The 576,716-nt window shown below is 43.5% G+C and overlaps 1 protein-coding gene and 1 non-coding gene across 2 annotated transcripts; both read right to left on the reverse strand.

Annotated features, from left to right (window-relative positions):
* Positions 1-57,178: 57,178 nt before the first annotated feature.
* On the reverse strand, positions 57,179-334,833 carry LOC121269840 (heparan-sulfate 6-O-sulfotransferase 1-like). Its single transcript, XM_041174868.1, has 2 exons — positions 334,221-334,833; positions 57,179-60,798 (listed from the first exon to the last, which is right to left on the reverse strand). Exons 1-2 carry the CDS (start codon positions 334,739-334,741, stop codon positions 60,096-60,098), a joined length of 1,224 nt encoding a protein of 407 aa, XP_041030802.1. The 5' UTR covers positions 334,742-334,833; the 3' UTR covers positions 57,179-60,095.
* A 31,933-nt stretch (positions 334,834-366,766) lies between these two features.
* LOC121275513 lies at positions 366,767-366,885 on the reverse strand. Its single transcript, XR_005942483.1, has one exon. It is a non-coding gene; the product is annotated as a 5S ribosomal RNA (ribosomal RNA).
* Positions 366,886-576,716: the final 209,831 nt, after the last annotated feature.

Consider the following 576,716-nt stretch of genomic DNA (forward strand, 5'->3'; position numbering starts at 1 on the left):
AAACATTCACAGAGGGTATGCGAAGATCTATGGAGTGTCTTCACTGCGTGTTGCCATCATCCTCCTGGAAATGGTGACTACTAGAGCCTCCACTGTGTCTTCATGACATGAGACTGAGCATTGAGGGTATGTGCACTGCCATCAGCCACACAGGAGTCAAACATTCACAGATGCAAGGTGAGGATGTCAGGACTGTCCTCCATGAATCTTGTGGCTATTTGGGACTTCTGAGCGCGGCTGCATTTTCTGGTCAGTGCAATGGCCTCATTGCCGGCATCCTTGCCTTCCAGGGCCTCATCACCATCATCCCCTTCGACGTCCTCCTCATTGGAGAATATATGCAGCTCCTCCATCTCCTCCTCAGCCAGGTCCTCTCCCTGTTGCAGCGCCAGGTTATGTAGCACACAGCAAGCTAAGATGAGGTGCGACACCCTCAATGGACTCTATTGCAGTGCTCCACCAGACCTGTTAAGACACCGGAAACTAATTTTCAAGATGCCTATTGTTTGCTCCACCAAAGTCTGGGTTGCAGCATGAGCCACATTATACCATCACTCTGCTGCTGTCTGAGGGTGCTGCATGGGCATTATCAGCCATGTCCTCTATGAATGTCCTTGTCCCCGAGGTGACAACCCTGCAGACTCACTGGACCTCGACGATGTCAGGGACCTGAGATCTGCTAAGGATGTAGGAGTCATGGCCCCTCCCTGGGAATTGTGCATAGACCTGTAGGATGTGTTTGTGGCGGTCGCACACCAGCTGGAAGCCCTTGCGGTTGACAAAGTGATTGCATGGTGTCATGGAGATCCAAGCGCCACATGAGTGCCGTTGAATGACATCTATGGGAAACCTGAAATCTGCGCAAATCCCAGTGCTCTTGCTTCTGGCTTCCTGACGCTGGTCAAAATGCACAAAGTTCTGTGCCTTCGTGAAGATAGCGTCCGTGACCTCCTGGGTACACTTGTGCATGGAGGCTAGCGAGATCCTGTGGAGCCCTGGAAAGAGCCCCTGGCATAAACATTGAGCATCGCAGTTACTTTCACGGCCACTGATAGTAGATACCCTCCATGTCCCTGTGGCATCAAATCCTGCAGCAGGTGGCATATGTGACCAACCTGTCCACTAGAAATGCACAGTCTTCAGCGACACTGGTTCTCAGTCATCTGCAGGAATGACAAGTGCTGTCTATAGACCCTGGGTCTGACGAAGTGCCTACGAGTGACGGCTCCCTGTGGATCTTCAGGTGCATGCGCAGCAGGATCTGCCACCCCTTTATCTTGAAGGAGGTGCTCCTCCCTTTGCCAAGCCAGGCGCCTTTACCACACTCCTTCTTCTTCTTTATCAGCTGTAAGCCATGAGGCATACCATCAAATCACCAGGCTCCATGATCCTGATGTTCTCCCCCCGCAGGATCAAAGAGAGATGCGCGGGTTAGCACAGGGAACTAAGAACCTCTCTTGGTTAATTCTGAAGGCCCCTTCAAGCATACCACATAGTGGTGTCCACCACTTGGATGACCAGTGTGTAGTGCACTTCATGGCCGTCGGAAACCCCACCCACCTCCGCCCCATTCCACTTGGCAGCTTCACCCATTGGACAGCATGCTGTGCTCTCAGCATTCTCCTAACCAACATTGCAAGGCTGCACTGTTAGCTTGAACAATGAGGGTTGCTGTTCCAAACCTTGATAAAGACATTGCAAGGGGCTTTGAGCGCCTCCACTAGCGACTGCGCCATGGCCACCTTTTGCAAAGGGATTCTACAAATTCTACAACCTGCCCAGTCGGCCAATTGTTCCGCTACCCCCTATAACACACATTAATTTGCAGTCTCCACCTAAGGGGTGAAAAGTTCTGGAGCATTTCATGGCACTTTCATGCTTGTGCATTGCTCAAATGGGCAAAAATGCTTCAGAGGCCCGACTCCAAGCCTGTCAATGGAGCTGCAGCTGAAAGGCCTCAGCTGCGAAAGAATGCTCACTTTTAACAAGCTTTTCCAAGTGTGTGGCCACTTCCCGTGCTGCCACGAACCCCACCCCAACCACCCCAGCATGCGCTTGCGTCCTTCCTTCAGTCTGTGCTGCTTTGCACCGACCCCCCCTGACCCCGGCCCTGCCCAAGCTGGAGCCCTTGCCCCAGCACCGCACTGAAAGGCAGCTGGGAATAAGCGACTTGCCTGCGCACCGCCCCCCACCCCTCCCCCAGCCAACCAATGTTCCTTGATGTCCCACAGGCAATCTTTGCGAGTGCTGTGCAAAGTTGTGTGTGCTCACCTCCAAGTTGTCCTCGAAGTTCAGGTGACCAGGTGCATGCCTTTTAAAGGCAGTCCTGACGCATGTCGTTCTGAAGTCACACCAATGTGGGCTGTAAATTTGACGTGGGGGGGATGATTCCGGCGAGCAGGGCTTATAATTAGATTCTGTAGTATTGAAATTAAGTTCCTGACGTGCGGCGGTGGGAATTGCAGCCCACCATGGACAGGTGGAGCAGAAGATTCACATTGGTTTCACGACGACGTGAAACCGATTTTTGGCCTTCTCGCCGTATTGTCCGTTCATGCCCATCATGATGCCCACCGCCAACGGGACTGGACAATTCTGCCCAATGTCAATTTGCAATATGCCTCAATAACATCACCTACAAACATTAATTGCACCAATATCTCCCCATCGGCCTGCAATAGTTTCATGCTGACATCATTGGTCAGCGATAGCAGCCCTCAATGGGCACTTTGGATGCTTTTCCCTCCCATAGCCCAAGATCCAGGAGGCTGAGAAGCACATCACTGAGTGATCAAGCAAGGTATATCAAACATGACTCAATTCTTTCATCCTTTTCATCCTTGTTCATACAACTACATATCTTAGTCTTAAGAGTTTTGGATGTATTCCAAATTGACATTTGTCAACTTTTCTCCCCCATCACGTTGTTTTTTCTTATTCATTCACAGGATGTTGGCTTCGTTGGCTGGGCCAGCATTTATTGTCCATCCCTAGTTGCCCATGAGAAAGTGGTGGTGAGCTGCCTTCTTGAACTGCTGCAGTCCATGTGGTGTAGATACACCCACAGTGCTGTTAGGGAAGGGAGTTCCAGGATTTTGACTCAGCGACAGTTAAGGAAAGGCAATATATTTCCAAGCCAGGATGGTGAGTGATTTGAAGGGGAACTTCTAGGTGATGCTGTTCACATGTATCTGCTGCTCTTATCCTCCTAGGTTGTAGTGGTCGTGAGCTTGTAAGGTGCTGTCGAAGGAGCCTTGGTGAATTCCTGCAGTTCACCTTGTTGATGGTACTGTGTGTCAGTGGTGGAAGGATTGAATGTTTGTGGATGTGGTTCCAATCAAGCAGAAACCTTTTTCCTGGATGGTGTCAAGCTTCTTCAGTGTTGTAGGAGTTACACTCATCCAGGCAAGTGGGAAGTATTCCATCAAACTCCTGACCTGTGCCTTGTAGATGGTGGACAGGCTTTGGGGAGTCAGGAGGTGAGTTACTTGTCGCAGGATTCCTAGTCTTTGACATGCTCTTGTAGCCATAGTACTTATATGGCTAGTCCAGTTCAATTTCTGATCAATGGTAACCCCCAGGATGTTGATAGTGGAGATTCAGTGATGGTAATACTGTTGAATATCAAGGGGCGATGGTTGGATTCTCTCTTGTTAGAGATGGTCATTGCCTGGCACTTGTGTGACACGAATGTTACTTGCCACTTGTCAGCCCAAGCCTGGATATTATCCAAGTCTTGCTGCATTTAGAGATGGACTGCTGCCATACCTGAGGAGTCATGAACAGTGCTGAACATTGTGCAATCATCAGCGAACATCCCCACTTCTGACCTTATGATGGAAAGAAGATCATTGATGAAGCAGTTGAAAATGGTTGGGCCAGTCCTTAGTTTTTTCACCTGTCATATATTATTTATTTGGAACATGTGAATTGTTTATTTTTTGTAGTTTTTTTGCATTCAGATTCAATTATTGCTCTTGCTACCCATTTACACATTTTCCCCAATGTAATATTTTCATATATGAGCTGCCTCCTTTGATTCCACAGCTCCTCCTAATTTAATATCATCTGCAAATTTAACAGTACACTTTGCATCTCTGAATCCAAGGGCAGAATCTTCTGCCATCTCTCCTGCATTTTTGGAGGCAGGGAGGGCATTTACTTGGGTGGGAAGGTGGCAAGTGAACATCCTGTCACCTTACCACCTCCATCCCAATTAAGTCTGGGGCAGAAAGGCCCATGGTCGGCCTTTCCACCCCACTACCAGGTGGGGCATTTAAGTGGACAATTAATTGCCATTTAAGGGCCTCATCCCATTGCAAGCTCAGATTGGCCGGCAGCTCTCAGCAGGCAAAACTTGCACCCATGGGGTCCTGACGCTGGGGAAAGGCCTGCCACTTGTCTATCAGCTGCCTGATTGGCTCATGGTTCAGTGGGCCTTCCTCAAAAGAAGCATCCAGAAGGATCTGCTCCAAGTCTTTATATGAACAGTAATATCCAGTCCTGGTGCACTCCATTCAGTACTTCCCCCATGCCAATTATGGAATTAATTGTTTTCTACCCTTCAGCCTATTTGCTATCCATCTCAGGGTTGAAGCTGAACCTCAGCAGTTTGACTAATAACATTGCAAGTGAAACTTTGTCAAATGCCTTTTGGGAGTCTAGATGCAGCATGTTGTGGGGTCTTCCCACTGTCCACTTGGTTGAAGAATTTGAAAGGTTTGGTCTCACAAAAAATTTCTCTCCTGCTTGATTTTCACTCAGTGAGATTAACATACAGATAAATTTTTATGTTTAGTCCTGATAATTGATTTCATTATTTGTATTTAATAGGAAACCAGCACAAAGAAATCAAGCTGTTTGTTGCAAGATCATGGGAGATATGTATGAATTATGCTTTTAATTGAAATTTACTTTGCAGAACTTATTGCTTCCATTCATGCACAACTGATGATTTGCATTTAATTCAGATTTGCGCAATTAGGTTTGTATGAAACTAAGTGATGATGGATGATTGAACCACAGACACAGATATCTGTTGAATTTTGCATAGATACTTAAGCACAGTCAAAGACCAGATAGGATTTTGATAGTTTTTCATGGACTGATTAATTCTATTACTTAATTATTGCCTTTACTTTTGCTGATCGGATGCTGCAGAATAGAATACTTTCTCACTCTTGACACCCACTGACACTATCAATTACTCCCAGGTCTGATGCAACATTTAGAAGTCTGCTCCCTTTTTCTAAAACTCATTCAAGGGATGTGGGCTTCGCTGGCAAGCCCACCATTTGTTGCCCATTCCTAATTACCCTTGAGAAGGTGGTGATGAGCTACCTTTTTGCTTCATGCTGCAGTCTGTGTAGTGAAGGTACTCCCATAATGCTGTGGGTGTTCTAGGAGTTTGAACCAGCAATGATGGTGTGTGGCTTGTAAATGGTGGATTTCAACATATCTACAGTCCTTGACATTCTCAGTAATAGAGGTTGCAGGTTTGGGAGATGCTGCCGAAGGATCCTTGGTGAGTGCGAGAGGAGGATTCTGGGAGAGAAAGTCAGCAGCACCTAGAGGAATGTGCGAAAGGAGGACCCTGGGACAGGCAGTCAGCAGCACCTAGAGGAGAGTGCGAAAGGAGGAGGACCCTGGGACAGACAGTCAGCAGCACCTAGAGTAGAGTATGAGAGGAGGACCCTGGGATAGACAGTCAGCAGCATCAAGAGGAGAGTGTGAGAGGAGGACGCTGGGACAGGGAGTCAGCAACACCTAAAGGATCTGGTCTAGCTAGAGGATCTAGCATCTAGCCTATACTTACGTAGGAGTAAGGGTAAAAGAAAAGCAAGGAGCCGTATTCTATTTAGTTAAGAAATGTCTGGGGAGCTCAGCCCATGATTTGCACATCCTGTGCTATGTGGGAAATCCTAGATGCTCTGGCGGTCCAGGCAACCATGTGTGCAGGAGATGCCTCTAACTAGAGCAACTCGAGCTCCAGGGTTTGGAGTTTGAGCAGCAGCTGGGGGCACTACCGTGCATTCACGAGGCTGAGAGGTTCGCAGATTGCATGTTCCAGGATGTGGTCACACAGCAGCTTAAGAAAGTGCAAGCAGAGAGGGAATGGGTGACCGCCAGACAGAAGAAGGGTGCCAGGCAGGTAATGAGGGAATCCCCCTAGTCCATCTTGCTTGCAAACCGTTTTTTGGCCTTGGGAAACGGTGAGAGTGATGATTCCTCTGTTGAGGCCAACCAGAGCCATGGCCATAGTACCGTGGGTGGTCCAGCTACTCAGGGTGGGCTGTAGAAGTGTGGAAGGGCAGTAACGATAGGGAATTTGTTAGTAAGGGGAGTAGACAGGTGCTTCTGCAGCCATAGATGTGACTCCAGGATGGTATGTGACCTCCCAGGTGCCAGGGTCACAGAACGGCTGCAGGACATTCTAAAGGGGGAGGGTGAACAGCCAGAGGTTGTGGTCCATATTGGGACCAATTACATATGAAGCAAGTAGACTTTGGTGAGTTAGGTAGGAATTGAAAAGCAGGACTTCAAAGGTCGTAAAAGCAAAATACTGCGGATGCTGGAAATCTAAAACAAAAACAAAAATACCTGGAAAAACTCAGCAGGTCTGACAGCGTCTGCAGAGAGGGATTCAATTGACGTTTTGAGGCCGTATGACCCTTCATCAAAACTAAGACATATAGAAATGAGATGAAGTATAAGCTGGTAGAAGGGGGTGAGACCAGAGAGCTCGATAGAGGGCCAGTGATAGGTGGAGGCCAAGAAGAGATTGCCAAAGATGTCATAGATAAAAGGACAAAGGGGTGTTGATGGTGGTGATATTATCTAAAGGATGTGCTAATGGGGACATTAAGGGAAGCAAGCTAGTGGCAGATGGCCCTCATACAGGTGGGGTGGGGGAAGTGATCGAAATGGGCTAAAAGGTGGAGATGAAACAATAGATCAAAATAAATTTAAAAATAGGAGGGAAAAGAAAAAAATATAGTTGTAAAAGATTATAAATTATTGAAAAAAGGGGGATCGGAAAGGGGGTGGGGATGGAGGAGAGAGTTCACAATCTGAAATTGTTTAACTCAATATTAAATCCGAAAGGTTGTAAAGTGCCTAGTCAGACGATGAAGTGCTGTTCTTCCAGTTTGCATTGAGCTTCACTGGAACATTGCAGCAGGCCAAGGACGGACATGTGGGCATGAGAGACGGGTGGAGTGTTGAAATGGCAAGCGACAGGGAGGCCTGGGTCATGCTTGCGGACAGACCGAAAATGTTCCGCAAAGTGGTCACCCAGTCTGCGTTTTGTCTCTTCAATGTAGAGGAAACCGCATTGGGAGCAGTGAATGCAGTAGACTAAATTGAGGGAAGTGCAAGTGAAGCGTTGCTTCACTTGAAAGGAGTGTTTGGGCCCTGGGACAGTGATGACATGAGAAGTAAAGTGGCAGGTGTTCCACCTTCTGCAATTGCATGGGAAGGTGCCATGGGAGGGGGTTGAGGTGCAGAGGGGGGATGAAGGAATGGACCAGGGTGTCCCGGAGGGAACGATCCCTGCGGAAAGCTGCAAGTGGGGTGAAGGGAAGATGTGTTGGTGGTGGCATCATGCTGGAGTTGGTGGAAATGGCGGAGGATGATCCTTTGAACGTGGATGCTGGTGGGGTGATAAGTGAGGACAAGGGGGATCCTATCATGGTTCTGGGAGGGAGTGGAAAGTGTGAGGGTGGATGCGCGGGTGATGGGCCGGAAACGGTTAAGGACCCTGTCAACCACCGTGGGTGGAAAACCTTGGTTAAGGAAGAAAGAATACATGTCAGAGGAACTGTTTTGGAAAGTGACATCATCAGAACAGATGCGATGGAGGTGAAGGAACTGAGAGAATGGGATGGAGTCATTACAGGAAGCAGGGTGTGAGGAGCTGTAGTCCAGGTAGCTGTGGGAGTCGGTAGGCTTGTAATGAGTATTGGTGGACAGTCTATCACCAGAAATTGAGACTGAGAGGTCAAGGAAGGGAAGGGAAGTGTCAGAGATGGATCATGATGGAGGCGTGGAAATTGGAAGCAAAATTAATAAATTTTTCCAGATCCAGACAAGAGCATAAAGCAGCACCGAAGCAGTCATCGATGTACCAGAGATAGAGTTATGGGAGGGGGCCTGAGTAGGACTGGAACAAGGAATGTTCCACATACCCCATAAAGAGACAGGCATAACTGGGGCCCATGCGGGTACCCATAGCCACACCTTTTATTTGGAGGAAGTGAGAGGAGTTTAAGGAGAAATTGTTCAGTGAGAGAACAAGTTCAGCCAGACGGAGGAGAGTGGTGGTGGATGGGGATTGTTTGGGCCTCTGTTCGAGGAAGAAGCGGAGACCCCTCAGACCATCCTGGGATGGAGGTGTATAGGGATTGGACGTCCATGGTGAAGAGGAGGCAGTTGAAGCCAGGGAACTGGAAATTGCTGATATGATGTAGGGTGTGAGAGGAATCATGGATGTATGTGGGAAGAGACTGGACAAGGGGAGAGAGAATGGAGTCAGGATAGCAAAAAATGAGTTCTGTGGGGCAGGAACAGGCTAACCAAATCGGTCTGCTGGGACAGTCCTGTTTGTGGATTTTGAGTAGGAGGTAGAAGGTTGGGAGACTATGAGACTTTGAGGTTGGAAGCTGTGGAGGGAAGATCTCCAGAGGAGATGAGGTCAGTGACAGTCCTGGAAACAATGGCTTGATGTTCAGTGGTGGGGTCATGGTCCGGGGGGAGCGGTTAAGATGAAGTGTCTGCAAGTTGATGCTCAGCCTCTGTGAGGTGGAGGTCACTGCGCCAGACAACAACAGCACCACCCTTGTCACTGGGTTTGATGGCAAAGTCAGGGTTAGACCTGAGAGAATGCAATGCGGTAGGTTCAGAAAGAGACAGATTAGAGTGAGTGAGAGGAGCAGAGAAATTGAAACAACTGATGTCACGTTGACCATTCTCAATGAAAAGATCAAGAGCAGGTAAAAATCCAGAGGGAGGGGTCGAGGTGGAGGGAGAAAATTGGAGGCGGGTAAAAGGATCTGTTGAATGGGGAGAGGGCTTTTGCCCAAAGAAGTGAGCATGGAGACGAAGGCAGCAGAAGAAAAGTTCAGCATCATGCCGAGACCGAAATTCATTGAGGTGAGGGCATAACGGTATGAAACTGAGTCCTTTGGTGAGCACTGAACATTCAACATCAGAGAGGAGAAGGTCATGGGGTATGGTGAATACACAGTTGAGGCTGGGATTGGAAAACGGGATGGGGATGGAGGGACAGGCAGGGATGGAGGGTCCTGGATGGGTGTTGGTGTCGATGAGTTGTTGGAGCTTGCGTTCCTTTGCATCTGAAAGAAAGAGACAAAGTGTTTTGTTGAGGCATCAGATGAGACGAAGAATAAAATTAAACTGGGGGCAAGGACAGCTTAGAAATAGGGTGCGGCGGTGCTGCTGGAGGAAGAGGTCGAGTGTGTTCATACGGTGGGGCATGGCACTGAGTGTGGATCTCAGGATGTGACAAGAACAGCAGTCCGAGGAGCGTTGTATGTCCCGGAGATACCTGTAATCCTGGGTGGGCTCGAAACATGAGGGATGGAATTTCAGTTTGAATCCAGGTGGGGTAAATCGGAGACGGAGACAGCTGCTGAGGAATGAAATATGGCTGTGAAAGCGAATTTTAGTAAACACTTTGTCAAACACCAGGAGAGAAATGGAAAGCAATGAAGGTGAACAGGACAAAAGAGATAGGTGGAAATCCTGTCAGAGAGAAGAGCAATACTTCTTCAAGGTAAACATTCCTTGAAGAGAGGTGGCAGTCAAATTAAACACTAAGATAAAAGCAAATTACTGCGGATGTTGGAAATCTAGAAACAAAAACAAAAATACCTGGAGAAACTCAGCAGGTCTGATAGCATCTGCGGAGAGGGATACAGTTGACATTTTGAGTGCGTATAACCCTTCATCAGAAGTAAGACATATAGAAATGAGATGAAATATAAGCTGGTAGAAGGGGGTGGGACAGGAGAGCTCGATAGGGGGCCAGTGGAAGGTGGAGGCCAAGAAGAGGCTGTCATTCCAATAATTTATAATATTTTTATAATTATATTTTTTTCTTTTCTCTCCTATTTTTAAGTTTATTTCGATCTATTGTTACATCTCCACCTTTTAGCCCATTTTGATCCCTTCCCCCCACCCCACCCACACTAGGGCCATCTGCCATTAGCTTGTCCTGCTTGCTACCCTTAATGTCCCCATTAGCACGTCCTTTAGATAATATCACCATCGTCAACACCCCTTTGTCCTTTTGTCTATGACATCTTTGGCAGTCTCTTCTTGGCTTCCACCCATCACTGGTCCCCTATTGAGCTCTCTTGTCCCACCGCACCCACCCCCGCCATCCCCCACCAACAGCCCACCCCCCCCCCGCCCCCCACCAGCTTATATTTCATCTCATTTCTATATGTCTTAGTTCTGATGAAGTGTCATATGGACTCCAAATGTCAACTGTATCCCTCTTCGCAGATGCTGTCAGACCTGCTGAGTTTTTTCAGGTATTTTTGTTTTTCTTCAAAGGTGGTAGTTTCCAGATTACTCCCAGTGTCACGCAGTAGTGAGTATAGGAACAGAAAGATAGAGCAGATGAATGCATGGCTGGAGAGATGGTGCAGGAGGGATGGCTTTAGATTCCTGGGGCAGTGGGACCATTCCTGGGGGAGGTCGGACCTGTACAAGTTGGACGGGTTACACCTGAATAGGAATGGGACCAACATCTTCGTGGGGAGATTTCCTAACGCTGTTGGGGTGAATTTAAACTAAATTGGCAGGGGCATGGGATCCTGAAAAGTAGTTCAGAGGGGAGAGAAGCAGAGATGGAATTAGAAGTTAAAACGCTGGTAAGTGAGTCGGGAATGCAGAGGTTAGATAAGAAAGAAGTGATTTTAGCAAGGCTTAATGGAATATATTTTAATGCAAGAAGCCTGAGGAATAAAACAGATGAGCTAAGGGCGCAGATAGGTACATGGGAGTATGATATCATAGCTATGACCGAGAGTTGACTAAAAGAAGGGCAGGATTGACAGCTCAACATTCCTGGTTGTAGGGTATAGAGAGGGGGAATAGAAGAGGAGGGGGGTCGCAGTATTGATCAAGGAATCAATTATAGCTGAGAGGAGGGAGATCTTGGAAGGATCATCAAATGAGGCCATTTGGGTAGAAGTAAAAAACACAAAAGGGGCAAACACACTGTTGGGTGTGTACTATAGGCCCCCAAACAATCAGGGAAAGATATGTAATCAAATTTCAGAGAGGTGCAAGAATAATAAGGCAGTAATAGTAGGGGATTTTAACAACCCAAATATTAACTGGGATAGTTTTAGTGTGCAAGGCAGGGAGAGCGCAAAATTCTTAAGTTGCATCGAGAAGAACCTTGTTAGCTAGTACGTAGGAAGCCCAACAAGGGAGGGGGCAGTCCTGGGCCTAATATTCAGAAATAAACCCTGGATGGTGGAAGGCGTGTCAGTAGGGGAGCATTTTGGAGATAGCGACCATAACTCAGTTTTAGGATAGTTAAGGAAAAGGACAAGGTTGGGCTGGGAATAAAAGTTCTAAACTGAGGAAAGGCTAATTTTACTAAGATGAGATATGATTTGGACCAAACGGATGGGAGTAGCTACTTGCAGATAAAACTGTGTCAGAGCAGTGGGAGACATTCAAGGAGGAAATAGTGAGAGTACAGGGCAAATATGTTCCCATAAAGACAAAGTGGGGGGTGAAGGGAACCAAGTCCGGAGAACCCTGGATATCAAGGGACATAAAGGTTAGGATTAAGAAAATAAGAGAAGCTTATGATAGATACCAAGGGCTCACTATGGCAGAGTGCCTACAGAAGTATAAAATTTGCAGGGGGCAACTTAATAAGGAAATTAGGAAAGCTAAGACAGTGCATGAGAAAGCATTGATGGGTAGAATAAAAGAAAACCCAAAGGGGTTTTTAAAATATATGAAGAGCAAGAGAATAACTAGGGAAAGAGTAGGGCCAATTAGGGATCATAGAGGTGATCTGTGTGTGGACCTGGAAGACATGGGTACAGTCGTCAATGAATACTTTGCATCGGTCTTCACAATGGAAAAGGACGACACAGGTATAGACATCAGGGTGGAGGACTGTGAAATATTAGAGGAAATTAACATAGAGAGGAGGTACTAGCAGGTTTAGCAACCTTAAAAGTGGATAAATCCGCAGGCACAGATGAGATGTATCACAGGCTGTTGAGGGAAGCAAGTGAAGAGATATCAGGGGCCCTGGCAGTAATTTTCAAATCATCTCTGGTCACAGGTGAGGTGCCGGAGGACTGGAGGACTGTTAATGTTGTCCCATTATTAAAAAAGTGAGGAAGGGATAGACCAGGAAGTTACAGGCCAGTCAGTCTAACTTTGGTGGTGGGGAAGTTACTAGAAAGAATTCTGAGGGACAGAATATATCTGTACTTGGAGGGATATGGATTAATCAGGGATAGTCAGCATGGATTTGATAAGGGAAGATTGCGTTTGACAAATTTGATCAAATTTTTTGAGGAGGTAACCTGGAGTATTGATGATGGTAATGCATTTGACATGGACTACATGGACTTTAGCATGGCTTTTGCTAAGGTCCCTCATGACAGACTGGTCAAGAAAGTAAGAGCCCATGGGATCCAAGGCAAAGTGGCACATTGAATCCAAAATTGGCTGAGAAGCAGGAAGCAGAGGGTAATGGTAGAGAGATGTTTCTGTGGCTGAAAATCTGTTTCCAGTGGTGTTCCACTGGGCTCGGTGCTGGGGCCCTCACTGATTGTGGTGTACCTAAATTATTTGGACTTAAATGTAGGGGGTATGATCAAGAAGTTTGCAGATGACATGAAAATTGGTAGGGTGGTAAATAGTGAGGAGGATAGCCATAAACTGCAGGAGGATGTCAATGGACTGGTCAGGTGAGCAGAGCAGTGGCAAATGGAATTCAACCCAGAAGAGCGTGAGGTGATGCACTTGGGGAAGACTAACAAGGAAAGGGATTACACTATGAATGGAAGGACCCTGGAAAAAACTGAAGATCAGAGGGACCTTGGTGTGCATATCCACAGATCTCTGAAGGTAGTAGGGCAGGTAGATAAGATTGTTAAAAAGGGACATGGGATACTTGCCTTTATTAGCCAAGGCTTAGAATACAAGAGCAGAGGGGTTATGCTGGAACCGTATAGTAGGCTGGTTAGGCCACAATTGGAGTACTGCGTGCAATTCTGGTCACTACATTATAGGAAGGATGTGATTGCACTGGAGAGGGTGCAGAGGAGATTTGCCAGGATGCTGCCTGTGCTGGAGGGTCTGAACAAGGAGGAAAGATTGGATAGGCTGGGGTTGGTTTCCTTGGAGCAGCCAAGGTTGAGAGGGGACCTGATAGAGGTGTATAAGATTATGAGGGGCTTGGATATGGTGGATAGGAAGGCACTTTAGTAGAGGGGTCAATAACCAGGCGGCATAGATTTAAGGTAAGAGGTAGAAGGCTAAGAGGAGAGTTGAGGAGAAATTTTTTCACTCAAGGATGTTGGGAGTCTGGAACTCACTGCCTGAAAGGGTGGTTGCGTCAGAAACTTTCATAACTTTTAAGAATTTTTTAGATATTCACTTGCATTGCCATAGCCTCCAGAGCTATGGACCAAGTGCTGGAAAGTGGGATTAGTGTAGTCAAATCTTTATTGACCGCCACAGACAATATGGGCCAAATGGCCTCCTTCTGTGCTGTAAACGTCTATGAATCTATGAGTTGCTGCAGTGCTACAACAACTTGTATTTATATAATGTTTTTAATGTAATGAGCGTTCCAAGGTGCTTCACTGGAGCAGAATCAAACAAAATTTGACCTCAAGCCACATAGGAAGACATTGGCCCAGACTTTGCAGTAAGCAATGGTGCTAGTTGCTAACTTCAGAGAAAGTTGCCATCAACATAACCATGCAAGAAATAGGAGAAGGACTAGACCATTTGGTCCTTTGTGCCTGCCTTGCCACTTAATATGACCATGGCTGATCTGATTGTGACCCTAACACTGCTTTCTTACCTGCCAGCACCCACGCGTCCCACCCCATTAACAACACTCAGGCAACTCTGTGGTGATAATCTCACTGTTCTCGATAGTAATTTGCATCAGGCAACAAGTCAAGGGGATCTCCATGGATCCAACAAAAGTAATGTTAATAGCAGATTAAGTAGCCAATCTCAATGAAAAGTTCTCACAGACAACAAAACAGAAAGTAAATTGCATTGATTATCCTTAAATTTTTAATAAACTTTACAGGGAGTCAAATAAAGATTGAGATGTGCACATCAGAGGCTAAAAAATCATAAGCAAACTTTTCAAAACACAATTTTTATTCTGTTAAAAATACAGTGGAGTTTTTAATCAAAATGAAAAACTTTGACATCAGACAAGTATAAAATTTGTTTTCCAGGGCCAGAGAGGTTTTTCAGCGTTATGTCTTGGGACACCATCAAAAATCCAATTACACCTTATTTAACAGGGTGTAACCTTTTTTGGCAGTTGTTAACACTAATAAAGCAGCATTACAGGGGAAGTTCTCATCAATTTAGTGATTTCTAAATATTACTGGCCACATGCAGGGACTTATCTACCACACTCTATGGAAGAGCAGAGAACCATGGAGAGAAACTCTTGGATTTCCACGTTTGACTGCATACGTACAAACACCAGAAATTACTGCCAGAAGTTATGGTCAACCATGTTGAATTCTGCAGAAAGGGAAAGAAGGGTGAGGAGGAATACTTTATCATGATCACAGTCACATAGAGAAATGTGGAAATGTTGATTGGAGGGATTCTTGTAGATGATACATACTTTACACTGCTTACAACGGTGTATCTTGAATCTAATCTCAGAGTGTAGCCCTGCAATACTGAAGAAATTTTCCATTTCCCACTTTTAGTGGTTTACCTTCCTTTTGCAATGACTACCTGACCTTTAGCCTAACAGGTTATTTTTGAGCAGGCTGATTATTTCTTTTTTTAAAAAAAACAGGTAGCATGTGTCTAGTTTTCTGGCTTTTATCCAATTTTTGTCTGACTTTTGGCAATTCTGTTTCCAGTTGGCATTGGAAGGTTTTTAAGTTATTAATCAGAGCTGGAATGATTAGAACTATTTCAGTGGCTGCAAAATCATAAGTTCTTAAAACAGAATGGAGCACTGCCCACAAGGAGAGGAGCAGCCAGTCTAAGCTGCAAAAAAAACTAAAAGATTCTGGGCTGTAACTTCCAACACTAGAGGCGGGAATTGCTGGCCCACAGAAATTAGAAGAAATAAATGCACACTTACCTGGTCTTGAAAATAGGCCGACGCTTCTGTTTGCCAAAGCTGCTTGGGGCCTGCTTCGAAAGATTCCTCACAGGCCCCAACAACATCTAGGCCTGGCAGATTCAAGGATGTCATGCTCCCTTTTTTACGGCACTTGCTGCCATAAAAGTTTAAAGGGCCAGGGAAATTGAAAGGCCAGGGAGAAGGTAAGTGTCTAAGGTAACTGGATAGGATTTGGGGGGGGTGGGGGATCTGGTGTGTCAGGGGGTGGTCTGGGGTGGTGGGGGATGGGGTGAATTGGGGGTCAGAAATCTGTGGGGAGTGGGGGGGATCTCCAGCGGGAAAGGGGGGGGGGTTGGGAAGTCCGGTGTGGGGGGGTGGATTTCGAGGGCCCGGTGGGGAGTGGGGGGTGATGCAGGGGTGTCAGAGGTCCAGGGAACAGTTGGAATTCCGGGATCATGGGGGAAAGTCTGAGGTCCAGGGGAAATGCGGTGGGGTGGTGGGGGGGTGGGGGGGGTTCGGAGGTCTGGAGGGGGGACTAAGATCCAGATCCAGGGGAGATGGGAGTTTGGAGATCTAGGGAGAGTCTGAGGTTGGCGGGAAAGGGATGTGGAGGGGTCCCAGGTGCGGGGGTAGGTGGGGTTAGGTGTCGGGTAGAGTCCAATGTCTTGAGGGGGAGGAGTTCCGATGTTCTGGTGGTTGGGGGGAAGTCAGAGGTCCAGGGAAGGTCTGAGGTCTGGAGAGGGGGTGTCTGAGGTCTGGAAGGGTGTCCAAGGCCTGGGAAGGCTGTGGGGAGTTCCAAGGTTGGGGCTGTGGGGTGTGGGGTTGTTGGAGGGCAGGGGGTGGGGGATTGGAGATCACTGGGGTGAGGGATTGCGCAGTTTGGGGGTGTGGGGGATTGGAGTTTGGGTGGTTGATGGATCAGGAGCTCAGGAGGGGTGGTGTTGGGTAGGTCAGGGGGTGTGGGGGGTTGTCAAGGGTTTAGGGGGAATCCCGTGGGGTCAGTCTGGGTCTTTACAATAGCTACCCAGAAGTTAGAAGAGGTTTTAATTCTTATAACTTTTTTTGAGTAGCTATTGGTGTAACACTGTTGAAACCATCCAAAGTTTGCATTTTAAATTGCATTTTCGGATGGTTCTTAGCAGCACAATTGCTCAGAGGAAGTGTGCACTTCTGGGCAATTGCCGTGCAAAGCCTTATCTGGGAAATTCCAAGAGGGATTGCCCAGCACATCTTTGGGGTACCTTCCAAATCTGATGCTGGGGAGCTCAGAGGTTATGACCCAATGTAAACAGAGAGAAAAGAATCTAAACAAATGCCTTATGAGGTACCTGGGAATCACAATTTAGCAATGCTGACTACAAATATTAATATGTAATACAATAAAGTGATATAAAATAATTAGGAGCCACAGTTGCTCCAGCTAAACTGGCTGCATCTAAACAAAGAGCTGGCAAACAGGCACAAGCAAACACATTCTGTTAAAGAGAGACTGCATTGAGCACCATCACCTCTATGTACAATGTGGCTTTCTTTGACCACATCATTCCCCTTCAAATTCCTCAGCTGCTCTTCTTTGAATAATAGCACATAATCACTACAGCCAATATTTCAATGCAAATTTATTGGAAATTCTCTTCTCCATGATATAATCCAGTGCAAGCAGAAACAACCTTCATAGGCACTGAAGGTTGCATCAATCCTATCAAAAGCTCCGTGAATGCACAAAATCTCCGTGGATAGACAACATGTCCACGGAGACACAACAGCTCCACAGGTACGCAACAGCTTCACAGAGACGCAACAGCCCCACAAGATGCAACAGCTTCACAGAGACGCAACAGTTTCACAGGAATGCAACAGCTCCATGGGTACGCAACAGATCCACAGGTTTGCAACAGCACCACAGGAATGCAACAGTTCAATGGGTACGCAACAGCTCCACAGGTTTGCAACAGCACCACAGGAATGCAACAGCTCCACAGGTACGCAACAGCTCCATGGGTACGTAACAGCTCCATAGAGACACAACTCCACAGAGACGCAAAAGCTCCACAGGCATGCAACAGCTCCACTGGTGCATAATAGCTCCATGGGTACGTAACAGCTCCATGGGAATGGAACAACTCCAAGGGCACATAACAGTTCCACGGGTATGTAATAGCTCCATGGGTATGTAATAGATCCAGAGACACAACAGCACCATGGGTACAGAAGAGCACCACGGCTACTCAACAGCTTCATATTTACATAACAGCTCCACGAGTACGTAACAGCTCCACAGAGACACAACAGCTCCATGGATACATAACAGTTCCATGACTACGTAACAGCTCCACGGGTATGAAATATTTCCACGGGTCCTTAACAGCTCCACAAGGACATAACAGCTCCATGGGTACGTAACAATTCCACTGATGCATAACAGCTCCACAGGTACATAACAGCTCCACGAATATAAAACAGCTCCACAGAGACATACAGCTCCTTGGGTACGTAATAGTTCCATAAGTACGTAACAGTTCCACAGGTACTCAGCTCCACAGGTACAGAACAGATCCACAGGTACGGAACACATCCAAGGCTACGCAACACATCCAAGGGTACATAACAGCCCCTCGCGTACGTAACAGCCCCACAGATATGCAACAGCTGCATGGATATTCAGCTGTTCCACAGGTACCCAATCCTTCCACAGATATTCAACAGCTCCATGGATGGTCAGTAACTCCATAAATATTCAGCAGTGCTACAGATATTCAACAGCTCCAGGGATAATCAACAGCTCTACTGACATTGAATACTGCATCAGGACTCTGACGTTCAGCAGCTTTTCAGTCAGTACCTTCAGGGACACTCAACAGTTCCAACATAAATGAGTAGCTCCATCGTGCTGTTGGTCTACCCAGAGTCCAACTGGCTTCAAAAGTCGAAAATCAAAAGCTAAAATTTGTTTTTGAATAATCACAATCGTGTTTGTCATTTTTTAGTCTACATCTGTGTTTAGTGAGACAAGTATGCAATATTAAAGGCTGAGATTATGTGGAGGAAATTGCACTTGATACTTTGAGAAAGAATTGCTCTGGCAGCTGTGTGTAGTGACATTGTAATTGCATTCGAAAAGAATACACTTATTACATTGCTACACAGAGGGAGCAGAGCAGCTCTTCCCAACTGTTGCCATTATAAAGACAGAAAGAGCATTTAACTGTTCCTCTTATTTTGTAAAAGAAAGCAAACACTTTTTTATGAATCTCGAACTATGAATTAGGAAAACAGACTTTAATTTTTAAAAAGACCACAAGTTACGTGGCCAGAGTACTCGAATGCGAGAGTTTAATAGGCCTATATGAAACTTTTTGCCCGCAATTTTAAAGGAAGCATTAAGGTGTTTAATACTGACACAATTGCTGAATAATTGAAATATACTCAAAAAACTTTCATGCCCTCAGCTATATGAAAGATGAACTTAGAACAACAACCTCAGCAACCATTGCTAACCCGTATCCAAGTATTTGGATCTTTTGATAGGGTTTAACATTGATAATTAATGCTGACACAAATTAATGGCCTCTGTCACAATGCTTGCTGTATAATGTGACTGTATTACTTTGTTAATGAGTAAAATTATTGGTAACATTTAATTAAGCTACTATGATAAACATCTGCATATTGAAAGACTCATGTTATAATGATGTTATAACACCACAAAGCTATTGAACAAAACATCAGAGGTTTCGAGTCCTCATGACCCTTCGACAGAACTTGAGTTCGAGTCCAGGAATTGTCTGGCACGTTGATTAGTTATTCTACTCTGTTTAACCATTTGTTAGTGTTACTTAAGGTTGGTTACAGTTATGTTAACTTGATTACGGCTTTTTCCTTTGTTAATGTAAATAAGTAATTAATAAAGTAACACACATCAGATGATGTAATTCAGGGTAGGTCTTCGGACCACTAACTTTGTGACCGGCTTCCTGGTTTCATCGCTACCTAAGTGGCAAACATCCACGCTTGCCAAATTTTAAATTCGGGCTGAAAATCAAGACCAAGTGACCAAGTCTTTCCTGGACTCGAACTCAAGTTCTGTCGAAGGGTCATGAGGACTCGAAACGTCAACTCTTTTCTTCTCCGCCGATGCTGCCAGACCTGCTGAGTTTTTCCAGGTAATTCTGTTTTTGTTTTGGATTTCCAGCATCCGCAGTTTTTTTTGTTTTTAAAACATCAGAGGTTACTGTTCATGTAAAGTCTGCCCACAAAGTTGATCTTCGTATGAGACCAAAGCTGCCATTTGTTTACAGTTCCATCTACATAAACATAAAAAGCAAGAATCATTTTTTATTATAAAAGTTTAATATTTTGGTTCAGCATTATAATGGGACATCAATTGTCCACCTGTTGTAGAGTCATAACTCTAAATTACTTAAAAAATATATTCAAATTTTCTTTGCTAATCTAGGTAAATTGTCTAGCAATTGGGTATGAATGTGGCTACAAGCCCACCTTTGGTTGTAATCTAATCGTATTATAGTTTCAATCCCACACAATAACAGGGGGTGGTCCTAACCTCCATAAGTTTGGGAGAGGCGATGGCGTAGCGGTATTGTTGCTGGACTAGCGATCTAGAGAGCCAGGGTAGTGGTCTCGGGACCCAGGTTTGAATCCCGCCACGGCAGATGGTGGAATTTAAATTCGATAAAAAATTGGGAATTAAAAGTCTGATGATGTCGATTGTTGTAAAAACCCATCCGGTTCACTAATGTCCTTTAGGAAAGGAAATCTGTTATCCTTACCTGGTCTGGCCAACATGTGACTCCAGATCCACAGCAATGTGGTTGACTCTTACATGCCCTCTGAAATAGCTTAGCAAATCATTCAGTTGTAACAAAACCCTGCTACAAAGTCACAAAAAAGGAACGAAACTGGACGGACCACCTGGCTTTGACAAAGGCACTGGAAATACCAATGGCAATAGCAGCCCTGTTGACGCTGCAAAGTCCTCCAACATCTAACATCTGGGGGCTAGTGCCAAAATTGGGAGAACTGTCTCACAGACTAGTCAAGCAACAGCCTGACATAATCATCCTCACGGAATCATACCTTACAGATAATGTCCCAGACACCACCATCACCATCCTTGGGTATGTCCTGTCCAATCAGCAGGACAGAGGTGTACAGTCAGGAGAGAGTTGCCTTGGGAGTCCTCAACATTGATTCCGGACCCCATGAAGTCTCATGGCATCAGGTCAAACATGGTCAAGGAAACCTCCTGCTGATTACCACGTACTGCCCTCCCATAGATGTTGAATCAGTGCTCCTCCATGTTGAACATCAATTGGAAGAAGCACTGAGGGTGACAAGGATGCAGAATAAAACCTGGGTGGGGGACTTCAATGTCCATCATCAAGAGTAGCTCGATAGCACCACTAAAGACCGAGCTTGCCGAGAACCAAATGACATATCTGCTAGACTGGGTCTGCGGCAGGGGGTGAGGGAACCAACAAGAGAGGAAGATATACTTGACCTCATCCTTCCCAACCCTCCTGCTGCAGATGCATCTGTCCATGACAGTATCGGTAGGAGTGACTACCATACAGTCATTGTAGAGATGAAGTCCAGCCTTCACATTGAGGATACTGTCCATTGTGTTGTGTGGCACCACCACTGTGTTGAATGGGATAGATTTCGAACAGATCTAGCAACTCAAGAGTGGACATCCATGAGGCACTGTGGACCATCAGCAGAATTGTACTTGATCACAATCTGTAACCTCATGGCCCGGCATATCCCCTACTCTGCCACTACTATCAACCCTGGTTCAATGAAGAGTGCAGGAGGGTATGCCAGGAGCAGCACCAGGCATACCTAAAAATTAAGTGTCAACCTGGTGAAGCTATAACACTACTACTTGTGTGCCAAATAGCATAAGCAGCAAGTGATAGACAGACCAAAGTGATCCCACAAACAATGGAATCAGATCTAAGGTCTGCAGTCCTGCCACAACCAGTCGTGAATGGTGGTGTACAGTAAAACAACTCACTAGAGAAGGAGGCTCCACAAATATCCTCATCCTCAATGATGGAGGAGCCCAGCACAGCAGTGCAAAAGATAGGGCTAAAGCATTCGCAACAATCTTCAGCCAGAAGTGCCGAGTGGCTGATCCATCTCGGCCTCCTCCGCAGGTCCCCAGCATCACAGATGCCAGTCTTCAGCCAATTCAATTCACTCCACGTGATATCAAGAAACAGCTGAAGGCACTGGATGCTGCAAAGGCCCTGACAATGTTCCGGCAATAGTACTGAAGGCTTGTGCTCCAGAACTTGCCGTGCCCCTAGCCAAGCTGTTCCATTACAACTACAACACTGGCATCTACCTGGCTATGTGGAAAATTGCCCAGGTATGTCCTGTCCATAAAAAGCAGGACAAATCCGACAAGGCCAATTACTGCCCCATCAGTCTACTCTCCATCATCAGTAAATTAATGGAAGGGGTTATGAGCAGTGCAATCAAGTGGCACAAGATTAGCAATAATCTGCTCACTGATGCCCGGTTTGGGTTTTGCCAGGGCCACTCAGCTCCTGACCTCATTACAGCCTTGGTTCAAACATGGACAAAAGAGCTAAGGTGAGGTGAGAGTGACTGTCCTTGAGATCAAGGCCGCATTAGACCGAATGTGGCAACAAGGAGTCCTTGCAAAACTGGAGTCAATGGGACTAAGGGTAAAGCTCTCCACTGATTGGAATCATACCTAGCACAAAGGAAGATGGTTGTGGTTGTTGGAGGTCAGTCATCTCAACTCCAGGGCATCACTGCAGGAGTTCCTCAGGGTAATGTCCTACGCCCAACAATTTTCAGCTTCATCAATGACCTTTCTTCCATCATCGGATCAGAAGTGGAGATGTTCACTGATGATTGCACAATGTTCAGCACTATTCGTGACTCCTCAGATACTGAAGCAGTCAATGTCCAAATGCACCAAGACCTCTACAATATCCAGGCTTGGGCTGACAAGTGGCAGGTAACATTCACGCCACACAAGTGCCAGGCAATGTCCATTTCCAACAAGAGAGAATTCAACCATCGCCCCTTGAAGTTCAATGGCATCAGCATCACTGAATTCCCCACTATCAACATCCTGGGGGGTTACCATTGACCAGAAACTGAACTGAACTAGCCATATAAATACTGTGGCTACAAGAGCAGGTCAGAGGCTAGGAATCGTGTGATGAGTAACTCACCTCCTGACTCCCCAAAGCCTGTCCACCATCGACAAGGCCCAAGTTAGGAGTGTGATGAAATACTCTCCATTTGTCTAGATGAGTGCAGCTCACATAATACTGAAGAAACTTGACACCATCCAGGAGAAAGCAGCCTGCTTGATTGACACCACATCCACAAACATTCACTCCCTCTACCACTGACACACAGTAGCAGCAGTGTGTACCATCTACAAGATGCACTGCAGGAATTCACCAAGGCTCCTTAGCCAGCACCTTCCAAACTCACAACCACTACAACCTAGAAGAACAAGGGCAGCAGATAGATGGGAACACCACCACCTGGAAGTTCCCCTCCAAGTAACTCATCATCCTGACTTGGAAATATATCATTGTTCCTTCACTGTCACTGGGTCAAAATCCTGGGACTCCCTTCCTAACAGCACTGTCATCACATGGACTGCAGCATTTCAAGAAGGCAGCTCACCGCCACCTTCTAAAGGGCAACTAGGGATGGGCAATAAATGCTGGCCCAGCCGGCGAAGCCCACATCCCGAATAAAAAAAATTGTGGGGGTTGAAGTCAAGTGAGATGTAAAAATGTTTAAGTTCTAAATCCCAACCACAACCTACCTACTTTAAAGGCTTTAAAGGAGGCAGGGCAGGAGGTGGGAAGCCAACCCACTCCCAGGAAGGGGGTTGACCATTTAAATAGTATAATGAGGCTGGGAGCTTCGCATTTAACCTGTTTTACATGTTTAGCCTATCTAGCCAGCTTCGGGGGAAGATTAAGTGTTTTACAGCACAGTTTTTGGACAAGGAGGAGCAACAGTGCCTCCTCTCAGACCACCAACTTTACCTGCTTCCCTAACCCCTCCTATCAGAACCATCCAAATTTAGCAACCCCTCCCCTGCCAACTCTAAAGTCTCTCTAGCAGCCTACCTGTTCCAGAATATTCCCCACCCATCTCAGAGCCAAGCCTATCAATGCGGCTGGCTTGTGGCAGGGATTCTGTTAAAAAAAAGATGTACCTGGACTTCCAGGTTTCCCATTCTAAACTCCATCTCTCCTGCTCAAAAAAAATCACCTCTTCAATATCTGGCTACAGTCTCATTATTGTTTTAATCCAGCTTGATTATTGTTGCAATCAGTTCTGTTATAGTTTCAGTTTACAGGCATCACATGTATTTGTGCTTCCACCCAAGAGGCCATTTTTCCATTTACAGTTGTTCAGTTTAGAAAGGAATTAAACCTGAGCCTGATCCTATTCTCATTGGAGATTAACACATGTGCATGTCAAGGAAGGATCTCCTGAGAACAATCTGGAGAAATTCCTTCCTCTATAATGCTCAGAGAAATGTTCCTTTTACAGCTGTCCATCTGAAAACTGGTAGGTCTGTGGTTTGAACCTAGGACTAATCTGGCCCATCTGAAATCATCTGAAACCAGGGATTTATTTTTATCTCTACACAGTACAGATTATAATGCTTCAGTAAACAAAGTTCATTACCCTCATCACTATTTGTTGAAAAGTGAACACGTAACATTCCAGTGGTTTATAAGCTCCCTGACTGTAGCTACACTGTAGGAAAGAGTAGCAATCAAGAAATAATGCAGGCCTGTAAGAAAGGTACTGCAATAACCCTCCATGAAGACTGGGTGAATCATATTGGCAAAGGTGGCCTGGAGGGGTTGAATGGCCTACTCCTGCTTCTATTTCTTACATTCTTATGCCTTGTGATCTTATGATCCAGCGATTTACATTGTGCATGGGCTAAAGCAAATCTGAAGGAATTAATGGTTTTCTGCACAGATTTGTGCATCTCCTGTGCTAAATGTTTCCAAAATACTGATTGTACCTTTTTGGTCATAGGTGAACATTGTATTAGTTGTAGGAATTATTAATTCCAAATGAACAAATACCTATTCAAGTATCTATAATGAGCAAATTAGCTCCATTTCACAAGATAAGAAATTCATCATATTTTAGAGGTGCTGGATGTTTGGAGATTAAGAGAGGGCTTGAAAAATCAATGGAAACTAACAACTTGCATTTAAAAAGAATCTTTAACATAGCAAGACCTCATAACTAGCGTTACAGGAACATTTTCAGACAAAATTTGACACCAAGCCAAAGAAGGAGACATTGAGCCCAATTTTCAACCCAGAAGCAAATTTGGGAAAATTCCCAGCTCGCTGCGACCACCTTGGAAAAAAATGCCCTGAGTAATGGGCTCTTCATTCCAGAGGGGGACTTGCATGCTGGATTTGGGTCTGCCACCCAGAGAAACAGTTCGGAGCCACAAGAGCTGCCGAGTGATGGGGCGGGTTGGTTAAAACAACTGCCTCGGTGCTCTGGGACCTCATCCGGGTTGTATGGTTGAACATTAGGCATCTAGTCCTCACTCCTCACACCCCCTCAGCCCCCACCCATTCCCCATGTCCCATCTATGCCAATTCTTGCCAACCCATGACCCTCCACCAACTCCCAATGGCACCTCATACCCTGCATTCCAACCTATGCCCCTCCACCCAGCCACCATGGCCCCTCATACCTTCCATGCCAATCCACTTCCCCATTCATTCCCATGGCCTCTTATAGTCCCTATGCCAACTTAGTGCGAGCTCATGCCAACACAAGACCTCTATATGCATGGCCCCTTATTTTCCCCTTTGCCAAATTAGTGTTATCTCATACTCCCCCACCCACAACCCTCTGCTTTTACACCCTCCATACCAACCTACTCAGTATTCACCATGGACAGACTGCAGATTCCATGTTGAGATTAAATAAAATAAAGTTCCAGGTATCTAATACAGATTACACTACATATATGAAAAAACTCAATGATAAAAAGCCCATTTAAATCCCCTCAAGTAATTCATTCCTAATAAAAACAAACATTTATATTCAAATCTCCAAATCAACAACAGCTAAATACTCAGTAAACTCTTGGTGCTGTCAACCAAACTGTGAACATAAAGCCCCCCACACCCAACAATGTGATAATGACATGTTTTGGAAGCAGTCAAACAGTAATAATATTAGCGATAGCCCTTAGTGTTTTCCCTAATTTTATTGAAACTGCAAAAACTGATTTTTTTCAACTCAGGGACACAGGCAGGCTGTTTCTTTTCAAAATTTAAGTGGCAGGGTATTTAAATAACTTGACAGCTTGACAGTTGCATAGACCATATCCGCCTTTTACGGCCATTCATATCTATTAAAAACTGTAAGTCACACACTGCGGGAAATGAACCTCACTCCAGCAAAAATGGGGTCTGTTCGAGCTCAGCATTAAGTTCAAATGGCTCTGTGGGGTTCAGGTTTCCCCCATGTGAGAATCACATCCTACCCCTTTTGCCTACTGTTGAAAATAAACTTCGGAAATGGGAGCAGGACTTCAAGATCCAGGGTCCCAGTGCCATCTTGGATAAGGTGTGGAGTCTCCAGAATCTGCAAAAATCTAGGCCATTAGAACAGCTGATCTAAGCTTGTTCAAAGAGATAGGTTTTAAGGAGTATTTTAAAAGAGAGGTAGGAAGGGAGGTAGATGTTAGGCTGGGAGTTCCAGAATTAGAACCTCATGGATAGGTCTTCAGAGGTTAGGGCCTAGAATTTAGACCTTCAGAATTTAGGAAGTGCATCTTCTTGGAAAATGTGTGAGGGTCAGTACTGGGCAAGAATTAAATTGGGTTTGGCTATGATGCACTGTTGGAGGTTTAACTAGCAGCTCTCACTGCATAGCTTTACACACCGAATAAGGCCACATGGGTGAGGAGTTGTTCCTCACCTTGTATCTGGAATTCAAAGGAGAGGGAAAGGTATCAGCAAGGGTTTAAAAATTATCTTACAAATTGCTTGAATTCAGGGGTGAAGGCAAAAAGGGAAAAAGGAATATAGGGACAGTGCTGCAGATGACATTAGAGCCAGAGTTGTCACAGGCCATCACAGACTGGAACAAAGGATGGAGGAGCCCGTCCATGTTCTCTCTGATTTTGTGGCTTTGGCACAGGAGTGCATCAAAGTCTCTATTGGAAAGGTGGCGGCTGCCTTGGAGATCCAGGTCCATCAGTTTTTGTCAGACTTATGCTTGGACTTGGACACGATTGTTCTAGCTACGGCTGTGTTCCATCAGTGGCTAGGCAAGTGGGGGAATGGGGTACCTCAACCTCCCACCAGTTGCCACTTCTCCTCAACTTGGGGCCCCAAAGGGAGAAGGAGCACCAACCAGACACCCCAGGGCATCCACCTGGGTCCTCCGAGGGTGTCCTGCTACTCCAACACCCCTCTGCCTGTGACCCTATGTAGTCCAGCAGGCCAGGCTGAGGAGAGTGTGCTCCTGCCCCAGAGCAGGAGACCCTTAGCAGGCCGGGGCCATCCAAGCCTCGGGCCTCCAGAGCACCAGAGGACACCCACCAAAATCATCTCAGACCACAGGGTATAGCAGTCAGCAGGCTGCCTCCACCTCTGCTGCGGATGTCAGTGTTGCACCGAGACAAAGTAATAGAGTTAGGAAAATTAAGAAGTTTTGAATGCACAATGGTGGCATGGGTGTTCATTCACTGTATATAATTGGCACTGTTGTAAATATATTGTGCTTTTATCCATCTTTGCATCTCAGGTGTTGAATGGCCAATCGATGTGATACAAGGTTCTGTGTTCATTCAAGTGTACAAAATGAACCCCACCCTCCCGCCAATTATCTCCCATCTTGTTCCTCCATTTCATTAAGTCCCACTCAATCTCATCACAGTGAATCACCTTGAGTTCCACATCAGCAACATAAGCAAAGGCACTTCCTGTGTGAAGATGATGGCTGGACAAGGCATATGTAACCCTTGCATCTTAGGCAGACATTATGTGAGTTCATGAGAATTGTTCATCAAGGTTAGTGATTATTCTAATGTTGTCGCACTGAAGTCTGCAGTTTGTGGATGTTATAAGCACTTGTCTCAACCAATGTTGGAGTTTTTCACCTAAATGTCTTTACAATGGTTTTTATTTTATTACTGTGTGGTATTGGTTAAAGGAGCATTCATCATTGAGCACATTGCCTTTCATGCCTCTGTGCAGCATAATTTTGTCTTCATGTTTAAGGCTGAATGTTATTCCTTTATTAGTTCCCATTCCCGATGCTGAATGATGGAAGTTGGTTCAACTTGGTGACATGGAAGCCCTCTGAGGTCATAGAATACAAATTGATATGTAATTCATGGCATGACTGTGCACTCATTGATATAGTGTTCATAATTGGCCTTTGTGAGATGGACAATGTTGAGAACTGTCAATGTATGAAAGTGGTGCTCCGGCACATCTCCTGATGAGTGCTCAGTAGTATGGATGAAGGGAATAAGTTAGCATTGATCGCTGTATAAAAAAAACTGACTGGGCCATGTCACTCCCAAATGCAATTCGGGATGTAAACTTAGTAGGCTTCTGACAAACACAGGGTTATGACTGTTCATCAATAATCACACGATGGTCCTACTGAACCACTCTATGAGGACATTGCTAACATAACTCGCAACTTTGGGTGCATGCTGTCGTGTGACAGATCACTGCATCCTGATGTCCAATGGCATCTTGGGGCTCATCATCAAGATGCAGCCCTTGCATTAATCATGTTTGGGAGCTGGTGTTTGAAAAGATGGTGCTGACCGCATGTAGCTCCCTTTTGAGACAGTCTAGTGCTAACCATTGACAAATGCTTTTCCTCTTAGACCCACCTTGCTAAGCTACTGCAATGTATGCATGAGTGCATCTATGCGCCCAATCATGTTTCAGCCTCTTGAAGGATGCCATGGCCACTGACTAGTTGGTGCCGTGATTGAAAGGACTGCATTATGTGCAGTTGCTTGAGGATGTGTGCTTGTAGAGTGCTAAGTGGCCATGTGGTCCCTAGGCCACTGCGCCTCCCGAGGATGACCCCATCGTTAGGGTTGAAGGTGAGTTATGCTTCCTCAGTGATCATTATGAGATTGTTGACTTTTTGTGACATGTTGAAGATGTCAATGAAGGTGTTAAAAACAAAAACAGAATTACCTGGAAAAACTCAGCAGGTCTGGCAGCATCGGCGGAGAAGAAAAGGGTTGACGTTTCGAGTCCTCATGACCCCTCGACAGAACTAAGTAGAAATAGGAAAGGAGTGAAATATAAACTAAAACAAAAACAGAATTACCTGGAAAAACTCAGCAGGTCTGGCAGCAACGGCGGAGAAGAAAAGAGTTGACGTTTCGAGTCCTCATGACCCTTCGACAGAACTGGACTGGACATAATTCGCGACAGAAATATAAGCTGCTTTAAGGTGTGTGTGTGTGTGTGTGTGGGGGGTGCTGGGGTGGGTGGGGGGGGGGGGTGGGGGCGGGTTGGGTGGTGGGGAGAGAAGTGGGGGGGGGTGTGGTTGTAGGGACAAGCAAGCAGTGATAGAAGCAGATCATCAAAAGATGTCACAGACAACAGAACAAAAGAACACATAGGTGTTGAAGTTGGTGATATATATCTAAACGAATGTGCTAATTAAGAATGGATGGTAGGGCACTCAAGGTATAGCTCTAGTGGGGATGGGGGAGCATAAAAGATTTAAAAATATTTAAAAATAATGGAAATAGGTGGGAAAAAGAAAAATCTATATAATTTATTGGAAAAAAAACAAAAGGAAGGGGGAAGAAACAGAAAGGGGGTGGGGATGGAGGAGGGAGGCCAATGAAGGTGTTGTTGTGTCTCCTGCATTGGAGCATGAAGAGAACTGCACTTGTAACAACTTGCCTTAACCTGATTCCTCCTGGAATCTTGTAGCTTTGAGGTTTTCACGGGCACGTCTTCTGTGTCATGCCTGTGCAATGGCATCCTCATGTGGTTCAACTGAATCCTCACCCTCTTCAGATTCATCTCCTTCAATGTCCTCCTCCTCCAAGGAGAGGTCCAGCTCCTCCATGTCACCCTGTGGCAAAACATCCCCCTTTGCAATGTAAGGCTGTGCAGGGTGCAGCAAACATCGATAATGCGGGACATTCTCTGTGATGAGTATTGGAGAGCCCCGCCTGATTGCTCCAAACATCTGAAACACATCTTTAAGAGGCTGATAGTCTGCTCTATTCAGTACCTTTCAGCTGAATGTGCAGCTCTGTATCTCTCCTCAGGTGCACTCTGTGGACGACAAATAAGCATCATTAGCCATGTTTTCATCACCAAAGAGCCAACCGTCTAAGCACTGAGCTCCCTCAAATATCTCTGGCACCTAGGGATGTCTCAAAATATACAACTCATGTTCCCTGAGCACGTTGCACAAATATGCATGATCTGCTTTCTGTGAACACAAATTAGCTGGATGTTCAGAGAGTGAAATTCTTTTCTATTAATGAATCTCATAGGCTGCCGCCAAGGATCTCTCAAGGACACATATTAGCAGTTGATAGTGACATACACTTATGGAAAGTCTGAGATTGCAGTGAATCCCATAGCTCTAGCAGCCTGGCTTGCTTCATCTATGCCGAGCTGCACGTAATAGTGAGCTTTATTGAAAAGGGCATCTGTCACCTCCCTTATGCATTTGTGTGTCGCTCATTGGGAGATTATGCAAATGTCACCAGCGGAGCCCTAGAAAGTCCCACAGGCAAAAAGGTTCAGGTGGTGGTAACCTTCAGAGCAACTGACACTGGGTGCCCTCCAAGTCCGTGCTGCATGAGTTCCCCATGGAGAATGTGGTAAATATGAGCTACCACATCCCTGGACAAGCGAAGGCATCTGCGGCACTGTCTTTCGCTCATCTCCCAGTATGAACTGTGTCCTCTGTAGACCCTTGGTCGTGCAAAACATCTTTGTGGATTTGGCCCTTCCTTGTTGGCATTTGGGTCTACCCGGGGCCCTGCAAGCTCTTATTCCTCAGGGTGACATTCTTCCCTGAGTTGTACTAATTGGTGACAGGCCCTTCTTATCATTCTAATCAAAGGGATCAAGAAGGCATCGTAACCTGCTGCCTGCATTCTCCACTGTTCCTTGTATCTGTGAACACATACAACTGAGCAATCAATGGTCATTCCCTTTGAATGATCCCCCTCTATATACAAGGCATGAATGCAGTTTCCAGCCTTGACTTTCCCTCAGTCTGCACATTGCATACCAAGTCTACCCCTTGCAGGATGATATCATCCTGGAGGATGAAACATGGCTGAGGTTGCCCCTCAAACATGACTGTACATTCACAACGAGGGTCTTAATCCTGGTCAAAAGACCCAAGTCCTAGGACCCACAGTCAGCCTTGTGTTGGTTGTCCTCCAGTGGCCTTGACAATAACTATGGACACCCAATCCTGCACTTATGTCCTGACTGCACGCATGATGTCTTGAATGGCATGACCAGTGCACTAGGAATATGGAGGCTTAAAGGGTCCCCACTCCTTCTGTGCAACAGACGTGGCCATTGATTCCTGGACCCTGCATCCATTCTGAAATGCCCCTGTGAGGATCAGATGCCAATTAAGACCATGTGCACCATAGTTCCCAAACGTTATGGATTGTTGCCTGAAAGTGCATCATTAGTATGAGACCATTAAATCCAGCACTCAGCTGAGCCATGCTCTCCATGGTTAGTGCAGGGCAGTATAAAGGTGCCCCTTCAAACAGCTAAGATTTGCTCTGCTGACTTCTTCCCACACACCGAGACCCCTCCCCTATCGATTTCTTTCCAGCTTGTTTTCGCAACTGCGTTATTGCAAGGTGAGCTAGAAAATGGTACTGCTGACCTTTGTCCAGGGGGCCAGCTTCCAACTTCTCCCTATCACCCACAAAGTCCCTCTCATCCTCCTCCATCCTCACTGTCTCCTAATTTCTCCTTCCTCCCATCACTATCCAGCCTCCCCGGTATCCTTGAACACATCATTATCCATGTGGATATTCTTGTTCTCCCGAATGAACCCATTAATGTTGATATCTCCATGCCCTTTGTTGACCTGACCCCTCCCTTTCTTGAGGCCACATACACCCTGACTTTCTGGTAACCCTCCCATGAAATCATCCAATACCCCTGCATAACTTTTCAGCTACCGACTTACAGGATACAGATGCCTCCCCTGACTGTGATTGTGCTCTCTGCCTCACAGTACCATGATTCTACCTCCCAGGACCAAATTCCTTAGGTGATACCATGCCCTGCACACCATACTGTTCATGACTGTCACTGCCCAGAGAAATTTTCCCTGCCCAAGACTGGGACCAAAACATGTGTGCCATGCAAAGCCCTCTAACATGGTGCACACAGCCCCAGGATAGTCAGTTCAATATGCCTCCGACAGCAAGGCCTCAGCTGCAGGACAGTCCTTCACTCTTCCTACGACAGTCTTATAATTCTTGGCCCAGGACAGTCTTTCACTACTCTACTCTGTTCCTTGACCACCCCCTAGTCTTGTCTCTTTCTTCCCCCTTTCCACTCATGCCTCACAAACCCCTGTCTGCTACCCTTGGCCTTAGTCTTTCTTCCCCCTTCCCTCCTGTGTTCCACCAGCCTCTAGTCCTGCCTTTGTCTACCCACTCCCCGCGGTATTGCCTCCTCTGCCTAGTCTTGGTGCAGCTTGTGATATAGGCATCTGAAGCTTCACAGCCATGATCTTAAAGGCAAGCAAAAGCAGCAAAGTTATCGATGGACTGAAGCTTGCCGAGTGGATGCCACTTATATATCAGGAAACAGACTGTTCTAATTATCCGCTAATTACCACTAGCAGGGCACTTAATTTGAAGGGTGCACATAATTCCAGTGAGTTGGCCTTTTAAAAAGAATTCATGAGATGCAAATATGGTTTTGACATCACTTAGTGGGAAACTTTAACCCACCATCACAATTGGGAAAGCAAAATTCTAGACTAATTTCCCACCAGTGGAAAATTGACTTTTCCATCATGACAAATTTACTGCCCGGCATGATTCCCAGCGCTGGTGGAAACAGAAATTCCACCAAATACTTGGGGATCAGATGCATACCATATTAAAATGCCCAGGGTTCTCAAATACAAGTCTAATTTAACTATTAAATTTGAAATATAGGAAGCTAATTGCTTCTGAGGCTTTTGACCTGTATTTCTGCTTAGTTTTGGTTCCATAGGGAGTTCAGTCTTTGTAGGGCAGTTCTGAGTGGAGGCTGGGTGATGGCCCGATGGATTGAATATCCCAGTGAGACAGGGCCTGTGGCGGTCAAACATTTCCCTGCATAGAATGGGAAAAAAAACCTAGAAAAATGTGAAACTAGATGGAACAGGAATCAGCTGAACTAGATGGTCTTGATTTTAAAAATTTCTAAAGTGAAATCCAGCCACTTAATGAAGACTATTTTCTACTTGATTATGTATTTTATGGATGTTCTTATTAGCTCTTCAATTTTATGAAGTTTTCAATTTATTCTTTAAAGATCTTGAACGTTGAGCCTTTCCTTTACTTGATGCCTTTGTGCCATTCTCTGCACTTACACTTGATAATCATGGTAACAATCATCTGGTGAAGCAAGCAGCTACATTATATATATGGGAGGTGATTTTCTCTTGATGCTTTACGTTCAATAGAGCCTCCAAAGTAGCTAAGATGAGGTCTTAAGCTGGATCAATGATTTTAGGCTTCACTTAGTGCATGACGCCATCTTGGTAATGGAATTGAAACTTACCTTAGGAGCGGCCACCCGGAAGATTGTTAAAAAGTTGACTGCCGCTTACGTTGCTAGCTTGCAATTATTCAGGAGGCTACATGATATTTTGGTGCATAACGCTTGAACTACCACCCTTTCCTAAGCAACCAGTTGATTAATTAACAATGGCTTTTATACTACTTTTTACTGTTCACTTGCTCCTGGGTTCCAGGAACTCCAGGCAAGTTCAAGTTATGGATCAAAATAGCATGTTAAAATCATGGGTCTGTTGGTAGCACTCTTACCTCTGACTCTGGAAATTGCAGGTTCATAGTCCCACTCTAGAACTTGAAAATAAAAATCAAGGCTGACAATTCGGTGCAGTATTGCATGAGTGCTGCACTTCAGGGGTGCTAGCTTTTGGACAAGATGTTAAACCAAGACCCCGACTGCCCTCTCAGGTGGACATAAAAGATCCCATGGCACTATAACAAAAATTATTATGGCTGTTGGTCCCTGTGTCCCAGCCAATATTTATCCCTCAATCAATATCAGAATAACAAATTATCCCATAATTATCACATTGCTGTTTGTGGGAGCATGCTCTGCACAGATTGGTTACCACATTTTCTACTTTGAAACAGTGACTACACTTTAGAAGTGTTGTATTGTCTGTAAAGTGATTTGCGATGCCCTCAGGTTGTGGAAGGTGCTATATAAATGCAAGTTCTTTTTTTCTATCAAACAGCTGTTTATTGGCACAGCATCCATTTAGCATCTTTTCTTTATTCATTTATGGGAAATGGGCTTCACTGGCTGGGTCAGCATTTATTGCTCATCCCTAGCTGCCCTTGAGAAGTGGTGCTGAGCTGCCTTCTTGAACCACTGCAGCCCATGTGGTATAGGTACAGCCACAGTGCTATTAGGGAGGGTGTTCCAGGATTTTGACCCATTGACAGTGAAGGAATGACGATATAGTTCCAAGTCTGGATGGTGAGTGAATTGGAAAGGAACTTCCAGATGGTGGTGTTCCCATCCAACTGCTGTCCTTGTCCTTCTAGATAGTAGTGGTTGTGGGTTTGGAAGGTGCTGTCGAAGGAGCCTTGGTGAATTCCTGCGGCGCATCTTGTAGATGGTATACACTGCTGTTACTGTGCATCGGTGATGGAGGGAGTAAATGTTTGTGGATGTGGTGCCTGTCAAGTGGGCTGCTTTGTCCTCGACAGTGCCAAGTTTCTTGAGTGTGGTGTGAGCTGCACTCATCCAGGCAAGTGGAGAGTATTCCATCACACTCCTGACTTATGCATTGTAGATGGTGGACAGGGTTTCAGGAGTCAGCAGGTGAGTTACTCGCCTCAGGATTCCTAGTCTCTGACCTGCTCTTGTAGCCACAGTATTTATATGGCTAGTTCAGTTCAGTTTCTGGTCAATGGTAACCCCCAGGATGTTGATAGTGGGGGATTCAGTGATGGTAATGCCATTGAACATCGAGGGGCAATGATTCTCTCTTGTTGGATGTGGCTATTGCTTGGCTCTTGTGTGGCATGAATGTTACTTGCCACTTGTCAGCCCAAGCCTGGATATTGTCTAGGTCTTGCTGCATTTGGACATGGACTGCTTCAGTACCTGAGGAGTCGCGAATGATACTGAACATTGTGCAATCATCAGCGAACATCCTCACTTCTGACCTTGTGATGGAAGGAAGATCATTAATGAAGCAGCTGAAGATGGTTGGGCTGAGGACACTACCCTGAGGATCTTCTGCAGTGATATCCTGGAGCTGAGATGCCCGACATCCAACAACCACAACCATCTTCCTTTGTGCTAGGTATGACTCCAACCAGCAGAGAGTTTTCCCCCTGATTCCCATTGACGCCAGTTTTGCTGGGGCTCCTTGATGTCACACTTGATTAAATGCAGCCTTGATGTCAAGGGTAGTCACTCTCACCTCACCTCAGGACTTCAGCTCTTTTGTCCATGTTGGAACCAAGACTGTAATGCGGTCAGGAGATGCGTGGCCTTGGCGGAACCCAAACTGGGTGTCAGTGGGCAGGTTATTGCTAAGCAAGTGCTGCTTGATAGCACTTACATTATTTTACTGATGATGGAGAGTAGACTGATGGGGCGGTAATTGGCCGTGTTGGATTTGTCCTGCTTTTTGTGCACAGGACATACCTGGGCAATTTTCCACATAGCAGGGTAGATGCCTGTGTTCACCCTTTCACCAAAGAATTCCCAATATATTTTCACAAATTGAAAACAGATTAGTGGTAATGCTTCTCCTCCAAGACCATCATATTCAATTTGCAAAGAGATACTGCAGCTCTTTGACTGCTCACCTTTACGTTGTACACCTTTACAGCGAGTTTACAAAGCAGAAACAGGACAATTGGCTCAACTGGCCCCTGTCTGCATTAAAGCTCCTCCAGTCTTCTATACTGTCTCTTTGTCTAACTCCTCAGCATATCTTTCTATTCTTTTTGTCTGGTTATCTAGCTTCCCTTAAATGCATTTGTATTATTCACCTCAACCACACCTTGTGTTAGTGAGTCCCACATTCTAATCACTCTCTGAGTAAAAAAGTTTCTCCTGAATGACCTGCAGGATTTATCATTTACTATCTTATATTTATGAGTTTTGGACTCTCCACAAGTGAAAACATTTTCTCGACGTCTATCTTTATAATATTTTCTAATTTAACATAATACAAGTGGGTGATGTGTCAAGGCTCTTTACTGCAGCTTTCACTAAAGCTGATCTAAAAACAGGAAGGGGATGACAAATTAATATTTGCAAAACAGAAAATTTTTGGAAAAAATGTTGGGATTTAGAACTTTTTTACAGTTGTTTGTAAATAAATAATTAACTTGTATTTTAATCCTCTTACATATTTCACTTCAATGGCCAAAGAACATTATATGTGTGTAATATAATTGTTAATGTTATGCCAAACTTTATAGACCCCAAAATTGTAAGACTTCACTCCCAGCACAGAGTCTCACACTTTCAAGGTTTATTAATCAGCAATGAGGTCGTTTTATCACTGCTGCAGGACCATACATCTGTAAAATACTGAAACTGGGGGTTCAGAATCTGTAAACATTTGACTCATTTTTTTCCATTCTCTAGAAATTAATGGACTACATTAAAAGCCAGAAAGAAAGAACTTGCATTGAAATAGAGCCTTTCATTGCCTCAGGATGTCCCAAATGTTTTACAACCAGTGAAGTACTTTTGAAATGCAGTCGCTGCTGTAAATGCTGGAAAGTGTGGCAGCTAACAAGGTGCAAAAACTAACAATGCATAGATGACCAAATAATCGCTTTTAGTGGTGTTGGCTGAGGGACAAATATTGATCAGGAATACTTCCCTGCTCTTCTTCAAAAAATCTAATGAGATCTTTTATGTCCACATGAGAGAGTATACTGGGGACACCTCATTCAGATGGTAGCACCCCCTACAATGCAGCACTCCTTAAATACTGCACTGAGCAGTGATAGACATGGAGGGTTGTATTACAATTCCCGATGTAGATGAGCTTAACAGTGAAAGATCTTATTTATTGCAAGTTATCACCCCAAATGTCTCTCCTCCCCTCCCTGCAGTGTGATTTCTTGCTGGAAAACAATTCCACACAGGCATTGTCAACAATCTATTTAACCACAGTGGCACCACAGCCAAGTCCAATTTGTTCTCCATCCAAAAGCCCAACACATGCATTGCCAGCAGGGGTTGCAAGATAATGATCAGGAGTGGCAGCCCAAGGCCATCAAGGACAATTGTTCCACCCTCACAAACATCTTGGCTGAGTTCAACTACCTCAGTATCCCAGGAAGCAAACCTTGGACCTTCCTAATCTATCTATCTCACTGATTAAATTGTGAGCTAAAGAAGAGGAAGGGCTTGAAATCTGGGATCATTACTCAACATCATGATTTAACTGCCATAAATTTCAGATCCAAAAATGATCAGCCATCACAAAGTACGAAAGACTTTTTCAAAGTCTATCAGATCTCCATTGAGAAACGAAGGCCCCAATTGTCTTTTAAAACATTTCTCTTTCCCCCGTCTTCTGGATGCTGTAAGACAAAACAAGATGCAGCTCCATGGATACCAGCAGTAGCTCATCCAAGTGGCCATTTTTCACGTTTGAATCTAGAACATCAGAAAGCTATATGACTGGTGGTAGCATCACAAACAATCCTAATTCGGGCTTCACTAGCCATTCACACCTATATACTTCCCAACAAAGTCATTAGGTCACCATCATGAGCAAGAACCTTTACCCAATTGTCAATCTAATTGCTTGGAGTTCACTGAGACATACTGCCTGATCCATTTCCCAGTTGAGATCAACTAATTCAGCCAATCTGTTACTTTCCTGTTCCATATGGTTCAGTAGCAAAAGGTGTGGGCTATTTACCCATTGAGCCACCAAAGTGCATACACAATAAGTAACAAACTTTACACGTTGTTGCTGCATTGCCATTTTATTTGTGAATCATCATAGTTTTACAGCTTATCTGTAGGGAGGCCACTTTACCTGCATGCCAATAAAGAGTGAAAAAGTTTTCAGAGTTCCAGGAGAAAGACATGATACCTCACAAATCCAAGTATCTTATCCCCTTTGTTCTTCTCCATTCCATTGCAACTTGCACAAGAATGGGATTGAAATATGCCGTGTCATGTACACTAAACTTTGCAAAGTGGTTATGTTTTAAAATGTCCCCTTTAACACAAAATAAAGCAGAATTCTGGAAAGGAATGTACAATTAACATTCCTGATAAACACCTCAGTTTGCAGAATGTGATCTGTTTGCCATAAGGAGAGAAGCACAAATACAAACTCATTGTGGTGGGGTGGCAGTTTTAATACCTTTTTATAGCATCTCACACAAAAAGAACACCTACAGCTGAGACACAGAAACATAGAAGCTGCTGTGGAAAAGCAGGAAGAACAGTTTTGTGTTAGCGGCCAAGCTGTGTGCTTTTAAGAGTTTAGTTTCTGTTCAAAAGAAAGGGAATTTAATGTTATGTCTGATTTCTTCTTTGATGTAAATGTACCAATCATACACAAGAATTGATGAAACAATAATGTGGGTTCTTTATTTGAAGATAAGACTATATACAGGGAGTATTCATTGGGAGACTGAGTCACATGCCTGACCTTGACCACTGCTTCTTGTAGACTGAATACAAGCCAGGGACTAATACATCACCTTCTATTGAGGTGTATATTGATTGATAGTAGTTGAAGATAGGACTCCTTAAAGGTGCAGGCCATCATATCACAACACATAACAGATGGAGTTTTGAAGATTTAAGGAATGGGGAATCGACAAGGTACACCTTGCCGGTGATAATTGTATCCAGGAGAAATCAGATGAAGTGGAACAATCGTCGAAGGACATTGACAATTTTGACCTGGTGTGGCAGGAAGAAATGAATCTTCCAGGACAGCTGGGAGTGACTTTGGTACTTTAGTGTTGCATATCTGCCAGAAGTATGACACCAAGTGAAAGCATTTTGTAAGACCTATTTCAGTTGTGCTCATTAGTTATTGCAAAGGTACCTATTCTTTAGTTTGGTGTAATAGTTGTCTGTTAATTAATGTTTTATGTTTGCTGTATTAATTCCCTGGTAACTAACGTTTGATTTATGTTGATTTTACTTTGTTTGCTATAGTCAATGTTTCAAACTATGACATTTATCTCTTTTTAAATGTTATTGGCCTCTATGGGGATTTTAACACCTGACATTGTCACAATGCAAAAGTGAAGAAGGGAATTTGAAGGATAAGTGATGTTCTCAGGTTATCACCTGCCCTCATCTATAGTGAAGGTCACATTATGGGATTGAAGGAGTACAATTTACTGGTTTCTGCTGTTCTGAGAGTCTGTTGCAAAGAAACAGCAAAACATGAAATGAATCTACCCTCTCCATCCAAACAACACCAAGGTAATGTAGTCAAATCTTGAAGATGGCGTTGTGTTACTGGAGATTGGCTTGTGGATTTGGCTGCAACTACTGCCATCTTCACACCACTGCAAAGAATCAAATTGGAGATCATGATTGGTAGATTAACCCAGTGTTTGCAATCATCAAATACCAGTCCCAAAAAACAATGTTATCAACTCCTGAAACCGCTGTGAATGAACAGAGTATTGACTTTTGAGACTGATGCTGTACAGAGTATTGGCCATGTTTGTGTCCATCTAACATGACCAGCACAAGGTGTGGCAGTGACCCTGAACTTGTAAATTGCTCATCAGAAAAGCACATCTCATTACTTTCCTGGTGGTGTTGGTTATTGTTCCAGTTTACATGGATAATAGAACATATAAATAGCTGTTCAGTCCAACCAGTATAAGCCATTGTTTATGCTCCATTATCTCCTTCTCCTTCATAGCTTATAGAGAAATAAGCTTCATAGCTTATAGGGCCTATCTAGCCTTGCCTTAAATGTGTAAATACTATTTGCTTAAAACCCTGTGATAGCAAGTTCCAAATTCCTCTCTGTGTAAAGAAATTCCCTACAGTTATTACTCTGGTTTATGTCTGTGTCTTAACTGGATTAAAGCCAGCTAATCTTGGTGCTTTGATGTTTACTAGTTTTGATATGTAAGAGAGTTAGTGTGCATTTGCATTTTTTTGAATACAGCATTCAAAAAGTAGGGTGAAAACTGACACCTATCTGGCAGATACCAAGCAAAACGTTTATATTACTAATAAGATTGGGACTATGAAAGGGGTTTTATTGTTAGAGAAGTTTAGTTCAGAAGTTGGTGATACAGTGAGAATTTACATTCAATGGGTGGTGGTCGCTATAACTTCAGTAGTTTTCAGGTATGCAGAGCAGAGGCAATGTGAGATCAAAAGGCAGCTGTAAGCCTCCAACTGGCTCCACAGGATCCAAAGTGAAAAGAATCTCATTTTGAATTCATAAGGTGAAAATGCTTTTTCTTCTGTCTGTTTAAGTCTATGGGTTGCTGTTGCCTTAATGAAGGTTAGTTTGGGAATTTGTTAAAAGTTATGATAGTAGCAATTTGTAGCCATGTGTTCATATATTTTAACCTGTGTAAATTAATAAAATGTTTAATTTAATTTAATATAATGTAAAACCTCGAGAACTGGTAGTCTTATTCCTGAATCTAGAGTCACATCTCAAACATAACACTTAAAATTATAGGTTATGATTGTTGTTTAAGTTTTCCCTCTGGGTTTTTTTTAATAACTCAGCTGTACCAACTGCATTGGCCATAACAGTTTGTTAAAAACAGCAGCCTTCTCAAGAACATTTATATATATATTAAAGTGTTACATGCTATTGTTCTCCTGAATTCTACAAAGGTGTTCAATCTTACTTGAATATATAAAGGATACAAAAAAAGAAGCGCCCATTTTATAGAACTAGGCTCCGAACTTTCTTTTTAGAATTTATTGTTTTTTGGTTTTCAGCAGGAGTTAAGAATGCAGCAAATTTCACCAAATTGTCCTACTATTCCCTTTTTGTTTCAGCCTCTCCTGTAGTTTGAAGGGCCCTTTGCTTTTGGTGCTGATCATACATCTACACCCGAAAGCTCCTTTTCAAAAGCTGATAGGCCTGATAAACATGCAATGATGGAAATGTTTAAGATTGATCCAATTTATTTATGTGATCCAATATAATTCTTGATACTGCAGTAAACTCATCCACTACTACTGGTCTAGTAAGCTTACAGTGTTATTGGTGATCGCTTTCCTGAAACTGGCACCTCATTTTATGTTAGCAGTGAAGTGATTTTTGAGAAAGACAGTGGGGGAAAGATTTGTTCATGTACCACCACTTCAAGCAGTACTACGCATGTCCATTCCCTGGAGGCAGACAGCGCTATGAGCCATGGATTACAGCTGCAGGGTGTTCCTCATTGATACCACTGAGGAAATACATGGTGCTGGGTGCCCTGGGGGAACTGACATAGTCTGTGTAGCGTTGCTTGAACAAATATTTCCCCCATTGACTTTTCTTGTTCCTTACTGCTTATCCATCTCAGCCTGAATCATGCTGAGCTGTTTGCTGGCAGAGGTTGAGCATTGCGTCCATACAATAGCTTGTACTTTTTTAGCACTTGTAATATGGGAAAATATCCCAACACACTTCACTGGAGTGTTACCAAAGAAAATTTGACACTGAGCTATATAAGGAGATATAAGGACAGGTGAACAAATGTCCAGTTAAAGAGATACAGTACAGTGCCGATAAGTCGAATCTCAGAGGATCTACTCCAAATTCGTGTTAAGCGGAGTTTTGTGATAGCCTGGGAGGCTCCGTTCCCACTGATATGCCTACAAACATAACCTATGCCAGAAACAAGAGTCAAAAACTGAATAAAAACACAATAAAGCAGTAAATGTGTGAAAAAGTCTTTATTCAATTTGTTCATATTTGCAATGACCTGACCTTGCAAAAGGCTGGTGTTTGGCATTGATAAAGGCTGGGTGTTAGCCCTGGAAAAACTCGGTAATCCTTTTCTGCTTAGTCTGCTGTTTTTGGACATGCATGATATAGTCTAACATATTGTCAATGCAGTCAAACATGTTTTTGGTGATTTTGTGCTGCAGTGCAAAATCCTGGAGCAGCTTAATGCCTTTGCAGGCAATTCCCCTTTCCTGAAGGATTGGATCAGAGATGGGAACGTTCTCTGCTTGGGCTGTCTTGAACCATGTTAGCAGAGTTTCTTCAATGTTGAGGTAGGTATCCATTCTCATCCTCTTCCTTGCTGGAGAGGATGCCTGTTTGTCAAACTGTTCCAAGATGTTTGCCTTGTGTTTCATAATGGTGGGAAAACTTGATGGTGGAATCTCACACTCCTTTGCAATGTCTGCTTTCTGCTTCATGCCACTGTTTTCCACTTGCTGTATCAGCTTCACCTTCTCTCCAATCGACAACACTTTTAACTTTCTCTGAGGTTCAGACATACTCATAAGTTTTGATCATCCTTTCAGGAAGATTGTGATGTCAAAGAATGGCTTCCCAGTACTCCATGATTTTGTGCCTTTGTGTGGCCTAAATCCGCCCTGATTAGTCAGTGTGGTCAGATGATAAGTTTGGCTAATCTGGAGTTACTAGTGCACAATTTTGGCCTATCATTCTAATTCAAATTCTGTGGGATTTGCTATTCTGCCGGCAAGAATGGTTGACAACTTTGACATAACCGGAATTTCGTGTCATCCGGGTTTGACTCATCACTATTTCATCATAGGCTTTAAGGAGCATCTTAAAGGAGGATAGAGAAGCAAAGAGTGGAGAGGTGTAGGGAGGGAAATCCAGAGCTTAGGGTCCTGGCAACTGAAGGCATATCCACTTATGGAGGAATGAGAAAAGTCAGGGATGTACAAGAAGCCAGAATTGGAGGAGCACCAATATCACAGAGAGATGTAGGGTTGGAGGAGGTTATAGAGGGGCGAAGCCTTGATAGAATTTGAAAACAAAGATAAGAATTTTAAAATTGAAGTTATGCCAGACCAGGAGCCAATGTAGGTCAGTGAGCACAGGGGTGATGGTTGAACAGCCCTGTGCACTGCAATTTAAATTGCAAGGAGCCTTGCAAAGTATGACACTGTCCCGCCACAGGTGCTATCATGCTAGATATTTGCAGAGCTGCCAACATGCGGAACTTACTATGAAATCTCTTCATTGGGAAGTTTCTTGAGTTGTTCGGTCACATCTGGCTGTTTTCTTTTAGTTGCTCTGGCTTTACAGAACCCATGGGCTCTATTTGTAACCAATGTTTAATGCACTTGGGTGAAATCCCTTTGTGTGAAATTTTATGCAAAGTTAATGCAGACTTTAGAATAGCACAGAAAAGAATTTCACAGAATAGTTTAATTAGCTTGTTACAACAGCACTGGACACTTATACAGCTACTTTAAAACAAAAAAAAATATACAAAGAAGTTTTGGAAATATAAGAAAAGAATGGTGCCAAGCCAAAGATGGAATTATGAAGACAGCGACTTGGGCAGAGAGGTGGATTTGAAACAAGGCCTTGAAGAGACAGAGGGAAATGGGACAGGTTTAGGAAGAGAAAATCAGAACGAGGGATGTAGGTGCTTGAAAACACATCACCAAATCTGTTCTGGAGGGAAGGGGGATGCACAAGAACCAAGACTTTAGGGAGCAAAGAAATTTGTTATAGGGCTGGAACAGGTTAGTGCATTGGAAGACAAGTTTTCATATATTGTATTTTTCTTGTGTGTGAAGTAGGTTGTTGTGCATTTTTGCTGAGTTGTCGTCATTTTGCTCAGACGCAAGTGTCTCAAAAATATCTTCCAATTCTTCACCACCACAGAGCAGAAGTAAGGCCTTTTTACTTTTTGTCATCGATGATTACAAAACTTGCCATTGTGCCTTTGAAATGTTGCAGCCACTTTTGCCAATGTAGAAATACAGATGATGGCTCGGAAGGTGGTAGATTGGGCATAGACAAAGTCATCTTGATCAGCAACACAGTGATAAAACTTCTCTGTAATGATTTGAGATTTTCTTTTTGATTGAATAGTTATTTTTGTCAAATCAGTTATATAATCAGCCAGAGACATTTAGAATTCAAACTGCATGAGCTGTTAAAACGGATCCTTTATTACCTTTTCCTAACAGATTCCCTCTGCTGGGTATATGTATGTTTGGTAGCCATAAGTGGGCAAAACGCATAATGCAGTTTTCAAAACACTACAGAGTAGGCCCATGGAAGATTGAAAAATCCTCACTGAGCCAGCACAGTCCAAATCAGGAAGTATAAAGCAGGAAATGTAAACTAGATTTAAATAATATACTCAAAGCAAATACACAAAGGATTAAGAGAGAGAGAAAGATAAAAGAGACTTTAAATCTCCAATTTTTTTCTGAGGGAATGAGACTCCACACTTCTAAAATAATCTTTCATGGCCAGAGAGGTTGTTCAGTGGTAATTATCATTTACTGTGCTGTCACTTATTCCTTATTGCACCAGCCTGTACCTGTTAAACTACTTTTGGTATGAAATATATGGGCAAGTACAACAAGCTTGTACTGTAGCACTCATTTCAAACCCAAATCTATGGTGAGGACTGTAACAGTGTACCCCATGGACACGGTAGGTATTTCTGACAGCAACTTTTGGCTTTCCGCATTTAACTGCGCATTTGCGGATGTGGGGAATTGCTGTAAAGTTTAACCCATAATTATGCTGAGAGTCAATAGTCTCACTGTTATTGTTACATCAAGTCTTAAGCCAATGTTTCAGGTCAGTGAACTTTCACCAGAACTGGAAGATCTTACAGATATAACAAGTTTTAAGCAAGTACTGAGGCAAAAGGTGAGGGGGGTGGAAGGAAGATCTGTGAACATGTGGAAGGCAGGCGAGAATAAATGACAAAAAGAATGATGGAGCAATGCAAGATCGGGATGACAATGAAGTTAAGAAACAAATGATGTGTCTAGAGAAGGTGTAAATGGCAACAACAGTACCACAGCTAGAAGCTGCTGTCTGATAAGATGGGAGCAATAATTATGATCTGAAATTGTTGAACTCAATGTTGAGGACAAAAGACTGCAGGGTGCAAGATTGAAAGATGAGATGCTGTTCCTCAAGCTTCTGTTGAGCTTCATTAGAACAGTGGAAGAGACTGAGGTCAGAGTGGGATGGAGAATTAAAATGGCAATCGACTGGAACTGACAGGAGGTGTTCCACAAAACGATCACCCAGTCTAGGTTTGGTCTCCACAGTATAGATGAGACTGCTGTTTAAAAGCATTGATGCTCTCCTCAGCTGCTTATTACATTCATCCTCACAGGATTTGGGAATCTCAAGGCTTGAATATTTAAATAAACCATTTCAAGTACAAAGAGCACTGGAACTAATCAACAAATTTCAATACAATTTTTTTACACAAGTGCACAATTTTAAAAAAGAAACTTAGGTTCAGTAGATTATTTTTTCCTGATTTGGAAACTGAGATTGATCACACCCATATTCAGAAAAGCACATATTCAACGTCACAGAGCTATAAACCATTGTACATGCTGGAAATGGCAAAGTTAAGTGAATTCAGTGATACAAATTCTCTGCTCTGCTTCCATCTCCTTCTCTTTGGAGCTGTATTCATGTCTTTGGCAGTCACTTGACCAAGCGACTGATCAGCCATTTGGGAACGACCAAATGAGCATCGTTGAAATCACTCCCGATTGGCCAGTGAAGCTGGGTGAAGAAAAAAATCTTACAGAATGAAGTCACTCAGTTGAAAATTTAAGTAACTAGGTTTTGATTCACTGACTTTAAATTAAACATAAACTGGAATGATTTACACCCTGTCAATTTAAGCCGCCTCAGAATTTTTTCTTTTTTTATTCTTTCATCGGATGTGAGCATTGTTGGCAAGGTTAGTATTTGTTGCTCATGTCTAAATGCTCTTGAGAAGGTGGTGATGAAGCACTTTCCTGATGTGCTGCAGTTCATCAGGTGAGGGTATACCCACAGTATTGTCAGGAAGGGAGTTCAAGACTTTTGACCCAACAACAATGAAGGAACAGGATGCTGTGTGGCTTGGAGGGGAACCTACAGGTGGTTCCTATGCACCTGCTGCCCTTGTCCTTCTAGGTAGTAGAGGTCATGGGTTTGGAAAGTACTGTCAATGGAGGCTTATCAAGTTGCCAAATGGATCTTGTAGATAGTACACACTGCTGCCATTGTGTGCTGGTAGTGGAGGGACTGAATGTTCAAGGTGATGGATGAGGTGCCAATTAAATGGGCTGCTTTGTCTTGGATGTTGTTGAGCTTCTTGAGTGCTGTTGGAGATACACTTATCCAGGCAAGTGGAGAGTGGAGAATCTTGTATCTTCAATAAGGTTACTTCTCATTCTTCTAAACTCCAAAGAGTTTAGGCTCAACCTGCTCAACTTTTCCTTGTAAGACAATTCCCTCATTCCAAGAATCAACCTAGTGAACCTTCTCTGAACTGTTTTCAATGCAAATATATCCCTCCTTAAATAAAGAGACCAAAACTATAAGTAGTACCCTAGGTGCAGTCTCACCAATGCCCTGTCCAGTTGTACAAGACTACCAAACTTTTCCCCCTTGCAATAAAGGCCAACATTTCACTTGCCTTCCAAGTTATTTGCTGTGACTGCAAGCTAACTTTTTGTGATTCATGTATGACGACACCTAAGTCTATCTGTATTGCAACATTTTGTAGTCTCTCTCTGTTTAAATCATATTTCACTTTTCCATTCTTCCTGCCAAAGTGATAATCTCACATTTTACAACATTATATTCCATCTGCCAAGTTTTTGCTTACTCAGTTATCTTTGGGCTGGATTTTCAATCTAGAGTCAGGAGCCTAATGCACAGAACATTTCTGGGTCCTGACCCATGATTTTCAAATGGAGTTTGACGCCAAATTAGTGATGCTGGGAATGGCCTGGAGGCAGGCTCCAGTAACCATAAAGGTACATGGCAGCAATGACTGGACTTGCCATTCACTGAAGCAATGCAGCGTTAGGGAGGTCGGAAGGCCAGTGCTGGCATGGATAGGTGTCCCTGGACTGCATTATTATTCTCGATTGTATCCCTTGAGGTTTTAACGATTGGACTGTCCGACAGGAGAGATGCCCTGTTCCTGGCATCTGCCTAGAGACACAAAGAGAATCTTGGATAGAGGTAGTGACAGAGGTCAGCAGCAGGGAAGTCACTAGGAGGAAGTACATCCTGTGCAGTAAGTGATTCAATGACCTGATAAGGTCTGGAAAGGTGATTAAGTGACACCCGGCTGACAGGCTTCTAACTCTGTACACACCTGCATACACACTAGCTGAGCAGACAGGGTGCCCATAGTTCTGCTTAACTCAAATCAACTGCATCACCGAGGCATCAGGGACATTAGCATATGGGGCACAATGGAACGGGGGGCACCACTGAGGAGAGCAAACCCTCATAAGGATGTCATGCTAGAATGTGTGAGGGCAGCCTGCTCATAAGTCTTTCTCTCTTCATCCTGTAAGAGAAGAAAGCACATAACTCACGGGAAATGTCTCAAATGGGTGGTGCTGTACCGTAGTTTCACACACTGACCCTGACAGAGGTGCCATCGCATTAGGTTATGGGTGATGATGAGTCACGAGGCTATGGAGAGCAGGGTCATTATTTCACTCTATCGTCAGGTGAAGGGCATGGAGGTCGCTCCTGCACAATGTGCGCTGCGGTTATGTAACCGCTGTCATCTATGGGGTTGGTTGTGCTGTGGCACCTGCTGAGTGGCTCAAGTTCCCATCACTACCTCTGTGTTCTCCACAGTGCAGGTTGCAGAGGGAGAACAGAATATATCAGCCCAGTTGGCGTCAGCCTCCACAGGAACCAGCAGCAGGCAAGGCCTATGCTGAGTGGCCAGGCAAGCCTGGCAGGGTTCCCTGCACAGGCCTCTGGCAGGCAAGAGCTTCCCTCCTTAATGCGCCCTCTTGGCCCAACAGAGGGCCTCCGACAAGGTGTTACCCACAACCCCTAAGATTGCTCTTCCCCAATGGCCTCTCTAACCCTGGCAGTCCCCCACTCCCTCAAACCCTTCCCAAGTCCCAATCCGGCACAGCTCACATCCTCAAGCCCAGAGTGCAGTACCAGCGATGGCTACTGCTTCCAGTGGCACTGTTGGTACTGGAGAGCTGTGAACCAATCAGAGGGGGTTGCCACAGTGGCTTCTAAAATCCAGCACAAAGAGTGAAACTCTGCCATAGACTACTTAATGTCACTAATGGTGTAGAGATGCTTGGAGTGGACACCCGCTACATCCCAGCCAGTTGCCTCAACCAGCATTCAAGGGCATCATGAAAGGACTGAGGCAGTCGACCAGGCTGATAAGGGGTCCACTCCTCAGGAGGCACCAATCTCATCCCTCACCTCATCGACGCCTCTGCATGGCCCTGTAACAGAGACTGTCCCTGCAATGACAGATGCAACGTACCTCCATCAATTATCTGCAGTAGGCTCAAAAATGACACAAAGAATATGCTAATGGTGTAGATCCTTGGGGACAATAAACAGAAAGCTACCTTTTTCTCCAAAGCATGTGGCATTTACCACATGTCATAAAAAGATATCCAAAATCACATGAGTGTGGGTTAACAGCACGACGTGACTGGGGAATGGAGTCATCAGAATGAGGTGCGACATCTCAATAAAATAACAGATATTCAGGCCAGAATCTTGCCCTTGGCGGGCGGGCGGGCCCGACCGACTTGGCGGTTGTTGGGCAGCCGATTGCTGCCATCGAATCGGGCCGCGCCGCTATTTTCCACAGGCGGGCCAATTAAGCCCGCCCAGCAGGTTAGCGACTCCAGTGGAGAACGAAAAAATAGACGCGGGGGCGGGTGGCTTCAGACTGCTGGTTCCAATGGGGAGCTGGCAGTCTATATAAAGAGTGGCCAGGCAGCCTGCTTGAGGCAGTGCACCATGGCCACTCGGGGAGAGAGAGAGGCAGCTATCACAAGACAGGAGCATGAGCAGGAGGAGGGGGGGCAGGCTGCAGGAGAGGCCAGCCGGGGGGCGGGGGGCGGGGGGCACTGTGCCTCTCACTTCTCCGATGCATGCCTTGCTGTCCTCCTCCAAGAGGTGCCCAGCCGTCAGGATATATTGTATCCGGATGATGGGAGGAGGAGGGCCCCCAGTGTCACCAAGCAGACATGGGAGGAGGTTGGTGACAGTGTAAGTGCCCATGATGATGTGTGATGCACAGGCATCCAGTGCCGCAAGAAATTCAATGATTTGCTGTGCTCTGGAAGGATGAGTACCATGTCGGCCTTGGCCATTTGACTCAGAAGGTAGCCTTAGCCTTTGACCCCACCCCACCCCCCCCAACAAGTCTTGCTGTCGTTACTGCATTAGGCATTTGGCGCATACAGGCTGGGTAAACGGGTACTGACCATGCTTACATCAGCCTTAGCCGGTTGAGAAGATGGGTTGTCCCCACAGCATTTGTTGGTGTTTGTCGCATTTGAGTAGTCTGGGGGCAACCTGCAGGGGAGGCAGCTAGACACATACTCAGAACTCCAACACATGTCTTATTGATGGTGATGGGATGATGGAAGGGGAGCCACAAGGTGTCGTGGACAAGTGCCATCTGCCGGCCTTGCTGCCGCACCTAGTTGTGCCTCCTTGCCATGGGTGCTAAGACCCATGTGCTATTCAAAGTGATGGACGCCGAATGTGTCCAAGGTGGCCACTGGGGGAGGGGGTTGGGACCAGCCGTACCATCTTCTGGGGACTGATCACCAGTAGTGTGGACAGGAGCCGCTGGAGGCCTCAGATGGGCCACGGTGGTTGGGTGCGGTGTGCGTGTGCAGACTACATGAGCGAACAGCCCCAATAAATCCTCTTCTCTGTTCTGCAGGCAAAAACTGAACACAATCAGTGGGAGGCACGCCCTTCTCCAGTGCCTCACCACCTTTGAGGAGCAGGCCATGGAGCTGGGGAGGAGGCAGGCGGCCAGGGCAGCAGGCGGGGGCGAGGCTGGGGTCCAGCGGCCAGGTATTTGAGGTCCACAGTCCCATCCATTCTGTCTGCCCACCATCCAAACCACTGATGCCTGCTGCAATCAGTAATGCAGCAACACTGCTCATTCACAGACTGAGACACTCTGACGTGTGGGTCATACACAAATGTCCCTCATCCCTTGAGGAATCGTATCTCCACCACCTTCCAAAGTCACTTTATCCCATTTGTGACCACTATCCCCATGGCCTAACATGCCATGGCATTGCTGCTGCATAGCCAAAGACTAATTGCTTCTTAGGGGGGTTTGGGACCTCCACCACGCTTTCAGCTAGTGCACCCCACATTACTCTGTCCAAAAGGCCCTCAGCACCTCAGCTGTGAACCTCATGGCACTCACTTAAATAAATGCCACCAACGATACTCATTCCTGTGCCAAGGAGAAATGTTGCCTTCTGCCCACTGGGTCTATGCCCCTCCTAATGGTATGAAAGTCAATAATGTGAACTGTCAATCTCCTGTGATCCACAGTAAATGTCTGTGATGCTTCCTCAGCCCCGCAACTATCCAGGCCACAATGCATCCAGGTCAGGTACCTCTGCACTCTCCCCACTCCAATGGTACATAACATGCCATGTGGCATTCCTGAGGCCATCTGACCAGCCTGTCTGTATGTAAGTCTAATGTTTGGGCCTCCTCTTGACTCTTTTCCACCTCACCAATGTTCGTCTCCTTAGGGTCTTGAAGGGTGAGCGGCTTATGAGGCTGGGGGGGGAAAGAGATGAAAGGTTGAACTGACTGTACACTAACTGATGCACTGTCCTTGTTGTTAATTTCCGCATCACCACCACATGGCCACGCCCAAAGACACCGCAGCACCCCCCCCCCTCCCCCCTCCACACCTGAGGTCCAAGACGTGCAACTTGCGGCACATCATTTCAGCCAGCCAAGCACCAGCACAGACACAAACACCTCAGTGGGGAATTTACCATCAGCTACTGTCCCGGGTCACAGTGGAGAGAGCACTTCACAATCCCTGGAGGAGATGGTAGGGACAGAGAGTGCTGATGGCGCCAGCTGCTGGAGGACTGCAGGGGACCAGGCACATGCTGAGTCTGGCCTGATGACGTGCCTCTGGAGTTGTCCTGAAGCTGCTGCATTGGTGACAAGCGGCAGGAATCGCGTTTGCATCTGGCAGGGTTGCATAAGGGTGTGCTTCAGTTCGTCTCTGCGATGGAGGAGTCCAGGCAGAGTGCACGTGAAGGCATGAACCTCAGGACAGAGCTTCACGCTTCCTCCACTGAGATTGGCGACTCTCATGGAGAAGGGATTCGATTGGATGGAAAATCTTCTGATTGGGTTACGCTCTGACCTGCAAGCCCCACAGCGGTACTGGCCACGGGTGGTCATTCCCAATGTGGGAGGTGTTGTGTGCACCTAGCGTCAGCGTTTGGTGCCCATGCATCTGCGGTGAGCCAGGAGGTCCAATGGGACCTCACATTGGCACATCAGCTGACTGTTGTCTCTGTGAGCTCCTCTCAGGGCAGTCCAGATGAGGGCAGCAGCTCCTCCACCCCTCTGCCAGTCAATGTTGCTTCCATTGAGGCTGCGACAACTGGGGAGGTGCCAGTTCTGGAACTGGCCACTCCCTCCCAGGTGGGGCCATCACAGGTTCAATGGGCCAGAGGATGCCCGCCAAGGTCATCAACGCCAACAGGACATCAGAGTCAGCAGGCTGTCTCACAAGCCACTCCGAGTGATGGGGCAGCACCAAGATGTAGCACCCACAAACGAAAGCATAAGGCATGTTATGCACTCAACAGGTATGTCACTGGTGATTTTGTGTTGGCCTTAGAATAGGGAAAAATATACTTATGTTTGCAATGGAGACACTTCTGTTGTATTTTGGACATAACAAAGTCCACTTTTTTGAAAATGGCTGTGGGTATTTCCTTTGTGCTGCAGTTATCTTTTTCACAGACATCTCATGAGTGTTTGAGTGGACATTGATGTTTCTGTACTAAGCCCTTAGTTGCAGCTAATAAGGAGGAAGATGTAGCACCTAAGTGCCACGTGTGGAAGTGCCAGGCAATACTGTTCCTGCTGACCCATGTGCGTCGAGCTAGCTGAAGGTTTGTTGGATTAAATTGTCCCGGGTGTCCCTGCCTCCTTGGTGTAGTAGCGGGTCGACGTGCTGCCACTCATCATTGCCCTGTGCTTCCTCATCCTCTGAGCCACTGCTGGATTCATCATGTGCAGCCTCATCCAGGACGTCAAGGTCTTCATCCCCCCTTTTCAGCACAAGATTGTGCAGAGCGCAGCATGCTACCACTATCACAGAGACATGATCTGGGGGGTACTGGAGTGCGCCCGAGTGGTCCAGGCAACAGAAGCACATCTTGAGAAGACCAATGGTTCTCTCTACCACAGCCCTTGTGGAGGTGTGGCTCCTATTGTACCGCTGCTCAGCTTCTGTTGGATGGCGGGGAGGCGTCATGAGCCACCTTCTGAGGGGATAGTCCTTTTCACCCAGCAGCCATCCATCCAGCCGGGCTGGAGCACTGAAGAGCCCCGGCACCTGGGAGTGTCTGAGGATGTAGGCGTTGTGGGAGCTGCCTGGGTACCTTGCACAAACTTACAAAATCTGCATCCTGTGATCACACACTATCTGCATGTTCATCGAGTGGAAGCCCTTCCTGTTGACGAAGGCACTGGGCTCACCTGCTGGTGCCTTGATGTGTACAGACTATTGCACCCTGGACGTGGGGGAAGCCAGCAATGGCCGCGAAGCCTTTGGCTTGCTGTGCCTGATTTGCCTGTTCACAGCGGAAGTGGATGAAGGTCAATACCCGTCTGAACAGAGTGTCTGTAACCTGCTTGACACAATTGTGGACAGCTGATTGGGAGACATCGCACAGATCACCCACCGAGCCCTGGAAGGAGCCAGAGGCATAGAAGTGGAGGGCAACTGTGAGCTTCAGAGCCACTGGCATGGGGTGTCCACCCACACAGTTGGGAGATACCTCAGGGCCAATCATCTGACAGATATCGTTGACTGTCTCCCTCGAAAGACAGAGCCTCCTTCAGCACTGCACTTCAGAAATATTGAGGAAGCTGCTTGTATACCCTGGCAGGAGGCTAGTGGCGTCTTCTGCGGCCCCTTGCACCTTGGACTACCTCTTGGTCCTGTGCCCCTTGTGCCTGTGCCTGGCCTCCCAAAGGTGGTTCCCCTGGAGGCTGATTGTCCAGTCCTGGCCTCCTCCTTATTCTATCCCTCCCTTCTTCAGAGGAGCTGCCTCCAGTGGCGATGTCAGAACCCATAGCGCCCCAGGTTAAATGGAGGCCTCTGGAAAGCTGCAGGCCCAGGAAAGATTACTGGCTGCAGACTGGTTTCAAAGTACACAAGAAGCTCTTGGAAATCTATGTGAACTGCTAACAATCAAACAGGCAACTTTAAAACACTTTCAGCAATTAAATCTTCACGGAAAACATAAACAACCCGTCTGAGTCCACATATCCCGCCAGTGCATGACTTTTATTAAAAACTCTCTGACCCGCCTGCCCGTTGGGCCTGTGCGCTGACCCGAAGTTCGCAAGGGCCCCTCAAAATCCTGAACAATTGGCAAGTTAAGGGCCTTAACGAGGCCTTTAATTAATGGCGGGTGAACGTCCCACTGCTGTGCTCCACCACCCGCATGTCAGCCAGAAAATTCTGCCCTCAGTGTATGAAATTTCTAATCTCTTGCTGATTATCAGTGGAGGAATTTCAGGAAATACGTGAAGAGAAAATGTTCATATATTTATAAACCAGTATTCAACAGCAATTTACATAGCACATTCAACATAATAAAATGCCCCAAGGCACTTCACAGGAGCATATAACAAAATAAAGTGACACCAAGCCACGTAAAGAGATAGTGGATCAGGTGACCAAAAGCCTGGTCAGGTAGTTACATTTTAAGAAATGTCTTGAAGGAAGAAAGCAAGGCAGCGGGGGAATTCCAGAGCTTTGGGCCTCAGCAACCGAACGTATGGACAGCAACGGTGGAGCGATTAAAATAAGGGATGCTCAAAGGAGTAAGAGCAAATCCTTCAGGAACACTAGGGGTAACAGTGCAGAACCAGGAAGAGAAGCTATTGAAAGTGATACTCTGGCTACAATTCGATGGATAAGAATGGAACCAGGAGACAGCAGTCCCAGCCAGGTGGATGACAGTGGAGATTCATTAAAGGAGAATGCTGTAGTCAACTGTGTCAAAAGCTACAGACGGGTCAATGAGGAGGGATCATTTACCTTTGTCAAAGTCATTTGTGACTTTGATAATAATGTTTTGGTACTGTGGGAGGGACAAAACCTTATTGCAGGGATTCAAACATAGAGTTTGGGAAAGATGGGCGTGGATTTGACAGCGGCAACATGCCAAAGAACTTTAGAGAGGAAAAGGGGTGGAGGTTGGGCAGTGATTTGCAAGGCACTAGGGTCAACGGTAGGTTTTTGATGACGGGGAGCGGGATAACACCTGACAAGAGAGAACCATTACCAATATCAGCTAACATGGGGCCCAAGAGGGAAAGTTGAGTGATCAGCAGTTTAGTGGGAATAGGTTCAAAGAAGTAGGATTTGGGTCTCATGGGCAAGATGAGCTTGGAGGGGACATCAAGGAAGATAGGAGAGAAACTAGAGAAAGGTGTGAGTTCGGGACTAAGTGGGGTGGGACGGGGGTGGTGGGTGTGCTCGGGCGTAAGTTTGGCCTGTGGGCTGGTGAAAGGGTAGGATGTGTCAAGTGGTAGCTGATCTGATGATCTCAATCTTAGTGACAAAGATGTCCATCAGGGCAATTATTGTTGGGAAGTGAGGATGGGGGAAACAGGGCAGGAGGGGTTTAGGAAAATGGTTTGCAGTAGAGAAAACAGGCCAGGGGTTATCTTTGCATTCCAGGATGATCCTGAAATAGCGAGCAGTTTTAGCAGAAGTGTGCAGGGCCCAATAGTGCTTTATGTGATCCAGGCAGATCTGAAGGTGGATAGCTAAATAAATTGCCATTTCCTTTCAAGTCTGTGGTCCCTTGGACTTAAGAGAGTGGTGGGGACGTCAGTCATACTGGCGGTATGGCCAGGACGAGAGAGTATAATGGTTTTATTGGGATTAGGACATCAAAGGTGGAACGAGGGCGGGATTGAATAAATCATTAGCTGCAAAAATGTATGGCAAATGGGGGGTGAAAGTTTCATTAGTTGAGATTTTGAAAGTGCAGTTGTAAATTAATTGGGAGATAGTTTTTGCAGAATGGATACAGAAGCAGGTATGGTCTGGGAGTGGAAGGAGGATAGGTGGGTAGAGTGATACCAGGAAGTGATCAGAGATGATCTTATCTGTGATTGATACAATGGGACTAGTGAGAATACATGAATTGGCAAATCAAGGGGGTGGCCATGAATATGGGTTGGGGAGATGACATAGAGAGAAAGAGATTTAGGGAGGGTAAGAGTGCAATGAACCAAGAGGAGGGAGAACATGATGAGTTGAGATGGAGGTTGAAAGCACCGAGGCTGCAAAGTCATTCAGTGCAGAGGCTGAGGAGGGAAAGCAGTGAAAATATTTCGATGAATTTTTATCATACTTGGAGGCGGTAGAGAATGATAGTTTTGAAAGAGGTGCGAGAGGTGGAACAAGATGAGATGTTTAAAGAAGGAGAAAGTACCAGAGGTGTAAAGATTGGGGTCAAAGTGTGATCTGGTGATAAGTGTCATAGCGCCACTGTGACGGTCTTGACGAGCACGTGGTGAAAGCGCGAGAGTCAGGTGGGAAGGCTTCATTAAGGAAAAAAGTGTCATTACCTCTCAGCCAGGTTTCTGTTAAAGCCACAATGTCATTGCAATTATCCATAATAAGTTCACGGATGGCAAAGGCTTGTTTGCAAATGAATGGACATTCTGGAGGGAGTTGCATAGAGGGAGGCGAGAGCTGATCCACTGGCAGAGTCCACAGGGTCAGCAATGAGAGGGTTGAGTTGGACAGGAAGAAGATTGACAAAGTTAGTCCTCCAGAGGTCTCACCGGGTGAAAAGGTTGATGCAAGAGTAGGATGGGGCAATTGTGGTTGCTCTTTGTAATGAACTAGTGCTAAGTGCCTCAAAGACCCCTTCGGAGGAGGTCAAGAGAGGTACAGGGGGAAGCTATAGACTCAACTAAAAGGAAATAAAACCTGGGAATTGGGGCAAGAGGACAGGAAGGTCAATGAATACTAAAGGGTTGGGGTAGGAATTTGGGAGGGCAGAGCACCTGAGAGTAGGGAAGTGAAAGGAGGCATGATAATAGACAAGAGGGGTCTAGGAAGGGAAAAGAGAAAAGAAATTAAAAAAGAACAAGTGGAAATAGAGTGAGGGGCTTGGATCTGAAGTGATAGCCAAAAATGCACAAGTAAGTGGTCTTGGAAAACTCCATACAGGAATCTTCACTTAAGAATTCATGGAACAAGAAACCAAGAGCAGAACAGCATCCAAGAAATAAAGACTTTCAAACTGGATTTGGTGATTGCCTTTAGTTATTCTTTCACCATAAGGAGGACTTTGAAAGTGCAACCACATCTTCAGCACCCATTAACCATGAGCCCCCTTTCTAAATGCCCAAGAGTGATGAACCATCCTTGGTTGCAATTCCCTAATTTTCCCCCAAGTTTTTTCCAGTTTTATCAATCCATATCTTCTAAACATGGGGCAGGATTTTCCAGCCCCACCAGCAGTAGGCATCATCATGGGTGGGACAGGAAAATTTGGAGCCATCCCACCCGCAATGATGCCTGCTGCTGGCAGGCCCAGAAAATTCCAGCCAACAGTAATCAAAGCACAGGCAACTGAGCAGTTTTGTTTTCAGATTTACAACCCAGATCAAGTTTACAAATTGTTTGTTAGAAGAAAAGCTTGTTATGTCTAGGCATCTTTTTAACCCTTCCATATAGTTCAAACATTTTATTTCCAGTCATTCACATGCACTGTCCGTGATGAGGATTGTGGCAAGCCTTCCCAGGCAGGTACTTTTAAAATTCAGCCATCATCTTGGTCACAAATATATTTCATGGGTAGTGTCATTACAAAATGTTTTTTTATTTTACGTGGCGAGGTGAGCGATGGAGATGGGACTACCTAGAATGAGGAGAAGAGGAAGGCCCAAGACCAAATGGAAAGATGCAATGGTAAGAGACTTAAACACGGTGGGATTAGAAGAGGAATGGGTGACTGACACCAGGAAATGGAGAAGGATGATCAACCAGCATTGTGGTGACCCCAAGTAAAATGGGAGAAGGAGGAAAGAGAGGAGAAAGAGGAGGAGGAGAAAGGAAGGAGGTGGAGAAGGAAGAAGAAATAGAAGTAAAAGAGGAAGAGGAACAACTCTAATTATAAAAGATTAACATATAAATTACCACACTGATGAAATTAGTAACAAGAAATGTCAACACTGGTGGAAATGTTAGGAATGTGATTTATGCTTGATAACAGTGACATAGACGGCAAAGCCATTTAAACATATTCATTTATTTTATCCATTTATTTCTCAGTGACATATATCAAAACATGTTAAAATTTTCACCCGAAACGAAAGCCCATCACTCCCAATGAGTGACAGCTGGCAGGTCTGTTGGGAGTACGATTACATAGCTGCATTACCAATCGCATCTGCCACTACAAGTTATTTGTCTTTGATTTAATCTAACAGTAACATATGAAACCTGCAACTGTTCCAGAAACAAAGCCTGCCCGAGGACTCACTACCAAATTGACACCTCCCCTATAAATGTTCAAATTTCGTGCCGGGGCGAAAACAATTGCACTGAATTGTCACTGGCTCCTTCATTCACAGTAACCAGAGAGACATCATATATGGCTTTGCAGCAGAAACAAACTTGGCTCCCAAAGCATTACTGCATTTCTTGGAACCAAGTGCACCCAGGCAAAATAATTAACTTTGAAGGCTGAATAAGCACAACATAAAAACAAATCCTGAGCAGCCCCTAGTACTGTACTTCCAAATTTGCTGGATTTGGGGGGGGCACAGCGGGGAGTGGTGGGGGAACCTTATTAACATCAATAACAAGAGCAAAAGTAAATAGTAAATTCGGAATTCAAAAGCAGCAGTATTTATGTCCAGATTATACAAATTTTGCATTTATAAGTGTTTGACAAGATGATTTCACCTGAAGTCTCCAGAAAGAAAGAGGTTGTCACTTGTCATCATTGAGTAGCAGCCTACTCAATTACTTCTCTGGTTTTTGAATATAACAAATAACTTAATACCCAAGTTTGGAATATTTTACATCTCTAATGACCGTCAAATTTGAAACAAAGGAAGCCATAACAGTTCGATAACCACTATTCAGCTGGTAACCACATTTCTTTCCAATTGGTTTAAATTTTCTCTGAAGTAAGAGTGAAGGGGTGTGTGTGTGTGAGAGAGGGCCTATTGGTTGTACATGTTGGGGATGTAGTGGTGTACAATAAATAAGCCCATCCAATTTGGTTGGTCTTTATTGAAATTGGTACTTAGCAGTGACCCCAGAGCATGAATAATCAAAAAGGGGAGGGGAAGAAAATACAATGATTTCCTGCTCCTCGAACTATAAAATATGCTATGGCTTTATCATAACTAAAAATGGTTAACCTAACCAAGATTACACCCCTCACACAAAAAAACCCTCCTTTTTCAGTAATCAGTCAGATCTGGTGATGGATTCTGAAAGAAGTACCATCAGTATTTCCACATTACGATGCTGAAAGTCAGCTTTTAAGGTACCAAGTTTGAGAATGGTCAACGTAAAATCCTAACTGAGAAAGTGGCTCTGATATTCTATTCAGATTGTGTTCTAGGCCACATTTCCATAATCTAAAAACAAAGTGGATGGTACATAATGCTTCTATTAGATTATGGTTATGGAGTAAGATGGCCAAATCTACGGGACTTAAAATTAATCAAAATTGGCTGCTTCTCTCAAAGAAATGTACCATTGTGTTGTTGGATGTCTTTCACGAAAATTGAAATTAAAATTGCTTCCAGACTGGTGCCTGACATAAACAACATGAAACGGATGGTAACAGAGTGGTATCCAATGTCGTAATAAAGAGTTTCAAGACCTATAATGGCATATTTGCCCTTCTGACAGGACTAAATGAACTATTATAGAACGGCTGAGAAAGTTATAGAAGTGAAGGTATAATATTCATTTCTTAAATCTTTTAAGTTCGGCACTCTCAAAATGAATAGCAAGGGAATTCCCAGTACCATTTAGAGTTGTGATAATTGAAAAAAAAATACAATAATCTTTTGTTAACTTTCCTATATGAATTGGCTCAACACATTTAGTATCTGTAATAACAGGCTCAGATGGGATGAGTATATGCACAACTGCAACATGGCATTAACTAATTAAACACAGAGCATTTGAACATGACCATTGATAATTGAACTAGGCTCAGGGACAAAGTCAGCATCTCTAAGCCATGCAGAACAAGAAGGTCCAGAAGTTCGATCCCTAGTCTGTGCTGAGTTAGCTGATCTCACCTAAGGTAGCAGCAAGGACTCTACAATTGGTCACGACGTTCTGGGTTCAAGAAAGGGGAAAAAATGGGCTGGTTTCCCACTCCTGCTTAATATACGGTGACCTCTGCGTGGGTGTCGGCTGAGGACTGGACCAGGCTTGGCTAATATGTCTCTTCGCAGTTAGATAATCGGCCTGCATTCACACCAAGGATCACCCTTGAGTAGCAATCATTCGGATGAGATACTGGAGGTCAACCGATTTCCATGGAACCATACTCTGGTAAAGGAGTCAAGTCCTTCAGGAAAGGAGTAGGAAAGCAAAATAAAGAGAATAAAAGGTTTGGGTTGGCCTAGAGCAGGAATGAATTGGACTAGATTGGGAATGCTTATACTCAGTGGTTTACTTGGCCAGTGGCTGTACAAAATTTCAACCCTGAATTTTAAAATATTCAAAACCCATGAAACCATCCAAAATGAACACAACTGCATTTCATGTTGAGAATTAAACTGCACCAGTCACTGAGCTGACGCAAACACATCCAGTTTCTCATTGCAGGATGTGTTTCCAGGTGCCATAAATGTAGTTGAAACTTTCATTATCCATTGCTAATAGCTCCAAAGACATCTACTGCATGTTGGGTCACAAAATAGTGTCTTTACATCACATGGTTGACCAGCAGCAGTTTCCTGGCTTGATTCTGCTTCCAGTTCCCTTGTGCACCTGGGTGGTCTAGAAAGACCCACTGCTCTGAAGCAAACATCTCTGTTTTACAGATTCCTTTTAAAATTACAGACATAAAAATTTTCTTTCAACCTCCAAGATCCATTATGACCTAGAAGATCAAAAGTTCACTCATCATTATTTTAAGAACATGAGATAAGCTGTAGTCCACATTGGCTACCATTTTTCAATATGGCTCATGTAATCCTCTGTGGGTATGCGTCCCTGTTCTTCCATTTCCTCTTTGAGCAGTTCCTCAGGGATCTTCTGCTGCTGATGCTCCTGATTCCGTATCCGCCGCTCCATCCTTTCTAATTGCCTCTTGTACTGGAACCGCTGTTGGAAAAGGTCTTTTGCATAGTCATACAGTTGCACGTCAAGGTCGTTGAGCTCCTCAATTCTATGGATCGTCTCATTATCGGTCTCCACACCTGATGCGCGAGTACTGTTGAACTGTATGAAGGGCTTAATGAACTGCAAATGAAAAGTCCGCTCAAACAAGTACTGTGTTTTCCTTTGGAATTCAGTCAAACCAAAGAAAGCCATATCTTTGAGGTTCTTCTTGGCGCTTTCCAAAAGCATCTGGGCCCTCTTCCTCTCAGGAATGAAGGACATGTTGTAGCAGCCCACCAGGCTGAGATCTGCTAGCATCCTCACCTGCCGGTTGTTAGCCAGGTTAAACGGGCAGTCCATGAATTGCTGAAGTGTGCAGCCTGACCAATCGTTCCCCTCATAGCAAGGTGGCAGCTCCTCAGGTGTTGGTGTCCTCCCATCACACATGTGCAGTGAGGTCTTCCACGTGGCTCCTCGTTGGACATGCCTCCACTCGCTAAGGTAGCGTGAGACTGGATCTCTTAACATTGTGATGTAATAGAATTTCCTGCAGAAGAAGAAACAAATACAATCAGTTTCAGTCTCTTGACTAACTGGACAATACTGCAGACAAGCAGACATCATCATCTATCCTATCTAGGTCAAATTTCTGTTGCAGCCCTTTTGTAATGTAACATACACTTTAATCATAATTCCATCTGATCAATGCTAGTACTATATTTCAGACAGCACAAACAAACTTACTTGACAAATTCAGTTGCTTCAATTTAACATGTGATAATGGGATCGAAATATAGAAAACTTTGCTCATAACAGGAGCTTATTAATGACTCCTGCCTCAGTTCAGAAATAAAGGGTAATTAAAACTGTGAGTGATAGCGAACTGGCTGTTTATTAGATATCTTGCTCAATTTTCCTTCCATTGTCAATGGTCAGGAAAAATGGGTATGTTGTAAAATAGGTAGCTAAGAGGATTACTCATCTTACACCAACAACTAAAGTTACAATTATCCCCAAAATGTTTCAATGCCCACGGAATCATAATGTTCCCTTCCTAGAGTGATGGTGTTGGACTTCACTGAACTAATTCACAATGCCACAGAGGAACAACAAATGGATAGCACTACTATCTTTTAATCACGTGTTTCTGAGTTCAAGTCCCACTCCAGGGCTTGAACACAAAAATCAAGGCTGACACTCCGGTGCAGTACTGAGGAAGTGCTGAACTGACACATTTCCTTCTTTTGGGTGAGATGTTAAACCAGGGCCCCACCTGCCTGCTTGGCTGGATATAAAAGAACCCATGGCACTATTTCGAAGAAATAGGTTGGTGCTCTCAAGAGTGAGTCTGGGGAATTGATAATGGAAAACAAAGAAATGGTGGATATTAAACAGGATATTTTGTCTTAGAAAACTTCCCAAAGATAATTGAAAATCAAGAGGTGATAGGGAGGGATGAATTTAAAATAATCACCGCCACCAGGGAAAAGGCAACCGGAAAACTATAAGACCTAAAGGCTGACAAGTCCCCAGGATCGGATGGTCTGCATCCTAGGGTCTTAAAATAAGTGGCTGCACAGATAATATTGGTTATAATCTTCTAAAATTTCTTAGATCCTGGAAAGGTCCCAGTGGATTGGAAAATAGTTAATGTACAGCTTTATTCAAGAAAGGGAGGAGGCAGAAAGCAGGAAACTATAGACCAGTTAGCCTAACATCTGTCATAGGGAATGTTCTAGAATCCATTAGTAAGGAGGTTATAGCATGATACTTGCAAAATCACAATGTGAACAGCAGAGCCAACATGGCTTTGAGAAAGGAAAGTAATGTTTCCTTTCTAATCTGTTAGGAGGTTTTTTTGACAAAGTAACATTCAAGGTAGGTAAAGGGGAACTGGTAGATGTGCTGTACCTGGATTTCCAAAAGATATTTGATAAGGTGCCACATATTTGATAAAGATGAGGATTTTTTTCCTCCTCAGACTCTCATTGGAGTGTGGAGTCCTCTTCCCCGGAAGGTATTGAAGGCTGGGTGTTTAAAGTTATTCAAGGCTGAGTTGGATAGATTTTTGTTCGGCAAGGGAATCAAGTGTTAAGGGAGGGGCAGACAGGAAAGTGAAGCTGAGACCACGACCAGATCAGCCATGATCATAATGAATGGTGGAGGTAGGCTTGAAGGGCCGAATGGCCTACTCCTGCTCCTAACTCCTATGTCCTATGTAAGAGCATGGGAGTTATATCTAGCTAATATTTATCCTTCAATCAACATCACAAAAAAAAGTTACCTGGTCATTATCACATTGCTGTTTGTGGGAGTTTGCTGTGCACATATTGGCAGCCGTGTTTTCTACATTACAGCAGTGACTACATTTCAAAAAGCACTTCACTGCCCATAAAGCGCTTTGAGGCATCTGGTAGTCATGAAGGATGCTATGTAAATGCAAGTTTTTTTCAGATACATGCTCAAATCCTGTTCAACTCAGATCTCGACTTCAGCCAAGAACTTGGGAGGATGTTGGGTGACTTCAGACAGCTAGTAACGTGGCGGCACTGAGGAACTCGCGATGAACATCAGTGTTCAAGGAACTTTCACTGGCTTGCAAGTTAAATACCTCTCAAGGTTTCATCAAAGAATTCAGGAAATGTGCAAATTTCAGGAATAATTACTGCCTGTTCCTCTGTGGCTCTTAAACTAGGCAAACATTTGAGTAATGAGGACTGGATTTCGGAAGGAATTGCCAGTGATTTAGGCCACTGCTTTTGTTCGCGAAAACACACAGGCTGCAAAGTCAAAGCCCACAGGCAGGTTTTTAGAAGAAAAATACAGCTGAAAATTAAGCTGATTGTGGCCTATCCTAGAATAAATTGAAATGAAAGCCAAAGTGATTACATAAATAATGCACGATTCATTATCTGTCAAGAGTACTGCATGAATGTAGTTTACCTCATTACTGCCTTACAAAGGACCAGTGTGTTTGGCCTGCTAGTGGGACAGATATAATCTCCCCACTTCACAGCACATGAATTAACTAGTTTGAACATTCAACTTTTTCTTTCGAATGTGCAGAAGTAACTTAATTCCAATGGACACACCGTGGTTCTCTGCTGCTTATAAATTGAAAATTAAGTAAATGTTTATTCAGCATCATGGCTATGTGACAACTTATTTTATCAGATAGCAAGAATGCAAGAAAATCAGAAGGAACTGGCCCATAGCACAACAATCATTGTGTGGTTTCTTATAAAAGACACCAACTGGAACGCAAGTGGACTGGAAAAAGAACTCAAAACCAGTATGGATCACCTGCTCCCGTGTGAACCAGACACCTTATATCACTGAAGGGGATCTCTAAAATGTCCCTCGAACAAGATTTGCCCTTTATTATTTCACTTGGTGCAAACATGCAATATTAAAATTTGGAAGGGCAATGGATTTTCAACAATGGAGCTTTGGATTAAAACATTTCATTCAGGCTGCCCAGTAGTTTGGTAATTTAAGGTAACAGGAACAAAGGGGTGCTGTTTGACGGGGGAATGGAGTTTGTGAGTGGACTGAAAGCAATCTTGAAAGGAGAAAACAGGAAATGCTAAACCAAAGGAAACAGCACTCTTGGGATAGTGGGCAGTGGGGTGGATGCTGGTAACTCTATTAATACTCATTATGCAGCAGGAGGGTATTGTAAAACCACTACATGACAAGGGTACAGGAGATTGATAATATGCAAAGGAATGAAGCAGGGGGGTTGAGGTACAACATTTATTTGTAATTGAATAAACAGCAGTCAAGGGCTGTGGGGCAAGACCCTTTCAGCCCTGGTATCAATCGCAGATAACCCTGGAATGTGAGATGCAACCCCTCCAATGCCAATATCACAAGGAATTTACAGCACAGAAACTGGTCATTCGACTCAATTGGTCTACGCTGGTTGTTCTGCTCCTTTGCACATTACTTGATCTCACCTGATCAGCATCCTGCTATTTAGAGTAGCATTCTTGACACTTTTGAAGGAATGCATGGTGCAGATTACTTCCCCCCACCTCCCACTGCCTCCAGATTCAGGTGCTAATGTACAGGGACGGCAGTAATAGAAAAAGCTGAAGGAAGGGTAATAAATTTGGGTAGATTACATGCATCTGTTAAAAAGTCAAAATTGAAGTTTGAGCAATGTAAGGATGAAATGAGGTAACTGTCCATTCCTAAGATGGAAAGGTAATGGTAAAGGGGTTGGATGGTTCTTAGTGAAGAGGCAAAAACCTGATGCACTCACAAAGGAGGGACACAAGCAGCAGGCCCATCTGTACTCAGCCTCTTAAACTGACTGAATGATAAGTTATTAAACAGTCTGAAGCCCACTACCACGTTCTCCTAAATGGCAATCTTGCAATAGATGCCAAGCAATCATTAAAAAAAAATGCCAGCTGCCAACTCCAGTGTGTTTCTAAGAGTAAATTTCCACAAGCATGGAGCATGATAGACGACAAACTAATTGAATTTGTAGCACCAGGCAACCTTCCAATGGTTTCACAATCAAATAACACATACTGTCAGATCTGTTGTCAGCTTAAAGCCAATTACGATTGACTTTTATAAGCAGTCACAAGTACGAGCATGCGCAAGGGAGATGGCACGAAGTCTGGCACTGAGAGGTGTTGAATGGACCAAGCTGTGCAAAACTGCAGGGGTGCAAGATTTCTGACAATGGTTGAGATGTTGGAATTAAGGTTTTCTGAGTGTGAGGGAGGTGGTTATTTGACTGAGAATGAGCATTCTTTCCAGAAGGTCAAGAAATGAGAGGCAATAAAATTACAGAATTGTAAAAATTGCACAAAATGGCCCTTCAACTGGAGCCATTTCCCTGTTCTTTTCCCTTATCTATTAACATTCTTCTTTTCCAAATACTTATCCAGTTCTCTGCTTCATCTGTATTTATTTGTAGCAAACCTATGTTTGAAACAATTTAGAGCGCCTTTGTCTTTTTCTCACTCACAGCATGGTGAAACATACTTGTTTTCTTTGGTACTGTGAACTCAACAGCTTTATAGCTCTTTATATTGCAAAAATACCTCCAACACCAAACATGGAATTAAAAGAACTTCTGTGGATGAAACCAGACAGTGATTGTGCCTCAAAAAGCACAGAATATTACTTTGTAAAATGTTTTATTCTCAAGGCAAAGCAGAGCCAGCAAGATAAATGAACAGCTGGAGGTGAGGAAGATAGTGGTGGCGGAGGCGATGCCGGTGATGGAGGAGGAGGGAGTGACAGTACAGGAGGGAGAGTTAGTGGAAGGGGTGATGAAATATGAGGTGTTAATGGGAGAGGGGCTGGTGGAGGAGTAAGTGGAGGAAAGGAAAGAGTGAGATTTAGTGGAGGGATTAGAGGCAGAGGACAGAGTGGAGGAGGGAATAGCAGGGGGCAGAGAAGGGAGGATGTGGATGTGAGGACTTGTATTTTGTTTGATCTCAGACAAGCTTAGATTCCCATCACACAATGTGTCTTTTTAAACTGCTGTTTTCACAAAGCTTCCTCAACACAACCAAGCCTATAAAGTCACTAGTGCAGCTTGAGCAGATCTCCTAGCTACGAATCTGTCCCGCAGTATAAAGATGGTGATTGAGATTATTAGCAACCTCAATATGCCACAGGGAAACTATCAGAATTGTGACTGGGTTTGTGGTTAGCTGAGTGGAAAAGTGCTGGGAAAACTCTGCAGGTCTGGCAGCAACTGTGGAGAGATAAACAGAGTTAACGCTTCGAGTCGAATATAACTTTTCTTGAAGATATAATGGTTTTCTGTGGGACTTTCATCAGATGACACTGTAACTACTGTAGGTAAACTCCTGCTTGTGGAAAAAGATTAATTATTTTTATTTTTTAATAAGAAATTATCTCCTCCTTTCCTGAATGCACTGACTCTGATATTATTCCACAATTATGATTATGCAAAGGCCATAGCATTTCATTCTGGAAACCATGTTTAAGAGTCACTAACACAGTTTCCTCACTTGATACCAGTGTGTGTGTACATGCATAAAAATTTGCACACACATGGACACACAAACACACCACACACACATATCAATACTGACGCATGCACACACGTAGGCCAGGACTTTCTGGTTGTTGGGCGAGGGTGAGCGGGAGTGGCAGCGATTGGGCGCCGACTATGATTTCACACTGGCTGGCCAATTAACGACCAGCCAGCGTGAAACATGCACTGCAGCGCTTAGCGCTGCTGGGGTGGGGGCGGGAGGAGTGCGAGTGCGGAAGTGCGCACAGTAAAAGCTCCCTGAGGCACAGAGCTGCCTCAGGGAGCTGAAGGTTTTTAATCAATAAAAATAAAGATCTTTAAAATAATGAAAATATGTCTCCTCATGTGACTCTGTGAGCAGGGACATGTAAAAAGTCCCTGGATGAAAACTCATCCTGCCCGTGGATGAGATTTAGCCAAAAAATGTAAAGGCTGATTGGCCTTTTCACCCGCCTGTCAACCGAACGGTTGGACGGGCAGTGAAAAATTCCTAGCAATGAGTTGATTAAGGGCCTTAATAGGCTGCTTAATTGTTGGCAGCTGTGTTACCCACTCCCGTACTCGCCCACTGGCCAAAATATTGTGCGAGAGCATGATGACATCGGAATGCTCTACCGACGTGATTTTACGCTCGTTCGACCACGCCCACCCGGAGAGCCAAAAATTCTGCCCATACACTTCAATTGGAACAGTGGCCACAGGTGAGGGTGCTGATTTTGTTTCCCCTGCTTGGCCAAAGCAACTGGCGCAATGCAGTGCTGGGTGGTTGAGAGCAGCGGACTCAGCACAGACCCAGGATTGAACTCTGTGATCACTGTGGTCCGGATCACTCACTTTGACACTAGCCGTTGCTCAAAATGACAAAACCGATGGTTAATTTTAAAAATCCAAGCCTCAGGTCACGCGGCTCGGCACCTCTGAAGGAAATATGGCAAACCGCTTCAAAAATAAAAAATCTGAAATCAATTTCTTTTGCTTTTAATAAAACAGAAACAAACTAAATGTTGACAAAGCTGACAGCACTGGCAGGACATAGAATGGATTTGCCATTTCAAAAAAAATAATAATCCTGACAGCTTCCAGAGATTTAAAAGTAAATAAAAATAAATAAAAACATTCTTTTAATAAAATATGCCTGCCTTCCTTCATTTAACTGAGCCACTGGGTGCTAACTAAGCATTGGTCTGCCATCGAATCCAATCTGCTGCCCTGCAGCATTGCGGAGATTTTCAGACTTGGCAAAAGTAGTAAAACTCTCTTATTCTTCCTCCAACATAAACAACTTGTGATGATTTTGAAGACATCGACTGCCAGTGCAGTTCTGAGGGAGCGTTTTGTGTCTGATGTATACAATCCTGTGAATGGGGTGTTAGTTAGAGATCTTGCCTATGGTGGAGGTGCACGTTGGAGCTGTTTGGGCCTGTTTCTCACTGGGATTTTTCACATCTTGGCTGAGAGTTTGGAAATTTAATCAGAAGACAAACTTCCAAGAAACACATTTGCATACACTGCCAGTTTTAAGCAAACGTTCCACATTACTGTGTTGAGCTGTTCAGAGAAAGTTGAACAAAGTAAACGGAAATTTGGTGCCTCAAACTATTTCTGAAGGTGATGGGTGGGATGTTCCACGCCCGCCCACCGTCGGCGTCCGGTCCTGCCGTGAGCCAATGGACTTCTGGCTGGGGCGCCACCTCGCCTGTGGTGGGTCCCGCCCATGACTGGGCTGGAAAATCCCGAGCTGTGTATCCCATATTATTCCACAAAGACTCAAAGTGCGCAGAAAAAAACCATTCTAAGGGCAAGGAATTTTCCTGACGCTCTAGCCGTTCCTCCCTCAGCCAACACCACTAAAAAGAAAATTAACTGATTATTCGCCTCATTGATTGGGAATTTGCACAGAGAAAATTGCTGCTATCTTTGCCTACATTACAATGGTCATCCAGAGCAGGTGAAGCAAAATGCAAATCTATTCTTTTTGATCTTCCCTCCACTGCCTGGTCTTACCATTATCTACTCAGCCATTAAGGAAGGCTTGAACTCTTTCACTGTACAAGCACACTTCTCTGATTTTCTAGTCCTCTCTTCCTCGCCTCACCAATGCATCTATGCTATTCACCTCAACAACTGCTGCTGGTGAAAACAAGTGTACAACACCTCAGCCTTGGTGTCCTAGAGGTAGAAAGATAGAAAATCCAAGCATGACCACTTTGTAGGAAATTGCTTACATTCAGAAAATCCAAGTGTTAATACACGCTGAGGCTGATTTCTTGGTCAGGGCACCAAACTGAACGGCTTAGGTTCATTGTTGCAACTGTACATAGTGATTTGAGGTGGTTCAAAACATTCTAACATCAACAAAGCTTTAGATTTAACACAGCACTTTATCACATCTCTCATAAGTGGTTTATAAAGAACCTCATATCAAATGTATTACTTTGACATGTCATGCTTGTTATGTGGGAAATTGCAGCAGCCATTTTGGAAACATCAAGATCCCACAGAATGAGATTAATGACCATCTATCTATTTTTGGTGATGTAGAGGTTGAGGCTGGTGGAAGACGAAATAGAGGAAGCATGACTTTGTTGGAAATTCTGCTCGTTCAGGTTGAAGGCAAAGCTTCTGTAGGATTATACTAATAAGGGCAGAGGATTCTTCCCCTGCCCTAACCAACCTTCCTCTCTCAACCAATGCTATGAAAACAAATGAACGGGCAATTCATCGCAATGCTGCTTCCAGGATCTTGCTGTGCCCTCACTATCTGTTGTATCTGCAAATATAACTATAACAGCATTTCAAAGTGTTTTGTGTGAAACATTTCTTTTGATCCTTGGAGATGTGAAAACACACCTTTTAAATAAAGATTATTACATTTTTAATCATGTCAACCTAACTTGAAATTATTGAATCTTACAGCACAGAAGGAGGCCCTTCAACCCATCATGTCTGTCGTAGATCTTAGTAGAGCAATTCCATTCGCCACACTCTCCTAAGCCTTATTATTGTTTTCTCTTCAAGTATTTATCCAATTCAGTTTTGAAAGTTACTCCTAAACCTGCTTCCACAACCCCTTTAGTAGTGCAGTGCGGATCAGAACAATTCGCTACATCAAAATATTCTCATCTCCCCTTTGGTTCTTCTACCAATTACTGAAATCTCTTACCTCTGATTATTGAGCCTCCTATGAGTGGAAACAGTTCCCCCCCACCTAATTACTCTAGCAAAACCTTTCATGATTTTGAACACGTCTTATTTTATCTCTCTTAATCTTCTCTTCTCAAAGAACCAACTTCTCCAGCCTCTTCATGTAACTGAAGTCCCTCAGCTTTGGTAACATTCTCGTAAATCTCCTCTACACCTTTTCCAAGACCTTGACATCCTGCCTAAAGTGTAGTGCCCAGAATTGGACACAATCCTCCACAGGCCTCATCAGTGATTCATAAAGGCCAAGCAAAAGTCTCTTGCTTCCATGTTCTATTTTACTTATAAACCTAATGATCCCGTAAGCTTTCTTTACAGCCTTCTCAACTTCAAAACAACTTCATATATTTGACCTAGGAAATATGGGGAATTGCCCATCATCAGTTTAACAATTTTGCTATGGCATGGGAAAATCAAATTGCCTGATAGGGTGCTTCAACACAGAAAATGAAGCTTTTCACAAGCAAACTCGTTATTGTAAACTTCTTGAAGGCAACAAGAATAACCATTTTCTCTCAGCAAACTGCCCCAATCTATTTTCAATAGTCATTCTTTCTTAAATATTACACAGCTGAGTGCATTGACAGATATGAAGATGTACATGACATTCTTTCTTAACCCTTTATTTACATTCAATGTTAACCTTTGACAATGGGTTTTTCAAATTACGTAACAGGCTGGCCAAAGCACCCAACCCCCAACAAATGCAAGACTTTTAAGGGCTGCACTTGTACAAAGCAGGACACACAATTGTGTTCTACTCTAAAGAAAGCTGCTCTGAGGATCAAAGCATCGACTAAGCAAGGTCAGGGCAAGGCTATAACTGTCTAAGCAGAAGGCAATAAAAGCACCACCTCCGATGTTAAAGTTATTTCAGTGCACTCTCAAGGCTGACTGTATAGAAATGCCACAAAGTATATCGGTGAAAAGACATGAATGTCACACACTATTCATCAGATGATTTTAATGAGCCATCTAAAAACAAGTTTGTATCTTTAAAGGGACAATATCGTCTTCATTCATTCCTGAAGGAGCTGATTCTTGCTGGTGCATGGTTTCAATGGCTGCAGCAGCTACCAGCTTATCCTCCCAGTCAATTTTTGTCAGGAAGATACAATAATTTGCACATTGTTAATGGAATTTATTGTAAAATAGAGTTAATAGTGGGCTGTATCTATGTGTCTGTTTGTGTGTGTGTGTGTCCATATGTGTATATGTGTGTGTGGGAGAGAGAGACTTAATTGAATTAGAGGCAGCTAGTCTGGGTGCTTTGAAGTAAGAAGAGGAAATAGATTAAAATGTTAATTAGGTAAAATATGGGGAAGTTTAGAAACAAAGGTGTCAAGGGAACACTTGCATTTTTAAATAAATCAGATTAGATTGTTTTCAAAAGAGGGGGTGAAATGTGTCACCTAGCCAGGTGAGGTTTAGAAACAGTGTGTTTATTTTTCCCAAAGATTACTGGTAAAACTTAGTGCTATGAGAGGTTTTTATTATCAGGAAGATTAAGTCCAAAGACATAGTGAAACAATATGTATTTGCATTCAAAGGGGAACATATGTATAAAGGAGTGAAGGCTATGTGTAAGGGTAGGCATCTTACAAGTGTGAAAAGCCCTCAGCATCTGTGCCTTAGGCTGCTGTCTTCAAAGGACTGAAGTTAAGAAAACTCACTTTGAATTCGACTTGTTCAGGGTATCATGTTTATTTGTCTGGGTCTTTTAAAATCTATGCGTCTTACTGTTGCCTTAACAAAAGTGTGACAGGGAGTTATATTGATTAGGGGATTTATAAGTTAATCTAATAGCAATTTGTAAATCTATGTATGTATTTAAAACTAATTTTTCTTATTAATAAATGTTTAATCTAGATTTGTAAAACCTATAAGACTTGGTGGTCTTATTACTACTGAATTCAAGGAAGGCATCTTGAAATTTATAAAAATTGCAACAAGTTGTGGCAGTTGTTTAACGTTTCCCTTTGGGATTTGAACAGCTCAGCATTTACCATCGGCTATGTCATTGCAAAAACTGGGGGCCCTTTGTGGGATATATCTGAAACTCCTTGATTGGGTTGGAGTTGGTGAATCTTAAGGTTACGTGTATGAGAAGCACTTTGGATTCAGGAGTTGGTGTGAGGTTTTTTTTAAAAGGGTGAGACTGCAACATGGCTTTGGCAACTGCTAAGTCTTGTCTGGGAGTTGAAGTTATAACTTTGGCTGGCTTACAAAAAGTAAAGAAAGCTAAATTAATGGGATTGGCAGATATGTTACACTTAGGATTACCTGCGGGGTGAAGAAATCAGACATAATCGAAGGTATAGCACAGCATTTGAAATTGGAAAAAAATACCTGAGAGACCGAGTTCTCCAAGGAGTGGTTCATTGGAATAGACTCAAATCCAGTTGCAAATGAAAAAAATGGAACTAGAGGCAGCAGAAAAAGGAAAAGATTTCAAAGGGAACAGACAGAAAGGCAGGAGAGAGAAAGAAAACAAGAAAGGGAATTAGAAATGGCAAAGTTGAAGAAGGAGGAAAGAGAAAAAGAGAAAGAGAATTCCAGCTTAAAATGCAGAGAGTTAAAAAAGAGATGCCAGTAAGCTCTTCCAAAGTTTGATGAATGAGATGTTGAAGTATTCTTTATTTCATTTCAGAAGATAGCTAATCAGATGAAATGGCCACAGGCAAACTGGACATTGTTATTACAATCCAGGTTGTGGGTAGAGCACGTGAGATTTATGCTTCACTGTCAGAAGAGGTATCGGTGAACTATGATATGGTAAAAAAGGCTATTTTGAGTGCACATGATTTGGTTCCTGAGGCATACAGGCAGAAATTTAGGAATGCGAGAAAACAGCCTGGGCAAACTTATATTGAGTTTGTAGCTCTTAGAGAAGTAAATCTTTTGAAAGAATTTAAAGATTTAATTCCTTTGGTAGTGAGAACTCATGTGGAGGAACAGAGTTGAATCTGTAAGGCAAGCAGCAGAGATAGCTAATGATTATGAGCCAGTTCAGCGAACCAAACATTTTCCCCGTCACCCTTTCAAATTGGAAAAGGATAGAAAGTGGGAAGGTGAAAGGAAGGTGAGGAGTCAGGGAAGAGGAGGAGGAAGTTTTCTCAGAATAAAAAGGAAGGCGTTGAGGGTAGAGGTGACATTCAAAAATTGAGGTTTTTCATTGTAATAAACTTGCATATCTGAAGTCAGTGTGCTGTAAATTGCAGGGAAAATCTGTTGGAGTTATAGAAAAGTTCTGGAAGTAAAATTACTGTGGGTTCTGAGGTTCAGGCACAGGAAAAAACAGTGGCTTGTGTACAGGTAAAACAGGGAGAATCAGTGAAAGGTAAAGAAGTAGGAATGTGTTCACAATTTACCCAAGAGAATTCTGAGGAGCAGGTTGCAGAAATGTTTAGAGATTTTGTATGTGAAGGGAAAATCTTTCCATGTGTACAGGGTGGAGTAGATAAAGATGTTAAAATTTTAAGAGACACAGGGGCTAGTCAATCCTTAATGTAGGATTGTGATATTTGTTGTTCTGAGGGAGTATTGCAGGAACAGGTGATAATAAATGGGGTTCATCGAGATGCTAAACCTATTCCCTTGTGGAAGGTAAATTTAAAGAGTAAGTTGGAAACAGGCGAAGCAACTGTTGGAGTGGTTGAAAAATTGCCCATTACAAGGGTTCACTTTATTCTGGGTAATGATATAGCTGGATCACAAATGTGGGTGATGCCTATGGTAGTTGAACAGCCTGTAGACGTGTCTTCAACAGAAGTGTTGCAAAGAGAGCATCCTGGATTGTTTCCAGATTGAGCGATAACAAAATCACAGGCTTATAGGTTGAAACAAGAAAAACAGGAAGAAAAGACAGTTCAAAGGCAGGAAGAAGGTGTGGAAATCCAATTAGCTGACACTGTGATAACATTGTTCAGAAAAAACACTGAATACAATTCAGCCGAAGTGTTTAACTCAAGGCGGTTGGTGTGGTGGAGTTACACAAAAAGGATTTGTAAATATAACATTTATATCAGATAGCTTACTCAAAAACAGAGGCAAAATGTATTCCAGAATTTTATTATCTTAAGGGTAATATTTTAATGAGAAAATGGAGGCTGTATCATATTCCAGCAAATGAAAGCTTGAGGGGGGTACATCAGATTGCAATTCCATTTGCGTATAGAAAGGAGATTCTGAGGATTGGTCATGAAATTTTAATGGGGGACATTTTGGAATTGGAGACACACAGGTGAAGATTAAAAAAAAAAAAATTATTGGCCTAGGTTGCATTGGGAGGTAGTCAAATTCTGCAGAACATGTCATACGTTAGGTGATAGGGAAATTACAAGCAGTGATTAAGCCGGCACCTTTAATTCCAATTCCAGCATCTGAAGAACCTTTTACTAGGGTCACGAGTGATTGTGTAGGACCCTTCCCTAAGACTAAAATTGGAATTCAGTATTTACTGACAATAATGGATGTGTCTACCAGATTTCATGAAGCAATACCTTTGAGAAACATTACAACAAGGAAGACCGAGGAAGAGTTAACTAAATCTTTTACAAGATATGGTTTACTGAAGGAAATACAAACAGATCAGGTTCAAATTTTATGTCACAGCTGTTTAAGCAAGTAATGAACAGTTTGGGGATAAAACAATTTAAGTCAACAGCTTATCATCCTGAGTCACAAGGGGCTTTGGAAAGATGGCATTCAACAAACTATGATGAGAGCATACAGTCAGCATTATCCACAGGATAGAGGAATTCCATTCTTGTTATTTGCTGTTAGGGACGCTCCTAATGCATTGACTGGTTTTAGTCCTATTGAATTAGACAATGGTCATGAGGTAAGGGGACCACGGAAATTAAATTATGAGAAATTGGTGGTCTTATTACTATTGAATTCAAGGTATGCATCTCAAAATTTATACAAACTGCAAAATAAGTTGTTTCAAGTTTCTCTTTGGGATTTGAACAACTTAGCATTTAATATTAGCTGTGTCATAACAATCTTTGTACGTGGACTCAGACACTGGAGGTAGGGGTGGGAGAGTGGGGTTGGTGCAGGGAAGGGTGGATTTGTAACACCAGGCTAGGCTGCCAGATGGGCGGGTGAGGGGGTTTCACCTGTGCTGAGAAGCTCGGCTAACTTTAATGGCCAAGCCTCATGTGCATCTTGATGGCCAGCTGCTCACCCAACATCAATGGAAAAAGGAAACCAGAGACATGTGCACTTGGAAAAGTTATGGGAAAAAGGGAGGATTTAGTGTCTTGCAGGTGGTAGGGAGTAGTCCAGGACAGCAGAGGCCTAGACCATCCTTGTGCGACCCAGAGCATTCCCAATCCTCCTAGGTCCACTAATGAAAGTTTCGCATTTACCTCAAACGGCCTTATCCTCCTGCAGATCTAGGGCAGGATTTTGCATTTTGGTTCAGGACCCAGATGTTGGAGTCAAATGCGGTTTCCAACCCCACATTGTGCTGCTCTTGCCATCTAATTAAGAATGGTAGGCGGGCTCATAAAGCTGGAGTGCCAACAGCAGGCCTTCCAGCATTGGAGTAACTGTACCTGCCTCTCGGGTTGCCATAATTGTGATTAAATGTATTCCTGGAGGTTTCATCACATGAGTTGCCCCCACGTTCCTGCCAATAGTTGACCAACACAGCCATCCTTGTGACCCACCGCCTTTCTATGCCAATTGGAAAGCAAAAAGATTCATCACCCTGACTGTTCGGCAAAAGCCTTTTCCCCTGCATTTTCAATATTTTTACATCTGGTAAAGAGAAATGTACAAAGGAAATGACAAAAAAAATCATTTTTAATGTCATGATGATTTTTCTCCAGAGTTGCACACGGTTACGTCCTAGAGGTTGATATTCAATTTCTGGAGAGTCCAGGCCAATCCTGGAGGGTTGGAGATCGTAACCTGCTTCCATCCTGAGGTACCCTCTCTGCAATTTTAACAAATTTGAAATTTAAAAAATGGCCTCAGCGATCTGTGGCGGCAGCTGTAGCCAGGTAGTGAAGTGGCGACTCAAAGGCTTCTTGGAGTGCTGCACCCTCAGTCTGTCATTGGGAGACCACCTCCAGGCAGCCGCTGTTCTTTGGAGGCTGCTTAGGTACAATCCAGTTGGCGTTAATTGGCCTTTAAGTTAGCTTTCCCAAATGCCAAAACAGCCTTCAGCAAAATGGCTCGGCGGGGGGAAGGCGGTAGAGGAGAGGTGGGATGGTGCTGACAATCTGGCACACCAGCTGGTGCTGCAAAATTATGTGCCTGCCCGTCTCCATTCGTGCCCCAATAGCGGGGCTATCAGGGTGAAAATCCTGTCCTAGATTTCACTGAGCTGGGCAGCCACAGCTATCAGGGGCTTAAAATTCCTAATATTCAGAGAGGCACCTTAGCAACCTGAAAAATCAGCATCCCCGTACAGTGGAAAATTGACTGGTGTACTATAACCTGCAGTCTGCCCAGTTTCCTTAGGTTGGGGCAATTAAACATCCCCTTGAGCGTCAGCAGCCTATTTGATGGTGAAGTGAGTCACACAAGAACTGAGCTCCAATCATGCTGGGCTATATAAATAATTCACAGGAAGAGTCACCAGATAGGGATCAAGAATTTGAAACCTGCTTACCCCCAGGAGGGACTATGGTGAATCAGCCCAATTGCTGTGCTAGCTGAAATTTGCCAGCTCAATACACATTGGAGATAGAATCTGGGACATTTTGGTCTCATCATTGGAGAGTGCCTTCACTGACTAGGCCACTGGGTAAACTGGTGGTGTTATAATGAGGATAATTTCTGTTGATTTTTTTAAGGTTGCACACATGTAGGAAAAGAGGCACTTTATCACTGAATAATTTGTAGAACCTAAAATTCATATTCACAAATGAACAAGTAAGCCATGCGTGCTGTACCACAAGAGAATAACCACTAGAGGATGCTGTATCCACATGGCTGATCATACTTTTCTGTTCGGTTATCTTAATAACCAGTGGAGGAAAGCAACAGCAGCGTAGCTCATGGAAAATCTGTACAGAGTTCCTACCAGTGACCACAGAGACCTGGCAGGTTCATTCTACAGTAAGCTGACCTCTGGGGATGGGGTTGACAGAATCAGACTCAGTGGTCTGGATTCAGGAGGGGAAAAAGTCAATGCTAACATTTTACCCTAATCCAGTGACCTTCACGGAGAGGACAGGGTCTCTTTGGCCAAGACAAAAACAGAATTACCTGGAAAAACTCAGTAGGTCTGGCAGCATCGGCGGAGAAGAAAAGAGTTGATGCTGCCAGACCTACTGAGTTTTTCCAGGTAATTCTGTTTTTGTTTTGGATTTCCAGCATCCGCAGTTTTTTTGTTTTTATCTCTTTGGCCAAGATGCTGCTCTCCCAACATCTCAGCCCCTGCCTGTGTTCAAGAGCCCATTACCATTTATTGTTAAGGGTTGTAGATGAAGAATGGTCAATGCAACTATACCCTAGTAAGAGGCAAACATAAAAACAGCATACTGTGGATGCTGTAAATCTGAAATAAAAACAGAAAATGCTGGAAAACTCAGCAAAGGCAAACATATTCAAAAGAAACAGCAAGGGGATAAAAGCTGTTGGGAAGAAAATAGTTTACAGAGTGTTTGTAAATTATGAAGTGTAAATCTGTTTGAAAGAGCAGTGTGAAAAAAACTTTTCTCTTTTGAGGAATGAGATGGTGTTGGTCCAGTTGGCCAATTGGAATCCATCCCTCCATCACAGCATCCAACAGTACTTGCAATAACTCTGATGTTTCTGTCTCCCTGCCCAAGAGATTATTCTAAATATTTACCATTGTTTAAATAAAGGAACTCTGCTTGATGTCAGTTTTAAATTTACTTTTCACAGATTCCTACTTGTGTCGTCACATTCCACTTTGCTTACTTTGAAGTAGCAGTTGAGATTGGTTTTGTTTATCCAAAGCATTTAACCTTTTAGGTTAAATGCCTCTGTCGCATCTGTTCTGATGATGCCACCTTCAAAAACAGTTCCTCTGACATGTCCTCCTTCTTCCTTAACCGAGGTTTTCCACCCACGGTCATTGACAGGGCCCTCACGCCTTCTCCTCCCTCCCAGAAACATGATAGGGTCCCCCTTGTCCTCACTTATCACCCCACCAGCTTCTGCATTCAAAGGATCATCTTCCGCCATTTCCGCCAACTCCAGCATGATGCCACCACTAAACACATCTTCCCTTCACCCCCCTGGCGGCATTCCGTAGGGATTGTTCCCTCCGGGACGCCCTGGTCCACTCCTCCATCACCCCCTACTCCTCAACCCCCACCTATGGCACCTCCCCATGCCCACGCAAAAGATGCAACACCTGCCCCTTCACTTCCTCTCTCCTCACCGACCAAGGGCCCAAACACTCCTTTCAAGTGAAGCAGCATTTCACTTGCATTTCCCCCAACTTAGTCCACTGCATTCGTTGCTCCCAATGCGGTCTCCTCTACATTGGAGAGACCAAAAGTAAACTGGGTGACCGCTTTGCAGAACACCTGCGGTCTGTCCGCAAGAATGACCCAAACCTCCCTGTCGCTTGCCATTTTAACACTCCACCATGCTCTCTTGCCCACATGTCTGTCCTTGGCTTGCTGCATTGTTCCAGTGAAGCTCAATGCAAACTGGAGGAACAGCACCTCATCTTCCGACTGGGCACTTTACAGCCTTCCAGACTGAATATTGAATTCAACAACTTTAGATCTTGAACTCCCACCTCCATCCCCACCCCCTTTCTGTTTCTTCTCCCTTCCTTTTGATTTTTCCAATAAATTATATAGATTTTTCTTTTCCCACCCATTTCCATTATTTTTAAATCTTTTATGCCCTGCTAGCCTTTCCACCCCACCCCCATTAGAGCTGTACCTTCAGTGCCCTACCATCCATTCTTAATTAGCACATTCGTTTAGATAATATCTCCAACTTCAACGCCTGTGTTCTTTTGTTCTTTTGTCTGTGACATCTTTTGATTATCTGCTCCTATCACTGCTTGCTTGTCCCTACAACCAGACCATGCCCCCCACCCAACCCACCACCGCCCCCCCCAACCCACCACCGCCCCCCCCCCCAACCACCCCCCCGAACCCACCAACCCACCCCCCCCCCCCCACCAACTTTAAACCAGCTTATATTTCAGCCCTCTCCTTAGATTCACTCAGTTCTGTTGAAGGGTCATGAGGATTCGAAACGTCAACTCTTTTCTTCTCCACCGATGCTGCCAGACCTGCTGAGTTTTTCCAGGTAATTCTGTTTTTGTTTTGGATTTCCAGCATCTGCAGTTTTTTGTTTTTAACCTTTTAGGTACCTTGATAAAGATCTCTTTAACTATCTTCTTTCAAGAATTTAAATGTGAGGCTTCTGAAACTTTTCTTCAAAGCTCATCTCCCTTGCACTTGGCACCAGTCTTGTTGCTTTTTTCTGAACCCCCACCAATCTGTGCATATGTTTTCCATGGGGCAGTGATGAACATGGCATTCTGAATACATTATGAAGCCTGAAGTGGGCTTGTACAAGAACATATGGGAGAAGACTATTGTGAGCTACCCAGCTGGTGTCAAGGTTCATTAAATCCCAGATTATGCTCCATCACTTTTTCCATCAAAATAGGAAATTGGCAAACTCAATATCACACAAAAAGACAGATTATCTAGTCATTATCACTTTGCTGTTTGTAGGAGATCACCGTGCTCAAATTGGCCACTGTTTCGTATATAAAACAGTGACTACACTTTAGAAATATGCTTAATTGGCTGTAGGGTACCCTCGATGCCCAGTGGTTAAAAGTAACCATATAAATGTTAAGTCCTTCTTTCAATTATGGGATGCTTTACCAACATTTCCTCTTTGCTTCAAGTTGGATTGTGCATCTCTGGGCTTTCCCCTTCACAACCTCGGAGGCTTTGATGCCCTTGAGTAATGGGCTGGATGAATTAAGACATACAAATAGAATTCCATAATGTTTACAGCACAGGCCATTCGTCTCAACTGCTCCAATGTTGGTGTTTATGCTCTACATGAGACTCTTCACACCCCTGTAAAACTAGCCCAATCAACATATCTTTCTATTCCTTTCTCCGTCATGTGTTTATCCAACTTCCCCTTCAATACATCGATGCTTCTCACTTGAACTATTCCCTGTTGGGAGTGAGTTCCACATTCTAAACACTCTCTGGGTAAAGAAGTTTCTCCTGAATTCCCTGTTGAATTTATTAATGATCATTTCATATTTATAGCCTTTAAATATTTACCTTGCAACAGTAATAAGTCCTTAGAATGAAAACAGCATTGACTTATAACCTTCAACATACAACACTTTAAGGCTTTCTTCACATTGGTATTGTAAGTAATCCTGGTTAACCTTCAACTTTCACTAATGCAGCCACTTACAGCCATGGAGAAGGAATACCTTGAAGGCTGATCTCTTGAACTTGTTTTGCTCACCTAGATGGACTGGAGAGCAATTTCCCAGGTATTTTTTCTCCAATTTGGCCTCGGTTTTCATCCGGTTTTTCTTTGCCTCTTCCATGATTTCACATAAGTGAGGTGGAGAGTGAATATATGTTGTGATGCACAAGGTATCACAATTGTGTGGGACTGGCTAAATGAATAAGAGGGACTTTACCTATCCATTGCCGTTCTCATATTGGCATGGCTCCTTGGTTCTCAGCTGCTTATCTGAAGTTTTATGCAACTCAAGCGATAAACACTCAACATCATTAACAACACCACTCAGTGACTTGGCTAGAAGTACATTGCAGGGTTGTCTTTGTCTAAAGACAGTGCAGAATGACTGATTCAAAAGCTTTCCCATGGAATATATTATTATTTTGAAGCTCTAACATACAGTAGCACATGCTGCTTCTCTCTCAGGCTTTCAGGAATGGAAATTCCATTAGAGGAGAAACAACATCAGTTATGTGGAGAGACTGGAGAAGCTGGGATTGTTCTCCATTAGAGCAGAGAAGGTGATGGGGAGATTTAATAGAGAAGCTCAAAATTATGAGTGGGTTTGACAGAATAAATAAGGAGAAACCGTTTCCGTCAGCACAAAGACCAATAAGCACAGAATTTGGATTAAGGGGATGATGAGAAAAGGACTTATCTTGTTTTAGTCACGATGGCTTGGAATGCACTGCCAGAAAGGGTGGTGGAAACCATTTTGAGGGTAACGTTCAAAAAGGAACCGGAGATATAATTGAAAAGGAACAATTTGCAGGGCTATGAGAAAAAAATCAGGGCAATGGAACTAATTGGCTAGCAAATGGCTTCCTTCTGTGCTATACGATACTTTGAAATATGTGAAGAAATCTAAGTGCTGAATATGAATTGTCTTTCTCACTACGTGAATGCTCTCAACTATTTTAAAACCATGTTTAATGTGGAAGGGATTTGATAAGGTTGACATGAAGAGACTATTTCCTTTGGTGGGGTTATCTAGGGAATATAAACCAAAAAACAATCCGGAGCAAAAACGAAGAAGCTTTGCCCACACAATACTCAATAGAAATCTGGAACTCTCCCCTGTTCCCATCCAACCCACCTCCGCCCAGCCCCACCTCAACTGGCACGAGGAAGCTTTGAATGCTGGGACAATTGGAGATTTCGAGGCAGAGATAGAAAGTTTTTTTTAAGTAAGGGTATTAAGGGATTAGGAGAAAAGGTTGGATAAAAAGGGTTGAGGTACAGATCCTCCACGATCTAACTGAATAGCTATATAAGTATAGGTCGACAGCACCTTCCAGTGGCTGCACACATGCAGTTAAATGTGGAAATCAGGATGTTGTTTTCTGAGTTGCTCTGCTCCTCTGGAAGTTGTATTATTCCAGTGTCGCCTCAAAATACTCACCACTGAAACACATGGTGTGGAGTTGCTGTAACTTTACAAATCCAGTAAACATTCCAGAAAAGGTTAGGGTTTGCCCATTCCAGGGTAAATACACTTTTAAAGAGTGATATAAGTCTTAATTACCAAAACAACCTCTCTGGCACTGAAAATTAACTTCTACAATTGTAGAGTCTCATTTCTTTGAGCCCACACTATCAACGTCCTGGGGGTTACCATTGACCAGAAACTGAACTGGATTAGTCATTTAAATACTGTAGCTACAAGAGCAAGTCAGGGGCTAGGAATCATGTGACGAGTAACTCACCTGCTGACTCCCCAAAGCCTGTCCACCATCTACAAGGCGCAAGTCAAAAGTGTGATGGAATACTCCCCACTTGGCCGGATCAGTGCAGCTCCCACAACACTCAAGAAGCTTGGCACTGTCGAGGACAAAGCAGCCCGCTTGATTGGCACCACATCCACAAACATTCACTCCCTCCACTTCCAATGTACAGTAGCAGCAGGCACCTTCCAAAACCACAACCACTACCATTTAGAAGGACAAGGGCAGCAGACACATGGGAACACAACCTCCTGGAAGTTCCCCTCCAAGCCACTCACCATTCTGACTTGGAAATATATCATCGCTCCTTCACTGTCGCTGGGTCAAAATCCTGGAACTCCCTTCCTAACAGCACTGAGTATAACTCTTTCGAGTACAAACACGTTTCCATCTGTTCCTATTCAGATGAAATTACATTGTTTCAAAATTTGCCATGGTGAGATTTGAACTCTTGATCTTGGGGTTACAAGCTCAGTACCATAACCACTTGGCTATTTAGGCCAAGCCAGCACTGAGTGTAACTCTTTCGAGTACAAACACCTTTCCATCTGTTCCTATTCAGATGAAGTTACATTGTTTCATAGTTTGCCATTGTGAGATTTGAACTCTTGATAATCTTTTAAATGAAAACCAAATCAACAAAATTGGGATAAATTGAACTCTTGATAATCTTTTTTAAATTACACTTTATAACTCTTTCGCCTACAAACCCGTTTCCATCTGTTTCAGATGAAGTTACATTGTTTCATAGTTTGCCATTGTGAGATTTGAACTCTTGATCTTGGGATTACAAACCCAGTACCATAACCACTTGGCTATTTAGGCCAAGCACCACATGTGTCAATATGGCAATCACCTTTTTAAAGACAATTGCTAGTTAAACGGGTGATGGGCATTGATTAAGCCATCTAAATATAATAAAAAGATACAGCTGGAACACTTTGGGTGGAAGCTACTTGGAAGTCAGTAGCACTGAGCAGTTGTCTTGAAAATAAACCATCTTGAACGAAAAAGACTAGTCTGGATTAATTTTTCCACTACAACCTCTTATTGTGGGTAACACATGGACTGCAGTGGTTCAAGAAGGCAGCTCACCATCTTCTCAAGGGCAACTAGGGATGGGCATTAAATGCAGGCCCAACCAGTGAAGCCCACATCCAGTGAATGAATTTTAAAAAATCAATTATTGTAGGAGATTTCAAAATATTAAAATGTCTTTTTTTACTGTTCCTTTGTCTCTTTTATCACTTTCTTTTAATTACATCTTTCTTTCCCTCTCTTTATTTTACCTTCTGGCATGATTTGGCATTGAATTTAATATTCTAACTTGCCCTTCCTGATTCAGGTTCTATGTGCTTTATGTAAGGAATCTTCAATCTGACTAGTTAAGGAGATATGCAGGTGCTTGCTGTATTTGCTGAGCTCCCAGATACCCCTGTAGTAGGCGCTATGCCAAAATGGATTTCTATTTACTGAAGGTTCCACTGCAAAAGCCCATAAAAGATCTGTGGGCAAGAGCAAGTGCAACTAGCTAGCGCTGCTCACTCACTGCAAAATCTTGGCATGATCAACTGTCTAAGTACCACCAGCAAGGGTTATAGATTAGTTCACCAACTGTTCAATATCATTTTAGTGTTGCATCTCAGTGTGATTCTGTATAAGCACATGTCTCAGGCATTTTCAGTAGGAACAGTTAATGCATTATTGAGCAGGCCATTGGGCCAGACTGCAGAATGCAATGTGAAATATAGCACCCGGTTATGGTCAGTTAACTCTGGGGATGAAACCTGCAATCCTCCTAAGCTGCTCTTCTTTGTTCGTTGAAACATTAACCTCTGAGCCATTAAGCAATGACATATGGATGTTAATGCTGCTAAATTGGTATTTGTGATTATATTATCATAGAATCATGCAGTACAGGGGGTGGCTATTCAGCCCGTTGTCCTGTGCCAGCTCTTTGAAACAGCTATCCAATTAGTCTCAACCCCTGCTCCAGCCCCAGAACCCTGCAAATGCTTCACCAATTATTCCAGACAATTGAACATGTTACTATAATTTTCAAAACTGAGATCGATAGATTTTTTTTAGGTAAGTGTATCAAGGGATATAGAGCAAAGGTAGGCAAATGGAGTTGAGTTGCAGATTAGCAATTATCCAACTGAATGGCAAAGCAAGAGGCTGAATTGCCTAGCCCTGTTAATATACAATTTCTCACAGCCAAGTCAAAAAAAAACCATGAATACAAAAATACCCTGAATGTATGGAGTTAATCTCTGAATGCTGCTGAGAACACTAAGAAATGCTTCAATTTCATTAAGAAATACAACAGTAGTGACATTTTGTTATATAAAAAAGCTGGCAATGCCAACAGAGACAGGCTAATGGCATATGGTGCAGAGTTTGATTTACAATGGTGAAAGGTTATCAATGTCAATCTAAGTCTACAGGGGCGCTATTGGCATTGTTCTCTATTGTCTTGCACCACTACCCAAATACTGAATAAATGTGAAGACTAGCAATTGGCAGATTATTGGTGATGACATTGCTTCTCTCTTCCACCCTGAAGGCAACAAGGCAGTTCCACAAATACTAGCAGGCACCCAATAAATTGGCCAAGTGATCACTTTTCAAACAGGAACACTGGGTTTTCAAACAGAAACTCTGGGAGGCTGTTTGACTGTTGGGGGCTGGGGTGGGTGCGGGGGGTGCTGAGGGGGCTGGGGGCATCACAATCAAACTTGATCCTGTTCCCACCTGACCTCCAAGCTTGCACGCTTCCCAGCAAGAGGTTGTCAGATGGAGGGAGCAGGGACAGAGGCAGCAAAACAAAGGCAAAATATTGCGGATGCTGTAAAACGGAAATAGAAACAAATTGTTGGCTACGCTCAGCAGGTCAGGCTGAAACTGTGGGGAGGGACAGAAATAGAGTTAATGTTCGTGTCGGTGACCTTTCATGTGATGAAAGTTCATTGACCTGAAACGTTAAATCTATTTCCCTTTCCACAGTTGCTCCCTGACCTGCTGAGCATTTCTAGCATTTTCTGTTTATATATATCAGAGGCAGGAACTCTGGCTGATTCCCCATCTCTCCAGACTGCAGAGTGCAATGTGAAATATAGCACCCGGTTATGGTCAGTTAACTCTGGGGAAGAAACCTGCAATTCTCCTAACCTACTCTTCTTTGTTCATTATAACATTAACCCCTGAGCCATTAAGCAATGACAAGTTTGAAGAATATACACGTGCCAAGGTGGAGTGTGGTTTTCTTTTAAAGCCACCTAATCAGAAAAAATTGCTGAAGCACATTAAAAAATAGTTTATTTATGAGATTGAAGACCTCAGTCAGCATTGTAACTGCCCATAGGAGGCACTGAAACACAGCCTAATAGCACAGCTGCGTACAATAAAGTTGCCCTGTCCAAAAGATACCAATCAGGTTGCACTGTTGTTTTGTGCTGTATTGGCCAGTCCCAGCAGGACACAGGAGAGGATGGGTCAGTTGACCTAGGCATTGCCAGACAGGAGAAAAAAATTCATCCAGGGTCCCTGCTCCATCCAGTGACCACTGCTGGAATGCACACATGGATATCAACAATCGAGTACATGGTCAGGACTGGCGGGGATTTCCCTTGTGGTTCAGAAGCCTGCTGACACTCACTGTCTGAGCTCCCAAGCCAAAATTTGGACAAAGTACTGACGTTGCTAGCTCAAGGGAATTGCCAGAACAGGAGTCGATGCTGTGAGAAACAGAGAAATGAGGAGCAGAAACTTGACACAAAGAAATAGGTGATAAGATTTGTCGATACCCCAGCTTCCCACCCAATCATGGCATGGCTTGACATGAGACCTTCAGCAGTTGAAAAATGTTTGGCAAAGTTACCACCTCACCTTTCTCAAAGGATTGAAGTTCCGTTGAATATTTAATAAAAAGAATAGTTATCTTAAATCTTGCAGATTTTTCATAACAGTAATGGTCTTGGCACAAGAATGTGGCTGCCTACCAGTGGCCCAGCTCACAACTTGGAAGGATATCAATTTGTGTAAAGCGTGCCCAGAACCTATAGCTTATTTGCCGTGTGGTCTAAAATGAATCCGTTACTACCAGAACTGGTTATTGTTGGTTTGTTCCACTGAAAAGTGCAGTCAATTGGTAAGAGGAGGGTGGTAAACCAACTCTCCATTATAAATAATGGTACTTAGTATAATTAGTGTGATGTGGAGTACAAAACATCACTAAGTAGGACCTACACGTCATGGCCCGCATGCTGCTCCTCAAGGATAAGGAATATCTCAAAGAATGATATCTGATTTTAGGAGCTCGTCATTCTTGGTCTGTAGTTAAATCTTTGAAGGACAAGCTAATCACCTAAGATTAAGCTTGCTTTTATGTTAGAAGCAGAAATTCAGAGCTCTGTTTGTTCATGGAGGTTGTTCAATTGCGGAGGCTTCAAGTTTGTACCCCGCTGCCACCACCTACAACATGTAAGGCTAGCTGATCTCAACCAAGGCAGTTGCAAAGCTGCTACATCTGGGCTTAGAGTCCCAAAGCTACAGAATAGAAAATTCAATTACTGTTGAGTGACCCCAGTGGGAAAACGTGCACGTGTAGATATGGATGAAGACAAAATTGGGTTCAGCTGTAATGCTCTCCGCAGTAACAGAGCCTACTTTTTTTACACTCGATATGTAGGCTCAGATCACAACTACTTTCATAAGGTACCAGAGGGAGTTACAAGCCACAAAAGGACAAGGCAGAAGTTAAAAGTGTAAAGCTCCAACAGTCCTTATGTGTCATTCAAAGCCAAAGCCTCTTCTGAACACGAGTCATCTCGTAAAGCATCAATCAGCATTGAACAATTTGACCTCCCAGCAACACAAATACTCAATCACCTGCCAATAAAAATGAGCAAGGTTTACAGTTTATACAAGGGTATGGGATTGGCAGACAGGAAAAGGCCAATTGGTCCATCAAGCCTACCCCACATACCATGATGGCTGAAACAGCATATGAGGCATTTCCCACCACTCTACCCCCTCGCAGTCATGTAATCCTCTGGGAGAGGCAAAAAAAAAAAAAATTCCAGGTCCAATGAGAGACAAAATACATTAGAAAATTCCTCTCCAACCCCCTCAGGTGATTGAAACCAGTCTAGAAGATCATGTAAGTCATGGATTATCTATAAAGATCAAATATATAAATATTATATGCATCGCATCATGCTGAACAGATTGTATTAAGTTAACTGAAGTCACGTGGATCATCCTTTGTTAACCCATATACCTTTCCATATTTTCAATGTCATTTACAGTTAATCTTGTTTCAAATTTGCTATGCACCCCAATACCCACCGGCAATTTGGATGTAAGCAGTTATTGTGATCCTGCATGAAGAATTGAAGAGTCTGTTGCAATGAAATGGTTGAAGGATCCACACACAGATACTTTGATGTAAGTCTCTGCTGATGCTCAGGGGTGATTTTTATGAGGTGGGTGCATATTGCTCACCCAGCACCTGGTAGAAAAGTCAGTTGGCAGCCCAACGCCTTTAAAAAGCTTCCCCACAGTGACAATATGCTGGGGTCGGCCTTAACAAGGTGAGAATGGGACTTCCGCCCCTCAGGAAGAAGGAAGTCTCACCCTCAAGAGCTGTAGCCCAATCCGAATGGCTGGCAGCTGAGTAGTCCCAAAAGCACCAGACCACAGTAGTGGCTGCTGCTGGAACTACAAGGGAGTTCTGAGAAGAAGATCCGCAAATACTGGAAGGTAAGTCCAGGGACTTTGGTTGGGGAGAGATCGGGAACACTGGCAAGGGGGTGTGAGGGTGGCGAAACTGGTTTGAGAGGCAATGGGGTAGGCACAAACGTGGGTACCATCTTCGACAGGGGGGGAGTGGGGTGCGCCCGGTGGGAATAGGGGACCACGCAGTGGAGGTGCCACCCTTTCCCTCCGCCTTTTACCCTGAGTTGGGAAAGTAGTGGGCTGGCCGCTTTCCTTCCACATTCCCCCCGTCCACTGTTTATGGCGGCAGATGTGGAAAGAGGTCCTTAAGTGGCCTTTAATTGACAAAGTTAAGGGCCTCAGTAGTCCTAAGGGTAGATGGGCTGGCTGATGCCTTATCCGCCTACTGTAATATGGGGAACAACTCAGGGGTGAGCGGGAAGGTGATGGGCTAGCCACCCGTTTTATTTTTCATGCTGGAGCCCCTCCCCCCCTTCAAATACTCTGGCGGAGGTGGTGGTTTGGGGGGGAGAGGAGGTGTTGTGGTGGTGGAGAATGTAAAACCTCCCCCCTCCCCACCTATAAAGTTGCCTGGCTCAAACATGATGCACGGCCTGTTAACCAGGGGCTTGCCAGCTGCACTTTAACCCAGAGGCGACACCATAAGGAGCAGCAAGGAAGAGAAAGGAGAATAGAGTGAAGAAAATTTTCATCCTTCAACTTCTATTTCTAGTGGTTGAAAATGGTCCAAGTACAACAGCTTTCATTAAAGTTGCAAAACAATGGATGAATGAAAAGAAAGAAAATTTAACACCTAATTTGATTGAAAATATAGCCAAGAAACCAAATGTAAAATAAAAGCCCGTATTATGTAATATTAGTGTGGCATATTTCAATGAATTTCACTGTAACTATAACCTCATTGTATGCATTTCAAAAGGACATATTCAACACTTTCACGGCTGACAGGTGACTGTATAATTGAAGGTGATGCATATGCACCATTACACAGACAAGCTGACTGTGCAGTCAGAGTGGTTATTTGAAGCACACACCTATATTGGGAAAGAACTGGGTTTGAATAAAATGGAAGAGAAATTCCTCCTTTCACCAGGTAGCAGTCTCCAGTTCTTTATTTCAGTTCACACCCTCAGCCCCTCACTCCTCACTCTGCTCCAATACTGGCGGCAGAGCCTTCAATTATCACACCTCAGCACTCTCAAGTTCCCTTTCTGAGGCCCTCCACCTGCCACATCTGTTCCCACTTTCAAACTGCTGCGCAGTGTCTAGTTTCACTTTGGAAAGTGCCTCTGAGAGTTTCTTACATTATGGATGCTATGAAAGTAGAAGTTATTATTACCTTTATTACCACAACACGCTCTACCCGTGTCGATCCTCTCGCCATTTTATCCACATTCTTACCAACGAATGATGGCGTTTCCTACCAGACTACGCTCCCTCTACTGGATACTTCATATATTTACATAATGTATGAGGCTGGGGTTCTTTTCCTGGAAAGGCAAAGGCTGAGAGATGACCTAGCAGAGGTCTTTAAAATTATGACAGGACTTGATGGGATAAACATAAAGACATTTCCACTTGTGGGGAAAGTTCAACACTAGGGGTCATAAATATAAGATAGTGTTGGATCCAGTGCCCTTGGTTTGTTGGGGCTAAAGGATCCGGGTTTGTTTGTTCAGAGTGACCGAGTCGGTACAGAGACAGAGAACATCAGGAGATCGTTGTTGGAATAAACACGTGCTGTTTATTTGCTAACTAAATTCTGCAACTACCTTTGTATGGTCACAACATAGAACTCTGTCTTCACTTATCAGTGACTAATTCAAGACTCTCTCACATAGAGGTAGCCTGTGCTACTCTGCTATTGGACATTAATATCATGTGACCTTACATTACAATATTTGTCTTAAAGGTATCTCAGATTACTACAGATAGTCATTACAACATCCAATAGGTAACTCAGGAGAAATTGGTTTATCCAAAGAGTGGTTGGAATGTGGAGACACTCATGGAGCAGTTGCAGTGAATAACATAGATGCATTTAAGGGGAAACTGGACTAGTATTCGAGAGACCCAGGGTAATGCTTTGGGGACCCAGGTTCAAATCTCACCACGGCAAATGTAGCCAGTCACCTAGCCAGTCACGCCCACATGACATGAACAAATAAAAAAAATACAAGAAATTATATAACTTAGTCTTTATCTACTTTCATATTGTATGAAAAACGTGCTAGTGGCAGCTTCAACTACAACCTGAAAGTAAAACTGTCATGATTTGCTAAGACTGTGGCTGAAAGGAGCTATCATTATCATTATGTCAGCAATCATATGACTTAGTCTGAAACACTATGGCCTACAAAAATGATAACCACCCCCTTTCAACATGCAGTCAGTAGCTGAACCCATACTACACAGAAGCTCCCAGTGTAGATTTGAGACAGGCTGCTCTGGTAATATGTTAAGAGGCAGGGCAGGGTAGGTCACGGGTGGATAAAAAAAGTGTTCCCCTTCTATAACTTGCATAAAGATTAAGTTCTAATTGAGTTCATCTACATTACTTGCCAGAGTCAAAGAGGCTGTAGACACTTGGTCAAAGATTACATGAGAATAAATGTCACTTGGACAAGGGCAGTGAGCTTCCATAGAACATTCCGCAGCAAGGAGTCAAGCCCTTTGGGAGAAGAAAAAATTGGCAAGGGAAGGAAGAAAATAAATATTCAAAAACCCGATTTCAAGTATTAGGGAAAGGACAGTGCAGTGTAGACAGGATCTTCCAAGGATACTGCCAGCCTCGTCCATGCTTAAAGCTTTGTAAGATAGCAATGGGAATTTCTCCTGAACAGGACTTGATAAAATGAGCATTTTAGCAATGGAACTTGAACATCATTACTGAAACTCATCAACTTGTTAGCAAATAGCTATGGGTCAGTACTTTGTGCAGTGATGCATTGAGAAATTTGAGAGTCGTTAACATCTGCATAAATAAGCAGCAATCACTGAACTTTTGCAGTGCATAATCTGCAACAGCATCAAGGAGGCTGAGAGAATCCAGTGAAGAAAATGAGAATATGGCTTTGCTGTTGTCTGCCATGTGATTACACTGTTACAAGTTCCTTTCTTTTAAGCACTGAGTTCCAGTGACAGCTATCTTTTGGCATCTGAGGCATAGGTGAGCCATGCAGTGACTGTCAGCAGGCTGCACAAACATGGGGCAGGTTAGAGCCAGATCCTCACCTGGCACTCGCGGGTATCATTTCCAGCAGTTGATAGCAATCAGGAGAAAGAACCACAAATTAATTCCCTTCCCTGCCCTCTCTAGTGGAGGGATGCTGTCCTCAGTATCCAGGCTAAGAGCACCTAACTCAACATGGACCAAGAACTGAAGCCAAGACTGACAGTGCCATATGGGTGATGTATTTACTCATTAATCCATTGGGAAAATAAACTCTCCATTTCTTTTCTCAATTATAAAATTTGTTCACTGGTTTGTGTATAAACCACACAAAATGTATTTTAAAAAACACGGCAAGGTAGCAATTCCTTGAGTGTGTGGAGGGGAACAACTGGACTGCATAAACACCATAACAGTTAATGGGAGATGAAAGGCTAAGTGGTTGGAAACCATCTCCACTCCTCCTCCCCTGCCATCCTGTCAACCTGCAATGTTGAAGTAATGAAAACAAAATAAAGATTAAAATCTTTTGAAGTAATTACTTCCTATTTTATAATAGGACAAAAATAACTGAAGGAAAATGCCAAAACTTAACGATAGTTGTTACACTTGAATTGAGTTTCCTCCTTTATCATTAAACTTGAATGAAGTTTCCTTTTCATCTCAGGTAATGATTATCCTTTGTGTCCTGTGACACATTTACAAGAATGACGTTCCCTTCTCCTAGAGAGGCAATTTATCATCAGGATGTGGTAAATATAGTAAAATTAGATTAAAGCACTCCAGAACAAATACACAATATAGTGGGCCATCCAGCTGCACACACCAGTTTCCAGGTTCAATCTTGGACTTGGTTAAATCAAATCCATTGTCGTGACAGCCAAAACTGACACCAATTCCCTTGCCAAGAGAAAGGGCCAAGTGCCAACCAGTGTCCATCCCATCTTTAATTGGTGCTCAGTGATACCACAGAAAGGGCACTTGGATGGACATAAGGTTGGACTCAATTATCATTTCTTCCAAGGCAGATGTGTTACCCATTGACATTAACACTCTAGACTCACACGTGAAGAATGGCCACTTGGGTGAGGCAGTGCAGGACTCGCAGAGCAACAGCCCAGAAAGAGTCAGCAACTCTGGCTGAGGAGAGGAGAAATGAGGGAAAAGTGAAAAGAGAAGGATTTATTCTTGTTGCGACCCTGGGAGCTGTGTCTCTCTAATAGAACTCTATATGGCAGAAAGAGACAAAAAAACAGGAAGGTCATGACTTCTAGTTTTTCTGTATTCATAACTTGACAATTGTGGTGGTTCAAACTGATGGGAGTGCTTTTGACATAAGTACAGGGTACATTAGTGGCACCTTTCAATATAAAGAACAAATCCATCAATGCTATTTTTTGATTGAAATGACATAGCGCTCCTAGAATCAGTTGAACTCCAAGATGAATAGCCTGGTCCTTTGGCCATCAATGGCACCTTTCAATATAAATAGTGTGACCTCTGGGGGTGTGGTGAAACTGGCTCTTATGAGCTGCCAGTTGATCTCCAATTAAATGCAAAACCATGGAGCCAGCTCCAATTAAATGCAAAACCATGGAGCCAGCCACATTCTTTTACTCACATCACTGGGATTCATTTCCAGCTTTAATTTGGAGGAACAGCAGCAAGATAAATGTATCAGGGCAAGGGGTCATGGATATCCATGAGGATACTGTTCCTCTAGGGTTGCTCTGTATAACAGCACAGCATATGGTTCCTGAGAAAGACTTTTTAACTTCTGGAGTATGATTTCCTGGCTGCTATTTTGCTTCTCCATCCATCCCCTCCTCAGCAGATTTTGAAAACCTGCTTGGTGAAAGCATAACGGGAAAAAATAATTTATAAATTTTCCCATAACATGCAAAGAAACGGGTGAAGAATTAACAGAATGAAGTGAGCAGTTCTCTATAACAGAGCCCATCCCCAAGAAGTCAAGAGCTAGCTTCAGTAAAGGAATACAAATCACTTCCTTTACAGCTGACAGCAAGAGAAGAAAAGAAGCAAATTCTGCCCCATGTGCTCAAAGATCTGTGGATTGAGAATTGGCCTGTTCAGTCACACGAAGATCCATGTAGAAACTCGCAGCCCTGAGTGGTCAAAATCCTTGAATCGAGCGGCAGCCGAGGATGATAATGGTTTAAGGGGAATGTAATAAAAGAAATGAATCACAAAAAGTTAGTATCAGGTACAGCAAATGATTAGGAAGGCAAATGGAATACTGCTGTTTATTGCAAGTGGAATAGAATATAAAAGTAGTTCTAGTTCTGTTGAAGAGTCATACGGACACGAAACGTTAACTGTGTTCCTCTCCGCAGATGCTGTCAGACCTGCTGAGTTTTTCCAGGTATTTTTATTTTGGATTTCCAGCAACCGCAGTTTTTTGCTTTTATAAAAGTAGGGATGTTTTGCTACAGTTGTACCAGGTGTTGGTGAGGCCACATCTGGAGTACTGTGTAGAATATTGATCTCCTTATTTAAGAAAGGATATAATTGCATTAGAAGCATTGCAAAGGACGTTCATTTGACTAAAACCTGGGATTGGGGAGTTATTTTATGAGGAAAGGTTGTACAGGCTGGGCCTGTATCCACTGGAGTTTAGAAGACCGAGAGGTGATGTTATTGAAACATATAAGATTTTGAGAGGACCTAACAGGGTGGATGCCGAGAGGATGTTTCCCTTGTGGAAGAGACCAGAACTAGGGGACGCAGTTTAAAAAAAAGGGGTTTTCCAATTAAGATGGAAATTAGAAGAAATTTTTTCTCAAAAAAATCTTTTGAATTCTCTTCTCGAGAGTGGTGGTGGTAGGGTCATTGAATATTTTTCAAGAGAGATAGATAGATTCTTGACTAGCAAGAGCGTCAAAGGTTACTGGGGCAGGCGGAATGTGGAGTTGAGGCCACAGTCAGATCAGCCATGATCTTATTGAATGGTGGAGGGCTCAAAGTGGTGAATGGCCTACTCCTGCTCATAATTCATTTGTTGGTGGAAGATGGCAAATGGTAGGTATAAATTAAGAGTTGGAGACTTAACAGATGTGGTGATTGGGCTCTGTCTTGGAAGTTGCTCTTAGATATTAGATCTTGGAAATGAACAAAAAGTACCTTTCACATCACAGACTTCCCAAATACTTTACAGTCAATGAAACACTTTGAAGTGCAGCCACTGTTGTAATGTAGGACATACGGCAGCCAATTTGCATGGAACACAAACAGCATGTGATAATGACATGATAATCTGTTTTTTTGCGGTGTTGATTGAGGGATCAACGTTGTCAAGACACTGGAGATAACGCCATTGCTCTTCTTTGAAATAGTGCCATGGCATCTTCATACCCACCTGAGAGGGAGGATGGGGTCTCGGTTTAATGCTCATCTGAAAGTTGGCACTTTTGACAATGCAGCATTCCATCAGCACTGCACTGGAATATCAGCTTTGATCTTAGAAGCCACTGAAATTTACTGATGGTACCAAATTGTGAGGTATGCCAAATTATTGCCAAGGTTTGTTAAAAATTGAAGGAGGATGTCAAAGATCCAGCAGGATGGCAGATACAGCTCAACATGGAAAATTCTGAAGAGATACACCTTCAAAGCAAGAACAGGGAAAGGAAAGAAATCTTAAATGCTAAGAATCTAAATGGAGTGGAGGAACAGAGGGAATTTGGTATGCAGACATGTCACAAGTAGAGAAGGCCATGAAAATGGGTTGTATAGAATACAGAAGCAAGGAAGGTAATGTTGACCTTGTACAAGACCAGACTGTAGTTAGGTTGAATGTGAAGTATTGTGCAGTTTTAGAAACTCGGTCAGAGGAAGGACGGAAAAACAATGGTAAAGATCCAACATAGATTCAGCAGGATGATTTATCGCTATAAAGAGAGATTTGAGAAGCTGCAGCTTTTTTCATTAGAGTTGAGAACATGCCCTTAATAGAGGTCTTCAAGATGATAATAAAGGTTTGACGAAATGGCATAAATTTCTAATAACCAAGAAAATATTTTAAAAGTTTGAGATGAAAGAGGTTGTACAGAAAGTAGTTAGAATTAGGCATCTTTAGCTAAAAGCTGAATCACTGAATTTTTTTAACATAATTAGTTGACTGCTCACAAAAAATATGTATAAAGGGATATGGGGAGTGCGCATAACAGTGGGATTAGGTTAGGTGATTTATAGGAAGGAAAGCACTATTGATGCAGGCTTGATGCACTGACCAATCTGTAACAAGTAATGAATCTATGAACGGTTTGGTACAATGGGTTAACACTCTGTGCATTCACCTCCAGTGTATGAAATGCATATGGATATACAAAAAACCATCTCTATCTGCTGACTGTAGGGTTCTACCTGAAATGAATTTCACAGTTTCACTCGGTTATAACTGGGCACAAGTCCAAAGCACAAAACAACCACTCTTCAGCACTAATGGACTTTAGATTGGCAATCACGCTCACTTAAGAGAGGCCCCAAGGATGCCAAGTGTTGGAAATATTGCAGTGGTGTTTTACAGGGAGCTCTTAAGCTTCAGCCAACTGTTGGGGTAGAGTTGAAGAAACTTCACTCCATCTGGCCTGTGCAGTGTCTGAGCTGGAAGCAGTTAATGTTGACGCTACAAAAGAAGGAATGCAATCCATTCTCAGGACTGATAAAAATTGTATTTATACATCTTCAACACACAATGTTGAATACAATAATGGCTTTGTACAATATTCCCCAAGGGAACCTTAGAAATAGTCCCAATTAGGGGCACTTTATAGAGGGTGTTAAGTTGTTCCCTCATTAGGGAGCCATCTTGTATCAGAAGCCACTGACATTCTTTTGCAGGATGTTATGGAGTGGGGGTTTTGTTGATGAAATGTTTTGAACTATAAAGCAGCAAAGAAAAAGACTGACAGAGAGTCAGTCTCAAAGAAACAGGGATGATGGTGGGGGTGGTGGGGGCGGGGTGGTGAAATCACAATGTGGAAAAGCAAAACTTGCAAACTGCTGATACATTCATGGCATCTGTGGATCATTTATGGCCTTTCAATTATTACACAGTGGATGGAATGACCTACAATGGCATCTAACTAAAACAGAATTACCTGGAAAAACTCAGCAGGTCTGGCAGCATCGGAGAAGAAAAGAGTTGACGTTTCGAGTCCTCATGACCCTTCATGAGGACTCGAAACGTCAACTCTTTTCTTCTCCGCCGATGCTGCCAGACCTGCTGAGTTTTTCCAGGTAATTCTGTTTTTGTTTTGGATTTCCAGCATCCGCAGTTTTTTTGTTTTTATGACATCTAACTAGTTGTGCAACCAATGGCACTTTCTATGAGAAGCATTTGGAGCTCCCCCCACTGCCGGCTCTTCTCTGCCCCAGAGGCATTACCACTGGATTCTATGTCCTAAAGCATGTTTATAGTAGGGAGGCGATCCTGCAGGACAAAGGAGGTTAACAAATCTGTCCTCATTAATGTCAAAAAAAGCAAGGATGACATCGAATTCACCATCATTTTCTACTGAGAGATACCAATGTTTCTTCTCCAAAGAATTTTTTGTTACTTAAGATTTTAGAAACATTTTCATTTTGCTTTGTAATCATCTAAACTTTCATTTATTGACCAAATTTATGTAGAAAATTTACCTATTTCCACTCAAGTAGATTGACAACCAAGTCCTAACATGGTCAACTACAAGGGTAAGCCACCTTACACTTCAGCCTGATATGGTTAGCCAAACTAAAATTGTAACCAAGAGAGTTGATTGCTAGTGATTTGGGAGCCTAAGAGTTCAAGACCTATCCCCTATCGCACCCGTTACACAGAATGCAATATACAAAGAGCCATTCACCATTGCAGACCAGTTTTCCATTATACGTAACTACTTCCTATTCATCCTTATCCAGAGTTTACCCTAGCAATCACTTCTTATTTATCCCAATTCTACCCTACTTTCAGGATGCCCACTGAAGCTAGGTCCTCATCTTGACTTTGAGCCCCTGATGTCCAGTTCATTACCAAGACTGTCTGCTTTTATTTCCATAATATTCTCTCTCCCTTCTTTACTAAGTCATCACTGGATTCAAGATTTTATAATGTCCTTGTCGCTGGCTTTCTGAGCTCCAACTCCTCTAGAGCTTCATCTCCTAACTCTGTCCCACGTTAAATTCCACTTGTCTATCATCCTGACCCCAATGTTATGATCCCAGCTGAGGTTACCCCTGGACGAGCCCAATCCCAGGGTGGAACCCAGCTTGATAGATCCTAACTTTTATTTTTTTGTTTAGATATGTGGAGAGTGCCTACTGAACAGAGTCACAGAAGTCAGCTGATGAACTTTTAACAAAATAATAAAACATTTATTTAACAAGAAAAGATGAACTATATTACAATACTCCTTCACCCACAGGTATACAATTTACAAATATATACAGATATGTAAGGATAACACAGGTTACAAAAGCTATCTTATACTCTGATGTTCACAATAAGTGCACAGTCCATGTAAACCTATAGGCATCCTGTGGTCAGGCACACCACACTCTGAAACCAAGTGACAGATGCCACCTCAAACAGGTGCTATGGATCTCTCCTCAACTCCCCACTCTGATAATTGTCACACCATGACCCAACCAGTCTCCCTGCACTCCATCTTTCACGAGAGGTGTTTCCAATCTCCAATCTCCAAGACCTCGCCTTGGAATCTTCTCCCAAACCAACGCTCTCTCTCAGATGCCTTCTGTAAAGGTTCACCTCCAGGGTTTCAAACTCTTCTCCCCCGGGTCACCACATCCATTCAAGCTTTCTTCCATGCACTCTCTCTCACCGACTCAGCCATCAACAGTACCACTGTTTCACATGCCCATAGCTAGGAGAGCCTTCTTGCCTCTTTGCAAACTGTTCTCGCTTCAAATCTGTTTTCTGAAGTTCTTGTCTCTTTAAATTTGAAGCTTGGAGCCTCTCTCTCTCTCTGCCCCTCACTCTTAGCCTCACTTAACAGGACCTTTTCCAGGTTCCTGTCCTTCCTTTGACTAGAAGGTCTTCTTGGGACTTTCTCCTGTTCTGATCCCCTGGATTTGTGGGGTTTTCCATAGCTTGGGACTGGCTATCTGTCCCCTTTGCTCCAGTCTCTCCAGGCTGCTACTTTCAAAACCAACTGAACTCAAACAGCTTCCAAAATCAAATTACTGTTTCTCTTCTTCTGTGTGTCTCTGTGGGAGGGACCTGCCTCTCTGAACCCCTGTTGCTAGGCAGCTGAGTTTTTTCTCTACTCTTGTTTGCTTAATTTAGCCCACAGTTGTAAAAGTCAATTAGAAGTGTAAGCACCTTTTAAAAAGTGAAACTAAAACTCAATTTGACCTTCCTTAACACAGATACAGATATACAAATCAAAGTTAAACTTTAAAGTGAAAATTCTTTTCCAACACCTACAAAACACAAATATAACTTATTAAATTGTCTCTATTTCCTAACGCGCATCACATTTCATTGACTCACCATCAATATTCAGTACCATTCACAACTCTTCAGATACTAATGCAGCCCATGTCTTTTTGGAGCAAGACCTGAACAAAACCCAGGCTTGATAAGTGGTAAGTGACATTCGCGCCACACAAGTGCCAGGCAATCACCATCTCCAACAAGAGAGAAACTAACCATCTCCCATGGGCATTCAATTGCATTACTATCACTGAACCTCACAATGAACATCCTAGGGGTTACCATTGACCAGAAACTTTGGTTACAAGAGCAGGTCAGAGGCTAGGAATTCTGTGGACAGTAACTCACCTCCTGATTCCCCAAAGCCTATCCTCCATCTACTAGGCATAAACCAGGAGTGTGATGGAATACTGTCCACTTCCCCAGATGAATATGGCTCCAAAAACACTCAAGAAGCTTGGCACCATCCAGGGTAAAGCAGCCCACTTGACTAGCATCCCATCTACCACCTTCAACATTCACTCGCTCCATGACTGAAGCACAGGGGCAGCAATATGCACCTTCTACAAGATGCACTGCTGCAGCTCACCCAGGTTTCTTCGGTAGTCCCTTCCAAACCTGCGACCTCTATCAACTGGAAGGACAAGGGCAGCAGACACATGGGAACACCATCATCTGTAAGTTCCCCTCCAAGCCACTCACCTGCCATTCCTTCACTTTCGCTGGATCAAAATCCTGCAACTCCCTGCCCAGCAGCACTGCGGGTGTATCTACGCCACATGGACTGCAGTGGTTCAAGAAGGCAGCTCACCACCACCTTCTCAAGGGTGGGAATGGGCAAAAAATGCTGGCCTTGCCAGTGACACCCACATATCATGAAATAATTTTTTAAAATCCCAATGTGCATTACCTTCAAAATTCAGATCTTCGCAACTCCCTCCTGGTCCTCACTCCCTCAACATTTACAGCCTCACCCAAGCCCTGCATCTTTGCTCCACTCTTCCAACTATGCTCTATCCCATTCTTCTGTTCCTTCATTCTACCATTGGTGGCAGACCCCTATGTAAAGTAGGTCCACCCACTCTCTCCCTAAACCCTCCAGCTTGCTTCATCCTTCCCCAAATTCTATAAACCTGCCTCTATGTAGCGACTCCTACTGCTGCATAGGATCTGACCTCCAACTACGAAACCCTTTACCCCTTTAAAAGCACTGTATCAGGCGTAATTATTTACTGAAGCAGAGTCTTCCACTGTATATAAACAAACTTGCATTCATAAAGCACCTTTCATGACCTCAGGATGCCCCAAAATGCTTTACTGCCAATAAGTGCTTTTGATGTATAGTCACTGCCATAATGTTAAGAATCACAGCAGCCAATTTTCACAAAGCAAGGCCCCACAAACAGCAATAAGTTAATAAATGGATAATTAAGTGATGTTGGTTGAAGGATAAATATGAGCCAGGACAGAACTCCCCTGCTCTTCTTCCAAATAACACAATGGGATTTTGTACGTACTCCTGAGAGGAAAGGCAGGGAGTGGGATTAATGTTCCGTCTGAAAGGCAACACCTCTAACAATGCAGCACACCATCAGTATTGCATTTTCATGCCATTTCTCGCTTTTGTTTAAATTGAAATTGTGATTCAGGCACAATTCAATGCAACCCCCTTAACACACATGAAATACTCTCCTAATTATCCATTTCCTGATGCTCAACACGCCAACTGTATTCACCCACTGCAAATTTCACTTTTATGTTTCACTGTTTTTTTTGGATTTCATATTGCTTTTGTATAAAATACAGATTTTTGTTCAATGCTTTCTGCTTCTGCTGAGATTGAGTTGTGGAGTGAATGATTAAATGGGTCTTGGATGAAAGATTTGCAAAAAAAAATGCCCGGGTCACTTTATCTGCACTTTGCAGAAAACACGAGCCAAGCATAAAATTCTTCAGTAAACAAGTTACACACTTATCAGAATTCATCTGTGGCAGCAAAGCATTGCCATCATCCCTATCAGCCGCCACTCAGTTAGCATTGGCAATGCACCTATTTTAAAAATGAGCAGCTTTCTAGCTTCTGCTTTGGCCCACAGGCAGCACTGGATTATGCAGCAAGAACAACATATGGGCCTGGTATTGGTTACAAGGCATCCTATGGGTTTCACATTACCTCATAAACCATGGCTGAATTTTCGTGAGCATTGGGAAGCCAACATTAGGACCATATGTGGGTCCTGAGCTCAGGCTTAATTGTTGGCACAGTGTCTGCTCGGGCAACTTAGTGTGTGGTGGGCTCCTAATTAGCTACCTCTGAATTAATTATCTTGGGAGCTCCAATGAGAGGGGGCCTGCATTGGACAGCCAGTATCCCCCAAAGGGAGAAGTGGACGTTGCCGAAGCAAGTACACGAGCATGAGGGTGTCTCAAAACAGGGGCGTGCTTGGAAGCCTGCTGAAAATTTAAAATTAAGCAAAGTCCACAGCTATTAGGGCCATCAATGGTCCAACAGGAAAGATTTTGGTACCGACTGCTGCCTTTTCATACCAGGGGCTCATTCATGAGGCCAGTGAGAGGAGGCACCAATGGCCCTTTGGCTTACTGCCAGGAGGCCACTTCCAAGTTGTTGCCCTGCTTCAGACTCTGCATGGTACACAGAGATGACGGTCTGATGTCTGAAAAATGCTGCCAGGTTCTCAAAACAGCCCCCATGTGGGGCCCTAATCGGCCTCCTTGGAGCAGGTTGTTGATTCTCATGGCAGCCTGGCCCTGGGAAACTCGCCCATAGGTGGGGCAGCATTGAGGAGCGGTCACAACATGCAACTATCTAAATTGCCTCTCGTTCCACCTCACCTCTACCACTGTGACAAAATTCAACCCCAGAAGTATAGAGTATTTTAGCAGCCTTAAGTCCCAAAAAGCTTGCACATAATTGTATCTCCACCCCCACTCCCTACAGGAATTGGAGAGGAAAATTGTGGCCATTGATTCCATCAAAGTGCTCTGCAGAAGTGCACGCATTAAGCAGATGGGACGCGGATATGATATCCTTCAGAGTTGCATAGCTGGTGATATTCACACCTGAAGAACAGCCAAATGGTTGAGATGTTGGGAAGGATCTTGAAGCGATTGTAAAAGAAGCATTGTAAAACTGAACCCCATCAAGTACAGGCATCTTCAAGGAGGAGGGAAAATAAATCACTTCAGTTTGGCAAAATGGAGGTGCAAATAATTTTCCTAAATATCCATTTCAGTATAAATCCATTCAAAGTATTGTATCATAATGGTTTACTTGAAGTGGACACAAATAACCCAGCCAGAAAAAACAAACATAATTTTGTGGCAAATGCATTGTTGTGTTTGTGGGAATGGATTATGTTAGATTAAAAAAAAACTCTGCAGTTTACCAAAATGGCTCACTGGAAATGATTAAAGGAGGAAGAACACAGTCAATGGAAATGACCAGATAAATGTCCAAATCTTATGTGAGAAACAAGTCCGCCAAAAGTTTACTGAACAGAATATTCTGCTTTGATTAAAATTTTCAGCCTAACAAATTTGAAGTGTCCCAGATGTTTGTGGTGGGGGAGGGAAGAAAAAGCTCTCAGATGAACAGGTTAATTCTTTACAACATTGACACTTGATCTAGATTTCTAAAGAGAGTCAAATTCATTACTCAAAGAAGAGTCATATTGGACTCAAATGTTAACCCTGTTTCTCTCTCCACAGATGCTGCCAGACCTGCTGAGTTTTTCCAGCATTTTCTATTTTTATTTAAGATTTCCAGCATCCGCAGTATTTTGCTTTTATTTGAGACCACCCCCACCCCGCCCCATAACATCTAGCCCCTAGTAACATTCACATCTTGTCAAGTGAAATAAAATGCCAAAGTCTTCTTGATAGTTTTAAGGTTCAAATCCACCAATCGAAACTCACTCTCAATCCCCAGGACATTACGTGGATATCTGATAACTCTTCCCCAGTCTCCAAGATATTTTACAATAGTGCTTCTTTACTCCAGTTGCCTAGATCTGTGAGTCAACTTCCCATGCTTGTGGCAGAATTGTAGACTCACAAAATACTGAGCTACAACTGCCACGGGGAAATGAGAGTTGGATTTGAAATTGCTAAGTTGAGGAGAAAATGTAACAATGATAATTTGCATTTGCACAGCAGTTTTAAAGTAGTAGAACATTCCAAGCCATGTCACATGAGCATTCAGGTAAAATCTGCCACTGAGCCACAAAAGGAGATATTAGTTAGGTGACCACAAGATTGTTCAGAAAGATAGGTTTTAAGGGGCTTGGAAAGCACCATAGGGGCCTTGTTCTGTGTTAGTTACCGAGCCTTATGCTGTATGTTCAGAAGGTCTCATGAAGAGATTCTGAGTCTTGTATGGTTGAACATTAAATGTTTATTGATAACACATTACTCAGGGTATAGCCCAATCTATGAGTTAACTTGATGTTTGCTTCTACAGAGGTCTCTGTCCAGTCCATAACTGACGCTAGTCTCAGGTCATGTGTCCCTTTACATCACACTGTGGGAGGTACTGTTTCCCAGTCCCACATTAATTCTCGCTATGCCAGATACCCTCATGCTACTCCTTTTTTTCTTTTTCAAGCATATATCCAATTCCTTTTGAAAGTTACTATTCAATCTGCTTCCACCGTAACAATATACTGCATAAAAAAGAATCCTCATTTCCCACTTGGATTTTTTGCCAATTAACTTAAATCTTTGTTCTCTGGTTACTTCTGCCAATTTCTCCATATCCTAACTGTACCAAAACACCTCATAATGTTGAGCACCCCTACTAAATTTTCCCACAACTTTCTCTGCTCTAACAATGCCACATTGTTTTCAAACAATGGACAAGAGAGGAAGAGAGGTGGAGAGGTTAGACAGGGAATTCCAGAGCCTGGGGCCGAGACAGGCTGAAAGCATGACCCCCAATGGAATGACATTGCGCACTGACACTGGCTTACTACAGTAAGAACAGAACCAACACCAACATTGAGGGGTGTTAGTATTCTATTTGTTTGCTCACACTGTACAACATTGATGATAATGAAAAAAAACAAAAACAAAATTACCTGGAAAAACTCAGCAGGTCTGGCAGCATCGGCGGAGAAGAAAAGAGTTGACGTTTCGAGTCCTCATGACCCTTACTGCCAGACCTGCTGAGTTTTTCCAGGTAATTCTGTTTTTGTTTTGGATTTCCAGCATCTGCAGTTTTTTGTTTTTATCTATTGATGATAGTGATATCATCAACCTCTGAAACCACAAGCGAATGCAACACACAATAATGTTTCCTTTCTGTAGAATGGGTTCATTTTTCTGTCAATCCCTCATGCCAAGTGATAATGAGTGAACTTCTTCTGGTGCAACAGGGCTGTTTTAACAAACCATTTAGAAATGCAGTCACACAATGTAAATCCATAAATCAAAAAAGCCAAACTGAATGGTGGAAGCAATGCCAGATGGTAAAATTAAAAAAGGAAAATCAGATTATGAAGTCAAAAGTAGCAAATGTTATGAAGTAGGATGTGTTTGCATAAAAGATGTAAGACATTGAGGATTAAGGCGATCATATCAACTGGTTGGCCTGGTTCAGGAAGTTAGTCCCTGGTTTGGGAGGTCATCTAAACCAGGTATTGTTCATCTCCTCTAAATCAATGGAATTTGGGGATCTCTGTGCAATGAGTGACAGAACAGAGTGATAATTTTCACATGCGTTTTCAGACAAAGTGAAAGTTGCTGTTGTCCCAAAGGACCATAGACTCATTAGAGAGAGGCGACTGGTGGTAAGTTTAACCTGAGGGTCACCACACTTCAGGCAAGGGGTGAGGCTGAGAAGGCGGTGCCTTCATGGATGACCTTAGCTGGTATGGGAATTGAATCCACGATGTCAGCATCACTCTGCATCACAAACCAGCCGTCCAGCCAACTGAGCTAATCAGGCTGAGTGCCAAGCTTTCAACACCACCCTAATGCTAATCACAATATGTGGAAGGGAAAGAGGAAATTAATGTTTCCTCATCCTGCCCCTCCTCATCAAGATTCAGATCCATTTAGATTTGCATGTTCTTTAAGTCAGTGTAGGTAGCATTGACTCCAGAATGTTTTGAGTACAGATGGAGCAGCTTCAAAAAAAACTCAGGAAAGTGATGTTTGAATTTTGAAAGTTTGTTTCCAGATCCTCCTACCGCAGTCATGTTTACCAGCCCAGTGAAAAACTTTCTCAAGTGCAATTTTGCTGCATTTCAACAGTGACCTTATATAGGCTACAAGGTTATTCCCATTTACACAGCCACAAATTCACCTTGTCAAGATCAAGGTCTCATTGAACATCAGTGGAGCCCTCTCTTTCACATCCTTCAATTCCTCCCACCACCAAGAGATTATCACCCTAGTTCCTTAATGCAGGAATACCTATCAGAACATTCCAAATCTCTCTGGGATGACACTGGTGCAAGGTGTGTTACGCATATGCTTTGAGCTGACAGATCATGGCTGTGGAGGGGGTCATTAACAATATTAGAATTGACCTCAGTGTACTTGGGTTCGGCAAGGTAAATTACCCAGAGCTTTCCAGTGCACTTGGGCTGCAGCGAGAAAGGCAAATCAATTCAGAGCTCCCATTGCTGACCACCATCTATTTGCTGCTGCTGGAAAATCCACACGGATGAACTTGAGGTGGGGATAACTGAATCACCCTCTGTCCTTCTCCTCATGGTTCCCAGCACATGCAGTGTCAATGTGGTGCCAGTAGGACAAAGAGAGTATTTCAGAGTCTCTGTGGATGTACCCATTTTTGACTGTTTGGCCACATCCCCAATCAATAGGAGGAACAGAAACATGAAACACGGCCCAGCGGGGAAAAAAAACATATCGAACATCTGTTTACATCCACTGAAAACAAAGTTATTTATCTGAACTTAATATTAAACCTATTTCATTTTTGAAACTGTTCTTACCTATTTGATCCAGCCAAGAGTTTGAGAAACCGGATAATTGAACATCAAGCAACAGCACGCATCAAAGAGCAGGCAGCATTAAGAGAGAGAAAAAAATTTTCATTAGATTTTGCCATTTTTAATAGAAGAAGAAGAAAATAAAATAGATTAAAAAAGGTACGATATGCCCAACTTATTGCCAGGTTTTTAATGAAAAAAATAATAAACTGAAAATCTATCCGCCTCCATTAGAATGGCCAGCTCAAGAGTAAACAATGCAATCTCTATACAAACATCAGTCGTTATCAGTGCTGAAATTTAATCTTAGTTCCAAATGAGATCTAGTAGTTCCATTAGTCACAAGATATGAAAGAGCAAGGGGAGGGAGAGGCACATACAGTGCCCAACTTAGCAATGATTTGCTTAGTTGCTATGCTGCTATGAAACTGGGACTGGATCAATTCTTCATGTGCATGTCACAATGGTGAGTGTTACATCGAATTGCATAGAATTCACAACACAGAAATAGACCATTCAGCCCAACTGTTCTATGGCAATGGTTATGCTCTGCATGAACTAACTCCCACACTACGTCATTTAACTCTATCAGCATATCTTTTTATTTCTTTCTCCCTCATGTACTTACTTTCCTAAAAGATTTAGCTCATCATCTACTGCAATCATTGTCACTATATGTGACAGTGTGAAATGCAAGTTATGTAAAAAATCCTTCCTTTAATCCAGTACAACATCCCAAGGCACTTCAGAGAAGCATTGCTGAACAAAATTTGGCACTGAACCACAAATGGAGGTATTAGGACAGATTGATCAAAGAGGCAGATTTTAAAGGGCATCTTAAAGGAGGAAAGAGAGAGGAAGAGATTTGGGAGTGTATTCCAGAGCTTAGGGCCTATAGGCAGCTGAGGGCATGGCTGCAAAAATGAGGGCAATGAAAATCAGGGATACGTGCAATGAAAATCAGGGATACGTAAGAGGCTAGAATTGGAGGACAGCAAATAGCTGACGCACCTTACTATTCTAACACTCAAGAAATGTGGTCTGAGGAAAATACTGGGCATGTTGTGTTGGTAATCATGGTTGACAAACCCATCTGCATTCATTGGAAAAGGAGCTGGATTAGCTGTGGAACTATAACTAGCAACAACTTTTGGCAGATGATAAATAAAGAGGAAGAATTGGGACATGGACAGAACCAAGAGCACTGCTTGACCACATTCCTTTGCAAGGCTATTCAGGTTCTAGATTAAGTAACCTGAAGGAAGGCTCTCATTTAAATCAGGAATTGGTTAGAGCACAATGGTTATTAGTGCCCCTTGGAAAGTGTGGACAAAATGCTCTCACAAACTCAATGATCATGAAACAAGTCTACATGCTGAACTCAGCATAGGGGTGGGGAAAGGGAGCTCAAGAGATGATATTGTCTTTCCCCCTCACAGAACTATCCACTGCAGTTGGTCAGCACTGACAACACAAAGCGCAAATGAAGCCATCTCCTTTTGACCATAATAGCTTATATAAGAGGTCAACTAATTGACAAAATGATTTTTTTCCAAATATGTTGTTGTCAGGCTTGAAGAATCTTAAATTTTAAGTGGTTCTAAACAAATCAGGTTTAATCCATTGGAGAATGGAGCAAAGACAGCATTTCAGGTCAATGACTTCTTGTCAGAACCTGAAATGTTAATTCGGTTTCTCTCTCCACAGATGCTGCCAGACTTGCTGAGTAGTCCTAGCATTTTTTGTTTTCATTTCAGACTTCCAACATCTGCAGTACTTTGATCAAGTTTATTTCTTGTTCTCCTTTGGAGAGTCAGACATTGCCAAATTAGTCAATGACAGGGACAATGATTAAGTGAAGGTGAATAGTAAAACACTTGACAAAATGACAAGGATGTGCTAATGGCTTTATTACCAACCATCAATCACCTCAAAACAGAGGCCAAAATGGAAATGAATGCCAACAGCAACAACTCTGGTAGCTTCAACCTCTCCAGCCCTTTTCACACACAGCACTTTTGCTCTCAAGTGCATGTCATGTTATTTTCATCATTCTTAAATGCTTTGGGTACGGCACTCATCATACAAAATCATGGCTACTTCAAAATACACACTTGCAATGAGGAGCTTTAGGCTGCTGACAGCAGTTCCATTCACATGTATGTTGTGGTCTGAGTGATCTCCACATTTCCAAAAAGCAAACCACATTTCATTTTCTTCTTTTAGCTCTGAAACAACCACTCCAGTGGCAATACTGAAGTTACCAGAAGCAAAAGAGAACCTGTGGCTTCATCCTCTACTTGCTAGGTTCAAGTATCAGCAGCCCTGCCTCCAGCTGCCCTGGCCCTGGACTCTGGAATCCCCTCCCCAAACTGCTCTGCCTTTCCATCACTCTCTCCTTGTTTAAGGTGGTCCTTAAAACCAAATTCTTTGACCATCATTGCTCCATTCCAAATCTGATCTTTTTGGCCTTGGCCTTCTGCAGTGTTCTAATGAAGCTCACCACTCACCATCCTGCTTTGGAAATATATTGCTGTTCCTTGACTGTTGCTAGGTCAAAATCCTGGAACTCCCTCCATAACAGCTCTGGGTGTACCTACACCACAGGGACTACTGCGGTTCAAGAAGGCAGCTCACCACCACCTTCTCAAGGACAATTAGGGATGCGCAATAAATGCTGGCCTAGCCAGTGAAGCCCACATCCCTTAAATGAATGAAAAAAAGAGGAACAGCCTCTCATCTTTTAATTAGGCATTGAATACCCTTTTCAAACTTGACATTTAGTTCAACAATTCCAGATCGTAACCTCTGCTCCCATTTTCTTTTGTGTTTTTCAACTTTGATTTTGGTAATGTTGGTAATGATTCTGCTTTCTGATTTATACCTCCTTTTGCACATCTTTTTTTTCCTGTATTACGACAGCAGACTAACAGTACCGAATACCTATAGGTAATTTAGAGTTTTAAGGAAGGCGTGTCTTTGTTTGAAAAAATACAAGTAAAGACCCTGAGCAAAAGATAGCTGATAGTGTAAAGTGACCATTTGCTGGAAATTCATATGCGGATTACACTTGACTGACTGGTCCTGAGAGGACATGGAATGTCGCACCTGAAAGGTGTCATGGTCTTCTTCAAACAGAGACACTTGAAAGGGAGATAGGAAAGATGTGGAAGACTGAACTTTAATCTCCCGTGCTTGGGGAGACAAAAGACTAATTTGCATGTCTCAGCAGAGATCCGAAATTCATCTCCTGTTGATTTATATTTCACAATGTGTAAATGGTCTGAGATGAAAAGAACATGGAATCTGGGTGCAAGTCATAGTTTTTTCCCTTCCACAATACAAAGGGAAAAATCAGTTAAAAAGCTGGTGTGCCTGTGTATTGCAACAAACAGAAGAACAAGTCAATCACCCCGCTCCAGCGCCACCCCCGCCCCCCCCACCCCCACCCAACCCCCACCCCTGCAGCTTGCGAGTGAAAGATCTCTCTATATCTCTCTGTTGCTGGAGGCAAAACTCAGCAGAAGCCACAAACCAAAGGAAATGGGACAGCTTTTCAGTCACCCTGCGAAACCAAGAATCTCCAAACTAACTGCGAAACTGCCAAGGTTAGCTCTACTGGAATCACTCAACTTAATGGCCACAACATATTGCCATCTGCACCTCACAAACAAGCCAAAGACAGATTTGTATTTTTTTAACTTTTATTTGGACTCTTAATTTCTTCTTTCTGATCTGTGTGTATGTGTGTTGAATTTTTATTGGTAATTAATAAACGCACTCTTTCTTTGACTCAAGAAAGTCTGGTTGAATTGGCTCCTTCTAAAAAATAAATACAGTTGGACTGGGGAAAGGTATCCACGAGGGAAGGGTTCTATTTTAAATTAACCCTGTTGTGCCCAACCGAGGGCGTTAAACAAAGAAGAGGAGCCAGCTCATTCCTCCTCACCTGGGAGCATAACAAAATTGGGGTCCCGTTCGGGAAGTTAATAAATTGGGGGACCTCATTTGGGACCAGTCGTATCACTTGACTTGCTCCATTCTCACCCAATTTTGCCCTGCACCATCATTCCTTTTGTCATTTAACCTCTACTATCCTCCACCCTGCCACGGATTTATCCTTTGTTTCTTTCCATCCTTTTGCTATCTCTATACTTGCTGTCAAATTGTCACATCTCTTAACTTTTTCCAGTTCTGATGAAAGATTATCGACCTGAAACATAAACTCTGTTTCTCTCTCTACAGATGCTGCGGTACTTGTGGATTTTTCCCAGCTTTTTCTGTTTGTATTTCAGAATTCCAACATGGACACTATTTTGCTTTTCTTTTTTGACCAAGGCCAGGATTTTACGGCCCCTCTCTCTTGGCTGGGGTCGGTATTACGGGTCCGCTGAACTGAAAGGAAATTTAAAAGGCATCCAACTGGGGGGGAGGAGGAGGAGGAGACATGTTGCTGTAGGGCTGCAAATCCTGGCCCAAGCGTTTTATTCACCTGTAACAAACTTTTCTTCTTTCGCCTGTTGCACATTTTTGTCTGGGTTGTGCTCCTGTGAAGCACTTTGGGGCATCTTAGGTTAAGAATGCTAAATAAATGCAACTAGTTGTTGTTGGTGTTGTTTCCATTTCAATTCTCATATCAGTGACAGTGAAAAATGATCACAATGGAAAATCACAGGCATTCCAATTGTGAGGCATCTTTCACAACACTGCTATTACTGATGGAATAAAACGGTTTGAATGACCCAACTGTTGGCACTCCAACCCTTCGCTAGAATACCCAACAAATCACAGTCTCTCTTTATTTTAGCCTTCCATGCGATTTACGCCTAATGTACTGATTTCGCAGCCATCCAAGTCGAAACTTAATTTTTATTATACACCGTTCCAGAACTTTTATTAGTGGCTGGAAAATCAAATTTCACCCATTTATAATTATGTCTACTGGTTTATGGTGATTGAATGTCAAATTTGATTTTGATGTATGGGAGTTTCAGCAAAACGCTCTCTGAACCATTAATTCACTCAGATATCCATCCTCCACCCCTCTCAATCTTAAAGCAAGCTTCTGAATCACCCAGCAAATCAGTTGCCTGATTCCCAGTCTTCAGCAGCGATCTGGCCAGTGCGTACGTACGCCTTCTGCTCATATGATCTTCCTTTTGAGAAGCATCAAGGATCCACATGATGGCCAATCATTTCTTTGGGGTTTTCATTTAATACAGGTGCAGTGTCTCAAAACTGGCAACTTCAGGACCTGCTGGATTTTATATCGTGCCTGATTTCGGGTTGGGCAGTTTAGGCCATGGGAGGTTTGGTCAAGCTGGTTGGGTGGGTTCAAGGGTCACTCGGAATGCAGGAATAAACTGGCATGAAAGCTGCAAGGAGGATAACTAGTCAGGCACCACACATTGCCAGTGCAGTGCCTAGCCAGATTGCTCAGGTAAGTGTTTTCTTTATTTCACTCAATTAAAATTGACCCATGGCACATTCTAAAAATGTCTGGTTTTTGGAGAGCTCCAGTTTTTGGACAGCTTGTTTTGAGACACTATACTGTATTTAATTTTGTGAAGATTATGTTTTAACACTTTAGCTGGTCACTATGAGACTTTCCTTTAATACAACTTACAATGCTTTCTTTTTCATTGAATTAAAGAATAAAACCAAACAGAGGCTTGTGAAACAGGCATCACACAGTATCACTCTAAATACAGCATAGTGTAACTTAATTGTTCATGGTTCCATCAGCATTCCTGATCTATGTAAAGCACCTCTCCACAACATGCACCTCACAAAGACAATTTACTGATGGTCTATATGTATGCGTGTTAGATATGAGGTTATTAGCTTAAAGAAAATCCAATTACATCTTACATTTAACAGTAATTGGATTTTCTAGCACATCTTTCAAGACTGTTCAACCCAGTGCAGAGCTTCCCAGTGCCTCAATTTATAGATTCACCATGTGACACGATGCTGAGTCAACCAGATCAACAAGATCCCAGGTTTTATCCTTATTCTGTGCTTTTTTAATTGCTCTCAATCAGGACAGTGATAGAGACGTCAGAATTGGTTTCAACAACTTGGACTCAGGAGCAAATAAAATCAGCTAGGCTTCACCACATTGTAGCAACCCTCAAGGGAAAATGCATAGTAATGTGTGAAAAAAGAAAGACTTGCATTTATATCATGCTTTTCACGATCTCAGGGCAACCCAAAACTGTTTTTACAGTTAAAGAAAAGCTTTTGATGTATAGTTCTGGTGAAATGCAGGAAATGCAGCTGTCAGTTTGCGTATAACAAGATCCCATAAATAGCAATGTGATAATGACCAGATAATCTGTTTCAGTGATGTTGGTTAAGGGATAAAATATTTGCCAGGACACGGGGGAGAAAAAACTCCCCTGCTCTTCTTTAAAGTAGTACCATGGAATCTTTTATGTTAACATGAGGGGGCAGACAGGGCCTTGTTTAACATTTCAGCTGAAAGATGGCATCTCCAACAGTGCAGCACTTCCTCAGTACTGCACTGAAGTATCAGGCTAGATTTTGTGCTCAAGTCTGTGGGGTGGGACTCGAACTGACGATTTAGAGGGAAGTCCACTACCAACTGAGCTATGGTTGACAATGTAAGCTGGATCAGGCTCAGCTGTGGTGCCCCTAGCAGTTGAAGAACTAATTATAACATGAGTCTTGGCACACATCTGAAGAATGACAACCCAAACATGAGGTACCACTTTCAGGAATGAGAGTGAGAAATGAAGAAAAAAAAAATTGGCGTGTAAAAAAAATCATGTTTAAATGTGGGCGTGTGATTCACGGCAAAAGGACTTCGTCTATTCAGATCAAGTTGTTGGGCTTTTCAGAGGATTACTACAGGCAATTTTATGTTTGAAATGGTAATGGGGAAGAGGGTAAACAGAGATTGGTGAGCTTTGGGCACATAGTGTGGATAAATTGAGGTGCCTCAGTACCATATCCATTGATGCATTTATCAACTGTGTAGGGAATTCCTCTACTTTATTTGAGCCAAATATCTATCTATAGATAACAATATCTATATTTATCCACAATCTAAAAGAAACTATTCATCTAGTGCACATTTTCAGTCAATCGCACTGTGCATTAGTGTGTCACATTTTAAAATAAAAGTCAGTTCTTTGGAAATGCAAAGTCCCTCATCAATATTTTAATACTTTAGGTGGCAAAAGAGCCAGAATGTCTTCAGCCTAGAAACGATCTCACCAGTTGCACTTTGAAGAAACACAGAGGCTTGCAGCTTGAAGATCAATTAAACCATAGCCTCACCCAGTGTTTATCTAACAGCAGCGAGACAATAACCTTAAAGGAATACAGCTTCATCTTGGCTGCAGCAAAATACTTGTATCCCTTAAAAAGTATGTCCTTCGAGTTGCCATGAGCAACAGCATGGGGTCTGTCAACACATTAAAAAAAATCTTGCTTCCAATGCATGACAGTGATACTCAAGGTACCACAATGTATTGCAGAAAGAAAATAATTTTTAAAAAGCAAAAGCTAAGCCTTTTATTCTGGATTTAGTGAGCTGCAGCCTGAAATTTGCAGTGAAGTTGCTGATCTTTAATTTAACCTCATTACTTTATGAACAGCTACAATTATCTAGATTTGTACAGGGAGTAGCCTTAAACATACAGGCCAGATGAGTAACTAGATATCACAAGGCTCCAGGCCCCAGACTACCTATGAGGAATGCCACAGAAGAGTGGGGATCAGATTCCAAAGACTCAAGTCTATATTGAGAATCATATCCTCTACTTTGCTATCTCCTGTCAACCTACATCAAGGCCTGTTGGGTATGGTTTCTTTTCAAACATGGATTTGTATTTTATACTCTGCTATATTAACAGCTGTGTATGTGTGGACAGGGAACCTAGTTTATAATGTTCAGAAGAACTGAGTAATATGAACAAATAAAAGTGGTTGAAGGCTCTGAGGTTCTGAATGTTTCCCACATACCAAGTTATAAGTATTGCTCAGGTCCACACATGATAGCACTTCTTAAGCTAGAACTGATCAAGAACTCTGGTGCCCACATCTTATTTTGCACCAAGTCTTGCTCAACCATAACTTGTGTGCCCACGAATCTACTTTGGCTCCCGTTGACACTCATCCCCCTGCCACACCCGAATGCTTCAAATTTATAATTCCGGTCCTCATTTTAAATCTCTTCATGGTCTCACTCCTCCTTAATCTCTTAACCTCCTACAACCCTTCAAGTATTCATTTTCCTCCATTTCCAACCATTGTCAAGTTCCTTTTCCACACCATTGGTGGCTGTTCCTTCAACAAGCTCTGGAATCACTCACTAAATGCTTCTTTATCTCCATGTCTCTCTCCTTTTTTGAAGATACTACTTAAAGCCTAGGTCTTTGACCAAGCTCTGGTCACCTACCCTTATATCTCCTTTGGCTTGATATTAATTTTTGTTTGATTATTCTCCTCGGATGTGTCACTATGTGAAAGGCACTATATACGTGCAAGTTATTGCTGATGACATTTTGAAACATATTCTTCAGAGCAAACTCAGATGTGACAAGGCAATTAATTTTTTTTCTGCAGGTTTACAACCAAGTGAAGGTCCAAGACAAACTTGTGGGAATCCCTAAACATGTGGAGCACCGATCTCATTGTGACTAAGGACTGTTTCTTCTATCATAGCATGCAATGGAAATGGAAGTACTGCACATTTGCTCTCAAAAGTCACAAGGAAAACCACCTTTTCTTTGAGCAGAGATCCAGACATTCATTGTGAACCCTTCCAGCTATGTTTTAGTGATACAGCATTGTATTTAAACCATAATATGAACATACAAACATATAAATTAGAAGCAGGAGTAGGCCATTTGGCCCTCGAGACTGCTGACTTACTCAATAAGATCATGGCTGATCTGATTGTGACCTCAACTCCACATTCTGCATACCCCCAAAAACCTTCAACTCCCTTGTTAGTCAAGAATCTACCTACTTCTGCCTTAAAAATATTCATTGACCCTTCACCGCTCTCTGGGGACGAGAGTTCCAAAGATTCATGTACCTCAAAGAAAAAAATTATTCTCAACTCTTTCTCAAATGGGAAGCCCTTTATTTTTAAACTGTGTGCCCTAGTTCTAGTAATGTTATCCTATTGGCCTACAGAATTTTTTTAAAAAAGCCCTTTTCTTTGCAGCCTCTGCATACACCAATCATCTATGATATAAACAGAATGTTTAGACGAGGTCATTATTTCCAAATTGATAATTTCACAACCTCAATACGAATATGGTTGAGCACCTTTCAACTCATCACTGGGGTCAGGAACAGTATTCTGTATAATGCACGAACTCCTGATGAATGTGACACTTTATTTGCAGCCTGCTTTTATTGATCACACTGGCTTTTCAAAATGATTCTTGAAGCATTAATCAAACTTCACTTGCTTCAGACACTCTTTTTGATAAACCGCCACAGATGGGAATGGGTGTTTATTGCACCAAGAATAGTGCGCCAGGGCCAAACACCAATTTCTAATGGGCCTACCTTTTATTATACATCTATTAATTTAGCCAGTTATTAAGTCCACAGCTAAACTGCAATCTCTTTTAGAGAGCAGTATTTTCACAATCTTCATTTTGCTCTATTTTTGAGGCAATTTCTGATCTTGATGGAGATAATCCAAATTCAGACCGAAACCTTCAAATCAGAAAGGTAATTTTCCTCATTTCTAAGACCATTTAACCTTATATATTTCCTATGCTTGGATAGACATCTGACTTTCAACACTGTGTGACAGAGGTTCATTCACTTCCAACGAGCACAATCGCACTCTCATTCCAAAACTGCACAAATCAAAGGAAAGCGTAGCAGATCAATTTCACGTTTAAATTCTGGTCTATGCCATTAGGAAAAAGAAACACACAGTTTTTTTTAGCTCTAACATTTCCTTGTCTACCTGCCCCTCTGGTTTTACAGCAAGCCTGTCAATAATAGCTCAAACTTCGTGGCACCACTAAGCTGGGGGGCAAAGAATCCATCTGGGTCTGCAGAGACCTTGGTATAGCTTTCACATTAAAATGGGGCTGTACTGCTGTCTTCTCACAGCAATCCAACAAATGCAATCTGAATGAGAACTGCAAGCCCTATATCCCTTCAGAGTCGGGCGACATTCTAATACTGCACAAGGGCCAGTGCTTCCAAGCCATCAGTAAGAGAATTGACATCTGTGATTTAAAGGCTGCTGGAGGGGAGAGTCGGCATTTACAACTGTGCAGCACAGATCATGTCAACTGTGCTGTTGTCAGTTCAATACTAATTAAGGAGACAGCCAAGCCCAACATTGCATGGGTTACAGCCAGGGTCAGTAAGCTGGTTTCCTGTCCCCCACACCAATTAAATTATGAAGTTAAAATAAGTGAGCTTGGAAAATGTCATTATGGGACAACTGGTTACATTTTCTCATTTAGAAAAACAACCTGCCAAGTCAACTTACTCTGCCCCTTTCCACATATTTGACCAATCTGAATTGGATGTGACAGTGGTATTTCGATAAACATGAAGAAGGAACAAAATTGAAGTTCCTCACTGGCCTGGTGGGGATACGTACAGCTCAGCATTGAGTTGGGGCCCGCAGATCAGGAAGACTCTGGGATCTGCTTGAGTTGGGTTCATCTTGGCCAGGGAATGGGTGGGGACTCTACAAGTGTTCAAACTGTACCAATTGCAATTTGGAAAAGGAAACGGTGAAAGGGGCAGAGTGAGCCTGCAAATTGAACCTTGACAGTCACCCCTGGACTGGGAACCAGAAGATTTGCCTCCCCTTAACTAACATCATACTTAGAAAAGACTTTCAGTCACTTAATACCGACATAAACAGGGCACTGGACATTATCTCTGATTGAATGCAGGTTCGCAGTAAGGGGTTGAGATATACATTCTAGGAATAAGGATTTTAGTGTCCCAATCCTGCTTTCAATTGCATACATTGCAAAGACTCAAGGTTCAAGACTTGATCTTGTTCACCTCTAAGAGCAAATTAATTACTTTGGATTTCGGTCTTGTGGACTGTGTATATACATTGTAATACATAAGATTTCGTAATTGTGTAGAACTGGCTGGATGGAGCAGAGAATCTTTTCCTGTCCATCATTATTTGTATCTCAAATTCTTCAACAACTTTGCAGCTCAATAAACAAATGAACCAGAAATTTAGTAAAACATTATAAATAAATCAACATAATAAAGAGTAAATAACAGAACAAGAATTGAAAATGCTGCATGTCAATTCTGGCAAAATCCCACCTTTCTCTTTCCCCTTTTCTGCCTCATCGAAATACTTCCGTGGTGCTTCACCTCCCCGACCCTCAACATTTAACAGCCTGCAGTAAGAATCATGTCCCTCACAAGCTTACAGGTTTCTGAAAAAGCCTATAGTGGGAAATGAGGATACATTAAAACAAATGTTAAATCAGCCTAGACAGAGTAGGCCTCATGATTGAGAGTCAAGGGGAGGTTACTTATCTTTCAAAAGACAGCCTTCCTTCTGAAAGAAATAATGAATGCCTGGAGCTAGCTGCCCACTCCAGGTATGATATTCTCTTTGCATTACGTGCGTCTTTAAAATGAACTCTAAGCGAAAAATTTTCCCCCCATCGTGGTGGGGGCGGGGGGGGGGGGGGGGGGGGCGGAGTGCAGGGGTGCGCCGCCATTTTATGTGGACAGGCCAATTAAAGCCCGCCGGGCGTGACATCTGCCCGGAAGTGCTATGTGCTCCCTGTGCGGGTGGGGGTGGGGATTCCCTCAGCTGGGAGTGCACACTTTTGCACATATGTGCAAAAGAGTGCACAGATCTCCCTAAGGCTAAGTGCTCCCTCAGGGAGATCAGCTTGGAATTAAAATTTTTGATACATATGTTAAACACTGTCACATGAGTTGGGACATGTCCGTAACTTTTATTGCAAGATTGGATAAAAATTTAAATACCCTCATGAAACCTCATCCTGTCCGTGGATGAGGTTTCATGCTTTTTCTGAAGTCCGCCAGGGCTCCTGGCCTGCCCGCCAACCTTAAGGTTGGATGGAAAGGTCCATTAATGACCTTAATTAGTTTTTCAAGGGCCTCAGTAGGCAATTGACAGGTTGGCGGGTGGGCAGTTGACTCGGCTGCGCCCTCACTGACCTGAAAATGGAAATGATGCGGGATGATGTTGGGAGTTCAATCCGATGTCATCCTGCGTCAGCAAGCGGGATGCCCCCGCTTGCCGACTGGAAGATCCTGCCCTTGGATAATTCCCTGACTCTGGAGTGAATCTTAACACTTCAGACAGTTCCTAAGATTGGACGTGTGAAGTAATAACCAAATGAGCAGCAGAGTCCCCACAGGATAAACCCCAACATTTTTCAAAGGGCTTGAGGATAGCTTGGGTGTGCACTTGGGAAATGTGCCTCTATCCATCTGGAGACCTGCGATAAGTCTCTGTGTGCAGCCTGATATAAGTGTTGGGATTGGACATAACTCTGGTTGGACAGATTCCTGGAAGCCTCAGCACATGACACTCTCACCTCCAACCATCCCACCCACAGGTTCAAGCCATTTATCACATGACACTCATTCTCACAACACACTGTCTTTCCATGTCAACTTGAAAGTGAATTACCTCTGGGGATGAACCTTAACCCTAATAAACAGTCAACTTGGGTCAGGTGGGATGTTAACATTTAAAAAATCTCAAATCAGACCCCAATCTGCCCACTCCCTAGTTTAAGGGAGGCTAGAACTAACCTGCTTTCATGGGTACATACAGGGTCACTGAACAGAAAATGAAAGCATGTTCCCTGGGATCATTTCTCCCCCATGGTAATAATAACTGCACATCTCCAAAGCGATCCACAGATGGGAAGAGCTCAGGGACATGATAGAGCGCTATATAAATGCATATTTTTAAAAAACACCTCCATATATTAACATGATTCAGGAACCCAGAAGCAAGTGCTTATGCTGAAGAATCTGAAAATTGGTCCTTTGTTTTGGGAGGGGAGTGAAGTAGATAAATTACAATTTTGGAAACGGGACCTGACTTAAGAGCAAAAGTGGTAACGCTTCACAAAAATAATGTCACAGCACGTGTCTTCATCATAGCTTCTGTTCAAATATTGCACCGCACAACCAATACCTTAATAATACTCCTTTCACCCACTTCACTTTACAAAATTCAATGGACTGTTAACAGCTGCTCGACCAGTGAGAGGCCGCCAACTCTGAAGAGCCTTTCTAATAAATCCAGCACCTGAAAATGCATTTTGCTGTTAACATATTAGCAAGCACAGAGAAAAACAAAACCCAGGAGGTTTGCAGAGCTTTCATGCAATTGAATAGAAGTGTCATGTAACCAAATTTGCTCCCACACAGACAAGTGAAGCTGAAGGCGAAATACTTCGGAGCAATTTGCTTCCAGAATAAGTTTGAACTGTTCCATAAAAAGATTTTCTATTGATCATGGAGATGCTACGTGCTCTCACCTGACACACATGCACTTAACCCTTTCAAACACGCAAACAAGGATTGCTGGATTAAAAATAAAAACAGAAAAGGTTGGAAAAGCTCAGCAGGTCTGACAGCATCTGTGGAGAGAGAAACAGTTAACGTTTTGAGTCTGTATGATCCTTCTTCAGAGCTCTGAAGGGTCATACAGACTAGAAATGGTAACTCTGCTTCTCCCTCCACAGATGTTTTCTGTTTATATTTCAGGCTTACAGCATCTGCAGTATTTGCTTTTACCTAAGGATCATTGGATAATTGTTTGGGACAGCTGTATAAATTCACTGAAACCAATTTTACCATCTAAACTGACTGAAGCTGGCTCAGATGAACTGAGTTAAAAGCAGCAAGAAATTAAGTCTAGAACTTTCTTGTCTGTGAGACTTAGTGCTGCACCTCATGTTTCATTCGCCTGGTTAGGCCTTCAGGAACGTCACCAATTGAAAGTCAACTGCTGGTGGGTCCTGTTTTTCATCGGTCTTCCGAGATGCCTGTCTTGGTGAAGCCTTGCAATGTGACATGCAACTGGCTGCCATGCTTCAGGAAGCAGCAGCAGAAGCATGCCTACTGTGCAATGTAAAAACAGATTGAGACCAGTTCCTGGAGGTGGACTAAAGCTGCTTGCCAAGGCCCAATTCAGGTTACTTCCCATCCAAATTTCATTACACAGCCTGCATGGATGCAAAGCCAAAGCATTTGGCATTGACACAAACCATGTAATAAAACTGTCTTGATGGAAAGAAAATTAGACAGATGAGGCTAACCATAAAATATACATGGCTTGCAACAGCTTTTTTGAAACCTTGGGAGAATCCTCTATACACAGATCTCATCCAACATTTTCAGTACAATTGGATTTCTTCAAAACTTTCCAAAGCATCATCCTGGGTTTCAGCAACGACAACAATTTTTATTATCTTTTTTACTGTTACTGAGATTAGAAGAGTTGAGGCCTGGAGGTTTTGAGCAGAAGAACAAGAAATTTAAAAACAGTGTTTGGGAACTGTGTGTCAATGCAAGTTAGCGAGCGCAGGGTTGACGAGTGAACAGGACCTACTACAAGTTAGGATAAGGACAGCAGATTTTAAGATGAACTCTCAAGCCTATGAAGGGTGTAAGATCAGCCTAGCCAGGATAGCATTAGAATAGTCGAACGTTGAGGTCACAAAGCCAATTGATGAGGCCTTCAGCAGCAAATGAGCTGAGATAAGGAGAGATGGATGATATTAGAGAGATAGCACCAGCGATCTTAAATAATGGAGAAGATACAGGATGGAAATTCAACTCAGGGTCAAATAAGGCACCAAAGAAATGAACAATCTAGTTCAGCCTGAGAAAGATCTCTGCAAGAGCATTTCCAGAAGAAATATACTCTGTGCACACTAAAGATTGGAAGAATTCAAATATCATACCATGAATTTAAACACCTTGCATTACCTTAAGAACCACTGCACGCAAGGAAACAGTTTTCATTATTTACTGCCAGTGGGCATCAGAATGGAGGCTGTTATCTATGAACACCACAAATTACAGGTTATCAACTGAACAAAACTGCTCTGTGAGATCTCTGAAGAAGTATTTCAGTAGGACACTCCACCACTTGCTGAGCACAAGCTTCTGCACAATTATCACAATTCAGCTCTGGAGTGAATCTCTTCCTAAGCCACAGTCAGCCTTTTGGCCTCAGGTTCAGTGCCACCTGCAGTCTTTCCAGTCTCTACCCAAGTCAGTATTCACCATCCAGTGCAAAGTAAAAACAAGTTTGATCCAAGGGTTATAGTAAAGACAATGTTTGCTGCAGTTATGAAGTAAGACTGCCCCACCATTTATGGAGGTGACCGTGACCAGGTAATGCCATCTTCCATAGATACTATATAAAAATGCCCTCTAGGTCAGCTTTGAAAGCCTGGAATCAATAACCTACTGTCATACCCTTCAATTGCAATCAGCACCAGCAGAATGCAGAACTATAAGGCTTTTCCTGTATTCCTGTGAATAGGTCTGCGTACATATATGTGCAAACTTTGAGCAACATCAGAGCTTAAAGCACCAGTAAAGATATTTTGGAGTAGAGCAGGAGAGCTCTATCTGGTGCCTTGGCGAATATTTCCCACTCAACCAACATCACTAAATATAAAAGCAAAATACTGAGGATGCTGGAAATCTGGAACAAAAACAAAAATACCTGAAAAAACTCAGCAGGTCTAACAGTATCTGCTGAGAGGGATACCATTGACATTTCGAGTCCATATGACCCTTCATCAGAACTAAGTCAACTGTATCCCTATCTGCAGATGCTGTCAGACCTGCTGAGTTTTTCCAGGTATTTTTGTTTTTGTTTTTATCACTGAAGTATAGATCATCTGGTCATTACCTTATTGCTATTTCTGGGAGCTTGTTGTGTGCAAACTTGCTGCCACTGTTTCCTACATTACAACAGTGACAACACTTCAAAATATATATATCATTGGTTGTAAAGCACTTCAAGCTTATGTAAGGCACAAGAAAAATGCAAGCTCTTTGTCTTTAAGAGACTTTGTTTAAAATTCTTATTGCTTTTAATTTCTCTCCTTTCGTCACAATGTGAGCTTGTTCTGGGATATGGTTTCACTGACACCAACAGCCTTCCAGCAATTCATCAAAAGGACATCTGTAATGTAGAATCCCAGAGAGTGAATGGTGGCTGAAGAGAGTGAATGGTGGCTGAGGAGAGTGAATGGTGGCTGAGGAGAGTGAATGGTGGCTGAGGAGAGTGAATGGTGCCTGAAGAGAGTGAATGGTGCCTGAAGAGAGTGAATGGTGCCTGAAGAGAGTGAATGGTGCCTGAAGAGAGTGAATGGTGGCTGATAATTTGATGATGGGAAGCACCACAGCAAGTTTGATTCTATCCTCACCAGGTGTCCAGGTACAGTGGAAGTAGTCCCTGGGTAACATTCAGGAGTGGGAGCCTCAGTTGATCTGTTGCCACATTCAAGTCCAGCTGAGGCACTTCTGTCACCCTGACTGAGATGAAATAATTCAACTGAGCCTAAGAATTGAAACCAGACCTACCTTCGCAATATTCCTCAATACTGTACCTTTAACCAACCAAACCAATCATGGAAGCTCAGAATTGAGATTGCAAACGCTGGTTTGTTAATTATTCAATATGTCTAGTTACAGTTTTATAGCCTTTCGGCAAACTTCATATTTTGCCTTCACCCAAACTGGTGCTGACTGCTGCATCGTAACAAGCTGTAAAACTAGATTGCCATAAGGAGCTCCACTGTCTATTGCATGTCTGCCACTGCCCAGTCAGGCTTCATACAGACTTAGGAAATGGAAGATTAAGATATTAAGCTGCATTCAGTGAAACAAAGGACTGAAGGTTGCTTCTGTGCATTTTCAGATCTCTTGCAGGATATACAGTAAGAAATGATTTCCACAGCTGTGACAGGAAAGACAAGTGTGAAATTGGGAAGTAGCCAGGGACACAGAATACTCACGGTTCCCACTGCTTTCACAGTCACCAAAATGTTTATGTGGCAGACATACAGCCAGCCAGACTTTTCCTTTGGTAACCTGAGAGGCAAACACTGGAAACATGAGCACTGCAATATTTTGCAGGGAGACATCAGGACCTTCCACCCCCAACACTGTTTGCATTTGGAAAGACAACCTGTCACCTAATGTCAAGCCAGCATGAGAATTTGCCTAACTCCTAAAACCTTGAGGTAACAACTTTTCTTGCTGCTGTTTTTGGCTCATGGCTATTATCATGGATTCCTACAATCTTCCAGTACAGAAGGTGGTCATTCAGCCCATCGTGCCTTTATTGGCTCTTTGAAAGAACAATCTAATTCGTCCTGTTCCCCTCCTCTTTCCCCACAGTCCTATAATGTTTTCCTTTTCAAGTACCTATCCAATTCCTTTTTGAAAGTAACTTATGAATTTGCTTTCACTACCCTTTCTCACAGTACATTCCAGATAATAACAACTCCTTACATAAAGTAATTTCTCATTTTCCCTTTGGTTCTTTTGCCAATTATCTTAAATCTGTATTCTCTGGTTACTGACCTACATGACAGCAGAAACAGATTCTATTTATTTACTCTATCAGAACCTTGCATAACTTTGAATGCTTCGATTGAATCCCGCCTTCCCTGCTTGAAGCAGAACTACAATGACTCGACGGAGCAGACAGGTTTCAACAAGAAACAGATATACTTTATTACAGAGAGCTTTTTGGGTGCTACATGCTCAATCAGGGCTCTTGCCAGGAAGCTCCCCCCCCACCGATTGCCCATGCTTAGGGGTCATTGGTCGGAACCTCCTAGAACATCACGTGACCCTTGATAGACAGCAGGAGAGGCTATACCTTCAGTTACTATATTTCCTTCCCCTTTAGTTTTCTTTACAATTTCTATTTACAGGAAAACATTTGAATATTCAACAACAGATACATATATAGAACTTCAGGTGATTAAAGATCAAATATTATATGGCTAGAGCTGTGTAGCTCCACCACTTGAGGTTCCTCAACAGGATCTAGAACTGCAGCAGGAGACACATCATTAGGAAGTGGCAGTTCTGGGTCTATCAACTCTACAGAGTCATCGGGCACGTCTATTCTAGGTTGATCTGTTACCTCAGCAACTGATGGTTTGACATTAATCACAGGCGGAATAGTTGGTTGTGGAATGTCTCTCTAACGCGAATATAGAAACATAGAAACTAGGAGCAGGAGTAGGACATTCAGCCCTTTGAGCCTGCTCCGCCATTCATTATGATCATGGCTGATCATCCAACTCAATAGCCTGCTCCCGCATGTTCTACATGCTTACAAAAGATTCTATCTTCCACTTGTACTTGGAAAGATAATGGACCAGTCTTTGAGACAATGGTTCCAGGAACCCAACAAAGTCCACTTCCGAAATTTTGCATGAATATCGTGTCACCTACACTGAATATGCGAGCTTTGCTGTGTATGTCGTGGTTAAATTTTTAATTACTCTGCTTCTGCACTACCATCCCCTCTAAATTTGGAAACACCAGGCATAACCATGTGCATAGGTGGTTGTTTCATCAATAATCCATACGGTGTTGAACCCGTAGTTGAATGTGGTGTAGTACGATAACTGAGAAGCAAGCAGGAAAGTCAAGTTTCTAGAGTACCTCCTGATAACATTTTCATACCAGACTTACAAGTTTGTACAGCTCCCTCGGCTAAACCGTTCAATGAGGGATGGCAAAGGGCTGTTTTAATATGTCTGATTCCATTCAGATTCATGAATTTCTGAAACTCTGTGCTGGTAAAGACGATACCGTTGTCAGAAACGACAAGTTCAGGGAGGCCATGTTTGCTAAAACAGTGACGCAGCTTCTCAATAGTTGCACTTGGTATTAGCGATTTGATTTCGTACACATCCATCCATTTAGAATGTGCATCTACAATCAACAAAGCATGGTATCTAAGAATGGTCCAACATAATTAATTTGAAGTCTAACCCAGGGTCGACCAGGCCTCTCCCACAGATGCAGAGGAGCTGAAACAGGCAACTTCTGTTGTTGCTGACAGTGGAGACAGTGCTTGACCGTGCTTTCATTGTCACTGTCAATGCCTGGCCACCAGACGTAGCTTCATGCAAGAATTTTCATCTTTGATATGCCTGGATGCTCATTGTGAAGCTCTGTCAAGAGTGGTTCACTTCTTTCTGATGAGACGACAACTCTTGATCCCCACAACAAAATTTCATCTTGACAGCTTAACTCTGTTTCGGGCATGGAATGGTCTCAAATCTTCAGATACAGGTGAAATTGACCATCATTGCTAAACAAAGTCTCCGACTTTTGACAGTATTGGATCTCTGTTCATCCAATTTCTAATTTGCGTTGCACATACATGCGAAAAATCCAAGAAATTCACCTTATAGCACAATCTTGTGGAACTGGAGCATGTACAATGCTAACTGTTAACGGGAGACAACTGAGTGTGTCTGCATTTGTGATGTGTAAACCAGCGCGGTATGTAAAAGTATACTCATACACAGATAGAATCAGAGCCCAGCATTGGCTCTGATCCCACAAACAGCAATGTGATAACGACCAGATAATCTCTTCTTTCTGATGCTAACTGAGGCATAAATATTGGTCAAGGCATGAGGGATAACTTCTCTGCTGTTCTTCAAAATAGTCTCATGAGTTCTTTTACATCTACCTGAGCAGATGGATGGGGCATCGGTTTAATTTCATTTGAAAGATGCCACCTCAAACAATGCAGCACTCACTCCCTCAGTACTACACTGGAGTGGCAGCCTTGATTTTTGTGCTTAAGCTGGCAGAACAGCTGGGTTGAATCAATGTTGACCAAAGGTGCGTCATAAAATGGACTTTGTTGCTGAGGGGTCAGGAAATTGCTTATTAACTTTACTTTCCCTCGCTGTCAGCCATGGTTCATTTGGTAGCACTCTCTCCTCTGAGGTTATGGGTTCAGCAACATTGAAGAGAGAAAAAAAACATTTGATTATCTGGTCATTGTCACATAACTATTTGTGGGAGCTTGCTGTGTGCAAGTTGGCTGCTGCGCTTCCCACATTGCAACAACAACTACAGTTCAAAACAAAAAGTGCTTCATTGGCTGTAAGGCATTTTGGGAGAATCTGAGGTTGTGAAAGGCACTAGATATGCAAGGTTTTCTTTATTTTGAATGCATGGACACATAGGACAGTGTTCTGCTACCTGAAAGAGTTCTCTACGGCTGAGTGGCAACTGTTGCCTGATACTTTGCCACTGGCATTTTGAGCTATTATTTCTTGGATCGACACAGAAACTTGAAATGTGGAAGCATCCTGCCCATGTTCTTGGTATGGGTTAAGTAGAAGCTTAGTCTCAGAGCAGGAAGTTTGTTCACAGCACAAATCACTGACTAAAGTCAACTCAAAAAAAGATGGATTTTCGGTGGCTTTTAAGATTCTTCTTAGAATGCTAAATAGAGCACCAATCCCATCCTAATACAAATACGGACACCAAAATCTTTCTTTTATGAGAGGCTAAACACTGGAGGCCTCATACCTGGCCAGAGTAAGCCTACTCTAGTCTCCCTGGATATAGGAGTAAATGCAATACTAGTCAATCTGAAGTGCATTAGCTATATAGACTGACAGAACATGGTTACTTGAGTAAATAATCATGCACTAGTTGCCTGTGCTACAGAGAAAATCTGCAATAATTGCTGTTTCCCTCTTTCCCTCTTCACCTATGCAGGAAAAAAAAGGAATAATCCCTTCAACAAGTCTGAGCCTTGAGCCCTCTAAAGAACATTTTGGAATTGCCAAATTGACTGATAAATCCAGTTACCCGCCAGTGATTCTGTCAACTGAAGAAATAGGCTCTAGCCACTCTCTAGTACAACAACTTGCACTTATGTAGCATCTTTAATGTAGAAAAATGCAGCAAGGTGCTTCACGAGGTGTGTTATCAGACGAAAACTGACACTGAGCCAAGGAAGGAGGTATAAGGATGGGGATTAAAGCTTGGGTCAAAGAGGCCTGAAAGAGATTTTAAGGAGAGTCTTAAAGCAGGAGAGAAAGGTAGAGAGGATTAGAGAGGGAATTCCAGGATGCAGGCAACCAAAGGCACGGCAAGGGAAAGAATTAAAGGCTGTGCAAGAGGCTAGAGTTGGAGGAAGGCAGAGTTCTTGCAGCATTGCAGGAAGCTGTTGAGATATAGGGAAGGACCCCAACCACCCTTAGTCATAATGTGGATGTTCCAAATTGAATGCACTTGGTGCCACACTATGCATAAAAATGGAAAATTGTCTCACCTCTTTTAAATGTCAGCACTACATGGCACCTGACGTTACTACGCAAAAATGGTCAAGGTTCGAGCACATTTGTTTCCAATCCTGACCATTTAACATTGAAGCAGATTTTACAGTGTGTGCATTTTCATCAATTTTGACAGTACGCTAAACATAATAAAGAGCACTGATCTGTGTGAAAATCTCAATACTGCTTTAATCAGAAACAAAATAATGGCTATTACTCTGTGACCCTGCCATACATGTTCGGTTTCCTTCATTCCCCAGGGGCACTACAGAAGATTCCTGTTGTGAGTCGCAATCAGACTGAAGATAAAACATATACCAACTAATACATCATTCTGAGGATCTGCAAAAGTCATTCCCCAATCACTGCATCATAATCCTTTCTCTGACAAGCTTGGCTGCATTATCTTACTTCCGACAGTAACTTCGTCGGCGACATAAAAACCTAATCCATTTTCCCTTTTAGAGGATTGACTCCTATGCCCTGAAGCACACTTCATCATTGTTTAATATTCCTTTGTATTTCCATTATGGCAGTTCAGTCTCTTACTGCTGTTCTCTAGACCAACGCACAGATAACCATCTGACACAAACGCCAGCAGCTCTGACTTGGAAACAACTGATCCTAAATCAGCATTAGGAGCTGTCCTTGTGGCTAAATGAAGCATTGAGTTTTCATTAGTTCCCCTGACCCTTTATGAAGTCTTTAAACACTGCTGTTGACAAGTGAAATGCCAGGTATTGTGCTCCATTATAGACAGGATAGAAAGACTTGCATTTATATGGTTTCCCTCATCTCTCAGAAACATTTCAAAAGACCTTCAACTAATTACTTTTGAACTGCAGTCACTGTCACGCAGGCAAACATGGCAGCCATTTTATATGCAGTAAGATCCTACCAACAAGAACCAGGACCAGAACCATTAACAAGAACTAATGTCCAGGACAATGGGAGAATGCACGTGTTTGTCTTTGAATAGTGCCATGGGAACTTCAACATCACCCTGAAAATACACACAGGGGCTTGGACTGTCACATGCACCTCTCAGGCTGTCAGCATAGATTGTCCACTTGAAACTGTAATCCTTTGGGTCAAAGTGGCAACAGGGCTACCAATTGAGTCAAGCTCTCAAGTTTTTTTTTAAACAAAGGATAAACTGACCACAAACTCATGGAGCACTTCTGCTAACTCTAAGTAATAGCATTGCCCAAGTTGGCATTAAATAATTTGATCAGAAAGGTTCCAGATTTGATTCTAGGTCATATGCTGAGCTAGCTGAAATTCACGGCAATAGCATACAGTGAAATGATCCATCGGGATATCAAAGAGATAAATTTTACATCATAAAATATATTCAGGCACAGGGACATTTTATTAGTAGTTAATTATAATCAAGTTATTGGATCTTTGTTGCAGAACATAGATGCCCCACTTTATTGCAATAGAAAATATTGCAACCAAGAGTCTCCAACCAATTCCTTTCAGATGCCATCTGCTCCCAACATATCCTGTTTAAATTTCATTTTTATAGCCTTTGAAGCTTTTCTTGTCCACATTTCTGTCATAGTAACAGATTTAAGATGACAGGATTAGTCACATCATGGACAAGAGTCGTCATGGTCAGCACCTGCCAAATGTTCTGCGTCAACTTTGCCTATTCTAAAATGAAGTGGATTTTGTTTGAACAGTGAAACATTGTCCGTCAAGCCATTTTAACCTAAGCTGTGGCTTCCTGATGCTCCTTAAACATGTTTTTGTTGTGCTTGCTGGCATTAATTAAAACCGCGTTTGATTCTGGCAGTAGCTCAACTGTAATTTCCTAGTTAGAAGGTCAGGCCATCACTATAATGGCTGAGATTTTAAAAGCCATAAGCATTTAGAATTCCCTTTCAAGGATTTCAAATATTTTCATTATCAATTAGCACTTTCACATCATTTGAACACTGTCATAACTATGAACGTTAATTTGATCCATCACAATTTCAGAGAAATGGCCAAACATTTTTTTTCACCAGGAATTTAATATATTAACATCAGATTAAATAAAGAAATCAATGTAAACATGTCTGCTAACCTCTTACCCCCTCATTCCAACAGTACTTTGGAAATACAGAAACTTTTTCAGCAGCTTGGTTCAGTTAGTAGCATCATGCCTCGGAGTTACAGGGTAGTGAGGTCAAGGCCCAGCTCGGGGTTCGAGCATCTAATCACAACTAATATTCCAGTGAAGCATTAGAGAGTGCTACATTGTTGCTGGTGTCTGATAAGATGCCAAACCAGGGTCCAGCTATTACGCTCAAATGCACATAAACTCTTTCCAGTGGCAGGAGAGTTGGTAACCAGAGGACACAGATTCAAGACAATTGGCAAAAAAAAAGAGGTGACATGAGGAGACAGTTTTTATCCAGTAAGTTGTTATGATCTGGAATGCACTAGTTGGCAGGGTGATGAAGCAGACTCAATAGAGTATTGCATAAATATATGAAGGGAAAACAATTTACAGGTGCATAGGAATAGAAAGGGGAAGTAGGGTTAATTGAATAGTTCTACTAAAGAGTTGGCACAGATACAATGGGCCAAATGATCTCTTTCAGGGCAATATCATTCTATGATTCTAAAACATCCCATGGCTACAATTTGGGGAAGAGGGAGTTTTCCCAGTATCCAGGCTAACATTTTTTCTTGACAGCAAAACATCATTGCCAAAAGCTGGTCAACACCTCATTTGTGGTTTGTGCAGCATTACTGTGAGCAAGTTGGCTGCTCTGTTTATTCAAATCTTAACAGTGACTGCACTTCAAAAATAATTGATTCAATAAAGATATCTCAGGTCTGTGGTTCAGCGCTAAAGTAGCTCTCCCACCTTTCAGTCAGGAGGTTGTAGGTTCAAGTCGCACACCAGAGACTTGGTTACATAATCCAGGTTGATATTTGAATGCAGGACTGACGAGTGCTGCACTGTTGGAGGTGCTGTCTTTCAATGAGACATTAAACTGAGGTTCTGTCTGCCCTCTCAGTTGGATGTGAACTATCCCATGGCACCATTGGGAAGAGCATGTGAGTTCTTGTAATGTCCTGGCCAATATTTATCCATTAACCAACACATAAAACAGATTATCTTTTCACTCAGCTGCTGACCTCATTACAGCCTAGGTTCAAACATGGACCAAAGAGCTAAACTCCAGAGGTGGCGTGAGAGTGACTGCCCTTGACATCAAGGCTGTATTTAACCGAGTGTGGCATCAAGAAGTCCTTGAAAAACTGGAATCAATGGGAATACTCTCCGCAGGATGGAGTCATACCTACAACAAAGGAATTTGGTTGTGGTTGTTGGAGGTTATCTCAGTTCCAGGACATCACTATCGGAGTTCCTCAGGGTAATGTCCTAGGCCCAACCATCTTCAGCTGCTTCATCAATGACCTTCCTTCCATCATAAGGCCAGATTGCACAATGTTCAGCACCAATTGCGACTCCTCAGTTACTGAAGCAGTCCATCTCCAAATGCAGCAAGACCTGGACAATATCTAGGCTTGGGCTGACAAGTGGCAAGTAATATTTGCACCACACAAGTGCCAACAATGAACATCTCCAACAAGAGAGAATCTAAGCATTTCCCCATGACATTCAATGGCATTACCATCACTGAATCCCCTACTATCAACATTCTTGGGGGGGTGGTTACCATTGACCAGAAACTGAAATGGACTAGCACAAATATAAATACTGTGGCTACAAGAGCAGGTCAGAGGCTAGGGGTCCTGCGCCAAGTAACTTACTTCCTGATTCCCCAAAGCTTGTCCACCATTCAGGACAAAGAAACCTGCTTGATTGGCAACCCTTCCACAAACATTCATTCCCTCAACCACCAATGCACAGTAGCAGCAGTGTGTATCATTTACAAGATGTACTGCAGGAACTCACTAAGCTTCCTTAGACTGCACCTTCCAAACCCACAATCACCACAATCTAGAAGGACAAGGGCAGCAGACGCATGGGAACACCACCTCCTGGAAGTTTCCCTCCAAGCTACTCACCATCCTGACTTGGAAATATATCGCTGCTCCTTCACTGTCACAGGGTCAAAATCCTGGCACTCCCTTCCTAACAGCACCATGGGTCTACTTGCACCACAAAGACTGAAGTGATTCAAGAAGGCAGCTCACCACCACCTTCTCAAGAGTAATTAGGGATAAGCAATAAGTGCTGGCCTAGCCAGTGATGCCCACATCCCAAGAATGAATGAAAAAAATTATTTCACTGCTGTTTGTGGGAACTTGCAGCAGTGGGCTCTGGTGTTTCCTACATTACAACAGTGACTACACTTCAAAAATATTTAATTAACGGTAAAGCACTTTGGGACGTCCTGTGGTCATGTAAGATGCCACATAAATACAAATCTTTCTTTATCATACCTGCAAGATATCAAAGAAGGTGTTATATAAAATCAAGTTCTTTCTTTTTTTTAAGGTACATGACCTGTCACCAACAAGGAGTTTCCTTCAAGTCTGTCTACCTCTATCATAGATAAAGCAGAATAAGCTTGGTCACTGACTTCCCTCCCTATGCTAGGGTCTGAATTCAGCCTCATGAGTGGGCAACAAGTGCAAGTTGGTCAAGGTCGATTTCCCTTTCTCTCCCATCAATACAGATGATCCCAACAACCTTAATACACCCGCCAAGAACACAATAAACCAGATCTCAAATGTGAAAGATTGGCTGGGCAGCCCTGAAGCCCTGGGACAACTGAGTTGAAAGATGGGGTTGTTGTACGACCAAGTTGATGGATCTTCCGCACAACATTGTCCCATTTTCTTTTAATTGAACACACGGTATGGCGTTGGAACGTCTCATTTGTTGGTGAATTACATGAGCTCTGAAGTTCAATGGTCTCAAGAAGAAAATAAAACAAAGAAATTAAATTTTCAAAAAAAAAGAGGCGCAAAGATTTAAAAGTAGACACAACAGAAAAAAAGTCAAACAAAGGCATCGGAAAGGACAGTTGAGTAAGTTGTGGGCACTCAGGTCACAGTTTCCAACAACCTTTTAAACCTAACTATATAACTAGAATCCAATGAGTGTGTGGACATCCAAAATCACCACACTAGTGTTTCTGCACTGACCGAGAGAGGAGGGCTATCAATTAATCTGCTCTTTTGCAGGTATTATCATGCAACTCCATGCCTGGTACCATTCCACAATTGTTCTAACTGTAAGCTGTATGATGACTTTGTCAGTAGGAGAGTACTGGAGGTGGTGTACAGGAAGGCGCTTGCTTGAAGTCTTTTGAACTGTAACATTCAGCACAAGGATCCTTCTCTTCCCAGCAGATCCACTGCTCATTCTGCACTGAGTCAGGGATATTGGATATAGCCAGTGATGCAAAACAGGTGCAGGCTGTTTTACATATTACGCAATTTTCAAGAATAAAATTGGGTCGAGGGTAGAATGGACGCCTGATTAGCTATCACCCGTTCTGCACCACCTAACTAGGCCCATTTCACCCCGTTGCTATCCACATTAAGCCCCCTCCGCAATCCCTGGTGAGGCACAGCCTTGGTTGGTTCAATGGAAGGGATGATTTTATGAATGTGCACTCTCAAAGAACTTTGCCACCTGGTCACCTATTAGAAAATGGTCCCAAGCTCCAATTTGGAAGCTCGTATTTGGAAGATCAGCCCTGCAGAGTAAAATTTTCCCTCCAACGTCCAACAAGTGACATTAAAGCCAACAAAAAAGAGCCTCAGTCTAGTTATGAACATTTCTTTTTCTCTGACCATCCGACCTCAGGTCCTACCGAGGAAATAACAGAATACTGATCCACTGCAGCATTCTGCCCTGCAAGGTCCCAGTTTGAACTTATTCAGTGAAGTATTTACTAAAAGTCTTTTGTGAGAACCTCACAGCTTACCGTGCATATTTGCACAAAACTTATTCCAGTCACCAAACAAAAGAAAGCCCTGTTTGTTTTCCATTTTAATTACATTTGTTGAATCTACTTAGTTTGCGATTTGAGGTCAGACAAATAGATGTTTGCTAAACTAATTAAGCAGCCAATTAAATTCTGGTTCAACAGACAAGAAGCTCAGGATTGTGCGACTGAGTTGCAATGTTTAACAACCTAATAACAAAGCTGAGCAGCTGCCTTGTTGCTACATCTGAACTGATCTCACACTCCAGGCGATCCATGTGTTTATTCTGCAACAAGACAGATTTTCTGATTTGCTCCATTTGTAAAATACCAACGGATACGTCATCCTCAGAGATTTGTGGTGTCTCAGCAATAAGTGCCTCAGTGTCCTCGAGACAGGAGACAGCTGTCTGCCCGCAATCTGCGCGCACATCTTCTGTGAGCACAGCAGCAAATCTTCCATGAAAGCTTGTTGCCAGTAATTGTGACACAATGTTGGGTCAATGCATAGTCAAACGTAAGGTATAACAGACCCCCTGTTGTGTTTGGAATGAACAAGTCAGTGGAATAAGCGCGCAGGGCAGATCCAGCATGTGAATCACCTACTTTCCAACCAATAGCATTCTTACTATTGCATCATGGGTTCAAGTCCCATTGCAAAGACCTGGGGCAGAATCGTCCGTGCCCGCTGGCTTCAGGCGTGCTCGGCGGCATGAGCGGGCAACATGGTGAGGAGGCAAAAATCTGTTCCACGACGGTGTGAAACTGGTTTACGATCGTCCGCTCAGCCTGTCGATGCCAGGTCATGTTTCCTGCCATTGGACATCGGGAACCTCATTGTAATACATCAGCATATCATTATAAGGCCAGCCCGCCGGACACATCCTCACACACTGGATCGTCTGCCCATGTTGGCGTGATTGCACGCTGACTTGTTTCAAAACTGCACATAAGTGATGTGCACCTGGTGAGCTGCACTTCGCTCAGGATTCGAGGTTTGTTTGCTAATATTGCTTCAGGCAGCACTCGCAGTCATCAGCACCACAGCACTTTTAGCAGGGCTCATGGGCAGATCCCACCCTACCAGACCAGCCATAACGCTGAGGTGGCTTTGTCCGGCTGCAGGGCTAGGGCTTGCTTGGGGAAGGGGGAGAAGTGGCGTCAGGCAAGGAGAAAGGCTCTAGGATGTACTGAGGAAGGAGGGTATCCCAGAATTTGTGTGGGGGCACAAGTTGATCTGTGCAACTGGCCTCAAGATGGTGACGGTTGAAGAGACACTCTCCAGAAGAGATGAAGCCAGGTGGAGACGTAAGGCTGTGTGTGGAAGAGTGAGTGATGTCGTCCCTTGAGCTGGCAGTGAGTGAAATGTCAGTGAATGTGTGATGGGCTTGAGTGTGTGAGTTTAGAGTGATGAGATGGTTGCTATACCCTGGCGGCACGGCTGAGATCATTCATCCTCTATCTGCGTTTGATGGCTAACCAATTCTGTGCAGCATTGGCACTGATCACCACTGTCAGCGCTTTCCAAGCCGAAGTACTGATGTTGCTGCCCCTCCTGCAGCCAGAGTGGGGGTAGAGGACATCACAGCAGGCCTCCACAGTGTCCTAAAGGTGCTCGACGGACGTGTCACTAAACCTGGGGGCTGCAGTCTTCTTGCCTTTCGGGACCATGTCTTACTTGCAGCAGTCCTGCGCTGGAGGCACTGAGAGGTGTGCGCATGGCTATACTTTAAATGTGGTACTCGGTGTGATGAAGCAGCAAGGTGATGGTGCGGCGGGCGAATGAGAGCCCACCCACCATCAAACAGAGTGTTTTCTGGGAATGCATGATTAATGTGGCAGGTTTGGGATGATATAGGGTGAGAGGCTGCCATTGCGGCCGGTGGGTAAAATGTTGTTTTACCCACCCACTACCACACTTAGTGCAAATTGGGTCAATTCCGCCCCTGATTACATAATCTTAGCTGGCACACTAATGCAGTACTGAGGGACTGCTCCACTATCAGAGGTGCTCGCTTTCAGATGAGACCTTAAACTTAGGCCCTGTCACCCTCTCATATATGGCACTATTTTGGAGGAGAGCAGTGGAATTCTCCTAGAGAATTCTAGTCAACATTAATCTCTTGACCAACACCCAAAGCAGACTATGTGGCATTTAATTTATAGCTGTTCATGGTATGCCTGCCACAATTTCTGCATTACAACAGTGACTACACTTCAAAAGTATTTCTTGGGCTGAATTTCATGCGGGGAGCATATTGCTGGCCCTCCCATTGCACAGGTCGGATTTTAAAAAAGCCCACCTCAGAGCATTAACATGTTGGGGGAGGGCTAAATGAGTAGAATGGGACTTCTGCCCCTTAGTGGTAACAAGTCCCATCCTCAAGAGCTGCTGGCCCATCTGATTCCCAGACCTAGGGAAGGTCAGGGAGGGATCGGAGGGGGCCTAGGGAGGGGTTAAGGGGGGTCGGATTTTGGAGGCCATGCAGGGAGGAACAAAGTGGGGAATAACATCGTGGGGGGGTGTCCTCCATGCACAGTGGGGACCCACCAAATGAAAATTAGGGGGTGACGGTGGTGTAATGGTAATGACACTGGACGAGTAATCTAGAGGCCCAAGCTAATACACAGGGGACACATGTTCAAACCCCACCACGGCAGCTGGTAGATTTAAATTCAATTAATAAAATCTGGAATTGAAAACTAGTTTCAGCATTGGTGACCACAAAACTATCATTGATTGTTGTAAAAGCCCATCTCATTCACTCATGTCCTTTAGGGAAGGAAATCTGATGTCCTTATCCAGTCTGGCTTACATGTGACTCCATATCTGCAGCAGTGTGGTTGAGTCTTAACCTCCCTCTGAAATGGCCTAGCAAGTTACTCAGTTCAAGGGCAATTAGGGATGGGCAACAAATGCTGGCTTTGCCAACGACGCCCACATCCCATGAAAGAATAAACAAAAATAAAGAAGAGCCCCCTCTTCTCCAATCAAGTCAAAAAAAAAATGGCCTGCCCACTGCTGCCTGCGCCAATCATATTATGGCATGGGCAGAGTAATGTTTGGGCCAATTGGCTTGGTAACAAGCTCAACTGCCTGTTAATTACTTATTTAAAATGGCGGCGGGCGGCTGATTTTGATGCCTGCTCACCCACCATTTTATGGTAATTGAGTTGAGGTGGGCAGGAAGGCAGTGGCCTAGCCACCCATCAGATTTAACATGCCCCCTAGGCCCCCGGCCAAAAACACACCTGGTGGAGTGCTGTAAAATCAAGCCCATTAGCTGTGAAGTCCTGTGGTTGTGGAGGATGCTATATAAGTGAAAGTCTTTCTTTCCAGGTCGAAATGCTTCAATGTGGGGCCAGAGTAAATCAAAGGGCAAATTGATCCATCCACCCTCACAGCAGCCAGGATCAATTCACAGATTGCTTACTGGATAACTGTAGCACCATCCATTCCATCTCGTCCTGGCATCAGAACCTTTAAGAGGTCAGTAAAACCATGAGGCAAAGTAAAATTAACCCCTCTGAGATTCACAGAAGTGCTTCTCCTTGAAAAAGGTGACACCAACAAAATTCAGGAGAGGTCAGGCCCACCCAAACTGATTTCAAAACCAAAAATTAGAAAGGGCTGTAAATAGTAACTTCCACAGTATCTCCCATAGTAAACAGTAACACCCTCTATAAATAGATAAAATTAGGGGCACTCTGCAAATGCTAATTTAATCTTAGAGAATTCCCTAAAAGTAACAATTTAATCTTGGGGAAACCCCGAACCCTGGGGGGCCTCAGGCAAATATCGATACACACCAGGCAAGCCTCATGCTTATTGTGGAAGGGCAGAGTCAACTAACCGCACAGCAAGACACTGTAGAAACTCTTCTTAAAACATGTTCTGATATGCAGAATAAAAAAGCGTAAACATGGAAGGGACACTTTAGTCTCTTGAATCGTCATTCAGTTAGGTTTAGGATAATCTGTATCTCGATTCTCTTTTCCATCCTTTGCTCCATATCCTGTGATACCTTTAACTCTACCAATCTCAGTTTTGAAATTTCCAATTGACTTAGCCTCAGCATCTTTTTTTGGGGAAGAGAGCTTCATATTGAGAGTGCTTCCCGATATCATCCCTGAATAGTCGAGCTGTAATTTTAAAATTTTACCCCCTTGCTCTAGACACCACTCACCCCCCCAACCCCACCCCCCCCCGAAGAAATATTTTTTTCCCTTTGTACTCTAGCAAATCCTTCCATCATTTTAAACATCTCAATTAGATCACTCCTCAATCTTCCACACTGAAGGGAATAAAAACCTAATCTAAGCAAACTGTCCTCATTGTTTAATTTAACCCCAGCAGTGTAGCGAGCTTTGAAGTCCAGGGCTTCACAGACAAAGGAAAGGATTTGTTTATATGTAGCACCTTTCATGATCAACAGACATCCCAAAGCAATTTACGTACTTTTTTGGAAGAGAGGCCACTTTCATAATGGAGGAAACTAATTTGCACACAGCTAGGTCCCACGAACAGCAATGTGATAATGATTAGATAATCTGCATTAGCGCTGTTGGTTGAGGGATTAGATATTGGCCGGGGCACTAGGGATAACTCCCCTGCACTTCAGAGAGTGCAGAAGAGCTGTACTGAAACTTCAACGCCCAACAATTGTGTGTGAACATCAATGTGAGAGAAAATAAAACATTTGAGATCTTGAAGGCAGCAAAAGAACGAACATCCTTAGAAAAAAAAGGAGCCATGATTTAGGACTTTAATGATAACATGTCATTGTGTCCAACAGCTGGGAGGAATGCTAACATCCATTGCAGAATTGAAGCACTCACTACTCTTGTGAACCACAATATGCAAACATTAGCGTATGAAAATCATGTATCCTTTTGACTTCACATTTCTCAAACTTGGGGTGGGAACAAAGAGGAGGGAGGCTTGAAAATGTCTCCCTTTTTCTCCCCTCAAATCACAGTATATATCATGCCTTTGTCCACCAGAAGCCAGGCAGATTTTTCTTTGCACTGCTGATACAATTGGGTAAAGAGCCTGCTCAGAGTCTGGGGTGAGCCTTTTATAAATCTTTCCCATCATTTTGGGCTTGACGCGTTGTTCGTAATTTATTGAGGCATAAAAGCAAACCCATGCATACTTCAACATCAGATTAAGGAGACTTCGAGTCCATGGTGAATAGAAAGATGCCGACATAAGAGTGTGGTTTATGACTCATGGTTAATGAACTGCCAGCACCGCTGGATGACCTGAACCAGACAGAGTGAAGCAGCGAAAGTTCATAGTCAGTGCATTGTGGAAGGGATCAAATTAATCACTTAAATTACGTATTCCCATAATGCTGGCATTCTTCAGGAATTCTGCTATCCAAGGGCGACCTGTGGAAGTCCCACTGCACCCACAACAAAATTTGCTCCAAATTTCTCAGGCTGGTATATGTGGCTCAATGGGCAGCACTTTCACCTCTGAGTGAGAAGATGCAAGTCCTGCTCACGAAACCTGAGCACAAAACCTAGGCTGACACTCCAGTGCAGTACTGAGGGAGTGCTGCACTGTCGGTGGTGCCATCTTTTGGATGCGATGTTAAATTTATGCCCCCTCAGGTGCAAATGATCCCATAGTACTACTTTGAAGAAGAGCGAGGGAATTCTCCTCAGTGTCTGGGCCAATACTTATTCCTCAATCAGTATCACAAAAAAACTGATTATCTAGTCAGTTATTGTACTACTGTTTGTGGGAGCTCACAATGCACAAAATAGCTCCCACATTTCCTATATTACAACAGAGGCTGCATTTCAAAAGTACTTATTTATCTGCAAAGTGTTTGGGGATACCCTGAGGACATGCTAGTGCTACATAAACAAAAGCTTTTTTCTTTGTCCCTTTATAAGGCAAGTGACAGCAAAGTGGGAAGGAGTCAGGGTTAGGGGCTCCGTATGTTGGGAGTTTCTGCTCCTCAGGATCAGTCTGGATTCAGATTAGAAGTGGAGGGTGAGGTATACCAGGTGACAAAGGGAAGATGTGGGCCCCACTAGTGGGATCCAGTATGGACCCCTGAACAAAGCCTTCAAATTTTTAATTTAGCTCGTTCTCTCAACACAAGGGGCTTACAGAGGGCAACACTGGCATACAGGCACCAGCGGTGTGCCCAAAGTGCTGCTTAGTCTCATCTGTCTTGTGCTAATAAGATGCCCCCCCACCCCCATGAACCCAACGCACTTTGGTGGAGTCAGCACTAGAGGGCAGCACATCCCAGTGGAACTATCAGGATTCTGACTTGTAGATTTGGCACCTTTTTTATCGACACATACATCTGGAAGATTCCACATATGTCTCCAGCCGGTTAATGTCAGTTCTGGTGGCACCTTAGATGTTAAAACTGGATCAAGTATAGCTGAGTTAGGCAGGGGAGGAATCAAGAATGAACAGGCAGGATTCATATTCCTCACTGATGTTCCCCAGTGACCCTCTGGGAGAGAGTGCGTGAGGATATCAGGCCAGAACAGCATCAAGGACCTAATGCCCATACACAGGCGTTTTCCTGAAATGATAAGGAAAAAAAAACACGAGCCTTAGCCCAGAGACAAGAAGGAGGAATGCAATGGTCCCTCTCAGAACTACTAAATCTAGACCCACTGAAACCATTTAACTCAACAAGGACCATGCACTACTCAAATTGAAAGCTTACTGTTCATCTGGCACATTGATTAGTGACCCATTGACTTTGGCTTTGAACTGATTAACAATCAGAAACACAGTTGCCTGAACAAGAGGTCAGCTCAGAGGACATTTTTCCCACAAGTTTGAACTTCGGCCTCAATAAACCAAGGGGTGGGGGAGGGGAATGTCAATTTCATTAACCAGTCAATGAGTATGGAATGCACAAGACATCACAGACCTGAATAGCTCCCATCTTGCACAGCCTAGCTCTGACCTTGCATTCCTGACGTTTCCTTCATCTGCTCTCCTCTCAAGCCTTTCCCATTAACATACAATTAATGGGATGAAGCTGCTTTGAAAATGTCAGACTTGTTAGCATTGACATTTAACAGTGCTGCAAGGTTCAGATTTTAGCATCTCAGTTAAATTAAATTAGTTAAAAGAATGACTAAGATTTCTCAAAGGGGTAACTATCTGCTTGAAATATCTGTGCAGAATCGGGTTTTGAAGATGAACTTCGGGAGGGGGGGATTTATTTTCACAGTTGTGCTCCCTCCTTCCTCCAACACTCTCAATTTGTGAACTTCACTTCGGAGAAGGGTTGTGGGTACGGTTGTGGCAGGGAAGCAGGGTGCAGCCAGCAGCCCTCCTGCCTTGCTTGCACTTGCTATGTCAATTTAGGCATAAAACATCAACAAACTATTCAACTGCAAAGACCCCACAGACTAGTCCAATCCAGTTCTCATTGGACAATCAGCAGAGGTCAGCTGATATCTGTTAGGAAGGACCCTTGCTGATTCTTCCAACTTACTAGCTGCTGGGTACTAAGTGTGACTGTAGCCCTCAAACTCCTGCCCTTAGTTCAGTTCAGCAATTGGATTCAAGACATTGTAGCCCAAGTGTCTTTATTCACAATGCCATTTGAGGGGGTGCTCAGATAGTTGGAAGCTGAGATGTTTGTGTTTCAAGGTCAATGAGCTTCTCTGTCATGAACATGCAGCAATTTGAGTTGGCACAATGGCAACATTCAGTGATGCCACCAGGTCATTGGCACTGCTGTTATTCATTTTCTTATTGCCTATGCAACAGCAACTTGTGCTTGTATAGCACTTTTAGCACAGTAAAACATCCCAAGGCATTTCACAGGAAACAAAATTTGACACCAAGCCACGAAAGGAGATGTTAGGTCACATTACCTACAGCTTGGCCAAAGGGATACATTTTAAGGAGTATCTTAAGTGAGGAGGGAGAGAGGCAGATGTTTCGGGATGGAATTCTAGAGCTTAGGGTCTAGGCAGCTGAAGGCATGGCCAGCAATAGTGGATTAATGAAAATTGGGAAAATTGGCAAGAGACCAGAATTGCAAGAATGACAAGAATTTAGAGGGTTGTGGGGTCGGAGGAGATTACAGAATTGTCACTGACCTTTCATCAGCCTGAGACGACAACTCTGTTTCTCGCTCCTCAAATGCCATGTGACCTGCTCACTGTTTCCAGCATTTTCTGTTTTTATTACAGATTTCCAGCATCTGCAGTATTTTACTTTTATATTTGTTTTAGGAGATAAATTCCAATGGAATACAATGTACCTTTGCTGAAGTGTTGAATGAGATGAGTGTATTCTTTCAGGTTGAAGACAAATTGGGGCCAGTAAATTGACTTTAATAAGCACCTATAATTCCACAAAAGATGACTCATATTTTAACATGAGCCAGAGGAAAAAGAAATGTTGGTCCTGAGCACTGTTCCAAAGCATATATTTTGCGTGTTTTACATCAATCAAGCTACTTTGTGTAGAATATTACGGCACTAGTCATCCACAGAGGAAGCTCTATCCATACGACACAGCCAAGCCTGTTTTCGCAAGCTTCACATATTGCCATTGAGACACCATGCAAAGAGAAACACAAGGGAGTTTCTGTTCCCTTCCCCTCTGCTGCATGATTCCAGGGACTTGTGTGCAAGTACAGCTCCCCGAGGTACCAACAGCCTCCAGGACTTTAGCATCAAACCACACAATGTGTGTAAGACCAAACTGAATAATTGTCTGTAAGCTATTCATTCTTGTGGGGGTGGGGGCAGAATTGAGGGCAGAGGGTAATCTGGTTCTGTTCTTAATGGATGCCACACTGGTAAATTCCAACAACAATGACCAGATAAAAGTCCACAAAGGAGAGCATAACTTTTCCCCTTTCCAATGTGGAGACACTGACACTGCTGACACAATACAGGTTATAACAAGCTAAACTGCACTGACCAGCTGGAATCTTCCTGATATTGCCTTCTTATTCAATGGCACTCTCACTCTCAAGTCGGATGGGTTCAAGACCTACTCCAGAGAGTTGAGCACACAGTCCAAGCTGTGTGTCCAGTGTCACACTGAGGGATTTTACACTGTCTGTGATGCTATCTCTTGGATGCCACATTAAACTTGAGGATGTGCCTTTCCCTCTAGGTGGCCAAAATGACTCCCCTGTCATTATTTTTGGAGCAAACGGGGGTTTCGGTGTTAGCAGTAAAAGAGCCTGCCCTAATATTATTTTAGCAAGTTGTCCTAGTTATTTGGGAAAAGCACGATCAGGTGTTCATGCGAGACAGCTTGTACAATGGTGTATTTCTTGTTCGCAAGTAAGAAAATAAACAGAGCTGTAAGCTTACAGATGATACAGCATGTTAATTTCCCCCAATTGGGAGGGATAGAGCAGAGAGGTGAATTCTATTTTCCTCATGTTGGTAAACAAGAACTAACAGGACTATCTTGTGTCTGCGTGTTCAGCGTTACAGAGTCGCATCACCAGCAGGGACTTGAGCATTTCACAGTGCTGTCTCTTCAGTTCAACTTCCCCTCCTCACCAATAATATTCTTTGCTGTGTTCCTGAATGCAATGATTCATCCTGAGACAGTTTCACAGGGAAGTGGGGATGCTAAGTCATTCTATTTTCTCGGGCAAGTGACCATTCTTCATCTGAGCCTAGGTTGGCAGTATTGGAAGGCTAGTCAACTTGGTGCATGTTACAATGGAGCTCAGCCCTGTCCTCATCCAAACTTTACACATGAACACTTGATGCCTTTGCTCATGAAACAGCAGACAGGAGTGGGAATGGTGACTGATTTTTCTTCTGAGCTCAGAGAAGTATGACGCAGCACTGCCATCCAAATGAGACCAACCACGTCAGCACAGGACAGGAACTGAAGCTTAAAACACAATGCAGTATCATACCAAGCAGTGTTTTCATTTATTGAGAGCATTGCAAGGGTTTAATATCATCTTCCTTAACTTGCAAGCAAGGAAAACCAAAAGTTCAAGTCTTAAAGAGTTCTTAAAAAAATGATGCTTTACTTCATCTAAGTCTTTGACATTTGGATCCCTGGAATTAATAGATGTTCCTTTCATAAGACTCTGCAAACATAGCAATGGCAATAAAAATCCAACAGCACAAGCAAGGTTCTTCATCCCTACTTGTCAGTTGGAAGGATTCCAAGTAACCATGTATGAAATTCATGGGATTTAACAGAGCCACAGGTTCTCTCCAGAGCAGACTTTAAAAAGTAATTGCGAGCATTCGCTCAAAGAAATTATCTGAAGAGTCATATAGATTTGAAACGTTAACTCTGTTTCTCTCTCCACAGATCCTGCCAGACCTGCTGAGCTTTTCCAGCATTTTCTGTTTTTATTTCAGATTTCCAGCATCTGTAGTATTTTGCTTTTATCTTTAAGTTCATTATCAAGTTTGCTCCTCTTGGGCCATCTGTCTGATGGAGGGAAAAAATTGTACATCCAATCTCAACGAGACAAGAGGTTCACTGTTTCTGTATACAGTTCGGAAGTGTTTGTGCTCTTTTTATACAGAGATAGGATTCCTAATCTACGTGCTTTCGTTACTTATTGCTTAAGATAAACACACACAAGAAACACCAGCATCAACAGCCTTTACTTTCATGCTTCAAAACATTATACAGAACTAGAATAAATTCTTGTTTGGTTAGCTTGTCTTGTCATTCTGTACTTTTGCTGAGATACCACCATGGTCATAGGTCCTCTAAGCTTTCCTACGTAAACACCAAGTTTGTAACCCTATATACTCACCCTCTTTTTCTTTCCTCAAATTGACCTTGGTTTTTAATCTGCTTTTTTGCCTCCCCCAGTAGATCATATGGCTTTCAGGTGGGGGTGGTAACTATTACAAGGCAGTCAGGGGAAAGGAGCAGAGGGTCTTTTGCTGTCCATCATTTTCTGCATGCTGGTAAAAGGAAGACTGTACTTACATCATCTCATTGCTCATTACTTAATCTAAATTATTTCCCAGAATTCAGGATGGTGAAATATAACTGCTTTAGTCCTCAGCTTCTCCATTAATCTACAAATGCACAGTTTGACATTGCATAATTACCACTTTCAGATTTACTTCACCTACCCATGCCATCTTTCTCCAGGTTGCCCCATTCGTCACAAATCCTTGCTGCTGTAAAATTCCAAATTTGATCAGAAGGAAATATCAAAGGCAGGCTTGATCCCTGTCCCTGTTTAGATCCTTAATCCCTGTTCAGATAGCAACTAAACATCAACATGTACATCATGGGTTGACTGATCAAGGGCAGAAACTCTGGCAGATTTCACTTTATGCCTCCCCAACTCTGATCCAAATCCATGGCAGCTGAGGCCGATTGCAGTCCTCTCTCTCACTGGTATGGCTATCTCAGGACACAACAGCTAGCTGGGACGCTTCTGGTTTTTATGGCTAGACTGATCACTGATTCAACTCCCTGATGTAATTGAGAAGTATCTCCTCTTCTTTCCACACTAGCAGAATCTGCTCTTCCTCAACTTATAAGTCAGACATGGAAAATTACTGACCAAATAATGTTTCGAATCTTGGCCATTGGACAAGTAGGTTGGCTGCTTCCCAATACTATGTGAGGAATTGACTTCTGTATCCTGCTGGTTGTCAGTCTGGTATTACTGTGACACTACATGTCAGTGTTGGCCAGTAATAGAACACACATGGTTTAATTTAGCAACGTTGACAGATAGCGACCTGGGTCAGGTCAAGAACTCAAAGTCCAGGTGAAAATTGATCCCCTGAATATAACCCACTGAATTCTTCACCACACAGATGGTGTCAGAAATAGATAAGTAAATACAGTCTCTATCATACACGCACTATATTGTGACTGCCAGGGACTGTCCAACATGCTGCTTGATCATCCCAAAACCCAGACTGGTATCTAAAGATATGGATAGTCGTTTGTGGTTCCTGTACGCTACCCATTCAGTATCACAAGGTGTTTACACTTTCCTTTAGAATTGGAAAAAATCACTTACTTGGTCTTCTACTTTCACAGAATCCAATCCAATGCCACTCAATCCCCAAGAGTGAGCTTGATTTATAGCGTGCCTGGGGCTATATAGGGGGGTGGAAGGTTAGCACACAGGCATGCATTGGAATGTCCGTTGTAGGTTTGAAAATGGGCTTCTCGTCTGTTGCTAAATGACAGCTTAATTAACAATGGCAAAGACAAAGTGAAAAAAAAATGTTTTAAAAAATATACAGAGATTGCATACATTTTCTGATAATTCAACTCAGAGACCAATCACTGCACATGAGCATCGATGGTATCAGACAGTTTGTCAACCTGGGGAGACAGATCACAACCTATTTCAAATAAGCCCTCACCCACATCTACATGTTACAACAGGGTCACTGGATAGCAATCGGGCGTGCTATTTGGTTGATCTTTCTTCATGTCCTAGGTTTCGGACATAGAGGACAATTACCCTGCCATCTTGACTAAGGTGAAAAACTTCAGCACAAACCACAATTAACAGTAAAAGATGACAAAATTCAAACTTAGATGATCAGAATGCACCTTGTGGTTATTAATAAACCCACCGGCTTTGGGATAGGGGAAATATATTAAACTTGTGGTGTCAGAAGCATGCTTATATGGAAAGGGAGAGAGAAGAGTATTCTAGCCACTTTAGTGAGCAGCACCATATGTTCCTGACTGACATATCTGAAGCCTCCAGTGACCAATTTAGAAATGAATGATGGTGGAACAGAAATAGATACATATATTTTCCTGCCTCCACACTGGAGTACTGCAACACTGACCACTGTCTGCTCATCATAACTTAAGACATGTTTCATCAGACATAGCCAAATCTTTCAAGTTCTTGCTTATAAGACACGCAGTCAAAGAATGATAAACCGGAGTACCTGGAAGACTAAAACTTGGCCAACTATAATGGTCTTGAGATTAAAACTCGTTGTTGAGATTATCCTCAAATCAAGGATGAGGTCTACTCAACAGTCATGAGCTTCTACCATGGGTCTTATGTGACTGAGCAGGCCAATTTTCGACCTGCAAGTTGTCCATCAATCTGAATGATTGGTAACAAGTTCCTCCAAGTCATTAAGATCAATGCTGTGGCACTTCAAGAAGAGCTTCAGAATGTCTTTGAAGCGGTTTCTTGTCCTCCACCTGGCATGTTGACCATTTGAGAATGGAGAGAACAGGACCTGGTCGGGGAGATGGTTTTCGGCCATGCAGACATAGTGGTTCTTCCATCAAAGTTGATTTTGCAGGAGTTTTGCCTGTTGACCTGGATTGTGCTTGAATGTCCAAGAAACTTCATCATAATCCTACAATTGATTAATGATGACATGGCTGCAAGTGTCTTGAGTGGGAGATCGGAAACAGATGCATTCAAAATTCAGACTGGGGTCAAGTAAGGCTGTGTGATATTCCCCATAGTATTTATTATCTATCGGATGGTGGCTATTCCCCTCAGCAAAGATCAATTGATCCCTGGTGTCAGTATTAAATACCATCTAGATGGAAAACACTTCAACCTCGGTACCTCCGTGCCAAATCTAACCAACCGCCATAGGTAGACATGAACTACAATTTGCAGATGCCTGAAGCGTTGTTGCCCATTCTGCAACAGATTTGCAAGCCACTCTAGCCCGCTTCAATATTGCTACAAGAGACTCGGCCTATCCTTGAATGTTGCCAAAACTCATATATCAACCTAGACCAGGTCAGCCAAATATTCCACCTCCCATATCTGTTGAAGGTGAGATTCTGGAGTATGCTGAGCGCTTCCCATAGCTTGGCATCCATCTCTCTCAAAAGGCCACCATTGATGAGGAGATCCAACACTAGATCAAATGCGCCAGCTCAGTCTCTGGCAAACTACAGAGTGTTTGACAACAAAGAGCTCCGTAAATTAAGTCAACAAAATTCCTAGTGTACAGAACAGTTGTTGTCACCATACTCCTGTACCGCAGTGAGGCCTGGATCATGTATCAGCAACACACAGGAGCCTAGAGAAAATCCATTGGCAATGGCTCCACCACATCCTCTGGATTCAATAGGAGGATGGTCAGACAAATTAAACTTAGCATGTATTTAATACCTTGAATGAATTAGCGAGATTTGAACCTTCCTCCTTTTCATAAAAAGACAAGACTTGCACTTCTACAGCACCTTTCATGAATTCAGAATGTTCCAGAACATTTTACAGCCAGTGACATACTTGTGAAAAAAAAGCCACTTTTGTGCAATGTAGGAAACGCAACAGCAAATTTATGCCCACAGCAGTGTCCCAAAACATTAATGTGATAATGACCAGATAATTTGTTTTTAGTGGTGGTGCTTGAGGGATAAATATTGGCCAGGACATCGGGGAAAACTCAGTCAAAGAAGGCAGCAAGCCTCAAGGATAACGTCAGGTGTTAAGTTAGGATGTTACTTATTCTAAAGGGTTTCTTCCTTTCTCTTTTAGGGGTAGGTAGAAGAAGAGTCTATGGAATGTTTCCTCAAGAGAGAAAATGGGTCGGGTTGGGGAGAGTGGAGTTCATGAATCTGAAAATATAAAGCTTGCATCAGTAAAAGTGACTATGCAGTTTCAGATTTTTAAAATGTTCAACTGAATCACTAATGCCCCTTAGGGAAAGAAATGTATCATTCTTTCCTGGTCTGGCCTATCTGCAACTCCAGTCCCACATCAACATGATTGACTCTCCACTGCCCTCTGAAGTGATCAAATGGGCAATTCAGTTAGATATGGAATGGGATATGAGTTTCAGTGCCACCAACAACCCAAGAGTGAATAAAAACAATGACAGAACGGTTTCCAATGAAAGAATGGGTCTTGTTTACATCACCCAGCATCAGACAAGGATGAGACAGCTGTGACTTGTTACAATATAATAAGTTTTAAACAAATTCCATTCAATGCGCTATCAATGGTCAACATTTTTAACAAGCATGTGTATGGAAAGCACGTCCAAAAGGCATTGATAGTGAATGAGTTATTAATTCAAGCTCATATTAGGAAATACAAGTCATTTATTTCTTAAATATAGAAACGTTAATGAGAATGCTCATGTTAATCAAGCCAACAGATCTCCATTTCCTACGTTTCATATACAAATTCAAAACATGGGTTTAAAGAGGAATATAGCTCCCATAATTAAATCTCAGAAACACATTTCACTACAGTCACGCATCAATCCTACATCTCTGCCAACCATCTCGTGAACTGAGTAGGCATGCCAATTTAGGGTCAAATTTTGGACATTTGATTTTGCCATGGGTTTGCCCTTACTCGGGCCTGGCTTGAGATGAGTCCAATTATCTTTAGGATGCCAGTGTGTCTAAAATCACATTAATCTATCACACTGCCTTGAGCAGGGTTACAGCTCCTGGAAGGCACTGGAACTTCAGTTTCCTCTGGGACACAAAGTACCATTCCGCACGCTGAAATCTCCAGCATTGTACACACATGGCTGCAGCTCCATCCATACCCAGAGCAACTTGTATTGGCGGCAAACTTCACACATCAGCACATGCTTGAATTTACACACTGGCATGCATCTATAGCTCTGTACCAGGGGTTTGGAGATGGGGCTCGTACTGGCTAAGTAGATAGGACAGTTTCACAATGCATCATTACATGATGTCACTTGCTGCACCAACTGCAATGACTGCCATGTTTCTTTTGTGTTACCACTTAATTGCTCAACATGGAGTGTAATTTGTCTGTTCCATACTAGGACTGTAAAACTAACTTCATGTCGCCTGTATAGGTAAAATATGTACATCTTACATTCCCTTTATGATTTATGTTACTGCTCAGTGGGTAAGAAAGTTACTCTGCTGATACTTTAAACATAGAGACCACCACTAGGACATGTGCAAACATTTACTCTCACAAACGTCAGCCAAATTTGTGCCTAGGACTTCACGATCGAGGCTAAATTTCTCTGCTGGGTACAGATGGACGATGCCTTAGACATCCAAGACTGGGCTCCGAGCTCATCCACAAATACAACAGAGCAAGTGCCACCCTTGGAGATTGAATACCTTTGCTAATGTCCTCTACAGGCAGAAATTGTAGCCGACCTTGTGAAGTGCAGCTCTCCTCCCTTTCCCTCACCCCGCAAGTCATGTACCCAACTCATAAATATTAGAATGGCACTACCAAAAGTATGGTGATGACATTTTAAAGTGAAGCGAGCATAAGGGGAGCATAAGTGGAATAAGAACTTTACAGCTGGAGAAAGAGGGGGATCTTCATCCACCACAATTATTTTACCTGTTTTGTTTCATTTATTTTTCATGTGGCATTTACTATATATGTCTAGTCAGATGGACATTGCACCCTGTGAGTTAGTCCCAGGTTAAGTGCATAATGCTGCTCCTGTTTAGTAGTTTGCAATGCAAAAGAACTTTGATTAGTTCCAGATTGTGTCACGAATTGTTGCCAGTTATGTACTACCTACAGGTAGTTACTGAGGAATGAAAATAACATTGCTACCCACTCAATGAAGTACTGAAGCAAATTAACAGAGAGCTGGATTGTAACCCAATCACCCAGTTTAGGGAGCTTTTCGAAACAGATTGAAGCTCTCTCGAGAAGGTTCTCAGAAATTTGTGATTATGTTACATAAAGAGCAACAGGCATATGGGAGTACAAAGTTGAAACACTTGGAAAGGGCCAAATTAAAGTCACCAAAGAGTAGACCGAGCAGTTCAGAAATAAAGTCTGAGACTGGGTAAGTTATTGCTATTAGGAGGTGGCCAAGGTGACAGTCTTGAGCCTGATCCCCATATACGTTACACAGCTGTCTCGAGATTGGGGAAACATTTCATTCCTGGGGTGTATTCTTACCCTTGAACTCCAAATGGATCAAGTTTGAGCACCAATACAAGAAATCAGAATCACCTCAGAATCAAAACAGTATAAGGCTACTGCTTGAAATATCACAGAAGTTGCTGCAACAAATGTAATGTCAGGCTGTACGGATGGATTAAAACCCACGCATGTTATAAAGGGCAACACAGGCAGACGGTGTTGCACCTCAGTATGCAAATGCACCATTTGGCGTAGCACTGAACACTACAGAGTAAGATTTGGGTTCTGATCTTCTACTTTATCCTAATGGCAAAGGTGCAGCTGGGGAAAATCATCCGCAAAAGCGAAGGAAATTGGAGGGAAAAGGTATGAAAGGGAAATTCAATGCTAATAAATGACTTGAGGTTCAATCTATGCTTTTGATACAATCTGGACTCCTCGAGCTGTTATTTCCTCTGTGCAATGCTCCAGACACACGTTAGTCTGCGTCTACCATTGCATACCATATGTGATTGTGACATCACGAGGCGCCATATCATTTCCACATGAGACTGGATCACAGAAGAGTTTAAATCAGTCATCCTGCAATGTCCAAAAGCACTTCCAGCAGGGGTCAGTGAATGATGATCAGCAATCCAAATCTAGGCCTCCCCTTCCCCTCCCTCCCTTCAACACACAAAGGCTGGTACAAGTTTGAAACTCCCACAAGTTGCAATTTGAGATTGATAGATTTTTGTTAACCAAAGGGATTAAAGGATTAGGGGGAAAAGAATGGGTATATGGAGTTAGGTCCCAAATCAGTCATAATCTCATCAAATGGCAGAACAGTCTCAAGGGGCTAAATGACCTACACCTATTCCTATATTCCCTAAGCCAGGGTACTGAGGTCAATTATATTGCACTGACTGTGGCTCCAGCTGAGGTCAGCAAAATCAGCAGAAAATGGGAATTTTTGTCTGATTAAGCTGAGTGCTGTGGGACATCTTTCTACATGACTGGTGCTCTATAAATGCAAGTTGTCCTTGTTTTACTCTTTTTGCAGGGTTTATGTTATATGATGCATTCTTCAGCTGCTTATCCAAACACCATTTATCTGAATTAACTAGTTATCTGAACTTCCCTGGGTGCTGCTTATATAATTACTGGGTTCATTGCAGAGCTATTTAGATGAACAGAATTCAACAATGTATAATAGTTACTAACCTACCACATTCTTTGTCACCTCTTTGTGTAATGGTATAGTTTATAATAATTTCCTCTGATGTGGTAGCCTTAGGAAGGGTAAAGTATTGCAGTAATGAGTCATGTACAAAAGGGAACTAATAAAGGTGCTTGACCTGAAAAACAAAGCCATGCGTACTACAGTTTGATGGTTATGTTTTCCAGAGAATTGCAATGGTAATAATGAGCATTGCAACTGCATAAGAGAGAGGAGGTCTATTAAAGCAGCAGACACATTAGATCTGAAAATTGCACAGCTTCCCATTAGCTCAGTAGGCAAATTATTATTATTTTCTTCTTTCACGGGATGTGGGCTTCGCTGGCTGGACCAGCATTTATTGTCCATCCCTAATCGCCTTTGAGAAGGTGGTGGTGAGCTGTCTTCTTGAACCGCTGCAGCCCATGTGGTGTAGGTACAGCCATTGAGCTGTTAGGAAGGGAATTCCAGGATTTGACCCAGTGACAGTGAAGGAATGGTGATATATTTCCAAGTCAGGATGGTGAGTGACTTGGAGGGGAACTTCCAGGTGATGGTGTTCCCATCTATCTGCTGCCCTTGTCCTTCTAGATGGTATTGTTCGTGGGTTTGGAAGGTGCTGTTGAAGGAGCCTTAGTGAATTCCTGCAGTGCATCTTGTAGATGGTACACGCTGTGCATTGGTGGTGGAGGGAGTGAATGTTGGTGGATGTGGTGCCAATCAAGTGGGCTGCTTTGTCCTGGATATGGTCAAGCTTCTTGAGTGTTGTTCGAGCTGCACTCATCCAGGCAAGTGGGGAGTATCCCATCACACTCCTGACTTGTACCTTGTAGATGGTGAACAGGCTTTGGGGAGTCAAGAGGTGGATTAATCATGCCACAGTTTTTATATGGTTAGTCCAGTTCAGTTTCTGGTCAATAGTAGCCCCCAGGATGTTGATTGTGGGGGATTCAGTGATGCCACTGAACATCAGGGGGTGATGGTTGGGTTCTCTCTTGTTGGAGATGGTCATTGCCAGACACTTGTGTGGTGTGAATGTTACTTGCACTTGGCAGCACAAGCCTGGATATTGTCCAGGTCTTGCTGCATTTGGACATGGACTACTTCAGTATCTGACGAGTCATGAAGGTGCTGAACACTGTGCAATCATCACTGAACATACCCAATTCTGACCTTATGATAGAAGGAAGGCCACTGATGAAGCTACTGAAGATGGTTGGGCCGAGGACACTACCCTGAGGAACTCCTGTGGTGATGTTCTGCAGCTGAGATGGCTGACCTCCAACAACCACAACCATCTTCCTTTGTGCTAGATATGACTCCAACCAGTGGAGTTTTCTCCCCCTAATTCCTATTGACTCCAGTTTTTCTAGGGTTCCTTGATGCCACACACAGTCAAATTCTGCTTTGATGTCGAGGGCAGTCACTCTCATCTCACCTTGGGAGCTCAGCTCTTTTGTCTATGTTTGAACCAAAGCTGTAACAAGGTAAGGAGCTGAGTGGCCCTGGCGGAACCCAAACAGGGCATCAGTGAGTAGGTAACTGCTAAGCATGTGCCACTTGATAGCACTGTTGATGACCCCTTCCATTACTTTACTGATGATGGAGAGTAGACTGATGGGGCCGTAATTGGCTGGGTTGGATTTGTCCTGCTTTTTGTGGTCCAGGCCATATCTGGGCAATTTTCCATATAGCCGGATAGATGCCAGTGCTGCAGCTGTACTGGAACAGCTTGGCTCGGGGCACGGCAAGTTCTGGAGCACCGTCTTCAGTACTATTGCCAGAATATTGTCAGGGCCCCATGGCCTTTGCAATATTCAGTGCCTTCAGCCATTTCTTGATATCAGTGGAGTGAATCGTATTGGCTGAAGATTGGCATCTGTGATGCTGAGGACCTCCAGAGGAGACAGAGATGGATCATCCACTCGGCACTTCTGGCTGAAGATTGTAGCAAATGCTTCAGCCTTATCTTTTGCGCTGTTGTGCTGGGCTCCTCCACCATTGAGGATGGGGATATTTCTGGAGCCTCCTCCTCCAGTGAATTGTTTAATTGTCCACCACCATTCATGACTGAATATGGCAGGACAGCAGAGCTTAGATCTGATCCGTTGGTTTTGGGATTGCTTAGCTCTGTCTATCACTTGCTGCTTATGCTGTTTGGCATGCAAGTAGTCCTGTGTTATAGCTTCACCAGGTTGACACCTCATTTTTAGGTATACCTGGTGTTGCTCCTGGCATGCCCTCCTGCCCTCTTCATTGAACCAGGGTTGATCTCCTGGCTTGATGGTAATGGTAGAGTGGGGGATATGCTTGGCCATGAGGCTACAGATTGTATTAGAGAACAATTTCGCTGCTGCTGATGACCCACAGAGCCTCATGGATGTCCAGTCTTGAGTCGCTAGATCTGTTTGAAATCTATCCCATTTAGTACGATGCTAGTGCCACTAGTGAGGGTATCCTCAATGTGAAGGTGGGATTTAATCTCCACAATGACTGTCACTCCTACTGATACTGTCATGGACTGAAGTATCTGTGGCAAGTATGTTTTCCCCTCTTGTTGGTTCCCTCACTATCTGCCGCAGACCCAGTCTAGCAGATATGTCACTTAGGACTTGGCCAGCTTGGTCAGTGGTGCTGCTACCAAGCCACTCTTGGTGATGGACATTGAAGTTCCCTACCCAGTGTACACTCTGCACCCTTGCCACCCTCAGTGCTTCCTCCAAGTGATATTCAACATGGAGGAGCACTGATTCATCAGCTGAGGGAGGGCAGTACGCATTAATCAGCAGGAGCTTTCCTTGCCCGTGTTTGGGGTCTGGAGTCAAAGTTGAGGACTCCCCCACAACTGTATACCACTGTGCCATCGCCTCTGCTGGGCCTGTCCTGCCGGTGCGACAGGATGGTGATGGTGGTGTCTGGAACATTATCTCTAAGGTATGATTCCGTGAGGACGACTATGTCAGGCTGTTGCTTGACTAGACTGTGAAGCAGCTCTCCCAATTTTGGCATTAGCCCCCTAGATGTTCGTCAGGAGTACTTTGACAGGGCTGAGATGCTGTTGTCGTTTCCAGGGCCTAAGTCGATGCCGCGTGGTCCGTCTGGTTTAATTCCTTCTTTGTGACTTTGCAGTGGTTTATTGCAACTGAGTGGCTTGCGATGCCAGTTCAGAGGTCATTTAAGAGTCAATCACATTACTGTGGGTCTGGAATCATGTGTAGGCCAGACCAGGTAAGGATGACAAATTTCCTTCCCTCATGGACATTAATGAACCAGATAGGTTTTTATAACAATGGACATTCATTAGACTTTTAATTCCAGATTTTTATTGAATTAAAATTCCACCATCTGCCAGGTCCCTAGAGCATTACCCTGGGTCTCTGGATTACTAGTCCAGCGACAATACCACTGCACCAAATGCACCAAGCAGTGTGACTCTGACTCCACCAATCAGTATGGCACTGACACATAACAGCTCAGGAATTTCTTGGACACAAAACCTGGCTTGTAGTGCGGTAGCTCATTTAAGCCAAAGCAGTGCATCAGCCTTATTGCTCCTCAGCTGTCGAAGGGGTTGGGAATGGGGTTGGGGCATGGGAAACAGATAGTCAGGCTGCAATCAGATAACTCCCGATTGCTAACTGCCGACTCCTTGCTAAGGCGTCAATTGAGAATAGGACTGAATTTGGCTGTGATGGTCCCAAGCTCAAATGGCAAACACACCCTTTTGGATCGTGTGTGAAGCAGGCCATTTGAGAGAGACACATGTCAAACCTAGCACCAGTTACCATCCTCAGTGGAGAGAAGGACCTCAGAAATGCATGTCATTACCAAATGACTACACTGTTCGAAGCAGCAGTAAGGTGTCCAGACAATATCCTTAATAAAGACAGCAGAAGGACTCCTTCCTCTTATATGTGAATAGCCAGGAGAAAGGGGATTGAAAGACATTTTGCTGCTACGGTGTAACCTGAGGTACCATTTAACCATCGTCATTACGTTAGATGTCTGAAGGTCTGCAGGAAGTTCAGTGAATGTAAAATAACAGGATGAATTTGGATCCCTTATCCTGAATTAAGTTACCTCAGTCCTGACATTTCTTTTTGAAACAAGATATTGCTGGAAACTTCAATTTGCATTCTGATTTTGGAGCTGAATGTAATCACAGACTGAAATCATTGATTTGCTTTTCAATATATGGAAACAATTTTAATTTCAGCTCACTGCCCACACAGGCTGACTCTGAATAGAGAGCTGTATCATTTAGTTTGCCTGCCCTAATTTGAACGTAAATTGATACCATCCATTTGTTTAGAGCACTGAGCTTCATTTCAAACATCCTCAAATCAAATTCTACCCAAATGGAAAACTTCCTATTGAAGCAGATTTGTCACAAAGAGGTCAAAACCCTACCAACAATCCTTGGAATGCAGGGGGCTCTGGAAATTTCTGACGGCAAACACTGTTATCTAATCAGCAGTCTCTGTGCAGTGACTATCATCAGGTTTCATCACCCAGAAAGGCATCAAGGACAAACCAGATCCCATCATCGTGTGACCTTCCTTCATGCACACCCCAAGGTGATTGACCAGAGTATGAAACCCGACCACTTTTTCTTCTCATCCACCACGTTCTGAGGTCCAATTTTAGCATCCCCATTTCCTTCTCCAGTTAGAGATAACTAATACAGAATGGGGATGGAGCCTGGGATTGTACGGTCTGTATGTCCTGGCTAAGATATACCCCTCCACTAACATCTAAACAATCAGATTGTGCTTACTATCTCATTGCTGCTCATGGGAGCTTGCTGTGCAAAACTGGTTGTTGCACTTGTCTACATTACAACAGTGCCTACATTTGAAATGTGTTTAATTGGCTGTAAAGCATTTTGGAACACCCAGAGATTGTGAAAGGCGTTACATAAATGCATCTTCTTTATTTTTTGCCTTTGCTTACTAGACCATAACGGGAACAAGACTGTTGCAACTAGAAAAGGACTTCTTATTTCTGCAGGAAACAAGGGTTTATTAACAGACACAAAGCATCCATAGTGATGGTGACAGGAATATTGTGATGGGAACTAGAATTTGGCATTTGTGAAAAAGAATAAAACCTGTCAGGACAAACGTAACATTCAATTATCTGATCAAAATGCTCTTTGCCTGAGTGTGCACAAAGGTAGTGAACACATTGAAAAAAATAACATAGAAGGGTACACATATTCTAGTTTCATTAGCTGATTTGTGATTGATGCACATTACATTTACTTTGAATGAGATAAGTATTGACAACATTTGAACAAAGTTAGGTGTCCAATCCAAAGGAAGGGCTACGACAGGCTGGGAAATGATTCATAATAAACGCACGGTTTGAGTTGAAGGTCTGCACAGTAGAGCAGGATGGGGAGGTGGGTGGAGGGGAGTGGGATGGAAAGGTGGTGGGGATGGACGTGTGCAATCCAAACATAAGCAATTCTCCCAAACTCCGTTGGAAATTTACTCGTGTTTAACAGTTTTCGCAAAAGGTGGTTTGATCTTAAAAGCCATTTTCAAGTTAACTTTGTGAAGATAGATATATTGAACAGACCCCTCTTACATCACAGAGTCCCACAATGCAGCCAAGTGGTCTGCAAATCTTGTATAAAAGCCAATTTTACACAGTTACTCTGCCACAAGTGGACACTGAGTGTAATTCCTACAGATTCAATCACATTGGTATGACAAAGCCATGGAAGCCTTGGAGAGGATGTGAAGGAGATTTACCAGAATGGTATCAGGCATAAGAGACTCACTTATGTGCAGAGACTAGAAAAGATGGGATTGCTCTCCTTCGAGCAGACGAGGCAAGATTGTGCAGTTTTGACAGATTAAATAAGGAGAAACTGTTTCGACTGATTGGTGGGTCGGTAACCAGATGACACAGATTTAAGGTGAATTTGAAACTACTTAATTTCAGATTTAAGATAATTGGTAAAAGACCAGAGGGAAGATGGGACCATTTTTTAAGCAGCAAGTTGTTATGACCTGTGATGCATTGCTTGAAAGGGCGCTCGCTGGAAGCAGATTCAATAGTAGCTTTTAAAAAAGGAATGGGATAAATACTTGAAAAGGAAAAATTTAAGATATTTAGGGAAAGAGCAGGGGAGTGAGATGAATTGGATAGATCTTTCAAAAAGCTGAAACAGGCACGTTGGGTCAAAAGGCAGCCTCCTCCATGATAAGGTGCACAGGTTTTGTTTTTTTCAACCTGAATGCTCTTCATGGTTCTGTTGCTCCATGCGACAACCAGGATGATAGAAGGTGAACCAGCCATTTGTGCTTCTTTCCTCTCGTTACCTTTAAACTGTTTATGTGCCATTGGCACCAGCCACACAGGGCTCACACAGCAGATAGCAAACCCAAATTACACCTTGCTTACTTCATGAAACCTGACCGCTGGAAGGCTCGTTTAAAAAAAAAATTATGCAAGGAGCCTTCCGAGTGGCCAGCCCTGGCAACTGTTCCAAATTTATTTCATTGTCCCTGCTGTGCAAACCCCATGCAAATGTGCCAGTGGCCCTGGCTGAGTGGGAGAAAAAACCAAAAGCAGAGGCACTAGGTGTGGAGAAACAGCCAAGAATGACAGTATAAGCACCACTGAGCTAATGGAAATTTCTTACTTCAAGAGCTTGGATAGACCATTTCAATTGGACAGGTTAGGCAGAGCCAGGGCAGGTGCATATATTAATGTAGAACCAGACTAGTTGTCAGGAGGTTTCTTTTTTCGCAGGCAGCCATTGGGCTTTTCAGCAAGCTCTTGACTCGTGCAGTGAATGTGGATTCACTGCAAGTATTCAAAGGGAAGCTGGTCACACTCTTAACAATGGCTGGTATCACAGCCTATCAGATGATAGCTAGGGTATTGAGTGATGTGTCTTGTGTCACTGTGGCCTCCTGATTTTAATTGCCTTCACGGGTCTGAGGGGAATTTACCAAATTTTTCCCCTCAATTGGCTTCAGTTTATTCCTATATCTGTGGGTGATTATTTTGCATCTCCCAGGTGATTTGTGGCTGTTGGCGAGTGTGGAGTGGGTTAGGAAAGAGGGGGAACAAGGGGGATCATAATGCTCATTTGCACCATACGAGTGTGGAACAGGGTCAATGCAATGGCTGGCCTTGCTCTGTCCCTTTTTCCGAATGTCCGTAAGCTTGATGGAAATTACTTCAGTAGCAAACATTTAGTTTGCCCCCTTAACATTGTAAAACATCCCAAGGCTCTTCACAGGAGTGTTATGAAACAAAATTTAGCACCAAGTCCCATTAGGAGATACTGCGACAGATAAGCAAAAGCTTCATCAAAGAGATGGATTTTAAGGAGCGTTCTAAATTAGGAAAGAAAGGTGGAGAGTTTTAAGGCCTTGGCAGCTGAAGCAGCCATCAACAGTGGAATGTTAAACTCAGGGATGTGCAAGAAGCCAGAATTAACTGGGAGGAGTGCAGATTTCTTAGGAGTGTTTTAGTGCTGGAGGGGTTACAGAGATGGGGAGAGAGCCAGTGTAGGCCAGCAAACAAAGGAGTGATAGGTGAAGGGAACTTGGTGTAAATTAGGGCACAGACTGCAGAACATTGAATGACTAAGTTTATGGATAATAGAGAATGGGAGGCAGGCCAGGAATTGTTAGAGTTAACAAAAACATGGATGAGGTTTCAGCAGCAGATGAGCTGAGACAGGGGCAGAGTCAGTTAATGTTATGGAAGTGGTCTCAGTGATGGTGCAAATATGTGATCAGAAACTCATCTCAGGTTCAAATATGATATCAAAGTTAAAACTGAAGCCCAGCTAAAGGAGGAGATATTAGGACAATTGGCCATAAGCTTGGTCATAAGTTCTAAGCAGCACCTTAAAGGTAGAGGGAGAGAGGTGGCGGGATGGATGGATTTGGGGAGGAAATTCCAGAGCTTAGGACCTAGACACCTGAAAGAAGGGCTGCCAGTGGTGGAACACAGGAAATGGAGGGTGCACAAGAGGCCAGAATTGAAGGAACCCAGTGTTCTCGGAGGATTATAGAGCTGGAGGTTACAGAAATAGGGAGGGGCGAGTTGAACACAAAGATTCCAATGGACCATTAGACTGGTTTAGGTTAACTCACTGTTCCAAAATTTTAAAACTTCACAGAAAACAGCTGCATAATCTTGGGATTTTTTTGTAACTTGAGCAATGGACTGCCTATAGTATCTGAGGAGAGAAAGGCCCAGCACAGACCCGACAAACTCGACAGGGAGGCAAGTCTCTTCATTCTTGTGGAAAGAGTAGGATTTATTTTTTTTTCCCAGGCCAATTATCCACCAAACTTTCCAGACCCCTTGCAAGATTCTATTTAAAAAACACACCCGGAGTAACATTTAAAAGGAGGAGATAATGTCCTTGCTGACCACACCCACCAGATCATTTCCATTGTGCTGGCAGAGGACGTCAGAATTCAGCAATCTAGAGCGCACAATGGCTGAAGGGTCTTTTCACCAGCCAACAGATCAAACAAAGCTTAATTGACTTGGCTCATTCTTAGTTGGATTTATCTTTTGTTTGCTGAATGAAAAAGGAAAGGAACAAAAGAAAAAGAGAGACTCCATGGCAATGTCATACACTCCAGTCCTGCCCTTAAAGGGAAATGCAATGGCTTGCTTCCATGATCATTCTTAAATGTGGCAGAGCTGTGGAAGGAATATAAACTCAGAGATAAAAACAAAAAAAACTGCGGATGCTGGAAATCCAAAACAAAAACAGAATTACCTGGAAAAACTCAGCAGGTCTGGCAGCATCGGCGGAGAAGAAAAGAGTTGACGTTTCGAGTCCTCATGACCCTTCGACAGAACAGTTCTGTCGAAGGGTCATGAGGACTCGAAACGTCAACTCTTTTCTTCTCCGCCGATGCTGCCAGACCTGCTGAGTTTTTCCAGGTAATTCTGTTTTTGTTTTATATAAACTCAGAGACTGTCTAATCCCCAAAGAATGACAGTTGCAGTTTTTAAGGCCAGAAACTGTTTCGCCGATCAGATGCTCTCAAGTTTGGGAAGCACTTGCAGCGCCGACCGTAACAAACTTGATTTAAGCTTGTGCATTTAAAAGAGCCTGATGCCCCTAATGGCATAGTGGGTAACTGCAATTGCCAGGGGCCCAAAGACCAAGGCCTGGCGATAGATAACTGCAGCAGCAGCAGCTTAATATTAATTGGTTTAATTTGAAATGAATGGCCTCCATTTTATAGTAAAACTGATTTAACTTTGACTCAATCTCCTGAATCGTTGATAAGGTCAATTTTTATGGACTCTATTAGTTGCAGTTTTGTCTCAAATGAGATTCAAAAAAAAAAGTTCAGGAATCAGGTGGCATAGTTTTATATTTGGATGCTTCCCTTGCAGTAAGTTGGGGAGAGTTCACGACTGCTCAGTACTCGACATAAAGATACTGAGAGGTAGAGGCTTCATCTGCTGTGCACATCATTCGCAAGGAAACTGAGCCCCGTTAGCTGCAACTACCAGTGTGACTTAAATTGTTCAAAGGCAGGCAGGCCCCTCCAACAACAACTTGTTAGGGCATAAGTGGATGGCTGATAATCGTGACCTTGCCAGGTCGCCCATGTCCTGAGAATAAACTCGCTGCAAGGACTAATGTTTCACACGAACATACAATCAAGGAGCAGGAATAGGCCATTTGACCCCTCGAGCCTGCTTCGCTGTTAAATAAGATCATGGCTGAACTGACAGTAACCTCAAATCTGCATCCTGCCTAGCCCTGATAAACAATCACCCCCTTGCTTACCAAGAATCCATCCATTTTGGCCTGTAAAATATTAAAAGACTCTGCTTCCATTGCCTTTTCAGGAAGAGAGTTCCAAAGACACACTACCCTCTCAGCGAAAAAAATTCTGCCTCATCTCTGTTTTTAACAGGCGACCCTTATTTTTGAACAGACACCCCCTCATTCTCAGTTCTCCTACAAGAAGAACCATCCTCTCCACATCCACCCTGTCAAAACCCCGCAGGATCTTAAATATTTCAATTAAGTCGCCTCTTACTCTTCTAAACTCCAGCAGATACAAGCCTAGCCTGTCCAGCCTTTCCTCATAAGACAACCCCACCCATTCCAGATATTAGTCTGGTAAACCTTCTTTTAACTGCTTACAATGCATTTACGTCCTCCCTTAAATAAGGAAGGAAGTAATATCGTGCACAGTACTCCAGATGTGGTCTCATAACAATAACCTAGTTTATACAGTTATGATCTGTATAACTAAAGCATAACCTTCCTATTTTTGTATTAAGTTCCCCTTACAATAAATGATAACATTCTATTAGCTTTCCTAAATAATTGCTGTGCCTGCACACTAGCCTTTTGCGAGTCATACACTGAGACACCTAGATCCCTCTGCATCTCAGAGCTCTGTAATCTCTCACCATTTCGATAAGATGCTTCTCTTTCATTCTTCCTGCCAAAATGGACACTTTCACATTTTCCCACATTATATTCTATTTGCCAGATGATCTTTGCACACTCACTTAACCTATCTATATCCCTTTGTAGCCTCCTTATGTACCCCTCACAACTTACTTTCCTGCCTATCTTTGTATCATTGGCAAATTTAGCAACCATTCCTTCGGTCCTTCATCCAAGTCATTTATATAAATTGTAAAAGTTGAGGCCTGAGCACTGTGGCACACCACTCATTACATCTTGCCAACCAGAAAATGACCCATTTTTGCCTATTCTCTGTTTCCTGTTAGCCAGCCAATCTTCTATCTATGCCAATATCTTACCCACTACACCGTGAGCTTTTATTTTCTGCAATAATCTTTGATGTGACACCTTATCAAGTGTCTTCTGGAAATCTTAACAGTACATCCACCGGTTCCCCTTTATCCACAGCACATGTTACCTCCTCAAAGAACTCCAGCTAAGTTGTTTGAACATGATTTCCCTTTCATAAAACCATGTCAACTCTGTCTGATTACCTTGAACTTATCCAAGTCCTCTGCTATAGCTTCTTTAATAATAGCTTTGATCATTTTCCCTATGACAGATATTAAGCTAACTGGCCTGTAGTTTCCCGCTTTCTGTCTCCAACCCTTTTTGAATAATGGAGTTACATTTGCTATCCTCCATTCTAGAGGGACCCTCCCCGAATCTAGGGAGTTTTGAAAAATTAAAACCAACACATCAATTATCTGACTAGCCACTTCTTTTAAGATCCTAGGATGAAGTCTATCAGGACCCAGGCACTTGTCAGCCCACAGCTCCAACAATTTAATCAGTACCACTTCCCTGGTGATTGTAATGTTTCTGACTTCCTCCCTACTTTCCATTTCCTGATTTATAGCTGCTTCTGGGATGTTACTTGTATCCTCTATAGTGAAGACTATAGTGAAGCTGTTCAATTCATCTGCATTTCCTTGTTTTCCATTATCAATTCTCCAGATTCACTTTCTATAGGACCAATGCTCACTTTGTTAATTTGTTTCTTTTTAAAATATTTACAGAAACTCTTACTTTCTGTTTTTTATCTTTCTGGCTAGCTTTCTCTCATGCTCTAATTTTTCCCTCCTTATTAATCTTTTAGTCATCCTTTGCTGTTCCTTATATTCCGTCTAATCTTCTGACCTTCCACCTATCTTTGCATAATTATATGCTTTTTATTTATGTTTGATACTACCTTTAGCCTTTCTAGTTAACCATGAATGGTGTGTCCATCCCTTGGACTTTTTCTTACTCGTTGGAATGCATCTATTCTATTTATTCTGAAACACCCCCTTAAATGTTTGCCATTGCATCTCTATTGACCTATCCCTTAACCTAATTTGCCAATTCAATCTAGACAGCTCTGCTTTCATGCCCTCATAAATGAAATTTAAAAACATAGTCTTGGACCCACTTCTGTCTCCCTGAAACTGAATGTAAATTAAAGCATATTACAGTCGCTTCTACCTAGGGGTGCCTTCACTATGAGACCATTAATTAATCCCATCTTGTTGCACAATACCAGGTCTAGTACAGCCTGCTCTCTGGTTGGCTCCAGAACATGCTGTTCTAAGAAACTATCCCAGAAACATTCTATGAGCTTTTCATCTAGGCTACCTTTGCTCATCTGATGTTTCCAGTCTATATGTGTATGAAAATCTCCCATGATTATCGCTGTACCTTTCTGACAAGCTCCCTTTATTTCTTCCTTTATTTCTTCCCTTATGCTCCATCCTACCATGTGGTTACTATTAGGGGGCCTGTACACGATTCCCACAAGTGACTTCTTGCCTTTACCATTTCTCACCCCTACCCAAACTGTTTCCACATCCTGGTTTCCTGAACTTAGGTCATCCCTCTCTATTATGCTAATACCATTATTAAGTAACAGAGCCACCCCTCCACCTTTTCCTTGCCCCCTGTCCTTCCTAAATGTCCTATACCCTTTAATAGTCAGGTCTCAATCCATGGCCTCCTGCAACCACATCTCTGTAATGGCTATCAAATCATACTTATTTATTTCTATGTGCGCTCTCAGTTCATCTGTTTTGTTTCGAATGCGTTGTGCATTCAGATACAGAGCCTTTAATTTTATCCTTTTATTCTCATCTATTGATTTACTGTTAGATTTGTACTCTCTTCCCCTTCCTGTCACGGTCAATTTTTCATTTCCCGTAATAATACCCTTCTCTTTTGCCTTATCTCCGCTCTTTGATTGACCACATCTTCGCAAATTTGACCCCTTACCCTCACTACTTAGTTTGAATCCTCCCTACTTCCCACTTTCTCCAGTATTTGTGCCAGTGCCCCACAAACTGGAACCTACTTTTCCCACACCAGCCACACATACATCTCCCTAATCGGATTTGTCTTATGGCATTTTGCGCATGGCTCAGGTAAAGATCCAGATATTATGACCATTGAAGTTCTGCTTCTTAATTTGGTGCCAAGCTCCTCATACTGACTATGCAGAACTCGCTTCTTTGTCCTGCCTATGTCATTGGTACCAACATGGATCATGACGATTGGGTCTTCCCCCTCCCACTGCAAGTTCCTCTCCAGCCCCAAGCAGATGTCCTGAACCCTGGCATCACAGCCGTCTGGACTCACACTCTCTGCTGCAGAGAATGGTGTCAATCCCTCTGAATATACTGTCCCCTACATTTCTTTTAACTCCCCCCGCTTGAATAGCTTCCTGTACCATGGCGCCATGGCCAATTAGCTCATCCACCCTGCAGCCCCCATTCTCATCTAAACAAGCTGTTCTGTCGAAGGGTCATGAGGACTCGAAATGTCAACTCTTTTCTTCTCCGCCAATGCTGCCAGACCTGCTGAGTTTTTCCAGGTAATTCTGTTTTTGTTTTGAAAAACCTCAAACCTGTTGGACAAATGCAAGGGCAGGGGCTCCTGAACTCCTGCTCTCTTGGTCCCCTTACTTGCCTTACTTGCAGTCACACCCTGCTGTCCCTGGCTACTGACCATATCAGAAGACTCTACCCTATGGAGTGTGACCACCTCCTGGAATAAAGTGTCCAGGTAGCTTTCCCCCTCCCTGATATGCCGCAGTGTCTGCAGCTCAGCCTCCAGCTCAATAACTTGGAGCCTAAATTCCTGCAGCTGCAAACACTTACTGCAGATGTGTTTGCCCTAGATCATGCTGATATTCATATCCTGCAATCAGAGCACATCGCCTGCCCTGCCATCTTTAATATGTGTTAATTAATAATTGCTAATTAATTTATAATTAATAAATCCTACACCTCCCAATACGTTTTGGCACTGCCAGTAAACTTTAGAACACTGATAAAACAATGGAGTACTTATAACACTGATGAAACTAATAATACTGATTTACCTGCTCCTTCTGCTGCACCAAAGTGGAAATCAAATACTGGAGGCTGAAAAAGAGTCGAAGGAAAGAAACAACTCCTTCCTGCCCTTCACTGAACCCTCGACACTACTTCTTGTAGTAAACCTTGCCTAATGCACCTCTTTCCCCTTTGTACTGAATTTCCACTTTGAATCAAATTCCCAGATATACCCAGGTGAGAAGATCCTGAGCTCCAGTCATCAATGCCTCAGCTGAGATTGGGCATTTATTGCATGAATGACTGTCAGCGTAACTATGCATCTTAATTCTGCATGGCACAGCATGCCGAGGCTCCAACACAACTAACCATCTAATTGCACGCACCATCTAAACAACATTCCCAACATCAAAGAGCAGAAAATTGCTCCAACAGTAGCCAGAGGTCTATTTATGGAAAGCAGTCCCAAGGCACCATCTGAAATAAATTCTAGCCCCCTGCAACAAACTGTCCTGTTGAGAAGTGCCAGGCACTAAGAACAGCTCAAGTGCACTTTTCCACAGATATCCAACTACTTAAAGATATGGAAATGCATTAATTTTTTAAATCAGTAATCTCTGGTGAAGTTGGATAAAGAATAGAAATATCAGTAATTCTAAAGCCTGTTCTCCATATGGGTCATATTACTTCAGTAAGTAGCCAAGCTACTGCAATCAGAAAATGCCAATTTTGATCATTGATTTGTGCAGAGTTAGCCAAACCCATTCAGATGGTGTGACAATCAGCCCAATTATCCGCATATCTTGTTTGCTGCGAGATGCTGGAGACTCGATGGAGACCTATGTTATCGAGAGTTCTTTCTTACTTCTTTCAGTGCCGGTGGTTAAAAAGGGGAAAAATATCAGCCAAAGGTCCCTCTCATCATTGCTCTCCAGTAGTTAATAATTATGGGGAGAAGTGGCATAGTTGTAATGTCACTGTACTAGAAATCCAGGGTCCAGGCTAATGCTCTGGGGATATGGGTTCAACTCAGGGTAGCTAGTGGAATTTGAACTCAATTAATAAAAAATCTGGAATTGAAGCTAGTCTCACTATGACAACCATCATCAATTGTGGTAAAAGCCCACCTGGCTCACTAATGTCCTTTCGGGAAGGAATTCTGCCATCCTTACCTGGTCTGGCCTACACGTGACTCCAGACCCACGGCAATGTGGCTGACTCTTAAACGCCCTCTGAAATGGCCGACCAAGCCACTCAATTCAAATACCAGCGTGGACCTCTGGGATGTGGAACATGGGCCAAGGGTGCCCACATCCCATGAAAGAATAAAAATAAAAATAGCCACTAGAGGTGTTCCAGCAGATACTGGGTGAGGACAGGACTAGATTCATGCTTCTCATCTTCAAATAGCTGGCTGACATGAACTGTCAAAGGGTGCTATTTGGTAAAATAAAACTGGAAGCTAACAGCTTTAGGAGAGCAGAGGAGAAAACTCTGCCTACATCCATTTTGGTGGCTGCCCCAACTGTCAATTAGCTTGTTACTTTGAACTAGCTAGCATTGCAAGTTTGAGGCTTCCCTAACAATACACTCAAGCCATGGCCTATTGTTTAGATACATTGGCCTGGATTTTGTGGAGGGAATAACAGTGTGATTATCATTGTGGGTGGTGATGGAGTGGGGAGGTGGGAGGCAGCAGGTAAGCTGAGACCTGCAGCTAAGTGGAAAGTCACTTAACTCCTGGATCCAGCAGTCATCATCTCCCTTTAGTTGCCAGGTTTAAATTTAGAAAGGAGATTAAATCTGAGGCACACAGCCTTGCAATAATATTTAAATGGCCAACCGACCTCCTGGGAGCAGATTTGTCACTGCTGCCCCTCATCTTACATCAATTAAAACTAGAAGTGGGCAGCTTTGAGGCAAGTTGGGCTCCAGTTTGAGATTTTTAACATGCTAACGCCTCACCCAACCTAACCCACCCATTTCAGGGAGTTAGAATTCCTCTCTGTAGGTGTCAGTGGGGATTCTGCAATCTGATTGGCTGAGGAGGCACAATGTTGCTTGCCCTGCTCACAAATGCCACAGATCTCCTGTAGATGGTGCCACATTGCACGTGACTCCCAATGGCTGCATGCTGCCGCACAAAAGCCCCCAATTAGTCTGTCCACAGCAAGTGCCTTTCAATAGCGGCTGACTGCAAAATCAAGGCCATTCAGCCCAAATGAAACTGATTGCACTGAACATTGTGAAGAACGTTCTGGGGCAGATTGTGTCGATGCTTCTTAAGGAAAAGAAACTGGTAAGTGGCAGATGATGATGAATGTGAAGAAACAATACTTGTCAGGTGAACTTTCGCCCTGAGGTAACATTCTTCAAGTACATTAATCCCAAACAGTACAAAACCTATAACCTGTAATCTGTTGAGCAATCTTTCTCTTCAGTATTTTCCTTCTAATTGCAAACTTACTTTGTCCCACCCCCAACTCATTATACCTTCAAATTCCCACTCATGCTTCCAAATTATGCCCCATGAGAATGAGCACTTGCAAATTACAAATGACTGCAGTAAAAAGAATATTGTTAACATTTTCTGCAGCGAGGTGACAACCCACAGCTTTAGGATCTCAGTCTCCAAGGGCCAACCTGTATCACCTCAGAATAAAAATGAGCTTCATTTGATTCAGAGAGCAATCTGCTGCTCTTGTGGCTTTCTGAAAACATTTGTGTTTGTTCCTTTAACCCCGCCTGCTGCTGGATGTCCACTTTTATCTAGGTGACATGGTAGTATTGATGCATGATGAAGAAAGAAAATGAAACAAATGGCATTGCTGTTGAAGTTGGAAAAAGAAAGTCAACCTCAAAGGTCACATGTCTCAGGATTAGTTCCTAACGTGATGTGAAAGCTTTCTCTGTATTTCAGAAGTGTCCTGATGGGTTCAAACATTTAAAAAGAAAATCACTGCAAAACCTCATCTTTGCCAGACATCTAAAACTGCACACAAATCACATACAGGTTGTTTTTCAGTGAGCTGGAGTAGTAACCTTGTCCAAATTTACACACACTATCACCACCTATCTATAAAGGTCAGTTAACTCAGTACAGACCAGTGGTTGAACCTGCAAAGCTTCTGAATGTGTAGAGGTCAAGTACGCACTAGATAAGCTTGCTAAGCCATCAAGGAGACCAATCAAGAAGCTTTAATGCTTCACTTAGCAAGTGGATGGGCTTTTTTGGACAAGGCAGCTGCACAGCCAGGCTAATCTCTCTGACACAGGTGAGAGAAAGGAGACTGGAGAGAGAGAGAGAGATTTGAAGGATATGATGAGAAGGCAAGAATGTGAATTGGATCTAGTTAATAAGGGCTGGTTCATTGGACTTAAAGGTCTTTTTGTTGTTCCTAAAAATACTTCTGTTCTAACAGGATCAATGTGGCAGCACTAAAAGGCCCCATGACACTATCCACGATAACACTTATCCCTCAATCGCAACACCAGCAAAAACAGCTAAAGTGGTCAGTTTTTTCATGGTTGTTTGTTGGATTTATCAGTTGTCACATTTGCCTGCAAAATAAGTGACTATGCTGCAAAAGTAATTCATTAGCTGTTAAATGCTTTGGGACATCCTGCGGTTGTGAAAGGATTATATAAAATACAAGTTATTTCTTTTAGCGGTGTTCACAACTACCAATTGTTGGGATGCAGTTTCCAGTTCCAAATTCCAACTTGGAAATATGCTGAAGCAAGCATTCCAAGTAGCGAATGCAGCATCCCTCAGCTGGGAATAGGAAAATTGGGGCAGAATACTCAAGCTGAGGACTTAGCTCATGCCTTCTGAGTTGCATAAATTTAGCTCGTATTCTATTGAGTATAGGGCTGATTGGTTGAGTTGTTTAATGTGACTAAAGGTCCTAACAGGGTAGATGGAAACTATTTGCTGTGGTGGGACAGTCCAGAACAAGGGTGCATAACCTTAATACTAGAGCTGGGCTATTCACACCCGATGTCAGAGTGTCTTCACACAAAGGATGTGGAGATCTGGAATGTTTCCCAAACATTTGTTGAGGCTAGATCAAATGAAAATTTCAAAAGAATGATGAGGTGAGGGTATCAAGGGATATGGGACTGAGGCAGGTAAATGGCATCAAGATATTTAGCTGAATAGCGAAGCAGACGTGAGGGTGGAATGGCTTATTCCTCTTCCTATGCGACAGGCAAAATGGTTCAGTGGTGATGGTTTAGGTCACCTTCTCAACATCTAAGGTTGACAGAAGTTTGAAAAAAAATGCCAAGAAAAGAAATAATTAAAACAAGAGTCTCTAGATGGTGATATACAATTTCTTTTTCCTTCAGCTTTCTAATAACCAACAACCAGCACACTCTGAGGTTGTGCACTGAATGTGTTTGGCTGCAGTGGAACACAGGGACAGGAGTAGGCCATTCAGCCCCTCAAGCCAGTTTGCTCATTAGATTAGATCATTGTTGATCTATATCTTAACTCCAACAAGCTTCATAACATAATGGGCTCTCCACACTCAGTAATAGCACAATGCTTCTTGGTAGTGAGCAACTAGAGTCCTATGAAGCTGCTGAATCTCTTGCTGTAAAATGTTGCTGTTGAAAAGGTCAAAGAAAGTATCCTGGTAGTAGTAATGAACTCAGTAAAGGAACAAGTTAAAAATGTTTCAATCTGCAAGAGATAATGAAGTCATCCTGCTTTTATGATACAGACAACATCAAGTTGACTTGATGTGAAGAATATGCTGTTGACATTTCCTCCCACCAGCACTGAGTGCCTCTCAGCACATCTCAAGCCTGGATGCAAGTCAAACTCAAGATCAAATCGAATGCAGTAAAGCGTTCCTAAAATTCCAGCACAAGCATAGGCCCATTGGCCAGGTCAATCTCGGGAGAAATCTCTATAGGGGAGGACAGGAAGGCATCATCGCCAAGACAATCATTGAAACAATTTATGCTGTGAACAACACAAGTGTTGACAATCCAGAAGGACAAACTATGTGAACAGGAAGATGAAATATTAACAGTGAAATATTGTGGAACATTGAAGGCCGCCTTGCCTTACAGCAAAGAGCCATCCTATCCAGTTCTATCTTGCAGTGAACACTGAGTACAATGTAACTGGGAATTCTCAGCTCTACCCTCCAGCTGAAGAAACTGAAATGGGTAGGGTGAGGATGACAAGGTGATTTAAGTTAGACAATTTTAAGTCTCAAGAGGAATAACCAGTTGAGAATTTAACCATCTGCTCCATTTTGTCCAACTTTAGGGTTTCCTAAGTTTACAGTCACCTTGTTCAATGATACCTTTGTTGAAAGGCAAGAGTTTCATTTACAAAAACACACACCATTTTAAGCTCTTCAAAAATAGTGGTACTAAAATACTGTCATGGCAGATAGTGTGATCAATCAACAGCCACTGACAACTAGTTACCTTCAATGGGTTACTTTGCTACACTGAGAAATAAAAATACCAATGTTGTCACAAAGGCCAGTTCTCCTGGAATAGGGGACAGTGTGGGGTTAACTGCTATTTCTTTTTTCAGATAACTGCACAGTACAAAGTTAAACATTGTTCCAGACATTTATGTATAAATGGACAATCTGTAAGACATAGGAGGCAGTTACAATAGCTGAGAATCAGTTACGGTCATGTCCTCAAATACCTAACTGTACTGAGCCAGGTTCCATTAAGCTGGGTCTGAATCATTAGCATCTGTTATGGCAACAGAAAAATCATTTGAGAATTGCAACTACTTGTGTGGGAAGCAACACAATGTGTTGCTAGCCATTGGGTTGAAATCATTTTCCTATCTTGGCCTCAGCTTGCCAAAGTGCCATCAGTTACCAGGGTAATATTCAGCAGTGGATAATGATACTCAAGTATCTCCTCCTACTTGTTCCACAAATCTCGATCTGTCAGCTCGCAGCTAAGATGAAATTGGAGTTGGCACAAAAGCCAGGACCTGGAGGGAATAGCCACCACTTCTGCTGCCTCTCGCTTGCTAAGCCACCGGGATGGGTCCTGATGCCACTTCCTTTGATTTGGTCACTTGCTCAAATCCCCATGTCACAGTTCCTAGGAAGCTGTGCGAATGGCTGCTGGAGTACTAATGCCTCAACCTGCCCACTGCTTCACTGAGAAACTGAAGTGAGTTCATAAACATCAAGTGTGAAAGAGAGGGGAGAAAAAGAAGAGATAAAAGCAGGAAAGGAAAATGAAGAGAAGACAGAGCCAAGATGGAGACAGAGAAAGGGCAGGGTGGGGTGGGGAGTTTGGAGGAGGAGTTATAGCAAAAGAGTTGGGAGACGAAAGTGTAACAGAACCAGAAATAAGAAAGAGGAAGGGAGATAAACAGAAAAAAAAAACAAGACAGACAAGAGTTAAGAGAAAAATATTCGAAGGATTCAAGAATACAAAACAGATTGGAAGTTGGATGTGTTCAATCATGATTCTGCTAGACTCAAAAGTGATATAATTGGTTGGAGACCCTGTTCTGGATTGCAGTGTTCCAGCAGGGGTCAGTACTGAGTGAATAGCAGCAGGACACCCAGAAGATTTAAAAACAAAAAACTACGGATGCTGGAAATCCAAGACAAAAACAGACCTGCTGAGTTTTTCCAGGTAATTCTGTTTTTGACCCAGAAGATTTTAGTGTTCCCTAATTCAAGGTCACTAAAATCTACAAGAGCACTTCTACGTAACTAAGGCTGAAATCAGCTAACTTGGTGCAGCCCAACAATTGAACTGACAGGGCCTTCTCATTCTGTCTGCCAGTTACGACTGGGTGAAGCACTTGCCAACTGAGGCATGAATGGGAGGAAACAAAGAGGTTGACCAGCACTTTTAATACAAGGAGCAACTGTGCCACACTCGTAAATGTAGAAATCTCTTTTGTAAACAGAACAAAAATGATTATGTCGTGGTAAATCCAGTTCCATTTTAAGGAGATTAATAATCCACATTAACCTTTACAAATGCCAATCACAGACCATGTAAACAGATCCATTTAAAATTTTCCAGCCCCCACAATTTATTCAGCTCCTCAGAACCTTCCTGCAATGGCACTGAATTGAAGGGGAGAGAAAGTCTCCCATTGCTTTTCATTACTGTACAATAATGTCAGTTTTTCTTTAATGCTCAGCACAGGTCAAATATTTGGGCGTGATTAGGGTGACAACATGTAGGAATGAAGCCTCCGGCTCTCCTGGGTGACTGGCAGCTCTGGGAGGTAAATCAGCTTTAAAAAGCTCCACACTATTGAAGTGTAGTAATTAAAAGTGGAAAGAGATTTGGCCCTGGATTGGAAAGTCCTTTCCAGTTAAACTGAAGAAATTTGGGGAACGTGTCATTTCAATCCCTATACACAGTAACAATATCAGAATCTCTCATCTGAACAAATTAGATGCCTGCTTTTTATTTTGTGCTTCTCACTGCGTTACGCAATGGTGCCTTCAGCAATTTCTCTCCTCTTCTACCTGAGAGGTGCTGATTTTTGTTTAGGTATCATTCAGTGGGTGCTGGCAACACTCCACTACAGGGCCAAACAACAGCTCTCACTCACGTGACCCGCAACAGTCAATGTTTGCAGACTATTCCACCAAGGGGTCATCATAGTTGAATCCAAGTCTGTGCTCAAGTCAGTTCTCCTCGTGGGTTTTGAGGACACGATCAGGAGCAGGAACTCTTGCTGATCACTCCTCCCCCTTCTTTAATCAAGAACACTGCATTATGCTGACCTCCAGTTTGATTGAAAACAGTTAACTCAGCACAGAGTTGGAATTAACCCTGGAACCATCCTCTCTGCACAGCTCAATACTATATTAAGAATGCATTTGCTAAACTAGGCCATTGGGGAAATTACAACTGCTGAAAGGCAATTTTAGTGGAGACTAGTCATAGTTAAAAGCTCTCCTCTGGATCAGTTTTAAGGTAATGTTACCTTGAAGTGTTGTCAAGGGCAGACGCGCAGTATTCCCGCTGTCGATACCAGTCTTGAGCGTCCCAACTTCCAGAGACCCGAATTCTCATGGACGCCACTTAAAACTAATCTACAAAGCTAAACTTCCCCCATTTTACTCAGAGAAGCATGATCCTCCAGTATCCAACAGGTCTCTTATTACCTAGCAACAGCATTGATGCACTTAAGTCTGTTTTGTATTGACAGGCTCCATTGAGTTTATGCTAAAACACAACAAATATTCAAACAGGGTGAAAAGCAAAGGACTGCTCTACAAATCGGATGGTTCCATATTCCATTGATGAACTGCAAGGAGACCATTATTATTCCATGTTACCATGATCTACAGCCCTGTAAATATAAACCACTGAACGTAGATTAGAAGAAATATAAGGAACAAATTGACAATTACATAAGGGTAAATATGTGTTCTTAGTTCCAATTCAAAATACCCCTACCAATAGACTAGCAATTAAGTGATTGTGCAGTACACATTACTGAATTATACACTGTCTCCAAGTTGCATTACTCCACAAGCTGGTGTGATGGAACCATGGGTGAAGTCCAGCTGGAAACCTGGATAATATTCCCTTTCTCAGCTCGGAGCACTGGCCAAGAAATCAAACCTGAGACCGCCCAACTCTATGGGTTTGATGACACACGGAGCAAGCACCACTCCGGTGTGATATATTCCCAGGTGTCATCTGCAGATAGTGTTCTGCTTGAAGGATCAACGCTCTGAGTCACAATGGCTATTTTTCACAATTCAGGTGGGCACAGTACAAATTTCCAAAACACCTTTTGATGACAATTCAATGAAATTCTCGTGACAATACTGACGTGCAAATCATTTCTGATCCCTATGACTGAACAGCACAGATATATATGTTAAAAAGTAATAATTGAAAACGGCTTCTGCTTTCACATCCTTGGAATTGACATCAACCTTGATCTGACTTCTGCTTGTGCAGGAATTTATTCTGGTGATTGCTATTGATTTTCTCAAAGGGGGAATGGAACTTTAGAGGAAAGGTAATGCAGTACTGATGCTTTGCAATTGCCCCTCACTTCCCGACAGTGCAGGCTACAGAATGCGATCTTGGGACCTAAGGGTGGGGTGGGGTGATGTTATTTGTAATTTGCTGCTTGCCAGAACCCAAGTCAGAAAAGTTCAGCCACCATTCTGTGGCAGTTCCAAGGCAGACGCAAAAACAGCCTCCCTCCCCACAGAGGGGATTATGTCCCTTTCCTGTGTTTTTTTTGACCCTGGCAGATTTGTTTTGCTTCTTTGTAAATTTTTAAAATTCAATCATGTGGTGTGTGCATTATGTGACTATGCCAGCATTTATTCTCCATCCCTAGTTGCCCTTGAGGAGGTGGTGGTGAGCTGCCTTCTTGAACCGCTGCAGCCCATGCAATGTAGGTACACCCACAGTGCTGTCAGGGAGGGAGTTCCAGGACTTTAACCCAGCGACAGTAAAGGAACAGTGATATAATGACATCAAGGATGGAATATCAAGCCAGATCAGACTCTTTGCCACTGACTGCCAAGTCATAGAGCCATTACTGAAGCAGCAGGTGAGGTTAACCTTCAGGAAGGTCTAAATAATCTCGTCAAATTGGCCGGTAGGTGGGAGATCAAATTCAACACAGAGAAATATATCATGCAAATCAGCAAAACTTGATGTCCAGCAGTACCCAACTATACAACATATGACTCCCCCAGCCCTTGATATCACTAAATAAGACCATAAGAGGTCATAGGAGCAGAAGTAGGCCATTCAGCCCATCGAATCTGCTCCATCGTTAATTGAGATCATGGCTGATCTGACAATCTTCAACTCCACTTTCCTGCATTTTTCCCATAACCTTTGATCCCCTTACTGATTAAAAATCTGTCTATCTCAGCCTTGAATATACTTAACAACCCTGCCTCTACAACCCCCTGCGGTAAAGAATTCCACAGATTGGCTACCCTCTGAGAGAAGAAATTCCTCCTCATCTCTGTCTTAAATGGGTGACCCCTTACTCTGAGAATATGCCCTCTGGTTCTAGACTCTCCCACAAGGTGACACAACCTCTCAGCATTTACCCTGTCAAGCCCACTAAGAATCTTATGTTTCAATAAGGTTGCCTCTCATTCTTCTAAACTCCAATGAGTATACAGGCCCAACCTACTCAACCTCTCCTCATAAAAAAAATCCCTCCATACCCGGGATCAACCTAGTAAACCTTCTATGGACTGCCTCCAATACCAGTATATCATTCCTTAGATAAGGGGACCAAAACTGTTCATGGTATTCTAGGTGTGGTCTAACTAGTGCCTTGTATAGTTTTAGCAAGGTTTCCCTATTTTTGTACTCCATTCCCTTTGAAATAAAGATTTGCCTTCCCTATTACCTGCTGAATTCGTATGCTAGCTTTTTGTGATTCATGCACGAGGACCCCCAAATCCCTCTATGCTGTAGCTTTCTGCAGTCTTTCTCCATTTAAGTAATATTCAGCTCCTCTATTCTTCCTCACATTTTCCCCCATTATATTCCATCTGACATGTTTTTGCCTACCCACTTAACCTGTCTATACCCCCCTGTAGACTCTTTATGTCATCCTCACCATTTGCCTTCCCAACTATTTTTGTGTCATCTGCAAACTTGGCGATATTACATTCACTTCGCTCATCCAAGTCACAGAATAGAAGTCATAGGAAGGATGCCGTAACCTAGGAAACCACATCCATAATAATTTAAAGTTAAATGTACAAAATCAATATGCAGCCTCCAAGGCATCCAAAAATGCTCGGATTCATGAAACGAAGCTTCCATCGCTCTTCAACTACAGTAAAGGAAATTCTGTACCAGACATTAGTTGGACTACACTTAAGAGTCCAGCATAGCCGCATGGGGCTCATATACTGCAAAAAACATTACCCTCCTTAAGCAAGATCAATGCCAGGCAGCTTGTTTTGTTACAAACAATTACTCATGAAATTCTAGTGTCTCTCAACTGACCATGTCTCTAGGCTGGAGCAGCCTCTAGATCTGAGGAAAAACCCATAGGTTGACATGCCTCTATAAAATTTTGAATGAAAATTAAATATTTTTATAGAGTTCATTAAGCTGAAAAGTGACCAAGCTCGAAGGGGTCATAATCAACAGTTCCAATTGTATAAACACTCCAATGCGCTTCATTTGCTACCTCTGTTTTCCCCAAGAACAATGAAGGACTGGAACAATCTTCCAGAAACCTTAATCTTCATGCCTTCTAAGGTTTCATTTAACTTTTTTTAGTTAATGTGACCATTGATTGCACTCATTATGCACCTGGTGTGAAAATTCCCTGCTGGAAGACTAAGGAGGGGAACCTTACCAAGTACCAAGATAAGAAGAGAACACATTTTGAATATCATTTGGTGCTCCTCAGGGAATATTTCATCACCATTTCAAATCAAGGTGCCCTTCAGTTCAAGGCCCTGCAAGCATGGAAAAGATACTAACAAAAGATACTAACATTCAGCAATATCAGATATAAATGGAAGTTATAAACCCATAATACTATAAAGAGAAGCACACAGAGTACCATTGCCTTCATATTTTATAGAGAGCTTTTCCCACCCCTTACAGACATTTTGATAAAAATTACAAGCCCAAGGGACTCACATTATCTCTGCTATAAAGGCGCTATAGTGGTCAAATGGCTTGTGATTGATTATGTGAGTCTGTTTAGCATTGATGCTCACTGTGCTTGATTGGCTAAACCTCGGTGTGAACTCAGAGTAAACAAGCTGTTGAAAGAGCTGGTAGAGCTGTAGCATGGAGTAGACATTTTAAAGTACTGTAAATAAAACCTGTTGCATACATAGAAACTAGTATCATCTCTGCATAGATCTGAGAGAGAAAATATACAAATGTGGTACTGAGTCACACCAACAGGAACATTTGAGGTTCAGTAACTGTTCAGCATTACCCAATCCCATCCAGAGCTAAAGCACTTTTTGCATAGCCACCACAACCAGAGATCTCATGTAAACATGTAGAAAGTCAAGTTTTGCTGCTGAAACCTCATTCATGCCTATAGTATATTTGAAGAGCTTATTATGCTGATATACTGCCTTCTCTACTACCCTCTCCATTGGCTGCTTCCAGCTGGTCCACTTGGTGGGTTGAATTTTATGGTGGGGGGGCGCAGAATGCTCAGCCCCCACACCCCGGAAGGAAAGTCGGCCATCAGCTACCACACCTGGAAGAAGCCCGTCCCACTCTGTAGCTATAAAGTGCTGCCGGTGGGCTAAATAAGCTCACAGTGGGATACCCGCCCCTCAGTGGACAGCAAGTCTCACACTTAAGAGCTAGCAGCCAATCTGATTGGCCAGCAGCTTCAGCAGTCCCTGCAGCGCCAAAGCTCAGTAGTGGACACTGCCAGGACTGCAAGAGGCACAGAAGGAAGAGTGGTGGCTGCTGGAGGCAAGTAAGTCCTGGGGTTTTAGGGCAGAGAGGGATCTGAGCACCCAGGAAGTGGGGATGGGGGGGAAGTGCGCGGGAATTGGAGGCCTGGGTTTTGTAGAGCAGACGGTGAACAATGAAGGGGGGTGGTAACATCTTGGGGTGGTGACATCATCTTGGGGGATGCCACTGACATGCACAGGGTACCCCAAAAATGATGTGTATCCCCTTTCCTTCTTGCCTCTTTTCAACTTGGCCTCAAAAAAACAGACTGCCCACTCTTGCCCACCTACCCACATCAATCATGTTAAGGTGTGGACACCATTATATTCTGGTCAATTGGTTTGGTAACAAGCTATGGTGGGCGGACTGCTGATTTCGGCACCTACCCAACTACCCTATTATAGAGGGGACAGCTAAGGGGTGGACAGAAAGGTAGTGAGCTTGCCACCCATTGTATTTTACATGGCCCCATGCCAAAAACATGCCCGACACAACAATGCCTTTGTTACCACTAGACCTAACTATTCCAACACACTCTGGCTGGTCTCCCACATTCTACCCTCCGTAAACTCGAGGTCACCCAAAACTCCATCCCTGTGTCTTAACTGGCACCAATTTCCATTCCCTTATCAACCCTATGCTTACTGATCTACATTGGCTCCAAGTAAGCAATATGTTGATTTCAAATTTCTTATCCTTATTTTCAAATCCCTCCAGGGCCTCATCCCTCCCTATCTCTGTGCTCCTCTAATTCTGGCCTCTCATGTGTCCCCGATTTTAACCACTCCACCATTGGTAGCCATGCCTTCAGATTCCTAGGCCCCAAGCTCTGGAATACCCTCTCAGCCCTCTTTGCCTTGCTACTTCGCTTTCCTCCTTCAAGGTACTCCTTAAAACCGATCTCTTTGACAGAACTTTGGTCATCTGACCTAATGGGCCATAACTTCCAGTGGAATGGCAATTGAGTCAGATTGCCAATTCTCTCATAATTTCTTACCTTCAAATTCAAGCGCTCCAATCTCACCCGACCTTCTGGCTCAGGCCGGGCGAGATCAGTGCAGTGCATCCTCGGGACCTACCACTGAAGGCTGTCGAGTCAAAGGTTAAGTAAACCACGCCCCTTTTTTATGGCATGAGCTGCCGTAAACCAGGTAAGTTTAAAGGTCCAGGCCAGGGAGAAGGTAAATGGATAGGATTGGGGCGGGGGGTGGTCAGTCAGAGGGGGAGGGATGAGTCATGGGGAGGTTGTCAGCTGGGGAGATTTAGTCAGGGGGGTGTCAGTCGGGGGTTGATAGTCTGGAGGAGTGTCAGTCGCGGGGAGTGACAGTTGGGGGGGTGCTGTCAATTGGCGGGGTGTTACTCGGGAGGAGGGGTTGACAGTTTGGCGAGGGGTTGTCAGTTGGGATGGGTCAGTTGGAGGGGTAGAGGGTCAGTTGGGGGTGATGACAATTGTGGCGGGGGAGGGGTCAGGTTGGTGGGGGCTGTCAGGGCACTCGGAGGGTAGCTAGGAGATGGGTCTGGGGTGTAGTCGGGGGACATCCCATGCGGGTTGGAGGGTGGGGGGGGGGAGGGTGGAATGGGGAAGTCCCATGGGAGGAGTGCCATGGGGAGTCGGGGGATTCCGCGTTGGGGTCGGGGGGGATGTAGTCTAGGGTTGCATGAGGGGTGCGAGGGGTAGGGGGAGGTCAGTACAATAGTTATCCAGAAGCTAGAAGTGGTTTTAATTCTTCTAACGTTCTCTGGGTAACTATTGCTGTATGACAGTCAGGACCACCTGAAGTTTGCGATTTAAATTGCATTTTCCAATAGCTCCGAGCGCAGGGCAATTGCCCATCTGAGTTTGAACTTCCCAGGCAATTGCCATGCCATCCTTACCTGAGAACTTCTGGGGGACAGTGGGGCAGGTGGGGGTTGGGGTGTGCAGTGTTCCCCAGTGCATCTTTGGGGTACCCACCAGATACATTGCCCTGGAGCTCAGAAGTTATGGGCCAATGTCTCTTATGTCTTGTGCTTCCCAGCAGTTTGAAATAATCATGCTTTTAGACATAAATGCTGGAGCTGACACCAAGTCTATTTCTCAGATCACACCGTGTGAAGGATGTTGCTTGGTACACTGACTGTAGTGTAGCAGTGGGTGATATGACATTCTGGATATATACATAAACATAACAATATAGTTCCCAACTCTTTTTGAACAACATAACAATCTCCTTATGTGGTTCAGTGTCATACTTTCTTTAATAATGCTCCCGTCAACCGCCTTGGGATGTTTTATTATGATTAAAGGCAGGATATAAATTTGAGTTGTTGTTTCTTACAGGAAAAGTGCCAGGAAGACTCACCGAGACTATGAACCCGGAATAATTGAGGAAGTCAGGGGTTCACAGCAGCCAGGTGTAGTGAGTCCCAGCAACTTTGTACTTGGGCCTGAGGCCTATTTGCACAGACTCTGCACTTGCTAAGTGCGGGGGGAACACGACACTCAGAGCCACCATTGCAGGCCTTGTGCAGCATAAAAACGTTGTGAGAGTCGTCACTGGAATAAGTGTCACTGCAGTAGGAATCAGAGCCAAACATGAATCAGCACCTTCTAAGGTCAATGCAGTAAAGGTTGTCAACACGGAGTGGATATATTCCTGGAGGTTCTATCACATGTTGTTGACCCCTCGGTAATTCAACTGCCCTGCCCAGCCTAACAGCTTTCCCTTCCTTTCGCCCAACATGTCCGATGTGCTTTTTCTCCAGAATTGCTCACAGTGGTGTCTGGGAGATTAATCTTTAGTCCTTGGAAACCCTACATGGAGGAAAGGGATCGTGGTCAGCTGGGGACCAATGTCAGCTTCTGCGTTTCCCCCACGGGTGAGGCACCAAGTTATGTTGTGTGTCAGCCAGCTCCAAGAATGAATGTGTTCAGGGTGACCTTCATATCATTCCACCTTTCCAATACACAGGATATAATAGGTTTTAGTGGCAATGATTGGCAATGAGTTTGCAAGATAAATAGAGACCACTCTCAGCTCATTCATCTAGGAGGTGAAAATGCAAACTTACAAACCCACTTCCCCACCTCATCATCATCTTGCCTACATTTGGGTTCATATGCTGTTCTTGTATATTGCGGTAAGCACAATGCATAGAAGCTCCCCGTTAATAAAAAAAAGCAAAGCATAGTTTAATTTAATGGCTGCAATTTTCCCTTAAAAGCTCGCCGTTGGTGGCTGTTAGAGTATCTTTGTCCCGTTGCGGTGTTTGTACACAGTAAACAGCTACATTTTGTGCTGTTCAGCTGGAAACCGTCAGTAAAAGGCTGAAAAGAAACACATCATAATAATTCCCCTGCATCAACAATCATTTGGCAATCACACAGTTCCACTGTAAGTCGCAGACCCTGATAATGCACTGGAAATCATTGCCTGTTAATCTTTCAGACAAGAGAAGCCATTCACGGGGTAGGCAATCTCTTGACTTATTCTCAGCAGTGCCGTTCAGTCTGGATCCCTGCCTCTTCAGGAGTGGGGAGGAGCTATGGAGTCAAAACTGTAAAAGAAAGCAAGCTCATGCTATGCATACAGGAGCATGGGGGTAGGCCTTTGCCAAGCCTCGGAGAATGTGCAGCATTAGCCAAGTTGGTGGCCATACTGCTGGTAAACTGTGCTTGTGTTTTGAGTTAGGGGATGGTTGCTCAGTTTCAGCATTCGATACTTCAATGAACCCTGAATGAACCTGACGCAGAGGTGTTCTGATGACATTGGGCATTCTTCTGCTTGTCGCAGGGTTGCAACCTCCCTGCAACGCTCTCCTGGCCTGTCACACTTTCAACATTGAGAATGCTGGCTTCTAGTAGTGGGATCGACCAACCTACATTAACAAGACTGCACCAAGAGTCCTTAACCTGACTGCAGGCTTATAGGCCTGGGTCCTTTATACTGTTGATTGCAGCCAACCACTAGTTTAATCTCTCTGGCTGCAGCCCCATCAAAGAAAAAATTGGATTTTGCTTCCACTGCGAGGAGGAGTCAATCTTTCGTTTTGTTTAAAACTTTTCTGCTCTCTCCCCTCTTTTTCTGGAGGTTCTGAGTCATGCCAAAGTGAAGTTCCAGCCAATAATTCTTGACTGAATGGCCCAGTGCCAGAAAATACACCAATAACATATCCAGGGCCTCACGACTTTTAACCTTTCTTTGCTTGCACTCACGCTGCATGCTGGTTGATAAATATAGTCCAACATCGCAAAACAAACATCCAACGGTGGGAGTTTTCCATCTGACACAAATTGATGAGGTTGTTGAGCAAACAGATGGAACACATTCTTAAGTGTGTCTTGTTACACGTTGCACTGACCAACACAACACTTCCAACACCAGCCCCTGCCTACCTCAGCTGACCAAAAAAAATGTCTAAAATGACAATGTCAGGATATGAATGTTACTCAAGACACATGTAACGGGCAATGAGACAACAGGTAACTGTCGGTGGAAAGACACCTACGTATGTTGTGTCAAAAATAGCCTGAGGCAGCTGTGAAGACAAGAGTTATTGGGTGGCAAATGAAACTGATCTGTATTGGCGGTCAGTTACTAGTTAAATTGAGGTTAGCCCTTGTCTCTGGGATCCCAGAGCTTCATTTCCTTCTTACAAAGTTCAACAGCCTCCACTTGAGACAGTTGAGATGTTGCTGCTTGCTGAAAACAAGGGGTTTTGCTGTCTCCAAGCATGACAGATAGTGTCTGAGAAATGCACTTGAGACGCATTGAAGTCCTTTCTATTAATCACAGTTTCTGCTAACATTTGAACTCTTAGGTTTTCTGTTACATACAGCGATCTTATTTAAAGCTGTGATGTCCCATAGTTTCCAATTTGCAGTCCCAGCAGATGTCAATGTCAATTCTTCCCAAGTTCATTAGTTTTGAAGGCCTGCATCTTAAATTATATTTCTTACTCGTGCAGAACAATGAAGTCTCAGGTCTGCACTGTCTCAGTGCATCGGATCCAGGGCTGCATGGAACTGAGATGGTTGGGGTGCGCTGGGGAGCAGAACACTGGGCTTATTTAATGGCTTAGGAGCAAAGCAAAGTTTCCAAACCCAGGTGATGTGTGCTTGTGTGGACATCAAGTAAGGGCAGAATCGGACTCGGCTGTGAATATCCCCATAATGATGTCAGCAGTGGCTCAGTGATAGCATTCCCACCTCAGTCAGAAGGTCATACAAGCTCCGCTCCACACCCTTGGGCATATAAACCAGTCTGGCAATTCTGTGCTGGTCTGAGGGAGGGGCCACCTTTCAGAAGAATGCTGAACCAAGGTCCTTTCAGCTGCTTGTAAATAATCATGTAGCTCCATTCAAAGAAGAGCAGGGAAATTCTCCCCCAGTGTCCGGGCCAAAATTTATCCTTCAACCAATGTTACTAAAAAGATAGATGACCTGCTCATTATCTCATTGCTGTTTTTGGGATCTTGTGTTTGAAAAATTGTTTCCCTAACTACAACAGCAACCTGACTTTTAAGTGGTTTTGTGTCTGGAAAGCACTTTGGGATCTCCTGAGGTTGTGAAAGGCACTACTTAAATGTAAGTTCTTTCCATTAACCTTCTTATGCAGGTTATTCTAATGTTTCTGTGAGGTGCCAGGTAGCTGACTTAGCCTCTAACCCAACCATGGTATCAGGTACAGAAAGCAATGTGACCAAGTTGAGCAAGTTTCAAAACTGCCCTCATGCGGTTGCATGTCACACACAAAACAAATCAGTGATCCTGAGAGACCAGGCGATATCACATCTCAACATCCCAAAGAGCTTCACAGATGTGAAATGCCTCAAGGTGATCATTTGTTGAGAATTGTGGAAGTCATTTTTCACACAGCATGGTTTCAGTAAGCAATAAGGGAAATGCCCAGTTAATTTAATTTTGTACTGTTGGTGCAGAGGAAGATGTTGACCCATTCTTGCTCAAATAGTGTCATGAGTTCTCTCGTGTCCACCAGGGCCATTTTCAACAGCCAGGTTTTACTTTTGTTTGTTGATGGTATTGCAGCATTTATTGCCAATCACTCATTGTTCTGAGATGGTGGCAGTGGGCCTTCTGATAGTGCTTGCAAGATGGTGTCCTCAGTTTAATATTAGCACAGCATCTCCAATAATCATACACTTTATCAGGACTGTACTTCAATGTCAGCCTAGGTTATCCCTGGAGCGGGGTTGGCACCCATAACCTTCTGACTCAGAGGTCAGCCAAGTTGACACACTAAGAATGGTGCGACAAAGCCTAGGTTTTTACAAATGATAATCCCGAGCTTGCAACAAATCACCCTTACGACTCAGGGAATGATGATAGCACAGGGAAAATTTTACACCAGAACAGCAAGGACTCATTGACCTCATTTACCACAATTACAGTTATTAGGGAGAAGTCACAGCAAGATGTGTAAATAAATGAATAGAGATTATATGCAACATAGGAATATATACAGCATAGAAAGAGCAAGGCAGCTCGTGCTGTTCATGCAAGTCATCCTAATCAAGGCAGAAAAAGAATCACAGCCCAAAACACAACACCTCCATGACAACATTCTCAAAAAACTTCAACTCTCCTTTTCCAATGTAACCAGCAATTCAAGTAGTGAAGGATCCATAACAATTAGCCATGTTGATTCAGTATGAAGATATACCACTCAGCCTATGTAATTACTATTAAATATGTTTCACCAGTTAAATTGCTGTTACTTTAGAAGGGAAACTTGCACACATGGTAATCAGTTTGCTCCCGAATTGAAGGCCTGGGTTCTTGACTTGGTTGGTTTATGCCACACTAAACTTTCCACGATTCATTCTGAACTCTGAACAGTACAAATGCTCGCCAAGCAAAACTAACTAGAACTGATACATTTAGCTAGAAAGTTGGGCCAAGAGTCTGGTAATGATCTGCTTGTTTGGGGCTTGGATGGTCTTTCAGGTTTGCGGCTGCCTGACCACATGGTGTTTGATCAATAATGAATGACCTATTGTCAAACCCTGGGCTTCAGCACAGAAGTAATTGGAAAACGTTTAACATGGTTCCTCAGCTGTGTTCGTGAATTAGGTAACATGCACAAAATGCTTACAAAGCAGGATCATTTGCAGACATACTGCTGCACTGAAGGTGTGCGCAACGTGTAATTGCTGCTGTCTAATAGCCAATTACTTAGAACAGGTTGAGAAGGGAGTGCTGCAAAACTGAGACATTTCTTACAGAATGTGAGAGGGGAGGGGAGTTTATCGGGGAGGGGAGTTTATCAGGGAGGCTTTCACGCATAGAGCTGTATGAGTCATTCAGCCCGTCATGTCTGTGCCAGCTCTTTGATAAGAGATATCCAATTAATCCCTTTCCCCTGTTTCTTTCCCCCAATAGCCTTTCAGATTTCTTCTTTTCAAGTATATATTCAACTTCCTTTAGAAAGTTATTATTGAATCTGCTTGCACCACTCTTCCAGACTGTAACAAATTGGGTGAGGAGGTGGCGTAGCGGTACTGGTAATTCGGAGAGCCAGGGTAACGCGCTGGGATTGAGAGTTCGAATCTCACCATGGCAGAAGGTGGAATTTGAATTCAATAAAAATAAGGTAGTAAAGGTCTAATAATGGTCATAAACACCATTGCTGACTGTCAGAAAAACCCAACCTGGTCTGGCCTACCAGCAGAAGTGGCAGCACAGTGGTATATGGTCAGGAGTTGCCTTTGGAGTCCTCAACATCGACTCCAGGCCCCATGAAGTCTCACGCCATCAACTCAAATATGGGCAAGGATACCTCCTGCTGATTACTACCTACCACCCCATCCTCAGCTTATGAATCAGTGCTCCTCCATGTTGAACACTACTTGGAGGAAGCACTGAGGGTGGCAAGGACACAGAATGTACTCTGGGTGGAGGACTTCAATATCCACCACCAAGAGTGGCTCGGTACCATTATAGACCGAGTTGACCGGGTCCTAAAGGACAGAGCTGCTAGACTGGGCCTGCGGCAGGTGGTGAGGGAATCAACAAGAGGGAGAAACATACTTGACCTTGTCCTCACCAATCTACCTTTCACAGATGCAACTGTCCATGACAACGTCAGTAGAAGTGACCACTGCACAGTCCGTGTGGAGACAAAGTCCTATCTTCACTCCCCCATCGTGTTGTGTGGCACTACCACCATGCTAAATGGGCCAGATTTTGAACAGATCCAGCAATTCAAGACTGGGCATCTATGAGGGATTGTGGGCCATCAACAGCAGCAGAATTGTCCTCTACAACAATCTATAACCCCATGACTCAGCATATCTCCCACTCTACCATTGCTGCCAAGCCAGGGGATCAACCCTGGTTCAATGAAGAGTGCAGCAGGGCATTCCAGGAGCAGCATCAGGCATACCTAAAAATGAGGTGTCAACCTGGTGAATCTACAACAGAGGACTCCTTCCATACCAAAACAGCATTAGCAGCAGGTGATAGGCAGAGCTAATTAATTCCACACCAGATCAGATCTAAGCTCTACAGTCCTGCCACATCCAGTCACAAATGGCGGTGGACAATAAAACAACTCACTGGAGGAAGAGGCTCCACAAATATCCCCATCCTCAATGATAGCGGAGCCCAGCACATCAGTGCAAAAGATGAGGCTGAAGCATTCGTATCAATCTTCAGCCAAAAGTGCCAAGTGTATGATCCATCTCAGCCTCCTCCGGAGTGCCCAGTATCACAAATGCCAGTCTTCAGCCAATTTGATTCACTCCACATGATATCAAGAAATGACTGAAAGCATTGGATACTGCAAAGACTGTGGGCCCTGATAATATTCCAGCAATAGTACTGAAGACTTGTGCTCCAGAACTTGCCACGCCCCTAGCCAAGCTGTTCCAATACAGCTGCAACATTGGCATCTACCCGGCTATGTGGAAAATTGCCCAGGTATGTCCTGTACACAAAAAGCAGGACAAATCCAACACGGCCGATTACCACCCCATCAGTCTACTCTCAATCATCAGTAAAGTGTGGAAGAGGTTATCAACAGTGCTATTAAGCAGCATTTGCTTAGCAATAACCTGCTCACTGATGCTCAGTTTGGATTCCGCCAGGGCCACTCGGCTCTTTGCCTCATTACAGCCTTAGTTCAAGCATGGACAAAAGAGCTGAACTCCAGAGGTGAGTTGAGAGTGACTGCCCTTGATATCAAGGAAGCATTTGACCAAGTGTGGCATCAAGAAGCCCTAGCAAAACTGGGGTCAATGGGAATCAGGGGGATAACTCTCCCATTGATTGGAGTCATACCTAGCACAAGGGAAGATGGTTGTTGGAGGTCAAACATCTCAGTTCCAGGACATGACTGCAAGAGTTCCTCAGGGTAGTGTCCTAAGCCCAACCATCTTCAGCTGCTTCATCAATGACCTTCCTTCCATTATCAGGTCAGAAGTGGGGATGTTCACTGATGATCGCACAATGTTCAGCACCATTCTCGACTCCTCAGATACTGAAGCAGTCCATGTTCAAATGCAGCAAGAGCTGGACAATATCCAGGCTTGGGCTGATAAATGGCAAGTAACATTTGCGCCACACAAGTGTCAGGCAATGACCATCTCCAACAAGAGAGAATCTAACTGTCGCCTCTTGATGTTCAATGGTATTACCATCATTGAATCCCCTATCAACATCTGGGGAGGGGTGGTGGTGGGGTTACCATTGACCAGAATCTGAACTGGACTAGCCATGTAGATACTGTGGCTACAAGAACATGTCAGGGGCTAGGAAGCATGTGGTGAGTAATTCATCTTCTGGCTCCCCAAAGCCTTCCACCATCTACAAGGCACAAGTCAGGAGCGTGATGGAATACTCTCCATTTGCCTGGGTGAGTTTGGCTCCAACAACACTCAAGAAGCTCGACACCATCCAGGACAAAGCAGCCCACTTAATTGTCACCCCATCCACAAACATTCACTCCCTTTAGCACCAACACACAGTAGCAGCAGTGTGTACAATCTACAAAATGCACTGCAGGAACTCGCCAAGCCTCCTTAGATAGCAACTTCCAAGCCCATGACCGCTACCATCTAGAAGGACAAGGGCAGCAGATACATGGGTACACCTGGAAGTTCCTCTCCAAGCCACTCACCATCCTGACTTGCAAATATATCACCGTTCCTTCACTGTCACTGGGTCAAAATCCTGGAATTCCTTCCTTAACAGCTCCGTAGGTGTACCAACACCGCAGGGACTGCAGCGGTTCAAGAAGGCAGCTCACCACCATCTTCTCAAGGGCAACTTGGGATGGGCAATAAATGCTGGCCTAGCCAGCGACGCACACATCCCATGAACGAATAAAATTGCAATGTAAAAAACAATTTTCCTAATTTCCCGATGGATTTTTTTGCCAGTTATCTTAAATCTGTCTTTGAGTTACTGACCTTCCTGTAAATGACTTTAGCAGAAAATCCAGGTCTGGGGAGGAAAGAATGTTTTTTAAAATTCTTTCATGGGATGTGAGTGATGCCCATCACTAATGCCCTTGAACGAAATGGCTTGCTAGGCTATTTCAGAGGACAGTTAAGGGTCAACCACATTGCTGTGGATCTGGAGTCACATGTAGGCCAGATCGGGTAAGGATGGCAAATTTCCTTCCCTAAAGGGCATTAGTGAACCAGATGGATTTTTACTTCAATCGATCACAGTTTCATGGTCACAATTACTGAGACTTGCTTTATATTCCAGATTTATTAATTGAATATTAAATTCCATCAGCTGCCATGGTGGGATTTGATCCCATGCCCCCATGAGGAATATTCGTCTGGGCCTCTGGAATACCAGTCCAATGATATTAGTACCACGTCGCTGTCTCTCTATAATAATTTTGATTCCATGGTTGGGGGAAAAAAGGCAGTCAATTTACTTGTAGACTGCTGACAAGGTGCGTTTGGAAGAGGAAGTATCATAAAACTTGCATCGGTCTTAGTTCTGTGAGGATTTTGGAAGTGTTTTTCGGGATGATGGATAACAGGAATGGGAATTGTGGAAGCTCCGGTGGAATTATCTCACCATTGTGTCTAATTCTAACCAGTATAGCCCACTCTTTTTACCTAACATGGGAGATATTCCCAATACTTTTACCTCTCCTGCCATCTGTTCTAAAATGACTTTTAATCTATTTCAATTGATGCCCTCTTTCCTTGCTTTCTTGGTGTATTTTGAAATGATTATTAGCATTTGGCTCATCAGAATGAGCAGTTCCAATATATTTTACAGCTCATTACAATTTGTTGATATGCAGGAAAGCATATAGGGCTGATAGTGTTAAAATCCCCGTAGAGATCAATAACTTTTAGAAAGACATTTGAATTTCCAGTGACTGACTGCTGGGTCACACGATAGGATTTCAAGTGTTAAGACTTTCGTTGTAACAACCTGACAACATTAACTAAATACTAATTTTGTAGGCAACTTAAACTCTAGACTGCAGAAAAATCTCCCATTTAACTTTTAAAATGACCAAAACCCCTTACCCCCACCCCACAATGGATAATTACTCTGTCCCTTCAGGAACCAGTCCAAACTATTCTAAGCGCCTAAAATAAAAGCAAAATACTGCAGATGCAGGAAATCTGAAACAAAAACACAAAATGCTGGAAAAACCCAGCAGGTCTAATAGCATCTCTGGAGAGAAAAACAGAGTTAACGTTTCAAGTCCATATGAACCTTCTTCAGAGCTTCTTTAGATCTGCTGAATTTTTCCAGCATTTTCTGTTTTGATTCTAAGCTCCTGATGGCTTGCTTCTTTTTTCCAGTTCCAGCTGTATAACTTTTGATCCCTGAATTGGCTTTCACAGTGAAGGTTACTCAGAGATTCCTCCCTCTAGCCAAAGTTAGACGAGTCTTCAAGCTTAAATCCTCACAAAATTGGTCTCTTCAATCTGAGCGTGAGCTCCCACATACATTTTGCATAATGAACAATAGAGACTGACTACCTCTGTGTCTCTGCTCTCTCTCAGATCCCTGCAGACTGATTTTGTCTGTGAGGTTGAGGGATCTCTTAGGAAAACATTCAACCCATTTCTACAATGGCTTCCTATGGAGTATTTCCACCTAAAGGCAATTCCAATGGCAATGTGAATCACATGGGACCTCGTATCCAGGTAGACATGCTAACTAGATATCCTTTAGTCTCCCAACTCCATTCTACCCTGAAACTAAATAGACAGTTTAAAGCATAGCTACTAATAAAACCTGACATTCCTAACACCTTCATGAGACTTGGGCCAGGATTTTTCAGATGACAGGATTTCCGGTCCCGCCATCCGAAGAGTCAATGGGGAACACATCCCCGCCGACACTGCCTGCCCTGCAGACATTTCACACTCCAATGAGGCGAGACTTCTGCCCCTCACTTGGGAGGAAGCCCCACCTTAGAGAGCTGCCGGCCAATCTGATTGTCCGGCAGCTCTCCGGTCTCTGCAGCGCCAGAAGCTGTAGTGGACAGAAATGGGATTTCATGTAGTCCGTGGATCCGAAGGTCTGGGAGTGCAAGGAAAGGTAAGTTTTTGGGGTCACAGCATGGGGAGGGAAGGGTGGAAGATTGGAGATTGGAATGTCGTGAGAAGAGGCTGGGGTGGGGAGGGGGGGAGAGGTCCAGCAGCCCCCGGGCCTTAAGGGAGGAGGGGGTTGCCCAAAGTTAGAAGGGGGTTTTGATGGAGGTGTGTCCGCCCTTCCCACTCGATACCTAAACCTGATTATTTCAGGGCTTTCCCCATACCCAGGAGATTCTCCCGTCAGCCTAAAAATTGAAGATGGGCGGTAAACGGCCCTTAACTGGCCAATATATGGACCATCAAGGGCCTCAATTGGGGCAACGGCTGAGAGGTGGGGGCAGGCGGGAACCCAGTGGGAAGTCCATTTGTGCTATTTCATGCTCAACCCCTGCCTAAAAGCCCACCGGCGGAGAAGTGTGAAATTCAGGCCTTTGAGATTAAAAGTCTATCCACTGTCAGCACAGCTGCTTTGGTCATTCTTTGCAGGTATGAATATCTTGCACCTTCTTCCCAGTGAGACAACTTGGGCCCCCTTTTAACCTCTAACAACCAAGCCACCCAAGCTGGTCGTCGATCAGAATTCAGAACAGGTCACATGACCCCTTCATTCCTCCATTTTTACTTTAACTTAAAGAGACAGTCCCAAAACATAGCAATCTTATAAACTTTGCATTTGTAACAATAGCATCCGAGTAAAATCTGATATCAATAAGTTTCCTGGGAGACAAAAAGTTAATTGTTTCTGTGCTTTTTTGCTGAACACTGTTCCCTTGTGCTCTTTCCTTTTCCTTCTTATCTTTCTCTTCTCAGCTTCCTGAAATCAATGACTCGTTCTGGAGGAGGAATTACTCTGTGGATGCTGGTGTCTTGACAGTTCCGCACCTAGGGTGATCATTCTTCACACATGAGCCTGCACAGAGAGTGCTCAAGATCTATTCTACCATGAGGTTATCTCAGCCAAGGTCGATCATGGCTCTCACACAGTTCATGCACACGCACACACCCAAACCAACAGTCACACTCTGAGAACAGTCACTGGCCCTTCATCCTCGGTACAGTAAAGCCACCTAAAGTATCACTGCAATCTGCTTTACCCATGCATGCATTAGAAGAGCGGGGAACAGACAGAAAAATAAATTTAAGAGGGTATTTTAATTTCAAGCAAAGCAATGTAAAGCTTGATACACCGCACAGACCCATTGAACGCAGAAACTACAATTGATGGAGAGCATGTACATTGCGGCATATTTTGCAGCTGATTGCCTAACCTGGCAGCTAGGGCTGAAATTTTCCAGCCCTCCTGCGGCGGGTTCCCTGGCGGCGGGGCCAGCACGCCACTGAGATCTCCATTCACATCGGCGGGAATCGCTCCACGAAATCTGATGATCCAGAAATGCCTCCACAGACAAGGAGGATTAACGTATCCTTCAGCAGGGTTAAAATCTTCAGTTGCCTTAATGCAAGAACCATCTGCCACGATATTGTCTTTGCTACTTTGCTGTTAATTAAAACACGCTCCACTTCTAATTCTTTTGCAAAGTATTAAAACACTCAGCAGCATGCTGATTCATTTCCTCTAGCGCAGCATAGGCCCAGGTGTCAAAGTTAGTTGATTCGATCACTGTTGCCCACCTGACTCATTTGATTGAAGTCTGTGGGTGGTGTACTCCCCTGTGAACTGCGCTACAAGAAGGTACATGTCTGAACCTTCAGTACCTGCACTAACTTTGCCCACGAGGGGGCTGTGATATTTCTGGGTTACTCCTTTGCTGACTAAAACAAGTCGTCAAAACAAATCTATGGAAATATTTCTCTCTTTACTGCATCACCTCTACTGAGCTTGTGGCCAGCCACCCACAATACCTTGGCAGCTGGGACTATGGCCTGAACTTTCCCCGTGTACTGAGGATGGATGTGAAATACTTACTCAAGTACAAACAAGATAAAAATTGGCATCAGTTCACCCAGGCAACTTAGTTTTTCCCTTGGCAATTTTTCTTCCCTTATGCTCTCAAGGTGTCAGACTCCTTGGTTGTATGGTTGTCAAGGACACCGATGCCTTTACTCAAGTGGCCATGAAATATGTTTTGAGCCTCGAAGATGAGTGTTGGGAGGCATTAGGAGGTGGAAGGTGATGCAGTGAAGTCCAATCCAGTTCTGATGAAAGGTCACTGACCTGAAACGTTAATTGTTTCTCTCTCCACAGATACTGCCCTGACCTGCTGGGTATTTCCAACATTTTTTTAAAATTTCAATCCTGCCCTGTCTGATTTTCACACCAATAGTGCACTTTCCAGCACACATTCCAGCAGTGGTCAGTGGACAATGCCCTTGGCTGATTTCTCCCTCCCAAGATCAAAATGAGTGCCCTGCCTGAGACCAGTTGCCTCAGCACAGTGCAGGGACTGAGCATGGGCCCTAACTGGTCTGTCCAGCGTAAACCATGAACAGTGTATTTCCCAACAGAGTTTTAATGGGACTTGCAAATATCGTTTTTGAAAAGCCAATGTTTTCTAATTTTACTGGACATGCATGGGACCTCACTCTATCTCATATACAATAATGTTGATTACATATGCAATTTTTCAATTTTCACACCAATTGTATAAGCTGACCCGTTACATGTGGCTCCCCTGATTGGCTAGGAAGATTCCAGGTTTAGTTTCAGCCGAGTGAGTGGATCTGGATCACTTACTGAATCAGAGCAAAACAAACCTACCTTTTTAATCAGACTGGCAACCAGAACGATTTTGTTTTATACAGTCTTCCCGGCTGTTTCCCCGTTTTCATGGGGTCAGTAAATATTCTGCCTACAAAGAGCTTCGGTGGGGACATCATGCCATTCTCTGTGGCGACATGATGTTACAATGTCACTGAGCCACATACATGCACTGTCTTAAGCACAGCAGCCAGTCCAAGCAGCTGCAGAATGATGGGGGCCCCAGAGTGCAGTCAGTTGGTTGGCTGCCTATAAATGGGGTAGGCACGTATCTTAAGTGAAGCATTAGAGGGTATCATGGTGTCCATGGAACCATGCTCTCGCGAGCAGTCAAGTGCTTTCTGGAGTCAAAAGGCAAAGACTGATGAGAGAAAACACAATAATTGTTTTAACGATCGTACTCAAATCTCCTTCAGCAGTCCAACATGTCCTTTAGCTTCAGGCATAAAAGAAGCAATTTTTAGATGTGACATAGTGTACCACAGTACATTCCAATTGGCTCCTTTGTGCATAATAAGTATACAACACCGTAGTTCACAGTAGCACTCTGTGATTAGACTATAAACTACCCCTCATTTTAAATGTTGTGCATGTAGATTGCAACACACAGCTTCTTCGCTTGAAAACTGCCAACATTTTAGTTCAAATCAAAGCAATCTTCACAAAAATAGACTGCAGGAATTTGAGTTCTGAGAAAACTAATCCAATTCCAGCATTCCACTGACGCATGCTTTGCATATATCAGTCCCAGTGCTAATGATCACTCCTCGAACACACACGCACACATTTCAGGCCTCAATGCACTGGAATTTGCCTGTGTTCTAACATGCAAAGCTTGATGCTCCATGTCCAAGCTGTTTGGTTTAGATCCAAAAATCAGAGAATGTGTTCCAAATAATAAAGGTGTTTCTGCAAATAAAAATGGCACTTTAACAATGTTGAAGCAGTTGAATTTGAATGCATTGACCTTCACTTTAATCCCATTGGATTAATCCCAGTTTTTTGTGATAAACTGAATGAGACTTCAGCGTGACTATCAGATCCTGGCTCTTATAAAACTGTTTTTATCTCAGTCTTAAAGGCAATTATTTTTGGTTAACCATTGAGTACTGAATCTTTTGGGGCATCTTCATGTTTTATTATTAAATAATTCAGTGCACCATTTCTCTGACATTGTTAGGAAGCCACAATGACATATTGATGGAGCTATAGCTGCACTATTCTGGCTGGAGAGCTGAAACTGCGTCCTAGGGAGAGTGACGCTGGGAGGCAATTTGGCCAGGAATAGCATCGCATTTCAAACACCCAACATCAAACACACTCACTTTCCGACAAGGATCAATAGATTGTGGCAGATTTCTGTCCCTCTCAAGCATGTGACAGTGTGGTGAACTACACATGTACATTCGTACATGGAGTAGGCCATTTGGCCTCTTGAGCCTGCTTTGCCATTCAATAAGATCATGGTTGATCTGATTGTGACCTCAATGTCCCCCACAACCTAACCTTTGATTCACTTGTTGGTCAAGAATCTATCTACTTCTGCCTTAAAAATATTCAATGACACTGCCTCCACCACTCTCTGGTGATGAGAGTTTCATAGGCTCATGAACCTCAGAGAAAAAATTCTCCTCATGTCTGTTTTAAATGGGAGACTCCTTATTTTTAAACCATGTCCCCCAGTTCTGATCTCTCCAACAAGGGGAAGAATCCTCTCAGCATCCACCCTGTCATGTCCCTTCAAGATCTTATATGTTTCAATAAGATCACCTCTCATTCCTACTAAACTCTAGTGGATACAGGCCCAAACTGTCTAACCTTTTCTTATATTCCTCATCCCAGGAATCAGTCCAGTGAACCTTCTCTGAAGTGCTGCTAATGTAATTATGTTCTTTCTTAAATAAGGAGGTCAAAACTGTACACTGTACTCTAAATGTGGTCTCACCAATACCCTATACAACTACATTCCATTCCCCTTGCAATAAATGACAACATTCCATTTGCTTTCCTAATCATCTGCTGTGCCTGATACTAATTTTTCCTGATTCATGTACCAGGACACCCAAATCCCTCTGTACTTCAGAGTTCTGCAATCTCTCTCCATTTAGATAATATGCTGTTTATCTATTCTTCCTGCCAAGGTGGGAAAGTTCACATTTTTCCACATTATACTCCATCTGCCAAATGTTTGCCCATCCACTTAACCTATCTATATTCCTTTGCAGACTCCTTATGATACCTTACTTTCCTACCTATGTCTGTGTCATCAGCAAATTTAGCAACTATACATCTGGTCCCTCCATCCAAATCATTAATGTATATTGTAAATAGTTGAGGCCCCAGCATTGATCCCTGTGGCACTCCGCTTGTTACATCTTGCGAACCTGAAAATGACCCATTTATACCTACATTCTGTAACCTACTAGCTAAGTGATGGGCCAAATGGTCTCATTCTATGCTGTAAGATTCTATGATCCCAAGTGAAGGCATTTCACTTCCATGTTCAAACTGGGTGATCTAAAAAGATCTCTTCAGCATGTAGGAAATCATTTGCCAATTTTACTCTGACTTGCATTGTGCCTCATAACTAACAGATCAATGGAAAACCATTAATGACCCATTGAAGTAACGGGCTGAACTTGGGCTGCAGGCATTTTTGGAAACGAGTGTGATCTGTCTCAACTGATTTGCTACTTGATACAAGTATAATTGCTCCATTGTCCAAGAGAAACAACTTAATTGTCATTGCAGGCTGATAAGATCAGCTCCGACTTGGCATGAACATGTCTTGGTCTGTTTGTGCACACCCGCAGAGGGAATTGGTTTCAAAAGCACCATCTCAGAAGAAGAATAGCAAGGACAAACTGAAGCTAGAAACATACAACTGCAGGTGTAACAGGTCATGGTGGAGATCAATGCAAACCCCAAGTTTGATTTTAATTGGGAAATCCAGATCACTTCACATGCCACTTTCCAATTAACATAAAATGATCCCAGGGCCCAAATGGACAGCTACAATCTCCGTTAGGCCTTATCCCTATTTATCTCATGTTCTCATCATTCATCGGCAGATATGGCAACACATAGCACTGCCATGCTTCACTCTCCTCAGCCAAATCTGCCTAAGATTTTAGGCTCACCTTGATGGTCAAAGATAACACTAGGCTCCTTTACCGTGTGCCCAAATGCCTCCTCATTTTATCACCACAAACATCAAGTGTTGAAGCTCATCAATTTCTTCATCACAGAGACCATCCATGTAACTGCCTCAGCTGCATTTTACCCTTGTCTTGCCTCCAGATCCCCCAGTCTCCAGACCAGTGAAGTTGAGGAACATCCATCTTTCTACACACCGCCCACCTCTCCACCTTTCCTTGGTCCTTTCCAAGAAAATCTTGTTTGTGAAAAACACCCTAGTTCAGGCACCCCTGCTTCCCAGCCCCAGTGTTCAATGGTACTTTCAATGGTTCCCTCAAACACTTCCACAACTGCCATCATGAACCTGTTCTCAAACAGTCTGTTGTCTTTAAGGGGATCCAGGGTGGGGTGGAGTTAGGTGGAGGAGGTGCAGATGAAAGACAATGCAAAATAACTTTGCAGGTATCCTGTGCAAGATAAAAGATTGGTTTTATGAAATAGTATTCAGCCTGAAATCATAATTACAATGGGCTCTTGCTTCCAAAAGCTACAGGTGAGCAAATGCAGAACATTGAACAAATTACCTCGACCATTACATTTCATGTGGCTTCACTCAGTAAAGACACATAGCCCCTCTGCAAAGGAACAATGACCATTGGTGAACATCGGATGAAGTGACACAACTTGAGCTAAGTCAACATTGTCAATTCCAATGAAGTGTGGAAATAGGATGGAGATTCCCGATTGCTACTTGACCAGCAAGGTGGTCCACACCTCTGGGATCCACCAGCCCTTCTTCTGCCACATTCCTAGGACACAATAGCCTTTTCCTCTTTGGCAGATTTTCTTTGCTTCTCTCTTCCTCTGCTATGGCGCTGTAACTATTTCCACCTTATCTAGAACCATCTTTTGTTCCTACATTTATCCCAATATCACCTCCTTTGTCTTGCACCATCATCAGTTTTGTTATTTATTCGCTCCTGACCTCCATCATACCCTTTTTGTTCCTATCACTGTACTTGGTTAAGAGCTGTTCTTCTTCAACATCTTTCAGTTCAAATGAGAGATCATTGACCTGAACTGTTAACACTGTTTCTCGCCCCAAAGAAAGCTGCGGAGCTTTTCCAGAAATTTCTGTTCATATCGTCAATTTGAATCATGACCGAAACAGTCAAGTGATCGAACTGCGTCAGAGGGCTGAATGACCTGCTCCTGTTCCCATACCTTTTAACTGTTAAAGGTACTGGAATTTGCTACATACTTGGAAATTTCCTGACTCGAGCTACCCGTCTCGAGTGTGAAAAGCAGCCCCATGAATTCAAAGCCCTGACACTATACTTTCATGGGGATGGGGGGGAGTGAATGGATAAAAGAGGCTTAAAAAGAATTAATGGAACTGAATCAAAATCACTTCAAGAAAGGCAGTTTGCTGTCCATTTACAACATAGACTCTGAGATGTGAGTCACAAATATCATAACGTTAATAACTTTGTCCCCCAAGGTCAGAGGGAAGCATATGTTCTCGCCTTGACTGGGTATTGAAGTCTTGATCCAAGAAATGGAAGGACAGAATGCCATTGCACCAAACAAACACCTTGCAATTGGGCTTTTAGGAATGTTAATCTTAGTTGGAACGTGGCTTCATTCATCTCAATCAGTGGCCACTAGGATAAAGTCAAGCAAGCTTTTGTGAGCTGCACAGAACTGGGGCATTCCAATGTCAGGATCAATGCACTGTGCTTAAAAATAGGAGCAGGTGCAAACATTAACCTGCAAGAGCCAAGAGGTCTCAGATATACTTGAACACAGTTCAAGGCAAAGCACATGGACACAGCTATCAGCAGTGAGGCCCTTCCAAAGGAAGGCATCTCTTGCTTTACCTGTTATTTCAAGGTCAAGGAAAAGATTGTTTGCGCATGGATGAAAGTTGCAGATTGCAAGCCAGCCTTGTTGACGCAACTGTCTGCCTTCAAAATAAATACTCGGTCATCCAACTGGACTATACGGAAAATCCATACAAGAGCTCCCTCCATAAATTGGCCCTGTTTGATGGCAATGGGTAAAAACAGTTTGGATTTTAATAAAGAACGCTATTTACGGTTGGAAAATAAAGGAGAAAGCTACAGATAGCTGTGGGGTGAATGTAATCCCCATTGCTCCCGCAGCCTCTGGCTACTGACACAGATGACTGACTGCTCTTAAAGAGATGTCACTTCGCTGCTGTTTGACAGATGGGAGAACCACAGGCTTTAATCACACAGGTATACACTTACCGAAAGTGTTCAAAAAACTTTCATCTGACAGGCAAGCGAAGATCATTCTTCTGATGGCCTAAGGTAACAGGTTTTCTCCAGAGGCAGCTAATGAAACTAATTATTTAATTGTGTTCCTTAAAAGTGTGTGCCATAATTTGGGGCATTTTTAAAATTATTATTATTGCTAGACCTGCTTCCTTTGGAGCCCAGAAGCTCGTGTGTTGGGATAATTCATGCGGCAAAAGACTTGAAGAAAGAATATCTGCTGCTGCTGTTAGATATTAAAATTTATTGACGCTATTAACTATGGATCCCAGCATATTTATATACTTGGTGCAAATTTACTATTGGCCTGAAACTTTAAATGAGCAGCTGAGTAACAGTGGTGCAACAACCTTTGTTGCAGCAAGCACCACCAAAGTCAGCGATAGTTACTCTAGTCACCAGAACCAGCATTACTACAGCATTAAACACCACAGAACTTTTTCTTCTGCTATAGGCACTATCCAAATGCAATTTGTCCTGGCTCTCCAGAGCATTCTTCTGCTGTAAGAAGGTGAAAAAAACACAACCTGCTCAGCAAGCTAAATGGCTGAAAGGCTCCCATTCACTTCTACAGAGGTTAGCATTGCTAGCTCAGGTTTTTCATCAAGTACATTTCAGCAAGTACCAAAATCAGTGGCAAGACAAACTTCTAAGTAATTACACATGCACTAGCTTATTTATGTACCAATGGAGCTAAAGCACTGTTGGAAGCCATCCTGTAATACCAGCAGCACAAGGAGAACTTACATCCAGCAGATCATGGACTAACAGAATGCTTGCATGTAAGAGCAAAGACTAAGACTGGTTAATTTGCAAGATTTACCAAAATAGTAATTTATGAACAAAAACTCTTTACTTCTGGTGAAGCCAGTTCTACTTAGCCAGTCAACAGTATTCACAACTCCCTTTTACACTTGGTGATCAATGCAACTGTGCAGTGAACAGTCACATTATTCTCATTGCTACACAAAGGTTGACATGCCTGCAACCTTTTTCTTTTCGACTTAAATGGGCTCAATGAAATCTCTTCCTCCCCTCCCTGCACTTCGCCTGCCGCAGCTCACTTGTGATTGTTTCACGTGACGATTTGTGCAGTGCACACTGATTCTCGGAAACGTTTTATGCTCTGCAGTCAGGATAAAATGGGAAAGCTTTCCATACCTTTACTCTGAGGGCATATTTCCATACATCTTAGCATGGGACTCTGGGTTTCGAATTATGCAAAATCTCTAACAGTGAAACTGTACATATAGCCAGTGAATAATTTTCTTCCACCTCCCATATCAGCCCTCCACCCCTTCCTATATTGTATTAGCCTTATCACATCTGCAGTAGGGGGATATCCTTCACACCTGTGCATTCCACACCTCCAAACATGACACTGGGCATTCCTTAGAGGAACCATGGAAACAAACGAACCAGCAGCTGGCCTGTACTAAACAAGATAAGGGATATGGGATGAATTATAGCCCTGCCTGCTGTTGGATTACAAGCTGCTTTCCACAGGGAGGGGTTGTTCCACAATAATCCTTTCTCTTCGCTGTACAACTTAACCATTGCGGTTAAAACTGCAACTCGCTCTCTCTCCAAACTTTGCTCAATTCACATAAAATATCCCGAAGGATTCAGCAAGCCAGTGAAACAGCTGCAGGGGTCCTTATCATAGGGGTGTGTGTGTGTGTTTGGCAGAGACAGAGGGATTAACACCAGGCAGAGGTCCCTAAGCCTAAGGTAAAATGATTCTCAAGCCTGCTGGTATTGAACATCATTTGGAATTCCAGTTACTCATAGTAGCTTTCTCAATTTGTTTGAAATACATGATGGAACAACGTGCTCACACTTACCTTCTGGGCTCACATCAACATCATTTGGGGGGAGCTAGAAGAAAACTGCTGGAACATGGACCACATCTTCCTCTTTAAGGGATTTTTAAAAATTGTCATTTGTCATAAAAAGCCAGGGTTTTGTGAAGAGCGGTGTCTTCATAAAAGGACAGGATCTTTGTTAAAGGGTGAGGTCTTCATAAAAGGCAAGTTCTTCCTAAAATGGGTGGGGTTTCATAATAAGGGCAGGATTTCTATCAACAAGCCTCTCCTTTTAACTTTTTTTAAAAAAAAATCTTTTCTTTTCCCTTGATCAATAGAAAAACCATCCCTGTGAATTGTGGCTTCCTCAATGTCGCAAAGAGCTGATCCAAGTAGTAGCTGAGTCATATCGAATGGCAAAGTCCCAAGTTTGTCCCCTGGGCTCTTTTAAGCTAGTTGATCTCAGCCAGGACAACAGATGGGACATTAAAAGTGACCCTGACATGAAAGGGGAGTCAGAAAGTGGTTAAGAAAGAAAAAGACCTTTCGAATTAAATAACTGTATTGAATCCTTTAATTCAACTGTACTGAATACATTTCATCGGCACCATGTAGATTCGCTATTCTTCAGATATCAAATATTGTTAAGTAGAATTTAAGGGAAGCTAACCAATCTTTTTTAATCCTTCAGACTAAAATGTTGCTATAGTTTCCTCTAAAGGCTTCATAAAAATAGACCTGGAGTGCAGTTCACGTTTTCACTGCAGCATTTCAGTCTGGTTAACAGGAGCAGCTGGGCTGGAGTTGCCGTCGTCATAGATTTAAAACCATTGGATTTTTTATGACAAGAAAAGGCATTCTATCTCCAATGATCCTGTGCAGTTTCAAAAGGCTTTGTTCAAACCTGCAGTCTCCCCTCAAATCCCTTCTGAAGGAATGTGAACAGCCCAGTACAGCTGTCAGACTCGCTCTTGTTTTCAACAGCACACTATTCAGATGAAGAATAAAATTTTGGCCGATCCTGAATTTAACTGATCGCACCATTACTGCCAATCTCACAGCAGGGAACTTGGTCCAGATAGCACTCCTGCTGGCTGAGAAAGAGGCCAATGGCTTAAAACTGCTTTCACGGCACATTAATACCCTTCTCAGAATAACCGAGTGGAAAAAAATCCCCTGCCTGTTGATAGACTCCTAGTGCATGTCTGACTCTAAAGTAGACTACACAATGACAACTTCTATGGAAATGTTTGGTGGGGAGTGGGCAGTGGGGGAGAGCAACTTATACTTAGCCTGCAAGCTGCAGCACACAATAGCTTGATACTGGGACATCTATGCTTTCAGGCATTTACTGCTGAAACAATCAAACCTTCCCATTCAGCTAGATTTTGAACCATGAATTCAATTACATTTGCTAAAAAAAAATATTTTAAGTGGGCTTATTGTATGTTATTTTTATATGTTAAAAAAATTACCACAGGGCAAAGCTTTTCTCAGCACTGTTGTCAACAGCAGGCATCAGGCCCATGTTCTGCATTTTGATAGACTGAAATGTTAATGCGAACATCTTGCACCGTAAAATTTGCTCACATGCTCAGTATTTGATCTGTCTTAAGCCAAACAAGCTAGCAGTTCTCCTCTTGAATACTTCTCCTTTACTTTTTGTTCCATTTCCCTCCATTTTCTGAATCAAAGGACACATGCCAAATCAGAGTCCCCTGCTGATGGTCAGTCTTTCCCTCACCCCAGAGGTCGTGAGTTTAAGCCACCAAGGCATGAGGTCAGTAAGGGGGAAAAGGTGATAAAGATGGGTTCGGCAATAATTTTAATGTATTGGAACATTTTCATCGGACTCAGTACCTGTCAGTTGATGGCAGCATTCTCTAGATTCCTGCCCAACAATAACTTGTATTTATGTAATAACATTAATGGAGTAAAATGGCTTAAGGTGCTTCAACTGAGCGTTATCAAACACAAAGATAAAAGCAAAATATTGCGGATGCTGGAAATCTGAAATAAAAACAGAAAATGCTGGAAAAACCCAGCAGGTCTGGCAGTATCGGTGGAGAGAGCAACAGAGTTAATATTTTGAATCTGTCAGAGCTGTTGTTATCAAAAACAGTTTGATACCAAGCCATGGAAGATGATATGAGGGCAGATGACTAACAGCTAGGTCACATAGGTTTTAAGGAGCAACCTAAATGGTGAGAGAGAAGTAGAGTGCTGGAGAGGTTTAGAGCGGAAATTCCAGAGCTTGGGCTTTGGGCAATTGCAGCAGCCAATGGCAGAGCGATTCAAATAGGGAATGTGCAAGAGGCCAAAACTGGAGGAGCACTGGGATTTCAGAGTGTTTTTAGGCTGGAGGAGGTTATGTGGGGGCGAGGCCATGGAAGGTTTTAAAAATAAGGATGAAAATTTTAAAACCAAGGAATTGCTTAACTGAGAACCAACATAGGGCAGAGAACAAAGGGGTGATGGGGACTTGCTGGAAGTTAGAATGTAGACAGCAGTGCTTTGTGTGAGCTCATTTAATATATGGTAGAAGATGGGAGGCCTGGCCAACAGAATAGTCAAGTCTGCAGGTAATGAAGGCATGAATGAGGGTTTCAGCAGCAGATAACTTGAGGAAGGGGCGGCATCAGGTGATGGTACAGGGGCTGAAATAAGCATATTTGATGATTGCGCAGATAAGTGGCTGGAAGCTCATCTCAGGATCAGATACAAAACCAAAGTTTGGAATGGCCTGGTTGAGCCTCAGACAGTTGCCAGAGGGATGGACAGAGTTGCTGGTAAGAAAACTGGTTTTGCGGTGGTGACCAAAGACAATTGCACTGATCTTCTCAATAGGGAATTTCTGATCATCCAGCATTGGATGCTGGACAAGTATTCTGACAATTTAGAGGCAATGGAGGCAGTTGGGGAGGTGGTTTTTGAGGTAGAGCTGGGTACCGTCAACCTACAATTAGCACCTGATGTTGTGTTAGCAGATAGTGGCAAAGGGCAGTATCTAGATGAGAAATAGGATGGATTGGTCCTTGTGGGAACTCCAGAGGAAAAGGTGCAGGAGTGAGAAGAGGAGCGATTGTAGGCGATTCTCTGGCTACAACTGTGTAGATAAGAATGGATCCAGGGGAGCACAGTTCCACCGAACTGGATGATGGTGGAGGGGTTATGGAGGAGGTTGGTATGATCAACTACGCCAAAGGCTGCAATCAGGTTGAGAAGGACAAGGGATAGTTTACCATCATGGTTGCCATCATGTAGGATGTCTTTTGTGACTTTAATAAGAGTCATTTATGCTGCATAGAATCATTGATTTTTAAACGTTTTACCAAGCGCTCTATTTTAGTAGAACTATTCTACAGGGCCTTTCCTATCAAAATGCCAGACAGCTATCGGAAAATCTACAGTGTGGCATCACTTGAAAGCTCAAACATTACACTCCCATATTTAGTTGTGAATACTATAACCCTCAGGAATTAAAGATGGATTTCCTGAACACTGCTGCAAGGAACCCAAGAGAAAGATCACAGGGATGCTAAAAACATTTCTTTTTACTGAACACTTTCAATTAATTATTAAAATATCAGAGATAGGGAAAATAGTTGATTGACTGGGTGGGGGCAGGTGATTCAGGTGATGAAACCTCCTGGACTATGCCCAAAGTTGGTGATGTCAGTGTTGACATTGCTAGGAATGGAATTCAATGGCAGGACAGGCACTCCAATATCAGTGTCCTCTCTTAGGCCAACATCCCCAGTATCGAGGCACTGGTTATGGTTAATCAGCTATGTTGGGTGGACCACATTATCCGCATGTCTGACACGAGACTCCCAAAACAAACTCCCTACTCCGAACTTTGTCACGGCAAGCGGTTACCAGGAGGGCAGAGAAAACAGTTCAGGGGCGTCCTCAAAGCCTCCCTGAAGAAAATGCAACATCCCCACCGATTTGTGGGAATCTCTTGCTTGAGACCGACCAAACTGGGGAAGAAGCATCAGCGAAGGTGCCAACCATTTCGAACATCTCCGACAGGCCCAGGTGGAGGCCAAGTGCAAACAGCGGAAGGAGAGTACCAAAATCCAAGCATCCCCTCCATCTACCTCATCGAACACTACCTGCCCCACCTGTGGCAGAGTGTGCGGATCCAGCATTGGAGTTTTTAGTCACCTCAGGATCCACAACCCTAGAGTGGAAGAAAGTCATTCACGGTCCCAAGGGACTGTCTGGGAAGAAGAAGTAGACGATGAAAGTGGGCCGCTGTCGTCAGAGCAGTGCATTTACTGTCACAAGATGACAAGCAGCAATTGGGAAAACCTGTTTTAGGAAGAAAAGTGGTTCTCAACAACCCAGACACTTTATCTCAATTGCTAGACGTCTGACAACAAAAATGGGTGACTCAGAAAGAAGGGTTCACGTACACAAGATGTGTAGACATCACAGGTATCACCAAAGCCAGGTGGGAGGAAGAACAGAAATAGGATATACCACTGGAAAGGCAGCACTGGTTGAAAGAGATAAATGTCAGCATGGAGGGGGAGGAGTCACATTATGTGGAAAGAAAAATATTAAGTGCAGGACATCAAAGAGGGCTCAGGGGAGACTGAATCACTCTGGATGTAATTAAATCAGGGAAACACAGAGAACCTGCTGATGGGAATTTGCTGCAGAACACTAGACAGTGATTTTTATTCCAAAGGGAGTTAAAGAAGACATTTGAGTCATGCTTTATAGGGAGGGGAGAGGGGCGGATTTTAACCACCCAAATATCGAATGGAGTTTGGTTAATGCTAGCTGTGAAAGGAGTTGGTAATTCCTGGATGCTGTGAGGGACTGTTACCAAATTAACATGTCAGAGCGGGGACTCGGAATGAAGCTGCACTCGGTTGAACATCAAGCAGGAAAATAGTGGGACCTTCGTGGGTTGCTGCCAGAAAGTCAAGACGGCTCAGGACAAGAAAAGGGAAAGAAAGAGTAATGGGAGTATTAGACTATTGAACTGTGGGAAGTTGCATTCTAGAATGCCCAGCACACAATTGAGAAGAAAGGGGAAATTGCTAAAAAAAAAAGGCAAGAGCAATAGCGAAATGGAACAGGCTCAAGGATATAATTGGGAGGCGATTGGTTGACAGGGAAGGCAATTGACGCTATTAGGAATAAAGGAAAGGCAGTCACGTTCTAACATAGGATAGGAGGAACTTAAAGCAAGAAAATGCTCAGGCCGTATAAGGACCTTTAAAAGAGCTAAGCAATGATACAGATTTAGAAATACCCTGAAAATGATTAATGACAAAAAGAACTGCAAGTACAAAGAAGAAGCCCATCACTCCAAGAGTAGTACCTGCTGGAATTTCCAGAGCTGGGCTGGGGAGGCCCAGGTAGAGTGATGATCTTTCCTGAGCAAAGGTTTTGGGCCTCCTCAGAGCCTCAGTGGGGCTTACACCAGCTCAGATGGCATGTTCTCCATTAAGGCCCACTAAGGACATGATGGACAAATCTCCAGAAGTGGTTGAGGAACTCTTCCAGACATGCCTCTTGATGAGAGGAGTGATGATTCCCTGATGCTGTACACCCCCATCCTAACTGCACTGCAATTTAAAGGGCCACGGCAAACAGTGTGGAACCTCTGTGCAATCTCAAATTCCTGCCCCTCTCCCCCGAATGTTGGGGCCTACGTTCCCATGGGCAGGATCTTTAGGTCAGTGAGCTGGGGGGTGGGGCAAGCTCGCCGATGTGTACAATGACGCGGGATGATGTCAGGCAGAACTCCTGACATCACCCAGCGTCACTTCAATTTTCAGGTCAGCAGTGGCGCAGACTTATTAAGGCCATTGACAAAGTCATTAACCTCATTAATGAACCTGCCCGTTCAACTTTAGGGTTGGTGGGCAGGCCAGGAGCCCTGGTGGGCTTCTGAAAAAGCATGAAACCTCATCCATGGGCGGGATGAGGTTTCATGAGGGCTTTTAAAAATTTAATAAATGTATGCTTTAAACGGATGCACATGTCCCAACTCATGTGAGTGTCACATGAGGGGACATCAGGGAACTTTTATTTTTGCACCTTTATCATTTTTAAATTTGGCGCCGACCTCCCTGAGGCAGCACTAAGCCTCAGGGAGGTGAGTGCGCTCTTTCATGTACACATGGGTGAAAGAGCGCATTCTCGGCATAGGGAACTCCCCCCCACCCCCCCCACCAACTGCACAGGGAGCGCAGAGCGCTTCCTGGCGGATGTCACGCTGAGCAGGCCTTAGTTGGCCCGCATATGTAAAATGGCGCCGGGTGCGCCTACCCACGCCTGCTCCTGCACTTCCCCTCTAACGAGGTGGGGGGGATTCTTCCCCATGTTGTTCTTCGCTGTGAGAGACTGATACTGTTTGTGAAATTTCTGTCTGTGAATTTGAAGAGATACAGTGTAAGATGCAATGCGCTTTTTGAACAAAGAAAGTTAAAAATCGTGGTACTGACTTTCCAAAGCAGATTTACAGAAATGATACAAAGGAGGAAGGAATTTCAATCTTAAAATTCTATATAACTAAATCTAAACAATTAAACAAAAAGACCACTGTATAGGTTTCAGATTTTCAATGTTGCTTGACCTATGCTTTTCCCTAGATTGTTTTTCAACACCATAGTTCAATGTGCCACTGAAACCTTTTAAGACTTTGGGTACTGAGTCCTGAGCACAGGCACAAAAAAAATTCACACACCCATCTTCTCTGGTGATTCACACAGCTTTATCAATAGCCCTTCCAAAGAAAAAGTTAGGTGGCAGCACAACTCCTGCAGGAGAGTCGTTCATGTTCACTGTGACAATAGACTCACCTTGAACATGATACTTAAGGTTTTAGGTCAGTGAAAGGTGGCTTCAGCTACACACTGATGCAGAACTTATGCAATATAAATCAGGTGTTTAGGGTGGACTAGTCTCAAAGCTAAGCAAAGCGACACTTTCTCCGCTTTGTTCTCATCAGGTCAGGCCTGAACTTCAGATTCTGTCAGGATTTACAAACTTCATTGCTTTGCTACCTCCAGAACTGCCTATTCTACAGCACTCCTCCTGACCAGCCTCTCAACTCACAACCTCTGTAAACTTGAGGTCATCTAAAACTCTGCTGCCCATTGCCTACCAGAAGTACAAGGGGCAGCAGACACAAGAAAACACTGTCAGCTGCAAGTTCCCCTCCAAGCTACTCACCATCCTGACATGTAACTATAATTGCCATTCCTTCACTGTTGCTGGGTCAAAATCCTGAAAATCCCACCCTTGCACTGTTGATGCACTGACATCAGATGGGCTGCAGCGGTTCAAGGTGGCAGCTCACCACCAGCTTCTCAAAGGCAATTAGGGATGGGCAACAATCGCTGGTCTACCCAGCAACGTTCACAATGCACGAAAGAATTAAAGAAAAAAATAAATCCTGTTTGTCCATCATTCCTGAAATTGCTGGCCTACACTGGCTCCCAGGTAAGCAGAATTTTAAAATTTTCATCCTTATTTTCAAATCCCTTCATGGCCTCACCCCTCGTTATCTCTATAATCTCCTCCAGGTCCATCACAGGACTCCTCTAATTCTGGCCTTTTGAAAATCCCCGATTTTAATTGCTCCACCAATGCCTTAATCCTAAACACTGGAAAGCCTTCCCTCTGGAAAGCTCATTGTTTTGTTTTCCTCCATTAGGACATTCTGTAAAACCTAGATTGAAGAAGAGTGAAAATCCTTCCTCCTTTGTTTCATTTCTGTCAATCTGTTTTTGACCAAGCTTTTGCTCATCTGCCTTAATATCTGCTTAGATGGCTCAGAGTCATATTTTGTTTGGTAACACTCCTGTCAGGCTCTTTGGATATTTTATTACATTAAAGGTGCTATATAAATGTTGTAAAACTGCAACACTGGTGTAAAAGAAACACTTGCACTTAAATAGCACTCTTCATGACTTCACATCATCCCACATCACTTAACAACTTACAAAGGACTTTTGAAGTCTAGTCAGAGTTGTAATGTAGGAAATGCTGCAGCTACTAAGTACACAAGAAGTTGCCTAATAAAAAACAATGAAATAAATGAGCAGAACAGTTATTTCTGATGGTACAAGTTGAGGGATAAATGTTGGCGAGAACACTGGGAAGAACCTCCCTGTTCTTCTCCGAATAGGACTATGGAATCATCTAAGAGGGGCCTCATCTGAAGCATGGCATTTCTGACAGTGCAGCACTCCCTCAGTGTTGCACTAGAGCGGTAGGCTAGCTTATGTTTGCAAATTGCTGAAGTGGGACTTGAACCTCTGACCTTCTGACTCAGAAGCAAGAGTCACAGCTGGCAAAGTGGAGCCATGTCACGACACCTTGAGTGTAGCCTGAATGTAGCCTACATTTGCATACCAATTAACGAGTTAAATTGATATCATCCTATCAAAACACTTATCTCTCACTGTATAATTCAGTCTTAAAACATAACAAAACCCAGCTGTAATGATTGTTTTTGAGCCTCCTGTTGTTATCTCCTGGATGGTTGGTGTCCCAGTACATGGCTGAACCAGAATTGTTCATTTATCAAGTTGTGAAGTGGTTGCAGCAGGGACAAATAAGGGCTTGGGTCATCATCATTCTTGCATCAACACAATCTCCGAGCCAATGTTTATGCCAATTAGTTGCTGTATGTAGATTAAATTAAATAAAATTGAATCAAATTAAATTAAATTGCAACAGGGCGGCTGGTAATGACTACCACTGAGAGTCCTCCACCAGAAGTGAACGGCCATGGAGAACCTAGCCCAGATGAGTAGCCACTGCAGCACTACTATTTTGATCAATTCCTGTGTTTCTAGCTTCAAGAAAGAAAAATATTACTATTCGGAACTTGCAAGCTCCCATCATTTTTTTTCAATTTTTTTTAAACAAACATTGATGATTCTTCTAATTCCCTTGGTTTTCTAACAGGGGCCCCACCTGATGATTGTCAGTTCTTTAATGTGGCACGAGCAGGGTTAACACAATTTCTCTCCCCACAAATGTTGCCCTGACCTCCTGAGTATTTCCAGTATTTTGTATTTGAATTGGACACAGATCAGACCTTGTACCAGCTACCTCTTATTGATTTCCAAACTGTTGTACAAAACAAGAAAACTTCTAGAACAAATAGCCACCTAACACATCAAATACACTGTTAATTTTTATACCGCAGCACAGGCCAGGTATCAAACAGGGTATTGCGTTAAATAAATACAGAAAATTGACCTGGAAGGTTAACTCTATCTCTCTCTCTCTCTCCACAGATGCTGCCTGAGCTGCTGAGTATTTCCAGCATTTTCTGTTTTGATTGTGGGATTTCCAGCGTCCACAGTATTTTGCTCTTGTAATGGTACTGCCTTGCTCTATGTGGCACTGGGCAGCGGCTTTTTCAACCTGAATGAAACTTCGTACTTTCCTCACATTATCAAAGCTAATCTCCCACGGCCTCACTGGAATGTCACTTCAAACCTGAAGCAAAGCCCAGTTGAAAATGCATACCGAGGCACAACTCGCTTACAGAAGTGAAGGCAATCAAGAGTATTCTTAAAGGCTTCCAAATGCACCACAGGCAACAGCTACTTCACAGTGAACCTCTTTGTGCATAAGTAACAGTGAATCCAATGATTGGGCTAGTTACACAGCAATGATCAAAATGGAGCGTGGGTTCAGGACATGAACTGAACTGTTCTTTCATATTACGTGACTTGTTTCTCTCCAATTTTAGGCAGATAATTAATTTCCTTTTTAATGTAATATTTAATCCATGATAAAAGACTATATTTGGACTCTCTTCTCTTTCCCTCTATTGTCCTTCACCTAAAAAAGGCATTCAAACTGCTATTTTGCCCATGAATTTTCTTCAATCACTGGAAAGGAGATTGATGAGGAAAATCCAGAGCTTCACATAATTTCAGGTAATGACTTCCTTCATAAATCTGAAGGACAAAAAAAGAACTGAAACAACTCAAAGTTTACAATGAAAACAAACAATGCTGGAAATACATCACTAGACTATCTAAACCGGAGGACTTTTAAACATTCTAAGATGCAGACCCTTCTAGAACTCTTCTTTCTTAAGTTGATCCAGGGGGAGAAAGATTAAAGTTATGAACAGAGCTGGAGGCTAGTGCAATGTCCAACAGGGAGGAAGAGGGAGAAGAATGGCAGCAAACAAGGTGAAAGAGACAACTAGAAATCGCAATGAAGAAACGGATGGAGCTTTTTCCAAAGTTGGCACTCCCAGAAGTGAATGGCAGTGAATCAAGCAACATACTAACGATTGGCTGTCAAAATAATATTTAATTAAACCACTTCAGTTTGGACAAAGAAGATGTTTAGATTTATATTTATTCTTCTATTCACAAGATTTAATTGTTCTCTCCAAAGAACAGTTTCATCTTCTGAAGAAAGTCACCTGAAGACCTTGACTTTGTAAATGATCCAATGATTGGCATGACTTAAACCTGTGAACACTAACGCTTCTTGTGGACGGGCAGCCATTTGAGGCAGGGTAAGGCTGATCTTTTTATACATTCTCACACTATGAGTTCCGGTCTCTACTGAAATTTTCCCTCGCAATTTACCCAAAGTTGGTGCAACCCACGCAAAAGATCATGGAATTTTAAGCACAAATCACATTCAGCACAAGTTGACTTTCTGCCAGCTTTTGTGCTAATTTAAAAATGCTGAACTAGAAGCCTGCCTACACACAAAACTGACCATGTCGCCAGATGAATTCATCGCCATTGGGAGTTCCCTCTATATGCGCTAGTTTGCAAACCCCTTTGAAGCAGCCCTAAAAATTAAGCCTTTTATTTTGGGCACATTTTAGAAGCCGTTAAATGTTTTAGTTTTTAATTTACCAGGAAACTAACTGGTATTTTACTATAACTAGGAAATGGTTCTGCAAACCATTTAAAAGTAATTCTGCATAATTTAAAATTGGGTTACTCACAGATGGTACATTGACACTGCAATTTAAAATGCTTATTTCTCCGTGATAAACCCATTTTCAGCCGTATCGATCAACCTGCACCATGTTACCACGCTTCAATATATAAAGGAATTCTTTTTCAAAGCATTAAAAAAAGATTATATTTTAAAATGCTGCTCAATTACACTGGTTCATGGCAGATTTTGCATTCAGTGATACATGAATCAGTTCACATGGAAACTCGAGGGGAACAAATACTGGTCTAAACTGGCACATTTTCGAGAGAAATGTGGAATGTGCCAAAGTTGACCACACGATCAAAAACACACCGTTGTTAAAGAATATCATGTCATGAAAAGAATTTGTTAGCACAGACAGGTCAGCAAAGAACTGATCCCCTTTCTTGTCTGTTCCTCAGGTATACTGGCCCAGAAAATAAACTTCAATTATAATAAATTCTGATTTGCGAAAATAAAAACAGAACCACAGCAACCAGAAACAAATGGTTTCAACCTTTAAACCCGTGCATGCATCCAGCACAATCACAACAAATGTGTTTACTTGTTCCTCCCACAGTCTGCAATCAAAATGTACAAAGACTTAATTAAATATATGTGTGAATGTAAACTCTTGAAAACACAGTAATAACACATAATAAACAAGACATGTATTCAACACACTGCCCAAAATAACTGAGTGCATGTTTCTTAAGATTGTTTTTCTCAAACAGATACAAAGGTACTTTTCCAAACTAAAACCATATAAACAACTGAAGCCCTAGGCTTCCCCTTCTTGCTCCAAGCTAAAGCTATCCAGGTTGGGCCCCATGTGTCAGAATGGTGTCAGATTTGATCTCCAGTCCATGCTGAATAAGTTGATCCATCAGGGGGAGCATTTGAAGGCCACAGTGCCATTTTTGTTTAGAAAGAGACTGCAATTTGAATAGTGTGTGCAGTTTTGGCTTCCTCATTTAAGGAAGGATATAAATGCATTGGAGGTGGTTGAAAGGAGATTTACTAGATTGATACCTGAATGATTGGGTTGTCTTATGAGGAAAGGTTGGACAGACTGGGCTTATTTCCACTGGAGTTCAGAAGAGTGACGAGTGATTTGATTGAAGTATAGAGGATCCTGAATGGTCTTGACAAGGTGGACATCGAAAGGATGTTTCCTCTTGTGGGTAAGTCCAGAACCAGGGGGCACTGTTTTAAAATTAGAGGTTGCCCTTTTAGGACAGAGATGAGTAGAAATTTTTTCTCTCAGAGGGTTATGCATCTTTGGAATTCTCTGCCTTAGAAGGTGGTGGAAGCGAGGTCATCGGATATCTTTAAGGCAGAGGTAGATTGATTCCCTTGCCCAACAAGAATCAAACGTTATTAGGGTTAGATGGGATTGTGGAAATCAAAACACAAGAAGATCAGCCACAACCTTACTGAATGGCGGAGCTGGCTCAAGGGGCTAAATGGTCTACTCCTGTTCCTATTTCTTATGTTCTTATGTAAGGACAAGTCAGCTATGTTGCCATTCCTGATCATCGAGTGACTTAATGGAAAGTACTGGTGTGGGCATTTAGGACAGGAATGGGGGTTTGCCTTGATTATCTTTACATTTAGTCACCAGCACTCAGCATCATAGCTCACTGACGCTAAGTGGCTATTTGGATAAGGCATTGGGAGGAAACCACCATCTGAGAAACAATGCCCAATGCGCAAGCTGAAAGCGTAGGGGAGGAGGAAAGGTCAACATCTGGATCATCTTGCTAGGATTATCTTGTGCCATTTGAGAACAATTATGTTAAGATACCATATGATGGTTTGGACAGTGCTTTTTTTAAAACCAGGTTGCTTTCTTCTGCATCTGGAGCCTTGTTCTCGAGAAAGGGAATGGAATTTAAAATCAAACTTACCTGAAATGAGAAGGTGAGGACACATGGAATGTTGAGGATGATCAGCAACCAGCAGCCAACAACAGGGATCGAGAAGAGAAAGAAAAAAATGCAACACATTTAGAAAATGCAAGCTGGACACAATTTAATGCATTCCATTAGGCCATACTATCTTAGCCTACACATAAAGGATGGTCATTTCTATGCAGTACTGAATGGCACCAACTGTACCCCGGAAAGGGTACCTTCAGAAATGGAAAGACAACCATGCAGATGAAACAGCTACTGAGAAAACCCACAATTCTAGTAGCATCACACATTGCCAACATAGAGACACACTTGGTGAAGTGTCCTGTAAGAAATCTGATCAAGATAACTGGATCTTTTGAAAATTCAGGTTGGATATTGGCCTGAATGAAAATCCATCAGTTGCCAGAGTAATTTAAGGACTCGCCATTGAAACATTGCTGACGATTCTGTGACTTTATTCAGACCGCTGTACATTTGCCACTCAATCAGGGAGCTGCAGCATTAGCAGGTCACAGGAAAAAAAAACAGGAAATTGTTCATGTTACGTGTCACAACTGTGCAAATTCTCCTTGGTTCTGCTTCAGAAAATACAATATTTAACCTCTCCAATTCTGTCGGCTTCTATAACGTTCACAATTCAGGCTACATGTGTATGAAACTCTATCCATTGTGAGCAGAATGGACAGCAGGTGGTCCACCACTCTGTCCTATGCTATGTCAGATAGGACTACCAGCCAGTAGGCCCAAAAAAACTTTTATTTTTTATTTTCTATGGAGATTTGCCAGTGGCAGAAGTTCTTTTGAGTATTTTAAGGCACATTTGGAAGATACAGATAAGGGTTTTAAACCTTCTACATTTTTCAGTGCTGAAGAAACTCTAAATATCCCAAACCTCTACCATACAAGCACAGTTCAACTGTTTTACTGGTTTCATTAAGACCTGTAATCATGGCATACAGGATCCTGTGACTTTGGGGGAGTTTGTAAATGCTGTTTTTAGTGCCTCACTGAGGCACTTATGCAGCATCAAGCATCTGTCAACCATTATCTCGACTTTCCTGGAACTTCACGAGAACAACTGATTAAAGCCATCTCTGAATGTCTAATGGGCCCGCCCTGAAAGCCACCAAATGACTCTGAAATCAAACTGAACCAGACCATGGGGAGGGGAGATGAACGTTTCCTCTGCTCATTTGATGTTTAATAAATAATAATACATGGTATTGCATTGAATGTACAGCTCAGAAACAGGTCATTTGGCCCAACTGATCCATGCCAGTGACAATATTCCACATAAGCATCCTCCCACCCATCTTTAACCCTATCAGCGTGACCTTCTATTACTTTCTCCCACATGCGCTTCACCCTAAATTCATCAACACTCAGAGAAAGGTACAGTTTTCCTATTTTGTATTGCTCAGTTTCTCTCCTGCATTGACATTGATTTTTGCTCATATTTATTGATGGCCTCTTGATATCTTACCCAAGTGGCCAATCTTTTAACCCAGTGACTGTTGGCAGCCTTTTCAATTGTTGGAGCAAGTTTGATTCTGACCAGACAGGCTCTATCTGTAATATTTTACCGAACAGCGATCAGATGCAAGCATTTCAGATGGTTTCTTCCCTCCCTACTTTGGTGCAAAGGCTGATTATAATTTCTTACTATCACCTGAACAGAGACCAGTTGACTCTGCACAGGCCAGATCTTTGCTGTTGGCCAATATAACTCAATGCATGTCACTTCAATGCAATAACACAGGGGGAGCAATTTCTGGATCATTTTAACTGGATCATTGGTTTGGAGGTTAAAGACAAAGCAAGATTCTGTTTTCACTGCAAAAGGGTGTTCAGGGTCTTGCTTATAATAGGGGTTTAGAGAAATAAAAAATAAACTCAATGCTTCTTGGAGTAACACCAGCAGAGGGCAAATAAATCAGTTATAACATCACTCTAATTAGGCTTGCATGCACATATGTTGATGGCTATTTGTACCAGTTTCCGCAGCAATGCCATTGCCTGCACATGACCCCTTCAGCTGAGTTTAGATTTATCAACACTGTTTAAAATGACCTTCATTTAAAAGCACACACATTCGTGAAAAATGGTTTAATAAACAACGACAGCGTGGTGGTGAAGATGTGGGTTTATATTTCACTGCCAAATGCGGTATAAACCTCATGAACTGGGGGCGGCGTATTCCACTTGTGCTCTCATGAGTGAGAAAGTCTGTAATGGCCTACTTATACTTGTGGCACCCAGCAGCGACAGGCACAGAACACTCAGGAGAGGACAACTCCACTCTGTGGAATTTGTTTTCAGTGTCTTCCTTAAGCTTTACATGTCCCCTGAAATTACTCTATCACATTGCACGTCCTTTTGAATCAGACACATTGTGAAGGAATTTTCTTTCCGTTATCGTACAACAAAATTCCAATGCCTGATTATTTGGCTATGACAATGAATCTCTCACCAAATGTAACGTAAAGCTCAGAGTTTTTTTTTGCTGGCTGATGTTATTTTCAACCATAATCCAGAATCCATTTAACTCTTCAATACTGGAGGTTACATTTACTTGATGGAGGACTGTGGAAAACAACATCGCAGCAGATGATTTGATTTGTGGCCCATCTATCAACACAAATCTGTGCGCGTGTTCAAGGGAATTGGCCAAGAAATGAGGAAGGGCATGGAGTGCAGTGCAGATCTATAACCGCAGCCATTATGTATCCCTCCCACTCTTCACGTCTACTATTAGCAAGGAAAGCCAAGGTTACTTCTAAAAAGGTTTCCTGAGGAGACAGTTGGCTTGAATACACTAGCCGTAGCCTGTGAAAACCTTTAATTAAGGTTCTGATAGAAATCCCATTATAGTTTTCCAATTGAATTTTCACCTTCATTATTCTAGGCCCTGAAAGAAGCAATTTTTTTTGAAGAAAATAATGCATTACATCCAATATTACAAGAGCAAATTCTGGCATTTGTTAGATTACTGCTTCATCATGGCATATTCTGAGGACTCCCTCACACATTAATGTAACTTTGCCCTCACAAGTCACTCTCCAAGTGCCACATTCTCACACAGTACAGCAAGCACTTCTTTAATTAGCACGATAAAATGCACCCCGCTTTGGAAATTTATAACTACCCTCAAATTTTAAAAAAAATTCAAATCGAACAAATCTCTTTGCTTATATTTAAAAAAAATATAAGCCAGCATCTGCAGATTGTGAATCAACAGCATGTACAAAAAGCAGTGGCACAGGGCATGTATATTCCAAGACCCAGTAAATCCAGAGTTAAACAGAGCTAACCGTGATTTGAGACAATGGCCACAACTCTACGTTATTCAGGAGTCATGTGGCAATTTATAGCATAATTTGAAAGCAATTTCTGAAGCACTCAGTACAATCTTTTCTGCTGCTCTAGGGGAATGGTGTTTAGATCGTCTGACCAGAGTCATGGCTTTATGAAGACTTCATTACTTGGGACTTGTGGATTTTTGCAGGTTTTGTTTTTAAAAAAAGTTCATTCGTTTTATCCATTTTTCTGTACACACTTCAAACCAGCTGCATGCCTCAAGCTAGCCTTGCCTCAAAGGCATCTAACTTTTACTTTCTGCTCATCAGAGCCATTGAAGTTAGCACTGAGGAATAGAAAGCTTTATTATTTTGAGTGCTCAATGTCAGCATCAAGCATCCCCAGGTCAGGAACAGCAGATTCAGTTATGACCTCCACAAACACCACCAGCCAACCCCAACTCTGCTCAATAATGAGCCTCAGCCAAACCTCAGAACAGCGCAGACTAATGTATCAGAGTGACATTTTCAATTTTCCGCATCAGCCATTGTGGCTTCTCAGATTGAAGTCGTCAGTTTGGTGCAAAATGAGTGCTGAATTAAGGACAGGTTTTTGCTATGGGCATATGCTCACCAGGAGCTGGGCAATGACTGTCTAAATGCATCGCATGAACTCTTCCAGCCACATAATATGCAACTTAGAAATCTAGCAAAATCTGACAGACAGCTGCCAATGAAAAAGAGCCCTGAATAGGGCGGACCCATGAAAATGCAGTGGGGCACAGGCTTGTCATAAATTAAGCTGTGGGTATAGAGTCAGTGGTAATGACAAAAATTACGGGGAATTCCCCTCATACCTTCTGAGGAAATGGTGGACAACGAGACATGGGTATTGGTACTCTCAGTTTTTTATTATTTCAGGATTTAAACAGGTCACACAGTGAATAACTCCTCACTTTCTCCCTGAAGTTCATGGAGCCACTCATTCTCCCATACTTCCAGTTCCCGCTGGCAGCCTTCACTTCCCCAGTACTTGCTTCTGGCACCATTCACCTCATGAGCTCCCCTGGCACCCTTCAGCTTCTCTGAACTCTCCCCAGCACCCTTCACCTCCCCAGGACTCTGCCCAACATCCTTCACCTCCCCAGCATTCTGCCCAGCACCTTTCACCTCCCCATCACTACCCCTTGGCACCCTTCACCTCTCCAGCATTTCCCCTTGGCACCCTTCACCACCCCAGCACTTCTTCCTGGTACCCTTCACATCCCTATCAATTTGCCCTCTCACCCTTCACTTCCCATCCAGTTCTGCCCATGTCCTTCCTAGTTCACACTCTTGATCCTCTCTGTTTCTTCCCCCATCACAATGGCACTGTTATTCTCCATTTCAGATTCATGCTGGCAATTTACTCCACTTCCCTCATGAATTTGCACAAGCACTCTCCTCCTCCCCATTTCCTTCAAATCCTCCTTTTGCAGTTCACATTTCTGATTCTCTCTAGCCAGCAGTTTACATTGGCACCCCACTTCTGCCCTGCAGTTCACTGAGGATTTTTCTTCTTTTTCAGAGACACTTATATGATTGTGCCTGGTCTTCTTGTCCAATTCACCTCCCATTGCCATTGGCTAGGTTCTTCAATGGAAGTCAAGATGAAGAATTTCTGCCCACTTTGTAAAGGAGAATTTTAATCCTCTGGAGCGACTGATTTTGGGAGGAGTAAAGGGGGTTGGTGGGGGGAGGGGGGGGTGGTGGTTGGTGGTGGTGGTGGCAGGGGGTATGCCACTGATTTTTATTTACAAATGCAGACAATCAATATTAAATTTAGAAACCTGCATGAAAACTGCATGAATAGCCAATGGAATATAGGACTTAGGAGCAGGACTAGGCCATTCAGTCCTTCAAGCGTGCTCAGCCACTCGTGGCTGATCTCTGGTTGTGTCTCAACTCCCACTTTGCCATCTGTCCCCAATAACCCGTGACTTCTAATGTCTATCAAAAGCCTGCCTGACTTGCCTTGAATAAATTCAATGACCAGGCCTTCATTGCTTTCTGGGGAAGAGAATTCCACATACTAACAACACTTTGAGAACACAAATTTCACCTCATCTTCAGCTTAAACGGTAGACCTCTTATTCATAGGTTGTGCCACTTTCTAGTCTCCCCCACAAGTGGAAACATCCTCCTGGTATCTACACTATCAAATCCCCTCAGGATCTAATATGTTTCAATACGATCACTTCTCATTCTTCTAAACGCCAATGGGTATAGACCCAACCTGTCTAACCTTTCTTCGTAAGGTAAGCCCCTCACCCCAGGAATGAATCAACTTTCTCTGATCTGCTTCTAACACAATTATTTCTTCTTTCAAATAAGGGAGACCAGAACTGTATACAATATTTCAGACGTGGAACACTTTTATATTCTATTCTCCTTGCAATAAATGCCAACATTCTATTTGCCTTCCTAATCAGTGGATGGTTGGCTACTTTGTTTAAAACACCTTAATCTAGTCTAAATTTAAAATACGTCTTCTTGGTCAAAGGCCAATGTCAAGCTCTCACACTGTCGCCGTCTGTAAGGCATTTAGAGATTCTCTGGGTGATGTCCTCTGAAGCTAAACCGCCACAATATTCTCCCTAAAGATTAATTCCAGATTTACTCTTTCATGTAGTTCAAAAAGTGGCCAGAATGTCACCATATCAATTACAAGGGGGTTAACCAAATTTATTTCATGGACAGCAGCAGGTAAAGTTCAATCATATTACTTAATAGCCTATTGGTAGGTCACATTTCATCAAACATAAAAACAGAGTCATCACTTATTAGATAGGCAGATTAGGATGTGTGGGAAGTTGTACAGTATGTCAAATCGCATCAAAGCTCACTCTAATGCAGTGTATGTTTAGAAGCTAGTATAAGGTTTCAGTTTAGAGAAAATGTCAGCATCTACAACACAGCATAGAACAATATTCATTCATATAGTGGTAATAGGATATTACTGACAGACACTTCTGCAATCGGCAATAAAAACTCTAAGCCACTGATTTGAATGAAAATGAAAAAAAGAAATGTTAAATAATGCAAAAAAACCAGTTTAACTAAAAATCCTTTGATCCACATTATCCGCATCTTTGCGATCAATCCACTGCATATCCAGTGGATTTAGACACTACTTATCTCCACCATCTGATCTCATTGAAACCAACTTCCTTTATGAGTCTGTCAAGCAATACCGTAAAGGGCTTTTGTCCACATCTACATTAAAGCTTGCAGTCCATCATGAACACAAGGCACTGTGCGAAAAACATGAAAAATTCAGGCTGCAAAAAAGCACTGGGCAGTGAAGAAAATTAGGATATAATTGGTCTGCTCCAGGTTGTTGGTCTGTGCAGGATTTCAAACTTCCACTAAGTTTGATCTCAAAATGACAAAAATAAGGTGGGACAATTTAAAGGTGAAGTCTTTTGGCTAACCCTTGTGTGCAGGGGCCAGCTGCTCAACTGTGAACGCTCAGATTGCACCATTGTGTTACAAAGGGTATTTCTAGATCTCCTGCAGATAACACAAACAAGGAAAACTGTCTGCAGCTGTCCCCCCACCCACCCTTGACAATCAGAAAGACAGTCTCATTACTCTACTCCACATTGCAGCTCTTGTTTTGAACTCCATTGAATAATGCCAACAGAGAATATTTCAATAATGTGTCAAAATGTTCTGCAATTTAAAATCAATGCTGGACTAACCAAATTTGTTGCAGCAAATTAGGGTATTACATGATCTACCACCAACATAGGCATCTCACTACCTAACTCTGTTGTCAAGTAGTCGAGCCTGCACGGAAAATTTGTATACCGAAACATTATAAAGTTTCTATTGCTTCGGAGTTCTAGAATTACAGGCTGCAGCCATTTCACATGCTTGCATTCACTGTTTAAATTTCCTATAAACTCTTGGAAAATATTGGATCCTGAGGGTGGCTACAGGTCAATGATCTAATGAAGGGGTTCAATGATAGAATAAACCAGGCAAACACTTGACTCAAATGCTGATGAACCAATTGGTATGTGACTGAGTCACACAGATCTGGAGGCTCCTTGGCTTGATTTCTGATGTGTTGTTGAATGAGTCAGTTTCAGCTACGTTCTCAGTGGGAGCAATATCACTGGCATGTTGAAAGATCAATGTGCATGGGCGCCCATCTGAGGACATCATCACCCACAATACACCCTCCTAAACCCATGATTGAAGAGGATTGGATCACTGAGCATGTCCACTTGAACAGGAGTTGCTGAAGCCCACAGGACTTACCTCAGCAAGTATTACTTAAGGAGAGAGAAGGTGAAAGAAAGAGAATGTGTTAGTGCTTCTAACTGCCATAGACTCTCGTGTTAGCTCTGGCTTGTACCTCAGTAGTAGCACTCTCACTTTTGAGTCAGGAGGTTATGGATTCAAGCCTCACTTCAAAAACTTGGGCACATACATCAGATTGGCACTCGCACGCAGTACTGAAGGACGCTACACTGTCAGAGGTGTGGTCCACTGGATGAAACAAGAAACCAAGGTCCCCATCTGCTCTCTCAGGGAAAGATCCCATAATACTGTTTCCAAGAAGGGCAAGGGACTTCTTTCCAGTGTCCCACTTAATATTTATCCTTCAATTAATATCACTAAAACACATTATTCCCACAAGTTGGCTGGTGAGTTTCCTATGATAAACCAGTGACTACAGTTCAAAAGCACTTCTTTGGTTGTAAAGTACTTCAGGGTGTCCTGAGGCTGTGAAAGCTGCTAGGTGCCACATAAATGCAAGTCTTTATTTCCTGTAATGCATTCTTTTGGGGGAAGTTGGAGATTTTAAGAATGAGTTTGTTCCTCTGCTGAAAATGCCAATCAATGCAAAAAGTGACAATGTGATCTGCACATCTTTGATTCAGGAGGATATTAACATAACATGGACAGCCAGGCTTCTTACAAAGGAACTTGCTCTCAACTGGTATGATAGAGTTTCTGAGCCTTTCATTTAGATTAGAATGAGACTGTGTTTATTGCAGGACAAACTTAGCATGCCTTGCTACCAGGAACCTGGGTTAAGGATTTCAAAAACCAAAATAAAGGTTTGAGCTTGTTTGCAGTCTCACAGCAGATAAAACATTTGCATTTTATCAAGACTGTAGTCAACCAACTTCAATCACAGATGCAAGACAGCGATAGGCATATAAATATTACATAGATTCATGCCAAGAGAGATTGTCCCCACTCTCTGATTTATTCCCAGCCATCCATGCCATTGGCTGTAATCACACTTCATGATGCACAGAAAATTAATCTAACCCCTGTTTTAAAGCTGGACTAAAACTCAACTTCTCCCTACCCACAGAACAACTTTTAGTTAGTTGCTTAATTAAAGAAAGATTACACTCTGTGGATTCCAGACTTGAACACCTTCTGTCGAAGGGTCATGAGGACTCGAAACGTCAACTCTTTTCTTCTCCGCCGATGCTGCCACACCTGCTGAGTTTTTCCAGGTAATTCTGTTTTTGTTTTGAACAAAGCCTTTTGGTAAAGATCAGGGCCTTCAAAATTATTCTTTCTTTAATTGCATTCTATTTTAGATCAGTAACAGGTCAATTATTCTTGCTCAATTGTCTGTCTTCCTTCAATCCATGTTGATGGTTGATCTGGATTTGGTAAGGAGCATTTGGAATGAATGGGACAGCAAGATAAACGTATCACCTCTATTAACAGTCATAGATAAGAAGAATTTCTTGCTTGCTGACCACAAAGTCATGGAAATAACAGCAGGCTTCAGGAAAAAAAGTGAGGTGAGTCAAACCAAAATGAGGGTAAAGGCAAGCCTCTAAAAAGTTCCTCCCTACGCCCACGCGAAAGATGCAACACCTGCCCCTTCACTTCCTCTCTCCTCACCGTCCAAGGGCCCAAACACTCCTTTCAAGTGAAGCAGCATTTCACTTGCATTTCCCCTAACTTAGTCTACTGCATTCGTTGCTCCCAATGCGGTCTCCTCTACATTGGAGAGACCAAACGTAAACTGGGCGACCGCTTTGCAGAACACCTGCGGTCTGTCCGCAAGAAAGACCCAAACCTCCCTGTCGCTTGCCATTTTAACACTCCACCCTGCTCTCTTGCCCACATGTCTGTCCTTGGCTTGCTGCATTGTTCCAGTGAAGCCCAACGCAAACTGGAGGAACAGCACCTCATCTTCCGACTGGGCACTTTACAGCCTTCCGGATTGAATATTGAATTCAACGACTTTAGATCTTGAACTCCCTCCTCCATCCACACCCCCTTTCCGTTTCTTCCCCCTTCCTTTTGTTTTTTCCAATAATTTATATAGATTTTTCTTTTCCCACCTATTTCCATTATTTTTAAATCTATATCTTTTATGCCCTGTTAGCCTTTCCACCCCACCCCCACTACAGCTGTACTTTGAGTGTCCTGTCATCCATTCTTAATTAGCACATTCGTTTAGATAATATCACCACCTTCAACACCTCTTTGTTCTTCTGTCTGTGACATCTTTTGATTATCTGCTCCTGTCACTGCTTGCTTGTCCCTACAACCACATCCCCCCACTACTTCTCTCCCCCTACCTGCCCCCACCCCCCCACCCCCCACCCTCTCACCTTAATCCAGCTTATATTTCACCCCTCTCCTAATATTCACTCAGTTCTGTTGAAGGGTCATGAGGACTCGAAATGTCAACTCTTTTCTTCTCCGCCGATGCTGCCAGACCTGCTGAGTTTTTCCAGGTAATTCTGTTTTTGTTTTGGATTTCCAGCATCCGCAGTTTTTTGTTTTTACCTCTGAGAAGTTGTTTGAAAACACTGTTTTTGGACAGATTCAAATGGAGATCCTCAAAGAAAACACCACTGTCTAAAACTGAAATGATTGTCAAAGCAGTCAATATTGTAACAGTGGGGGGTGGAATGCTAACGAACATCTGACAACATGAGCTAATTATATCTATAAGCACAAAATTCTGTGGTGTGTAGTAGCACCATAATGCTAGTCCAGAGTAATAGTGAGGGCAGATGTTCATTTGGGCAGATCATTTGCAAATTCTGCACTAAAGAAATTTGACTATTAAAACAAAGATAGGCATCAACTCTGGAGGATGTAGCAAGCAAGGTAATTCTTCAGATTCCTTCATTTTGGTTGCCATTTTTGGACACAGCAGGTAGGGTACACATGAAGCTTGCATCTATTTTCAGTCTGACCCCATTTTCTATACAGCAGGCAGATATGTACTGAAAAACAGGAGGGTGGGCAACACTTTGAATGGTTTGTGATCTGTGCTTGCATGCATGTCTAATACACATTGAAATGGCAGTCATAAATTTGGTCACTAGTTTTCGTGTATTCTTCTTCAGATCCTTGGCACCCCCTCGCCTTTTTCAGTTCCATTACAGACAATTGCCACAAGACAACAAAGGCCCTATAGAATGAATTTCAAAACGAATAACTCTTTGTTGTACTTTTTAAGCTGGAACTAATAGATCTCGCAAGGCACTGCTCATGTCTAGACAGGCACAACATGCTGTCTTCCTTCTTCCCAGGTTTCTTGTCTGTTCACAGAGAACTGGGTATATACATCAGTGTACTCCTTCCCTTCTGTCTCTTTGTCCTGTATTCCAATTCACTCTGTGGATTGTGCGTGCTGTGCTGCTTCTCTCTCCTCATCTTTGGTAATGGTTTTATGTATCTCATCTCTTCTTCTGTAGTTTTGTCCCTCTTTCCTGTCATTTCTTTCATTTCTTCTTAGCTGCACCTTCAGGTGGGAATGTCATGTACTGTACAAAGGGAGGGGATTTGAAGAAGAGGTGGCCATCATAGTCGGGGAAAGAGATCCAACAAGGCTCTCAAGTGAGCTCTCAGGTAATGGGTAGTGGATGCAGGGGAAAAGTAAGTGAGAGGGATCCAGCCAGGGTCACAGCCCAGCACTGAGAAGTGGGACAGGGAATTAGGTTACAACTAAATTCTATAGCCAGATAGGTGGCATTGTGCCACATGGCACCCATACACTGCCTTTCTTGGAAATGTGGAACATCTCAGCTATATGGTAAAAGAGTCAAGAACAATAAGTTCCACAGATCAGGCATGACAGAAATATATGATGTGACAGGAAAGTGTTACATAATTCCTTGCTATCATAGTTACATATCTTGACTGTAAAAAGTTGAACCTGTGTTTATTTCTAATAGATGGGCCAATTCTTTACTTCAGCTGAAACAATGAAGCTGGTCTTGTTCAGCTTGTAACGTGGTTACTGAACCAGTGGCCTCATATGCAGTTCCAATTTCTACTCTTCCCTCTTGGACACAGGGTGGCTCACATACTAGACAACGGACACTGTGTGGATACTCAGCTTTACCGCATCAAGGTTGCCTAGATAGGTGACAAGACCTTGCAAATGCCTGACCATTCAAATGTCATTTTCGAGTGTGAGGTAACTGGAATTCGGAGTCAAATCAGCAAGAAAATCACTGCTGGTGTGGAGATAATCAGTACTAGTACATCCAACAAGGTTGACAGAAAATTCACTATTAACTTAACTCCAAAGCTGACGCACCTGAAATAAACCAAAGCTCTAAGATGCAGCAGGTTAATTATTTAACTAAATCGAGATTTATCTGGTTGGTAGGAGGGGTGGGGGGTCCACAGAGGAAAGAGGTGCAAGCTGATCCAAAAGTTCCTTTTCAGCTCATTTTTTTCCCTCACTTAAGAGATAAACAAACACAGTTCATGCCTGACACCAGGGAGCAGGTTAGCCTTCCCCAAACACACAGCTGCTGAGTTGTACACGGTTTGAGTAAAGACAGGTTAACACGTCTGGACAGCTCATTGCTGGCACTATCTGTACTCAACAGCAACAGTGCAAACTTCACAGCAGGAGAAGATTACAGCTCCTGCTCACTTGGACTCATTGCCTTGTCAAGCTGAGTTCAGGCAGAGGTCTCTCAATCTGCCAATGCAGAAACAAAGAAGCCTCTGCACGAATCCTGATTGCCCTTGCCCACTAACTGTTGCCTACTTAGTGGCATGTTAATGCACTGCACAGGCCTCTAGGTATGGGCCTGTCTGTTGGAATGTGGGTTACAATTGCTGGCTAAAAGTGGAACATTCTCAATCAGTTTGCACTCCACCCTCCGCTGCCACCACCCCTAACACCCCACCTTGAGTTTCATGCTAATTATGACCTTGGAGCATAGGCATTAAGGGTATCAGCTGTTGGGGGTACCATTCTTGTGTGGATAAAATGTTGGAAGCACTAAGGTAGCCACGTTAATGTGCAGAAAGGAGACACCGAGACACTCTCATAAGGCTCCAAGGGGTTGAGCACCTCATTACTAGAGGTTGTGGTGGGTGGAATGGTCTCAATGCCTCATTTACATTACAAGGTTGCTTCCGTAATGCAAGTAACTCTAAAACTCAGAAATCCTATCAGAACAGATGTCCCCGGGTCACTTTGGTCATTAGTTTGGTACAATCTACAGCACAAGTAAGGTCATTCAGAACCAGTGCTGTGCAAACCCAGGTTAGTCTGCAGGCCCCTCACATTCTATTTCTACAGGTGCAGAAAGAGAGAAAATGAAAACAAAACCCCTGGAGCTGCTGTTCCCGTGACAAGTGTTCTCACATTGCTGAAAGAACAGCCGTGCAGGAAGGATTGCCATTTGGCTAAAACAAAAACAGAATTACCTGGAAAAACTCAGCAGGTCTGGCAGCATCGGCGGAGAAGAAAAGAGTTGACGTTTCGAGTCCTCATGACCCTTCGACAGAACTAATGGTTTAAGCAATCTCAATCCTCAATTAATTGTTTTATTAATTGGGTTGCAGTACACTCTCATTTCACAGTCAACCAGCTGACACTGTGCTACCTTTGGTGACGTGTTGGTTATCTCATCTTGAAACTGGGATATGCTGAATAATTTGATTACAAAAAAGCCTGTGGAAGAACTGGTGTGTGACAAATTACAGTTAATCACATTATCGCTCATGGTCTGATAGGACAACTCCTGTCGAGCCTCTGTCCTCCTCCACCGGTTAAATTCACAACAGGGGGAACATGTTATAACAAGGAGTCACTGCAAAGTCAATTCAACCACCCCCCCCACCCCACCAGATACAGGAATATATCAGGCTGCAGCAAACGCAAGGAACCTCAGCAGAGCAGGGACAATGCAATGGGCATTGAATACTGCCAAAAGTTCAGTTAGTCACATCTTAAATTGGGCCACTCATTTAGAAATGATTGCATTTTGCAAATCATGTTCATATGCATCTATTTAAATTTGATAAAAGGCCACTAAGCCAAATTTGCTTTATTCAACAGCACTGCCATCTCCCAGTACATATGCCAGGTAGCGGGTTTATGACACATGTGCAAATCATTGGTCACACATGCTGAATGCGTCACTGAATTATACAGCATATAAATAAATAATAAAGGGTCATTTGGCCCATTGCATCCGTGCCAGGTCTCTGGGAGCTATCCAAATAGTTCCACCCGTCTGCTCTTACCCCATCACAATACTTTTTTTCTCTTCTTTCAAGTATACATTCCCTCTTGGTAGTTACTACTAAATCTGGTTCCACCATCCTTTCAGGCAGTCCATTCCTGATAATAACAACATGCTGCCTCCTTCTTTTTGCCAATTATCTTAAATCTGTGTTTTCTGATTACTGGCCCTCCTGCCAATGGAAATCGTTTCTCCCCAAACTCCATCAAAACCCCTCAATTTTAAATGTATCAAACCAAATCTCCAATTAACCTTCTCTATTCAAAGGAGAACAGACCTAGCTTCTCCAGTCACTCCACACAACTGAAGCCCCCGATACCATTGTGGAAAATTGCACCTGCACCCTCATCCTAAAATGTGGTGTCCAGAATTGTAGATAATGCTCCAGCTGAAGTCCAATCAGTGGTTTGTAAAGGTTTGGCATTTAAGTACTAAAGTGACCTGCATCTCTACCACCACAGTGCTGGGAAAATGGTTAGCTTCCTCTTAGGTGTGGTTGGTTTTATACCGTTGAAGCAAGTGGGTGGAGCAGGTGGAGCAAAATAGAAGGTCAGGGATAGGTGGGAGCTCAGGAGAGATTTGACAAATATGTTAAAAACAAAAAACTGCGGATGCTGGAAATCTGGAATAAAAACAAAAATACTCAGCAGGTCTGACAGCATCTGCGGAGAGGACACAGTTAATGTTTCAAGTCCGTATGACTCTTATTCAGAACTAAGGAAAAAAAGAAAAGAGGTGAAATATAAGCTGGTTTATTGAGGGGGGGGGTACAGGTAGAGCTGGATAGAGGGCCAGTGATAGGTGGAAATAACCAAAAGATGTCATAGACAAAAGGACAAACAGGTATTGTCGTGGTGATATTAGCTAAGAAATGTGCTAATGGAGACATTAAGGGTAGAAAGCAGGACGAGCAGATAGCCCTAGTGGAGGTGGGATGGCGGGGGGGGGGGGGGGGGGGGGGGGGGGGCATTGAAATAGGTTAAAAGGTGGAGATAAAACAATGGATGGAAATACATTTAAAAATAATGGAAATAGGTGGGAAAAGAAAAACATATATAAATTATTGGAAAAAGGGGTATCGGAAAGGGGGTGGGGATGGAGGAGAGAGTTCATGATCTAAAGTTATTGAACTCAATATTCAGTCTGGAAGGCTGTAAAGTGCCTAGTCGGAAGATGAGGTGCTGTTCCTCCAGTTTGCGTTGAGATTTACTGGAACAATGCAGCAGGCCAAGGATGGACATGTGGGCATGAGAGCAGGGTGGTGTGTTGAAATGGCAAGCGACAGGGAGGTCTGGGTCAAGCGGTCCCCCAGTCTGTGTTTAGTCTCTCCAATGTAGAGGAAACTGCATTGGGAATAGCGAATGCAGTGGACTAAATTGAGGGAAGTGCAAGTAAAATGCTGCTTCACTTGAAAGAAGTATTTGGGCCCTTGCTTGGTGAGGAGGGGCAGGTGTTGCACCTTCTGTAGTTGCATGGGAAGGTGCATTTGGAGGGGGTTGTGGTGTAGGGGGTGATGGAGAAGTGGACCAGGCTGGCCCATCTCCCGCCCTCACAACTTCCTCTCCCCCCGAGAACCATGATAGGGTCCTCGTTGTTCTCGCTTATCACCTCACCAGCCTCCGCATTCAAAGCATCATCCTCCGCCATTTCCGCCAACTCCAGCATGATGCCACCACCAAACACATCTTCCCTTCACCCCACCGGTGGCACTTTGCAGAGATTGTTCCCTCCGAGACACCCTGGTCCACCCCTCCATCACCCCCTACACCTCAACCCCCTCCCACGGCACCTTCCCATGCAACCGCAGAAGGTGCAACACCTTTACTTCCTCCCTCCTCGCTGTCCAAGGGCCCAAACACTCCTTTCAACTGAAGGAGTATTTCACTTGCACTTCCCTCAATTTAGTCTACTGCATTCGCTGCTCCCAATGCAGTTTCCTCTACATTGGAGAGACCAAATGCAGATTGGGTGACTGCTTTGCAGAACACCTTTGGTCTTTCTGCAAGCATGACCCAGACCTCCCTGTCACTTGCCATTTCAACACACCACCCTGCTCTCATGCCCACATGTCCATCCTTGGCCTGCTGCAATGTTCCAGTGAAGCTGAACACAAACTGGAGGAAAACACCTCATCTTCCGACTAGGCACTTTACAGCCTTCTGGACTGAATATTGAGTTCAACAACTTTAGATCATGAACTCTCTCCTCCACCCACACCCACTTTCCAATCCCCCTTTTTCCAATAATTTATATATATTTTTCTTTTCCCACCTAATTCCGCTATTTTTAAATGTATTTCCATCCATTGTTTTATCTCTACCTTTTAGCCTATTTCAATCCCCCACCCCATCCCACCCCCACTAGGGCTATCTGTCCCTTGCTCGTCCTGCTTTCTACTCTTAATGTCCCCATTAGCACATTTCTTAGATAATATCACCACCGTCAACAACTCTTTTGTCCTTTTGTCTATGACATCTTTTGGCAATCTCCACCTATCACTGGCCCTCTATCCAGCTCTACTTGTCCCACCCCCCACTTAAACCAGCTTATATTTCACCTCTTTTCTATTTTTCCTTAGTTCTGATGAAGAGCCATTCGGACTAGAAACGTTAACTGTGTTTCTCTCCGCAGATGCTGTCAGACCTACTGAGTTTTTCCAGGTATTTTTGTTTTTGACAAATATGTCATGGACATAAGACAAAGGGAGTGTTAATGGTTGTGTTAATGACTAAATCAGGCGCTAACAGATACCAGAATGTTTTAATAGCAGAATAAGGGTCAGCACTCTCTGAAGGCAAAACATCAGACTGGCCCTGTTGGGGGAAGGGGTTAGGTTGGGCTTTTTCAGGGAGTTGACCATGGGGGCTAGGTGGGAAGCTACTTCTGCTGCGCTGCCCATTATTTATCCCTCAATCATCAGTGAATACCAATTCACTGAGTTTTTTCAAGTGAGAGATGGATTTGTTTCTGGCTGGGGTGCAGAACACCTTGGGCATGAGGTTGGTATCTGCTCACATTAATCAGGGTTGGTTTCCTGGACTCGCTTCGATCGCCTAAGGAATTTTCCAGACTTAAGCCCCCAAACAGGCCTGGATTTTTTTCTTGCTTCTTGCCACCTCCAAGAGGTTACATGGTTCCATATGAGGTGGGGAGTGTAAACACTGATGTATGTCACAATTGTATGGGACAGGCTGGATGGGCAAGCAGGTTTCTTTCCTGCCTTTAATTTTTCCTACGTTCCTATGTAACGTCACAGAAAGCAGATGATCTGGTCATTTAATTCCATTGCTGATTTTAGGACTTTGCTAAAAGCATAAGAAATAGGAACAGGAATAGGCCATTCGGCCCCTCAGTGCCTGGACCGCCATTCAACAAGAACATGGCTGATCTGCCCCTGGCCTTAACTCCTTTCCCATGCCAGCTCCTCATAGGCCTCAACTCCCCGATATTTAAAAAATCCATCTACCTGCTCCTTAAATACTTTGTGATCTAGCCTCCACACCTCTACAACTCTCTACATTTTCCGACATTACAACAGTGACTATATACTTAAATAATATATCGCTGGCTGGAAATAATTTTGAGACATCCTGAGGAGGTGAAAATGCAATATAATTATAAGTTTTTTTTTAATAGCAGCCATGTGCAACCATGAAATAAATCCCCTTGAGTGTCAAAGGCCATGGGTGTGATATACCAGTAAACATAAAATGGTTCTTCTTGAACTGGACTCAAAACTTCCATCCAGTCGACTCATTCAGGCGGATGGCACTTAAGTGCTGCAACTGAACATTAAGCGTTTGCTGACGCTTATCAAAGTTATCAGGCATTTACCCCTAGAAACCAGAGTGCCCCAATCCAAGCTGCCCTGGTGACCATCTCCCCTTCACTCGGTGACTTAGACCTTTGAAAACGCTCAAAATCATGTTTTGTCAAAATTTTCTTCCCAAAAATACCAGGTGACTTGAAATTTAACTGCAGCAAATGGATTCTAGAAAGGGACACAATTCAGCCGCACACAAGCAGTTCGTCAATTATACCAGGAGAAAACTGCACAGGGCACAAAGTATCAGGTGCATGAATGAAGACAAACATAGAGCTGTAAGCAGTGGAGCAGAAGCTAAATCTCATCTACCAGCTGCTGGATTGCTTTGTTCATGAGGCGGTTAAGGTGCTTTTACATTACAGTAATGCAGCCAATGACAAGCGCGCTGCTCTCCTGCTGTCAGCTGAACTCCTAAATGTAAATGACCCAATGCGCAGTGAAACAATGGTACTGCGGATCCACCTAACAGGTGGTCTATGAGCCTGCTGTCTTACTCGGCTCTTGTTACACAAGCCAAATGTGGGCAGCTGGCTCCCTGTAGCTGCACGCCTCTGCATCTGGATCTAAGCTGGCTCAGTGGCAACACTCTTACTCCTGGATCAAAGATTGTTGGTTCAGCATCCACTCTAGAGGCTTGAGCAACAGTAATCCAGGCCAGCAGTCGAGTGCAGTGAGCGAGTGCTGCGAGCTGTCATTCGGATAAGACATTAAACTGCAGCCCAGCCTGCCCTCTCGGGTGGAGATAAAAGATGCCCTGGTACTAAAGACAAGGAAATTTGGCTGAGGTCTGTAATGGGGAAAGGCTAGGTTTTGCTTAAGAGCTGAGGGTGGAAATTACTGGAGGAACAGCACCTCATCTTCCGACTAGGCACTTTACAGCCTTCCGGACTGAATATGGAGTTCAACAATTTTAGATCTTAAACTCCCTCCTCCATCCCCACCACCTTTCCATTTCTTCTCCCTCCTTTTTGTTTTTTCCAATAATTTATATAGATTTTTCTTTTCCCTCCTATTTCCATTATTTTTAATGTATTCCACCGATCATTTATCTATACCTTTTATGCCCTTTTAGTCTTATTTCACCCCACCTCCACTAGAGCTATCTGTACCTTGCTTGTACTGCTATCCAGTCTTAATTAGCACATTCTTTTAGATAATATCACCACCTTCAACACCTCTTTGTTCTTTTGTCTGTGACATCTTTTGGTTATCTCCTCCTATCACTGCTTGCTTGTCCCAACAACCACAACCCCCTTCTCTCCACCCCCCCCCCTTAAAACAGCTTATATTTCACCCCTCTTCAATTTTAATTAGTTCTGTTGAAGGGTCATGAGGACTCGAAATGTCAACTGTACTCTTCTCTGCTGATGCTGCCAGAACTGCTGAGTTTTTCCAGGTATTTTTTTTTGTTTTGGAAATTACCTCAATAAAAGTAAATCATAGCTACCGTATTCTAGTTAGCTTTGGCCACCAGGTGTGGAGGTGAGCGACTAAGTCCACAGAATATTCTTGAGGACAGGAATTTAAGGGTCCAGGGTGGGTAGGGCTCATGGGTCTCGGGTAGGGCTTGGGAGAGAGGGTGCACAAGGTGCAAAACAATGGTCCCCCCCGGGCTCATTCTCCACAATCACGTCCAGATCCTCCATTGCTGCTGCTTTCCACCCCACCCAGCTCCGCCCTCCACATCACTTCCTGTCCCACACCGGAAATCGCCCACACTGGCTGCTGGGAGTTGTAGTTATCAGTTTCTGCATGTGGACCGGGACTTAGAGGGCCACCCTAGTTTAGGAAACCAATATTTTGATTTTGCACAGGTTAGGTGTGGTGATAATGCCACACAAGTCCTGCCAGATTTTCTCCCTTGCTCTATGCTCACTGTACGTCTTATGTTTGTTTATGTTTGTTAGCATTTCCTCTCTGCTGTCCACTTGTGACCAACCCTCCAGTCCAAATTCCAAGAAACCCTTCTTGAGTGTCAAACTGCAGAACATCCTGAGCTGAGGATATTTCTTATGTAAAGATGGGTTCTTTCAAAGCTGTGATCAGTAACCATTTCCAATTATATCACACCTTTTATATTTTTAAAGAAGATGTCCTAGGGTTTTTCTCAGATAGGTGAATAGAGAAATAGAGAGTAAACCAGGAAGGGAGAGATTAAGACAGATGATTGGTCAGAGGAAAGGGATTGGAAAAGGTTTTTCAAGGGGCGAGAGAGGTAAAGAGGCAGAGAGAGGGAATTGGGAAGAAATGCTAGAGAATAAGCGGGGAGGTTGCATTAGCTATCACTGACCAGTGGTGACCGGACACTGCCAGAGTAACAGTAATTCATAGAAGGATCTGCAAAACTGTATTAATTTGTTCTTTCTTTGTCTTTATGAACATATTAAGGGTCTTCTTCGTTAATATGTAAGGAAAGAGAGACAAAGATATGACTATGTTAATGGGCTGGCTTTCTTCACTGTTGTGGAGTAGGGTCTATAATATGACCAGGATTCTAGGCCTCACCAGAACTCCTGCTACCTTAGAATAGAACCTTCCTCTCTGTGCATTAATTCCACTAAATCAGTGAGGGTTCAGCCAGAGAAGGATATGTCCCTACCCATCAATCAGAGAACATTTGAGGCCTTCCACAACCTGGTAGAGAAAGAATAATCGATAATCTCAACAACATGATGATTTTGTTATTATTTATGCATGTTTGGCTGTACTGGGATATTATTTATTATGTTTTTGGCGGCCCAGGGAACTTGCTGTAATATTTTATGTTTCTGCTTGGTGACACCACTTGGTAACTCAGTGTCACCCTTACAGGCTAACACATAAAGGCCTATAATTACTAGATTATTTATGTCTTGTAAAAGGGAACACTATTCAGGAAATAATTTGATTTTTGCTCAGGGAGGAGTAAAGGAATCAGGAGGTCCATGGGTGACATTTCGCAAGACGCAGTCTTTGCTCGCATTTATGGAGTCAGGGATTGCAAGTTAACAAACCAGCATTAGACTCTTTCCAACCAGTTTTTCATTTCAGGCAAGACAATGGCCCTTCAGCACGACATGCTGCATTCAAGCACTAAAAAGACATACATTTATGTGCTTAAAACTGAAAACCTAACATGAAAATCAGAATTCTGAAAGAAAATCAGATTCAGAAGAAGTGGAGGTGGGTGTTGGGGGGGTGGTGGGGGGAAATCAAGTGAAGACCAAAAGTCTCTGTCAGAGCTGCTTTGTTGCAGGATAAAAAAGATTCCACTTGTCCTTGCTCATCTGCTGCCAAAACACACGGCATTGTGCCCAACAGCAACTCAAAGCTTTCAACCAGAAAAGAAAAATCAATCAATCATTATCGGCAAGTGCTGCACAGAAAGCCTTACATTTAGACTATGTGGATGGCAGCCAAACCAATACTGCTCCTGGTAAATACAGTACACAGTAACAGTCAACAGGGGGATATGATGGGATTACATATAAAACGTAACAAGTAGTAAATAAGGACTACAAAATCTCAAGTTAATCGGTTCACTATGTTAACCTTTACAGGGAGAAAAAAAGAAACAAAACTCACCAGAGAAGTACATAAGTGTGGACAAGTTATTACCATGAAGCAGAACGGGCTGTTGGAATAGAGTTCACAGATAGAGAATGGCAATGCCTGTACTTATTGCTTTGATTTCTGCACTTAAATGAGTTTCTGATCTTGGCTCTTCTGCCAAGACGCAGCATCAAACTGGATAGAAGAGAAACTGAAGTTTTTCTCAAAAAGATGCCAGGTCAATGCTGACTTTCTGACACCTTGGTGTAAACTGTGTACCAACATCCTCATTTGGAGGGCAACAAGTGTTGGGGTGAGGAAAAGCCAGGAAATAACACAAAATGGAGAGGAAGGGGATGCGATCTAAACTTACAGCTTGATGCTCACTTTTCCTCAAAGCTGAATCCCTTTTGTTACGAACATTGGACTTTGCAAGATGGTTATGTTTTAAAATATCTTCTTTAATTGAAGGTGAAACAGGATGTTCTGGATAGGGAGGTGGGCATACTGAACCCCTCCCTTGAGATAGGCCTATGTGATCTGGTCATCTTGAGGAAAGAAATCCAAGCTGACTCCTATTGAAAAATAAGTGACAAGTTTTCACACCTTGACACAGAAAAAGGGACTGCTGCTTTTTGGAGACAGACACAGATGTGAAAAGAGAGAGGAACAAAGCAGCTACTGCCGTGTAGAGCAACAGAGTGAACCGTTTTTGTGAAAAGGGGTTTTCTGTTCGAAAGGGAGGGGAAAGGACTGATGGGGCTTTTGGACATTTAAAGAACAAGGAGTCGCCAAGGTGGGCCTTACTGGTGCAAGTTGGTCCTGGAATACTCAGGCTGAGTGGAATGATTTTCGAAGGTCACAGGAAGATTCAACCTGGTATGGCAGGGAGAAATGAGCCTGCTGGAAAGCTGGGAGTAACTGGGGAATTAATCTTGTATTGTTACACGACTGCCAGAAATGCAGTGCACAGAAAAAGATGTAAAATATATCTTGATTGTGTTAATTCAATGACCTGAAAGTACCTTTTCTTTAGTTTGGTGAATTAGTTGTCTGTTAAGTAATGTTTGATCTATGATAAAAGCAAAAAAACTGCGGATGCTGGAAATCCAAAATAAAAACAAAAATACCTGGAAAAACTCAGCAGGTCTGGCAGCATCTGCGGAGAGAAACAGTTCTGTTGAAGGGTCATTCGGACTCGAAATGTTAACTGTGTTCCTCTCCGCAGATGCTGCCAGACCTGCTGAGTTTTTCCAGGTATTTTTGTTAATGTTTGATCTATGTTGATTTCAGTTTGTTACAGTTAAAATCTTAAAATCTGAAACCTCGTCCTGTGGTCATTTTTGTTGGTTATCTCTTATAAAAAGTTATGTTTCTACAGTGACCATAACATTTTGAATTGAGCCAATCCATTAGGAGAACAATGTAGACTTCAATGGGACCTCACAACATGAATTGCATCCTCACAGGGACCTGAAGGCCATATTTTTGAGCCATTGTCTTCCTCATCTCACAAAGGAAAATCAAATAAAACTATGCAACAGCTCATGGGAAATCTAAAATTTTAAGGTGCTTTGCTATCAGAAGAGTGCATCTAACCTCAGACACGTGGTTCTCTCATTTGCAGTTGCGTTGCAAATATGAAGAATCTAACCTACAGGGACCTAAAGGCATTGTATTCCCATTATAAGCAACAGATTAAGGAGCTCCTATTCTTGGGTATGTTCAATGAGTCCAATGCACCTGCACCCATTTGAATCATGCACTGGAAGCCAGCAGGCCTCTGGAGACCAATGCCCAAGTAATACAAAGGAGGCAGATTAGTTCACAGAGCTTACTTTCTCAAAATTAGAACAAATGGAAAGATTAAAATGTTAGTCAGGCTTTGACCACAATGTCTCACTGGATTTCAACAAATGCAATTATCAGGAACAAAATATTAAGCATAACACACAAACAATTAAGATGGCAGTACACTGTCCTGGGACAGTGTTCCAGAGATATGATCTTCGAGTTTTGAAATCCCTCACACCAGATCTCTGATCTCTGCTGAGTTGTTGTTCTCAGACATTTGAGTCTCTATTTCTGGCCTCAACCTTCTTGGGCCAGAAAAATAACCAACCAAGGTTCTTGCTCACAAAGAGTTAGCCACCAATCCCTGTCATTGGATTAACCCACCTTGATGAAAAAAAGTGCTTACAAATCAAGCAATCAAAAGGCACACTTGATAATGATGATGACCATACCTTATCGCCACTCCTCCCCCAACTAAAGCCTCCTTCCCATAAACATTGTGCCTCTTTAAAAATTGCCATAAGTCATTTAGAGTGCCCATTACAGTCAATGACAGTTGTTTAACCACATCTCAATAAAGCAATAATCAAGGTAAATACAACCTTGAAGTAGTTCTTGAAAAAGACAGGACTATCATTCACTAACTTCCTGGCAACAATAAAACACAAATTTATTGGAAAAAGGCAAATGAATACCAATAGATGTTAGTGTTACAATACACACGTAATCATCTCGAGAAAACATAAACAATGATTTTAGTTTCTCATGACTCGCTATGACACAAGATTAAGGGATGATTTGATAGAAGTGTTGAAAATTATGATGAGATAGAACAGAGCAGATAGAAATAGGTTGTTTTCAGTCGTTTAGGGGTCTAAAACAAGGGGACATTAATGAAACTAAATCTGAGATTTTGGACAGAGGGGAAAATTTTTCCATGGGTTGAGGCTGTGGAATGCACTACCAAAATTAGTGATTGAAACAGATATCATGTCAATGCTTAAGAACAGGTTAGGTAGGTTGTTAAAGGGGGAACAAAGGATTTGGAATATGGGAACAGGCCAAGTTTGTGTAATTAGAATTACTGCTGATGAAAAGCATAAAACTAACAGGAACTTGGGCAGAATTGCTTGTTCCTCTTAATTGCTTGTTCCTCTAAGCTCTGAAGAAGAGTCATATGGACTCGAAACATTAACTCTGTCTTTCTCTCTACAGATGCTGTCAGATCTGATGAGTTTTTCCAGCATTTTTTGTTTTTGTTTCAGATTTTCAGCATCCGCAGTATTTTGCCTTTATCTGCTTGTTTTCTTGTTGGAATTCTATAAATGCAGATTGGTCTGTGTTAACCATGTGATATCAGTTACAAGACTGGCACTGGCCCAATCTCCATGCTGCTGCTCCAACACCTGTTTCTCAATTACCCATAGCTTAGATGAATGACTTCACCCCTTTCTCCCCCCCAAAACAGCTGGACCATAGCACCTGATCTGGTATCCTGCCCGCTGCTCCTCAAACTAACTGCTGAACTGTCAGCATTTCCATTCCTCCACCTCAAGCTGACTTTTCACCCAGGACTTGGCCTTGATCCTTGCCCTCCCCATCTCCCCCTACTGGCTGCACAGCTATGAGCCACAAGGGGCCCTGGGTTTGGAAAAGCTGAGACTGAACAGCAGGCCTGAGCCTTGGTGAGGAACAACTAAACAGTTTAGTGTTAAATACTTCCTTCTCACTGGTAACAAAACTAACCTTACATGACATTGAAAAACATCTCCTACTGATAGGGTGATTATTTTCCTTTAAAAACAAAATAACCCACTGAATGTCACAGAGAAAAATTTATTTAAGAGCTCAGCTTCCCAGTAGTACATTTATTCTTTATGTCAATGCATCAGGCAAGCTGCCTTTTAAACTGCAAGAGCAACAGTTAGCAGAGACTGACACAACCACAATAACTTAGCAACTAACATAATCATTTGGAGAGTCAGAGTGACAAGGGAAACCATGTGAGGTACCACCGACAGCAAAGGGAGATGACAAAAGGAACTAGAGGAGGCGGAGGAGGATGGGAGGAGTTAAAAGTGAAGGAGTAGAGTTTAGCTTTTAAAACATTCCCCACAGCTAAGTGAAGCAGAATCTGATTGCCCTGCAGATGACTCCAGTTGTAATTTTCCCTCTTCCCTGCTGCAACACGACTATTAATTCACACCAGCCAATAGTTATGAATTTTTAAAGATAAAACCACTCGATGCTTCATGTTTCCAGCACCTGGTCTATCATGGGTGAGAAATAACATAGCTGAAGGCCACCGTGCTAGATTTAAGATGCTGGGCCAAGAAGTCCAAGTGAATAACTCTCCTGCTCTCAAACACAGCATTACATTCTGTCTACTTAAAGAGACACAAACCTCTTCGCTGACATGAACGAAAATCAATTCTATTCAATTCCAAATAGACTTCAATGCATTTTCTTTTCCGGTTCTTTTATTTTCTCCCTGCTTGCGTTGAAGATCTTGATTCCCTTGCTGGAACAGGGTTCCACTGATTCCAATCTCCACTAGACCCCACCTTGCCCAAGTGGTTGTTATTCAGAAGTGATCCTGAGCAGCCTGTTCTTGTGGGCAATTTTACCATAGCAGCATCACATCTGATCCATCCTCCTGTCTTCACCTTGCACTTAAGAACCAATCAGGAGCAACAAAACGAGCCAAATCCGCATTGTTATCCTGGCTCAGGTCACCTAAAGGAGCTTTCTCACAATAGGCTGGGACTTGGGAGATCTACTCTGCTTCATTCCCGTGACATTGCACCAACTGTCCCCCTACCCACTGGCAACATAGCAAAGTGCGGGCAAAGGGACATCATCACACTTGGCCACCATATCGGTGCACAATATGCTGGAAAAAATAATGGTGAGTTCACTGCAAATGCTGTTATTAGTAACTCTAAACTCCAGTGATTTGTGACAAAGAGAAGCTATCATGCAAGTTGTGAATCATCAATTGTTGGGCAATTTCCATCATTCTGTTGTTGGCCTTACAAAGATAGCAGCTCGCCCTTAAGCACCGTAAATTCCAAGAAATTGCAAAATTTGTGCCATGCTAAGAATTAAACCCACAGCAGAAAGTTAGGGTTGGTACTTATGCCGATCTTTTTCTTACATTTTGTTTTACTCTCTAAATACATACTTTCTTTCCTTTTTACTTATCTCTCTATAACTAATTTGACTCGAACACACCTTCTCTCCCCCTCATTCACTCTGATTTCTTCTCTCTCCTTGAATTTAATTGGTTAAATGAGGCAGACAATTGGTCCTGTCCTTCACTGATTCACACTTACAGCAATTTGTAATGCAAAATGGCCAAAGGATGAGAAAAAAAATCCAGTTCACGGGGCACACCGCAAGATGTTTCACTCCAGCAAATTCTGGGCCTTTATATCATCTCAGAAATTCACTGTTGTCTATTGATGCACAAAAAATGCAGCAAACATCACACAGGTTTACAAACTCTGCAGGCGTAGTTTGATCTGGCTGTGGGGATACTCACACTATGAGAGCCTGAATCAAAGGAACAATATAAAAGGGTCTCAAAACCTGAAGCGACTGAGGCTCCAAGCTGGCAATGTCAACCAATCCATGTATCCTTCAAGTTCAGCTCATGTGTGATGGGTGTAAAATTGCCATCACAGATATCCACATTAGGTTAAACCACCCAAGATCTAGTTCCGACACCCAGCTGTGGTGGAAGGAATTCAGCTTTCCAATCTTGCTTCCGATTTGCTGATCATTGATGGGATGTGGGCTTCGCTGGCTGGGCCAGCATTTATTTCTCATCCCTAGTTGTCCTTGAGTGCTTTTAGGGAGGGAGTTCCAGGATTTTGACCCAACGATAGTGAAGGAACAGCAATATATTACAAGTCAGGAAGTCGAGTGACTTGGAGGGGAACTTCTAGATGATAATGTTCACATCTATCTACTGCCCTTCTCCTTGTAGATAGTAGGGGTCATGGGTTTGGAAGGTGCTGTCTAAGGAGCCTTGGTGAGTTCCTACAGTACAACTTGTAGATGGTACACACTGCTGCTACTGTGCATTGGTGGTGGAAGGAGTGAATGTTTGTGGATGTGGTGCCAACCAAGTGGGCTGCTTTGTCATGGATGGTGCCGAGCTTCTTGAGTGTTGTGGGAACTGCACTCATCCAGGCAAGTGGAAAGTATTCCATCACACTCCTGACTTATGCCTTGCAGATGATGGACAGGCTTTGGGGAGTCAGGAGGTGAGTTACTCATCACAGAATTCATAAATTCTGACCTGCTCCTGTAGCCACAATATTTATATGGCTAGTCCAGTTCAGTTTCTGGTCAATGGTAACCGCCAGGATGTTGATAGTGGGGTATTCTGTGATGATAACGCCATTGCATGTCAAAGGGCGATGGTTAGATTCTCTTTCGTTGGAGATGGTCATTGCCTGGCACTTGTGTGGTGCAAATGTTACTTGTCAGCCCAAGCCTAGATATTGTCCAGGTCTTGCTGCATTTGGAAATGGACTGCTTCAGTATCTGAGGAGTCGCAAATGGTACTGAACATCATGCAAACATCAGCGAACATCCCCACTTCTGACCTTATGATGGAAGGAAGGTCATTGGTGGAAGCAGCTGAAGGTGGTTGGGCCCAGGACACTAACTTGAGGAACTCCTGCAGTGATGTCCTAGAGCTGAGGTGACTGACCTCCAACAACTACTACCATCTTCCTTTGTGCTAGGTATGGCTCCAACCAGTGGAGAGTTTTCCCCCTGATTCCCATTGACTCCAGTTTTTCTAGGGCTCCTTCATGCCACACTTGGTCAAATGCAGCCTTGATGTCAAGGGCAGTCATTCTCACCTCACCTCGGGAGTTCAGCTCTTTAGTCCACGTTTTAATCAAGGCTGTCATGAGGTCAGGAGCTGAGTGGCCCTGGCAGAACCCAAACTGAAACTTGTGCCTCCACACTAACAGCAATGCCTCGTTCATACAGAATTAAAAATTCATCCAAATCAATTTTTTGTAAATAAATGTTAGGAGGAATAAAAAATTAAAGATCCACCTAACATAAATGTTGTAAGAACAACATTCCAGTCAGTTTTTTTTAAACTTTGTTCTGCATGAAAAATTGAATTCTCAAATATCCATTATGATCTGTGATATTCTCTCATTGCTTCTGTAGATTAAGGAAATTATAAGTAATGATTTCCAGAAACTTGTGAAGCCATGCTTTATATATATAATGAATTTACTGGCTAGAAACCCCAAACTGATTTTTTTTTTTAAAGACTAAAGCCACAATCCAGTGACTTGGTGCCCAACACACATATGTACGAACAAATGTAGGAGTAGGCTTGTTTCGCCATTTAATAAGATCATGGCTGATCTGATAGTAACCTGAAATCTGCATCCCACCTACCCCCAATAATCTATCACCCCCTTGCTTATCAAGAATCTATCCACCTCTGCCTTAAAAATATTCAAAGACAGTCAAACGATGGCTGCATATCTACATCACTGCACCTACTACATTTCAAAACAATGGAAACAACCTATCTGAAAAGTTGCACCAGGAACAGTTTGCTTGAAAATGATGAATGGAGGCCATTATCTATTCCATTCGGAAAGTGTTCAGACAATAACCTGGGTACTCAACTGAGTGGAGACAAGCCATTAGACATAATCACAGGACAATGGGATCCTGGCTAAGAGAGAATTCCCAGTCATGGTCCAATCAAGATAACTAGTATACACTAGCCATGACCATATTTGGGTCACTGGGAAGTTGGGGAGAGGTCATGTGTCAAGACAACGTTTTGTGTGTTTTAAACGCCCGCTTTATCAGCAGAACAGCACAAGCAACTGAGACACTGAAAGAAGAAGACAATGAGTGGATTCTTTACCACTCTCCATCCAACTGGCAAGTTTTGAATCCTGCCTGTTGATTTTGACTATCCAGGTGTTGCAGACAAAGATTTTTAAAAATAACTCAACCTAACGCCGTTGTCTCCAGAACAGATAAATCGTCAGTATACATCTTTAAACCTCCTCAATGACAAAAGCAGCAGGACTATAGAGTTCAGCCTGAAGCTAGCCTAGTCACCAACCTTCAAGAACCATATGCTCCTTTGATTTGACTGGACTCTAAATTACTTAATCAATTCTCCCCACTCTGTAATCTGTGTGTGTGTGTGTGTGTGTGTGTGTGTGTGTGTGTGTGTGTGTGTGTGTGTGTGTGTGAGAGAGACAAAGAAAGTTGGAGCGTTTTTTAAATTATTTTACTTAGACCAGGTTAAGTACAATAAAACTATACTCTTTTCTTTTTGAAAGCTCAGGAAAACCTGTCTGATTGTGTATTTTATGGTCTCAGCACATAAACTGGTAAACACTCACAGAGTTGGCAAATGTATCTGTTTAAAAAAACACTGTTGCAGTTAAAAGGGCAAAAGGAAAAGAGAGTAGCCATTCAGCCCCTCCTTACCTGACCATAACATGCTGAATAAACCATGAGCAAAACTCCAAATGTTCACCATGTGGTTCAGTCAGTAATATCTTCCCAATATGAAACCAAGCTAACAAGACCAAGATGGTCACAGATTTAATGCCCTGCCGGTGCTGTGCTCATTGCCCACAGCTGGGGCAACTGAATGACATTGTGACTTGCTCTTGTGTCCCCCGGATAGGGCAGAGGGCAAAACAGGGAAAGAACTGGGGGTGTGGGGTATCACCCAGAACTCATCCTCCAATTGCTATCAAATGACTCTGCTGGAAAGCGTATAAATATGGGTAAAAGCAAAATACTGCGGATGCTGGAAATCTGAAACAAACAAAAATAGCCGGAAAAACTCAGCAGGTCTGACAGCATCTGTGGAGAGGAACACAGTTAACGTTTCGAGTCCGTATGACTCTGTTCTGATGAAGAGTCATACGGACTCGAAACGTTAACTGTATTCCTCTCTGCAGATGCTGTCAGACTTGCTGACTATAAATATGGGTGTTGGATGAGAACAAGTTCAAGCTTGACTTGAGATTACTAAACCAAAGGCTTTAAGGAAGAAGCTAAATGGGGTTGAACCCACTCTTTCCTCTCAAGAACAAGGCATAGGATAAAGTTTGCATAAGACCAGGAATAAGATGTTGTGCTTGGCATGAGGAAAAATTGTGACATTGTTGAATGGAAAAATAGACAAAAGCATACCTACAATCCCTGAAAACAGCTGACCTTGGTCCAACACGTCATTCTGACAGATTCCGTTGCATTCATCCTGTCCACAGAGTTCTGCCGCACTCCCCAAGGCCACTTACAACCTCCTTTCCTCAATGTCACCGATGACAAAAATGCAAATGACAATCAGAATGACTTTGGCAAGAAGAACCAAGACTGACAAGTGGAAAGAGAACCAGGCTGGATTCCTCTCAGACTCTGAGCTGCACACATAGTCTGGTGCAGGAAATGGCTGCGCTCATGCCAGATTTAATCAGGAAACCATTGATGAAAATAATATTTACCTTCTTGATAAGTCCTTTAGTGTCCACTTGTCCAAATGATGTGAAGCAACGCATGAGCAAATTACAGACCATATGAAAAAATTGTAACAAAGGGCGAAATTTGATCAAAACAGACCCATCTTCGCGGCAGAGGGTGCAGTAGCGGGTTGCGATTTTGTTTGTTCTGTCAGTGGGCTTTACTGGGTCTGTTTTACTCAGCCACAACATCAGCAACCTGCTTCCAGGTTTTCCGATCAGAGAGAGTGGATTTGATGTCATTCCAAATCTGTCCAAGGATTGATTTCAAAATCAAAGGGCCCCTGGCAGGGGTCAGAATGGCTGAACGGGACATTGATTCCTGAGGCTGCAGCGACTACAGGAACAGAAAGGAGAGCTGGGAAGGCTGCTCTTCACACACCCCACCCTGGGTCTCAGGCTCTTACCTGCAGATCCTGCTGTGGGATCTGAGGGACTGAAGTGACGTGTTTCCCAAGGACAGGGGAAGAGATCACCTTCTCAAGTCAAGCAGACATGGACGAAAGTGGCCAAACAAGTGAGTAGCAGGAGTGTGGTCCCTCAAAGCTGGGTACGGTGCCCTGGAAGGTTTCCGGACCTCAGGAGGGCAGGAAAGGGGAGTGGCAAGGCATTTTTAGGTGCCAACTCTTCCCTCCTGCCCAAAAATATTCCTCAGAGCATACCTTGCAGCTCCACTCTCTCCAGGCGACTCCTCATAATTCCAACTGAACACCTACACTCACCCATCTCATACCCATGCCTCACAATCACCCTCTACAAATGTTGCCCTTCCCTCCTCTTTGTACAATCCATTTCTCATATTCACAACTCTTTGCTTTCTCTCCTTACAGAAGAGAACACAGAACTTTAGGGGAAGGCAGAGGACCCAGGGGGTCCTCCAGTGACAGCCACTGGAAATGTGTGGCCACCTGTTCCACTGGGAAGGAGATCCTGTTCCAGGAGTGTGATGGAATACTCTCCACATGCCTGGAAGAGTGCAGCTCCCACAATACTCAAGAAGCTTGACACAATCCTGGACAAAGCAGCCCGCTTGATTGGCACCACATCCACCACCTTCAATATTCACTCCCGACACCACCAACACACAGTAGCACAATTTCAAGATGAAATGCAGCATCTCATTAAGCCTCCTTCGACAGCATGTTCCAAACCCCTGACTGCTGCCACCTAGAAGGTCAAGGGTAGCAGACACATGGGAACGCCACCACCTGGAAGTTCCCCTCCAAGTTGCACATCATCCTGCCTTGGAAATATATTGCTGTTCCTTCAATTTCACTGGGTCAAAATCTGGAACTGCCTCCCTAACAGCACAGTGGGAGTACCTACACCACATGGACTGCAGCAGTTCAAGAAGACAGCTCACCACCACCTTCAAGGGCAATTAGGGATGGGCAATAAATGTTGGCCCAGCCAGCGATGCCCACATCACATGAAAGTAAAAAAAGGAGGCTGCAGTTGTCCGCAATGACCTATGAAAGCTTAAGTCTCTGTCGAGAGAACGGATCCTCTGTCTGTAGACCTGTGTTGGGGGTTCTCATCTCCTTTGAGTTGGATCTCCATCTCCTCTGCCCTGTGGAGGGGCAGCTGGTGCTTCTGCTGATGTTGTTTCTCTTGCTGTTCCTCATCAGAGGTCCAAGGTACAGCTGCATAAGTTGACAGCAGGTAAGTGCAGATCAAGCCAATCCAAAGCAGGTGAACTGACTTCCAAGAAGTTAGAAACCGCCTGTCAAGCAGTGAAAGCAGGTTCTTCGAACATATGCTATGAGCACCAGCCTCTCACTTGGGAAGGGCTGTAGCTATTCCATTTCAATTTTTGAAGGCTTCCCAGCCTGTCAGTTTCAGTGAACAAGCACTCCCCACTCTGCTCTCACCTGGTTGACCTTGGTGAGTCCCACGCGACTTGGGAAAGTTATGTGCCGGCTGTTAAAGCCAGAATGCCGGGCTAAATCCCCAATTAATTGGGGATTTAGATATTTTAATTACTTGCCAAAAAAGCTCAACAGGGGCTTCCTGTTTTCCTAAAAACCTGTCCATGTTGAATCCTGAGGTGGGTGAGAATCGTGTCGGTTCTTGACCTGACACCGCTTTTAAGAGTTTAACCGCCCCCTGCCCCCCACCACCTGCACCCAAACCTGCCTCCCCTTAGCAGTTAAAATTTTGCCCAAAGAGTCAACACCAATGTGTTGGTTAACTGTTACAAAGTTCTTCACCTCAAATCCCAGGCACATTGATATACTTGTCCAGCGGTGATGATTCTCAAATTTGGGAGATCTGACTTTAAGCAAGTGCTTTAGCCAGTGCGAGTTTGTATTTCACTAGGCTGTGCCACTCAACGAATAGATTCGGTTGCAGCATCACCAAGGGATTGGGTTAAAAAAATAATAAATTGGCCAGAGGAATTCATGGCACAGTGATTAGCCACCAATTTCACAGATGCAGCACATTTAAAAAAAATTCTAGTGCCTCAACTGAAGTTGCAGTGGAACATGATTCCAATGCTGTCCACTTTTCAGTGACAGCAGTTGCTGCTGAGTCCAATTTTCCAACACTTCCAGTTCACCACACATTAGCAGGCAACATAGTAGGTTCAATAAATCCCAGGGGGAAACAACTGTAACCCTCTTTGGGGATATGTTGGCTGTTGGTTGACAATTTGTAATTGGAAGATTGTGTTTGAAGTCACTTTCCATTCTCCCTCATCTCATGTGCTGTACAAATTAGGCACCAGTGGAAACACACGAATTACTGCCGAGAAAGTTGATAAGAAGCCTGGGAGTTAGGTAGCAGACTTCTGTTGATCCACATCTCTCTAGTCTGATGTTTAAACACATCTATGCCCTCATTAAAAAGCTTTCAGCTGCACCACCAATTCTATTATGCAGTTCGGGGACCCAGTTCCTGATGTTTCAGCTTCCACTACCTGCCAGGGTAAAAGTTATTCTCTGTAGCTAACACTCAGAACACGCACCATCTCCGACTGCCAGAGGTCCACATTATGATCACAAGATAATTACATGTGAGGGAAGCCATTCAGCCCACCTCAGTGCACCCATCCAGAAAATTCCTAATATTCCCCATTCCTCATACTGCAACATCCAATGTTCATTCACAGACTAAAGAGTTTTTGCACCCAGTACTCTACCTGAATGTTTTTCTACATGGCAATCGCTCCTTAGTGAGAAAGAATTTACTTGACATCAGCTCCAAAATTAACTACTCTCGTTTGAACTCATATCCCCCAGTTCTAAGTCATCATTTTATTTAACATAATATCCTGAGGCAGGTTCAAGTGAAGTAGGCCATATAAATGCTACTTAAAAAATACTTTCCCAATTTGTTTCATAGTATTTTCTTTTCTGGCGGCAATGCTTCATGCTGGTGTGGTTACATGGATGTGACAACTCTCTTGCACCTTCCATAAGTGCCCAATCCTCATCAGGAAGCCTGGACAGCAAGGGTCCACACCTAATGCAGGTTTGTATTAGGCGGTGGCATTTTTGTTTGCATTACGCACATAACTGGTGGCATCTTGAAAATCTCAGCGATCTGCAAATAACTCAGAGATTCTTGAAAAACAACCAGCACAGCTCTATTTTTCCCCTCCCCAAGTTCTAGCCCATCCTCTCCTGAGATGCTGATTCTTGCTCCCATATTGTTTCATGGCCATGGTCTCCCACATCTCCCCCCTTGAAGGCCATTTTTCATACCTTGGGCCTTCCCAGTAAACACAAGTTGGTTGTTTGCCCACAGACATTTGCCCATCATCTTCTTAGCCCAGCACACAAGCATTTTCCAGGAAGAGTAACTGTGTCGTGGTCAGCAATGGGGTGTTGGCTGACATTCTTTTTGTTAGACCAGGAGTGCTGACTCTCAACTGGCAATTGTCGCCACTGCACCCACCCAACCCCTCCACCCCACCACATTGGAGTTGCCCCAGCTTGCCCAAAGAGAATCACAAATTAATCAAAAAATTTGCAGTGATTCACCAAGAGTTCAGCAATGTCCTATTGTCAAGAAATGCAATGTCGTTAAGTCCAATTCACTTTTCCCAATTCCTAATGCTCTTAATTTAACAAAGGGTCCTGGTCTCTGTATTTGGCCAATTGAGTCTATCAGGAAGCAATTTTTTCTTAAACAAAAGAACACATTGACATGTCCACCCCGGATTCTGCTCAGTTGAAAATGCCATCCTGTCCTTCCCAAACAGTGAATTGGACCACAGGATGCAGAGTAATGCTGCGCAGCCTCTATAATGTGGCCAGAATCAAAATGGCAGCGCTGGAGAAGAGGGTCAGAACATGCAACATTTGTCATTGCGGGGGAAAGGAGGTCACTGGATTGTCACTCCATTGCAAGGGGAGCTACGCATACTGACACCACCTAACACAGCAGCTAATGATGGCATCTACATTGAATCAACAACCAAGGTTCCTCGAAAAAACTCAGCAGGTCTGGCAGCATCAACGGAGAAGAAAAGAGTTGACGTTTCGAGTCCTCATGACCCTTCGACAGAACTAGGTGAATCCCAGGAGGGGTTGAAATATAAGCTGGTTTAAGGTGGTGGATGGGGGGGGGTGGGGGCGGGGGGGAGGTTGGGTGGGGAGAGAGAAGTGGAGGGGGGTGGTGTGGTTGTAGGCAAAAGCAGTGATAGAAGCAGATCATCAAAAGATGTCACAGATGGCAGAACAAAAGAACACATAGGTGTTGTAGTTGGTGATATTATCTAAACGAATGTGCTAATTAAGAATGGATGGTAGGGCACTCAAGGTATAGCTCTAGTGGGGGTGGGGGAGCATAAAAGATTTAAAAATATTTAAAAATAATGGAAATAGGAGGGATAAAGAAAAATCTATATAATTTATTGGAAAAAAACAAAAGGAAGGGGGAAGAAACAGAAGGAGGGTGGGGATGGGGGAGGGAGGTCAAGACCTAAAGTTGTTGAATTCAATATTCAGTCCAGAAGGCTGTAAAGTGCCTGGTCAGAAGATGAGGTGTTGTTCCTCCAGTTTGCATTGGGCTTCACCGGAACAATGCAGCAAGCCAAGGACAGACATGTGGGCAAGAGAGCATGGTGGAGTGTTGAAATGGCAAGCGACAGGGAGGTTTGGGTCATTCTTGTGGACAGATCGCAGGTGTTCTGCAAAGCGGTCGCCCAGTTTACGTTTCGTCTCTCCAATGTAGAGGAGACCGCATTGGGAGCAACGAATGCAGTAGACTAAGTTGGGGGAAATGCAAGTGAAATGTTGCTTCACTTGAAAGGAATGTTTGGGCCCTTGGACGGTGAGGAGAGAGGAAGTGAAGGGGCAGGTGTTACATCTTTTGCGTGGGCATGGGGTGGTGCCACAGGTGTGGGTTGGGGAGTAGGGGGTGATGGAGGAGTGGACCAGGGTGTCCCAGAGGGAACGATCCCTATGGAATGCCGACAGTGGGGGTGAAGGGAAGATGTGTTTGGTAGTGGCATCTTTTGATGATCTGCTTCTATCACTGCTTTTGCCTACAACCACACCACCCCCCTCCACTTCTCTCCCCCCACCCAACTCCCCCCGCCCCCCAAGCCACCACCTTAAACCAGCTTATATTTCAACCCTTCCTGGGATTCACCTAGTTCTGTCGAAGGGTCATGAGGACTCGAAACGTCAACTCTTTTCTTCTCCACCGATGCTGCCAGACCTGCTGAGTTTTTCTAGGTAATTCTGTTTTTGTTTTGGATTTCCAGCATCCGCAGTTTTTTGTTTTTGTTTTTAACCAAGGTTCCTCTCTCCTCTGAAAAGAAGCTCACAGTTGTGAAACTTAGTGGCATCAAGGGAGGAATTAAAGGGATTAAGAGGCAGATTAACACGCAAACATTTTTATCATATTGCATGGATATATAATCACTATTTCAGCAGGGCGTAGAAACATCTTTCTCATATGTCTTATTTATTAATAAAAAAAATCAAAAGCTCAGACAGATATTGAAAAAGTCACAAAGGAAGTGCCTAAACTCTCAGGCACACTGATTTAAATGGGATGTAGTGCTCCTCTGCAATAACTAATTTTCTCTCAGACAGTTAACAGCTGTTTCCCAGCTACAGCATTTAATCCACTGAGACTGGGCTCCATCAGCTCTGTAGTTAGATGGATATTCTCAGGTGTATTTATGTCTGTATTTAAAAATAAATGAACACTGCGCACGCTATCTTTCCATCCTACACCTTACATTGAGGGGCAGTTGCTTTGAAATTCTTCGGAAGCATGCATCTTACAAATAAATAGGGGAGACACGTGGGGTGATTTGGGGTACCAGTTTTAACTGTTGTCAAACCACAAGTTGCTTTTCTGAACCTAATTCCTTTCCTTCTGTGGTTCTTTTTAAGATTATAGTTACCCACATGACTGGCTTTGGGTTGATTATCTTGCTGCATTTTATGCCCTGGGGCATAAGGAGTTTATATTGTTGAACAGTTTCTGCAATAAAAACGGAAAACTCTGGAAAAACTCAGCAGGTCTGGCAGGCCATCTGCGGAGAGAGAAACAGGGTTAGGATTTTGAGTCCAATATGACTCTTCTGCAGAAGTTTCTGGAATGGCTATTTACATTACGGGGCAGGTACGACAACAGTGACAGCAGATAAATATGGGATTTCAGCCACTGGGAATGATCAACCCTGGATGATGGAAAAGTCTGGAGATAGGAAAAGGCTATTCAGCCCATTTCTTCAGCACTCAGACTTTCCCATCTGAGTTCCCAGATGTGCACCACCAAACAATCCTACTCCCTCCACCTATAATGCCGTCTGGATTTCAGATGATTGCAACCTCTTGGACTAAACAGTTCTTCCTCATTTTCAACTTTTAAAAATGGTACCCACTTCAAACATCCTGTACTTATCTGACGTTCCAAAGTGCCAAGCTTTGGCTAGTAGAGACCATCTTTCTTGCCTAGACTTCAGCCATTAGAGATTCTTGAGCCCAAAAATCTCATACATGAGCAGGAATCAATTATCTGACATTCAATCCATTTCCTGAAATTTCTAGGACAGTATCTAACAGGTTCCACAGCACTAACATTCCTCCACAGATTAACACTACTTACATAATCAACACTGCTGCCAATGAAGAACAAACCAGAATATATGCTTGAGAAAATTTCAGGGGCCACTCCCCAGAGTCACCAGTTGCATGTACACAGTAAACAGAAGCAGTTCTTTTGTGTTACAGGAGAATAGACATGTTCCATTTTTGTCACCGGAATGTTATGTGGAAGTGATGTACATCTCGAGGAGAATTATGTCAGCGCACTGGTCATAAACAAACCAGGTGGGTTTTGCCAAACAGCTTTTTTGTGCAGATGACGCCCCTTTAAAAATGCTGCAAGCTACTCACAAATGTAAATGATACACCAGCGAGCAACTAAATCTTTCACACCCACTTCAGCTCAAAAGGCTGCAAAATGATGGTATAAGGATCAGCCTTGGCTCAGTTGTTAGCACGCTTGCCTCTGAGTCAGCAGGGTTATGGGTTCCAATCCCCCTCCACAGGCTTGAGAACATAATCCAGGCTGACACTCGCATCACAGTCCTGAGGGAGTGCTGCACTGTCTGAGGTGCTGTATATCTGATGAGATGCTAAGCCACGGGCTTGCCTGTCTTCGCAGGTAGATGTAAAATATTCTGCAGCACTATTCAAAGAGGAGCAAGGGAGTTCTCTCAATGTCCTGGCCAATATTTATACCTTAGTCAACACCAAAAACAGATAAAAGCAAAAAAGATAAAAACAGTCCAACCCTAACATTGTCATCAAACCCGCTGACAAGGGTGGTGCTGTTGTTGTCTGGCGCACTGACCTCTACCTTGCAGGGGCTGAGCGTCAACTCGCAGACACTCCTTCCTACCTCTCCCTGGACCATGACCCCACCACTGAACATCAAGCCATTGTTTCCAGGACTGTCACTGACCTCATCTCCTCTGGAGATCTTCCTTCCACAGCTTCCAACCTGATAGCTGCCCAACCTCGGACAGCCCGCTTCTACCTCCTACCCAAAATCCAAAAACTGGACTGTTCCGGCAGACCGATCGTGTCAGCCTGGTCCTGCCCCACGGATCTCATTTCTCACTATCTTGACTCCATTCTCTCTCCCCTTGTCCAGTCCCTTCCCACCTACATCCGTGATTCCTCTGACACCTTACGTCACATCAACAATTTCCAGTTCCCTGGCCCCAACTACCTGCTCTTCACCGTGGACGTCCAATCCCTCTACATCTCCATCCCCCACCGGGATGGTCTGAAGGCTCTCTGCTTCTTCCTCGAACAGAGGCCCGAACAATCCCCATCGACCACTACTCTCCTCCATCTGACTGAACTTGTTCTCACACTGAACAATTTCTCCTTTAACTCCTCTCACTTCCTCCAAATAAAAGGGGTGGCCATGGGCACCCACACGGGCCCCAGCTATGCCTGTCTCTTTATGGGGTATGTGGAACATTCCTTGTTCCAGTCCTACTCCGGCCCCTTCCCACAACTCTTTCTCTGGTACATCGATGATTACTTCGGTGCTGCTTTGTGCTCTCCTCGGGACTTGGAAAAATTTATTAATTTTGCTTCCAATCTCCACCCCTCCATCATTTTCACATGGTCCATCTCACACTTCCCTTCCCTTCCTTGACCTCTCTGTCTCAATTTCTGGTGATAGACTGTCCACCAATATCCATTACAAGCCTACCGACTCCCACAGCTACCTCGACTACGGCTCCTCATACCCTACTTCCTGTAAGGACTCCATCCCATTCTCTCAGTTCCTTTGCCTCCGTCGCATCTGTTCCGATGATGCTACCTTCAAAAACAGTTCCTCTGACATGTCCTCCTTCTTCCTTAACCGAGGTTTTCCACCCACGGTAGTTGACAGGGCCCTCAACCATGTCCGGCCCATCTCCCGCGCATCCACTCTCACGCCTTCTCCTCCCTCCCAGAAACATGATAGGGTCCCCCTTGTCCTCACTTATCACCCCACCAGCCTCCGCATTCAAAGGATCATCCTCCGCTATTTCCGCCAACTCCAGCATGATGCCACCACCAAACACATCTTCCCTTCACCCCCCCCCGGTGGCATTCCGTAGGGATCGTTCCCTCCGTGACACCCTGGTCCACTCTTCCATCACCCCCTACTCCTCAACCCCCTCCCATGGCACCTCCCCATGCAAACGCAGAAGATGCCACACCTGCCCCTTCACTTCCTCTCTCCTCACTGTCCAAGGGCCCAAACGCTCCTTTCAAGTGAAGCAGCGTTTCACTTGCACTTGCTTCAATTTAGTCTACTGCATTCGTTGCTCCCAATGCAGTCTCCTCTGCATTGGAGAGACCAAATGTAAACTGGGCAACAGCTTTGCAGAACACCTGAGGTCTGTCCGCAAGAAAGACCCAAACCTCCCTGTCGCTTGCCATTTCAACACTCCACCCTGCTCTCATGCCCACGTCTGTCCTTGGCTTGCTGCATTGTTCCAGTGAAGCTCAACACAAACTGGAGGAACAGCACCTCATCTTCCGACTAGGCACTTTACAGCTTTCCAGACTGAATACTGAGTTCAACAATTTTAGATCTTGAACTCTTTCCTCCATCCCCACCCCCTTTCCTTTTCTTCCGTCTCCTTTTTGTTTTTTTCCAATAATTTATCTAGATTTTTCTTTTCCCACCTATTTCCATTATTTTTAAATGTATTTCCACCCATTGTTTATCTATACCTTTTCTGCCCTTTAGTATTATTTCACCCCACCCCTACTAGAGCTATCTGTACCTTGCTTGTCCTGCTCTCTACTCTTAATCAGCACATTCTTTTAAATAATATCACCACCTTCAACACCTCTTTGTTCTTTTGTCTGTGACATCTTTTGGTTATCTCCTCCTATCACTGGCTGTTTGTCCCAACACCCCCCCCACCGCCCCCTAAACCAGCTTATATTTCACCCTTTCCTATTTTTACTTGGTTCTGTTGAAGGGTCATGAGGACTCGAAACATCAACTGTGCTCTTCTCTGCTGATGCTGCCAGACCTGCTGAGTTTTTCCAGGTATTTCTGTTTCTGTTTTTGTTTGAGATAAAAGCAAAAAATACTGAGGATGCTGGATATCTGAAACAAAAACAGAAAAAGCTGGAAAATCTCAGCAGATCTTGCAGCATCGGTGGAGAGAGAAACAGGGTTAATGTTCCGAGTCCTCATGACCCTTCTTCAGAGCTAAAGAGAAGTAGAAATATGATGAAATTTATACTGTTTAAGGGGGGTGGAGCAGATGGAGCTGGATAGAAGGCCAGCGATAGGTGGGGACAAAGGAGAGGTTGACAAAGATGTCATGAACTAAAGGACAAAGGGGGCTTTAATGGTGGTGGTAAGGGCTAAAAAAGGTGCTGATAGTGACGTAAAGGTAAGAAAGCAGAATGTGATAATAGCAGAATAAGGATAAACATTGTGTGAAAGAACAACATGAAGCAAGGAACAGATGGCCCTTGATAGTTTAATCATTTGTTTAGTTACTGCTTGCGGGATCATGCTGTGCTGCTGTCTTTCTTACATTATAGCAATGGCTACAATAATTCATTGGTTTTGGAAAGTCCTGAAGTTATGAAAGGAGTTATGTAAATGCAACACTTTCTTTCCTCTTTTTGGATATCTTCCCTTTTATCTTTCAGTTGTGTCAATAAAGGCAGCCCCAACTTCATGAGCAGTGAAACGCCACTTACTGTCCCACAGGAGAACGGACACACCTCAGCAGGCAGGTCTCAGAGAGGGCAATGCTACCAGCAGTGATGGCAAATGTCAGGCAGAGATGATGAATGCCACTTTGTCATTTTTCTTCTGAACACGGGTAAGGCTAGCTGTATGAACAGGCCAGGAACACATGTTTCTATGTCCCTGGTTTTTATGGGCCTTCATGCAACATCAGGTAAGATGGACAACCAGTCACTCAACATCACAACTCAAAGTGAAAGCAACTGCCGACATTCTGAAGTGCATCTTGTGGTGAACAGAGGGCAAATTTCAGAGCCCCGTGGTCAACCTGTATTTGCAGAACATGCTGCACCACCAAAAGCCGCAATGTAAACTGGTTGTCAAATATCACCCTCGGCTGAGACATCTTCAAGCGGTGAAGCAGGAGTCACCTGAAGTTGAACTCTGAACCATGTGTGAATCTTCAGCTGTCACGTGCACACCAAACACAACACAGTTTGGAGCTTGTGTAGTTATGTGGCCTGCTGTAGCAATGCTTTTGCAAATGCATGTCATTTTGTTCCTCCAATATTATTTTATAAGGTTTTCTTATCGGCATTTTGTTTCGATGCCAGCCATTGAAGAGAACTGTGCAACTGAAATGTAGGAACATTGCCACAAACATCACCCAGTGGAACAGTACTGCCCTCAGCTGGGTTTTAGAGAAGATCCTTTTTTAAAAATTCAATTTATGATGAGAACCGAGACTGTCTTTGTGGCCAAGTTTCTAGCAATATGGTTGCCATAGTTTTGGAGAGTTGTAAAGTAAGCTCTTTTGTTTGCCCCCCTTGCCCTGGACATGACTTCTCATTCCTGGACGCAGATTCACAGGCAGCAGATCCTTCGAATACATTGTCCGGGTCATTATTTTTCATGTACAATTCAAAACAATGAAGGTTGGTGGGCCACTAAACTATGGGGTCATTAAAGTTGAGCAGACCATGGGTTTTCCTTTGATAGTGGGTGTCAATGAAGTATAAATCAGTTTCAGGAACCTCAGCTGAATTTTACTTGGCCCAGATTGGGACACCGAGGACCACTTTAGTAACCCAACTGCTCACCAGATTTGGGCCTGAATTGCAGAGTTGAGATGTCACAGGGGCTGCCGTGTGCAGAGGCAGGCTGTGTGAAAGGCCAGCCTCGATGCTCTGGGACTTTGTCACAGCTGTAAAAAAAACCTCGCACCGTCACATTCCCTCAACCCCCCTCGCACACTCCCACTGCCCCATCCAAGCCAACCCATCCCATCTCATGGCCTGCAACCACCCCCAAGACCCTTCATAGCCCCGATACCAATCTGTGCCTCTCTACCCACCCCATGCCCCTTTATAGACCTTGTTCCAACTTAATGCCAACTCATAACAACCCATGTCCTCACCCACCACCCTTACATCCTCCATGCCAACTCACAACTCATCTAGTATCCACAATGGGCAGAACTCAGGACCCATGCTGAGATGGAATAAAATAAAGTCCCAAATGTGTACTGCAGACTTTATTTTTTTATTAGAAAACATTCTCATTCATAAAAAATCCATTCACTAAATTCCTTCAATATATAATCCCTTATAAAAACAAACATTTGTATTCATCGCCCCACATCAAATACTCTACAACCATTTGGAGCTATCAATCAAACTGTGAACTCACAGGCACCTCACTGTGATAATTATTGATTGCAAAATTAGTCACACAGGGCAAATCATATAATGATAACCCTCAGCCTTATGTCAACAGAGGGAAATAGCAAGCACTGATTTTTTTTTTAACGTTCAAGGCCATTAGATTTAAATACCTTGACAGCTTAATGGTTCCAATGAGTTTGACAGTTCCAAGCAGCTTGAAAGTTCCAATAACGTTTAGATGCTTTGACAGCATGATACGTGCCTTGAGATCTTGACAGTTCCAATCAGTTTTCCACTTTTTATGCACAGTCATGTCTACTTATACCAATTTCAAGGGACACCTGATCTTTCCCAAAGGTGTCCCTATACTGCTCCAAAAGGGTGCCCTAATTATTCAAAGAATTCCAGCAGCTTTAGGCCTTCTCCTGAAAGGTCTGAAGCCCACAAGCTGTGTTTTGGACAGCCCAATTATATGAATTTGTTTTAAGGCAGATAAACTTTTCAATGTGCAGTTGCCTCCATGAATCACAGATATGCAAACTGCAATCTGAACCCCCCACCGCCACCCCCCCATCACCCCTCACCCAGCACTGCACCCCCCAGCTAAAATGATGGTTGCTGGGTTTGGGGGTGGGACATCTGGAATCAGCACTCAGGCGGTATTTGGACTAAGCAAGAGATCCCCTCCATCTTTTTGAAAATTCAGGTTTTGGATTCAAAAACAAAACAATGTGGATGCTGGAAATCTGACGTAAAAGAAACAGAACTTGCTGGAAGCCCGTAGCGGTTCAGGCAGCAGCTGGATCGAGCAACCACGGCAACATTTCAGGCTGATGATCTTCCTTCAGGACTCCTTTTAAGGAAGTGGGGAAAAGAGAAGAGAAAGAACAGAAGGGAGAGGACCGTGGGAGGGTGCAAGGCAAAAGCAAGTAAATTACAAAAGCTAAAGGAAGTGATAATAGACATGTACAGAAACAAAAGGTGGGTCTAGAAGAGCTGTGAATGGTTACAGCAGAAGATCAGAGGGCTGACGGAAGCATGGCAGATCTGGTAAAGAGATCAAACCTGCTACTTCCCAACCTGTTTGGGACAAATGTAGAATTGCAGCTGAATTCAGTTGGATATTTTATTCAATGATTAAACTGAAAGCTTTAACACAGGAACCTGTTAGCCCTGTCTGTACTTTGCATATTACAAGCAGCGACAAAAATGCAAGTTCTTTGTTGATGTGACATTGGCATCGTTGGGAGACATAGCATAGAAGAGCCACTTGCCTGACTTCACATGAAGCTTTCAGCATTTGTTCTCATCGAGTGGAAAACCTGGCAAATTGTTGTTCTCAAAATTAATGCCTCTCTCCTGCATGAATAAATCTTCCATGGCTAATGCACCCATCTGACTGATTAACAACGCTTTTAACACAGAATATACACCACATGCAGACAAGGGCAACATTATGCTGTTTCTCAAATTGGGCCAAGAACAGATGAAGATGTAATAGGTCGTTTACACATCAGGTTGAATTGACAGCAAAATAAGCCAGTCCTATCCGTCGGGCCAATATAATGTAAAACAGGTTTGAGTGCATTTGGTTATGTTGGCAATGGGCATGTAAAATACAATGGTCAGCAGTGTCGTTTTAAACCATATATAAATGATAATTAATTTAATTAACCCATATGTTGCTGATAGTGACAAATCTTTTCTTGCTCGTTTATAAGCACATGATGAGGCGGCTTAACCCACATGAAAACTCATCATCACTTCCATTTCATGTCGATTCATACAGTACTAGGGAGTTGCCAACTCTGGCTGGACATATTTCAGGAGACATCGGCGGAAGTGTCATCACAGAAAGCCGGCAGTGTGGCATGAGCCGGTCTGGTTGTTCTATTCAATGAACATAGTCACACTATTCCTGTAATTTCTATCTCACATTCATTGCATTGACCTCAACAGCAGTTAATTACAATATTACTTCCACTTTCCATCTGACTCTGTCCTTTCTGGAACTGGAGGCATGTTGTAAGGGATTGCAGGCACCGGCTGTTGAGGAACAGTTTGTGGCTGCTCTGGACAGAGACACTGAAGACTGCTGCTGGGATTTCACAGTTACCTCTGAGCCTGCACTTTCTAGTTGGCTTAGAGCTGCAGACTGAGGTCCTGTGTGGGATGCCACCAAATCCAGCTCTTGCAACCAGGGTAACTGGCTGAAAGTTTGAGTGTGGGAGGCAGCTGTGACTGTTGACACCACAAGCACTGAGGGCGCAGCCTCAGGCTGCACTCATATAATGTCAGCTATCTGCATTAAAGATGGCGCAAACTAAACAAGCGCAGTAGAGAGCAAAAAAACTCTGCCTTGGCAAAGTCTGGTCTAAACGCCTGCTCCCTTCGCCACTAATTTTGCAGTTTACAATCTTCCGGAATGCTTTCTTTGGCCACCGGAAGATTAATGCCGATTCCAGGGGACTCCCGGCCATTCCGGCAAGGTTGGTAACCTTATACAGTGCTGAAGAAGGCGATCATTCAGCATATTGTGCCTGTGCTGGCTCCTTGATACCCAAATTAGTCTCAATCCCCTGCTCTTTCCACATCACTTTGCAGATATTTCCTTTTCAAGTTTACATCCAATTCCTTATTGAAAAGTTATTATTGAATCTGTGTCCACCGCTCTTTCAGGCAGTGCATAACAACTCATTGCATAAACAAAAATTCTCCTCATCTCACCTCGGGTTCTATGAACCCAGAATGACTCCCAAAGTCAGTCAACAATCTAAATGTGTGCCAACTTCCAAGGCTCCAAGGTAAGTGGTAGAACTGCATCAAATCAATGCACAAAACTGGAACCTCACAAGTCAAAATATATGGTTTCTGTCCCACCCTTAATTGGCATACAGGGAATAACTAGACTGAATAGTGCTTATGGAGTTCAAATTCATACAGTAGATGGTGTGACAAGGAATTAGATGCCGTGCAGCAAAATATTGCACATCATAAAGGATGTTGAAAAACATTACCTATAATTGAGATTTTAGAGACTCCTCAGCCTTAACATTTCTTTATATCAGCATGTTTCAGTGCAATACAGAGTTTTGGTTTGTTGCCTGTAAAACTTAAATTAAAGCTATTTTTATACTGAATTACATGCTGTGATTCATGACCCCAAAGGTCTTGAGCAGATCTTGCAACTCCAAGTCAACTTACTGCCCTTCACAAATTCAGCAAGTTTGTTTTAGTGGTGTGATCCATTGCACAAATACCACTCAACAGGAGCATGAGTCTTATGTGATATAAAAACACTCAAACTACGTACAGGGACTCGCTCAAACTTTAACTATTAACGGCCTACAAATGGGAAGCAGTCACTTTCGTCAATCTAACACACAGGATGTATAATCATGGTTGCTTGTAACATAAGTGCTTCCTAATTTAGCTTGAAGTGGTAATTTAAGTGGGATGCTGCAGGCACTTCGCATCTTTTAACCACAGTTTACTAAGACTTAAGACCTGGTTTGAAACATGCTACTGTACAGTATCAGTGACAGCCTGGCTTTAATGAAAGAGATAGAGATAAAGAGGTCAAATTTGAGCCTTTATTGCCTGGGCATTAAGCATGGAGCCTAAAAGCATAAGGACAGTTGCAAATCAGGAACAGAACCTTTGTGAATTTCCTTATAACAAAACTGAAGAAAATCAGAAAAATTCTAACAGGCATGTGATCCTTCCTGGCCTCCATCCAGCTGATCCTTAACACCCAGGGTAAATAGATGCAAATTTAGCCCACAGAAAGCAAGAGAGAGAGAAATAGAGAGAGGAAAACAAAATGACTTTATACATTTATTTAGACATTAATTGTATTTTGATTCTGAACATCTCTGAGGAAGTTGAACTGGGGGCAGAAAATATAGAAGAGCCACTAATCCATTCAAAGGGAGTTCAGAAGAAACTTCCTAACCCAGAGAGTAGTTGGAGTTTAGAACTCTTTTTATCACAAGGAGTAGTTGAGGTAAATAGCATAGATGCATTGAAAGGGAAGCACATGAAGGAGAAAGGAGTAGAAAGATATTACTGATGGGGGCGAGATGAAGAAGCGTGGGAAAAAGTTCACGTGGAGTATAAACACAATCACGGACCTATTAGCCGAATGGCTTGTTTCTGTGCTGTAAACACTTGTAACCATGATGGTCTCAGTACTGCGGGCAGATTACTGACGCCAAACTGAACGGGTCTGAACAGGGATGGTCACTAAAGTGCGCACAGAGCTGGGTAACAATGACACATCCCAGAATCTTACTCCTACAGTCTTCAATTCTGCATACAAGAGACTTAGCCTCTCCTTGAATATTATCAAAACAAATTCCATATGTTAATCCACACCTGGTCAGCCAAGAATTCCACCTCCCATATATGTTGGAGGAGAGACTCTGGAATAGGTTGAGCACTTCCCATATCTTGACAGCCAGCTCACTCAAAAGGCCACCATTGATAAGGAGATCTAACACCAGACCAGCTGCGCCAGTCCACCCTCTGCAAGCTACAGCAGTAAGTGTTTGACAACAAAGGCCTCATCAGGTCAACAAAATTCCTACTGTACACAGCAGTTGTTGTCACCGCACTCTTGTACTGCAATGAGATCTGGACTGTGTAGCAGTGATACATAAGATTGCTAGAAAAATTCCATCTGCAATGCCTCCATCGCATTCTCTGATTCAATGGGAGGGCCGTTGAACAAGTGCTAGTGTCCTTCTTGAAGCCAGCTCCACAAACATTGTGGCAGAACTCCGGCAAAATCAACTTTGTTTGACCGGAAAGTATGTCGGGGTGGACAAAAAGTGTCTTCTCTAAAGATCCTGCTTTCTCAGCTCTCAAATGCCCAATGCTCCAGGGGAGGACAAAGGAAACACTCCAGAGGCACTCTGAAGCTCTCCGTGAAATGTGGCAGCATTGACATTAATGACTGGGAGGAGCTTGCTACCAATAGTTCAATATGGTGACAACTTGTCCAGAAAGCTGCATCATGCTTTGAATCACAATGTCTTAATGACAAGGCAGAGTGGCAGCAGATAATGAAAGAAAAGGAAGCAAATCCTGCATTCCCAATCCCACTACCTTGTGCCATGTCCTGCCCCATTTGCCCAAAGATCTGTGGGTCAAGAATCAGCCTGTTCAGTCATGAGGACCCATGGCAAAAACTCATGATCCTGAGTAGATGTCATCCTTGAATCGAGGATCAGCCACCGATGACAGAGGGGTTCTTAACCCAAAGCCCCTAGTCTAAGAGGTGAGGCTTCTATCAGCAGAACCAAGCTGTCAGAAGAAAAAGAGGCTAATTCCAAAGTTATTCTAGAAGAATCTTCAGGAATGCTGCTGTCTCGTATCTTCTCAGGCAGTAAATCAGGAGGAAGAAAGTAACTGCATCCAACATCAAATGAAAGGCCTGTGTGTCTCTCTCCAAGTGAATTTTACCCCTGTGCCATTCAATGACTGCAACCTGCTAGATGGTATCCATAACAGTATTTGACCTGGATGTGCTACTTCAAGGAAATTGCAATTTGCTGTTTCAAGCAATTGAAAGGTCTTCAAGAACAATATGGTAGCTGGTGATCGCAGGCACATGCCAGCAGAGAAGCTCAACTCCCAGAGATACTAATAACTCAAACTTACAAAACTCAGTGTGTCCTCACTTCTGTAATTAAAACAACAAGGCTTCAGCTCTGTCCAAGGGTGTTGGTTCTGCTGGAGTCACATCCTTAGACCATCAGCCTCACACTTCTTCAAGCTGCATGCCAGTGAACAGATAATGAAAACTTTGGGAAAAAAAGAATTTCTGATTTTGAATTTACTCCAAGAGACACCAAAATGGAGCTTTCATAAGTGGGTTTCAAAAGCCATGAACCCAAAAAAATCTGGCCATCGTAAAAAAAGCCATTTCAGTCAATCCAGCTTTTGTCATTGCCCAGTATGGTTACAGCAGATAAGGAGGCCATTCAGTTCATTATGTCCATGGTGGCTCTCTGCAACAGCAACTCAGTTAAGTCCATACCCCTTTTCCCGTAAGCCCTGCAAGTGTTTTCTTTTTAAGTGCTTATCCAATTCTATTTTGGAAGCCACAAAAGCCATGAAAGAAAAATAGTGTGCAAGCACCACTATTGGAATGTCAAGCAATTTTAACTTTGAAAGTGATACATTAAATATTAGCATTTTTATTAGTATAAGCAGAAAATGATCAACTTATTCTGAAGAAAAAGAGGGAAACCACGTTGTGAAGTGAGCGACTGAACTACATGGCTACAGGGGCACAGAATTCAAATTCCAGTTCTTTCCTCTTGACAACCCCATAGCTACCAGACCAACAATCAGATCAGATCATAAACACCAGCACATAAACATGAGCAGAGACATGTTCAAAACTGCTTATGGCAGGCAGCAAGCTCCAACAATATGACAAAGTCACCATGGCAGTTGAGCTTTAATCCCTTGGCCAACTTGGTCAAAAGTGATGATGCATTCTCTCCAAATTGTCAAGTGCCAGCCAACACCTGGATTTAAACACGTTTTTTTTTCAGTTGGGAAGCCAATGCAGTGGTGCTATATTTACCCAGGTGCCCCAATGTCCTGTGTTCTGAGAAGGTTAGGAAACTAAACTCCACATATGAATTGTGCCATCTCAAACTTCAAGCAGCCAGAGGCATATCTGTAATTCATCACATCTTTAACACTGCTTAGGTCCTCAATCAGAATCCACATTACAACCACTTTGTCCCTTTCTAAAATAAAAGCAGCTCTTGTGCAGTCCAAACTCAAAACCAGCCGCAGCACACATTTTATAATTTAGCACATAGAAGACATTCAACATACAAGCAACCACGGCAAATTAGCTGCATGCAAGAGTTTCTATCCAGGATATGTCAATCGAGTGTGCTACTGTGTGTCCTTCAGTTGCAACATGTACTCCCATTGTAGGAAGCTAATGTGCTTAATCATACAATTAACCCCAAGATTTTATCCCAGAAATGTCATTGCCTTTTGTACTTAAAATCTGCAGTGAATTAATAGTAATGTATCCTTATGTTAATCTATTGTAGATCTACGTTAAGTAGGTACCAAGTACTTTCATGGCAAAGGGGGTGTGGGTGGCTGGAGGGGTGCAGTTATAGGAGCACAGGTACAGGAATAAGCCATTCAGCCTCTCAAACTTGTTCCCCCATTATATTAGATCATGGTAGATTGGTATGTCAATCCTTACTTGACTTTGGCTAATATCCTTTGATATTCTTACCTAACAAGAAAAAGCTTGATTTCAAATGGTAATTCGCCACATCATTTGTAACCAATGGGCCTCCCCTGGTGGATGGGGATGACCCATCCAAGTCAGCAATGGGAAAACAACATGTAATATACTGTTGCCATTGAAGAGCTGATAAACAACATCAAAAGCCAATATGTGCTTCACTCTCGTATCACTGGAACGACTGGCAGCGACCGATAGTTACCGAAGGGGCAATTAGTTCTTAAAAAAGACAGTACTTACTCCTCATATTCCTGGCATCAACACTAATTCATTGTAATCCCATACAGATATAACTGAGGGTCTCCAAGGAGGTTTGCAAACTGCCTGAGCTTGAGGTTTGGGGGTGGGATTAAGTACCTTGTTTGACCACCTTGCCCATGAATCATGTCTTGTCATAGTCTCTCCCAGAAAGGAATGTGGTGCTTGAGGGTTACCATCCCTTGCAATTGGGTTCTGCCCTAATTAATGGAGGTCCTCTTTATTTTGTAACCGACATACCCAGGCAGGGTCAATTGACCTCAGAGTTTCTATTCATCCACAACAGAAATTAACATCGGAATTCTTTGGATACCTTTGTCAGTGAGTAGGTTGGCAGAAAGCAAAGGGATAATTATTGCATTCAGCAGAAATTGCAGTTTCAGGTCACACCTTTGGGTCAATCACTCTGCTTTGGACAATTCTTGAGAGTCTTTTTAACAACTGCCATTGGATTATGCTTATAGAAATTGACAAGGATCTCAAACAACAGAACAATAACCATTTTGTTTGAAGATATTTTTTTCTTCAATGATAGAAGCTTTAATACATATTGAGGCATGTGAAGAATAGATGTGAAGAAAGCAAAATGTGCAGGCACTAATCATCCATTCATTCAGTGTTTTCCCAAGGCTGCTCTCCATAGATTTTAAGTGGAATCTAATGGTGAATTTCCCACTAACAGTGCCCTTCACAGTTAGCAGCAGACTGGCAACAGAAATGAGGTGTGTTGCTGGCACTAGCTATATAAATACAAAGTAGGCTGATCTTTGGCATGCTTTTTGGCTGGAACGCTCAAGCACTCCAAACGTGCACTATAAAAACCAGGAAAACAAACATGGATTCCACTACACATTACCATCCCCCTCCACCCCAACCCTACCCCAGCACACAAACATTAGGGATGTCTCCAGAGTCACTGTTTGACTATATTTTTATTGAAAGAAAATAAAGGTTGTTTATTCCCAAACTGACTTCTGTAGAAACTCCTAAATGGGTGGCTGCAGTAGGTCTGGCAATGGGCAGCTATGGGCTGTAGTTCTGTAATAATCACAAGTTTGTACGATCTACCCACCCTTTATGCATGATGTGACACAAATTTTTGTTGTAATATCGGTCCTCTTTTCTGTTAACGGGCCTGCAATAGGCCTACAAAGAAAGTGAGGCCTACAGGTTCAAAAGAGAGCGCGAGGCCTGAAGGGAAGCAAAGCCTTTAAGGACAGCAGTCCCACAGAGAAACCAATCACAATATGCAGCAGTGGTCAGAGGTCATCATCAGGAATCCAATCACCAATCTAAGTAGTCCTCCGTGTTATGAGCAATGGCACAGTAAAAGATTCCTTCTGCCAAACCATTCCTGCCCAACATCATTCACTGCAACAATTTTACTGAAAGGTTAGGCTCCATCCAGGAGTCCTGCAACACAGACAACAACATATTGATTGGGGGAAGCACTGCAGGGAAGAGTGAAGGAAAATAAACTACTTATCCCTCAATAAGCGCTTCCAAAGTCCTACTTTCTTTGTGATGCAGATTTTCTGTGAAAAGGTCATGAATATGGAATTTTTCCCATGGAAATCTCAAGGAGTTTCTCCACAGATTATGGAGTATATCACTTGTGATAATGTGATCCCTCAATTTGTGAATGAAAGGCAATCCTAAGGACGTCCACATCAGAGAAGCTTAAAGAATCACTGGATCTGATGGACAGCTGTGTTGCAAATGTAACCTTGAAACACCACCCCCTTCTCCATGTGATTAATGACACAAGGTCACACAAACCAGCTGAGGTCACAAGCAGCTCCTGAACTTGGGCTGCTCTCAAACAAATTCATTATTCAACAAGCTGTTTGAATGAAACCTCGGCCTCGACATCATCTTCAGTTGCTGCTCTTTGTCTCACAGGGGTCTCTCTGGTCCTGTGCCAATTTCAATTGCTGGTTTGAAACGGCCTCCAATGGTTTGAGGTACAAGCACCACAATGTTGTATTCTATTTAATGGGGTTGGGTCAGAATGTGAAAATTAGGCTGACTGATGGATTATTTCAAAGGTGGTTATTCCCACTCTGCTCTTTGGCTTCAAACTCAGGTACCCATAGCATTGAGTTAAGAACATCAAGTGCCTCGAGAAATTTTACTACATTAAGGAAGCTATTTAAATGCAATTTGTTGTTGGTGGTTTCCCTGTACGAAGACCTAATTAAGTGTATATTGGAGCTGGCTCATTTAATTTCCCAAAGCCAGTTCCTTTAATTTGCATATTTGTGGTCAGGCAATTCCATAGCTCTAGAGTGCTGCATGTTCCCAGAGTTCAGGGGGTGAAGGGTTAATAGAATGAGTGCAGCCAATTGTAGGAGGCCCATACATTCAAGGTTGGCTACAAAACTGACAGATAAACACACATTGCATCTTAGAAAGCAAAGTGGATTCCACTTTTTGCATGCACCAAAAGAACTTGCAATTATATGATTTCATATTGCGGTTATATACCACCCTTCATAATCTCTGAACATCCCAAAGTGCGATACCAGCCAATTAATATGAACATAAGAATTAGGAGCAGGAGTAGGCCATTCGGCCCCTCAAGTTTGCTCCACCATTTTCTAAGATCATGGCTGATCTAATTGTGGCCTGAACTCCAGTCCAATCTACCCCCTATAATCTTAGATTCTTGATTAACAAGGAAGTCAAACTAAGCCTTAAAGGTATTCAATGACCCAGCCTCCATTGCTACCTGGGGAACAGAATTCCACAGACAATTTTTCCCTCTTAAATGGGAGATTCCTTATTTTTAAACTGTATCCTCTAGTTCTAGTCCCTCCCAGAAGGGGAAACATCCTCTCAGCATCCATCCTACCAAGTACCCTCAGGATCTTATATGTTTCAATAAGATCACCTCTCATTCTTCTGAACTCCAGTGGATACAGGCCCAACCTCTCCAACCTTTCCTCATAAGATAACCCCTTCATCCCAGGTATCAATTGAGTGAACCTTCTCTGAGCTGCTTCTGATGCAATTATATCCTTTCCTAAGTAAGGAGACCAAAACTGTACACAGTACTCGAGATGTGATCTCATCAATGCCCTGTATAACTGTAGCAAAGCAGCACTACTTTTATATTTCATTCCCTTTGCAATAGAAGACAACTTTCCATTTGCTTTCCTAATCACTTGTCGTACCTGCATACTATTTTTTTGTGATTCATGTACAAGGACATCCAGATCCCTCTGTACCTCAGAGTTCTTTCTCTATTTAAATGATATTTTGCTTTTTTATTATTATGACCATACTGGACCAATTCACATTTTCCAACATTATAATCCACCTGCCAAATTTTTGTCCACTCACTTGACCTACCTTTTTCTCTTTGGCAGACTCTTCATAACCTACTTTCCTACCTATCCTTGTGTCATCAGCAAATTTAGCACTGGCACTGTTATAAGGTAGCAGAAGGAAAATTATATTTGCTACTAAGTATCCAGCAAGAGCAGACACTGGGACCCTGCTATCAAGAATGGGATGGGGTGGGGCAGGACAACCAGGTGCACAAAGGCATATCAGAACTCAAATTAGCATTCATCCACAAGATGCCAGAGTTTCAACACATGGTGGTTCCTAAAAATGCAGCCTCAACTTAACCGGAGTCCATCATCCGCACAGATCCCCAATGGGCTTCCAAGTAAGTTACTGTAAACATTCTCACATTCATTTGTCAAAAATAAGGAGGCATCCTTGCACAAGTCATAGTGGTGGCAGGTATTGCAGCACATTGCGTAGAGCTCACTTACACGCCTGCCTTCTCTTGGCCAATTTCACTCTCCACTCTTCCTCAGGTTGCCAGCCTCCCACTCCTGATTTGCATGTTAATAGGGGAGAAGTCAGCCTGCATTAAAATCCAAATGTCCTACTCTCTGGCCATGGATCATGGATCTTTCCCACCCAGACATTTAGTTGGAAAGTGAGGTGCCTATCTTACACGAGGATCACCTTACTGCAAACTAATTCAGTATTAATGGCGTAATTAAAATCTGTAATTTTATTTGGTTCAGTAATTTTAAACTAGTTTAATTGCTCACAGAGTGTTTGATACATTAATTGTATTGCTGTGAGCTCTCCTTGTCAGTATCTTTCTAACTTAAAGATGTAGTTTCTTTTGGAAATCTTGTTTCTTTGCAAAGTGTGAATTTCCCTGATATGTGCTTCTTTTTGTCAATGCATCTCACTTCTTTGAGTTTCTGTCAGTGATTTGATCCTCATCTCAATGTCTAGATTCCACTGCGCTGTCATTCTTCATATCTTCTGGATGTTTGTCTCTGTGTCCTTGATTGCTTGATGTTGGTCTCTTAATTGCACTGTCCTCTAGACTGTTCATACAAATTCTGCAGCCTTGTTATCTGTGCCCTGATCTTTCTGTCAATCTGTTTATCTTTCATCATAATCTCTTTGCCTTTGCCTACAGATTACTTAGTTTTCTCTGTGCCACCATCTCATTTTTTTCTATTTGTCCCTCTCTTTGTGTTCCCTAAGATTTTCTCTCTGTCCCGTGACATTCTTCTTGTTTTGTCCCAGCACTGTGTCTTTGTCCCTTTCATAATCTGTCTATCTGCTCAACAAACTCTGTTCTTCAAAATTGCCTCTTGGTATCTGACAATCTCTTGTCTTCACCGACCCAAATCTTTCTCTGTCTGCAATTTATTTTTCACAGAGTTGTTACGGCACAGAAGGAGGCCATTAGGCCCATCATGTCTGCACCGGCTCTTTAAATGAGCATTATGACTTAATGCCATTCTCCTGTCTTTTCCCCATACCCTTGCACATTGTTTCTATTCAAATAAGCATCTAATGCCCACTTGAATGCCTTGATTGAACCTGCTTCCATCACACTTCCAGGCAGTGCATTCCAGACTCGAACCACTCACTGTGTGAAACAGATTTTTCTCACATCACTTTTGCTTCTTTTGCAAATCACTTTAAATCTATGCCATCTTGTTCGCAATCCTTTTACGAGCGGGAACAGTTTCTCCCTATCTACTCTGTCCAGCCCCCTCATGATTTTGAACACCTCTATCAAATCTCCTCTTAGCCTTCTTTTCGCCAAGGAAAACAGCCCCAACCTCTCTAATCTATCCTCATAGCTGAAGTTCCTCATCACTGGAACTATTCTTATAAACCTCTTCTGCACTCTCTGCAATGAGTTCATATCCTCCCTATAGAATGGCACTCAGAACAATACGCAATACTCCAGCTGAGGTCTAACTTGTGTCTTGTATAAGCTCAGCATAACCTCCTTGCTCTTGCACTTTATGCCCCTATTGATAAAGCCCATGATACCGTATGCTTTATTAACTGCTCTCTCCACCTGTCCTGCCACCTTTAATGATCTATGCACATATACCCCCAGGCCTCTCTGTTCCTGCATCCCCTTAAGAATTATACCCTTATTTTATATTGTCTCTCCATGTTCTTCCTACCAAAATGCATCACCTCAATTTTACACATTGAACTTCATCTGCCACCTATCTGCTCACTCCACCAATTTGTCTATGTCCTTTTGAAGCTCTACACTGTCCTCCTCACAGTTTACAATGCTTCCAAGTTTCGTATCGTCCTCAAACTTTGAAATTGTCCCCTGCACACCAAGATCTAGATCATGAATATATATCAGGAAAATCAAGGGTCCCAATACTGACCCCTGGGAAACTCTACTACAAACCTTCCTCCAGGCTGAAAAATATCCATTGAACATTACCCTCTGTTTCCTATTAATCATCCAATTTTGTTTGTATCCACTTTGCTACTATCCCTTTATTCCAAGAGCTATAACTTTTCTCACAAGTCTGTTGTGGCACCATATTGAATGCCTTTTGAAAGTCCATGTACACCACATCAACAGCATTACCCTCATCAACCCTGTTACCTCTTCAAAAACCTCCAGCAAGTTAGTTAAACATGATTTCCCCTTAAGAAATCCATGCTGGTTCTTCCTAATCAACCTACATTTTTCCATGTGACTACTAATTCTATCCCAAATAACTGTTTGTAGAAGCTTCCCCACCACTGAGAGTTAAACCTACTGGTCTGTAATTGCTGGGTTTATCCTTACAATCTTTTTTGAACAAGGATATAATGTTTGCAATTCTGCAGTCCTTTGGCACTTCCCCTGAATCCCGGGTAGACTGAAACATTACGGCCACCGCCCCTGCAATTTCCACTCTCACTTCCTTCAATATCCTTGGATGCATCACATCTGGTACCAGTGTCTTGTCAACTTTAAGTACCAACAGTTTATCCAACACTTCCTCCTTATCAATTTTGAACCCTTGTAGTGACAAAGTTTCCTCTTGTGTCACCATGGCCTGGGTAGCATCTGCTTCCTTGATAAAGACAGATGCAAAGTATTCATTTACACCTCAGCCATGCCCACTGCCTCCGCATATAAATCCGCTTTTTGGTCCCTGTCGGCCCTACTCCTCCTTTTACCATCCTTTTACTATTTATGAGCCGATAGAAGACTTTGGGATTCCCCTTTATGTTGGTTGCTATTCTTTTCTCATAATCCCCCTTTGCTTCTCTTATTTTATTTCTCACGTCTCCTCTAAATCTTCTGTTTTCTGCTTGGTTCTCAATTGTATTTTCTACCTGACACCTGTCATAAGCAGACTTTTTCTTCTTTATTTTAATTTCTATCTCCTCTTTCATCCAGGACAACCTGGAATTGTTTATCCTACCTTTCCCATTTGAGGGAATATACCTTGACTGTGCCCAAACCATTTCTTTTTTGAAGGTAGCCCATTGTTCAGCTACAGTTTTTCCCGCCAACCTTTGGTTTCAGTCTATCCAGCCCAGCGCCGTTCTTGTCCCATTGATGTTGGCACTCCCACAGTTAATTATTCTTACACTGGATTGTCCAATGTCCTTTCCTACCTTCATCCTAAACTTTATGATACAATGATCCCTGTCTCCTAAATGTTCCCTCACTGACAGTTGATCTACCTGTCCCACCTCATTTCCAAGAACTAGGTCTAGCTATGCCTTCTTTCTTGTTGGACAGGACACCACCACTGACCCTGTCGAAATTTGGATAATTAACAACCCCTGTATAACACTATAATGTTTGCATCTCTCTGTAATTTCCCTGCAGATTGTTCCTCTACATCCTTCCCACTAGTTGACAGTCTATAGACTACACAGAGCAATGTAATTGCACCCTTTTTGATCCTTAGCTCCATCCACATTGATCCTGTCCTTAAACCCTCTGGGACATCCTCTTTCTCCAGCACTGCAATGCTCTCCTTAACCAATACCGCCACCCCTCCTCCTTTCCTTCCTTTCCTATCTTTTCTGAACACTTTGTATCTAAGAATATTTAACATCCAGTTCTGCCCTTCCTTGAGCCAGGTTTCTGTTATCGCCACAACATTATATTTCCACATGGCAACCTGCGCCTGTAACGCCCCAATCTTATTTACTGTGCTCTGTGCATTCACATACATGTACAATAATCCTGATTTAGATTCCATGACTTTCTCCTTTACTCTGACTTCACCCATTAATTTACCATTCTCTACTGTGGTGCTATCTGTCTCTCCCAGTATTTTGTACACCCTGGTATTTTTTCTCTAATACTCTCTCCGGGTTCACACACCCCTGCCGAATTGTTTTAAAGCCCTCCCGACAGCACTAGCAAAATGCCCCTCAAGCAACTCAGACCTGGCTCAGTTCAGGTGTAACCCATCCAGCTTGTACAAGTTCCACCTTCCCCAAAGCCAGTCCCAGTGTCCCAGGAATCTAAAGCCCTCCGTCCAGCACCATCTTTCCAGCCACGCATTCATATGCCTTATCCTCCTATTTCTGTACTCACTGGCATATGGCACTGAGAGTAATCCACAGATTACTACATTTGAGGTCCTGTTTGCTAATTTTCGACCTAGCTCCTTAAATTCTATTCCCAGGACTACATCCCCCTTCCTACCTATCAACGTGGACCACGACTTCTGGCTGTTCACCCTCCCCCAGAAGAATGTCTTGCAATGACTCAGTGGCATCCTTGACCCTGGCACCAGGGAGGCAACATACCATCCTGGAGTCATGTCGACTGCCAAAGAAACACCTGTCTGTTCCCCTAAGTAATGAATCCCCTATCACTACTGCGCTTCCTTTCTTCTTCCTCTCATCTTCCTGTACAGCTGAGCCACTCGTGATGCCACAAACTTGGCTCTGACTGCATGCCTCTGAGGAACCAGAGCCCTCACCAGCTTCCAAAACAGAAAACCGATTTATGAGCAGGACCCCAAGGGCTTCCTGCACTACCTGCCTGGTTCTCTTGAGTTACTTGGCAGTCACCCATTCCCTTTCTGCCTCCAGGGTCCTAAGCTGTGATGTGACAACCTCTCTTAACGTGCTATCACGCTGCTTTCAGCTTCACGGGTGCGCCACAGTGACTCTAGCCACCACTCAAGCTCTGAAACCTGGAGCTCAAGTTTCTGCAGCTGGCAGCACTTCCTGCACATGTAGCTGTCTAGGACACTGGTAGCTTCCATGACTTCCCACATATTACAGGCCACACATTCCACTTGACCAAGCTGCCCTGCCATTTCTTAACTGTATTTTACTTTGGTTTATTTATACTACTTTATTATAATGGTCCTTACTTCCCCTCATTCCTGGTGTTCCTCACTTAAATTCAAGTATAGCTACTTCTTTAAAAATAATGGGTTTTTCTAATTTATGACAATTTAAAGATAATCCCTAACAGCAGTTTCTTACCAACCAATGAACTTACAGTTTTCCTGTGATGTCACTATTTGTTTTTCTCACTCTCCTTTCAAACTCAGTGCGAGCTGGTTCCAAGTAGCTGGCTGGTGTACCTCTCTGACTCCCAAAGTGTAGGCCTCAAGCCTCGGTCCTGATTTATATTCTTCCGCTCCGGGCTGCTCCCTCACAGGTCCACTTGGACTACTCCCAAGGTAAGTCTCTCTTTCTCCCCAATCAGTCGTTTTTTTCATGGGACACAGACATCACTGGCAAGGCCAGTATTTGTTGCCCATCCTAACTGCCCTTGAACTGAGGGGCTTGCTAGGCCATTTCAGAGGGAAGTTAAGAGTCAACCACAGTGTTGTGGATCTGGCGTCACATGTAAGCCAGGATGGTTAATGATGGCAGATTTCCTTCCATTAGTATCTCTCCCTGTCCCCAATCTCAGTCTCTCTGTCCAATGCATTTTTCTAACCTGTCTCTTTCTTGCTGTCTCTCTGCCTCTCAACATCTGATATCTCCAATTCCCCATTTATCTCTCTCTCTGACATTTAAATCTTCAGCTTTTCTCTCCATCTCTCTCTCTCCATTAACTAATTTTATAACTACCATTAATTTGGACTTGTGAATGTCTGCTGTGCACAATCAGCCAATGCCAAAGAACATCTGAAATTCATTGAACAGTGTTAGCACCTTGAGAAAAATTTAGCCACACTGATTATTTTATCCAGAAAGCACACAAACAAAATTACCAAAATGCAGTCTTGTATTTATGAAATATACAAATGATGACACAGGTATGACAAAATAAATCAATTTGCATTTATAAAGCATTCCTTAACAGCCTTGATACATCCCCAAAAGTGCTTTACTACATTACAACAGTGATCACATTTAAAAAAAAACTTCATTGGCTGGAACACAATTTGGATCATCCTGAGGTCCTGAAAAATGCTATATAAATGCAAGTCTTTCTTCTTTCACAGTAAGCAGTTTACTTCTAGTACTTTATTACTTAGATAGACACAGCATCAGATTAGTGCATAGCAAGATCCTACAAGAAAGAAATGAATGAATATTTTTTGGTAGTATTGATTGAGGGAGCAAAGTCAGTTAGGCCACTGAAAGAACTCCCTTATTCTTCAAAAAATGTCTTTGGCTCTTTTATAATTTCAACCTGAGCAGGGCCTTTGGTTTAACGCCTCATCTAAAAGGCGGTACTTCTGATAATGCAGTCCTCCCTAAATATGCACTCAAGTGTCAGCCTAGATTATATGCTCAAAACAAAGGATAAAGACTCTTTTCCTATCACTGTGTTTGGATTATTGCACAGTTGTTACATTCAAAACAGGAAGCCACTGCTGACAGACTTGCTTCTTGCACTTACATGACTGAAATTGTTTAGCTATCCTGACAGCAGGATCACAGGCCCACATTTTAATAAGTCTATGATGCATACCAATGGCTCCAGGAGCCTGAAATTGTTTACATGTTGGAATGCAGCTGACAGAGAGGGAAATCCAGGCATCTGCCATCACTTACAGTCCTATAGTGTAAAAACACGTATAGTCTGAGACAACGCCTCAATATCTTTAAGATGTAAATAGACCAATGTTAATGGGGCTTCCACTTGGATAAAAGCAAAAAACTGCGGATGCTGGAAATCCAAAACAAAAACAAAATTACTTGGAAAAACTCAGCAGGTCTGACAGCATCTGCGGAGAGGAACACAGTTAACGTTTCGAGTCTGTATGACTCTTCAACAGAATTATGGAAAAATAGAAAATAAGTGAAATATAAGCTGGTTTAAGGGAGGGTGGGACAAGTAGAGCTGGATAGAGGGCCAGCGACAGGTGGAGATAACCAAAAGATGTTATAGACAAAAGGACAAAGAGGTGTTGAAGCTGGTGATATTATCTAAGGAATGTGATAATAATAGTACAGATAGCCCTAGAGGGGGTGGGGTGGGGGAAGGGATCAAAATAGGCTAAAAGGCAGAGTTAAAACAATGGATGGAAATACATTTAAAAATAATGGAAATAGGTGGGAAAAGAAAAATCTATATAAATTATTGGAAAGAAGGGGGATCAGAAAGGAGGTGGGGATGGAGGAGAGAGTTCATGATCTAAAGTTGTTGAACTCAATATTCAGTCCGGAAGGCTGTAAAGTGCCTAGTCAGAAGATGAGGTGCTGTTCCTCCAGTTTGCATTGAGCTTCACTGGAACATTGCAGCAGGATGGACATGTGGGTATGAGAGCAGGGTGGAGTGTTGAAATGGCAAGCGACAGGGAGGTCTGGGTCATGCTTGCGGACAGACCGAAGGTGTTCCGCAAAGCGGTCACCCAGTCTGCGTTTGGTCTCTCCAATGTAGAGAAAACCGCACTGGGAGCAGAGAATGCAGTAGACTAAATTGAAGGAAGTGCAAGTGAAATGCTGCTTCACTTGAAAGGACTGTTTAGGCCCTTGGACCGTGAGGAGAGGGGAAGTAAAGGGGCAGGTGTTGCACCTTTTGCGGTTGCATGGGAAGGTGTCGTGGGAGGGGGCTGAGGTGTAGGGGGTGATGGAGGAGTGGACCAGGGTGTCCTGGAAGGAATGGTCCCTGCGGAATGCCACCAGGGGGGTGAAGGGAAGACGTGTTTGGTGGTGGCTGGTGGGGTGATAAGTGAGGACAAGGGGGACCCTATCATGGTTCTGGGAAGGAGAGGAAGATGTGAGGGCGGATGCGCGGGAGATGGGCTGGACACGGTTGAGGGCCCTGTCAACCACCGTGGGTGGAAAACCTCGGTTAAGGAAGAAGGAAGACATGTCAGAGGAACTGTTTTTGAAAGTAGCATCATCGGAACAGATGCGACAGAGGCGAAGAAACTGAGAGAATGGGATGGACTCCTTACAGGAAGTGGGGTGTGAGGAGCTGTTCCAGTGAAGCTTAACGCAAACTGGAGGAACAGCACCTCATCTTCCGACTAGGCACTTTACAGCCTTCTGGACTGAATATTGAGTTCAACAATTTTAGATCATGAACTCTCTCCTCTATCCCCACCCCCTTTCCGATCCCCCTTTTTTCCAATAATTTATATAGATTTTTCTTTTCCCACCTATTTCCATTATTTTTAAATGTCTTTCCATCCATTGTTTTATCTTTGCCTTTTAGCCTATTTCGAACACTTGCCCCCACCCCACCCCCTCTAGGGCTATCTGTACCTTTATTAGCACATTCCTTAGATAATATCACCAGCTTCAACACCTCTTTGTCCTTTTGTCTATGACATCTTTTGGTTATCTCCACCTATCACTGGCCCTCTATCCAGCTCTACTTGTCCCACCCCCGCTCTTAAACCAGCTTATATTTCACCTCTTTTCTATTTTTCCTTAGTTCTGTTGAAGGGTCATACAGACTCGAAACGTTAACCGCAGATGCTGTCAGACCTGCTGAGTTTTTCCACGTATTTTTGTTTTTGTTGAGGCTTCCACTTGCTTGGGCTTGTCTGGATTAGAGTATTATCCCAGAAACTACATATTAATACACCTATCACCTCTGCACTTTAACCCTCTCCCACCTCCGTTTGCCTGAAAGGAAATGGGTTTGCCTTAAAACTCCATGTGGACCCTGACCAACCTGAAGACCCCACTCCAGAGCTTAGGAGAGAAACAGCTGTTAAGGAATCCTTTTTGGACACAGTACTTTATTATTCTTAGGTTATTCCAGTAGTATTTCAGTGCTATCACAATTATACAGCTGGTTAAGGAATTACACTTCTTGCCCTTACCCCTAACTGCAAGTTCAAATCTCTGAAGTGAGTTAGAAATCACCACAAAGGAGGTGGCACAAATTCCCTCACTCACATTCTTATTTCCCAACTAGCTATCTTGCCTGTAATCTCTGAAGATGAGAAGCTTTGCAGTCCAATCTGTACATACCCCATTCATTTTTTGTGATTCAGGTTCAATATTTCAGAACACGAGCTCTTGACTAACCAGCCAGATACAAATTGTTGAGAATATTAATATCCGAATTAACTGAATCTCATCAGCAAATAATATATCGACATTATACGTTTGTAGGGTCAATATTGCTACATGGCCAAGCCACTTGCTCTGCATTTTATCTAGCATTGAGGAAGTCACCTTTACCTCAATATCCAACATCTTTGATGAATAACTGCATAGATGGCTGTTGCAATGATATCAGATCACATGAGATCCTAGGATAATATCATGTTGGATAAGTAGGAAGGCAGTGGAATTTCAATAGGATTTTGTAACAATGCAGTTTTTAAAAAAATTCATTCCTTGGTTGTAAGCATCGCTGGCAAGGCCAGCATTTATTGACCATCTATAATTTCCGTTTCACTTACTCAGCCATTTCAGAAGATAGTTAAGAGTCAACCACATTGCTGAGGGTCTGGAGTCACAAGTAGGCCTGATAGGGCAGATATCCTCCTCTGAAGAGCATGAGTGAACCAGATGTGTTTTTGCGATAATCCGGTCATTTTCAAAATTATCATTAATAATATTAGATTTAATCAACTGCATTTAAATTCCATCAGTGCTAAGGTGAGATTTGAACTGGAGCCTTTGTCTGGGCCTCTTAATAGTCCAATGATATTACCACTATGTTACTGTCCAGATACCACTGTTTGTCATTGTTTCCATTCATTATTGAGGTGGAAGACATTATGGAACCACTCGCCAAGTTGCCAGAAAAATTGTGGGCTATTAATTTAGGACAAATAAAAGGTTGCAGACTGACTGAAACATTTTAGGAACAGGCCCCCAGTGTGAGAGTATTTACAATGTGGACAAATGCATTTGGGCTTGCGAAAATCACGGACGGATATCCATGAAAGATCAAGAGATCTGGAATAATTCATCCTTCATTAAAGGTGCACAAACATTTCAAAGAGATTATAAGGAAACAAAGGATTTGGGTTGAAGTGGTGGATCATGAAATACAAAATGCACGAAGCTCAGGCTACATACAGCTAACATGTCCATATATTGAGCACCATGTCTAGTTTTAGTCCATGCTGAGAGATATTGAAACTCTGGATAAAGTGCAGTAAAAGACAAACCTACATGATATCCAGCCTCAGAGCTCTCATTTATGATAAGCTGTAAACTTTAGGCTTATGTGTACTTTGGAGAGGTGCAAATTGAGGGAATATAATGGGATTTTTAAAATTTGAAGAAGAGTGGAAGGATTCCAGTTGAGTATGTTATTTGAGATGGATAAGAATAGCAGGACTGGAGTATATTGGTTAAATGTTCATAGAAAAAGAGTCAGGTTAGAAACCAAGCAATATTTCCTTTTGTGGAGAATCATCGCCACCTAGAACAGACAAGTGAAACATGTGGCAAGTCTAATGGACAAACAAAACTGACAGGCATGAAAATACCAACCAATCCATCAAGCCTGTCCCAGTCTTTTGAAACAGTAATTGGTAATCTCTTGAGAGAAAAGAACACTGCTAGTTAATAGGTTAACTTGCTACTTATCTGTGATTATGATTCTCTATCTAGCTGCCATGCGATCTTACAGCCTTGCATGCTTTACTAAGGAAGCTGAATTTTCAAGAGCTTTTTCTGAGCTAGTTACAAGTTTTTTTTTAAACTGTTTTTTGTCCTTGCAGGAGATTGCACAGTTAGGAATGAGTTGATAGTGTAGACGGATGCAGCATTGTTTGGATAGATTCGGATGACAGTTTCTGCAATCATTCTTTTAGAATATTCATGTCTCCTACACTGACCTTTTCCACAGTCAAATTTTATCCACTCATGCAATAACTCAATCTTAAGGATCAACTGTAAAACATATCAACTGGATAAGCAAGCCAATAGGATACTCAATGAACTAGGCCACGCGGACGATCACACTAATAGCAGGGCTAGGCTGAGTTCGCTGATCTCATTGACAATAGCAGTTGTGCTGTTACAAGTGGTCACAGATTGAAAGAACAATAAACAGGTCAGTATGCGCCCCTACACTTCATTACTATCTGTGTCCATGATACCACTGGTGCCCTGGCCACTATTTATCCCTCAACCAACACCACTGAAAAACAGATTATCTAGTCAATACCATGTTGGCATGTGTGGGAGCTTGCTGTGCTCAAATTACCTGCTGCCTTTCCTACGTTACAACAGTGACTGCACTTCAAAATTAACTCACCGGCTGTGTGACCTCCTGAGGTCGTGAAAGGTGCTAAATAAATTCAAGTCTTTGATTTCTCTATCTGGAATAAAGTACCTGAATGCGGACAGCAGAGAGACAGTTGCCTTTGTGAGATATTTGTTAGAACATCATAAATCAGCTTTATAAAGAAAGGATTTGCCTGATCAGCGGAAATGTTCCCTTCAGTCAAGCTGCATGTTGACACTCAGGATCAGGCACAAGTGGCAGCCTTTTGACTGAGATACTAGAAGGCCATCAAGGCCTTTGGAGCCTGTAGCCAGTAACCTCAGCAGAAAAGGTAACATGGAAGAAAATAGGATGTGGGAAAAATACTTCGTACCTGAGAAGGAGAGGAAGAAAAAGAAAACTGGTACTCAATCAGAATGAAGAATGCTGAATGGTGTCTCCTAAGAGAAATTTCAAAAGTTGCATATTCTAAGAACACTGCCAATTATTATCTGCTTCAAGGCATAACATGCAACCAAGTGGTGTTGAGCCAACACTGCAGGGATGCCACAGGGGTGGAGTCAGTTATTCCTTTCATCAACAAAATGAAGTGAAAATTGGGTTTATCCTCCTACTGCCCCTGCCCACCTTCACCCCCCTTGAACAGAATCATTTAACAGTTAATTTATTAGTAACCCCAACACCAACTTCTCCTGACATTGAAGTAATGTGCCTTTAACTGAGTCACAGGAACTCATCATGCTGGTACTGCTACCGCAAATACAACATTCGTGTTTTATCAGACTACTGGAACCTCCTCAAACAACAGCCGACCTGCTGCGAGTGCGTATACACAGCACTGCGTGATATCAAACAGCGCCAGACTTCAAACAGGCCAGCGTTTATTTTTGCAAAGATCTGGAACGTTATACTCACATTTAGAGACACAGATTCCTATCAGGCTATTAAGGTCATTTGACAATTATAATTCTAAGGCAGCAGGATCACAAGGCTCAAAATGCCCAAGGAAATGTATTTCTCTCAAATTCTCAGTGTTTAAACATGAATCAAGAGGTTTGGGGGGAAGATGGAGAGGCCAAGTGATTCATCTAACATACTACCAACAGCATGCCAGCACCAACTTGCTTCACCAGCCCAAATGTCCAGTTTAAGTAAGATACTTGGAAACTGAGAAAATTTAAATTTTAATTTCTGTTCATTCATAACCCAACTGACAAACAACAGGCGGTATTTGTCAAAGCACCATTTTTAAACTAAGCACAATAAATCCTCGGAGTTGATTTGCTTATATTTTGCACTGGGTACCAAAGAATGTTCCTTAAGTACAACAGTCAGAGCTGTCACTTTCAAACAAGGCTGAGATCAGATGCCAACGCAACAGCTTTTGATCTGCCTGAGTGGTACCATCAGCTGTGCTCCCAGTGACTACGTAAACCAGATAATCTGCAAAGGAGGCAAGCAGTTCTCTCATTTCTTATTGATGAAGCACTGGTCCAGCTTCTTCAAAGAAAGGTACTGCTCAGTCGAGGCACTGTAGTGGGCCTCAGCTATCCCAGTGTCCAGGGAATGACTCTGTATTACTGAAAGAGTGCAGTGTGGCAGGTGGTGTTGTCCCTAGGATGAGATGGTAAAACTGAGCTTCTAATCACTAAATAGGGATGAAGTGGCCAGTTGCCCTCTTGGCTCTTATCATGCAGAAGATTTGCCACAATCGGCAACATAGCAGTGTCACTGAACTTCAAGGTATTTCGGCCTTTGTGAATCGATCTGCAATGTTTCTGAGCATTATAATGCCACATTTCTTCATCTTTTCACCAAGCTTCATCTATTTCTTCTCATTTTGTACACTGCAACCGGCAGAGGTGCAAATGTAATCAAATCCTAGACATTTAGTTTTATCATTTAAAAAGAAATATTGCATCTCCCAAACGCTACAGAATTTTTTTTCAGAAGCTCATTTACTTAATGAATGTGCCCGAGAGAAATATTGGATAATAGCTATCTGGCACTGAGTTTCAAGGCAGAAATTCAATCGAGCAATTCTAATGATGTCAAACCATGAGAGCAAAGCTTGAGTGGTTTATTAACGTCAGCAGAACCCCAGAGAGTGAATTACTGCCTTTAACTTGCTGCCAGCTAGTTATTATTTATTGTATGCAAGGATCTTTGTTTGCAGTTTGTTCTGATTTTCATTCCTAAACTCTTGGCTTCTTAACTTTATTCCTGCACCAGTTCTCATTGATGGTCATCCCGAGAGAACTGACTGTAACTCGCAGAGTTGCTGGAGACTTCTGTATTTCATTGGCTAACTTGCATTCACTTCAAAATGAGCTGATGCCTCCTGTGAGTTGTGTCTCCTCTCAACCCCTCTCCACTGGACCATCAAATGAAAAATGATGCCACCCAAGCACAATTTTCTCCCCAGACCATACACGGAGCACAAGAAAGGAGCGGGTAATCTGCTGCCAGTCCCTATGTCAATTTTGCTCTGACCAAAATTTGAAGCTAGTCCATCTCTCTCCTTCAATTCTCTTTCTGTGGCCCACTTGGCCACAGCAACACAATGAAGCCCGAGCTCAAGTGGAGAAAGTCTCCATTATACCAGTCTGGGGCAGTGGACCTTCCAGCAGACCATACAATCTTGGTGCAGAACATGGGGGTGCTCCTCAGTAAATTGCCAAGAAATGGATTTAAACAATTAATTGTTGAAAAAAAAAGCAGTGCTGTTAATAGAACTTTAATCAATATGGCAAGCCCAAATTACCGAGAGAAAGAATTATTGAAACTATTTCAGATATTAAGTGACTTTACCTTGGAAACACTCTCTTAAACATGAATAAGTGATAGATATACATGCTAATAGTTTAACAATATTTGCATATAAAAATGTTAATTTCTTGTTTATTAACTTAAGAAGCTCAACCTTTACTGTGTTTGGAGAATAATATTTTTACTGATTTGGACACTGCTTCTCTTGCAAAATTATGGGTGGACCTAAATTGCAAATTAGTCTAATTAGAAAAGTTTTTGAGCCATAGGGGAAACAAAGTATTACTTTTAGAAAACTTGCAGGGAATAGTGGAAGACCATGAATAGATGAGGAAAATTCACCTTAATTTGCATATGTAGATTATGTTTATTAGAGCACACAAATTATACCAGAACCTTTCTGAACCGAAGTGGGTAACAGGAATAAATTGATGTGGCTAATTTCTGTCCTTGCGTCACAACAGCTTCTGCAGAACTGGGGTGGAACACGCCAAACAACTGTGCAGAGTGATGCAGTGTGGTCGTATGAACTAAATCAATGACAGGACAATTAATAGGTGAAGAGCACTGAAATCATCAGAAGCTTGAAGGCTAATTTTAAGTGGTGCACCTTCCATGGCATTGTCAGGGATTGCAAAGAATAATTGAGCACATAAATAAGTAAAATCTGCGCCCCTCAGCTCTCTTACTCACGCAAATAAATGAATCCTATGCTCCCTACCCACTTCATTTATATAAACAAACCTGTGCCAGCCGCACACATCAATTTTTATTTGCATCACTCATCCACCTCTGATTCAGCAGTTGTATTCCACAATTAATTACTTCCATAAATCTCTCTCCCCTGACCTCTCGCATCACCTCGGGCATGTGTAGGATTTCAGGGGGCAGAATTTTACATCATGCAGGCGGGGGCGCATCTGTAGGACGGAAAATTGTGCAAGATAACGTCGGGCGAGCGTCCCAACGCCATCCCACGCTTGCGCGATATTTCGCTCAGCGGGCACGGGCCAAAGTCAGAAGTGCCCGCCGACAATTAAGAGGCCAGTTAAGTCCATTAACGGCGCTACTGGGTCTGCTTTTTCATGGTCCGACCAACCTTACAGTTGGCAGACGGGCAAATTTTTCACCAAACCCCATCCAAGGGTGGGATGAGGTTTCTGTTATAAAATGAAAATATCTGTGGGCAGCATTTTTATCATCAAAATGTTCAGGTACCTGATTGTGATACTTGGGCATTTTTTTGAACCCGATTTTCAAACCTCTATTTGATGGTTTTCAGGTCTGCAGCTCCCCGAGGCAGTTCTCTGCCTTCAGGGAGTGTTCTCTCACTGCTCGTCCACGCCCGCGGAATCATCACCCAGCCTCTTCCCACCCCCACCCCAGCAGCGCTGAGCTTTTCAGCATGCACTTCATGCTGGCTGGCTGTTAATTGGCCAGCCAGTGTGAAATCGCGGTCAGGGACTAATCATGGTCAGCGATCCGTTTCCCAACTGCTCCCGGGCCCGCCAATAACGCTCATCTGCGGAGCTGAAAATTCAGGCCCGTGAATTTTTTAGTCACTAATATTAAGGTTATCTGTGCAGCTCCTCTTCTCCTCCAACTCCCTTTCTCCACTCATTCTGGACCCAACTTCCCCTGGCTCTCTCCAAGCTCATCTTATCATCTCCTATTCATTTGATTCCCTGCCCACCTAACTCCTTTTTCTGCCTCCAACCGCCAATGCAAGTTGGCATCATCAGTGTTTCCCTTTCCTCAGGTGTCTTACCACTCTCTTGCTGTTAGCCACTTTATTGGGAAAAAAACCATTGACCATTTCATTCTTGCCAACTCATGCCCCATGTCTAATCTCCCTTTCCTCTCAGACCCAGAGTCCTACACAAAACTATCCTTGGCTCACCTCGCCCTCATCTGCATGTTACTCCTCAGCGGAATAAACCACAATAATGCCAAGGACAGCCAGCTACCTATCACCATTCATGATTCTTCAGCTCCCCCTTTGGTTTTTACTAACATTCAGTGTTGGATGTGGCTTGACTGCTTGCTCAACCTATAGATCATTGTTTTCAATTCCTGCCATAAACTCCACTCTCTTGCTACCCCAAAAACTCTCCTTATTTTGGGCCACCATTTCAGGTTGTTCTCGGTTATGAGCCTTGGGAGTTCTGTTTGACGCCAGTTTGAGCTTCAGACATTCTGCTACAAAGATGTTTCTACCTCAATGGCTGTCCATCTCGACACCTCTGAGATCTTTACATATGCCTTCATCACTTCCGTCCTTGACTCCAATGCTTTCCCACCCTTTGATCTCCATAAACTCTTGCTTATACAATCAAATTCCATACAAGGTGCTATTTTTCCATTACCTATGTCTTCACTGATCAAGAGAGGGCCCCCATCCTGCAAAGCCTCACCTTTATATGCTCTATAATCTCACTGCAATCTATCTTCACAACACTCACTGACTGTTCATCCCTGTGAACTAGCTATTTCTCTGGCGTTGGCCTCTTACGGAACTCGATCCACCATTGATAGTGATCTCAACTGGACGAGACCTATATTCCTAAATTTTCTGTCTACACTTTGGCCTCTGTCCCTCTCTTGGCTCCTTTAAAAACATTCTCAAAATCCAAATCTTGAACCAAGTGATTGAGCCTACACTCTGAAGTTTAGATGAATTGAAATGTCCAGCATTTTGAATGGGCTTGATAGGGTAGACACTGAGAGATTGTTTCCCAGCTGAGGAATCTAGAACATGGGAGTGCCATCTCAGAATAAGGGGCCATCATTTAGGGCTGAGATGAGGAGACATTTCTTCATTCAGAGGGTTGTAAATCTTTGGAATGTTCTACCCCATAGGATTATGGATGATCATTGTTGAATATGTTTAAGGCTGAGGTGGACAGATTTTCTCAGGGAACCAAGGGATTTGGAAAGTAGGTGGGAAAGCAAAATTGAGATAGAAGATCAGCCATGATTGTACTCATTGGTGGAGCAGGCTCAAGGGGCTGCATGGTCCACTCCTGCCCCTACTTGTGTACTTACCGTACCTCGTAATCTGTCGCATCCTGATTTAGTGTCAATCTCCCGTACAACCCTTCTTTGGAAACTTCTTAGGCTGAAGAAGCTACATACAGAATCACACAATGCAGAAGAGGCTCTTCGGCCCATCGAGTCTGCACCGACACGTAAGAACCACTTGACCTGCCTAACTAATCCCATTTACCAGCACTTGGCCCATAGCCTTGAATGTTATGATGTGCCAAGTGCTCATCCAGGTACTTTTTAAAGGATGTGAGACAACCCACCTCCACCACCCTCCCAGGCAGTGCATTCCAGACCGTCACCACCCTCTGGCTAAAAAAGTTTTTCCTCACATCCCCCCCTAAACCTCCTGCCCCTCACCTTGAAAGAAGATAGTACTTTTATTGTGAATCTCATGTAACACTAGTTTCAGGGTAAGGAGAAGACTAGTGTCATGTCTGGTGGAACCAGAGTGTTGCCAGATCAAGGCTTAGGGCAAGGTTGGAAGCTGGAATACTACATACAAATTTAAACTTAATATCAGAGGACAAGGGGCACTTTAAGGGGAGTACATGCGCGGCAGAGTTAGGCTCTTGAAGCCAAGTCCAAGACTTTACAGAGGTACAGGTCTTTCTGCATGACCATGCTATTAAAGGAGATACACCATTTTTGCTGGATATTTTCGTCCATGTTATTCCTAGAATTAAATGATGATTAACTCAGTTCAGAACTCAGCATCAAAAAAACGTTTTTTTGGCCAGCAAGTTTTTAGGATCCGGAATGCACTGCCTGAGAGGGTGTTGGAGGCAGATTCCATTGTGACTTTAAATAAGAATCTGAAGAGAAAGCATTTAACAGAATCACAGTTACAGTGCAGAACGAGGTCATTTGGCCCATCATGTTTGCACTGGCTCTCCGAATGAGCAGTTCACTTGGCCTTCTCCCCACAATGTTGCACATTTTTCTTTTCAGATAACAGTCTAATTTCCTTTTGAATGGTTCCATTGCACCTGCCTCCACCACACTCTCAAACAGTGCATTCCAGACCTTAATCACACTGTGAGAGAAAGCTTTTTCATCTATCGCTTTTGCTTCTTCTGCCAATTACTTTAAATCTTCACCCTCTCATTCTTCACGAGTGGGAACGGTTTCTTCCTATCTACTCTGTTCAGACCCCTCATGATGTTGAATACCTCTATCAAATCTCCTCTCAGTCTTCGCTTCTCCAAGGAAAACAGTCCTAACTTCTCGAATCTATCTTTATATCTGAAGTTCCTTGTCCTGCAGGGCTCTGGGGAAAGGGCAGGAGAGTGGAGCTAGCTGAGTTGCACTTGCAGAGAGCTGGCACGGATATGATAGGCCAAATGGCCTCCATGGGTTCTATAACCATTCTATGGTGCATTCTACTCTGTAAAGCAATCCTCCTAGATTGAATAAGGAATGTTGTTCTAGCTGCGTCTTGAAGAAATATATATTGCAGCATTGTGACTGAATAGAAGATTTTTTGGTGTTATGTGAATTTTTAAAATAATAAATTACAAAAGGAGCAGAGGACTCAGCCAGCAAGTGAAAAAAGATGTAACTAATGAGAAAAAACAACTGACAAGAGGACTGAACCCCATTACCAAAAAAAATTATAACAATCTACCAAATTCTTCATATTTATTCAGCGCTCTGCAAAAAGAACAAGGAGAAGCACAGCATTACTTATCATTGTATCGTCTAACAGGGTTATTTAAATAATATGAAAAGGATTTCACAAACATTTAAGATAACAGAAATTAATTGGACTGCACGGTTGATTCTCAATTCTCCCCCCTCCCATCTTCCAATTTTACCTCATTCTGTACTGAAGATGCGGGGTTTTGAATCACAAGCTCTAGTACTTTACCCAAGTGGTTATTGTTCACCAGATCCTGGACAAGCTTCAGTAGGCAACCTGATCAGCAAATGCAGCCATCTGGTGATCTCATTCAGAGAGGTCCCATGATGACTGTTATGGGAGATGGGAAACTGTCACAAAAGGATGCACTTGTACAAGTGGAGCCCTTTGGAGCATTTTGTTGGAGGCAGTTCAGATGAAGCTTTAAGAGAGATGAGGAGAATTTTTTTCCCCTCGAAGGGTCGTTAGTATGTGGAATTCGTTTGCTTAGAAAGCAGTGGAGGCTGAGTCATTGAATTTATTCAAGGCAGAGTTAGACAGATTTTTAATAGACAAGGGGGTCAAAGATTATGGCAAGGGGCAGGTGAGGCAGATGGCAAAGTGGAGTTGAGATCACAACTAGATCAGTTATGATCTTATTGAATGGCACAATGGGCTCGAAGGGCTGAATAGCCTACTCCTGCTCCTACATTCTAGAATCTTCTCCCTGTCGGGGGGTGTTGTGCAGGAGCAGGCGTTGCCATTTTATGTGGGCGAACCAATTAAGACCCGCCCAGCATGACGCACACCCGGAAGCACTGAGCGCTCCCTGTGCAGGGTGGGGGGGGGGTTGCCTGAGTCGGGGTCTGCGCACTTCCGTGCATGTGCGTGAATGAGCACAGAAATCTCCGAGGCATGGAGCTGCCTCAGGGAGATTAGTTTAAGTTAAAAAATTTTAATAAAGGAAAGAAATTTTTTAGGACATGCCCCCTCATCTGAAACTGTCACATGAGCTGGGACATGTCCATGAATTTTAAACATTTTTTTTCAAACCTTTTTAAAACCTTCATGAAACCTCATCCCGCCCGTGAAAGGCCGCCTGGGCTCTTTGCCTGGCCGCCAACCTTAAGGTTGGACGGGCAGCTCAGTTTATTGTTTTAATTAATAGTCAACTGGCCTTCATTGGCCTTTGACAGTTCAGCAGGCGCAAAGCCAACTCGGGTGCGTGCCCGCTGAACTGAAAATCTGAATGATGCGCGGTAATGTCAGGACGCACGCCCAATGTCACCGCGTGACATTTTACGCCTCAGTGAGCGGGCCCGACCCCCACTCGCTGAGCCGAAGATTCTGCCCTATGTTCCTGTGTTCCTATGTGTCCAACCATGAACACTTGGTGCTGAATCTGAATGCCCAAAATTGAACGTGTTCCCTAGCACCAACATCATTTGCTCATGTTGATCTGTAGGGGAATAAATAGCACAGGGGGTAAGAAAGCAAGCAGAAGGATTCTGATCAGAGCTGAGACAGTCGGCCCCAAGTCAGTGCTTGGGTCCCTGGTCGGGGTCCGACCCATCAGTCAGATCTCGATCTGCCCTTAACTGTCTTTTTCCCGGCTGCTCTTCTCAATTTCTCACATTACAGCTTATACTCTTTCAACATCCCATTTAAGTGACAGGTGCTTGAAAAACAAAACTTTCTCTTTTAAATCACCAAACTGGTAGTAATTTCAAATGCAGCATATTTGCCAACTCTGATTGGACATATTCCTGGAAGATCCATCACATGACCTCCCACTTCCAACCATCCTGCTTGGTCATACAACTCCTTTTCCAATCTTCAATAGTTTCATAACACAAAAAAAATGGAAATTAAAAATAAAACACTGATATTTCTCCTTGTTTGATCCAGATAATAACCTTTAATTCCTGGAGGTTCAGGACAATCTTGGAGGGTTGGCAGCCTTTGTTTTAACAGGTTACTTTGAGCGATGCTTTTGACTTCTGTAGTAATTGCAGTTTTACTTAGGGTGTAATGTACCTTTAAGAATAATACGTGTTAGGCAAGATCACATGATCTGTAGTAACCAATAGGAAAGTAGTGTGGGCTATCTCAGCAGTCAGTGTATAGTTAGAGTTGGAGTTGAAAGCACACGTATTGTTGTTTTGTAAATAAATTTAAAAGTTTCCACCCAAGAAGCGTCTGCAGTTCAATTCTATCACTAATAGTACAACTCAGCCACCCTGCAACAACTTCCAATGGTTACTAAAGGTTACAGGGTGAGAGAAGGTCGTTCACTCACAACCATAGCCATGCTATATCCTTGTTTCGTGGGGCTCTTGCTCAATCACCGTGGTTACATGACTGTTCCAAACAATAGGCAGTTGCTGAATCTAGCTTCTCTGAAGCTCAGGCAACGGGGTCACAGATTCAGCAAGACAGGTGTCTCGGGCAGAACCAAGCTTCCTGTCTGACTTTAACACAGAGCAGAGCTGGCAACTTTGCTATCCAGCAGGAGAGTCTCTGGAGGCTGGGGAAAGAGCCTCGATTTACTTCTCAGTGGTAAAAGAAAAGATGATAATTAATTGTAACCGACAGATGAGCACTCCTTCCAATAAGTCAATCGTCAGGGATTGATTGTTTGAAACATGCTGATGGTTGGCCTCAGTGGGCTCATAGCCATTTGCAGCAAGCCCAACAGTACAGAGGAGATTGCCTCACCAGACAGCACAGAAGCAGCAGGATGTGGAGAAGTAACAATGCACCCTGGAGTGGTTGGCTGTGGGTTTACAATTTATTACAGAGCACGAGCTTTTTCTGCACTATGCAAACCCATTTCACACAGCACAGAAAGAAAAATGACTTGTGTCACCTCGACGTTAAACAACTGGCCTCTCGCCCCAGCCGAGTTTCTTCACTTCACCGTTGTCAGCTGTGCTTTCAGCTGCCTGGGCCCTAGTCTCTGGAATTCCCTCCCTACAGTACAATTCTTTTGGTTTTTGCTTGTTGGAGGTTGTGATGAAACATCTTCAGTGAACTAATAAGTTCTCTGGCGTCCTTGGCTACATTCCTTCTAATTTTTAGTGCGCGGGTGGTTACTTATATGCGCAGCCCCTTTAGTTTTGCTTCGTGGCTGCCCATGTGTGGTAGCTTAATGGGGCAGACTTATGCGGAACCTGCATGGGGACTATTGGTTTGCTATGTGGCTGCTCAGCTTACAGGGAACTTTGGTCCTGGGCCATCACATATCCCTCAGCCACCACTCGAAATAAATTATCTGGACATTATCTCACTGGTGTTTGTGGGATTTTGCTGTGCATGACTGGCTTCTATGTTTCCATTACTATAGCACTTACCCCCTTAAAAAGTGCAAATAAGTGCTTGGGATATTCTGAGGTTGTGAAAGGGGCTATATGAATGCACGTTCTTTCTTTATTTGGGTCCGAGTGTTGTGAAATTCCTTTCTCCCACGCAAAGACTGATTGACACTGGGAGGTATAGTTACCTCCAGTCCTTCACCCAAGTGTCAACATCTCTTAAGAAAGGAAGGCATTGTAACCAAACCCTCTGGCAACTCTGCTTTGGGTGTGTGAAAAGTGTGGGAGAGTGACTCTTAGGCCTTTTAAGATCTTCTTGTAGTCAAACCTCAGTTAGCCACCTTGCTATCATCCACCATCCTGGTTACATACCAGAATTCATGCAGAACAAAGCACTGCGTGGGACACTGCCTAGCTTCACTTGTTATTTGCAATGCATAATTAATTGTTGGTGATTAAAGTTACATCATGTTTCATTTGCTGTGTTGTATTCATCTTCACTCCCATTCCTTGGCTATTCTTTCACTGAGCATCAATTCCTGAAATTGGGGAACTTGCGATTACCTGTCTGTCAGGCTGGGACTTACGATATGGCTCACAGTAAACAATCTATTTTACAGCAAACGTAATTCATGCCAAACTTACAGCAGATAAAAGATAAAATAAAAAATAAAATAAAATAAAAGGATTATTTCTCTAATAAAATACTGAGAGTGGAGGATAGTTATAAAATACAAACTGAACCTATAAAATCAATCCCAGTCATTCACAGCTGTGTGGTCTCCAGGAGTGATTGAGTGGGGAATTAACCAATCATTTTAGTTAAGGGTGGGATTTGTGTCACTATACATGCCACCTTACTTTATTCCAAATATTTGAGAAGTTGGAGTATTTGAGGGTAATTGTACGTCAGTGAGTAGGGTCAAAATCAGGGAAATGTTATAAAATGTTAAAAACGAACGTGCTTTATCTGAATGCACAAAGCATTCATAACAAGATAAATGAATTGATAGCACAAAAAAAGGTAAATGGCTTGATCCAATAGCCATTTGAGACTTGGTTACATGTCAGCTGAGGTTAGGAACGAAATATCCCACGGTATTTGACATTTTGAAAAGACAACAAAATGGAAAAGGAGGAGAGGTAGTAACGCTGATAATAAAGGATGACATAAGCTCAATAGTGAAAAAGGATCTAAGCTCGGAAGATCAAGAAATAGATATCAATATGGGTAGAGATAGAGGTAACAAGGGTCAGAAAAATTGATGGGAGTAATTTATAGACCCCCTGTTGGTGGTTATACAGTTGGACAGAGTATTAATCAGGAAATAAGAGGTGCATCTAACAAAACTAATGCAATAATCATGAGGGTCCTTACTCTTCAGATAGCCTGGACAAATCAAATTCACAAAAGTAGTTTTGAGGACAAGTTAATGGAATGCATTCAAGATGGTTTGGAACCAATCAGGGAGAAGGCTATTTTAGATCTTCTAATATATAATGAGGCAGAGTTAATTGCTCATCTCATAGTAAGGGATCTTTAGGGGAAGAGTGATCATAATATGATGGAGTTTTACACTTAAAGTCAAGAGTGACATACTGAAGCCTGAAACTAAAAGTCTTAAATTTAAGTGAAGCACATTACATTGGCATGAGTGGCAAACTGGATGAGCTAGATTGGAAGTTAGATTAAAGGGTATGCCAGCTGATAAGCAGTACCAAACATTTGGAGAAATACTTCATAAGTCTCAGTTAATATACATTCCATTGAGAAATAAAAACACCAGGAAATATGATCCATCTGTGGCCATCTAACAAGATTAAAGATAGTATTAGATTAACAAAAGAAGCTAATAATGTTGCCGAGAAATAAGCCTGAGGATTTTGTTTAATAATGCTCCCTTAAAGCTCAAGGCATTTTACTGCTTTATAGGTGCTACATAAATGCAAGTTGGCATTGTTTAAAAAACTCACATTTATATAGTGCTTTTCATGACGTCCGGATGTCCGAAAGTGCTTTAAGCCACTGAAGTACTTTTGAAGCCTAGTCACCTGTTGTAATGTAGGAAGACTACAGCCAAAATCCCCACAAACAGTAATGTGATAATGACCACATAATCTGTTTTTGCAATGTTGATTGAGGGATAAATATTGGCCAGGATGCTGGGGATTACTCCCCTGCTTTCAGCCAACTTTGACAGATCTGCACTCCCGGCATCTGTGTCACACAAACTGTCGGCAAACAGCACTTCTATAAATTCACAATCTTGAAATTATTAGCCAGTGGCAATTGCTTATAAAGAAGTCCATCCTGCTGTTTTCTATTGAAACCAATGGCAATTACCAAGGAATGTCAGGACAGACTTTATTGGCATCCTGAGCAGCTGCTTTTTGTATCATCAGTGTTACCCAGACAGCAGAAGCATTTCCAATTGCAGAGACACCACAAACCTTAAATCAAAAATCAACATGAAATCTAGATTAAGCACAATTATCACCCCATCACACACCCCCCACCCACCTCTGCACCATCCACCCCCATGCCTTCAGAAATAAATTTGCAAATGATTGAATTGTTTTAAAAATTATAGCCAGTGTCTAGCCACTGAGAAGACCAACAGCAAGAACAAGATTTCCTGTAGGGCCAACATGAATAAAACAAGCAAGGGGCAGGCAGAGGTCAACCAAATTTTTCTTCAAATTCAGGAGAAAGCACAGAGGGATGGGTCCTATGGTTTTTGACAGAGAGCTGGACCTGACTTAAGTGACTTTTGCAACATTTTCTTAAAACATTGAAATGACTATTGGGATTACCACTTTAATGAGCTCACTGGTTCATAATGTTTTGTCAGCTCTACTCCACATTATAAACCACATCTACACCAGGAGTGCAACTCTGGTGCTCCAACAAATTAAAGGCAAAATAGCAGGCATGCATGTGTGTGGAAATGGGGCCAGTGTCCAAGGATTAATCTGTGTGTGCGCACGATGTGTGTGTGTGTGGAGGCGGGGGGTAGGGCCAGCGGGAGGCAGCAAACTGGGATGATGTGATTCAGGCTATCACCTGCTGCAGTGGTACAGAAATACTGACTCAACCCTCCAACTCACCCCCAGAACTTATGTATCATAATCACAATAACACTCATTTTATCAAGTGAAGGTAAGTGCCATGTTGGGAAACTGTATAACTGAGGCGATGTATACATTAATATGTAATATTATCTTTTAAATATGTTTACTTATACAGCATCGTTCACAACCTCAAGATGTCCCAAAGTGCTTCACAGCCAACTAAGTGTTTTTGAAGTGTCGTCACTGTTGAAATATAGGTAAATACAGCAACCAATCTGGGAAGAGCAATGTGAGAATGGCAAGGTAATTTTTGTTTCGGAAGTGATGTTGGCCAGAACGCTAAGAACTTCCATGTCCTTCCTTAAATATGCAATGGGATCTTTTATGTCCGCCCAAGAGGGTTTCAGATTAACATTTTGACACCTGTGACATTGGAGCGCTCCCTCAGTACTGCACTGAAATGGCAGCTGCTCAGATTATGCACTTAGGGGTCTGGAGAGGGGCTCGAATCCACAGACTTCTGACTCAGAAGTGTGTGTGTTACCATTGAGTCAAGGTTGACACCTTAAGATGAGAAATGGTGCTCAGCCATTCTAACCTGAACATAAAGCACTTCCTTGACATGTAGAGTTAAGAAATCCAAGCATTTCATATGCTCCTTTTTAAAAAAAATCTGATTAAGCACCTGGCCTCATCCCCAAACAAACTGCCATCCCATTATTGTTCGTTTGGCTAACCTATCAAGCAGTAATTGTAAAACAATGGAATCTGCACAAACCAGTCCATCCCCCCCTGGTATTCAACACAATCAATACTACTGGCCACAGGATATTCCCAGCACTGCAGTCGGGTGCCTGAACATGAGGCATCTGATTTCCCAGGGCATGCTCTTCAAGTCTTAAGTCAATACTGTCTCTGCTAAAGGGTCACTGGATCACTCGAGGGCAATCGATCCCCTTGCAATCTTCAATCAGTCAGCGTCCTATCCAGTCAGAGCAGACTCCATCAAAGACAATTTATGGGCTTGGCGTCTTTAAATCTCTAAAGATGACAAAACGCGCACATAAAACATAATTAAATGTACAATGGGAAGAAAGCTCACAATTGATCCAAACCAGAGCTTTGTAATTGGATGTCTTATAAACGCTGGACTGCAGCTAGGCTGGGTGCAGAACAACAATCACAAGACAACAGGATCTGCACAAAGTGCACGTTGCTCAATTTTATTTAGAAAACCAATTAAAGATGCTGCAAGCCTCTCATTCTGTCCAGCTTTAATCTTTCAGGCCACATTCTCTTGAAGTTTTGGGATCGAGCAATGCTGCAGGGAAAAATAAAAGCATTCCTGCTCTCCAGGCTCTTGCGTACCTGTGCTCAATAGACGGAAAAGCTAAACTGACACCCGTAATGTGCTCTCATCCAAAAATGGGTGCATCAAGTCCCTTCAGAATGTCACAATTACTTGTAGGTAAATGAAGCCATTCTCCAGACTCTAGTCTTTTCAATACAATAAAAAAATACTGCAGAACACATTAAATTGCTTTGGCTTACTCCAAGAGTATTCTGTGCATTTCTCCCATACTGCTTCAGCCTTTTCAATTTTCTACCTCCCTCCTTAAGGTGTCAATATATGTTGTGGGGTTAGTGAGTGAGTGAGTGAATGTGTGTGCATGTGCGTGACACACTGTATGTACGTGTGTGTGTGTGTGGGAGAGGGCAACACACACACTCTTAACTTGCCAAAATTTATTCATTGGCCCCTTGAATGAGGAAAAATTTGAAATGTGGCCTCCCATGCGAAAAGGTTGGACAAGTCTAATGTAGAGCATCATAGCAATGCCCAATTGTGCACTGCTGCAGTATTTATTTCTGTGCACTTGCCTTAAGAAGTACTGACCCGGGGTGTTTTTTCTCCCCCACCCACCCCTTCACTCTTGGCCATGTATACAGAGTTTAAATATGGATGAATATGCCAGAATAATGCTGCATGGTAGAGACGAGAGATTTACCCTGGGCCTTCTAGTCTGAATTGTTCAGTAGCAGGCTAGGATATCAGCTCAGCATCTCAATGGGGCCGCAGGCCAGAAACTGCCTGTGACACCATAAGACATCTCGTTCACCAAATAAGACCAGCACCAGTCCACCAAGACCCACACTGGTACACCAAACAAGGCAGCCACTAGTGCACCACTACACATAGTAGCAACAATACTGCTATAAATACAATAAAACCCAAGTTACCTATGCAGAAGTTATTCAGAATTGTGACAATTAACCTTCATAACACGATTGCTTTCACCTTGTACTTTACAGTAATTGTACGTTTCACAATGTGCTTATGTTGACCACTTTTCATGAGGCTTGTGAACAACAGGAAACATGCTCTGTCAATGCAAAAGAGGTGGCTCAGTTCCTTCGAGTCACACTGGTGCCTCATGAGAAAATACCAGTCATCACAACCCACAGCATAAACATATCAGGGCAGTGAATTTGTCTACTTTGCACACCCTTGGAGTCAAGGAAGTCTGAAAGCTGTGCACAGTCTGTCCAACTACTCTCCTCGAATACTGCCTTTAAGGGCACAGTGCTGACACTAAACCAAGTTAGGAAGAAGAATTTAAATGTGAAGAAATTTGAGGGGAAAATTGAGTTTTCAGAATAATGTCCTGTTTTGGGCTATCTCATGGGATAGGGAACTATCTGGTTACTCAGTGCAGGAACTAATGCAACTGCAGAAATACCTAAGCAGTAAGACGAGAAACTGGCAAAGTATGTGTCCTGGTGGGCAGAATGTGGAGGGTGCGGACTCTCCATCTGTGGACTAGGGGAAGGGAAAGTTGGAGCCACTCATTAACTGCTTTGAACTGCAGGTGGGCAAGTGATCAAGTATCAGTTCAGTAGCTGACAAATTATCCAGTCTATCCTGAAGGCTAGTTGCGGCATCTGAGAGGTTAAGTTAAAAACAATGGAAGATCATCACTGAAGTTACAGTGCATGGGTACTCTCTTAATGTGTCAGCCTTAAATTGCGGTTGCATTCCTGCTACAAATTTATGGGTTCAAGCCCCAACTCTACAGGGACTTTGGCTGATTATTTAGGCTGATAAATCAGTGCAGTACTGAGGGAGTGCTGCACTGTCAGGGGTAAGAATCTTTCAGGTAATGTTTTTAACCAAGGCCCTTTCAGCTCCCGTGGTTGGACATAAGGCTCCTTGGTACTTATGGAAGAATAGGGGAACCCATGTGGCCAATGATTAGTGCTGCAGGTTCACTGGTAATTTACAGCACTGGTGTTCGTGGGAGCTTGTTCTCCCACGTTTCCTCACATCACAGTCAAGACTACTCTGCAAAAGTATTTCACTGGCTGTAAGCCAACTTGGGATAACTTGAGATCGTGAGAGGTGCTAAATAAATACCATTTATTTCGTTCCTAACATTCAGAAACCCAATTTTAACATAATTTGCACAAAAACTGAAAAGCTTTTTAACTGAATTCTAAAATACTAGCTATTCCATGAATAATAAGAATTTTGTTTAATGAGATGATTTAGATAGCACAACAAAGAGTCTTATTACTTTGAGGTGATTTACACTCTGAATTCTGAGCAACTTCCTTGAAACACAGTCTTGGGAGATCTTAGGTCTTCCTTTGTTCAGTTTCTATTTCTAAACTCCTGGCTAAACTAGTTGTCTTGGCTTCTGCTATTGCATCACAGTTTGAAATGGCACCACTGATCATGTGACTTCACCTTCATTGCATGTTGCACAACACCACAGCCAATTTACAACAGATTCCTGGGTGTGATTATAAGACAATAATCTCATTGACTTCAAACACTATTGCACAAGAAGACAGCCAGCCTCAAGTTGTTAGGAACAGTCAGCTGACTGGGTGGTGTAAATTCTGACACATGCTTTATGCACAACCGCATTAACAGAGGATTAGAGCTGGATTTTGGTGAAGAACCCTGTGAAGTCTTAACTACATGGCCAATGGCATTTGAGGAGAGAGCACAGAGACTCACTTCCTTTTTCCTTTTCAGTTCCCTCTTCTGAAAGTGTGACTCTTGCTGGAGTACAGTTCTGTGGGCACTGCAGCCCTCTGGTACCGCACTCAAGGGAAGATTATTCTTCTTAAAGTAACCTAGAAAGCAAGCGTTTGGGGGATAATCAAGTAGGTGAGGGAGGAAGAGAGTAGAAAACACAGCCCAAACCCACCCTGTCACCACCCAACATTCATCTCCACTTTCTAGTTCAGCCGCTAAGTTGAGAGATGGGAAACAAGACAACCATTTTCTTTCCTAGCCCAGGGGCACTGGGGTCCACTGTACCACCCGGTTGCATGTTTTTGTTTTCTTTATTCATTTATGGGTGTGGGCTTCGCTGGCTAGGCCAGCATTTATTGCCCATCCCTAATTGCCCTTGAGAAGGCGGTGGTGAGCTGCCTTCTTGAACCGCTGCAGTGCATGTACTGTTGTTTCCTTGCTTAGTCTCTACAACCCCTGTTTCTTATTAAAATTAATCCACAGTGGGAGGGTTACAGGAACTGAGGATCAGCAACAGAACATCATTTGAGAGGCCCAGACTGACAGGCAGCGAGACAAGGACCTAAGTGGGATGCAAGATACTTCACAGGAAGTTAAATATTTTAAATCAGAAATTTGAGATTCATTTTTCTGCCCTATTGGATTCAGGCCTCAAAACCATTACGAAGCTTTAGGAGGGCTTTATCCTGGCATTCCAATTCTGAAGTGATTGCTGAAGCAAAAGATAATCTGCGTCCTATTACCAGAAAATTCCACATCTATTCTCTTCATTAAGGACAAAGAAATGTGAAAGAAATATATGTTGCAGGTTGGCTTGCAATTAAGGTTGGCATAGAGGAACCTCTAAGTAAAGCAGGGACAAGTCAATCCATGCAGATTAAATATTATTATAGCAGGACCTGGATAAATTCCAAGTATCACTTGACACAATATTTTTAAGAAGTTTCTTCAAAATGAAGGGTTTTTTTTGACTCCCTTTCTGATTCAGCTAGGACATATACAGCCTTGGGAGACTGAGCTACCAAAATCAGGAAAGGTAACAATAAAAGAGTTAGTGGTGTCCGTTGAGGCAAAAAGGTATCCCTGATGCCCTAGTCAATATTTATCCCTCAACTAAAATCAAATTATCTGGTTATTATTAGTGCTATTTGTGTACAAATTGGATGCCAAATTTTCTTCACCCTGACTGGGTTTACATTTCAGAAGTACTTGATTGGCTGAAAAGCACATTGGAACATAGTGAGGCTGTGAAAGGGGCTGCTTAAAAGAAAGCCTTTCATTCTACTCTAATTTCTTCACTGCGACAATATAGGTCAGAGTCTTTGATGTTCTCAATACATTTGAAATTCATTGATAACAGATGAACTGCCAACCACAGCCCCATCGCCAGGAACTGACTGCTCTAAAGAGGCATCAACTGAGGTAGTCCAAATACCTCATGCTTTAAAATTTCAGGAACACAGACAGCTTGCATTAAGAAAGGCAGCCACATAATGTCACCCTGCAGAGTCAGCTATGTTGCTTTAATTAAAAATAAGGAAATAAATCACACAAAATGTTGCGCTTAATACCTTTAAAGCTCCAATAACACTGAAAACTGTTCCAAGTCAGTAAAACAAGTAGTTATTTAATCTAACAATTTTCCCTCAGAAAAGCCACTAACTGCACAAGATCATCTCTGGATCAATATATGCTTTATCTTGGCTTTCAGGCGGTGTGCGTGTTTTATTCCCAAATCTCACTACTGGAGCCACTCCCACTGGTGCAACCCCATCGCCCCCCTCCCCTCCCCTGTCCCCACCATCTGCTCTGAGGTGGTGGCTCATGCTGAAGGTAATGTTCCATGATGTGTTCACAGTCAAGTAGTTTGGTCAAGTGCCCGTTCCACGTGCAGGGATAAAGTGAGTCGATAGGTCACTCAACTCTAGGGGTTACCAAAACTGAACCTCATCCCTTCTTCAGCCAAAACGGCGTCACTAGATCGTGATCAATTATAGGTTCCTGGTTGATTTTGCACCTGGTCTGGGAACAGTGAAACTCCAATCATAGTGGATCATACTCACCCAAACTGGGATTGGCTCCTTCAGCAGACAGCAGTGAGCAAATCTTGTACGTTTCCGTTCTGCAGGATTTATTGTTACAGAATAAGGCATACTTCCAAATGGGAGAAGCCCCTTATTTTGTATTCTTGGAACAGATGGAAAGCAGAACTCATACTATGCTTTGGCAATGGGAAACTCCATTCAAATAGGATTAAGAGTCTGTACCAGCAAGAGTTCTTCAATCGAGAAAGACTTTCACTTCCACATAGATTAAATGGAACTGACCACTTACTTTTACACCAACTAACATCATGAAGCCCACACCCTAACCCCAATTGTTGAATCCAAATCACTGATATTTGGTCAGTAGCAGACGAGCATTGTCACCAGCTTGAACACAATTTCACTGACAGAAGGAGCCAGCCTGATCAGTTACAATTCCAATGAAGTAGCAGCAGTTAAATACAAGAGATGTACTGCCTTAAACTGTATAGCATCAAAGTGGTTCCTAGCTGATGTTAATGCTCTCCCAATGGTTTCAACATTGAGAGTGCAGTGGAAACTACGATGTTCCAGTGCCATTTTTAACCCAAGCTGAATCACTTTTCCTTGTGGGCTAATCTCAAACCAACTAAATCTTTCTGTCATTATTCCAAGTCCAGCAACTGACATAACTGGCCAAATTGCAGTCATTGAGACGGAGCAGGCAGATGTTCTAGGCTGGTTAGGAAACTGGGAAGGGAGGACAAAGACAGATGGGAGTGATGTGGAAAATTGACTACAACTGTTGAGGCTTACATCAGTCACAGCTGCATACTTCCTCCAAACCCAACCAACATCCATCTTCAACATCATCGCTTCAAATCCATCTGCTAAGAGGTATGATCAGCAGAGGAATACAGCAAAATTACCGCCAGGAAATTCTCATCAGAGTTGGCTCCAGCCAGGGATCTTGAAACTTACCCAGTGCTGCAACTGTGGAAATATTTAAGTGGATAAAATGACAGACTTTCCTAATTGTGCCCGTGTAATTAACTCCAGCACACTTTATCTTGGAAAACAGTTTCTACTTTTATCTATATTGATGCCAGGAAATTATGAATCTTCCCCAAACAAAAAGGAAAAATCATCCACATTCAATTTCCAAACTTGCGATCAGAGGCATATGCAATGTACATAATTGTGCGCAAATTTATGTCAACAATCTTCCAAATGTCAATCAAGTGTGGATCATGCAAAAAAACTGATGCACTCAAGCCTTAGAAAGAAAGTGGGTGTGCATCAATTCAGGCAGGGAAGGACAACTAGCTGTGTGGATGACACTGAGGGGTGTGTCCACAAGTGAACTCAAAATCCTACTTTGTGTTGTCTTTCTATGACTTTTATGCTCACTTCTCATCTGCCAAGAATGGCCCAATTTCGCAACACACATTAGTGTAGATTAGCACACCGGATGACTTCTTGGATTAAAACACAAGTCCTCCTCTGTGGGGAGGGAAAAAAATGAAGCTTTTTTTTACATCAGTAATGATTGGCAATTTGCCAATTTTCTCCTCTTGTCCCCTGAAGATACAGTTTGCTCTATCTACAGGCACCAAAAACTCACTGGTAACTCATCTTAGTGGCTCGTTTTCATGGGTGAGCTGAGAAGCTGATTTTTATCAGACTATGAGACCCTGGACCCTCATCCAACATTGATTCAGCATTTGAGCAAGAGCCACATGTTATCTATTCAAAATAGGAAATGTGGTCAATTGCTCTGGAAGACCAGCCAGAAGAGCCCAACCATTGACCCAGCTGACTCAGTAGTGATTGATGATCAGGGCAGGTGCCTTCTGCATAGCTCTGTACTACATCCAAAATATTTACCCACTGCTGCCATGGGAAATTGACCTGAGGCCCAGGTAACTTATATACTTCATGACAACCCAGTTGAAAATGTAGCTAGTGGACATGCCTCTTTCCACTGGGACGTGGGTCCTATTCAGTAAAAGAGGAGCAATTTCAATTGTGACACTGCAAAATGAAACGTTTGCTTTTTGTTTAAAAAATGGGAGCAATTGCTTCACCGCATGACGTGAATTTTAAAATAACCTGTGGACGAATGAATACCCTCTGTCATCAGTGCAATAGGAAGGATGCAAGCCAGCCAGCGGTGACATGGTTGAATAGCTGTAGGGTGGGGGGATACAGTCAGTGTCAAAGAAATAAACGACGGCACACTGCTGGGTATCATATTATACATCACCTGCAAATTGTTTAAACAATGCTTCTCTTCCTACAGACACAGTACAAATTATCTTGTGAATATTACAGCTCATACACAAGTGCTTCTTCTAATCAGTCCTTTTTAATAGCACATGATGCCAAATCAGTGACTGGTTAATGGCTAAAATGGAAAATGAAGTGATAACTTCCAAATATGAATCATCATGTTTGACTTTTAGAAATGGGAACCATCTCTTCATTAAGCAACAAAATAAGAAAATGCAAATAAAAGTGCTTCTGTGTTTTTTAAATTCTCTGCCCGTGTCATCAATAATTGGGGTGAGGAAATTGGCATTCCGCTGGAGCATGTATTCGTATTTTTTTTTTGTCTAGAACTCACATTATTTCCATGATGGTAATTTACTTGCAACTAGCGGGTTGCAAGTTTTCTTCTACCACCCTCTCAATTCCATGCAATCAATTCCCATTATCAACCAGGTGGATAAGGGCAGTACCAGCAGCTAAATCACAAGACTTAGATCAAGAAGGTCATTCAGTCCAACAGCGTTCATTCAGTCAGGAAAAACCTATAGTCCAATAGGCAAGAGGCAGAGTTACTGGCCAGTTCTAAACATGGCATTGAAACAAGTGGGGAAGCAGGTTTGCCTGAAAATCCACTCACCTGAAAATGTATTCACTTTAGGAACTATTGTTTGCAAAGAAATGTTCAAGTGAAGGCTTATCTAAGTGCACCAAGTGCTGTGGCACAAACATCCACACAAGTTTGGTGAAAGAGTTTCCATCTCATCCACTTGAGAGGAACTTGGTGATAAGCTTACCTATGTAGATTTAGTTTAAACTAACAAACAGCTTTACTATTATTTAGCTGATTAGCTGGTGTTACACACGCACACACACTGTATCTGCCTGACAGCACCAAGTTTCAGAAAGATATGGTCATCAATTGGCATTCGTTTAAAATTTGACGAAGCAGGTGGGGGTTAAATCTTTACAGAAGAGGCAGGCGGAAGTGTGATTCATTTTTCTCCCTTGGTAATGAAGGAAACCGGAGAAAAACATTAAAGAAAAAAACAAGGGCCCAACTGTTACCAAAAATAACAAGGCCATTTGGACAACTAAAGCTGCCATTTTGTTCACAGGATCTCAATCCCATGATCCTTGTGCATTTTCTATTCCCAAAGAACAAGCAATACCATTGGATGAGGAGTTTGTCTGTAGCTGATACTTCTGACATTTGCTCCAAGGTGATTTTACTCTTCGAAAGGCCACCATTGCAATGCACTGTCTGACCTCTTTCTCTTCATTACCTTACTTTTTATGGCTCTTAATGCAAATTCTAACCTGAGGTAAACTACAAAACCAGTTAGCCTCAAGAGATATAAAAAATGGGACATTTAGATTTCGAGTGACTAACTACAGAAACCCGATAAATCATTGTCCGTGTTCTCAAGGATCATCACAGGAACAGTAAGAGCCAATTAACCACTAATCTTCCCCTTCCTATTTGCACAATTTCAGTATTGGCAGTGCTGACACACTTGTGTAATAGAACACAGGGACTAGAGTCAAAAATAAGATCTGTTGAGGCACGCATTAAACAGCGCCCAAAACAGACCAGCTTGAACTTGCTCCAATTCTTACTTTGAAATTCTTGATTCAGGTAATAGGTTATTCACAGAAACAATTGATGGAATTGTCCCAGATTTGCACTAAGTGCGGTAGCTGGCAGGAGAAAGGACATTTTACCCGACGGCCGCAATGGTGGCTTTTCATGCTGTATCGTCCAAATCCTGTCTCATTAATTATGCATTCCCAGGAAAAGCACCAATTCCATGGCGGGCGGGCTCACACTTGCCCACCACACCATCACCTCACCACTTTATCAAGCTGGACGCCATATCTGAAGTGCAGCTACGCGCACACCTCTCAGCGCTTCCAGCACAGGACTGCTGCACAGAAGACATGGCCCCAAGAGGCAGGGAAGACTGCAACCCCCTAGTTCAATGGCGTGTCCCTTGAACGCCTTTTGGACACAGTGGAGGCTCGCCGTGATGTCCTCTACCTGTGCTCTGGCCACAGGATGGACAGCAACCTCACTTACCCAGCATGGGAGGCAGTGGCAGGGTGGTCAGCAGCAATGCCCTTCAAAAGAGGACAGCCACCCGGTGCCAAAAATAGATGCATGATCTCCTCTGTTCCGCCAGGGGAAATCACTCTTCTAATCTCACTCAACTCACACACTCACAAATCCATCACACATCCACAGGGATCTCACTCACTGTCAGTTCAAGGGACAAAACCATTTACTCCCTCATACACATCTTCATTGTCCTCATCCCATCCATTGGACCACTCACCACCCACACATGCCAACCGTACTTATCATCTGGCCTGGCAGGCGTCCTGCTTACACCCTCTCCATCTATATTCATACAGGACAAGACGACACACAACAAGAGGGAGAGGTCACAGATTGGTGAAGCAATTCCTGAAATCAAGGTCCTCACAGACTTTGAAAAGAGCCATCCAGCTGGTCGGTGACAATCTGGACCATTCCTGTGCTGACGGTGAGGTCGGCGCTGCTCTACCAAGTGAGGTTGCAGCAGTGTAACATCCATCAGACAACCATGCTGTGAGTGATGTGTCCTGTCTCACAGGCCACTGTTCATGCACTAATTATCTCTCCTTGCTTTCGCAGGCACATCTGCCAAACAGCCGACGGAGTCCATGACCCAGGGCCTCCAATCAAGCCCTGAAGAAACCTCTGAAGAGGAATCTGGAGGGACCTTCCTTGAAGTCCCGTCACAGAGCTCACCCACTCCCCCCACCAGCACTGCAACACACACCTTGTTTGGACCTAGCTTTATAGTAGCCTCGGGATCACAATCTGGTGAGCGCATCGCACTTTCTGATCCACAGCAGGTGACAGCAGGGACTTCCCAGGTTTCTCGGATGACTGCTGGAGGCCAGAAAGGTGCTGGGTCTGAGTCAGATGATGAGCCTCTGGACTCGGTCACGTCTCAGTTGCTGGAGCTGCAAAGGCAAGTTCGGGAACATCAGGAAGGGATGTCCGCTGCACTCCTCAGATTGCAAGGCACGATGGAAGAGTCCGTCTGCCTTCAGTCTGAGATGACAGCGCCGACATGCCAATGTACTGAGGTCAACACTGGTCGGATGGCAGCCGCCATGGATACCTTGGTACAGGACCATCGGTCCTGAACTGCTGCGCGGGCTGAACTCCATCGCTGAGGCCATAGTTATGTACACAAGAGGAATGCGGGGCAGCTCGATCTCACTCCAGCTACCCATTCTCCTCAAGGAGTCAGCCAGAGGCCCTCGGCCACCCATAGGAAGGAGCATCAGCAGATGTACACTGTGGGGCCATCCACCCAGGTGACTCCAGGATCATCCAAATTCCCACTTCCTGTGACCCCAAAAGCTCCAGCTCCACAGGCCAAGGAGGCATCACTGCCACACAGCAGGACCCCAAAAGCAGTCCGGGGACCTCCAGGTCTAGGCTCTCCAGAAGAAGCCCACCAAGGTTATCACAGGTGGGGTGTAGCAGTCAGCAGGCTTCCTCCGCCTCCACTGTGGATGTTGGGGAAGCACCAAGAAGTAGCGGCAGGGTTAGGAAAGTTAAGATGATGCAATTGCACAGCCTGGGCATGGGTGTTAATCACTTGTACATACTGTTCACTATTGTAGATAAACACCCAAGAATGACTCCCTGCCTATGGTTCCTTGTTCTGATGAGCAGTGTTCGTGTCACTCAGATGTGAAACCTTGGTTCCTGCACTCAGTCCAGGGCCTTTTCCTTCTGCTTTGTGCAGCCTTCAGACCAAAGTGATGGCCTGGCCTCACACTCCCTGGACACATTAGTGATGCCTGCAGCTCGACGGTGCTGGTCATTGCTGCCAGAATGTCGCGGGCAGGCGTCACAGAGTTCCATCATTCTCTCTGTGTGCTCTCAGCATCTTTAAGGTGAGGATGGCCACCATCTCTTCAGCATCTGTGACCAGTGACCTTGTGCTCCTGAAGGGCTGATGAAGGCGGACAAAGGATCAGGTGCATGTAAAGTTTCACAGCTGCAGCTCCATGATATGACTCTGATCACAGAGCGCAAGCGAGCTGCCCTCGGCCAGACAGAAGTCAGACATTCTCAGAGGCCATGTGAAGATCTATGGAGTGTCCTTACTGCATGTTGTCATCATCCTCCTGCGATCGAGCAACTATTAGGGCCTCCAGAGCGTCTCCATGACAGGAGCATCATCACAGAGGGTAGGTGCACTGCCATAAGCCAGACCGGAGTCAAATGTTCACGGATGTAATGCGAGGATCTATGGTGTCTCCTCACTGCATATTGTCATCATCCTCCACAAATTTAGCAGCTATAAGGGCCTTCCAAGGACCAGTCTTGTCTGGCCAGTGCGAGGGCCTCGTCCCCATCATTGTTGCCTTCAAAGACCTCCTCACCCTCATCATCATTGACATCCTCCTCATTGGAGCAGACATCCAGCTCCTCCATCTCCTCCTCAGCCAGCTCCTCTCCCCGTTGCAGCGCCAGGTTGTAAAAGGTGCAGCAGGAGAAGGCGATGTGTGACACCCTCTGTGGACCGTATTGCAGGACTCCAACAGACTGGTCCAGGCACTGGAATCTCATTTCCAGCATCCTGAAGGTTTGCTCCATCAAGTTGCGAGTTGCAGCATGAGCCTCATTATATCGTCGCTCTGCTGCAGTCTGAGGCTGCCACACAGGTATCATCAGCCAGGGCCTCTGTGGGTAGCCCTTGTCCCCGAGGAGCCAACCCTGCAGCCTTTGTGGACCCTGGAAGATGTCAGGGATCTGTGACCGACTGAGAATGTAGGAGTCGCGCACACTCCCTGAGAACTGTGCGCAGACCTGCAGGACGTATTTGTTATGCTCGCACACCAGCTGCACATTCAGCAAATGGAATCCCTTGTGGTTGATGCAATTGACCGCTTGTTACGACGGAGATCTGGGTGCCAGTCGATAGCACCCTGCAGCTGTGGGGAAACACAAGATCTGGGCAAATCCAATTGCTCTTGCATCCTGGCTGTTCTGGCCCCAGTCGAAATGCACAAAGTTGAGTGCCCTCGCAAAGATGGCATCTGTGACCTCATGGATGCATTTGTGGGTGGAGGCTTATGATATCCCACAGAGTTCACCTGTGGAGCCCTGAAAGTAGCCACTGGCGTAAAAATGGAGCGCCATGTTCACTTTCACGGCCATGGCAGTAGATGCCCTCCATGTTCCCATGGCGCCAAATCCTGCAGTAGCTGGCAGATGTGACGGACCAGTTCCTTGGAAATGTATAGTCTTCAGCGACACTGGTTTTCGGTCATCTGCAGGGATGAAAGGTGGTGTCTATAGACCCTGGGTCTAGCTAGGTGCCAACCATCGACGGCTCTATGTGGCTCTTCAGTGGCATGTGCAGGAGCCCCAGTCGTCCCCCTTCTTCCAGAGTGGTGTTGCTCCTCCCTCAGGGCAGCTGTGTGCCTCCCTCGTCATCGCTCTCTGTACACCGCAAGACACATAGCTAGTTCACCAGGCTCCATGTTTCTAATGTACTCCTGCAGGATGAAAGAGAGACGCGTGGGTTAGCTTAAGTGTTTTAAGAACCTCTCTTGGTTAAGTCTCAAGGCCCCTTAATGCATCCTGGAGAGTGCTGGCCACCACTTGGATGGCCAGAGTTTAGTGTGTTGCATGGCTGACTGGAACCCTACCCCACTCCGCTCCACTCCACCTGACCAATTGGCAGTGGTTTTGCCCACTGGACTGCATGCTGTGTTCTCAGCTCAGTTACAGTGTTAGCTTGAACCAAGGGGGACACTGGTCCAAAACGGGATGCTGACATTGTAAGGGGCTGTGAGCACCTCCAGCAGTGACTGCTCCATGGCCAGCTTTCGCATGGAGATTGTACAACATGCCCAGTCATCCACTTGTTCTGCAGTCCACTCAAACACTCATTAGTTTGCAGTCTGTGCTTGAGGGGTGAAAAGCTCTGGAGCACTTGATGCCTCTGCATTGCTTGAGTGGGCATATAAGCTAGAGGCTCGACTCCAATCAGATCAATGTGGCTGCGTCTGAACTGTCTCAGCTGCGGTGGATTGTCACTTTATACAAGGTTTCCCTAATGTATGGCTGCTTCCCTCCCCCTGACCTGGCATGTGCACTATCATCAACTGCATAGAAGCCCAATGCTAGCCCCCACCCCCACCACAACTGCAGGACAGCCCTTGCCCCCCACCCCCCACCCCCCCCAACCAACTCGCCTCAATCTCAAAGTCCAACAGGAGACCCTGGTGAGCACTGCGCAACATTACTGTGCACTCACCTCCAAGTTCCCCTCGATGTCCAGCCCACCAAGTGTACGCTTTATATATGCTGTTGTGAAACACATCAGTGTGCTCGGATGACTGAGTATGCAGAGATGATTCCGGCAGGCTGGGCTTATAATGATATGCTGATGTATTACAATGAGGTTCCTGACGTCCGATGGCAGAAAACGCAGCCTGCCATTGATGGGCAGAGTGGACGAATGCAAACTGGTTTCACAACGTTGTGAAACCAATTTTTAGCCTCCTTGCCATAGTGTCTGCTCACGCCGCCGAGCACGCCCGACGCCAGTGGGCACGGAAAATTCGCCCAATGTCTCCACGTGAACAGAATTCAGTGTGTTTATTCAGTCTGTACAGACACAATGGCTGTTTGCCCTCATTCCAGCTTCCTGTCATTCTGTGTGCTGCACTAACTCAACACATGCCAACTTGCCCCTCGCTATGGGTTTTCCTGAAACAGAGACAGGGAGAGAGTGGCAGGTAAGCTAACTTGTTACTTCATTTTGTGCTGTGTGTTTCCAAATCCCCCAGAAGCTGGGGGGGAGTTCATGAAATTTGTTGCTCCACTTGTCTGTCAGGGATATAATTGTACTATACTGAAATACTGTTCACCGTAAGAGTTTTTACTGGACTGGGGACGCTGACCATGCCCAGAAACAGTCCATGCCCAGATGCAGAGGGACCTGCTACATTCAGGCTTGGGCTAATAAATTACGAATAACATATGCGTCACACAAGTGTCAGGTAATGATCATCTTCAACAACAGAGAATCTAGCTATCTCCCCTTGCCATTCAATGACATTGCCATCACTGAGTCCTCCACTATCAAGATCCTGGGAGCTCATTGTTGAGCAGCAACATGATTGGACCAGCCACATAAATACTGCGACCACAAGAGCAAATCGGAGGCTGGGAATTCCATGGTGGGTAACTCACCTTCTGATTTTCCAAAGCCTGTCCACCATCTACAAGGCACAAGACAGGAGTGTGATGTCATATTCTCCAGCGCCCAAGGTGAGTGCAGCTGCAACTAAGAACTGTGACACCATCCAGGACAAAGCAGCCTTTTTGATCAGCAACTCATCTTAAATGTTCACTTCTTCCACCACCAGCAGCACTGTGCACCATCTACAAAAGTGCTTCCCAAACATTGTCCCAGCGTGACGCCAGACTTTGTGTGACCCGATGGAGGCAGGGGGAGTGGGGCTAGCTTCAGCTGCTGAGTGGGGCTAGGGCTTAGCTCCTGAGGGCATGGGGTGGAGTGAAGCTCCTGAGCAGAGGTGGGGAGGTGGCGGGTATGGGGAGAGTTCAACTTGGAAAACACAAGAATTTAAAGAGGCCTCGTAACTGTTAGCACTCAGTCTGAGCGCCGTGGCAGGCACTGTTTCCTCCAAGCCCCCAGCCCCAAAATCTCATCCCAAAACACCCAGTTTGGGAAGTTCTGATCAGATGCACTGAGCCAGCACGCCAAGGCACATCAACAGCATCTTCCAAATCAGCAACTTTTACCATCCAGAAGGACAAGGGCAGCAGATGCCTGGGAGTGCACCACCTGCAGTTTCCTCTCCAAGTCACACAGCATCCTGACTTGCACAGCTAGGTCACTGTTCCTTCACCGTCACTGGGTCAAAATCCCAAAACATCATCCCTGACACTGTAAATGTACCTACACCGCACCAGCAGTTCAAGAAGACAGCTCACCATCACCTCATCAAGGATAATTAGGGATGGGCAATACATGACGGTCTTGCCAGTGCCACTTATATCCCATGAGCAAATTAAGAAATAGATCCTTTGCACTCATGGTTTTGTAATTTTCTTTTCCTAAAATTAATGTAAATTTAGGATCACCAATCGTGAGTGGGGGCGAGGTGGTGGGGCACGGTGATGGGGGAGCAATTGAAAGCCTACGGGGGAGAGTTAGGAAGCATGCGGGGGAGCGATTGAGAGCACGGTGCAAGAAAATAAGAGAGCACAGAGGGAGCGAATAAGGGCATGCAAGGGTAATGAATGAGAGAGCGCATGTGCTTCGTGTGTTTGTTTGCACGCTCATTTGTGTATGGTTACATCCATGCACCCATGTATGAATCGCAGGCAGGATCTTAACCTATCTTCACCCAACACCTACACATGTGCACTATGCAACCTGGATTGAGTGGGGGAAATAAGGAAATCCTGGTTGCTTCCCAGCCTGCACCCCGCTTCCACTCCACAGCCCAGGAGCTCGGAATCCAATTACTCACTCCCCACTGCTGCTCATGCAGAGATTAGTTGGTTTGCTACAAACCAGGAGTGAAACTAGAACCATCCTACTCTGCAAGACTCAGTCCCACACCAGCCAATACATCTCCCCACTACTACAACAGCTGTGGTTAATATATATCAATTTAAGGATTTCCCCTCATGATAACATTGTGGCAGCTGGCATTAATGTTTAGATTAAAAGACAGATATTGGGCAGTGCAATGTAGATGACACTATTTGACAGTGGGATGTGAGACCCCGTCATCCTCTTGTGAATTCAAACATTCCCCTTATCTTACAAGGAGACAAAAGGAGGATATCCCCAGATATCAAAAATAAATCAAAATTCAATGAGTACTTGATGAATGTAAATACGATCCATTGACATTTTCCTTCAAAAATAAAGACGTTATCTGATAAGAAACTTTAAAGTGTGAAAAGCCACCACAGCAGGTGGGGTAAGAGAACAACTGCTTAATGGGATAATCACAAGGCCTTATTTGGACCATAACTTCACACTGATGTGAGAACACATCATACAGTGGCCATCTTTGCTCCCTGCTAACAGATGTTGACAGGAGTTCAAACTGACTTTTGAGAGAAACATCTTTAAGACCTATTTCTCTGAAAGAGAGAGAAAGAGCCCTGCAAAGAGCCATCCGCTAAGCATCTCAAGTATATGCCTGCAATAGGTTGCAAGAAGAAAGAGGTCTCTCTCCTCTAAGCCTGTTCCATCTTCAAGCCTAACTGTTGAAACAATCTCTGCAGATCTACTAGAAAAGCCTTTGCAGCCACAGAGAAATCCCTACTTTTCAAGATCTTCATTTACAGCCAAATCATCAACTCAACGAAGAAACATCGGGCCCGCAGTGAAATACAGACCATGTTAAATTCCATTTTTACAATTACTGTTTTATCTACAACTGTATCTAGTTTTGTGTGTGTGATAATGTGGGTGAGTCATGTGAGAGAGACTTCGAGCTTTTGTTTAACCTTCAGGGCAAGTGTGTGTGATAAATAATGTAACTTTCTTCATTTTTAAATCCAAAAACTTGTTGCTGGAGGATTTAAATTGACTCAATCACTCTAAGGCTAAGAAACTACACACATCTGCAAAGAAATGTATTTGATTGTGGGCAATAAAAGATCACACCTTAAAATTATCTGTGGTTAAGAAGGCATATGGGATACTTGCCTTTATTAGCTAAGGCATAGCATACAAGAGCAGGGAGATTGTGTTGAACTGTATAAAACGCTGGTTGGGCCACAACTGGGGTACTGCGTGCAGTTCTGGTCACCCAGAAGGATGTGCTTGCACTGGAGAGGGTGCAAAGGAGATTTGCCAGAATACTGCCTGGGCTGGAGGGTCTGAGTTATGAGGAAAGTTTGGATAGACTGGGGTTGTTTTCCTTGGAGCAGCATAGGTCAAGGGGGGACCTGAGCGAGGTATATAAGATTATGAGGAGCATAGATAGGGTGGATAGGAAGGCACTTTTTCCATTAGTAGAGGGGACAAAGATTTAAGGTAAGAGATAGAAGGCCAAGAGGGGAGTTGAGGAGAAATTGTTTCACCTAGAGGGTGGTGGGAGTCTGGAACACACTGACTGAAAGGGTGGTTGAGTCAGAAACTCTTGTAACAGTTAAGAAGTATTTAGATACTCACTTGCGTTGCCATAGCCTCCAGGGCTATGGGCCAAGCGCTGGAAAATGGGATTAGTGTAGTCAGATCTTTGTTGACTGGCACAGACACCTTGGGCCAAATGGCCTCCTTCTGTGCTGTAAATGTCTATGAGTTCAAGAATATTCATTAAATGCTTACATTTGCAGCTGAAGAGAGAAAGTGCAAAGTAGGGAAATAAAAACAAAGCACAACATTAACAGAATGCACCACAGGGCATCAGCGTGTTATGGAAAGCAATCCATGATACAGTCCATAACTTTCTCACTGCCTGAAGTGACTCACAGTTCCTGACAGCCCACCTCTCTCTACTGTTAATCTTTTACAAACACTTTTTCTGAATGCACAGTATCAGAAAGAGATGAGATTCAAGATTTCTGAAAGGGTTTACGGCACTTCAAACTGCAAAATGAAGACACAAATTAAGTATGACATGCAAAATAGTGACAAGTATGGACTATTCTTTACTAGACTACAGTCCCACTGATAGCAATAACCCTCTCTTATCTCAGGCAGGCTCTCTGACTGAGCAGTTCCTTACAGCAGAGACCTGTCCAGTAGCCACCATTCACAACACACATGCAATCGGGGATCATACCAGGGCAACCAAGAGTGGGAGCAATTGTCCCATGCCTAACCCAGACAGTTAGAAGTTAAATGTATTGTATTCATCCCCATCTCAGCTGAGATCAACCAACACCACACTGACGAAAGAATCCAACCACAGAAGTTTCTGGTCTATGTGGTTTGAAGACACAAGGCTTTTTCAATGTGCCATTAGGCAGCTTTTCAATAGTCAGCTCCTGGTTCAGGCCAGTAACTAACTATAGATGATCCGGTCATTGTCCGTTTATAGGAGCTTGTTGTGTGCAAAATAGCTGCCACAATCCCTACATTACAACAGTGACTCTACTTCAAAAATACTTCATTCATTGGAAAGCACTGTGGGATATCATGAGCACCTGAAAGGGACTATATAAATGTAGGTTCTTTCTTTTTGGTGGTTGCAGTACCACCTTGCAAACAAATAAGCACAACTGCTGCTACCATGACAGAATTACTTAGTCATTTCAGTTTCAAACATAACTGGTGCATACCAACTCAAGGATTATAATACATGATTAGCTGATAGATTATTTCTACATACCATGCATTCTGTACAGCTGAGGCTTCCGATCTGGCACACAGATTTAAGCCACCACCAGACATAAACAGACATTTGTTTATATTAGATCGATAGGAAGGTGTGGTTTCTTACAGGTGTTGCAGTACCATCAACCCAAGCTGTATTAGCACCGTACAAAAGGTCAAGAGCCTTTTACTGGAAACTACAAAAGACATCATGCATTTTTACTGTAATGTCAGGAGAAAAGTCCAGTCTGTGTACATAATGGCCCACTGTGAATCTTGGAATTACTCACCAAGTTTAGCAAGTTACAGTCAACCTTATTAGATCTCGTCAGACAATGTCCAACTCACCATCCAAATGCTTGGACGGCAGCCAGTTTCAAATGTTTGGGGAATAATTTTTTTTGAAAAAGAAATGTAAAGTAACATAGCCTTATGGCACTGTGTTCACCTGGGTAGAATGAAAAACAATTTCAATATAGGCACACACAAAACCAGAAGTTTACGTTCCTGTCTGAGGTTAAAAGGCCAGCAGAAGAGGAAATGTTGGGTAGTACGTCATCCTACACGAGTCACGTCCTCTTATTGGGAGAATGACTCCCAGACATAACGCTCTGCGTTGGCGTAAATGCACAGTCTGGACTTCAGTCCATGTCCAGGTTGTTGCTTTCAGACCAGCATCATAAAAGGTCCTGAAATGAGGACTAAACAAAGAACTGAATTTCCAGTGATGGCGGGTTTGCCTCTGATTCAGAAGGTTGTGCGCTGAAGCCCTTGTGCAAAGACTTAAACCCATCATCCAAGCTGACACTTCAGTGCACTAAAGGAAGAGAGGACGTACCGTTGCTCTGTTAAACCAGGGCCCCATCAGATGGATGTTCTGCAATTAGATTCAGTGACAATCCATTAGTTGGGCTTGTGCTTTTCAAGGTCTATCGGGATACTGTGGCAATTAGCAGTTAGATTATTGATAGACCAGTGGAGCTTGAACTTTGTTCTTGTCCAAGACTTCTTCTCCCTTTCATTTGCTTTATTTGGATTGGTTGATGGATGGAAGTAATAATATTGCCATTTAAGCCACACTATGAAATCCCTACTTGGAAAACAAACTTTAGAAGTAGTTTTATTTTATTTGACAGGCTCACATCCAAGCACCACAGAAAAAAAGCCTTCCCTATCCCAATCACCAACAGAATATTCCCCAGAACCAGTTACTACCACCTTCAAGAGGACAAAGGAGAAAATTAAGGGGTGCATTTTTTCACATCAAGGCTGGTGAGCACAATTTTGCCAGCTATGTTAGCAAACATCTGCTGTATTGTGCTGCTACAAAACAATAGTACATTAAATTAAAAGACTTATTAAATAAACGCAATACATGTTATTAACTGAAACTTAACACAGAGCAATTTTTAAAAAAATGTAAAATAGTGCGGAGCCAGAATTACAGTTCAAATTTTTAAGTTCCCACTCAAATTGTTTATATCTCAATTGCAATATGTTTGAGAACAGCTCTTGTAGGTGGATCACACCCTCTTAGCTGGAAAATCTGTCCGTTATGTATCACTGACGAGGAGGTTTATCAGTAGAAAGCCATGGTCAGAATTGAGCAAAATACAACAGCCAGATTTTTAAAACTTTCCACCCCCACTGCTTTTCAACAGGAACCATTTACCTTCCTCTGGACCTACCTTTTGTCTCTTTACATGTCCTATTACTACATCTTTTTGCCTTGCACCATCATCCCTTTTGCCATTTAAAACACTCTAGTCCTTCACCCAATCACAGCCCTTCCTGGCGAAATTTCCTTGACCTGAAGTGCTATCTCAATTTCTTGCTTAGGCACCCTGACCTGCTGAATAATCCTGGCATTTTCTGTTTTTATTTCAGATTTCCAGCATCTGCAGTATTTTGCTCTTGAGGATATGACAGCCACCAGCTCTCCTCGATTACAGTCAAAGCAGTTTATGGAGTACTTATGGATTATGTTAAATGGGAGCTGAGTTGATGGTCTGATTTTGTTGAATAAATAATAGCGTATGAACAACAGATACAAATATTAATGTGCAAATCAGCTAGCAACTTGTGGTGAGGGAGAGACACTCTGTGTATCGGCACAGGTTGCTGGCCGATTTGCACCTTTAGCTTTGGTGAAAATGACATCTCACCCTTAACCTCCCTTTCAGTTTTATTAAAGTCAGGCCTATTAAACTTGCCACAGGAAGTTAAATCAAGTCATTAATAGTATAAGTACCCTTTTAAAAATGTGATAATTGTTAATAATTGCCAATCAACCTCCTGCTCAGAGAGTGGAGCAATTTAAAAAAAACAAACGTAGAGTTTCTTTGTTCCAAATAGAGCATTGTTCTTGGAGATTTTTTAAAAGTGTCAAATTCAAAGCTTTTAAATGATATTTCTTACCTTTACTTTGTTGCTTTTATTTTCCCTCTTCATTCACTCTTTCCCTCTCTCGTCATATGTCCTGATGTCTAATTCACCCAATCATATTCACCCTCCTTCTCAATCTCCCTTCCTTTATTTCTCAACCCTTTAAGCTCATTGGTTAAGGAGATACCAATTTGGTCCCGATATTCACTAAGGTTGATGATGCCCTATTCTCCCTGTCACAGCTCACACTTCTAGCAGCTTTGCAGGCAAAATCTTTTAGACCCAAACTTGTACGAACGTGTCTTATGAATAGAGTCTGAGCCATTGTGTTGATCCTGTTCTCACCTTGTCAGATAAGTTCATCTAACTGCAGAAAGCAACAAACTCAAATGGTCAGCAAAAATGAAAGCCGTGTATCAGCGACAAGGAGTAACCTATACTAAAGGAGGTTGAGGAACTGACTTAAAGAAAGAAAGAGCTTGTAGTTATATAGTGCCTTTCGTGGCTTCAAGACATTTTTAAATACTCTTTTACAGGATGTGGGCATCGCTGGCGAGGCCAACATTTATTGTCCATCCCTAATTGCCCTTGAGAAGGTGGTGGTGAGCTGCTTCTAATTCCTGAAGCACTTTTTGAAGCGTGGACAGTGTTGTCATGTGGAAAACATAGCAGTCAATTTACTTGCAACAATGAAGTGTTGGTTGACAGAGAAATGTTGACTAGGACACTGCAAGAACACCTCTATTCCTCTTCAAAAAGTGTTGTGGGATCTTTTACATCTACATAAGAGGACAGATACTGCAGTCACTGTTGTAATGTAGTTAACAGATTTGGCTTATCTATGCTGTGCAGTCATGCTTCAGTAGTGATAGATAAGGGAATAATCGCTGCCAAAACTTACAAACAGCCTAATTAGGGAGTAAAGAGGATGCTCAGTAATGAAAAAAAGCCTCAACTGAGCATCATTTAAAATATAACACAGTGACCAGACTGAGGTAGTAACATTTATAACATTTTTAATACAACAAAACCTCTTCCCAAGGCACTTCACAAAAGAAGCTGGCAAACAAAACAGGACTAAGGTGATGAGTTCAGCAAGCTCAACACAGATGAGGTATAAAAGCTTTTAAGACAGTTTTTGAAAGTAGGGAGATGGATGTTGCAATGAGAAGAGTGGGTGAGATTTAGGATGAAGACAGAGCACTGTTCCTCTAATCGTGGCAAAGTGGAGGGAAGAGCGGCTTCCTAAATAAACCATGTGTTTGTGTGGCAAGGTGTACAACGGGGCCATGTGGCAAATGAATGCCCCTGGAAAACTGGTCAGATATTATCCACTTCAGGCAAATAAATATGTTATTAAACATGAGGGCAGTGATTCACATACAGGAAAACAAACATGCTTTGTAAAGCATCTCATTGCTTTTCAGGAAGACTTTCTAGCTGAGAAGTGCAATAAGCTCTTTACAAAGAGCCATGGTCTCTGGATTATTTTTGCATCAGAGCCCAGCTCATGAACTTGTCTAAGCAATCTTCACAAATACTCCCCAAGCAGGAGAAGCCTTCCAAAGGTCTAACCCTACCACCACCATGCAAATCACTCCTGCTCAAACAAGAAACAGCTTAAACCCTTCAAATAGAAACCCCACAAAGAATCCAACTCATCAGCAAAGCCACAATAGCAGTCCAGATTTAACCTCTGCTAATGTGTGCAGCCTAGCCATTTGGTACATGTGGAAATAAGCAATCTGGACTCAAATAAGATAGGATCTTTCAATTCGACAAAGATGCTTATGGATGAACATAAAGGTTCCCCAACTCAAGAGTCACTGGACATGTAAATGTCGGCGAATTAATCAGTTTTGTCTAAGACTGATCGCATTGGAGATACTATCTTGTCACTTGATTTCTGACCAGGGGACAACAGTGTGGTGGTCATGGTAAAGACAGCAAAACTATTTGGAGGAAGGATGGGAATAACCATCAAACTCAGAAAGGGTGACGCTAACAAATTCAGGCCTCATGAATAATTTTTTAAAAAAATATTTAATGGGCTTATTATAGAACCCCTTTACAAAGGGGCTCAAGGACAGATCACAGAATTGTTACAGCAAAGGAGGCTGCCATTCGGCCCATGATATTTGCACCAGCTCTCTGAATGAGCAGTTACCTTACTGCCATTCTGCTGCCTTCTTCCTATAAGCCTGCACATTCTTTGCTTTCAGATAACAGTCTAATTCCCTTTTGAATGGTTCCGTTCAACCTGCCTACATCATATTACCAGGCAGTACATTCCAAAACTTAACCACTCGCTGCATGAAAAGTTTTTTTCTTATATCACATTTGCTTCTTTTGCCAATTAATTTAAATCTGTGCCCTCTTGCTCTCGATCCTTTCATGAATGGGAACAGTTTCTCTCTATCTATTCTGTCCAGACCCCTCATGATTTTGAATACCTCTATCAAATCTCCTCTCAACCTTCTTTTCTCTAAGGAAAACAGTCCTAACTTCTCCAATCTGTCCTCATAACTGAAGTTCCTCATCCCGGGAATCATTCTCGTGAAGCTTTTCTGTACTCTCTCCAATGTCTTCACATCCTTCCTAAAGTGCGGTGCCCAGAACTGGGTGCAGTACTCCAGCTGAGGCTGAACTAGTGTCTTAGATAAGTTCAACATAACCTCCTTGCTCTTGTACTCTATTCCCCTATTAATAAAGCCAGGAATATTGTATGCTTTATTAACCACACTCTCAACCTGTCCTGCCACCTTCAATTACTCATGCACACATAAACCCTGGTCCTTCTGCTCTTGCGCCCCCTTTAGAATTGTACCTTTTATCTTATATTGTTTCTCCATGTTCTTCCTACCAAAATGAGCCACTTCACATTTCTCTGCATTGAACATCATCTGCACTTTCCACCCATTCCACCAATTTGTCTATGTCCTTTTGAAGTTTCATATCATCCACAAACTTCAAAATTGTATCCTGCACACCAAGGTCTAAGTCATTAATGAATATCGGGAAAAGCAAGGATCCAACACTGACCCCTGGGGAACTCCACTACAAACCTTCCTCCAGACTGAAAAAAATCACTTAACCACTCCTCCCCATTTCCTGTCACTCAGCCAGTTTTGAACCAAGTTGCTATTGTCCTTTTTATTCTATGAGCTATAACTTTGCTCAGAAGTCTGTTGTGCTGCACTATATCAAATGCCTTTTGGAAGTTCATGTACACTACATCAACACCATTACCCTTGTCAACTCTTTGTTACCTCTTCAAAAAGCTCTAGCAAATTAGTTAAACACTATTTCCCCTTGGGTTTCCTTAATTAACCCACATTTGTCCATGTGACCATTAATTTTGTCCCAAACTATCATTTCTCAAAAGTATTTCCCACCACTGAAGGTAAACTGACTGGCCTGTAGTTGCTGGGTTCATCTTTATAACTTTTTTGAATAAGGGTGTAACATTTGCAATTCTCCAATCCTCTGGCACCACCCGAGTCTAAGGAAGACTGAAAAATTATGGCTAGTGCCTCCTCAATTTCCACTTTCACTTTCTTCAGTATCCTTGGACGCATCTCATTCAGTCCTGGTTCCTTATCAACTTTTAAGTACAAACAGCCTATACAATATATACTCCTAAGCAATTTTAAACCCTTCCAGTGTCTGAATTACCTCCTCTTTCACCATGACCTGGATGACATCTTCTTCCTTGGTGAAGTCAGATACAAAGTATTAATTTAATAACTCTGCCTCCATGTGTAAATCACATTTTTGGTCCCTTATCAGAGCTAATCCTCCTTTTACTATTTGACTATTCATATGCCTATGGAAGACTTTGTGATTCCCTTTTATGTTAGTTGCCAGTCTCTTTTCATACTCCCCTTTGCTTCTCTTATTTGCTTTTTCACATCCCTTTTGAACCTTCTGTATTCAGCATTATGTTGGTGGAGTGGGGAGCGGCAGAGCAGAGACAGAAGCAAGGATCTGGCACCCCTCACCAGATGCCAGAATTATTGGGTTGGGGAGGGTGATGAGTGTTTAATATGCATCTCAAGTGCCCTCCATGGGAATTGAAGTTACAAGACCTTCCAGTGACCTTGCATTCCAACATGATCAAAGCGGGTGATCCCTTTGGGTGGGATTCCAACCTAAGTGCTGTGATCATGACCAGAGCAATTTTGAGGCTCACTCAAAAAAGGCTACTTGGACAAGGTACCAGAAAATGCTGACATACTGGAACTAGCACAAACCAGCACCTTCAGGGGAAGAAAGAAAAACAACAAATTGGCTGAAGCTGGCATTGAACTCATCAAAATTCAAGCCGGTTACATCTATTAATACATTAAATTAGTTGTCCTGCTTGGTAGAGAATGCTTTTTGAAATACTCAGTTAACGAAGAGGTAAAAGTGAACAAATTTGACTCAATTAAAAACTGAAACAAGCTCTGCAACATTCAAAATACAAAACTACCCTTAGCACCCCCGCATCCCCTCTACTGTTTAACTCTCAGAGGCCTGTATTGGTAGCACTGCACCAAACCCAAAAATTCTAGGAATGTATGGCATGACACTTGGAGGTGTTTAGTTCACTCAGTCTGTGTGTGAGCAATACTAAAACGTGAATACAGCACAAACCTCTAATACCACCTCGTCCCCTACCTTTCGAGAAACATAACAGCCATTTACATCAGATTAGTCCAAATCTCCAATCTGTATCTTGGGTCAGCTGTACCACTGAGAAGGATATGGTGGGTGGTTTCATTCTCAATGGCAGCTTCAGTAAATTACCACAGTACTTAGCAATGACTGGCACGTATTGAAAGTATGACTACATCAGCCCGAGGTTGTCAAAAACAAATAATCAGGAGAAGTCAAATCAATGCACAATAGTATATGTGAACTATTCATATTATGAGAAAATAAATTTTGAACCTTTGACTCTCATTTAACATAGGAGTTTGAAAACGGACTTGTACTGCAAAAACTAGCAAAATTTGTACCAATTGAGCATGTTGGTCACTTCATAACAAGCCCAACCCTGGACCTATAAGTAGCTAACAAAAGACCTGTATTATATTGATCAATTTTGTCTGCCCTCCAGTACTGAGAGCAAGCTCCTCATTCGCTGTAATGTGCAGTGTGGATGTGATCCAGATAAAAATAAAGCATGAAACAAAAATCAATTTTGTTTTGGTTTCTTCTCACGAAAATCTCCATGTAAAAATATCACTTTATCCCTGATTCTCTCCTATCGCCCCAATGTTAATGATTAATGCTAGCGTGTCACCTCACATTCACTAGCTGTTCCCAGCGCCTTGCTAAAGACGTCATTCACTGTGTGCGTACCTGGACTTGGGTGTAGCAGACTGCTATTCATCAAAAGGGGCATCACATTCAATCCTTGTACACACATGGCATCGAGCAGGGCTTCCTAAATCACAACTGATGTTTTGAGAGGGGAAAGGTGAGAGGTGATGGAAGTTATGTTTTGGCACCGGCTGGTTCTTCCTAGTAGACTAGTCCTTCGATATGGAGAAATATACCTTCCTCTAATCTTAAATGTCAGTTGATTTCTTTCTTTTTCTAACCGGTGCCAGTGAGGTTAACTGCAGTGTCCCTATCAATGTCCTCAACTGAGACTCAGCTAATTCAAACACACAACAGAAACCAAACCAAGCTGGGATTTAGCTGGTTTTTACACAATGCACAATATTATAGGGATGCCCGACAGGGTCTGGATCTCTACAGATAAGCTCTTGGCCTCGTGTTGCACCAGAACAAAGGCAGTCACGATGGTGGAACTCAGGCCCTCCCTGTGTACTGTTGCCCGATCACGTTATAATAGTTATTTACAGCCTTGGCCTTATTCAACCCCAAATAGTGAAAGGGCATGAAGATTGCCTTACACGTCTGCAATGACCCGGGATTAATGACTTAGTTTTATTAGTGTTACTTCGCACTGGAAAATAGGATTGGAAAACATTAAAAGCAGCCAAAAATCTCGAGAATGGAGTTCAGAGAAGGGTTTGTTTTGCAAAAGTTGAAGAAAACGTCCCTCAATTTGTCCAATTTGCTGAGATTGGCCTACTAGGCAGCAGACAATGTGAAAATATAAACTATGTCCCCGCTCATTACCCCCTCCCAAAACAGCAGCTTCTAGGCCCACAGGGGGATAGGAATTGCACCAGATAACTAGGCTGCAGTCATCTTTTATCCCATCGCTCCATTTATACAAGGGAAGTCTCCCCTGAACATACATGTGGTGCTACTGTCAGCCTGCAGAATGCTCACCATTGTATTTCCATAAATCTGTAACAACAACAAAAAAATTGCCTTTGCTGGTGCATTCGCCTCTTAACAGTGGAAGCTGTTCAAACAAGCTGCAAACCTTTAAAAAAACCCTTTGTGGACTGGAACAGCTCAGACACCTTAACAATCTATTGGGCCATGCAGAAGTATGGTGTTGGGGGGAGGAGAGGGCTGGGTGGAGGAAGAGGAATTTCTTCACTTGCAATCACGACTGTGCCCAGTTTCAAAAGGGAAGAGGTTTTTGTTTCTGCCTGTCTGTTACAGTCAAGATACTTATAAAAATGTGCCAGGATGCATCTGTGCTGTCTCACTTGGAAAGATCAATAAGTGGTTTAATCTCAGCACAGGAAATTGGTCTATAAAACACAACTATAGAAACAGTGGCAAGAAGTTTCGATTGGAAGGGATGAAATTGCAGCCTTGTCATCGCTGGTGAAGCGGGTTCACCAAAGTGTCACCTTCGAGGTAAACCAGAAATATAATAATGGCAACATTTTAGAAGATGAATGGGGCAAAGGGCTTTCTTGTTACAGTGCTGCAACTTTAATCAATCAATTTTTAAAAAGCGCTGGAGCTCATATTGTGCTCACGAAGGGAGGGAATGTCAGTTTTAATGAAGGGCCTATCTCCAACTTGTTAGCTGTTTTCCAACGTTTCGACTGCTGTCACAGTGCAGCTGTGTATTTCCATCCTTTCCATTTGTGGTCAGTTCTTTCGGCATTCAGTGCCAGGATGAAGCACCCCTCGGGGAAAAAGTACCAAAGGCCAGATAAATCCTTCTTCAACTCGAGCTCAACAACGCCTTTTACCCCAACTTCAAGCACACCACTCACAGTGCAAATGTGCCGTCTCCATTTCTTACACCACCAGTCATCAATTCAGTGCTAATTTGGCTCCAACTACCAGCAGTTATGTGGTGTTAGTTGATGCCCACAACTATTACAGAGATTAGTTTTAATTTATTCACTGAATGTGGGCAATGTTGACAATGACAGCGTTTATTTCCCATCCCTAATTGCACTTGTTTAGAGGGCATTTAAGAGTCAACCACATTACTATGGGTCTGGAGTCACATGTAGGCCAGACCAGGTAAGGATAGCAGATTTCCTTCCCTAAAGGACATTAGTGAACCAGATTGGTTTTTATGACAATCGACAATGTTTTCATGGTCATCATCAGACTTATAATTCCAGATTTTTTTCTACTGAATTCAAATTTCACCATCTGCTGTGGGATTTGAACCTGTGTCCCCAGAGCTGGGTCTCTGGAATACACATATAGTGACAATAACAATATGCCATCACCTCCCCTTTGCTTTTGCCTTCCTAATTGCTTGATGTACCTACATTCTAACTTTCTGTGTTCCTTGTACAAGTACACCCAAGTCCCTCTGAACATCAACATTTACAAACTGCACGCCTTATTAAAAATATTCTGCTTTACTAATCTTACTGCCAAACTGTATAGCCACACACTTCCCCACATCATTCTGCATCTGCCACCCATTGCCCACTCACTCAATCTGTCTATATTTCTTTGCAGCCTCTTTGTATCCTCCTCACAGCTCACATTCCCACCTAGTTTTGCATTGTCAGAAAACTTGGATATATTACTTAGTTTCATCATCAATATACTGTTAATTTTAAATGTCCCAGGCTGCAGCATTGATCCTTGCGGCACTAGTTACAATCTGCCAACTTGAAAATGCCCTGTTTATCTCTATTCTCTGCTTCCAGTCCAGTAATGCTATCTTGTAACTCATGGTGATGGACATTGAAGTCTCCCATCCAGTGTGCATTCTGTGCCCTTGCTATCCTCAGCGTTTCTTCCGAATGAAGTTCAACATGAAGAGGTATTGATTCTTCCAGTGAGGAAGGATGTTAAGTGCCAATCAGCAGGGTATTTCCATGCCCCATGAGGCTTTATGAGGTCCATTGTCAAAGCTGAGGACTCCCAGGGAGACATTCCCCCTCCCTGCAAATTTAAACCACTGTGCTGCCACCTCTGGTAGACCTGTGCTGCTCGTGGGACAAGACATACCCACTAATGGTGATGGAGGAGTCTGCATCTTTGGCTGAAAGGTATGATGCACAGAGTATGACTATATCAGGATATTGCTTATCTCGTCTATGGGACAGCTCTCCCAGTTTTGGTGAGTTTCCCCAGGTGTTAGTGAGAAAGACTTCGCAGGGTTGACTGGGCTTGGTGTACCTTTGTTGTATCCAGCACCTAGTTCGATTCTAGGTGGTTCATCCAGTTTTATTCTTATTAGGCTTTATTGTAGCAGTTTGATGCAATTGGGTGGTTTGCTAGGCCATTTTGAGGGCAGTTTGGAGTCAACCACACTGCTGTGAAACTGGGGTCACCCAACAGCCAGACTAGGGAAGGATGGCAGATTTACTCCCATATAGGACATTAATCAGCCAGGTTTCTTTTTGGAATAATACCTGCTCACCATTACTGATGCTAGCCCTTTATTGCACATTTATTTAATTAACTGAATTTAAATTTCCTTGCTGGAATTTGACCACATGTCTCTGGTGTGACTATCTGGTCAAATTACATTGTTAAGATTTGTTAATTACATTGTTAAGGTTAAGAGAAACAGGAGTTGGGCATTAATTGAGCATATATAAATTGGGGATTGCTGGGACACTGGGTTGTGTGGAAGGAATGCTGCGAGACTGCAAAAGTCAAGAAACTCTCTCAATAATGAAAAGCTCTATGTCTTGGTTTCTGCTTTGCCACCCAGCTTGGATCCTATGAACATCTGGTTTACTCATCCAGTAGCCATATTGCAACTGCACCCATAGACTGACCAAATTTATTTTTGATTGAAAGCCCTATAGTCATTAAAGGAATGAGACTTTCCTCCCTTTGCTCTGAGCTCCTTTTGAGCCTACCTCCCAATGGTGTCTATGAAATTTCTCTCCATTTCCCCTTCAGACATAGAGTTGAAGGTTTATAATTGCTTAATGGTGGGGTGGGGAAGAGTTAACCAATCTAATTTCAAACATTTCTGTACACACACTCACACAAATCCTGAGGAAAGTTGCTATAACCTTGGCCACCGATTCTATCCAACCCGGTAGCAATTGGTCTGAGGCTGAAACTAACAGTTCCAGCAAGAACTCAATCTCCTATTCAAACTCATTATTTCTCAGAAGGCAACTATATCTCACTTCTCTCAGCAATCCCTTCTTCCTACCATCAACATTGCTTGTGAAAGCCAAGCTTGACACCACCTAATCATTACTTTGATAAGGCCCTCGTGTTTTTATCAACTGAGCTTACATCCTGCAAAGTAGGCGCCTTGACCTTGTTTTCTCAATCTGAAATAAAACTCATGTTTTCAAGTCTGCGTTGCTCATGTAATACTTCGCATGTAAAGAGGAACTTGTTGATGCTATCTATCCATTCAGTGGCTTCACATTAAAATGCTCCCACCCAACCCCCTCCCCCCTTATCTTTCAGATACATTAAACTGACAGCATAGAGAAACTTTCAAAAAAAATTACAGTTGAGATTTTCCAGACGCATTTGTAGTATTTGGAAAACCAGGAAATTCATGGACTACAACTGAACTACAGCATTCTGATTTTCATTATGATCTCTCCGCACAATCTAATCACTTTCTTCACAACTTTTTTTGTCATGTCGCCAGGCAACAAGGGCAGCTGCAGCTCAAGTCAGCAGGGGACTGTATTTTTATTAGGTTAAGACAGATTTTGCAGGGTTGCTCAACTTCACCTTTCTTCTGCAAGCACAATACCATCATCACTTTTAGCTCAAGTTCCGAATTGTAGCAATCCCAGCCTAATAATCCCGGGTCTTCACAGCACTGAAAGGGCAAACTCTCCCTCTGTGCTCCACACCACCCATCCCTCACCAACCTCCAGCCTATTCTAAGCAGTAAATCACAACAGTTACAAATAAGAAGGGGGTACAGACACTTTTGGGCCAAACAATTATTGGATGAGAAAAGGAATCCCATGATACACAAGCATTTCTATTGATTCATTTTAGTTTACGTAACAGATCAGATCTGTAAAATGGAAGACTTGCATTTATATAGCATCTTTCATGACCTCAAGACATCACAAAGAGCTAAAACAGCTAATCAAGTACTTTTGAAGTGTAACCACTGTTGTAATGTAAGAAATATGGCTGCCAATTTTGTGCACAGCAAAATCCCACAAACATCAATGCGATAATGATCAGATAACAAGCTTTTGTGATCTTAATTGAAGAATGAATATTGGTCAGGATACCAGCAATAACTCCTTTACTCTCCATCATAATAGTGCCATGAGATCTTTTTATGCCCACCTACCAGGGAAGATGGAGCCTCGGTTTAACGCCACATTTAAAAGACGCCATGCCTGACAATGCAGCATTCCCTCAGTACTACACTGGAGTGTCAGCTTTGATTGTTGTGCTCAAGTCCTGGAATGGAACTTGAACCCACAGCCATCGGACTCAGAGAGCCTGAGCCAACCGAGCCTCGGCTGACACAAATTCTAAATTGGCCGTGACCAATAACAGTGTTGGCTGTTGTATCTCTGTACAAGGGTGTGAACGCATTAATTACACAACTGTTTCAGGGACTGCGCCATGGATTTCAAAAGGCACCATCTTCCCAGAAAAGGTTTAGAGTAAGAGAAAAGCCAGAAGATGATCTGTAACATTTTCCTTTTAATTAAGGGCATCACATGGGAATGAGGTGACAGTAGTTGCGTCGCTTCTTTGCATGTTTACTAGCAAATGGAAAAAATCTTTACCAAATACTTTCTGACAAAGACACTGCTATAGATCTCACTACACAATTCAGAATACATCAAGCTGCTGTATAAAGGTTTTCAAAAACCAATACTGCTCTCCCTTCAATGAGAGTTTAATTGTGGAGTGGTGGATATGCTGACGTATTTCTCTTTACAGCAAATACAAAATAAATTAAAGGAAAAAGTGTGCATTTAAGTAGCCCCTTTCACAACCTCAGGCTGTCCCAAAGCACTTTACAGGATAGTGAAGCACATGTGAAGTGCTGTGACTGTCGCAACATACAGAATTGTTTTATGGAGTCTGGCCAGTATAAATGATACAGCTCAAAGCTCATTAGAACATACTTGTGTTCCCCAGGCCTTTTTTAAAAAAAAGTTATGCCCCATTGCCCTAGGCCTCTGTGCCACTCTGAACAGTAAACATTGGGCAATTATCACAGCAAGTATATCCGCATTTAAACAACCTTTCTTCAGGCAGATTGCAACACGACGACAGTGAAGTGGTCCTCAGCTCTGGGGAACAGCATGAGGTAATGGCTAACTCACTGCAAAAGACAGCCCAACTTCTTGTTGTTGATACAAAGCACCATTTATTCCCTAGCTGCTTCAGGTATTACAGAATACACTACATCACCTCATGAAGTGGCTACTTGTGAGAAGTGTCCACAAAATGTGGATAAACAGCTACACTTTAACAGGAGTACACTGTACAATCCCCATAAAATAAGCCAGTCAGTCCTGAAGTGACTGCTGCAGCCATTTAGCACATGTTTTGGCCCCACTTAACAGAGCGGTAAGCACACATTATACAGATAAAAATATACGGCAAATAAACTGTATGCTTGATAGAAACATGCTACATGCAGAAGACAAACCAGCTGAAAGTCTTGATAGACATAGCGATGAAAGCTTTTAGAATAGAAACATTTGAAAAGTTAAAAGGAACAGGAAGAAATAGAACAAGCAGAATGTGGAATCTTACAAAGGTGCAGTCAATAGAATCGACTGCTGGTTACATTTTTTGTTCAGTGAAGATAAGGATGTAGGGCATATATATGCCCAAGCGGAAAAGGAAATATTCAGGGACAAAAGCTTGGCCAGAGCTAATAAACCATGGATTTTATCCTCTGCTGAGAACAGCCATAATTCATTCAGCTTAGAAGGTACTTGTAAATTATTATTGCTCTTCCCCAGTCATGGAAGCACACATGACATGACATGACAGTCTCGGCGGCAAGAAATCTGCCACTAAAGCAAACAGCAGAGGACCCTGCAACCTTCAGTCGACCCTGCATCCACCAAAATAGGGAGCCCAGCAGGAGACTGTCCTTCAGAAGCAGATGCACTGAAATTTTTTTCAAACGTTTTTTTTTGCTGTTTTGTTTTAATGAGGGAGTCTACATTACACCTCACGGGTCATAAGTGGTTTGCAAGCAGTGGCAATCCTGCGACAGAGGCCCAGGCAATTCTGTTCAAATTGCGCTTAAACTTCTCATTGCTGAGCTTGGCCCTACCTGGGAAGGGCTGTTCTCCTTTGTTAAAGTTTCACTTCAATTCTTTGGTACCCTCAGTCAAAAGGTTGAGAGTTCGAACCATACTCTAGGACTTGGCATAACTGGGCTAACACTTAGTACAGTACGGAGGAAATATACTGCATTACTGCAGGTGATATTTATCTGCTGTGATGTTAAACTGTCTGCCTGCCTGTTAAAGATCCTTTGCCACTCTTGGAAGAACAGCAGTGGAATTGTATTGGTGTCCGGGGTATCATTCATCTCCCACCTATCACCACCAAAATGGATTAACTGAATATTTATCTCCTTTTGGTTTGAGACACCTTGTTGTGTGCTATGCGTGTGGCCAACAAGGTTATATTATATACATGGAAGTGGCCCACAAGCTGGGCTGGTCCTGTGTTCGGCTGATCTTAACAATAGAACAGACATCACCTTACCTGTCGTTCTGAATGGGAGTGGTTCAAACTTAAATGCTCACATACATTAAGTTTAACATCCTGCCAGATTACTTCACAATAAGCAATCGCCCAGCTTCCCCTTAAAATCCATTGCCATTAGCTGGTTCAGTTTCCTTAAGAAGTAATTTAAGTAGATGTTCACATGGTACCAAACCTGAGACAACCTGCTCTGGCAGACAAGTTGTTCAGCATGGAAACAGTGTCCTGAAGCTTATTGATCCCTCTGTAATATGGGAAAATAAAATAAAATAAATTGCTTACATAACAATACTGCTCTCCATTAAAAAGGGTAATTTATTAGTGAAATGAATTGAAATGTCTTGGCACCGTATTGCTCTACTTAATGTGCAATACTCTGAAGTCATACTTACATTTATGTGAGATCCAATCTTGTTCCAGTGGTTCCAAAAAGCACAAGTCGCATAAACGAAATGTAAAAATTACTAGACTGGGGGCCTGAGAGGTCCACTAAATACAGTTCTTCCCAGCAATCCCTCTTGGTGAGTCCTGACAGTTTTACATTTGGCTCACAGCCAGCATTCAAGACACAGGAATTGCTACATAAAAAAAAGACCATGGTCTATCTATATTGCCTTCTACCATCCTAGGGTAGTCATGTGATATGACAATGATGGAGTTCATAGCAATCAATCTCTAGCAATTAGTCTACAACAGACTCAGACATGAGGCAAGGATGGGGAGCTTTGGGAACCATAAGCCCAAAGTCCAACGTTCCCCCTAAGCACACAGCATTTAACACACGTCGTGTCTCAAGATCCGCACTTCTAGGAACTTGTGGCATTAGCGTGGGCCTCATGGGATATAAAAGCAGCTTTAATTCATCACCTCAAATTGCTCTCTTCGCTACCACCATCAGTGGCAGACTCGCACCCACAATTGTTTCGACGGCTCAAATTGCACTCTGCAGACAGTCTGTGATTAACACTGCAAAATCTATCACACTGGACAGGTTTTCACCCTCACAGCTCAAGCCAATGTACTTTGATATAAAAAAAAATCAACAAAATTGCACTTTTTTGAAATATTGTTCACAGCAGTGAAATGGTATTGGAATAAAACTAGAGGAAAAATAGGAAGTGCACAAATTAGACCACAACAGGAATGAAGAATTGGGAGGGAGTTCAAATGCAGTTCTGCTGGTGGGACCCCTGATTACTTGTCAATCCTGCTTGCAAGTCTTGGGTAGTTGCTGAACAGTGCCACAATTGAATCCAGCTAATACAACAGATTTTTAATTAACAGGTTGAAATGCCAGGACCTACTAATTTTAACTGCTCAATGCACCTATAATAGTCTGTTGGGTTGCATCTTGAAAATATACTCTAAGCTGCAACTTGGCAGTCAATATCACATGACTAAGAAAGGGCACAATGAAGTCTTTATTCCCAACTGAATGGAAAACTACTTTTATACAACTGTGGGAATTAATTTATAAATCGCAGAGTCACTCTCCCAGTTCATGACAGCATCAAAATACAGGCAATCTCTTTGCAGTGAGGATTGGAATTGTTGCCTCTGCTAAAGTACCTCTTTTGCAACAAGATGCGCATGCAATGACTCCAGAGGTCTATGAAAGGGCACAAGAAGCCAGTTCGTCAATTCTAATCATTACTTTGATCAAGATATATAATGCGGCATCGGACAACTCAATGGACTACAGTAAGTTTCCAATCAACATTCTGATGAGTAGCATTTCTTTTTAAAATCTTAATACTGGGTCACCTAATTGCTTCAACAGGTCACCCAAATGCTGCACTACCAAAGGTGATATTCTTAAGATTAGATGTTAAACCGAGGCTCCACTTGCCTTCACAGGATATAAAAGATCCCATGACATTGTTCAAAGATAACCAGGGGAGTTCTCCCCAGAGCCTAGCCAATGTTTTTCCTTCAGCCAACATCATGAACAAAAGCAATTATCTGATCAAAACAAAAAACTGTGGATGCTGGAAATCCAAAACAAAAACAGAATTACCTGGAAAAACTCAGCAGGTCTGGCAGCATCGGTGGAGAAGAAAAGAGTTGACGTTTCGAGTCCTCCTGACCCTTCAGCAGAACTGGTTGAATCCAAGGAGAGGGGTGAAATATAAGCTGGTTTAAGGTGGGGGGATGTTGAAGTTGGTGATATTATCTAAACGAATGTGCTAATTAAGAATGGATGGTAGGGCACTCAAGGTATAGCTCTAGTGGGGGTGGGGGGCATAAAAGATTTAAAAATAATGGAAATAGATGGGAAAAGAAAAATCTATATAAATTATTGGAAAAAACAAAAGGAAGGGGAAAGAAACAGAACAGGGGTGGGGATGGAGGAGGGAGTTTCTGATCGCTGTTTGTTGGAGATGCTGTGCTTGAATTAACTGCCGTGCTTCCTACATTATAACAATGGCTATATTTCAGAAGTACCTTACTGGCTGTAAACAGTTTGGAATGATCAATGGCTATGAAAGACACTGGATAAATGCAAGGCTTTTAAATCATCTTCTGGTGTATGAAGTTTCAATTACATTGGTCCACCAATAAAGTTTAAGGCAAAGATCATTTTAAACCTCATTAAAATTGTCTTGGGTCTCAGAAGTGCAGGGGAAGGAAGACAAGTGACTAAGGACAATGTTTGAATCCACTGTGCACAAAGCGAAAACAAGTATTACAATGACCACTGGTACTGCAACAAGCACTTGTCTCAAGTTCATTACCACAAAGCAATGCATTGCGCAAAAAATTTTTTTTAGCAACCCAAGAAATGTCATATGAGATTGCATTGTATTATTTATGGAACAAAGCTTATTAAGCTGTGAAGCTGTGTCTTGTTAGCAAACCCCCCGAACCACCATTTCAGGTCATTGCACAAATGGTGTGAATCGAAATGAACTGACAGAGAAGTTAAAGGTCAAACGGCCTTTAGGTCCAGCCACTTCGGCCACAGCGTTGTGTTAGGATGTCATTTGATCATTGGGTTACACTAAATTATAATCAGGGGCACTGGCTTACAGTGACTGAAAACATCAACCTCCATTGTGTTCTGTATTCTGTCGATAAATTCCATGGATTTTAACCAGCATTCTAAGATCTCACACTCCAATTTTAGTGCTTGTGTTTAAAACGGAAAATCAGTGGCCTTGCTCGCAATGTATAAATGGACTACTATTCATCAGGGGGCACCAGGCTCTGGGACTAACTGTCCCAAATTCCATTCCATGGGTTTCTGGAATTTCTTTTTTCGGAATCAATTCTTTGGGAATGACATTGCACAATTCTATCTATTTTTTAAATATAAAGCAAAATCAGTGGTTTTGCTCATGGCCTTATCACATACTAGTTATACTGCTTCAGAATTGTTCCTCAAATAAATTATGAAAATAAAATATTACCATCAATAAAAAGCGACTTAAACATTCAAACTGAGAGGAAGAGGAAAGGATATTCATTAATATTGGACTTCTTATAGCCTCAGGATATCCCAAAGTTTTTTTTTAAACAGTAAATGAAGTACACCTTCATTGCAGTCACTGTTGCAAGGCTGTAAAATGCAGCAGCTAGTCTGAGCAAGGCAAGATCCCATAAACAGCAAATGAAATAATGACCTGAAAACCTGATTGTTTAATGATGTTGATAGCAGGGGGGGAGGGGTAAAATGTTCACCAGGATACCGGAGGGAACTCCTCCACACTCCTGAGAACAGCAAAGGGGGAATCTTTTTACCTGAGAGTTAAATTGAAACTGAATACCATGAAATGCAACTGTAAAAGCCCAACCTTTTTCTAAATATTGTGTGTTGATGCCTCCCCCTTCCAAATTGTGACTCTTCTGCAATCCACATCTCGTTCGAACCTTGTTGATAATCCTATTCAGAGCCTCAAGATCATAGTTATTTGTTCAGTTACACTTTTTGCCTGTTATCCCAAAGATATTCAGACATTGCAGTTTAACTAATCCATTGTGAAGGGGGCAGAGTGGTGTGGGAGTTGGGGTGGCGAGCCTGGGGGAGGAGGTTTGGAAGGAGGTGGCTGAAGAAAATAAGTTATAGCATTTTCTTTCCAATAACCTCTGGCCAATTGCAGCCAGATTTTTTGTTTCAATACAAAGAACATCAATGCACTTGGACAGATTTCAGAGTGGGTCTGCCCATAAGCTGATTACTGGACTACATTTAAATTATGTTATCACAAACTTACTGCATGTAATCTATTTTCCAACTGGCGGACTCAAAAGATAAATCTGTTTACTCAGGGACTCTGTTGCTTTTAAATAAGGCAACCATTTAACCAGCTAAGTCCTGAAGGTAATGGACCAATATTTGCCAGCCATTAGCAAACTTGCAGTAGAGTCAGTGCACTATTCAAGGTTACTGGCTTTTAGTTTTTAAACTGATTCTTCCCAGTCAATAGCCATATTATAAAATGCACTCCTAATTGTTTTTTAATAAACTGATTTTCACTCCAAAGTCATACTTGTCTATCCTTGAATATTCCACAGTTATTGTACTCCAAATGAACTCAGAGTGAGAGAGGAACTTATACTATGAGACATTTCAGGGGGCAGGGAGTGGTGCAATTTTAACTGAACCCACGCACAGCAAATTAATGAGACTGGGTACAATGATGGCTTTGCAATTCAGTTGTGCTCGATTTTACACTCCATTGAAGTGGATGAACAGCAATATTGGGCAGTGTGTAAAACTGTTGTTCCACTTGATCACATGAGTTCCCTGCTTGTTGAGTTGGGTTAAAATTCCCGCTTTGATGCCAGCAAGGGCTCTATAAAATGTAAATATTATTTATAACTTTAGAAACCTTCATATTTTGCAGGGTCTATTTAGAACTCCCTTCGCTGGGCTTGGAAATACCATTTGCTATGCTCTGTAGTCTTCCCTCTCATCTCTCCAGAGTAACATTAAAAAATGAAGTCACACAAGCAATCGCTATATTTTTGTTTGACCCCCTGTTGCTTTGGATGATGACCAGCTGCCAGGCTTCCTCACTCCTCAGGCCAGATCGTCTGCTCAATCCATCGTCTGTAAACCTCGCTCCCATCTGTTGCAGGCCTTCAAAACACCTCAGCTGCATTCCTGTTTCTGCCACATTCAGGTGACTCCGGCCCTGGCTTGACTTGAGCCAAAGCTGGAGCCCCACCCTCACCTGAATTGGAACCCTGACCATTCACTGTTAATTGTATCTATGGGGGTTAAGTACTTACAGGTGGAGGGCAATATTGGATAGTTACTTGACAATATATAAAGAAACACTTAGTGACACAGGAATAGAGTCAGGAGATATATACCTGCAATGTTTCACTCTGTGATTAAATGTATTCCAAGGAAAGACTGGTTCTGGCTTCTTCCTTCACCAACTGACTATCAGGACTATTATGATCACTTCTTTTCAAATAAAATGGTTCAGCACATCCTGTTTACTTGAACAATGACAACTGCATTGTGAGTGCTTTTGACCTAGGAAAATGCCCTAAGTTGCTCCACAGGAGCATTATCAGGAAAAGGAGTCAGCAAGCCACTTAATGAGATATAAGGATGGGTGATCAAAAGCTTGGTCAAACAGCCCATTTTTAGGGCATCTTCAAGGAGGAGGAGAGAAGGTTAGATGGTTGGGAGGGAATTCCAGAACTTAGGGCCCAGTCTTGAATGGTGGAGTGATGAAAACTTGGGATGTGCAAGAAGCCAGATTTAGATGAGCACAGAGATCTTAGAGTGTTATAGCAATGAAGAAGGTTTCAGGGATCAGGAGGAAGCCAGGATTTGAAAACCAGGAAGAGAATTAAAATTGAGACATTGGCAGGTAAACTCACTGCGTTATTTCCATTTTCCTACATCCTACACTCTTCAGCCCTCTCTTTAATATTAAGAAAGAAAAAAGTCCCAATAATAAAACACTAGTATAATAGATTTGGCAAGTAACTCCCTGAAGAGAGACCTCCTCTACTGGTTTCACTGGTAAACACATTGCCCTTTGTGTGGAATAAAGCCACGAGTGATTAGAAAAATCCCCGGTGCAATCATCTCTCTGCTCGGGATTAGCTAATCTCAAATGAGGTGGCAGTGAGGAGACAACAACATCTTTAGAAGATGCCGCTGCAAGAGATATGAAACTAGTTGATTTGCAGCTGGCTGGGGAAAGGAGGAGGGCGGCTAAAGTTTCTTCTGTCTGGGAAGAAGCTGTTTATAACCTTCCTATGTAAGGGAATATCATAGTTTTTTTTAAATAACAGGAAATACACAAATTGCAACAAAGATTATTGCTGATTTATAATGAGGCAGAAAGAAGTAGAAGCATTGCCACTGATGGAACTTGAAAACAAATCTATGGCACTACAGAAAATGTAAAGCAAGGACCATGTGTTCATGAAGTACACAGAGGTTAAAATATATAAACTTGCTGAAATACAGGAATATGTAAAGCCCATTGTCACAAGGTAGTGGTATGTAAACACATGTGAATTAAAGCCGTCAGCATACAATATGTCTTTCTTCTGCTGTGAGTATCTCAAACCAACACAAAAGGAGAATGAGTTGAAGAGAAGTGGAAAGAACAATTCTTTTCTGTACCTGAATTACAAATACAGACAGGTGGGGTTTATTATGCCTGCTTGATATTGTAGAAACAAAGCCTGCCCTGGGGCTCCCGGTGCTCTGGAACCCACCCATCCACACTGCATAATGTGTTCCAATGCACACTTGTGTGTTAAAGCAGACTTGATAGCAACTGACCTTCCTCAATGCCTTGGAATTCTCCTCTACAGATCGACAATGCCTGTACAGGAGGTAGGCGGGGTTTTTTGGGATACGGGTGGTGGTGGAAGGGCTGAGCATGTATAATTAAATAATATAAATATGCTTTGTGTCACTGATGGCAGCAGTTAACGTTTGTAGTTAATGTGCTGCATTTCTATATAACTGTAGTGGGGGGTGGGGAACCAGCCTCTTGAGATAGGTCTCTAGAAGGTTAGAGGCAGTAGCTCTGCCTCACTACTATTATCAGCATCACTGCTGATATGGAGACAGCCACAGGCAGCTCAGTAACAAAACAAGAAGGATGCATTCAGGAGGTGCTGTTGCTCCCAATGTAAAATCTTCAGATAAACTTATCCCTTGGTAAAATGCTTCGCTGGCACCCCCAATACCAAGAATCAGGAAATGGAGGTAATGTCTTTCCCAATGGGGCATCTGTCTTATGGCGATGGGTGCAAATTTTGCACACAGGCGACCTGGTGACCCGCCATTGATGCAGCATCACGCACTCTCAGTCATTAAACTGTTAAATTGATTTGCAAGACAGCCAACTAGGAGACAATGCCACACTCCCACTATATTTTAATATTAAATAGGCACCCAGTGAATAAATTATCCAATCATATTGTCATGCCAAGATAGTTTTTTTAAATTTAAAAGAAGTCTATTGTATTGAAACACTACCCCCTGGCAGTGCTAGCTGCACAGGGACATACTTTCACAAATTCTTTCAGTGAAGGGCAAGGATCTTTTTGGCTCTCGTTTGTGACCAATAGCTAGCAACAACTAATACACTCCAAGCTCAACTCGCTGCCTGATATGTCAAAGCAACAGCTGTGCGACGAGCTAGGGACAAATATCAACCATTTCCTCCTAAATTCAACCAACCAGTACCACGTGGTGTTGCACAAATTCATTTAAAAGATCCAAAAAATGTTTGTCTTTAACGTTAAGGCCCGTGTCCTCCCCCAGACTGTACCTGGATTTGAATCAAACTTAATATACATAGACAAAGGTGGTGGGGAGGGGGGTGTTAGTTGGAGATTCAGGAGCTAGATGTACCCTCTCAAAGTTAGAAGGCGAGCATTCTGGAGTGTGTAAGACAGAGAAAAATGAACGGGGGGGTGGGGGGTGGGGGGTGGGGGGCGGTGAGAAGAAATTAACTCAGAAACAAACAAAACTCCCAGTGCAGCTTAAAAAGAAAAACACAAAACACATCCAGACATTGTTGGTGTGTGCAATTTGTGGAAAGTCCCCCGCTCTCGCTTACCTCGGAGTTCTGCTCTTGTTCTCTCTCTTGTTCAGCACTCCGGGCACGCAGTTGGTGAGCTCGGTCCAGTCGGCGTGTAAGCCGCAACTCCAGCCGGTGGAGAACCTCGAGAAGAGCCAGGTCTCCCGGCGGTTGGGTCGGTAGCAAGTGCACTTTTTCTGGCCGGGCTTGCACTCACAGGGCACCTCCAGCTTGACGTTCTGCACCAGGTGTCGGCCGAAGGTGGTGCCCCCGGTCTTTTGGATGTGCAGGAAGACGATCACGTCGTCGCCCTTGATGTCAAAATCCACCGTCCTCTCCAGGTCCAGCACCGGGAAGTAGTATTTCTTCACGTAGTGGGGGTCGGGGGTAGGGAAGATATCCATCGCCTCCTCCTGTTGGAAACCTCGGGGTCCCGCGATCCTGCAGTTGGTCCCTGGGCAGACGTACTGGAAAATGATTATCATGAAAATTGCGGAGCCAGCAATAATCAGGATAAATTTGTTGGTCCTTTCAACCATGTTCCTTACAGTGAGTTTCATGGGTTACCATCTCACTGAGGAGATGCAGAGAGGGCTTTGTGACAAATGCTTCCCCAGCCGATCAATGTTAACTGGATGTCGTCCCCCTTGTCCACCACCACCCCCCACCGCCACCAGCACCAGCCAACCCCCCCCCACCCCCCCCCTCCTCCCTCCTTTTTTTTCCTCTTCCTCTTCGGCGGAGGGGAATACAAGAGAAAGAGAATCAAACAGCCCTCCCCCGGCGTGGCCAGGGCTGTGATGCGTTGGTTACAACGTAGCTGAAAGTAACCAGAGTGAAACTGACCGAGGAAGAGGAGGAGGAGGAGGTGGGGGGGGGGGGGGGGGTGAGGCTCGCCCGCTGAAAGGGACGGAGGCTGCGGCGAGCCGGCTCGCTGACAGTACACACACTAAGCTCAGACAGGCAACATTCAGCTCTCTCTCTCTCCCCGCACCGTCACCTCCCTAACCCGAGAAGGCTCAGAGCCCGCTCCAACTACTCTCTCACCACCATCACCATCCTCTCTCTCTCTCTCTGCAATCTGAGCCCAGCATGCACAGCGACCACACAACACACACACACACACACACTCACTCACATATACAGCTTCAACCTGATAGGGAAAAAGGAACAAGAGCCGGGGGGAGGAAGCCAAATATGCAGGGGACAAACAGTTAGGTTGGCGGGCACGGCCGCACCAGCTGACAGCCCCGACCACTCTGCCCCTCTGGCAGCTGACAGCCCCCCTCCCCCGTTCGCTGAAGGACGGGGCGAGGTCCCTGTTGGAAGTTCCAAAGAAGATTGTCCCATTGGGTTAGAACGTGTCTCCTCTCCACAGATGCTGCCGGGTGCCACCCCCCACCAACACCAATATTTTTTGTTTTTATTTCAGATTCGCAGCATTTTATCTTTGTTTTAGTGTTTCACTCACTCACTGCCACTTGCCTTCTAGGAATGCCCACCTTCTACTCTTCTCTCTGAGATTTCAGTGTGTCTCTTTCACCTGAGTTTCGAAGAAGAGTCATATTGGAGTACAAACGTTTCCTCTCTCTCTCTCTTTCCCTCTCTCTTCACAGATGCTGCCAGAGCTGCTGAGTATTTCCAGCATTTTCTGTTTTTATTCTTGTTGAATCTAACTTGGTTCATAGATTGGCACTCACACACAAATACGCACAGACCTTTTGAATTTCGAACTGGTGTTCGCATGCCACTTGTGTTTTTGTAAAATGTATCTATACAAATATATTTTTTTAAACATTGCAACAAGTTCAGGACAGAAATAGCCCCAAACAAACCCTGGCATGAAATGAAAACAGGAAATGCTCAGCGGGTCAGGTAGCATCTGTGCAGAATGGGGAACAAATTTAATGGGCGCAGTTTTACAGCCCCTCCTGCTGGTGAGATCTTCTGTTCCCAGCGAAGTGAATGAAGTTTTGAACGACTTGCCACCATTTACGGCCCAGCCCCCTCACCGCGATGAGGCGGTAAGATTCCGCCCCACCCGTCAGGCAGCATCTGTGAAGAGAGACCGAGTTAACATTGCAGGTCAAGATGACCTTTCATCCAGAATGAGCCGGTTTAACATCAAACATGTTCCAACACTGACAAAAGCAACACAAATGGAAATATTGCAAATCAGAAAGAAAAAATCCAGAAAATATTCTAGATGTACAGCAGGCCAGTCAGCATCTGTTTTTATATATAAAAACATAGGGTTATCAGACAAAATTTGTCACCAAGCCATATAAGGAGGTATTAGGACATTAGGTAGGCTTTAACGAGTTCCTTCAAAGAGCAGAGAGAGAGAGAGAGAGAAGGATGGAAAGGTTTAATAATTAAAATTCGGGCAAACAGTGGGCCAGAATTGGAGGAGCACCAATATGGATGGTGTTATAACGCAGGAATGTCTGACAACGGATGAGTAATCATCGAACTTTCCAATTATTTTCTATGAATTGCCCTGGGTTTTTATCTGGTTTTACAACTCTCCCAGGGCTAAAATAAAGCACTGCACTGGCTGTAAAAGGATATGGGAGTATCCCAAGTTTGTGGAAGGTGCTTTGTAACTACAAGTCTTTTTTTAGATGAAAACTAATGTACAAGAGAATTTCTACTGGTCCTTCCAGCCTATCCATAGAATACATATGCTTCCCACCACACTCGAAAGCTATGTAATCTCAATAGAAACTCTGCAAAATAACCATGCAGTCCAGGGAAGCCCATAACCTATGAAAGTGAAAACACTTTATCTCTTGCATCTGTTGCAGTAATAGATTCCATACAGGTATTTTCCCACTTAATTCCATACCCACCACATTATTGCCACTCTCAAGCATATGAAAGAGATATTGTTTTTGTAAATGAAGAAAGAAGAAACACAAAGCGTTTCTGATGTAACCATTACTTCTATTTATAGGATTGCCCATAATAACCTTTCAAAATAGATTTCCTGACCATTCTCTTTAATCACCACTGCATTGTGGATGGTGTGGAAATTTGTAGCCCACCATCTGCCAATCTCACCCTCCCGACAACTGCTGGGAGTTGTATACAGACGTTTCTCATTTTTCCTCGCTGCTACATGTTATCTTCAAATGCTTATTTGGTCCAACATTTCATTGACATTGATTTGTAGGCCCAGTTTACTACAATGGCATAGGATGTTTGACAGAATCTTTCCTTTTATTCCACAATTCGGAATGGTATTCAAGAATATCCAGATCTTTGCATCATGGCCCTCAGTCATTTTTATCAAATTTAATAAAAATCAGTTTGCTTCCTTTCACACTAATCTTGAGAACACCAAGCAAGGGTATTGTGGTGGAAGGATATTTTCAGGAACTATTATTTGATTTGTATGCCAATGTTGATTTTGTACATCAGTATTACAGAGCTGGTGCATGCATTAATTAGAAAATTACCTCTCCATCAATTTTTCATCCGATCCTGAATGCACTGAGTCCTTGCTAAGTTCCAGCTCTGCCAGTGCCAGTGGAGCTCCAGCACTTTGTCCAACTGACTATTCTTCAACAGTAGGTTGAGACAGTGTCATCTATTCTATCACAGAGAGCATTGCAATGTTTCTTCCTTGTGATCAGAAGCAGGGAGTTGTCTGAGTCAGACAAACTAGCTCAGTATAAACTAGGGATCAAATCTAGGACTTCCCTGGTCTGTTCAGCCAAGCTATGCCCTGAATTACAACAGTGACTTACATTTCAATAAGCACTTAATTGGTCCTAAAGTGCTTTGGAACATCCTAAGGTCATGAAAGGCATTGAATAAATGCAAGCCTTTCCTTTCTAAAATTAGCAGAGCTCTTTGGGGAGTTGCTTTATTTCTTGTTGTCTGTGCGTGTGGCATATGGTGCCAGAATGATTTTAAACTCCACTCCGTTATTGGATAATCAGCTATTACATCAGTGGCACAACATCAGTACTATTCTTTCACTTGTGGGAATGACGTTCATGAAAAGGAAGGTGTTAGCAAACTGTCAACACTGAAATAACTTGGATGCTCAGAATATCCAGACATGGGGCCGATAGGACAGTCCCGCTTTGTGACATCAACATTACTCCTCAAGTGAATGAAGGCAGTGTAACAGCCATTTTATCACGCTATATTTATCTTTGTCTTCTTCTTCTTCCTGTCTCTTGGGTGTCACATACACACATCATGAGGCGAGTGGGGACAGTTCACTTTCTCCCAGGCCATTGCTACAACTACCCACTAGGGGGTGTATGAGAACAACGTGTATTGATTTAACTTCTGCTTCTTGTTCCCAGGGACGCACACCAAGATAAATATCAACTGCAGCCGGAGACCATCAACACGGTTAAAGGTGCTCTTTGGTCTAGTCTGAAACTTGCTGGTTTTCCAATGCAAAGAGTTGTCCATGACAGAGTGTTCCAAACTCCACATTCCAAGGTCCAGAATGACTTGCTGAAGGACGCAATATAGCTTGGGGCAGCTACTTCAAAGGCAGAATGGGGAAAGGCCACTGTCTAAGGCCTTTCAGCTGTATGGAATACCTAGGGGCTGGAAATTGGGTAAAACCCCTGGGGCTATATGTTTGACATGTAACAAATATTGTGATATTAACTAAGGGCAAACATAATGAATAACATACAGAATTGCAAGAAACTGATTTGGTTTTGCAGCTTTTGTAATGCACTTCTACACATTTTATGAATAAAGTAGATTTTTGGAAAAAAAAAGCTTCTGATTCATCACTTGCTCCCTCTTGCATTTATTCTGCCTTCAAAATATTGCCCAGCTGCATGTAGGAGCTACCCTTACAGACAATGGACAGAAAGAAATTTAGGCCCCAGTCTCTCTCGGTGCACCATAGCACAGTGTTAATAGACTATGCTGATAAGTTACTTGGGCTTTATATTAAAAGCGGCTGTATTCGCACAAGTTTCTGGTTCGAACTCAGAAGGTATATAAATGCCAAAAAGCTTTCTTTAATGGGCAGAGTGGAGTAGTTGTGGCTGCTCTGTATTTTCATAGACTATGTGAAGGACATGAAGTTTTGTTTGATTGGTAAGATTAGGATTTACAATCTCTCCATGTTTATATTTCTAGGTTGCTGCAATACTGTTAATATGTAGCAAACCTCTTAAATAGTAACCAAGGCCCTGAACAGTGCAGACTGAGTTGATAATCAGGAAGGAAGGGCACTGAGTGTAAACTGCAATTGTCCTGGAGTAGCTGTAGACCAGGATTCACTCACCTGCTTGTGTTATAGCGGTGTGAGTGTGCAGATGTCAGATTGAAGGTACGTCAAAGGCTTAGCTTTTACACTGTCATTCAGCCTGCCAACATTTACTGTTCACACGTGAAAAAAAATGGAGACTTGGGCAGATGTGAAAAGGCACTCCCTGCTTTCACTCCTGAATGGCCTAACTCTGTCCCCTCATTCTTGATATCCCGTCAGGGGAAACAGTTTCTCCAAATTTACCGTGTTGAATGTTTTTAACATTTTAAACACCAACATCAGGTGAATGCTTAATCCTCTCTAATCAAGGGCATACAAGCCAATATTAAGCATGTTACAGTCAGAATGAACCCAAAAAGTAAAAGAAAGGGCATTGCCTAAGTTCCCAGCCCAAGAATCACAGAATGGTCTCTGCAGCAAGAAGAATGTAACACTGATAGCCAACTGTATACATGTTCAGCAACAATCTTGGAGCAGGCTCGAAGTTGGCTTTTCTGGGGCTTGGTCTCGATGTAAAGACCCCAGCGTAGGGACCTTAAGGTACTTGTTCCCAGTTTATTTTTTGTGTGTTCATTTATGGCATCGCTGGCCAACCTGGCCTGTACTGTCCATCCCTATAAGGAGGTGAGGGAACATTCTTGTTGAACCCAGGCATTCTGTGTGGTGAAAGTGCTCTGACAATGTTTTTAGACAGCAAGTTTCAGGATTTTGATCCAGCAATTGATCAATTATGACAGTCGCCCATGTGTTACACCATGTCAGATACACATTACTAAACCAGGTTATAACTTGACAAGACTTTGTCTGTTCAAAGGCTCAGTCACATTCGGCTGGGAGTTGCACAATTTTTCCATAGCAGCTGTGGGCATAGTGGTTCCTCTGACATCAACAGTTCTATACTGCATTTAAAAAAACACTATCATTCACTGAAAATTTCCCTGCACCTGGATGGCAGGAAGTAAATGCTGTGCAGTGATGATGCCTGTAAAAATTCCAACTTGCCGTTCTGTACTTCAGTTGGTGTCTAAGTCCATTAATGTCATCTGACTTCATGCTGATTTGAAGACTTTTGCGAGTGCATCTCATTCAGTGAATACTGCTGCTAACGTGATGAGCTGAATGGCCTGTGTTGTAATGATTTATCGTTCTCCAATTCGCCAATACATTCGGGGCAGTCTCAGTTTACAAAGGGGAAAAGCAGGATCTTTGGGATTCTCAAAGGAAAAGGGGGTCCTCTGATAATACAGTGCTATGGGACGATGCACTTGGGAAATCTCAGCAGGATGGTCAGAGAGATGGAGACCGCATTCACGGAGGCTCAGTGTCTCCCTAAAGGGTTAGAATGAAAGTCACCTTAATCAGTCTCATTTCTCTTCTCAATCAGCAGTGCCATTGTTGGAGGACTGGGAGGAGGTTGCCGACTTTGGTGAATGTCACATAACTGAAAAAGACCTGCAAAAATATAGAATCAAAGAAAATAAATTAAGGACAGGGAAAGTTGGTGTAAGTGTTGGTTATTTCTTTTGTACTCTGAAGCTGCACAGCTAATAAGTGAGAGAAGTAATATATCACTTTCAGGATTAGTGCGTAATCCTTTCAGGCCTCCAGTAGAAGTTTCTTAATTTAATATGCAACAAGGTTAATATGTTTTCTTTTCCCCCTGATTCTGTACATTTTTTCAATCCCGCTTTGCAATTCTTTAGTGAGGATTACAGGAAATCAGTTGGCAGAATGGATGGGATGGAAAACAAACATTTCTGGCCAAGTGCAAAGAGGCATCTGTTATTGAAAGCTCAAGTACTTCAACATTCATCCTAACCCAAGTGAAAAAACATTGCAATGTTACGATGCTTTAAATTTATCTCACAAGCATTATTCAATGAAGACACATAGTGATGGTTTTAGTGGACAAGTTCACTACTGGGTGTGGGACAGTGTCATATTAACCAGGCATGTTCCAGGTATAGGGTTCCAGGAATGTCCAGGAGTTTCCATGAATTGAAATATAATCTCCTAGATATTCTTGTGAGTGACTCATAGGAGAAATATCATAGGGGAATTAAAGAAAAAGGTTGCATTTAATTTCAAAGCCTTCCTTTTTAAAGATAGTGGAAATGGGGAGAGTGGTTGGAGGCTATGTAATGAAGCTCCCAGAATACTTCCAACCCTTTTCCAGGTCAGATGCCCAGTCTGTTCTTGATGTGTCTGGCCCTGAAATGGCACCCCTGGGCAAGGGACAGGAAACATCAAAATCAGGCAAAGTTCCCAAACTTTAACCAATGACCCTGGTGAGAAAAGTGTGTGCTTGTGTGTGTGTGTGTGTGTCTTTGTGTAGATATTGGGTGAGGACAACAAAGCCCTTAGCTGTGATGCCACTGTGATCAAATAGGCTGCCATTGTTCACGATCGAAAGGAAAAAGAGAGAACATTTATATGGTGCCTTCCATGGCTTCAGGACTCCCCAAAACACATTACAGTCAATGGAGTATTTTGTTGAAGCGTAACCTGTTGTAATGTAGGCTGTACGGCAGCCAATTTGCACACTGCAAGCTCCCACAAACAGCAATGTGATAAATAAAAAGGAAATCTATTTTATTGATCGAAGGGAAAATATTGGCCAGGATACCAGGGAGAACACCCTTACCCTTCCTTGAAGTAGAGGCATGGGATCATTTACATCCACCCGAGAGGGTAGAATCGGTCTTGATTTACCATCTTACCCAAAAGACAGCACCTCAGGTGGAGCAGTATCTCCTTATTGGATTGCCAACTGAGTCCCAGGAGTGGAAACTTGAATCAACAATCTTCTGATTCAGAGATGATGCTTGACACCACAGACAAAGACTCTTAGAATGTGAAAATTTCATCCCATCTGCCCCACAGCAATAGAAAACTGGTTACAGTGGGGGGCTGGAATACAAGTTTAAACTTGCATGGAAAAAAAAATTCATGACAAAGGTTGGGTTAAAGTTTATAGGTCAATGGTTATGAAAAGCTGAAAGAGAAGCAACATTCACAACTTCCATTTTAATCACCACATCCCATCACTGTCCTTAGCTGTGGGGAAGATTGCCTGCTGTCACTATGCATGATGGCATCCTAAATAAAGACAAGGTTTTCTCTGGTTGAATTTTCTAGTAAAATTATAAGCATGTTCTCCTTGAATGCATTTACGATTTCAGTGCAAATACTGCCCTTAGGAAGCCTTGTTCCATTTATTTAAAATATTGCCAAAGGAAATCATTGTCACTGAAGTTCACTAGTATCTCTATCCAGCAAAAATTACTGCACAAATGTGAAACCTGGCTAATTTACTCCCTCCATAGCCAAAAGGCACTGAAACTACTTGTGGCATCCCAATGGATTTCAGTACAATTTACTCTGGAAGAGGTTCTATAATCCATGCTGGGCTATGAAACTTATTTTAAGAAAGTGGTAGATAGTATATACATTTTAGACATTCCAGATGAGTGGAATCATTCCCAATATGTCTGACACGTTAATAAATACTGGCTGTCACAGAGAAAGGAATGCCACATGGTCATAGTTGTAGCCAAGAGTAAGACTGTGTTTGTAAGCCTGTGAGGCATTGGTTGTCTCTCTCCAATTTGTCTATTCCTCAAAAATAACAGCCTGTGTATCCCTTTACACAGGAGAGGAAGAAGATCAGTGTTAGAGGGGTACACAATGGTGTAGTGGTAATGGGGCTGGACTAATAATCCAGAGACCCAAGCTAATGTGCTGGGCATATGGGTTCAAACCTGACCATGGCTGTTGGTGGAATTTGAAATCAGTTAATAAAAATTGGGACTATAAAGTTAGTCTCAGTAATGGTTACCATGAAACTATCATTGATTGTTAGTAAAAATTAATACCCTTTACAGAAGGGTATTAGTTTATAATCTGCTATCCTTACCTGGTTGGCTCTTAACTGCCCTCTGAAATGGCCTAACAAGCCATTCAGTTCAATGGCAATTAGGGATGGGCAACAAATGGATATAGGGTAGGAGAATTCTCTTCACTCAGAGGATGGTGAACCTGTGGAATTCTCTACACAGAAGGCTGTGGAGGCCAAGTCACTGAACACATCTAAGACGGAAATAGATTTTTTGACACTGAAGCTGTCAAGTGGTATGGGGAGAGAGCACGAATATGGCATTGAGATAGAGAATCAGCCATGATCACACTGAATGGCAGAGTAGGCTCGCAGGGTCGAATAGCCTACTCTTGCTCCTATTTTCTATGTTTTAATGTTAGCCTTGCCAGTGATGCCCACAGTCCATGAAAGAATTAAGAAACAAAAACAAGGGAACCTAAAATAAATTAATAGATGGAACATAGTGGATTAAATATAAGTAATAGTATGGTGATAAAGAAAATAAGACTGGCAAAACTCCAGAACCTGACGGTTCCCCAGAGTGATAGGGGAATTATGTATACTATATATACATATGCACTTGTCATAGTTTTCCAAAGCTCTCTAGATTCAAGAATTTTGTCTTTCAGTTGGAAAACTAGAAGTGTCACTCCATTGTACAAAAAAGGGAAGGAGAGAGAAACTAGGTAACTAACCAGGTAACAGCAGGCTACACAGTTTAACATAGAAGGACATAGAAATCTGGAACTGTCTCTTCTAAAAGGCTGTGGATGCTGCATCGATTGAAATTTTCAAGATTGAGATTGATAGATTCTTTGTTAGGTTAGGTTATCAAGGAGTATGGAGCAAAGGTGGATAAATAGAGGTGAGATAGAGATCAGCTATGTTGAAACAAATAGTGGTACAGGCTCATGCTACTGAATGGCCTACTCTTATTCCTATCTTTCATTTCTCCTGATTCGGTCAAATTTCCCAGGAACCAGCAAAAGACACACTTTGCTATCTTTCCTGACTTCTCTCCCAAACTTCTATGCATCCTCCAATCCATGAACAAGGTCTGTATTTCACATTTGTATAACTCTTGTTTGCATTATAATCACTAGCAGGTCACAGCAGATTAATCTACGTGGAATTGAAACCTAGATTTTTGTTTTATATATCACCCACTTACAGCATTTTTTGTCAATAAATGTCAGTGACACAAATGATTTATGCTAAGGAACTGAGAAAGCTGATTGGCTGTGCAGTGTTGATGCTGTAGTACCCAGCAGTCCTTGTGAGGGCAGCACTGACACTAGTGGAGTCAGCCTACGTACAATAAGCAATGCGTTCAACTGTAAGTGCTTGTCCCATTTAGCACTGATTACTTAAGATACAAAGTTCTTTCATTCAGTCCTACATTTCCTTCTACGGCCCAAATACTCGAACACCAATTATTGCTTTCTATCCATCTGTCAAGCTGTTTCACTGACAGATGATGAATATTTAATTTGTTCTGTTGTCATGTTAAGAATTTTTATTCCTAATATCCAGTTTAAATTTACTTTTCAATAATTTGAATTTGTGTCTTCTGGCTCAACTTTCTTTGAGGTAATATTCCGCGAATATTTTAGCTATTTCATTTAATATTCTGTACACTTGCTGATGTCACCCCTTAATCATCATCTTTCAAGTCATACAGTTGGAGCTCATAGCTCCATTTACATTGAAGATCAATCTTTTTGCTCTATGCTGCACACTCTCCTATACATGCCCTTTAAACATAGTGGGAATAATCTTGCAAATTGTCAGAGTTTTGCCCACTAGGAGATCCCATGACAATTTTCAAAGAAGAGCAGGGGAGTTCTCTCAGTGTTGTGGCTCATAATTATCCCTCAGCTAAAGAATAGATTATCTGGTCAAAATTGCAGTACTGCTTGTAGGAGCTTGCTGTGCTCAAATTGGCTATAGCATTTCCTCCACTACAACAGTGGCTACTCATCCAAAATACTTGATTGGTTGTAAAGAGCTTTAATTTATCCTGAGATCATGAAAGGCACAATATTAATATGAGCACTTTTATGATCAGTAAATGGTGGAAATACTCAGGTCCACCACCAAGATAAAAGGTTACCATTTTAGACAAAGACCTTTCTGCAAAATATACCGTTGTTTCTTCTTTCAGGTGCTAAAAAACCTGCTTCATATTTCCAGTGCTTTGTTTCTATATTTTAGAGGAGTAGTAATGCTGTTCAGCTAACTCAAATATTAAATTACGCTGCTTCATTCGCTGCCAGTGGAGAGGAAACTATTATAGGATCCAGAATATGTTCATGCACACATTCAAATTACCCTGTAGTGAGCCACAGGGCCTTGAAAATAAATGCAAAACAGAGCAGTGAGATTAACTATTAAATAAACTTCTGTTTTATTTTGTAATATTTAATTGGCTATTTAGGACATTCTAAGGATATGAGAGGAGAGATATGCCAAGCACTCCCAACATGCCTCCTATTAGCTAGCCAAAAGGGCTTTGGGCAGTGAAGGAGGCACTGGGTGCGCCGTTGGGAGCAGAGCTGCGCGCTGCCATTTTATGTGGGCGGGACAATTAAGGCCCTCGCAGCATGACGCATGCCCGTTAGCACAGCACTACCTGTGCGGGAGAGGGGAGGAGGGAGAGTTGGGGCCTGCGCTCTTTTGCGTATGCGCACGAAAGAGTGCAGAAATCTCCCTGAGGCAGCTCTGTGCCTCAGGGTATTAAATTCAGTTTTAAAGTTTAAAATAAAGAAAGTTAAAAATCATTTACACATGCCCCCTCATGTGACAGCGTCACATGAGCTGGGACATGTTTATGAAATGTTTAAAGAATATTTATTAATTTAATAAACCCTTCATGAAACCTCATCCCACCCATGAATGAGGTTGCATGAAAAATGCGAAGGCCACCTGGGCTCTTGGCCTTTGACAGTTTGGAGGGCATGTAGCTGATTCCAGTGTGTGCCTGCTGAACAAAAGATTGGAATGACACGTGGTGACGTTGGGACACACGTCTGATGTCATCAAGTGTCATTTCATGCATTGGCAAGCAGGGCCCGCTCCCGCACGCCGAACGGAAAATTCTGCCTCATGAGTCCACCAGCTTAGGTACAGAGGCTATCAGATGGATAAAGGAGAGGGTTACAAAACCAGGATGGAGAAAGGGAAACCAATCAAATATATATCCCCTTGAACAAATAAAATGTTGCTAATTTGATAAAGAGCACTGAGATGATAGGAGGAGTTTCACAGCTGTTTTTGGAGCAAAGCTATCTGCTTATCCTGAGGCATTCAGACTATGTGAGGAGGAATAGGCAGAAAATTCTGGTCAAAAACTGCTTCCCCTCAGTTTCGGTTGCCGAAAGCATCAAACAGAAACAACTGCTGATGCCGTTTACAGTAGCATCTATTTACTTTTGTGAATATTTGCAATTAAGATTAACTTAAGCTCCCCCCCGACTGAAGGCTCAGAAAGCTTTCTCAGCTAGCAGACTCCTGCAGGTAAGGTTTGATCTCCAAGTTGTGGTGAGTCAGTTGATCCTGGCTGGGGTGCCCAGTTGGGACACAATTAGTCTTCAGAACAAAAACAAAAATACCTGGAAAACCTCAGCAGGTTTGGCAGCATCTGAGGAGATAAACACAGTTAATGTTTTGAGTCCGCATGACTGTTCAATAGAACTAAGGAAAAATAGAAAAGGGGTGAAATATAAGCTGGTTTAAGGGGGGGGGGGGGTGGGGTGGGACAAGAAGGGCTGGATAGAGGGCCAGTGATAGGTGGAGATAACCAAAAGATGTTAAAAGATAGCCCTACCTCCCTGTCGCTTGCCATTTCAACACGCCACACTGCTCTCATGCCCACATGTCCGTCCTTGGCCTGCTGCAATGTTCCAGTGAAGCTCAACGCAAACTGGAAGAACAGCATCTCATCTTCTGACTAGACACTTTACAGCCTTCCGGACTGAATATTGAGTTCAACAATTTTAGATCATGAACTCTCTCCTCCATCCCCACCCCTTCCGATTTTCTCCCTCCTTTTTGTTTTTTCCAATAATTTATATAGATTTTTCTTTTCCCACCTATTTCCATTATTTTTAAATGTATTTCCATCCATTGTTTTATCTCTACCTTATAGTCTTTTTCGATTCTTTCACCCCACCCCCACTAGGGCTATCTGTATTTTCTCGTCCTGCTTTCTATCCTTAATTAGCACATTCCTTTAGATAATATCACCATCTTCAACACCTCTTTGTCCTTTTGTCTGTGACATCTCTTGGTTATCCCCACCTGTCACTGGCCCTCCATCCAGCTCTTCTTGTCCCACCCCCCCTTAAACTAGCTTATATTACACCCCTTTTCTATTTTTCCTTAGTTCTGTTCCAGAGTCATGTGGACTTGAAACTTTAACTGTGTTCCTCTCCACAGATGCTGCCAGACCTGCTGAGTTTTTCCAGGTATTTTTGTTTTTGTTTTGGATTTCCAGCATCTGCAGTTTTTTGCTTTTATTTTAGTCTTCAGAACCTTGATTAAAGAAGGTAAACTCTGACAGGGAACCTGCCCCTGATCTCAATCAATTGATAACCCACCAACCCCCGCCTCACTCCTCAACTTTGGAAAGCACTCTTGTTTAAGTGTCAAATGAGGGTGGGAATAGCCTTGGCTATGATGCACTCCATGCTGAAAACCCTGTTACTCTACCAGTAACAGCTCCCATGAATGTTGGTCACTTCGTTGAGGCACTAAAAGAGACCTAGTGCCCTTTAGTTTGTAACTTAAGGAAGAGGTAAATGTCAGCAGGAAGGAGGGGACAAAAGTTGGAAGAGATAAAAAAGTGTTAAACCAAAAAAATTCAAGTTTCACAGAATCCTCCAATATTTCTTCATATCAACATTCAATATGTAAAACTTACAGAAAGGCATTTCTGTAGAATGTTTTGAAAGACACAAAAATATAATTGATTATTCAAAGGCTTATAAAAATATAAAAAAAACCATCCTGGAGCCTGAAACACTTTGTGTCTGTCAGCACTGACGAATGAACGACAGATATGTGTCCAACATGGAGTTTAGGGCAGCTCTTGTTCTCAAGAAAAATAAATTATGCCCATAATGAGGGCTATAAAGTCTCGAATGAATAAGGAAGAAATGTCCATTGAGAGCTATTAACACAAAATAAAAGAGACAGCCAAGGACAAGAAAAGGCCACTTGACTCATTGTCTTGACTCTTTCACCAATAAACTCACTCAGTCTCGTGTTTAATGCTCATCATGGATTTTGCGATATGAGTAATGGCGTCAGTGCTCAGCCGTATAATGGAGCAAATTGGACAGTAACTTCTGATATCCAAACTGGCACAATTGAACGTGAAAACTCAAAAGTTGCTGTTCTATTTGCCCTACTCCTCCAGAGGCTTCACTACACCGGTACCTCACTATGAAATTTGTCTTTAAAATTTATGAGTGGCATGAGGTTGTGATAACTGCACTAGATACTCACTAAACATACTAGAAAAAGATAGTGCAGATATATTAAGATGAAAGTAAATTTTTAACTATGCGATAGATCTCAATTACTTCCAAACAACCTCTCTGATCCTGAAAAATTAATGTTACAAATGTGTAGTCTCAGTCGGCCTGAGAAAGTCTGCGGGAAGCAGGAATGTGTTGGGAAGCAAGCCCGATGCAGCTCCCTCCACTGTCCCAGCACCCACTCCATCTCCCACTCTCCTCCAACCTCATCTCCTAGCTAGAAAAATTCATCCCTTTATGTCTCAGAGAGGATTCCTCAATCTGATTGTTTGAAGAGCCATGCTGGTGCTTGCCCTGCTCACACACACACCACAGTTTATGTAGAGGGCACCTATAGAGGGCACCATGCTAAAAAGGATTTCTAATTGCCATAAATTGCCATGAAAAGTTTGCAGGTAAGTATGATGAATAGTGAGTGCCACTCCTACATTGTAGACTCAAAAATCCAGGTCAATGTGTTTAGCTCTATTACCTGGACCCTAAATTATTCAAAATGTTTGAGGGGCATTTCTTCCTGAAGTGCATATCCTTTTTATAATGTATGGTAATTTTTTATAATTTATAAAGTATGTCTTCTGGCCCTACTATGATTTACCTTGAAGTTACTTTATGGTTTTACTTTATCTGTGCCATTTAATACTTTAATCTCTCAATAAGTTCTCCCTTTAATTTTTTTTCTACTTCTTAAAACATTAGTCTAATAAAAAACTTTTCTTCAGGATAATGCTCCCTCAGACAACTTCCTGTTTCCTTATTTTCCTCTGCAATCACTCACTGCACTAAAGATAGTGCCATGCTTCACATAAATCTTGTTAATGAGTTAAGGCAAGCTATTTTACCATATCCAGTCTTCACCAAATATCCACCACATGGGCATGTTTCAACAGGAGTCATTGGAAAATAACCCATGAATGGAAATCTTGGCTGATTCTTTCCCCCCTTCCTTAGACCAGCAGTGTTGAAACAAACCATACTGTTTACACTACTTCCCTATTTCAGATCAGCTAACTCAGCTCAGAGCAGCAAGATAGCCTTGAATCTACCGAGTCTCTATAGGTCATTAAAACATGAAAAGACTTAACACAAAGCCATTACAGGAGTTACAGTACTTTATAATTGAATTTATTGATGAATAGAAAGGTTGGTGATGGTTGCATTTGCCATACATTTAGACCATGCACAGCCCCAAAGTGTGCCAAGTTCATATATTTTAAACATAGTGGGGTTAAACTCAAAACCAGTATATTTTGTGATATATTGGCAGAGCTTGAGCCAGTTTGAAAGAAAGATGAAATAAGGGCTTGCTTTTATGTAGTGCCTTTCATAACCTGAGGACATTGCTTGTCATTGATGTACACTTTGTGTTCTGAGTTCTTAGATGTATTGCATGTCATTGGATGTGTTCCAATGTAATTTGTGTCTTTGTAAATTAAGCATTTCAGTACACTTCAGATTCCAGTCACAAGAAAAAAGTGGTTTTGTTGCCTCTAATTTCTTTGCTCCTCTTAGTTACACTCTGCCGAAAGGAGTTAGATACACAGGATAAAATAACTGCCAGTTTCAAAATGGCTGATAATTTTGATGTACCCATAGTAAAAGAATTACTTCTCAGGGTTTACGCTGGTTTTATGAGATGGCCTGAAACCTTTGGGAGATAAATGATGTTCAGATTTTTCTTTGCAGTCCAGTTTCTGGGCTTTATTTTGCAGGGTGGTCTGAACTTCAGCCATTTCAGCTTTAAAGCATGCAATTATTTTAAAGGAACCATTTAACTGATGGTATGATCCTTAATAGGTGGGAAGGTCTGCACAGACCACTGATTACAAAACTACCTCACTGCCTTGTATGAGACAAACAGAGGCATTTCAGTTGCTCCACTACACTGATGGCTGTAACATATGGCAGTCTCTGTTTCCTATGTCAGCCCTTTTTATATTTACAACAACATGCATTTATATAACGCCTTTAGCATAGAAGGCATCCCAAGGCACTTCTCAGAAACATAATCAGTCAAAAGTTGACACTGAGCCAATGATGGAGACACAAGGGCAGAGGTCACTTTTATGGAATGCCTTAAAGGAGGCAAGAAGCGTGGAGAGGCAGAAAGGTTCAGAAAGGGAAATCCAGAGTTTAGGGCCTCAATGGTTGAAGGCAAGGCCAGCAGTTGTGGGGTGAAAGAGTTGGAGGATGCTCAAGAGGCCAGTGTTGGAAGAAGGCAGAGTTCTTGGAGGATGGGAGGAGGCATGGAGACAGGGAGGGTCAAGGCCTTGGCGATATTTCAACATAACGTTGAGAATTTTAAAATCAAGGCATTGGTAAGTTGATCTTGAGATGCCAGTGATGTGCTTTGCCCCTGGCTAGAATATCACATGCCTTGTTTGCATCATCACTTTCCAAATACAACAGTGGATTTAGTAACCCAATAATCTAAGGAAAAAGATTTGGAGTGCAACTCCATGTCTTAAACATCAGTGAACATTGCTCACCTTCAAACAGCCACTAGAACAACAGTGGACCTCTGTTAGTCTGCAACATTGAAAGACGCTTTTTCAGACATTGCCTCTATAGGACATCTCAATAAATCAGCATCTCAACCTCGAAAAGGAGCTAAAGAAACATCTTAAAATGGCTGACTTTTGTCAACATCTTGGATTCCAATAGCCGTTCGACACTCTGTGCCTGCCAAGAATGTTCACATTAGCCTCAATAAGAAAGCCTTTCATTTTACTGAAGTGCAGGTGGCACACGATGTACAACAATATCATTGTGGATGTGGCTGTCCATTGTCTTGGCAAGTCCCTTAACTCTTAACATTGCCAATTCTGGACTGGATGGTGGGCTCAGAAAAAGGGAATTAACTGGTGGATGGAAGCCAGGTGAAACATTAATCCACACCTTTCAACATCTCTGCTCTTTTTAATTAACATCAGTCTCTTTTTGCCAAGTGACAGAGGCAATGATCTGAAGGCTTGGCTCATGATCTGATGCTAAATCTGCAAACTATAGCATCAAGAGAGGTATAATACAGTACAGATTATCCCAAGGATAGTCACAGGAGCCAGTGTTGGTATTTCTGAAAGTGAAAATGCTATTTTGCTTCACAAATAGACAGATCAAAATATTATCATCATGGTCTTGGAAAAGGTTGTTCCCTGTTCAATTCCACAGAATAAAGATATGCAATCCCTGAGTGCTTGAGGTGGCCATTTCACTGTGGAAGGCCTCACAGCAACTCTTGAGTTTGTCTTCATCAGAGAATCATATACATTTGTTTATAGTAGAGGGCAATGATTAGCTGAGAGCACATACCAGGGATTAAAAGTTTTTGCATAGAATCACACATGAAACATTCAGCCTTTGGGAACTTTAGAGCATCATTGTTGAGGTGAGATCCAAGGGCTGCACAGGAACTAAGTAATGTCAGTGGGAGGAATGTTTATTCCCCCACCACCATTAATTACTTTGCTACAAAGGTCAGTGGGCACGAATATTACATGATCCTTTATAATAAATAAGTATGATGAGTACAAAATGTACATGTTCTCATTTTTCTGTAGCTGTTGAGGGGGTAGGTGATATTGTTAGCAATGCCACCTGCACATTGAAATTAGTGTTTGAGGAGGTGATGACAGAGAAGTAGCACCATGTTTATAAAGAAAATGTAAGTATAGAATTGGAAATGCCAAGGCACAAGCAAATAAAAATGCAATCTTTTACTCTACAGGATTGCATCAATTGTTCACATTATAAATGCCGTTTAACATCAATCATGACTTTAGGAAAAAGCACTTGCATTACTCAGGGAAACTGCTGGTGTTAATGTACGGAGAATTGCTGCCTACATAAACAAATACAAATGTACTGTTCAGTCATAGTGGAGCTGATTACTCCTGTGCAGCCAGGCTAGTGGCCCCGCACAGCTCGGAGAGAATGAGCTGCACTGCCCCCATAACCCCCGATAATGCCAAGTCTGCTTCTATGAACAACTCTCTGGCACTCGGGGTGCGCTAATCATGATGTGCCAGGAACACCGCAGCCAAGAAGTTCAGGCACCAGCTAAGGGTGGCTCATGCCCGCAAGCTGACAAGAAGAGGGACCCACAGCTTTATTATCAGTGGAGTTGTTTAATTATTCTGTGTTACCAACCGTATCCACATTCACCTTGATTAATTTCTGAAAGGGGGCTCAGCAAAAAAGATGGGATCCTCTGGATTAGTATATTGGGCTGATAGATGCCTAATGAAATTTAAAGTTGGGTAATGTAAGGTGATATATTTTGGAAGGAAGAATAGGGAGAGGACATGCACACTAAATGGCAAAACCTTAAAAGGATTAGACGAACTAAAGTTTAAACGTTCAGATAAACAAATCTTTGTAAGTGAGGGGGCAGGCCAATAAGAACTTCCAGTGTCTTTCACAACCTTAGTACATTCCAGTGTTTACCAACTTTTGTAGAGTAGTCATTGCTGTAATATAGTAAACATAGCTGACATTTTGCACACTGCATGTTCCCACAAATGGCAATGAGCTATTGAGCAGACAGTTTAATTGCGATATTGGTTAAGGAATAAATTTTGGCCAAGGCCCCAGGGACAGCTGCTCTTCTTCAGGTAGTGCCATGGGATCTCTTCATTTACTTGAGAGTGCCGACAGGGCCTCCGTTTAACGTCTCATCTGAAAGATAGCACTTCTACATTGTCAGCCTAGATTCAATACTCTGAAGTAGGATCAGAACACACAACCATCTGACTCAGTGATGAGTGTGTGTCCAATTGAGCTATAGCTGACACATAAATGAATTTTTAAAAATAGCGGAGAGAGTAAAAAAGTAAAGAGGTAGTGCTAAACCTATATAAATCACTGGTTAGACTATAGTGAGGATATTATGGGAACAAAATCAGATGGGTTCCTTTACAGACGTGCACTCTGGCCCACCTAACTCTCCAATATTTGCTCCATCTGGGTAACCCATTGTGCCCAATTTTTGGCACTTAATCGTCGGAAAGATATTTAAGTCATGGAAATGGAGCAGAAGAGATTCGTTAAGGTGAAACCAGGTGTGAAAGGCTTTACGTGAGGAGAGACGAGAGCAGAGATGGTTAAGCACAGATTTAATAGAGTTGCTTAAAATCGTAAAGGGTTTTGGTAGAGCTGAAAGGGAGAAATCATTTTCAGGCAGGAGAGTCAGTAATCAGAAGACACACATTGAAGGCAAATGACGAAAGAAGCAGGGAGATGAGTTTTTTTGTGATCTGGAATGCACTGGTTGAACGGTTAGTGGAAACAGCTTCAATAGTAATTTTCAAAACAGAACAGGATAAATACATGAAATTGCAGGGATATGGGAAAAGAGCAGGGGAGTGGGGCTTTCTTCAAAGGACCGATACAAGCATGGTGGGCCAAATGGCCTTCTTCTGTGCTTTATGATCATAGGAGAGCAATTGGAGATCTCTCCATTAGGATAAGAAAGGTCAACTGGAGATCTGACAGAGAGGTTCAAGAGGTATGATTAGGTAAAATTGAGGGGAAAAAACTGTTTCTACTAATTGGCAAGTCAGTAATTAAAGGATATAACTAAGATAGTCACCAAAAGAACAAAGGGAGGTATTAGCAGAAAATGTTATACATGGAGGAATATTAGGCTACGGTGAACTCTTACAGGTACAGTCGCAGAAGCAGAATGTATTCAAACTTTAAGAAGGAATTGGAGAAATGTTTAAAAAAAAAACAAAATTAAAGAGTATGGGAATAAGGCAAAAGAACAGGTCTCAGTGGATTACTCTTCCAGGGAGCCAATTCAGGCATGATGGGCCAAATGTTTTCCTTCTGTGCTGTAAGATCTATCATTAATTAGTTTTCTGATAAAAACTTAAAGGAAATTAAAAACAAAACATTCCTGTACAAAAGGACCTGGTGAGGTCAGGGGAGAAGGGGTTTGGTCCCACACTCCTAATATTAAAGGAGTACTGTGACTCTGTTGCTATGATATTTCCTCAATCCACGGAGATTGTCATAGCAACGGACCCAACTTCGCCACCCCCTCAAACATACCGCAGGGCTGTAAGAAGCGCCTTGTTGCTCTTCTCTATTTATCTCTCTCTCCCTATCTGTCTGTAACAGCAGCCAGTAGTGCATGAATTTAATGGCGACATGGGAACACAAAACCAAGAAAGAAAGAATTGCATTTATACAGCCCCTTCCATGACCTTGGGACATTGCAAAGCGCTTTACAGCCCATGAAGTACTTTTGGAATGCAGTCACATTGTAAGATAGCCAACACAACAGCCAATTTGCACATGGCAAGCTCCCATAAACAGCAATGATATATTTTTTAATGATGTCGGTTCAGTTAAATGTTGGTTAAATACTGGCCTGGACATTGGGAAGAACACCCTTGCTTTTCTTCATAATAGTGCCATAGAATCCTCTATGTTCACCTGAGAGGGCATCGATTGAAAAAAGGGCAGCTCCAATAGTGCTGCACTCTTTCAGTACTGCACTGAAGTGTCAGCCTAGATTTTGTACTCAAGTCTCTTGTGACTCAGAGGGAAGAATACTACCCACTCGACCACAGCTGATGCAACCAGGCCACTAACTACACGAATCCCAAAGGAAGAGGCTTGCATGTTGCAGTGCAGCAGAAAAACCACCTAAGACTACTCATTATGTACAACTGACCAACTTTCCTGTCTGAACGTGCCAAAGGACGAAAACCAAATTCACATCTAGCAGGACGGGGTGGGTGCAGGGCTAGACAGCACAGACTCTGAGTTTGGAAATGTATTAGAAGTTTTGGAGAGGGATGGATTCAATGTACAACAATAAATGAACTGCCAACATTCGTTTCTTCTGACTCAAGGGGCAGAATTTTGACATTGGTGTGCGGGGGCGGGCCCGACACACCAACGTGTAAAATGACGTGTGATGATGTCAGGCGTTCGTCCCCCGACATCACCACGCACCATCGCGATATTTCAGACGGTGGGCGATATGACTTCCGAGGCACATCTGCCATTAATTAACGGGCCATTTAAGACTCTTGAGGCAGTAATACACAGAGATTTTTCTCAGCCCGTGTGATTTTCAGAGTGTCGCATGGGCACAACGGGCAGGCGGGTAGGCCACATTTTTAAAAACCTCATCCACAGGCAGGATAAGAGGGGTGAGTGGGCTCGCGAATGCAAGTTGTCAGTCATTTACTTTAGAAACTTACTGCTACTTGCTTGGGTGAACAGGAGAACTGTAAATCTCTTCAGAGCTGCTTGTACAGGAATAACAGGCTTCAGGTCAGGACTCTGGAGGAAACATCATTCTTGGGGCCTTGCAGGTTTCAGGCAGCCTTCCCTGACCCTGGGAATGGGGATTGTGCTCTGTGCTGGAGGCACCTCCTCTGAGGAGGAAGAGAGGGCCAAAAGGAGGAGGAGGCCAGGAGCCCATATTCAGCCTCCAGCGGAGCCACCTAAGGGAGGGCAGGCACAGGTACAAGGGTTGCAGGGCCAACAGGAAGTCCAAGGCAAAAGGGGCCACAGAAGACACCACTACCCTGCTGCCAGGGTTTACAGGTGACAATGCAGCTACCTCAATATGTCTGAGGTGCAGTGCCGAAAGATCTTATCCTCACCGAAGTGCTGGAATCTGCGCTGGTGCCTACCTGGCTGAGATGGTGTGATGCTGGTGTATTTATATCTTCTGGGCCCTCAGGTGTCAGTGGTCGTCCCTCTGCCTCCTCAGTCCGGGCATACTCCGGTAAGGCTGAAAGGAAGAACAAGGACATTTGATTAGTTGAAGTCGTTACACTGTTAATGTGCATATCTGGCTCCCAGATCAGGATGCGCTCCTCCTTCCATTATCAATGGGCAACCCACGTTGGATGCTGAAATCAATATACAGTTAACAGTGAAATGGTTGCACTGACAGATATTGTCACCTCAGTGCACAGCACTCTTACCTCCCAGAGGCACCCCGACCTCACTGCAGCTGGTTGACCTGGGCGCATGGCGCCTCTCCAGCTCGAGAGCCTCCTGCTAGTATCTGGTCAGTATGAGAAGGTGGGGCTGCCCTCCGCCAGTCCACAGCCACTCAGCGTTACTGTGTGCGGTCTTCTCCTGAAAGGAGGAAACAGCATTGATTAGTCCACGCTGTACCTGCATTGTCATTGCAGCCCTGCCACCCCCACCTGAGTGAAACATTGCAGGGCTCATCCGATTCATGACCCTGGAGCTGCTGTACACTCACTCCAAGCAGCCAGGGCTGACCCCCTTACCCAGATGCTGCCTCCATCAAATTTGCCACTCACACTGTAAGACCTTCCAAACCAAGGAGCATGACCACCTAGACGGGCAAAGGCAGCTGATGGATGGCTACTCCGCCAGCTGGAAGTTCCCCTCCCAGTCACTCATCATCCTGACATTGAAATGTTTCAGCTCTCCACCACTGCGCCTAGGTCCAGATCCTGGAGCTCACCCACAAACAGTACTGTGGGTGCACTGTACCACATGCAGTGGATACAGAACCCGGCTCACCACCACCCTCTCAGGGGCAACTAAGCATGGGCAAAAAATGCTGGCCCACCCAGTGAAGGCCACATGCTGTGAATGAATGAATACAATAACAAAATTCTGAGTTGGGCAGGGGGGTACCGTGGGGGGTCAACCTAACTGTTGTAATAGGTAACCCATGCCAACATGGTACTCACCCTCCCCGATCACAAGAGGTCATTGAACCGCTTGCGGCACTGCACCCAGGTGTGTCTCATCACATTGTGGAAGCTGACCCATTCTGCCACCTCCTCCCAGGCATGTTTCATCATGTGGGCGCGCCTCCTCCTCCCATCCCTTGGCACTATGATGTCGTGCGGTGCTGCGCCCTCCTCGAGAACGGCATCGAGGCACTCATCTGAAATTCTCGGGGCGCATTGCCCAACCAACCTGCCCTCCTGCCTGGCCTGCTTTCCGAGAACACTCTTGGACATCCTCCTGTGCACCACTGTTGGCAGCTTTTGGAAGGCTGCCTGTGTCATTTTTAAACAGGTGACCCGGTGGTCATTGGACTCCTGCTCCTGCTCCCGCTGCCGCCCACCCCTTCCCCTGTTCTCGGGAGCCACGTTTCACACTGGGTGGGCTTTAATTGGTCCACCCGTGTAAAATGGCAGCATGGATCTGATCGCCCCCGAATAGCCCAGCCGCCACAGGGAAAAATTCCACCCAAGTATTATTTGAACCTGATTCATCCTGGACCCACCTGTATTCTTTGCTTACTGCAATGCAGCTTTAGGAAGTCGGCTACTTTACAGAACAATATTATTATGAGAAGGCTTGTTTACTGAAGTCAGAAGTAATGAGCCCACCACCACCTTTAGAGATTTTAAACATTAAATTAAAACGTGTATTAACAAAAGAAGAACAAACTTAAACACACACAAGATTACAGTTACACAGTTTTAGCAGTTCCAAAAATTTCTACTTAACCAGACTCCCAACCTTACACCCCCTTTAAAGTAACAGTCCAAATAGATTCTAAATTTATAAAGTCATCTAACAATATTACCACAGGCATCCACTGGACAATGGACTTCCAAAGGTTTTCAACACAACTTTGCTTACTGGAACAACAAACTTTTTCAGGATGGCTAGAGACTGTTTCCCCAAGTCTGTTTCACACAGTCACCTTTCAAGATCTCACTTGGTCACAGCTCATACGGCTTTCTATCCTTCTTTAAATATATTTCTCCCTTTTTGATCTGTAAACTCCATTGTTTCAACTTGTCTTTAGAAGTTACTTTTCCCAGAATATAACAATCTTTCATGTTATCATTATGACCAGCACTTTTAGGAAAAATAAAAGTAATCACTTTGCCTAACTTATCTTGCTAGTTGTAAACATTTTCCCTGTCCCTTTGAAAATCAAACATTTCTCCATTTATCTAAAAATGCTAATTTAGTTCACATCGTATCTGCTGATCTTACCCTAGCTTTATCATCTCCATTTCAAATGCCTGTTTTGCACCTAATGCCTTTGATAGTTTAAACCTCACAGTCTAATTATCTCTAGCTTAATTAAATTAGCCACACACACAGAACCATATCACTCTTTTGAGTACAAACCCGTTTACGTCTGTTTCAGATGAAGTTACATTGTTTCATAGTTTTGCCATTGTGAGATTTGAACTTTTGATCTTGGGGTTATAAACCCAGTACCATAACCACTTGCACAACAAAAACAGAATTACCTGGAAAAACTCAGCAGGTCTGGCAGCATCGGAACAGAATTACCTGGAAAAACTCAGCAGGTCTGGCAGCATCGAAACATTGTTTTGGATTTCCAGCATCCGCAGTTTTTTTGTTTTTAACCATAACCACTTGTCTATTTAAGCCAAGCCACAGAACCATATACACACACAAACAGGAACCTGCTTTAAAGTATCCCAAAGTAATATTAGGAAAAATATAATAGTTCCTTGACAATATAATGATCTATTACTCCCTTAAAATGTGGAACACCTGTTCCTGGGGAGATGAAGGATGTGTCTGGACACTGTCAAATGGGTATTCACATTGTATTATTGATACCCTTCATTTGCTCTAGTGTGTCTCTTCTGATCTCCCTCATCTCTTCAATCATCTCCTTTATTTATTGCACTGCCTAATCCCCACCATAAACAGATATTTAGTGTCTTGAACCTAAATTTTGCCCCAAGCTGGTTAACATGGCGAATGGAGGAAGAAATATGTTTAAAAGAAATAAAGTAGCAGATGTCAAGTCATGGTGGGAGTGTTTGGAGAGATGACCAGTCCAAATGATGGATTTGACAAAGTTTTCATTTGGAGGGAGAGAAGAGGAGAGGCAGCAAGTTAAATTTCAGAGAGTGGGTTGAGGTGATTGAAGGGCCTACTACCAATGACAGACTGATGGGAGGGCGGAATGCATAATGGTCCAGAGTTGGAAGGCAAAGGCAATGTGAGGGTGTATAATATTGAAGAAGGTTGCAGAGAGAGGGAGCAGTGAGGCTCTGTGATGAAGCTAAGGATCTTAGGTTTAATACTTGGGCAGACAAAAAGCCAATGCAAATCTGAGTGCATGGGAGTGACAAGCAGATGGCACTGAAGGCAGGACGTGAGAATTTATGCCCTAATAGCCTATAATGGGGCTTTCCCCAACAATGTCTGCATTCTGTTTATTTGCTGTTTAGTTATTTACTTTTACAGTTGTCCAAACAATCACACTTTCTTCTCTGCCAAATCAGCAGTGGTGGCGGATTGAACAGAAAGCAAGGCTTCAGCAGAGGATAAGAGATCTGCGATGCAGTGTCCTTAGGAAGCAGCACTGTCTAAAGCATCAACCTGTGAAAATATAAAGAAAGAATGTTCAATTGTGGTATCACACAAAATGAAATAGCCAAGTTACATGGCATCATAAAATTAACATGGGCACTCGGCATTTTATTACAATTCTAACTTGAACCATATGCATTCTCTGAAGGATACAACTATTAAGTTTCTTAAATACATGAATGTTTAAATATACAAAATATTTACTTATTGAGCACATCTTCTTGCTCATTATTGCCAGTTACAGATGCCGAGTAATAGGCTCATGTTTTTGTTAATGAAGCAGGTATTTGACATGGGAATCCACAGAATTTAAGAATCAGAAAGCCTCACTTCGGACAATATCCTATGATTCTTCAAACTCCAATATTGATGTATCTGAGTAAAGATGGCTCAGAATACCAGGCATTTGATTTGTGAGAGATTTACTATTACAATCATGCAATATAAAAGTTATGCCAAGAAATTCAGAACAATATTCTTGCTTTTTATTTTCCCCTCCATAGGGCGTCAAACCTCCTCCACCCTGCCACTGCAAGTATCTTTATGAAAAATGAATCAGAAATGACGTTATGTCTGACACAGTTCTACCATCTCCTGTGTGAAGAAGCTTGTTTTGATCTGCCCGTAAATGTTAAATGACTTCTTATGCATCAGTGGATAATCACATTGCCTAAGTGATACAGATCAAGAAGATCCAATATTCAATCCCAGACCTGTGATGTATTTATTGGTGTTGACCAGATCGAATTGGAGGAATGCTGAAATTCTCCTCAATGCTCCTGGGTTCAGGAGGGGACAAAATTCAGTCCTGATGCCACCTGGCAATCCCTTCTAGAAAATGTACTAATGAATATGGATTGAGAAAAGGATTGGACTTCACTGCATCCACAGTCTAATATTCCACTGACACTCACCATCTGGGTTCACACACATAGTTGGCTAATTAAGTTATACGTTGGAAGCCAGTGGAGTTGTATTTGGGCCTGCAGGAGGGAAGAAAAGAAAATAATTGGGAAAGCAAAAGAGAAAGAACCTACTTGGGCAAGATACAGGAGGGCTGCTGCCACCTATGGACTTTTATCCCGGCATGCACCACTATATTCAGAAGAGCTGGTGGAAGTGAGGGAACTCTGTATAAATGACTTGGGGGTGAAATTGGTCTCCATCAGCAGCACAATACATGCTTGTAACAAATTTGCAACTAGTTATACACCGTGCCGGTTTTTATTTTCCATATATTGGAAAATATTGCCAAGATTTTTAATTTCAAACAAAGTACATGAGACAGTGAGACTGGGAAACCAGTCTCCAGATGGAGCCTGTGAACTTCATTGTGAAGAAGATTGGGTGTGGTGAAAATCAGTTGCCATTTTGGTAGGTCCCTGTTGCATGCTGCTCAGAGCATACCTTCCCTTCCTCTTATTCAAATTGAATCCCATGTTGATTTAGTGCTGTCTCTTTCTCTTCTGGAATAAAACATCAACTTTGTAACTGCTCCTCCTTCAGATACAAGTCTATTTTGACCACATTTTGAAAGCCTGCACATTCTGAGAATGAAAAGAAGGAAAATTTGTATGAAAAGACTTTAGTGTGATGCCTGTATGGGTGTTTCACATTGAACATGTGATAATGGTAATAAGTATATGGCTGTGGGAACTTTACAGTCTCTTAATACTGTTAACAGCAGCCACAGCTACAAACAAGCAGACCACATGCCACAGTTACACAATGAAAATTGCCCTAGAAAATAAAATAAAACAAACTTAACCTGTCTCCAAGCCCACCTACATACAAAGACCACCTAAAGTCAGCCCACTGAAATGTGCAGTGAGCTACTGTTTACTGCCATTCTGAAAGGTGGTTTTTGAAGACAAGCTTCATGTTATTTTTGGTTTTCTTCTTATCCTGCTGTTTTCTGCTGCAAGGGCTTCCAGGAAAATGGATTTAAATCTCTGTGTATTTCATCCACTTCTCAGTTGCACTGAAGCAAGGATACTCAAAGGGGAATATTTTATGAAGAAGAAAGAAATTGCAAAAGATGCAAAACCACCTGTCCTTAATTTCAGTGCCTTCAACCTGTTGCCCATTTCTACCTTCTCCTGAGGTTCCTCCGAGGCTGTCCAGGCCAACCCATTGCTCTTGCCCTGCTGAGCTCAGTTCAAATTATCTTCACTGGATTCTCTCTCCCCAGATACACCAGTAACTCTTCTCATGTTTTTTGACCACCTTGATAATTTCTGATCCCCGTCATCACCTATACACCATGGGAATCCAATCCCTCCAAACCTCCGTTCCTCATTAGGATTATCTTCATACCTTGATTCCTTCTCGAACAGCTCCACAACCAGCTTCCAGCTACTTCCACACTGTTGTGCTGGGCTGAACTTCATTCTTACCTTCAACAGGAGTTTCAATTACACACACTTTCTCCAGTTGAAATGTTACTAGTTGTACAGGTGTTGGCTATTCTCATCTTTTCATAGTTGTGTGGACCATCATTTGATTTAATCATATTCAGGCCCAGGTGCTGGTATTTATATTGACTCTAATTCCTATTGTTGCTTTGATTTGGAGAAGTGCATGAACTATGTTTTTCATTTCCATCCACCTGCCCTTCACTTTTATGTAGCTCCTTTTCTTGAACTCTTCACTGCCTTTGTGCTCCATCCTGCTACGACCCCATCCACTTCTATGACCCCAATATTTCTGAGGTGGGGGGGCGGGCAGGAAGGGGGCAAGAAAGTATGATTCTGGTGTGGCAGGGAACCTACAAATACCAGGAACATGGGGCTCCTGTTGTGCTTAATGGCAGGACCACATTGTCAGCTTTTGTACTCTGTTTCCTGTCCAAATGATTGACAGGCTGACTGACTGCTGGACAGGAAAACTAGCAGTAGAAGGCTGGAGCCGGTGACCATTGGGGATGATTGGGTGGGAAGGAGGGTGGACGAGACTGCAGGTTTAGTGATTTGTGGTGTGTTACGAGGCGGGGGCAGTGGTGCAGGTTTTCAGCCTGACAATTACTTGCAAGTTTTGAAATGGGTGGGAGGGCGGCTGATCGTGGAAGAAGATTGGCATGAGAGTTAGGGGAAAGCCTCCCTGCTCCTCTTGGCCCACAAGCAGTGCTATAAAAATGTAATTGCCGCTCGATCCACTTTCTCCTGTCTCCTGTTAGCTGTTAAGTTTCACAAATGGGAAACATGCAGGAGGCATCATTGCGAGAGTATCAGGAAAGAATCCTTTTTTAAAAACTATAATTATGGACCCACCTCTCCAAATGGATTACTCATATGCCCAGATACCCATTACGGTCCAATTGGAAACAGGCATGTGCACAGTCGGTTAGGATCAAGGTTTGAGAATTTGATGATTTAATTGTTCTTTCTCGGTGTTGGTGAAGTTTAAAATGTCTCTTGTTCCCATCAACCCTGAACTTCCAACAAGTCTACATTTTGCCTCTTTCACTCACTCATCCTTGATCTATAAGAGCTCATCCACATTTACCCGCTTCCCCAGGTCATGACGATGGGATCTTTATTATCAACATCATCTAAGTGGTCATCCTCTGTATCTCTACATCCTCTCTCTGCCCCTATTTCAGCTCCCTTTCTTTGTCATATCTGTCCTCGCTCTGTCTGCAGCAAACCAAGGAAAGACTGCTAATTGGCTGATCCTTTTGCTCGCAGTCTCCCTGCTTTCCTGTCACCAGTTCAGCTGTCGCCCACCATTCAGTTCCCAAACCTCATACAGTTCACTATCTAGGTTCAATATTCTCTTTAAGCTGTGTGACCATTCAGCAACCTGGAAATTCCCAAGCAGGCCAAGATCAAGCCAGTGACGTCAAGTTACTGCATGTACGCAGCCACACAAAATATTTAACGGCTCCATACATTTAAATGAATAGGCTGTGCACTACAAAAAAAATGAGAGAAAACTTTGCCCATGTCCTTAGCTCTCTGACATCCCTTAGACCTTCACTGCCTCAGTTCTAAGCTGCCCTTTGAGCCAAGGTCTCAAGTCATCATCTTTGAATAATACTGCAGGAGATGTCCAAGCAATCTCATTATATGTATAGGCAGGGTATCTTATTCCTTGTATTGTATAATGCAGGATATACTCAACCAATGGTCAAGCCTGGTTAACTAAACTGAGTGACAAGATTGTAAGTAGTATGGTGTGCCAAGTTCATCAATTCAATTGACATTAAATTTACTAATGTGAAATCATAGACTTAGCTTAAAGCGGAAAAAAAATGTTATTATCATGTTTTTTTTAATCCATTCATGGGATGTGGGCATTGTTGGCTCATCCTTAATTGCCCTTGAGAAGTTGGTTATGAGCTGCCTTCTCAACCCGCTGCAGTCCATGTGGTGTAGGAGCATCCACAGTGCTGTTAGGAAGGGAGTTCCAAAATTTCAACCCAGTGACAGTGAAGAAACAACGATATAGTTCGAAACCAGGATGGTCTGTGGCTTGGAGGGGAACTTCCAGGTTCTGCAAAAATGGTAGGTCCGAATGGGAGGGTGGTTTGCTCTGCTAGTACAGATGTGGAGTAGCAGAACCCCTGCCCATCCACGACATTAGCCACAAATCACAGAGATGGGGAGGTGAGTACGATACTTGTATCGTATCTAGCAGGGTACTTCACCAGTGCCTGACCCAATCACCAGCTGGAATTTCAGGGTAGTGCCATAGAACTCCAAAAGCTGAGGGGAGGCTTGGAAAAGCTAAAAAGGAAATCCTTTCAGTTAGATCTTCTGCTCTCAATGAAGTGAGCAGGCCTCCTGGGGAATGTTGTTGAGGGATTAACTATCACCAAAGGCTTGGTGCCTCTTGCCCCTCAATTCATGCCAGCTCTCAGCTGCTGAGAGTTCCATTGTGGGACGTTGTAGCTGAGGCCATAAAATATGACATTTCTGGGACACCCTGGAATTCTGATGGGCAAGACCCTTGATGTGTTGGAATTGTGGGGGTATGGCGGGGCTAGTGAAAAACTGGCTCTTGCTCCTACTGCCAACTAGAATTTAAAGCTCCAGTGCAAACTATATGGAAATCTGACACAACCAACTTCAGCCCCAAATTTCCCAGTCTCCATAGAAATCAGTCTCTCTTCAGCCTAAGTATTTAAGGGCCTGTAACTAATGGGCTGAAAGTTCGATCCTTGCAAAAAATCAACTTCACCAACAGTTGGATCATAAAGAAAAATTGCACTTTCCTTTTCACTACCCATTAAATACTTTTTGAAGCGTAGTCCCTGTTGTAATGTGGGAAATGTGGCAACCAACACGCACACAGCAAACTCCCCCAACAGCTGTAGTATGTAGGAGCTGGTGGACACCAGTGTGATCCACAACAACCACAGCTGCAGTCAGTGTCCACAACTTGAGCAACTTCGGGTCCGAGCTGATGAGCTGGAATCCGAGCTTCGGATACTGCAATGCAACAGCGAGAGGGGAAGTTACCTGGACACCTTGTTCAAGGAGGTAGTCACATTTAAATGGAGAGAAACTTCAGAATACTTCAGTGCAGAGGGATCTGGGTGTCCTCGTGCATGAATCGCTGAAAGCTAGTACGCAGGTACAGCAGGTAATAAGGAAGGCAAATGGAATTTTGGCATTTATTGCTAAAAGAATAGAGTATAAAAATAGGGAAGTGTTGTTGCAACTGCACAAGGCACTGGTGAGACTGCGCCTGGAGTACTGTGCACAGTTTTGGTCCCCTTACTTGAGGAAGGATTTAACTCTTTCGAGTACAAACACGTTTCCATCTGTTTCAGATGAAGTTACATTGTTTCATAGTTTGCCATTGTGAGATTTGAACTCTTGATCTTGGGGTTACAAAACCAGTACCATAACCACTTGGCTATTTAGGCCAAACTTGAGGAAGGATGTAACTCTTTCGAGTACAAACACATTTCCATCTGTTTCAGATGAAGTTACATTGTTTCATAGTTTGCCATTGTGAGATTTGAACTCTTGATAGCTCTTTCGAGTACAAACACATTTCCATCTGTTCCCATTCAGATGAGGTTACATTGTTTCATAGTTTGCCATTGTGAGGTTTGAACCCTTGATCTTGGGGTTACAAACCCAGTATCATAACCACTTGGCTATTTAGGCCAAGCTCAAATACGGAAGTGTTGTTGCAACTGCACAAGGCACTGGTGAGACTGCGCCTGGAGTACTGTGCACAGTTTTGGTCCCCTTGAGGAAGGATGTAACTCTTTCGAGTACAAACACGTTTCCATCTGTTTCAGATGAAGTTACATTGTTTCATCGGTTGCCATTGTGAGATTTGACCTCTTGAGCTTGGGGTTACAAAACCAGTACCATAACCACTTGGCTATTTAGGCCAAGCTTGAGGAAGGATGTAACTCTTTCGAGTACAAACCCGTTTCCATCTGTTTCAGATGAAGTTACATTGTTTCATAGTTTGCCATTGTGAGATTTGAACTCTTGATCTTGGGGTTACAAACCCAGTACCATAACCACTTGGCTATTTAGGCCAAGCTAAATGAACTCTTGAGCTTGGGATTACAAACCCAGTACCATAAGCACTTGGCTATTTAGGCCAAGCCAAAAGCCTCCTGCACCTGGTATTCCCAGGCAGTCTCCCATCCAAGTACTAACCAGGCCTGAGTCTGGTTAGCTTCCGAGATCAGACGAGATCGGGCGTTTTCAGACTAGTATGGCCGTAGGTATAAAGTTACATTGTTTCATAGTTTGCTATGATGAGATTTGAATTCTTGATCTTGGGGTTATAAGCCCAGTACCATAACCACTTGGCTATTTAGGCCAAGCTCAAATAGGGAAGTGTTGTTGCAACTGCACAAGGCACTGGTGAGACTGCGCCTGGAGTACTGTGCACAGTTTTGGTCCCCTTGAGGAAGGATGTAACTCTTTCGAGTACAAACACGTTTCCATCTGTTTCAGATGAAGTTACATTGTTTCATCGGTTGCCATTGTGAGATTTGACCTCTTGAGCTTGGGGTTACAAAACCAGTACCATAACCACTTGGCTATTTAGGCCAAGCTTGAGGAAGGATGTAGTTGCACTGGAGGCAGTTCAGAGGAGGTTCACTAGATTGATTCCAATCAATCTTATGATTGTCTTATGAGGAGAGATTGAGCAGTTTAGGCCTATACTCGTGAGAGTTTAGAAGGATGAGATGAGATCTAATTGAGGTACATAAGGTGCTAAAGAGGATAGACAAAGTTGATGTGGAGCAGATGTTTTCCCTTCTAGAATGAGAGGCTATAGTTTTAGGCTAAGGGGTGGTAGATTTAAATCAGAGATGAGGAGGAATTATTTGTCTCAAAGGTTTGTGATTCTGTAGAATTCACTATCTCAGAGTGCAGTGGATGCCAGGGTGCTGAATAAATTTAAGGAGAGATAGACTGATTTTTAATTAGTAACGGGTTGAAAGGTTATGGGGAGAGGGCAGGAAATTGGAGTTGAGGCCGAAATGAGATCAACCATGATCGTAATGAATGGTGGGGCAGGCTCGAGGGACTGAATTGCCTACTCCTGCTCCTAGTTCTTATGTTCTTATGTCCTTATCTGAGGTGAGGTACTTCTGAACTGGTCCTTAGTCGGGGACAGGAGGATGCGACCGTGAGTGAGGTAGGTATGGGGATCAAGAAGGTAACAATGGGGGAACATCAGCCCCTGCAATTGCCCAACAGGTTTGAGGTTCTGTCAGCTTGAGTGGATGAGAGCTGTGGCTGCAGGGTGGATGAGCAAACTGACCAAAGCACCATGGTACAGGGGAGCCATTCAGGTGGTAAACAGTATATAATTGTAGTAGGCAACAGTATAGTCAGGGGCTGAATACTGTTCTCTGCAGCTGGGAACATGAGTCCCGAAGGCTGAGTTGCCTGCTTGATGCCAGGGTTAAGGAGGTTTCCTCTGGGCTGGAGAGGAACTTGGGGTGGAAAGGGAAGGATCCAGTTGTTGTGGTGCAAGTGGGGACCAACGGCATAGGTAGAACTATAAAAGAAGTTCTTCAGAGGCAATATGAGCTGCTTGGGACTAAATTAAAAAGCAGAACCACAAAGCCAATAATCTCTGGATTACTACCTTAGCCACAAGCATATTGGGGTAGGGTAAATAAGATCAGAGAGTTGAATGCGTGGCTCAAAGATTGGGGTGGAAGAAATGGGAGAAATGATTCATGGGGCACTGGCACCAGTTCTGGGGAAATAGGGTGCTGTACTGTTGGGATGGCCATGATGGGATCAGCATCCGGGTGAATAACAAATTTAAAAGATTGTGGTTAATCTTCGCAATGTGACCCAGGGTGTATAAAGTGACAAAGTTGCGATTTTAAGAGAAGAAACACTGCAACCTGCGCACTCAATGAAAAATGATCTATCTAGGTGCTTGACCTCTTCATGTCATTAAATTTAGTGTAAGAAACAGCACTGTTGGCAGTATAACTTTGGTCTGCTTCCAGACCATCACACTATATAGATAATGGTCTCAGAATGCTGCCAACAATAATATAAGTTAGAGGAAAGATTCTGACTGATACATTTTCAAAACTGTAATGAAATTTGAGATGAGATTAACAAACTGCTTGGTTTTTCACTCACAGCTTATAATGTCTTTCCAATACCTCAGTTGTACAGTAACCTGAAATGTAGTCCAGCTTGTGAGCAATCACATAATTTTTAATCAATGTGAATAGTCTCTCTGACAATAAATGGGTGAGTAGGGACCAAGAAATCAGGAGCCTCTGCTATTGATCGCTGTTACACAGAATGTGCAGAAACTTGTTAAATGCCTGATATTGAAATTAGTGAATAACTGCTGCACAGTGTAAATCCAGGAGGTATGCAACACACCAACATTGTTCTCAGGTGGCCCATTTACAATGGGCATTAGAGGCCAGTCACATTTTGCCCTTTCACTAATTGTTTTCTTTAACAGCTGGGCTGTTCCATTAATGGCTGTTGTAATTGAATTGAAAGTTATGATGATTGCACACAGTGCTTTCCTCGTCTTGAATTTCATGATGGGACCATTAACCAAGCAACTGTGACTACAGGCCCAGAAATAGCTACCTAGCAATGCCAGAGATCATGTTAGGTTCACCAGGGACACAGTCATAGAGCTGTACTATCGCCTGCAAGTAGACTTAGAGTCAGGATGCCAGCAACCCTCAACTAGTTCCAAGCTCTCACAGGGAACATCTGCAAAATGAATAAATACGCAATGTCCAAATGTATCAGCCAGGTGACTGATGTGTTCTGCATTGCTAGTGCTGGCACTGCTGAGGCTGCTGTGCTGCAGGCCCTCTGATTGGGCTGGAAGCCCCAGAGGGTAGGCTGTCATCCTTAATAGGACAGCAGTCCCAGAGCCAACCATTTAATTGGCTGCCACAAGCAAAATGCAGCCTAGACTTGATTCACCCATTGAACAGCAACAGCAGTAATGACTGTATTTTTTACATTAATGGATTTAAAAGTTCAGGGAGGCCACAGATGATTTCTGTGTGGCCACAATGCAATGGCCCAGTCAATTTGGGAGGGGTTCCATTTTGTTATTACATAGCCGGCCAGTGATCTAGCACACAAGACCATTCAGGTCAGCATCTGCTTACCAGGCAGCAGACATTCAGAAGCAATCATTTACCAACTCTGTTTGAAGCTAAAGACAATGGTCTCCAAGAACATCACTGCTACCATTACAGAAGATCCTTGCAAGCTAACCCCTCGAGCCAGCCATGGGCAGAAACAACTGTTAGGTTCAATGAGCCCATGCAGCTATCAGACTAATTACAAAGGCTTCCATTGACATCTTGGGTTGGATTTTGTGGAGATGGCCGGGGTTTAGAGCGGGGGACAACCCTGCTTGAGCAGGTGGCAGAACCCAGGCTGCATTTTGCTTGTGGCAGCCAATTAAATGGTTAGCTCTGGGGCTGCTGTCCTATTAAGGATGACAGCCTACCCTCTGGGACTTCCAGCCCAATCAGAGGGCCTGCAGCACAGCAGCCTCAGCAGTGCCAGTGCTAGCAATGGATACTGTTGTGCCTGCACTTGGGAGATGAGGTGCATAGGAGACCGTGTGCCCTCAAAGTCAGATAAGTGAGGTCTAGGGGCACAGGCCCTGGAAGGGGTATGGGAAGGTGAGTCCTTAAAGCCAGACGATACTGTTGCCACGCCGGTCCACTGCTGCCAAGGTGGGTCATCAAGTGCCCAAAAAGGAGCACCTTGCCCCACCCTCCTGCAGCCTGCTTGGAGGCAACAGGGTTTACCTGGCAGTCGCCCCACATGGCAGCAGTTCATTCTGCTGCGGCAATTACGCCAGTGGAAGTGGGGAGAGGCCTTTAATTGGCCACTTAAATTGCTCAATTGGGCTCCTGGTAGGTGACTCATCTGTCACCTCTCCTGCCACTGGCAAAACGGTATAGAGACAGGAAGGCATCGGGTAACCCAATCTCTGATGCCTTCCCATGCTATTTTGCCAGCCTTCCTGCCTCTTAGCCTATTGCCAATGGGCCCAGGGAATTCTGAAGCATAACTTCATCTGCCTTAACAAACCAGAGGTACCTTATGATATAGCCCACTGAGGTCTTTAGCATCACTGTTACCTGTTGTATGCTGCAAAGAGACCTAACCATGAAGGAGAAAGAGGCCACCAACAATCTTTGCCAGGGAAGGGTGCACTCATCAACAAAGAGGTCAGGTTTCAGAAATGCCTGTGCAGCCAGGAAGATTATTGCCAGGAACGTATCCAAGAGGCAGTATCCAAGAGGCTCTGACCTAGCAATTTTTGCTAACACTGCAGTACACATCAAATGGTCCAAGACATCATCATCAACATGTCTTCTCTGCACTACCTTAACTATAATTCTTTAGTACACTTCTGAAACATGCCTTTCTGAGCACCATTCCTTCCTATGAGCACTCATAATGAGATTTACCCTATAACATAGGAAAACAATTTTTATTGCACATAACTCCAGAACTATTCAGGCGAGTACCTTGTCAGCTCTGAAACTGCATTATATTTTCACTATTACACAGTAGTGCATTGACTAATAATGTAAAAGCTCATTCAAAGTGTTAGTTTCTTAGGATTTATTATGTTCCTTCTATTGGGTCACTTTGCTTGCGAACACGATTGCACGCCGATCTACCGGTGAGTGAGTTGGCAAACAATATACTGCAGATGCAGAGACCAATATAAGATGAAGCACATGCTGTTTATTTACACAAGTAACAGAGCACTAACACAATGAGTGCTTCTCCAACCAGACCCTATTCCAAACTACAACACTGCAACCCACACTACGCAGCAATTGGGTAATACAGTCATGTGGTCGATCTGCTCACATTCTCTTAAAGGTGTATTACACCTCAGATTATCATATCCCTCCCCCTTTACTCGAAAGTACAATTTACAATCTTAACAATATATCAACTATTTACATAAATAAACTATTTACAAATTCAGTCTCTCTGGAGGTTTCTTCAAATATGTTGAACGTCGTTGTTCCCTGACTTTGGATGGTTTATCTGAAGCCTCCCTCTCAGTAGTTACCTGTCCACTGAGCCCTCCAGCAGGAACCTGTATGTTTGTTTCTTTGACTCTCTCAGGCTCAACAGATCCTACAGGTACTTCCAAACCAAGGGGAGTTCCTTCCATATGTAGTGTAGACTCCAACGGGAATGCTTGGTGCATCCTTTCTCATAAATCAGTTTCCCCTTTCCTGAGGTGATCTACGTGTCTCCTAATGATCCGACTTGCGACAAATATAAGATAGGACAGGGGTCCTGTCACTGCACTAATTTCACCTGATAGCCGTTTGGGCCCATCTCCAAAGTTCTTTGCAAAGACTGCTTCTCCTACAGTAAAGTTTCTTTCATGACTGTGGTAATCATTTTCATTTTTTGGGCCTCCTGACTTCTCTCTACCCTTCCCCCTAAATTCGCCGTTATGAGATTCAAACACGTCCTGAGATGTCTCCTCATCAGTAACTCTGAAAGGGCAATATGATGGTCATGTGTGGCATAGTCCTATAGCTGAGTAGGAAATGTGATAGTCTAATTGCAAGAAAGTCGCCATCCAGTTTTTTCATTCCGGACTTGAAGGTCTGGACTGCCCTCTCAGCTAAACCATTAGATGCAGGGTGGGATTGCAAGGTCTTAACATGTGTAATGCCATTGAGACTTGTGAATCTTTGGAATTCCTCACTAGTGAAAGCTGTTCCATTATCAGACACTATTATCTCTAGTAATCCATGTATCGCAAACCTCTGATACAATCTGTCTATGGTGGCAGCAGATGTCGGTGATCTCACCTCACGTACATCCATCCACTTCGAGTGAGCGTATATAATCAAAAGGAACATTGTGCCTAAAAAAGGCCCCATATATTCAACGTGGAGGTGAACCCATGGCCTTACTGGCCATTCCCACGGATGCCATGGAGCAGAAAGGGGCAATTTCTGTACCTCTTGGTACTGCATGCAGCTCTTGACCAAGATTTCAATTTCTGTGTCCGTCCCTGGCCACCATAAGTAGCTGCACACCAACATTTTCATCCTAGAGATGCCAGGATGACTGCTGTGCAATTCGGTCAAAAATTGGCTTTCTTCCTCTCGGAGGCACAATGACTCTTGCTCCCCACAGCAAGATGCCATCCTGGCAGGTGAGCTCATATCTCCTATTATAGGGCTTCATTTCGTCCGACTTCCCTGGAAGACCTGTTCCCTGGCATGAGACAAACTGGATTGTGGTCTGTCCACTCTCTTATTTGTTTGGCACATATTGGTGACAAATCCAAATAGTTTAATACCAAGACAAGTTCTTGAGGAATGGGGATGTTCACATTGCTGTCTTTTAGAGGTAATTGGCTCAGCGCGTTGGCATTTGCAATCTGACTTCCCGGCTGGTAAATAAAAGTATATTCGTAAGTAGCTAGAATCAGTGCCCACTTTTGGATGTGTGCTGAGGCAACTGGGGGGTATTGCCTTACCTTCCCCAGAGAAGCCTAGCAGTGGCTTGTGATGAGATACAATGATGAAATGGCGATCATGGATGTATTGGTGGAATTTCTTACCGCAATGTATAAGCCTTCTTTCTCTATTTGTGAATATATTCGTTCTGCCCGCTAAGTGTTCTTGAGAGCTAACCAATGGGCTGTTTGGAGCCATCCACCATCCAATGGGAGAGAATTGCCTCTACTCCATAAGGGGATGCATCACAGGTTACAATTAATTAGTTCTTTTGGTCAAAATGTGCTAACTAGGCTGATGAATGTAGTAACTGCTTTACTGTCATAAAAGCTGGTTGTTGTGGAGCTTGCCAAGTCCACCTGTGGTTTTACTTGAGTAACCCATATAACGGAGCCAGTAGTCGACAAATTTGGGAGAAAATAGCCATAATAGTTAATCATTCCCAAGAAGGACCTGAATTCTATGGCACTTTTCAGTGCTGGCGTCTCATAAGTATCTGTCACCTTGTCTTCTACTGGGTGAAAGCCCTGTGAGTCGACACTCTGACCCAGGTAAATCACTTCTTTTGCTTGGAAGATACGGTTTTCTCTTTTCAAACATACTCCAGCTTGTGAGAAACGCTTCAATACCTCTTCCAAATTAGCCAGGTGTTCTTCATCAGTTAGTCCTGTTACTAAGACATCATCGAGATAAACCGCCACAAGGGGTAGACTTCGGAGTAAATTTTCCATTGTTCGTTGGAAAATGGCACAAGCGAATGAGACTCCGAAGGGCAACCTGGTAAATTGGTATAACTCCCTTTGTGTGTTGATAGTTACAAAATCCTGAGAGGCCTTTTCTAACTCAACTTGCTGGTAAGCGTCGCTCATGTCGTGTTTCGTATATGGGGTGCCCCTGACAGCTTGGAGTACAATTAATCAGTTTTCAGTATCAGATGCCTGTCAAGTCTGGCCACTTTGTTAATGGTCAACTTGCAGTCCCCGCATATTCACACACTCTGGTCAGGATTTAGTATTGGAACTATGGGCATTGCCCATTCAGAAAATTGTACAGGTTGTAAGACTCCCAATCTCTCCAATCTGTTTAATTCAATATCTACTTTTTCTTGGAGTGCATAGGGGACTGGCCTTGCCTTCAAGCATCTGGAGGTCACCCCAGGATCCACGTGGATTTTAGCTTGCAGCCCCTGAATCTTCCCGAGTTCTTCCCTGAACACAGAGGCATATTTCTATAATAATTCTTACTGATCTTTCATTCTGAGTTGAAAAATCTCAGTCCACTCCAACTTTATTTTCTTAAGCCAATTCCGACCAAGTAGAATTGGATCCTCCCCTGCTACCACTATCAAAGGTAAATTAACAAACTGGCTTCCATTCTGTACTGGAACCTTGCATATACCTCTTATTTGCATGTCTTCACCAGTCTATGTCTTTAAGTTAGAATCAAAATTTTCCAGATTTAGTGAGTGGCCTCCTCTGTTCAGATATTTGAATGTATGTTCCCCTATAACTGTCGTCAGTGCCCCTGTATCCACCTCCATTTAGATAGGTTTTCCATTGATTTCTACTGTCACGTAGATTGGTTCTGTTTTAACCAGTGAGTAAGTACCTGATTCTGTTTCTTCTGGTTCCTCTATTATGTGGATTTCACCATTTCTACCTTTTTATTTAAAATATTGCCTCAATCTGTCTTTACAATATCGCATAATGTACCCATTGCGATGCCAGTCAAAACACTCGATTCTTTAAAATCGTCATTTGCTTGCAGGCTGTCAGGTTCCATTTCTGCCATTACTAATGTGGGTTTTCTCTGTTAAACCATTGGTTTTTGCTGGTCTATTGAAGGTGGTTGTTACCCACCTTTCCGTGGAGCCCGGCACTTTCCCGCCATTTCTAACTGGTGCTTCCCTCCCAATGCGATGGACAGCACCATTTTGTGCTCCCTTGATTGCTTCTGAATCCCTGACTGTGTGTTCCATTGTGAGCACCAACTCCAGAGCCTTGCTTAAATCTAAATTTAGTTCTGAAAAAAACCTTTTCGTTAATCCCACATACTAATCGACATCTTAACATGTCGTTAATCGACATCCCGAACTCACAGTGCTCTGTCAGTTGTTTTAAGGCTGCTACATAGCAAGTGACTGTCTCTCCAAGGGCGCCACACCTCAAATTGAATCTAAGGTGCTGCGTTTTTACTGAAGGTTTCAGCTGAAAGTGGCTTTTCACAAGATTCACTGACTTATCAAAGCTCTTGCAATCGGGCATTGGGTACCATTAGACTACGAATTAGGCCATTTGTTTCACTGCCACATGTCGCTAAGAGGATTACCACCTCTTCTCCTCCCCTGATATGTCGTTGGCCAAAAAGAAGAACGCAAGGTGTTCAATATAATGTGAGCAGTCATCAGTGATCTGATCAAACCTTTTGATACAGCCAAACTGTGGCTACTGGAGGGAGATAACGTCAATGACAATGGTGAGGGCTGGACTTACAATCGGCTTGCAAGGCGCAGCTGATTCACTTCAATGGAATATTCGCGGGTTTCCTTGGTGGCATCGACTGGTCATGTTTTGCCTCATTGCCAGTTGTTATGTTCCTTTTCTCGGGTCACTTTGCTTGTGAACACGGTTGCATGCAGATCTACTAGTGGGTGAGCTGGCAAACAATATACTGCAGACGCAGAGACCAATATAAGATGAAGCACTTGCACTTTATTTACAAAAGTAACAGAGCACTAACACAATGGGCAGAATATTTTTGTCAGCGAGTTGGGGGCAGGGCCCACTCACTGACATGAAAATGATGCGGGCCCCCGACCTCATCCCGCTCCATTTAAATTTTCAGGAAGGCGGGTGGACAGTGAAATCAGCTGTGGGCTCGCCGACCTATCAATGGCCAATTGAGGCCATTGACAGGATCATTAAGCCAATTAAAGGCTCTGTCCGTCCAACCTTAAGGCTGGCGGGCCGGCCAGGAGTCCCAGTGGGCTTCTGAAAAAACATGAAACCTCATCCACTGGCGGGATGAGGTTTCATGTTTGTTTTAAACAAGTTTAATAAAGTTTTTGTGATATTTATTAACATGTCCCATCTTGTGTGCCGTTGTCACATGAGCGGGACATGTTAATAATTTTTTTATTATTCTGTTTTTGAAGTTTGAAACACTGTCGGTGATCTCCCTGAGACAGCACTTAGTCTCAGGGAGATGTGCGCTCTTTCGTATGAATGCGGGAAAGAGTGCACTCTGACAGTTGGGGAATTCCTCCCCCGCTGCACAGGAAGTGCATAGCGCTTCCTGCCGGGTGTCACACTGGGCGGGCCAATTAAGGCCCGCCCACTCAAAATGGCGGCAGGGCCCGTTTCGGCGGTGGCAATTGGCTACCCGCCCGCCGTCGAGCCGGTGGGGCCTGCCCACCCATCAAGGGCAAAATTCTGCCCAATGTGTGCTTCTCTAACTAGATCCTATTCTTAGCTACTGATTAAGATTGTAGCCCACGCTATACAGCAATTGGTTAATACAGTCACTCTGCTCCCATTCTCTTAAAGGCACATTGCACCTCAGATTACCACAGAATTCATGGGAAGTCAGTCCCATCTTTTGGGCTGTTGCATGTCCTGGCATTCTGTGCATCTTTGCATTTGCTGCAGCAGTAACTCTTAGTCTGAACATACATTTAAAAATCACAGAATCTTCTTTACTAAACAGTGTTCAAAACAAGGATTTTGAACATTACCAAATAATCAGAGTGCTGTCCTTTTTAAATAACATTTTCAGGCCAACAATGAATACTACACTGAAAAAATGCAAATAATATAGCAGTAGGTGATACCTGGCATTCATATTATTGAGATGTGCAAATACTTGCTGTGCACAGCAATGAATAGCTGGGGTTGATTACAAATTACCAATTTAATCAACGGGTTGAGATTGGTAAGATGTAGAATAATAAATAATTAGCAGCAATTAGTAGGTTACAAATTAATTGAGGAATTCTAGCAATCTATGCAGAGGATAATATAAATTCAGGAGGGAATACAAGACTGTAAATCCAACAAGGACATCCAATGGTTTCACACACCATGAAGGTGAATCTCAAAGTGATTTATATTTATTTTCCAAGTATCAAGATGAAACTACTGTGAGTGAATATGGCCACAATAATTTTTTTCCATTTACCCTGGGGACAGAGGCTGGGTGTGTGAGGGAAATTACTCAAAGTGGCTGTTGCGACAGACATCAGTGGCCAGAATACTTCTTGTAGCCAATGAGCTCACTGAAGTTTTCATGCAATAATCTGCAATTGATTTGAGGCACCAGTAATCTGCAATGTTGAGCAGTTCCATGGACTGGGGCGTGGGTTTCAGTAGCATCACTGGCGACATTTTTAACCATTTTATCATATTCAAATTTTTTCACTATGGTAAATTTTATCATTCGCATTCTTGTGTTCAAATTCCTCCTACAAAACCCTCCAACCTGCTCAGAACCCTGCCTTCCCCCTGGTCTTGCACTGCCCATTTGCCCCATCATTGGTATCTTCAGTTGGTTAGGTCCGAATTTCTGGAATTTCCTCCCCAAGCCCCATCATTTTTCCATAATCGCTCACCCTTTAAGACACTGCTTAAAACTTAACCTCTTTGATCAAGCGTTTGGCCACCTGTCCTAATGTCTCCTGCTTTGGTTCAGTATCAATTTTTGACACTTTATAGCATTAGCTGATATGATTAACAGTTTGTTTTCCTCAGGAACTGTCCCCGAACCCATCAAAACTATTATTATCACCCCATTTTCAAAAAGCCCCCCTTCACCATTCTTTTCTTGTAAACCTCATCTCCAATCATGCTTTCCTTTCCAAAGTACTTGAATGTGTTGACTCTTAAATCTGTGCCCACTTTTCCTGTAACCTCATGTTTAATTCCCTCCAATCTGCTTTTGGCTCAGCCATAGCATTGAAGTAGTCTTTATCAAAGCCACGAATGACATTCTGTGTGACTGCAACTATGCTAAACTATCCCTCCTCATCCTCCTTGACTTGTCTGCAGGCTTTGACATAATTGGTCATACCCTGATCCTTCAAAGCCTCTCCTCTGTTGTCCAGCTGGGTGGGACTGCACTTGCCTGGTTCCCTTCATATCGATCCAGTTTTAGCCAGAGGATCACCTGCAATGGCTTCTCTTTCTGCTCCTGCTCCATTAGCCCCGGAATTCCTCAAGGCTGTATCCTTGGCCTCTCCTATTTCTCATTTTCATGCACTTGGAGACATCATCTGAAAACACAATGACAGGTTCCTTATGTACGCTAATGACATCCAGCTCTACCTGCCCCATCATCTCCCTTCACATTTCCACTGTCTCTGTTTAGCCACACTGCTTGTCCGACATAAACAGTAATTTTCTCCACTTAAATCCTGGAAGACTGAAGCCATTGAATTTGGTTTGCACCACAAACCCTGCTTCTTACTGACCGACTACATTCCTCTCACTGAAACCTGTCTGAGGCTGAACCAGACTGTTTTAACCTTGGTGTGGTATTTGTCCCTCAGCTGAGCTTTTGACCTTATTTCCTCTCCATCACAAAAATTGCCCATTTATATCTCCACCATATTGCCATTCTCTGTCTTTGCCTCAGCTCATCGACTGCTGAAACCCTCCTCCTTGGCTTTGTTATCTCTAGACTTGACTATTGCAATGGTCTTCTGACTGACCTTCCATTTTATGCCATTTGTGAACCTGAGCTCACCCAAAACCCTGCTGTCTGTATCCTAAGTCCTGGTCACCTAATACTCCTGACTTACGTTGACTCCTGATCCTTTAAGATGCTTTTTAAAACCCATGTCTTTAACCAAGCTTTTGATCATCTGTCCTAACATCTCAACATGTGGCTTGGTGTCAAATTTTGTTTCTATAATGCTCTTGTAATGAGTCTTAGGATATTTTGTTGAGTTAAAGGTGCTATATAAATACAGGTTGTTGTTTTTGTAGTGTTATCTGATCACAAGTTGTGATAATGTTGGCAATATACAAAATGATTCACGGGAACGAAGTCAAGGTGGTATGAAACACAGTGAGGCATAGGTAAATGAGAGAAAATTCTTTAACTTATTAGTAAAAGAAAACAGAACTCAACTTTGTTTACCTTGGTGAATGGTTGCCATTTTGATTCTAAGTTCTGTTGTGTTTACCTTATTGTACTGCTATGGATAGAAATATTGCATCACTGGCAGCTGCCAAAGGCAGCATTTGCCATTTGATCTGGTCTATGCTGAGCCTCGTTGCCCTGACAGGCCCAGTGAAAAGATATTGCGTGCTGACTTATACCTTCCAGGTATTGCGGCTTTCTTTTGATGGTAAATAATAACATCAAATTCAATTAACTTCTGGGAAGTGGAGTGGCGGGGTGGGGGGCAGTGGTGGAGGTGATTTGAAGAGCCATTGCAGCTTAGCAAATATCTGGAATATCCAGCACTCAGAAATAAAACTTCTAAATCAACGTTTTGAAAAAAAAGGCTTCACAGAGAGAGAAAAATAATTGGAGGAACTTCAAAGAGTGGAAGTCTAAAATTAAACCAGGAATGCTGGAAATATGCATTGGGCTAGTCAAATGTTTTAAAAGAGAAGATGGAACATAGGAGCAGGAGTAAGCTATTTAACCCCTTGAGCCTGTTCCAACATTCAATTAGATCATGCCTGATCTGTATCTTAACTCCATTACTCACCTTGGTTCCATAGCCATTAACACTTGGCTAACAAAAATCTATCAATCATAGTTTTCATACTTTCAATTGACCCCTAGACTCGACAGCATTTTTGGGGAAAAGTTGCAGATTCCCACGATACTTTATGCGAAGAGTGCTTCCTGACATCACCCTTGAATGACCGAGCTCTAATTTTAAGACCATGTTCCCTTGTTCTGGATTTTCCCTCCCATCAGAGGAAGCCATTTCTCTCTAACTACCCTTTCAAACACTTTGATTAGATCACCACTCAGAGTTCCATATTAAAAATGCAAGTCTAGTCTATGGAAAGTGTCCTCATAATTTAACTCGTTTAGATCCAGTATTATTCTCATGACCCTGAGCTCCACCATCTCCAAGGTGAACGTATCCTGCCTCAGATGGAGTGACACTTGTTCGGCAGGTGATTAGCCGTATGCCATACTGGACTGCAGAAGACATTCTGAGGATCACAGCCATTCTTATTGTCCAACCATAGTTCAATACAGATCCCATTTCCATTCCTTTCTTCTGGATTCTCTCCCCTTCCAGGAACCAACAACATACTGGGGAAAAACCCAGCTCTTACATACAGGCTTCAATAAGCATCACCTGCCCTTAATTCTTTCTGCAGCCTGTTCTACTTTATTCTTAAAAGGACCTATATTACTACCATTGTCAACACTTTGAGTGCAGACCCTGTGATTCAATTCTGATGGAGGCTTTATCCCTGCTTTCGGCACTGACTGACCTGGTGTGCTTGCATCCAGCATCTTCTGTTTTTATTTCACATAAACAAGGTTGGATGTGTGCACTTATTTGCCTGTTGCCAGTGGTGTTTTGAACCACATCCTGGAACATTAGTGGAGACTGGTTTTGAGGCACTAGCAGTTGAGTTGCCTACTTGAAGTAATTCTGTAATATCAAATCTGTTGTACACTTTAAACATGTTTCTTCCTGACATATTGTTCAAGTCAAATTCAACCGGATAGTCACAGACCAAAGTAAAATGAATAGAATTACAATTTCATGATGCTCAAAATGTATCAACATTTTAGAGTGGGTGATGACGTGCACCAAGAGTTTGTGGATCTTGCATTATCCAATGAATAGAAGGCGAGTGAAAAGTCATCAGATGGTAATGGGGAGCAACTAGGAAAAAGTTGGTAATTGGTGGGTGCAGGAAGTCTGCTGTAAGCTTCAGTTATCACTATGGCTGCCCCCACAAGTGTTTAAGAAAACAGTAATCAGGCAAAAAAGAACTCAGCCTTTGTTCATGCCAGTAGGAGGTGGTGGTCTAGTGGTATTGTTGCTGGACTAGCAATCCCGAAACCCAGGGTAATGCTCTTGAGAGTCGGGTTCAACCGCACCATGGCAGGTGTAGAAATTTGAATTCAATAAAAATCTGGAAGTAAAAGTCTAATAAGCAAAATACTGCAGATGCTGGAAGTATGAAATAAAAACAGAAAAACTCAGCAGCTCTGACAGCATCTGTGGAGAGAGAAACAGAGTTAACATTTCGAGTCTGCATGACTCTGCTTCAGATATATACTATGAAACGATTGTTGTAAAAACCTATCTGGTTCACTAATGCCCTTTAGGGAAGGAAATCTGCCGTCCTGACCTGGTCAGGCCTATATGTGGCTCCAGACCCACACCATTATGGTTGACTCTTCAATGGTCTAGCAAGCCACTCAGTTGTATTAAATGGCTAAAAAGTCAATTAGGAATGAAACCGGACCACCTGGCATTGATCTAGGCACTGGAAACAACAATGGCAAATGCAGCCCTGTCCACCTTGTAAAGTCCTCCTTATTAACATCTGGGAGAGCTGTCTCACAGACTAGTCAACCTGACATAGTCATGCTCACGGAATCACACCTTACAGACAATGTCCCAGGCAGCATCATCACCATCCCTGTCCCAACGTCAGGATGGACCCAGCAGAGATGGTGGCACAGTGGTATACAGTCGGGAGGGAATTGCCCTGGGAGTTCTCAACATCAGCTCTAGACCCTATCAAGTCCCATGGCATCAGGTCAAACATAAGCAAAGAAGCCTTCTGTTGAGTACTGCTCACCCACAGCTGATGAATCAGTGCTCCTCCGTGTTGAACATCACTTGAGGAAGCACTGAAGGTGGCAAGGGTGCAGAATGTACTCTGGGTGGGGGACTTCAATGTCCATCACCAAGAGTGGCTCAGTATCATCACTACTGACAGAGCTGGTCAAGTTTTAAAAGACATAGCTGCTGGACTGTGTCTGCAGCAGGTGGTGAGGGAAAAACATACTTGACCTAATTCTCACCAACTTGCCTGCCGCAGATGGATCTGTCCATGACCGTATTGGTAGGAGTGACCACCGTACAATCCTTGTGGAGACAAAGTCCCGTCTTCACATTGAGAATACCCTCCATCGTGCTGTGTGGCACTACCACCATGCTAAATGAGAAAGATTTCGAACAGATCTAGCAACTCAAGACTGGCATCCATGAGGCTCTGTGGGCCATCAGCAGCAGCAGAATTGTACTCGAACACAATCTGCAACCTTATGACCTGGCATATCCCGCACTCAACCATAACCATCAAGCCAGGGGATCAACCTTGGATCACTGAACAGTGCAGGAGGGCATGCCAGGAGCAGCACCAGGCATACCTAAAACTGAAGTGTCAACTTAGTGAAGCTACAACACAGGATTACTTGCGTGCTAAATAGCATAAACAACAAATGATAGACAGAGCTAAGCGATTCTACAAACAACGAATCAGATTTAAGCTCTGCAGTCCTGCCACGTCCAGTTGTGAATGGTGGTGGACGATTAAACAACTCACTGAAGGAGGAGGCTCCACAAATACCCATCCTCAGTGATGGAGGAGTCCAGCACAGCAGTGCACAAGATAAGGCTGAAGCATTTGCTCCAGTCTTCAGCCAGAAGTGCCAAGTGGATGATCCATCTCGGCCTCCTCTGGAGGTCCCCAGCATCATAGATACCAGTCTTCAGCCAATTTGATTCACTGCACATGATATTAGGAAACGGCTGAAGGCACTGAATACTGTAAAGACTATGGGGCCTGACAATATCCCGGCAATAGTACTGAAGAGTTGTGCTCCAGAACTTGCCACGCCCCTAGCCAAGCTGTTCCTGTACAGCTACAACATTGGCATCTATCCAGTGATGGAAAATTGCCCAGGTATGTCCTGTGCACAAAAAGCAGGAAAAATCCAACCCAGCCAATTATCGCCCCATCAGTATACCCTTGATCATCAGAAAAGTGCTGGAAGAGGTCATCGACAGTGCTATCAAGTGGCACTTGTTTAGCAATAATCTACTCACTGAATGAATGCTCAGTTTGGGTTCTGCTAGGGTCACTCAGCTCCTGACCTCATTACAGCCTTGGTTCAAAGATGGACAAAAGGGCTGAACTCCAGAGGTGAGGTGAGTGACTGGCCTTGACATCAAGGTGGAATTTGATCGTGTATGGCATCAAGGAGTCCGAGCAAAACTCGGTTTAATGGGAATGAAGGGGAAACTCTCCACTGGTTGTAGTCATACATAGCAAAAGGAAGGTGGTTGTGGTTGTTGGAGGTCAGTCATCTCAGCTCCTAGGCCCAACCATCTTCAGCTGCTTTATCAATGACCTTCCTTCCATCATAAGGTCAGAAGTGGGGATGTTCACTGATGATTGCACAATGTTCAGCACCATTCATTACTCCCCACATACTGAAGAAGTCCATGACCAAATGCAGCAAGACCTGGACAATATTCAGGTCTGGGCTGACAAGTAATATTCATGCCACACAAGTGCCAGGCAATGACCATCTCCAACATGAGAGAGTCTAACCATCGCCCCTTGACATTCAACGACATTACCATTGCTGAATCCCCTACTATCAACATCCTAGGGGTTACCAGTGATAAGAAATTGAACTGGCCTAGCCATATAAATGGCTCTATAAATATAGTGGCTACAAGAGCAAGTCAGAGGCTAGGAATCCTATGACAATTAACTCACATCCTGACTCCCACCATCTACAAGGCGCAAGTCAGGAATGTGATGGAATACTCTCCGCTTGCCTGATGAGTGCAGCTCCAAGAACACTCAAGAAGCTTGACACTGTCCAGGACAAAGCAGCCCGCTTGATTGGCACCCCATCTACAAATGTTCACTCCCTCCTCCACCGACACACAGTAGCAGCAGTGTGTACCATCTACAAGATGCACTGCAGGAATTTATCAAGGTTCCTTAGGCAGCACCTTCCAAACCTTCGACCACTACCATCTAGAAGGACAAGGGCAGCAGACACATGGGAACACCACTACCTAGAAATTCCCCACCAAGCCACTCACCATCTTGACTTGGAAATATATTGCCATTCCTTCAGTGTCGCTGGGTCAAAATCCTAGAACTCCCTCTCTAACAGCACTGTGGGTGCACCCACACCACATGGACTGCAGTGGTTCAAGAAGGTAGCTCACCACCACCTTCTCAAGGGCATTTAGGGATGGGCAATAATGCTGGTCTAGACAGCGATACCCAGAACCCTTGAACGAATAAACTAAAAACTCGGTACTGCAAATCAACATTCGGCCACTCCGCACTGGTGACACTTCCATGGACTCCGTAATGAGTGAAAATGCTGATAGAGACAGAGAGAATATAGAAAGGATTTTAGGTCCATAAGTGCTCTGTCTTTGCCTACTGCAAACAGAAGGCGAGTCCTTGACCCTGCCAAATAGGAATGGTGCTCTCCAAGAATACCTTTACTTAGAATATGTTCAGTCATGTGCGCTTTAGGCTTAAAAAGCAATGATGGATGGGAGTCTCATGGAAGCATGCAAGATCTTAAACAACATAAATAAGTACATCGGCAGCATTATTTCATGATGTTAGGAAACATTAAAACAAGGGGAATGGGCAAAAAAATCGATTAAAGAAACAATTAGGATGGAAATCAGTCAGAAGGTTATCATCTAAATTATGATCAGCGTTTGGAGTGGTCTCTGAGCATAGGAAGACCATAGCTTTATATTGAGACATGATTAGATAATATGATGAGTGGTGGTGGACGGGGGTGGGAATTTATGTAATTTTGCTTCTGGTTGGAAGGACTGTCGTGCCTCTTCTATTTTTATCTTGTGATGTCAAGGCCTTCAGATTGACAGGTGTTTGTTGTTCAATGTCAGCTACCTGCTGGTTCTCCTGTTTGCGTGAGAATAAACTCCTCTGGTTACATTCACAGTGCACTAAGTCCTGGAAAAGGATTATAGTGAACAAGGGATATTAACGTTATAATGTATTCTGCTGCAGACTTCAATTAACAAGCTGACAAATACTCCTAGGAGCATATGTGGTACCGAATACCAAAGTGTGCCCTGAAAGGACCTGGCTGTCTTGAATTAAGCATACATTAACAAAATAACATTATAAGAATACCAAATAGGAGTTCTGTACATTCTTTAATTAAAAACCACTTTAATTCTATTCAGAACGTTAAGGTTGTATCATGGTTACAGTGCTTAATCTGCTATAACACAAGGTGGGAAAGCAAGTGGTGAGGAGGATGCAAAAAGATTGCAGATGATATAGACCATTTGGGTGAGTGGGAAAGAAATTGGTAGATAGAATACCATGCGGCAAGTGCAGTAGGAAAGCTAAAAAGAAAAAGAATACTTTTTGAAGCGTAAGGCTGGGAATTTTTTATTTTATTATTCTTTTGCAGGATGTGAGTATCGCTGGCTAGGCCAGCATTTGTTGACCATCCCTAAATGCCAATGAGAAGGTGATGGTGAGCTGCCTTCTTGAACCACTGCTGTCCATGCGGTGTAGATCAGAGTGCTGTGTTTGCATTGGGAGGCACTTGGGTATCCTTTTACATGAATCACTGCAAGTTAACATAAAGTACAGAAGAAAATGAGGCAGGCAAATGGTATGCTAGCTTTTGTTACAAAGGGATTGGAGTATCGGAGTAAAGAAGTCTGACAGCAATTATACAGAGCATTGGTGAACCCATACATGAAATACTGTGTACAATCTTGGTCTCCTTATTCAAGAAAGAACATATTTGCCTGAGAGGCAGTGCAACCAGACTGGTTCACAAAAAGAGTGATTCATACCTATATTTCCAGGTAGGATTGTGAAAGCAAAAACTCTTGCACCGAGAATATCATAGCATCTATGAAAGGAATGTATTTGGCACATTGGGGCTATATCCATAGGGTGATTAAATAGAGGTGTTTATGATTATGAAAGGGATGGGACAGATGACAAAGACTGTTTCTAGTGATTGATTGGACTAGAATGAGGAGATGTGGATAATAGGTTAAATGTGGCAGATTGAGGACAAAGGATGGGACACATTTTTCCTATGGTTGGTGATTGAAGCAGGGACCACATTAACATTTAAGAATTTAGATAGGCTGTTGAAGGAAAGGGAGATAAAAAGCATTTGGGAATAGAGCTCCATTTTCGAAGGAACTGTGAAGTTTGAGAGAACAGTATGGTGCAGACATTTAGCACATCTCTCTTACTGTTTCTGGAATCCAGGCCAGGCTCTGATGAGTTCAAGTAAGGAAATCAATACCTCTGAATGGGTTGAGTGAGTCAGCCAACAAACAGGAAACATTAATATTTTGACTCCAAAGAAATGGATCCTTGGACATCACAATGAAACTCAGAAGAAGCATTATTAAGCAGCTGGCTGAACTCCATGGGCTAAATTTTTCCCATGGAAGGAGGTAAGAACCAGGAATCATGACTATTTTCGAGTCCTGAACCCACCCCTGGTGGGAAACTGATGAGGATCAGGATTTTTACATGCTTGCCTCCTTAATTGGCATGGAAGCCATTCTGTCCAGTTATGTATGGCCAGCAGGCTCTGCAAGCTGGAGGGCCAATCAAAGGCCTTCTGGTTTCACAGAAGCGCATGGCAGGAGTACAACTGGAAGGATGCTTCAACAAGAAGTTGCCCTCTCTCAGCCACTTTTTTTAAGAGCAGCCGTGCCACTACTGTGATAAGGGGTGGGGGTTGGGAGGTGGGGGAATCCACCTAGAGCTCTATTCCCAACTTCCTTTTATCTCAGCAGGCCTGACAGCATCTGTGGAGAGAAAGACAGAGTTAACGTTTTGAGTTTGTATGACTCTTCTTCAGAACGTAGGAGAAGTAAAAATGTTTAAGGGGGGAGGGACAGGTGAAGCTGGATAGAAGGTCAGTGATAGGTGGAGGCAAAGGAGAGATTGCAAAAGATGTCACAAACAAAAGGTCGAGGAGGTGTTGATGGTGATGATATTGGCTAAAGGAGATGCTAATGGTGACATTAAGAGTAGAAAGCAGGATGAGCAAGTGATAGATGGCCCTGGTGGGGCTGGGATGGGGGGAGGGGACGGTGGTGGGAAAAAAAGATTGAAGATAGGCTAAAAGGTGGGGATAAAACATTGAATGGAAATAAATTTTAAAAATAATAATAATAAAAATAGGTGGGAAAAAATATAAAAATTAAAAAATAAATATTTGGAAAAAGGGGATCAAGAAGGGGTGAGGATGGAGGAGAGGGGAAATAGCTCCAATTTTCCAAGTACATCCTTCAGTTGAGCCCTATGATATTCTCATTGCAATGTTCCAGAGTTTTTGATTCCACCACCCTCTCTGGAAATATAGATATAGATCATTCTTTTTGTGAACAAATGATCCCTGGAATTAGTGCTGAACTTATAACAGTTCATAGTTATATACTTTGTCCTGCAGTCCTGGTTCAAATTAAAACAGTGTGTACCAATAAACAAATACATGTGCAAAGCTTCAAATAGTTCATACCCTGTTCCAAAAATATTGCACTGAGGTCATCCTCCATTAATCATATGGAGTAGCAGGAATTAGTGAGAGAACAGGTCTTCAAAAAGAGAAATAAAAACAGAAAATGCTCCAAACACTCAGCAGGCATTCTCTTCGAAGAAACAGCTGGAGGACTTCCTGCAAGAAGCAGTCTTGAATTATAAAGAGTAGGCTGGTGATAATTGGCTCGTGTTATAGAAACCACCCTAATGAAGTGAATGGAAGTAAAATTGAGACAGTTTCACAATGGATGCCTGATCCCCAACACCTGATTTATACCCGGATGGGTGCTACCCTGCAATCTCAAGGAGCTGGTCTGATTGCCTTTAGCGGTGGGAAAAGAATTTGCCGGAGTTGCTTCCTCTCTGAAGAGATGGCATGATGGAGGGAAGGGCAGAAACAAATGATGTATGTATGTCATGCAATGTTAACATGGGGCAGACTTGTTGGAACAATTGGCCTCTTATTCAACTTCCTCATTCACACATTCATAGTGAACGGTTTTCACCCGATCAGCAATATGCACCCAGCTGCATGGAATCATAGAAATTTACAGCACAGAAAGAGGCCACTCTGCCCATCATATCTGTGCTAGCTCTTTGTAATAGGTGAGGTGAGAGTGACTACACTTGACATCAAGGCCACATTTGACAGAGTGTGGCATCAAGGAGACCTAGCAAAACCGGGGTCAATGGGAATCAGGGGGAACATTCTTCGCCAGTTGGAGTGAAGCCTAGCACAAAGGAAGATGGCTGTGGTTGTTGCAGGTCAATCGTCTCAGCTCCAGGACATGTCTGCAGTATTTCCTCAGGGTAGTGTCCTAGGCTCAACCATCGTCAGCTGCTTTATCAATGACTATCCTTCCATCATAAGGTCAGGAGTGGAGATGTTCGCTGATGATTGCACAAGGTTCAGCACCATTCCTCAGGTGCTGAAGCAGTACATGTGGCTTGTGCCAAAATTGGAAGAGCTGTCTCACAGACTAGTCAAGCAACTGTCTGGCATAGTCATACTCAAAGAATCATACTATACAGACAATGTCTCAGAAACCACCATCACCATCCCTGGGTATGTCCTGTCCCACCGGCAGGGCAGACCCAGCAGAGGTGGTGGCACAGTGGGCTTACAGTTGGGAGGGCCTTTTCCTGGGAGTCCCTAACATTGACTACAGACTCCATGAAGTCTCATGGCAATAGGTTAAACATGGGCAAGGAAACCTCCTGCTGGTTACCACATACTGCTCCCCCCAACTCCTCAGCTGATGAATCAGTGCTCATCCATATTAAACACTATTTGGAGGAAATACTGAAGGTGACAAGGGTGCAGAATGTATTCTGGGTGGGGACTTCAATGTCCAATGCCAAGATTGGCTCAGTAGCATCACCACAGACCGAGCAGGCCAAGTCCTAAAGGAAATAGCTGCTAGACCCATTGCGGCAGGTGGTGAGGGAACCAGCAGGAGGTAAAAACATACTTTGACTTTTCATTACCAACCTGCCTTCCGCAAATGCACCTGTCCTGACAGTGTCAGTAGGGGTGACCACCACACAGTCGTTGTGGAGCCGAAGTCCCGCCTTCGCATTGAGAATACCCTCCATCATATAGTGTGACACTACTACTTCGCTAAATGGGATTTTGAACAGATCTAGCAACTCAAGACTGGGCATCCATGAGGTGCTGTGGGCCATCAGCAGCAGCAAAATTGTACTCAAGCACAATCTATAACCTCATGGACCGGCATATCCCCCACTCTACCATTACTACCAAGCCAGGGGATCAACCCTGATTCAATGAAGAGTGCAGGAGAGCATGCCGGAAGCAGCACTAGGCATACCTAAAAATGAGATGTCAATCTGGTGAAGCTATAACACAGGACCACTTGCATCCAAACAGCATAAGCAACAAGTGATAGACAGAGCTAAGCGATTCCATAACCAAAGAATCAGATCTAAGCTCTGCAGTCCTGCCACATCCACTTGTCAATGGCGGTGGACGATTAAACAATTCACTGGAGGAGGAGGCTTCACAAATATCCCCATGCTCAATGATGGGGGAGCCCAGAACAACAGCACAAAAGATAAGGCTGAAGCATTTGCTACAATCTTCAGCCAGAAGTGCCAAGTAGATGATCCATCTCAGCCTCCTTCGGTGGTCCCCAGCATCACAGATGCTAGGCTTCAGCCAATTAAATTCACTCCACATGATACCAAAAAATGGCTGAAGGCACTGGACACTGCAAAGGCTATGGGTCCTGACAATATTCCGGTAATATCACTGAGGACATGTGCTCCAGGGCTTGCTGCCTCCCTCATCAAGATATTCCAATACAGCTACAACACTGACATCTATGCAGCTATGTGGGAAATTGCCCAGTTATGTCCTGTACACAAAAACAAGGACAAATCCAACCTGGTCAATTACTGCCCCATCAGTCTACTCTTCATCATCAGTAAAATAATGGAAGGAATCATCAACAGTGCTATCAAGCAGAGCTTGCTTAGCAATAACTTGCTCACTGATCTCAGTTTGGGTTCTGCTAGGGTCACTCAGCTCCTGACCTCATTACAGCCTTGGCTGAAACATGGACAAAAGAGCTGAACTCCAGAGGTGAGGTCAAAGTAACTGGCCTTGACATCAAGGCAGCATTTGACCGAATGTGGCTTCAAGGAGTCCTAGCAAAACTGAATTAACGGGAATCAGAGGAAAAACTCTCCAGTGTTTGGAGTCACACCTAGCACAAACGAAGATGGTTGTGGTCGTTGGAGGTCAATCATCTCAGTTCCAGGACAGGACTGCAAGAGTTCCTCATCCTAGGCTGCTGCATCAATGACCTTTCTCCCATCATAAGGTTAGATGTTTGCTGATGATTGCACAATGTTCAGCACCATTCGCGACTCTTCAGATACTGAAGCAGTCCATGTCCAAATGCAGCAAGACCTGGACAATATCCAGGCTTGGGCTGACAAGTGGCAAGTAATATTTGCAGCACACAAGTGCCAGGCAATGACCATCTCTAACAAGAATGAATCTAAACATCGCCACTTGATATTCAATGGCATTGCCATTGCTGAATCCCTCACTATCAACATTCTGGGGGTTGACATTAACCAGAAACTGAACTGGATGAGCCATATAAATACTGTGGCTACAAGAGCAGGTCAGAGGCTAGGAATCCTGCAGCCAGTAACTCACCTCCTCAAAACCTGTCCACCATCTGCAAGGCACAGATCAGAAAGCAGCAGACACATGGGAACACCACTAACTGGAAGTTCTCCTCCAAGCCGCTCACCATCCTGACTTGGAAATATATTGCCATTCCTTCACTGTCACTGAGTCAAAATCCTGGAACTCCCTCCCTAACAGCACTGTGGGTGTTCCTACACCACATGGACGGCAGTGGTTCAAGAAAGCAGCTCACCACCACCTTCCCAAGGGCAATTATGGTTGGGCAATAAATGCTGGCCTAGCCAGCGATGCTCACATCCCATGAACAAATAAAAAAATAGTTCCATGATGTTTATGTAAAATAATCGACTATAAAATAAATATGGTCTTGTGTTTATCTGTAAGAAAACACCAAATAGGAGTTTGATGGTTTTATGTTAACAGATTTGTCCATAGGAAGTCCCCTTCAGTTTTCACATTATTTAGTGTGTGAGCCTGACAAATAAAGCTAGACTCAGATAAGGACAAAAAAATAACGTCCAAATGCAGCAAGTCCTGGACAATATCCAGGTTTGGCCTGACATGTGGCAAGTAACATTCACACCACATAAATGCCAAGCAATGACCATCTCCAATAAGAGAGAATCTAAGCATCGCCACTTGACATTCAATGGCATTACCATCACTGAATCCCCCACTATCAACATCCATTGGTTACCATTGACCAGAAAATGAATTGGATGAGCCATATAAATACTCTGGCTGCAAGAGCAGAAATCCTGCAGTGTGTAACTCACCTCCTGACTCCCCAAAGCCTGTCCACCATCTGCAAGGCTTAGGTCAGAAGTGTGATGGAATACTCTACAGTTGCCTGGATGAATGGAGTTCCAACAACACTCAAGAAGCTTGACACCATCCAGGACAAAGCACCCTGCTAGCAGTGTGTACTATCTACAAGATGCACTGCAGGAAATCACAAAGCCTCCTTCGACAGCACCTTCCAAACTTACGACCACTACCATCTAGATGCACGGGAACATCAATCCCTCGAAGTTCCCCACCAAGTCACTCACCATCCTGACTTGGAAATATATCGCCATTCCTTTGCTGTCACTGGGTCAAAATCCTGGAACTCCATCCCTAACAGCACTGTGGTTGTACCTACACCACATGCACTATAGTGGTTCAAGAAGGCAGCTCACCACCACCTTCTCAAGGGTAATTAGGGATGGGAAATAAATGCTGGCCTAGCCAGCGATGCTCACATCCCATGAACAAATAAAAAAAATAGTTCCATGATGTTTAAGTAAAATAATCAACTATAAAATAAATATGGTCTTGTGTTTATCTGTAAGAAAACACCAAATAGGAGTTTGACAGTTTTATGTTAACAGATTTGTCCATAGGAAGTCCTCATCAGTTTTCACATTACTCAGTTTGTGAGCCTGACAGATCAACCTAGACTCAGATAAAGACAAAAAAGAGAGATAACAGTTGTTGTATTAAAAAGCAAGAAGTGCTCTTATTCTTTCCATCAGTTTCCTTTGATGCGTGCACCTAGGCATTAGCAAAAAAGACATTTTGAACAGACCTGTCACCCATATCTTCACAGCGATTTAATTATCTCTGCTGTTACTTCCTACCTTATAAAAGAACAATGACTATAAGGATATTCATTAGCTATAAATGAAATCAGGAAATTGACGGCTTTTCCCAAAACAGTCAGGGTGAATTTATAATGTAAGATATGTTGCTGATGGACATGAATTCCCCGCTCCACATGTAGCTCATGACAACCTGTATGCCACTCAATAGACAGAGATCCAATAGGACAGATTATTACTTGTTAAACCAATTCTTGCAATGTTTTGATTGCTATGCTGGTGTCTTGCAGTTCAATGTGGAATGAGTTGGCACATTAAATGAATGTTGTGTATTGAGCAATATGCTGTTGAGAGAAATATATACATACTAATCAAAGAGAAGCTGAAAAGTGGTAGGCTCCAGGATGAGACAGATTATGAATACCTGCAGTAAGAAATAAAAAGAAAATCTTACATTTATATAGTACTCTTCACAGATACAGAATGTCTTGAAATGTTTTACAGATATTACAGACATTTTTTAAAGTACAGTTGTTGTTGCAAGAAACTTGGCAGCCAATTTATACACAGCAAGAATCGACAAACTGCAATGAAATTGCAACCAGATGATCTGTGTTAGGGACGTTGATTGAGGGGTAAATATCGGCCAGCTCACTGGGGATGGCTTCCCCTGCTCTTTGAAATAGTGTCATGGGATCCTTTATGTTCACCTGAGAGGACAGATGGGACTTGCTTTAGCAATTTCATCTGAGGACTGTGCCTCTGACAGTGTAGCAGTCCTTCGGTACTGCACTGGAGAGTCAGCCGAGACTGTGTTCAAGTCTTTAGAGTGGGACTTAAATCCACAAGCTTTTGACTCAGAGGTGAGCATGTTACCAACTGAACCAAGACAGAGAGTGCAATGGCCAGTGGCTTAAGTGGAAAAAATTGCGACACTCAGAACAAATTTAATTCCCCAGGACTGCAAATGATGCTTTCTACAAGCAAAAATCAGAATGTCGTAAGGACATTTTCCTGGCTGTTTTCCATGATTTCACAAGGTTTTTTTTGAATTGAATTGTTAAGAAAGGGAAGTATATCTTTTCAATTAAAAAAAACAATTTTTATGGCACTGACTAACGCAAAGGGATATGTGCGGGATATATTTCATGTAAGTTGTTACCGTGCTGTTTATCTGCACACTATTTGTACTACCTATCTATGTTCTTTCTGTTTTACTACTTCTAAGTAATGTCCTGCTGGAAGGAAGAGGTGTGAAGGATTTGCCTCAGGATTTGTTTGTGTTTCTGCTCCTTCCTATTATGTGTTGCAGACTGAACCAATCCTGACCCTATGCTGAGAAAAGTTTGTCCTTTTCAGGTTCTTGTTTCTTCTTTTATTTACTCAAATGTTGGTGTTAGAAAATAAATGATGGCACCTGTCTGCCCTGTGCTTCGGCATGCTGCGGAACAGGTCCTCGTGACAGTGATGCATGCAGATGGCCATTGCTTAATTACAATGAATATCATCCTTATGACCTTCCCTATTGCTTTCCCAAGCATGTCAAATCCTATGTTGTTCACATCTTGGGCTGCAAATTAAATTGAGCTGCATAAAATACACAACACTGAAACGTGTCACTCAGCCCAACCTGTCTATTCCGGTGATTATGTTCCACGTAACTCTCCTCCGACCATCCTTCATCTATTAACATATCCTTTCTTCCTCATGAGAATATCCAACTCCCCCTTAAATGCATCTTTAGTCTTTGCTTCAATGACTCCTTGCGACAGCGACTTACACGTTCTAAACACTCTGGGTAACAAAGTTTCTCCTGAATTCCCTATTGGGTTTATTACTGACTGCCATATATTTATAGGCCTGAGTTTTGATCTTCCCTACAAATGGAAATGCTTTCCCTACACCCAGCCTATAAAACCCTTTGATAATCTTCAAGACCTTGAACAGTTTAACTCTTGGCCTTCTCTTTTCTAGAGAAAATAGCAACAGCCTACTCAAAACCTTCAATTCTGGTGTCATCTTTATGAGTCTTTTTTGCAACTTCTCTAGTGCCTAAGATGGAGAACAGAACGATGCAAAATATTCCAAATGTGGCCAAACAAAGGTTCTATACAAATTCAATATTACTTCATTGCTTTTCAATTCAATCTTACTGGTAATGAACAGCAATGCTTGGTTTGCTTTTTTATGGCTTTATTATTATTAACCTGTCTTGCTACTTTTAATGATATGTGTATTTCTCCACCTGATCCCTTTGTTCCTCCATCCCATTTAGACACTTATTTTCCAGTGAGGGTCGAGCCTCCTTCATCTTCCTGCAAAAATGGAGCACCTCACCTTCATCTGTGTTGAAGTTCACTTCCCAATTACACGCCCAGTTTATCTGCAAGTTTATTGATGTCACAGCCTTCCTCAGTATTAGATATAACTCCAAATTTGGTAGCTTCTGTACATTTTGAAACTGTACTTCCCATTCCCGATTCCAAATTGTTTATGTGATTTTTCTTCAACACCATCAGTTTGAGTATTATTAAGAGGTGCTCTCATTTCAGTGATCACCTGCATTGTCTGAGCTTTTCGCTGCAGATGATACTGATGCTGTTTGCAGCTGACATGTAGGCAGCAAAGCGAACTCTTGCTGCAAGGCTTGCCCAGTTAGGTGACAGAATCTGCAACTCTTTCCGGACCAGATTCTAATATATCAGACAGCGAGGCAAGTGATTTGTTCATTAATTCATGCTTGTGAAGGACCCTCCATTTTATTTACGGTTCTTTGAGTTAGACTCAGTAGCCTTTGTCTCATACAGCCATCTGTGCCTGTGCCATCTTCTGACCTGCGAATAGCGGCTTATCCTGTGCTCCTTTCTTGAACTCACTAATAACCTTCAAAATGCTTGTGAACATGATGTGGGTAGAGGTGGTGTGCCAAGCTGATCATTAATAAGCTTCCTTCCTGCTTTGTGGCCTTCCCGTAAAAGGTGGCACTGAATGAGCTGATGAGTGTTCTTGCAATGACAGGACAGGTTAGAGTTCACAGCAGAACCCAAGCAATGCTGTGAGCCTCATGAAAGTGAAATTTTTTCCCATGGTGAATGGACAGAATAATCATCGTACAAGTTAAGAGTGTGGCCATCTTCACAAACATCTGTGTCCCAGGCCATATGAAGCTCACAGTCTATAATTTCCATGGTGGCACTTCAAAGTGGGTGAAGGGTATTTATTTGCCAGCATTCCTTTGCAATGCAAAGCTTAGCTTCTGCAAGCTGACATTCTAACTATTGAAAGCTGTCATCTCCATAGAAAATAATCTGCGCTGCTTAAGATGTGATTTTTCAGCTCCACAAGTCCAAGACTAGGGGCAGAAATTTTTGCTTGGTGGGCGGGCGTGTGCCCGACCTGCTCGAGTGTGAAATGACATGCGTTGACGTCGGCTGAGTGTGCCGATGTCAGTGCAGATGCACGATAGTTTGGTGAGTGGGTGCGCTGCTGGCTCTGGCATGTGCCTGTAAAAAGCCTGTTAAGGCTGTTAAAGGATCATTAATCGATCTTAAAAGACCTGTTAAGGTCATTAAATAATCAATTAAATTAATTTTTTCATTGCCCGTTCAACCTAACTGTTAGTGGACAGGCATAAAGGCCAAGTGGCCTTTGCATTTTTTTGGAAACCTCATCCACTGGCAGGATGAGGTTTCTAAAAGCAAATAAAAATAAAACAAAACCTTTAATTTTTCATTAATAACATGTCCTTGCTCATGTGACATATTTCATTACATTTAAAAAAAACTCTTCTCCCTGGGGCAGCTCTGTGCCTCAGGGAGATTATGAAGCACTTACTCACACGCATGTGCGAAGCTTACATTCGGCCCGCTCGCCCTCCTACCCCCTCCTCCCCCCTCCCACACAGGCAGTGCTCAGCGCTTTAGCCCTTGTTTCACGCTGGGTGGGCCTTAATTGGCCTGCCAGTGTGAAATTGTGGTGTGGTGCTGATTGCGGGCGACACTTGGCTTCCTGACCACCCGCCCCCGCCGAGCCCGAGCCAAGGGCAAAACTCTGCCTTAGGTGGCGAATGATCTTTTGGAGCCCCTTGTGATTACGTCAACCTTGCCTAAGCTGTTGTAATGCTTTCAAATACCTCATTACTTTGTGTGGCCTTTGCAGAAATTTAGCAAACCACTTGTGTGAAGCCATACTCAACTACATACTTGCAGCCTCCTTGACCAGCCATTCCTAGCAAAGTAAGGGAGTAGGCACAAAGCTAGCACAGTATAATAGTGAAGAATAATTGGAAATCAGAGACACATTTAGCAGTGTTGAAATAATTAGCTGTCATTTTGTCAGTTTGACTCAGCCTAAGCACTCTGAGTGCTGAGTCAGAAGGTTATAGGCTTAAATCTCAATGCAAGGCTTCAGAATATAATTCTGGCAGACAGTTAGCTGCTACGCTGCGAGAGTGCATCACCATTGTAAGTGCAGGATTAAGCCAATCAGCCCTTCAAGCCTGTTTCACCATTCTATTAGATCACAACTGATCTGTATCTTAACTTCATCTACCCACCTCTATTTTCTAACCTGGAACACCCTTGCCTAACTAAAACCTATGACTTTCGTTGTTGCAATTTTCACTTGGTCTAGCCTCTACAGATTTTCGGGAGAATTCCAGATTTCCATGACTGTCTTTCAGAAGAGATGTTAAACTGTGGCCTTGTTGTTCATATAAACGTAAAAGATGATAGGGCACCATAAGAAGAGCAGCGCCATTCTCCTGGTGTCTTGGCCAATATTTAACTCTCAAGCAACAGAGAGGGTTATTTATCTTAATGCTGCTTATCGGTCTTTGCTGTGCTTAAACTGTCGGCTATATTTGTGCTTCTTCTTTCTGTCCATGCTTGGGATGTGGGCATTGCTGGGAAGGTTGCCATTTATTGATATTCCTGAGTTGACCTGAGAAGGTGGTGCTGGGCTTTCTTCTTAAATGCTGCAGCTCATATACTTTGCCGCGATTAATTTATTCTTTCATGGGACATGGGCATTGCTGGCAAGGCCGGCATTTGTTGCCCATTCCTAAATGCCCTTGGTTATCTAAACCATTTCAGAGGGCAATTTAGAGTCAAGCACATTGTTGTGGGTCTGGAGTCATATGTAGATCAAGCCAGGTAAGGAAGCCAGATTCCCTTCCCTAAAGGACATGATTGAACCAGATGGGTTTTTACAACAATTGATGATAGTTGTCGTGGTCACAATTACCAAGACTAGCTTTCAATTCCAGAATTTATTAATAGAATTTAAATTCCACCAGCTGCTACAGTGGGATTTGAATCTGTCTCTTCACAGCATCAGCATAGGCCTCTGAATTATAAGTCTAGTTACCACAACACATCACCTCCCATCTCTCACTTAGAAGGCAGTTATGATTCAACAACATTGGTGTGGGACTGGAGTCATGTACCAGCTGAAGTCAGCAAGAATGCCGGTTTCCTTCACCAAAGCATATTAATGCATAAGGTGGGTTGTTATGACAATCCAACAGCTCCTTGGTCACTTTTAATGGTGTCAGTTTTTAATTTCCAGGTTTTTAAAACTGAATTCAAATTCCTAAACGGTAGACATGTGAAAGGGGACACATAGTGAGGGGGATAGATACTGCAACTTTAATTACATTTTTAATGGACTTAGTAGGCTTTTGACAGTTCACCAGGCGCGTAGCTGAATAGGCTCCGTGCCCGACAAGCTAACAATCTAAATGACACGCGGTAATGTCGGAATGCCTGACGTCACCGTGTGTCATTTTACGCATTGGCGAGCCGACCTGAAAATTCTTCCCAAAAAGAAAACAGGGCATTAGAGCAGTGCAGTGATTTGGGTAAAGACAAGTAGAGTGGACAGGAAGGAACAGAGAGTTTCATGGTAATCAGACCCATGCAAAGAATAGTAGTAAAGAAAGCCTAAGTTGGTTTATCGGTATGTGTGAAGCGTTAATAATAAGATAGATGAATGAGTGACACAGAGAATAGGAAGAAGGGATAAATGGTATAGATCTAATCGCCATTACAAGAACATGGCTATAAGGTGATCAAGGTTGGGGAATAAACATTCCAGGGTACACAACATTTCAAAAGACAGAATGGAAAAGGAGAAAGAGTGGCTCTGACAGTAATGGATGACATAAGGATAATAGTGAGAAAGCACCTTGGCTCAAAAGTTCAGAAGTACAATCAGTATGGGTGGGGATTGGGAGTAACAAGGGTCAGCAAAGGCTGAAAGGAATGGTTTATTGGCCTTAATTGGCAGAACATTAAGCTTGGAGCTTGTAACAAAGGCAATGTGATAACCGTGGGAGACTTTAAACCTCATATAGACTGGACAAATCAAATTGGCAAGTGTGGTCTGAGAGATTAATTTGCAGAATGCTTTAGTGTGTTTCCTGGAACAATGTGTTCTGGAACCAATTCGGGATAGAACTAATTTAGGTCCTGGCCAGAATTTTACATTTGGGGGTCAGGTGCCCACTCGACCCGACCGAATATAAAATATTGTCAAATATCATCGGGTGTGCTTCCCAATGTCATCGCATATGCACTCAATTTTTCAGGCGCATGATCAGATCCATGCCTGCTGGTATTTGAAGGGCCAGTTAAGGCCATTAACAAACCAACAGAAAGCGATTTTACCCTGCCTGTGTGATTTTTAGCTCGTGTCATGAGCAAAATGGGTGGGTAGAAATCACGTTTTAATCATTTCCTCAGTCACCAGGGGGATAAAAGGCCCCTGGAGCAGCAGTACTTTCTCTTCATTGCCAGCCCTTTGCAGTGTGAGTGCAGATTTGTCCCAGAGTTCCTTTGCTTCTTGTTTGATTGTCAAGCTTGCCTTTCAGCATCTCAGGTCCTCATCTTCCCTGGAATGTTCCCCTGAGTATTGCAGCACGGCGCTCCTTCATTTCCAAGGTACTGCTCCTCTGCATCCCATCTAATGGGGACAATGTATTCCACTGGTGGAACCTCCTCTGAAGAGGAAGAGAGAGGCAGAAAGGAGAGGAGGCCAGGTGAGCGCGGGCAGCATCCCAAAGACAGACTTTTAAGAGGAGAGGCACGGGCTCAGTTGATGCAGGGCAGCAGGGAGGCCAAGGCGGGAGGGCATGCTGAAGACACCAATACCCAGTGTTCAGGCAGCGCTCCAACTACCTCCAGATGCCTGAGGTCCAGTGCTGCAAAAGACTCTGCCTCTCCAGGGACACATTGACCGCAATATGTCATATGATAGGCCCGGAAATCATCTCCAACTGTGTGGGCGACACCCCATGCTGGTGGCTTTGAAGGTCACAGTGGCCCTCAACTTCTATACCTCTGGTTCTTTTCAGGGCTCAATGGGGGATCTGTGCGGTGTTTCTCAATCAGCTGCACACAGCTGCGTCAAGCTCATCACTATCTTTAGACACATCTGGAAGTTCATCCAATTCTGAAAAGGTGAGGCGAGCCAGGCGGAGAGAGCATGAGGTAAAAACAAAAAAACTGCGGATGCTGGAAATCCAAAACAAAAACAGAATTACCTGGAAAGGTAATTCTTCTCCGCTGATGCTGCCAGACCTGCTGAGTTTTTCCAGGTAATTCTGTTTTTGTTTTGGAGAGAGCATGAGGCTTCGCTGTGATGGCTGGTTTCCCCCACATCCGAGATGTAATAGATTTCACTCACTTGGCCATCAAGGCGTCAACAGGTGAGCCTGGAGCTTTCATAAACACAAATCACAACTCGATGGATGTTCAGATCGTCTGTGACCACAGGACTCAGATTCTCCAAGTTTGTGCCTGTTACCCTGGGAGCTCACACGATGCTTACATCTTCTGGCGCTCACAGGTACCAAGGCTGTTCATGGCTCCTGCATGGTGGATGGATGGCTCCTGGGTGACGAGGGCTATCCTTGAAGAGATGGCTGATGACTCCGCTCTGTCACCCAAAAACTGAGGCTGAGGAGAGATACAACAGGAGTCATGCCCCCACAGAGGCGGTGGTGGAGAGGACCATCAAGTTGCTGAAGATGCGCTTCAAGTGCCTGGACCATTCAGGGGGAGCACTGCAGCATCCTCCAGAGCATGTCTCCCTTTTAGTCGTCGCGTGCTGCACCCTGCACAACCTGGCTCTGGCAAGGGGGGACCCACAGGAGGCTGAGGAAAGTGAGGCAGCTCCACAGGCCATGGAGGATGGCTCAGAGTAAGAGCCTGGGGAGGCGCAGGATGAGGACCTCGAGGCAGGGGACAGAAACCTTCACAGAGGCAGGGACACCAGGGATGCTTTGGTCCAACAAACCTTCAGCTAGGCATCCAAGTCTTCGATGCCTTGTCAAGCACTGTTCCCTTTGCTAACAATCAATAAATGAGAACCCACCCCAGTAAGCCAGCATCACACAAATCCAGACTTTTACAGCCTGTGCTGCATCTGGCACTTATTCATACCATCCAGCCAGCTCAGCCCATTTAAGCCAAATAAACATTTATGTTACTTCACATGAAAAAAGTATCCATCCCTAACACAAATGTCAAAATAATTAACGCAAATAATGTCATGTGTGATATGCCTCTGTTGTCCTCAAGGTGCCTTCAACTTATGTCTGCAGACATGGGGTCTTGGTGCCCCTCCCCCCTCCCCCTCACTGACAGTGGTGTTGGGGGCAGCCTGCTGACTCTGCTGTCCTGGTGGCCCTGATGACCTTGGCGATTGTTCTCAGGCCGCTGGAGCCTGAGCAGGCTCCACCTGGGAGGGTGTATCCAGTCTCATAGCTGGGCACTCTTCAGTGGTCGCGGCATCATCAGATCCAGTGCCCACTGGCACAGGGGCGGAGGAGCTGGTGCCCTTGTCTGTAGCACCCTGAGAGAGGCCCATAGAGACGCCAGGCAGCTCATCCGCCTGTGTGAAGTGCATTTGCACCTCCCTGCTCACCATCAGCATTCTAGCTCCAGTGCATCGCTTTCGTGCTTCGTGAGGATGCACAGATTTGGCATCTTCCACCCGTTCTGCGGCGCTCCGCAGCATTATGGCTGCTCTTCTCCTGACAGGGAAAAATAGAAAGCCTTATTATTGCTCCGTCTTCCTGAAGTTTCTTTCCAGGTTCTCCCCCTCCGCCCACCCAGGCTTTAGGCTGGCCATGTCTCTGTGGCACATCTCACCCTGCAATGCACTGAGGCCTGTCATGCTGACATCCCAGCCTTTGCAGGACAGGCTTTAGTACCAGTTGGCATACACACCCTTAGACCCCTGAATGCTTTGAACAACAGGCACCTGACTAAAGTTCTCTGTACAGGTTCATGCCATCTCTGCACTTACCCTTGCTGACCGCACAGATCATTGAATCCTTTGCAGTACTGAATCCACGTGTGGCGCACCACGTCATGCCTACTGACCTGGAAATTTCACCTCATCTTAGCCCTAAATGATCAACCTCTTATCCTGAGACTGTACCCTTTTGTTCTGGATTTCCCAGCCAGGGGAAACAATTTCTCACTGTTTATCCCCTCAAGCCTCATCAGAATCTTGTATGTTTCGATGAGATCATCTCTCACTCTTCAGACAATATAGACCCTATTTATTCAACCTCTCATCATAAGTCAACCAGATGAACCTTTGCTCCACCTCCTCCAATGCAGGTATATCCTTCCTTAAATCTGAAGACTGATCTGCGCACAGTACTGCAGGTGTGATATCACCAAAGCCTTGCGAAATTGTAGCAAAACTTCCTTACCCTTCTACTCCAATCCCCTTGCAGTGAAGGCCAACATTCCATTTGTTTTCCTAATGTATGCTGTACCTGCACGCTAACCTTCTGTGTCACTTATATGACTCTGTCCAGGCTTTCTTGGTCAGGTGGGATGGCCTTCTCTTGCCATCCCTCAGTATTAAGATATGCCGCCTGGCACTGACCTCCTCGACCAACACTCCCAGGCGCTCATCTGAGAAATTGGAGGCAGAGTGCCCACACGACTTGCTTTCCTGCCTCCCATGACCTCCAGGTTCTGAGGCCATGACTGCATTCCAAGACACATATTGGATAGCTTCAAAACAGCTCCCTCAGCCTCCCCCAAACTCCTGGTAGCCTTCGGGGAGCTGTCTCTTCTGTTTTTGAACATTTTGAACTGGGTCCCTATTGGACCCGGCGCATGATGCGTTCCCATCCCTGCACATTGGAAAAACAACCGGCAGTTGCGTTTCACACTGGGCTGGCCTTAATTGGCCACTCAGGGCAATATTGCATTCACAGCGTGATCTCAGCTGGGAGGGGGTTTTACATCCGTTTCCAGTCACACCGACTTTGGGTGCAAGATTCAGGCCCAAGAGTAATGTATCTAACTTTGCTGGTGATGCAAAGTTAGGTGGGAATGTAAGTTGTGGGGAGGACCCAAAGAGTCTGAAAAGAGATTTAGAAAAGCGAATGGGAAAGAATATGGCAAATAGAGTAGAATGTGAGGAAGTATGAGGTTATTCACTTTGGTAGTAACTTTAGAAAATTAAAATAATTTTTGAAAGGTGTGAAACTCCTAAATGTTGATGTTCAGAGAGACTTGGGTGCACTCATATAAGTGACACAGAAAGTTAGCATGCAGGTACAGCATACATTAGGAAAACAAATGGAATGTTGGCCTTCACTGCAAGGGGATTGGAGTACAAGAGTAAGGAATTCTTGCTACAATTGCACAAGACTTTGGTGATATCACACCTGCAGTACTGTGCACAGATCAGTCTTCAGATTTAAGGAAGGATATACCTGCATTGGAGGAGGTGGAGCAAAAGTTCACCAGATTGACTTATGATGAGAGGTCGAATAAATAGGGTCTATATTGTCTGAAGAGTGAGAGATGATCTCATCGAAACATACAAGATTCTGATGAGGCTTGAGGGGGTAAACAATGAGAGATTGTTTCCCCTGGCTGGGAAATCCAGAACAAAAGGGTACAGTCTCAGGACAAGAGGTTGATCATATAGGGCTAAGATGAGGTGAAATTTCTTCACTGAATCTTTGAAATTTTCCGTTCCTGAGGGTTAGGGATGTTTCATTGTTGAGTATATTGAAGTCTGAGGTCAATGGAATTTTGGTCTCTCAGGGAATCAAGGGCTATGGGAGTGGGTGGAAAATTGGAGCTGAGGTAGAAGGTGAGTTGTGAAGGCATTGAATGGCAGCCCAGGCTCAAGCAGGCTGAAGGCCTGTTTCTACCATTTCTTTTTTGTTATGTTGTTAATAGATTAGCAAATATTAATGTGTGGCAATTATTAAGCTTCCTGTAATGTTTGGTTAACAACAGCAGACATATTACAGAATCTAAAGCTATTGTGACTGTGGTGAACGATTTTTTTGAGTAAAGTGCGATTCAATGACGCCAGCACAGCTCTCTCCACAGACAGCCATATCCTGGTGCTGTGAACTATTGTACATCCTTGTCATCCATAGACAGAATACAGAATAATTCTTGGGGTGACTGAGCTGGATTCCATGACCCAATTGTATGAAGAAATATTCTTACACACTTTGGCTAACGCACATGAAAAGTTTTGCCTTCAGAGCTCTCCTGATGTGAAAACATTCCTCATGCATGTTGAAAATTTATTATTTGAAAATGGATTGTGTGCTTTTCTGTACTGGTCATGTCAATATTTATATGAAAAGAATAGTGACTTCAGCTTTTAGACCATTCCTATGCTGATCCAAGCATTAACCTCATGACATGCCTGTTCAAATTGACTGGGAGCACAAGGTTGACTAAATAGGATATATTTCTGTGTAAACATTGGAACTTATTGCTTATCAAGAGCTGTTGCCTTGGCTAACAATTGGTAATGGAAGTTGACATATACCTTTGATTTGAAGGAAGCTTTCACATCTCAATATAGGGAGGGATTGCCACATTCACCACATGTACAAGCCCAGCAACTCAGGTCATCTTTGCTTTGTGGCTAGCTGAAACTCAACAATTCAGAGAAAATGGGTGCATTTACTAACCTTCGTCATCAGTGCATCAATCATCTCAAATATTCAGGTGGACATAGTTGATAAGACAATGCCACTATAATTGTTCTAAGGTGCCTGGAAATGGATTGCACCTGTCACTTTTAGAGCCACAGACAGAGCCGTGGTTGTCACTGAAATTAATTTGAAACCTTGCATCAGTGTTTGAGTTTTCTGCTATTGCAGGCCTTGTCAGTCTGAAACTCCTTATTCACTACTCCCTGGTGAATCTCAACTTTCATCACTGAGATTGGGTCACATTCCCAGTATTCTTACAGTTGTAATAAAGTCAAATCTAATATAGAGCCATCACCTACACTATACATATGAGGTGTATGGTTCAAAACACACTTAGGTGATGGTATATTAGTGCAAAAAACACCCGAAATACCAAGCTTGTCCTTTATTACTGAATTGTATAAACTTTATCATCAGTCTAAATGTCATCCATTGTAACTTTTTTAAAGGCTTACCTTAGACCACTGCTTCCTCTCAATGTTTGCAAGGTACCTCACCTCTTCTAACTTGGAGTTGTGAGCTTCCATTGATCATTGTTCACTTTCTAGTATGCCGAAATAGGTCGCTGTAATCATTGAGGTCTCTAGGCAACATTTTGCAATGGACAGTTACTTTGTTAGCCTATTTTTGCACTATTGCTCTACTGAATTTCCTGCTTGGCAATTACAAAGGTAATAAGTAAAGAGGGTACTCAATAGAGTGCATATCTCCTCCATGCTGTGCTAATTCGATGTCATTATAATTACACAGCTCTTCCTTGAGGCTTTTTTCTGCGTGGCTGGTGCTTTGTAGTTACAAATCTGAAAAAACAAATCTTTTAATTTAGAATTTCCATCTCACTGAGGAAACTTCAGGCCAATCCAACAACCTGCTCTGAAAACTCTGCTTGTATTTTGACAGCTGTGATAAAATTCTAGCACAGCAGCTAAGACAATCCACAACATTCTAAAACAATCAGCAGCATTCTAAATCAAACAACCCACAACATTCCAAATAAAAGTCAATTTTCCCTATCTCCCAATGTTGATGGATCCTTTAAAAAATTCCAGGATCTGGATCTGGTCCGCATCTGCACCAACTAATCAGCTCTTCCTTGGGCTTTGCCTAACCTGTGTTCTAAGTTTTGCTGAAATCCATCCATAAGTTTTTCAGATATATTGTTTACAGACAAACAGACTAACTAACCACAGTGAAAACATTACCTCCACCCACCTTCAGCAATGCAGTCAAGGAATTACTAACTCATACTTCTCATACAGCTGTGACAGTGACAACCAACATTAACATTTATCACTTCAGTGATGCTATCAGTTCTGTGAAATGGCATGTTAGCAGTGATGTGGCAGAGCGTGTTGGAACAAAGCAATAATAATACTTTAGCATTCGACTACCAGCTGAATCCCAACTTGAACTGCTATTTCCATTTGCGCTTGTACTAGAGAGCAAGTTTCTCAAGTCTCATATAATACTCAACTGGCAGAAGGTTAAGAAAAGCTGCTTACAGAGCTACCCTCACATGGATCCAAGGCTCAGATCATTCACAGTGCTCGAGAGCACAAATAAAAAGGCAGGAGGTGAGGGTTGACTCAGTCTCTTATTATCAGTCAATATGCCCCCTACCAAAGTCATGGACAGCCTTGACTGGGATCTATACACTGTGTGCTGACAGACCATTTAATGCTGTTCTAACAATGTAATGTACTTTTTATCAGATGGACCTCCAGTCAGATTAGCAAACAGAGGAAAATTAAAAAGTCTTATTTGTTTCAAAATTCCGCGGTTAAGGGATGACATAAGGCCAATAGCTTTCAAATGTATGAATTATTGATCATATAAACAAAAATACTAAACCAGAATTCAGAACAGTACATGTTTGAACCCTGCTTCAAATGGGAACCGAAACAATAAAACATTTGTGTTGTTTAATTGAGGAAAATATATGATAAATAATAATTCATTTTCTTAGTTAATATAGAAGTAACTTTCCTGACTACAGACTTGATTACAGTATGACTCAGACAGGTATCCCTGATGTGTTTAGAACATGAGTTTAGTGTTATTTCCTTTTAGGGATTTTACCCTTATTTAAACATTTATAAATATATTATTTATAAATACTTATCTCATAATTTTGAAATCTAATCAGACTCTTATGCCACCTTATTTTGTAATCTGTACACCTGTTCAGATCATATTGAATTCATCCGCAATGGAGCCTTGCTGATGCATGCAAGATTCCCAAGCCACCTCCATACTTCCAGATGGAACTATTTAACAACAGAACAAAACATCCCTTGGTCGGAGCATAATCAGACAAAAACAATTGACACTGAGCCAACGAAGGAGACATTTGGTCAGGGGTTGTTTTTTAAGGAGAGTCTTAAAGGATAGGAGGGAGGTGGAGAGGTTGCAAGTTGGAGAGACTAAGGGAAGGAATTCCAGAGCTTATTCCCTGGGCAGCAGAAGGCACAGCTGGCACTGGTGGAGCAAAGGAAATTAGAAGTGTGCAAGAGGTTAGAATTGGACAAATGCAGAGTTTTGGGAGGGACATAGGGCTGAAGAGGTTACAGAAATAGGCATGGGCAAGGTGGTGTGGTGGGTGGCAGGCAGGTTGGGGGAAGTGCATCTGCATGCAAGGTTAAGGATTTTAAAGTTGAGGGGTTGTTGAACCAGGAACCAATGTAGGTCAGTGAGCACAATGGTGATGGGTGAATGGGACTTGGTGCAAGTTGAGATATGAGTGGTAAATGGGAGGCCAGCTAGGAGAGCATTGGAATAGTCAAATTTTGAGGCAACAGAAGAATGGATGAGGGTTTCAACAGCATTATTCTTTCTTAATCAAGCATAATACATATGAGATTGTGATGAGCTCACCTTTTTTATATCCTCCTTCAGAACAACATGTCTTTCTACAGTGTGCAATCCCACCAATCTTCCCCATTTTCTACAACAGCCACTCTATGGCCTAGTGGTCATGCACTCTCAACTTACTGTTTCAGGATCAAAGCGTCATGACAGTTAAAGTTTTAATGGAAATATCCTGTAAAATAGTCAAGATTATCAGCAGTGAGGAGGTGGGGAAGGTTTATACCGAATGCCAGAAGCTTTCCCAGTGCTGATGTGAGTTGGAACCAAAGCTTTATACAATGTTCTGGCTGCATTTCTGTTCTGAGTCAGAAGCAATTAGCTTTCCTTTGCAACCAATAAAACTCAACAGCTTGGAAACCTTGTCGTGCACCAGCAAGAAATACATTTTTTGTCTCTATAAGCTGACATGGGACAGCAACAAGATGATGCAATGATGTATTTCATTCACAAAACCCCGCTGAAGTTGGAACAAAAAGAGAGTAAAAACATGCCTATGAGTCTTAGCGATTTAAGATCTCATAGAACAATGAACACTTAATACTCAGACACCAGATCCCTTTGAAAACTGGAGCCAAGACAAAATAACTTGTAATGTAATATAATGTGTGATTAAATATTAGAAGTACTGGATAAACAAATCAGTGCCAAAACATTGAAAGGAAGTAATACAAAATGAATATTTTGAAAAATCAAAGACATAGCCAACACTACATTAGGTATATTGTGATCAAGCACCTAAAAAAAATTAGGGAAAGCTCGCTCATCTAAGAATCTAAACTTCACAAGAAACAGAACATGCATTTCAATGAGTTGCACAGCCATAAATTGGAAATCAATAACAAGCTATCAAATCAACTGCAGGTCAACCACAAAATACCATGTCAGGAAGCAGACATCATCAAGGATCATGCTGCGGCTATTAAACATTAGCCATAATGGCAACACAAGAGCCTGCAAGGATCAAATTGTCCAATGCCAAAAGCCAAAATAAAAACAGGATCCAGCTTTCCTACCAGCCCTGCACAACTGCAGTTAACCAATTTCACATCCTTGAGCTTTTACGAAACAAACATATAGAAAATACAACTACAGGGACTGTATTTGGGATCTTGGGGGTAAAAATTAATCTTGGATGTTAGCAAAATATGGCTGACAACCGACCGACAGTATGGGAGGAATTTTATGCCGGCGGGATTTTACGGTCCTGCCAATGTCAACAGATTTATGAAAAGCTCGCCACATTTCATGGCGACAGGGCCATAAAATTCCACCCTTAGTTTCACACTCCAACTGATTATCTTTTTCATTGAGCTAAATCGCAAATAAATTTGTGTGGGGTGTAAAATGGCTGTCGATTGGTTAGTGTCCGCTTGTCTGTCCAAGACAAATTTTATCCCTGTATGTCCAAGTGGAATGGACAAAATTGCCTGTGTAGTCAGGCCAGGAATTGGGACTTCACTTTGTGACTGCTGTGCTGCCAATCTAATTAGACGCATTGGCAAAGTAGTTCCAGAAATCACCCAAGAACATTAATAGCACCCATTTCAAACTACAATTCATCAACAACCTGAAAGCTGGTTGCCTGTGAGATTTGTCTGTCTGAAATTATGAACCCAACTTTAAAGCAAATACACAGGAGTAAATTATGGGCATCTGCAGATATTTCAGGGCAAAAGACCAGTATTGTGGGCCCAGCTAGGGTTTCCTGACCCTTGCTCCTCACCAGGAAAATCCAATCGAGGAATCAACACTGTTATGAGTGGTGGCCGAGTTGGCACTATTGATCAGCAAATACTTCTTAGGTGGAAACTTTCAGATTATTTACAAAGGTGCTCAGCAGTAACTACACATTTGCTTTCACTTCATGCTCTATCTCTACACTGCTAACTACAGAGGTAGCCTGCACTACTCTCCTATTGGGTACTAAAGATCATGTGATCTTCCTTAACACGCATTAATCTTAAAGATATATTACACACTAAATAAAAACATAATTACCACAAACCCCCAATAACTAACACATTTCAGAAGCGTTCCTCTGCCTGTTATTTTAACACAAGCGCCTGTTCATTTATTCTAAACCCATTAACTCTGTATTGAAGTAGAATTTTCATAAAATACCATTAACACAAATATTGCAAATTAACTTCAAATCTTTCATACGAAATACTATGTCACAGCAGTGAGTTACAATATCACTTCATTAGTTAAACCCACGCTACAAGAAAATGGTTTCAGGATCCAGCCAGTCTTTGACCTGATCCTAATTCTACACCAGCAGCAGGAAGGACAAATGAATCACACAAATTGCACCCCAAGGGTGGTTTACATTATAAAAAATCCTCTCTTTTTCTAATTGCTGTGCTTGTATTTTTGAAAAGGCAAATTTAGGCAACATCTTTACACCATTCACAACAAATGAGCCAGCAACGACTGTACAATTCTCCAACAGATGATAAACAGGATGAGGAAAAGCCATCATACCTGCCTGGTTATGGGGAGTGATACTGTGGCTTTTTGGCATGCGATTTGAGTAAGTAAAACTCCACATTGAAATTGTACATTTGAAAAATTGCCTTGCATGACACATTGTTCCGATGGGAGAAAAATAATTTCCTTCAAAACTTCCTTCAGTTCATCTGGAAAGCAGAACAACATTGAAATGCTCTTGTACTTTCATTGTTTTATTCAAGTTTATTTTACATTTATTTTTGTTAATGTGAATATATAGAATGATGTGTGGGGAGAGCCAGAAGATTGACCAAACCTGTTCCATACAGTCGTGTTGTAAGACCCCAATGCTCTGAAACCATCAGCTGTCATATGATCTTCTCAGGGGTCAAAGGAAAGATAATTTTTCAAAAATTCTGTGGCAATTGGGGAACAGAAAGGTAATTCCCCTCCAACTCTCCAAAGGTGAATAAACTGAGTTCCAGGTGGCCAGAATGATAACTAATGTCTCACCTACTTTTTGGATGCAGGCACAGTCAGTACCTCGTCGACCTCACTTTTGAATGTTTGCAGTGAATCAACACTCACTGAACGAGCCAGCAAATTGTCCCGGAGTCAAAGACCCTTTGTGAAAAGATAAACCTCCTGATGTCCAACCTAGTTTGTTCTATGCCGATGTAACCTATCTGTGTGTTCCCTGGTTCTCACTAATTCAATTAATCTAGCTGCATGGATGCAGTCTAGTTTCATTCATTATTTTAAATATCGCATTCAAATCTCCCTGAGACCTATTTTTTCTAGAGTAAGAAGCTTATCACGATAACCAAAGGCTTTTAAATTAGGTGTCATCCTATTGGAACCCCTTTAGACCTGCTGAAGGGCCTCTGACTCATGTAAAGGGGACCAAAACGGAATATGGCATTCTAGATTAAGCTTATCTAAGGTATTGTACTGTCATGATTATAGTTGAATGTGGTTGTGGACTCCAGTGTTAGATACTATATGGTACTCTGTACTAGATATTGGGTCACCTTACCTGGAAGTTGAAGGTCAGATAGCACAGGTTGTAGCCTGTCTTGATAAAATTCAGTTACTGCAGATATTTGTTCATGTTAGGAAAATGTGTTATCAATAAAGTTAGCTCGGCTACAATGCCTGTGTGCATCACTGAAACAAAAAGTAAGACATGGTGTCAGAAGTAAACTAAACACTGTAATAGATGTTCTAAAACCACCATCAGAGCTTAGTTTGGAGGGCAGTCCCACTGAAAACTGGCAGCGATTTGAGCTGTACCTCACAGTGATGGTCAGCGATTAAAAAAACCCCTCAGGAACAGTCTTCCATCCTTCTTCACATAGCAGGGGAAGCAGCCCTAGAAATCTCTAACACATTCACATTTGAAAGTGATGAGAAATGAAATGACTTGAAAGAAATAATGGAAAAATTCAAAGCCTACTGCAGCCCTAAGAAAAACATCACGTATGAAAGATATTGATTTTTTACGTGCATGTAAGGCAGTGACAACTTTAGTTTAGTATGTAGCTGAGCTGAGAAAATGGGCTTAATATGAATTTGGAGAGCTTGAAGAATCACTCATCCAAGATAGAATAATGTGTGGAATCGTAAATGACTCTCCGAGAGAACGGCTTTTGAGAGGAGTTGATCTCATGCTGGAGAAAGCAATAAAAATCTGTAGAGCGGCAGAGGCAATGAAATGCCAGATTAAACAGATGACAGATAATTATAAACTGAACAAGGTCAAGGAATTAGATGCAGTTAAACAGAAACAGCCCTGGGAAAGAACAAATAGACAGCCTGAATGTAAAAAGAACAAAACTGCTATTAAAACTTTGAAATGTAGCTGAAACGGAACCAAGAATTTACCATGTAGTTGTCCAGCCTACAGAAAGCAGAGTAAGAACAGTGATAAACTAAATCACTTCACTAAGATGTGTAAATTGAAGAAAGTGCACGCGATTGACACAGACACTGAAACTGAACTTTTAGTTGGTGCAGCAACAACAAATTCCAAAGAAGACAAATGGAAGGTTGATTTAAAAATTGCCAACGTGATGGTGAATTTCAAGCTTGACACAGGTGCACAAGCAAATGTCATTCTCATAAGCCTGTGTCGTAAGAAAAGCAAAGAAACACAGCTAACTAAAAGTGACGCTTTCTACCTATACAGGTGAAAAATTTGCAGCAGAAGGCAAGTGCATACTTAAAGTGAATGCCAAAAAACAGTCTCGAGCACTTCCATTAATAGTTGAAAAAACTGATGCAAAACCCATTCATGGAATCAAAGCTTGTGAAAATCTGAAGCTAATTGAGAGAATAATGACTGTCACCACTGACGACATCCTGAGCGAGTATAAAGATGTGTTCCAGGTGATTTGCTGCCTAAAAGGAGAACACACCATCAAGGTTGACGAAACTGTGACACCCAAAATACATCTGTTCAGGAAACTACCAGTAATGCTGAGAGACAGACTGAAAGCAGAGTGGGACTGAATGGAGAAACTACACATCATCGAGGAAATTGAAGAACTGACAAAGTGGGTTAATCCAATTGTAATTGTAGAAAAATCAGATGGGAATCCCTGAGTCTGCCTGGAACCCAGAGACCGAAACCAGGCAGCACAAAAAGAGCATTACCAGCTGCCCACAGTGGAAGAGATCATGTGTCAGCTAGCTGATGCTAAATACTAATCAGTCTTGGATGTGAATTCAGGCAGGTCAATCTGATGAATACAGTTCCTTTCTCTGCATCTTCAACGTGCCATGTGGGTGGTACAGATTTTTACTCTTACTGTTTGGTATTAATTCAGCTCCGGAGGTGTTCCACAGAACAGTGAAGCAGCTGTTTGAAGGGTTAGAGGGTGTGGAAACCTATATCGATGATATGTTGGTCTGGGGAGCCTCACGAGAAGAACACGACCGCAGACTAAGGCAGGTACTGGCTGGAGCCAGAGAAAGGAACCTCAAGTTGAAGGAAAAGTGCAAAGTAGTTCTTCATGAAATCAAGTGAGGGACTGAAGCTGGATCTGAGTAAAATCAAAGCAGTCATGAACATGCCACCCCCCAGATAGTAAGAAAGACTTAGAGAGGTTTTTGGGAATGGTGACCTTGGGAAATTTATTCTGAACATGTCAGACCTGACAGCGCCTCTCAGAGAACTTCTACAAAATGATTTGGAATGGCACAGGGCACAAAGTCACCAGGAAGTTTTGACCAGTCTGAAGAGAACTCTGATCCAGGCACCAGTGTTAAAGCATTACGATGTCAGTCAGCATGTCAGGGTCTCAGTGGACACTTCAAAGACTGGCCTGGGAATTGTCCTCTTGCAAAATGAGGCACCAGTGGCATACGCTTCAAAGGCAATGACTGAAACACATCAGCGATATGCCCAAATAGAGAAAGAAATGCTCGCAATTGTGTTTGGCCTAGAATGTTTCTATCAATTTGTCTATGGCAATGATGCGGGGGTAGAGTCTGATCATAAGGCTTTGGAAGCTACTTAACAAGCCCCTCAACTGTGTACCACCAAGAATCCAATGATTACTAATGCGTTTGCGGAAGTACCAGGTCAGAGTTAAATACAAACCGGGAAAGGAAATGTATTTCGCAGACACTCTGATGTGCATTCCTACCCATCATGGAGGAAGAGGATAAAAAAATGGAAGCACAGGTTCACATGCTGACAAAGAACTTGCCTGTGGCTTTAGTTAAATTGGATGAGATCAGAGAAGCGATCAAGAATGACAGCACCCTGAGAAAACTGCAGCAGATTGTGCAAACTGGCTGGTCCACACACCGGAGCCGAGACCCTTCTGCTGTACAAGAGTACTGGAACTTTCATGAGGAAATTCATGTAGCAGAAGGAATACTTTTCAAGGGAGTAAAGATCATAATTCCTGAACACTGAGGAAAGAAATGCTGCAGCACATACATGAAAAACACCTCAACACAGAAACATGCAGGAGAAGAGCTCGAGCTGTAATGAATTGGCCTGGAATGGGAGCACAAATCGGGGAAATAGTGAATGTGTGTGCAGTGTACCAAAAGTACAGTAAATCACCACAAAAAGAATCACTTCAACCACAGTGTTCCAGAGAGGCCCTGGCAGAAAATTGCAGTGGACTTGCTTACAGTCGACAACAGTGAGTACCTACTCGCAGTACATTATTACTCATGGTTAATTGAGTTTATGCTGCTGAGAAATGACAGTAAGAGCATCTCTGTAATAAATCATTTAAAATCAATTTTTACTCGCCACAGCAAACCTGAAGCGCTCACCCCAAATAATGGTCCACAATTCTCAGGCATTGAGTTTCACAAATTTGCAAAGGACTGAGAGTTCTGCCACACTAAGTCTAGTCCAAAATATCCGCAATCCAACAGAATGGTGGAACGTACCATGCCGACCTTAAAACACCTGTTAAAGATGGCAAAGGCGGATGGAAGAGACCCCTATCTGGCTCCACTGGATTTCAGGATTACTCCATTAGAGGGCATTGGATCATCTCCAGCACAGCTCCTGATGGGGAGAAGACTAGGAACTAAGCTTCCAACTGCACCCCAACTGTAATTTCCACAGCCAGTGAGCTACAGCATGCAGGACCTGCTCAAGCGGAGACAGCAGAGGCAGAAACAGTATTTGATCAAGGTGCCTGACCTCTGCCTGACCTGAACATGGGAGAGACAGTGAGGATTCAGCATGAAGAGCTTGCAAATGAACAGGGGAGAGAGCTCATCCTGAGTGAGATACAGCCAGAGTGAGTGTGGGTATTGGCAATTTGGTGCACAGTAGGAATTTAGTGCATCGGGGAAGAGGTGCTCTTTGCATTTTTTCTTGGATATCCAACTTCTTAAATCTTCAGAGAGTCATCTTGCCCTGCTGCAGCTGTAGAAGCTACAAGGGAAAGGAATGACTAAGTAGTGGGTTAGGCTGGGTAAGTATTTGCTACTTTAACTGCTTATAATTTAAGGTCTTTTTATGGTTTATAGTTGGTATAATCTATAGTAACGAAAATCAGGAAGGAAGGGCCCTAGAGTAATTGATTTAAAAGGTTTAATTTAAAGGGATAAGTCATGGCAGTAGAGCTCAAAGCTGTGGTGTGCTCCCTGTGCTCCATGTAGGAAGCCGGGGACATTTCCAGTGCCTGGGACCAGCATTTGTGCAGCTCCTGGAAGCTCAGGTTTCAGAGCTGGAACGGCAGCTGGGGACACTGTGGAGCTTCCGCGAGTCTGAGAGCATTGTGGGTAGCATGTTTAGAGAGGTGGTCACACCGCAGCTGAAGGGACTTAAGGAAGGAAGGGGTCCCGCTCGCAAATCGGTATTCCATTTTGGAGGCTGATGAGGGCGCTGGTTCCCACAGGGAGTGTAGACAGAACCAAGCTTCTGGCACCACAAGCAGCCTGTCTGTACAGGAGAGGAGGAAGAGAGGAAGAGCAAAAGTAATAGGGGATTCTATAGTTAGGGGAACAGATAGGCACTACTGTGGCCATCAACGTGACTCCAGGATGGTGTGTTGCCTCCCTGGTGTCAGGGTCTGGGATGTCACTGAACTGCAGGGCATCCTGATAAGGCAGAGGTCATGGTACATGTTGGTACCAATGACATAATAGAAAGAGGGATGAGGTCTTGCAGCAAGAATTCAGGGAGTTAGGCAGAAGACTAAAAAGCAAGACCTCTCAGGTTGTAATCTCTGGATTACTCTCAGTGCCATGTACTAGTGAGCTCAGAAATAGGAGCTTAGCGCAGATGAATACATGGCCTAAGAGTTGGTGCAGGAGGGAGCGTTTTAGATTCCTGGATCACTGGGACCATTTCTGGGGAAGGTAGGACTTGTACAAGCAGGATTGTTTACCTCTAAACCAGACCGGGACTAACACCCTTGCGGGCAGGTTTGCTAGTGCTGTTGGGAGGAGTTTAAACTAATTCGGCAAGGGGAGGGGACACAGAATGTTAGCAGAATAGGGACACATCATAATACAGTAAAACAATCAAGTCAGAGGGAGTACCGCTGCATTAAGTTTCAAGGGAGAAAGGCAAGGCTGGATGGCCTCTACTTTAATGCCAGGAGTATTACAGGTAAAATGGATGAGTTAAGGATGAGGATTGACACGTGGAATTGTGATATAGTAGCCATCACTGAGACATGGTTGAGGGAGGGGCAGGATTGGCAGCTCAACATTCCCGGATATAGAATCTTCAGGCGAGACAGAGGAGGCATTGCATTATTAGTTAAAGAGTCAGTTACTGCAGTAAGGAGAGATGATATCTTGGAGGGGGTATCGAACAAAGCTTTGTGGGTAGAGCTTAGGAATAAAAAAGAGGCAGCCACATTGTTACATGTTTATTATAGACCCCCAGATAGTCAGTGGGAAATTGAGGAGCAAAAAGGTGCACAATTTGCGGAGGTATGTAAAAACAATAACAATAGGGTAATTATATTAGGTGATTTCAACTTTCCCGACATTAATTGGGATAGACATAGTGTTAAGGGCTTGGATGGAGTGAATTTCTTGAAATGTGTACAGGAAAACTTTTTAGGTCAATCTGTAGAGGGTCCAAAAAGGGATGGCGCAGTGCTGGACCTAATTCTGGGGAATAAAGCCGGACAGGTGGCTGAGGTGGTAGTGGGGGAGCATTTTAGTAAAAGCGACCACTACATGGTGCAGTTTAAGTTTGTTATGGACAAAGAAATAGTCAAGTTGCAAAAAAACATTTTTGATTGGGGAAGAGTGGATTTTAGTAAAATAAGGCAGGATCTGGCCAAGGTAGACTGGGAACAGTTACTTGCGGGGGAATCTACAGAGGAGCAGCGGGGGTGTTCAAAAAGGAAATGGGGAGGGTACAGGCTCAACATGTTCCCTCTAGGGTGATAGAAAGGAGTAACAAGCCCAGAGAACCATGGATGATCAGAGATATTCAGGATACGATGAAAAGGAAAAGAGAAGCTTTTAGCAGGTACAAGGGAAGCAAATCAGCAGAGGCATTAGTGGAGTACAGAAAGTGCAGGTTGGAGCTTAAGAAAGCAATTAGGAGAGCAAAGAGGGGATATGAGAAAAACCTGGCTGGTAAAAATAAGGAAAATCCCAAGATATTCTATAAGTATATCAATGGGAAGAGGATAACCAAGGAAAGAGTAGGGCCCATAAGGGACCAAGGGGGTAATCTATGGGTGGAGCCAGATGACATCACTAGAGTGTTGAACAAATACTTCACTTCCGTCTTCACCCAAGAAAATGAGGATGATGGTAAGTAACTCGGGGAGAGAGACAGCGAGGCTCTTAAGCAAATTGATATTGGGAGTGACAAGGTATTGGAGATAAAAACAGAATTACCTGGAAAAACTCAGCAGGTCTGGCAGCATCGGCGGAGAAGAAAAGAGTTGACGTTTCGAGTCCTCATGACCCTTCGACAGAACTTGAGTTCGAATCCATGAAAGAGTTGAAATATAAGCTGGTTTAAGGTGTGGGGGGGGGTGGGGGGGGGGGGGGGGGGTGTTGGGGGGGGGGGGGGGTGGTGCGGAGAGAGAGAAGTGGAGGGGGTTTGTGTGGTTGTAGGGACAAACAAGCAGTGATAGAAGCAGATCATCAAAAGATGTCACCAACAATAGAACAAAAGAACACATAGGTCTTAAAGTTGGTGATATTATCTAAACGAATATGCTAATTAAGAATGGATGGTAGGGCACTCAAGGTATAGCTCTAGTGGGGGTGGGGAGAGCATAAAAGATTTAAAAATATTTTAAAATAATGGAAATAGGTGGGAAAAGAAAAATCTATATAATTTATTGGAAAAAAAAACAAAAGGAAGGGGGAAACAGAAAGGGGGTGGGGATGGGGGAGGGAGCTCAAGACCTAAAGTTGTTGAATTCAATATTCAGTCCGGAAGGCTGTAAAGTGCCTAGTCGGAAGATGAGGTGTTGTTCCTTCAGTTTGCGTTGGGGGGGTTGGGGAGAGAAGTGGAGGAGGTGTGGTGTGGTAGTAGGGACAAGCAAGCAGTGATAGGAGCAGATAATCAAAAGATGTCACAGACAAAAGAACAAAAGAACACAGAGGTGTTGAAGATGGTGATATTATCTAAATGATGGTGCTAATTAAGAATGGATGGTAGGGCACTCAAGGTACAGCTCTAGTGGGGGTGGGGTGGAAAGACTAGCAGGGCATAAAAGATTTAAAAATAATGGAAATAGGTGGGAAAAGAAAAATCTATATAAATTATTGGAAAAAACAAAAGGAAGGGGGAAGAAACAGAAAGGGGTGGGGATGGAGGAGGGAGTTCCAGATCTAAAGTTGTTGAATTCAATATTCAGTTCGGAAGGCTGTAAAGTGCCTAGTCGGAAGATGAGGTGCTGTTCCTCCAGTTTGCGTTGGGCTTCACTGGAACAATGCAGCAAGCCAACGACAGACATGTAGGCAAGAGAGCAGGGTAGAGTGTTAAAATGGCAAGTCTTTCCAGGTAATTCTGTTCTTGTATGGATTTCCAGTATTCGCTTTTTTTTGTTTTTATCGATCATGTTGGAGTTGCATCGAACCTTAGTGAGGCCACAGCTGGGGTACTGTGTGCAGTTCTGGTTGCCACATTATAGGAAGGAAGTGATTGCACTGGAGGGGGTACAGAGGAGATTCACCAGGATGTTGCCTGTGATGAAACATTTAAGTTATGAAGAGAGGTTGGATAGACTTGAGTTGTTTTCTTTGGAGCAGAGAAGACTGAGGGGCAACCTGATCGAGATGTAGAAGATTATGAGGGGCATGGACAGGGTGGGTAGGGAGCAGCTGTTCCCCTTAGTTGAAGGGTCAGTCACAAGAGGACATAAGTTCAAGGTGAGGGGCAGGAGGTTTAGGGGGATGTGAGGAAATCCTTTTTACCCAGAGGGTGGTGACGGTCTGGAAAGCACTGCCTGGTAGGGTGGTGGAGGTGGGTTGCCTCGCACCCTTTAAAAAGTACCTGGATAAGCACTTGGCATAACATAACATTCAAGGCTATGGGCCAAGTGCTGGTATATGGGATTAGATAGGTAGGTCAGGTGTTTCTCACGTGTTGGTGCAGACTTGATGGGCCGAAGGGCCTCTTCTGCACTGTGTGATTCTGTGATTCTGTGATTTTGTGATCTGGAATCCTGCTGTCACAGGAATCACAGAAGAACCAAGGTCTTACATAGTGCAGACTCCAAATGGACAATAGTACAGGAGAAACCAGAAATTCTTACTGAAAACATATGAAAAGCAACCCTGCTCTGAACCAGAAAGTGTAGCTGAAGATCAAAAACTAGAATGCATTAGTGAAGCAACAGATAACCAGACAAAGCCTAAGAGTCCTGAAAATTATACAAGGAGTGATAGTGATCACAGCTGGATAAGGCCCCTTGTCCTTCAAAATCACCACTGTCACCATTCAGAACAAAATTTCTTCTCCGCCGATGCTGCCAGACCTGCTGAGTTTTTCCAGGTAATTCTGTTTTTGTTTTTGTTTTGGATTTCCAGCATCCGCAGTTTTTTTGTTTTTATCTCTGTGTTTAATTGACTGCCACTGCTCTTCAAGAAATGCCTACCTCCTTGAAGAAGTTCTGTTCCTCTCTGTGACAAGATTTCCGTATCTCTCTTTTGCCCTGCTCACCTTCCTTGCTTTCCATTTCCCTCCTGGGTTTGACAAGGTGTTTACTAAAACCCGCTTTCACAGCCACATCTCCTTTCTCAGTGACTGTCTCCATCTCCGACTTACCCCACGTGGATTTCAACTGAAATTCCACCCCTCATGTTTCGAACCCACCCAGGATTACAGGTATCTCCGGGACATAAAACGTTTCTCGGACTGTTGTTCCCGTCACATTCTGAAATCCACACTCAGTGCCATGCGCCGCCATATGAACACACTCGACCTCTCCCTCCAGCAGCACCGCCGCACCCTTTTTCAAAGCTGCGCGTGCCCCCAGTTTCATTTTATCCTTCGGCTCATCTGACGCCTCAACAAGAAACTTTTTCTCTTTCCCTCAAGTGCTAAGGAACGCAAGCTCCAACAACTCATCAACACCAACACCCACCTAGGACCCTCCACCCCGGCCTGTCCCTCCGTCCCCACCCCATCTTCCAATCCCAACCCCAGCCGTGTATTCACTATACCCCCTGACCTTCCCCTCTCCAATGCTGAACGTTCAGTGCTCAGCAAAGGACTTAGTTTCATACCCTTACACCCTCACCTCAATGAATTTCGGGCTCGGCATGATGCTGAACTCTTCTTCCGCCGTCTTCGTCTCCGGGCTCACTTCTTTGGGCAGGAGTCCTCTCCCAGTTCAACGGATCCTTTTACCCATCTCCAATATTCTTCCTCCACCTGGACCCCTCCCTCTGGATTCTTACCTTCTCTTGATCTTTTCATTGAGAACTGTCGGCGCGACATTAGTCGTCTCAATTTCTCTGCTCATCTCACCCATTCTAACCTGTCTCTCTCTGAACTTACTGCACTCCATTCTCTCAGGTCCAACCCTGACATTGTCATCAAACCCGCTGACAAGGGTGGTGCTGTTGTTGTCTGGCGCACTGACCTCTACCTCGCGGAGGCTGAGCGTCAACTCGCAGACACTTCCTCCTACCTCTCCCTGGACCATGACCCCACCACTGAACATCAAGCCATTGTTTCCAGGACTGTCACTGACCTCATCTCCTCTGGGGATCTCCCTCCCACGGCTTCCAACCTGATAGTCGCCCAACCTCGGACGGCCCGCTTCTATCTCCTACCCAAAATCCACAAACAGAACTGCCCCGGTAGACCGATCGTCTCAGATTGCTCCTGCCCCACAGAACTCATTTCTCGTTATCTTGACTCCCTTCTCTCTCCCCTTGTCCAGTCCCTTCCCACCTACATCCGTGATTCCTCTGACACCTTACGTCACATCAACAATTTCCAGTTCCCTGGCCCCAACCGCTTCCTCTTCACCATGGATGTCCAATCCATCTACACCTCCATCCCCCACCAGGATGGTCTGAGGGCCCTTAGCTTCTTCCTCGAACAGAGGCCCGAACAATCCCCATCCACCACTACTCTCCTCCGTCTGGCTGAACTTGTTCTCACGCTGAACAATTCCTCCTTCAACTCCTCTCACTTCCTCCAAATAAAAGGTGTTGCTATGGGTACCCGCATGGGCCCCAGCTATGCTTGTTTCTTTAAGGGGTATGTGGAACATTCCTTGTTCCAGTCCTACTCCGGACCCCTTCCACAACTCTTTCTCCGGTACATCGATGATTACTTCGGTGCTGCTTCATGCTCTCATCGGGACTTGGAAAAATTTATTAATTTTGCTTCCAATCTCCACCCCTCCATCATTTTCACGTGGTCCATCTCTGACACTTCCCTTCCCTTCCTTGACCTCTCTGTCTCAATCTCTGGTGATAGACTGTCCACCAATATCCATTATAAACCCACCGACTCCCACAGCTATCTCGACTACAGCTCCTCACACCCCGCTTCCTGTAAGGACTCCATCCCATTCTCTCAGTTCCTTTGCCTCCGTCGCATCTGTTCCGATGATGCTACCTTCAAAAACATTTCCTCTGACATGTCCTCCTTCTTCCTTAACCGAGGTTTTCCACACACGGTCGTTGACAGGGCCCTCAACCGTGTCCGGCCCATCTCCCGCGCATCCGCCCTCACGCCTTCTCCTCCCTCCCAGAAACATGATAGGGTCCCCCTTGTCCTCACTTATCACCCCACCAGCCTCCGCATTCAAAGGATCATCCTCTGCCATTTCCGCCAACTCCAGCATGATGCCACCACCAAACACATCTTCCCCTCACCCCCGCTATCGGCATTCCGTAGGGATTGCTCCCTCCGGGACACCCTGGTCCACTCCTCCATCACCCCCTACTCCTCAACCCCCTCCTATGGCACCACCCCATGCCCACGCAAAAGATGCAATACCTGCCCCTTCACTTCCTCTCTCCTCACCGTCCAAGGACCCAAACACTCCTTTCAAGTGAAGCAGCATTTCACTTGCATTTCCCCCAACTTAGTCTACTGCATTCGTTGCTCCCAATGTGGTCTCCTCTACATTGGAGAGACCAAACGTAAACTGGGCGACCGCTTTGCAGAACACCTGCGGTCTGTCCGCAAGAATGACCCAAACCTCCCTGTCGCTTGCCATTTTAACACTCCACCCTGCTCTCTTGCCCATATGTCTGTCCTTGGCTTGCTGCATTGTTCCAGTGAAGCCCAACGCAAACTGGAGGAACAACACCTCATCTTCCGACGGGGCACTTTACAGCCATCCGGACTGAATATTGAATTCAACAACTTTAGGTTGTGAGCTCCCTCCCCCAACCCCACCCCCTTTCTGTTTCCCCCTTCCTTTTCTTTTTTTTCCAATAAATTATATAGATTTTCTTTTTCCCACCTATTTCCATTATAAAAAGAGAAAAACTGAAAAAAAAATTATTTAGTTATTTATTTTATTTTTTTTTACATCTTTTATGCTCTCCCCACCCCCACTAGAGCTATACCTTGAGTGCCCTACCATCCATTCTTAATTAGCACATTCGTTTAGATAATATCACCAACTTTAACTTTAACACATATGTGTTCTTTTGTATTATTGTTGTTGACATCTTTTGATGATCTGCTTCTATCACTGCTTGTTTGTCCCTACAACCACACCCCCCCCTCCACCTCTGTCTCTCTCTGTCTCTCCGCCCCCCCACGCACACACCTTAAACCAGCTTATATTTCAACTCTTTCTTGGACTCGAACTCAAGTTCTGTCGAAGGGTCATGAGGACTCGAAACGTCAACTCTTTTCTTCTCCGCCGAAGCTGCCAAACCTGCTGAATTTTTCCAGGTAATTCTGTTTTTGTTTTTGTTGTGGAAGAATGTCATGTTGGGTTAGTATTCCTGCCGAAGTACATTGGGAACCTGATTAGCGTAGAATTAGCATGATTTAAATGAGTACCCAACCGGAAATCTCCTCTCCCAGCATATCAAACTCCCAGCAGAATGTCCCAATCACAACCAGACCAATGTGGTGTTCACGGGGCAAGGACTTACCAGGAAGGTGCAGGCTGCTCCACTCTGTGGAAGGTGTGTGGCGACTGGGGATGTGTGGGGAGGTGCTGGAACATGAAGAGAGGGCAGAGAGGGTAGAGACGACAGGGAGGGGTAAAGCAGGGGACAGTGAGGGGGGTGTTCAAAGGGAGGGGGGGGTCTATGGTGTTGATTGAGGAATTTTGCGGGGGTAAAGCGAGGGCACTGGTGGTGGGAGGGCACAATTACTATTAGAGGGGACAGTGGGATGCACTAGGTCGTGTGCATGAGGGTACATCTGCAGCGGGTGAAGGATTGTTTGGGTGGTTGATGAGTTCTCCTTAGTTGCCCAGTTGAGCTGACCTTCAGCTCTGCCCACCCAAGGATCCTCCACCCCAGCAGCACTTCTTAAGCTGGACATCAGGGATGTGGTTCTGTTTTGATGTCAGGATGCTGTGTGTGTCAGCTTTCAGACCGTCTCCAATGCCTTCTACTCCACCCCTGTAACCCATAGCCTCCCCCACCACATCACAATTGCGCCCACCTTCACTGTCCCATCTGTCACCCTTGAACTCCTCACCATCAGCTGTCAGCCCACAAACATAACCCTTCACATCCGTGTACAGGGCTCCTTGGGGTGGGCAGGATCAGGTTGAGCATGGGGACCTTGACAGGTATGGGCTCATTGGGGAGGAATGGCATATGGGTTACGGTGACAGATGGGAGGATGAAGGTAACACTGGTGAGTGGTCGGGGGGTGGGGCGCAGTCATTGGTGATGTTGTGAGAGGGTGTGGTTTACAGGAGGAGGGTAGGAGGTGTTGGAGACAGTCTGATGCCATGATGTCCAGATCAAGAAGTGCTGCTGGGGAGGAGGGTCCTTGGGTGGGCGGATCTGAAGGTCAACTCAACTGGGCAACTGGAGGAGAACCCTAGAAAGCCGTCCTGACAAGGGAACTGTCTTTCCGTAGAATCAGAAAGGCAGTGGAGGGAAAGGGAACAGTGTGTATGGGAGGCATCTCGCACATGGCACGTGAAGGCCTTGCCTAGATGTGCAGGCATGATTCAGAGGGACAGATCCGGCCTGGGACAGCACCTGGAAAGGGTGTGGGGGATGGGTTGTGCACATGCATTAACACAAACAGCAGCAGCAAGGAAAACCCAGCAGACTTCCGTAAAGTGCACTGAATCAAATATTTACACAAGTGCAGCAACTACTTGCAATGGTTCTACACCCGTGCCACCAGAGTGAACTTAGAACTTCTTAATTTTTCTTCCCCTACCACTACGTCTTGGTGCTTTCCTGACACCTGCAGCAGAGGTGGGGGCAGCCTGCTGACCACTATGCCCTCTTGTCTCTGATGACCTTGGTGGGTGTCTTTTGGAGGCCGGAGGCCTGAGGCCTGAGGCCTGGAGGGCCCAGCCTTCTTTGGGTCTCCTGCTCTGGGGCAGGTCCACCCTCAGCAGTCTCAGAGGCTGGAGCTGATGGGGTCACAGAGAGAGGGGACTTGGAATGCATGGACGCCCTTGGAGAGTTATGGATGGAAGCCCTGGGGGTGTCCACCTGATGCTCCTCCTCACTTTGGGTACCCGAGGGCCCCTCCCTGATTCCTTGAGGAGAAGGGGCAGCTGGAGGAAGGTTGAGGTGTCCGTCCCCTTCTCGCACAGGCACTGAGAGAGTTCACCCATGGCTACAGCGATAGAGTGCAGGTTCAAGCACATCGCTGGCAGAAACTGGGTGCCCTGCTGGACTAGATTCTCTATGGCACCATCATCCTCCCCATCGAGATCTCAATGAACTTACAGGTCAGTGCCATGATATCAGAAAGCAGGTGGACGCACTCCTCCGCCTTGCATGCCACACTGTTGAAGGCCTCTGCTGGATGTTCACCCGTGTCTCACTGTATCTCCAGCATCTTGCCCATGACCACTCACAGTGGCGCATCATCAGACTTGGACTCAGCAGAAGCCTTTTCTCCAGCAGTCCTCCGAGTTCTGGAGACCTTGGCTGTCCCTTCTCCTCCTGCTGTGGATACGTGTCTGCTGGTGACCACCAAAGTGGGAGCCCGAGCCTAGACTAGATCTATCAGCCACTGAGGTGTGTGTCTCTGAGCTGGTGGAGTGTGCAGAAGAATTTTGTGACAGCTCTACAGGTGAGAATTCACCATCCTCATTCTCTGCAGAGGTGTCATGCAGGTTGGGGCATATCAGGCTTGGGGTCTGGCTTCCCCCTCTTCCAGCTGCCAGTTGGAATGGAGATAGAGAATGAGTGACTGCATGGCCTGCCTCCTACATAGCACAGAGCCTGACCCTCAGGTTCCGATTGGTAGAGATTAAGCATGCTTCCTCATTGCACGGCTGGGGGAGGCTGGCCTCGCCATCAGCACATGCACGGTCACGGTCCTCCCCTTCCAGCTCAGCACCCCGCTGGTCAAACTGTGTGGGGGGGGCGGATTTATGGCATGCCCCTTCCTGTCTTCTCCCTCTCACGCCTGTTGTGCACTGTCTTCTTCTGCGTAAAGATAGAAGATTGTGAGCACGTCTGATGTAGGCGCAGGTTGCATGCTTCTAATTTTGCCTGATGAGTGACCTCGTGAGTCCCCAAAGCCTGAACACCATGTGCAGGACACGTGGGAGCTTTGAGGGAATACTGTCCTTTACCTGGTTAAATGTAGCTCCAACAGCACTCAGGAAGTAGGACAGCATAGGCCGCTTGATTGAGACCCCATTAAGCACCCTCACCATTGAGCCCCTCCACCATCGACACATTGGCAGCTGTGTGTGTGCCATATGAAAGATGCACTGCTGCTAGCCCCCAAGAAACTTTGGCAGCACCCTCCAAACCCACGGGCTCCAGCAGCTACAAGGACAAAGGTGACAGAGGCATGGCATCAACAGCATCTGTGAATTGCCCTCAATGCCAACACCAACCCCTGCCACCGACACTGGCTGTGCCTTCAGTGTGGCTGGGTGAGCAACCTGCAGTTGCCTCCCTACCAGCAGACTATACGGACTGGAATGGGGCTATGAGGCAGCACCCCAGCACCTTGTGAAGGGCTTTTATGCATAGGCAGCACATATGCTGCCCTTGCCATTGATGACCATGTCCCAGGTCAATGAGGTGAGTATGGGGGCTAGAGGGTTCACCTACCCTGGCGGTGCAGATTAGGTCATTCATTACTTTCCCGCACTGCAGCACAGTCCTCCTCTGTTCTGATGTGGCATTGACCACCCTGGGCACCTCCTGTCAGGCAGATGTGTGAGGCAAGTGGACATCCTCCTCCCATCCCGGGTAAGAAGACGTTTGTCCTGTCCTCCATGGCCTACAGGAGAGTCTCCAGTAAGGCGCTGCGGAACCGTGGGGCGGATATCTGCTGCTCCGTGGTGGTCATTCTGTCCTTGTGCTGCTTGTGAATGAAATGTCCGGGTGCCTTTTAAATATAACGTCCAGAACGGCAGGGCACGTGACTTCCTGCCCGCCTCACCGCGCGATACGCTGCAAAACGTCCGGCTGCATAATTAATTAGCTCAACATCGCGCGATTCGACAGGTTTACCCGCTAGGCTCTGCGGCAGGAGTCGCTCTGACTTCCCAACCCCACCATGGGGCTTAGGCCCGGTAAATCCAAACCAATGGGCTGAGTGTCTCCTTTTGTGCTGTAAATGAAAAATTAAAAGTGCTGAAAAATCAGGTGCAAAACTAATGAGGCTATTTTTTTCAAAATCTGATGGTCCTAGCTTTTGAAATTATATTTGGGCCATTTTCAAATATTTTGATGGGAACACGTGCATATATTCACTTCCAAAATTGTACCCTTATTCAAGGTTTTCATTCATCCTTCAAATCTCTTTCCATGAATAGGCCCAACATGAGTACATCAAGCCATCGAATTACTGCCATTAGTCGACTTCATGCAGCTACATGTCACTTTCCAAAGTGATACAGGATGGTTAAGTGAAAATAAATCAGCATTTGGACATACTCATTATCCATGTGGGGACGATTAGGCAGAGGCTGAGAACGTTTCTTCATTAGCTAAGTGACCTTCTGCTTCTCAGTTGGTCACTGGGGACTAACTTGCTTTCTGACCTGTTACAAGGTGAGAGAATGATGCAATCTTGAGGTGGTTCAATTCTCAACTGGGGGATAAGGGGATGTAAAGAAATGAAAAATGAAAGACAAAGGTCATATTTTGCTTCTCTAGATTCCTCTCAATTTTCCTTTCTTCTCCTAAAGGCAAAAGCACATTCCTTCAGGGTTACAGTTCCACAGGTACTACTGGCCTTCTCATACCTTGCCCTGATGTCTATTCCTATAATTTGAGAATAATCCAGGAGTGTTCACAGGTTATTTGACTGTGGAAAGTGCCACAGGGCCTGATCTTGTTCTAACTGCATATCATATTGATGCACTTTACAGCAGCATTAATAACCAACAATCCAGACATTGATATATTTCTCCTTCTCTCCTTCCTGAGGACAACTGTAATGACTCAACCCAATGCTCTTGCTGTGATCAACCAACTGAGCACAGACCAGAGATCGAACATGTGATATTCTAGTCGATGTGGCTCAGTGGTTTAGAAAGCAGCAATCATCCATTTAGTTATTGGCTGTGCAGTCACATATCCTTTTCTCGGGAAGTTTAATATTCATTCCAGCACCATTTGAAGGAACTCAGGAAATTCACTGATTCCATGTTCCCTGTAGGACGCTATGTCCAAAATGAGCAACTCTGGCCTTTTAGAAACAAAGTCCTCTTTTAGCAGCATAGAATTTCTGGCTCTGATGACCCTCCCCAACTCCACAGTCCAGCAGACAGGCTGCTTCCATTGAGCTGGCAGCCTTTCCACACAGTGAAGGGCCGCTCCACCACCAGCAAAATGGTAGAAAGGCTGCAAAATCATCCCTAATTCAAGCATTAACAGTGCAAAGTGTCTACCCGTCTCTGTGGATCGGTCAGCCGATTCGCTTCCCAACCCACTCCTGGGGAAAGCTCCCTGGGGGCAGGAGTGGCATTGAGCAGCCATCCCAGTGTGGTTCCCTGCTATTTTCCCAGCCCCAGCCCCTGCCATCCATCTTCAAGTCCACTACCATGTGGGCCAGGAAAATTCAGCTCATCATCACAACACTTGCAGCAAAAACTGCATGGATTTTTACTGATTCTCTTTTTGCAGAAGTAACCAACAGGTTTACTGAACAAATTATCATCATGATGGAACTACTTAGTAAAAGGGAGATAATTTTTGATTGAATAATCTCTTGCATGCTAGGCCATAAATCACCAACTTGTGAAATCAAAACATATTCATTTTTTCTCACTTTAAAACTCAGTTCCTTCAGCCCCTGCAATATTATGCATGGTACAACTTATTTAGGAAAGTGCATCTGTCCCTCCCCAAGCCTGTAAGTAATTATTCATACCCTACAAAGGACCATAGGCATGTCTCTCATTAGAGAGAGGCAAATGGTTATATATAGTGTTACGAAACTATAATATTTTTCACAACATTATTGTAGACTTATGAGTGTAAATGGTTTTGTCTGCATGACTGATTTAATAGAATTAGAATCAGGTAGACTGCAAGGTTGAAATTATCAAAAGAAGTTAGATGTAAAGCAGACCTTTGAAAGCGAGGGTGGGGGTTCCACAGATAAGGTGTGAAGGAAATTTGCATTTTTAGATAAGGGGAAGAGTGGTTGGATTTTCAAAGGAGACATGATAATGTTTCATGACTAGCAAGGTGAATAGGGCAAGGTTTTTCCCAAAAGTACTGGTCATATGGACAACGTAAAATATTTTTATATTATGGGAGGGGAAATTTCCAAAGACCTGTAGAACAATGGAATTTACAAATTAAAGAGGAAGAAATGTATTTAAAGAAGGATGGAAGGTTGCCTTAAAGGATGTGGCCATGTGCAATCGAAAGGTACATTGTGTGAAGCAGACCTTGAGGAAAAGCCTCTAAGCCACTTTTGCAGAAGTCTGCTGTGTCCAGTAACCAAAGTTGGAAAAATCCTTTGGAATTTCAATGTCAAATGGGTGCAGTGGTAACCTTGCTGGATTGATGTTATAATTTCAAATCTATTTTTGGACTATTGCCTTAAAGGGAGTACATAGTTGGGAGCATGTTTAATTAAGAATTTTGGGAACTGTTAACACTAAATAACTATGTTACTGTAATCTTGTGTGTGTTTTTTTTTCTTTTGTTAATAAATATTTTAACTTAATTTTACGATCTCTAATGGTGTTGGTGGACTCAATTCTTCTGAATTCAGTGCATAAGCCTTCTCATAGTAAATACAAATTGCAAATCTGTTGTGAAAATATGGCCAAGTTTCCTTGTGGATTTGGTCCACCTGGCATATATCAGCTGCCACATCATAACATATAGCTTGAGGGGCACCGCTCTGCAAGTGTGGGGCAAGGTGAGGATGCATGTCTCCATGAACTACCACAGATGAGATTGAACACTCACTTTTGGCATTATTCTGCATTACACTCTAGCTACCTAGCCAACTGAGATACCTGACCTCCACTAAAGCTCCTTGTGCATATTGTATTCAGGTACAAGGGATCAGCATGGTATGTGATTGAAAAATGGCATTGAAGGCATATTTCCTCACCGTGCTGGGGCCAGATTCCTAATCAATTTTGCCCGCCAGACCCCAATATGATGGCCTATTCTGAAATTAATGAGATTCTGTGCTTATATTGTGGCATGACTAAGAATGAGATGGCACTGGCATTCCATGTTGTCAAGTGAGACTTTCACAGATTACATTCTCGAGTGAAATAAACTCTCGCCACTGTGGATATTGCCCACACTTAGAAATAAACCTTAGAAACATGTTCATAGGAGGCCTAAAGAACAATTAAATCCAGGCCAAGCTTTTGAACAAAGGCAATAAGCTGGTTTGGAAGGGGGCCTGTGATGAGACCACAGCCATGGAAATGGCAGAAAGAGATAGTTGCAAATTGCAAGGAAGTTCTTTTCCTGAGCTGGCAGGGGAGATCCACCGGATTTCAATGGGATACATGCCATGGCAGCCAAGCTCACCATCTCAATCAGAAATTTAGATCTACCAAGGCCATGGTAGCCACCAACCATTTAAATGCCCTCACTTCCAGTCAAAGTGCTATGCTTGAGGTAAAGTTGGTTATATCCATATGGCATGCAGTAGTAGAGGAGAAAGTAATGTTCCAGGTTATGGAAAAGCTCTGGGTTGCAGCCATGCATGGGATTGTAGTAGATCTGAAGCTAGTCCTGGAGTCTGGAGAACCTTGAATGCACATATCAATATCTGTTTCCATATTTATCGTATTATTGAACAGGAAGATCAAGAGTTGTACTCAGCCAGAGAGCAAGAAAAACAGCACATGGAAGATGAGTGTAATAGGGCTGAAGATATAATTCTAGTACCTACTGTAAAAATGAAAGTCAAAGATACGCAACTTACTTTCATCGTGATACAACTGCTGCAGTTTATGTTGTCTCCGAAGGAGAGTATAAGAAATCCCTAAGTCACATCCCCTGATACAAAATTGGTGTGAAACTGACCAATTATTTAATAACGGTATTCCAGTGTTCGATTAAGTTAGTGTTAGGGATGGAATACAATGATGCATCCTATTACTTGTCATTGATAGTAGTAGGAGGGAACAAATTCTCCCTGATGGGAAGAAATTGGTTTAAGAAAATATGGTTAAACTGAACTAAGTTATTTACAGTAGGGATCAGTAAGAGTACATCTGTCATTGAGGAAGTGCTATGAGAGCACAAGGAGATCTTTGAGCAAGAAAGACCAAATGATAACATGAGCTATCAGTATGAGATTAAGTATCTCAAGTCAGCAGATCATGCTAATGTGGAAGTTCTTTTGAGATTTCCCATGAAAATTGATTCATTTTTAGCCACAGCTACCTGTGAATTACTTTGCATACACAAATGACATGCCAGTGTTTGCCAGAGCAATTAATGAAGAAACTTGTAAGGTTGTGATGCTCAATAAAGTACTCAATAATGTTATGAATGGCTGGCCTAAAGACTGTGATGACGCAAAGTTGCAAGAGTATTTCACAGTTAGAAATGAAGTAAGTGTAGATCAAGGCTGTTTCCTATAGTGTTTAAGAGTCATTATTCTACCCGAGTTTAGAAAGAGATTGTTAGAGGAACCTGATCAAGATCACACAGGGATATTCCATTTGAAAGCAGTAGCAACTGACTTTGGTATCTGCTATGACACAGCAGTTGGTAAAGGTTGAGTTATTTAAAATCTCAGGGGGAAACTTTAAATAACTGTCATAACCTATATTTTCAATCGGTATGTTTGAGATGCAGCTCTGAATTCGGAAATGAAACCACCAAGTCTCCAGAGGTCTTTTATATAAATTAAATTAAACATTTATTAATTTAACACAAATTTAAACATATATTCATGTCTACAAATGACTACCATAATAACTTTTTAAACAAATCCCCAAGTTAACCACTCTCAAGTAATCTCCCCCAAGGCAACAATAACCCATCGACTTAAACAGACACTAGGCAAAGCACATTTTATCTTATAGATTCAAAAAGAGGTCCCTTGTAATTTGTTTTCTTCAGACAGTTGTAGGCTTACAGGCAGCTTAGATCTCACATGCCTCTGACCCACACACACAACTCTTCTGTATTTACATAGCCTTCGCTTTGAATGCAAATTCTCATTGTAGCGACAGGCCCTTTGAACTCCACCTCTTCTAACAATAACACCTCTTTCATAGTACCAATTTTATTAGTAACATAAACATATTGCTTGGTGTAATATGTTCCTAGCTAGGTGCAAGATTTTACCCCCAATCTTTGAATGGTTTATTCAACAAAATGCAAATGTGTCCTTTACCTTACTGCTTAACATCTCAAAACTACTATACATCAAAGCACTCAGACTAGCTGGCTTGAATCCAATTAAGGCACACACACTCACACCCACAGATATAGACCCTACTCCAAGTCCAATTTAAAATAATTTCCAACAACATTATATACATTAATACCTTCATGATAGTATCCAAAGGTAGTTAGAGATATTGATAAGTTGGTGAAAAGTTGTGAAGTGTGTCTCAGAATGAGAAATTATCCACCCAAGGTTCCTTTCATTCCATGGTCAAATGCAGGAAAACCATGGGATCGAGTACATGTTGCTTTCTTTCCAGTGGAAGGGAAAGAGTATCTTGATTTGTTCAATTCCTAAAGCAAGATAAATGTTGAGTCAATGCCCAGTGGCATGAGTGCTAAAGCTATTGTGGCTTTAGGAATTTGGTTTGCAATATATGGGTTACCAGTGGTGTTAGTTTTAGATAATGGTCCACTGTTTATATTAGAAGAGTTTGGAATATTTCTGAGTAAGAATGGAGTCAAACAGACTCTAATACACTATATCACCCAGCATCAAATAGTGCTGAGAAAGAAGCATTCAAATTGTGAAGTGGTCTTTGCAGAGGTATTTGTTTGGTGAAAAGCTAGGCAGTAATTTCCATATTTCTATTTCATATAGGCTAGACAATTTTCTGTTCTCTTACAGGATAACTCCACAATCTTCAAATGATTTCTCATCTTATGAGTTCATGTTTAAGCATGCTCCGAGGATAAGGTATAGCTTACTTAAGCCTGATGTCAATAGCAAAGTAAGAAAAAGGCAAGACAAAGTGAAGATGAGGTGTGATAAACTAGGCATAAAACTTGGAGAGTTCAGTACTAGTCAGAATGTCATAGTGAAACACTATCGAGGTGATGAGAAGTATGTGATTGGAGATGTAAAGAGACGGGGTGCAGTTACATATCTAATGAAGATTGGAGAGAGACTCTGTCAAGTGTTGTATAGATCATTTACTTGAAAGGGGAAATCTGACAAAGGGAGAGCATGAGAAACCTCCCACAGTCCAAATTCCTCCTGCAGCCCAAAGTGAAAATCAGAAAGAAAGTATTGTCCTTTAGGGAAAAAAATCTGCCGTCCTTACCTGGTCTGGCCTACATGGGGCTCCAGATCCATTGCAAGTTGGCTGACTCTTAAATGCCCTCTGAAATGACCTAGCAAGCTGCTCAGTTGTATCAAACTGTTACAAAACCTCAAAAAAGGAATGAAACAGGATGGACCACACGGCATCGACCCAGGCACCAGAAATGACGGCAAACTCAGCCCTGTTGACTCTGCAAAGTCCTCCTTACTAACATCAGGGGGCTAGTGCCAAAATCGGGAGGGTTGTCCCACAGGCAAGTCAAGCAAGACTAGTCTGACATAGTCATCCTCATGGAATCATACCTTACAGATAATGTCCCAGGCACCACCATCACCGTCCGTGGGTATGTCCTGTCCCACCGGCAGGACAGGCCCAGCAGAGATGGTGGCACAGTGGTATACAGTCGAGAGAGAGTTGCCCTGGGAATCCTCAACATTGACTCTGGGCCCCATGAAGTCTCATGGCATCAGGTCCAACATGGACAAAAAATGTACTCTGGGTGTGGGGAACGTCAATGTCCATTGCCAAGAGTGGTTCGGCAGCATCACTACTGACCGAGCTGGCCGAGTCCTAAAGGACATAGTTGCTAGGCTGGGTCTGTGGCAGGTGGTGAAGGAACCAAGAACAGGTAAGAACATACTCAAAATATCCTCATCAACCTGCCTGCTGCAGGTGCATCTGTCCATGACAGTATCGGTAGGAGTGACAACCGAACAGTCATTGTGGAGACGAAGTGCTGCATTCACACTGAGGATACCCTCCACCGTGTTGTGTGGCACTACCACCAAGACTGGGCATCCATGAGGCGGTGTGGGCCATCAGCAGCAGCAGAATTGTATTCAAATGCAATGTATAACCTCATGGCCTGGCATATTCCCTACTCTACCATTAACATCATGCCAGGGGATTAATCCTGGTTCAATGGAGTGTAGGAGGGCATGCCAGGAGCAGCACCAGGCATAGATAAAAATGAGGTGACAACCTGGTGAAGCTATAACACAGGACTACTTGCATGCCAAACAGCATTAGCAGCAAGTGATAGACAGAGCTAAGTGATCCCATAACCAAAGGATCAGATCTAAACTCTGGAGTCCTACCACAACTCAGTGGAGGAGGAGGCTCCACAAATATCCCCATCCTCAATGATGGGGGTGCCCAGCACATCAGTACAAAAGATAAGGCTGAAGCATTTGCTACAATCTTCAGCCAGAAGTGCCGAGTGGATAATCCAATTTGGCCTTCTCCAGAGGTCCCCAGTACTACAGATGCCAGTCTTCAGTCAACTCAATTCACTCCAAGTGATATCAAGAAATGGTTGGAGGCACTAGATAGTGCGAAGGCTATGGGCCCTGACAATATTCTAGCAATCGTACTGAAGACTTATGCTCCAGAACTTGCTGCGCCCCTAGCCAAGTTGTTCCAGTACAGCTATAATACTGGCACCTACCCTGCTGTGTAGAAAACTGCCCAGGTATGTCCTGTACACAAAAAGCAGGACAAATCCAACCTGGCCAATTACTGCCCTATCAGCCTACTCTCCATCATCAGTAAGGTAATGGAAGGGGTCATCAACAGTGCTATCAAGTGGCACTAGCTTAGCAATAACCTGCTCACTGAAACTCTGTTTGGGTTCCACCAGGGCCACTCAGCTCCTGACCTCATTACATTACAGCCCTTGGTTCAAACATGAACAGAAGAGCTCAACTCCCGATGCAAGGTGAGGGTGACCGCCCTTGACATCAAGGCCACATTTGGCCGAGTGTGGCATCAGGCATCCCTAGCAAAACTGGAGTCAATGGGAATTGGGGGAAATTCTCCATTGGTTTGAGTCATACCTACCAAAAAGGAAGATGGTTGTGGTTGTTGGAGGTCAGTCATCTCAGCTCCAGGGACATCAGGAGTTCCTTAGGGTAGTTTCCTTGGCCTGACCTTCTTCAGCTGCTTTATCAATGACCTTCCTTTCATCATAACGTCAGAAGTGGGGATATTCACTGATGATTGCACAATGTTCAACACAATTTGTGACTCCTCGGATACTGAAATAGTCCATGTCCAAATGCAGTGAGACCTGGACAATGTCCAGGCTTGGGCTGACAAGTGGCAAGTAACACCTGCACCACACAAGTGCCAGGTAATGACCATCTCCAACAAGAGAGGGTCTAAACTTGACTTTCAATTGCACTGCCATCACTGAAACCCCCATTATCAAAAATCCTGGGGGTAACCATTGACCAGAAACTGAACTGGACTAGCCACATAAATACTGTGGCTGCAAGACTAGGTAAGAGGCTAGGAATCCTGCGGCGAGTAACTCACCTGATTCCCCCAAAGTCTGTCCACCATTTACAAGACACAAGCCAGGAATATGATGGAATACTCCCCACTTGCCTGGATGAGTGCAGCTCCAACAACACTCAAGAAGCTTGACACCATCCAGGACAAAGCAGCCTGCTTGATTGACACCACATCCACAAACATTCACTCCCTCCATCATCAACACACAATAGCGGCAGTGTGTACAATCTACAGGGTGCACTGCAGGAATTCACCAAGGCTCCTTAGACAGCACCTTCCAAACCCATGACCACTACCATCTGGTAGAACAAGGACAGCAGAAAGACAGGAACACCACCACCTGGAAGTTCCTGTCCAAAGTCACTCACCATCCTGACTTGGAAATATATCGTCGTTCCTTCATTGTCGCTGGGTCAAAATCCTGGAACTCCTTTCCGAACAGCACTCTGGATGTACCTACACCACATGGACTGCAGCAGTTCAAGGAGGCAGCTCACCACCACCTTCTCAAGGGCAATTAAGGATGGGCAATCAATGCTGGCCCAGCCAGCGAAGCCCAGACCCCGCGAATGAATATAAATACATGTTTGCAATCAACCTGTAAATTTTAGGTATTATTAGGTTTAGTCATATGGTATTATTCTGGAAACTTATGGAAGTGTATCATTTTTCATATTAAGATGTAAGTTTTTTATGAGTCAGAAGGGAGTGTAGAATATTTCAAGATCTGAGCATTTTATTATATTGCCTTCTCTGTTGAGTTAGAAATAAATTTAGTTCAATAATGGCTGCCTGCAACTGAGCCTGCATTAATCTTACCCAGTGCAATATGTGACAACCTTGATCGGATGGCAAACAGGACATACACAACAAGGTGCTGGTCTGCCAGACAGCCTCCCATCATTGTCATGGAAGAGCCTGGTTCCAAGGTGGCAGAGGGCATGGTACAGAGCTTCCCCTCTCCATCCCCTCTAAACATTTCACCTGATGTGCTGCAGACTCAGAAGCACCACCACTGCTGCCTCACACTGCTGCAGTCTTTGTATGAACAGGTCATCCTCTCTCTTTCACTATGCAGCAATAGTCTCGGGCAGACACTGAAATTCACCACAACACATTCAAAAACAATCCATTGTACTTTCAGACACTTGAAATAGCAGACGTTACCTCCGATTTGGGCATTAGGCTCTTTAAGCAACAAGAATGCATGCCCAATATTGCACCTCTGCATCTGTTGTTTGCAGTGTGATGCATGAGTAAGTTGCCTGGACATCCATGTTCCAAACTTGGCATCACATCAGCTGGTTGGGCTGTGTGACATCAAGTCAAGTCACAGCCTTCTGGCCCATGACGGAATATCCCTGTGCAAGCCCTTGTATGAATGGAATTTCATACGGATCACATTGGAAGCAGCCAGTGGTGCTTCAAAGAGTGCTAAGCTTCCACTAAGGCAGCAAATTTAACTCCATTAGTGTTCAGAGTACACATTAACTTTTGTTGCACTTCCTGTAAACAGGTATAATGCACATAAAAGCACTCACCCAACAGTGAGCTATGTTGAAAATGGCGTTAAAGCAGTAGATGGAGCAGGATTAATTCAAGGGGTGAACAGCGAAGGATATAACATATTGTGGGACATTAAACGTTGTTAGTACAATACTTGGCGTATTGTAATACATACTGGTATTTCAAAGCATATTGTTACTGAGCTGCAGATTACTTATGTAATGAAAATTGGTGTTATAATGCGAGAATATGGTGTCCATACAAATCCGCAGCCCACCATACTGGTAGCTATGTCAGGACAATGCCCTCCTAGCATTACTCCTGTTGGAATTTGCTAGATCACTGGGAGGGCACTTATTTATAAGGAGCTAACTAACACACACGCCACGATGGGCCATTCTCTGACATCCGATAGCCAGAAAATTATTGGGTTCCGGGGTCTGGGGTGTGGGGGTGGGCTTGGTGCTGGGGGGCTGTGGGGTAATGCTGCCAAGCCCTCCCTTAATGTTGACTGTTGCACTTGGGCCCTTTGGGCCCTGCGTAAACACTCAGTTTTTTTGGCTGTAGAAGAAGAATAACCATATGGCTCTGTCAGTTCCAGGGAGGTGATGGGGGACAGTTTAGCCCTTTTGTTCCATAACTAATCAGATTAGAAACACACCGGTTGAAAAAAAGTAATCCCCATAATAAGAGTTGGGTTGTTCTTTTAAAATAACTCGAGGTCAAAAACAATTGGACCACATGTGCTGACTATGGAAACCCATGTTAAAGATGGCATAAATAGGTTGAGTGCAATCACTATGAACCAAAATGTAAATACTGTGGCCAGGTTGGTTAAATAAAAGATTGTTGTATTGGAACAAGAATCTTTGTGGTTTGCTGAACAGCAGCAAGAAATATGGGGGAAAATTGTGACTATTAGCACCAGTTTTTGGTGCTACCAGTGCCCGAGGAACTCCAAAATGGCATCTGTGGTGCACCCTGGCTTGAATAAATTTAATGACACAGCCTCCACTGCTTTTTGGGAAAGAATTCCACATACAAATGACCCAATGAGCGAAAAGAATTCTCATCTCCTTTTAAAAGGGAGATCGCTTATTCTTAAACTGCCTTTCTGAGGTTTAGTCTCCTCCACAAGTGGAAATATCCTCCTGATATCCATGCTATCAGGTCCCCTCAGGATCTTGTGGCTGGGATTTTCTGTGTCCACTGGCATCGGACGTGTTCGGTGGCGTGAGTGGACAATATGGAACGATCGATTCCACAACGGCGTGAAACCAGTTTGCAATCGTCCACTCAACCTGCTGATGGCGAGTCACATTTCCCACCATCGAATGTCAGAGCCTCGTTGTAATACATCTGCATATCATTATTAGGCCAGCTTGCTGGAATCGTTCACCCCACCCCTGCTGGGTCATCCGTTGATATTGGCGGGAATGCACGCTGACCTGTTTCACAAAACCATATAAAAGGTGTGCACTTGGTGGGCTGCACTTTGAGGGCCACTTGGAGGTGAGTACACAGTAATGGTGTGCAGCGATTGCCAGGGTCGCTTGTTGGACTTCAAACTTGAGGTGCGTTGGGAGGGGTGTGAGGTGGCAAGAGCAGTCCTACCGTTGAGGTGACTTGTGGGGGCGAGGAAAGGCTGCCTTGCAGTTGAATATAGTGCACAAGCTTTTGGTGTGAGGGGTGGGGGGGGGGGGGTGGAGGGAAGTGGCCATGCATTAGGAACACCTTAGACAATGTGACCATTCCTCTGCAACTGAGACAGTTCAGGCACAGCCAAATTGATATGGTCGGAATCGGGCTTCTAGCTTATCTGCCTACTCAAGCAATGCAGAGGCATCAAAGTGCCACCAAGTGCTCCAGAGCTTTTCACCCCTCAGGCACAGACTCAAAATAATGAGCATTTTAGTGGACTGGAGAACAGGTTGATGACTGGGCATGTTGTACAATCCCCTTGCTGAAGCTGGCCATGGAGCAGTCACTGCTGGAGGCACTCACAGCCCCTTGCAATGTCGGCATCCCGGTTTGGACCAGTCTCCCCTGTGGTTCAAGCTAACAGTGCAGCCTTGCAGTGTGGGTTAGGAGAATGTCTGCTCCTGAGCTGAGAGCACAGCATGCAGTCCAAAGGCAAAATTGCCGCCAATCAGTCGGGTGGAGTGGGGCAGGGGAAGATGGGGTTTCGGGCAGCCATGCAGCGCACTAATCTCTGGACATCTAAGTGGTGATCAACACGCTCCGAGAAGTGGTAAGGGACCTTCAGATTTAACCAGGATAGGTCTTAGTTCACCCATGCTAATCACGTGTCTCTCTCTTTCATCTTGCAGGGGGAGTACATCAAGATCATGGAGCCTGGTGAACTAGCTGTATGTCTGATGGCTTACAGAGAGTGAAGACTTCGGAGGAAAGAATGACCATGGCTCCTGGCTGTGCAGACGGAGAAGCAGCACCCTTTTAAAGAAGGGGCAGCTGGGGTTTCCACACACACTGCCAAAGACCCACAACGAGCAGTCACTGGTCGGCGCCTAGCGACACCCAGGATCAATAGATGCCGCCTTTCATTCCTGCAGATGACTGAGAACCAGTGTTGCTGAAGACTGTCCATTTCTAGGGAACTGGTCGGTCACATCTGCCACCTGCTGCAGGATTTGGCACCACATGGACATGGAGGGCACCCACTGCCAGTGGCTGTGAAAGTGACAGCGGTGCTCAATTTTTATGCCAGTGGCTCCTTTCAGGGCTCTACAAGTGATCTATGTGGGATCTCACAAGCCTCCACCCACAAATGCATCCATGAGGCCACCGATGCCAACTTTACAAGGGCACACAACTTTGTGCATATTGCCCGGGACCAGGAGAGCCAGGACGCGAGATTGATTGGATTCTCCCAGATCTCGGGTTTCCTACAGGTACACCGTGCGATTGACTGCACACATTCAGACCTCTGCCGCAACACACGGTCAACTATATCAACGCAAGGGGTTCCATTAGCTGCACGTACAGCTGGTATGCGATCACCAGAAACGCAACATGCAGATGCGTGCAGTTTCCAGGGAACTTGCACTATGCCTACATCCTCAGTTGGTCACAAATCATTAGAGTCTTCCAGGGCCCACAGAAGCTGTAGGGTTGGCTCCTCAGGGACAAGGGCTACCTGCAGAGGGCATGGCTGATGACGCCCGTGCGGCCTCAGGCTGCAGCAGAGAGAAGGTATAATGAGGCTCATGCTGCAACTCGCAACCTGCTGGAGCAGACTATTGGGATACTGAAAATGAGGTTCTGGTGCCTGGGCCAGTCTGGTGGAGCCCTGCAATATAGTCCACAAAGGATGTCACGCATAGTTGTCACCTGCTGCACCCTTTACAAGCTGGCGCTGCAATGGGGGGAGGAGCTGGCTGAGGAGGAAACAGAGGAGCTGGAGGTCTCCTCCGATGAGGAGGATGCTTACGGGATGAGGATGAGGAGGTCCTCGAAGGTGACGATGACGGGGATGAGATCCTTGCACTGACCAGACGAGGCAGGCACACTTGGGAAGCCCTCACAACTGTTATATTTGTGGAGGATGATGACAACATGTGAGGAGACACCATGGATCCTCACATTGCATCTGTGAAGGTTTGACTCCAGTCTGGCTTATGGCAACACACATACCCTCTGTGAGAAAGCTCCTGTCATGGAGACGCAGTGTAGGCCCTAATAGTAGCTTGACTGCAGGAGGAGGATGACGACATGCAGCGAGGACACTCCATAGGTCTTCACGTAGCCTCTGAGAATGTCTGTCTCCCGTCTGGCCGAGGGCAGATCGCTTGTGCTCTGTGATCAGGATCATATCATAGAGATGCGGCCATATTAGAAGCATCTGATTCTTTATCCTCCTTCAGCACCTAAGCCCTTTATGAGCACAGCGTAACTGGTCACAGATGTTGACAAAGTGGGGGTCAACCACACCTTAAAGGTGCTGAGAGCACACAGAGAGAATGACGGAACTACAACCTGGCAGCAATGACAAGCAGCGTCAAAGTGCAGGCATCAGTAATGTGACCAGGGCGTGTCAGGCTGGACCATCACTTTAGTCTGAAGGCTGCACAAAGCACAGGGAAGAGGCTCTGGACTGAGACACCTGCCTTTATCTTATGCAGAAAGGTTTCACATCTGAGTTACATGAACACCGCTCATCAGAACAATGAGCCATAGACAGGGAGACCTTCTTGAGTTTATTCACAATAGTGAACTGTATGTACAAATGATTAACACCTGTGCCCAGGCTGTGTAACTAACTCTTCTTAACTTTCCTAATGTTGCTTCTACATCTTGGTGCTCTCCAGCCATCCACAGCGGAGGTGGAGGCAGCTTGCTAACTGCAATGCCCTGTCTGTGATGACCTTAATGGTGATGTGAGACCTGAAGGGCTCCGGCCCACTCTCAGGTTCCTGCTGTGTCGCAATGGCATCTTCCTCGGGGTCACAGGAAGAGGGGATTTGGATGGGCCGGACACTCCTCGAGTCATCTGGATGGATGGCCCCGGGATGCGCACCTGCTGACCCTCCTCCCTATGAGTGCCTGAGGGCCACAGACTAACTCCTTGAGGAGAAGGCGTATCTGGAGTGAGATCGAGCTGCCTGGTACCCCTCTCACATACACACTGTTGGAGGCCAACAATGGCATCAGCAATGGAGTTGAACCTAAGCAGCAGTACAGGAGTGACGTCCTGGACCAAGGTCTCCATGGCAGCCACCATCCTACCAGTGTTGACTTCGCTGCATTGGCATACCGGCACTATCACCTCAGCCGGAAGGTAGACGGACTCCTTCATCATGCCTTGCAATCTGAGGAGTGTAAGGAAATCCCTTCCTGATGTTCCTGAGCTTGCCTTTGCAGCTCTAGCAACTGTGACATGACCAAGTCCAGATGCTCATCATCTGACTCAGACTAAGCAAATTTTTGGCCTCCAGCAATCCCCTGAATGCTGGACACCTGGGAAGACCCTGCTGCCGCCTGCTGTGGATGAGTCAGTGCGATGCGCTCACCAGATTGTGATCCCAAGGCTATTCTAAAGTTAGGTCCCACCGAGATCTGTGCCTCTCTACTGGTGGAGGGTGTGGGTGAGCGCAGTGATGTGACTTCATGGAGGATGCCCCCAAATTCCTCTTCAGAGGTTTCTTCGGAGTTTGATTGGAGCCCTGGGTCATGGACTTCACCAGCTGTTTCCCAGGTGTGCCTGCGAAAGCAAGGAGAGATAATTAGTGCATGGCAGTGGCCTGTGAAACATAACTTACAGCATGGTTGTCGAATGGATGTTACACTACTGGACCCTCACTTGTTAGCGCCGACCTCACCGTCAGCACAGGAATGGTCCAGATTGTTGCTGGCCAACTCGATGACCCTGTTTTCAAAGTCCATGTGGACCTTGATTTCAGGCATTCCTTCACTGGTCTGCGACCTCTCTCACTTGTTGTGTGGCAGCTTGTGCTGAATGAATAGAGATGGAGAAAATGTAAGCAGGATGCCTGCCAGGCCAGATGATAATTATGCCTGGCATGTGTGGGTGGTAAGTGGACCCATGGACAGGATAGGGTCAATGAAGGTGTGTGTGAGAGGGTGAATGGTGATGTTCCTTGAACTGGCAGTGAGTGAGGGCTCTGTGGATATGTGATGGGTTTATGAGTGTGTGAGTTGAGAGTGATGAGAAGAGCGACTTACCCTGGCGGAACGGAAGAGATCACTTATCCTCTTGCGGCACTGGGTGGCTGTCCTCTTTTGAAGGGTGTTGGTGCTGACCACTGCTGCCACGCCTCCCAAGCCTGGTTGGTCACGCCACTGTCCATGCTGTGGCCTGAAAGGGGGTAGAAGACATCATGGCAGGCTTCCACAGCAGCCAAAAGACATTCCAGTGACACGTTGCTAAACCTGGAGGCTGCAGTCTTTTTGCCTTTTGTGGACATCTTACCTGCAGCAGTCGTGGGCTGGAAGCACTGAGATTTGATGCCCATGGCTGGACTTTAAATATGGCGGGTGAATGAGGGACTGTTTGCCATGGAAATGGCATGTTTCCCAGGAATGTATAAATAATATGGCGGGTTTGGGACGATACAGCGTGAAAACCCGCCATTGCGGCCGTTAGGTAAATATTTTTTTTCCCACGAGCTTAGTGCAAATCTGGGACAATTCCGCCCTACATGTGACAATAAGATCTGTTCTCGTTCTTCTAAACTCCATTGGGTATTAGCTCAACCTTTTCAATCTTTCTTCAGAAGAAAGCTCTTCATCCCAGGAATGAGTTGAGTAAACCATCTGTGGACTGCTTCTAATGCAATTCTACACTTTTTCCAATAAGGAGACCAAAACTGCACACAATACTCCAGATGTGCTCTCACCAATGCCCTGTACAGCTGCAGTAAATCTTCCCTACTTTTATATTCCATTCCCTTTGCAATAAATATCAGCATTCCATTTGCCTGCCCAATCACTTGCTGGACAGTATTTCAATACTAACTTTTTGTGATTCATGCACAAGACACCAAGGTCTCTCAGTCCAACTGACTTCTGCAATCTCTCTCCATTTAAATAGTATACTGCTTTTCTATTTCTCCTGCCAAAGTGAACAAGTTCACATTTTCCCACATTATACACAATGGCATAGTGGTATTGTCACTGGACAAGTAATTCAGAGACCCACAGTAATGCGCTGGGGCCTGGGTTCAAATCCCGCCATGGCAGATGGTGGAATTTGAATTCAATAAAAATCTAATGAAGTCTCATGAAACCATTGTTGATTGTTGTAAAATCCCATCTGGTTCACTAATGTCCTTTAGGGAAGAAAATCTTTTGTCCTTACCTGGTCTGGCCTGCACGTGACTCCAGACCCATAGCAATGTGATTGACTCTTAAATGCCCTCTGAAATGGTCTAGCAAGTCACTCGGTTGTATAAAACCGTTAAATAGCCAGTAAAAAGGAATGAAACTGGACGGACCACCCAATATTGACCCAGGCACCAAAAATGACAACAGCAGACTCAGTTCTGTCGACCCTGTAAAGACCTCCTTAGTAACATCGGGGGGCTAGTGCCAAAATTCAGAGAGCTGTCTCACAGACTAGTCAAGCAACAGCTTGTCAATCATCCTCACGGAATCATATCTTACAGATAATATCACAGACAGCACCTTCACAATCCCTGGGTATGTCCTGCCCCAATGGCAACACAGGCCCAGCAGAGGTGGTGGCACAGTGGTATACAGTTGGGAGGGAGTTGCCCTGGGAGTCCTCAACATCGACTCTGGACCCCATGAAGTCTCATGGCATCAGGTCAAACATGGACAAGGATACCTCCTGCTGATTACCATGTACTGCCCTCCCTTAGCTGATGAATCAGTACTCTTCCATGTTGAATGCTTGGAGGAAGTGCCGAGGTTGGCAAGGGTGCAGAATGTACTCTGGTGGTGGACTTCAATGTCCATTACCAAGAGTGGCTCAGCAGCACTACTTCTGACCTAACTGGCCGAGCCCTAAATGACATAGCTGCTAGACTGGATCCACGGCAGGTGGTGGGGGAAGCAACAAGAGGGAAAAATATACTTGACTTTATCTTCACCAACCTGCCTGCTGCAGATCCATCTGTCCATGACAGTGTCAGTAAGAGTGACCACTGCGCAGTCATTGTGGAAACAAAATCCCGCCTTCACATTGAGGGTCCCCTCCATCGTGTTGTGTGGCACTACCACCATGCTAAATAGGACAGATTTTGAACAGATCTAGCAACTGGGCATCCAAGAGGCGCTGTGGGCTATCAGCAGCAGCAGAATTGTACTCAAACAAAATATGTAACCTCATGGCCTGGCATATCCCCCACTCTACCATTACCACCAAGCCAAGGGATCAATCCTGATTCAATAAAGAGTGCAAAGGGGCATGCCAGGAGCAACACCAGGTCATACCTAAAAATGAGGTGTCAACCTGGCGAAGCTATAACACAGAATTACTTATGTGCCAGACAGCATAAGCAGCAAGTGATAGACAGAACTAAGCTATCCCACCACTAACAGGTCAGATCTAAGCTCTGCAGTCGGGAAAGGTGGTGGACAATTAAACAACTCAGTGGAGGAGGAGGCTCCACAAATATCCCCATCCTCAATGATGGGGGAGCCAAGCACATCAGTGTAAAAGATAAGGCTGAAGGATTTGCTACAATCTTCAGCTAGAAGTGCCAAGTGGATGATCCATCTTGGCATCCTCTGGAGGTCCCCAGCATCACAGATGCCACTCATCAGCCAATTTGATTCACTCCACATGATATCAAGAAATGGTTGAAGGCACTGGATACTGCAAAGGCTTTGAGGCCCTGACCATATCCCAGCAATAGTACTGAAGACTTGTGCTCCAGAACTTGCCAGGCCTCTAGCCAAGCTGTTCCAGAACAGCTACAACACTGGCATCTACCTGTCTATGTGCCTAGGTATGTCCTGTACACAAAAAGCAGGACAAATTCAACATGGCCAATTACTATCCATCAGTGTACTCTTGATGACCAGTAAATTAATGGAAGGGATTATCAACAGTGCTATCAAGTGGTACTTGCTTAGCAATAACCTGCTCACTGACACCCAGTTTGGGTTCCGCCAGGGCCACTCAGCTCCTGACCTCATTACAGCCTTGGTTCAAACATAGGCAAAAGACCTGAACTCCATGGGTGAGGTGAGAGTGACTATCCTTGATATCAAGGCAGCATTTGACTGAGTGTGGCATCAAGGAGCCCTAGGAAAATTGGAGTCAATGGGAATCAGGGGGAAAACTCTCCACTGGTTGGAGTCATACCTAGCACAAAGGAAGATGGCTGTGGTTGTTGGAGGTCAGTCATCTCAGCTCCAGGACAACACTGCAGGAGTTCCTCAGGGTAGTGTCCTAGGCCCAACCATCTTCAGCTGCTTCATTAATGACCTTCTTTCCATCATAAGGTCAGAAGTGAGGATGTTCACTGATGATTGCACAATGTTCAGCACCATTTGCGACTCCTCAGACACTGAAGCAGTCCATGTCCAAATGCAGCAAGACCGGGACAATATCCAGGCTTAGGCTGACAAGTGGCAAGTAACGTTCGCACCACACAATTGTCAGGCAATAGCCATCTCCAACAAGAGAGAATTTAACCAATGATGGCATTACCATCATTGAATCCCCCACTATCAAAATCCTGTGGCTCACCATTGACCAGAAACTGAACTGGACGAGCTATATAAATACTATGGCTATAAGACCAGGTCAGAGGCTAGGAATCGTGTGATGAGTAACTCATGTCCTGACTCCCCAAAGCCATTCCACCATCTACAAGGCACAAGTTAGGGATGTGATGGAATACTCCCCACTTACCTGGATGACTGCTGTTCCCACAACACTCAAGGAGCTTGACACTGTCCAGGACAAAGCAGCCTGCTTGTTTGGCATCACATCCACAAACATGCACCCGTTCACCACCGACATACAGTAGCAGCAGTGTGTACCACCTACAAGATGCACTGCAGAAATTCACCAAGACTCCTTCGACAGCACCTTCCAAACCCATGACCACTACCATCTAGAAGGACAAGGGCAGCAGGTAAATGGGAACTCCACCACCTGGATGTTCCCCTCCAAGTCACTCACCATCCTGACTTGGAAACACATTACCGTTCTTTCACTGCCAGTGTCAAAATCCTGGAACTTCCTTCCTAACAGCACTGTGAGTGTATCTACATCACATGGACTGCAGCGGTTCAAGAAGGCAGCTCACCACCACCTTATCAAGGGCAGCTAGAGATGAGCAATAAATGCTGGTGAAGCCCACATGCTGTGAATGAATTAAAAAAAAATCTCCTAATTTTTTCCCCTACTCACTTAACCTGTCTATATCCATTTGCAGACTCTCTACCTTCTCTTGACAACTTACTTTCCTACTTAACTTGGTGTGATCAGCAAATTTAGCTACCATACTTTTGATTCCTTATTCTAAGTAATTGATACGGATTGTAAAGAATTGAAGCCCCAGCACTGATCTTGTGCAGTATCCTTTCATGTGGCACTTGATCAAATGCTTTTTGGAAATCCAAGTTCACCACATCTACAGATTCACCTTTATCCACCTTCTTGTTCCTTGGAAAATGATGGTCAGCATGTCTGCTATTTCTTTCCATGCTTCTTTTAGCTGCCTGGGATACATAGCATCTGGGCCTGACGATTTATCCATTTTCAAGGATGCTAAACCCTTTAATATTTTGTCTCTCACTCTATTTATGCCATCCAATACTTCACATTACTCCTCTTTAACTACAATGTCTGCATCATCCCGTTCCTTTGTAAATACAGATGAAAAGCATTCATTCAGAGCCATGCCCATGTCTTGTGCTCCCAGAAATGATCTTTCTTGGTGCCTAATCAGCTCTACTCTTTTTCCTTAGTTATGCTCTTGCTGTATATGTATTTATAAACCATCTTTGGGCTTCCCTTGATTTTACTTGCTAATATTTTTTTCGTGACCTCTTTGCATTCCTAATTTTCTTCTTACTGTAACTCCTTCACTTTCAATATTCCCCTTAGCTTTCTGCAGCATTGAGCTCTCATTATCTGATAAAATCTTCCCTTTTTTGTCTTATCCTGCTCTGTCTGCTCTCTGTACAGCCAGGGGTTCTAGATCTGGGAGCTCCACCCTTTCTCTTCCCTTGCCTGGAGTGCTCTGGACACAGTGGGTGTCAGGATTCATGGTGATCTGCTGGTTGCTGAATCACCTTACCATCATGAGGGCACTGTCCATGCCACCAGCGGAGGAGCAGGAGGAGGAAGTGGAAGAGAAGGGCAATCTATACAGCTCCTTCCTGGCCAGGATGTCTGAGTGCAATACTAGTAATCACAACCCCAATTCCCCATTCACCAGCATTCTTATACCAGACCTCCTTTCTGTCACTGACTATCACAGGTGACCACTTGGCTACAATGCAAAAATAAAAGCCAGCACAAAATAAGCATTCCAAGCCAAATTTTTAAGTGAAATCATTCCATTTTGCATATAAAAGTCAATAATCACCCTTGTGCATTCCCTTCATGTCTGTCTTCTGTGTGTCTTTGCCTGTCCTAATGATTTTACAAAGGCTTACCTCAGTGTTTGCAGCATGGCTAGTGGAAGGCTACTGACTTTCAATGAGGGAGATGAAAGATGGCCTTGAAGCAATTTGCCGTAATCCTCCAAAAACTGAAACAACTTTTAGCTTTTCTCGAAATCCCAATTTTATTTGTGGGAATTATACCCCTGATACTGGGCAATGAACTATAGCCATTTTCCATCACCAGAGGTGTCATTCATGTTCTATTTCAGGTAATTCGCTTTGTTGCTGATGGAGAGCATTTGAAAGCTTTAAAAATGCTCTGACATTTCAGTGGCTAAACTAAGTGAAAAAAACTGCATTTACACATTTTGCACAAATCACTGTAAAAGTGATGGAAAGTGCGAGCAGTGCAGGGCGAATAGCAGCACCTGTTGCTGCCCACGAACTGAGGAAGTCATGGATCTTGCCAATTTTATATTTTTAGTTATTTTCTTTACTGTGGGGCAAAAAACATGCACACGTGTTGCTGAATGTAAACTGGTCAATTTCAAGGTCCAAAATTTTTTGAAAAGGTAAATAATCCTGCCGCCAAGACTGAAAGCAACACCCAACACTTCAAGGGCGGGCAGCAGGACTGTGAGCAACATTTTACCGGTGGTGGTCAATTAAGAGACTGCTGCCGGGACCGTGTCCAACTGGGGACAGCGGTCCGCCACCTGGTGCTGCTGGTGTAATCGGAGGGCCAGCAGCTCAGCACCACCACCGATAGAGGAGGTCACTGCTAGGAGACAAGCTAAGCTTTCTTATTGACTGTGCTGGGACCCATGCAGGCAACATTGGCAATATGGAGAGTGGGGGATGGGTGCACCATAGCTGTTGGGATGGCCATTGCCACCGGGAGCCCTTCCATCGACCCTGGAGCAGCCAAAAAGGTGCCCCCCCACACCTCCCGCCATAAACCCAGTGGGAGGCCACTAGAGTTTCCTGGAGTTCTTCCCTTGCAATGGCAATCCCTCCAAATGCCAGTCAAATGCCAGCACAGATAGAAAGTGGCTGATAATTGGTTAATTAATTGGTTTAGTTAACTGATCGTCTCTGATCAGTGGGCAATAGCCGTATCACCAAGGTTCCCGCTGCTGCTGGTGTGTGAAGACTTTGGACTCACCTCCAAATTCACCACCATTTTACAGGGTTTCCTGCCATCCAGCCCATCTTCTGAGGGTTGCCAAAATTCAGCCAAAATTCCTGAATTGCTGTTGGCGTCTTTTAAAAGTCAACATGAAAGTTTCAAGAACCATCTGATAAGGTAATGTTTCAGCAGCGTCTTAAGGACTTTATTTGAAGGCTGCTGTCTACCTTTATCACACTTGGGTTTACTTTAGCTTTTTAACTTTTAAGGATGCACTTCAAACCCTCTAGGGCTTTCCTAAAACCAAAGATAGTTTTATCCTCCAAGGGTTTATAGGGTGGGGGGAAAATTGCATTAACGCCACTATTGATGTACTATTTTGGGATCTTCAGGACATCTCAAAGCATTTTAGATCGGACGAATTACTTGTGAAATGTAGACATTGATGTCCTGTAGGCAAACATGTCAGATAGTTATGCACATCAAGGTACCACATGTATAAAGACAATTAAATGACATGAATAACAAACAACAGCTTGAATTTATATAAAGCCTTTAAAGTATTAAATATGTGAAGTTGTTTTCCAGAGGGGAAAGGATGGGGCGCTGTGTTAGCAGAGCTAAAATGCAATCATGATGAAAACTTTTGGGAAGCTTTTTAAAAGGATGAAAAATAACAAGTTGACCTCATCTCCTCAGGCTTGTGTCAGAGGGAAATAAAACACAGAAGAAGGTTATTTGACCTGTCATGCCTGTCCCAGCTTATTGAAGAGCTACCCATGTCATCGCACTGTCTTGTTCTTTCCTCATGGCTCTGGTGTGGCAGGGTGCTGGCATAGTGGTCTGTTGCTGGATTAGTATTCTAGTAATGATCTGGGGGACCTGGGTTTGAATGCTACCATGGCAGATAGTGAAATTTGAATTCAATAAAAATCTGGAATTATAAGACTATGAAACCATTGTCAATTGCCATAACAACCCATCTGGTTCACTAATGCCCTTTAAGGAAGGAAATCTGCTGTCATTACCTGGCCTGGTGTGACTCCACCAGACCCACAGCAATGTGGTTGACTCTTAAATGGGATGGGCAATAAATGCTCACTTAGCCAGTGGTGCTCACATCCCATGAATGAATTAAAAAGAACATTTCAGACAGTACATTTACTGCATTAAAAAAAAAATCTCTCCTCATTCCCCTTATGTCCATCACCAGCCTGGCTCCTGGTTCTTTAGGTAGTTACCTTAAATCTGTGTCCTTTGGTCATTGACCATCCTGCCACTTCATGAGTGGTATCTATTCATAGCAATTGTTCCTTCTCCATTTATGTTCTAGGTTTGATCTCTGCACATTAATAATAGCCTCAGAGAGTTAATGCACACGCATTCAAGTGCCTTCAAGCATAGGTGATGAGGAATAAATTCCTTGAGAAATCATAACAGTTTATTTTTTAGGTGTGGAATGGCAATTTGCAACATTCCGTTCCAACACAGCTCACGTATAGTAAGCTTGCATTTGTCCTCTAGCTGTTACATCTATGACCAGTTCCATGTAGATAATAGCTGTAGGGTAACGGGTTAACATCAGAAACATACATGATGCTAATGTAATAATGATGTCAGATCACATGGCTGAGTAGTAAGAGAGATATTGAAGAGAGCAGAATCTCATACCTCATGTGGAGATCCAAATGTGTCAACACTTGCTGTAAGTAAATAGTTCTAGTTACAAAGACTATTGACTCAAGCAGCATACTTTTGAAAGATTAGACAACTCTTGAACCCTATCTAAACCCCTATCATACAATAAAATATGGTGGCAGCAAGTGAAAGACCCAGCAACCCAACAGATACTGAAAGATGCTACAGGGCTGGCAAGGAAAGAGAGCCTTGAAGGAAATGAAAGAAGAAATTCCAAGACTCACCAAGTCATTGGAACATCGCAGGAGCAGTGGAAGCAAGCTGTGACACAGACCTGGAGACCAGACAGCAGTGAGCACAAGCCCACAAGACCATACAGCAGTGGGGAAGCAGGATCAAATTCAGGAACAATTCCAGGGCTCAGCAGAAACATAGAATCCATCCTATCCCTCCGAGAACCATTTCAGAGTGCGGAAGACCCAAGCAGGCCCAGAAGTGAGATGAGTGGAGGAAAAGGTTCACAAGGTACAGCATTGCTGAGGATTAAATAAAAAGCCCAGAAAGACCAAGTCAATACCCTATCTTATGCTGACATGATAACAAGCCAGGGGGTGGATGAGAAGTCATGCAAGCTTTTGACTCATTTCAGAATCTGCCGGAACTCAATAATTCACAGAGCTAAATTAAATAGAGGAAAGCAAAGGCCAGATGAAAGCTTGGATTTGTTTATCAACAATCTCTATAGGCTGGCAGGAGACTGCCCTTATGGAATTTTAAAAGATGGGCTGATTTGCAACAGGGTTATTGTGGGGGTGTTAGATGAAGCATTCTCAGATCTCTTACAGACACAGGAGGACTTAATGCTGGTGGAAAAAGTGCAGTTTGCAAGACAAATGAAACTTAGAGAAATTAATTGGGTGTTTGTTCACGGGGAAGGAGAGGCTCCGTGGAGAAGATCGAGTGAGACCATTCAATTCATAGGCCATAAAGTGGAATGTGCGCCAAAACCAAAGCCCACCATAACAGGGAAAAGCTTGTCAACTGCCATTTTAAAATGTCCCTGGTGTGGCCAGAACAAGCTGTACAAATGAGAAGAGTGTCCAGCTGGGGGAATAGTGAGGGCAGAGTGCCACAAGTTTAGAAAAATTACATTGGTTGCTCAAAAACGCTAACAGCCTGAAAAAAGAGGAAATTTCTTTTTAAGATAGAGCCATGTACAAGAAGTGGATGAACCACAAGAAGAGAAATTAACTTTCCCAGGGGAGCTAAATGACACTGTAAACAAGTATTGGAGTGGATGGACAGTCCACAGAGTTTAAATTAGGCACAAGAGCAGGATTTTCTATTTTATCAAATAGCTCAAACAGATTACATTACAGCCCCCCCTTTATTAAATTACAAGGTTCTGAGGTGACTAAAGTAAAAGTGAAGGGCCAGCTCATGGCGAAGCTGAAATATAAAGATCGAGAAATCCTCGAACCTCTGTATATCATTCAAAATCAAGAATGTTCTCTAATAAGTAGAAAGGCATGCCTAAAACTCAAGTTAATCTATAAGGTGGATAAAATTGCTGATGGGAATTACAGCGCTATATTCTAAAACGAATTCCCAACATTGTTCACAGGGGTTGGGAAAATTAAAGACCAAGCACCACATCAGCCTTCTACCTGATGCAAAACCATTTTGTCTCTTCACCTGCTCTTGGACAAAAAAGATTGAAGTAGAAATGATGTAGCAGCAAGGGGCTATCTCATTGGTCACCATGCCAATCAAATGGAGTTCGTGTATGGTCATGGTCCCAAAACCAAATGGCTTTATAACAATCTGTGTGGATTTAACTCAACTAAACAAATGAGTGGAACGTGATGTCCACCCGATGGCCTCAGTGGATGAGAGACTAGCAGCAGAACTATCCAAAAGTACTTTATTTACCAAATTGGGTACAAACAGTAGTTTTGGCAGATGCTGCTGGACAAAGAATCCAGATTGCTGACCACATTTATAATGCCATTCAGTTGTTATTGTTTCAATAGGCTCCCCTTTGAAATCGTGTCCACTCCAGAAATTTTCCAGAGAACAGTAGGCATGGAAGGAGTAATACGTTATATGGGCCAAAAGAGAGGAGCATGATTACAGGATCAGAGCAGTCCTGAAAGTCTTACAGGATTCAGCCCTAACACTGAATGACAAATGAGAGTTTGCCAAACCCATGATTATGTTCCTAGGTCACATAATACAAGCCACTGGAATCAAGTTGATCCACAAAAAATGAAAGTTATAAGAGAATTTCTGCAACCCGGGAACATAACTGAGCTTCAAAGGTTCCTTGGGATGGTGAACCAAGTGGACAAGTTCCTGCTGAATTTAACAGAGGACAACGAGCCCTTGAGACAGCTTTGAAGACAGGGTTAACAATGGTGCTGGAACATGGGCCAGCAAGCTGCGTTTGCGAGGATTAAACAACTCTTAATCTCTTCTGAAATCATGGCACATTACGACCCAGATCTACCGACCATTGTAGCAGCAGATATATCGCCTACACATCTGGATGCAGTGCTTTTTCAAATGCAAAAAGGCAGCAAAGGTAGACCAATCTGCCATGCCTCTAGGTCATTGACAGAAATGGAATAACCATGCGCCACAATAGATAAAGTAACTTCGGCAGCAAAGTGGGCATGTGAAAAAATTTCAGACTATGTTATGGGGTTACGTTTCAAACTTGAAACAGGCCATAAACCACTAGTCACCCTTCTGAAATTGAAAGAAATTGTGAGGATGCCACCCAGAATCCAGTGGTTCAGATTAAGATTGATGAGGTACAACTTCATCACAGACTGTGTGCAAGGAAAATGTCAATAGCAGGCACACTGTCACAAATACCATCAGAAGGAACTGAACAATATGATTTAGGCTTCTTTGAGGAGGCTGAAGCATTAACGTTCTTAATCACTCAACATTTACCAGCTACTGCAAGAAAGTTGCAGGGAATAAGGCAAGCCCAGGGACGGGATGAAAAATGTCTTCAAAACTGTGAATATTGTCTGGAAGAATGGCCAGACTATATCTTTTGTAATTCGATACTACGCCAGCATTTTGAACAGGTCAGGCACCTCACTATCATTGACAACTCACTAATCCTCAACGAGAGTTTAGTCAAACCAAAAACACTTTGGTTTGATATTCTTCAAAGACTTCACCAAGGACATTTAGGAATTGCAAATGGTAGAATCATCCCAGATTTGGACTAAGTGCGTAAGCAGGTGGGTAAAACAATGTTTCACTGGCTGCCTGTGATGGCGGCTTTTCACACCATATTGTCCCAAACCTGCCACATTACTTATGCATTCCCGAGAGACACACCGTTTCGACAGCGGGCAGGCTCCGATTTGCTGTTTCATCACACCAGGCATCACATTTAAAGTACAGCTGCGCTCAGTGCTTCCAGCCCAGGACTGCAGGAAAGAAGATGTGGCCCAGAAAGGCAAGAAAACTGCAGCCCTCGAGTGCCTTTTGGATGCCACGGAGGCCCACTGTGATGTCTTCTATCCACACTCTGGTTGCAGGAGGAGCAGCTACATTAGCACTCAGGCTTGGTAGGCGATGGCAGTGATGATCTGCGCCAATGTTGCACAGAAGAGGTTGGCCATCCAATGCAGATATGGGGTGAATGATCTCATCCGTGCTGCCAGGGTATGGCAAACATCTCATCACTCTAAACTCACACACTCAAGCCCATCACACATTTAATGGCATTTCACTCGCTGCCAACTCAAGCGACATCACCACCCATTCTCTCACACACTCTCACATGTCCATCTGGCCTTATCTCCTCTGGAGGCTGTCTCCTCAGCCCTCACCATCTTGAGGCCACTTGCACAGATCAACATGTGCCTCCACACACACCCTGGGATAACACTTTCCCCAGAACAGCTCTCGCCCTGCAGCCTCTTCCCTTGCCTGAGGACACTTCTCCCCTTTCCCCAAGCAAGATCTAGCCTTGCAGCCATTGAAAAGCCACCCACATATGGCTGATCTGGTAGGTGGAGACCTATCTCCGAACCCCCCCCGACTAACAGTGATGTGGTGCTGTCTGTGAAGCCTGGCACTGATTACTGCGAGTGCTGACTGAAGCAAAGCTGGCAAACAAACCTTGAAGTCCCGAGTGAAGTGCAGCCCACCAAGTGCACACCTTATACATGCTGTTGTGAAACTTGCTGGAGTGTTTCGCCGCTGATGTGGGCACATGATTCAGCAAGGGCGTGGGGGTTGGGGGGTGGGGGGAACGAGTCCAGCGGACTGGCCTTGTAATGATATGCTGATGTATTACAATGAGGTTCCTGAAATAAGATGGCGGGAAATGTGAGCCTTTATCGGCAGGCAGAGCGGATGATCGCAAATTGGTTTCACGCTTTGGGCACAGAAAATCCTGGCCAAAGTGTCGTGCAGGGTAAACCAATCAGTCTGGTAACCAGGTATTACTTGCTCTACAGAAGAAATGATTTCAAACTGTATTACTTGTGCCATTAACAAAAATAATCACTGTTTCATTTTTCTTTTCCATCAAGGCCATGGAATGGACTTATTAGAACTTAAGGGGAAAATCTTCCTTAGCATTATTGACTATCATTCACGATGGACTGAAGTAAACTAATAGCATATTATCACTGCAGAAGCAGCCATGCAATCCCTCAAGGACATTTATACAATGCATGGCACCCTGGACATTGTAGTGTCTGACAATGGGCCACAGTTCACAAAAGAGTAATTCCAGAATTTTGTGAATGAATATGACTTTTCTCATGTAACCTGTTCACCTCGCTATCCTCGAGCAAATGAAAGGCCTAGAGAGGGGCCCGAACCATTAAGGAGTTATTAAAGAAAAACAAAGACCTTAATCCAACTCTTTTGAGTAATTGAACCTCACTGTTACAGAATGGTTTCTCACCATGAATGTGTAGGACATTGAAAACACAACTTCCAACCCCATCGTCACCAAGAACAACCACGAGAGAGTAAAACAGCGTGAAAGAGAACAGAAAATCAACCAGGCTCGGAACCTTAATCACAGCCATAGACACATGAGTGAACAATGCTGAAAGCTGGGGAAAGAATATGAGCCCGAGACCAACAGTGAGAGGGTACAATCGTTGAAAAACTCCACAACCAAGACCATACAGGGTTGAGGCAGGTCAGCGTATAATAAGGAGAAATCACAGCATCTTAATATCCTTGGAAAAAAATCGCACACTCATGTGGTATTTCACTTGGCGGGTGCGCACAAAAGTCAGAAGCACACCAGCTGACAATTAAGAGGTCAATTAAGCCCATTAATGGTGCACTTGCCTTTGATTTTTCATTGCTCGTCCAGCCTTATGGTTGGCGGATGGGCAAATTGGCCAGGCGGCCTTTACATTTTTCATCAACCTTCATCCGAGGATGGGATGAAATCTCCATTGTGAAATAAAATAAATATAAATATCGGTGGACAGTATTTTTATGAGGTATATTTTCAGGTGCATTATTGTGATGATGGTCATTTTTTGCAGTGTTTTAAACTGTTGTTACAACATTTGAATGCCTGAGGCAGCTGTCTGCCTTCAGGAGGCTCTCTTGCAGCGCTCACCCTTGCCCGCGGTGACATCATCGCCTGCCCTCTTCCCGCTCTCACCCTGGCGGCGCTCAGCTTTTCAGCGTGCATTTCATGCTGGCTGGTTGTTAATTGGCCAGCCAGCATGATATCATGGTCAGGGGGCCAATCGCAGTCAGCGGTCCATTTCCTGGCTGCTCCCGAGTCCATTGATCATGCGCGTCTGCCAAAGGTAAAATTCGGACCTTGGGCTTACAACTCTGATCCTGAAGAAGTGAAAAGACCTACTACAAGCTCTGTAGTCACCCAGGAGAAGAACACGCACACCGACAGAAGGAAGAGTATTAAATATCCTTGACCTTGAAAGGAGATCAGAATAAGATCAGGGAAATTGATCAAGGCACTTGTGCAGTCTGAGACTACGGGGTTAGATGAGGGAGGATGTAAATATAATGGGGATATATACTTGAAGGGTGATGTGGAGTAAAGAGTTAACATCAGAAGCATACATGATGCTGATGTAATAATTATGCCAGGTCACATGACTGAGAAGTAAGCAAGATCTTGAAGACAGCAGAAGCTCTTACCTCATGTGGAGGTCCAAATGTGTAAATACTTGCTGCAAATAAATAGTACTGGTTAAAAACACTGTGCTCAAGCAGCATACTTTTGGGAGACTATACAATCCCCCAGCCCGTCTAAACCCCTATCACACAACCCTGAAGGAACTTTGGCCTGTGCCAAACCATATGGAGATCTGTGCGAGGCAGATGGAAAATGCTGCCTCTTTCAGAACGTGAGCAGATTTAGTGTGCGAACACTGCTGCATCCCCTGAATGCTTCAGTCACCTACCAACACATGAAAGACCAAAAATTTGATACTTGTGTATCACCGGCTTGACCTCAGGGCTGCTTCGCAACCATGGAAGCACTTCTGGAAATATACAGACTGCTGTCTTGTATGCTGATGCAGTAAGGTCGTGCAATCAATAAACGTAGCGAATAACCTGTTCACTCATTTTTGGTGGTGTAGGTTGAGGGCTGGATGGTGGTCAGGGCTTAGGTGACCTTCCGCAGTTCTTCAAATACTGTTGTAGAACCTTTAACTACATACCTACGCAGATGGGCAGAGATTTTATTTTAACATCTCATCCAAAACACAGGCAAAGCAGCATTCCCTCAGGACTGCGCTCAATAGTCAGTATCATGGGCTCACAGCCTTGAGAGGACCTAGAACTTACAACTTTCTGACTCATAGGCAAAAGTGTTGAGCCAGGCTCACTCTTACAAACAAATTAAACTGCATTAAATGCTGCCAAAAACACATACTGTGAAGAAAAGGTGAAAAAACTGGACTGAAAGAAAGAATTTGGCTTTAAAAAGAAAGACTTGCATAGATATAATGCCTTTCACAGCCACAGGATGTCTCAAAGTGTTTTACAGCCAAAGAAGTACTTTAGCAATGTAGCCACTATTGTAATATTGGAAACGTGGCAGTCAATTTGCACGCAGCAAACTCCCACAAACAGCAACCAGTGGTGACTAGATAATCTGATGTTGATGGAGGAATAAATATTGGACAGGACACTGGGGATAACTCCTCTCTTCTTCATATATATGGAATCCTTTACGTCCACCTGAAAGGGCAGACGGAGCCTTGGTTTAACACCTCGCTCTTAGTACAGAACGGGAGCGTGGCACTGATTTTTGTGCTTAAGTCTGCGTTGACTTGAACCTGCAACCTAGTGATTCAGAGGCAGGAATGCTACCACCCAGTAAAGTGCCATTTATGTCTTTACAGCTATCACGTGTAATCACAGTTCTATCTTTTTGGGACAACTATGACAGCCAATTAGCACACAGCTGAGTCTCACAAACAGCAATGAAACAAGTGACAGAGTCATCTGATTTGATGGGCCTGACTGCATGAGGATACAATATTAATGGATTTCAACAGCCTTGCCTCAGAGTATCCCTCGTTTCCTGGGCATAAAGGTCAAGAAAGAGGGACTGAAAGATAATTTGCAGTAAATGCAGGGTGGATAGAGCTATGCTTATGAGGCAGGTGGAGCTGTTCCCTGGTCGCCCACCTAATTTCCCTGGTCAAATATTTGTTGGGAATCACCCTCCCTATCCCCCCTGCACCCACCAGCATAGGTGTGCCCAAAGAGTATGATGTTGTGGCCCACCCCTTGAAGATCTGTGGAGCAGCCAAGCAGAAGTTAAAAACTTTCAGGTCAGCAAAATTACAGAAGTTCTTACTGCACTCTCTTAACAGCCGAGATTGTTTGGGGGAAAAGGGGTGGGGTGGTCTGCGTGTGGGGAGGGGGTGGGGGGTCATCCATAGGCAAAAGTAGAGGGTCTTTGTGATGGAAGTTCAGTTTGGGGTCAAGTAGGACACCAATATTGCAAACAGTCTAGTTCAATGAGACCCAATGTTGGGGAGGTGGGGGGGTGGAATTGGTGGCAAGGCTTCAGATGTTTTGGCAGGGACCAAAGAAAATGGCTTTTCCCAATCATTAATTGGAAAAAAAATTGGTTGATCCAGGATTGGATGCCACGCAAGTAGCCTGACAACACCAAGGTGGTGGATGGGTTAAGAGGTGCCGTGCAGATGTAAAGTTGGCTGTTCTCAATATACTTATTCACAATCACCCTGTCTGTTTGGATTTTGTTGGCACGAGGCCACTTGTAGATGATGAGGGGTAGGGATTAACAATAATTCACTGGGGGCCTTCAGAGTTATTGGGTGAGAAGGGAAGTAATTGCTGGAGGCTCACTGGCTACAATTAGATATTTAAGTATAGAACCAAGTGAGGCTGTTTCCATTGAGCTGGAAAATATTGGAGGAGGATGGTGTGGCTGACTATGTTAAAGACTGCAGAGAGGCTGAGGAGTAAGAGAAGCAGCGAGACTACGAATCCTAGAGCCCACTGCATGCTTTTAAAAATCTGATTCTAAAACAGCAATGCAAGGAATTGAAGCAACTAAAATATAGGTATTGAAGCAACTAAAATGATTTATTTCTGCAGAATAAACAATGTATCAAATTCAGGCCTTTGTGATTGCTAAAAATAAAATATGCCCTCCCTCATCTCTTTTCCCCCCAAATAGAAGAATGAAACAAAGAAATTCAAGATCTCCTGAGCACAAATTACATCAAAGAGGAAATATTTTATATCATGATCTTATTTATTGTACAATGAACAATTCAATAAATTGACTCAAAGAGTAACCTTATTTGATAAAATAAATAACCAAATACCCAGGAGCAAGTTGAAGTCTGTAACATCATGTTAAGGTTCATATCGCATTTAGAATCCACTCAAGCTTTAATTTAGGATTGTGAGCCTTTCTGAACCCCTCAATTGGATTACAGTCCCTTTATTTTTAAACTCACTCCCAGCTACCTATTATTCTACATGAACGCACACTGCCGAGCCATATCAGGGGGCCTACATTCACAGAGCTACTGTTCGACTAATAATTCCATAATCTGTAAACTCTGCCTGCTATTTTCACTAAATGCATTCCATACTTGACTGCAGACAGCTGCCTCTGCAACTAACGTCTTTGCAGCTCCTGCTTCACAGAACACCACTGATAATGGTGATTGTAAGAGACATTCTCCCAAGCTGAGCAAAATGCCATGGAAGCAACAAAAGAAAAATGTCTCTGATTAATGGGAATACACAATGACAAACTGCACGGGCTAAATTTTACATTCCGTTAGGGTGGGCAGGAGTCCAACCCGGAAGTGCGCAGTTCGCCCACTCTTAGCCTTGCCTTGGAGAGACTTGGAATAATACACTAATCGGCCAATTTACGGCTTCGAGAGTGTTCTCGGCCAAAGGGGCTTCCTCAGGGTGGGCTGCTCGCCTAATTGGTAATGGAGGGCGGGACGCTTGAGTGCTACCCTGGCAGGCTGTGAGTTGGAAGGAGGTCACGGCTACTGATTTAAAGGGGTCCCTAGCATTGGACTATGTCAGATACCCCAGTGTGGAGAGCACCCATGAGCAAAGAAGAATTTATTGCTGCTGATAAAGATTTTGATTCATTCACACAGTGAGTACCAAATTTTATGGGTTTGAGTGTTTAATTATATATGGGTAGATTGATGGAACTAGAGAACGCTGAATGCATTTCAGATACAACCCTGACTATTGTAGGGACATCTTGAGAACCAGACTTTAACCTTTCCTTGACACTCCACAGATAGCTGAAGGAAGGCAAGGAGCTGCTGACCAGTGTGGAAGGAAAAGGATGGCCCCAGGGTTTGATAACACCTCCCTGCGGGGCCTCCTCCAGGCTGCAAGTGCCAGGTGGGAGGTCCTAATGCCAATTGACAATAAGAAGAGTATTCCCAGCTTGACCAAAGCAGCCTGGATGGGGGTCTCAATGGAGGCCAAAAGCCTTGGGATCTAGAAGGACTTGAAAACAGTGCAGGAATGGATCTCAATGACCTTATGTGTTCTGCAAGGATAAGTGAGGCTTCATTTTGGAGATGCACAAGCGTGGAGGGATGTAGGAAGGCTCAATGTGGATGTTATATTGTGCACTGCTCAGATGTGTGAGAAGGGTTGATGCACTGATGCCACAGTACATTGCTACTAGGCCTAGGAAGAAGTGTCAAAGGTGCATTGTTCACTTGGCGCTGTGGATTCCTCAGTCTGCAGCATCTACCCTATCATTTCAATCTTTCATTTTCTTGGTAGGAGATGAGGGCACACAACGTGAAAGATCGAGGACAGACTGTGGTGTTCATGATCTGGCGATCCTCACACCAATGAAGGAGGTGACTTTGGAGCTTGCATGCATTGATCAAGCTGCTCTGTTGGGGGAGGTGAGATAGGGGGGTAGTGAGATTGCAAGGGGCATTATATGCAACTGAGAGACATGTGTGTCTACAGGGCTAAGGGGAGGATACATGGTGTCTTGCATGTTGTACTGGAATGCATGTTGACGCTTGCACATGCTTGCATAACGACTGAATGTATGTTGGGAGCTGTGAGATGGGAACATGGATTAACATCTCACAATGCCTTGAGGTGTTGTCAATGCTGGAGTGTGTCTATGTGTACTCATCTCGAAGGATGAAGGTTGCAGTGACCTTCCCTGTTTTTGTCTCCTGCACAGATGACCTATAAAATGCTGGTGCCGACATTCCACAGGAGGAGGGAGAGGAAGCCTCACAGGGTGCCATGTCCTTGCTCTGTGCCCAGCACCAACTTAGATATTAGCAATTTGGGAGGGAATTGCGTTTGAACAAGGGGAAGCACAATCTGGTGAGGGCACATCACAGTCGCACATGTGGCTGTTGCAGACTGAGATCAAACAGGCCTCCGGCCGATGGAGTAGTACTGGAGGTAATCCAGATGCTGAGCCCCATTCAAATGATAAGCCTCTGGAGTCATCCATAAGGTGGCAAAGCTGGACATCCAGCATGAGGTGCATTGAGATGTGGAAGAGATACCAGCGGGGTTGCATGTTTTGTTATGTACTTTGGAGGTGCCCATCCAGGCCATGAGCACTGTGATCACCTCCCTACTCCACAGACCGTACAGCTTCCTCCAGGGACAGGCTGGCAATTGCTTTGGAGGGGTAATCTCAGCAGATTGCAGAAGCAATCATGGAGATGCGCTCTGACCTGCACTTCATTGCCCTGTCTCTGTGCTCAAAGGCCCAGGGCCAGGGCAATAGGGAGACTAGAAGCCTGGAATAACATTCAGTTCCTGGTCCCTCTCAGTAAAGCAGGAAGGGTCAGTTGAACCTCATGGTGGAGCATGAGCAGCAGTTGATGCCATCTGGGACATCTCTCAGAGTGCTTCTGAATGGCACAACCTCTCCTCTGCCCCTCTGCCATTGGCACAGACATCCTTGTGTGCCATGACAACAGAAGGGTCTCCTGTCACTGTGTAAGAGACTCCCTCCACAGTGAGACCATCACGGCCTCAGCAGACCAGAGGAAAGCTGGTACCCAGGACGAATCAAAAAGAGTCACATTTTGGGGTACATGGCTGAGTTTACAATTTGAATCATTTGCAGGGGTCAGTAAGGCCATGCGTAAATAAATGATGTGTTGCTTGAACATCCTGGAGAAGAGCACTGATTTCTTTCTGGTGTGAAAAACTGGATGTAGATGAATTCCATGCATGGCCTGTGAATGTGACTCAAGTTGCAACCAGGGGAGTGTGACAGTTGGGATTGTGCTAACATAACTTGAGAAACTGGTTTCCTGGAGAGGCAAGACAGGAAAAAGTGGAAATGGTGTGTGAGATGTGGAAAATCTTCGATTGCCAGAGCTGCTAGAACCTCCAGAGGATTATGGCCCCCGTGTCTCCCGACCATCCAGTCGTTCCCTGACAGCGCCAGTTCCCTCACTTCCTCTTCCTGTATCTCATCAGAAGAGTGTATGTTCTGTCCTAGCTCCTCCTCCGCTGGGCAGCCCCTCCCTGGAGCGCAAGGTTGTGGAGAGTGCAGCACACAACCCCCCCCCATTAGAGACGTTCTGGATGGGGCATACTGGACAGCTCCTCCTGATCTTTCTGGAGCAACAAAACCTCATCCTGAGGAGACCAATTGTTTACTTGATGATAGCCTTGGTTGTGCCATGGCTCCCATTATACTGGCACTCAGTGTCTATCCTAGGGCCTCCATTGGAGTCAGGAGCCACTTCTTTAACATGTAGCCTTTGTCATCCAGCAGCCATCCTGGTAAAGCATCAGGTCCTGAGAACATGACGGGCACCTGGGAGTTCCTGAATCATGGCTGCTCCCTGGGTACCTAGCACTAGGTTGTGCAATTGGTGGTTGCACACTAACTGCATGTTCAGTGAATGGTAGCCCTTTCTGTTAACAAATGTCTCCGGCTGGCCTGCTGGCACCTTTATTATGCCATGAGTGCAGGCAATCACTCCTAGCACCCTGGGGAAACCTGCCAATGCCACATGTCTACTCCCTTGTTCGGTTTGACTATTGCGGTCAGTGCTGAAGGAGATGTATTGCCTTGCACATCTAAACATCACATCTGTGAAGACCTATAAGCTGTGATGGGCTGCAAGCTGTGTAATGTCACTGAGGTCCCCACACATGGCCTGAAATGAGCCTGAGGCAAAAAAAAGGAAGAGCTACTGTGACCTTCAGGGCAACTTGGATGTCTCCCCACACAATTCAATGCTATCTCCTCAGCCAGCATCTCACAGAGGGAGGTCACAGTCACTCTTGAAAGCCGAATCTCCTCAGGCACTGTGTCTCTGTCATCTGCAGATAGGTCATCCTTAATCTGTAGACACAATTGGTTGGGTAAGACCCCCTCATGCACCTCTGTGGCTGCTGCAGCCTGCTCTCATTAGGCCCTTGCTTCTCTGTAGGTGATGCTCCCTCATGCAATTCTTGTGCCTCCTGCCTCTGAACACCTGGCTTCTTCCCTGTCCTCCCCCTCCTGTCCTCCTCACTGGAAGATGTATTTCTTCATGGGGACCACTATCCCTATATTCCTCAGAGCAGAAATGCTGAAGACTAGGTAAAGGGCAAAGTCCACATTTTTGCAGGAAAATGAATGGTTAGGGGCCCTGATAATGGCCAGGGATTCTGCACCTACCAAGAATTACAAGTTGCAAACCTCTCAGCAGTCTCTCCTGCTGAAGTCACACAATGACCCATCTCCAGGCTTTGAATCCACCCTGACAAGCAAACATGAAAAAAAACACCCACCTAGTGTTTTTCCCATGTTGAGAATGAACTATTGTAGCCAGATCTTATTATTACAGTCGATTTGACAGCTGATGAGGTTAACCATCCTTTAATTATCAATTTCAAAATGGTGGGCGGCCTATCGGACCATTGTGTTATTGCTTACCAGCATGATGATGTCGGGAACATGAACTGGATATTATGTCGCTGCAGGTTGAACACACTCCGGTTTTTCTCAATCACTCACACACACACACACGCACACAGTTATGATCCCAGCTGATGTTATAGCTGGACAAGCCAGATCTCCGGGTGATAGATCCTAACTTTTATTCTTTGTTTAGATATGTTGAGAGTGGCTACTAAACAGAGTCACAGGAGTCAGCTGATGAACTTTTACCAAAAGAATAAAGCATTTATTCAACAAAAAAAAATGAACTATATACTTCTTCACCTACAACTATACCTTTACAGGTATATATAGATTTGTAAGGATAATACAAGTTACAAAAGCTATCTTATACTCTGATGTTCACAGTCTATATAAACCTGTGGTGACCTGTGGTCAGATACATCACACTCTGAAACCAAGTGACAGATGCCACCCCAAACAGATGCTGTGGATCTCTTATCAACTCCCCCAGACGCTTGTCACACTGTAAGCCAACCGGCCTCACTGAAGTCTATCTTTCACACCGGGTTTCTAATCTCCACTCTTGAAGAATTCACTTTGGAATGACATTGAGCTGTGGACTACCAAAAACCTAAACCAGCAGTGGCAGCAGGAATTCTTGCAGAAGGAAAATGTGTGAATTAATTCTTTGGGCATTTCCAACCAGTTTATTTTGTATCAGAAGATAACTTGTCTACATAATATTGTGCATAAACAGGGGACTGTAGTGAAAAAGGGAATTCCATCCCTCAAGATAGATAGATAACTAGTATTGGATATGAGGTGCTGAACGTGCTGGAAATTCAGTGCTGATATGGATCAGTTTAGGCACTTTTGCGGCAGTGCCTACATTGCCTGTGCAATACCCTGTAATTATTTCCAGCCGCACAACTCTCCCTTCTATATTTGCCTTTTTAATTAGTTTTCTCTACTCACTGTTGAAAGATACCACTCTTCCTGAGGGGGTCAGTTCAATGGATAGTTCAATTAAGCATACTTGCTCAATGGTGATTCTAAACAGTTTGGGTGTTAAATTCAATCTCCACAACATTTGGATAAGGTGGCTGCGATTTATAGCATACCAGTTCTTCATTTCCATGATTATAGTGTGGCTACAGGTGGCTCTGACACAAATCAGTACTCTATTTGAGTGCAGGCATCTCTTATACACAGTGGGGGGGTGGGTAAGTATCATTGTTCAGAAACCATGTGCTCCAGTCAACTTTCTCTTTTTAAAGTGCAGACCCTATAAAAAGGAAATTGCAGCATTAGCAGCAATGTTGGATAATCATGTTTGCTTATTCAGGAAGAAGCAATAGCACACCAAGGGAAGAAGCCTCCCAGATTTTGTGAGGTTGCCATGGACTCACTGTGTCTAGGGGTCCAGATCAGGAAGGAGGCATTGTTTCTGCTGGGGGTATAGGTAGCCCTCAAAACTAACACTGCAAATGGAGTAGGTGAAGGGTCGTGAATGCCCAAAGTGTGGCTCTTGGAGCCTGGCAGCAATGTTGCATAAAGTTTAATGACCTCGCTCAGGTGGTCAAGGTGAGTGAATGCATTGGCACATCACACCTTGCACCTGCCACACCATTCACCAGTCATGGGTGCTCAACGCACCATATGCCATCATTCACATATAACCATCCTTGACCTTCAGGACTTGCACCTAATATCCAGATATTCCATACGCTGTCACACTCTCCTTACCCTCACACACCCACCAATGCAGCCAGCCTCACACTCACCTCTCACTGCCTCTATATACCTCCAGCTATTCAGCTAAGGCATGCATATCAGTCAAACACACTGACACACAGGCAGTGATATTCTGTCCTCTCTCTTGCTGAAGGGCACCTGCAAGTGGCAGGAAAAGCAGATGACAGGTAGAGGACCACTGAGATTTCATCCCCTCTGTCCCCTTGAACAGGTAATCTTTAATATCATGGACATCAGTGCCATGGAGCCAGTGAGACAAAGAGGCAGCATTGTAAACATGAATGGAAGTATAACATTCCAAAGAGATTGATTTTTAAAAAAATATTCATTCATGGGATGTGGGCATTGCTGGCTAGGCCAGCATTTATTGCCCATCCCTAATTAACCTTCTTCAGAGGGCATTTTAGAGTCAACAGCAATGCTGTGGGTCTGGAGCCACTTGTGGGCCAGGCCAGTTAAGGACAGCAAATTTCCATTAGTGAGCCAGATGGGTTTTTATGACAATCGACGATGGTTTCATGGTCATCATCAGACTTTTAATTCCAGGTTTTTAATGAGCCAACGTCCCCAGAGCTTTACCCTGGGTCTCTGGATTACTAGTCCAGTGACAATACCACTACGTCACCACCAGGAAAACCTGGCAAATAGGTTTCAATGTGGACAATTGTGAGGTCATTCACTTTGGATTTAAAAAGAACAGGTATTTTCTAAATGTGAAAAGCTAGAAACAGTAGAGGCTCAAAGAGACTTGGGGATCCAGGAACTTACATCATTAAAACACCATGAACAGGTAGAGAAAATAATCAAAAGCATGAATGGAAATCCAACCATGAGGCTGGAGGAGGATGAGCAAACAAGAGGTAGAAGTCAAGCTTCAGCCATACAAAGGACTGTGAGCAGTTTTGGGAACGACACACCTGAGGAAGGATATGGTAACCTTGGGGGTGGGGGAGCGCAGTGTAGGTTACCAATATGATGCATGGACCCTGAGAGTTAAATTACCTTGGAGAGATTACACAAACTAGGGCTGTATTCCTTGCAATCTAGAATGTTAGGTTGTGATTTGATCAAAGTTTTCAAGATTTTAAGGGGAAGAGATCAGGTCGATTGGGGAAAAAACTATTTCTGTCAGTTGGCAAATCTAGAACTTGGGACTATCGTCAAAAAATTAGATGCAGGACTTCAGGGGTGAAAATCGGAAACACCTCTTCACGCAATGAGTGGAAGAAATTTGGAACCCTCTTCCACAAACAGCATTTGATGTTAGATCAATTGCTAATTTTACAACTGAGATTGATAGATTTTTGTCAGTCAATGGTATTGCTGGATATGGGGTAAGGTATATGGAGTTAGATTGCAGCTCAGCCATGTTCTCACTGAATGTCAGAACAGGGTTAAGGGGCCAAATGATCTGCTCTTGTTCCAATGTGATTTTGACCAGATCACTGTCACTTTTGTTACCTGGTTGAGCTCCAGAAGGGAGTTGTGAAAGGGAAAAGTGCACACTTGTGAGGAAAAGGCTTTGGTCAGAAATGGCAAATATAACTCCTCATTGATAAATATCATTTTTTTTACATCCTGATCATAAGTAAACAACAAGAGAATCAAATTGGCAGAGGAAGCTGGCTCATTATTTTAAATGTCTGTCTAACATGATGGGGCAATTTGAAAACAGACTGCTGCAATTATATAGTCAGAATGATACAAGGCAAGTCTGCAGGAGTTCTGCTAATAGTTTCTATTGCACGGGTCAGAAGACATGTTCAGCGTTGTTCCAGGCACCCATTTTCTTTTCTTTTACTAAATATAAGCATATCACAAACAGGAAAACTTGGAGAGAAAAGAAGTCTAATTGTAAAGGAGATGAACAATAAATAAAATTTACCAAAGTGCAACTTTAGCAGTTTAGAAGGAAGGCAGTTGACAGGGGAATAGCTAGCAACTAATGTGTACAAAGGGGAATAGTCTAGATTATTACTTCAAAGTAAGGCAGGAAATTAAGACCAGAGGACATGAAATTAAATTAGTGCATAGTAAATTCAAATGACATGTTGGAAAATGCTCTTTACTCAATGAGAGGAAAACACGTGGCACAATTTGCTAGGCATATTAATAAAGACAAAACATTACTGGTTTGGACCCCAGGAAGAAGAGTTCGGATCTGGAAGGAATAAACTTTGATGCGTGGAATAACCTTGTGTTATGATCCCCGTAGAGACAGATAACTTTTAAAAAGAAAGGAATCCCCACAACACCAATGGGAAGAAAACTGCTGGACAAGATTTCACATTCTTAAACATTTACTGTAACAAATCATCTAAAAGAATTAAATTCAAATATTAAATAACAGGTGAAGAATGTTTCAAATTAAAAAAGGGAAATTTGGCTTTAGATAGTTGATAAAAAGAAATACTGTTCATAGTTACAGCATTCACATTACTTCCTTCACAAATATGACATCATATGTAATCACACAGTGTTTCTATTTTGTAGGATTTCTCACTTCCTATCCAATCATTTTGGCCCTTGAGTCATATTCATTAGAAGCCGCATTCCATCTAAAGACCCTGGACATGGTTGCCACCAGTAAGTTGCATCTCAACGAAGTTGCTCTTCTCACTCAGGTCATGATAATTCTGATGGCACAAAATCCCCATAGACTCCTTTCAAACAGTCTGGTGGGTTCTTGCACCACTTAAACAGAAGCAATGGGTGTTGTTCATCCACAATCCCTTGTTCTTCCTATATTGTTCTGTACTTTTCAACTGCATAATACACAAGGCAACACAGTTTCTGCTCTATTCTTAGAAACCTGCTTCAACACCAGGATCTATTCAAAGACTGCCAAACAGAAAACTGCTCCATTCAGAGACATGTTTGTTTTTTTTCTCTGCATGAATTGTCAGTGTACTGAACTGCCAAACAGAAAAAAAAACACACTGACTCCACCTCACTGCAATTTACCTTTCTATTTACCAGTTGCTTCTTAGCATCCCCATGGCAATGCAGGTCATATAGACATTTCTTGGAACCTAGTTATGTCATAATCAGGAAGTCAGTTAACCTTCTTTCAAAATACTCCACCAGCCTACATTGTTCTTAAAGGAACATTGCACAAAATAAAATACATGCTTTTCTCAGGACATGAGTCATTAGGCTTACCATGTTTTGTTAGGTGTTAGTTGGCAGCAATCACACCCGAGAACCTCAAGGGTATGGGTTCAAGAGGCTTCCAGAGGCCTGAGCACAAAATCCAGGTTGTAACTCCAGTGCAGTACTGTGCTAGAGGCACTACCTGCACTCTCAGGTGGGTGTAAAGAATTCCATAGGTCTAACTAAAGAAGATCAAGTGAGTTCTCCTAGCCAATAATTAAACTTCATCACTAAAAATCAAATAATTTGCCATTGTCACAATGCTGTTTATGGGAGCTTGCTATGCACAAATTGGCACTTGAGTTTCCTACACCGCAACAGTGACAACACTGCAAAAATCGTTAATTGGCTGTCAAGTGCTTTGTGATATCCCAAGTTTGTGAAAGGTGCTATACAAATGCAAATCCTTTTTTTTGTTGTACTCTTTCAACACACCTGGAGGAGATGAAATCAGTCTGTGCCAACAGGGCAAAATGGGCTTGCAAGCTGAAAGTGAGTAACTAGGATCTGGAATGCATTGTTGGCATAGACTGATTTAACCCCTCCAGGTGTGTTGAAAGAGTCCAACAAAAAAAAAATTTGAATTTGTATAGCACCTTTCACAACCATGGGATATCCCAAAGCACTTGACAGCCAATGAAGGACTTTTGCAGTGTCATCACTGTTGCAGTGTAGGAAACTCAAGAGCCAATTTGTGCATAGCAAGCTCCCATAAGCAGCACTGTAACAATGGCAAATTATTTGATTTTTAGTGATGAGGGATAATTATTGGCAAATTCATCGTGGCTTTCAAAATAGAATTGGATTATTATCTAAAGAGAGTAAGTTTCACAGCTATGGGGAAAAGGCAGGGAAGTGATTTTTACAATGAGCCCAGCACAGACACAATGGGCTGAATAGCCCTTTTCTGAGCTGTAATAATTCAATGATGAGGCAAATATGCAATAGACTGCAAATCTTGCCATGTGCCAACCATGGCTCAGTTGGTAACATTTTGCCTCAGAATCAGAAGGTTGTGGATTCAAATCCCGCTCCAGGACTTGAGCAGAAAAATCAAGGCTGACACTCTTGACATTACTGAGACAGTGCTGCACCATCAGAGATACTGTCTTTCAGGTGAAATATTAAACCCATCCTTTTAGGTGGATGGGAAAGAGCCCATGGCACTATTTCGAAATGAGTAGGGGAGTTAGCTCTGATGTCCTGTCCAATAATTATCCTTCAATCAACATCACAAGCAAAAACAGATTTTTTTTGTTCATTGTCACATTGCTGTTTGTGGGAGCTTGCTGTGGGCAAATTAACTGCTGAGTTTCCTGCATTATAGCAATGACTACACTTCAGAAGTACTTTATTAGCTGTAAAGTGTTTGGAGATGCCTGGTGGCCATGAAAGGCGCTATACAAATGCAAGTCTGTCTTTCTTATGCCAAGCATACTCTCACATGACCTGCAGCTGACGTAGCGATGATGGAAACAACTTCTCCAAACCCAAATCAATAAAAGGATTGTCAAACACTTTATTCATTGTGTGATGCTGAGCCATAATATGAAGATGCTAAGTATGATTGTTAATCTGTACTGAGTTGGTGAATTTCAGTTAAAGCAGTGTCTTTGAGGCTGAAGCAGCAGGTGAGGTGATAGTTCCCACTCCTGATTATAAATTCATGGAATCTTAAAGGACAGAAGGAGGCCATTCCACCCTTGTGCTAATGCTGGCTTCTCGAAACAGCCATCCAATTAGTCCCACTTTCCATAGATAAAAACAAAAAAACTGCGGATGCTGGAAATCAAAAACAAAAACAGAATTACCTGGAAAAACTCAGCAGGTCTGGCAGCATCGGCGGAGAAGAAAAGAGTTGACGTTTTGAGTCCTCATGACCCTTCAACAGAACTAGGACCTAGTTCTATTGAAGGGTCATGAGGACTCGAAACGTCAACTCTTTTCTTCTCCGCCGATGCTGCCAGTCCCACTTTCCTGCTCTTGCCCCATCCCCCTGCAAATATTTCCTTTTCAATTGTATATCCAATTTTATTTTTGAAAGTTTTGATTGAATCTGCTTCTACCACCTTCTAAGGCAGTGCATTTCAGGTCAGAACAACCCTGCATAAAAAATGTCAATGAATTCCACTGAAAAGAACAAAACTACATTATTGTTTTGGAGAAAAGAAAAATACACATTGGATCCTTATCTGAGTGTCAAATTCCTTGATTCCACTGGCATTGAGCATCACTTTCCTGACTGTTGTGGCTTATGTTGTCTTTTATACTTGCATTTTTGATTTCCCTCACCAATAAATGAGATATTGTATGTTGGATGCCTGACGTGCAGATCTTCCACACTGGAATTGTATAAATCTTTTTGCTTCTACTCAAACACTCTAATGAGCTCATTGCATGAAACAGTGGCCCTGATTTTAACACAGTCCTTCCAGGGGGAATAGCGCTTCTTGGACTGGAGGTGGGATTAAACCTTGTTTGGGAATTTGGTGCACTATTCTCAAACCATTTACACTGGCCACTATTTTAAAGAGAGATTTAGATTTTCACTTGGAGATGGCTTCCCTAATTACAATAGGCGGAATCGTTGCAGATTTGCACTAAGTGCGATAGCGAGCATGAAATAAGGTGTTTACCAGCCGGCTGCAATGACAGATTTCTGCGCCACATCTACCCCTTCCTGGCATTCACAGGAAACCTGACGGATCGCTGGTGGGCGGGCTCGGATTTGGCCGCCATGCTGTGACCTCAGCTCTGGGCGCCATATTTAAAGCGCTCCAGAGCACAGCCTACTTCACGTCTACAGACCCAGACTGCTCCAGACGACAAATACCCCCGAAAGCAAAGGCGACTGCAGCCCCCAAATTTAGTGACGTCTCTCTGGAGTGCCTGCTGGATGCAGTGGAAGGCCGCCGCGATGCCATCTACCCCCGCTCTGGTCACAGGAAGTCCACCAGAGTCATCAATCCGACTTGGGGTGGTGGCAGTGGCGCTCAGCACCAGTGGAGCACAGAGGAAGTCAGCCATCCAGTGCAGAAAGAGCATGAATGCCCTCATCTGTTCCACCAGGGTAAGCCAACCACCTCATCACTCTCAACTCACACACTCCCAAACCCATCACACATCCACAGGGATCTCACACCTCACGGGACAACACCACTAACTCTCACACACACCCTCACATCTCAGTCAGCTTCATATCCTCTTGAGCTTGCATCCTAATCCCGTCCATGTCTCCACTCACCACACAAACATTCTACACAGTGCCATGTGTCCTGCTCACACACTTTCCATCTGTTTTCATGCAGGGGAAGCTGGCTCACAACAGGGACGTAGAGGTCCTAGACTGGGGGTGGAGTGACCCACATTAGGCCCTGCCCTCACTTTGAGGAGCATGCCATCGCACTGACTGGTGAGAACATAGACCATGCCTATGCCAACGGCAAGGTCAGTGGCAAACACCCATGTGAGGACCTTGCATCAGATCATCCCTCTCTCAACGAAACTGTGAGTGCTCTCTTTCCTGCTTTTGTCTCCGCTGGCATACACTAATTATCTCTTCTTTGGTTCACAGGGAGATCTGCCAAGTGACCGATACCCTCAGCCAGTCAGTCCCTCAGCTCCATCCCGGTCCTCACCTCCAGCCAGGAGGACACCTTCTCCACTGAAGAGCTGGAAATAAGCATCATGGAAGACCCATCACAGCGCTTACCCACACCCTGCACCAGTGCACAGACACACACCCCAGTGGGACCTACATCTAGAGCAGGCTTGGCTTCACAATCTGGTGTTCACTGCATGGACATGTGTCCGCAGCAGGAGGAGGCAGGTTCAGCTGAGCTCCCTGGCACTCAGATTGTTGGGAATCAGGCATCTGCGAGGTCCGAGTCAGTTTCTGAGCCTCTGGATTTGGCCTTCCAACTCATCATGGAGAATCAGCAGAAGGCGTGGGAACATCACACAGAGCAATTTGAAGCCTTCAACAGAGTGGCACACCAGTTGGATGAGTGCATCTGCTTGCTCTCTGATGAAGTGGTGCCCACATGTGTGAGCATGGAAGTCTCCATGAGAAGGATGAGAGTTGCCATGGGGACCCTGGTCCAGCAAAACATGCACACCGATCTGCACTCCATTGCGGTGGCCATGGGTGAGTACCTGCAATTGCAATGTGAGGGGTAAACAGGGAACCTTAATGTCCTTCCAGGTGCTCCTTCCCCTCAAGGAGTCAGGACAGGGTCCTTGGTCACCCCAAGGACGGAGGAGCAGCGGCTGGACACTCCTGGATCATCCACTCAGGAAACTCAGAGGCTGCCCTCACCCTCCAAGTCCCCTTTGCCTGTGAACCCCTCAACCTCTCTGTCACCATAAGGGAGCAGCTGGTCCACAGAAGCCCAGCCAAAGCAAGCCGGGACCTTGGATCTCCAGAAGTTACACACTTAAGTAATCAGAGGCAACAGGACCAACCATTACACAGGCTGTCTCCAGCCCTGCTGCAGATGTCAGGGCAGCATCTAGAAGAAGTGGTAGGTCTAAAAAAGTTAAGAATTTCTGATCACATGTGGTTGCGCAGGTGAACACATTTTGTCCCACTTTATAACCTGAGACTATATTCACTTTTACTGAATAAAGTGTAATGTTGTCTTTCAGCTTCATTTACAGGCTTCCCCCTGCATTCTGCCCACTAGCAGTTCAGATGCACGCAGCTGGACGATGAGTGATTTTGGAGGGAGAATTGTGTGTGTGACAGGGCCTTTCGGAGCCTCGTGGAAACATTCTCCCATGCACACAGAGCCTTCATCCACCACACTCATCTCAATGTCCTGGGCATTTTCAATGCTGCCTGCTGGGTTTCTCTTTCAGTTGTCCATCTGAGCTGACCTGCATCTCCACCCACCCACTGATCACACTCCCATGCAGCACATGTTCCCGCCCAACACAAGGCTCTGCTCACTTTTGATTTGAGAAACATTGTTGTCGTCAAGATTCTCATAAGCTCCGCAGTCCTTTCGCCTCCCCAAGTCATCCATGTCCTTTCCCCCATCACAGTCGACCTCCCCCGGCATCACCTTCGACCTCCCCTACAACCTACAACCCAAACCCTTCTCCATCATGAATATCCAGGTGAACGTGCATGTTCCCTAACTCCCTGAAAATCCCTCCCATTCACATTGACCTCCTTGCCCTCCTCCTTCCCACCCCCAGGGTCCATGTTTACCTCTGAGTTCTGCATTGGCGTGTTTTCCTGCTGATGTGGGCAGATGATCCAGCGATGGGGGATGATTCTGGTGGGCCGGCCTTATAATGATATGCAGATGCATTGCAATGAGGTTCCCGACATCCGATGGCAGGGAACGTGGTCCATCATTGATGGGCGGAGCAGATGATCGCAAATTGGTTTCACGCCGTTGTAAAACCGATTTTTGGCCTTTTCGCCATATTGTCCGCTCACTCCCCAAAAACACCTGACGCCAGTGAGCAGGGAAAATTCCACCCTTCGATCGAGATAAGCGTGAAAATAATAAACGGAACTTTTTACATCCCACACATTTAAACTTTGAAGTGTCTTTTATCCAAATTTGTACATTACATGTACAAGAGACAATAAACATTACCAAAGCATGAGAAGGTGTTGATAGCCTTGTTAAGATAACATAAATCTATCTTGCTCATAGCTGAAGTCATAGATATTGTAATTGTACCTATCTACATTAAGCTGACTGAAACTTCCTCTTCCTTGAACTTCAAAAGATTGCCCCCTTATTTTTGGTACTAACAGAAGTGACCATCCACGACGAAGGGTCTTGACCTTCATCTATCTCCTTCACCCTTTCATATTTTCATAGCTTCCCCAAATTTCAGCATTCTTTCACCAGACTGGCAACGCTAGGCAAAAGAACCAGGAGAAAGAGGAGGAAATATTTTTGCATGCAAGTTGTTATGATCTGAAAACGGTGACTGTTCTCTTTCGAGCAGAGAAAGCGAAGGAGTGATTTGATAGAGGTGTTCAAAATCTTGATAGGTGTTGATAGACTAAATAAGGAGAAACTGTTTCCAATTCATGGCAGAAGGGTTGATAACCAGAGGTTACTGATTTAAGGTAATTGACTTAAGATCCAGAGGCGACATGAAGAAATGTTTTTTACACGGAAAATTATTTCAAGCTGGAATGCATTTCCTGAAAGGATGGTGGGAGCAGATTCAATAAGGGAAATGGGTCAATATTTGAATAATCTGGACTCTCTATTCCAATGCACAACTAGTCAGACTCCCATCTTCTAAGCTCCATGAATTTAAGCTTTGCTGCTCCTATCCTAATTCGCACCAAGTTTTGCCCAGTGTTTGCTGACCTACATGGGCTCCTGGTCAAGCAACACCTTGATTTCAAAATTATCATGCTTGTTTCCAAATCCTTCCACGGCCTCTTGTATCTTTTTAATCTCCTCCAGCCTCACAACCCTCTGAGATTTCTATGCTCTTTCAATTCTGCCCTCCTGTGCATCCCTGATTTTTATCGCTCTTCCATTGGCAGTTGTACCTTCAGTTGCTGATGACCTACACCCTGGGATTCCTTTTCTAAACCTCCCTGCCTCTCTACCTCACCTTCCTCCCTTAAGATGCTCCTTCAAACCTACCTCTTTCCCCAAGCATTTAGTTACCTGTGCTAATAGCTCCTTTTGAAGTTCAGTGTCAAATTTTGTTTTGTAATGCTCCTGTGAGGCACCTTGGAATGGTTCACTACTTTAAAGGGGCTACATAAATGCAAGCTGTATTTGTTGTTGAAGAGGAATATTTTCAGGGCAATGAAATAAAAAGGAGAGTGGAACTCATTGGATAGCTTCCTCAAAGAACCTCATGCACATGATGGGATGGACAGCCTCCTTCTGTGCTGGATCTTTCGACGATTCTATGATTCTAAGCTGTTTTGCTCCTGACACAAAATGTTTCATTTACATTTTGAGCTACTTTGTCCGGGCACTATGGCATGCTAGTGACACGAGAGTTTTGTTGGACGTCCAAGGTTGACCTTCTGTCAGTTAAGAAACTCCCCTTGCGGGCAGCTTTAAAGTTTGTTTCTGAAACATAGCTTCCCCATGAGTTTTACAAAGAGGTAAATGGGTCCACAATGAAGGTGGTGGGTGTGTTTACAATACACCGGATTGGACTCCTTGTAGTACATTTTAAAATGTGCATCATCTCTGTAAAATTCTGTCAGGAGAGAATTTTCCCACTTGCTTGTTCAATGACTCAGTTTGGAAGGCAACATGTAAAAGAGCCATACAATAGTGTAGCCCATGAGGAAGCAGAAACAATCAACACCTTCAAAAGGAAATTGGATGAGAATAAACTTGCTGGGCTATGGGGATTGAACAGGGGAGTGGGATGGCTGGACTGCTCCACAGGGAGCTGGCATGGGCTTGATGGGCCGACTGGCCTCCTTATGTGTTGTAAATAACTCTGTGGCATTCAGGATGGATGGGTTAGCTCATCCCTGCTAAGGTGGCATTTGTGGCACCACATTTGGCCTCCCAGTACCCTTGTCTATAGGAGAGGAAAACCAATCAGCGCATCCAATCCTGATTGCCGTCTTCTGAAATCTCCTGAACATGATTAGATATCTATTGAGAATATGATCTGACTCTCCTGTGATTCCTTCCACTGCCAACAAGCCCACTGACACTGACTGCCCAAGCTCACATGTGAAAACAGGCTACTTGGGCAAAGTAGTGGAGGCCTGTCAGTACGAGTGGGACAATATCACAGCATGACTCTATGCCTTCAGGGGAGGAAGTGAGAATGGAGCTCACATCAATAAAGCAGTGCAGCACCAAAGTCCCTGGTTGAGCCTGCCGAGGGCAGCCCCTGCTTAAAGTCACACATGAACTCAATAACCACCCTTTTACCAGAGAGATGCATAGGGGAGAATCTTTGGCTTGGTGAGCGGGGGCGGGGCCTGCTTGCTGAGGCATAAAATGACGCGGGGTGATAGTGGGCATGCATCCCGATGTCACCGTGTGTCACTTAGATTTTCAGTTTGGTGGGTGCGCAGCTGAGTCGGCTGTGCACCCGTTGAACTGTCAAAGGCCTATTAAGGCCATTTAACTAACAAATAAAATAAGTAACGGAGCTGCCCGTCCAACCTTATGGTTGGTGGGCAGGTGAAGAGCTCAGGCGACCTTCGCATTTTTCATGGAACCTCATTCATGAGCAGGATTGAACTGTTAAAACTTAGAACTAATCTCCCTGGGGCACGTCTGTGCCTCAGGGAGATTTCTGTGCTCTTTCGCACGCATGCGCAAAAGAGCGCACTCCCAATCCAGAGACCCCATCCCAACCCCCCTCGCATGCACAGGGAACGAACAGCGCTTCTGGGTGCATGTCACACTGGGCGGGCCTTAATTGGCCCACCCATATAAAATGGCAGCACAGGGGGCGCCAATCAGGTCCACGCCTGCCTGCACCTGCCCCCACACAACTCCCCCAGTGGGGGGAAACTCTACCCATAATTACCATAATTGGATGGCTGGTGAACCTGTTATGATGTGGCAGATGAGATGTGCCAGGCAGATCAAATCCACAAGGCAAACTTGGTCACATTATCACAACAGTTTTGCAATTTGCATTTATTCTGAAAAGATGTGTGCACTGATTTCAGAAGTAATAAGTCCACCAAGACCTTTAAAGATTTTACAAATTTAAATTAAAATATGTATTAACAAAACAAAAGATTTCAAGCGCATACATAAGGCTATAATTACTTACTATGGTGATAACTCCTAAAATTCCTAATTGACCTGGCTCCCAGTTATACACCCTTTAAAGGAAGAGCCCAAAATAGATTTTAGATTTAAAACAGAACCAGCAAGTTAACACAATGCCCACTTGACAGTGGAATTCCAAACGGCTTTTCCCCAACTTCAGTTTCATTATATAGCAGACTTATGCACAAATAGCTGGAGGCTTCATTAGAACGTACATGACCTTCTCCCATGTAGCCTTTCACTCTCCTTTATATATGTTTCTCTCTTTTTAATATGTAAATTCTATTGTTCCATTTTTCCTTGAACCTGTATATTCCTCAATGATAAAAATTTTCATGTGGCCAATATTGTCAATAACTTTTGGGAAAAACAACACAATCCTTAACTTTGCTTATCTGGATAGTTGTAAACAGACTAAGATCCCTTTGAAATCCAAAAATGCGAATTCCCTTTACACCTTACACGCTAAGCCAGCATCCATGCACTGGATTTTCGGCTCGGCAAGCAGGCATTGCCCTGACACGCATGACCGTGAAATAGCGCGTGATGAGGTTGGGCAAACGTCCCGACGTCATTGTGCACCTGTGCGATATTTCGGTTGGTGGGCATACCCGGGAGTCGGCAGCATGCCCGCCGACACTTAAGAGGGCTATTAAACCCATTAATAAATTAATGAAAGTTAATTTTTCCCTGCCCGTACAAACAAGTGGCCTTTCGATTTATGAGGAAATCCCATCCATGGGCAGGATGAGGTTTCCGATGTTAATTAAAAACAAAATAAAAACTTTAAAATCTCATTTTTAACATGTCCCTGCTCATGTGACAGAGTCACATGATGGGACATGTTTAATTTTAAAATCTTTATTTTTAATATTAGTAACCTTCAGCTCCCTGAGGCAGCTCTGAGCCTTTCAGGGAGCTTTCACTGAATGCACCCGTGAACTTCTGCTGACTTCCACTCTCCTCCTCCCCTCCCAGCCCCCCAACCCCAGGCAGCACTGAGCGTTTCAGCATACGATTCGTGCTGGCTGGCCGTTAATTGGCTAGCCAGCATGAAATTGCGGCCCAATCACAGGCGGCGGTCAGTTTCGCATTCGCCCCAAGCCCGCCTGCCACACCTGCCCAAAGAGGTAAAAATCCTGCTCCATGTTTACTCATTAGCGTGTCAAGCACCTAGCTTCATTTGATAATCTCAAGTTTGCAGTCTACTTGACTCCAATGTAATTAAATCACACAGGCAAACTATACTTACCCCCATAAACCTACTTCATAATAAACCAGAAAAAGATTATGCAAATTATTATATCTTCGTCACAGAACCAAACAGGGGGTTTACATTCTTGCCTAACTGAACTTACCAATGAGAAGGTACTGTGGGGAAAATATTCCACTCATCTCCTCCTGATGTTGGTGAATTCTGCCGGCAGCACAAACCAGAAAACCTCAAGCATGCTGAATGAAATTCGCTGGCCATTCATTTCAGTGGCTGAGAACTCACAGGTAGCCTGGTGGATGAGGTTGACCATCTCCACTTTCAGTGCATACTCAGCAAATTGCAATGAATCTTCAGAATTGGAAGTTCAAGCCTGTTGCACTATTAAAGCTAAATTAAATTGTGCAGGCTTTTTTTTTTAAATGGCCCATGACTGGCATCCAAAACCAGTGAATTAATAAGGTGGGCCTTTAACATGGAATATTTAACTACTTACTCCTTCTCCATTGCCGCTTGGTATGTCTCCATCGCCGGTTCTCTGAGGCTTCAGGGGATGTAGCTCCATAACTGGCCAAACAAAGGCACACAAATGTGGTTGTATGGGCAAGGAACAGCCTTGCTGGTCACAGGGGTTACAGAATCAAAACATAAACACATCTATCATAAAATGAAAGAAAAGAGAGAGAAAGTTATGAGGACAAAACCTCAAACAGCAAATTACATCAATACAGCATCTCATATTAAATGCCACAGGGTACAACAGAGAGGAAACAAAGAGAATGAATGATACACCACTGTGGGAGAGATTTAGACTGGATGTGTTTAACAATCTGTCTATAATTATGAAATATCACCAGAAACTAACAAACACTTACCTTATCCCACTTTGTAATTTGCAGATTAATGTTTTGTGCACACTGTTATTATTGCACAATAAGGCAATTGCTTTATTAGACAGATGACTACAATAGATTCATGTGCTCAATGGCTGAGAATAGAAAAATGTGATGTTGATACACAAATTCACAGACTCTAATTTATTGAACTGCATTTGTGTGATAGAAAACTGTCATTATAACACTATAGTCATGTCAGAAGGTGGAGAGGAGAGCCCAAAGTGAAGCTTCTGTTTGGGAGAACAGCCTGGTAAAACCTATTCCACCCCACTTTTGGTTATCTGCTGTCATGTTGAAAATATCCATTCTCTATTGTCTCTTTTAATATGCGGCACAAATTTTCCTCCTGCTGATTCCCTATTGGCCTCAACCCACCAGCTCAGTGACTTCCCTCCATGAGCTGCAGTCTGCTCCCTGCCAGTATCACACTCAATAGGCAGCAACAGATGGAGATGAGACTTTCTTGGGCAATCACTTTCAGAGGCTTTGCAAATGCCAAGATAGACCCACTCTCATGACATTCTGTGCTTCAGCACAAAATGATAAGGATGAGCAGCATTGTGAGCAAGAAAGATCAGGAGAGAAATAAAGACAAATAAAGAGTAGTAAAATTCACTGAAGCATACAGTCATAGAATGGATACAGCATAGAAGGAGGCCATTCAGCCTGTCTTGTCTGTGCCCAGTCTCTGCAAGAGCAACTAGTCCCACTCGACCTCCTTCTCCCCATAACCATGCAAATTTTCTCCTCAGATAATTATCCAATTCTCTTTTGAATGCCATGATTAAATCTGCTTCCACCACACTCTCAGATAGTGCATTCCAGATCCAAACAACTTGCTGTGTAAAAAAGATTTTCCACACATTGATTTTGCTTCTTTCGCCAATCACCTTACCTTGGTGTCCCCTAGTTCTCAATCTTTCTGCCAATGGAAATAGCTTCTCCCTATCTACTCTGTCCAACCTCATCATTTTGAATACCTCTATCAAATCTCCTCTTAATCTTCTCTTCTCCAAGGAGAGCAGAATTAGCTTTTCCAATCTGTCCATATAACTGAAGTTTCTAATCCTTGGGATCAAGCTCGTGAACTACTTCTGCACCTTCTCTAAGGTTTTCACATCCCTCTGAAAGTGCATTGCTGACAACCAGACAACATATTCCAGTTGAGGCCAGACAAATGTTTTATACAGATCTATGATAACTTCCTTGCTTTTGTACTCTTTGACCCTATTTATAAAGCCCAGGATCCGATTTATTAACTGCTTTCTCAATCTGCCCTGGCACCTTCAATGATTGATGCATATATACCTCCAATGCTCCTGCATCCTCTTTAAAATGGTACCTTTATGTTATATTGGCTCTCCTTATTCTTACTACCAAAAAAAATTACTTCATACTTGAAGGAAACATCAGAGACTTGGGGTACATTTAGGGGAAAAAGAGAAAGACACAGAAAGACTTTCATGCATGGGGAGGAGGGAAAAAGAAATTAACTTCAGATTTTCTAAAATCTTTCATGGGATCTGGGTACCGCTGGCTAGGCCAACATTTATTGCCATCCCTAACTGCCCTTGAGAAGGTGGTGGTGAGCTGCCTTCTTGAACCGCTGCAGTCCTTGTGGTGTAGGTGCATCCACAGGGCTGTTAGGGAGGGAGTTCCAGGATTTTGACCCAATGACAGTGAAGGAATGGCAATATATTTCAAATTCAGGATGGTGTGTCTCTTGGAGGGGAACTTGCAGGTGGTGATGCTCCCATGTGTCTGCCACCTTTGCCTTTCCAGGTGGTAGGGATTGTGGGTCAGGAAGGTGCTGCCTAAGGTGCCTTGGTGAGTTTCTGCAGTGCATCTTGCAGATGGTACATAGTGCTGCTACTGTGCATTGGTGGCGGAGGGAGTGAACACTGAAGTGGTGGATAGGGGTGTCAGTCAAGCGGGCTGCTTTATCTTGGGGGGTGTCAAGCTCCTTGAATGTTGTTGGAGCTGCACTTCTCCAGGCAAGTGGGAAGTGTTCCATTGCACTCTTGACTTCAGGAGGTGAGCTATTCACTACAGAATTCCCAGCCTCTGGCCTGCTCTTGTAGCTGCAGTATTTCTATGGCTGGTCCAGTTCAGTTTCTGCTCAATGGCAACCCTCAGGATGTTGATAGTAGAGGATTTAGCGATGGTATTGCAATTGAATGTCAAGGGGTGGTGGTTAGGTTTTCTCTTGTTGGAGATGATCAATGCCTGGCACTTGTGTGGCAAGAATGTTACTTTCCACTTATCAGCCCAATCCTGGATATCATCCAGGTCTTGCTGCATACGGACAGGAACGGCTTCAGTGTCTGAAGAGTTGGCAATGATACTGAACGTTGTGCAATCATCAGCAAACATACACAATTCTGAGTTTACAATGGAAGGAAGGTCATTGATGAAGCAGCTGAAGTTGGTTGGGCCGAGGACACTACCCTGAGGAACTCCTGCAGTAATGCCTTGGAACTGAGATGATTGACCACCAACAACCACAACCATCCTACTTTGTGCTAGATATGATTCCAACCAGCAGAGAGTTTTCCCCCAATTCCCATTGACTCTAGTTTTTCTAGGGCTCCTTGATACCATACTCGGTCAAATGCTGCTTTGACGTCAAGAGCAGTCACTGTCATCTCACCTTTTTAATTTAGCTCTTTCATGTTTGGACCAAGGCTGTAATGGGGTTTGCAGTTGAGTGGCCCTGGTGGAACCCAAACTGAGCATCAGTGAACAGGTTATTGCTGAGTAAGTGCTGCTTGATAGCACTGTTAACAACACCTTCCATTACTTTAATGATAATCAAGAGTAGACTGATGGGGCTGTAATTGGCTGGGTTGGATTTGTCCTGCTTTGTGTGTACAGGACATACTTGGGCAATTTTTCACATGGCTGGGTGACTGCCAGTATTGTAGCTGTACTGGAACAGCTTGGCTAGGTGCACAGCTAAATCTGGAGCATATGTCTTCAGTACTATTATCGGAATGTTGTCAGGCCCCATTGCCTTTGCAGTGCCTTCAGTCATTTCTTGATATCACATGGAGTGAATTAAATTGGTTGAAGACTGGCATCTTTAATGCTGGGGACATCAGCAGGAGGCCGAGATGGATCATTCACTTGACACTTCTGGCTGAAGATGTTTGCAAATGCTTCAGCCTTGTCTTTTGCACTGATGTGCTGGGCTCCCCATTCATTGAGGATGGGGCTATTTGTGGAGCCTTCCCCTCCTGTTAGTTATTCAATTGTCCACCACTATCACAACTGGATGTGGCAGAACTGCAGAGCTTAAGTCTGATGTGTTGTGGAATCGCTTAGCTCTGGCTATCACATGCTGCTTACAGTGTTTGGCATGTATTCGTCCTATGTTGCAGCTTCACCAGGTTGACACCTCACTTTTAAGTATGCCTGGTGCTGTTCCTGGCATGCCCTCCTGCACTCTTCATTGAACAAGGGTTGGTCCCCCAACTTGATGTTAATGTTATAGTGGGGGATGCACTGCGTGATGAAGTTACACATTGTTGTTGAATAAAATTCTGCAGCTGATGATGGTCCACAGCACCTCAACGATGTCCAGTTTTGAGGTGCTAGTTCTGTTTAAATCTATCCCATTTAGCATGGTGGTAGTGCCACACAACACAATGGAGGTATGCTCATTGTGAAGATGAGTCTTAGTCTCCATAAGGACTGTGTTGTGAGCTGATAAATCTGCATCAGGGAAAATGAGGTCAAGTAGATTTTTCCCTCTTGTTGGTTCCCTCACCACTTTCCACAGACCCATAACACTGATGTCCTTTAGTACTTGGCTATCTCAGTCAGTAGTGGTGCTACCGAGCCACATTTGTGTTGGACACTGAAATCCATGAGATATAGAGAATTATATTAAATGAACTGGAATGATAATTGACTTTCAATAATTAGTAGGCATCCAAATCTGTGGCTAGCAGCAAAAGCTGCACAAATGCATGTATCGGTATCATGGCAATAGTACCTTATGTTATGCTCAACTTATATAGATTCTTGGTTATTGTTCTGGTTTCCACATTACAAAAAGGTGGCACAAAAAAGTGCAAAATAGCTTTGCCAGCACAATACCAGAATGGAGAAGCTGCAACTACCAGGAAAGACTGCAAAGACCAAGTTTTTTTCTCTAGAAAAGGGAAGACCGAGAAGTGACTTGATAGAGTACTTAAACATTATGAAGGGGTTTGACAGGGCAATTGTAAAGGAAATATTTCTGCCTGTGGTGGCAGTCCAAAGCTAGCAGCCATTAATATTAAAATGGTCATGAATAAATCCAATAAGGAATTTAGGAAAAAGACCTTCGCTCAAGAATGATGAGAATGTGGAACTCCCTACCACATGGTCTGGCTGAAGTGACCAGCATAGATACATTGAAGGGGAAGCTAGAAAAGTACTTTTCTTTATTCTTTCATGGGATGTGGGTGTTGTTGATAAGACCAGCATTTGTTGCCCATTCCTAAATGCCCCTGAACTGAGTGGCTTACTAAGCCATTTTAGAGGGCAGAGGGCAGTTATGAGCCAACCACATTGCTGTGGGTCTGGAATCACATGTAGGCCAGACCAGGTAAGGGTGGCCGATTTCCTTCCCTAAAGGATATTAGTGAATAAGATGGACTTTTACACAATCAATTCCAGGTTTATTAATTGAATTCAAACTCCATCAGCTGTCATAGTGGGTTTTGAAACAATGTCCCCAGACCATTAGGCTGAGCCTCTGGATCACTACCCCAGTTACATTACCACGACACCACCATCCCCTCCTAATGAGGAAGAAAGGAATAGAAAGTTTTGTTGGTAAGATGAGGTGAAGTAAATAGACTGGCAAGAGATTTGTATGGAGCGTAAAGCCTGATCAAATAGCTTGTTGCTATGCTCCAAATTTATTTTATGGATCCCCAGCCTTAAAAGAAAAATTAGTTTCACATCTGGGTTGGCTCTTCGCTTAAACCTTTGCTTGTCTTCTGGCAAGTCAAGATTTAGTGCTTGCTGTATACTTGACATTTGATAATTCAAACACCTCTCCTAATTCAGCATGAGTGTTGATATCTTTTCCTTTTGCAATTTTGACTTTCCATTCTGTTTTACCCATCTGTTTAATGTTGGCCAGCCACCAGCACACTGCTCTTTTGAAGGTATCTCGGTGTTAACCGATGCCAACATCAAACAGGAACCGAAGACAGTTTGGACTCAAGTGATTGAGTTCTGAGGGGAACATCTGAGGGTGATGTTGTGATGTGGCAAAAGCATGTGTGTGCTCAGGACCAGGTGTTAAAAGACTGACTGAGAGAAAAAAAAACCTTAATTTAAAAAGAAAATGATCTGCATTACGTGAACAACTTTGTCTCACCTCACAAGTCCATTTCATACTGATGAATGTTTGAATATGTAGGAGAAAGCACTTAAACATAGCACCTGCAGTGGAATTGTATACGCTATAAAGACACCATCATCCTTAACATTATGAAGGGAAGTCTGTAGTGTTATTGCTGTCTATCCTAACTCTGTTGTATTGTGGATTGATTTACTGGAAAGAGTCCTCAATAGTGACGTGATTGCAAGGAGAACTTACAGAAGTGTACAAGTTGTAGAACTGCACAGAAAAGATAAATCTGGAGCAATATCTCAATGGAAGCTACAAAAGTAGGTCAAGGAGGCACAAATAAGTGAAAGGTAAATTTAGGACTGATGTCAGGAAGTTGTTTTAAACACAAGGGGGTCGATCAGCCGAGACCTAACTGAATGGCAGATCAGGCTCAAGGGGCTGAGTGACATGCTCCTGTTCCAACATTCCTATTTTGACTTTATACAATCGTATAATAAAAGTCCTGGGAGATATAAAATGGGTTGCCGATCTAAATTCACCCATTTTACACTGTTGCACAAAGTCAAGATCTACCGAAGGATTGATTCCCGTTTGGAGTTTTTCAAAGGTGGTTAGATATTTCCAATGATGTATTGTTTAGGAACGAAACTGGCAAACCAGTTTCTCCCTTCCAGATAAGGCCCAGGAAAACATTTTGTCATTAATCACATTTATGTTGTTGTTTGTTCAGTTTGCATTTTGGGTACTACTGTCCAGGTGCTGGCTGTCGCGATTTTTGCAACTAAATCTAGTTCCCTTAATCCAGAGGCAGAATCTTGGACACGTGGTTTTGTGACAAGAGACCCAGTTTTATTTGGAGATGACACATGAATACTGGTTCCCTGTGATTCAAACTAAAGAAATGCTGGCGTGAAAGCTACACTGCTGTATTCATTTTGGATGTGCACAAGAGACACAGTTGAAAACTAGGTCTAGATTTTTGTCCGTGCCGCGGTTGTGCAGAACTGGGACAGTTCCTGGTTCCTGATTTCTAAAAATGTCTGACTAAACATCAGATTTTCAGGCAAGGGAGCACTGAACCACATTAGGAGTCGGGACCAGTGACCCCAGAAGTAGTGAGGGATCGGAGGCAGGCCCGGAGCAGGCTGGGTGACCAAGGCGCAGATGAAAAGCTGGCCTTCAGAAAGGCTCACTTGAGAGTTTGGTCATCCATGGTTAACCTCCTGTGGCTTGAAGGAGACCCCATTGACTTGTCAGCTGAGTGGGAACTCTGTAAATGTTGTCCAATTGTTAGCTGACTATGGCCCATCTTGGGCTTTCCCTAGGAAAGAAAACATCATTGTTGCCGCCAATTCACAGTATACTGTACTGAAACACATCCATGGAGTGGATGCACATATCTCAGCCAAGGAGATGGCACCATCTTGTCACCACTGCCTGGTACAAATATTCTGCAGTCATGTAGTTAGCCGCCAAGACTCAGTGGATGAAAGAGTGCTATGGTCATTATCCCATCCACTTGCCCTCTTGCCCTCCATCTATCAGGGTGCAGCCACATAGTTGTGCCTTGACCACATCCCTCACATCTGCACACTGTCATGGCATAACTCTGTCACTAAGCAGGAGTAAACCAGTGGGGCTGCCAGTGGTCCTGGAGCACAGCATCCTGCCTTGAAGTCAGAACCGCAAAATACATGGCAACAAGCATTTGCGCAGAGCCATTTTCTCCACCACACCTTAACAGTAATCATTGATGATATGGTGAAAATGGTTAGCACATGCCAGCGCAAAAAAGTGAATGAGAGCATTGTAATCTGAATGGCTCATGACGCTTTTCACCTTACATTTTTATTGAAAGAATGTCACACAGAGGAGATGCGGGGGAAGGGATGGGTCCAGCTGCCCCACACTTATCTGACCAGGACCTTCAGGTTTTGGTGGAAGAGGTCCAGAAGAGGAGAGCAGTCTTCAACATTACTGACTTGTGTAATGCACCTGCAACAACCAAGAAGATCTGGTTTCAAATTGTGGCTGTGCTGAGTGTAGCAGGAGATTATCAGTGCTCATGAATTCAGTGCTGGAAAAGGTTCAATGACCTGCTGCATTCTGGCAGGGGTGAGTGGCTTTGTTCATCCACACAGAGCTTCAAGGGAAAGGTCACTTCTGCATGCTGCAGCCAAGGTGCGAAACCTGGCACATACCTCTACTTCAGCATTGAGCTTTGTATCTGTAAGATGCTCATGTAGGTACACACAGAATACACGTGAATGAGTACTGTGATTCACAGACAAAGTGAAGAGAAACATTGCTGCATGCACAATATATTAAGCTAACATAAATTCATGTTGTTGTTGCAGTCAGAAAGGGTAAAAAAGCACTGAAGAGATGGCCTAGACTGGGAATGGGTCAGCCTGGCTGAGAATAATTCAGTTGGTTGAACAGATGGCCATGGAGATTGCCAGGGTCCCTGAACAACTGTCTGTTGGCCAAGGTGAATCACCATTAGCAGGTGATAAAGGCGGTGTTAAAATCACCTTGGAACATGGTGGTAATGGTGGAAGGCATGATGTCAGTTTACTGAGCACAAAGGGATGTTGGCACAAGAGGAAGTATGAGGACGTGCTTGCACCATGTGGATAGCTTGTGCATGGCTAAATGCAATGGTGTGCATCAGAGCATGCTTTCACAATAAGAAGGGATATACTTAAATAATTCCTTTTGTGTCTCACACAGATTCCAGGTCTGTTCCCTCAAATACCGGACAAAATCATTCCTTGGGAATCAAGAGAAGGAAGACATGTCTGGGGACGTAGTGTGACATCTGATTAATCCACCAACTCAGATGCAAGCAATTCAGAGGGGTGTAGAACATGTAGAATCAGTGGCACAGAATGGAAGTCACTGCACCAGAGTATAGGAGGAGGTGTCAGGATCAGAGACATCTGTCCATAGTCTGTCTTGGAGGAGGGAGGAAAATCACAATGATTCTCCAGTGGGTGGGAGCGTGAAGCCTCAGGAGTCACCTTTCAGGGGATAATATTTGGACAATTAGCAGCAGATGTGTGGACATTAGGCAGAGTTCCCTGAGGCAGTTGGAGCTTTAGGACAGTGAATAGAGGAGTCCATCGCTGTCATGAGCTCCACATTGTCCTGGGCATTCAACTGCATGACATCTGACCATAAGAGATTGGTCAATCTCATGGAAGGACAAATTCAGCAGCAACTGGAGTGGATGCAAGAGCAGCATTTTGGCCATGAAAGGGTACAAGCCTCCCTTAATAGCCTAGATCAGTCCATTCAGAGCATGAACACTGACATCCATGGAATACGTGAGGAGCTGCGTACCCTTACAGGACAGTCACACTGTTAGAACAGCAGTGCTGAAATGGATGAACATTGCGCACCAGTAGCCAGCCCTATCAACCCTACCTGAAGGCCAAGCCAGGACTGTGGAGGCAACTGAGCAGGGCAAAGATACCGGAAGCATCTCAGCTTCCACCTCCCTAGGACCTCCGCCAGATCCCTCATCTGCTCCACATGTGCCAGTGACCATGGCTGCACATGCAGAGATGCAGATGCCAGATTCTAATGGAGGTCCCCAACGGGTGCCTGCATGATGAGGTCGGCTACTACACTCCTCATTGCTGTATAGGCCAAGAAGTGAGCAGCCTGCCTCCACCTCTTCCTAGGCAACACAGGTTGGGGCGGGGGGATGGTGGGGGTGGCGGGGAGGTGGCTCAGGGTGCCATCTTGCCTACAGCACTAATAGGTCACCGTGGTTACTCCGTTCACACTGTATATATCACATTTCAGTACTTTTAAAATGTATTTACATATGCTTATAGGTGACTTGGTGTATGTTTATACACTACAGAACTCCAAAGGGAATGGTAACATATGAAGAGCATTCTTACCAGTGATAATGAAGTTGGTATGCTGGGATCCATATCGAGGTGAAATCATCAGGAGCAAGGGTTTTGAGGCAATAGAGGGCTTCTGCCTTTTCTGGTCCATCACATAATTATCCAGCGTTCAAGGAATCAAGCACTGAGATGCTCCTTGTATCTTTCACTGTCCATCCAAACTTGACTTTAAGAGAGGCTCAATGATCAGACTCTATAATAGATATTGGGGAGCAGGTGCATCTCAAGCATGCATGCTAGGTGTACAGTATTCATCTGCACTGCAGTGTCACACATTGACCTTAATGTGAGCATCCAGCTCGACATGTCATTTATGCTCCAGGGAATATTGTGTGTTTGCCATGCCCATATACTTTGGCAGAATTTGCATTCCAGGTGGCAAAGGATGTGTTTTGCAAGGGAAGCAGAGGTTCATGGAAGCCTGGAATGTTACCTCTATTCACTGGCACCATAGTATTAGCTAGCTCAATAGTAAGTATTTAACTACTAGAAACTATATACCTAGGTACAGTAAAGGTCCAAGCTAGGAGCTGTAACCATGTTTGCTTCCATACACAGCTCTGTCCAACACTCCATTAACCCCTAGGTGTAGTTCATGTGTTCTCTTACATCACTACTGTACCCAGTCCCACTTAACCCTTTATGTGCCAGACCCTTATACTCCAGGTGCCATGCTCACCTTGTATCTTTCTTCATACAAAGTGCAATGTGCTTTTCTCAAGTTCTTCCTGGCACCTGGATACACAAGTCAGTAGAGGCAAATAAAACTGCCCCGTGAGTCTAGCAGACCCACCCTCCTACACCCTTAGGCTAAAGCAAAACAGTTTGAATTGAGTTTTTGCCAATTTTGGGGCAGTTAAGACAAGTTTAAAGCAAATTTCACAGGGGTACCTGAACTTCTCCAAAGTGGTACCCTAGTTATCTAAACAAATACACAAAGTTCAAACCTGCTCCTACCAGACCTACTCTGGCATGTTGTGTTTCAGAGCAAAAGCAGACTTGAGTGGAGGAAGCTGTTGATTTATATGGGCAGCTGCCTCCATGAAACGTGCATGTGCAAATGCTGACCCGGGCACATTCCTGCCCCCATGAAAATAGTAAGTTCCGTGTCTGGGGGTGGGACTTCTGTTTCCCAGGTATGTCTGGTATTTTCATTAGGGAGGGGTTCTTGTCATAGCAAAAATTCAGGCCTTGGCTACAGCTTACAGTATTGTATCTTGGTTATCAAGTTTGGAAAGGCTATGCCAAACATTTCTCAGGAAGACATACCCTTTTAAATCAGAAAGGATCTTCCATTCAAGAACACCCCATTGAAAAAAGGAGAGGGAATTCATGGGAAGATGGATTGTATCTGATCCTTTGGATGAAGCAAGCTGGTTAAACTGATGAATATTTACAGTGTTAGCCATGGCTCAGTGACAGCACTATCATTTCTGAGTTAGAAGTTTGTGGGTTCAAGTCCCACTCTAGATACTGGAGCACAAGGTCTAGGCCAGCACATCAGTGTAGAACCAAGGCAGTGCTGTACTGTTGAAGGTGCTGTCTTTCAGATAATGTTTTGAACCAAGGCCCCATCTGCTCTCAGGTAAACATAAAAGATCCCATAGCGTTATTTCGAACAAGTGCAGGAAAGATCTCCCCAGCATCCTGGCCAATATTTATCCTTCAACCAACATGATTAAAATAGGCGACTGCACTGTTTCTACAACTTCGCAGTGCACAAATTGGCTGCTGTGTTTTGTGTGTTACAACCGTGACTGCACTTCAAAAGTAATCAATTGACTCTAAAGTGTTTTGAAACGTTCAGAGCTCATGAAAGCCACTACATAATTGCAAGTTTTCGCTTTTCCTCTTTTTCTCTTGATCCACTTATTTACATATTAAAGATTGCAACAATCACATCAGTTACAAGAAGTATCAGAAGGCACCATAACCCCTTTGCCTGCAATCCCAGCAGTAGTGTCTCATCTAGTCAGTCAAGTCTTGGCAAACTCAACCATCTAGCAACAGTTAAGAAAAGTAAGTGTCTGTTGTATGGTGCTTTGTGTGCCTGCATGCCACTGTACTGTAAAGGTGCTCAGCAGCACAAGGGTCCAAGTGGGACTGGAGAATAGCACCACCCATAGAATGATGTATAGAGTCACATACTAATAGACTGAGAGAACAGCCTGGAGAGAACACTCTGGAACCAGCCAACTGGAGGTAATAGCACCACGCATGACAGTAACCTGGGATCTGTAAATAGTTAAAGGATAACAATAAACGTTTTATGCTTAAATATTCAAGTCTCAAGATCTCATCATTGAGACATCTAAAGAACCCTTAGTACTACAGTGTCAGCACTTATGGCTGGGCAGTCTCCCTGAATTAGACTTGCTTGTCGAAGTGGCTCATCTATCGAAAAATCACATTTTGGTTTCATGGAGCCAGGACCATTTGATAATATCTTGAAAAGAGATGTCATAAATTCTGAAAAAATTCTAAGACCCATGAATGATTAATTGAAGTAATTTGGTGAAAAATGGGCAATTCATCATGTACCTGCTCCAGACATATATTTCAACTGCAATAATGGTTTAACTGTTTGAAGCTGTAATGCCGATTGATAAACCATCTTACTATTTGCCTCAATAAACAGTTAAAAAGGAAAAACTTTTTTCTGTCATCTCCTATGGCCTGGGCTGCACAATGTGAAGTGGAAACAGTTTTGTTCCCTGGATCAATGGAACTCCTCATCAAACCGAATTTATATGTAATTTGTCCCAGATTTAGTAGTTATAGGGTTAATTGAACATTCCATGCACCATTCCTACATTGACAGCTGCTGAAGGAGGGAGAAGTCCAAAACCCACATTTCGCTTATGGCCTTTTCCTATCTTCCATCTATAATTGAGAGTTGGGTAGGCCATAGCAGACTCAGCATAAGAAAGAATATGTTAATTAGGAGGGAAGTGGTGGCACAGTGGTATTGTCACTGGACTTGTAATCAAGAGAGCCAGAATAATGCCCTAGGGATGTGAGTTCAAATCCTGCCATGGTGGAAGTTAAATTCAATTAAAAATCTGGAATTATAAGTATGATGATAACTAAAAACCCATCTGGTTCACTAATGCCCTGGTCTGGCCCAGCCTACATGGGATTCTTTCTTTGCAGAAATGTGGCTCACTTAATAGCCCTCTGAAATGGCTCAGCAAACCACTGAATCGCACAGTGCAGAACAAGCCCATCAAGTCTGCACCAACACATGAGAAATACCTGACCTACCTACCTAATCCCATTTACCAGCACTTGTACCTTGTACACTGTGATCAGGTCGCCTCCAGTCTTCTCTGCTCCAATGAAAACAACCCAAGTCTATCCAACCTCTCTTCATAACTTAAATGTTTTATCCCAGGCAACATCCTGGTGAATCTCCTCTGCACCCCCTCCAGTGCAATCTCATCCTTCCTATAATGTGGCCACCAGAACTGCACGCAGTACTCCAGCTGTGGCCTCACTAAGGTTCTATACAACTCCAACATGATCTCCCTACTTTTGTAATCTATGCCTTGTTTGATAAAGGCAAGTGTCCTGTATGCCTTTTTCACCACCCCACTAACATGCCCCTCCGCCTTCAGAGATCTATGGACACATATGCCTAGGTCCCTTTGTTCCTCAGAACTTCCTAGTGCCATGCCATCCAATAAATACTTCCTTGTAAAATTACTCCTTTCAAAGTGTATCACCTCACACTTTTCAGGGTTAAATTCCATCTGCCACTTATCTGCCCATTTGACCATCCTGTCTATATCTTCCTGTAGCCCAAGACACTCAACCTCACTGTTAACCACCCGGCCAATCTTTGTGTCATCCGCAAACTTACTAATCCTACCCCCCACATAGTCATCTATGTCATTTATATAAATGACGAATAATAGGGGACCCAGCACAGACCCCTTTGGTACACCACTGGGCACTGGCTTCCTGTCACTAAAGCATCACTAGCTGTGTCCTACAACTAAGCCCATTTTGAATCCACCTTATAAAATTACCCTGCTTCCCATGTGCATTTGCCTTCTATATAAGTCTCCCATTTGGGACCTTGTCAAAGGCTTTGCTGAAACCCTTATAAACTACATCAACTGCACTACCCTCATTTACATTCAATCAAATTTGTTAGGCATGACCTCCCTCTGAAAAAGCCATGCTGACTATCCCTGATCAAACCTTGCCTCTACAAGTGGAGATAGATTCTCTCCTTCAGAATTTTCTCCAATGGTTTCCCTACCACTGACATGAGACTCACTGGCCTGTAGTCCCCTGGCTTATCTCTACAACCCTTCTTAAATAGTGGAACCACATTAGCTGTTCTGCAGTCCTTTGGCACCTCCCTCATGGCCAGAGAGGAACTAAAAATTTGGGTCAGAGCCTCTGCGATCTCCTCCCTTGCCTCCCTCAGCAGTCTGGGACACAAATCATCCAGATCTGGAGATTTGTCCACTTTTAAGCCTGCCAACACCTCCAATACCTTGTCACTGCCTATATCAATTTGCTTAAGAACCTCGCAGTCTCTCTCCCCGAGTTCAATACCCTCATCCTCATTCTCCTGGGTGAAGACGGATGTGAAGTATCCATTCAACACTCCACTAATGTCCTCTGGCTCCACTCATAGATTGCCCCTTCGGTCCCCAATGGGCCCTACTCTTTCCCTGGTTATCCCCTTCCCATTGATATACTTACAGAATATCTTGGGATTTTCCCTACTTTTACCAGCCAGAGCTTTCTCATATCCCCTCTTTGCTCTCCTAATTTCTTTCTTAAGCTCCACACTGCACTTTTTGTATTCCACTAATGCCTTTGTTGATTTGCTTCCCTTGTACCTGCTAAAAGCCTCTCTTTTCCTTCTCATCGTAACCTGAATATCTCTGGTCATCCATGGTTCTCTGGGCTTGTTATTCCTTCCTATCACTATAGAGGGAACATGTTGAGCCTGTACCCTCCCCATTTCCTTTTTGAATGCCCCCCACTGCTCCTCTAGATTTCCCTACAAGTAGCTGTTGCCAGTTTACCTTGGCCAGATCCTGCCTTATTTTATTAAAATTTGCTCTCCCCCAATCCAAAACATTTTTTTGCAACTTGTCTATTTCTTTGTCCATAACAAGTGTAAATTGTACCATGTTGTGGTCGTTATCATTAAAATGCTCCCCCACCACCACCTCAGCCACCTGTCTGGCTTCGTTCCCCAGAATTAGGCCCAGAACTGCGCCATCCCTACTTGGACCCTCTATATATTGACCTAAAAATTTCTCCTGTACACATTTCAAGAAATCTACTCCATCCAAGCCCTTAACACTATGTCTATCCCAATTAATGTCAAGCATGGACAAGGAAACATCCTGCTGATTACCCCCATACCACCAACAGAACCCACCCCCCACCCCCCTTTCAGCTGATGAATCAGTGCTCCTCCATGTTGAATAACACTTGGAGGAAGCACTGAGGGCGGAAAGGGCGCAGAATGTACTCTGGGTGGGGACTTCAATGTCCATCATTAAGAGTGGCTCGGTAGTGCCACCACAGATCAAGTTCCTGAGCGCTAAAGGACATAGGCTGGGTGGTGAGGGAAAAACATACTTGACCTTATCCTCATCAATCTGCCTGCCGCAGATGCATCCATCCATGACAGTATCAGTGGAATGACCACCACATAGTTCTTGTGGAGACAAAGTCCCGCATTCACATTGAGGATACTCCCAATCGCGTTGTGTGGCACTATCACTATGCTAAATGGGATAGATTTCAAACAGATATAGCGACTGAAGACTGGGCATTCATGAGGTGCTGTGGGCCATCAGCAGCAGCAGAATTGTACTTGAACACAATCTGTAACCTCATGGCCCGACATAAATCCCACTCTACCATTACCATCAAGCCAGGAGATCAACCCTAGTTCAATGAAAAATGCAGGAGGGCATGCCAGGAGCAACATCAGGCTTACCTAAAAATGAGGTGTCAACCTGGTGAAGCTACAACACAGGACTACTTGTGTGCCAAACAGCATAAGCAGCAAGTGATAGACAGAGCTAAGTGATTCCACAATCAGTGGATCAGGTTTAAGTTTTGCAGTCCTGCCACATCCAGTCGTGAATGGTGGTGAACAACTAAGCAACTCACTGGAGGAGAAGGGTCCACAAATATCCCCATCCTCAATTATGGGGGAGCCCAGCACATCAGTGCAAAAGATAAGGCTGAAGCATTCAGCATTCGTAAGAATCTTCAACCAAAAGTGCCGAGCAGATGATCCATCTCAGCATCCCCCGGAGGTCTCCAGCATCACAGATGCCAGTCTTCAGCCAATTCAACTCACCCTACATGATATCAAGAAATGGCTGAAGGCACGGGATGCTGCAAAGGTTCTGTGTCCTGACAATATTCTGGCAATAGTACTGAAGAGTTGCACTCCTGAACTTGCCATGCCCCTAACCATGCTGTTCCAGTGCATCTACAACACTGGCATCCACCCGGCAAATGTGGAAAATTGTCCAGGTATTTTCTTTCTTTACATAAAGCAGGAGAAATCCAACACAGCCAATTACCGCCCCGACAGTCTACTCTTGATCATCAGTAAAGTGATGGAAGCAGTCAACAACAGTGCTATCAAGTGGCACTTGCTTAGCAATAACCTGCTCACTGATGCTCAGTTTGGGTTCCGCCAGGGCCACTCAGCTCCTGACCTCATGACAGTCTTGGTTCAAACATGGACAGAAGAGCTGAACTCCAGAGGTGAGGTGAGAATGACTGCCCTTAACATCAAGCTAACATTTGACCAACTTTGGCATCAAGGAGCCATCACAAAACTGTGGTCAATGGGAATCAGGAGGAAAACTCTCCACTGGTTGGAGTCATACAGAGAACTGTCAGTGTACCTACACCAAAAGGACTGCAGCGGTTCAATAAGGCAGCTCACCACCACCTTCTCAAGGACAATTAGGGATGGACAATAAATGCTGGCTGAGTCAGCAATGCCCACAGCCTGTAAAAAAAAATTTCCAACTCCCTCACTTCTTAAAGATAGACTTGCATTTCTAGATCACCGTTTATGACTCTTGGACATTCTAACATGCCTTACGGCCAATGAAATACTTTTGAAGTGTAGCCAAAGTTGTAATGTAGGAAGCTTGGCTGCCAAGTTACCCATAGCAAGGTCCCACAAACAGTAATGTAATAATGACCAGATATTTCTTTTGTGATGTTGTTTGAGGGATAAATATTGTCCAGCACATTAGAACCAACTTCCCTGCTTTTCTTCATGTACCATGGGGTCTTTTACATCCACCTAAGAGATGAAACAGGACCCTAGTTCAAAGTCTCACTGAAAGACAACACCTCTAATAGTACAGCACACCTACAGTGCTGGAGAGTGAGCCTTTATTTTGTACTTAAATCCTGGAGTAAGGCGAGAGCCAAGAATACTATCAACTGAGCCATGGCCGACACTTAAATGAGTATTATCTTTACAAAATAGTTTTTGTAAACAATTAAAACTGATTTATTGAACACAGTACATGATGTTGTGAATCATTCAAAACATGTGTTTCTGTTAATTATCTGCGATGTCACTGTTTGAAAATGAGATTGTTTTCAACAAACTAGTGATAAGTATGAATTAAATCAATAACCACATTCTTTGTGATATGAAATTTTCACTAGGACCATTTGATGGGTCTGTCCCAATGGAACAAGAATCTCAAGGCCCTCCACTGTGACTGTGAATTGCAAAACATTGGGTGGTATTTAATGGAGGCAACAGGGGCCATTTGGGAGCAGCTTTGGTACAACACCCAGCTGAGGCCTAGTGTCACTGCTGGACGCTAGGCCACAGTTGAGTGATGGCGAGAAGGTGATTGCCGGGGAAGGAGTTGTGGGGAGAGGGCCGGCAGGAAGAGTAGGTTTGTAGCTCCAAGTGGGCCCTTCCCTCATTGCTGGGTCCCCCCTTCTCATTGCAGGTTCCCTTGGTCAGGCACTGAGTGCCTTTGAACCAGGGACTCCACCCATCGCCAGGAGATAAGTGCTCCCCCCGTGGCAAATCCCCCACATTAATTGCCCAATTAAGGACCTCAGCTGATATTGCGGCAGGAAAGGGCAGAGGTGGGAAGTTGGCAGGGTCCACACCCACCATCCTCTCATCTGATTATATGTCTCCAGGTCACCCAATTTGCCACGGGGTGGGCAGGGGGCATTAAATTCCTCCGATAGATTGAAGGAAACACCTGAGAATTTGCCAATCAACACAGAGAATTAAGGGGTTAAACTGCCATCTGCTCACTTTCTCTACAGATTGTATGGAATCCACATAACCTCCTGACCAATTGTTTCACTTCAGGATAAGTCAGAGGCACAAGAAGGCATGGGTTCGTTGTTACCATTGGATTTTGATGGGGACTGACATGAAAGCAGCAGATTAATTATTCTTAAATTGCCAAGTTATTCTATTTGTAATTGTATAGACCCTTAACTGACCTTAAGAGGGAGCGCAACAAAAATTCACCAGACTGGTTCCTGGGATGTCAGGATTTTCCTATGAGAAAAGATTGAGTAGATTAGACTGATATTCCTAAGAATATAGAATTTCGAAGAATGATAGGTGATATCATCAAAACATATTTTTAAAAATCTTACGGGGCCTGATAGGGTAGATGCTCAGAGAATGTTTCCCCTTTATGGAGTGTCTAGAACCAGGGGCCACAGTCTCAGAATAAGGGGCTATCTATTTAGGCCTGAGATAAATAGAAATTCCTTCTGTGGTAAAGTGAAGTACCATGTCCCTTTAAGAGAACGCAAGTGGACTAACCATATGACAGTACTGACCAATCACTGTACAGCCCGGGCTACTGGTTAACTGGAAGTCTGGAGCTGGAGGTGGTTGTGGGATCACACAAGGATTTAGTGCTCTGCCTTCTGTTGCAATAAACAATCACAGCTTGTTCTTATGTTGGTCTCTCTCCGTTGTTGATAGTGAGCATCAAATAACAAGTGTACATGAAGGTGTGCAATTCGAGTTTACTTGACTAGTGAACTCAGACCCAAGACATAAAATTGGCGATGAGGGTGTACGTAGCAAAAAAATAGCACTCTGAGTGAGAATCCACAAGACAAGTGAGCAAAACATTAGAAAGAGAATCTGTACTTCTGTAGTAAAATAGACGGTAATCAGAGCAGGAAGCAGTGCGGTAGTTTTAAATTAAAAAAAGAGAAAAGAAAAAAAACCCTGCAGAATCATGTTCACAGCCAAAACTCAGAAAGAACATGAAACCTAGTACAGAAGCATCGACAGCTGCAGAGATGGAATTAAAAAAAAATGGTCACTGCTCTTAAAGCAGCAATACATTTAAAGAGGTACATACCAGAAAAATGGCTATGGACAGAAAATTATAAGAGATACAGAGAGAGGACAACTCTGCAGAAGGCAAAACACATTCGATCAATGGTAGTCAAGAAAGCCAAACAACTGAATTTGCTATTACCTGGGAAGCCCATCGGAAGCGCAGTCCCTTTGCTGTTGATCATGATGCCGCAGTTTGGGTGTGTTGATCCATTTGACCCATTTCAGATGACTGGTCTCAGTATGTCAAGTGCCTAGTGTTCTTTTTTACTGCTAACAACTTCGCAGAGGTGATAAAGAAGAGGGTGATTCTCTTGTCTACATGTAGGAGCAAAACTTATGGGCTGATCCGCAGCCTCACGTCACCTAACACAACTGACTCGAAGACTTTTGACGAGTTAATAAAAATTGTACAAAGCCACCTGAGGCCAAAGCCCTCAATTACTATGCAGTGCTTCAATTTCAACTAAAGGAATAGGCTTCCAGGGGAGATGATATCAGAGGATGTTGCCATTTTAAAGGCATTAACTGAACATTGCGAATTCAGAACGTCCAGAGACTGACTGATATGCGAGATTGGAGGTGATACGATTCAAAGACATTTGCTAGCCGAAGCTAATCTAGACTTCAATAAGGCATTAGAATTAGCCACAGCAATGGAGGGTGCTGTTAGAAAGTCAGAAGCTATAAGAGATACACAAAATGGCACCATCCATTGGTAGGGTGGGACAGACCAGCAACAAAAGGCGCAAAAACATTGGACCCAACTGAAAGATGGGAAATGCTCCCTATGTACAGATCAGTAAAAAACAGCAGTACCACAGTGAAAACCCACAAAATGATTAAGAGATATGCATCAGGCCTCCAGTGGGCGATCGACAATTCAAACAAGTCGAAGGCTTTTTTCTGCCACCCCCATGGTCACATAAGGCGGCACTGCAGAGATAGGCTGAGACAGCATTTTAAAGACAAAGGGAGAAATCATGACATATGTCTCATGGGAGAATCAGGAAAAATAGAATCAGACATCCATTCATTATATAACCTGAAAGTGGGTAGAACTGAACCAATCCAGGTAGTCATTATAGCCAATGGACAACCCATTGAGATGGAAGTTGATACGGGAGTTTCGATGTCCGTCATTGGAGAACATACATTCAGATGCTTGATTAAAGGGACCCATCCTTTAAGATTGGAAGTTTCGGACATTAAACTGAGAACATGCATGGGTGAAAAAATAAGACTGAAAGGGTTATGTCAAGTCTCGGTGACTTATGGAGATCAATCTGAAAGGTTGCCCTTGTTGGTGGTAGCTGGAGAGGGCCCCAGTTTAATAGCCCACAACTGGCTCGAAAAGATTAAATTGAAATGGGCTGAAATTTTTGAAATGATAACAAAAGGCTTACAGGAATTGTTGCAAAAGTGTGCTTCCATTTCCAAAGAAGAGTTAGGAAGGATTCGAGGGCTACAGGCCAGAATCCATATAGACCCAAACGTAATCCCCAGATTTATAAGAGCCAGACCAGTCCCTTATGCTCTACGGGACAAGGTTGAAACTGAACTAGACAGGCTGGAAAAATTGGGCATCCTACAAGCAGTGCAATTTTCTGAGCGGGCGGCACCCATTGTATCTGTACTGAAGCCGGACCAGAGTGTGCGTTTACGCGGTGACTATAAGCTAACTGTCGATAAGGTAGCCAAACTTGATAGACACCCGACACCCAAGATTGAGGAATGATATTTGAAGTTGGCAGAGGGCACCACATATTTGAAATTAGACATGAGCCATGCCTACCAGCAGGCAGAGTTGGAAAAGGACTCTAGGGAATTCGTCACCATTAATACACACCGAGGATTGTATCAACACACACGTCTACCTTTTGGAGTCTCCTCAGCGTGTGCTATTTTCCAAAGGACAATGGAAAACTTGCTCCAAAGATTGCTCCATGTTATCGTTTACTTGGATGATGTACTGGTCATGGGACTGACTGACGATGAACACTTAGCAAATCTAGAAGATGTGCTCAAACGTTTCGCACAAGTGGGGGCGTATGTTTAAAACGAGAGAAGTGTCTATTCCAAGATCTTAAACAGTTTTTTTGCATCAGTATTTACTCAGGAAACTGGCATAGTGTATAAGGAAGGAAGGGAAACAAGCAGTAGTTTCATGGAACATATAGAGATTAAAGAGGAGGAGGTGCTTGCTGTCTTACAGCAAATAAAGGTAGATAAATCCCCCGGGCCTGACATGATATTCCCTCGGACCTTGAGGGAGACAAGTGTAGAAATTACAGGGGCCCTGGCAGAAATATTTAAAATGTCCTTAGCCACGGGTGAGGTGCTGGAGGATTGGAGGGTAGCTCATGTTGTTCCGTTGTTTAAAAAAGGCTCCAAAAGTAAACCAGGTAATTACAGGCCAGTGAGCCTGATGTCAGTAGTAGGTAAATTATTGGAAGCTGTTCTGAGAGATCGGATATATAATTATTTGGACAGCCAAGGGCTGATTAAGGATAGTCAGCATGGCTTTGTGCATGGTAAGTCGTGTTTAACGAACCTTGTAGAGTTTTTCGAGGAGGTTACCAAGAAAGTAGATGAAGGAAAGGCTGTGGATGTTGTCTACATGGACTTTAGTAAGGCCTTTGATAAGGTCCCACATGGGAGCTTAGTTCAGAAGGTTCAGACACTTGGTATCCATGGAGAGGTTGTAAACTGGATTCAAAATTGGCTGTGTGGGAGAAGACAGACAGTGGTAGCGGATGATTGCTTCTCAGACTGGAGGTCTGTGACTAGTGATGTGCCTCAGGGATTTGTGCTGGGACCATTGTTGTTTGTTGTCTATATCAATGATTTGGATGATAATGTGGTGAATTGGATCAGCAAGTTTGCTGATGACACTAAGATTGGAGGCGTTGTGGACAGCGAGGAAGGCTTTCAAAGCTTGCAGAGAGATCTGGACCAACTGGAAAAGTGGGCCAGAAAATGGCAGATGGAATTTAATGCGGAAAAGTGTGAGGTGTTATATTTTGGAAGGTCAAACCAAGGTAGGACATACACAGTAAATGGTAGGGCACTGAGGAGTGCGGAGGAACAAAGGGATCTGGGAGTTCAGATACATAGTTCCCTGAAAGTGGCGTCACAGGTAGACAAGGTTGTAAAGAAAGCTTTTGGCATACTGGCCTTCATAAATCAAAGTATTGAGTATAGGAGTTGGGATGTTATGGTGAGGTTGTATAAGACATTGGTGAGGCCAACTTTGGAGTATTGTGTGCAGTTCTGGTCGCCTAACTACAGGAAGGATATCAGTAAGATTGAGAGAGTGCAGAGAAGATTTGTTAGGATGTTGCCTGGTCTTAAGGAGTTGAGTTACAGGGAAATGTTAAACAGGTTAGGACTTCATTTCTTGGAGCGAAGAAGAATGAGGGGAGATATGATAGAAGTTTACAAAATTATGAGGGGTATAGACAGAGTAAATGTGAGTAGGCTCTTTCCACTTAGATTAGGAGAAATAACCACAAGAGGACATGGCTTAAGGGTGAAAGGGGAAAGGTTTGGGGGAATATTAGGGGGAACTTCTTAACTCAGAGAGTGGTGAGAGTGTGGAACGAGCTACCATCTGACGTGGTAAATGTGGGCTCACTCTTAAGTTTTAAGAATAAATTAGATAGATACATGGATGGGAGAGGTCTGGAGGGTTATGGACTAGGTGCAGGTCAATAGGACTAGCGGAATAATATTTCGGCACAGACTAGAAGGGCCGAATGGCCTGTTTTTTGTGCTGTAGTGTTCTATGGTTCTATGATTCTAAGTGATGGAGGTAGTTTACTTGGGCCAGAAGATTGATGTGCAGGGCCTGCATCCTGTGGAAGAAAAGGTCCAGGCCATTCGCGAAGCACCTGCCTCAAGAAATACCACAGATCTTAATTCCTTCTTAGGCATGATAAACTACTACAGCCGATTCCTCCCAAACCTCTCGACTGTGCTGGCCCCACTGTATGGCCTGCTTAAGAAGAACCAAAAATGGAGTTGGGAAGCCCCGCACCAAGATGCCTTCCTGAAAGTGAAGCGATTGTTAAGTTCGTTGGCCTTGTTGGTCCACTTTGATCCCAAGAAGGAGTTAATTTTAACATGTGACGCGTCCCGTTATGAAATAGGAGCTGTCCTTTCACATCGGATGGCAGATGGCTCTGAATGACCCATTAGTAATACATCTCGCACACTCAGTGTAGCAGTTTGATGATATTCCCAGATTTAAAAGGAGAGCTTATCTATTGTGTTCGGTGCCCGGAATTTTTATCACTACCTCTATTTCCATATTATAACCGACCACAAGCCCCTGTTGGGATTATTTGGAGAAGACAAAGCTCTCAACAGTTAATGAAGTACTTTTGAAATTTAGGGCGAGATTTAAATTTGCTTAAAACTCATCCACTTGTACGGAGTTAAAATTGGGCCCGTAGTCCCTGCTGTGATGTAGGAATACACAACAGCAAGCACACCAAGATCTGCAATGAGATAATAAACAAATAATCTGTTTTATTGACGTTAGTTGAGGATAAATATTGGCCAAGACATTGTGAGAAATGTCACTACTTTTCTCTGAATGCAGTGTTAAATGATCTTATACATTCACTCGAAATGACAGACGGTGGTTTAATGTATCATCTGAAAATTTGCACTCCTGACAGTGCCAGCCTAGCTTGCACGCTCAAATTTCTTATGTCTCTGAGATGAGAATGATACCACTGAGACAAGGGGTCAGATTGGTCATAGCAATCTTGCCTCTGAGAAAGAGAGAACATAATAACCCAGTTTGGGGATAATATTGCACTTACTTCGACTTAAGCATTCATTTCTACAAACTCTTACATGTGTCCTTCAGGGAATTATTTAGTGATCGTTAGCCATATTTTTGTTACTGTTACTACCTCTCCAACCTTTTTCTGACAGGTTTCGTACAACATCATAATTACCATTTGGCTGTCACTCCTTAAGGCAAAGCTGCCACCTTAGCTCTAATCATGAGAATGTATCAACGCTCCCTAACGTACCGCATCAGATTTGACCATCCAATCTTACGATATTAACTCAAATAGTGGTCTGTTTATCTACTTTCCTTAACTTATGGAAGCATCATGAGAGAATGCAGTACAAAATATAACTGCAGCGCTGCAACAATAGATGGCAAAAAAGAATAGATGCTCTGGTACCTCGCATGCATTGAAAAACTGAGGGCTCACTCCTAAAACCACTCTGCCGTTCAAGCCAAGTGGTTATGGTACTGGGCTTGTAACCCCAAGATCAAGAGTTCAAATCTCACAATGGCAAACTATGAAACAATGTAACTTCATCTGAATAGGAACAGATAGAAACGTGTTTGTACTCGAAAGAGTTACAAGGTGGGTGCAAGATATGTTACCACGTATGAGATTGTGGAAAATCTAACCTCTAAGTCTCGCTCTAAAGATTGAAAATTCAAAAGAATAAATCATAGTGTGCACTGTTGTGGAAGAGGCACAGGCAGATGATCCATGGGGTCAGCAGAAAAATCAGCACCAGGTCATGGAGATTGGTCAAAGAACCACAGAGATTAACCCTGTGAAGCCTAAGACATGGTGGGTGGTGGGAAGGGGGATAAGTGTGAGGAGATGGTGAGGTAGGAGGATGTATATCATTGGGATAAAGATTTGGGGGGAAATGTAGAGTGAAGGGTTAACATCAGGAGCACCTGATGCTGATGTAATTACTGATGTAACTATGAGCAACAGCAAGATCTATTGGGAAGCAGAAGTACAACATGGTGTAGAATACTGAGATGTATATGGATCTGTAAATATACAAAGAGGTTTTTACTGGATAACGATCTATGGTAGCATTCTTAGAGTAACAGGCAAACCCTAAAGAATCCCCATCTAGACCCTGAACTCAAGATGAAATGGGGGGAGGGGTGTCTGCAGCAAAGGCGGGGGGGTGGTGGGGGGGTGGCTGGGGGGGTGGGGGGGGTCGGTGGTTGGGGGTGGTGCCTTTCCTTCCCCCTACTTTTCCTGATGCTGGGTCCCACCCCAAGGGTGGTCGCAAGCAACCCCACACAAGTTCACTGGTTGCATTCCCCACAATCCTCCTGCCTGATTAAACGTCCCCTGCCACCAAGTTTGCCCCAGGGGAGGGCACCAAACTACACCCAAGAAGTGAGAGTATGTTAAAGGCCACTACTTATATTGATTGAGTTTTTTCATACAAACTTATGTTATCATGACTATGAACGACTTGTATTATTCTATATATGTATCACATCTTGTTCTTGAATTCTCTGCCCAAAGGCAGATTCTTGACAATTATTTGCCAAATCACAGCAAAGATCTGTGATACTTTATGACAGGTAGATTGACGAGGCAGGCCCGGAGTCTACCTCAGCCAGAAGGGGGGTTGAACCCCGTGTTGATCCACACGCTAGCTGTCTAGCCAACTAATTAACAAGTTCCCTATGCCACATCTTATAGGTTATCAAAAATAGCCATTTTGAGAGCCTTACTATTTCTTTGACATTGACTTGAATGTGTACATGAGAACAGGACTCAATGTGCCTTCTGAGGAGGAGGGAAGTGATGAGAATTGCTAAAACAAAAGAGAGAGGTCATAATAACATGATTTAGGGACATTATTGTCTTCACTTGTACTGAAGCACTCATTGCTAAGGGTACATAGTGGTGTGTTTCTGGGCATTTTAATTATCAGCTGTATGAAGATATTTTTATTAATCTTATTATCGCTCTGTCCTTTGACAATGTTTTGTTCAAAAGCTTTAACCATTAGAATATCCCTTCTGTTAGATTCTTCCTTAAGACAAAGCTGTTACCTTTGCCTTGCTCTAAGTCACCTCATCACTAGTTACTAGAATGTATCACTTCCTGTTTTTGACATTTGACACGAGTGTAGATTTTGGGATTATACTAAATTATCTCAGTTATAGAATTCTATGAGAGAAACATTAATAATCAGCATAAACTTTTTGTGGTATATAAGTTTCAGGCTGAAATGTAATGTCAGAGGTAACACAAAAACAGCTTTGCTTCAAAAATCTGTAAAATGAGTAACACATTTATTTTTTTGGTGTTGATCGAGGGGTGATTGTTGAGTGAGCATTCCTGGGTGGTGGAGTCAGTAGGCTATTGCAGGAAGGACTTACTCCTTCTCACTCAATATCCACATGCACACAGGTCATTGGGATCTGCTGAATTGGCATATATTAGGGATTGAATCTGGGACTTTGCTGTGCCATAGGCTTCTGTACTAAAGCACATGATGCAGTTACACCTAGAGTCACTGGGATGGCCCAAAATACAGTGGTATTGTATATAATTCCTGATGTGCTTCAGTGGATGAGCACTCTTTGATCTTATTAACACAAAATGAAACAAGTATCTTGATTAAAATCAGCTAAAACCAATGCATTCAGGCTTGTCAAACACATGGCTAGTTTGCAAACAAGTGCTGGTTTTAATGGCTCAATCTCAAACTGTCAACAGAAATAATGAATTGGCAAACCAATGTACACCCCACTTTAGTAATTTATTTAGAAAGAAAAACAGAAAGCAAAATGACCAAAAAACATATTCCACAAAAAAAGACTGAAAAGACAAAAAAGAAAGTTAATATCCTAGATTTAGAAATGTAATCATTAAGTATCTGAATGAGTTTGGAAAGGGAGATCATTTTATTTGAGATCAGTATTTAAATGACACCAATTTTGGAAGAAAATGACTTCATTTTGGAGAGATAAGACAATAACAGGGCTGTGGGTAGAAAGAAAAGAGGTAGTGTGTCAAGGTTCCTGCATTTGATTGTTAGACAAACCATTAGCCTGGCAAAAATCGATCTAAAAACATAAGTATGACAAACTAGAAGTTAATGCAATGTTTTGTTCTATGTTTTGCTCAGTTATTACTTGGATATGGTATTACATTTTACAAAACCATTTTCTGATGGCAATGCACAGAAACTGTCAATTATACAGAACGTTCAGTCCTTAAGTAGCTGAAAGCTTGATATTAAATAGCATCTGCTACTCAAATGATTGAAATGTTTTCTTTCCTTCCTTCAAGTGAGATTAATGGAAGATTTTTAGATAAATGATATACAGAACAGCACAAGTGTTTAACAAAGTTGCACTCTAATTGAACTTTAAACATGCAACTGCTGGGTAGTTAAGTTTATCCAGGCTGTCCCCAGTTTTGCCATATGAAATACAGAACTGCAGCATTGTTTTTGAGCTTTATCTGACAATCTTTTGGCTGTCTCTCAAGCATATTGCGATCAATGTAGCTCACTTACTGATATCGGCTTGAGCATTTGAAATTTTTCAGACAAAAGTGTTTTTGATCCATGTAGGGACAGCACAAGGAAACAAACACTATGCGAGATATGTACTGTTGGTAAAGGAATAGCCATTTCATATAGATCTGAGTTGTCAGCTGACAGTTGCCAATTCCCTGCAGATCTAGATCAGTGGATTTCTCATATCGCCTTTCCTTAAATGTCTTCCCATTACAGCCCAACTCTTTTAGCGAGCAATCTTTCTATTTCCTTAAGATCAATTGACAGAGACTGCACCTAACTCCCACTCCAACAGCAGTCATTGTAAAATCATCCTGTAGAGACCGTGAGATACATAAGTCATGTCAAAATTGGCTACAGTATCATAGGTGCATTACTTTTGGTGTTAACTTACAAAACTCAGGCACTGATAAATGGAAATCCTGTGGGAAAGAAAGAGCTACTTGTGAATGCAGTGGACATGAACTTGTCAGGACCTAACTTCAGCTGAACCCAATATCACATCAGTTGCATTGAACAAGGGAAGAAAAAAATGCTGGACTAAAAGTGCAAATTCTGCAGTGGTGGATTGAAAATTTTGTGACATTGCAAGTAAGCTCTGATGATACATGTGATGACTTGATGGAGCAGACAGGTTTCATCAAGAACCAGTTAAACTTTAATACAAAGAGATTTCCAGGCCCTTTCACATTTGACAAGGGCTCTCTTCAGGAAGCCCCAGCCCCCAGACTGCCCAAGCTAAAAGCTCACTGGTCAGAGCCCCCGCAGTACATCACGTGAACTCTGATTGATAGCAGGGAGCAGCTATACCCCCAGTTACCACATTTCCTCCCCCTTTGTATTTTTTACAATTTCTATTTACAGGAAAACTTTTGAACAATCTGTGGTAAAGTGAGGTACCCTGTCCCTTTAAGAGAATGCAAGTGTGCTGATCATGTGACAACACTGACGAATCACTGTACAGCGCAGGCAACTGGGAACTGTAAGTCTAGTTCTGGAGGTTTCTGAGTGAGCATGTATGATCTGGTGCTCTGCCCTATATCTCAATAAACCATCACTGTTTATTCTTACATCAGTCTCTCCCCATTATTGATTGCAAGCAGCAATTGATGAGAACATTGGAAGGTGTGCAGTTAGAGTTCGATCGACAAGCAAACTCAACGACCCAAGACATAAAACAATCCAACAAACATATATACAATTTCAGGTGATTATAAATCAAGTCTCTGAGATACTCTTCTTGTATGGCTAGCGCAGCATAGCTCTACCACTAGAGGTTCCTGAATGGGATTGACAGGGTCTGGAACTGAAGTATGAGGCACATCATCGGAATGTGGCAGTTCAGGATTTGGCAACTCTTCAGAGACATTTGGCATGTCTACTCTAGGTCGATCAAACACCTCAGGAATTGATGGTTCAACAGTAATCACAGATGGATCAGTTGACTGTTGGAATGTCTCTCTGGCATGAATATGATCTTTCATGCTTTTATGGTATTCTATCTCCCACTTGTACTTGGTAAGAGAGTGGACCAATCTCTGAGATAATGATTTCAGGAGCCCAACAGGAATCACTGCCGAAATTCTGTATGTATACTGTGTCACCTACGCTGAAAGTGTGAGCTTTACAGTGCATGTCATGGTTAAACTTTTGATTACCCTGGTTGTGCGCCAACTTCCCCTCTAAGCTTGGAAACATGAAACATGAGATGTAGATGTGTACGCAGATGGCATTCCATTAATAACTCTGACAATGTTGAACCCGTAGTTGAATGTGGCATTGTATGATAACTGAAAAGAAATTGGGAAAGTCAGGATTCCAGAATGCCTTCCAGTGGCTTTTTCATATCAGACTTAAAAGTTTGTACTGCCCTCTGGGCTAGGCCATTTGATGAGGGATGGTAAGGGGCTGTTTAAATATATCGGATTTCATTCTGATCCATAAATTTCTGAAACGCTGTGCTGGTAAAAGTGGTACCATTATCTGAAACAACATTTTCATGTAGGCCATGTATGCTGAAACTGTGATGTAGCTTACCTTCTCCTTACCTTAAATCAATGCCCCCTGGTTATTGACCCTCCACTAAAGGGAAAAGTTTCTTCCTATCTACTTTATCTATGCCTCTCATAATTATGTACACCCCCCTCAGCTTTCTCTGCTCTAAGGAAAACAACCACAGCCTATCTAGTCTCTCTTCATAGCTGAAATGCTCCTGCCCAGGCAGCATCCTGGTAAATCTCCTCTGCACCCTCTCCAATGCAATCACATCCTTCCTGTAGTGTGGTGTCCAGAACTGCACACGGTACTCCAGATGTGGCCTAACTAACACTTTATACAGCTCCATCATAACCTCCCTGCTCTTGTATTCAATGCCTCGATTAATAAAGGCAAGTATCTCATATGTCTTCTTAACTACCATACCAACCTGTCCTGCTATCTTCAAGGATCTATGGACATGTACACCAAGGTCCCTCTGATCCTCTGTACATCCAAGGGTCCTAGCGTTCATTGTGTACTCCCTTGTCTTGTTAGTCCTCCTAAAATGCATCACCTCACACTTTTCAGGATTAAATTCCATTTGCCACTGTTCTGCTCATCTAACCAGCCTATCTATATTGTCCTGTTGTCTAAGGCTTTACTCCTTGTTATTTACCGCACCACCAGTTTTTGTGTCATCTGTGAACTTACTGATCATACCTCCTACATTCGTATCTTGATCATTAATGTACACTACAAACAGAAAGCGACCCAGTACTGAGCACTGTGGTTTGCCAGTGTGGCTTCCAGTCACATAAACAACCTTCGACTATCACCCTCTGCCTCCTGCCACTCAGCCAATTTTGGATCCAAATTGCCAAATTGCACATGATCCCATGAGCTCTTACCTTCTTGCCCAGTCTCCCATGTAGACTACATCAACTGCACTGCTTTCATCTACACACCTAGTCACCTCCTCAAAAAATTCAATCAAATCTGTTAGACATGATTTCCCCCTGACAAAGCCATGCTGACTATTCTTGATTAATCCTTGCCTCTCCAAGTGGAGATTAATTCTGTCCCTCAGAATTTTATCCAAAAGTTTCCCTACCACTGATGTTAGGCTCACTGGCCTGTAGTTCCTTGGTTTATCCTTACCACCCTCCTTGAATAATGATACCACATTATTGTCCTCCAGTCCTCTGGCACCTCTCCTGTGGCCAGAGAGGATTTCAAAATTAATGTCAGGGCCCCTGCAATCTCCTCTCTTGCCTCCCTCAGCAGCCTGGGATACATCTCATCTGGGCCTGGGGATTTATCCATTTTAAGCCCACTAACACCATTAATACCTCCTCCCTCTCAATGCTAATTTGTTCAAGTATATCACAGTTCCCCTCCCTGATTTCTATACCTACATTGTCCTTCTCAATAGTGAATGCAGATGCAAAGTACTCATATAAAACCTAATCTACATCTTCTGGCTCCTCACACAAATTGTCACTTTGGTCCCTAATGGGTCCTATTCTTTCTCTGGTTATCCTCTTGCCCCAAATATACTTATAAAGCACCTTTGGATTTTCCTTTATTTTACCCACTAGTGTTTTTTCATGCCTCCTCTTCGCGCTCCTAATTTCTTTTTTAAGTAACCCCCTGCACTTTCTATACTCCTCTCGCTTTTCTGCTGTTTTGAGCCCTCGGTACCTGCCACAAGCTTCCCTTCCTTTCCTTATCTGATCCTGTACATTCTTCGACATTCAGGTTTCTCTGGACTTGCTGGTCCCACCCTTCACCTTTAAGGGTACGTGTTGGCCCTGCACTCGCACTATTTCCTTTTTGAATGACTCTTACTGCTCTGATGTAGATTTCCTTACATGTAGTTGCTCCCAGTCCACTTTGGCCATGTTATCATATTAAAATCAGCCTTCCCCAATTCAGAACCTTTATTTCCGGTCCACCTTTGTCTTTTTCCATAACTACCTTAAATCTTACCGAGTTATGGTCACTATCACCGAAATGCTCCCCCACTACTTCTACCACTTGCCTGGCTTCGTTCCCTAAAACTAGGTCCAGCACCGCCCCCTCTCTTGTTGGACTTTCTACATGCTGATTTAAAAGCTCTCCTGGGTACATTTAAAGAATTCCGCCCCTCTAAGCCTTTCACACTTTGTTTATCCCAGTTAATATTGAGGAAGCTAAAATCCCTTACTATTATTACCCTATTATTTTTACACTTCCCTGAGATTTACCTGCATATCTACCTTTATAACTTTCCCTGACTGTTTGGGGATCTATAGTACACTCTCAGCAATGTGATTTCCCTCTTTTTGTTTTTAAGTTCTACACATATGGCCTCATTTGAGGAACCTGCTAAGATATCATCCCTCCTTATTGCAGTAATTGACTCCTTGATCAATATTGCGACATAACCTCCTCTTTTACATGCTGTCCCCACTGCCCCTGCCCCGGTCTCACCTGAAGATTCCATACTCTGGAATACTGAGCTGCCAGTCCTGCCCCTCCCTCAACCATGTCTCTGTGATAGCAATGATATCATATCCCCATGTGTTAATCAACACCCTCAACTCGTCTGCTTACTCGCAAGACTCGTTGCATTAAAATAAATGCCATCCAGCCTTGCCATGCTCCCTTGTGCCTTAACTTGACCATATACTCTCTGCCTTCCCGACTGACTTGGTTTTCCTTCTATACTTGTCTGTACACCACCCCCTATTATAGCTCCACTCCATATCCCATCCCCCTGCCAAATTAGTTTAAACCCCCACCAACAGCACTAGCAAACTCCCCCTGCAAGGATGTTGGTCCCGTTCCGGTTCAGCTACAAATGGTCGGACTTGTACAGGTCCCACTTTCCCCTGAAACATACCCAGTGATCCAGGAATCTAAAGCCCTCCCTCCTGCACTAAGTCTTCAGCCACGCATTCATCTGCTCTATCCACCTATTTCTATACTCACTAGCATGTGACACTGGGAGTAATCTAGAGATTATAACCTTTGAGGTCCTGCTTTTCAATCTGCTACCTAGCTCCCTAAAATTCTTGTTGCAGGTCCTCATCCCTCTTTCTATCTATGTCGTTGGTACCAATTCTGAACCACAAACTCTGACTGTTCACCCTCCCCCTTCAGAAAGCTCTGCAGCATTCAGTGACATCCTCCACCCTGGCCCCAGGGAGACAACACACCATCCTGGAGTCACATCTGTGGTTGTAGAAATGCCTGTCTGTACCCCTCCCTATTGAGTCTCCTACCACTATTACTCTTCCTCTCTTTCTCCTGCCTGCTTGTGCAGCTGGGCTTTGGCTGCACTCCCCAGAGGAACCATCACTCTCACTGTTTTCCAACACAGAAAAACAGTTCTTGAGTGAGATGCACTCTGGGGCTTTCCTGTCTACCTGCCTGCCTCCCTTCTTCTGACTGGTGGTCATCCATTCCTTTTCTGATTGCATTTCCTTAAGCTGCGGGGTGACCATGTCTAAAAACATGCTATCCACTTAACTCTCAGCCACTGCTGTGCCTCCAGCCGACTGACGCTTAAGCTCTGAAACCCGGTGCTCAAGCTGATCAAACTAGTGGCACTTCCTGAAGATGTAGTCATCCAGGCTGCCAGGAGCGTCTAAGAATTCCCACATTCTGCAGGCTGTACAACAGATGGGATTGAGCTCTCCTGCCATAGCTTTAGTTAAAATACTCTTACCTTAAATTTAAACCAAGTAGAAAATTATTTAAGTTTCTTTCTTTTTTTTAAAAAAGGCTAGAATGCTTACCTTTCCTTAATGTAGCTTTAAAGTGGAGAAAAACAACTTACCTAGTACCTACCAATCAGCTCTCTGCTTTACACTGACCTCACTTTCATCAGCCTTTTTGAATTCTGGCAGGGCTCCTGTTGGGGTTAGCTGCTGCTCCAACTGGCTCGATCTGGGCCTTGACCCTCAGGCTTTTATTGAGAAGCTGTGCTGGCATTGTTCACCCCCAGATTTGCTCTCTTCGTTCCCACTGCTGCTCCGACTGGCTCTGCCCATTCCAAGAATTGAGCAGGTTGGATAATGTCTGGCTTTTCTAACTGGCACAGCTCCATGTCAACCTTTTCTTTCAACATATAAGGTACAGGTCTTGCCCTAAAGAAACAAGGTGTTGCCTGCGGATCCACATGTATCCTGGCCTGCATGCCCTTTAGCTTCCCTAGTTCATCCCAAAAAAACAAATATTTTCTTAGAAGTTCTGCAGCTCCATCTGATTTGAGGTGAAATATCTCAGACCAGTTGAGTTCGATCTTCTGTAGTCGGTCTCAGCCTAAAAGACTGGGTCCCTTTCCTTTCACAATTATTACAGGCAGCTGGGCTGTCTGTTGCTTGAAAGAGACTAGGACTATGGGGATGCCCTCTATCTGAATGGATTCTCCCATGTATGTTCTTAATTTAGTGGTTGTCTGATCCAGGCTTATTGGCTGTCTACCTTCATTAAGGTACCTGAAAGTGTGCTCTCCCACCACCATGCTTGAGGCACTCGTGTCCACTTCCATTTTCAGTGGCTTCTCATTTACTTGTATTGTCACAGCAATAGGTTTGGTCTTCACAGCATTCACATTATATAAGGAGTAAGCATCAGGAGCAGCAGCTTCAGCCTTTGATGTACCCGTTAATCATGTTGATTTGCTGTTTTGCAGACTGCTTCAACTTTATCTGGTGTTGCCTAACCTTGTGACCCTTCTTATGACAGTAATGGCATTCTGTCTCTTTGATTTTACAGGTATCCGCTCTGTGGTCACCCCCACATCTATAGCAACTTTGTCTTGAAGTCACTGCTGAAGCGTTTCTGCTAGGCTTTTTAACGTTTCTCACAGTGGACAATGGATCTCAATTCAATTCTGCAGACTGGCTTTCATGCCACTTTTGGTGGCAGGTTCCCACCCAACATGAAAAATGGTGCCATTTTCCTTGTGTTGCAAAGCCTGCGAGTCTCTCGCAGCATTTTGCATGGTGAGGGAGATTTCTAGGCCGTGCTTAAAGTCGATGTCAACCTCGGCGGGTGAACAGTGCTGTATGGCGTCATCCTTAACTCCACAAACCAATCAGTCCTGCAGCATGCTATTTAATGTGTCCCCGAAGTTGCAATGTTCTGTTAACTGCTTGAGACTCATGACATAGGTCACGATTAACTTCACTGGGGCCCTAACTCTCGAATTAAATTTAAAACACTGCATTATTATGGATGGCTAAGGCTGGAAATGTGTTTTCACGAGATCCACTAATTCATTATAGGACTTGGAATTGGGTGCACTCGTGGTCGTTAGGTTATGAATGAGGGTATAAGTTTTACTGCCACATACACTTAAGTGGATCGTTTTCAGCTTTTCTTCCACAGTAATCTCGATTCTTACAAAGTACTGTCCGAGGCGTTCTACATACTGTCTCTAGTCTTCCATAGCCGCATCATAAGGATCGATTCTGCCGAAGAGTGACATGACTGGTGAGTAGTTTTTTTTAAAATTTGATGTACTCACAGTAACCGGGCAAGGCGCAGAGCCGGGGCTGATTTTACCTTCGTTGCCAATTGTGATGACTCAATGGAGCAGACAGGTTTTTGCCAAGAAACAGTTAACCTTTATTACAGATAAATTTGCCAATGCTTTCACACTCAACCAGGACTCTTTTCAGGAAGCCCTGCCCCCTGGATTGCCCATGCTAAAAGCTCACTGGCTGGAGCCTGTGCAGTAAATCACATCACTCTCAATTGATAGAAGGGTTGGACTATGCCCTCAGTTACCACAATACAGTACAAAATATATTTGCTAGCAGGTCTGCGTTGTCATATGCCTTTAAGGGATAGCAGCATGCCATCACGAGAGGGGAAGTGTGTTATGTGATCCAGCCTCAGTTTCACTTTGGCCTGTGAGCAGAACGCAGCACACATAGCTCTGCTGTTGATGCCTTTAAGCTTTCTATCCATGTATAGATGTTCCCATATGCCTATATTAAATAAATGAACTGTGTTTACACAATCCCTTATGAGTGCTTGGTGCCTTTATTTCATTATAAAAACACAACATATTTGCTAACAGATCTGTGCAAATGCCCCACACTTCTTGGATACATTTTGAAGTGTACTTTATTTCATAGTTTGAAGCCAAAATCAATAAATTCCAAAATGGTTGTACAAATTAAATGATAGCACTTATTATGAATGATAACTGATAGGAAAAATGTGATCGCTTTAGAAAAGGTACAAGGCAGTTTTACGAGGATGTTGGCAGGAATGGAGAATTTTTTGTGATGAGGAAAGCGTGGATGTGTTACTTACTGAGCTGGCTGAGTCCTCAAGGACATAGCTGCTAGACTTAATCTGTAGCAGGTGGTGAGGGAACCAACAAGGGGGGAAAACTACTTGATCTCATCCTCACCAATCTAACTGAAACAGATGAATCTGTCCATGACAGTTTTGGTAGGAGTGACCACCGCACAATCCTTATGGAGACAAAGTCCCACCTTCACATTGAGGATACACTTCATTGTGTTGTGTGGCATTAGCACCGTGCTAAATGGGATAGATTTTGAACAGATCTAGCAACTCAACTGGGCATCCATGAGGTGCTGTGGGCCATCAGCAGCAGTAGAATTGTACTCGAGCACAATCTGTAACTTCATGGCCCGGCATATCCTCCACTCTACCATTACCATTAAACCAGGGGAGCAACTCTGGTTCAATGAAGAGCGTAAGAGGGCATGCCAGGAGCAGCACCAGACATACCTAAAAATAAGGTGTCAACCTGGTGAAGCTACAACACAGAATTAATTGCATATCAAATGGTGTAAGCACATGCAAAAGTCAGGGCTAAGCAATCCCTTAAGAAATAGGAGCAGAAATTAGGCCATTCGGCCCATTGAGTCTGCTCCGCCATTCAATCATGGCTGATAAGTTTCTCAACCCCATTCTCTCGCCTTCTCCCCATAACATTTGATCCCCTTTCCAATCAAAAACCAATCTATCTCAGTCTTAAATACACTCAATGACCTGGCCTCCACAACCTTCTGTAGCAATGAATTCCATAGATTTACCACTCTCTGGCTAAAGAAGTTTCTCCTCATCTCTGTTCTAAAAGGTCTTCCCTTTACTTTGAGGCTGTGCCTTCAGGTCCTAGTCTCTCCTACTAATGGAAACATCTTCCCCATGTCCACTTTATCCAGGCCTTTCAGTATTCTGTAAGTTTCAATCAGATCCCCTCTCATCCTTCTAAACTCAATCAAGTATAGACCCAGAGTCCTCAAACGTTCTTCATATGTTAAGCCTTTCATACCTGGGATCATTCTCGTGAACCTGCTCTGGACCCTCTCCAGGGCTAGCACATCCTTCCTGAGATACAAGGCCCAAAATTCCTCACAATATTCTAAATGTGGTCTGACCAGAGCCTTATAAAGCTTCAGCAGCACATCGCTGCTTTTATATTCTAGTCCTCTCGAAAAAAATGCCAACATTGCATTTGCCTTCCTAACTACCACGTCAACCTGCAAGTTAACCTTAAGAGAATCCTGGACTAGGATTCCCAAGTCCCTTTGCACTCCAGATTTCTGAATTCTCTCCCCATTTAGAAAATAGTCTATGCCTCTATTCTTCCTACCAAAGTGCATGACCTCACACTTCCCCACGTTGTATTCCATCTGCCATTTCTTTGCCCATTCTCCTAATCTGTCCAAATCCTTCTGCAGCCCCCCCGTCTCCTCAATACTACCTGTCCCTCCACCTTTCTTTGTATCATCTGCAAATCTAGCCAGGATGCCCTCAGTTCCTTCATCTAGATCATTAATGTATAAAGTGAAAAGTTGTGGTTCCAATACTGACCCCTGCAGAACTCCACTAGTCACCAGCTGCCATCCTGAGAAGGATCCCCTTATCCCCACTCTCTGCCTCCTGCCAGACAGCCAATCTTCTATCCATACTAGTACCTTGCCTCTAACACCATGGGCTCTTATCCTACTGAGCAGCCTCCTGTGCGGCAAATTGTCAAAGGCCTTCTGGAAGTCCAAGTAGATAACATCCATTGGCTCTCCTTTGTCTAACCTACTCGTTACTTCCTTAAAGAATTCTAACAGATTTGTCAGGCATGACCTCCCCTTGATGAAACCATGCTGACTTTGCCCTATTTTACCATGCACTTCCAAGTATTCTGAAATCTCATCCTTAATAATGGACTCTAAAATCTTACTAACGACCGAGGTCAGGCTAATCGGCCTGTAATTTCCTGTCTTTTGCTTCACTCCCTTCTTAAACAGGGGGGGTTACATTAGCGATTTTCCAGTCCTCTGGGACCCTCCCTGACTCCAGTGATTCCTGAAAGATCACCACTAACGCCTCCACTATCTCTTCAGCTATCTCCTTCAGAACTCTGGGGTGTATTCCATCTGGTCCAGGTGATTTATCCACCTTCAGACCTTTCAGTTTTCATAGCACCTTCTCCTTGGTAATGGCCACCATACTCACCTCTGCCCCATGACTCTCTTGAACTTTGGGGATGTCACTCGTGTCTTCCACTGTGAAGACTGATGCAAAGTACCTATTCAGTTCCTCCGCCATTTCTTTGTTCCCCACTACTACTTCTCCAGTGTCATTTTCCTGCGGCCCAATGTCCACTTTTGCCTCTCTCTTACCCTTTACATATCTAAAAAAACCTCTTGCAACCTTCTTTTATATTACTGGCTAGTTTACCCTCATATTAATCTTCTCCCTCCTTATTTCTTTTTTAGTTGTCCTCTGTTGGTCTTTGTAGGCTTCCCAATCCCCTGGTTTCCCACTGCTCTTCGCCGCATTGTATGCTTTCTCTTTAGCTTTTATGCTGTCCCTGACTTCCCTTGTCAGCCATGGTTGCCTCGCCTTCCCTTTAGTATGCTTCTTCTTCCTAGGGATGAATTTTTGCTGTGTCTCCCAAAATACTCCCAGAAACTCCTGCCACTGCTGTTCCACTGTCTTTCCTGCTAGGCTCATCTCCTAGTCAATTCTGGCCAGCTCGTCCCTCATGCCTCTTTAGCTGCCTTTGTTCAGCTGTAATACCGTTACATCTGATTCCAGCTTTTTCCTCTCAAATTGCAGGGTAAATTCTCTCATATTATGGTCACTTCCTCCTAAGGGTTCCTTCACCTTAAGCTCCCTTATCAAATCTGCCTCATTACACATCACTAAATCTAGAATTGCCTGTTCCCTAGTGGGTTCCACCACAAGCTGCTCCAAAAAGCCATCTCAAAGACATTCCACAAATTCCTTTTCTTGGAAAGAATCTCTCAACCAACAGATTAGATCTAAACTCTGCAGTCCTGCCACATCCAGTCATGAATGGTTGTGGCCAATTAAACAACTAACAGGAGGGGGAGGCTCCATAAATATCTCAATCTTCAATGATGGGGGAGCCCAGCACATCATTATAAAAGACAAGGCTGAAGCATTTGCAACAATCTTCAGCCAGAAGTGCCAAGTGGATGATCCAACTCAGCCTCCTCCTGAGGGCCCCAGCATCACAGATGCCAGTCTTCAGCCAATTTGATTCACTCCACTTGATATCAAGAAATGGTTGAAGGCACTGAATATTGCAAAGGTTTTGGGCCCTGACAATATTCAAGCAATAGCACTGAAGACTTGTGCTCCAGAACTAGCTGTACCATTAGCCAGGCTGTTCCGGTGTAGCTACAACACTGGCATCTAGCCAGAAATGTGGAAAATTGCCCAGGTATGTCCTGTTCACAAAAATCAGAACAAGTCTAATTGGTCCAGTTACTGCCCTATCAATCTATGCCGATCATCAGCAAAGTGCTGGAAGGGGTCAGCGAAAGTGCAATCAAGTGGAACGTAATCAGAAAAAATCTGCTTACTGGCGTTTCATTTGCGTTCCGCCAGGGCCAGTAAGCTCCTGACCTCATTACAGCCTTAGTCCAAACATGGATAAATGAGCTGATTGCAAGTGGTGATGTGAAAGCGACTACCCTTAACATCAAGAGCAGAATCATACCAGATTTGCACAAACTGCGGTAGTGAGCGGGAAAAAGGCTGTTTTGCCTGCCGGCCGCAATGGTGGCTTTTCGCGCTGTATCAACCCATGCCTGTGCACTTCCCACCTCATTAACAATATATTCATGGGAAACACGCTGGAGCTGGATCGTTGGCAGGTGGGCTCAGGCTTGCCCACCTTAGCACTTCCTCGCTCCAGACACCATTTTTAAAACACACCAGAGTGCATGCCTATTTCATGATTTCAGACCAGGATTGCTCCAGGCGACAGATAGCCTTGAAAGCAAAGAAGACGGGAACCCCCAAATTTAATGACGCCTCTCTGAGGAGCCTGCTGGATGCAGTGAAGGGTCACTGCAATGTCCTCTACCCCTGCTCTGTCCATAGGAGAGCCACCAATCTGGCCTGGGAGGTGGTGGCAGCAGCGGCTGGAGCATAGAGGAGGTCAGCCATCCAGTGCAGGGACAGGATGAATGCTCTCATCCGTTCCACCAGAGTAAGTCAACCACCTCATCACTCTCAACTCACGCACTCACAAACCCCATCACACATCAACACGGGTCTCACACCTCAAGGGGCAAAACCACCAACTCTCACACACACCCTATCTCATACACACCCTCATATCTCCATCAGGCTCATATCCTCTGGAACTCGTGTCCTCATCCCATCCACGTCTTTGCTCACCACACAAACATTTCACGCAGTGTCCCGTGTCCTGCTCACACTCTCTCCATCTGTTTTCATGCAGGAGAAGGTGGCTCTCAGCAGGGAGAGGTCTCAGACTGGGGGTGGTGTGGCCCACCTTAGACCCTTCACTCACTTTGAGGAGCGTGCCATCGCGCTGACTGGTGGCGGTGAGGTCAGCAGTGAACACCCACGTGAGGCTCCTGTACCAAATCACCCCTCTCTCAACGTAACTGTGAGTGCTCTCTCTCCTGCTTTTATCTCTACTGCCATACACTAACTATCTCTAATTTGGTTCACAGGGAGCTCTGCCAAGCAACTGACATCCTTAGCCAGTCAGTCCCTCAGCTCCGACCCCGTCCTCATCTCCAGCCAATAGGACACCTCCTCCATTGAAGAGATAGAAATAAGCAGCCTGGAAGATCCACCACAGCGCTACCCACATCTTCCAACAGTGCGGAGACACACACCATGGTGGGACCTAGATCTAGAGCAGGCTCAGGTTCACAATCTGGCGGTCACCGCACAGACACATGTCCGCAGCAGCAGGAGGCAAATTCAGCTGAGCTCCCCAGCACTTGGAGGATTGCTGGGGAAGAGGCATGTGAGGTCCGAGTCAGGTGATGAGCCCCTGGATTCAGCCTTCCAACTCATCCTGGAGAGTCAGCAGAAGAGGGGGAACATCATGCACAGCTGTTGGAAGCCCTCAACAGAGTGACACATGAGTTGGAGGAGTGCGCAGCCTGCTCTCTAATGAAGTGGTGCTCACATGTGACATATGGAAGTTCAGCAGAATGCGTAGATGCACGCAGGCCTGTGCTCCATTGTGGTAGTCATGGGTGAGTTCCTGCAGTGACGATGTGAGAGAGAAACAGGGAACCGCAACATCCCTCCAGGCGCTCCTTCCTCTCAAGGAGTCAGGCCGGGGCCATCAGGCACCTGAAGGAAGGAGGAGCAGCTGCTGGACACCCCTGGGTCATCTAATCAGGAATATCAGAGGCTGTCCTCTCCTCCAAGTCACCTTTGCCTCCAACCCCCTCAGCCTCATCCTCTGTCACTGCAGAGGGAGCAGCTGGTCCACAGGAGGACAGGTGAAGCTAACCAGGGCTCTAAAGGACTTGGCTCTCCAGAGGACCCACGCAAAGTCACCAGAGGCAACAGGGCCAACCACAGGCTGTCTCCACCCCTGCTGTGGATGTCAGGACAGCACCTAGGAGAATTGGTAGGCCTAGAAAAGTTAAGAAATTCTGATCACAAGTGGTTGCACATGTGAACTCATTTTATCAATTTATAATCAGAAAATATATTCACTTTCACTGAATAATGTGTAATGGTGTCTCTCAGCTTCATTTACAGGCTTTGCGAGTCCTCCCACGGCAATCACCCCTAATAAGCAGTTCAACTGCATGCACCAGACCTTGAGAATTTCTTTGGAGGGAGAAGAATGAGTGTGGCTGGGCCTTTCAGAGTCTCATGCAAGCATTCTCCCACGCACATGGAGTGTTCCTCCATCACACTCATCTCACTGTTCCGAGTTTTATCATTGCTGCCTGCTGGGGTTCTCTTTCGGTTGTCCATCTGAGCTGACCTGCATCTCCGCCCACTCATTGATCGCAATCCCAAGCAACACCTGTTCCTGCCCAACATGAGGCTTCACTCACTTTTGGCTTGAGAAACATGGCAACTGTTAAGTTTCTGATCAGCTCCCCCATCCTATCCCCACCCCCAGTCACCTATGTCCCTTCCCGATCACTGTTGACTCCCCGGGCATCACCTTCCTCCTCCCCACCGTCACCTACCAATCCGAGCCCTTTTCATTCCACAATTTCCAGGTGAATGTGCACGTTCCCTATCTTCCTGAGAATCCCACCCCCATTGACTTCCCTAACCTTCTCTTTCCCACGCCCAATGTCTGTGTCTGCCTCCGCACCCCCACCAACCATCCTCATTGTACCTTCTACCACTACTGCCTGACCCTCAACCCCCCCCACCCTTCTGGCTCACTCTGCCCTCTCTCACAGTCACCATTCCCTCCTACCTAGCCCACCCTCATTTCGCTCCCCAGGAGGCATTCATTGACTCCACAGACCCCTCCCTTGCACATTGACCTGGACATCACCCGGACTTCTCCCTCCTCCACCCTTACTCCCTCCTCCCCTGGACTCTTTACCTCCTTTGCACATTTTCCCCCCTCCGAACTCCTAACTCCTTGCCACCTTGCATTCCTTTCCCCTCCAACTCCTTCCTACCCACGAACTCCTTACCCTCTCAAACCCCTTCCTGCCCTGCATTTCTTTCTCCCTGCAAATTCCTTCCCTCCCCTAGACTCCTTCCTCCCTGCTCCGTCTCATTTCCCCCTCTGAACACTTTTCTTCACCCGACTCCTTTCCTCCTCTGAACTCCTTCCCCCTCCAAACTCCTTCCCACAGCCAAACTCCTTCCCCCAACAAAACTCCTCCTCCTCACGAAACTCCTTCTTCCTCCAAATTCCTTCCCCCTTCCAAACTCCTTTCCCCCTCTGTTGTGGTCACTTTGACAAATGGACCATAGGAGTTTCAGGTACAGGTCACGATCATTTATTCGAGCAATTGCAAGGGGAGAATGATCTCAATGCAGCTTGAGCTAGCACTCTGCTAAATTACAAACGTTCAACATATTTATACATTATTGGCCACGTACAAGATTAGTTTCCAGATTCCGATCTTGTCAACATATAGGTTTACATTAAACAGATAACTCCGGTAACAGGTACATGCGTTGTATGTCCCTATTTTCACCCAGGCAGAGACCTTCCCTCCTACCTAAACTAGGACAATCTGTTCTTTCCCTTTCTGCTATAAACAGGCTCAATCTTAGTTGTTTTTTACAACCTAAGTCTCCAGTCTGACTCCCAGGGCCTTGCTGGTGATTGCAAACCCTGAGGGTGTACAAAGTTCGAGAGGGTATAAGGTTCATCTGGTGCTTTTTCAATGTTTATGTACTTGCAGGCACTGGCTGCTTGGAGATTCCAACAGTATCATTCCCTTACAATGAATTCTCCCTTACCATAATTTCTCATTTACTTTCTTCCCCCTAACACCCTCCAAAATCCTTCCCTTACACCTTCCTCCCCACTAAATCCACCTCCCAACTTTCTGTATTCTTCACCATAACACCCTCCTGCCCCGTACTCCCTCCTCCCCTCGCCCAACCTCACACCTTTGTCTCTTCAATCCAAGCCTCACATCATCCTGGTAAAACTTCCTCTCCCGCTCCCAGCTAGGCCTTCTTACCCTCCACCCTCACCGTCATCCGTAGCAGCCCATGGCCAAGACTGTGATATTTTGAAGCACACCCGAGACATCAATGGAGACCTCCCACCTTCTGTGAGCTGCTTCTCAGCAGAGCCATGTTCATGAGAATCCACCCAGCATGTGATGCAAGAATTCCTGCAGGGTCTGGTATCTGTCAGGGTCCAGCATCTTCTGCTCCTTGGATGTCCATGATTTGAGCAAGGTCCTAGTGGTAAGTCCCAAATTCTGCATGTCACACTTGTCCAGACATGTTCTGGGCCGACGTGCTTTCCCACAGACGTAATGGAAAATCTGGATGATTCCATTCGATTCTTACTTTGCAACCCATTAGTGGGATGCAAATCGGGTTCATGATGGCCTCCAGCGGAATTGGTGTTCCACCATGGCGGACACCATTGGATGATTTCATGCCAGCATGAAACCAATTTTTGGCTTTCTTGCCATATTGGCCAACCACCACCGCACCCCCCCCCCACCCCGCCCCCCCCCCAACCTCCCCCCACCACCCCCCCCCCCCACCCTGCCCCAAACCAACCTACCTTGACACCCAATGCCAACGGGGCCGGAAAATTCCGGACCAAGGCCACATTTGTGTGGCATGAAGGAGCACGAGCAAAGCTGGAGTCAATGGGAATCGGGGGAAAATTCCCCACTGGTTGGAGTCATACCTTGGACAAAGGAAGATGGTTGTGGTTGTTGGAGTTCAGTCATCTCACACCCAGGACATCACGGCAGGAGTTCCTCAGGAAAGTGTCCTCGGCCCAACCAGCTGCTTCATCAATGAGGTAACAGAACATTGATAAGGGAAACGCTGTTGATGTGATGTATATGGATTTTCAAATGGAATTTGATACAGTGCCACACAACAGGCTTGTGAGAAAAATTCTAGCTCATGGAATAAAAGGAAAAGTAAGCATTTGGATAAAAAAGAGTATCCATCTAGTTGTTTCATTTTGGCCTTGAAGGGCTGGACTGCACTCTCAGCCAACCATTGGATGCAGGGTGGTATGTCAAGGTCTTGACATGTATTATGCCATTGAGATTTGCAAAAGTTTGGAAGACCCCGCTGGTGAATGCTGCCCCATTATCAGACACTATTATCTCTGGTAAACCATATATTGCAAAACTCTTGACGCAATTTGTCTATGGTGGCGGCAAATGTGGGCGATCTCACTTCATATACATCCATCCATTTGGAGTGAGCGTCGATAAGCAAGAGGAACATTGTTCCCAAAAAAGGCCCTGCGTAGTCAACGTGGAGTTGAACCCATGGCCTTCCTGCCATTCCCAGGGATGCACTGGAGCAGAAAGAGGCAATTTCTGCACCTGTTGGTACTGCTGCAGCTTTTGATAATATTTTCAATATTTGTGCCCATCCCTGGCCACCATAAGTAGCTGCGCGCCAACATTTTCATTCTAGAGATGCCGGGGTGAGGGCTATACAACTCTATCAATAATGGTTGTCTTCCTCTTGGAGGCACAATGACTGTCGCTCGCTACAGTAAAATGCCAAGTTGGCTTCTTTCTCCTGTTAAAATGGGGCTTCATTTCGTCCGATTTTGACTTGTTAGGCCATTCCTGTAAGACTTGTTCCCTGACATGAGACAAAACTGGATCACGTTCTGTCCATTCTCGGATCTGTTTGGCATTTGCTGGTGACAAATCCAGAAAGTTTAATAACAAGACAAGTTCTTGAGGGATGGGGACGTTCACATTGCTGTCATTTAGAGGCAATCGGCTCAGTGTGTCGGCATTGGCAATCTGGATTCACGGCTGGTGGATAAAAGTATATTCGTAAGCATTTAGAATCAGTGCCCACATTTGGATGTGTGCTGAGGCAATTGGGGGATATTGCCTTATCTTCTCCAAACAAGCCTAGTAGTGGCTTGATTGGATACGATAATGAAGTGGTGACCGTGGATGTATTGGTGGAACTTCTTAAATACAATGGATATCTTTCTCTATTTGTTAATATCTTCATTCTGCCACACTGAGTGTTCTTGAGACGTAGCTAATTCAGAGCTATCCGCCATCCGATGGGAGAATATTGCCCTACTCCATAAGGGGATGCATCGCATGTTTAAACCAATCCTAACGGATCCAGTACTGTTGACAAATTGGTGAGAAAATGACCATAGTGGTTAATCTTTCCCAAGAAGGACTTGAGTTCCAAGCGTTTTTCAGGGCTGGTGCCTCACGAATGACTCTCACCTTGTTTTCTACTGGGTGAAGGCCCTGCGAGTCAACCCTATGACCCAGGTAAATCACTTCTTTTGCTTGGAAGATAATTTTTCCCTTTTCAAGCGTATTCCAGCTTGTGAGAAACATGTCAATACCTCTTTTAAGTTAGCCAAGTGCTCTTCAGCAGTTAGTCCAGTAACGAGGACATCACCGAGATAAACCACCACATGGGATAGACCTTGAAGTAAATTTTCCACGGTCCGTTTGAAAATGGCACAAGCCCATGAGACTCTGAAAGGTTACCTGGTATACTGGTATAACCTCCTATGTGTGTTCATAGTCACAAAATCCAGAGAGGCCTTTTCTATCTCGACTTGCTGGTAAGCGTAGCTCATGTTGAGTTTAGTATTTGTGGTTCCCCCTGACAGCTTGGAGTACAATGCATCAACCTTTGGTACAGGATGCCTGTCAAGCCTGGACACATTGTTAACGGTCAACTTGTCGTCCCCGCACATTCACACACTCTGGTCAGGCTTTAGAACTGGAACTATGGGTGCTGTCCATTCGGAAAATTGTACAGGTTGTAGGGCTCCCAACCTTTCCAGCCTATCTAATTCAACATCAACTTTCTCTTGTAATGCTTAGGGTGCTGGTCTTCAAATATCTGGGAGTTGCTCCAGGGTCCATGTGGATTTTATCTTGCAGCCCCTGAATCTTCCTGAGCTCTTCTCTGAACACAGAGGCATATTTCTGTAATAATTCTTGCAGGCCTTTGATTCTGAGTTAAAAAGTCTCAGTCCATCCAACTTTATTTCCTTAAGCCAGTTCCGACCAAGTAGATTTGGATCCTTCCCTGCTACCACTATCAGGGGTAGATTAGCGGATTGGCTTCTATATTGTACTGGAACCTTGCACATGCCTCTTACCCGTATGTCTTCGCCAGTATACATCATTAACCTTGCATTTTAATTTTCCAGCTCTAGTGAGTGGCCTCCTCCATTCAGATGTTAAATGTATGTTCCCCTATAACTGTTATGGATGCCCCTGTGTCCAACTCCATTCGGATGGGTTTCCTGTTGACTGTCACTGTCACATAGTTTGGCTCTGTTTTACCCATTTTTAAGTTGTGTAGCAAGTAAATATCTGACTCTGTTTCTTTTGGTTCCTCAATTATTTGAATTTCACAATTTCTGCCTTTTTGTTTGAAATTTTGCCTCAATCTGTCTTTTCAATATCGCCCATTGTGATGGTGGTATAAACACATGGTTCTTTTAAATTGTCATTCTTTTTCAGGCTGTTTGGTTCCATTTCTGCCATTATTGATGTTGGTTTTATCCGTTAAACCATTGCCTTTTGCTGGTCTCTTAATGCCGGCTGTTTCCACATTTCTGAGCTATTTCTAACTGGTGCCTCCCTCTCGACGTGAAGAATGGTGCCATTTTGTGCTCCCTTGATTGCTTCTGAAGCCCTGACTGCGCTTTCCATGGTGAGTGCCAACTCCAGTGCCTTGTTCAAGTCTAAATTTGTTTCTGACAACAACTTTTTTTGAATGGCTTCTTTGTTAATCTCACATAACATGTCATTAATCGACATCCTGAACTCACAGTGCTCTGTCCGTTGTTTTAAGGCTGCTACATAGCAAGTCACTGTCTCTCCAGGGGTGCCACACCTCAAATTGAATTTAAAATGCTGCGTTGTTACCGAGGGTTTCGGCTGAATGTGGCTTTTCACAAGATTCACCAACTCATCAAAGCCCTTGTAATCTGAGGCGTTGGGTGCCATTAGACTACGAATTAGGCCATGTGGTTTACTGCCACATGTCGACAAGAGGATCGCCCGCTTCTTTTCCTCCCCTGATATGTCATTGGCCAAAAAGAAAAACGTGAGGCATTCAATATAATGTGACCAGTTATCGGTGATCTGATCAAACAGTTCGATGCGGCCAAATTGTGGCTACTGGAGGGAGATAACTTCGATGACTATGTTGAAGGCTGTACTCACAATCAGCCTGCAAGACACAGCTGATTCACTTCAGTTGAGTTATCGCAGTTTTCCTTGGTGTCGTCAACTGGTCTTTCCTCATTGCCAGTTGTTATATTCTACTGTGGGGTCGCTTTGCTTGCGAACTGGTTGCACGCTTATCTGTCAGTGGGTGAGCTGACAACAATATACTGCAGATGCAGAGACCAATATGAAGTGAAGCACATGCTATTTATTTACACAGATGACAGACCACTAACATGATGTGTGCTTCTCAAACCAGACATTCTCAAATCATACATTAACACTATAGCCCATGCTACACAGCAATTGGTCATACAGTCACAAGGTCAATCTGCTCACATTCTCTTAAAGATACCTAAGGTTACCACAAATGGAAAACTTGAGGATAGTCTTGAACTTCAAAAGGACACAGACACATTGATAGATTCAGTAGAGAAGCAACAGATGAAGTTCAATGCAGAGAAGCATGAGGTGATTCATTTTGGCAGGAAGAATAAGGAAATACAGTATAAAATAAAAGGAGAAACTCTAAAGGAGGTACAGGAACAAAGGGACCTCGGTGTATATGTACATAAGTCATTGAAGATGACAGGGCATGTTGAGAGAGCAGTTAGTAAAGCATATATTGTCTTAGGTTTTATTAATAGGTGCATTGAGCACAAGAATAAGGAAGTTATGCTGATCTTGCATTAGACAATATTTAGGCCTCATCTGGAGTACTGCATCCAGTTCTGGGCACCATACTTGAGGAAGGATGTGAAGGCATTGGAGAGCGTACAGAGGAGATTCACAAGAATGATTCCCGGGATAAAGGACAGTAGATATGAGGATAGATTGGAGAGGTTGGGACTGTTTTCCTTGAAAGAAATAAGGTTGAGAGGAGACTTGATAGAGGTATTCAAGGTCCTGAGGGAACTTTGAGAAAACCGTTCCCACTCAAGGGAGCATCAAGAACTAAAGGGCACAGATATAAAATAATTAGCAAAATGAGTAAACGTGATGTGAGGAAAATTTTTTTTCACTCCCTGAATGGTTGGAATCTGGAGCAAGCTTCCTTAGAGAGTGGTGGAGGCAGGTTCGATCGAGGTATTTCAAAGGGAATTAGATTGCAACCTGAAAAGAAATAATGTGCAAAGTTATGGGGATAAGGCAGTGCAGGCTCAATGGGCTGAATGGCCTCCTTCCGCACTGTAAGGATTCTGTTGCACAATGTTTAGCACCATTCACAACTCCTCAGATGCTGAAACAGTCGGTGCCCATGTACAGCAAGACCTAGACAATATTCAGGCAATCTCCAGGCTTGGGTGATATGTAGCAAGTAACATTTGGCCACACAAGTGTCAGGCAATGACCATCTTCAACAAGAGAGAATCCAACCATCTCCCCTTGACATTCAATGGCATTACCATTGCTGAATTGCACAGTATCAAAATCCTGGGGGGTTACAATTGACCAGAAACTGAAATGGACAAGCCATATAAACACTATAGCTACAAGAGCAGGTCAGAGGTTAGGAATTCTGCAACAAGTAACTCACTTCCTGACTCCCAAAGCCTGACCTCCCAACCTACAAGGTACCAGTCAGGAGTGTGACAGAAAACTCTCCACTTGCCTGGATGAATGCAGCTTCAACAACATTCAAGAAGCTTGACACCATCCAGGACAAAGTAGCCTGCTTGATATCAAGGAACAGCTGAAGGCACTGGATACTGTAAAGGCTATGAGCCCTGATAATATTCTGGCAATAGTACTGAAGACTTGTGCTCTAGAACTTGCTCACCATCATCTTCTCAAGAGCAACTAGGGGTGAGCAATAAATGCTGGCCCAGGCAGCAAAGCTGTGAATGAAAATAAAACCCATCCACCAACTTCAACATGCAATCCCTCCACCACCGATGCATGGTGGCAGCAGTATGTACCAACTAAAAGGTGCACTTCAGCAACACAGCAAGGCTCCTTCAACAGTACCTTCCAAACCCGTGACCTCTACCACCAGGAGGACAAGGGCAGCAGGTGCATGGGAACACCACCATCTGCAAGTTCTCCTCCAAGCCACACACCTGACTTGAAAATATTTTGCCATTCCTTCACTGTTGCTGGGTCAAAATCCTGGAACTCCCCCGCACCGAACAGCACTGTGGGTGGACTGCAACGGTTCAAAAAGACAGCTCACCACCAGCTTCTCAAGAGTAATTAGGGGTGGGCAATAAATCCTGGCCCAGCCAATGACACCCAGATGCCATGAAAAAATAACAAAAGCTTGACCTCATATTTATGACATCACGAAGACTGCCTAATTCCACCTCTGTAACATTCCCGAATGTCACTCCTGTCTCAGCCCATCTGCTGCTGAAACTTTCATTCATGCCTTTGTTACAAGGCGATGGCGTAGCGGTATTGTTGCTGAGCTAGTAATTCAGAGACCCAGGGTAATGCTCTAGAGACCCGGGTTTGAGTCCCACCACGGCTGATGGTCAAACTTAAATTCAATGAAAATCGGGAATTCAAGGTCCAATGATGATCATGTAGCCATTGTTGATTGTATAAAAACCCATCTGGTTCACTAATGTCCTTTTCTGTCATCCTTACCCTGTCTGGCCTACATGTGACTCCAAACCCATAGCAATGTGATTGGCTCTTAAATGCCCTCTGAAAAGGCCTTAGCAAGCCACTCACTTGTTACAAAGTCACAAAAAAGGAAAGAAACTGGACTGACCACCCAGCATCAACCTAGGCAGCAGAAATGGCAATTGCAGCCCTGTCGACCCTGCGAAGTCCTCCTCGTTAACATCTGGGGGCTAAGGAGAGCTGTCTTACACATGAGTCAAGCAACAGCCTGACATAGTCATCCTCACGGAATCATATCTTCCAGATAATGTCCCAGACACCACCATCACCATCTCTGGGTATGTCCTGTCTTACTGGCAGGACAGGCCCAGCAAAGGCAATATACAGTCGGGAGGGGATTGCCCTGAGGGTCCTCAACATCAACTCCGGAGCCCATGAAGTATCATAGTATCATGTCAAACATGGACAAGGAAATCTCCTGCTAATTACCATCTCCCTCAGCTCATGAATCAGTACTCCATCAAGTTGAACACCACTTGGAAGAAGCACTGAAGATGCTAAGGGTGCAGAATGTACTCGGGGTGGGGGAACTTCAATGTCCATCACCAAGAGTGGCTCAGTAACACCACTACTGTCTGAGCTGGCTGAGTCCTAAATGACATCGCTGCTAGGCTGGGTCTGCGGCAGGTGGTGAGGGAGCCAACAAGAGGGGAAAACATACTTGGCCTCAGCGCCACCAACCTGCCTGCCGTAGATACATCTGTCCATGACAGCATCAGTAGGAGTGACCACCAGTAGTCGTTGTGGAGATGGAATCCCACATTCACATTGAGGAGACCCTCCAACATGTTGTGTGACACCACCACCATGCTAAATGGCATAGATTTTGAACAGATCTAGCAACTCAAGACAGGGCATTCATGAGGCGCTGTGGGTCATCAGCAGCAGCAGAATTTTACTCAAACACAATATGTAACCTCATGGCCCAGCGTATCCCCCACCCTACCATTACCATCAAGCAAGGGGATCAACCCTGCTTCAATCACGTGTACAGGAGGGCATGCCAGGAGCAACACCAGGCATACCTAAAAATGAGGTGTCAACATGGTGAATCTATATCACAGGACTACTTGTATGCCAAACAGCATAAGTAGCAAGTGATAGACAGAACTAAGTGATTCCATAATCAACGGATCAGGTCTAAGCTCTGCAGTCCAGCCACATCCAGTCGTGAGTGGTGATGGACAATTAAACAACTCACTGGAGGACGAAGCTCCACAAATATCACTATCCTCAATGATGGAGGAGCCCAGAACATCAGTGCAAAAGATAAGACTGAAGCATTCATAACAATCTTCAGCCAGCAGTGCCGAGCAGATGATCCAACTCGGCCTCCTCTGGAGGTCCCCAGCATCACAGATACCAGTCTTCAGTCAATTCAATTCACTCCACATGATATCAAGAAATGGCTGAAGGCACTGGATACTGCAAAAGCTATGGGCCCTGACAAATTCTGGCAATAGTACTGAAGGCTTGTGCTCCAGAACTTGCCACGCCGCAGCCATGCTGTTCCTGTATAGCTACCATACCAGCATTTACCTGGCTATGTGGAAAATTGCCCAGGTATATCCTGTACACAAAAAGCAGGACAAATTCAACCTGGCCAATTACTGTCCCATGAGTCTACTCTCGATCATCAGTAAAGTAATGGAAGGGGTCATCAACAGTACTATCAAGCAGCACTTGCTTAGCAGTAACTTCTTACTGACGCTCAGTTTGGGTTCCGCCAGGGCCACTCAGCTCCTGACCTCATTACAGCCTTGGTTCAAACATGGACAAAAGAGCTGAACTCTCGAGGTGAGGTGAGAGTGACTGTCCTTCATATCAAGGCAGCATTTGACCGAATGTGGCATCAAGGAATCCTAGCAAAACTGGAGTCAATGGGAATCAGCAGGAAAACCCTCCACTTGTTGGAGTCATACCAAGCACAAAGGAAGATGGTTGTGGTTGTTGGAGGTCAGTCATCTCAGCTCCAGGACATCACTGCAGTAGTTTCCTCAGCCCGACCATCTTCAGTTGCTTCATCAATGACCTTCCGTCCATTATAAGGTCAGAAGTGGGGATGTTCACTGATGATTGCACAATGTTCAGCACCATTGGTGACTCTTCAGATATTGAAGTGATGCATGTCCAAATGCAGCAAGACCTGGGCAATATGCAGTCTTGGGCTGACAAGTGGCAAGTAACATTTGCACCACACAAGTGTCTGTCAAAAACCGTCTCCAACAAGAGGGAATCCAACCATCGCCCCTTAATGTTCAATGGCATTACCATTTCTGAATCCCCCACTATCAGCATCCTGGGGATTACCATTGACCAGAAACTGAACTGGACTAGCCAAATAATAGTGTGGCTACAAGAGCAGATCAGATGCTAGGAATCCTGTGACAAGCAACTCACCCCCTGACTCCCCAAAGCCTGTCCACCATCTACAAAGCACAAGTCAGGAGCAATTCCAATGATGGAATACTCTCCACTTGGCTGAATGACTGCAGCTCCAACAACACTCAAGGAGCTTGACACCGTCCAGGACAAAGCAGCCCACTTGATTGGCACCACATCCACAAACATTCACTTCTCCACCACCGACGCACAGTAGCAGCAGTGTGTACTATCTACAAGGTGCACTGCAGGAATTCACCAAGGCTCCTTAGACAGCATCTTCCAAGCCCATGACTGCTACCATCTAGAAAGACAAGGGGAACAGATAATGGGAATACCACCACCTGGAAGTTCCCTCCCAATCACTCACCATCCTGGCTTAGAAATATATCGCCATTCTTCACTGTCGCTGTGTCAAAATCCTGGAACTCCCTTCCTAAAAGCACTATGAGTGTACCTACACCACATGGACTGCAGCGGTTCAAGAAGCTAGCTCACCACCACCTCATCAACGGCAACTAGGGATGGGCAATAAATGCTGGCACAGCCAGTGAAGCCCACATACAAAGAATGAATTAAAAGAGAAAAAAAATACCTCTAGACTCGACTATGGAAACATGTTCCTGGCAGGTCCTCCACATTCTAGCCTTTGTAAACCTAAGGTCACCTAAAACCCTGCTGCCCATGTCCTAATTAGCAATAGTTCTGTTCCCCTATCACCCCTGTGCTTGCTGACCTACATTGACACTTGGTCAAGCAAATTTTTGATTTGAAAATTCACATCTCTATTTTCAAATCTCTCCATCTCCTCCAGCTCTAAGGATCTGTGTTCCTCTAATTTTGTTTTCTTGCACATCCTCAATTTTAATCACTCCCCCATTGACCTTCAGTTAACTAGGACCCAAGTTCTGGAATACCCAGCCTAGACCTCTGGACCTCACTACATACATCACTTCCCTCCTTCAAGGCATTCGTTAAATCATACCTCTTTGATCAAGCTTTTGGGGTCATCTTCCTAATATCTCCTTATGTGGCTCGGCGTCAGACTTTGCTTTATAATTTCTCTCTAAAATGCCTTGGGTGGTTTTATTACCTTAAAAGCAATGTATTTATATACAATATATATGTTGTTGTTGGAATAGTGGAGGTTGAGTAGAGATTTAATGGAGCTGTGTGAAATTGTGAAGGGCCTATGTAGAGTGGATAGAAAGGTCCTATTTCCCTTAGCAGGAAGGTTAGTAAGCAGAAGGCAGGGATTTAAAGTAATTGGTGCAAGGGCAGTTGAGGAGAAACTTTTCTCATCAGAGGGTAGTGGGGGTCTGGAATTCACTATCTGAAAGCATGGGAGAGGCAGAAATCCTCATTGCATTTTGGAATACTTGGATATGCTCTTGAAGTGTTATAATGTACAGAGCTATGGACCAAGAGCTGGAAAGTTGGATTAGGCTGGATAACCTTTTGTTCCAGCTGCACAGACAGGATGGGCCGAATGGCTTCCTTCTCTGCTGTAAATTTCTATGAATCTTGATTGTCAAACCTGAATGAGATGAAAATATAAATAAAAGTGAGTTTAATGTTCACAGGCCTTTACAAAGCTGATGGAAATAATGGAAAATTTGAAGTGAAAACATATTGAGGTGAAGAACAATAATATTTTCAAAACTATGATTGTCTTGGGCTGGGATTGCTGAGAACAAAATAAGACTAATGTTGCAAGAGAAACAAAGACCCACAGCAAGATAACACTGTGGGGGTAGATAACACTTCTGGCCTCATCTGCTTTCCCAGCAGTCTGGTGTCTTGCACTGTCTAGACAGCAAATTCCAACAACAGTCTTGCCACTGGACTGGCATCATACAGTTCATGCTCTCTTTCTGTTGACATGATGTTTATTTTCTGGCTCTTGTAAGTTAAGTCCAATGAAATGTTTGGGATTGGAAGTGTTCTCATTTGCCCTTATGGCTCAGTTTGGTTTTCTGGTAAGCAGTTGAGCCATTGGTTTTGGTTCCTGCTCTCTGCTGAGTCAACTGACCTCATCTGGCATGACTAAAGGGGTGCTACAATTGGCATCCATACCCCTAAAGACAATCAACTCCTGGTGTTATCCACTGATACCCTTGTGTGAGGCTAGGATTGTTGATAATCACTGTCAAAGTTCAGGCATGATGATTAACCACTTGGATGAGCGAATGCTGTTTAGTTCCCATGGGACCAAACTTCCAGATGAAGTCAATGCTTTTCATTATGGGACATGGGGAAGAGGAGAGAAAAATTGGCAAGGAATAAAAAATAAGTCAAAACTTGGCACATGCTGCTACATGCGTTATCATCTTATGAGAGATATTGTGGGTTATCAGTTGGCACGTCGAGGTCTTAACCTCAAGGCTCCTTCACCAAGGTTGTGATGTCTTCATCAGAGAAAATTAATGATATGTATGCTGCTAGTAATTTGCTGGTTTAGGTTAATCTCTGAGAAAATTGATAACACTGTGTTGCAGATACACTATGGCTACTGTTTTCTGATAACTGTGTGAGTGTTTAAGACTTAGAGTGAAATTGTACAGAAAACAGCATTAATGTAAGTTTATATTGTTAAACATGTCCTTCAAATCACCTTTCTCAGTTTATCATTCAAAGATTTAAACACAGACTCATATTTCTTTGAGCCATAATATATTTTAATTACAAGAGAATTATGGGAGAATGCACAAGTTCACCACATTATTGACACAAGTCTACATATGGTGTGAACAGTGCACATTTAAGGGTGGGAGCACTTCACTTAGTCTTGCTCCTCGGTTTTCTGTGGGTGGGGCTGCTATTATTTTCTGGGTTCAGGAATGGTGAACTTACCCTGCTTGGAATTTGGGTCTAGAAATTAAATCATGCTGTGTACTTTTTCCATGTGATGAACAGGTACAGAAGGGTCAAATAAGGCATGCGGTGTGCTTGCACTCATTCAGCAATACATATCAAATTGCTCAGGGTAGTCATCTGAAACTGGCATTAGCCTCAATACTTATTCTAAGCGGGGCCCAACACCTATTTCAAGCTTCATATTAGATTGCAACTGAGGGTCGCAAGGTTTGCATGGATGGAAGATTGGCTTTCTAACAGGAAACAGAGAGTAGGCAAATATGGTCATTTTTAGGTTGGAAAGATGTAATGAGTAACACACACACGCACACAGGCACACTTACATGTGCACAGAAGCATGTCAGCTTCCCGACGACAGGGTGAAAGGAGAAATTAAGATCCTGGCAGGTTGAGGGCGGATCAAACTTCCCACATTAGAACATCATGCATACTCATTAAAACATCATTTCACCAGACTAAACAGCACCTTTGCAATTAACTCTGCGGCAAACGATAAACACGTGCCTTCAGATTCACAACTAGTTAAAGGTGGTGGGCAGCAGGTGAGACAGTCTTTGTGGTGGATTTGGTCTGTGTGGGAGCTGTTTTTCTTTCATTGGAAGATTTGTTGGAACATGGGAGAGCAGGCGTTGATGTATTGAGATTGGGTGGCGCCAGTGCATGCAGATTTGGACATGGTTAACCAAGGGAGGGAGGGAAAGAGGGAGGCAGGCTGCTGGCAGAGCAAGGGGATTGGGGCATGACTGACCAAGGGAGGAATGGTGGGTTGTGGCGGACCTATGAGGGCTCTTCAGGGACAAAAGGAGGAAGCTGGTTTACAGAGGGCAGGTCAAGCAGATGGGAGGACAAGCATCATTGTTGGGAGATTCAGGGTAATAGAGAGAAAGTGAATGATGAGGATCTGAGAGTTGTGGGTCACACAGAGCAGGGCAAGTATGATGGAGTAAGGGTCAAAGCTGATGAAGGGAAAGTGAAAGATGACTGAGCAACAGTGCAAGGTGATGGCTCCCACCTCCGGGATCAGTGTGGGAGTGTCCAGGGCATAGCTGTGACAACATGAAGAGGTCGCTGGAATACAGGCTGAAGATGGAGATGCCACGATGGGGAGGGTGGAAAACAGGGTGTGCCCAATACAAAATATAGGAGGGCCCCGGCTGCCCTCACTGGCAAACAGGATCTCCCGCCATTCCCAGAAGACCTTGTGGTGAATCTGCAGGGAGGCATCGCTAGGCTATAAGGCCACTCATTGTCTGCTCTGGGATGTCACTCCAGCAGGTGGTAAAAGCAGTTGTAGCTACTGGGGTGGGGTGGAGGAGAGAACAGGGTAAGATGAGCAAATGCGATTAGAAGTTGCGGTTATCCAAGGGGAAAAGATCAGATGGTAGCAGAGGCTATCAGCTCATGGCTCACACAGCCAGACTGATGCTGCTGGATTACATGGCATGATTGCTTGCCTGGGTGCCCTTTTAAATATGTCACCTGGCCCTTTGATCCCTCGAAGTCATGGCAGGGTCATTGGCTTCCTTCCCGCTCTCGCTGCATGATTGGCCAGGCACCTCATCCATGAGTATCTAATTGGTTGGCTGCCTTGTGACTGCCATGCTTCCCAGACTGCACACTTCCAGTCCAGCTGCCGGGACACTCAATGCTACAACAACATTCCGGCGACAATTTTGGTAGGAATTGCTGTATCAGTAACCTTGCTTGGCATTCTCACCCCTGGTCTCAAATCAACATACTTAGACCAATTGCAGTGCACAGTTGGTTCAACCTAAGGCCACAACTCAAACCTTTCCCATCTGTACAGCTGAGTTCTGAACTGGATTAGCTCATTGGGCCATAAAGGGGAGCATAAAATTTCTTTTTAACATTATGTTTCCCAGTACATTTGAACTCACATAAATCGTATCTTATCAGGTAATCTCACTAATTTGGCACAAGAGATTTCCTTTTTGTTTAATTTAAATTTTATCCAATTTAGGCTTGAAATAAATGCCTTTTGTGGAGCTTTTTCTGGCATTTCTTCCACTGAGCAAATGATGGACAAGGAGAAACCCAGCAGAAATTCATCATTTTTGACAACGGTGGAAATGTCAAAGTGGTAAAATAGCCAAAGCAGTAAAAGAATTCAGTTCACTATTAGTATTTTTTTTTCATTCATTGGATGTGGGCATCACTGGCTAGACCAGCATTTATTGCCATCCCTAATTACCCTTGTTCAGAGGGCATTGAAGAGTCAACCACATTGCTGTGGGTCTGGAGTCATACGTTGGTCAAGCCAGTTAAGGAGAGCAGATGACGTGAGAAGAAACACAACCATCATTCTCTGGATGTCATCTGAAGATGACAGTGAAATGAAGCAGGAATCTATGGGATCATTATCAATTTGATCGGGCTGGATATGCAAGGGCTTCAGTCTGATCAATCTTATTTCATGTGATTTATCGGTTCAACTGTGAGCAATTTGACAAAACCCTAAGGAGATGAGTTATTCTGTCACTTGTACTTATTAGGTACAATTCTATCATTTCACTGACTCAGAGATCTAACTTTACATTCAATGGGGTTCACAAGGGTTGAGCTAAGCTCACGTTGCCTTGACAAGTATTTGACGAGAGTAATTGAGAAGAGACAGCATGATCAGTGACCGTCATTCATATTTCATTTTGACTATTCCAGAGCTTTAAGGGTATAATGTATAGAGCATTGATTACATGCTGCATTCATAGTAAAGAGTTCCCAAAGGAATATTGGGAATACTACTGGTTATATTAAACACAACTAAGAGCTTTTGGTTAAATGAGACTCTTAACCAGCTTTCCATCAGGGAATTAGTCATTGAGCTTTGTCCTTTTGATATGAATTTGAGCGGCAAAGCAATGTCTGAGGATGTGACTTTAGAATGCTTTTTTAGTCAAATTATTCCTAAATTTTTAAAGGAAATTAAACAATGCCTTAAACACACAGCTTTGGAGAACATTTAAGTATGCAATGGCATAAAGTGATAATTTCTTGATTCTGTAAGTATGTTTATATTCAGGTCAAGTCCTTCTGGCCTGAAAGGTCCCTAACATTCTGAAACAGTGGAGTTGGTAGCATTGTTGGCTGTAATGTAAACTAGACTCAATCATAATTTATAACGATATTTTTTTTATCAAACAGATTGCCTTTGTACTGCGATAATTGTTGAAGAATTTAATCAAGGTATGATTCAATGTTTAACATATAAAAGGATCCTTTTTATCGCCTTATAATTTGTGGTGCAAGTAAAGCCTGCCCTTGATCTGATTTCACAAATGATGAGCTGAATTCTGCTCACATTCCCACTCATGTTTTGTTCTGTATATGCTTGCTTGTGTGACTGTGACGAATGTCAGGGTTATTACTAGGTGGCTTCTTGCAGGTTATCTTTTCATGTTACCACCCAGTTAATAGTGCTATTTCTATCTTTCCACATTGTAAGCAAGCATCTCCTCAGGCAACTTATTTACTCAGTAGTCATTAAAATTGGCTGCACTCATCTATTTGACATTACACGATAATCCACCTTCTTTCCCTATTTAAACCAGCATATGTCACTTTCTTAGACTCTCCTTATCTTCTTTGACACGAGGCTGGCAAATAAATTGATAATAAAATCATTGCCATGGTACTGATGAGGAATGAGGGGGAATTTTGTTCCCACGTTGATAGGACTGAAAGGATCTCCCTTCAGAATACTTCAAATGACATGCAAACCCACTAGACTGTTCTTTCCAATAATGTAAACTGTTTTGCTCCTGGATTATTTCTACAAGAACACATCAACAGTCAACATTAATAAATTGCTTTGTTAGGAGTTCAAGAGCTTTATAAACTGTAATAGAAGTCAGTACATTTTACAATTGATACATTGGTTTGGTTCAAAGAGAGAGAAAAAATTAAAATAAAATGTGTATTTGCACAAAATTGATTAGATTTTTAACATATACTGTTAGTGAATGGCATTTAGCAAGGGACATTTAAGAGTGGGATGTTATTGTTCTATACAATGGGAATAAATGAGCCTTGGTTTGGTGCTTTGGATATGATGTTTTGAATAGCTCTGTCTGGAATCTGTTATATATGACAGTGAAATATCATTGTTACATTATATTACGTATGAAAGTGAGTTGGTCAAGGAACAGCACTGACAGCAGCTAAGAAGTTATTCCCAGCATCCGATTGTCTAGTTAAGGATGTTGAATGGATTGAATCAACATATTAAGAGTTTGTATGTAGTGAGGTAGAGGGTAAGATAAAGATTGTAGGGATGAATATGGACTAAACTTCAAATTTGCATGGCTGATTCAGAAATCAAATATTTTTTCATTTACCTTTAAGTGCAGCATATTAAAAAATATATGTTTAAAAGTGTTTTGTGAGTTCACTATTCCTCATGCAATTTTTTCACCTTCTGGTCTCTCACAGGTTAATGGTCACCTGTTATCAAGAAGGTGGGGTAATCTGCTCCCATGCCATTGCCAATGCTTCTCGTGGCTCGCTGTGAGGAGATATGTAGGTGCCGTGGAAACCACTACCTTTGTGTATTTTCTTTCTACTTCCTCTAAAGAGGAGCCACCAGCACTTGCTCCAGTGCCTCCCCAAAGAACTGACTCCATGTCAAGAACTTAGAATGGGCAAAGCAGGGTCGGGTCTGCATTACTGCACTCCGTAGTGCATTTACTTATGTGTACTGGTACCGCATCACCCATAAACATTGTTCCCCCTCCTCCAAATCTCTACCCTCATATTCTGAAAGTGTAGCTCAGGCATCAGCAACCTTCCCATATCTCACACCAACTGCCCATTCTTCACTTGTCATCTTAGACAGTGCATGTCAGTGGGCTATGTAGCTGGAAGATGATGTCAGCGAGTCCATTCCTGTCCTCATTTGAACTCCACACATAGAAACCTAGCACCAGGAATCACTGGACGCTAGTGATCAACAATGTCTGTTTTAATTAATTCATGGGATGTAGCATACCGGCAAGACCGGCATTATTTGTCCACTCCTATATGCCCTTGGGCAGGTGCTGAAATGCTGTCTTCTTGAACAAGTGTAATGAGTTTGGTATGAATGAGGTTCTTGCTAAGCAATTCCAGAGTGCAGGGAAGAGTCAACCACATTGCTATGAGTCTGGAGTTGCACATAGGCAGACTGGGTAACAGCAAATTTCTTTTCCCAAAGGCATTAGTGAAGCAGATGGGTTTTTATGTCAATTTGTTAGCTTCATGGTCTTCATGGATAGCTTTTTTTGTTCCAAGTTCTTTTTTTTTTAAGTTTCTCGTTCATGGGATGTGGGCCTCGCTGGCTAGCCAGCATGTATTGCCCATCCCTAATTGCCCTTGAGAAGGTGGTGGTGAGCTGCCTACTTGAACCGCTGCAGTCCATGTATTGTAGGAACACCCACAGTGCTGTTAGAAAGCGAGTTCCTGGATTTTGAACCAATGATGTGAAGTAACGACGACATCGTTTCAAGTCAGGATTGTGTGTGGATTGGAGGGGAACTTGCAGGTAGTCATGTTCCCTTGCATCTGCGCCATTGTCCTTCTAGGTGGTAGAGGTTGTGGGATTAGAAGATGCTGCAGTGCATTTGTAGATGGTACACACTGCTGCTACTGTGCGTTGGTTGGACAGAGAATGAATGTTGAAGGTGGTGAATGGGGTGCCAATCAAGCAGGTTGCTTCACTGCCGAACTTCTTGAGTGTTGTTGGAGCTGCACACATTCAGGCATGCGCTGAGTGTTACATCACATTCCTAACTCGTGCCTTATAGATGGTGGACAGGCTTTGGGGAACCAGGAGGTGAGTTACTCACCACAGAATTCCCAGCCTCTGAACTGCTCTTGTAGCCATAATATTTATATGGCTAGTCTAGTTCAGTTTCTGGTCAATGGTAACCGCTAGGATGTTGATAGCTGGGAATTCGGTGATGGTAATGCCATTGAATGTCAAGGGGAGATGGTTAGAATCTCTCTTGCTGAAGATGGTAATTGCCTGGCACTTGTGTGGCACGAATCTTACTTGCCTCTTGTCAGCCCAAGCCTGGCTATTGTCCAGGTCTTGCTGCATTTGGACATGGATTTCTTCAGTGTCTGAGGAATCGTGAATGGTGCTGAATATTATGCAATCATTAACGAACATCCTCACTACTGACCTTATGATGGAAGGAAGGTCATTGATGAAGTAGCTGAAGATGGTTGGGCCTAGGAAACTACTCTGAGGAACTCCTGCATTGATGTCCTGGAATTAACATGATTGACCTCCAGCAACCACAACCATCTTCCTTTGTGCTAGGTATGACTCCAACCAACAGAGTATTTTCCCCATGATTCCCATTGACCACAGTTTTTCTAGGGCTCCTTGATGCCACACACAGTCAAATTCTGCCTTGATGTCGAGGACATTCACTCTCATCTCACCTTGGGAGTTCAGCTCTTTTGTCCATGTTTGAACCAAGGCTATAATGAGGTCAGAAGCTGAGTGACCCTAGTGGAACCCAAACTGAGTGTCAGTGAGCAGGTTATTGCTAAGCAAGTGCCACTTCATAGCACTGTTGATGACTTCTTCCATTACTTTACCGATGATCAAAAGGAGACTGATGGGGTGCAATTAGCCGGGTTGGATTTCTCCTGCTTTTTATGTACAGGACATACCTGGGCAATTTTCTACAGTGCCAGATAGATGCCAATGTATGTGCTGTACCGGAACAGTTTGGCTGGGGTGTGGCAAGTTCTGAAGCACATCTTCAGTGCTATTGCTGGAATATTGTCAGCGCCCAAATTCTTTGCAGTATTCAGAGCCTTCAGCCGTTTCTTGATATTATGTAGAGCGAATTGAATTGGCTGAAGACTGGCATCTATGATGCTGGGGACCTCTGGAGGAGGCCAAGATGGATCATCCACTCAGCACTTCTGCCTGTAGATTGTTGCGAATGCTTCAGCCATTCCTTTTGCACTGATGTGCTGGGCTCCTCCATCATTGAGGATGGGGATATTTGTGAAGCCTCCTCCTCCAGTGAATTGTTTAATTGTCCATCACCATTCACGACTAATTGTGGCAGGACTGCAGAGCTTAGATCTGATCTGGATGCCCAGTTTTGTGTTGATAGATCTGTTCAAAATCTATCCTATCTGGCACAGTGGTAATGCCACACAACACGATGAAGGCTATCCTCAACGTGAAGGCAGGATTTTGTCTCCACGAGGACTATGCAGTGGACAGTCTGACCAATAATGTCATTGACAGATGCATCTATGACGGGTAGGTTGGTCGGGATGAGGTCAAGTATGTCTTTCCCTCTTGTGCATTCCCTCACCATCTGCTGTACACTCAGTCTAGCAGCTATGTCCTTTAGGACTCAGTTAGCTCAGTCACCAACGGTACTACCGAGCCACTCTTGGCAATGGGCGTTAAAATCTCCCACTCAGTGTACATTTTGTGCCCTTTCCACCCTCAGTGTTTCTTCCAACTGGTGTTCAACATGGAGGAGCACTGATTCATCAGCTGAGAGTGGGTGATAATTGGCAGGTTTTTTGCCTATGTTTGGCATGATGCCTTCATGCAGACTTCAGGCGATCCAGGATCAATGTTGAGGACTCCTAGGGCAATGCCTTCCTGACTGTTTACTACCGAGCCGCCACTTTTACAATGTCTATCTTGCCGGTGGGACAGGACATACCCAGGGATGGTGATGGTGGTGCCTGGCACATTGGCTGTTACCTATGATTCTGTGAGTATAACAATGTCAGGTTGTTGCTTCACTAGTCTGTGGGACAGCTCTCCCAATTTTGGCACTAGCTCCCAGATGTTAGTAATTGGGGACTTTGCAAGATCAACAGGGCTGAGTTTGCCATTGTCATTTCTAGTGCCTAGGTCAATGCCGGTGGTCTGTCCAATTTCATTCCTTTTAGACTTCGTAGTGGTTTGATACAACTGAGTGCCTTGCTAGGCTATTTCAGAGGGCCACCCACATTGCTATGGGTTTGGTGCCACATGTAAAGGTCACATGAAAGACCAGGTAAAGGTAACAGATTTCCTTCCCTAAACGAACTTAGTGAACCAGATGGATTTTTATGACAATTGACAATGGATTCATGGTCACCACTGCTGAGGTTAGCTTTATATTACAGATTTATTTATTAATAGAATTTACATTCCACCAGCTGCCATGGTGGGGCTCTTGTGTCCCTAGAGTATTAACCTGGGCCTCTGGATTCCAGGTTCAATGACATTACCACTAGGCCACCGCCTTCCATTTCATTAACTGAACTCGAATTCCTAGGTAGGATTTTCCCCTCTTCGGGCGGGTTGGGGAATGGCCGTGAGATGGACTGTTGCCCGCGGTTGGGCTCGGACTACACCTTCACGTTGGCTGGCCAATTAGCGACTAGGCACTTTACAGCCTTCCGGACTGAATATTGAATTCAACAACTTTAGGTCTGGAGCTCCCTCCTCCATCCCCACCCCCTTTCTGTTTCTTCCCCCTTCCTTTTGTTTTTTTTTGTGTTTTTTTTTTCAATAATTTATATAGATTTTTCTTTTCCCACCTATTTCCATTATTTTTAAATCTTTTATGCTCCCCCACCCCCACTAGAGCTATACCTTGAGTGCCCTTTCATCCATTCTTAATTAGCATATTCGTTTAGATAATATCACCAACTTCAACACCTCTGTGTTCTTTTGTTCTTTTGTCTGTGACATCTTTTGATGATCTGCTCCTATCCTAACACCCCCCCTCCACTTCTCTCTCCACCCCACCCCCCAACACGCCCACCTTAAACCAGCTTATATTTCCCTCTCCTTGTAAAGAAAGATCAGTTCTGTTGAAGGGTCATGAGTACTCGAAACGTCAACTCTTTTCTTCTCCGCCGATGCTACCAGACCTGCTGAGTTTTTCCAGGTAATTTTGTTTTTGTTTTGGATTTCCAGCATCTGCAGTTTTTTGTTTTTATCTTTGTTTTTATCTTTATATTCGTTAAATCCTACCTGTTTGATCAAGCTTTTGGGGTCATCTTCCTAATATCTCCTTATGTGGCTTGGTGTCAGACTTTGCTTTATAATTTCCCTCTAAAATGCCTTGGGTGGTTTTATTACCTTAAAAGCAATATATTTATATACAAGATATATGTTGTTGTTGGAATAATGGAGGTTGAGTAGAGATTTAATGGAGCTGTGTGAAATTGTGAAGGGCCTATGTAGAGTGGATAGAAAGGTCCTATTTCCCTTAGCAGGAAGGTAAGTAAGCAGAAGGCAGGGATTTAAAATAATTGTTATAAGGGCAGTTGAGGAGAAACTTTTCTCATCAGAGGGTAGTGGGGGTCTGGAATTCACTATCTGAAAGCGTGGGAGAGCAGAAATCCTCATTGCATTTTGGAATACTTGCATATGCTCTTTAAGTGTTATAATGTACAGAGCTATGGACCAAGAGCTGGAAAGTTGGATTAGGCTGGATAACCTTTTGTTCCAGCTGCACAGACAGGATGGGCCGAATGGCCTCCTTCTCTGCTGTAAATTTCTATGAATCTAGATTGTTTCATCATTAGAGGCTGGTAATGCATAAAACACAATGGATGTATTCAGGTGTCAAACCTGAATGAGATGAAAATATAAATAAAAGTGATTTCAATGTTCACAGGCCTTTACAAAGCTGATGGAAATAATAGAAAATTTAAAGTGCAAACATATTGAGATAAAGGACAATAACATTTTCAAAACTATGATTGTCTTGGGCTGGGATTGCTGAGAACAAAATAAGACTAATGTTGCAAGAGGAACTAATTCCTACAGCAAGATAACACTGTTGGGGTAGATAACACTTTTGGCCTCATCTGCTTTCCCAGCAGTCTGGTATCTTGCACTGTCTGGACAGCAAATTCCAACAACAGTCTTGCCACTGGACTGGCATCATACAGTTCATGCTCTCTTTCTGTTGACATAATGTTTATTTTCAGGCTCTTGTAAGTTAAGTCCAATGAAATGTTTGGGATTGGAAGTGTTCTCATTTGCCCTTATGGCTCAGTTTGGTTTTCTGGTAAGCAGTTGAGCCATTGGTTTTGATTCCTGCTTTCTGCTGAGTCAACTGACCTCATCTAGCATGACTAAAGGGGTGCTACAATTGGCATCCATACCCCTAAAGACAATCAACTCCTGGTGTTATCCACTGATACCCTTGTGTGAGGCTAGGATTGTTGATAATCACAGTCAAAGTTCAGGCATGATGATTAACCACTTGGATGAGCGAATGCTGTTTAGTTCCCATGGGACCAAACTTCCAGATGAAGTCAATGCTTTTCATTATGGGACATGGGGAAGAGGAGAGAAAAATTGGCAAGGAATAAAAAATAAGTCAAAACTTGGCACATGCTGCTACATGCGTTATCATCTTATGAGAGATATTGTGGGTTATCAGTTGGCACGTCGAGGTCTTAACCTCAAGGCTCCTTCACCAAGGTTGTGATGTCTTCATCAGAGAAAATTAATGACATGTATGCTGCTAGTAATTTGCTGGTTTAGGTTAATCTCTGAGAAAATTGATAACACTGTGTTGCAGATACACTATGGCTACTGTTTTCTGATAACTGTGTGAGTGTTTAAGACTTAGAGTGAAATTGTACAGAAAACAGCATTAATATAAGTTTATATTGTTAAACATGTCCTTCAAATCACCTTTCTCAGTTTATCATTCAAAGATTTAAACACAGACTCATATTACGTTGAGCCATAATATATTTTAATTACAGGAGAATTATGGGAGAATGCAATAGTTCACCATATTATTGACACAAGTCTGCATATGGTGTGAACAGTGCACATTTAAGGGTGGGAGCACTTCACTTAGTCTTGCTCCTCGGTTTTCTGTGGGTGGGGCTGCTATTATTTTCTGGGTTCAGGAATGGTGAACTTACCCTGCTTGGAATTTGGGTCTAGAAATTAAATCATGCTGTGTACTTTTTCCAGGTGATGAACAGGTACAGAAGGGTCAAATAAGGCATGCGGGGTGCTTGCACTAATTCAGCACAGGGTATGTACTACATATCAAAATACTCAGGATAGTCATCTGAAACTGGCATTAGCCTCAATACTTATTCTAAGCGGGGCCCAACACCTATTTCAAGCTTCATATTAGATTGCAACTGAGGGTCGCAAGGTTTGCATGGATGGAAGATTGGCTTGCTAACAGGAAACAGAGAGTAGGCAAATATGGTCATTTTTAGGTTGGAAAGATGTAATGAGTAACACACACACGCACACAGGCACACGTACATGTACACACACGCATGGCAGCTTCCCGACGACAGGGTGAAAGGAGAAATTAAGATCCTGGCAGGTTGAGAGCGGATCAAACTTCCCGCATTAGAACATCATGCATTCTCATTAAAACATCATTTCATCAGACTAAACAGCACCTTTGCAATTAACTCTGCGGCAAACGATAAACACGTGCCTTCAGGTTCACAACTAGTTAAAGGTGGCGGGCAGCAAGTGAGGCAGTCTTTGTGGTGGATTTGGACTGTGTGGGAGCTGTTTTTCTTTCATTGGAAGATTTGTTGGAACATGGGAGAGCAGGCGTCGATGTATTGAGATTGGGTGGCGTCAGTGCATGCGGATTTGGACATGGTTAACCAAGGGAGGGAAAGAGGAGGCAGGCTGCTGGCAGAGCAAGGGGATTGGGGCATGACTGACCAAGGGAGGAATGGTGGGTTGTGGCAGACCTATGAGGGCTCTTCGGGGACAAAAGGAGGAAGCTGGTTTACAGAGGGCAGGTCAAGCAGATGGGAGGACAAGCATCATTGTTGGGAGATTCAGGGTAATAGAGGGAAAGTGAATGCTGAGGACCTGAGAGTTGAGGGTCACACAGAGCAGGGCAAGGATGATGGAGTAAGGGTCAAAGCTGATGAAGGGAAAGTGAAAGATGACTGAGCAACAGTGCAAGGTGATGGCTCCCACCTCCGGGATCAGTGTGGGAGTGTCCAGGGCATAGCTGTGACAACATGAAGAGGTCGCTGGAATACAGGCTGAAGATGGAGATGCCACGGTGGGGAGGGTGGAAAACAGGGTGTGCCCAATACAAAATATAGGAGGGCCCCGGCTGCCCTCACTGGCAAACAGGATCTCCCGCCATTCCCAGAAGACCTTGTGGTGAATCTGCAGGGAGGCATCGCTAGGCTATAAGGCCACTTGTTGTCTGCTCTGAGATGTCACTCCAGCAGGTGGTAAAAGCAGTTGTAGCTACTGGGGGGTGGAGGAGGGAACAGGGTAAGATGAGCAAATGTGATTAGAAGTTGCGGTTATCCAAGGGGAAAAGATCAGATGGTAGCAGAGGCTATCAGCTCATGGCTCACACAGCCAGACTGATGCTGCTGGATTACATGGCATGATTGCTTGCCTGGGTGCCCTTTTAAATATGTCACCTGGCCCTTTGATCCCTCGAAGTCATGGCAGGGTCATTGGCTTCCTTCCCGCTCTCGCTGCATGATTGGCCAGGCACCTCATCCATGAGTATCTAATTGGTTGGCTGCCTTGTGATTGCCATGCTTCCCAGACTGCACACTTCCAGTCCAGCTGCCGGGACACTCAATGCTACAACAACATTCCGGCGACAATTTTGGTAGGAATTGCTGTATCAGTAACCTTGCTTGGCATTCTCACCCCCGGTCTCAAATCAACATGCTTAGACCAATTGCAGTGCACAGTTGGTTCAACCTAAGGCCACAACTCAAACCTTTCCCATCTGTACAGCTGAGTTCTGAACTGGAATAGCTCATTGGGCCATAAAGGGGAGCATGAAATTTCTTTTTAACATTATGTTTCCCAGTACATTTGAACTCACATAAATCGTATCTTATCAGGTAATCTCACTAATTTGGGACGAAAGACTTCCTTTTTGTTTAATTTAAATTTTATCCAATTTAGGCTTGAAATAAATGCCTTTTTGGAACTTTTTCTGGCATTTCTTCCACTGAGCAAATGATGGACAAGGAGAAACCCAGCAGAAATTCATCATTTTTGACAACGGTGGAAATGTCAAAGTGGTAAAATAGCCAAAACAATAAAAGAATTCAGTTCACTATTAGTATTTTTTTTTCATTCATTGGATGTGGGCATCACTGGCTAGGCCAGCATTTATTGCCATCCCTAATTACCCTTGTTCGGAGGGCAATTAAGAGTCAACCACATTGCTGTGGGTCTGGAGTCATATGTTGGTCAGGCCAGTTAAGGAGAGCAGATGACGTGAGAAGAAACACAACCATCATTCTCTGGATGTCATCTGAAGATGCCAGTGAAATGAAGCAGGAATTTATGGGATCATTATCAATTTGATTGGGCTGCATATGCAAGGGCTTCAGTCTGATCAATCTTATTTCATGTGATTTGTCAGTTCAACTGTGAGCAATTTGACAAAACCCTAAGGAGATGAGTTATTCTGTCACTTGTACTTATTAGGTACAATTCTATTACTTCACTGACTCAGAGATCTAACTTTACATTCAATGGCTTGGGGTTCACAAGGGTTGAGCTAAGCTCACGTTGCCTTGACAAGTATTTGAAGAGAGTAATTGAGAAGAGACAGCATGATCAGTGACCGTCATTCATATTTCATTTTGACTATTCCAGAGCTTTAAGGGTATAATGTATAGAGCATTGATTACATGCTGCATTCATAGTAAAGAGTTCCCAAAGGAATATTGGGAGTACTACTGGTTATATTAAACACAATTAAGAGCTTTTGGTTAAATGAGACTCTTAACCAGCTTTCCATCAGGGAATTAGTCATTGAGCTTTGTCCTTTTGATATGAATTTGAGCGGCAAAGCAATGTCTGCGGATGTGATTTTAGAATGCTTTTTTAGTCAAATTATTCCTAAATTTTCAAAGGAAATTAAACAATGCCTTAAACACACAGCTTTTGAGAACATTTAAGTATGCAATGGCATAAAGTGATAATTTCTTGATTCTGTAAGTATGTTTATATTCAGGTCAATTCCTTCTGGACTGAAAGGTCCCTAAAATTCTGAAACAGTGGAGTTGGTAGCAATGGATTTTTGTGGGCTGTAATGTAAACTAGATTCTTAATCATAATTTATAACGATATTTTTTTATCAAACAGATTGCCTTTGTACTGCGATAATTGTTGAAGAATTTAATCAAGGTATGATTCAATGTTTAACATACAAAAGGATCCTTTTTATCGCCTTATAATTTGTGGTGCAAGTAAAGCCTGCCCTTGATCTGATTTCACAAATGATGAGCTGAATTCTGCTTACATTCCCACTCATGTTTTGTTCTGTATATTCTTGCTTGTGTGACTGTGACGAATGTCAGGGTTATTACTAGGTGGCTTCTTGCAGGTTATCTTTTCATGTTACCACCCAGTTAATAGTGCTATTTCTATCTTTCCACATTGTAAGCAAGCATCTCCTCAGGCAACCTATTTACTCAGTAGTCATTAAAATTGGCTGCACTCATCTATTTGACATTACACGATAATCCACCTTCTTTCCCTATTTAAACCAGCATATGTCACTTTCTTAGACTCTCCTTATCTTCTCTGACACAAGGCTGGCAAATAAATTGATAATAAAATCATTGCCATGGCACTGATGAGGAATGAGGGGGAATTTTGTTCCCACATTGATAGGACTGAAAGGATCTCCCTTCAGAACACTTCAAATGACATGCCAACCCACCAGACAATGTTCTTTCCAATAATGTAAACCATCTTGCTCCTGGATTATTTCTACAAGAACACATCAACAGTCAACATTAATAAATTGCTTTGTTAGGAGTTCAAGAGCTTTATAAACCGTAATAGAAGTCAGTACATTTTACAATTGATACAGTGATTTGGTTCAAAGAGAGAGAAAAAATTAAAATGAAATGTGTATTTGCACAAAAGTGATTAGATTTTTAACATATACTGTTAGTGAATGGCATTTAGCAAGGGACATTTAAGAGTGGGATGTTATTGTTCTATACAATGGGAGTGAATGAGGCATGGTTTAGTGCTTTGGATATGATGTTTTGAATAGCTCTGTCTGGAATCTGTTATATATGACAGTGAAATATCATTGTTACATTCTATTATGTACAAAAGTGAGTTGGTCAAGGAACAGCACTGACAGCAGCTAAGAAGTTACTCCCAGCATCCGATTGTCTAGTTAAGGATGTTGAATGGATTGAATCAACGTATTAGGAGCTTATATGTAGTGAGGTAGAAGGTAAGAAAAAGATTGTAGGCATGAATATAGACTAAACTTCAAATTTGCATGGCTGATTCAGAAATCACTTTCTGTTGAAATTTCAAACCCTAGAACTTCCTGGTTGGGATTTTAACTCATGTCCCAAAACCTATAGTCGAGGCTTCTGCGTTACAAGTCCAGTAACATAGCCAACTTGGCACTGTATCAATATGAACCATGGTTGATATTTTTCCCCTTAACGTAACCAACCACGACAATTAGGTTGCCTGGGACCAGTTAACTAAGCATCAATGGGAATCTCTGATTGATATGGTTCAGCTCCACATAAACTTAGCTTTTGGTGAACTCCACCCATAAACATAAATTTTAAATAATCTATCCTTAGCTCACCCTGAATGATTGCTGTGCTGGCCTTAAAATGCTAATTACAAACATCATTCATGTTGTTTTGAAGGAATGGAATTTCATTTATATAGAGACTATCACAACCTCAGGGGATCCCAAAGCAATTTACAGCTGATTATGTATTTTTGAAGTCACTGTTGTAATGTAGGGAATACAGCAGCCAATTTGCATACAGCCAGGTCCCACAAACAGAAATGTGATAATAATCAAATATTCAATTTATTAGTGCTGTTGTTTGAGGAATTAACATTGAACAGCATGCCAGAGAAAATTGCTCTTCTTTGAATACTGCCACTGACCTATGGGAGACAGAAATATCCTACATGAAATATTCCTTATCAGTGCAGAACTTAGCATGGCCCTGGGATGCCAACACAGATGATGTGCTCAAGTCTCAGGAGTAGGTTTTGAACACAGAGGCGAGAATGCAATTACTGAGCCACAGCTGGCACCTAGTTATTATTCCAGTGTTTTAGAGACACATAATGTGCAAAAAAAAATTGAGAGTTAGCCCACAGGCATACCAGTGGGGAGAGACTTTGGAAAATATCTTGCAAGGCTTTCATTATCTCAGTACTTACTCAAAGTGCACACACTGTTCATATTACATTTCATTTGTCAAGGTCCTAGAGTAATAAAATGGGAAAGATTTGGCTTTTAAACCACAAAAATATTGGGGAGAGTTTAGCGGCCCACACAAGAGGGGAATAAGACGGGCAGGGGGCTGGAGTAGGGGGCGCAGTAAAATCACAGGATGCCGTGGTGGATCAGTTCCCCCACCATGTCCCGCTGTTGGGGAATTTTACCGATTACAGGAATGGGATCATTCAGGCTTTCTCCCACAGGGGGTTGGGAAGCCAATTTAAATATGCAAAGGCCTTATTAAGGGCCATTTTAGCAAGCCTTCCAGCATTTTGCCGATGGCAGACTGATCCCCACCGTGTCAGGAGGTCGCCAGCTGAATGGAGGTGGCCTTGCAGTGGGAGAGAAGGATTTTGCGTGGCAGCCCCTGGGGTCTCAGCGAATTCCTCAGAGGGAGTTGCCCTCTGCCACATGAACATTTATTTTTAATTAGTTTTTTCGGCCTACCTCCTGAATGCAGCAAGGCCCCTGCCTGCTTCCACAGTGGCCAACGTTCCTCAGGTGGCTGGGCTGTAGCCCTCTGATTGGGCCAGCAGCTCTGTGGGGCAGGCAGCCACCCTGAGCAAGATGGCAACCCTGGCAACAGCCACTTAATGAGTTTCCACCTGCAAAATTAAGAGGGAAGTCCCACTGTCTGCCTGCGTTGTTACTGACACACAGTTCCAGCTGATAGCAGGACATCGACTGATTTGGCAAAATCTTGCACAATGTGTGTGTGTGTGTGTGTATGTGCAAGATGATGTTCATATGCCACAAAACAAATCCTTAAAACTAGCCTCACTCAGCCATCCTGATGGCTAAGGAGTAAAGTTTCCATGTGTACTCTTGTACTAAGTGAGTGGACAACTTAACTTCAGCAGTGCTGTTCTAGACCAACCATTGGGAGATTCATGAACATGACTACAAGAACTACTTGAATTTGTATAGAACCTTTAATATTGCAATGTGTCCCAATGTGCTTCACCAGGAGTGTTATAAAGGCAAATTTTAAATTGAGCCATATAAGGCGATATTAGGACAGTTGGCCAAAAGCTTGGTTAAAGAGGTAGGTTTTAAGGAGTATCTTAAAAAATGAAAGAAAGGTAGAGAGGCAGAGAGGTTTAAAGAGGGATATTCATGTGTGTTGACTGATCATCGTGAACTAATTGAGGCAATATAGTTGAATTGTCTGAGCGCTCTCAATACTTAGGTTCATACACAAAGAAATATCATTTGGTTTGGGGGCTGCAAGGCCACTGGAATATTTTAAAATTATCCTTGGCAACATCACTTGCCAACCAAACAGCGCTCTCTTCACATACAGTATAAATTGTTGTTTCCCCCTTGTATTGGTATTCTTGCAAGTGTCCTGATGCGTGCAAGACGAAAAGCTTCAATATGTCTCTTTTTCCAGCAATACTAAAATTATTTTATAATTTTTAAATGTTATACAGTTTTTTATTATGTATTTCTCCTTTTTCTCTCTCTCTTTTTATCCCGTCTATCTTTCCTGATCTTTGTTCCATTTCATGCACGTAATTTAAATATAACATCCTGCCTTCATCTCACTGGTCTATTCCCTTTAGTCGAATCTTATTGCCTTTGAAAATATTCTTCCATTGGAGACAAATGCAGGTCCCAGCCCTGATGGTCTATGAGTCCTGCCGACATGTGAGATTGTCACAGAGGTCCAATCAGCAGGCAACTTTGGAAGGCCAGCAGATACATCAGGAGCAATGGGCACTGCACTGGGTATCAAGGGGAGGGCAAGGGTGCCTCACCATAGAGGTGACCTCGAGAGCTACAACAAAATCAAAATGATGAGGGCCAAAGTTGGTTAGAGTGGCAGACTCGTTTAGGCCCTGGGTGTGGCCTTTCATACCCGTGGCCCCATCATTAGGCCTGGGGCCTCTGGTCCTGACGGTCCCTGGCCTACCATCAGGAGGCCACCTTCATTGAGCTGCTGGACTCAGCACTCAGTGTGGGGCTGCTAGAAAGATCCCAACAGATTACACCCCATCTCCTGAGTTATCCTCATAATTAGCAATTATTGGCTACCTTCCATTGTTCACCCGCCTCCGGCATGATCACCTGGGGGTGAGAAGACATTGGGCCACCAATTCGATGTTGACTTTTCCTATTTTCTTCCTGGTCTGACCCCCGCGAACATACCTCCGCTCGTCCATTAAGATTTCACACAGTGTGTGTGAGTAAAGATTTTTTAGTAGTCTCACGGTCATTTGACTTTCTTGCAACCACCACAGAAACCCTGTAGAGGGCACTGTGCTGGCTAACCACCAGAATAGAGCAAGTCTCAGCTCAAATGGCCGCAAAAACCTTGTGGGCAGCTGTCAGTGAGGTGAACGGTGAATGAAGTTTCTTTACCACTGACTAAAAAATCTGAGCCACTATAACCAATTTCCTTGCTTGCTGGGGTTATACTACAATATCCTTCCTATTTTGTTACAAACACTGTGACAAAAAGCAGGACAAATCCAACACTACCCTATCAATCTAATCTCGATCATCAGCAGAGTGATGGAAGGTGTTGTCGACAGTGCTATCAAGTGGCACTTGCACAGCAGTAACTGCCAGGACCACTCAGCTCCTGACCTCATGGCAGCTTTGTTCCAAACATGGACAAAAAAGCTGAACTCAAGCAGTGAGGTGAGAATGACTGCGCTTGACATCAAGGCCGCATTTGACCCAGTATGGCATCAAGGAGCCCTAGAAAATCTGAAGTCAATGGGAATCAGGGCAAAAACTCTCCATTGGTTGGAGTCATACCTAGTGTAAAGAAACACAGCTGTGGTTGTTAGCGATCAATTATCTCAGTCCCAGGATATCACTGCAGGAGTTCCTCAGGGTAGCACCCTAGGTCCAACCATTTCAGCTATTTCCTCAATAACCTACCCTCCATCATAAGGTTAGAAGTGGGGATATTTACTGATGATTGCACAATGTTCAGCACAAATCGCAACTCCTCACATACTGAAGCAGTCCATGTCCATATGCAGCAAGAGCGGGACAATAATCAGGCTTGGGCTGATAAGTGGCAAGTAACATTCAGGCCACACAAGTTCTAGGTAATGACCATCTCCAACAAGAGAGAATCTAACCATCCCCTCTTTATATTCAATGGTATTACTACTACTGAATTTCCCATTATCAACATCCTGGGGGTTACCTTTGACTAGAAACTGAACTGGACCAGCCACATAAATGCTGTAACTACAAGAGCAAGTCAGAGGCTGGGAATTCTGCAGCGAGTAGCTCACCTCGTGACTCACTAAAGCCTGTCCACCATCTACAAGGCAAAGTCAGGAATGTAATGGAATACTCCCTCCTTGCCTGGATGATTGCACCTCCAACAACACTCAAGGAGCTTGACACCATTCAGGACAAATCAGCCCAATTGATTGGCACCTCATCCACTACCTTCAACATTCACTCCCTCCACCACCGATACACAGTGGCAGCAGTGTGTACCATCCACAAAATGAAGTGCAGCAACTCACCTAGGATCCTTCAACAACATCTTCTAAACCTGTAACCTCTACCACCTAGAAGAACAAGGGCAGCAGATGCATGGGAACACCACCATCTTCAAGTCCCCCTCCAAGACACACACCATCCTGATTTGGAACTATTCCTCCACTGTTGCTGGGTCAAAACCCTAGAACCACCCCACCCCACCCCCCCCGCCCTCCTTAACAGCTGTAGGTATTCCTACAATACAGGGACTGCAGCAGTCCAAGAAAGAGCCTCATCTCCATCTTCTCCAGGGCAATTAGGGATGGGCAATAAATGCCAGTGAAACCCGCATCCCATGAATGAATGAATAAAACAACTTCAAATGCAATATGAACAGGATTAATGATCATAAAATATATTGAAAATGTGGTTCAAGTGTTTGAATGCTTTACTGTGTCCCAAAAAGTCACCATACAATAAAAGTACCAAACTGTTATGCACATTTGCTCTTCCTAAGCACTATTAGAGTTCTTCAGAATGGAAGGCTGCTTAGTGGGCCCCTGTGTAAAAGGGTAAGAAGAACACTAAGCAGGTCCTTCAAACTAAACCTTGACATTTATTCCCTCATATAATCATGGGGAAGGCTTGTATTTCAATTAGAAATGTAGGGGCCCAAAATGCTGGCTTGGTTGTGAATATCTGGTCCTTAAAATCTAAAATCAGACATTGTATAAAACTAGTTCAAGCATCTACCCTACAGTTAAAGCAGAATGCACAACATTTGGGTGGTCCATGTGGGTGACAAAATGAGATTTAAAAAAAATCTTCTTCCGAAACACATTTGCTGGAATCATTGTGAACTAGGTAATTCGACAAGCTAACATTGTTTCTATTCAATGCAGACATAGAGCATCTGGTAAGAAACCCAGATGTTTCAGAGCTGCTGGTTGGTCTTGAGGGTCATTGATACAGTCTTTAAGATGAATAACTTACAAAAATATTGAATTATGAGCTCTCTCGTAAGAGTGAAAGAAGCAGAACTTCCACAGAGTACTCACATCCAATAGCTGCCTCGTTTTAATTTGGTTGCTCTTATGCTTACTGATGCAAGTAACAATGGTCTCTGGAAATTCTTATCTAGTTGCCAATGGCTCATTGGTTCCCATTAAAATGTGTAATTCTAAATAGTTTGGTTCCTAAACGTTTTGCCAACCTTCCAGATGAATTGACTACAGGAAAACATAAATGATTCTATGACAATGATTGGTAGTTTCACTGCCCACAGGACGGATTCTTTACAAACGTAGAGATCAAAAAGGATCATTCATATGTATTGAGTAAGATGGAGAAGGCAACAGCCACATGAGGTGCGGAAGAATCCATTTAAGCACTCAGTTAAATCTTTCTTAAAATCACCATGCCCATAATGTAAGCAGTGAGTTCTGAATGCTATTGTACTCATGGGAGAGACCGTTGTTAACTTGCTGATGTCTGCACCACCCCTGGGTTGTATTTCTCTTGCATTTATAAAAGTGCCATAACTCACTATCACCGGTCAGCATTGCTGCATTTATTCTACCTCAGAGACTTGTAGCACTGTTTACAAATTAAGAAGGGAAAATGGCTATGAAGAGTCAAAAGCCTTGACTGAATGTGTATTTAGGTCAATGATGCTGCTGAACATAATGTAGAGCGAATTGCAGCATTACCTTAGCAGATCAGTGTGGTAATAACTGTCGATTCAGATTGAGGTATGGTTAAATTGCAAACACAGTTTGCACAACACTCAAACGTTCCTACCTCATAAGGGAATATCGTTGTCAGTTTCCTTCTTGTAAATATTAATTGCGTTGTGGAGTTCACGTTAGTCTGCAGACTCAAAAACAAAAATAAAATCATCACTTTGGGGAAATCTGCAGTGTATTTTTTCCAAGCCCCAATCAAGATTCAACAAATTCCCCCATGGAAATCTTGACATTTCATTCTGATCTTCTAATCATACCACGGGACTCAGTGGAAAATGGCAATGACTTCATGTGGAAAATGAAGCCCACTGTTCAGGCATCAGACAGAGAAAAAGAAGAGGGCAGACTTGATATGGAAAGACACCATTGCATCTTGCCCATACCAGTGGGCGTTTCTGACATGGAATCTTACATTTAGGGGCAGTCACATGCCTGATTCTATTGACTGAAAAGGCATGCTAGCAATGAGAGTAGAATCTGGGCTGGGGAGTAGTTGTCATGACAATCAATGTTAATGATAGAATTTGACTGAACTCCCTCTGTCAGAACCTAAAGTTTTAACTTTGTTATACTTTCAGCATGACCTTGTTCAATGTGACCATCAGACGAGAGAATGTTTAATCCTGAATTTCTTTTGATGTAAAGATGCAGGCTCTGAGTCATTGATTTTCATCTTTGAGGGAAAAATCCACATTCAGGAAAAACAAATGGGGAACTAGTCTTCATTCTGACACTCCACTAATTCTTGTTTTTGAAATGGAAAGTTGATTGTTCACGAGAGCGTCACTTTGTATATTTTTTTAACTACTCCTTTTCCCAGTCATCCATTTCTTTATGTTCTCAGTTGGGAGGAGGATAAATTAGGAATTCTCTACAACTTCCAACCCAATGAATATCCATGAACAAGTCAACAAGATGCATATTCAACATGTATGTAAAACCTTCCCCAAATTATCAGGTAGCAAAATGATAAAATCACTGCTGCACTGCTGTACAATCATATGCTCAGGATCATGGTGCTAATCTGAAGGATGTCGAGGTGCACTTTATTGCCAGATTCTAACAGCATGCAACCTCAATGCATTACCTGGTCAGCTATCAGAGAGCAACTGTAGCTAGTCCTTCGAATGCAATTAACTCAAAGTCAGCTGACATTAAAGGGTCAAGCAGTTATACTTGCAAAGGAACTTTGTAAATTGACAATTGTCAAAAAAGGGTCATGTTTTGTGTCGCAGGAACTAATGGGACTTTTAACTGAACTTTTAAAACAAGCTGGGAGCTGAAATGAAATTATTCACACCAAGGGACAGATTCATGAATATGTCAACCAAGAAATTGCTCGAGCAATGAGACCACACAATAGCATGTGTTTGTTTGAATTTAAGTGACTATCCTGACAACTAAACTCCTGCGGCCAAGCAGTTAACAGGATTTACATCATGATGACCATGATTCTTATGGATAGTCCCTCAGGATGGAGGGTGACTTGCTTCCACTCTAGTTTGATGGGTTCTGAGATGGCTGGTAAATCTAATGTGTGATCAGCAGATTCTGCCACGTGTAGGGCAGACCCTGCTTGAAGGATGGTTAGATGGCTTCTTTGGCAGTTTGTGCACACCCTCTGATGCCTCAACTTCACCTCTGTACAAAGTCTTTTGATATCTTTGGTGCTTTCCCAGATGAGCCTTCTCTATTTTGATTGCCCACAAGCCAGGGTGCCCTGAGTCGGTGAGGATATTTGACCTCTTCAAAGGTGCTTTGAGAACATCCTTAAAGTTTTTCCATGATTCCACTGTGTCTGGGTCAGCCCCCAAGTCCCTTGGAAATGTTAATCTCAAAATTGTTATAGAAGGCATACCTTCATTCACTAACCTGATGATCTGATTACTCTAGCATTTTCTTCATCAAAATACTTTTGTATGTTAATGGATTATTCACAAACCCAGGATGTGGGAATTAATGCAATGATTAAGGTGGATTTGCATCAATCATTGTCATGGGTGTGATCTTTGTACTGTAAGAAGCATACACTTAGGGACAGAGAGTGCTGCTTGCAAGGATAACTGTGTATGAGACTGACTGGCCTATAGTCTATTATGTGATGTGTTTTGACCTTGGGTTACCTTGCCATGGTCAAAGCTGCCTTTTGTTTCTGCAGGAGTGTGGGATACTGTACTTCAGCACATACAGGAGTGTGAGTGGTGGCCAAGTTGGTACGACTGATAGAGTTGAGCAGTAGATGCTTTTTAGATGGAAAATTTTAGTTTATTTCCTGGTGCCATTTTGGCCAGTGCTATCTCTAGCGCCTTCTTGAAATCCAAATTTACTTCGGATAATAATCTCTTCTGAATTGTGTCCTTATTCACACCGCACACTAAACAATCCCTGAACATGTTGTTTAGAGATACACCAAACTCACAATGTTTCGTTACCTGCTTCAAACTTGCCACATAGCATGCAACTGTCTCCCCCCGGGGATCTATTTCTTGAGATAAACTTGAACCTTTGCATCATTACTGAGGGCTTTGGCTGATAATGACCCTTCATGAGGTCCACCAATTCATCAAAATGTTTTGAATCTGGGGCACTGAGTGCAGTCAAACTTTGAATCAAGCCATAGGTTTTATTCCCACATTTACTTAAGAGAATCACTCACTTCTCTTACTCCCTAAGCTCGTTCACTTGGAAAAAGAATGCGAGACGTTCAATGTAATGAGACCAATTGTCTGTGGCTGGATCGAAAGGATCATTTCTTCTGAATTGCGACATTCTGAAAGGGAATTACATCCTCGATTCGAATGGAACTACTACTTACAATTACTGGTCGAGGTACAGTGCCGATTTTGTTTCACTTGATTTCTTCTATTAAACTTGTTTTATCCTCATCGCCAGTTTGTTGTGAGTGGTGGCCAAATTGGTACTATTGATAGAGTTGATCAGCAAACACATCTTAGGTGAAAACTTTTAGGTTATTTACAAAGCTACTCAGCAGCAACTACATGTGTGCTTTCACTTCACACTCTATCTTTACACCACTAATTACCAACTACAGAGGTAGCCTGTGCTACCCTCCTATTGGGTATTAAAGATCATGTGATCTTCCTTAACAAGCATTATTCTTAAAGGCATATTACACACTAAATAAAACCATAATTACTGCTGTGGGACTTTGTACCTCAGCACACACAGGAACATGGGACACTGTACCTCAGCACATCCAGGAGTATTAGACACTATACCTCAACACATACAGGAGTGTGGGGTACTGTACTCAGCGTAAACAGGAGTGTGGGATACTATACTCAGCACATGCAGGAGTGTGGGATTCTGTACCTCAGCACATACAAGAGTGTGGGATACTGTATCTCAGCACATAAAGGAGTTTGGGACACGGTACCTCAGCACATATAAACAATGGTTGTGACTGAGGCCCACTGAGCTGGTCAGGAGGAAACAGTTCCCGTTCCTCAGGCCTTGCTATTCTGTCACAGCGAGGTAACTTCACCATGTCCACAGTTAATGATTTGGGGGGGTGGCGGGGGGTGGTGAGGGGGTGATCACCTCCTTGTAGCAGAGGTTATGTACAAAACTGTGCCAATCTGGTTAATTAAAGTGAATGCCCCAGCTCAAAACAGTGAGCAGCGGACTGTCCTTCAGTAGCTCCCACTGCTGCTGGCAACATCCAGGTTAGTCATTCTGGGCAGCAACTTCACTGCATCATTGATGCAGTTAGATCATCCGACAGCAAACTGAGCACCAGTCTTCACCCTGACACTCCATAGTTTCTTGTTTTTGAAATCAAAAATTGGTTGTTCCCACATGAATGTGTTTTTTTTAACTACTCCTGATCCCAGACATCCATTTTTTAAAGTTCTCAGCTGGGAGGATGAGAATATAGATTAGGAATTCTCCACAACTCCCAATCTAATGAGCGTCAATGAACAAATCAGCAAGATGCATATCCAATCTGTACACAAAACCTCCCCTGAAGTATTAGCTTGCTGTCCAGACTCCTGATGGAAACAATAAAAGACAATAAGCTGCATAATGTCTTCAGTAAATGAGCAGATACACCTGGTAGAGGCCAGATGAGTGCGTCTATTTCAGCATAAATTTCCTATTTGTGTCCCGAGCGTTCATAGTCAGATCCACCGAAGTCAAGATAGTATTCTTCACTGACTACTGCCTCCTACTGGCTGACTGTGGCTTACAGAAAGACCAGAGGGTTGGCAAGTGAACATGGAAGCTGAATGCAAAAATGTTGACCCTGGAAAATATCGAGGAATTCAAAGGGCATTACAAAAGTTGGATAACCGTGAAATCCTCCTTTGAGTTCCAGATGCACTGGTGGGAAGCAAGAAAGCCTAACACGAAGGAGTTCTTTATCCTCAAAGGTGTTCTGAAGGTGAAAGAGAGACAGACGGAAATGTCCTAACTCCAGAGAAGCATGCTCCTGCTGCAGTCGATGGGGGTCAATGTCAAGGAGTTGAAGAACCAGCAGCTCTTTGCCTCAGAGGCCTCCAAGATCATCTTCTGGTCCTGAATCCTCTCCATAGAGCTGGATGAGAAATGCTCATGTTTCTTCTCCCAAAAGGTACACAGAGAGGTAGATAGAGAAGAAGAGAGAGAAAGAGAGCTCTTTGATCAGCAGCCTGGAAGGAGAAGACAGCACCGTAACATCATCGCAGTTTGACATACTAAGGATGAACAAATCCTTTAATGCTGGGCTGGTATGATGTGAAGCCTAGAGGCAGTATGGTCTCCTGTCCTTTCTGTCCTCTACCTGGAGGTCTTAGATGACAGTACATGGGAGAGTCTGGGCAAACCGCTAACTCTTGAGGAGCTGATAAATACCGTCAAGTTTTTTGGAGTGAGTAAAACTCCTGGCTTATTGGCCAAATTGTACTCAACTCTGTGGGACTGGATTGGCTCAGACCTGCTTGGAAGTGTTTGAGTTTGTGCTTCTGGCCAGCAGCATGTCAGAATCCATGAGGAACAGCATCATCACCCTCATCTACCAGTGGAAAGGGGAGAGGAAGGAAATTGTTGACTCATTTTACTGCTTAATGTAGACTACAAAATTCTGTCCAAGGTTATCATGGATCAGACTTGTGCTGTACCTGGCAGGAAGGTTGCTGATAGCCTTGTGCCGCTCAGGGATATGATTGTCAATATGCGGGACAGAGACCTGGATATCACCTTGGACCAGGAGAAGGCCTTTGACAGAATATCATACATCGACATGATAGACATTTTCTCCAAAATGGGGTTTGAGGAGGGAATCTGCAATTGGATCCGATTGCTCGACACAAATTTTAGTAGTGTGGTTTCAATAAATGGGTGGAAATCAGAAAACTTTCTGATGAAACCTAGAGTCAGGAAGGCTGTCTTCTCTCTTGTCTTGTTCACGTGCTGAACCAAACCTTTTGCCAAGTCCATCAGGAAGGATGCGGACTAAGAGGGGTGACAATCCCAGACCGCAGAGGCATTCAGGTCAGGATCCACTGTTGGTGTGCAGATTGATGCGCACCTGCAACCAGTTTGAACAGGCCTTGGGGCCTATAGAAAGTAGGTCATGGTAAAAGTGAGGTCATGTTCTTTGGAAACCTGGCTGATTGACCCTTTGTCCCTCTTACCATCAGGTCAAACTACATGAAGGTGCTTGGGATATGGTTCAGAGGGGCTGCAGTGTGGTGATTGTTGCTTTAAGGCCAGCCTTACTAAGTAAGGATCATGTGGTCAGAACAGCAAATCAGCACCAAGCACTGGAAAGTCTATAAGGTTTCCTCATCTAGAAAAATGTATGTAGCCTCGCTAAAGGCCTACGGCTAATCCAGTAGCTCTGTAAATAAAGTTCATTGTTCAATTAAAGAAGCATCTTTGTAGTACATCTCTACACCTGATGACAAGGATAAATGATCCTGGCACTGGCTCTCACTTGACAACTACGAGTATCTCATTTTAAAAAGGGAAAAAATACATGTTCACCAGAATGCCTCTCTTTGGGAGGATCAAGCCATTTGACTCCTCCACGGAGGACTGAACTCAATACATCGAGTGCCTCGGGTTTTATTTCCAGGCCAACAAAATAGGGAAGGAAGCAAGGTGCAAAGCAAATCTCTTGAGCATTTGTGGGAGTCAAACCTACAACCTTATTTGCAATCTCACAGCCCCAAGCGCACCTGACTCCAAATTGTTCAGTGAGCACATGGATTTAGTGAAGGATTCAGGCCAAACCGTTAGTCATTATGCAAAGATTCAAATTTGATGAGGGTGAGGGCCCAACGTGAATTAATCATGACTTACATTGCTAAGTTGAAGCAATTGTTGGAGTGTTGTGATTTTGAAGCAATCTTGAAGGACATGCAGTGGCATTGGTTAGTTTGAGGTGTGTACAATGCTGCCATTCAGCGTCGATTACTGGCAGAAGTCAATATAAATTTTAAACGAGCAATGGAGATAGCGCAGGCCATGGGAGGCCCTGAAAGAGATTCGCAGGAGCTACAGAGCTTGCAAAATAGCGCCATTTACCAGTTAGGGTGGCTACCTGCAGCCAGGCGTGGTGCCAAAACTGCAGAAGCAGCCGCGAAGTGGGAATCATTCCCAATCACTCAGAAATCAAAAAATATATACCTTGGCAACCAAACAGCGATCCTGAAGTTGAAATGTTACTGTTGTGGGGGTAACCACACTCCTGAAACATGTAGATTTAAGGAGGCCGAGCACTATTACTGTCGCAAAAGAGGACGTTTGATAAAGCAGTGTAGAGCCAAGTCCAGGCTGCCAGGTAACCAGGTAGAAAAGACGTTAGAAGTACATAAAGAGCCTGAAATAACTGATTCTGACATTCACTCTCTTTTTAATCTTAAAGCAGTCAAGGCAGATCCTATTACTGCCACACTCCACATGAATGGGAAGCCTCTATTTATGGAGGTGGATACAGGAGAATTAGCCACAGTGATGGGTGAGCGCACACTTCAGTACCTGAGAGAAAGTACCCAACCCTTGAGCCTGGAGAGAACTTCTGCCCAGTTCAAGACTTACACAGGAGACGCCATAAAAGTAAAAGGCATCACCATGGTACCTGTGAGTTTTGGGCAGCAGTCAGCTCAGTGACTGGGGAAGGACCAAACCTTCTGGGCCGTGATTGGCTAAAAGAAATCAAGTTAAATTGGTCTGAGATTTTTCACGCGTGGACAGGACGACTGCTAGAATTGTGAAAAAAATGACAGTGTTTTTCGCAACCAATTAGGAAAAATCAAAGACTTGCAAGCCAAGATTTATGTTGATCCAGAGGCAACTCCCTGATTTTTTAAGGCAAGGCCAGTACCATATGTCTTTGGAGAAAAAACGGATGCTGAGTTAAACAGGCTGGAGGAACAAGACATCATACAGCCGGTTCAATTTTCGGAATAGGCAGCACCTATCATTCCCATACTGAAATTGGATAAGACTGTCCACATTTGCGACGATTATAATCTACCATTTAATCGGGCTGCCAAGTTTGATAAAGATCCAATTCCAAGAATCGAGGACTTGTACACAAAGCTGGCAGGAGGTCAATCCTCCACTAAATTTGATATGAGCCATACCTGCCAGCAACTCAAGTTGTTGTTGTATGCAACAATATACACACACACAAAGGCCTATTCCAGTATACGTGTCTACCTTTTGGCGTGTCCTCAGCATCTGCAATATTTCAAAGGACCTTGGAAAGTTTGCTACAGGGATTACCACAGGTTGTAGTATACCTTCACAATGTCCTCATAACTGGATCGATAGAGGCCAAGTGGTTAGCAAACTTAAAGGAAATATTAAAAAGATTTCTGGAAGCGGGAGTCTGCCTAAAAAAGGAGAAATGCACTTTCCAAGCCACTGAGGTTACCTATCTGGGGCACTGTGTAAATGCACAATGATTACACCCTGTGGAAGAAAAGGTTAAAGCATTAAAGGAGGCTCCTTGCCCCATAAATATCACCAAACTCAAATCATTTTTAGAGATGGTAAACTACTACGGGTGGTTTTTACCCAACTTATCAACTGTACTGGCCCCCTTGCTCATCCTGCTGAAGAAACACCATTGTTGGCCCTGGAAGGCTCCACAGGAGGCATCCTTCAACACAGTAAAATAACTGCTGCACTCCTCAACCTTGTGTGTACATTTCGATCCATCTAAATAATTGATATTGACTTGCGATGCCTCTCCATATGGCATTGGTGCAGTGTTGTTCCATGAAATAGACAATGGCTTTTAGAAGCCAATAGGTTACGTATCAAGAACCCTCTCAGTGGCCAAAAAAAGTTATTCGCAGATCGAGAAGGAATGACTGTCAATAGTCTTTAGGGTTAAAAAATTCTACCGGCACTTACATAGCAGGCACTTTATTATCATCTCTGATCATAAACTGCTTTTGGACCCTTTCAAAGAAGACAAGGCTATCCCATCGATACCATCAGCAAGAATTCAGTGATGGTCATTAATTCTGTCCTCCTATGAATACACTTTCAAGCACCGACCTGGGATACAGATAGCAAACACGGATACTCTTAGCAACCCACCCTTGCAAGAAAGCACCCCGTGTACTCCTGTACTCCAAGAAATTGTCCTTGCATTGAATTTTTTTAGACACATCATCCATCTGCATGAAGCAGATCAGGAACTGGACCAATTGAGATCTGCTTCTGTTCAAAGTGAGACACCAGATACTCACAGGATGGCTAAATGAGCCAGTCTCTGAGGAAATGAAACCATTTTTTACCCGCAAGCAGGAATTGAGTTGTCAGAATGGCATCATACTCCGGGGAGCAAGAGTAGCTGTTCCTGTACCAGGCAGAGAACTGCTCCTAACCGAATTGCACAGCACTCATCGTGGCATTTCTAAAATGAAAATGCACACCAGGAGTTACATACGGTGGCCTGGTATAGATGCAGATATCGAGAAGTCAAGCACTGTCAACAGTGTCAACTCAACATAAGTTGTCAGCTGCAGCCCTACACCCTTGGGAACGGCCTGGCTGACCATGGGTGCGGATCCACATAGACCACGTGGGTCCATTCCTGGTAACAATGTTTTTCCTTATAATTGACGCACACTCACAATGGAGGGAGATTTCTGAGGTGAAATCACCAATGTCACATGCTACCATCGAAAGGTTACACCAATGCTTTTCGATTCATGCATTGTCTGAAGTCATTGTATCAGACAATGGAGCTGTTTTTACAAGTGCTGAATTTCAAAACTTCACCAATCTAAACGGCATTAAACACATCCGAACTGCGCCTTACCGCCCAGCCGAGAGGGCCGTCCAAACTTTCTACTCAGGGCTAAAAAAATTATCAGGAGGAACGTTGGAAACCAAAATCTCATGCTTCCTTCTTAGCTACTGTACGACTCCGCATGCAACAACGGGAGTTCCACCAGCAGATCTGCTTATGAAACATCGTCTCAGAACGAGACTGAGCCTCGTGTTTCCACATTTGCCAGGGAGGGAAGAGAAGAACAAAGGTACTCAGAAAACAAGCCATGATTTCCATAGTAGGGCCCGAAAATTTATAGTAGATAAAGCATATTTGTAAGAAACTTTGGTAGCGATCCAAGTTGGATCCTGTCGTGAAAGTATAATAATTTTCATAATATTATTGTGATTTATTGTAAAGGTAGGTTAATAGTGGGGTTTAGATTTGTTTCTCTGTGTGAGGTTGTGTGTGTGTGGGGTGGGGTTTAATTGAATTGCAGAGAGCTAGTCTGAAACTTTTGAATTATCAGAAGAGAAGCTAGGTTTGAAATGCTAAATATGTAAACATGGCTGAAGTTTTAGAATGTGAGGTGTGAAGAACATTTGCATTTTTAGATAAACCAGAGTAGTGAATTTCAAAGAGATGGTAAGGTAAGAGACTAAGCCAAACCGTGTATTTATTTTTCCCAAACATTACTGATAATATGAGTACTATAAAAGATTTATGTTGTGGAAAAAGTAAAGTTGCAAAGACATATTGGAACAATGGGATTTACATTAAAAGGGAGAAACGTATATAAAGGAGATAAAGTGTGTAAGGAAAAAGGCATTCTAAGATTGACCAAGTGTGAAAAACCTCTAGCTTCTGTACATCAAGCTGTTGTCCACAGGAACTGAAGCTAAGAAAATTCACTTTGAATCTCCCTGTCCAGGGTATAGTGTGCTTCGCCTGGGTCAGTTGAAATCTTTGTTGTTTTACTGCTGCTTTAATGGAGGTGTAACTGGGAGCTGGATTAATTAGGAGACTGAGGAGTTATTATAGCAGTAATTTATAGACCTATGTGTGTGCTTAAAATCTTTTCTTCTATTAATAAATGTTTAATTGAGTTTTGTAAAACACCTCTCAGTCTTGGTGGGTTCATTACCACTGAATTCAGGGCATGCATCTTGAAATAAAGTACAAATTGCAAACAGTTGTGGCAGCTGTTTCAAGTTCCCCTATGGGATTTGAGCATAGATTCCATAGAAACTAGGAGCAGGAGTAGGCCATCGGCCTTTTGAGCTTGCTCTGCCATTCATTATGACTATGGCTGATCCTTTATCTCAATGCCATATTCCCACTTTCTCTCCAGACCCCTTGATGCCCCTAATATCCAAAAAATTGTCAATTTCTTTCTTGAATATACTGAGTGACCCGGCCTACACAGAGCAGCTCAGCATTTACTATCCACTGCCATAACAGATTCCCAGGAATTATTGTAAAAGCAAAATATAGTGGATGCTGGAAATCCGAAACAAAAACAGAAAATGCTGGAAAAACTCAGCAGGCCTAACAGCATCTGTGGAGAGAAAAACAGAGTTAACTTCTTAGCTGAAGAAGAGTCATACGGACTTGAAACCTTAACTCTGTTTTTCTCTCCACAGATGCTGTTAGACCTGCTGAGTTTTTGCAGCATTTTCTGTTTTTGCCACAGGAATTATTGCCTGTGAGACTGGACCCCTTTCATACCAAGTAGACATGGAAGGCTGGATCGTGCGTAAACACATGGATCACTTGAGGAGCAGGAAGACACTTCCACAATCAGTGTTGTCACCAAGGAATGTTACTGAACCCGTAAGGACCGAAGTGCCTGATCGACCTGTTGTAGACATAACTGACGTCTCCGTTGAATCAAATAGTGGTGAACTGCCTCTGCCAAAGAGGTACCAATAACCGCAGTTCCTGTTAATATCGATCCTGTAGGACGGCCTCAGGCTATAAAATAATGCCATTTTACCCAGAACAAAAAACCCCCTCCATGACTTGATTTGTAATTACTGGACCAATGCATGTAAGTGTATAATCTGAATTCATGACAAAGTGCCAATGTGATTATTTCTAAGATTTTTGATTGTTTTTAATTCACCTGTATAAAGTAATTTGTGTAAATAAGGAATGTGAAACAAGGAATTAAAGGGGGAGGGATAGGGGTAATTGTTGCTTTAAGGCCAGACTTACTGAGTAAGGATTATGTGGGCAGGACAGCCAATCAGCACCAAGCATGGGAAAGTTTATAAGAGGTGGAGTTTTCCTAGTCTAGCAAAGTGTATGGTAACCTCGCTAGAGGCCTGCAGCTAATCCAGCTCTGTAAATAAAGCTCGTTGTTCAACTAAGGAAGCTTCTCGGTAGTACATCTCATGTGCCAAAATCTAGAAGGAGCGTGCAGCTATGGCAAAACAAAAACGGGCATGTGTGATCAATGCTCCCTCTCTATTATGGCTATGTCATCAGGTGCGAGGCACTCTTATTGTTGCTGTATGTGGTGCAGGTCTGACCCATACCACACTCCTGCACTGCAGCAATCAATAAACCATCTTGCACTTTGTCTGGAGGTTGAAAATGAACCTTGCTCACAGAGAAACAATCTACAAATATCTATACAAATGGGGGAAAAAAACTTATCAAACATAGCCCTTACCTTGATAGCCACCTTTGTTTTATTTTGGTGCCCTCTCCGCTAATCTGCTAACTCCAGGGGCAGTCTGAAGAGGGATCGCAGGAGACCATGAGGTAGTGACACAACCTGCATGGATGCCCGGCCCTTTTGGAAGATAAACCTGTGAGTATCTCTCCCTCTCCTCAAGCTTAATATTGAAATTTCTCCCACTTCATCAAGGCTGTCCTGTTCCTTCAAAATTTTCGAATGCTGCAGCGCATCCATGTATTCTCCCTGAAACATCCTTGGACTCTCTCTCAGGGATCCTGCTGAGTAAATGAGGGCAAAGGAAGAAACTGGGCCAGAGTCTTTGTGAGGTTAAGGCAATGATAAGAACTCCCTCCCTGAGCCACCTGAGGAGGGTTCAGTAATACTCATTCTGGCTGTGAGCAAGGAAGGATTGGTAGACTATCATAGTTAAAGCTGATCCAAACTTCATCAGAGGTTCCTAGATGAACATAGTGCAATAGTGAAGATTGCAAACAATGGCCAATCTGCGCTTCCTCATTACACATCTCACTTTGTGTGGCAGTCAGGGTGCAAAATTGTCCTTAATGTCTCCAAATTATAATGAGGAGAAAGCCTGTACTGCCAGCAAAACCATAAATCAGGTAAGTCAGCAGGGACAGGGATCAAAGCTGAGGCATTCCTACACTGTATGGCTAAGTGCTCACTTAACCAACTAAACCAACATGGGTGCATCTCAATATATTTTACAAAAATATATTTTACAACTTCACAAAATACTCTAATCATGTAGGACAAGCTTCATCCACACAAGAGAACCAGCAAACGACTGAGCAACGGAAACTAGACCTGACTATACTGGAAACAGATTTTCCACAAGGAACCTCACCAACTGGAGGACTATGATGCAAAATCCTTCAGAAGTTATTAATGGTAGCAACCACTGCTAAAGTCGTTCCTGTAACTTATGTGCTGGTGGTGAAATGTGCCCAAGCACACCAGTTCACAAGAGGAATGTGGGTTTGGCTTATGCTTATTCACTTCTTTGCAACACAAGGGAACAGGATGCTACTTTTATGGTTGCAGATGGTTATGTCATCCAATTAAATCAGGAGAAGAGATAAAAAGAATACTTAAAAAGAGGGAGTGTCACCATTCTCACAAAGCAAACAGGGAAGAGTTTTCTGATACAGGATTGTATTATGCGATAACTTGGGGCAGGATTTTCAGCTCAGTGTGTGGGCGCATGCCCGAAATGCGTGAGTGTAAAATAGTGCACGATATTTTGGTCAGCTGGCGCGTGTGAGAGTCATCAAAGTGCCCGCCGACAATTAAGAGGGCTGCTAAACCCATTACTCAATTAATTGAAGTGAAGTTTTCCCTGCCCATCCAACCTTACGGTTGGCGGGTGGACGAATAGGCCAAGCAGCCTTTGGATTTTTGAGGAAACCTCATTCATGGTTAGGATGAGGTCTACAAGATTAATTAAAAATAAAAGAAAAATATTTGAGCAGCATTTTTGTTATTCACATGATAGGGTGATTGTGTTCACTGTGTGGATATATTTTCAGAATTTTAAAAAATGTTATTGATTGATTTAAAATACATCAGCTCCCTGAGGCAGCCCCGTGCCTTCAGTGAGCTTTCACTGAGCGCACCTGCTCTCATGCACACACTTCAGCACTCGTGCTCCTTCGGCCCCCACCCAGGCAGCGCTGAGCATTTCAGGGTGCCTTTCACGCTGGCTATCTGTTAATTGGCCAGCCAGCATGAAATCGCAGTTAGGGTCCAATCGCGGGTGGCGGACCGTTGCATGGCCAATCCTAGGCCCACCTGCCACGCCCACTTGACAAGATAAAAATTCTGCCCCTAGTTCTATTTTTACCTGTGTTGAAATTTTACCAGGACAATATTTTGAGCCACCCCCGCCCACACTGCCCCCCCTCACTGATTGGATCATCAGAGTGAGGGCACTGGATTAGAGTTAGTGGGAAATCGTTGATGGCTTCCTCGACCCTGCTTTTTTTCTGAGTCCTATTAAGAAGCTGAAGAAGACAGAAAGCAGCAGCACTTGTAACTGTTCCCCATTTCCTAACAAATGCTGGTCATTTTTTAAGATACGTACAGCAACTTCTTCACTTGGACCACTGGTATATTTTTGTAAGCAACAACGAATGAAAGATTTGTGACAACACAAAGCTTCTGTGAGCCTGAATCAACTCCAAATCCCTGGCTACAATTTAACTCCACCTCACGTTTGCTGTACTTTGCCATGACCTCATCTTTGCACAACTTGACAGTTCTGAAGCAGTGAGTCAAAACATTAGGGGAAAACAGATCCTTATCAAACAAAAATGGAAACTGAATTGATGTTATATAATGCTTGGTGTACAAAACCAAATGCTTCTCCAACTTACAAGTTTTGAGAAATAGAATGGTGTCTGAGGTTTGCTGTGACTTTCAAATTTGGTGAAATAGTGTCTATTTCTCATGTTCTTGCTACCAGCTGGTTGAAGGACACTAGACTCTTTTGTTGTATTTGTCAACTCACCTTTTCCAAGAAACCCTAGAACATAACACACATTGGGAATGTTTTATCCTAACACCTAGGCTTAACAAAATAGGAAGGTATTTTTGAAAAGCTGCATGTGAAAAGAATTACATTCTCTGATCAAAGTATTTGCATACTATGGTGTGCTTTTGAGAAGGGGCAATGGGTAAAGTACACTGATGTACTGAGCCACACAGATCAGCGAGGCTCTAGGGAGTTGACTCCTCAATCTATGCTGAGAGACCTGGGGGCAATTTTCCCAGGCAAAAGGTGCATGAGTTTGAGTGCATGCAGGAATTTAAATCCCCAATAAGTGACTTCAGGTCAGGATCCTGACGTAATTCCACTAGTTTCTGGGTTTCACCTGGATGGGTCTGAAGAGTGCGGTGAATGCCCCCCTCCCCCATGCAGCTGTTGGGTAAAACATTTAAACATTATAATAAGCAATGATTTGTTTTAACTAAGGAATCTGGATTTAACAGGCAGCGAGCGGATCTATTTCCAGAGCTGTCTGGAACTTGCCAGGTTCATGGTGGATCCTCCCTAACAGCACTGTGGATGTATCTACACTACATGGCTCAAGAAGGCAGCTCACCACCACCTTTCTCAAGGGCAATTACGAATGGGCAATAAGGAAATGCTGGTCTAGCCAATGATGCCCACATCCCGTGAAAGAATTTAAAAAAACGCTTCTTCATTGAAACTGACAAGTTGGGAAGTCTTTGATTAGTGAAACTGAAGAGCTGCAGACATGACTGGGTTAGAGGCTACTGTTCAGAGTACTTCTTCTCTCAGAAGTTGCTATCACTGCTTGACAGGTGGTTTCCAACTTATTGACAGTTATTTCACCTGTCTTGCACTTCACACACCTTCAGCTGCAATTCCCTGCTGTCTGCTTCACCATAGCATGGGAGCAGCATATGCAGCTCTGTGTCACACCTCTGATGAAGCCCAAGAGGAGCAGCAACATCAACACCAATAGCAGGAGCAGGAGAAACATCAGCAACAGCTGCCTTCTCCTCAGCTGCATGCTGTTCCACAGAGCAGAGGGGAAGGACACAGACATTCAGCTCCAAGGAAGTGAGATCCCCAACCCAGGGTCTCCAGTGGATCAATGCTCCTGACATGTCGGAGAACCAGTGATTCAGGAAAATCAGGTTTTCATGGCAAGTCACTGCTGATACCTGCAGCCAGCTGGAACAAGACCACCTCAGTGGGCCAGGTGGGTACACATTGCCACTGGCTGTCAAGGTGCCTGTGACGAGAGGACAAAACCCTTCCCTGGGTTTCTTCCTTCCTCCAAGGCTCTGTCCAAGGTGTGAGTATTCACAATCGCTTGTGCTGGTAGCAAGGAAGGGCAACATTTGTAGAGGGTGACTGTCAGGCATAGGTGTGAGAGGGCAATAGGATGGGGGCAAGTTGGCTGTTCAGATAGGGATGTGAGGTGCCTGGAAAGAGAAAATTGAGTGGAGCTGCAAGGTGTATTGTCCTGAGGGGTGCTTTGCAGGAGAACTTTGGAAAAGTTAGAGCGTGGGCTTTGACCACCTGAAATTGTTACATCCTTATCTTTCCTGCCCTACTGAGGTCTTGGATACTATTGGTGCACTGTCTCTGGTTTAGAGGGACCATACTTCTGCTACTGACTTCCATGGCTGCTCCCATACATGCCTGCTTGTTGGTTCCTTCCTTCGGGAAGATCATCTCACTGCAGCCCCTCAGATCCAAAGCAGGATCTCCAAATAAGCGTGAGAGACCCAGCTGCCTTCAGGTCTCCTCTCCATTCTTGTGATCGCTGCAGCCTCAGGTATCCTGTTCAAGTGAGTTATTACAACCCATGCTGGGCTCCCTTTAATTAGAAATCTTTCCTTTGACAAAGGTGACATGTCAGCCTGCCAACCTCTCCCCGACTGGCCAGGGAACCTGGAGGCCAGTTGCTAATATCATGGCTCAGTAAAGGAGCCTGCTGCAGAGTACAAATTGTTTCCTAACCCACTAATGGTCCTGCCGTTCCAGCAGAGACAAAGCTGAGAAAATTTAGCTCCGATGTCTGCTGGGACAGGAGTCAGGGTACTACAGTGCATGCAAAAGAGAAACAACGAGGTCAACTGAGCTTCACACCCCTGAACACTACCCACTGACCCCTGCTGAAATCCAGTAGCTGTGTAGACATCAGCAGAGAACACTTTTGAGTTTGATAATGCCAGTCATCTTCCCCCCAGTGATTAAATTACTCTCCAATAATCAGCTTCTAAAACTGATATATGGCCATTTAACTGAGTGACTGGGTTGGGGAAGGGTTGCCGATACACGTGGAATTATCAGTCAAGTGTCAATTATTGCCTTCAGATTAGGGAAAAAGGAGAAAAAGGAACTGGATAAATGTTGATCAACATGTTGATCATTTCTAGCATTTGTCTATTTTGATTTAACCAATTGTACTAATTGGGGTATAACTTTAGAAGTATCTTGTTAGTATTGATTTTTATTTTCTAAAATTAAAAGTGCATGGTTTAAAGTATAAGAATAAGATCTTGCTAATATTAATTCAGAAGTAAATGAGGTTTCTGTTCTTTCTGGCACTATACATAGCCAGGTGCATTTTGAATGGCCATGGTAAAATGTCATATCAACTAAGTTATATTTGGCTTCAGATGTGATTTTGGAGTTTAGATCTTCTTAAGACCATAGAATTAAATTTGAACGTTAGATGTTGGTAAATTAGCAGAGACAGTGCTCTTTTATTAAAATACAATTTTCCCTGCTGCTTTGCCAGTAATATACATAATTAAAGTTTTCACGCTCTGATCAAAATGAAGCTGCAATTAAGCATCTTGATGGCTTGACCAACATTCCAATGAAGCAACTGACCTTAATGGAACAATCAGGTAAAGATATCTTGCAGTTAAGGAGCAAGAATAAACAAAGACTGCAGGCAGGAGTTCTGAGGTGGTACTTTCAGCAGATCAAATGTTTCTTTGGTATCAGGTACTATGCCCCAAACCTCCACAGAACACTAAAAGACCTGGGCAGACATTGCAGTAAAATGGCTCAGAATTTCCTCTTCGGTGTTTGGATGCAGAAAGTTTGACTCAAGGGATCATCCCAAATGCATTCACATGCTGGGCTTAACGCAGGCTTCAGAACCCTGAACTCGGGACCAAACCGGGATCCAAGCTCGCACTTATCAGCAGCGTACCGTGCAATCTTCCCCAGAGGCAGCCTCCTAATTGGCCACCTCTATGCTCACTGTCTTATTAGGGATGGCAGGTGAGCTTTCAAAAATGCTGGTCCAACCAGAGGCTTGGCAGCTCTGGTGTCTCCACAGCTCCGCCAGGAGAGATGGGCAATGCCGAGGAAGGTCAGGGAGCATGAGGGTGCCTCAACTTGGAGGTGCACTCAGAGAAATTCATGAAATTAAAAGCTAAGGATGATCAAAGCAAGTAAAGGCCTTTCAGGGTGGAGGGAAAACCCCTCCTGGAGGATTAGTTTGGGCTGTTGATGTAAAAACAGAAAATGCATCTCTCTGTAATTTGCCTGCAAATTTGCTCCTCTCTCCTTCCAAATATGTGGTGGTGAGTCATGACTGTTAGTCAAAATGTTTCTAAGTGTAAATAAAGAAGTAATCTCATTGAATACATAAGAGCAACCTCCAGCACATCCTTAAATCTCATACATATTTTAGAAATGCTTAGTACACAGTACCTACCTAATAAAATGCAGATATCCTGAGCCTCTCACCTCCTTCTCTCAAGAGCCCAGATAATGCTTCAATACTTTTTGAAAAGAGGAGCATCATTCACAGGCTAGAAAAATATGGGCAGTGGTCAGACAGCAAAACTAGGACAAAATCCACTTCCCAATCTTTTAAATGAAACTGAGGAATAAGAAAGAAGAAACCCTTTAGATTAAGAGACTCAACTGTACCAAGGGCCCAGAGTGAGTATCATCCATTAAGAAATAGGTTGACAAATTTAAGCTCAGAGGATGTTCAGTAATTCCCCTTAGGTTTGGGTGATAAAATCAGAATGCTTTACTGTTTCACTGCAACCTAAAACATTGTTTCTTCCAAATAATGACTATTTGTCACGCTATGAACCCATAACTTTGATAGCTTTACACTTAGTGCTTTTAACTTGCTGCAGTTATTGGTTTAAATGGGTCAAGACTTTAATGTAGCAAAGTTGTGTGGAAGGGAAGGTGCCAGTTATTTAAGCAAGATGAATAGTTTTCAAAGTGCATTGCACACTCCCTCTGTGTAATAAAATGCTTTGTGAGGCAACTTATTAAGATGTAGCCACATGCTTACACACTTAAGTAGGTTGCACAGCTCATAAAGTTTATTCTTCACTTGCTTCCATGTTTAGACCAAAATTAGATTGCATTCATGAATTCTGTCGTTGGGTGTTGGATATCATTCAGGGGGTCTTAATGAAGTCTTTGTGTTCTTAAGTAGGTCAACTGTATGTATTTATTAACTACAAAAACTATGGACATATAGACAGTAAAGGGTTCAAGCTGGGAGCTGTCTCTATGCTTGCTTGTGCACATGCCTCTGTCCAACACTAGGCTCATCGCCTAGATGCTGGTCGTGTTCTTTTCCATCACTATGTGAGTGGTACAGTCATCAATCCCACATTAACCCTAATTGTGCCAGAGCCTAATACTACACCTCCCCCCAAAGTCTTTATCTAACGTATTTCAAGTTATTCTAGCTTACCCATGTATTTACATTGTTGTGACTATCCCATCTACATCCTTCAAGTCTCAGAGTTCATATGTTCAGGTGGTTTGGAGGCCTTAAACCATTCCATATCTCACTTGCACCACTGTCAGAGGAATGGTAGGCTCTGTTGTTGCAGGTAAACTCTGTGGATTTAAAGTTTGTTCTGGCCTCTGGATACTTTTATTCTCTTTTTCCATTCTTTACCGTTGAACTGCTCTTTGTCAATTCGGCCGTTGTGGTGATGGTTGGTTGTTGTTTTATCCTGTTCCTTGCAAGGTGGATGAACATCGTACTTGTCTTCATGACATTTTTTCCTCTTCTTCTGGGAGTTGCAGCATTTGCTCTGTTGAGCAGAGATGTCTGTATAGCCCTGAATCTCCTCAAAATGGCACAAGATGTCAAGACAATGACTACCATAAATTATTCAGAATTGCAAGTTCCCGGGAACTCCAAGAAGAAAGAGTGTCCAGCCTGGGACTTCAGATCTGAACTGTCCTCTCTTTGCAGAGCAGGTTTGTCCAATTTCATTGCGGGTGTGGAAAGCCCTCATTGAACAGACCAACCAACCACTCAGATGGTTACCACGATGCCTCCAGTGGAAGATAGACAAGAGAGCAACCAACAACCAGAAGAGCTCCTCCTGCTCTGACAACTTTTGATAAGGTCAACACTATGACCGCAGAGCAAATGCTGCAACTCCCAGACTTCCAAGAGATCCCATGAATTTTCTGCTGCAGCGAGGAACTTTAATTTTCTGCCTTCAGCTTCCAAGCCTTTCTTTGGAGCTTTTCCCCTGATAATATTCTTCTGTGCATCCGCTTCTCAAGCTTTTCTTCAGGTCAGAATGCTACTTCAAATTTTTCTTTAGTCTTGCAGGATTTTAGTTTTTCGTTGTGATTTTGCGAGTTTTGGGGGGGGAGGAGTGTTGGATGCCATTTGGTAGGTCTTAATGAAGTTTTCATAATCTTAAGTAGGTTAACAACATGTATTTATTAACCACAAAAACAATGTACATATATACGGTAAAGGGTTCAAGCCCAGAGCTGTCTCCATCTTTGCTTGTGCAGACGGCTTTGTCCAACACCAGATTGAACCCTAGATGTGGGTCATGTGTTCTGTTACATCACTGTCTGGGGATCGTGTACTCAGTCCCACGTTAACCCTATCAGTGCCAGACCCTAATGCTACACATTCTGTCACCTCTATTCACAAGGCTCTGCTGATATTCCTCATTAGTCTTCATTAGCCGATAGCCTTCACTTCCAAGTAGAGCAGTCTTTCATTTCAGTATCAGCTGAGATAGGAACTTTCTGATCACTGACCATCCTGTTGACAGTCAATTTTTTCACTCTTTTAAATGCTCTTTGAGAGCTGCTAGAATTGATGTCTTACCTCATCCTTTGAGTGCTCCCAGTACACCATCAAAATATTTAAATCAGCCG

This window comes from Carcharodon carcharias, chromosome 2 (genome assembly GCF_017639515.1).
Source record: "Carcharodon carcharias isolate sCarCar2 chromosome 2, sCarCar2.pri, whole genome shotgun sequence".
Classification (NCBI taxonomy): Eukaryota; Metazoa; Chordata; class Chondrichthyes; order Lamniformes; family Lamnidae; genus Carcharodon; species Carcharodon carcharias.

Excerpts from the sequence above, each read along its gene's own strand:
- LOC121269840 (XM_041174868.1), bottom strand. The coding sequence starts at position 334,741 with ATGAAACTCACTGTAAGGAACATGGTTGAAAGGACCAACAAATTTATC. Across the intron at positions 60,799-334,220 it reads AACAAGAGCAGAACTCCGAG|GAAATTCTATTACATCACAA; the intron begins GTAAGCGAGAGC and ends CTTCTTCTGCAG.